Here is a 512,696-nt window from a genome sequence, read left to right as displayed (position 1 = left end):
GAGCACTTTGTAAACTCTAGAGGGGTATACACATACTAGGTAGTTTAGCAGTTATTTATTTTATTTTTCTGTCTAACACCTTTCTCTCCTCCTCTGGTACAGACCCAGACCTCTAGGCTACCGGGGTAGGCATGTGACCCAGACTGGACAAATCGCAGTTCTTGTTTCCATTGCCATTGTGACCAACCGAGGTACAGGTATGTGACCTAATTGGGGCAATCAGAGTCTTTCACAGGAATTGGCACTGGAGACAGCAGAGACAAATGTTTTCCTCTCTGGGCTCATGTTAGGATGTAAACCTGGAGCTTTCCCAGGTGGTCCCCCACAAGCTGGTCTGAAAGAATGAGTGTGACAGCAAGGAGCGCAGAGAGAGAATTTGGATAGTGTTCAAGTCCCTGGATCTAGCCATACCTGAGGTCAATATGCCTGCCTCTTCTGCAGCAAACTGGTAGCAGCCATTCAATCTTCTACTGAAGCTGCTTTGAATGGGAATTTCTATTTTTTTGCAAATTAAAAAGGGCTGTAGATTTTTATTTAAATTCTCATAGACAAACACATCTGGACATCTTGGGAGATAGTATAGAATAATGTTTAAGATCTTGGCTGAGCACAGTGGCTCACACCTATAATCCCAGCACTTTGGAAGGCCGAGGCAGGAGAATTGCTTGAGCCCAGGAGTTTGAGACCAACCTGGGAAACACAGGGAGACTTAATCTCTACAAAAATATTTAAAAATTAGCCAGGTATGGTGGTGTGCACCTGTAGTCCTAGGTACTTGGGAGACTGAGGTGGGAGGATAGCTTGAGCCCAGGAGGTCAAGGCTGCAGTGAGCTATGATTGTGCCACTGCAGTAAGTAAAGTTTGGGCAACTGAGTGAGACCCTGTCTGAAAAATAAAAATGTTACATAGATTTCTTCCAAATGGATTTAAATTTCTGGCTAACTCTGTGACTTTGAGCTAGTTACTGGATTTCTTTAAAAGTCTGTTTCCTCATCTCTTAAAGAGATGTAGTAAAAGTACTCAGGTTCTTGTGAGGTTTAAAGCTCTTGAAACAATGTCTGGCACAACATGTGCAATAAATGTTACCTTTTTTGGCTTTTATTTTAATACATTCATTTTAGAATACAAGAGAGGGAAAAAAACCCAAACTCTTAAATGTGTTTATTGGTGTTTTGGATTTGATTTTTTTTTTTTTTTTTTTTTTTAGTAGAGATGGGCTATTGCTTTGTTGCCCATGTTGGTTTCAACTCCTGGACTCAAGTGATCCTCCCACCTTGGCCTCCCAAAGTGCTGTGATTACAGGCATGAGCCACCACACCCGGCCTGGTTTGATTTTTAATTCAGTCTTTTTTAGAGTTTAGGCCTAGGGAGAAGTATGTGTATTTAGTTTCTAGTATTGTTAACCTATTGAGAATGAGCATCAGTAACCAGTGATCAAGAGGAAGAATTGTCCTCAGCAGTAATGACATTAGTGTCACTGGTTTATAATGCTGCCACTCTTCAAAATGCAACTGAAGCCATTTAAGATTCGAACAGTTTAAGATGTTTCTCTGATGGCAACGGTTTCACTGTTTCATCTTTATCCACATCCAATATAAGCAAATGATATTTAAGTGGGGAGGAACCCTCAATAATTCTTATGTATAAACGCCAGAAAAAAGGGGGATCTCTGCAAGAACAAAAGTAATCAAAGAACTTCCATCTGACCATATGCTAACTGCCCTCTTTCTCCCTAATATACACACCACAGGAGCTTAACAAGTGACAGTGTCTCAGTAGAATAATTTAGAGCTACTACCAGGAGTGAAATTAAGAGTGCCAGGCAGGAGAGGAAGGATAGGCTGAGAAAAACTTTTAAAAGCTGTAAATATTTTTTAGAGGTATAGGGTAGGAGTTGAGCCAAGGAATTGAGCCACTTGCTTAAAGACAGTAAGAAGCAAGAGGAGATAATAGGGAAATTCACTGGTTCTGTTCCATCTTTTAAATCTTTCCCAGCACGTTGCTAATATGATGCGTATCAAAAATACAAATACCTGTTAAGACATAAGTGTGTAGAGTTTGAGTTTCATGCTTAAAGAGAGAGAGAGAAGTCTAGTTAAAAAGAAAAAAAAAAGGAAATCATATACAACCCAAAAAAGTACATAGCCATTGAGGGGGCTTGGGTAGGGTGGGGAAGAGTTTTGAAGATGTGTGTTTGAACATCTACTTGACCAACAGTTAACCTCCAAAGCTCAATCTCTATTTATAAAATAGGGATAAAAATACCAAACATTTATTATGCACCATGTGTGCCAGAAATATTAATACCTACCCTATCTCATAGAGCAGTTGTAAAGATTACATTTTAAAATTTTGCGTCGTAAAGATCAAATAGAAAATTTCTAAATATCTTACATAGAAGCATATAAATAACTATAAAAGATCCTCCTATGATTTAGCCACCAGTCCAGACTCAGGGCAGGTGACTGCCATACCACCATTTCTTTGTTACTGCCATTTGACTCACTTGAACTGATACAGCTTACAGAGAACAAGAACATCAATCAGTTCTGTTTACTTAGCATTCCCTTTGTCCAAAATTATTTTCATTTACCTGTGAACATAACTGTAACCGACACCCTTGCTACCCAAAGGGTGGTCCAAGGACCAGCAGTGTTGGCATCACCTGGGAGCTTGTTAGGAATGCAGACTCTGAGGCTTCTCCCCAAACCTGCTGAACCAGAATCTGTGTTTTAACTAGATCTGCAGGCAATGTGTATACACATTAAAGTTTGAGAAACACTGTTCTACACAAAGCCCTATATGAGGTAAATAAGCTTGAGGCTATACTGGACATTTTGGAATCAACAGGTGAATTGGCGATATTTCCTAACCACAAGCTTAGTTTTCTCATTGCATTATAGCAGACCCTTCAGTATAAGTCTCCTATGTACAGATCTTATCTCTTAGAGTCATTATGATGTATTGTTGTTCAAAGGAAATTTTGTCTCTTCAACTTCCTCCCTCTCAGTATTATCTACACATCTGATCCAGCCTCAGACACTCATCTCTGGGGGTCGTTTTCTTCAGCTGTCTCCTTGCATTTTTGCTTTTCCCTCCTTGGGCAGGGTATCTTGTTTCTACCCCAAACATTCTCTCTCTCCTTTCTTAAAAACTGTAAAGACTTCCTTTAATAGTTTGCTATGGCTGCCATAACAAAGTCCTGCAAACTGAGTAACTTAAACAACAGATGTTAATTATCTCACAATTCTTGAGGCTAGAAGTATGAGATCAAAGTATCTGTTGGCAGGGCCATATTCCCTCTGAAGATTCTAGGGAAGGGTCTGTTCTAAACCTCCTAGCTTCTGGTAGTTCCTTGACTTGCAGATGCATCATCCCAATATCTGCCTTCAGCTTCAGATGGCGTTCTCCCTGTGTGTGGGTGTGTTTGTGTGTGTTTGTGTGTGCGTGTGTGTGTGTGTATGTGTCCAAATTTCCCCTTTTTCCAAGGACACCAGTCATACTAGGTTTGGGGCCCACTCTACTCTAGTATAATCTCATCTTTAATTACATCTGCAATGATCCTATTTCCAAACAAAGTCACATGCAGAGGTGTTGGGGCTTGAGATTTCAACATATGGTTTCCTGAGGAACACAGTTAACTCCTAACACTTCCTCTTGAAGCTAGTGCAAGGATTGTGAAGTACTTGAAACAACTCCGTTTGTTCATATGACTCCCAACTCAGGATTTCGCAGTATAAAATCATAATATTTTGCATGGGCAAAGTAGGTGGAATAGTTGCTTCTTATTAGTGTGGAATTACTGTTGTGTGACTCCAAGTGTTGCCCACATCTTCCTAGCATGCCTGCTGTGCTGCTGGCTTATAATGTGAGCTTGTCTATGGAAAGGATGATTCCTGAGAGCATCAAGCTAAGTATGCACTGATAAGTAGTGAGATAAAAGTGCCCTTCCCTTCATAGCCACAAATCTAAAAGCTACCCATCTTTCAAGGCAAATGTTGTCTTACAAATTCTAATGTCTACCATTTTATTGAGTCCTTAAGTAGCCTGGTATTACATGGCTCAAGTGACAGAGCTGGGGTTTTTACCCAGACATTTCTAACAGTAAAGTCCATACCCTTCCCATTCCTTTCTGCTCACCCCATTGTATTTGACTCCACCCCAATCACTCAATGTATTATTCCTTTTTTTGCACTGCTCTTAAGAAATACCCAAGATGGGGTAATTTATAAGGAAAAGAGGTTTAATTGATTCACAGTCTGCATGGCTGGGGAGGCCTCAGGAAACTTATAATCATGGTGGAAGGGGAAGCAGGCAAGTCTTACATGGGTAGCAGAAGAGAGAGAGAAGCATGAAGGAGGAACTTCCAAACATTTATAAAACCATAACTCACTCACTATCATGAGCACAGCATGGGAAAAACCACCCCCATGATCCAGTCACGTCCCTCCTTCGACACATGGGAATTGCAGGTCCCTCCCTCAACATGTGGGGATTACAATTCGAGGTGAGATTTGGGTGGGGATGCAGAGCCAAAACATATCACTCAATAAATATTTACTGAGTTCTTGTGTGAACAATGGTCTATGCTATATGTGTTTCTCTTCTAGCCAGCTGTGATCTGTAGGTATCCTGAACTTTCTCTGCTAAACTTTAATCACACCTTCTACCTTGAAGGAAACCGCATCTCTACGGGGCTAGAACAATAGGTAATCCTCAATAAATATCTGATGAACAAATGAAAGAATGTATGTACTCACAAATAATAGACTGTTTTTCAGATCCATGTCCTGATTATTGTAGTATGATCTAGCTTAAAAAATAATTCTGGGCTTTAATTCATTGGCTAGTAGGGAGGCCTTTTCCACTATATGTCTGGTGTGATTAAACTTTGTGCCTGGTGTAACCTCTTTTACTTGACTTGTTCCTATTGAGTGGCACCTGATGACCCAATTCTGAAGTCAGATCAGTTGCATATGGTCTTATCACCATTTCAGTCATGCACCACCCATTACAGAATCACCTTTTCTGGAGCTCCCGGAGGCCCCTCCAGCATGTTCCATCTCCCTCACACCATGTCTGTGGGTTCCACATTTGGGCTCATGTTGACCTTTCTCCGTTAGATAAAGCCCTTATCCTACTTCTTTGAAATCTCATCTCCAGTAATACTTAGCAAGTTTCAAGCTTCTATTCTGCCCCTGCCTTTTCCCTCACTTTCTTTTTCTCTCCCCTCCCATCTTTGCTCCTAAGACTTCACTATTGGGATTTCACTTTTGGGATTTTCCCCAAGCTCTCTGATAGGGATCTATGCATCCTGCACATTCTCTCCTCAGCTTTATTAAAGAGCTAAGGGCTTCACAATCTAATGTCATCAAGCCGCCAGGCCCAGGTCAGAAGAGGTGTGTACCTTTTCAGTAAATGTCCCTCTTTCACCTTCAACCCTAGTCACGGCACACCAATCTCAGGAAGACCTAAATAACAAACAAAACCATACACATTTCGCTGAGAGCAGAATTACCACCATCATGCCCATTCTACAGATGACAAAATTCACGCTCAGAAAGGCTAAATAGCTTGCCTGTTATTACTCATCTTGTCAACCACAAGAGGAGCACTCAATCCCTGGTCTTTTGACTCAAAATCTAAGGGTCTTTTTGCCAGCACAAATGCATACTAACATGTTAAAAAGAGTCACCTTTTGGGCTAGGAAATTTTGCATTCCTTTCCTTCAAGAACGGTAGGTTCCAGGCCAGGCATAGTGGCTCACATCTGTAATCCCACCACTTTGGGAAGCCAAGGCAGGCAGATCACTTGAGCTCAGGAGTTTGAGACCCGCCTGGGCAACATAGTGAAACCTTATCTCTACTAACAATAAAAAAAAAAAAAATTAGCTGGGTGTGGTGGCATGTGCCTGTGGTCCCAATTACTCAAGAGGCTGAGACGGGAGGATCACTGGAGCCCAGGAGATAGATGCTGAAGTGAGCCATGATCACGCCACTGCATCTTTTTGAGACCCTGTCTCAAAAAAAAAAAAAAAAAGCTATGTTCTAGTTTTATGACATCCATCTCTGTTCTAAGGTATGACTCCTAGATAAACATTTATGATTTTTGAGGGAGCAGGGGAAGCATTTTTGGCACCTGTGCCTTCTGCTCCTCACCCCTGAGATAGCCACGGGCCCCCTTGATGACTCACCTTTATGGCTAGCCTCTCATGGCCTCTCCTGACCCTCATCTACTCTGCATCTCGTCCTTCAGGCTAGCCAGTTCAGGCTGAAGGATTCAGTTAGACTACTCTTCCTAGGCGCAGGTTTGCATTTTAAGAAAGACATTCAAAGCCTTAACATAAGGAAGCAACCAATGGGCCAGTTTAGGCACTGTCCTGCCTTTACATGGTAGTGACAAGGCCGGTAGTAGGAGATGCGGCAAATATCTCAAATGAATCCTTTATGGGTATTTTCTTGCAATTCCAGTTGGAAAAAAAGTGACAGAAATTATAATGTCTGCCACTAGGGGGCGGATTAGCCAAATTTTGGAATATTTGTGGGCGAGTGAGAAGACTCCGAAATTTTTTCTTTTCCTATTCTCACAAATTCCCCTGCATCAGACAAGAGGAGACCAGCATCACCAGAAATAGGAAAAAGCAAAGGCAGCAGCATTGCTACGGGCAAGAGCAGGGTCCCCCATTGTCATCCTCTCGAAATGTGTTAGTGCATGAGGGTAGCACACCAAGGTAACAACAGCCTGGTATTCAGTACCTGTTACGTGCCAGGCACTGTGCTAGGCACTTTACCTACATTGTCTTCCTTGACCCACACAGCAATCTTCTGAGGCAGATTTTTCAAATAATTATTTTACGGGTGAAGGAACAGGCTTGTGAAGGTTAAATACATTGCTCAAAAGCAAGCAGCTAATACGTGGCAGAGTTGGGATTTGTATTGCTGTTTGTGGGGAGTGGTAGATGGGTTAAGGAGGAAGTCTTGAAAGGGCTTGATATTAAGTCACCATTCAAAGCCTGTAACAGAGCTTCAGCGAGAGGCACTGCCTGCCTTAGGCAGTGGCTCTAAGGACAGAAAAGAGTTTTAAGCATATTATATGTGTCTATAGTAAAAAATAATATGGAATATCATAAAGAAGAAAGAAACTATCTTCAAATCTTATGTAGATAAAGCACTTTTAATCATTTTTAGTCAGGACTTGACTATGCTGGTTTTTGTTTTGTTTCGTTTTGCTTTTTATTGTGCATGCATTACCATGTAAATAAATATAGAATCTTCACTAACAATTTTAATGATTATGTTTTGTACTTTTGTACTTAAACCCCTTAAATTACTTACCCAGTACCTACTGATAAACTTTTTATTAATTTTCAGGTTTTTTACCACTATAAACAATTGTGTAATAAATTCTTTGTGTTTGCTTCTTTCCAAGGTATCTTCTCTTTTATTTATTGGATCCCATCCTATCTCCCTTAATCAAACAGTTGTCCCTGTTTTTCCTTTGCCATTTTTCCTGTCTGTGCTATACTGTTTCTTTAGCAAACAGATATGAGATAATAACTCCCATCTCGTTAAAAAAAATCTTCTTTGGGCCGGGCATAGTAGCTCACACCTGTAATCCCAACATTTTGGGAGGCTGAGGCGAGCAGATCATTTGAGGCCAGGAGTTTGAGACCAGCCTGGCCAACATGGTGAAATCCCATCTCTACTAAAAAAAAACACAAAAATTAGCTGTGTGGTTGTGCACGCCTGTAATTCCAGCTACTTGGGAGGCTGAGGCAGAATTTCTTGACCCCAGGAGGCAGAGATTGCAGTGAACTGAGACTGCGCCACTGCACTCCAGCCTGGGCAACAGAATGAGACTACATCTTTAAAAAAAAATTTTTTCTTTGATATCACTCCACCTCCAACTCCAGCCCATTTTCTTGTTTCCTTAGACACCTGGAATGCTTGACAGAGTTGTTTATTCTTATCAGCCTTGCATCATCTTTTCTTGCTTCTCCTAAACCCACTCCATCAGGTTTTGTCCACATTCCTCCACACATAGTTCTTGCCAAGGTCACCATGACCTCCATGTTGTCAAGCCCTTGGTTTGTCCTCCAACTTCATCTTCCTTGACCTTTGAACTGCACTTGACACCTGATCATTACTTGTTGGAATTCGTTTGCCTTCCAGGACACCACCTTCTAGGAGGCTCTCCTATTTTATTGGCCACTGCTCTTCAGTCCCTTTTGTCTGTTTCTCCTCATCTTCCTGACCTCCAAATCTTGGTCTATTGTGGGGTTCCATTCTCAGAACTTTTCTGTTCCTTACCTACATTTGTTCCTTAGGTGATCTCATCTGGACTCAGGACTAAATCCCAGCATTCTACTCCCACAATATATCTCCAACCTAGACCTTTCCCTGAACTCCAGATTCATAACCCAACTGCTTGCCTAACATCTCTACTTAGATGTCTAAGACACATCTCAAACTTGACAAGTGGAAAGCCCTTGATTTTTCTGAGTCTACCTCACCCAAATTTTCTTCCTCGGGCTTCCCCATCTCAATAAATATAATACTAACAAGTGCAAATCTCAGAATCATCCTTGACTCCTTTCTTTTACAACTCACATCTGTATCGTGAGGAAATCCTGATGGCTCTATCTTCAGAACGTATCTGGAACTTAACCACTTTCAGCCACTTCCACTGTCCTCTCCCCCATCGTATCTTAGCTGGATTATCATGGCTTCCAAGTGGCTTTTCTGCTTACCAAGAAGTCAGAGGGTCTTTACAAATTCAAGTCATTGCTCATCACTGCTCTGCATAGGGCTCTCCGGTTCTGCCTGTCTCATTGAAAGTAAACCTCACGGTCTTACTATGGCTGACAATGTCCTGCATTATCTCAGAGCACTATCCCTCGACCCCATCCAACCTGCTTCAGTTTCCATCCTCCCTCACTGTGCTCCAGTCTCAGCGGCCTCCTTGCTGATCCTTGGACACACCAACATGCTCCCATCTCCGCACCTGTTGTTCCCTCACTTGGAATCATCTCTTCATGGGTATCTCTATGTCTTGTTTCCCTGGTTCCTTAAAGTCTCTTCTCAAATGTGTCCTTAACAGAGAGCCCTTTCCTAATCACCCTGTAGGAGCAGGACATTCCATCTTCTCTTGCCCTGACCATTCTCACCACCAGCACTACCACCACTACCCACCCACCCACCCACACATACACCTCCCCACCACACACACAGTTTTTGTCATTTGTCTCCTTTGACTATAATGAATGCTTTTTGCTTACTTTGTTCTTGGCCCAGTAAAGAATATCCCTAGCTCCTAATCTAATGCCTTGCACATATAAGAGCTCAGCAAATATCTGTTGGATGAAATAATGAATATTCATCTTCTAGTGTAGTTATCTTTTTATGATAGGTTTTTTAGGAGTGGGATTACTGACACCAAGGGTATGAATATTAAAGACATATTTGACACATTCAACCATTTATGTTCCCATCAACAGAGTACTATTGACCCAACTCAAAATATTTGCCTATCAGATTACTAAAGATGAAAAAGTATTGACAAAACCTATCAACTTTGTCAATACTTTTCATCTTTAGTAGTCTGATAGGCAAATATTTACATTTTAGGATTATTTGAATGTTTTTCTGTATATATTTCTTGACCATTTATATATATCATTTGTGTGAATTCCTAGATTATATTCTTTGTCCACTTTTCTATTGCAATTATTTCCTGTACTGACTTGTTCTTTCTGCATTAAATCTTTGTTTAAATTGCCATTTTTTTTTCAGTTTAGTATTTGTCTTTTCATCTTATTTTTGGTGTTTTTGCCAAAAAGAAGGTAAATTTTTAATGCAAAATCATTCATTTTTCCCTTGTAGTTTTTGATTTCTCCAATAAGAACATAGTTATGTGAATGAATATTTGAATACTGAGCCTTCTTAGGCTTTCTTGGTAATGTTTATTAAGCATATTCTTTCCTTGGAGGTAAATGTCTTGATAAAGTTTTATATCATGAGTCTAGGTAGAAGGAGGTGGTACAGCACTACATGACCCATCAAACATATAGTCCCATGAATCTGGGAAGTAGGAATGCTATACCAAGGCAAAGTGACATGAAGCCAATTACTTGGGGAGTTCAGGGAAGGATGAGCTGACACGGTTGTTAAACATCTATAAGTAAAGCAGGTGTCAGAGGGAGAACATTGTGTAGTTCCTGGAAACTGTGCACTCACAAGGTTCTGCTCCGAGGAGAGACACATAAATGAACACAACTCCACAGGTTCTGGAGAAACAGAAAAGTTTACACTGACAGGCTTCTCAGGCAGTAGAACCATATATCCAACAGCAATTTCCCTTGTTTCCTCAGCAGTATTGGCTGACATATATCACCACTAAGTGGTGCTATACATAAGCACAGCTAAGGCAGCTGTCTCCCTCTCATCCCCCTGTGTATCAGGCACTAAAGATGTCCTCAGGTGCAGAAACAATACTTTCTCGTCCCAGTATAAATGGGATGAGTTAGGGTAGCGCTTTCCATCCATTGTCCCACAGATGGGTTAAGATGTACTGACATATTTATTCCTGGTAAACATGGCTGCTGGTAGAGGCCCTGGGTGGCCTGAATCCCCAACCCTTACTCCTCAAAGTACTGTTTGTGCACTAGCAGCATGGACATCTTCTGGGAGTTTCAGAATCTGCATTGTCACAGATGTCCAGGTGATTTGCCAGGAAGTTCAGAAGCTGTGCCCAAAACAATTGACTCTGGTTTTGAACAACATCATCCTTTAATTCCACTTCAATGTATTATCATTCTTTGTTTCTTGATTGCGAGAACATTTGGAGAGCACTGATTATTATAATCAGACCTAGGAAGATGATCAAACAATGTGGTTGCTGCTATTGTTTTTTAAATTGCTCTGTTTTCTGGAAAAGTATGGACACTATTTATCATTTGATTTTGTGGGCTTTGTAGCCCTCTCTAATTGTTCACATATAATATAAAGCTTGCCCCTTCTTAATGAGACTGTGAGATCTTAAAGAATAAGGACTATTTTATCTTATAATTCTTCCTCATAATTTTTTAATACTATAAAGCGGTGTTTTGCAAACTTTGCATAGGAATCACTGTGGGGAAGGTATCTTGTTAAAACGCAGATTCTTATTTAGTAGATCTGAGATTTGGCATGTCAAGCAAGCTCTCAGGTGATGCTGATACTGATGGTCCACGGACCACACTTTGAGCAGCAAGGTTATAGGGTATTCATTTTATTCTCACAATGTGTTTATGAGGTAGGTGAGTTTGATATTATCCACATTTTATAGATGAGGTACCTGAGGAACAGGAAATTAAAGTCATGCCCAAGATCCCATAGCTAGTAAGTGATGGAGTTGGATTTCCCATGGTGTTTGCCTCTTATAACCCATTCTTCCTTTGCACAGTAAAGGATAGAAGGGCAATGGAGACTGGCCCTAGAATTGCTAGAGGCTCCAGAGCAGCCTAGGGTCTAAGGCAAAAATTTTTTATCTCCTCTTTGGATGGCCATGACTCAGATAGTGTGTTTTAGACTGGCATTATGGTGAATAAGAGTTTTGTACCAGGGGGACATTTGGACACTTTCTCAGTGGCTACAAAATAAGTTTTACCCAAGATACTTATTACTTTACATCTATCTATTCTGGATCACTTGTAGCACTTTAAAAACATAGATTCCTGGGCTCCACCAAGAAGATACCAAATCAGCATCTTCAGAGACAGGAATTCAGGCATCTGCATTTTTTTCATTTAAAATTTTTTAAGGGACCGGGGTCTTGCTGCGTTGCCCAGGCTGGTCTTGAGCTTCTGGGTTTAAGTGATCCTCCCACCTCAGATGTGCCACCACACCTGGCTTGGCATCGGCATTTTTCAAAGCACCACATGTGATTCCAACGGATGATGAAGGTTTCATAAAAATCACTGCACACTCTCTCTTTCCATCTTCACCAAGCTGAATAGTGGAAGAGCTAATGATTATTAAAACTTACTGTAGGCCTGCTAATTGCCCAACGTGTGGATAGAGGACCAGCAGCACTGGCTTTACTAGGAAGCTTGCTACAAGAAGTAAGAATCTCAGGCCCCAACTCACATCCACTGCATCAGAATGTGCATTTTAACAAGATCCCCAGGTGATTTCTATGCACACAGAGTTTGAGAAGCACTGCTTTACATGCATAATCTTGTTTCACTTTATCTTTCCAACAAATTACAAGGTAATTTTTCAGATGTGTGGGTGTTGAGGTCTAGGGAAGTTAAGTAACCTGCTAGTAAGAATTCAAACTTGGCTCCATCTGAGTCTAGAACCCACGTTCATAACAAATATATCAGTGATTCTCGCAATTTAGTATATAGAAGATTTACCTAGGGAGCTTATTAACAATATTGATTCCTGAGCTTTCTCCCTGAAATTCTGATCCAACCCATCTGAGGCAGAGCCCAGAAATCAGCATTTTAACCCTTCCATCCCAGGAACTTCGGGGGAGGTGACTGCAGAACACAATTTGCAAAGCACTGGCACTTTATTATATTTACTGAAAGTACTTTTGGGGAGAGAACTACCCTATATTTTCAAAGCACTTCAAAATGAGAGCTTGACTGATAGTAATAAAGATTTTTTTTTTTTTTACCAAGTTCTGGATCGAGATCCCCTAGGCACCTCTGGATCTAATCCCAAGCTTTGGGAGAAAGCATGAAGGAGGCCAGGTAAAGACCCAGATCTATTCGAGAATAAACCAAAAAGCTTATTTTTCACACTTTCCAAAACTTAACACAGACAGGGATGTTGGTTACCTTTTAAAAATTTTATTAGATTTCATGTATAATTTAAATCACTGGGTGGCTATAACTCCTGCTAATAAATTATGTACACCCTGAACACAATAAAAATCAGCTGGTACAGCAGAATGGGTCTGTTCAGTGCTGAACCCCTAAGGGCATGACAAAGTTAAAAAGGGATGAATGATAACTAGCCACAGAGGTGCAGGATCTCTCCTCTTGAATTTTATTTCAACAAAATACATTTTTAAAACATGCTTTGTTTGACACAATACTCCTCTCCTGAAGACCTCAGGGTGCTCTGTGTACACACACACATACATGCATGCATGCACGCACACACTCACATTCCTATTGCCTTCATCTGATGCTTACCACAAGGATGTACAAACAGGAAGAGAACTAAAGTGAAAGTAGAATGAAGGCTGGGCACGGCGGCTCACGCCTGTAATCCCAGCACTTTGGGAGGCCGCAGTGGGCAGATCACTTGAGATCAGGAGTTCGAGACCAGCCTGGCCAACATGGTGAAATCCCATCTGTGCTGAAAATACAAAAATTAGCCAAGCATTGTGGCACATGCCTGTAATCCCAGCTACTTGGGGGGCTGAAGCATGAGAATCACTTGAACCCGGGAGGCAAAGGTTGCAGTGAGCTGAGATTGTGCCACTGCACTCCACCCTGGGGGAAACAGAGTGAGACTCTGTCTCCAAAAACAAAAAAGAAAAGTGGAAAGGATCAGTAGTGGTAAATTACTTGCTAAGACTCACCATTTTGAGTCCACTCAGTCATTTTATATATATATATATATATATATACATTGAACATTTGTTACACTCTAGGCCATTTGGTAGCTACTTAAGTGGCAAATGAGAGTATATCACAATCTCCACCCTCAAGATACCATGCTCATCCTGGAGTAGTAGGGTAGGGACAGGAGGAAAAACACACATGTACACAATTTTAACACGTTAGCTTAATGGGGGCAATGCCTCCTGAAAATAGATCTCCCTGGAATTTATCTGTTATCAATAAGGAGGAAATCTGGGCTTGGAAAATGCGATACGGTGAGCAGCCAGCAGTTCTGGAATGCCTACTTACTCTGTGCCAGACACGCCCCACAGCAACTGGCAGTCTCTGAGTAGTTATCCCAAACTTGCAGATGAGGAGGGGAAGCCCCAAGAGAGTTAAAAACATGCCCATGGGTACAATGGGGGAATGTGGCATAATTAAACCTACGTTGTCAAACTCTAGAGCAGCGTTCTTCTGACCTTACAATCTTATTTACATTGTTGAGAAGGCGATAAAGAGAAGAAATGAAATCCATACATGAAGAAAATTTGACATAGAAAAATAACACCTCTAATGATTATGGCTGGGTTTTTGGAAATTCAATTTTGTAGTATTGTATCGAGTTTGGTAATTTACTAAACGAGTAGAAGGATGGCCTGGGTAAGGCTAGGTGGTTGATTTCCTTTTATAAGGTCTAAAAGAGATCCATGTAATGAGAGTCCACCCCAGCCTTCCCATATGATAATGCTTAGTTTATTCAAAGGTGACCCTAGTATCAAGTAGGATTATAGATTCTGAGATGAGATTTTGTTAAAGGTTTTAACTTAGAAAGATGAAATCAGGGGTCTCAGAACATGACATACCACTACCCACGTGCTGAAATCATCAAAAATCACAATGCTTTTCCCTGGGCCTATCTTTCCTCTCTGAAGATCAAGGTGTGTTGGAGCTGGAGTCAAACCTGGCAGTCTGTCTGTATGAAGTTGCTGTATGTGGTAGGAATTCAAGGATGTGTGAATCAGTTATGCCGTAGTAACGAATGAGACTCCCAAATATCAATATTTATAACAATTAAAGTTTATTTCTCACTCCTATTTCCAGCATGGGCCAGTTGCAGCTGTGTTCCACATCTCTGTGCTGAGTCCAGGCTGATAGGCCAGTCTCTTCCTGAAGCATTCCCTGTTGTTGAGACCTGGGGAAAAGAGATGGCAAGCCATGCTCTGGTTCCTAGCGGCACTTCTCACTTTTCATTGGCCATGTCAGCCTTAGCTACTCTGGAGTTCAACAGGGAAGGCTTCTATAATCCTCACAGAAAGGAGAATCAGAATATTTGGTGGCAAGTAAATCTAGCCTACTGCAATGAGTCGAGGGTTTTGAGGAACACATTTGGGATCAAAATTCAGGGGTCAAGTACAATGCATGAGAGCAGGGCCATAAATGAAAGGGAAGACCAGTAAGGCTACAATCCACCAGAACTGAGGAGCACAGGGATTCGGAGCAAGGGTGGGATCAAGTGGGACTGTATGGACACCCTGGGCAGTTTGTGTTCCCTGATAGGTGCTAGCTGGGAAATGGATGAGCTGGCTGGCTTAAAGGTTCACAAATGTGCAGACTTTGGGAACACAGCTTGTTAGGGTTCATCTGAGTAGTGTGAGCTGTCCATCTGGTGTTTGCTGACCCTCATTGCCTTGTTTTCTGCTCTCCACACTGATCACCCTGGGGAAACTGAGGCAGCATGTTATACCAGTGAGGGTTCTAGAACATTTCCCAGGTCTATGGCCTTAAGAGGATCATTTTTGGACATCAAATACTTCTTTCTTAAAATAGATAATTTATATTGGACTTATATAATAAGTCCAATTTATATTGGACTTATTATATAAGTCCAATAATTTATATTGAAGGCTTTTAATTTATATTAAAAGCCTTCCAACCCACTTTAAAGAACTTTTGATTTAAAAAATAGTACCATTAGGAGAGCCTTGCAGATAGCTAGTTGTCTGGGATAAATGGTGATATATGAGGAGAAATAATCAAGAATGTTAAATTAGCTTTGTTTTTCTATTACTTGGAGCAATATCAAGGTAAACTCTGCTACCTAGAGGAAAAGACAAAGAATCAGTGCAAACAGGAACTTGGATTAGGCAAAGGAGCACAGGATCCAATTCTTCCCCTTTTAGACCTTGCGAAAAAGTGTAAGTGAGTTTGGTTCAACAGTCTTTACCGCTCCTTTATTTAGTGTTCATCTCATGAGCTTGGAAACTGTGCCTCCTCTGCCCTCTTGCATCCCACTCAATACATGTACTACCCAGATTTGCCTCTCAAGGCCTGTCTCAGTGTCCCAAATCTTTTTCCCACTATTGAAATTACCATTTAATTTCCTTGTTTAAGAGCACTACCTGAGGAATCTGTGAATAGACTAACTCAGAATAAATGACTGGTAACCAGTCAATATGTTACTCTTCCTAGGAAAATCTGCATTTAAAATCTTCCCAAGGACAATGCTTCAACTAAGAAAATACTGCCGTAATGGTGCAATATGAGGCAATGCAGCTTGCCAGTAGGGGAGTGGTTTTGTTAGGGGCCCTTCCCTGGTTTATTTCTAGTCTCTTCTAAATAACCTGTATTTATGAGCACCCAGCTTGACAAACAATTCAAGCAGCCCAGCTACTGGTGGCTTCTGCATAGTACTGTACCACTTTTCTTTTCTTTTTCTTTTTCTTTTTCTTTTTTTTCTTCTCTCTTTTTTTTTTTTTTTTTTTTTTTTGAGACAGAGTCTTGCTCTATCCCCCAGGCTGGAGTGCAGTGGCATAATCTCGGCTCACTGCAACCTCTGCCTCCTGGGTTCAAGCTATTCTTATACCTCAGCCTCCTGAGTAGCTGGGATTACAGGTGCCTGCCACCACACCCGGCTAATTTTTGTATTTTAGTAGAGATGGGGTTTTGCCATGTTGACCAGGCTGGTCTCGAACTCCTGACCTTAGGTGATCTGCCTGCCTCAGCCTTCCAAAGTGCTGGGATTATTGGTGTGGGGCACCGCACCTGGCCCCTGTACCACTTTTCTGCAAGATAGTTGTGAATCTGGGTCTCAGGTGTCTATGCCTGCATGGTCAGGAAAAAACTAGTCATTGTAACACTAGTTATAATTTATCATCAGCCTTCATGATTTCCCAAGAACTTTCACATGGATTAACTTTGTTGATAATCAAAAAGCCTATGATGGAAGCAGTGCAGGTTTATTATCCCCCATTTTATGGATGTGGAAACTGACAGAGGGATTAAGTGACTTACCTAATTAGTTTCTCTATACCCAATCCAGTGATCTTTCTTCATGTAGTGCTGCTCCTTCAGCCTCTGGCACGGCCTGGACTGCTGGTGCTTAGAGTTTGGATCAGGTGGGCGAAAGTGCAAGATGGCAGGTCCACATCATCTGTCAAAGCCACTGATGTTTGGTATACCTAGGACCTGGCCACAGTGTTTTGCCACAGGGCATCACCTGGTGGGGGAAGGTTCCTATAGTGGTATTCTGCATCTGTATGGGTATTGATTTATTTCTCAAAGGGCTCTGTCTGCCATCTATCTAATTATGTTACTAATCTTCATCCCAGTCCTTTGAGGATTTTTATCCCAGTGCTTCAGAGGTGCCGGTTTCCAGGGTTACCAGAAATCCATAGATTAAAGCCTTTCTCCAGCTTTCTTGTCAAGGTCCTTATCAGTAGAATTTTTTTCATCATCTTCATTTTCTGGATGGTGTGTCTCTTACAACTTTTCTCTTTTACTTCTATCTGCAGTTAGTCTGTGAAGAATAATCCCCGAGAAGCTGCTTTGTGCAGAAGATGTAAAATAAATTATAGACACTGTGTCCTCAATGATGGTTTAAACAAAACCCAAACAACCCTACATCAGGGCCAATGTTGTGAGGTGGAAAGTGCTCTGCTTTTGAAACCAGCAGATCTGGGGCCTGTGGGACCCATCTCAGCTTGTCAGTAACTAACTGTGTGGTCCTGACCTAGTCCCGTAATGGCTCCTGGCTGAGTCTGTTTTAATAACTGCCATATTGGTTTGGGAGGCTTTGATGAGATGATTCTGTCAGACAGGGCTTCTCAAACTTTAATGGGCTTTGGAATCACCTCTGAGAAATCCAGGTTAAAATTCAGATTCTAGACTGGCTCATGCCTGTAATGGGCTTTGGAATCACCTCTGAGAAATCCAGGTTAAAATTCAGATTCTAGGCTGTGGCTCATGCCTGTAATCTCAGCACTTTGGGAGGCCAAGGCGGGTGGATCACTTGAAGTCAGGGGTTCCAGACCTCCCTGGCCAACATAGTGAAACACTGTCTGTACTAAAAATACAAAAATAATTAGCAGGGTGTGGTGGTGTGTGCCTGTAATCCTAGCTACTTGGGAGGCTGAGGCATGAGAATTGCTTGAATCTAGGAGGTGGAGGTTGCATGAGCCGAGATCACGCCACTGTACTCTAGCCTGGGCAACAGGGAGAGATTCCATCTCAAAAAAACAAGAAAAAAAAGAAAAAAAATGCAGAGTCTAAATCAGCAAGTCTGAGGTGGGGCCTGAGATTCTGATTTCTCCTAGATTCCCAAATGACACGACCAAGGTTGAGAACCACTGTTTAAAGAAATCTCGGAATGACACATGGCTACAGCCTGCAATGAGGGTCTGAAAACTGAGGGGGAGGGGGAAATCATAGCAGCTTTTAGGAAACTTCCCCAATTCATCTTTCTTGATTTTTAAGACCTGCCACAAGTAGGGTTTCAATGGAACATTTATTTTTTTTCTCCTTTTTACAGAAATAATGAGTGGTATTTGTAGACACAAGGCTAACTCACATCTCAATACTTTTCTTGGCTGACATTCACACTGATTTACGGTGCCGGAGGCTAAAGATTTGAAAATACCCCAGCATCCTGCTGCACAGGTAGCTAAATTAAACCCGATACCCAGGACCTGTGTGATTGGAATGATGTACTATTCCAGTCTAACTCAAAAACCTGTCAGTGGGGGAGTATTGGAGGATCAGGAGGAAGCCAAATTTGGGAAGTAGAAACTGTATTGCAAAAATACAGTCCCAGCAACTAATTACCCATCAGATAAATTGTTTGGGATGATAAGAAATTTTCTGTTTCAATTCGCCTTGAAGTTCAATGGATTCTTGACCCAGAGGAAATCCTTCTCTTTTGCCATTTGGAGAAAGTCGTCAAAGTCTTGTGACTGTTATCAATCCTTATGTATTCCCATATCCAAACCCTCCTTCTTAGACCCAGGTACTGGACAATCTCGAAAGGATTGTAGACTAATCATGCAGCTAACCCAAGACATCATCATCTCCAGAATGATAAGAGCTAAAATTGTGCAGTGCTTTGTGGTTTAAAATGCGCTTTCACTTACGTTATATCATTTCATTCTTATGACTATTCTTTAAGCCACACACTATTATCTCCATTTTCAATTCTGGAGAATTTATGTGATATATCTAAGGTCATACTCTCAGTGGCAGAGCTGGAGGCAAACCCATCTTTTGACCACTTATTTATTGTTTTTTTCACAATAGTACGTGTATCCTTGTTCTAGAATACTATCTTTTTAATCCTGGACTCACATTAGAAGCTTTTAAAAATACTGATGCCTGCCCTATTTGAGGTCAATTAAATTAAATCAGAATCTTTGGGGTGGAGCCAATATCCATCTGCATTGTTTCTTTTTCTTTTCCTTTCTTTTTTCTTTTCTTTTCTTTTCTTTCTTTCTTTCTTTCTTTTTTTTTTTTTTAACTCTGAGAGTGCTTCTGATGTGTATCCAGAGGTGAGAAATCACTACTCTGGAAGAAGTTTTAGGGAACTTTTTTTTTCTTTAAAAGGAAAGTATCTGTTCATAGAGCCAGATATGGACATGATACTTGTTTTTTTGTGTGAGTAATTTCTAGCACCTAGCTCAAATGTCTGACAGACTGGGGTAAAGGAAGCAAAATTAGTGAGCCTCTGCTATGAGAAAGGTGCCCTGCTGATCATTTTACTGCTCTATAATGCAGTGTAATTAGTATTAGTATCATGGCCTTGTTTGTGCCATTCGTAAATATCAGAGTGAGATTTGAACCCACATCTGCTAAGGCCAATGTGCAGATATGTTCCATTGTGCCAGTGGTTCTAAACACTGGCTGAGAGTCTGGTTACCTGGGCTGGAGTAAGGCCCAGGCATTGGTGTATTTCAAAAGCCTCCCCAGTAATCCTAATATGTAGTGAAGGTTGAGGGTCACTGCCCTACACTGTTTTATCTTTTGCAAAGTGCTTAGAATAGACTTGTTGAGCTTGAAGGGCATGGGGCAAGGGCTTCCTTAGCCATGTAGACATGTATATATACATGTACACACATCGACCTACACACATCTCTCTCCATCCCTCCACCCCAAGTTAGAGAGAACAAAGGCTTTCATTCCGCAAGAACACATTTTAGAACAGAAAATTCAATCACATGAATTCACATGTCAAGCTTTTCCTGAAAGCAGAGAGAGGGGAAGAACTTTCTTCTGTAGGCCTGGGGTTTCTGAAGGGTCATCAGCCTTGGGACATGGCACAGAGTGGGTAGGGGAAGATGCAGAACATTGAATTGGGCCACAAACACAAATGCGGACATCTTTCCAGTTCCACCCCGAGCCAGTCTGCACTAGGAACCAGCCACATCTTGGCAAGACGATGTGATGATTTAGACCAAACAGTGTAGAGAATGGCCTTGTGACTGGGAGATCATTAAGAAGTTTAGAAAATGCCTTATTAACTCCCTAGGAGTTATGCATTAGTATAACTCTGGGAGAATGCATTAGTATTTTGAGGAAAATAGAACAGATTTCCCATTGGATTGGGTCCTGGCTCCACTAATCTTCAGTAGGTCCCATGTGCCTATTCAAAACTGTCTGGGTTAGTAGACATGTGAATGCATTTCAGGTTCAGGCGAAGCCATTCTTAGGCACTGTCTCTGCTCCAAAAGCCATATCCAAGTCATCATTGTTATTCAAGATTCCAATTAAGTGCTTCAGAATTACGAGAGAGAGAGAGAAAGAGAGAGATGCTTGCACCTTCTTTTCCATTAGTATTCCTGCCGTGTTTGAAGAAAACACCATATAATTTTTACATGAATGTTTGAAATTTGTCCAAATGAAAAATTATTAGTCAATTTCATTCACTGGATTGCTCTGAACCTTAGTTGAACCTGAGGCTCCAACTTCAAAATGCCAGACTAATCTCTGAAGGTCACAGTTCAATGACATCAACCTTAAGAAAGGAATCCTTAACGATCTAGATTAGGTTGGATCTGAATTAATTTTTTTTTTTTTTGCCAAAGATTATGTGCTGCCTAAATAGAAGGAGACTTGGTACTTTAATTAAAAATTTTGGGTCTCCTAAGCCAACATTTCAGAAAGGGCCCCCAATCTCTATTAATAACTGAATTCAATTCAAGAAGTATTAACTGAAAGAATATTTAATTGGTAGATTCAAAACGGAGTGAAACACAGGCCTATTAATTTGTTCACTAAGCACTAATCATGCTGTTACTATGTGCCAGACACTGACCTAAGCATAGGGGTATAGAGATAAGCAAGTTGCTGCCTCCATCCTAGGGGCTTCTAGTACAGTGGGGAGACCCAAAATATTTCCTCAGCACCCCATTGCAAAGTGGAAGAAGTATTTTCAAATCTGGTGTACAGATCAGGAGAAAGAAAGAGAAGGCAGATGGCATGGCTGTCCCCTTGGTGAGCTCTCCCTTGCTCCTTCCTCATGTGGACTTGAGCCATACAAGGAACCAGACCTTAATATACCCAGTCCGTCACCACCTCCTGAACAATTAAAAGGTTTAGCTGCAGTACTTTTTGGCACTCTTGAAGGTAGTGATAATACTTGCTGACTTCCGCTGTGGGGTTAATTCATTTTATAACTAAGAGGAGGAAGAGGATCACTCTAATATGGTGGTGACCTCTTGGTTGGTCTCTTAAAGCTATGGAGACCTCTTTCTGGATTCCAAACCTTACAAACCATTTTCATGCTGCTGATAAAGACATACTAAAGACTGGGTAATTTATAAATAAAAAGAGGTTTAATGGACTCACAGTTCCACGTGGCTGGGGCGGCCTCACAATCATGGTGGAAGGCAAAAGGCATGTCTTACATGGCAGCAGACAAGAGAGAATGAGAGCCAAAAGAAAGGGAAAACCCCTTATAAAATCATCAGATCTTGTGAGACTTATTCACTACCATGATGAGAACACTATGGGGGAAACTGCCCCCGTGATTCGGTTATCTCCCACTGGGTCCCTCCCACAGCACATAGGAATCATGGGATTCCTGATTCCATGATGAGATTTGGGTGGGGACACAGAGCTAAACCATAACACAGGGACTGATTGGGTAATTTCACCTAGACAAGGATGACAAGTCATAACAAGAGGAAATTCTACCATTTTCCATTCTTTTGTTATTATAATGTAACTCACTTAACTGGGGCAAGAATACTGGGTCTTCACCTTCCACCCAATCAGACATAGATTAGGACTCCACCAGGCCAAGGAGAGGGATGGGAAAGTAGGAAGCATTGGGGTCTGGGCATGAGGCAAATTACCAGGTGTGGGTATGCCAAAGACCTGTGAGAGTGGGATATCAGTGGACAGGAACAGACAGAAGTCAGGTGTCCAAAATTCTAGGTAGGGACTAAGGCATGAATGGTCATTTCTGGTCTGAAATACGCTAAAAGTGAGGAGCATGGAGAACCACAAAGGGCTACTGGCTACCAGGGTCAACGGCAGACTGGGAGTTCTCAGAGATGAAGAATCTTTGTTATAAAGCTGTCTTGGCAGGAGTCATGTCAGCATTTGGGTGGGCCCAGGGCCACAGACAGGAACCAAGAGGTGAGAAGACAATGCAGCTGGTTAGGGCAGAAGAAAGTGGAGGCTACAGGTTGCTAGCTTTCTGGGTTTCTGCTCATCAAAGAGGGGTGTATTCTTCCATACATATTCTCAACCTTATTGTTGCATTTATACCAGTATATTATTTTTTCTTTACTTTTTATCTCATCAGCTGACTTCAGCGCTTCCAGGGCAGAATCTGCAAGCTTCCTCAGCACAGGTGTGGCACACAGTACGTGTTATTTGCTTTGCCTGATTCCTAATTTAGGGCTCTTTACCTTCCCCCTGGGATTTCCATGTGGATGCTCAAACTCTTAGAAAGGACATCTCTAAAAATTATTCAGGTGCTTGTTGCTACCATTGTCTCTGACAAAAGGGTTCACGGTGGCTTGCAAGCCAGTGGCATAATGTTTCAGACCTTGCTTTTATGTTCTGCCAAAATATGCTAATGAGGTAATATTTATTGGGAACTGCTATAGGGTTGGCCCCATGCTTATGGTGCAAACATCGGTAAAAAGATTTGAATACCTGTTACCATCAACCCAGCTAATTAAGTAAAATCATCCCCTGAAGAGGCAGCTCTTCTCATCTCCCTGATTATGAGCTGAGAGCTCCCTGAGAGCTCCAAATATTCTGCTCCCATGACTCTTACTTGAATTTTTTTCCCCAGGCTGACAGTCTTCTAATGAGGTATGGCATTTATTTTTTTCTAATTCCCCAAACACTGTGATACAGTCAGAACAACATGATTGCCTGTCCTGTCTAATCGCATTGGTGAAGAAGGAAAAAAGGAGGAGTGGAAAAAAGAGATGACTGGAGTGTGTAGCAAGGGAGAAAAAAGAGAAATAGAAAGAAGGCTGAGGGAAAATAAGGAAAGTAATGCAAATCTTCTTGACAGTTTGAGTTTTGCCTTGTTCAGAAAACTGTTTAAATCCTTCAAAGTTTCTCTTTCAAACCAGTCCCCTGTCAGAACTTGAAACATCTTTTCTGCCTGGGACACAGGCTGTAGGAAACTTAAAAGATTCAAAGATGTCTACTTATCTAGATAATTGTCCTATTTGTGTGTGTGTGTGTGTGTGTGTGTGCGCATGTTATGTGTGTGTGTGTGTCTGTGTGTGTGAGCGCTCGCCCATGTCCCTTAGTAAGGCTATGGCAAGCACTTTTGAGTTCAAAAACCAAACACGAACTCTCTACTTATTTGTTCCCAGTACACAAACTGGCTGTAGTTTTTGTTTTGTTTTGTTTTTCACTGTAGGATGGCTTATTGGGATGGCTGAGAGGAGGACAATAATTGTTATTTATTTTCAGGCCATCAATTAGCCAGGGAGTAGGGGGAGAGAGATGATATGCTTTTTTATTTCTAGAATTGCTTTGTAAATTTTGAATTAAAAAAAAAGTCCTGGCTGGGCATGGTGGCTCACGCCTGTAATCCCAGTACTTTGGGAGGCCGAGGCGGGCAGATAACTTGAGGTCAGGAGTTCAAGACCAGCCTGTCCAACAGGATGACCCCCATCTCTACTAAAATATAAAAATTAGCCAGGTGTGGTGGTGCATGCCTATAATCCCAGCTACTCTGGAGGCTGAGGCAGGAGAATTGCTTGAACCCAGGAGGCAGAGGTTGCAGTGAGCCTAGATTGTGCCACTGCACTCCAGCCTGGGTGACAAAGTGAGACTCTGTCTCAGGGAAAAAAAATAAAAAAGTCCTGCTATGGCCTGAATGTTTGTGTCTCCCCTCTCTCCTCCAAATGTGTATGATGAAATCCTAACCCCCAGTGTGATAGTATTGGAAGATAGGGCCTTTGGGCGTTAATTAGGGTTAGATGAGATCATGAGGGTAGAGTCTTCATGAATGAGGTCAATGCCCTTATAAGAAGAAATGCAAGGAAACTTCCTTTCTCTCTCTGCTCTCTGCCACGTGAACACAGAGTGAGAAGGCAGCCATCAACAACCCGAGAAGCAGGTCCTCACCAGACATCCAATCTGCTGGTGCCTTGATCTTAGACTTCCCAGCCTTCGGGACTGTGAGAAATGAATGTGTATTGCTTAAGCCACCCAGTCTATGGCAATTTTTTATGGCAGCCCAAGAAGATAAGACATGTCTCTTTCTCTCTCTGTCCTCCTGAGCTTCCCTGATCCCAGTGAAACTGCCTTTGCAAAAATATAACAGACAGTGAAAGAGATTAACCGACTCCATCTTGCTTTTAACCTTCAAGCTGTCCTTGTTTATTCCTGGGCGTAAGCTGAACTAACTTAGACAGAAACAATTTATAGTTTATAGTTTAAACAAAGACGGTAACAGCCCTTTCCCAAAGCAGATCTCCTTCTTGCCTAAGGACTAGATTGCCTTTGTAGGACTAACATTAGCCACAGGATTAGAAACTATGGTTTAGGAGACCAGCCAGCATGGTGGAACCCGGTCTCTACTAAAAATACAAAAATTAACTGGGCATGGTGGCACTTGCCTGTAATCCCAGCTACTAGGGAGGCTGAGGCAGGAGAACTGCTTGAACTTGGGAGGTGGAGGTTGCAGTGAGCTGAGATTGTGCCACTGCACTCCAGCCTAGGCGACAGAGGGAGACTCCATCTCAAAAAAAAAAAAAAATAAAAATAAATAAAAATAAAACACCATGAAATGAAAAGCCAAAGCACAAGGTCCTAGGAAGAAGAGAAGCAGAATCCTCGACAATGGAATCTACATTTGTCTGTGCTTTACTCTGTGTGTGTGTGTGTGTGTGTGTGTGTGTTGGGGGAGGAGGTGGTGATAGAGAGAAAGAGGTAATGTCTGGATATTCCCTATGGTTACTTTTTTCCTAATGGTTTTAATTATGCTTCCTCTACTTTTCCTACCTGGCCTTCTTTACCATCCTCCCAGGGTTTCCATGTGAATTCTTAAACTCATAGAAAGAACATCTCTAAAAATTATCCAGGTGCTTGTTGCATTACTTTTCTTATTTTCCCTCAGCCTTCTTTCTATCTCTCTTTTTTCTCCCTTACTACACACTCCTATCATCTCCTTTTTCCACTCTTCCTTTTTTCCTTCTCTTCCTTATTCACAAAAACCATTAGACAGGACAGCCTAATCACTTTCCTAATGGCAGGATGACAGTGAGGTAAGGAGAGGATAGAAATTCCATGTCACATGGAAAACTCTTCAGTGGATGTGGGGGTGACAGGAGGTAATAGAAGCAAGCAACAGAGAGTGGAAGGAAAGCTAGTATTGTGCTGGAATTGAGAGTGTAGGTTTTGGATACACCTGGATTTGAATCTTAGGGTTAGCACACAGCAGCCATGGAATCACTTAACTTCTCTTAGTGTCAGCTTTCACATCTATGAATGGGAAGAAATTAGATTATGTATTTAGAGCATTTAGCAATGCTATATATTTAGTTAAAACTCAATAAATGTAGACATTATTAAGTGTGGAATACTGGAGGGCAAAAGCATTGAAGGAGTAGTTTTTAGATGAAGGTGCATGAGAAATGAGTTGGGCACAGTATGAAGAATACGAGTCCCACCTGCTGCCCATCCTTGTGTCAATTCTCTGGGCAAACATGGGGACTGGGTAAATGGGTTGCCTCCATCTGAGAGGACTTCAGGGAGATCTGGCGAAAGGCAGATGAGCAGTTATCAGGGGTTCTGTTTCTTAAAAAATAATGCCTTACATCTCAGCTTCAACTAGATGACCCCCAATGTCCATTAAAGCCTGATTTAAAAAATACACATGATACAACATCCAAAACCTGCAAAAGGATTAAGTACAATTAAAAGGAAGTCATCCTTCCACTCTGTCCCAGTCTTCAGGTCCCTCTCCCCAGAAGCAACCACTGTAACTAGTTTCTTATATTTTTAACTGTATTTTAAATGTTCTAGTCTCCAAAACCCCTTTTCAGAATATCCCATTCTCCTTTACGCATGCATTAAAATCTAACTTTTAATTTTCCCTTTTATACTACTTGAGAACTTCCATGACTATCATAGCTGGTCCGATGATGACCCTGCCAGCTGTTCACAAAAGGGGTATGCAGAGCTCTGGTGAGCACCCAGAATGGGAATATGGATAGGCAGGAACACACAGCATGTGCAGGTGGGGCCTGGCATCAGTCAAGAGAGCTCTGCCCACCTGCTCTCCTGCCAGAGACATTGGCTTTCTGTCCTTGTGGCCCAGATCATAGCGAAGCAAGATAATGCTGAAACAGACAGATGCAGTGTGGTGAGGAGAAAGGGGAGGGAGAGAAGTGCATACATGCCCAGAGGTTAGTGGGCAGAGGAATAGAAGGGATGTTTTATTCTGTTCAAAGAGCCTGGAGAAAAGTCCTTTAGGGCCAAGAGGAGGAAAAGTTAAACTAGAAAGAAAAAGGAATACAGAGGACAGAGTGTCACCCACAATGGTGACTGCAAAACAGAAAATGTAAATGCTTTCTCCTCTCCTGTTGTTCCAAAACTACCTAATTTTATATTCTTGCCAATGGTGACTTCATTCGTTCTGCCATTCTACATGGCACTGTCCCTTTCCAATAACACGGTATATGTCCATTGTTGATTTTGCTGAGAAACCCCCACAGGGCTGCTCAGCTCTGGCTTTTACAGCATGGTCTGATTTCAGTAATGTTATAAGGCAAACTCATTAGAGCCAAGTTAGGGGCCCACAGAACAGATAAATGAATAGTCTGCTAAGCTATCCATTTAAAATGGCCATAATAAAAATGTTAATAAACATCAATATTTGTACTATGGTTTATGATCACTTTTAACAAACAATTCTGTGTGCTCTTTGAGTGATTTTCTTTAATAGATGACTTCCCTGTTGTCAAATTTGATCTTGACTCAATGCGATTATGCCATCCCACTGTGTCTGTGCTTGAGTTAAAAAGCCTCTTGGCTGAGTTCCACAACTGAACTCAAAAGTTGAGAAGTTGGACATCTTAGTGACTTTTATAAGTGGTTGTCACCTTAATGTATGATTTGGGGTGGAGGTTGTTGCTAATTTAAATTGTAGATTCCATAGAGACACCCGCAGTTCTAAAAATTGCAGAATTAACACCTGCTTGGATGAATGACTAATTTGGACCCTCCAAAATCCATTTCTGAGCCAGAACTATCTGGGTTGGGTGTCTGGACAACTACTGAATGTTAGTTTATTTTCAACTTTATATTTGGCTCTTTAGACATTGACTTATTAGGCCACCAAAAATTCTTTAAAAATAGATAGTGTCATGTAAACCAAAGGTTTTCTTCACTCATTAACTCTGTTTCCTCATCTGTAAAGTGGGAGTGATGATAATCTCTACCTTTCAGAATTATATACAAGACACATACATATATATGTATATGTATGTGTATATATGTATATGTATGTGTATATATGTATATGCATATATATATATTTGTATCTTATTTAAATAAGTTACTATATACTAAGTGCCTAACAGTGGTGCCTGCTGTGTTAACTATCATAATTACTCTGCAGTGGCCCCTGTAGGATTTTCCTGAAGTTCCTCCCTCAGATGTGTAAAAATAGTAGGCTTAGTTTTGTGTTTCCCTTAGTTTTGTGTTTGTCATATCTTTTGCATAGTTTTGCAGGTACATGCAGATCATGCAAGCCAGAAATAATCTGATCATCTACCACCAAATGATACTTCTCCAGGGTTGTTGGTTTTCTCTCTGATCTCTTTTTACTTATCAACTCTCGCCGACACAGATTTTTTACAGTGAGGGCTTTGATGGGGAATGGAGTGTTCTGTTTACTGAAAGATAAAGATTAACTTAAAATTAGCTATGAGGGCTCTTTTGTCCATATCTTGTTGAAAATATTTCCAAATGAGCAAGTCTATTTTCTTGTCCTCAGACAGTTCCAGGAACATGTTAGTTCATCTTTCAGTGGTGATGGAAGCTCTTGGAGTGTCTGGGTCATTGCTCTGAACACTGGCTTTCATCACACAGGCCTGAGAATCTAAAAGCTGAAGAGCAGGTGTTGGCAACTTGAGCCAAAGTTGACACTGAGGCTAAAGTTTCTTTGGGCTTACTGTATTATAATCGTGTCTTACATAGTTTTGTGTTGTAGGTACTCGAGAAATGTTTGTTTGATAATTGCATCCTTGCTCCCTGAGATCCCTAGCCTCTCCTGCCATCTCCCTCTCTCCCATCTTTTTCCAAAAAACACTGAAGACAGCTTACAAGAACTCCTAAAATATAAAGAATGTGGGAGACATTACTTAAGGATAAACCAGCATCAGTCATGTCTACCCTTTCTCCCTGCTGTGTGGCCACGTTTCCACTGTGGTGAGGCCAGTTCTGCTGTCACTGTAGATTGCACCAGGAATTGGGGGCATGGGGTGGGCAAAGCAGTGGCTGAACATAGCAAATCAGATTCTCTCTCCTGAAAGAGAGACAGTTCTCAGTGTTGGGTGATGATATTTCTTCCAGAAACTTCCCTTCTTGATGTGGTTAGAAGTAAATCTTGTTATGCCCATTTTACGGTACTGGGGCTCAGAGAAGTAAGGTCACGCAGATTTGGGATTTGAATTCAAGTTTGCCTGACTTGATTGTCTAGAATCCTGTGCTGAACCAATATGGCAGCCACTAGCCACATGTGGTTATGTAAATTTAAATTTAAAGTAATAAACATTAATTTGAAACATTTGGTTTCTCAGTCACACTAGCCACATGTTAAGTGCTCTATATCCACATGTGGCTAGTGGCTACTTCTAATAAGAAACACACTCAAACTCAAAGTGTTTTCCTCTGCTCTCACACTACCAACAACAATCAATACAGAAGACCTCTATGACCAAATGTATGGGGGTTTTTCCTCACATACTTAAGCAAGCAATTAATTTTGCAGTGGACACCAGCTGGATATCCTCCAGTTCAATCCTGATGCGCTCTACCTGGGAGATAGCTTCAAAAACCATATATTGAGGGTTTAGTTCCATAGGACTGCCCCCCACTTCCCACAGATCACAACTCCAGGCCTCAGGAACTTCTGACCAATGGTCTTCAAGTTGGGGTTCCCAGGACACCCTCTTTGGGTTAGATTAATTTGTTAGAGTGGCTCATAGAACTCAGGGAATCACTTATGTTTACTGGTTTATTATAAAGGATATTACAGAAGATACAGATGAAGAGATGCATAGGATGAGGTATGGGGGAAGGGGCAAGGAGGTTTCATGCTCTCCACAGGCACACCACCCTCCAGGAAACTCCATGTGTTCAGCTATCCAGAAGCTCCTTGAACCCTCTTCTTTTGGGGTTTTATGGAGGCTTTATTACATAAACATAATTTAATAAACCATTGGCCATTGGTAATTAACTTAACTTTCAGCTTCTCTTCAGAGGTTGTGGGATGGGCTGAAAGTCCCAACCCTCCAATCATGCCTTGGTCTTTCCAGGATCAGCCTCTATCCTGAAGCTACCTAGGGGCTGACAGCCATCAATCAATTATTAGCATACAAAAAGACGTAACTTTGGAGTTTCTATGAATTTTAGGAGTTGCATGCCAGGAAACAGGTTCAAAGACCAAAAATATTTTTCAAATATCGTATGACTATTCTGGGCAGTGCAAATATAGGACATTTCCATCATTCCAGAGAGTTCTACTGGCTTGGGCTCTTAAAGTGGATGACTGAATTGTAAACTAAGAGGTATCTGAGACAGGTCACAATTGATTTAGAAAGTTTATTTTGCCAAAGTTAAGAACTCGCCCATGACACAGCCTTGGGAGGTCCTGCTGACATGTGCCCAAGGTGGTCGGCACACAGCTTGGTTTTATACATTTCAGGGAGACATGAGACATCAGTCAATATATGTAAGATGTACATTGGTTTGGTCTGGAAAGGAGGGACAACTCGAAGAGGGGAAGGAGCTTCCAGGTCACAGTTAGATAAGAGACAAACGATTGCATTCTTTTGAGTTTCTTATTAGCTTTTCACCCAATGTCCAATTCACAGGAATCATCACTTATGCGTTAGTCTGGCTTAGTGAAATAGGGCAAAGGAAGCAATCAGAGATGCATTTGTCTCATGTAAGCACAAGAATGACTTTGAGTTCTGCCTGTCCTTTGTCCACAAGTAATTTCTTTGTAGGTAAATTGTGATGGAGGTATGTCGCTTTTTAATCTTCATACCTATCTTATTTGGGAATAGAATGAGAGGCAGGTTTGCCCGCAGTTCCCAGCTTGACTTTTCCCTTTGGCTGAATGATTTTGGGGTCCCAAGATTTATTTTCCTTTCACAGACTCAAGCTCAACTTCAATATCCTATGCATAGCACAGATTTCCAAAACCTAGGAGTCACTAATAGTCAGCATTGTTTCTTTTTCCTATGCCATCAACACATTTTCAATGTAGATGAAACACCCTTCCATTGGAAGAAGATACCATCTAGAATTTTCTTAGCTAGAGAGGATGTCAAGGCCTGACTCTCAAAGGACAGGCTGACTCTCTTGTTAGGGACTAGTGCACCTACTCTGAGTTGAAGCCAGTGCTTATTTAGCATTCTAAAAATCCTAGGGCCCTTAAGAATTATGCTAAATCTACTGCCTGTGCTCTCTAAATGGAACAACAAAGCCTGATGACAACACATTTGTGTACAGCATGGTTTACTGAATATTTTAAGTCCACCGTTGATGATACTTACTGCTCAGAGAAAAAGATTCCTTTCAAAATGTTAGTGCTTATTGACAATGCACCTAGTCACCCAAGAGCTCTGATGGAGATGTACAAGGAGATTAATGTTGTTTTCATGCCTGCTAGCACAATATCCATGGATCAAAGAATAATTTTAACATTTAAGTTTTATCATTTCAGAAATACATTTTGTAAGGCTATTTACTTGCCATAGATAGTGATTACTCTGATGGATTGGGGCAAAATAGATTGAAAACTTTCCGGAAAGGATTCGCCATTCAGAACATTCATGATTCATAGGAGGAGGTTGAAATATTAACACTAATAGGAGTTAGGAAGAAGTTGATTCCAATCTTCATGGATGACTTTTTACAAGTTATTTTACTAGCGAGGCATGGTGGCTTATTCCTGTAATCCCCACACTTTTGGAGGCTGAGGCAGGAGGATTGCTTCAGCTCAGGAGCTCAAGACCAGCCTGGGCAACATGGTGAGATCCTGTCTCTAGAAAAAATACAGAAATTAGCCAGGTGTGGTGATGTTGCACCTGTAGTCCCAACTACTCAGGAGGCTGAGGTGGGAGGATCACTTGAGTTTGGAAGGTCAGGACTGCAGTGAGCCATCATTGCACCACTGCACTCCAGCCTGGGCAACAGAAGGAGAACCTGTCCCTAAAAAAGAATACAATAAATGAATAAATAAATAAAATTATTTTACTGATAACCCAGATCCTCATGAGTGACTTGGAGAGGCTCAAGACTTTAGTGGAGGAAATAACTGCAGATGTGATGGAAATAGCAAGAAAACTAGAATTAGAAGTGAAGCCTGAAAAATGTGACTGGATTGCTGCACTCTCATGATGAAAGTTGAATTGATGAGGAATTGCTTTTTATAGATTAAACAAAGAAAGTGGTTTATTGAGATAGAATGTACCCCTGGTGAAGATGCTGTGAACACTATTGAAAGGACAACAAAGGGTTTAGAATATTACATAAACTTAGTTGCTAAAGCAGTGGCAGGATTTGAGAGGACTGACTGAAATTTTGAAAGCAGTGCCACTGTGGGTACAATGCTACCTAATAGCATCACATGTTACAGAGAAATCTTTCATGAAAGGAAGAGTCAATTGATGTGGCAAATATCATTGTTATGTTAAGAAATTGCCACAACCTCCCCAACCTTCAGCAACTACCACCCTGATCAGTCAGCAGCCATCAACATCCAGGCAAGACTCTCCACCAGCAAAAAGATTATGACTCATTGAAGGCTCAGATGATCCTTTGCACTTTTTGGCAAGAAAGCATTTTAAAATTAAGGTACGTATATTGTTTTTATAGACATAATGATACACACAATTGCGCAATTAATAGAGTACAGCATAGTATAAACATATCTTCTATATATACTGGAACACCAAAAAATTCATGTTACTCACTGTATTATGATAATTGCTTTTTTTTGCAGTGATCTGGATCTGTACATGCAATATTTATGAGGTATGCCTGTATATACTCTAGTCCAGATTTTAGCAGAATAGTTTAGGATGGGCTTTAACTATTTCCTCCATGATCTTTTAGCTGGGATAAAGTGCATATAGGGCTCCTCATCCTTCTTAGTGATCCTCTGTATAGCTATTAGTTCACTTGGACACCCTCACAATACACACACACACACACACACACACACACACACTACAGTCTAAATCCATACTGATGAAATGAAACATATTTATAATTAAAATATGGTCCACTAAAATGCTCTTGCCCATGATAGAAGTAGAATATTATATTGCTATGCAGAGTTTTGTCTATCTCTTTAAAACGTTTCTTTTCCTGTGCCACCTTAGTGGAAAAAAAAAGGTGTCAATTTTGGCCATCTATAAATTAAAGGCCACCAGTTGGATACTTGGAATACCTTGCCAAAGCTTGAAAATTAAAGTTATTTGTTTAGTTTTTACTTTGGGGGACAAGATTAAATCCTTCGGCTGGGTATTCTTCCAGATATTCTGAAATGGTACTCTTAGGAAAGGCAGCAGGAGACGCTATTGTCCTCTGCTCCTAGTGACCCCATGGGCCACAGAAGGATTGGAAAGGGGGCAGAATTACTCTAGTATTTGCAAACAACTAATACATTCTACACAGCGCTGCAGCACTCACCCTCGTACTCAACCAGCAACATAACATATCACTCAATGCCTTTTCTTGGAGAATGCCAGGAGATTCTCCCTGACCTCTAACATCAATTTAAACTTGGATAATGAGTTTTCTTCTCTCTCTTTTTTTTTTTTCTTTTTTTTTGCTGAAACAGTGCTCTGAATACTATGTCTACTTAATAAAAAGTCTTCAATAGAAACTTTTGTGATAAGGCTTTGGAGCCGAACAGACCTAAACGGAAGCGGAAGCTAACTGTATCCCTATGAGCAGTTTACTCAGTTCATTCTACAAATTTTAACTAAGCACAGATCACATGCCAGGCACTGTGCTAAGTTTGAGAGACACGAAAATGAGTAAGATGAAATTTCTCCCTCTTGGAGTCTAGTGGAGGCTGTCAGAAAAGTAAACAACTAATTACCGCACAGCATAGCATACCAGCTGTCATCGCAGGCGGCTGTGGGAGCTGAGGCCCAGGGGAGGGTAAGGGAAACGTTCTCAGAGGAACTGGGTAATAACTGAATGAGTCCTAATGAGTGTGAACCTGAAATGTCTGCGACAGGTCTCAGTTAATTCAGAAAGTTTAATTTGCCAAGGTTGAGGACACACGCCAGTGACATTGCCTCAGGAGGTCCTGACAACATGTGCCCAAGGTGGTCAGTGCACAGTTTGGTTTTATATGTTTTAGGGAGACATGAGACATCAATCAACACATGTACGATAAGCATTGGTTTGGTTCGGAAAAGGTAGGACAACTCGAAGCAAAGGCGGGATTGAAGCAGGGGAGGGGGCTTCCAGGTCATAAATAGATAAGAGACAAATGGTTACATTCTTTTGAGTTTCTGATTAGCCTCTCCAAAGGAGGCAATCAGATATGCATTTATCTTCATGAGCAGAGGGGTAACTTTGAATAGAATGGAGCAGAGGGGTAACTTTGAATAGAATGGGAGGCAGGTTTGCCCTAAGCAGTTCCCAGCTTGACTTTTCCCTTTCACTTAGTGATTTTGGAGCCCCAGGATTTATTTTCCTTTCACAAGGGTTAGTAGGAGGTAACTAGGAGAGAGCTAGGGCTGGTTAGAGAGGAGAATGTTTGAGGTGGAGGAGAAGTAACCATCAATAACAGGGTGATAGGAATACTTAACACACAGAGCTTGTGGGAGAATTAATGGAGAAAATGTAGATGTATAAAGTTCTAGCCCAGTCCATAACAGGTGCTGAACCAATGTAGTTCAGGAGGCCCATCCTCTCCCTCTCAACCATGGTATTCTCTCCTCCAGTTTCCTGTTTGTGGCAAAGCTGAACTCTGGACTTAGCAGGCTTCCCTATGGTCAGTGTGCATTTAGATTCTGCTGAAGATCATGTACTCTCCACTATGTCAAAACTGCCCATATTTTGTACAAGTTAATTGCAGAGGTTACAAGGGGATTTGGCCACCTCCTTAACTTTTCCCCACAGCACATGGCAAGCACAAGTGAGTCCAGGAATGCAAATAAAAGCACAATGCAAAGGTCTGAGTGTGCTGGTACATACACTGAATTATTCTCTGCATGATCATTTCAATCACTGTTATTAGGCCCTGTAATTAAATATCACTAATGTTTCATGACAGCCCCCCAGCTGGATTCAGGGCACAAAGGAAAAGATTGGGGTGAGTTGGTGGGGGTGGGCACACCAACACAGAGATGTCTGTGCTTGGGAAATGGTGTCGTCCTTCAGGACCATTCACTAATACAAAATCTTCTCATTTATATGCAGAAATAATGAGGCAAAGGAGCAGCTTAAGAAAAAAAGAGAGAAGATAAGCAAAAATACTACAGATCACTTAAAAAGCCACAGTAATTTACCTGTCTGCTTTTCTTTTCTGGGAAGATTTCTATCTGTCCACATTGTCATAAATTACTTAGGAACAGTGGAGTAAAATTGGTTTTCAGTTTGTTCCACCTCTATTTGACCCCTGTGTAAACAAGAAGCCACACTGGATTTCCTCATACTCTTAGCTGTAGAACAGCCCCAAGAAACCAGGTTTTCAGTTTCCAATTGACCACAATTCTGGGGCTAACAGATCAGCCATGGCAGGGAATCGCAAGCAAGTTCCTGGCCCTGCTGCTGAGGGATTCACAACACTTTCTGCCTCCAGGCTGCCTGCTGGGTTAAGCAGAGCCTGTCCTTGGTGCCCCTGACACGTGCAAAGTAGCCAGAGGGAAGGAAACCTTGGAGGAAATGTGAGTTCCATTCTCCCCCTTGTCAGAAAGGAATTTTTCCTCCGGCCTCTGAGAAGGTCTGTGAAAGTAAATTAGGTAGAAAATTACTTTTTGACAAACTTGACTGAAGCTGTGAAAGTTGTTCTGCTTAAGTTTGAAAAGTGATTGGAACTGAAGGGTTTTTTTTCTTTTTAAAAATGATACTTTCTCTCTTTTCTTAAAAAAAAAAAAAAAAAAAAAACCAGATTGCCCCAGGGTAAAGAATAAGAATTCAGGTAGACTGTGAGCACTTTTCTAGTTTGTCTGATTCTGATGAGGAATTCTTGTCTTCATTTGCATGTCATTACCCAGGCCCTCTTGGATTTTCTAGGCATTCTGCATCAGTATGTAGAATTTTCTATTATTTCTCATTGCAAGTGTATTATGTTTATGGATTAAACAGCCATTCCTGCTAGTATTAGAACAATACAACCATCATATTTGAGCTGTCGTATCTATGATTATTTCTGTTATCTACTTTTGGGTAACAAAGCACCCCAAAATTTAGTGTCTTGAAACAACAGCAATTCATTATCTTCCTAAATTCTGTGGGTTGGCCAGGCAGTTCTTCAGCCAGATGTGGTGCTGTTTGGGCTCTCTTACAGCTTCATTCAGCTGGCAGATGGACTGGGCTAGAGGGTCCCTGAAGGTCTCTCTCACATGTCTGGGACCTGGTGCTGACTGTCCACTGGACACTTCTGTTTTCCTCCATGTATCTGCCTCTCCACATAGGTCTCATCCTCCAGGTCTTCTCATCTCCAGAGGATAGCCTGCACTTCCTTACAGTGTGGTTGCTGGGCTCTAAGAGGAAAAATAAATGCCAGGCTTCTTAAACTCTTAAGGGGTGGTCCAGGACTAGCATAGGGTCACTTTGTCCATATTTTGTTGGCCAATGCAAGTGACGAATCCAGCCCAGATTCAAAGGAAAGAGGAACCAACTTCACCTCTTGGTGGCAGAAGCAGCATGCACAATGAGGTGGGGGAGGAATTGATGGTAGCCTGATATGGTTTAGCTCTGTGTCTCCGCCCAAATTATTACAGGAAAGTGGTCCCAATCCAGATCCCAAGATAGGGTTCTTGGATCTTGCACAAGAAAGGATTCAGGGCGAGTCCATACAGTAAACTGAAATCGAGTTTATTAGGAAAGTATAGGAATAAAATTATGGCTACTCCATAGAGCAGCTTCTAGGGCTGCTGGTTGCCCATTTTTATGGTTATTTCTTGATGATATGCTAAACAAGGGATAGATTATTCATGCCTCCCCCTTTTAGACCATATAGGATAATTTCCTGACATTGCCATGGCATCTGTAAACTGTTGTGGTGCTGGTGGGATAGCAGTGAGGAAGGATGACCAGAGGTCACTCTTGTCACCATCTTGGTTTTGGTGGGTTTTGGCCTGCTTCTTTACTGCAACCTGTTTTATCAGCAAGGTCTTTATGACCTCTATCTTGTGCCAACCTGTATCTTGTGCCAACCTCCTGTCTCATCCTGTGACTTAGAATGCCTTAACCATCTGGGAATGCAGCCCAGTAAATCTCAGCCTCCATCCTATTCAAGATGGAATTGCTCTGGTTCACACGCCTCTGACAAAATCTCATCTGGAATTGTAATCCCCATGTGTCAAGGGAGGGACTTGGTGGGAGGTGATTGGATCATGGGGGTGGATATCACCCTTGCTGTTCTTGTGACAGTGAGTGAGATCTGGTTGTTTGATAAGTGCGTGGCACTTCCCCACTCTCTCCCTCTCTTTTCTGCTGCCATATAAGACATGCCTTGTGCCTCCTTCACCTTCTGCCATGATTGTAAGTTTCCTGAGGCCTCCCCAGCGATGCAGAACTGTGAATCAATTAAACCTTTTTCCTTTCTAAATTACCCAGTCTCAGTTATTTCTTTATAGCAGTGTGAAAACGGACTAATACACAGCCCTTTTTGGAGACATCCAACACAATGGTAAAATGCATTTGAACTGATGCTTAAAAGTTTGTTCCAGGGAATTGAGGATTGCCAGTATTATTGAATGAATCTGGATAAACCGATGATAACTGATAGCGATAACAAGTATAGCTACTCTTCATTAAGTGCTCCCTTAATGTGTGTTAGGTGTGATGTTAGGTGCATCATTTCTATCTTCTAGAAAACAGCATGGGAAGGATGGTATTGTTATACCCATTTTACATATTAGGAATCTGAGGCTTAGAGACCCAGTAGTGCAGGGGTTCCCTGCAGCAAGCCGTGAAAGGTGCAGAATGGGGCATCCTGGCTCCACTTTCCTCAAGTATCTAGCCCTCCAGAATGTCCCACTTCAGGTCTTCCCTGACCTGGGCCACACCAGTCAAGACTCACTGCTTCCTTTCCCTATCTGAAGGTCTCTTATGTTCAGACTCTTTCTAAGCCTGCCTTCTGCTCACTAACAAAAGGTACTAACAGGTTTTTAGTTAAACTTCTTCCATCAAGTGTGTTGCTCCTTTAAGTTGACAGCCTTGACTCACCCAGTTAAAATTTTTCCTTAAGAAAGTACTTAGCCAAGAACAGGCAGGAGAGAATTTTGAAGAATTTAGAAAGTACAAAGAGCTGACGATTAGCCTCCACCATTTGGAGGAATGGCTATACCAGCAGGATGGGTTATGAATAAATGCAGAAGGAATGGACCCTTTGAAGAATGGTTCTGGACAACCAGCCATACATATGAAAAAGCACAAAATTAGATTCCTACTTCATACCATACACAAAAATTAATTTCAGGTGAATTAAAGGCTTAAACGTAAACAAGTGAAGAGGATATGATATTATTTCTAGGACCTAAGTGGAGACGAGTATTTCCTAAATTAGACACCAAAGCTCAAAACATATTGAATAAACTGATTAATTCAAATTATATTAAAGCTTAAAACTTATGTGAAGTTGAAGATGTGAATACCCTACAGCCCAGTACTTGTATGGTTATTGGTTATGGATAGATCTAGAGAAACTCTCATACACAGGCATGAAGAGGAATGCAAATGTTTGTTCACTGAAGCATTGGTTATAATATTAAAAAAATTAGAAACAGTCTAATTGTTCCACAGTAGGGGAATAGAAAAATGAACTGTGGTTTATTCACATAATGTAATAACATTTAGTAGTTAAAATGAATAAACTAGATTTATATGTAGCAACAGGGATAAATCTCAAAGTCATGCTGAGTAAAAAAAGCAAGTGCAGTGTATATACAGAATGATGCTTTTATGAAAATTTTAAAATGCAGGGAATGACATTAAATATTTTTAATATGGCTACCTGCATATGCAGAAATGTATCAAAAGCACAGGAGGATACACACCAACTTCAAAACAATGGGAATGGGGGAGGGAACTGGCATCATAAAGCGAGGACTTCATTGTATTTTATGCTTTGTTTCTTAAAAAGGATTTGGATTCAATGTGGCAAAATATTATCCTATGTTAAATCTGAGTAGGAATAACAAGTGCTTTTATTACATTGCTTACTGTATTTTTCTTATGTTTTAAACGGTTTGTGTTTTTAGAGCCCCTAAAGAATGATAGCAAGGCTGTGAGGTCCAGGTAAATACAAAAGATAACATTTGGAGAACGTAGATTGTATTTGAAGTTGCAGCTTGTGAAGTGCCTGGTGGCTTGCCTGGTGGCCCATCAGCCTGCCATCTCAGGACCATTTCCTTTGAGCCCAGCCCTGGTCCAACTGATAAAGCTCCAGCCCCTCTCCTGCTTCCCCCTGACCTGTCTTTGGGGTACCCTCTGCAAGCAGAAAATAGGTTGAATGCTCACTTGTCTCTACTTACTGTTCCCAGCTACCCAAGCTCATTCCTATTTTCCTTTTCATGCTTAAAAATTCAAAAATCCGAGGTGAATAATGAGGATGCTGTTGAAGAAGGAGAGGAATTCCAAAAGGTCTCACTTCTTAAAAAAGCTTTATGTTTTTCAAGGCTGTGTCATCTACATTACTTCAGTGGCATTGCATGTTAACCTTGTAGACAAAGCAAGTATTTTTATTTCCATATAACTGATGAAGAAACTGAGTTATTGCAGAGCTAAAAATCATTAAAATGATTAGTGAGATGGCTGAATCAAGAAGCCAGTCTGAAGTCCCATTATATAGGCTCTTCATAGTGTAATGAGTTGAGTGTGGTGTGTGACTAACATGGTGAGCACAGGTCTCCAAGGGGGCGTTGGGTTGAATTGTGTCCCTACAAATGAGATGTTTAAGTCCTAACCCCAGTACTGTGAATGTGACCTTATTTGGAAATAGGGTCTTTGCAGATGTAATCAAGTTAAGATAAGGTCATACTGGGTTAGGGAGGGCCCTAAATCAAATGACTGGTGTCCTTTTAAGGGAAACACACAAACACATACACACACACACACACACACACAAACACACACACACACACACACGGAAGAAGGGCATATGAAGACTGATGCAGAGATTGGAGTAATGTAGCTATAGCCAAGGAACACCAAGAATTGCTGGGATCTGCTAGAAGCCAGGAGAGCAGCTGGGAGAAGATTCCTCTTTCAGAGCCTCCAGAAGGAACTAACCCTATGGCCACCTTGATTTAGGACTTCTGGCCTCTTGGACTATGAGGTAATAAATGTACATTGTTTTAAGGCACTGAATTTGTGGCAATTTGTTATGGTAGCTTTAGGAAGCTAATAGAGTCACCCAGGCTTGGGGTGATCTCAGACAAGGTAATGCCTCAGCTGAGAACTGAAGGGCTAGTATAGGGATGGTTTGGGGAATGTGTTCAGCCACAAAATATGGAAAACCCATCCAAAGCAGCTTAGACAAATAGGGTTTGTTTCTTTCCCATAACAAGAAGTCCAGAGACAAGCAGTGCAGGGCCCTTGCTTAATGCCATGGAGGACCAGGTCCTTCCTGTATTTCCACTTTACTATCTCTAGGTTGTTGGTGTCTTTTTTTTTTTTCTTCTTCTTCTTTGAGACAGGGTCTCACTGTTGCCCAGGCTAGAGCACAGTGGTAAGATCATGGCTCACTGCAGCCCTGAACTTCTGGGCTCAAGCAATCTTCCTGCCTTAGCCTCCCAAGTAGTTGGCACTACAGGCATGCACCACCATACACAGCTAATTTTTAAATTTTTTTGTAGAGATGGGGTCTCACTATGTTGCTCAGGCTGGTCTCAAACTCCTGGGCTAACGTGATCCTCCTGCCTTGGCCTTCCAAAGTTCTGGGATTACAGGCATGAGCCTGGTGCTTGGCTGTTTGTTGGTGTCTTTGTCCTCATGCTTGTTGCCTCATGATCGAAAGATGGCTATGGAGCCACCCAGCCATGCATTTGCATTCCAGGTGGAAAGAAGAAGAAAGAAAATGAAAGAGTCTTTTTCAGAAATCCTCAGCAGACTTCTGCTTGCATTCAATGGCAGAACTGGCTTACATTTCATATGGCTGCCCCAGCTGCAAGGAAGGGAACCAGGAATTTGTATTTTTAGCTTTCCAGCCTCTATAATAGAGGAATACAGCAAGAAGTTGATCACTGGTGTTGAGTAAGCCATTTTGCAATAATTGTCATAGGTGCTGTATCAATAAATTTTAGGTCTGGCAGCATATAACAAGAAAACCCAAATAATAATAGTTCAAACACATGGGTCTGGCTGTAGGCAATGTAGGGCTGGTATGGAGGCTCCACAATCATCAAGAAAGCATATTTCTTCTACCTTTCTTTTCCTTCATCCTCAGTGTTAGCTTCCATCCTCATCATGGACTCATAATCCAAAATGGCTGCTGAAGTTCCAGTCATCACGGTTTCATCCCAGAAAGCAGAGTGGATGAATAGGAAACATAAGATTGCATACAATTGTCACTTGTCCTTTTGAGGAGACTTCCCGTCAGTATCTTCCATTGTATTTCATTGAACAGTATTAAAGAAAAGGTGAGAAATGCTGCTTTTACTTGAATAAAAACAGGCTGTCTCAGTAAGGAAGAAGAAAACAGATATTAGGAAAGCAATAAGGAGCTTCTCCCTCATAGGGCACATACGTTTCATGTGAAGTGGGAATCTGGCCTTATTTGTAGTGATTCATAGAGCTCTGTTAGAAAGGATTCTGAGGCAGTGATCCAGGCTCAGTGGGTAGGGTTCAGTGGTTGATTTGGATCTTGATCCTGGTCATGAGTGTGCGGGTAACTTTGTACATACATGTGCCTTGAATTTGCTATTCCTGGATATGGCTATGTTAGCCAATGAATGTGGAGGTTAAAAAAAATAAAAGGAACACATGCTCCTGACAGTCCTTCCTTACTCACCTTGTAGCTCCTGTGCATAAGCACAAGGCCGGACACCTTACTGGTCGCTGTGGAACAAGTGATTGTTGATGGATTTCTCTTCCTTTGGAAAGGGTTGTGGAAGCTCATTTGCTGGTGATGGGGGTGACTGTGGGAAGATGTATTGATTTGCTAGGACTACTGTAACAAAGTCCCACAGAGTGAGTGGATGAATAGAAATGTATTTTCTCATGGTTCTGGAGACTAGAAGTGTAAGATAGATCAAGGTGTCAGCAGAGTTGGTTTCTTTCAAGGGTCATGAGAAAAGAATTTATTCCAGACCTTTCTCCTTAGCTTACAGATGGCCATCTTATCCCTGTGCCTTCACATCATCTTCCTTCTGTCCAGGTCTGTTTCCAAATCTTCTTCTTTTTGATTTTTTTTTTTGAGACAGGGTCTTACTCTATCTCAAAAAAGGTTGGAGTGCAGTGACACAATCATGGCTTATTGTAGCCTTGACCTCCCCAGGCCCAGGTTATGTTCCCACCTCAGCCTCCTTAGTAGCTGGGACTAGGGGCATGCACCACCACACCCAGCTAATTTTTGTACTTTTTTTTTGTAGAGACAGGGTCTTGCTATGTTGCCCGGGGTGGCCTCAAACTCTTAGGCTCAAGGAATCCACCTGCCTCAGCCTCCCAAAGTGTTGGGATTACAGGTCTGAGCCACTGTGCTTGGTCTCCGAATCTTCTTCTTATAAGAACACCAGTCATATTGGATTAGGATCCACCACAATGACTTCATTTTAATTTACTTACTTCTGCAAAGACTTTATCTCTTTTTTTTAAGATGGAGTCTCGCTTTGTCACCCAGGCTGGAGTGCAGTGGCACTATCTCGGCTCACTATAACCTCTGCCTCCCAGGCTCAAGCAATTCTCCTGCCTCAGCCTCCCGAGTAGCTGGGATTACAGGCTTCCACCACCATGCCTGGCTAATTTTTTGTATTTTTTTAGTAAAGACGGGGTTTCACCATGTTGGCCACACTGGCCTCAAACTCTTGACCTCAAGTGATCTGCCTGCCTCAGCCTCCCAAAGTGCTGGGATCACAGGCATGAGCCACAGCACCCTGCTACAAAGACTTAATCTCTAAACACAATCACATTCTGAGGCACCGGGAGTTAGGGCTTCAACATATGAATTCAGAGGAGGGACAGACAAGATTTAGCCCATAAGAGAAGATGTTGTTTTCCTTTCTGTCCAAACAAAAATGCTTTCCTCAGATGGAGAGAGAAGCTTGAGCTATTCAATGACTATCCCCAAAGAAGTTTCCTTTATACTAAAAAAACTGATTTGAAGACTGGAAAAATTCAGTCTCATCTGTTAGGTGATGTTGGGTGGCAGGAAACACTGTCAGCTTCTTAAGTTCATGCAGCATTATGGGTGGTAGCAGAGTTGTGCTGTGGGGACCAGGACTGGGAGTTGTGTCAGGTGAGAAAGGACTGCAGCGGTAAGCCCAGGGGGCAGAGAGCAGGTCCTGGGAAGTGAGCTATCGCCAAGAGGAGTGGCCAGACACCCCAGGCTGAAATAGGGAAAGTTTGGAGGCTGTGAGGCTAGGCTGTGAGTGTTTGAGGGAGTGGGCTCTAGAATCAGACAGATCTGGGTTTGAACTCTGACTCCACTTCCTGCTGCTTACGTTAACTGGTCAAATCACATGATTTCTCTTAGCTTCCATTTTCTCATCTCTAAAATGGGGGCAACCTTCTAGAGTTGTGGGGAGGAAGATAATGTATATAAAGTATTATCATAGTAACCTTTGGTGCATAGTAACTCTTCACTAAGTGGTGAGAGGTCAGAGACCTGGAGTGAGGAGCAGAGAGAATACCCTAGACCAAAGCCTGGGCAGCCAAGGCTAGGATCCAGTCCAGGGGTGTGGCTAAGGTCCAAACGAGTCACATGGAATTTGAAATTACAAGGTTTTGAGGGTCCATAGCTATCTAAGGTCTTGCTGTCCCAAACCAGAAGTGGTTTAGATTAGGTTCCTTGAGGGCAGGAATAGTGTCTGGGTCTTTTGGGGTGTGTGTTCGTGTGTGTGTGTGTGTGTGTGTCTGTGTGTGTCTGTGTGAATGCCATTAACTCCTAGTGCCTGGTCCTGGTCTGACACTCATTTAGTCAACAAATAGCCCCCTTTACCTACGTTATTTAATTTAATCACCACATGCTATACATCAGGTATTATAATCCCCATTTTTAATATGAGAAAACTAAGGGTTAGAATGGTTTAGTAATCTGCCTAAGGTAATGCAACAAGTTAGGGTAAGAGGCATGATTCAAACTCTGTTCTGTCTGACATCAAAGACCACGCACTTTGCACCACTAACTAGGGATGTCTGCCTCAAGTGGCCATTCTGTGTGTGCACAGAGAATGCAGTAGATACCAGCTGGGGGTGGAAGGGGGGTGGCAGAACACTTTCCTTAGTGGCGGAGGCTATCCCTTCACTTTTCTTAGTAACTGTGCTGTCCCTCTGCTATGGTCTGAATGTTCATGTTCCTCCAAAATTCATGTTGAAATCTAATCCCCATTGTGATGACATTAAGCAGTAGGGCCTTTAGGCTTTGCCCTCACGAATGAGATTAGTGATCTTATAAAAGAGGCTTGAGGGAACCATTTGCCCCTTTCACCATGTGCAGTCACAGTGAGAAAGTGCCATTTTTTAAGGAGAGTGTGAGCCTTCACCAGGCACCAAATCTGCTGGTGCCTTGATCTTGGAATTCCTAGCCTCCAGAGCTGTAAACAATACATTTCTGTTGTTTATAAATTACCTGGTCTAAGGTATTTTGTTCTAGCAGCCCAAATGAACGAATACACCTTCTTATTATTCATTTGTCAATCATTAATAAATTTATTAATAAATTTAAAAAATTAATTTATTAATAAATTTCTTAATAAATTTAAAATTAATTAATTTCTTAATAAATTTCTTAATAAATTTAAAAATTAATTAATTTATCAATAAAGTTATTAAATTTAAAAATTAATTTATTAATAAATTTAAAAATTAATAACTTTATCAATAAAGTTATTAATAAATTTAAAATTAATAAATTTATTAATAAATTTAAAAATTTTTAAATTTACCAATAAAGTTATTAATTTAAAGATTAATTTATTGATAAATTTAAAAATTAATTAATTAATCAATAAAGTTATTAATAAATTTTAAAATTAATTTATTAATAAATTTAAAAATTAATTTATCAATAAATTAAAACTAATGAATTTATTAATGTATTCATTAATAAATAAATTCATAAATTTATTAATAAATTCATTAATAAATTTATTTATTTATTTATTAATAAACAGCCCTTGCCCTACTAATCAGAGGGGCATTATAGGCACATTACTCAGGCGAGGTCAGTTATATTATTGATAATATACCATCTCTCTGTCCTCAGGGATTGATCTATGTATAATCATGTAGTTCAAGTAAGCCAAGAGCCCTTCCCTGGAATTTTTCAACTACACCTGGAAGAGAGAAGTTCTCTTTCCTTTAGGATCATTAAGCTAGGAGGCTGCAAGCCCAGAGTGGCCTGTGCCACGTACCTTGCTATGTGAAGAAATTCTACTTGCAACAAAGTGAATGAAGCCAGAATGCAGAAAGGACCAGAAACAAGTTGGACAAAGTCCCCAAAGCATTTGAGTCCCTAGATATACATATCCCTAAGACCAGCTCCTTCCTTTCTCTTTCCATGGCTATACAAGTTATGGGGAGGAAGATAATGTATATAAAGTATACAAAGTATACATAATGTATACTTTATATATATTATGGTATAAAATGGTAATACATTACGTTACCTAGTTTACCATGGCAGAGTTGGATATCTGTCACTCGCAAGCAAAGAATCTAGATAGTTTTCCAACAGATGGAATATATATGAAAACACTTTCAGTAAAATTTTTATCCAACTAGTGGGATAACTAATCACAGACCCAAAACTTGATTTCTAGGTTTATTTCTTGAGGACGCTTTTCAATCTATGGCTTCCCCATTTTTAAAGAGGTTTTTCAGAGTAGTAGCTAGCCTATAACTAGCTATAGGCTGGTGATTCCCAAAGAAAGACATCAGACTTCTCACTTAGAAAATATTTTAGGACCAGAAAACAGTATAGTATCAGTATTAATTCATATAGGGAAGATTATTTTGTAAGTGCCATTTAAATATTTCTTTTTAAAGCAATCTTATAGCTTTGTACCTTTTTTTCTATATAGATGTGGAGTTCCTTTGATGGGTTTCTAACAATGTCAAATTCATGACTTCTACTTTTATGTCTGTGATATTTAAGATACTTAAAAAGCATTTACATTTGAATCCAGTTATTAGACATGATGGCCAAATTATATTTTAGATGAAACATTCCCTAAATTAGTGCTCCCAACTATATTTATAAGAAAACTTTATATTGTGACAATATATGCAAATTCTATTCCTGGTGAGGAGATGACGTTGCTAATAGCAGAGAACAGTGGCCTGACAAGTCTATTTTCTCACAGAAATATGAAGAAACACTTGCAGTTGAGGTTTTGTTTGCCCTTAAAGTTAATAAATTGCATGATCTAATAATAATTAATTGTGCCTTCCCTCCGTCATAAAGCTCTTAAAGCATTTCTCAATCAATTAGCAGCTCAGGGACATTATTATTACTGGACATTTTGCAGAATGAATGTGTTCAGAGTGAATACAGAGTGGACTTTACTGCTGAGCAGCTCAGGGTGGGCCTAGGTCACAGGCTGAGCAAGCAGGCTTTGAGGTTTATAAGGAAATCTTTCAATGTCTCACCAGCTTACTGGCAAGGTTTCTTGGTCCCTTGCTTTTATTTTTCACGTGTTGCTCTTCTCATTACTTATGCATTGCCCATTAAATCCAGCGCTGCAGCTGAGGTCTGGTTTTTCTACATTTCCAAGTTGCATTGCTGTATTTCTGTCTTTGATAAGATAAGCTAAATGTGTATGCCCAACCAGTGCAAAGTCCAATACTGCATAATTATCCAGTATATTTGGTTGGCATAGGCTAGCAAAGCCAGGTGGTTTAGGTCAGAATGTATTTTAGATTAAGGTCATGCTGGAAACCCACCAAGACTTATGGGCCAGATTTAAACATTCAAATGCCACCAACTTCTGCTCTGGCCCACTGAGAGGTTGTTGAAGTCCTATACAATTAACTATTTGCTCATAGCAATGGGTGACCAAAAAGGTGGTAAAATGATGTGGTGCAGTTTCCCTGGCACCTTTACATGTAGACTCTACCTGTGACTTCTTTGGTTTACATGGTATTTAATTTACATGGTATGTTGAATCAAACACAGGTCTTTTTGTGGATCCTCCAAAAGGGAGTTTTAAGGTTGCTTGAAAGGCCTTCCATAACTTACTCGATTATCTGGAGGCTCTCAACCTGACTGGAATTCTGTTTTATATTTGGTAGTTTAAATAAAGGAAGGCCCTGGGAGCCTAGGATGCCCTATGATGCCAAACTAAGATATACTCCTTGGCTCTCTTCTCTTAGCCTCTACCTTAAGGTGACAGAAAGGCCATGTCTTAGCATTCGGGAACAGTATGATAGGCTGAATCATGCGCCCCCTCCCCAAAGATGTCCATGTCCTAATGCTCGGAGCTGTTGCATGGTACCTTACACGGCACAAAAGTACTTTGCAGATGAAATTAAGTTACAGGTCTTGAGATGGGGAGATTATCCTGGATCATCCAAGTGGACACTAACTGCAATCACCAGTATCCTTTTAAGAGGGAAGCAGAGGGAGATGTGACACTGACAAAAAAGAAGGCGAGGTGGCCACAGAGGCAGAGACTAGAGTCACGCAGCTGCAAGTCAAGGAATGCCAGCAGCCACCAGGGCTGAAGCGGCAAGGAACGGGTTCTCCCCTGGAGCCTCTGGAGGGAGGCTGGCCCTGCCAACACCTTGATCTGCAACTTCTTTCCAGCTTCCAGAACTGTGAGAGAAGAAGTTCTGTTGTTCTAAGCCATCAACTTGTGGTAATTTGGTATAGCAGCCATAGGAAACCCAATGCAAACAGTGAAGTGTAAGCGGGGAGAGAGGAAGATCCTCGGTCATGCCAGGACCTGCCTCAAGTTAGGAAGTGTAGAGAATATGCTGTGGTCCAGAACTGGCCTCCAAAAGAGCCTCAGACTGACGGTTTGGGTCCAACATACAAAAAAATTTTTTAGTGGATTAAAAAAAAATGACTGTGAGCCTTAGACTGATGGTAGGAGTTTGGGGACTTCACAAACCTTGGGTTATACCTCAAACTACAGACTGTCCATTCACTCAAATTTGGAGTTGCAGGTGTATAAATTGCTAAATGCTAATGGTCTGTGGGGGATGTATTTATCTGGCTTTCTTTTATCTCAGCTTTGCTTTTATCTGACAGAATTTCACTGTCAGAGTTATTTTATCTATTTCCCCTACTCTGTTTTTGGGGGAGACTTTTTTATAGCATGGCTCTTGAAATTGCATAACTGAATACTGAAAATCTTCACAAAACCCAGCATCTCTCTAGGCCTTTTGGGCAAAAAGAAAAGCCTGGCATTGGCCGTGAAGGAAGATGGCAGCCCAGAGCTTCCCCACGCCATTGCACGGGCATGTGGGCTGAGGCATGTTCAGTGACATGTATGAGCCTGCAGAGGACACATTTCTGCTTCTGGACGCACTCCAGGTAGCGGCTGCCGAGCTGGCGGGAGTGGAAATATGCCTGGAAATAGGGGCAGGGTCTGGTGTAGTATCTGCATTCCTAGCCTCTATGATAGGTCCTCAGGCTTTGTACATGTGCACTGATATCAACCCTGAGGCAGCAGCTTGTACCCTAAAGACAGCATGGTGTAACAAAGTCCACATTCAACCAGTTATTACAGATGTGGTCAAATGTTTGCTACCAATATTGAAGGAAAAAGTTGATCTTCTGGTGTTTAATCCCCTCTATGTAGTGACTCCACCTGAAGAGGTAGGAAGTCACGGAATAGAGACAGCTTGGGCTGCTGGCAGAAATGGTCAGGAAGTCATGCACAGGTTTTTCCCCCTGGTTCCAGATCTCCTTTCACCAAAAGGATTATTCTATTTAGTTACCATTAAAGAAAACAACCCAGGAGAAATTTGGAAAATAATGAAGACGAAAGGTCTGCAAGGAACCACGGCACTTTCCAGACAAGCAGGCCAAGAAACTTTCAGTCCTCAAGTTCACCAAGTTCTAGCATACAATGTGTGCCCAGTGCTACTGGAAACTGAATGCATTTAGCATATCTTGAAACTGAAGTCATTCATTAGGTAAAAAGGAATTTTATCAGAAATTTGTCATTAAAAAAAAGGTGGAAAGGTGGAACATTCCCTTTCACTCAGGCCTATAGAATTATTTGCACAAGTAAATATGTATCTTATATTTATAATTTGCATTTTAAATATAAAAGTTATATATGAAATATTTATTTCAGCATTATTTCGTAAGGCAACAGAATTGATCTGGCAAATGTCTTTTTTTTCATACCAGTCCATAAAGGAAGTTTGCTTTCAGATGGCAGGGCCAGCAATACACCTTCATTGTTGTATCTCCGGTGTATATCAACTCTCCAACTCTATGTCATAATTTAGTTCATAGGGATCTTGATTGCCTTTCCCTTCCACAAAATATTACACTGATTGGTTATATTAATGACATTATGTTGATTTGACCTAGTGAGCAAGAAGTAGAAACTACACTAGACTTAGTGGAAAGACATTTGCATCAGAGGGAAGGAAATAAATATGACTACAATTCAAGGACCTTCTACCTTAGTGAAATTGGTAGAGATCCAGTGACATGGGGCATGTTGGAATATTTCTTCTAAGGTGAAGGATAAGTAGTTGCATCTTGCTGCTCTTACAACCAAGAAAGAGGCACAATACTTAGTGGGCCTGTTTGGGTTTTGGAGGCAACATTTCCCAATTTCATTATGTTACTCCAGCCCATTTACCAATTGACCCAAAAAGCTGCTAGTTTTGAGTAGGGCCCAGAACAAGAAAAGTCTCTGCAATAGGTCTAGGCTGCTGTGCAAGCTGCTCTGCCACTTGGTCATATGATCCAGCAGATCCAGTGGTGTTTAAGTGGCAGTGGCAGATAGGGATGCTGTTTGAAGCTTCTGGGAGGTCCCTATAGGTGAATCTTGGTTTAGGATTTTAGAGCGAAACCCTGCCATTACCAACAAATAACTAGTCTCTTTTTGAGAAACAGCTCTTGGCCTGCTACTGGGCCTTAGTAGAGACTGATACTTAATGAGTCACCAAGTTACCATGCAACCTGAGCTGCCCATCATGAACTGGTTGTTATCTGAGCCACCAACACACAAAGTTGGATATGCACAGCAACACTCCTTCATCAGATGGAAATGGTATACACATAAATGGGCCTGAGCAGGCCCTGAAGGCACAAGGAAGTTACATGAAGAAGTAGGCCAAATTTCCATAGTTCCCACTTCTGCTATCTGCCTTCTCTCTTCCAGCCTGCATCTATGACTTCATGGGAACTTCCCTACGATCAGCTGACAGAGAAAGAGAAGACTTAGGCCTGGTTTACAGAGGATTCTGTATGATATGCAGGTACCACCCAAAAGTGGACAGCTGCAGCACTACAGCTCATCTCTGGGCTACCTTGAAGGACAGTGGTGAAGGGAAATCCTCCCAGTGGACAGAATTTTGAGCAGTCCCCCTGGTTGACTTTGCTTAGAAGGAAAAATGGCCAGATATTCAATTATATGCCAATTCATAGGCTGTGGCCAGTGATTTGGCTGGATGGTCAGGGAGTTGAACGTAACTGGAAAATTGGTGACAAAGAAATTTGGAGATGAGGTGTGTGGATAGATACTGAATGGGCAAAAAGGGTGAAGATATTTGTGCCCTATGTGAATGCTCACCAAAGGGTTAGCAAAGAAGGATTTTAATAAAGTGGACAAGATAACCTGTTCTGTGGATACCAGTAGGCCTCTTTCTCCAGCCACCCCTATCATCACTCAGTTGTCTGATGAACAAAGTAGCCATGGTGACAAGGATAGAGGTTGTGCATGGGCTCAGCAATGTGGACTTCTACTCACTGAGGCTGACCTAGCCAAGGCTACCTATGAGTCCCCCGTCTGCCAGCAGCAGAGACCAACGCTGAACCCCTGATATGACACCATTCCCTGGAGTCATCAGTCAGCTGCCTAGTGGCAGGTTAATTACGTCGATCCACTTCCATCGTTGAAGGGATAGTGTTTTTTCCTTACTGAAATAGAGCTTACTCTGGATACAGATTTGCTTTCCCTTCACGCCATGCTTCTACTAAAACTACCATCCGTGGACTTACAGAATGTCTCATCTACGACCGTGGTATTCCACACAGCATTACAAGGAACTCAGTTCACAGCAAAAGTGTGGCAGTGGGCCCATGCTCATGGAATTAACTGGTCTTACCATGTTCCCTACTATCCTGAATCAACTGGCTACATAGAGCAGTGGAATGACATTTTGAAGACAGTAATCACACCAGCTATATAGCAGTGCCTTGTAGGGCTGGGACAAGGTTCTCTAGAAGGCTGTCTATGCTCTGAATCAGCATCCAGTATATGGTGCATTTCTCTTATGACTGGGATTCACAGGTTCAGGAATCAAGGGGTCAAAGTAGGTGGGACACCATTCGCTATTAGCCCTAGTGACCCACTAGTACAATTTTTGCTTCCTGTTCCCATGACTTATGCTCTGCTAGCCTAGAGGTCTTACATAGGGTGGAAAGTTTTCCTCTGAGAGACACAATAGTGATTTAATTGAACTGGAAGTTTAAGACTGCTCCTCAGCCATTTTGGGCTTCTCATGTCTCTAACTCAATAGACAAATGAATTACAGTGCTGGCTGGGTGATTGTTCCTGACTACCAAGTAGAAACTGGACTACCCCCAGATGGTGGTAAGGAAAACTATGTCGGAAAGACACGAGATTCCTTAGGGCATCTCTTAATGTTACCATGCCCTGTGATTAAGGTCAGTGGAAAACTACAACCTAATTCAGACAGGACCACTAATGACCCAGACCTTTCAGGAATAAAGGTTTGGGTCACCACTGGGTAAATACCATGACCAGATGAGGTGCTTGCTGAAGGCAAAGGGAATACAGAATAAGTGGTGGAAGAAATACTAGCTTTGATCATATGACCAGTTACAGAAACAGACTGTGATTGTCGTCCTCCATATTTTGCTATGACTCCATTTTGTGTGTGTGTAGCTTTGTTTTCTTTCTTCTCATTTCCTTATTCTGTAACATAAGATGCATTGATTTTATAGCATAGTGTTTAAATGTTGTTAATTTTTAAAACTAGCTCCAATGTTCAACCTTGATTAATTTTACATCATATTATTTAAGTTATGGGATATCAAGGAGAGAGTAAATATCACATGAAGACTTTACCTTCCCTTCTGGGAAATGGGTTCGTGTGTTTCTGGTAGAATGCTGGATTGTTAATCATGTTAGATGGAATTATGACCTTGTTATTGTCTTTATGTGGCAGTTACGTATGGTTTAAGGAGATGTGTATGGGTGCCAAGTTGACAAGGGTAAACTTGTGATGGTTAATTTTATATGTCAATTTGAATAGGCCACAGGGTGCCAGATATGTGTTTAAACATTACTCTGGAGTGTCTTGAGTGTGTTTACAGAGGACATTTGCATTTGAATTGGGGGACTCAGTAAAGGAGATTGCCATCCCCAAGGTGGGTGGGCATCATCCAATTTGTTGAGGGCGTACATAAAATAAAAGGCAGAGGAAGGAAGAATTCATCCCTTAAAAGAAAAGAAAAGCCTGGCATCCTGGTTACCTGCCTGGTTGGAGTGGACCTCCTCCCTGAGCCGTGCTGGGAAGTTGCGTGCCCCTGGGGCAGCAGGGCAAGTGATCCTGGAGCACCATGGAGAAGAACTACCTGGCTATCCCTGGGCTACGCGGAGTCTGGATATTAAATAACGTGTCTACTATGCAGAGGCTCTAACTTCTGACATGAAGCCGCTGGGGAAGCATCGATGTGCTGCTCACAATTAGGGGCTGGTGGAAATTCAGCCAAAAGGAACAAAGTGATTCTGAGGACAAAATAGCTCAATCAAGTGAAAAGTGATTTCAGACCTGACATCAGCCTGACAGTAGCAACTAGGTTCTTATTATTATCTGCTTTTGAACCTCAGTAAGAGAACTTGCCTACCTTTGATACTGTAAGCAGGATCCTTCATGTTTAAAGATTAAAGCAGCTTTCTGGCTTGTTGGAAAGAAATCACATGGGAATGGGTTTCACAGCCAGAAGCTGAGCTCTCTCAAAAGGATGTCACTCTGCAGCAAGATTATCTCCCCCTTCCATGAATACCAAAAAAGCCCCTGATTAATTCTTTCCATTAGGAGCCCCATGTCCTCCTACTGTTATGTTAGATTTAGGATTGAAACAATATAGTCTGATTACCACTGTGTCTTGTGCAGTTTAGATTGTAAGTGTGAGATGTGAAATGTAAGAATTTTTTTTTTTTACATGTTGTCACTCCAGATGAGAATATACTTTGGAAGTGAAATTAGAAACAATGCAATGTTGATTAAGGACTAGGACTCTCACACGGCCCACCGTGACAAGATTTTGATTGGCATTATGTAATTAAAGGGTACTTTAAATGGTTGCTAAACATAACCAGCTACAAAAAGGTGACAGAAGAATAATTTTAATATAGGAATTTTTAAAAAGTTATACTCGTTCATAATATGTATAAAACACCTGATCGAACATTTAAAATTAAATCTGTAGGATGTGCTGAAAGGGTTATATTCCACAGTTTCTGCTTTTTTGTTTACATAAAGCAACACTTTTTTTTTTTTTTTTTGAGATGGAGTCTTGTTCTTGTTGCCCAGGCTGGAGTGCAATGGTGCAACCTCGGCTCACTGCAACCTCCACCTCCCGGGTTCAAGCAATTCCCTTGCCTAAGCCTTCTGAGTAGCTGGGATTACAGGCACCTGCCACCACACTCTGCTAATTTTTTGTATTTTTAGTAGAGACAGGGTTTCACCATGTTGGCCAGGATGGTCTTGAACTCCTGACCTCAGGTGATCCACCCGCCTCGGCCTCCCAAATTGCTGGGATTACAGGTGTGAGCCACCGTGCCTAGCCTTACATAAAACAATAATTTAAGGCACACTGTATTTGCAAGAAATTGCTAGTTAATGTGTATAAATCATTAGGGAAAAGGGGAAGTTTTGAGATATAAAACAATGGTATTTTAGAGGATAAATACCAATATGCCTTGATTTATCCCTCCTGTGATAGTATTTACTGAATATAATTAAAATAATTAAAAGTTTTAATTGTTTTACTATCCATAAATTATCCTCAATCAAAATTTTTAATTGTTGGCTAATTTGAACATACTTCTATGGTTGGGGGGAGGTTTAGTCTGAGAGAGGGGAACAGAAACAGCCCTAAATGCTTCCTCCTGCTCCCTAAGCAATACTTACAAACCCGAAGGCCCTATTGCAAAAGCACCTCATTTGCAATGTCACTAGGGAGTTACCAAAATGCAGAGAAAAGTATGTTCTAAAGATTGAAAAAAATTAAGTTGATTTAAAATTTTTCCCTTTTTTTCCCTAATCCCCAATGTGATAGTATGATTTAATATCTATATTTATGAGTTAACAATAGTGGACGCACAATTTGTTAGTGTGAGTTCTATGTGTTTTTGCCAGAAAGGCCACCCTTGATGGTCAAGCCCAAGGCTACTACTCATTGTCCATGCTTAGGCCCACAAGCTGGGAGAAAGCTGCTAGAATCAGTGGGCATGCATCCTCCTAGGCGGCTCCTCCCAGGCTCTCTTAGGTGACTGGTGGTTCCCTTGCAAATGCACTTACAGAGCAGCAGATCTTGTTAATTATTCGTGTAACCAACCCTGAACTTTCTCCTTTGCCTCTTTTTGAACTTAAGGAATAGAGGGAACTGAACTGATCTGACTACAAGTAAACAGGCATAGAAATTCCTGATTGGCATTATTAGTCTTCCCTAAAGAGAAACACAGCAGGGCCCTCTTAAATGTCAGGTTGAGAGCATTTGACAAATCTGGACAGCCTAAGAGAAAAATGTTGCTAAATGGTTCACAGCAAGCCCTTCACATCACATTCCTACTTTCTCCTATGAATTGCTTTGCGACAACGGGATAGGTGGAGAAGACCTCTATTCCCATCAGATCACTGGACTCTTTGTCAGGACTTGGTTCCATCCTGACTCTCTGATTAACTATGGTGACAATTCAGATTATTGTCCCCAAGGGGCTCACTGGTTTTTCAGCATTAGCAGTAAACTCTGTTGTCTCATTCAGCAACCCAATTACCCATGTAAAAGGCTGATACTGCAGATAGGTGTAGTGGGAGACAAAAGAAGTGTAAGCCTCAGGGAGTTCTGAATCTGCTTGAGATGATTAAGCATACACACAGTGCTTATTCACCACAGGAAGGAAGGAGGGAAGGAAGGAAGGAAGGAAGAAGGAAGGAAGGAAACAAGGACGGAGGGAGGGAGGGAGGGAAGGAAGGAAGGAAAAAAAGAAAAAAGGAAGGAAGGAAGGAAGGAAGAAAAAATTTTGGAAAAATTCCTGCTCTCCTTTTTATTTCTGTTCATTAAATTGAATTGTTTAAGAATTTATTAGAAGCTCAACTTTTAATTTTTTAAACTAGTGAATTATTAGCATTTTAATAAATAATATTTAATATCTAGTAATGAAGGTTGAGAATATTACACTACCGTATCTTAGTATCTATTAAGCCAAACCAGACCAAACCAAAAGGAAACAGCAAAGTATTATTTATTTATTTATTTATTTAAATTATACTTTAAGTTCTAGAGTACATGTGCACAACGTGCAGGTTTGTTACATATGTATACATGTGCCATGTTGGTGTGCTTGCACCCATTAACTCGTCATTTACCTTAGGTGTTTCTCCTAATGCTATCCCTCCCACCTCCTCCCACCCCACGACAGGCCCCAGTTTGTGATGTTCCCCACCCTGTGTCCAAGTGTTCTCATTGTTCAATTCCCACCTATGAGTGAGAACATGCGGTGTTTGGTTTTCTGTCCTTGTGATAGTTTGCTCAGAATGATGGTTTCCAGCTTCATCCATGTCCCTACAAAAGACATGAACTCATCATTTTTATGACTATATAGTATTCCATGGTGTATATGTGCCACATTTTCTTAATCCAGTCTATCATTGTTGGACATTTGGGTTGGTTCCAAGTCTTTGCTATTGTGAATAGTGCCACAATAAACATATGTGTGCATGTGTCTTTATAGCAGCACGATTTATAATCCTTTGGGTATATAACCAGTAATGGGATGGCTGGGTCAAATGGTATTTCTAGTTCTAGATCCTTGACGAATTGCCACACTGTCTTCCACAATGGTTGAACTAGTTTACAGTCCCACCAGCAGTGTAAAAGCATTCCTATTCCTCCACATCCTCTCCAGCACCTGTTGTTTCCTAACTTTTTAATGATCACCATTCTAACTGGTGTGAGATGGTATCTCCCTCATTGTGGTTTTGATTTGCATTTCTCTGATGGCCAGTGATGATGAGCATTTTTTCATGTGTCTGTTGGCTGAATAAATGTCTTCTTTTGAGAAGTGTCTGTTCATATCTTTCACCCAGTTTTTGATGGGGTTGTTTGATTTTTTTCTTGTAAATTTGTTTAAGTTCTTTGTAGATTCTGGATATTAGCCCTTTGTCAGATGGGTAGATTGTAAAAATTTTCTCCCATTCTGTCGGTTGCCTGTTCACTCTGATGGTAGTTTCTTTTGCTGTGCAGAAGCTCTTTAGTTTAATTAGATCCCATTTGTCAATTTTGGCTTTTGTTGCCATTGCTTTGGTGTTTTAGCCATGAAGTCCTTACCCATGCCTATGTCCTGAATGGTATACAGCAAAATATTTCTAAAGAGGAGGACAACAGGCCAGCAGAGATAGCATTTAGTTACACAGTACTGCAAATGAGCACTTCCTAAAGTCACTGTTTCCTCCTTTGGCATTTCTCTAACTTTGTTGAATGAGAAAGGGGTTGAGCTTCCAGCAGAAAAGGAAGAGAGCCATAGACTGGCACTTGATCGAAATATAATTCCTTAATAATTTTTTTTTTAATTATACTTTAAGTTTTAGGGTACATGTGCACATTGTGCAGGTTAGTTACATATGTATACATGTGCCATGCTGGTGTGCTGCACCCACTAACTCGTCATCTAGCATTAGGTATATCTCCCAATGCTATCCCTCCCCCCTCCCCCCACCCCACCACAGTCCCCAGAGTGTGATATTCCCCCTCCTGTGTCCATGTGATCTAATTGTTCAATTCCCACCTATGAGTGAGAATATGCGGTGTTTGGTTTTTTGTTCTTGCGATAGTTTACTGAGAATGATATTTCCAATTTCATCCATGTCCCTACAAAGGACATGAACTCATCATTTTTTATGGCTGCATAGTATTCCATGGTGTATATGTGCCACATTTTCTTAATCCAGTCTATCATTGTTGGACATTTGGGTTGGTTCCAAGTCTTTGCTATTGTGAATAATGCCGCAATAAACATACGTGTGCATGTGTCTTTATAGCAGCATGATTTATAGTCATTTGGGTATATTCCCAGCTGGAGAGGATGTGGAGAAATAGGAACACTTTTACACTGTTGGTGGGACTGTAAACTAGTTCAACCATTGTGGAAGTCAGTGTGGCGATTCCTCAGGGATCTAGAACTAGAAATACCATTTGACCCAGCCATCCCTTAATAATTTTTTGAAATAATTTTAAATTCATAGAAAAGATGCACTAATGGTAAAATGAACTCTCATATACCCTTTATTTCTTTCCTAATCCCTGATTTCCTAATTTGATATTAATATTTTACCACCTTTGCCTTTCATGCTTTCTCTAAATGTATTTATATATTTAGGTTTTTTTTTTTGTTTTAGTTTTAAGAGGCAAGGGCCTTGCTATGTTGCCCCTGCCTCTTAAAACAAAAAGAGGGACCTTGCCATGTTGAGGCTGGACTCAAACTCGTGCGCTATAGGGAACCTTTCACCTCAGCCTCTCAAGTAGCTGGGACTACAGGTACGCACCACTGCACCTAGATAGTTTTTTTAAAACCTTTGAGAATAAGTTGCAGATATATCTCTTACTCCTTAACACATCAATGTATATGTCCTAAAGACAAGGACACCCTCCTATATAACCAGAGTAGTCATCAAAATCAGGAAAGTAACATTAATACAATACTACCATGTAATCGATACTATGGTATTAATTGGTATGCATGTAAATACTACCTCAGAGCCCATTCATATTTCTCTGATAATCCCAATAATGTCCTTTATAGTTCCAGGATCACGTGTTGCATTTAGCTGTCTGAGTCCTTAGTCTCTTCACCTGGGAACCCTTCCTGTGGTGTGCTGCTAAACTGCTTATGTGGTGGGGTAGGGGGTCTGATTTGTAGTGGCTGCCAATGATTATGGTGTGAATATTCCCATTCTGGCTGATTTCAGGTTACCAGCTTTGTGGCACTGAACTGCACAGTTGGGATCAGCATCAGTTTTCTAGAGTGGGGCAGAGCCAGTACCAGCTGGCTCCAATGTACCACTGACCATTCCTCATTCCTCGTTCCTCGGTCTTTCCTTGTGTTTCATGACTATGTTTGTTTTGTTTGTTTGTTTGTTTTACAAGTACAGAGCAGCTACTTTGCAGCATGGCCTTTAGTTTGGGTTTGTCTGCTACTTCTTCACATTTATATTCAGTGTATGCCCTCTGTGGCAGGAATTTCACAGAAGTGACACTGTGCTCTTTGCAGTGCCTCATCTCAGGAGCATGTGATGATGACTTGCCCCATTACTAGAGACGTTCACCTTCTTTCTTTCTTTTTTGAATTTCACTTAGGTGTTAACTTTTATCACTTGATAAGATGGTGTCTAGCCATGTTTCTCTGCTGTCAAGATAAAGAATATATTATACCTTATTTAATAAGTAATTAATAGGCATTTTATGGAGAGACTACATTGAGACTATTTAAATACCCAATCCTCCTTAAACTTTTACCTACTGGTTTTAATATCCTTTGGTGATTCTTGCCTGAATCGATTATTTCTATTATGGTTGCCAAAGAGTGATTTTTAAAATTTCACTAACCCTTCTAATATTACTAGTTGTCATTCTACTGTAAGGTAGATACTTCCCTTCTCCACAATTTCTTTATTTATATTAATATGGACTCATGGATTTCTGTTTTATGCAGTGGGTTATAATATACTACCATTATTTGTTTTGATGCCAAAACATTGTGGATTTGGCTAAGTTGAGCCTCTTTGGGATGGTGTCCTTTTGACAGGTCCTTATCACTCGTGGATCAATTCCTTGCTTTCTGGCAGAAGATATTCCAGTCATCTTCTTCTTTCCCTGTGTCAGCCTTGGAATGAGCTATTTTCCAAGGATCCTTGGTTTCTTTGAGTGGAGAATGATATTTAGCAACCAGGATCTGGGCAGTAGATATGCTCATTCTACTGTAGTTTCATTGCTTCTAGGCCTTCTCAGAGCTAGGAAATATAGGTATACACACACACACACACACACACACTGTGGTGGACACAATCATGTATCTCTCAGAGACTCCTTTAAGAGAGGACTTGTTGCAAAGAATTGCCTTGCCTAGTGTCACACCTTGCCTGGGGCAGTCCACATCTTATACTGATTAGGAAAAGATTATAAAGGCTGGTCATTTTGGTCCAATGAGGAACAACTCTGACAGGCCACACACGCTCAAGAATGGGGTTGGCCAAGGCTCTCTTGAGCCTGCATTGCAGTTCAATTTCTTCTGCCTAATATGTTTGCTTCCACATGTTTCGATCCCTAATAATACCCTACACACCTAAGTTCATCTCAGCATTTGCTTCTAGAGAGCCCAATCTGCAACACACACACACACACGCACACATACACATCTATTTCTGTATTTACAAATATGTGAGTTCACACCAACACCTCTGATTCTAACCAATCACTGTAAGTTTGTTCTAGTCTTCCCCTCTCCAATCATCATCAACACATTTACTTATTTTCTCCATCCCTCTGTATGTAGGCGACCTCCTGACCGTGCAGGATGTCTCTTCATTCCCATCTCCACCAGTCTGACCCCACACATCCTTGGCCCTGGCCCTTCTGACCTCACTGGCTGTGTTAGCTGAATCTTCAGCACTGATCAAAAGGGAGGAGAGTTCAGTTCATGTTATAAGACAGAGGGTTATAACATTTTATATAAGTAATATGTTTTATTCGGTTGGAAAATATATTTCAACATTAAATAGTGCTTGTTTCCTTTTTAGTGGTGACTGAGGTCTACTAAAATTGAAATTCTGTATTATAGTTTCATCTTGTATCAAATGGAAAAGTGTTTTTAGAATCAGCATTTTGGCACATATAATAGAAAAGACATGTCAAGAGAAGGCTCTAATTACTTTAGGAAGTTGCTCCATAAACAGCAATCAGTTCTAGCTGAGACAGAAAAGTCTTTGCAGAGGAGGAGGGGGTTTGAACTGGCATCTCCAGGATGTATTGGCTTTGAACAAATGAATCAGAAGTATACCGTGGAAGGAAAGATGGTAAGTGAAGTCAAGGAATAGGTAGAGTGGGTAAGAACAAGGAGTATCAGGTGACAGTGATTAGATCAATTTGGCAGAAAATATTCATGTAAGAATGTGGGAGATAAACCTGGAAAGTTAGGATCCTGACCACGCTTCAGATTTTATTTTGCAAGCAATGGGTAGATACCCTTCATCCTTTGAATATCATGATAAAGATGAGGCTGGCAGCATTGGTCAAGATGCACTGATGGGAGAGGAAGAAGTTAAGCCATTACTACGAGGGTTTGAGTGCTGAAGATAAAGGCACTGGAAAGGAGGGGAGGGGGCAGGTGTAGCAGACAGGGTCCAGTCAGGGAAGCTGACCCACTGTGAATACTATGGAATAAGGATTTATTTTAGGCATGGACCTTATACTATTGTGAAAGGACAAATGAAAGATTTTCAAGCTGAGGCAGATTTGAGCAGAATTATAGGCTGAGGGGGAGGAGCCAGTAGAAAAAAGACTGACGATATATTAAAAAAGAAGTAAATCCTGAAAGAGCCTGGAAAAGGTAAAAACCAAGAGCTCAGGAGGAGTGGTTACTCTCAGAAAGGAAGCACGTATATTCTGTTCATACATACACTGTCCCCCCACCAACCCCCAGCAGAGGAAATCCCGGCCCCCTCTATAGAATTGCTGCTTGTTATCTTCAGACTAATAAGTACCGTGCATTTTTACTTCTAACAATACTTCATAAGGCAATCATATATTCTCAGATTAAAAATATAAGTCACTTGGCTTTTTACACAGCTTTTGCTTATTAAACTTAACTGAACTGGAGCAATTAAATAAAGAGAACTATCTTACGACTCACTGGAAAAGGATCATCCCTACATGTCAGGGTTCTGGTATTTTTATTCCCACTTTAAATTTAAAGACATGGGAGCTTGTTAAGCTGGCTTTTTTATTTGGGGATTTGTGGAGTTAGCAAATTCTGAATGTCTTCAGTAAGATAATTTAGTAAGAAAGTTTGTGTATATCTTTCAGTGCAGGTGACATTCCAGTGAAGTATTTCACAGCGTGCAGAACACGGTCATTAATAAAGCAACATCCTCAATGGTCATGCATATTTCTTTTTTATAACAAGCATCTTGTTTGGTAATGGCAGGACAGCAGAGTGAATATCCTGCCACATTGAAATTCATAAAGTTCAATCCATTTTATGAAATGCACTTTTTGCTATACTCTTTATAAATTGCTATCTCTATCCTTATGACTTAGGGATTTGGGAAATACTCACCTGGTAATAACACTTTAAAATGCGTCTCCCCTGCAGTATACCCATTATGCTGATTGAACTCAGAAATTCTTAAAATATAGCCTGCCTTATCTATATAAGAATAATTGTCTGTGGAGGATGCCATGCTTAAAAGGTGTAGGGGGAAAGGCATAATGGCTCCAGTGGAGGATCGTCCTGGGATTCAGCATCTTTGTAAGAGCAGCTAGGATCATGCTGTCAAAATACATTAGGCAAATCCAAAGATTAGAGTCCCTCGTCTTTGTAAAATGAAAGGTGAAAATGAGTAAAGTGCATACCTGGCTTTGCTTTGGTTCAATTCCTTTCTCTGGGCTGCTCTGCCAAACCTTGCTTATTGAAACTAACCTGGGAGAAGAAACGTCTGACTTATGGAATGTTTTCAAAGAAATGCAATTTTTATACTCTTCAATACAAATAGTAACTCAAGCCAGGTGAAAATTTAGCTAGGTGGGTGTTCTGGGAGGGCCAGTTTTGTGACTAGAGCTGACAAGGGCTTGTAATTAGCATAGTGACTATGTGTGCAGTAGGTTGATCCTTCTAAAGTGCTGTCTTTCAAGCACGTTTTAGTTTTCAGCATTCAATGTTCTTGCAGCTTTCTTTACCTTAGTAATCTTTCAGAAATAAACTTCAGTCCTGTTTCTGTTTCATGAATTTATAGTTAATGGGACTTCAATTAAGGAGGGTGTGTGTGTGTGTGTGAAGCCATTTTATTTTAAACAAAGGAAGGAGAAGAGAAAGACGCAAGTTATAGGCCAAGATGTCATATAAGTTCTGAAGATGGGGATAAGGGCACAGTCTTAGGGGACATGAATTGATATTTTTCTAGTATATAGCATGTTTCAGACTCTGAATTAGGGGATTTTGTATTAGAAGCCAGGAATTCTGAATACAGAGATTCTTATAATTAAATCTACTCAACTAATTCTTGAAATGCCAAATATTCTCCCTCAAAGGTGTGTAGGGGCCAAGAGTTCCCCTTGGCCCTCTGAAGTTTCGCTGAAAAATCAACTTGTAAAAGGCAGGTTAGTTGGAGATAAGAAATACAAATTTATTTAATATGTATACATAGGGGCCTTCAGAATGAAGACCCAAAGATACAGGGGAAATTGTCCATTTTTATGGGTAGGTTCAACAAACTATGGATAGCCATACATAAATATGATTAGACAGAAAGAGTATGATCTAATGTTAACAGAGTGAGTAGGGGAAACACAGCAAGGCCTGTGCGTCCAGATTCTTCTTGGCCTTTCTAAGCATGCATTCCTTCCTTCTGAGTATGGGGCAGAACCCTCTCTGGAATGGAGGTCTTATACCTACAGTCAAACACAGTAGTCAGATAATTTATTTGTGGCCACTTTTTACATAGAAAGGTGGAGGGAGGCCAGGTGCAGTGGCTCATGCCTGTAATTCCAGCACTTTGGGAGGCCAAGGCAGAAGGATCACTTGAAGCCAGAAGTGTCAGACCAGCCTGGGCAACATGGTGAAACTCTGTCTCCACTAAAAATACAAAAATTAGCCAGGTCTGGAGGTGTGTGCCTGTAGTCCCAGCTACTCGGGAGGTTGAGGCACGAGAATCGCTTGAACCCGGGAGGCAGAGTTTTCAGTGAGCCGAGATCACACCACTGTACTCCAGCCAGGTCAACAGAGCAAGACTCTATCTCAAAAAAAAAAAAAGGAAAAAAAAAAGGTGGAGAGATGGAGAGAAAGTTAGTTTATGGCTGGCTGTGAGAAAAAGAGGTTCTGGTTTTGATGACCTGGGGAAGAGCGGTTTTAGTTTCTATGGCTACCCCTAGGGGAGAATTGGAGACAGGAGGGCAAAAGGTCAGAGAAAAACTTCTGTTTCCTAGACCTTCATTTTGGGGTATTGTTTTCTGAGCCCCAACAAAAGACACAAAGAGCCTTGGGACTAGCTCTTGAGATCAAAGAGTAATCAGGAATCATTTAGGTAGTAGCCTTAACTAGCGGAAACAAAATAGATAACCTAGAAGATAGCCAAAAAATAAAATAAAATCTGCCCCACCCCACCAAAAAATACCATCAACAAAAAGCCTCTGAAGGAAAATCAAGTACTGAGCAAATAAAACAGATGGCCTCGCATCATATGCACTGTTCTTATACTAGAGCTTCATGAGTTTTCACTTAGAATGGATTTACTCTTATTTTAGACATAATTTTAACTGGACTGAATGGCTGGTTTCTTAGCCAACTGGTGATTAGAAGCAACCTGTGCTGGCAGTGGCAGCTGTGATTGCCAATAATTTAATACTGAAGGAGAAGACATAATCTAATACATCTAGAAGACATCCAAACTCAATGCCTGTCAATCCAGAGTCTTTCACGTAGGGAATAAACTGCTTCAAAAACCCCTAAACATATTTTTATTTTATGGTGCAGAAAAATATGACTGAGTAATCAAGCAAAGATTAAGTTATGTAAAATGGACTCCCATTAAAGTGGGAAAATATTTAAAATATTAAAATGTTTTAGGGCCGGGCACGGTGGCTCACACCTGTAATCCCAGCACTTTGGGAGGCCAAGGCGGGCGGATCACCTGAGGTCGGAAGTTTGAGACCAGCCTGACCAACATGGAGAAACCCCGCCTCTACTAAAAATACAAAATTAGGGCCAGGCGCGGTGGCTCACATCTGTAATCCCAGCACTTTGGGAGGCCGAAGCGGGTGGATCACGAGGTCAGGAGATCGAGACTATCCTGGCTAATATGGTGAAACCCTGTCTCTACTAAAAATACAAAAAAATTAGCCAGGCATGTTGGCAGGCGCTTGTAGTACCAGCTACTCAGGAGGCTGAGGCAGAAGAATCGCTTAAACCCAGGAGGTGGAGGTTGCAATGAGCTGAGGGTGCGCCACTGCACTCCAGCCTGGCTGACAGAGTGAGACTCTGTCTCAAAAATAAAATAAAATAAAAATACAAAATTAGCCAGGCATGGTGGCGCATGCCTGTAATCCCAGCTACTTGGGAGGCTGAGGCAGGAGAATCGCTTGAACTCACAAGGCAGAGGTTGCAGTCAGCCAAGATCGTGTCATTGCATTCCAGCCTGGGCAACAAGAGCGAAACTCCATCTCAAAAAAAAAATTTAGGAGCAGAGTTTCCACTACATTTAAATTTCAATGATAAGAAATATTTTATTTGTGGCAATGCCAGCAAAACACTTCTCTTTTACCCACCATTTTCCTTAATTATTTACTTGCTCATTATTTTTACCCATCCTCCAACATTCGATGTGGCTGAGGTGTTACTATATTGAGACATTAAGGAAATATTGCAGTTTTATTTTTATTTTTTATTTTATTTTTAAATTTTTCTTCTGGTTCACAACATTCCTTTGGAACCAATATGAAATATTGCAGTTTTAGATGCCTAATTTCCAACTTGATCTTAAATCACTTATACAGGTCTAGCAATTCTCAGGATCAGAAATGCGACCTGGGGAAATGCTTCTCTGATAAAAGAAAATTGAAGAACCTTGGAGCGTCCGTGAGAAATGAACCATAACCAAAGACAGTTCCTTTGAGAAAAGTTTCGTTGTAAGTGAATGCTCCTTGTCATTAATACACATCTTGTGCATATAAACAGAAAAATCATTGTGGCAGTGTTATAGATTCAAAAGAATAAAAGGAAAAGGAAACACGGGAGAAACAAGGAAGATAACGGTTAAAACAAGGGATGAGGGCCCCAAATAGAGCAATGCAAGTTCTTATCAATCTGCTTCTCAGCTCGGACTAAAGTAAATTCTTCAACTGCACCAAAATAATGCACCAACCCAAAGGTTGATGACCAGCCTGACCTATGTCCTAAGGCAAACTTTGCTTGAAAATTCTCTTTTAAAGTTCAGTTTCTTACATAGGTATATATATATATATATATATATATATATATATATATATATACACACACACACATATATATACACACACATATATATACACACACACACACATATATACACACACACATCAAATATATATACACATATATATTTGATGTGTGTATATATATATACACCTATAGGTATATAGGTGTGGATATATACACACATGTATACATGTGTATATATGTATATATACCTATGTTTATATATGTGTGTATATATGTGTATATATACATGTATATATACACATATATACACACATATATACATATAGGTATATATACACATATATACGTGTATGTATATATACACATATATACACACATGTATATACATATATATTTGATGTATGTATGTATATACATATATTTATTCAGAACTGTTCAGTTAACATATCAGTTATATTAACTTTTCAGTTAATATATATATACTGAACAGTTATATATATTAACTGTTCAGTTAATATATATATGCATATACTTACATATTTATTTAAAACTGTTCAGTTTATATATCAGACATTTATTAAGCCCCACAATATGCCAGGCCTATTTGATCTATATAATCTATTAAAACTGTTCTTTATTAATTAGTTCTGGAAATCTTTGGTGATATACGCACATACACACACCTGCTAACACACATGCCCATGCCTATGTTTTCATTTTTTTTTTTTTTTTTTGAGACAGGATCTTACTCTGTTGCCCAGGCTGGAGTGCAGTGGCACAATCATGTCTCATTTCAACCTCAACCTCTAGGGCTCAAGCGATCCTCCTGCCTCAGCCTCCCAAGTAGTAGCTGGGATTACAGGTGTGTGCCACCATACCCAGCTAGTGTTTTCATTCCTTTTAAATAGTTTTAATCAAGTGTACCATTTCCTTCTGATCACTCTTTTTTCTTTTCCTACAAAATTGCAAACCAGAGATATCAAGTCTTACACAAACAGTAAAGAGCAATTATAATAAAACTGGTTCAACAAAATTGCAAAATTGGCTGATTTGATCTCCTTTGCCTTCACAATGTGCTCTTTCTGTAAAAATATCATTTAATTTCCACATTTATTGAACACTTAGTGTCAGACACTAGAAAACCTGTTCTCATGCTGGGCGAGATGGCTCATGCCTGTAATCCCAGCATCTTGGGAGGCTGAGGCGGGTGGATCACTTGAGGTCAGGAGTTTGAGACCAGTCTGGCCAACATGGCGAAATCTTGTCTACTAAAAATACAAAAACTAGCCAGGCATGGTGGTGGGTGCCTATAAACCCAGCTACTCGGGAGGCTGAGGGAGGAAAATCTTTTGAACCTGGGAGGCAGAGGCTGCAGTGAGCCAAGATTGTGCCACTGCACTCCAGCCTGGGTGACAGAGTGAGACTGTCTCAAAAAAAAGAAAAATAAATAAAATAGAAAATCTGTTCTCAGACAATAGTTTGGTATCCATTAATTATATGTTTATTTATGTCTACATATATATACACACAGAGTCCTTTTTTTTTTTGAGACGAAGTCTCTCTCTGTCACCCAGGCTGGAGTACAATGGCATGATCTCTGCTAACTTCAACCTCTGCCTCCCAGGTTCAAGCGATTCTCCTGCCTCAGCCTCCCAAGTAGCTGGGATTACAGATGCACGCCACCATGCACGGCTAATTTTTGTATTTTTAGTAGACACCGGGTTTCGCCATGTTGGCCAGTCTGGTCTCGAACTCCTGACCTCAGGTGATCCACCTGCCTTGGCCTCCCAAAGTGCTGGCATTACAGGCATGAGCCACTGCACCTGGCCTACACACAGTCTTTTTTAAGGGTAAAGCTAGGGGCTGGTGTTTCACCAATAAACACCGATGTACTTAGAGTCTAATAGTATAGTATTCGAACTACTTTCCATGGTGGCTGAACTGATTTACATTCCTACGAACAGTATATAAATGTTCCCTTGTCTCTGCAGTCTTGTCAGCTTCTGTTATTTTCTGACTTCTTAGTAATAGCCATTCTGACTAGTGTGAAATGGTCTCATTGTGGTTTTGATTTGCATTTCTCTGATGATTAGTAATGATGAGCATTTTTTCATGTTCATTGATCACTTGTATGCCTTCTTTTGAGAAGTGTCTGCTCATTTCCTTTGTCTGTTTTTTTTTGTTTTTTGTTTTTTGTTTTTTTTTGAGACAGGGTCTCACTCCATTTCCCAGGCTGGAGTGCAGTGGTGCAATCATGACTCACTTACAGCCTTGACCTCCTGAGCTTAACCGATCCTCCCACCTCAGCTTCCTGAGTAGCAGGGACCACATGCATGCGCCACCATGCCCCAGTGTTTTGTAGAGACAGGGTCTCCTTATGTTGCCCAGGTTTGTCTCAAACTTCTCGCCTGAATCGATCCTCCTGCCTTGGCCTCCCAAAGTGTTGGGATTAAAGGCATGAGTCATTGCACCCAGCCCTTTGCCCATTTCCCAATGGGGTTATTTGTTTTTTGCTTGCTTATTTGTTTAAGTTCCTTATAAATTCTGGATATTACACCTTTGTCAGATGTATAGTTTGCGAATATTTTCTTCCATTCTGTAAATTATCTGTTTATTCAGTTAATAGTTCCTTTTTCTGTGCTGAAGCTCTTTCATTTAATTAAATCCCATATATCAATTTTTGTTGTTGCAATTGCTTTTGGGGACTTCACCAAAAATTCTTTGCCAAGGCTAATGTCAATAAGGGTATTTCCTAGATTTTCTTTTAGGATTTTTCTAGTTTTAGGTCCTACATTTAAATCTTTAATCCATCTTGAGATAATTTTTGTATATGGTGAAAAGTAGGAGTCTAGTTTCATTCTTCTGTATATGAGTAGCACCACTTAAAGAACCTGAAACAGAGCTACCATTTGATCCAGCAATCCCATCACTGGGTATATACCCAAAGGAAAATAAATCATCCTACCAAAAGGACGCACGCACTCATATGTTTATTGAAGCATTATTCACAATAGGAAACACATGGGCTCAACCTAGGTGCCCATCAACAGTGGATTGGATAAAGAAAATATGGTACATATATACTATGGAATACTATGTTGCCATAAAAAAAATCATGTCCTTTGCAGCAAAATGGATGGAGCTGGAGGGCATAATCCTAAGTGAATTAATGCAGAAAACCAAATACAGCATGTTCTCACTTATAAGTGGGAGCTAAACATTGAACTTATAAACATTGAACATAAACATAAACACTGTTTGCTGAGCACCTGCCAACCATGGGCACTAGTCAAGGTGCTGTACCCACAGTCATATCATTTAACCCTCTCTCCAGCCCAGATGTCCTGATCCTAAGGGCCAGGCAGTTAGATGGGTGTACCCCTAAAGTCCTATACAACTCAGGGCCCCTGAAAATGCCCCCTCATCCAGCATTTTCCCTGCATATGGAAACAAACACCATTGTTTGAAAAAAGTAAAAAACCTTCTTTACACTGAGCTGAAATTTGCCTCCAGTGATTTCTTCTTGGACTACACCGAATAAGTTTCGGTGTTCCCATATAAAGATGGGAACAACAGACACTGGGGTCTACTAGAGCAGGGAGGGAGGGAGGCGTGGGCTGGAAAAACTACCTGTTTGGTACTATGCTCACTACCTGGGTGACAGAGTCATTCTTACCCTAAACCCCAGCGTCATGCAATGTATCTATGCAGACCTGCATATGTACCCCTTGGATCTAAGATAAAAGTTGAAATTTTTAAAAAAAGAGCACAGTCTTAAAGTCAATGTGTTGCTTTCCCCAGAGTGTCTGCTTTTTAAGCAGATCTGCTTTACAGTTTTCTCAGATAGCAGAATAAAAGTTTCTTTACCTTATTAAAGGACTCTTGGGCAACAGGTACTATAGATGAGGGTTGTGGGTATTTTGGGGCTGGAGACTGAATTGATGTGGACCACTTCCCTGCCTGGATTAAGAAGTTAGGAAGGTTGAGGCTTTGGAGGGCTTTCTTCCTGGAACAAGCTATGGGCTATCTGCACAGCATACTGTGCAAGTAACCTTTTTTGATGGTTCCAACCAGTCCAATGAACTTGACACCTTCTTCCCACCTCCCACTCCCTGGCCTGCACAGAGTTCTTTTAATCATGCTTTATTCTGGTCTCCTATTCATTCCCTGTCCTGGTTCCACCCTAGTGCTATGCTGTTTCCTGTTTATCTCTCCTGTCTTTTCCACACCCTCACTTCTGTACCAGGTGGGGCTGATTTCCCTGGGCTGTGAGCTTTCTTGTTTGTTACTGGAGTGGGTGAAAAGAGGACCTCAGATACATCAAATTTTCATTCCTCGGTCTATAACTTGGTGACCTTGGGCAAGTGAGTTAATTTTCTAAACCTCAGTTTCTTCATTTATAAAATGAGATTACAGCCAGGTGCAGTGGGACACTCCTTTAATAATCCCAGCACTTTAGGAGGCCAACAAGACAGGAGGATTGCTTGAGGCTAGGAGTTCAAGATCAGCCTGGGCAACACAGTGAGACCCTGTCTATATGAGAAATTATCTAAAAATTAGCTGGGCATGGTGTGCATGCCTGTAGTCCTAGCTCCTTGGGAGGCTGAGGCAGGAGGATTACTTGAGTCCAGGAGTTAGAGGCTACAGTCAGCTATGATCACACCACTGCACTTCAACCTGGGCAACATAGTGAGACCTTTACTCTTAAGAAAAAAGGGCTGGGCTCTGTGGCTCAAATCTGTAATCCCAGCACTTTGGGAGGTCCGAGGCAGGTGGATTGCTTGAGGCCAGTTGAGACCAGCCTGGGCAACATGGTGAAACCTCATCTCTACAACAAATTAGCCAGATGTGGTGGCATGCGCCTGTAGCCGCAGCTACTTGGGAGGCTGAAGTGGGAGGATCGCTTGAGCCCAGGAGGTTGAGGCTGCAGTGAGCTGTGATCACACCACTGCACTCCAGACTGGGCAACAAAACAAGACTCTATTAAAGAAAAAAAGAAGAGTAGGAGAGTAGGATTAGTAATGACTGCTCCAAATGTATCTGTAAGGATTGTATATGGGAAATTTTCAAATAATAACAACTAATATACCTGACATTTGTTCATTTTGGTAAATCATTAAAAACAACTCCACAGAGTAGATATTATTATTATCATCCTCCTTATATAGAGGGAGAAAAGGAGTGGAAGAGGGGAGGTAGGAGCATTAAGTAGTTCGTCCCAAGTCATCTGGTTTATTCAAGTGCCAGAGCTGAGTTTGGGACCCCACCTGTCAGTCTCCAGATCTCCAGTTTGTAAATACCGTCTTATTGGAAGGGAACACAGGTTCATTTTCTCTTTTCTCTTTGCATGTTGGCTGGTGCTTCCGTCTTGGCTGCTGCCTCACTCACAGTTAGCAGTTCTTTCTGTTGACCCCATTGGACACCAACATCACAGCACCTGTAGTCCCTGGTGCAGCCTGAGGGCTCGCTTTAATTAAAGTTTGTGGCGCTGGCAGAAAGAAATCTGGCAGGAACCATCTTCTTAAGGATTCTTTCCCAGCCCCACTTGCTTCATTGCACCACAGCAACAATTGCCCGTCCCTGCTAATAGGTCTGCTTGCCTGCAGAATGGCCCCCGAGCATCTGGAAAGCAAAAACCAAAGGGCACTGTGGCCTGGCAGCAGATCTTCTCTTCCAGTTTTGACCCAACCCACATATTTGTCACTTAAAAGGAAGAAAACTGGTTTGATGAGTGATTTCCAGGCTTCGGGTTTGTTATCTCTCCTGACAGCTGTTCTCCAGTATTTTGTAAGCTTATGGAGTGGAAGAGCAAGAAACTTATTCAGTGTAGTCCAAGAAGAAATCACTGGAGGCAAATTTCAGCTCAGTGTAAAGAAGGTTTTTTACTTTTTTCAAACAATGGTGTTTGTTTCCATATGTAGGGAAAATGCTGGATGAGGGGGCATTTTCAGGGGCCCTGAGTTGTATAGGACTTTAGGGGTATACCCATCTAACTGCCTGGCCCTTAGGATCAGGACAGTTGGGCTGGAGAGAGGGTTAAATGATATGACTGTGGGTACAGCACCTTGACTAGTGCCCATGGTTGGCAGGTGCTCAGCAAACAGTGTTTATTTAACTGACCTCACAAAGGTCTTATTATGCATCAGACACTATTGTAAGTATTCAGCAAATATTAACCCATTTCATTCTCATGACAGCCTTATGAGGTAGTACTGTTACTGTGTCTGGGTGGAAGAGTGGTTGCAGTGGTTTCTAGCGCTCTGTCCAACTTTGAGATTCTATGACCAGGTTCTTGTGATTGGCACTGCTGATAACAGACCCAGCCAGTCAGCTGGACTGAACTGATGTTTGATGGACTGTTGGATTATATTAGCCACCAGCTGTCTCGACCCTAAGGGCCAGGAATTTAGATAAGTGCACCCCTAAAGTCCTGTACAGTTCAGGGCCCATGAAAATGCCCCTTCATCAAGCATTTCCCCCCATACAGACAAGTCCATTAACACATTTTTCCATTATCCTTGAAAGCATGCTCTGGCTGCTTGGAAAATCATCTCTTCTTCCCCTCCTTCTCATAATCAATTGCTACCAATTGCTATGCCAAAATCCATGTTAAGCTATACATGTATGTGTGTATCTATACACATATATGTGTACATACACACATATTTGAGCAGGAGAGCAACAGAATCTGTTTATGTCTTGGTAAGTTATTAAAACATAAGTCCAGTCTGATCTCATTCAGACCCTTCCTTATTTACATAGCTATTTTAATGTGCCTGAGATCTATTCATGTCCCCAAAGATCCTTTACTCCCTCTCTGTGAGCCCCTGGTACAGCTAAGGAAATAGCTGAACTGAGGTTTTCCATGACAACTCATTATTTTTTTAAAAATTGCTTTAAAATAAAAGGTGATAAAAACAAGATTGAGCTAAAAGACAACATAATCAGAAGACAGAAAATGAACACAATATCTAAAGAACCAGATAAGACTGTGAGAGACCAGGTCAGTCCAAGCTGGTAATTACATTAAAATTGACACAATCTATCTGTTTTTCTCATAAGCTAACATTTTGCGCGACTGATTTTCTATGAGTAAAGTCAGGAGTTCTTTTTTTGTTGTTACATATATATATTTTAAAACCACAGAAACTCATAGCCTAGAAGGAAGGAGAGAACAAAAGGAGAACCATTCCTTCTTTTATTCATGTAATTATTCAATAATAATGTATTAAATGTAAATTATGGCTAGTTTGGGGTTCCATAATGTGGAACTCATTTGAAAAACTATGAAAACAACAAAATTGATAAAAGGGTCAAGAAATGGGTGTTGCTAAAAGGCTGCAGAAAGTGGTTGTCTGCTCAAGGAAAAAATTGAATTTTTATCAGTCAATACCTTTAATTATATGAAGAGTTATTATTGACCACATTAGTCGTCAATTATTTTTCTTTCCCAGTCAGAGAAAATAAGAAGAAATAGGCTTCCCCTACAGCAAGCAGAGTTTAGAAGCTGTAATGCGACCTCATTATGGAATTGTTGAGTCCATGAGCCGGGCTGTGTTAGCAAAGGGCATAGCCTCGGCGTCGTTGAGTGATCAGAAGCTCCGTGCCCTACTTTCTGTAGATCTCCATTACCCACCATGCCCACACACCCTCAATCTCAGTTCCAGTGAGACAGTTTACTGGAGCTACTACAGCCAATTGCCTAATCAGCATTGCTGGGCTGTCTCTGCTGTGAGTCCAGCTCTGACTCAACAGCATGCTTCCCAGGCCTGCTGGGGCAGTGGGAAGAGCAGCAAGTTCTGTGTTAGGAAGCTTGGCTTGCAGGTCCTACTCCACATGTTGTTTTCCTTCTTTTGGCCCCAGTTTTCTCATCTGTAAAATGAACAATATTTCCTTCCTTCTTTCTTTCCTTCTTTCCTTCATTCCTTCCTTTCTTCCTCCCTCTCTCCCTTCCTTTCTCTCTTTCTCCTTCCTTCCTTCCTTTCTTCCTTCCTTCCTTCCTTCTTGCCTGCCTGCCTGCCTGCCAGCCTGCCTGCCTGCCTGCCTGCCTGCCTTCCTGCCTGCCTGCCTGCCTTCCTGCCTGCCTGCCTTCCTGTCTTTCTCTCTCTCTCTCTTCTTTTTTTGAGACAGGGTGTCACTCTGTTGCCCAGGCTGGAGTGCAGTGGCACAATCTCAGTTCACTGCAACCTCTGCTCCCACCAGCCTCCCGAGTAGCTGGGACTACAGGCGCACCACTATGCCCTGATAATTTTTTTTTTTTTTTTTTTTTTTTTTTTTGAGACAGAGTCTCGCTCTGTCACCCAGGCTGGAGTGCAGTGGCACAATCTTGGCTCACTGCAACCTCCGTCTCCTGGGTTCAAGTGATTCTGGTGCCTCAGCTTCCCGAGTAGCTGGGATTACAGGCATGCACCACCACACCTGGCTAATTTTTGTGATTTCAGTAGAGACGGGATTTCACTATGTTGGCCCGGCTGGTCTTGAACTCCTGACCTCAAGTGATCTACCCACCTCAGCCTCCCAAAGTGCTGGGATTACAAGCATGAGTCACCTCACCCAGCCTAATTTTTGTATTTTTAGTAGAGATGGGTTTTTGCCATGTTGCCCAGGCTGGTCTTGAACTCCTGGGCTCAAGCAATCCACCCACCTCGGCCTCCCAAAGTGCTGGGATTACAGGGGTGAGCCACTATGTCTGGCCCAAGTTGGTCTTAATGCTAGTAGCTCTCAAACTACTAAAATTAAAGTGTGATGAGAATCTAAACTTATTTTATTTGGAGGAGGTGCTTATTGAAAATCCAGATTTCTATCCCTTTTCCCACACAAATTTTTGTTTATTTAGCCTGGATGGGGCACAGAACATGAGATTCTGCATATTAAAAAGTATCTGATAGTGTAAGTTGGTTGAAGGTAAAAATTAAAATAAAAAAAGAATAAAAAAGTATTTGATACAAGTGATCATGGGCTAGTACATTAGTTTGCTAGGGCTGCCATAACACAATACCATAATAGGCTGGGTGGTTTAAGCAACAGAAATTAATTTTTCTACAGTTCTGGAGGCTGGAACTCCAAGATCAAGGTGTCAGAGGATTTAGTTTCTTCTGAGGCCTCTCTCCTTGGCTTATAGATGGGCATCTTCTCACTATGTCCTCACATGGTCAACTCTCTGTGCATGGGTACTCCTGGTGTCTGTTTGTGTGTCTTAATCTCTTCTTATAAGGACACAAGTCAGATTAGATTAAGGCCTATCTTAATGGCCTCATTTTAACTTAACCAGCTCTTTGAAGGCCCAATCTCAAATTCTGAGTTACCAGTGTTAGTAACATATGAAAATTTGGGGGGACAAAATTTAGCCCCTAACAGCTAAATAATCTCTACAATTGTATGCCCAATGAAAGCTAGATCAAACCTCTCTGCAGACTCAGCCTTGTTTTTGGGTCTTGTTATAGGACCCTTGTGTTATAGCTAAACTCTTATTTTTATACTTTTTCCATTTCTCTAGCTAAAGCTCCCAGCCCTAATTTGGTGACATCTGGCATTAGTCTCCTGGTTCTAATTAGCATTGCCACCCTATCTGAAGTGCCTACCACCTCATTAATGCCCACACCATCCTACCCCTCTACCTTCTCATTTCTGCATTGATTCAGATCTGTTATTGTCTCGTTTATTGGTTTACTTGTTTCCTGTCTTTCTCCCCTACTAGACTATAAATTCCATAGATCAGCCATGGAATGTTTTGTTCCTAGCACCATGAACAGTGCCTGGCATACAGTAGGCACTCATTAAATATTGATGCATGAATAAATGAATGAATGAGTGATGAGTTGAGATGACCTTTAAGGTCTGTATCTGTTCCAACCTAGGATTCAATTGCCTTTTCCTTCTTTACTCTTCCACAGGGATGGTATTTAAGAGACATCCCCCCAGCCAGAGGGAATAAGATATGTAGAATACTGAACCACACTGATATCTATCTAGAGACCTGGGAGAGGTGAAAATTCTGCTCATTTATTGTCCTACCAATGTCTTAATCACCAATGTGTTAACAGTGCCCTGGACTGTACTGCAGAGATAGGTTGATTACAAAGAAAGGCAGTAAATCAGCCAAGGCCAAATGTCACACACCACAATGACATTGACAGTCCAGCAGATGATCTGCTTTAGCCCACAGCTGAAGTCTGGGTGTGATCATCAGTCTTCTTGCAGATGGTCAGAAACTCCTATTTATGAGCTTTGGCCTGAGACATTTGCTAGCACAGCATAAGCAGTTATGCTTTTTCAGCTATGAAATTCCTTTAGGTTGATGAAAGATGCTAGCACATGTCAATAAAGGTGACAATAATAGTGCAATATAAGTAATAATAATAAATGAAAAAAATGTTAATAATAGTTTAAACAGGTAAAGTCTGAGGTGCACTAAAAATAGGTTAATTATAATCTTTGATTGGGTTGGCTCTACATACATGAATAAAATATCTTGGAAGTCCTAACCAGAGAAATCAAGAGAAAGAAATAAAAGGCATCAAATAGGAAAAGAAGAACTCAAAATATTTCTCTTAACTGATGATATGATTGGCTACCTAGAAAACCCTTAAGACTCTGACAGAAGGCTTCTGGAACTGATTTCAGTAAAGTTTCAGGATACAAAAATCAATGTACCAAAATCAATGTACAAAACTCAGTAGCATTTCTATACAGAAATGATGTTCAAGCCGAGAGCCAAATCAAGAACACAATCCCATTTGCAATAGCCACACACACATGCACAAATACCTGGGAGTACATCTAACCAAGGAGGTGAAAGGTTTCTACAAAAGTTACAAAACACTGCTGAAAGAAATTGTAGATGACATAAACAAATGAAAAAACATTTCATGCTTATGGATTGGAAGAATTGATATCATTAAAATGGCCATACTGCCCAAAGCAATCTATAGATTCAATGTCATTCCTATCAAACTATCAATGTCATTTTTGACAGAACTAGAAAAAACTATTCTAAAACTCATATGGAACCAAAAAAATAGCCCAAATAGCCAAAGCAATCTTAAGTAAAAGGAACAAAGCCAGAAGCATCACATTGCCTAACTTCAAACTATACTATAAGGCTACAGTAACTGAAACAGCTTGGTACTATTACAAAAACAGACACATAGGTCACTGGAACAGGATAGAGAACCCAGAAATAAAGCCATATACCTACAGCCATGTGATCTTCATTAAAGATGACAAAAATAGGCAATGTGGAAGGGACTCCCCATTCAATACATTATGCTCGTATAGCTGGCTGGATGTATGTAGAAGAATGAAACTGAACCCCTAGCTTTCATCATATACAAAAGATGAATTGGCCAGGCGTGGTGGCTCATGCCTGTAATCCCAGCACTTTGGGAGGCCGAGGCAGGCGGATCACGAAGTGAGGAGATCGAGACCATCCTGGCTAACACGGTGAAACCCTGTCTCTACTAAAAGTATAAAAAATTAGCCAGGCGTGGTGGCGGGCGCCTGAAGTCCCAACTACTTGGGAGGCTGAGTCAGGAGAATGGCATGAACCCAGGAGGCGGAGCTTGCAGTGAGCCGAGATCAGCCACTGCACTCCAGCCTGGGAAACAGTGCAAGACTCTGTCTCAAAAAAAAAAAAAAAAAAAAAAAAAAGATGAATTAAAGATTTAAATGTAAGACCTCAAACTTCAAGAATCCTAGAAGAAAACCTCAGAAAGACCCTGTGGACGTTGGCCTTGGGAAAGAACTTACGACGAAATCCTCAAAAGTAATTGCAACAGAAGCAAAAATTCACAAGTGGGATTTAATGAAACTAAAGAGTTTCTGCACAGCGGAAACAGAAACCCTACAGAATGGGAGAAAATATTCACAAACTACACATCTGTCAAAGATCTAATACCAATAATCTATACAGAACTTAAGCAATTCAACAAGCGAAAAACAAATAACCCCGTTAAAGAGTGGGCAAAAGACAGGAACTTCTCAAAGAAGACATACAGGCAGCTAACAAACCTGAAAAAATGCTCAACAGCACTGATCATCAGAGAAATGCAAATCAAAACCAAAATGAGATACCATCTCACACCAGTCAGAATGGCCATTATTAAAACGTCATAAACGACAGAAGCTGGTGAAGCTGCAGGTAAAAGAGAACACTTATACACTGTGAAGGAATGTAAATTAATCCAGCCAATGTGGAAAGCAGTTTGGAGATTTCTCAAAGAACTTAAACAGAACTACCATTCAACTCAGAAATCCCATTACTAGGTATATACTCTAAGGAAAATAAATCATTCTACCAAAAGACGCATGTACTTGTATGTTCATTGCAGTAATATTCACAATAGTAAACACATGGAATGAACCCAGGTGTCCATCCAAGATGGACTGGATAAAGAAAATGTGGTACATATACACCATAGAATACTATGCAGCCATAAAAAGAAAGAACAAACTAATGCCTTTGGCAGCAACATGGATGCATCTGGATGCCATAATCCAAAGGAACAGAAAACCAAATACTGTGTGTTCTCACTTATAAGTGGGTGCTAAACATTGGGTACTCATAGACATAAAGAGGGCAACAATAGACACTGGAGGCTAAAAGAGGGGAGAGGTTGAAGAGGGCAAGGGTTGCAAAACTACCTATTGGGTACTATGCTCACTACATGGGTGATGGGATCATTCATACCCCAAACTTCAGCATCACACAATATATCTACGTAATAATTCTGCACATTTGCCCCTGAATCTAAAATAAAAGTTGAAATTATATGAAATAAAAAATAAATAAATATGCTTAAGCAGAAAAAATCAAATATTTTATAGCTACATGAGGTAGTATTTTTAGATAGCTCTCATGTATATCCTCACTGAAGGCCTTGATTCCAGGCTGAGTTGATTGCTTTTTCCTTATATTTATTAAATTTGAGAGGAAAGATTTGTTTCTACATCTGTTTCCTCTGCTAGAGCAGTGGTTCCTTGAGAGCAATGATCTTATTTATTTCTGTATCTTCTGCACCCGCTACATGGCCCTCAAAATTTGTTTATTGGATGAACGACTATCAAGGAGATTTAAATGTTATTGACTAGTAAACATTGCCCAAATGTTTTAAGGCAGATTAGACTGAGACTCATTAATTACTGCTACCATCATTCTAATATATCTTGCTCTCAATTATATTATATTATTTATAGAATTTTTAAAAGCTGGTTTTTAGTTTAAGGTCAACATTTATTAGAATGGGGAGAGCTAAGCATGTTTGCAGGAAGGAAAGAAACCAGGAGAGTGATACTTGCATGGCCCTCCTCTGGGAATGCAAAGTGACTTTCAAATTATCCCAAGTCAGACATAATCAAGAAAGTAAATATATTGAAGGACAGCCAAATACCCGTGACACAATGCAAAGCATTTAAAAAGTCATCTTGTGCTGCAGATTACACACATTGTTGCTCCCCTCAATAGTGTATGTAATAGTAAATCGGCTCTAATTATTAATACCAATAATACTATTCACTGAGAAATCAGTTTATAATAGAGGATTATTCAGCTACCAAGCTCCTGGGGCTATAGCTAAGCACCTGCCAGAGAGGCAGTCATGAGGTGTTATTATTATTAATTATCTGTCCAATTATTTCTCCCTTAGGAACAGCAACAGTATACATGCCACATCTAAGGAGGGGAGGAGGGGCCCATCTGTGTTCACCCCACTGCTTCAGGGTCCTTCTAACAAAGAGATTGTGCTGCGGTGGCCCCAAGAACCTTCCAGCAGGTAACACAGGTCCTTAAGAAGCCTTCAGAGCTGCATCAAAGTGCAGCAGGGGAGACTACAGTGTGTTGTTCCCCTCTTCCTCTGTCACTTTCCATTCCCCCGGCTCCCTTCCTTCCAAACCTGCTCTTTTCTGCCCATTCTCAGGAAAACCTTCCCTCAGCTCTACCACTCTCTCGAGCTAATCTTTTCCATTGTGCTACCAAGCAAACTTTTTTCTTTGAGATAGCTTGGGAAAATGATGAAAGGGCAGTGGTGAAGCATCCTTAAGTTGAATGGGGCTTTTAAAAAAAGTTGTAAAATACACATACAATTTACCACTTAAACCAGTTAAAAGTGTGCAATTTAGTGGCATTTAGTAAATTCACAGTGTTGTAAAACCATCACCACTATGCAGCTTCAGAACATTTCCATCTACCCGTAAAGAAACCCGCATCAGTTAAGCAGCCATTCCCCTTCCCTCCTCCCACTCAGCCCCTAGCAATGACTAATCCACTTGTTGTCTCTATGGATTTGCATATTCTGAATATTTTGTATTCAGTATGTGACCTTTTGTGACTAGCTTCTTTCACTTAGGTTTATCCACTTTGTAACACACATCAGTTCTCCATTCTTTTTTATGACTGAATAGTATTCCATTATATGGATATACCATATTTTGTTGATCAGTTAATGGATATTTAGGTTGTTTCCACCAAATTTAGATTGTTTTAAGGATAGATTCTATGCAATATCTCCATATCCTTAATCTATTGAGATTTGGCATCTTCTCTAACAAGGGTAACAATCAGTAATGATGACAGCCCATGGTTATGGGAGAGCTTGCCCTGTTCTGGACATCATACAGAATATTTTGCAAGCATAATCCCATTTAACCCTGATAAGAGCAGAAGCTTGTGTAGTTTGCTTTCACACCAGCATCCCAGCAGAGGGGCCAGGGCTAAAATCTAATCCAGACTTCATTGGTTCAGCTGAGCCCCTTGCTCAGGTTGTATCTGTCCTGAGAGGGAGGCACTGGGCTCCAGTGTGCCCAAAAGCAGCTCTGTTAACGGCTCTTTGAGGTAAACATTATCATTATTCCCAACTTGTATTTAAGAAAAGTGAAAGTGAGAATTAGAGAGTTTCCGTAACTTATTCAAGATCACACATCTAACAAAGGGGAGGAAGCCTGGGCTTGAAGCCAGATCTGGGTCCAAATTATTAGCCACTTCCCTATTCTAGGATAATGTTGGGATGGACATCAGTAGCCTCCTTTCTTCTTCCAAGGTTTTCTTTTACCATAACCCAAAGTTAAAGCTATATCTTACTCTGTGACCCAGAACATAATACACATATATAACAGAGAAAAATTTCATGGAACTACACTTAACCTTAGTACCTGCAATACACTTTTCTATTCTATTTAATTTTTTTAAAAGAAATACTGGTCAGGCTCTACTAAATTGGTTTCTAACAGGCTGTTGCCCACAGTTTAAAAACCACTGTTGAAGTCTACTTTTTTTTGTCTTTATTTTACTCGACCTTTTTGTGGCAGTTGACACTTAGATAAGATTCTGTTATCTTGAAACTCAGTCTCTTTGCAGATCACCCTTTCATGGGCTTCAGAACACATTTCCAGCTTTCTTCCTGCACCTCGACCAACATGTCTTGTATGGCCTGGTGCGGTGGCTCATGCCTGTAATCCCAGCATTTTGGGAGGCCGAGGCGGGTGGTTCACTTGGTGTCAAGAGTTCGAGACCAACCTGGCCAACATGGCGAAACCCCATGTCTACTAAAAATACAAAAATTAGCCGGGTATGGTGGTGGGCACCTGTAATCCCAGCTACTTGGGAGGCTGAGGCGGGAGAATTGCTTGAGCTCAGGAGGCGGAAGTTGCAGTAAGCTGAGATCGTGCCATTGCACTCCAGCCTGGGCAACAAGAGTGAAACTCTATCTCAAAAAAAAAAAAAAAAAAAAAAAAAAAGTCTTGTATGTACTTCCTGCCTCATTCTCCAACCTTTTAAAGCTGCTCTTTCTCCACTGCTCCCCAGCTCACTTTGATGTGTTCTCTACCTTCCCAGTCTCCTGAAATATATAAAGAACTCTTCCAACCAAGAGTTGAATAGAGTTCAACCAAGATTAAATAGACATTTTTTTTCTTTTTTAGAGACAGGGTCTCACTTTGTCACCCAGGCTGGAGTGCAGTGGCATGATCATAGCACATTGCAGCCTCAAACTCTTAGGATCAAGTGATCTTCCCTCCTCAGCCTCCCAAAAACAAAGCTGGGACTACAGGCATATGCCATCACATTAAGATAATTTTTTTTTTTTTCCTAGAGACAGGGTGTTGTTATGTTACCGGGCTGGTCTCAAACTTCTGGTTGCAAGCAGTCTTCCCACATTAGCCTCCCAAAACACTGGAATTACAGGCATGAGCCACTGCACCCAGCCTGAATAGACAATTTTTAAAAGAATATGTACAAATGGACAAGCACATGAATAGATGCTCAACACCATTAGTCATCAGACAAATAAAAATTAAATTCACAATGAGACACCATTATACACCCACAAGAATGTCTAAAATTTAAAAGACTGACAAGCAAGTGTTGGCAAGGATATGGAGCAACTGGAGCTTGCCTGTATTGCTGATGGGAATATAAAATGGTACAGCCACTTTGGAGACTGATTGGCGGTTTCTTGTACAGTTCACTTCACACTTACCATGTGCTTTAGCAATTTCACTCCTAGCTATTTCCCTCATGAGAAATAAAAACATATGTCCACGCAAAGACTTGTACATAAATATTCATAGCAGCTTCATTTATTTATTTATTTTGAGGCAAGCTCTTGCTCTGTCTCCCATGCTGGAGTGCAGTGGTGTGATCTCAGCTTACTGCAACCTCTGCCTCCCGGGTTCAAGCGACTCTTATGACTCAGCCTCCTGAGTAGCTGGGATTACAGGCATGCAGCACTATGTCTGGCTAATTTTTCTATTTTTAGTAGAGATGGGATTTCACCATGTTGGCCAGGCTGGTCTCCAACTCCTGGCCTCAATTGATCTGCCTGACTTGGCCTCGCAAAGTGCTGGGATTACAGGCATGAGCCACCACACCCAGCTTCATAGCAGCTTTATTTGTAATAGCCCCATATTGGAACCAACTCAAACATCCATCAGCAGGTGAATAAATAAATTAAACATGGTATATCCACAAAAGGGAACATTACTTGGCAATACAAAGGCACAAACTACTTATAAAGACCAAAAAATTGATGAATTTCAAAAATATTATGCAGACACAATATTTTAACATGAAGGCAGACAAAAGGGTTCATACTGTACAATTCTATTTTTATGAAATTTTTATGAAATTTCAGAAAAGAAAAAAACTAAGTTATAATGACAGAAAACACATTCGTGGCTATCTGGATTTGGCAGAGTCAGAGAGTGGTTTACTCACTATAGAAGTCCTAGGATAACTTTTTGGATGATGGAAATATTCTATATCTTGGTTGTGCTTACATGAATATATGCATTTGCCCAATCTTACTGAACTGTATACTTAAAATAGGTGCATTTTTATTTTATGTAAAGCATATCTTTATAAAATTGATTTATCTGGCCAACTGGGATTTTAAAATGTTTTCCACTTCCTCCTTTTTGTTACTCCCTACAACTAATGAATTATGAAATCTGCTTACTCGACTTCAAACATTTATCTCCAATGAGTTTCTCTTGTCACCCTCTCAACTGCTCAGTATTAGTTTAGGTCCCCAGCCCCTCTCCACTGTACCAGTCTGAGAACCTCTGGTCTTGCTCCCCTCCCCTACTCAATCCAGCCAACATCTTCCTTCTCACCACTTCTATTCATACTCCCTTAATGAAATTCTTCCATTGGCTGCCTTTTGTCCATAGGTTGAGATACAGATTCCTTCCTTCAACAAATACTTGTTGGAAAGAGGCACGCATTTGGCACATCGAGAAGAGCCATTTCATAAATTGGTCCCTTTTCAGGCTCATCGTTAGTTACATTGAATTTTCACGACTCCTCATCTCTTATATGCTGACCCTGTCACTGGTTTTACCTTTCTGTCTCTCTCTTCCCATTTATTTCTGAAGGTCTAGCTGAGATATTTCCTTGTCTGTGAAGATTTTACCCAGGCAGACATAGGGATCTCAGAACCTTTTATGTAATCCTAACACAGCATTAGTTGGTTATTGCTTCATTGTGTCTGTGAAGTCTGTTTCCTTTGTAGACTGTGTATGATTTGATGTTATAGACTCTGCCATGGTCATACCTGTGCCTCTAACAACTAATATGTTGGGGCTTAAAAAATCTTTATTGAATTACAAGAATCAGACACATACATTGGCCATATTTCTATTGACGATGAAGTTAGCAATATAAATTCTCCTATTAGAATTGTTTTCCTCTCCTATACTCCCATATCTTTTATCAATGCCTCTCTTGTATCACTTATTATTCTTCCACTAGATTGTGAACTTAAATTTTTTTTGAAATATTTTAAGCACCTAGAAAAGTACTGTATAGGGAATAGTGAAAAAAACCTCCTAGGTACTCTCATTTTGTCAAATCTTAGCATTTTTGCTTTGTTTCAGATGTTTTCAAAAAGTAAATGTAACATTTGTTTATACAGTGGAAGCCTCCTGGCACCCTTTCCCAATGCCATTCCCGTCCTCCCTTTTGAAGGCAATCACTCTCCTAAGTTTGGTGTTTTTCATTTATTTGCATATTTTTATACCACGTATGTACGAATTCATAAACAATTCATGGTATTGCTTTACATATTTTAAAACTTTATACAAATAATATAATGCTGCAGATATTCTGCAATTTGATTTTTGTTTTGGCTCAACATTATATTTTTAGATTTATCCATGTTGATAGTTGTAACTATAATTTTTTTAAAATTTCAAGTTCCGGGGTATATATGCAGGATGTGCAAGTTTGTTATATAGGTAAATGTGTGCCATGGTGGTTTGCTTCACCTATCAATCGATCACCTAGGTATTAAGCCCAGCATGCACTAGCTATTTTACCTGATGTTCTTCCTTCCCCATCCCTCCACCACCAGGCCCCTGTGTGTGTTGTTCCCCTCCCTGTGTCCATGTGTTTACATTGACTTGTAACTATAATTTAATGAGTAAGTTACAGCATGTATGCATGCATGAATATTCAACTAGATGTAGTCTGACTCTGTAAGCAGAGAATATGTTATGTAATGCAGTCAGGATTATTATAATTTGCCTGTCATAATACATGACATTCCTTTTTTTGGCTACTGTGCAGAAGACCATGCCACAATACAGTACAGACATCCCTGAAGTGACAATTCACTAAGAATCAGGGCTGGAAAACATTTTTAATAAGCTAGAGAGATGGACCAAATCTATGAATTTGAAATTTTACACTGACAAACGTAAAACATGGCATTTGGGTACAAAAAAAGTTCAATGGTACAAATATAGGATGGGGGAGATGTGGCTTGGAAGCAGAACATGGGCCAGCCTCAGTGGCTCATGCCTGGAATCTTAGCACTTTGGGAGACTGAGGCAGGAGTCTTGTTTGAGGCCAGAAATTCGAGCCTGCAGTGAGCCATGATTGCCCCACTGCAATCTGGCCTGGGTGACAGAGTGACACTCTGTCTCTAAAATAAAATAAAATAAAAAAGAAGCAGAACATGAACAGAAAGTGGACAAGTTGGCAAGGATGGGAAAGGAAGCGCCCGTGGAGAGCCACTGGGATGGCGTCTCTAGAACCAAGATGTTGGGCTGTAGAGTGTGCTCCTCCAGGCTGCTTGGACTACATCTGGGAGAGAGCCTTCAGTTTCTGAGTGTGGAGCTTGTTCAGAGGAAAGTAATGAGAATGGTAGAAGAAAAAGGTAATGGTTCACTTCAAGAAGGGAGTTTGAGGCCAGCGGGATAGTGATAGTTGATTTCCGTGACTGGAAGGGAATTCTCTGTGGCCCCAAGACATATTGGACCAATCTTGCTCCTCTTCCTGAATTCCTTCCTCAGCAGCACATCTACTCTGTCCCACAAGCTGGAAGCCTGGGAGGGGTCCTCAACTCTCACTCATGTTCTTTTCTCCTACCTACCTGATGGTTTTTGAGTCCTGTGAGATCCACATTCTAAACATAATCTTACTTCACTCAGCAGCCTTTCTGCAGTTCCTCCTACCATGAAAACTCTTCTGTTGATTTTGTGTGTTGCACGTTTCCCTAAGTTTCCCCCTACATCTAAGAATGCCAGGGCATGAGCAGATTTTTGGACTTGAAGCGTTTTTATTTTGGGGGTCTATCTTTAAAGGAATACAAAATTATAAATAAAAGGCTTTGGATGGGACTCATACAAGGTAGAGAATTATTTCGCAGCAAATCCACCTCAGGCTTTCTTTCTTTTCTTTCTTTCTTTCTTTTTTAATGCCCATCTTCTTTTCCAATGCCATGGGGTGGAATTCCTAAAGACACATAAAAGCCCTTTTCTCTTTAATGCTATATACTCCCCTGGCTTTGAAGATTTCCTTCCCATCTTACATGGCCACAACTGACTGATGACTCCCGAGTCTGTATCTCAAGCTCTGGCCTCTCTGTCTGGTGCTTAGACAGTCATCTCCACTTGGGTATTGCAAAGGCACTGCAAACTTCCTGTGGCTTAGGCTGAATCATTATCTTTTCCCTCACCTTCCGGTCCCTTTGTAGGACTCTCATCTCACCAAATGACATCAGCATCTACCCAGTTCCAAAAGCTGGGTACCTGGGCACCATCCTTAACACCTCATCCTCCCCCATGCTTATATCAAACTTATCTTCATTCAGCCTGTCACATTTACCTTAAATACCCCTTCTCATCATCTTCATTGTCACCATCCCTAGCCAAGGTAATGCCACATCTTGGCTGGACCACCACAATAGTCTTCTTCCTTTTTTTTTTTTCCTTAAAGGTGTTGCTGTTAAAGTCTTAATCTTTTAGTGACATTTTGGGTTCACAGCAAAATTGAGAGGAATGTACAGGGACTTCCCATATACCCCCAGTCCTTATACATGCACATCCTCCCCATTATCAACATCCCCCACCGGAGTGCTACATTCGTTATAACTGATAAACCTACAATTGACTCATAATCTCCCAAGGTACATATTTACATTAGGATTCATCCTTGCTGTGGTACATTCTACGGTTTGAGTGATATGTATCCACTTTATAGTATCATACTGGGTATTTTTACTGCCCTAAAAATCTTTTATGCTCTGCCTATTCATCCCTTCCCTCTGACCTCAACCCTGATCTTTTTACTTTCTCTATAGTTTTGCTTTTTTCAGAATGTCATATAGCTGTAATCATCTAGTATACAGCCCTTCTAGATTGGTTTCTTTTTCTTAGTAATACGCATTTAAGTTCTCTCCATGTCTTTTTTTTTGGCTCGATAGCTTATTTTGATTTAGTGCTGAATAATGTTCCCTTGTCCAGATGCACCATAATTTGTTTATCCATTTACCTACTGAAAGACAATTTGGTTACTTCCAAGTTTTGGCAATTATGAATAAAGCTGCTATAGATATCTGCAGACTGGTTTTTGTGTGGACATACAAATTCAACTCCTTCAGGTAGATACTAAGGCAGATACTCAGGTAGATACTTATCTCCTAGGTAGATAGTATCTTAGGTAGATAGTATCTCTTAGGTAGTAAGTAAGTAGATAGTATCTCTTATCTCTTAGGTAGATAGTATCACCTTACCTTAGGTAGATACTAAGGCCAGGAGTACAATTGCTGCATCATGTGGTAAGAGTGTTTTAGTTTTATAAAGAACTACCAAACTGTAGTGGCTGCACCATTTTGCATTCCCACCAGCAATGAATGAGTTCTTGTCTTTCCACATCCTCTCCAGCCTTTTGTGTGGTCAGTCCCAATAATCTCCTAATTGGTCTTCCTACCAATATTATCTGACAGCCTCCCCTACCAATTCTCTTCTCTACGTTGCTGTCAGACCATCTTCCCAAAAGGCATATCTGATCACATCACCCCCTGCTTAGGACCCTCCAAAGCCTCCTATCATTCTTAAGACAAGGATCAAATCCTTAACTAGGCCTTTAAGGTCCTGCCTGATGTGGCTTGCCTGGCTCTCAACTGCCCTTTTACCATGCTGCCTCTGCTCTCCAGCCACACCACCTCCTCTCCGTCTCTTCTGCAGCCCAGCCTTTGCCTGGAAATCTCTTCCTCAGCTGCCTCACTCCTGAGTCCTCAGTCTAGGTCAGCTTCCTTTATTATTCACTTTTTTTTTTTTTTTTTTTAAAAGACGGAGTCTTGCTGTGTCTCCCAGGCTGGAGTGCAGTGGCACGATCTCGGCTCACTGCAACCTCTGCCTCCTGGGTTTGAGCGATTCTCCTGCCTCAGCCTCCCCCCACCACACTCAGATAATTTTTTGTATTTTTTTTTTTTTTTTTTTAGTAGAGACGGGGTTTCACTTTGTTAGCCAGGATGGAGTCGATCTCCTGGCCTCGTGATCCACCTGCCTTAGCCTCCCAAAGTGCTGGGATTACAAGCATGAGCCACCGTGCCCGGCCTATTCGCTCTTAAAGAACCTTATTTCCCTCGTAAGTCTATTTATCCCTATTCAGTATGACACATTCACTAGTGTCATTGATTTGATGGATTAATGGCTGGCTCTCAACTTGACTCTGAGTTTCATACAGGCTTGAACCATACATACGTGTCTCTGTTTGCTTTTCCATGTATCTGGACCTTGCTTATAGCAAGTCCTCAATAAATATTTGTTAAAGAGTAAATGGACCCTTAGGAAATGGATTAATAAAAGAAAATCTATAGAACGATGCAAGCCTAGCCTCTAAGTCTTCTTGGGTCAGAGAATCATTTACTTTGAGTGAATGAGATTCAAGGACACTATAAATTGCAGAGGCATTTGCCCTATTAGGCCAGGAAACATAGCTCTCTCCAAAGATTTTGACTTGCCAATTCCCAATACCCTATGTCGAAAGCCAGTTGGCTGCCCACACTTTTGAAAACACAGTGAGACATTAACCCTCAAAGGCAAAGTCCAAGGGCACAATTTGGCTGCAAGGGCTGCCTGCCTGACTGCAGCTTTAATAGCTGATTCTCCAAATATGCACTGACGTCAGTGAGAGTTCCCTGTGCTCAGCGTGTCTGACTCAGCGTCCACAGTGCAATTTGGAGGGAAGAGTTTGACCTGAAGACATTTCACCTGCTGCTTGTTTTAGGGTTTAAAGTGAAATGCAGCCTTTACGCCACCCCTCCAGCCTGCTCTGGTATGATTTAACTTTCATTTGCTAGTGCATTTGTATTTCCTTGTATTTTATTATTTAAGAACTATTAGATAAAAATCAGAATGCAGAGCTGAGGCTCGATCAGCTGAAAAATCAAGCTGAATCAAGTTCTCTTCAGTCTTTAGCCATAGTTAAAGACACAAGGAGAAATGTTTTGTTACTTTGGGATACAACAAAAGCTGGAGGATTTAGTGTTTTATGTTTTTTTGTGTATGTGTTTGTTATTAAAAATCCTTTCTAGCTTTAAAAATAAAATATGGGGCTGGGTGTGATTGCTCATGCTTCTAATGCCAGCACTTTGACAGGCTGAGGTGGGAGGATCACTTGAGGCTAGGAGTTCGAGACCAACCTGGGCAATGTAGCAAGACCCTGTCGCTACTAAAAAATAATGTGTTAGTCTACAAGATGCCAGAAAATTCTCACCAAGTTAACTAATCAGGGCATCATATAATGCAAAAACATGTTAATGGAAAAGATTTTCCTGCCAAATGTTCATAAAAAGTCACATGAAATCCAAAGTTTCACATGGGATTCTTTAAATATGATATAGCAAGATATTATGATGTTGTCAGAAGTGTTTGCAAAAGCCTCAGAATTAATTTTTCCCTTCTTAGTGCTCTCAAAGTGCCTTAGACACACCTCACTATAGTGCTTATTTGGGCATGATAATAAATTGTTGACAGTCTCTGCTGAGATTGTGAGCCTTTGAGGACAGAGCACATTTCTTAGCTATCTGTGATAGGTCTAGCTTTTGTTATGGTGTGTGGCACATGGTAGTTGCAAAGAGAAATGGAGCTAGAATCAGAGCTCTGTGCTCCAATCCTGCCCTCATATTTTCAAACTGTGGAATTATGGCAAATGCTTAAACTCTGCAAGTTCCATTATTCTGTAAAAGGGAATCTCACTTCCTCACAGGGCTGCTGAGGGAGTGAAATGAGATATGTGTCCTGTATGTAGTAGGTACTAATAAATGTGATTGTCAAGGAATTAAGAACTAGATCCTGAGATTGCATCCAGGTTCTACATTTGCTGGCTGTGTGACCTTGGGCAAGTCACCTAACCTCTCTGAGCCTTGGCTTCTTATCTATATAATAGGAATAATAACATCTATATCGCAGAGTTGTGGTGAGAAACAGATTTTAGACTTTTGTATTTAATGTATCCAAACCAAAGTCTAGTACTAACCTTTTATTTTTTCAAGTAAGAATGTTCCAGAAAAGAAACTATCATCTACTGTCACCATAAAAGGAAGAGTATCTAACACCAAAAAGTGAGAAAGATAAATTTCCTTAAACAGAAATATCTTTAAAAAGAAAAATACTTTCTAACATCCTTATTTTAGGTTGGTGAAAACTTTAGTCTTACACCAGCACCATCTGTGTCCAGACTCTTGAATCCATTAATAATGAAGATGAAATGAGATAATATGTATAAATAGCTGAGTGTAGAGCCTGGCACACAGAAAACACTAAATAAATATTAACTGCTACTATTTAATATTATTTTTGTCATGATTGCGTTGGTTAATTTTATGTGTCAACTTGTCTGGGCTAAGGGATGCCCAGATAGCTGGTAAAACATTATTTCTGAGTGTGTCTGATATGGTGTTTCTGGAAGAGAATAGTATTTTAATTAGTAGACTGAGTAAAGAAGATCGACCTTACCAACGCAGGAGGGCATTCTCCAATCTGTTGAGGGCCTGAAGAGAACATAAAAGTGGAGGAAGGACAGATTTGTTTTTTCTGCTTAGGTTGGGACATCCATCTTCTCCTGCCCTGGACATTGGCACTTCTGGTTCTTTGGCCTTTGGGCTGGAATTGACACCATTACCCCCTTATCTCAGTCCAAAGGCTGAAGTGCCAATGTACACTAAATTACACCACTGGCTTTCTTGGTTCTCCAGCTTATAGATGTCGGATTGTGGGACTTCTCAGCCTCCATAATCACATAAGTCAATTCCTATAAATTTCCTATGTGTGTCCTATATATAGGATAGCTCTCTATATATCCTGGAGAATCCTAAATAGTACAATCATTGTAAGTTAAAATACTTAAATTTTCTATTAGAAAGTTTGATAAATGAATGAATGAAATGCCTGTTATATTTGTACTCAGTAGAGCTAAAGAATGAAAAGAGGTAACGATATGTATAACTGATCAGAGGTTTTGGGAATAACAATGTTACTGGCAAATACTCAAAACCAAATACAAGTGTTCACTGAGAGCTTCCTGTATTTCAGGTGCTCCTCTTAGTATTTTACATGAATAATGTTATTTGTGCTTCATGAAAACTCCATTTATCCCATTTTTACAGATGAGGCAACTGAGGCACAGAGAGGTTATATAACTTACTCTAGGTTACCTATTAGTAAGTGTTGTGGCTGTGATTCCAACCCAGGCAATCAGACTTTATCACTTGGACTTCAATACCATGATATTCTGTCTCCTTATAGTAAAGATAAAATATACAATAAATTCTAATTTAAATGAATATACTATGTAAATAGAAAGAAGAAACAATAGACAATTGACAGGAAGGGCAACGGGTTGCATCATTGAACTAGATTTGGGGCAACCTTAGAAAGGAGTCCCATAATCATATTCATTTTTATGTAAAAATGTCATGCTCTAGAAATGTGTCAGCATTTGAGTGCAGTTGAAGAATTTGATGTGTCAAGGGTTGAGCACCTTGGCACATCACCTTTACTTTCTGCTGGGCTTCTCTTGTTTGGTTTTCTGAAGTGCAACATACTTTTGTTAGTTTGGAAAGGGTGGGTGAGGGATGGGACTGAGGGGAAGAATGATGGTTTGGCTCTGAGCCTTGTTTTCAGCATTTTGAATTCATGGTATTGCAAAGACAGCAAGGGAAAACTGCTGGGTGGGCACCATATTCCAGCTGGAGTAGGGGTGACAGGCCAGACAGGCAGCGTTAGCTTGCTTGACACTAACTCACTTGGGTGGAGCCTAGGCTAATGAATCACTCACTCTGTAAAGCAGCCACTGCTTCCTTGCTGTGCACCAGCTCCATGGTGCAGGCCAAAATCCAGCTCTGGCAATGAGCCTGTGCAGAATATAGTAAAACAAGAGGTCACATTTTCCCAGAGCTTCGCTGCCAAAACGTGGCAAGTGCCCAGCTGAAATTGGCAGTAGTGGACACCCAAACCTCCCTCCAGCCAAAAGCAGAGAAGCTGGCTTCTTGGAGATGGTTCAGCCACAGCCATGCCCTGGGTCATTCCCAAGCCAACACTTCACAGCAGGGTCCCAGGAGGACCCGCCAAGGTCCTGGTGTCACAGCAGGGGCTGCCAATGTGAGTTGCTCTTTTGAAGACCGGAGACCTCCCAGCTGGGTTGAGGCTAAGCCTCCGAGATTCACAGGATGCCAAATCACACAGGCCTTCCGTCTTCTCATTATTAATCTTGTTTCTTATTAACCCAAACAAATATTCTGGCCTTGGCTCCGGTGTTATTCAGGACAAAAATGATATCCTTTTTGGGATTCAAATTGATAGCATTTTCTTTGTTTCAGGTGCTGTCCCTAAGCTCTTTTTCTGAATTATCTGTCTCTCACAAGCACCCTTTGCAGGAAAAGACATGAAAGTGAAGAGAGATGAAGTAACTCACCGAAGAGCACACAGTGAGCACACACATTGAGAGCCCAGGTTAACTCCAAAGTCTAAGAGCTTTCACCACATATTGGTATCTCTGTCTTGTGACGGTTGTGAAAAGAATTATTATTTAAGTATTCATGTCTCTATTTTCTTCCCAAATGGTTTCTATTAGGTTGGTGCAGAAGTAATGGTTTTGCCATTACTTTCAGTGGCAAAACCCACAATTACTTCAATAGCTTCTTGAGGGAAAGGACCTAGCTCTAAAATAAATTAATGCCAACCTGGCTCTAAAATAAATAAATCAATAAATAGAGTCACCCAGGCGGGAATGCAGTGGTGTGGGACCATTTCTACTGCAGTGTTTCCATAGTATTCATTCATGCATTTGGGAAATATTTATTGAGCACTTATTATGTGCCAGGGATTATGCCAAGCATTTGCCAATAAAAAGGCAAAAAATCATTGGGCCTGCTCTTTGGGAGCTAATAATCCTATGCAGGGTAATACCCAGGGAAGTCAATGAGTTATTACAAAATAACAAGGTTGACCCCACATAGGGTATGCAATTCTAGCAGTTCTTACCAGTTATTTATAGACTATTCACATATTTTATGTATTTATCTTGTATTTTATTCTAAATGCAATTAACAAGAGTATTCTCATAAAAATAGTTAAATTAATCCAATGGTGGTGTGGCATAATAAGAAATATGTATTTGGTCTTTGCCCAGGGTTTCTGACACACAGCTCCTATATCCCTTGGAACCTCTGGAGTGATAGGAACATCTCTTGTTCTAATGAGATAACTCTTGGTAGGCTCTTGGATGGGGGTAGTCACCAGAAAGACCAAACCTTGATAAGCAGCCTGAAATTTTCAGCCCCAAACCCTAACCTCTGGGAAGGGGGAGAGAGGTTCCCTATATGATGAAACCTCCATAAAAACTCCTAAACTTTGGGATTTGGAGAGCTTCCACGTTGGTGAGCATGTTGAGGTGCTGGGAGGGTCATGCTTCTAGAGAGAGTATGGAAACTCTACCTGCTACCCTTCCTTTTTTGCTCCTCTGCATCTCCCATTTGGCTGCTTCTGAGTTGTATCCTTTATAATAAACTGATAAATGTAAGTAAGATGCCTTCCTGAGTTCTGTGAGCCATCCTAGCAAATTATCAAACCTTAGGAGGGGTCATGGGAACTCCTGATTTATAGCCAGTCAGTCAGAAGTACAGGTGCCGTGGGACCTGTGACTGGTGTCTGCAGTGCGAGTAGTACTGTGAGACTGAGCCTTTACCTTGTGGGATCTGACACTAACTCTGAGTAGTGTTGGAATTTAGTTGAATCATAGGACACTCAGTTGCTTCTCAGAAAATTAGTGAATTGGTCGCTGGAAGTGGAAAACACCACAGTGGGCTTCTTGAGAGACCAACATAAATATGTTCATAACTAAACATGGGCATCAGAAAATACAAACATCTTCTGTCAAAATTGTGAAAATTGTGTAGCAGACTTAAAACATATAGATTTCATCTTTATGAACAAAATAAAAGATGGATATTTAAACATTTTGTGTTATTAAGTTCCTGTCCAGATTATTACAAAGACCTCCCAACTATCTCCCCTTTTCTTCTGTAGCCTGCTTTAATCCCCCTGCACAGAGCAGCCAGGTGATCTTTTAAAACAATAAATCAGACCATGTCCCTTACCAGCTAAAAGCCCATTAATAACTCAGAATTGTTGTTAGATTAAAACCCAAATTTCTTATCATGGGTTGCAGTGATCTACATGATCTATCTCCTATCTGTCCAAACTGATATGATGACGATGATGATGATGATGATGAAAAATAGACTGCATTTATTGAGCATCCACTAAGCACTTTATATGCTTACTCTCATTTAATCTTTTTTTAAAAAAATACCAACCAGAATTAGCTAGAATTTCATTTAATCTTTATGACAACCTTATCTCTCCTCCTCTCTAATTTATATGGCAGCCGTACTTTGCTCCTTTCTGTTCCAAATGCTCGCAGAGCTCTTTCCCACCCCCAGGGCCTTTGTACTCGCTGTCCCCTTGGCCTTGGAAATGCTAGCTCCAGCTCTTCTCACAGTTGGCTTGTGTGCACCCACCAGGTGTCAGCTCAAATATCACCTCTTTGGAGAGGCTGCCCTTGACTACCCAATCTAAGCAACTTTCTCCAGTTATGATGTCCTTTTCTGCTGATGGGTTCTTGCTGATAATTTACTGGAGCCTTTCACGGTCATGTTTATGTCTTTTATTGTGTTTGTCTATTTCCCCATCTGGAATGTTTTGTAAGCTTTGTGATGGCATCTTCCTCACCACTGTCTTGTTTACTACACCAGTGCATGGTATGTGCAAGGAACAGAGGCTCAATATGTATATGACAAATGAGTTGATAAATGTATCTTATGAATATTAAGTAATAAATGCTAAAAAAAAAAAAACAGCCCATACATTTCTTCTAAGTAATGACCATCTACTCAGGTCAATATTTAATAATTTAGCAGGCCCGGATTTCTTTTTCTTTTTCTTTCTTTTTTTTTTTTTTTTGATGGAGTTTTGCTCTTGTTGCCCAGCCTGGAGTGCAATGGCGCGATCTCGGCCCACTGCAACTTACGCCTCCTGGGTTCAAGCGATTCTTCTGCCTCAGCCTCCAGAGTAGCTGGGATTACAGGCATGTGCCACCACGCCCGACTAATTTTGTATTTTTAGTAGAGATGGGGTTTCTCTATGTTGGTCAGGCTGGTCTTGAACTCCCGACCTCAGGTGATCCACCCGCCTTAGCCTCCCAAAATTCTGGGGTTATAGGCGTGAGCCACCACATCCAGCAAGCCTGGATTTTATATGGTCACTAGATGTGTATGTATTTGTTGGCTAAGTGATCATAAGAAAAGCAGGTCCAGGTGAACCTTAGGGAAACCTACCTAGGTGTTTTAGATATGGCTGGATGATAAGGTGAGTACTAGCACACTGTTAGAACAGAGAGCTGTGGAGGAAGGAGTGATGAGCTGTCTGGGGCTGTCAGAAAGGCTGATGATAATTCAGGCAGCAGGTGAATCCTCTTTGGGTGGGTAGTGGCTTGGTGTGGGTGGAGCTTGGGATAGATAGGATAAGGATGGAGGGATGAGGAGTGGCAGAAGATGAGACTGAAGGTTAGACTGCAAACAATGGAGAAAGGTGGTGAGTGCTGTGCTAAGGAGGACAGATTTTGTGCTGGAAGCAATGGCCTTGGAAATGGGGAGGGGCTTAAAAAATCATGATTAGGTTAATGTCATATAGAAGAGGGGACTTGGATGGAGAAAGCAAATACTGCAGGCAAGACACGAGGCACTCCCTCCACTAAGGTAGTGTGGTCAGAATGAAGAGGATGCTGTGCACTGAGCTAATGCTCAGCATGTTTGTTCAATAATATCAAGTATTTAAAATATGCATATTTAAATATACAACACATTATACAAACTGGTTAAAGGAAAATTGATGTAGGTGGTAGGATAGAGATAATCCCTTCTTAAACCGCAGCGTGGTTAATGCATAGACAAGCATCGCATGTCCCTAAACGAAGGATTGTGGATGCAATTTTTAGGTATGTCATAGGATTGAGAACTAAAAGGAGCTTCAGAGGAGACCTGTGCCTTTATTCTTTATTTTCACCTGCTTGGTCTTGCTGTTTCCATTAGGGGCTCCTTCAATGTCCCCAACTCTGCCACATCTCCAGTTGTTTCCTCTTGCTGGTCCCTCAGTTCTTCATTTTTCTCTTCCATCCCTGCTGTGTGAAATCATTTTTCTTGGCCGAGATACAGAGTCATGTCCAGTGCCTTCCTTAACTTTGTTCAGGTAAAATTAATTGCTCTGCTGTATGCACCCGTGTTACTCACATTAAGGTCTATTATGTAAAACACATAAGGCATACTCACATGATAATTAATGGTGTGGACTTTATAAAGCTAGGCTGCCAAGGTTTGTTTTGGGCTGTCACTGACCTGCTTTGTGCTTTAGTTTCCTCATCTGTAAAATGAAGATAATAATGATATTTTTACTAATAGTGTCTTAGTCTGATCTAGCTGATACAACAAAATATTATAGACTGGTGGCTTATAAACAACAGAAATTTATTTCTCACAGTTCTGAAGGCTGGGAAATCCAAGATCAAAGTGCCAGCAGATTTGATGTTTGGTGAGGAGTTGCTTCCTCATAGATAGTCATCTCACTTTTGCCTTCTCAAAAGCAGGAGGGGTAAGGGCCTCTCCCAGACCTCTTTCATAAGGGCACTAATTTCATTCATGAGCCATCATGACCTGATCATCTTCCCAAAGCCCCATCTCCTAAAGCCATAAGCTTGCCCGGTAGGATTTCCACATATGACTCTGCGGGTGGGAGACACAAACAGTCGAATCATAGGAAATACTGTTTATTTCAGAGGGTTGTTGGAAGGATCTAATGAGCTAATACATGGAAAATGGAAGAACAATCCCTGGTACACAATAATCATTAAGTTTTTTTGCTGCTTTCTTGCTAGACTATGGGTTTCTGAGAATGGGGATGCAGGTCTTATTGATCCTGTAACTCTACAGCCTGGCCTAGCCCACTGTGGTCCTCAGGGATTGCTGCTGAATGAATGGATTGCACAGATAAGGAAACTGAGGAATATGTTCAGGGCCCCACTGGAGCATGCACCAAGGGCCTCGTGACCCCCAGGCCTGTGTTCCTGGGTCAGCTATTGAATTTTTCACCGCTGATTGTGGAGTAAGAAATTCTGCTTATGTGCCTTTAGCAAGGAAGACTGGGTGCATTTAAACTCACTTTTCATGTTGCCTTTTATGACACCTAGGAGAGGGACATTTATGGTTACAGAACATTAAAAGGAAAATGAATGCAAGTGTAAACTTCTGAAATTACTGTGATTTAGGGAATGATAGGTGTTATTTTTTCACAGGTTTTATATAATGTAAGTGCATGCTATGGAATCATCTGAACAAAAGTTGTAAATAAACCTGAAGAGTACTCATTTTTAAGATAAGCTATGATAGAAGTATATGCTTATCTTTCAAATATCTGTAAAATGTGTAATATTTCTAACAGTTTAAACATGAGATATTTCCACACAATATTTATTGCCTAAGACTTTGTGAAACAGAGGCATAGCCATGTTTTAGGGTCCTGATTTAGAACCCCTAATTCCCCAAGCATGCACACTAGGAAGAGGCAAGAAGGCAAGGGAGGGTCCAGTTTCTCAGAATTAAGACTTCTTTGTCCTCTACCTGCAGGTATCTACCCTGCCCTGGCTGTGGGTCCAGTTCTGATTTGGGAGGAATTTAAGGGGCCCTGATCTATTGCAAGTTATTGCTGCTGCTGGGCCCACTCTGATCTGAGTTCCAACTCCAGTTAAGGGAATCAATTTTTGATTGCTTGCCAATTGTCCTCTCTATGTCAGGCTTTTACATACTTCATTTCATTTAACCCTCCTAATAATTTAACATGTGATGAAACAGATGCCCAGAGAGGGTAAGTGATTTGACCAAGCCACCCTGCAATGTAAATGGGGAACCAGGATTTTAAAACCTTGGCGCATGATGAAAACAACCCAAATGCTGATCAGCTGATGAATGGATAAACAAAATGTGATATATCCATACAATGGAATATTATGCAGCCATTAAAGAAATAAAGTAATGATACATGCTATGTATTAGTGAGGATTCTCAAAAAAAAAGAACCAATAGGATATATGTATGAGTGTATGTATATATGTATACACACACACACACACACACAGAGAGAGAGATTTATCATAAAGAACTGGAGGCTGGGCGTGGTGGCTCATCCCTGTAATCCCAGCACTTTGGGAGGCCGAGGTGGGCGGATCACTTGAGGTCAGGAGTTTGACACCAGCCTGGCCAATATGGTGAAACCTCGTCTCTACAAAAAAAATACAAAAATTAGCCAGGCATGGTGGCGGGCACCTGTAATCCCAGCTACTCAGAAGGCTGAGGCAGGAGAATCGCTTGAACCCGGAAGGCAGAGGTTGCAGTGAGCCAAGATTGTGCCACTGCACTCCAGCCTGGGCAACAGAGCCAGATCCTGTCTCAAGAAAAAAAAAAAAAAAAAAGAATTGACTCATGCAATTATGGAGGCTGAGAAGTCCCAAGATCTTTGGTTGACAAGCTGGAGAACCAGGAAAGTCTATGGTATAGTTTCAGTCCTAATCCAAAGGCCTGAGAACCAGGAGAGTCAATGGTGTAAGGTCTATTCTGAGTCCAAGTCCAAAGGCAGAAGACCAATGTCTCACTGGAAGACATTCATATATAGAGAGAACAAATCCTTTCTTACACAGCCTTTTTGTTCTATTCAAGCCTTTAATTGATTGCATGGGGCCCACCCACTCTGGGAAGGGCAACCTCCTTTCTCAGGCCATCAATTCAGATGTTAATTTCATCCAGAGACACCCTCACAGACACACCCAGAATAACGTTTAACCAAATACCTGGCACTCCATGGCCCAGTCAAATTGGCACATAAAATTGACCACTATATGCTATCACATGGATAAACCTCAGAAACATGCCATGAGAAAGACACCAGACACAAAAGGTCACATATTACATGATTCTATTTATATAAAATATCCAGGATAGGCAAATCCATAGAAACAGTGAGCAGATGAGTGGTTGCCAGGGACTGGTGGGGAGTGGGGAATGGAGAGCAACTGCTTGATGAGGGTGGAGTTTGCATTTGCGGTGGTGAAAATGTTCTGGACCTGGATAGTGGTGATAGCTGCATAGCACTGTGAGTGTACTTAATGCCACTGAATTGTACACTTTATATTGGTTAAAATGGTAAGTTTTATGTTACACATATTTTACCACAATAAAAACAGACAAATGGAAACCTATTACAGTTATCTTTGAAGACCTTGATTTTTCTCGTAAAACAGGATGTGCTTCTGCCTTGTTTCTGATTCTCAGTTCCTACTTGAGAACTGGATCTCTCAGTGGAGAAACCGTTCAGCCCCTCGGTCCCTCGGCTGCAGGGCTGCTGCTTTTTCAGAGCACTCCTCTGCTTCCTTTCCCTTCTGGCTTGGAGCTCTGTCCTGCAGGGAGAACCTGCAGTGGACGCCACTCATCCCCACTTCCTGCCCACTCGCAGCTCCTGGCTGCTGTTCCTTCATCTCTCATGTGGCTCTGCCAATACCAGTCTAAACTCTAAACTCTCACCTTTCGCTTGGCATTGTAGTGGCTGGATTTCCATGGCCTGGTGCTGGGCCTCACCTGGGCTTGCCCCAACTCAGGGAGCTGGTCAGGCTGACCTTTGTCAACACGTTCATGTCCACTTCCCCACTCACCTTCAGTCTTTTCCTCCTGTAGATGCTTTCTTACTATCCTACCCTACTCCTGACTTATCTGTCCTGCCATTCTGACTCCCTGGACCTGTCAAACTGTCCACAGAGTGACAATTAGTCCTCTGCAGAAGTAGAATGAAGGCTACTCATTCAGGACTTCCTTGCCCTTCTCCATTTGGGTCAGTCTTCCCAGAAAACATGTGGGCATTACCCATCCAACCTCTAATTAATCTTCCTAACATGTGCTTAGATTATGTTTACTCTCCTTCTCGAAAAACTTTACTGGCAATTGTAGTGACATTTTCTATGCTTTACTGCTGCTCAGCATCTTCTGAAAGCCTTTTTACATTTAGGGAAATGTGCAATTAGGAGTCCTGCCTTCCCAAGGCAGATGCTAGAAACTCTTACCCAGCATCCCTTGCAGCTGGAGCACAGGCCCAGGACCCTTGTTCTGCCCATAGACTGCTCTCGGTAGACTTAGGTTCAGAGGAGAGCACCATCAGGAAGCCACATGGAGTGGGATCCATTTTCTGGAAGTAGAGATGAGGTCTTGCGTCTAGTGCCTGGTGGTAGTAAATGTGGGCCTCCATGGAATTAGCACAGAGGGTGGATTAACTGCTTGGTTTTCAAGTTTTGTTCTTTGCCCTCCCAGAGTTCCTGTAAATTACCCAGTATCTCAATATTTTTACTCAAATTACCCCCAATTTTTCAGCTTTATTGAGGTATAATTGACAAATAACAATAGTATATATTCTAGATATACAACATGATGTTTTGATATATGTATACACTGTGACATGATTACTGCAATCAGGTTAGTTAACCCATCTCTCACATCACATAATTACCTTTTTTTGGTGATCAGATTACTTAAGATCTACTCTCTTAGCAAATTGCAAGTACACAGTACATTATTATTAACTATAGTCACTATGCTGTACATTGGGTCTGCAGAATTTATTCTTTGTACAAGTACATGTCTGTAATGTCTTTTAATTAATTTATTTTCTATTTAAACTCCCTGGAATGGTTGTTTGTAACTAACAAGTCTCAAAGTGCATAGTGTTTTTTGTCTTCGGATTAAGAGCAAATGTCTTCCCTTGCAACTGAGGCTTTGCCTGTTGTGATGTCAGCTGTTTCTCCAGGCTTCACTCTTTTCATGTCTCTATGATACAGCCAGAGGGTGTAGCTCCATCTCTCCTGATCAAAGGGGGCTCCTCATGTCTATGCCGTGGTTCCTGCTGTCTACTCCACTTGGAACACACTCCCAGCTACACCTTTGTCACAATATTCTATTCATCCAGTGTTTCTTTAGAGAAACACTCTAAATTTTTTTTTACGACATATCATACTTAAGCTCCCCCAACATAAAAATGTGTCCACTTTTTCTAGAGGGCAGAGGCTCTGTCTTAGTCATCCCTCAGAATTCAGCCGTGTCTGACCAAGGAACTCACCAACTGGCTTAACAAAATAACACTCTGTGATCCCTCAAGGTGGGCAATTGTGAAAGGATCCCTGTAAAGGCCTAACACTTGTTCCTCCAACGTCACTTTCTTCTAGGGAATGTCTTCAATTGCTGCTTCCACTGCTGTCATGACCTTAGGTGGCATAAAAGTCCTTACCTTTCTACCCTAAGGATGGGCCAATTCTCTTCTTTTAGTATCTTTCAGAACAGCTGTGCTTAAGTTAAAGCTTTGTGCTAATAGCATAGAATGATTCATAAAACTCTTGGGTGAATAAATGGTTGTTCTAATCACCTGCACCTGCCCATCCTTGGGGAGCCCCCTCCAGATCTGCCTCCCTATCCAGCTTCAAATGGTGAGAGTCATTTTTCATCCCCTTTACCAGGTAGGACATTCAAGCCTTGCTAAACTTGTGGGAGCTTGAGCTCAAGAGAGCCATATCAGAGAAAGGAAGACATTCTTTCCTTACCCCGGTCTAAGTCCTGTCTTCTAATCCCTCACTTCTTCCAAGTTCCACTGTTTCTTAGGACCACCAACACCAGAAGTGTCCATTACTCTAAATGTGACTCCATCTTCTGAACACAAGGATGTGGCTTTACTTTATTCCAAGACTCAAATGGGACAGATCCATTACAGTACAACTCAATTCAATATCTATGTAAGAGACACATATACACACAGCAGAGATATATAGGCAGTGCACAGTAGATGTATGGAGAATTGAATTAACCCAAACATATCCTTCAATGTTTGTAGTTATAGGAATTTCAACTTTATACACAAATATTGTACCTTTAAAATATTTTTATAAATTAACCTAATTTTTCCCATCCCACTGGGCTTGTAGCTGGGGAAGGGCTACTTAACCTAAGCCATTCTTGGACTTTCTCTGCCCCCTCCAAGCCCAGAATTTAGATCACAGTTCCATGGTCATTCACATTCCCCAGGCATCTGATGTGGGGAGATGTTTCCCTTGTTACCAGGTCATTGGTTTACAGTTTTCTGCTGTCTACAGGGCTGTATTAGAACTAGTGCCTCTCTGTATTATTTATTTATTTATTTATTTATTTATTTATTTATTTATTTAGAGATAGGGTCTTTCTATGTTGTCCAGACTGGCAGTGGCTATTCACAGATGTGATCCCACTGCTGATCAGCATGGAAGTTTTGTCCTGCTCTGTTTCTGACCCGGGCTGGATCACCCCTCCATAGGCATCCTGCTGGTCCTCTGCTCCTGGGAGGTCACCATATTGATATTGTATTTAGTGCAGACATCCCATTGGCATAGTGCACTACAGCACAGATCTCCTGGGCTCAAGCAATCCTTCTGCCCCACCTCCGGAGTAGCTTAGTCTACAGGTGCACAGCACTGTGGCTGGCTCTGCAGATTTTATTTCATGCTTGAGGCACAAAAATCTTTTACAAGGCTGTCACAACTAGCTAGATTCAGAGATTGCCAGTGGGTGGAATGAAGCCCAAGATGTGTTTTTTTCACCAGCATAGTATAAATTTTTTAAACAAAATTAATATACTTAGGACATAAAACCCCAGGTAGACTTAATCCTTACCACTCCCGCTTGTCTCTCTACCAGCTTTACTCATTTATTTGTTCATAATACCTTCTGATTCTTTGAAGGCATTTGAACATCTGAGCTTGCAACCATTCCTCTCTGGAATCATACACCCTCTTTCTTTTCTGCCTTGGCCTGGGGTTGGCTGTATGGTCTTGGGAGGATCCTTTCTTATTCCCAATGCCTTGATTCAAATGCTCAAGTTACTCTATGAATTGCCTCTTTCTTTAACCTCCTTCGTGAACCCTCTTAGGTCTTCAAAAGATAGAGGACTTTGGAAAACAAAGGCCTAGAGATATTACTGATTAATCCCTGATTTCTTCCCTGCCACATCCCTGAAAAAATAAGGCGCTTTTGGAAGTTGTGGGAGAAGACATGGTAGAAAAAAAGAGAAGAAAACATAAATTTTGTTGCAAAATATTAGCTAACCACATCATCTAAAACAGAGAAAAACTAAAATGTGAGGAATTTTGAACACAGAAGGAAACAAGAAAACATTATAAGTTCAAAGGGACATGGTTGGGAACCTCTGGAGTCTTACAGTATCTGTCAAATTACATGATGCAGGCAATAGTGCTTTTCATCTGTGTCCCCCATCCCAAAGCCCCTGTCCTTTCCTGTGAGCGCTTAATACCACTGAACCCCCTTCTCCTGCCAAAACAGTCCACATACTACCCTCTCGGCAGCTGTCACACACCTAGAGATAGGACACAACCTGCTCATTCTCTGAATAAGCTCCATACTTCATTGCCATGACTTTTCCCAAAGTCCCTGCCTGAAAAAAACAATGTCATTAGACATGTAAAAGGAAAAAAGAACCTTCTTCATCTTCCAGCTAGAAAGGAAGCAGGCTGCATCTAGGGGAGATGATGCAGCAGGGAAGGAGCCCTGTGCAAGGCGGGGCTCTCTTGTGCAGGGCGGCCTGGAGAGGATGACTGGGAGCCCCGTGAGACTTGTGTAGGGAATGTGGCAGGAGACAGGGGAGAAGTACAGAAACTGGGAAAAAGGATCAATACTTTGGCCTGAAAAAAATCAATCTCTTGCTGATTGAGAGAATCAAGCAGTTTTGATCTCTCAATCCTACAGGGTACTTGTAGCAAATACAAAAGGAATAAGACACAATTCCTGTCCTCAGGGAGTTTAGTTTTTAATGGAGGAGGCCAGACACACACTCCACACCAGGCAATACCTGGATATGTTCAAGGAGTAGTGGCGTAATAAGTGGAAATTCAGAGGATGGGGAGAGAACTGGAGTCTGAGAAAGCTTTTTGGAGAAGGGGAGACTTGAGCCAAACCTTGAGGAATGGGTGGGATTTGGAATGCAGAAAGGGGAGGCCCTTAGGTGGAGGGGCTCTGTGGGCAAGGTGTGACAGTCAGGGGACAGTGAGTAGGGGGCCTGCCTGGCTGACACAAAGGAGTGAGTGGTAGAGAAAATGTTGGAAAGGAAGGAGAAATAGAAATGTGGTGAAAGCTTGACCAGTTGTGTGACTTTATATGATCTTTTGCCTTAGTATCTTCATCCCTAAATGGCCATAATAAGCCTAGTCGTGGTTTTCATGAAGTTAAATGGGGTGCTTGATATGAAAGCTTTCTATTGTGTGGGGCTACAAAAAAGGTCAGTTCTCCCTTTCCTGACTGAGGCGCTTGGACACTATCCTGTAGGCTATGTGGTGCCAGCAGGGTTCGTGAGCAGGAAAAGGAACTTCAAAAGCCTGGCAGAGAGAGAACGATGGAGGAGGATATGAGAGGGGCCAGTGGACAGCCAATCCAATCCTGCTGTGTTGGAGGCTGGCAAGCTCTAATGGGATATGCTGAGGTCCTGGGTGGGGTCTATTACCAGAATGGGAAGCCCTTCAGTCATCTTTCAGATCCTGGTTGAGGCCGTGAGATCATGCTTGAAATCTTTTCCTAAAAGCTCCACAGAGCCAGCAGGCAGTAGGGGGCTGCCAACCCCCAGACCCTCAAGTGGGAGCGGACTCTGGGATAGAAAGTGAGAGACTCTACCCTCCCTTATAAATCATTATTGCCAGCCAGTCTTCAGTCTGGCTGAAATTTAGTGGGTATATTAAAAATGCATCCAGGCACAATAAAGCCTAGTTTGGGGTTTAAAATATAGCTTGTCAGATGAGTATTTAGTGGTGTGTTTTAATATGCATAAGTGCAAACCGGAATTTAATATGTAGGCTAAAGTACACATTAGCAATTTCGTAAGTGATCTCAAATTGCAGCGTACAGAAGCAACTTGATGGGAGGGTGGGTTGAGGGGGAAAAAGGGAAATAGAATACCGTTAAACTTTGGGATTATTTTTTTCTTTATTCCCCTAAGTAGGACTTTATATAATTCCCAGGTGAATTTGTTATGAAGTTGCCTTTTATTTATTTATTTCTTATTTGTTTTTGTTTTATTGAGCTAATGAATGCTAATTCATAGAACATAAAATTAGCTTTTTTGCTATATATAATTCATTACCATCTAGTACCATCACAGTGCTGTTCCATCATCACCTCTATCCATTTCCAACACATTTTCATCACCCCAAAAGGAAATCCTATACCCATTGTGGGGTCAATCCCCCCATTAAGCTGTCACTCCCTGTTTCCCCCTCCCTGCAGGCCCTTGCAACCACCAATCTGCTTTCTGCCTCTCTGGATCCACCTATTCTGGATCTCTCTCTCTTTTTGCTCTTGTTTTGTCCTATGGTTTGTATAAGTTTGTGTTTTTCTGGACTTAGGCAATGCCTGCTGCTTTGGAAGTATTCAGAAGTTGCAATGCTGGGAACCAAGATGTCAGGTTATTGAAAGGAGAGGAACTACCAGATAGAACCTGGCTTTGTAGAGCAAATAAAGGTAAGGCTAGGAGGCTTGGTCCTACCAAGATTTTCCTAAGAGGGCTAGTGACTTTTTGGTATTATAGGCTTGGCAGTCTGATGAAGCCCTTGGACTACTTAGAATAATGTTTTGAAGAAACTAAAGCATACAGATTACCAAGGAAACCAGTTATGTTAAGATGCAGCTTTAAAATATTAAAGTATCTGGTGATCAAGTAATATATATGCTTCTTTATTAACACATTGAATAACAAGATCTAGCTTGGGTCTACTAACACTGTAATTTTAAAGCACTGAAAGGTGTAAATTATGTTTTGAGATCTGCAACACTGTAACATGATATGAAAATATCTGATTTCTACTGGTAGCAAATTCATGGGAATTGCTAATAATACTGTGGTTTGTTACCAACATTCATAAATAAGCAACCATGAATGGAAGTTAGTACAAACAAAGATATAATTTTTGCCCATCTGAGTTTATACACAGACTTATTAAGAACTCCTGCTCTGGGATCAATTGTTTCTAATCCATTTTCAGCCATAGACCCCTTTGAGAATCTGATCAAAGCTGCCTGTAGACCATCTCACTGGGAAAATATACTCATCAGCAGATATAAAAATTATATCTTATCTGTTGAACCCTGACACCCACCCATGAACCATGTCCAAGTCTCTGGACCTCAGATTAAGAACTTCAGTTTTAGATGTACTATCAGCAAAAAGCACTGTCCCATTTAGAATTCTTTGCCTGTAAATAACAGAAATGGACTTTGGAACCATGTGGTTTTAGAGGCTTTTTGTAGCAGAAGCTCTGGACAGTCTTGTCTACATCCCATGCCTGGAATGAGTAAGCTCCATCTGTGGCCAGGCCTTTGACGTTCTGGTCACTGTTGATACATCTGAATAGTCTAGCTTGGGTAGGGTGTCCCTCAATCCCTTCACTAGGGGAAAGCTGCACACCTTGATGAAATAACCCAGCAGGCTGTATATAATAAGGAAGAATAATTTCCTAAAAGGAATTTGAGGCACTATTACAAAAAAAAAATTAAATTGATGTGCACATGAGGTAGGCAAAAGAGAAAACAAAGTCCTGTTAAAAATAATAATGTGGGCCAGGTGCGGTGGCTCACGCCTGTAATCCCAGCACTTTGGGAGGCTGAGGCAGGTGGATCACCTGAGGTTAGGACTTTGGGACCAGCCTAAACGACATGGTGAAACCCTGTCTCTACTAAAAATACAAAAATTAGCCGGGCGTGTTAGCGGGTGCCTGTAATCACAGCTACTCAGGAGGCTGAGGCAGGAGAATCGCTTGAACCCGGGAGACAGAGGTTGCAGTGAGCCAAGATCACGCCATTGTACTACAGCCTGGGGAACAGATCGAGACTCTGTCTCAAAAATAATAATAATAATAATAATAATAATAATAACGTGGCTGGGCACGGTGGCCTACGCCTGTAATCCCAGCACTTTGGGAGGCCGAGGTGGGTGGATCACCTGAGGCTGGGAGTTTGAAACCAGCCTGGCCAACAGGGTGAAACCCCATCTCTACTAAAAATACAAAAATTAGCTGGCTGTGGTGGCGCATGCCTATAATCCCAATTACTTGGAAGGCTTGAACCCTGGAGGAGGAGATTGCAGTGAGCCGAGATTGTGCCACTGCACTTCAGCCTGAGCGACAGAGTGAAACTGTGTCTCAAAAAAAAAAAAAAAAAAAAAAGTAGTGATGAGTACTGACTTTTTTTTAAATTATAAAACATACTTTTTGGAAACATTTTAGTGTTTCCAAAGTCAGAATATGGCTCTATGGCTCTCAATATATGTAAACATTGAAAGCAGCCGTTTTTCACCCCTCGAAAAGTAAACTGTTGTTCAATGACTGTTGCATCTTAGAGTTGAGGAGTCTCAGAACCTAGGAACTCTGTCCTTAACAAAGTTAATCAAAGCGATACCAGATGGATTCCTTCAAGTTTCAGGAAGTACTTCTACACCAATGCTCTTCATACCATTTTCTTTCCATCTCTGCACTTCTAAAGCATGCTTACTTTGCCTAATTTGGCTCTTATTTCACATCAGATGTTTGGTACACTACTAAATGCTGAAAATTCAATCCCGTTAAACAGGTGTTTGTTGAACGGTGGCTATGAATCAAGTTCTCTTGTAGACACTATGAGCATTAAAAAAGGAGAGTTAGATAGAGCCATCCGCTCTCCAGGCACTGACAGTTTAGGTGCAGAGACTGCATATGCACAGGAACTAGTAAAATACTCACCTGGAGTAAAATACTCACCTAAGTGCTGCAGCTGAGGGGAGTCAGGAATTCAGAGAGCAGAGTGTGGGTTGGATAGAGAAGGAAGCCCCTGTGGAAGAAGCTGGGGACTCCCTGTCTTGCCTCTGCACCTCTGGGGAGACAGGGCCCCAAGACTCCTCTCTGAAAGCAATGATGCACCGAGAAGTTGCACTTCTTGCCCTGATCATTGTCCAAGACATAGAGAAGCCTTGGGTGAGGAGGACCACGTCCCCAGGAGGTTCCTCACTGGGCCAATACCTGTTCATCTCTTTGGTCAAACTTTCAGATCACTTCCAGAAAGGTCTTCTCTGACCTTTCAATATAAAACTTGTTCTCTTTATAAAACTTTCTCATAGAACCTTGTTCTTTCTCTTCAGCACGCTTAACATAATTTGTAAAATTTGTAATTATATACATTTTTTCTCTCCACTGGTCTGTGAGTTTCTCTAGGGAAGGAAAGGAGTATATGTCTTTTTTGCTTTTATATTCACACAACTCCATAAATTGCCTGCATGTACTAGGTGTTCCGTAAATACATGTGAAGTGATTGAAGAGTTAAGTATAGACTAGAAACGTTCTCATTGCTTTCTGATAATGATGAAGCTCCCTTGGGGAAAAAGACATAGTTGATAGGAAACACCTTTGATGTTAAAAAATGTGCCAGACCAAAAGGTACAGCTGGTATACGAGTCACTAATGAAGATCTTGTGGTTATAGGTTTGAAAGTTAAGGTAATTAAGTGTTATTTTTTACTTTGGGATTTAAAAATGATAGTGGGCTATTTACAGCCTATGGAATAAAAGTGGAGCTCCCCTGCTCCCTTCTAAACACACCAACAGTTCAATTTTTGTATTTTCTTCTCTGCCACATACTTTCTCTGAAAAAATAAAATAAAAATAAAAATAAAAAAAATTCAGGGTCTCACTGTCACCCAGGCTGGAGTGCAATGGTGCGATAACAGCTCACTGTAGCCTCAAATTCCTGAGCTCAGGTGCTCCTCCTGCCTCAGCCCCCCAAGTAGCTGGGACTACCAGGGTGTGCCACCACGCCTGGCTATTTTTATTTTTTAATTTTTTAAAATTTTTTGTAGAGATGCGGTTTCACCATGTTGCCCAGGCTGATCTCGAACTCCTGAGCTCAAGCGGTCCTCCTACCTCAGTCTCCCAAATTGTTGGGATTACAGGCATGAGGCACCATGCCTGGCCGAGTTCCACCTTTAATGATACACCCTGGGGAGTTGTGATTTTAGTGTGGTCTTACTTTCTCAAGCAAAACCCCCCAAAATTCTGAAAGGAGTTAGAAGAGCATGAAGACAGGCATGTTAATGACGGTCTTATTTCTCTTGAAATAGAAACTTGACATTTGCCAGCAGGGAGAAAGTTGTGGAGAAATTTAAAGGGTTCACTGGTGTTCTTGGCTTGAGAGCATGCTTTGGTTGCCGGCAGCAGGGGTAGAGTAGGAATTCCTTCCCATTCTTTAGCTAGAGACTTAAATTTCAGAAAACAGGGCAGTAAGCATGAAGATTTGGGTTGAACTTTTCAGTAGCGCTCTGGTGCTTTTTTCAAACGAAAGCAGAGATCTTAAAACTTTTCCTTATATGGGATTTCACAGCTTTATGAAAATGGGCATGCTTACTTAATTTCCAAGAGTAGGTATAATTTTGTTTGAAGTCTTTAAAAAATTACTACCAGTGAGAAAAAGACATTTTTATTATAACACTTGATACTTACATAAATGTACAGGACTTCAAGCTCTACTGCTTCTTAAATCCAAGAAGCTGGTAATTTTCCCTCTTAACTTAGGGAGGGTAAGTTTTACCTCTTGGCCAAACATGATGGTTTGTGTCTGTAATCACAGCACTTCGGGAGGCTGAGGTGGAAGGATCACTTGAGCCCAGGAGTTCAAGACCAGCCTGGGCAACATATGTTGAGACCTTGTCTCAACATAAATAAATAAATAAACAAATTAGTTAAGCATGGTGGTGCATGCCTGTGGTCCAAGCTACTGGGGAGGCTGAGGCAGGAGGATCGTTTGAGCCCAGGAGGTTGAAGCTGCAGTGAGCTGTGATTGTGCCACTGCACTCCAGCCTGGGCAACAGAGTGAGACCCTGACTCAAAAAAATTTTTTTTACCTCTTTCCTAGTTCTAGAAAAGTCTTTCCATAATGTTGGCTTCTGGGAATTCATATCAGATTTAACTTCAGGTAACACCAATCAAGCACCTGAACTATGACCAAAGAGGTTAAGGTTAATTAAGTATTTGAACTTTGTATTTAACCAGGCTTGGGGTGAATTGCTTAAATGTTCTAAGTCTTATTTTCCTTCTTTGTAAAACAGGGATTAAGAACAATATCTCCTCTTAGGGTTAAGTAGCTCCCCTACGGTGGAAGAGTGTTGGGGACACCCAAGGACTCTCCCTGCCATAAGTACACACACATGCATGTGAGTGTACACACACACTCATGGCCACTGACCATAAGGCAGGGGAATAGAGTCTCAGGGCAGGAAAACTAAGGACTTCCTAGAAGCAAATCAAACGGAAAAACCCCAACTTTCTACGACCAAGTAAATAACTCTGTAACTCTACTTCAGCTATGACAGGAAATAACCTCTTCATACGCATAGAGTGTACACCAAGTAAATAACTTTGCAACTTCACTTCAGCCTCTTTATTTATGCAGGGTATACACCAAGTAACCAGTGGGAAACCTCTAGAGGGTATTTAAGCCCCAGAAAATTCTGTACCCAGGGCCCTTGAGCCACCTGCTTGAGGCTGTTCCCACCCTGTAGAGTTTCATTTTCAATAAATTTCTGCTTTTGTTGCTTCACTCTTTCCTTGCTTTGTTTGTGTGTTTTCTCCAGTTCTTTGTTGAAATGTTTGAAATGCCAAGAACCTGGACCCTCCACTGGTAACAACCAGACCTCAAGTCCAGGTCTTCCTTGTGGACAGGACAGAACCAAGGCCCAGCTCCCTCCTGACCCACAGCCACAGATGTGATTCTGGCAGTGAAGTTCCCTTAACCCCATGTTTTAACCACTGGAGTTAAATGACTGCCAAGTAAGTATGAGGCAGAAAAGGAAACAGGCTACATGATTAAAACATGAGAAACAACAAAACAACAACAGTTGATTTTCTGATGGGTCTGAAGCCTTTGCAGGGATTGTCCAGGTCTCTGAGATTATAAAGTGAGAATTTCTGAGGCTTTCAGATTTCATAGACCAAAACCATTACAAAAACATTTTGGGAGTGGGAATGGAAACTGAGGCTGTCAACTTTTTATTTTGCCAAAAAATGACCAAAACAAAAAACCCACATCCAAATGATTACAAATATAATAATCATTGATACAAGAATTGCATACATTTAGCTTTACATTGCTCTGATTACTCTCATTTTACCTCTGAGTTGTGGAAAACCCGTCTGTGGATTTGCAGCCATCGGCAGATGACTCTGGAACTTCTGCTACAGAGAATGGACAGCCAGGCATGAACAGGGGCCAAGGGAGTAGGTTTATGAACACACATTCCTGACCTCAGCTCCTGGCAGCTGCAGTCAGGCAGCAGTTTTGAGGGTTCCTACTTCTGCAAACATTCTGAGACATGCAGACCACCATTCTAGGCCTCCCCCTCTTACTTCATTACTTGCATAATTTATCCCTCAAGGACAGTACAGCATAGCACAACACATAGCTTATCTCTGATGCACAAGGTTGTGTTTCTTCATTTATCCTGCACACGAGTCTTTGTCCTCCCCACAGCATCACAAAGGGACCCAGCAGAGAGAATCTTCCACAGCCTACACTCATTATATTCTCTTTGTCTTTTCTCATTCTTCCTACAAAGTTAATATCACATGGATTAAGTCAGAAGACTCACAAGGCTTATATTATTCATTCATTTGTTTGCTCATTTATTGATTGATTTAATACATATTTATTGAGTTCCTGTATGCACCAGGCTCCATGCTAGGTATTGAAGGTATAGTAGTGGGCAAGCAAACGCAGTCCCTTTTCTCGTGGAGGGAGAATTCGAGAGACACAAACACATGAGAATATGTAACTATAAAAATATGATGAGAACAGTGAAAAAAACAAGGAGTGTCATGAAAGCGTGCAACAGATGGGGTGGTTAAGAAAAGCTTCTCTGAAAAGACGACATTTAAGGCAAGGCCCGAGAGATTATGTAGTGGACATTCACTGGTTTTGTTATCCTTGATCAACTTTCCCTTCTTTGGTAACAATGCCCTGATGATTATGTGTGGAGGCTTTCATTCAAGGTGTCCTGTTCTTCTCTGGCTGAGGGTAGGCATGTGGCCAAGCTAACTAAGGCTGACGTTCTTCTAGGGTTTGGAATCTTGAGTGGAGTGATGCAAAAACAGAAAAACCAGAGTGGCTTGTTCCACTGGTTGAGCCTCAACAAGGGGTCTGTTAGGAATCAAATCTCCATAAGATTCCTGAGCTGTTTGGTCTTTGAGCTTTCCAAAACTTGGCTGAAGAGACTGAGAGCTACCTCTATGTCCACCAAATTTTTTTGTTTACATTATTTCCCAAATAATGTACCACAGAACTCTAATGGGTTCTGGAAAGCGGGATTTAGCAAAGTGAAGAGTTTGGGAAAGAGCACGTCAATGGAAGGAACAGCATGTGGAAGGGGCTTTCTGTGAAGTAGAGAAGAGCTTGCTGGTTTGGGGAACAGAAAGAAAGCCAGTTGGGCAAAGTGTGCTGAGTGAGGGGCAGAACAGTACCAATATCTCTGTAGGGGCAAGCTGCACCAGACCTCATGGGGCCATATATAATCGTTTAGATTTTATCACCAGCACATAGGAAAGTTACAGACATATTTTGAGCATGGGAAGAATATTTTAAATAGCAAAAATGTCACAAAGGAAAAACAGAAGAGTTCAACTAACAGCGTAAAGAACTGTGAATTGGTCATCCCAGTTCTGCTCTGAGCCAGCTCCAGGACCTTGGATATTTGTAAGGCTCTGATGATTTCTCTTAGCCCCAGTTTTCTCATCTGTAAAATGAGGTGGTGGGTTAGATGATCTCTAACTCCATCTCTGATGTTTCGTGATCTATGATAAAACCATGCCAATAAATGTAATTGTCATTAAGGAGCTTACAATCAAGTGGGAGAGATAAACACACCTAACCTCTATGATACCTGCTGTTGATGTTCCAGGGAGTTCTAACGTTTAAAGCTTTTGGTAGCTTACAAGCTGATTTTGCCAGCCCATTGTTATGTTGACTGCAAAAGGATTTTAAACAGTACTAGGCTCAGTAACCAATTCAATGAAGAACTTTCAAAGAGGGTATTTACATGAAGTGTGATGCTCTGCTAAGCTTAGATTTAGTGACTTCAACTGAATGCTTCATAACAGAAAACGCTAGCAAGAGTACTGATTCTTGGGTGAATTTCATCTAGAACTTGTAACTGCAGGAGTGCCTATGAGTGATCTGTGTGTCAGTTATCTATTACTGTATAACAAACCACCCTAACACTTAGTGATTTGAAACAACCACCATTTTATTTCTCACAATTCCTGGGTTGGCTGGATTATTTTTGGCTGGCTTTCCCTGGAGCTCACTCATGTGGCTGAGAGCTGGTGGGCTGCATAGCTGGGACAGCAAGGCTTTCTCTTCTCAGGGTCTTTCCTCTTCAAGGAGTTGGACCAGGTTTCTTCATGGCAGTCTCAGGGTAGCATTTCAAGAAAGCAAGGAGCAAGGCAGAAGTGCACATCGAAAGCCCCTGCTTGTGTCATATTTGTTCATGTCCCAGTAGCTAAAGCAAGTCACAAGGCCAACTCCAGGGTCAACGTGGGAGGGAGCTACAGAAGGACAACTCAGTAGGGGTGATTCATTAGAAGCCATTAGTGTAAAATGTGTAAACTTTTCATCTGAGACTTGCATTGCAAGATACGCAACTCTAACCTATAAAGGATGACACTTTCTTTTTCTTTTCTCTCCCTCTCTTTTTTTTTCTTTTTTTTTTTTTTTTGAGATAGAGTTTCACTCTTGTTGCCCAGGCTGGAGTGCAGTGGCACGATCTCAGCTCACTACAACCTCCGCCTTCTGGGTTCAGGTGATTCTCCTGCCTCAGGCCTCCCAAGTAGCTGGGATTATAGGTGCCTGCCACCACGCCCAGCTAGTTTTTGTATTTTCAGTAGAGACGGGGTTCATCGTGTTGGCCAGGTTGATCCCGAACTCCCGACCTCAGGTGATCCACCCACCTCGGCCTCCCAAAGTGCAGGGATTACAGGGGTGAGCCACCACGCCCAGCCAAGGATGGCACTTTCACAGACACAGTATCTATGTTATTACTACTATAAGGGAGCATGTGGAGTCACCTTATTAAGGGACTGAGTCCTACATCAGTGGCTCTGCTTGCCTCATAAAATTATTCATTAATTTTTAGCAGTGGCCTTGGGAAGTTGTGTACATAACTTCCCATGTAATGGCATTTACAATGATAATGAATTAAAGCAATTCACACGGCAGTACCACTGCCCCAATTTAAACCTTGAGGCTTGCTAATTTCATATTTAGCTGCATCCCATATGCTCCCAATCCCTCTGCCCTAGTGTGGAGCTACAGCTCAAACTCCTTTGAAGGTAGGAAACTTACCTCACACACGCGTGTTCCCCTCATTCTTTCAGCGCATAGAACACTAAAAAGATGCTTCTTAAATACTTGCTAAATAAACTGATCAATAGTTGCCTTTTATTAAATATCTTTGTGTTTCAGGTATTTCCTTATTTCCTTCACAGACCGGATCATGAATGATCTCCCAATGTGACAAGGTCTTATTCTCCACAGTTTACCGTTGAGGGGACTGAGGTGCAGAAAGCCCAAGGTGTATGCAGCCCAATCCCCTCTGATCCCACTCTACTGCATTGCTGCCTTTTGTACGCAGCAGGAAGGACACTTCCTGTAAAAATGAAAAAAAAGCCTTAAGTTGTTTGAGAGAGGGTCAGGAAGAAAACAGGAAGAGCGAGTAGACTGCAGGTGCTTTCAAAGGGCTCCCTGTCTTTGACATCCCTAAAATAAAAACTTGTTAATTAAGAGATTGGCCACAGAAATCCAGGTGGAAAACCTGCAGAAGAGTGGGTTCCACAATTCTTCAAAACAGAACAAAAAAAACCCCAAGACTTGTTAATTTTTACCGGTGGAGGGGAAGAGGTTACAGGAGTGGCCTTGCTCCCAGGGCTGGCCTTGCTGAGCAAGTGACAATACCACACATATAAAGGTTTTAAGGTGAAAAGGTAGTCAATATTTTACATTTTGAAGATAGTTTTTAAAATCACCTACTGCATCAGTAGTAATACAACAATAACTACCATTTACATACCACCGCACACATCGGGGCTGCGTAAAGAACTTTATAGTGCACCATCTCAATTAATTCTCACAACTCTGTGAAGTAGGTTTTATTATTCTTAATTTATAGACGTGTTAACTGTGGGCCAGGGAGATGAGCTTTCCCGCGATTGCCCAGCTTTTAAGAGGTAGATCTCAAACCTAAACGTGTTTGACCAAAAGCCCTGAATAACATTTAGCCGTGGGCCTCTTGCGGATTTGGCGCTGGTCCGAGGTGGGGAATTGTGAATCTCATTTATTTATGCTGAGCTGCGCACACATATGCACGTGTAAGTTACAAAAAACAAATCCAGGTCAGGATCTCTGTCCGCTTGAGGTTTCAAAGCCTACTTGGGTAGACAGCGGTAAAAATCTCAACTCATTCATCTACTCGTTTGCTCTCTTCACAAGTATTTATTGCGCACTTCAGTATTCCAGACAGGGCGCTAACCTTGCCCTGGAGGAGAGAATGGTGAACACAACAGACATGGCGTTTGCCTCCAACTATCCCCTTTCCGATTCTGCTATCTCACGGGCGAGGCGTTCAAAGAAGCAGGAAATATATCAACAAGGGGGTGACTTAAGCACCCGCTGCGCGGGAGCCGGAGGAAGCGCGCTGAGCCTGCAGAGGTGGTCAGGGCGAACTTCCTGGAGGCAGCGGCAGCAGCAGGCCGGGCGAGAACCCAGGTCGCTCGGAAGCGACAGTCTGAGCCGGGAACGGGGAAGAGGGGGCGGGAGCCGAGGCCCGGGCGGGGGCAGCCAGCGAGTTAGGGTTAGGACGGGAGGATTCGGCTTCCCGGCGGCAGAGGGCGCCTGGCGCTGCGGTCTGGCGCGCCAGAGTCGCCCGCGCGGGCGCCGAGAGGAGAGGCGAGGCGGGGAGCGCAAGCGGCGGCGGCCACTGCCACGTATTCCCGGCAGTGGTGGAGGCGGCGGCGGCGGCGGCGCCCGCGGGCAGGTGGGCTGGGAGCGGCGCGGCGGCGGGGCGGGCGAGCCGGCGGGCGGGCGCGGGGCACGGGGCACCGGGCACCGGGCGGGGGTGCGGCGCCGGGACAGTGCGGTTCCCGCCACGCCGGCTCCGCCTCCGCGCAGTGCTGCCGACCCAGGCCTGGGCGCCCGGCGGGTCCCGAGCGCAACTCGTGCGGGCGGGGTTGGGGGCCCGAGGGACTCGAGCTCGCCTGCCCGTCGCGGCTCGAGACGCTGCATCCCGGTTGCTGCGGGGCCGGGGCTGGGAAAAGTTGGGGCGGACCGCGAGCCCGCGGGGCCGGGCGGGAAGTGCGGGTGCGGGGCGGACTCAGGGGCCGGGGGACGCAGTGCAAAGGGCTTGGGCCGGGGCGGCCGGGAGGGCCCCGTATGGGAAGGTGGGAAACGCGGGTCCTTTGAGGACGCCGAGAAAGGGGTGCGCTCAGGGTCTCTGGGAGTGGACAAGAGTCCGGCGGCGGACCTTGCGGGTGAGAAGGGTCGGCGCCTGGGGGTCGGGGAGTAGAGGTGAGGCGGGGGCGGGATAGAGCCTTCCTCCTCCCCCGTTCTGTCGGGACCGACCCTGAGACCCGGGGCAGGCTCCGAGCTGGGTACGCCTCTGGCATCTGAAGACCCAGTGGGGAGTTCCTGTACGGGGTGGGTGGAGGAGGGAGCTGAGCGTTGCTTCCTCTGCTGCCGGGGCCGACTACCGCCCCTCCCCAGCGGCCAGATTCACCTCAGACTGCAGTGCTTTTGCCCTGAGGAAGTTGAGGAGGGACAGCTGAGCGGATGAGATGTTTGGGGTGTTCCAAGATGAGTGGGATTAGGCTGCATGATATCATAACTATCTCCGGGAGCTGTCAGAAAACATTCCCATGTCCTCATACACCCACCCATCCACTCATCCAGTTAGTACTGCCAAGCTCCAGGCTCCCTTGCTCTTTAAGTGACACCTCTAGGTCCCCAGAGCCCAACAGCGCATCTGCTCACAGCTTCGAGGGTGGCAAGGGTGGAAGACATGGCCTGCTAGTGTCTGCGTAGGTTGGTGCTTTCAGAAACAAGTGGTTCTGGAGGTGCTGGATGCTTTATTAGAACAACCTGTGTGGAGCCCGTTGACAATGCAGATGACTCATGTTGGCTTTTTTTTTTTTCCCCCTTTACAAATAAACTTTGTATTCAAGACACCAGTATGCCTGGTCATTTGCAGCAGTGATACGGCAAGAGACCCATAGTGGGCTTCTTGAGCCCTTATTCTCGTCCTAGATGTGTTAGCAAGAAGTTTGACCTTGGATGAGTCACTTGCTCTCTCTGGACTTCTGTTTTCTTATCTGTCACATGGGGTATAAAGAGAGAGCTCGACAGTGTGATGTAGACAGGAGTAGGTTTCTGAGGGACACAGTGAAATCTTTTTTCTTGTAAGGCTGGATCAGCCACAGAAAATAAGCCTTAGCCTGTTCTTATAAAGAAATTAGCTTAGATTTAAAATAAAATATGAGAAGAAATATTGCAAAAAGCAAAACAACAAAAAACTAATAGTAGTTGGTACTCAATTTACAACATGAATACTGTTCTTATGCTTGCAGTTAGTGTACTTGGTTGTCCAGCTATCTACTATAAAGTTGCTCATTGTGCTTAGAAAGCGTGTATTTCACCTGTGGACCCGAATTTTTTCTTATTTTTTAATCTTCAAGCTTGGAGTGGACGCTCAAGCTTGGAGTTGGATTGGTCCTGCTGGGGTTTGTCTGAAGAACATCCTCAGGGTCTCTCATTGCATAATATTATAGGTTTCCTTCTGTCTGACTGATGCTGGGGTCCTTGTACAACTATACTTCTGCCATCTTTTCCATTCTGGCTTGAGAAGTGGTGAGCTGGTTCCTCTTGCCTCTGGCATGCCCAGACTTCTCATTTCTTTTCAGATGAGTGTAGTAAAAGGCAAGCAGTGAGTTAGAGGCAGCACATTAAAAATTGCTCCAGGCAATCATCTGTGTCCCCTCCACCCCGCTCCTGTCCCCTAGACCCCCTGGGCAACTTCTCACTAGAGCTTCCTGGTCATAAGCTGGCCTTGACATTTTGGGTGCTGAGGGCCATCACAGCATTGAAGTGACTTGGCGAGGGTCACACCACACATTAATGATCAAGCCATGGTGCTGGAAGAAGAGGAATTTTGTGTGTGTGTGTATTTTGTCATAACTGAATGTTCCTGTTCTTGTCCATTAGTAGCTTTCAAAATCCATATTGGGTTTGACCACATCATTTTCAGTAATCCTTTTTTGTCAGCTTTTTGGAAGCTGCAGTTAGTGGTTCTCTCTGAGTTTGAGGTAGTGGTATTTTATTATTAAACAATTTTTTCCAAATATTTTTTAAACTACTTTCCTTTTCAGACCAGATGAGGTAGTGTTAAAAATGATATCTTCTCCAACAAGTAAAGGCTTGATTAATTAGGTTGAGTCTTTAAAATATCTAGTGTTTGTGTGTGTATAAATTTTACTTTAATTGAGAAGTATTGATAAAAATCATAATCGTCACCATTTGAGCCCCTGCCATTGAGCAGGCATTGTGAGGTAGGAGTGAGCATCATTTTACAGGAGAGAAAACAAAGCCAAGAGACGGCACGACTCTGGTACAGCTGTCGTGCGTAAGTTACTGATGATCTTTCAATCCATGTACCATTTTGTTAACAGTGGAAAAGGAATTCTCAGCTATCCTACAGGGTTGTGCTAGTTAAATGAGATATTGTATGTGAAGAGCAACAAGTAAACTCTTAACGGGCTCCCTAACCCAGCACATTTTAACATAAACACTTGTGGACTCTGGAAGCAGTGTGGTGAAGTGGTTAAGTTCAAGCGTCTTGGGAGTCTGGCAGGCCTGGGTGTAAATACTGAACCTGCTGCCTGACCTCTCTGAGCCTGGTTTCCACATGTGTAAAATCAGGATAATACTGTCTGTCTTATATTCAAGAAATGTACCCACTAATTGCAGTGGGTGCTGAGTAAAGGTTGGCATCCATTCCTTTCCCTTGCACACAGGTACTTGGGTCAATGGGATTGAGTAAGTCTTTCAGCAGTTGTCCTCAGGGGGAAAAGGCTTAAAGTACTTTTTGTACTTATCAATGATTCTTCTAGCCTTTTTGCCTTCCCACCCTAAGCCCCAGCATGCGCAATGAATATTCCAGGGCCTGTGATTGTCTTGTCCAAGGGAATTGAAAAAATCGTAAGCCAGAAAGGACAGGTCTTTGATAGAAAGTTGAAAATGGATGTAGCTGGTTTCCCTTTGCCCATTTTGTGGCTTCTTCCTTTTTTTTTTTAAAAAAAAATTAATTTTGTTGGACAGGGAAAAGATACAGAATTCAGGGGGTTCTAGCTGGAGGGGGGCCCTGGAAGAACCTATAGTGTAGGGCAGCTAGAGAGAGGAGTGGGCTGGCTGACGGTCAAAGCTAGAGTTTGGTGTGGGGGAAATTTCTGTTAGATGCAGGATTTGGCTAAATATGGGACCAATTTCCATCTAGTCCTTTAAGGCCCTCTTTTGGGACTCTGAAGTTTTTGTGCTCCAGGCAGATTTTGACTGGTTGTGGTGGCATCACAAATGAGTTTCCATAGTAAATTGTATGCTGAAAGGAAATTAAATTCCAAGAGGGTGTTTGTTGTGACTGATGCCAGAATTTCCTCTGAGAATTTTATTAACATTCAGTCTGTGAAAGTACTTCTTAGTTCTCTGAAGATAATAATTAGGAAATAGTTTTTAAAAAGTAGAAGTGTCGTCTTTGTGAGCTTTTGAAATGTCATCTTCCTAAATCTTTGGAGCAAATGAGGCTCAAAACATCATAGAGACTTATATTTTAAAAGCATTTCTTCCTAAATGTACTGTTTTCCTTCTCTTCCTGTTCCTTACGTCCTCCTACATTATTTTGATAATGAGTTAATTTTGGTTTCTTTCACATTGTGGTGGCCTAATTTTTAAATTTATGACCCTTCATTTTTAGATCTTGCATGTATTTTTTTTTTTTTTACCCTTGAGTCAATTCTCATTGATTATGAAGAGCTAGTATAGCAAGATGGAAAAGAGAGAGGACCCTGGAGCTAGGTTGGTGAGATCTAGGCTCTTTAGAACTTGGATTCGGTCCTCACAGTAGCTCTGGGAGGCTGATCGTGCTATTCCCAACACACAGATGTGGAAATGGGTGCAGAAACACATGTGTGTTCACATAGCCAGCAAGTGGTTAATCTAAGTGTCACTGCAATGATCTGTAGGATTCCAAAGCCCATGCTTCCAGCTGGAAAGGCAGGCAGGGGCCTTGCATGCTGTGCCAGGGTTGGGACTTAGTCCTGTAGGCAGAGAGGGTCAGGCCTGTATTCTAGAAAGGTAGCTCGGTGGCTGTCTGGAGTTTTGAAGTGAAGCAAGTAGAAATTAGGTGTAGAGAAACTAGTTCATTCAAGTAATGTCTTGAGAGATGAGGGCCTGAACAGAAGACATTAAGACAGTGGCAGTGGTGGCGGAGAAGAGGGGGCTTGTTGGAATCCATAGAGCTTAGTGCCTTTGGATACTAGAATTGCATCATCCCTTCCCATTTCAGGTCTGATGCCCCAGGGATGGGTGTTGGAGATGCTGACTATGTGCAGGCTAAAAGCAATCTCTGCAGAAACCAAAAGTGCCTCCTTTGGTCTCTGCTAACAGCTAGAGAAAGGTGGCTGAGCACAGTCCGAAAGGGCCTTCCCTTCCCTGTGCCACCCCAGCCTTATCATTCCTAACTTTCCAGGAGCATCGCAGAGGATGAAGTTGGATTCCTCAGACTGCATTTTGGGAAATGCTAGTCAAGGTTAGAAGTGTGGAAGGGAAGACGCCTTCCTGGGGTATTGTCTGCACACCCCTCTTCCCTGGTGGCACAGGGGACCCACCGGGGTTTGGTCCTCAGTTTTGGCTGTTCCATAAGAGTTGATCTGCCCTAGATGGGGTTAACTTGTGGTCACCAAACTTGCAGGGGTTGACTGGGAAGCAGGAGTGGCAGTGAACATAATGGCCAGCCCCAAGAGGAGTCGAGGCCAGCCTCCTCTGACGGGTGCAGTCTCTGCGGGGCGCCAAGCCATGCTCAGGGGAGCGGGCATCAGAGCCCAAGGAGATGATTGGCTGGGGTCTGCATGTCCTGTCATCGGTAGGACGCGCTGTTGCCACGTCAGGAATATACTGGTTTTGTGCCCTTTCCCCTAGTCAGTGCCAGACGTGGTCATAAACTTGCTTTTGGGCTTCCGTTTTTCCAAATTGTGCAACATCCCTGCCCTTCTGAGAGTTTGTGCTGGCTCTGGTCAGGCCGGAGGTCAGGTGGTCAGATTCTGGCTTTATTTGGGCTGTGTTCTCGCTGCGAGGAGGAAGCCAGGTTACCTCTGTTGGACCTGCCTGCTCCCAGCATCTCCAGCCACAAGCTGTCTCTGCCGGTGAGTCACTCCGTGCAAGAGTCTGCTCACCCACTTTCTGCTTGATGTTTACACCTTTCCCTCAAAGACGGAACCTCTTCTTGTTCTGAGGGCACTTCTCGGCAGTCCCCTAGAGTGTCCAGTTAGTTTCTTTTGTGGGGTAAGAACCCGTGCCAGACAGGTACATGTTTTAATGGGAGAAGAGCATTTCTGCCTGTGGATATGAGCTGTCATGCCTACCTCTTGAACATTATGTCCTGAGCAAAGCCCTTTTCTCGTTCTTTTTGCTTTGTGTTTAGGTGCGTGTTTGGGTGTGTTTGCTTTAATTATTACTGGGAAGCAAAAAAGATATTTATCAAAGGTTTAAATCTATAGCAGTGCCCCTGCAAGCAGAAAGAAGAAGTATATATTTAGCCAGGATATCATTGATTTATCACCCTTTTTTCCATTTTGTTCCTGTTTTGTTGGCAGGACCATCTGATTTGTATACTGGTTCAGTTTGGATTTCAGTAGTGAGTGTGAAAAGATTCCTGGGCTGTTTGCCGAAGTGGAGGGACTCAAATGCGTGGGCTTCAGGGCTGCCAGTCTTGGCTGTCCCTGCAATCCCAGGAGCCTGGCACATGGTGCCTTTGTCAGGAAGGTGGAGTTTGGCCAGGCCGTTTCTTTGGCTTTGCCTGGGAGCAGCTCTGCTGGTGACAGTGGAGGCCTCCCTCTGCCGTGGGAAAGGGAATTCTCTCTTGATTCCGGTTTTGGCTTATTTCTCATCCTATAGGGATGAGAGGGAGGAAGGCCCCAGAACTAGTGAGTTTTGGTGATGAGCAGGTTCAGGGTAGGACTGGTTTGCAGCTTCCACAGAGCTTTTACAGACGTTTTCCTTGCATCCCACATTTTCCTTCTTCCCTGTTAGTCCCAATTCAGTCTGTCATCAGTACCGCAGAAATTGGCTTGAACTTTGTCAGTCTTGGGAAGACCTGGAAGTGCAGCATAGAAACCTGTTCAAATTGGTGCAGCAATTTCACATCAGCATAAGTAGCTTGTTTTGGTGGTGGTGGTTTTTTAATCAGTTTAGGTGCTTTTTTTCTGAAATCATATAGGTAATATGCAAATGTATTCTCCTGCAGCCTGCCCTTGCATTTAAATAGTGCAGAAGGACACAGCAGACTTGTCACATTCCCCTTCACCCAGCACCCCTCCCCAGGTGCCAGCTCCTCCAGGTCCTCAGAGATAACTGGTGTTAGCAGTTGGATCCGTGTCCTGAAACTGTCAAGCCTATATACACAAATACACTATGGTTTTCCTTCTTTTAGAAGCATGAATCTGATTGCATCATACTGCTTTTTTCACATAGTATATTTTCGAGAGCTTTTCATGCATGTAGCTCTTCTCTGTTCTTTTAATTTGTCTTTTATTTGCCTACAAAATATTTTCCAGTGTAGTTATGTCATAATTTATGAATTGGTCCCCTACTGGTAGACATATAAACTAACTCATTAGTTTTGCTATTATATCTTCATTCATACATATTAGTATGCACATGTTTCTCTAGGAGTAGAATTGGCATGTCAAATGTTAAATTCATTTAAAATGTTGCAGCAGTACCCATACTATGCTCTCAAGAGATGTGCTAGTTCCTGTTGTCAGTGGTAATGGGCTGCCATTCTCCTGGGTGAAAGAAATGGATCATTGTTCAGTAGGCATTTCGTTTATTATTGGTGAGGTTGCGAACCTCATCATTTGGCTTCTTTTTTTTTTTCTTGATAAACAGACACGTTTAATGATAGCTTGCTCTTCACAGAGATGTCTACAGAGACTTTTTATCTATAATCCAGGAGTATATAACCATGCAGCACAGACCAATTAGCCAAATGAAAAATAAACTAGATTCTTACCACAACTATCCTATAAACACTGCAACTATTTTTTCCAAAAAGACCCTAATCTTATGTGAAAACACCTACTGTGGGGGAACCAGAAACCTAGCTATGTGGCCAAAAGGAAAAAATAGCAATTCAGTGGTTAATTGGTGAAAGCAGGAAATGTATGTCCTTTACTGTGCTGCTGTTGCTGCTGCTTTGGTCTTCTTAGTTTTGTTCTTTTTGTCTCTCTTCTTCAGCCCATCCATGTTAGCTCTCAGGAGGTTTGAATAAGTCATCTGAAACTTACTCACTTCCTTGGAGCTCACCACTGTGCTGATCTTCTTTTTCCCATCGGTAGCTCTTAACAGACACTTGTTGTCTGCAGGCTCAAAGCCCTCCACAGTACCTTTCTTTGGAATGGATTTGGTTCGACTGTCATACTTCTTCAAGGTGATATGATGCTGCCTGATGTCCAGCACTTCTGGAAAAGTCTGGTCAGCTCCGTCAGGAGCTGCTCGCTCTCCAACAACACCATCGCGGCGACTCTGGCTCGACTCCCTCTGCTTAAGCCCCTAGCAGTGAGAACTGGTTATTTGGCTTCTTGATTCTTATTGCTGAGATTGTAGATGTTAAGAGTGGTGGGTCCATAGCAACTATAGAAGATGAGGGAACCAAACCCTCAAGGACCATGGCTCAGCTCAGGGTGGTGTAAGCGTCATGCCACCACTGGTGGCATTGTGGTACCTGGAAGCAAGAGCTCCTGGTTTCACATTCTCTGTTTCTCCCGGACGCTAGGTATGGTAATAGGACATTTTAATTTTGGTGTAACTTGCCAGAGTATTTCTCCAAACCTTTCATCTGAGGAATCAAGTGTCCGTAAGTATTAAGATCAGTCTGTCCTGTGCTGCTGAGGCGTGGATTGGAGACTGGGGAGGGGCACTGGGAAGACACTTAAAGATTGCGTGCTGGAAAATCAGGCACTGTTGCTTCTGGAAAAGCCTCCAGGAATGTGGTAAAGCAGATGTTTTCTTCTAGTTGCATGTGATTATTCCCCCTCTCCTGGCTTGCTATGGGAATATTGTGGTGCTTTGACCCTTAGCAGGATGCTCTGGGGAGAAGCGATGACTTCTTAGAAGGTGTTTGAGGGGTGTGACACAATGGGCTGGCAGAGAAGGCGTCTGGTGGCTTCCATGAATGGGCTGATCTCGGGGCCCTCCCTGCAGGCTGGGCTGCCCAGTGGACACAGTGGGCTTCGGAAAGCCCTGGCTTACTGGACCACAGAGTCCTTTACCTATTGCTCAAAGGGGCAGAGAGCAGGAGTGGTGGAGGGGGAACCCTTGGGAGATGAAGGGACTGCAGAGTTGAGCCACACTGGACCCAGCTCCCATTCAGCACCTTATGGGTGTGTGACTTGAGCAGCTATTTTATCTCCCTGGGCCTCAGCTTTTCCCTGTAAGTTAGGAATAATAATTAGTACCTGCCTCAGCTCCCATTCAGCACCTTATGGGTGTGTGACTTGAGCAGCTATTTTATCTCCCTGGGCCTCAGCTTTTCCCTGTAAGTTAGGAATAATAATTAGTACCTGCCTCACAGGGTTGTTGTGAAGATTAAAAGAATAATGTTTATAAATCTCTCAACATATTACCTAATTAGTACTTGGTAATTTTAAGTAACTCCACCTATTTGTGTTCCCTTTTCCATATATATATGGATCTCTCTCTCTCTCTCTCTCTCTCTCTCTCTATATATATATATATATATATGTATGTGTATATATATGTGTATATATGTATATGTGTATATGTATATATGTGTATATATATGTGTGTGTATATATGTATATATGTGTGTGTGTGTGTGTATATATATATATATATATATTTTTTTTTTTTTTTTTTCAAGACAGAGTCTCATTTTGTCGCCCAGGCTGGAGTGCTGTGCCGGGATCTTAGCTCATTTCAACCTCTGCCTCCCAGGTTCAAGCAATTCTCCTGCCTCAGCCTCCCTAGTAGCTGGAATTACAGGTGTGCGCCACCATGCCTGGCTAATTTTTGTACTTTTAGTAGAGATGGGGTTTCACTGTGTTTGTTGGCCAGGCTGGTCTTGAACCCTGGACTTCAAGTGATCTGCCCACCTTGGCCTCCACAAGTGTTGGGATTACAGGCGTGAGCTACCACACCTGGCTAATAACTGTTTTAAAATGAGTGACTACATATCATATTTGCATATTACATAAGTAGACTTAATCTGGTAACATTAAAGAGAAGAGGTCAGGAGATTAGTAGCTGTCGGGGCAGATGAGGGTGGGGGCTATGGGAATTAAAAGGGATGAAGGTGGGAGGCTTCGGTGGAGGCCTTAGGTGGGGCAGGAGAGTTGAGTTGGGATGTTCTCTTCCAATACCATTGCTCCTGCAGAATCCCCTCCTTTGTGCACACCAGAGCCCCACACGCAGAGGCCTTTTCTCTTTTTTTAGATAGACTGAGGGCTAGAGGATTGCTAGTGCAACCTCTACCCTTTATTTCGAGGTGGCTGAGTGGGGCCCTGAAAGCCAAAGTGTCTGCCTCAAGCTACACAGATGGCCAGGACAGAGCACAAGTAGGCCCAGCTCTCTGTGCTCTGGGGAGTTGAGATTTCTTTCCCTTCTTCCCTGCACTGCCATGCGTTGCTTATAGCCAGATGCAGGAAAGAGACATGGTGTTAGGCACTTTACAAAGGTCTGCCGTTTACTCCTCCCAAGGTTCTTGTGAGATGAGGTTGAGATATGCATACTCTTCTATTCCTACAGTGCCAGCCACAGGTTGATGTCTGCTGGTTTCATTCCCCTGGTCACCTGTAATCAAGGGGAGGGCAAAGACTGGATCCTGCTCCCTCTTTCCCACCACACCATGTATGTCGTTAGTTTTTCCTGCATGGAGCAGCTCTCCTGGGGACTGGTGTGGCAGTCAGTATTATTTATCGAATAAATGAGCAAGATCCAATTCAGTCTTTCCCTGGCTCTCGTGTCTCTGAAGAGAGAACATCTGCCTCTCCGTTTGGCCCTCTGGGATTAGTATAGCACCCCTGCCTGCCTTTAAGCTTATCCTCCTTCACTCAGAATTCATTCAGGAAATACACTGTTCTAGGTGTTGGTGATTTTGCACCGAACAGAAGGAGCCAAAATCCTGTTCTCATGGGGCCTATTTTCTAGTGAGGATGACAGACAATAGTGATTAAAATACATGACATGTTTATTAGGTTCCCAGGGCTGCTGTAACAAAGTGCCAGAAACTGAGTGGCTTAAACAGCAGGAGTATGTTTTCCCATGGATCTTGGGGCTCTGAGGGGAGTCTCTTCCATGCCTCCCTTCCAGCTTCTGGTGGTTGCTGGCTGTCCTTGGTATTCTTGGCTTGTGGGAGCATAGCTTCAGTCTCTGCCTCTGCTGTCTCATGGCATTCCCCTGTGTCTGTGTATGAGTCAGGGTGCTCCAGAGAGACAGAACCAATAGGACATAGACAGATAGATGAGAGGGGATTTATTAGGGGAATTGGCTCACATGATTTTGGAGGCTGAGAAGGCCTGTGACAGGGTGTCTGCAGGCTGGAGAACAAGGAAGGCTGGCAGTGGGACTCCGTCCAAGTCTAAAAGCCTCAGAACTAGGAAAGCTGATGGTGTAAGTCTCAGTTTGAGGTTGAAGACCTGAGAACCTGGGGGTTTGGGGGCAGGATGTGCTGGTGCAAGTCTTTCTTACTCAGTTGCCTGATTCAAATACCAGTCTGTTCTGGAAACACCCAGATGACGTAGTACTTTACTAGCTATCTGGATATCTTTTAGTTCAGTCAAGTTGACATCTAAAATTAACCATTACGGTGTGTGTCTCTGTTTTCTTATAAGGACACTAGTCATTGGATTAGGGCCCACCCTATTCTAGTATGACTATGTGAACTCTGAATATCTGAGACAGGTCTCAATCAGTTTAGGAAGTTTATTTTGACATGCACCTGTGACATGCACCTGTGACACAGCCTCAGAAGGTCCTGATGACATGTGCCCAAGGGGGTCTGAGCACAGCTTGCTTTTATACATTTTAGGGAGATATGAGACAATCAGTGTATGTAAGATGAACATTGATTTGGTCCAGAAAGGTGGGACAACTTGAAATGGGGCAGGGGCTTCCAGCTTATAGTTAGATAAGAGACAAATGGTTGCATTCTTTTGAGTTTCTGATTAGCCTCTCCAAAGGAAGCAAGCAGATATGCATTTATCTCAGGGAGCAGAGGGGCGACTTTGAAAAGAAAGGGAGGCAGGCTTGCCCTAAGCAGTTCCCAGCTAGACTTTTCCCTTTAGCTTAGTGATTTGGGGGCCCCAAGATTTATTTTCCTTTCACAACTGCCTTTTTTTAAAACTGTGGCAAAAAACCCCATAAAATTTACCATCTTAACCATTTTTAAGTGTACAATATATTAATTAGTGTTACCTGTCTGCACATTACTATGCATCAGTATGACCTCATTGTGTTAGAGTTCTGCAGAGAAACAGAACCAATAGGGTTATGTGTATGTATATAAAGAGATTCATTATAAGGTGTTGGCTCACATGGTTATGAAGGTGAAGAAGTCCTAAGAGCTGCAGTCAGCAAGTTTGAGACCCCAGAGAGCCAATGGTGTAAGTTCCAATCCAAGTACTGAGGCCTTGAGACTCAGGAGAGCCAATGGTGTCAGTTCCAATCCAGGTACTGAGACCTTGAGTTCCAGGAGAGCCAATGGTGTAAGTTCTAGTCCAAAAGCCAGCAGGCTTGAGACCCAGGAAGAGCCAGTTTCTCAGTTCAGGTCAGTCCAAAGGCAGAAAAGACCAATGTCCCAGCTCAAGCTTACATACACTGCAAGAGGAGTTCCCTCTTACTCAGGCTGTTTGTTCTGTTCAGATCTTCGTTTGATTAGATGAAGTCCACCCAGATGAGGGAAGGCATTCTGCTTTATTCAGTCTACCCATTCAAATGTTAATTGTATCCAGAAAACATCCTCACAGACATACAAGGAATAATCTTTGGCCAAAAGTCTGGGCACCCATGGCCCAGTCAAGTTGACACATGAAATTAACCATCACACTCATCTTAAAATATTATATCTGCAAAGACCCTATTTCTAAATAAGCTCATATTCTGAGGTTCCAGGTGGACATGAGTTTTTTGGGACTCTGTTCTGTCCAAGTGGTATGTGAGATATTGGTGACTGCTGAAAAACTGGAAGAGTCCCGCAGCAGAGGGGAAGGTGAGGTGGTCAAGGAGGGCCTTGCTGAGAAGGAATATGTGCACTTGGGGCTGGAGAAGGGGGAGAGAGGGAGGAGCTGCTGTGTGGAGGAAGAGGATTCTGTGTGAAGGGGACAGCACAGGCAGAGGCCCTGAAGTGTAGGGACAGTACAATTTGAGTCCATTGTGTCAGGGGAGGAAAGGGAGAGGTTGGGAGTAAAGAAGAGGATGAGGATCAAGAGGTCCTTCTTTGTGTGGACTGTGGCCTTTGTTCTAGTAAGATGGGAGCCACTGTTGTGCCTGTGAGCATGAATGAAAGCAGGTAGTGTGAGCCAGCTCATTGAGGACTTTTCTAAGTTCAGATGGATGTAGCTGAGCTGTGTGTGTGCCTAGATATTTTGCAGCAGCTGTTTCTAGGCAGGTTTTTAAAAAATGTTAGTGCTGTACTGACCCTTGATCCACCACCCTTTCCTTTCTGTATGCTTTTCACCTACCCACCCACCCACACATAAACCACAAACACGAAGAAGAGAGAGCAAACAGACAAGGCTGTGGTGGCAGGAATTGCTAGGAAACTGTGTGCTTAGCTGCCCTGCTGTGAGCTGCAGGGCCTCACACATGTGAACTGGTGGGCTCTTCCCCCCACGACCCCTTCAGCCTTGGGCCTGCCTGGTGAACGCCGTGCCTGCCATTCAGATGGTCTTTAACCTGGGTAGATTTAGAAAATGCTGAGGTCAGTGTGCAAGCTATGTGGATTCTTCTGGGCTTCCAGGATTCTTCTGTGTATAAAATCACTATGCTGTGAAAAGAGTTGAGTCAGCTCTCCTGGTCAGCAGGCCACATTTGGCCTTGAAAATGTGGGACAGGGAGGAACATCCAAGAGGACCTTTGGAGACAGTGAGTAGATGGCTGTGTGGTCTTGGTACGTGGGCCCAGGGCCCTCTGCTGCCAGCCTTGTTACTGGCCTACAAAGTGTTCACACATTGTTGTTCTTATTTGTCATAAAAACACTTCGGCCTGCAATCTGAGTATTGGTCATTAAAAAGAAGAAGGAACTCCAGGCGGAGGCTGGCCCTCAGCGGGCCTGGCCTGCTGGTCTGTGGCCTGTGTCGGTTCAGTTTGCCCAGTTACTGGGGGAATCACTACTTCAGATTCCTTGGCCTTGGAGTTAAAGGGAAATATCCTTATTTGGTTGACATTTAATTTCCTTTTTGCCTCCAAAGGAAGGGGCCTGGCCCTTGTGTAATGAGGGCTCGGGGGAAGTGGGCTATATGGGGGCCTGATTTCAGACTCTCTCTGGGCTATGCGGGGGCCTGATTTCAGACTCTCCTGCCTCCACTTACCAAGATAGTGCCAGAAGCAGCCTGCTTGGGGAGGTTATCTGGGAGGTCGCTGTCATTGTGACCCCTCTGGGGAGCATCGCTTTAGAAGATAATTATGTGTAAGTGGAGATGAAAATAGAATTCTCCAGTGCCAGGAGCAGCTGCTCTTCCGTAGTGTTTCAGGAGTTGCCTTTGGGGCCCCTCCTTCCTCCCAAACAAAACACACCCATCCAAAATGAAAGTTGTGAAGATGATTCCTAGCTAGAAAAGTGAGTGTTACAAATGTGTTTTGTGAGTGTGTAATTCCAGAAGTTATTTTTAGGGTGTTCTTTCCTTAGCACATCAAAAGAGCTTCCTTAGAGGAACTGCCTTTTAAATTGCACAGCCTTTCTCTGCCAGAGTGCTACAGGAAGTTTTGACTCAGGTAGTGTTCCTTCAGAATCTGTGGAGGCAGGCTTTGCTTCCTTGTTATAGTTAGAACAGAAAGGCCTTGCCCAAGAGTGGGAGCCAGACAGGGCTCCACGTGTTCCCCTCCCATAAGACAGCCTCCTTGTCCTATGCCCAGGGGTGGCTTTTGTCTCTGCTGACATGCCCCCAGCATCTAGTAAATACGTACTTGTTGATGGACAGGATGTATTGGATGTGGGCCCTGGCATCTTTGCTGGGCTCTGAGTAGGCGGCATGCTGTGATTTCACTTAGAACCCTGAGAAGTTGGTCTTCTGGTATCCAGATTGGTACTGGAACATTAAGTTCTGATTTCATCACTGCTGCCTTCGATAAGTTACTTGCCTCCCTAGGCCTCAGTTCTCTCATCTTTAACCTAGAGGGTTGGATGAAATGAATGGCATGGGGGTCTCCCTTCACCTCTCCACCCACTCTGGGCAGCCCCTTGCACCTGTCTCCCTGGTCACAGTGGGAGCTCCTGGAAGGTAGAGCCGGTTTAGGCACAGGGAACATGAACTTTTTATCCCAGCCAGCCTGATAAATACAGGGCTTCCCCAGAACTCAACATGCTTCAGCCCTGGTGCTCCCTGATGGCCTGTCTGGCCAGACCCCCAGAGTTCTTGCTTTCTGGGTCAACTTGGAGGCAGAGACGAGCAGGTGGTGGAGGATTTGGCTAAATCTCCATTCTGGCTCTGGAGGCGGGTGTCTCCAGTTGCTCAACCTGATCTCCTTGTTCTTTTCTCAAGTTTCACACAACTTTTTATCCTTTCCTTGAACAAAGGCTTTTTATTTCTGGATGAGGTTGTGAGAAGTTTTTGTATTTATAAGTAAGGCAGAAAAGAATGGATCATAACTACAAAATTTTATATCAATTACATTCCAAATTTGTTAAGAAATATCTATGTGTAGGAAAAAGACCATGAAGTACTTTATTTTAGTGGTCATCTCTGGATTTTCATATTATAGGAGGGCTTTTTAAGCATTTTTTTTTACAATGAGCATGTACTGTCTTTATAACTATTAAAATTATGATTAATAATAATTAATTATTATTTATTAGGATTTAGTATGTGCCAGACAATGTAAGAACTTGCCATTACAGTATCTTATTTAATTCTCACTGTGAACCTATGACATTCCTATTTTAAAAAAACAAAATATACTGGGTGTGGTGACTTGTACCTATAGGCCCAGCTACTCAGGAGGCTGAGTTGGGAAGATCACCTGAACCCAGGAGTTTGAGGGCTACATAGCAAAACCCATCCTGTTTCTTAAAAGCAAACAAATATTAACCTAATTTTTGTTATTGTGGTGAAATATACATAAAAATTGCTTTTTTAGGCTGGTTGTGGTGTCTCATGCCTATAATCCCAGCCCTTTGGGAGACTGAGGCAGGAGGATCACTTGAGCCTAGGAGTTGGAGACCAGCCTGGACAATATAGTGAGACCCCATCTCTACAAAAAAATTTTTAAAAAATTAGTTATGCGTGGTGGTGTGTGCCTGTAGTCCCAGCTACTTAAGAGGCTGAGTTGGGAAGATCGCTTGAGCCCAAGAAGCTGAAGTTGCAGTGAGCTGTGATCATGTCCCTGCACTCCAGCCTGGGTGACAGTGAGACCATGTCTCAAGGAAAAAAATTGCCTTTTCAACTATTTTTAAGTGTATAGTTTTGTGGCCTTAACCACATCCCCTGAGAGATTTTTTTTTTGGAACCCCTTATGCGATAAATGAGGACGCTGAGACTTACAGAAACAAAGCTACCTGCCCAAAGTCACAGAGCTAGTCAGCTTCAGAGGCAGGATTTGAACCCAGAACTGACATACTCAGAAAGGTCCCAGGTTCCTGGGATCTGTGGTATATAACAGTCGGAGTCCATGATCACTCTTCTGCCTCTGCCCACCATTTGACAGTAGAAAGCCATTTGCTAGTGTATGTCTCTTTTTTGAAACTCTAGGGGTTGGATTGTGTTTGCCAGTGAGGTGGTGGTCAGCCCGATTTAGGGTGTGTGGCTGACGCAGGTGCTGCCTGTCAGCGGTTGCCAAGGTTGGTTTGTGAGCTCTGTTGTGTCTTGAGAAGGTTGAAGAGTGGGCTGCTGTGCTGAGAGGGTTGTGTGTCGGAATTCTGTCTCTAGAAGGTCCTCAGCAGTGCAGTGGAAAGGGCAATGGTCTAGAGCTCAGATATGTGGCCTTGTCAGGTCTGGGTTATTTTGGAGAACACACATTGAACTTGGGAATTAGTCTGTACTTTAGTCCTGATTGTGCCGTGTGGTAGACATACTTTGGCTTCCATTTCCTCATTTCTCAGTGAGTGATAAAAATGCCTGTTCTACCTGCCTCCCAGGATGGTGGTGATGATTAAATGTCATGATGTAGGGAAAAAGTGCTGAGGAAACCACAGGGCTCTCAAGGAAGTTTCTCTGATGAGAATTTTGAGTGTACAATGGTGCGTGAGAACAGTGGGGCTGACCTTGGAGATGTGAGGAGGATGGATGCGGATGTGAAGAGCAGCAGGTTTGCTTTATTTCATTTTTGTTTTTGGCAGCAGCTTGTTTCCTCTACCATCACTTCACTGGTGAAGTATAATGTTCCACTGTCTACCTGGTGTTGTACTGCCTAGTGCTGAATGCTCTAGGATTTCACTGGAATTTGTCCCTACCAAATTCCTTGGATTCACTCTCCCCAAAACTCTCATCTCTTTGGTGAAATGAGTTGTAATTTAGGAGATCATTCTGTAACTGCGGTGGTTGAAAGTACACAGCAACTTTCCCTGGTCTTGTTTGTCTTCCTAATTTTTTTTTTTTTTTTTAGCAAATATTTGTCTGTTTCTGTTCTCTAATCTTGAGCAGCCAAGCATGTGAGTGGGCTGGAACCTGGTGGTCTGCCCCTGGGGAGGGGAGGGGGTCCCCCTTGGGTGGTGCTTGCTCTTCATTGGACCCTTTCTGTGCTTGATGCTTTGTAGAACATCAAGGTACAGTAGGCAGAATCCCTTGTTTTATGGGAAGATATGTATACTCAAACCAATATGAGTGTTAGGGATAGACAGCTTGAGAAGTCCCTGTCATGAGAGGTGTAACCCTCAGTCCAAGTGGATGAAGATGGATTATTGGGGATAGTCAGAGAGGATAAACTGTCGGCAGGACTTCTGTGACTTTTTGCTTTTTCACAACTGTTTGAATCAGCTCTTTCCAAGCTGGGGTTTCTGTCCAGCTATCCTGAGATAATTTCTTGAGTCATCACTGTTGCAGTGCACGTTTCATCTGACAGGAAAGCAGGGGCCCATGCAGGGCTCTGCTGAAGTCAGCGGCCCTGTCTTGTTTTTTGGCTTTGAGAATGGTACTCGAAGACTAAGTAGGTCACAGATATCTATTTTGAACTGAGTATGACTGGGCTGCTTGGACATCTAATTTCCGGATCCAATCCTGTTGGTTGCGTTTGCCCAGGAGTTTGGCAGCAAGCACTCTCTGGTTGGTCGTAGGGTGTATTTATAAAGTGGGAAGAGTCTGGAGACACTGCGGTTCTCTATTCCTGCAGGAGAGCCAGGAGTGGGTGGGCTTCAAAACCCTTTAGGAATGGGGGGAGTGGAATTTTTCCACCTCACTTCCTTAAATTTTCTGAAAATTGCTGATCCTCACTAACTTTATGGAACTTTTTTCTTTCGAGGAATCAAATTTAATTTTTACCCAATATTAGCTGGCCTCTGCTTCAAGTTGGATAATAGCTTCAGTTGCTGTGTGCCTTGCCTTTTAGGCAGATTATCTCATTTAATCCTCACAACAAGCTCAGAAAGTGGTTATTATTTTCTCCATTTTACAGAGGAAAAGACCTGAGAATCAGTGGGGCAGTAATTTGCTGACAGACCCAGTGTGTAAGTAGCAGTGCTTGAGATTCAAACGTAAGATCTTCTGATCAGAGTGTGGCCTTTTGCTGCATAGCGCAGTGGTCTCAGGAGCCCTGGGAGGTGTTCTGGCCACAGCTGGAAGTGGCAGCAGGAGCCCTGGGAGAGGGTATTCTGACCACAGCTGGGAGTGGCAGTACAGTAGTGGCTCCTTGGCCCATTGTGGGTTGAGTGCAACCTTCCTCTGAGTAGAGGCCAGCTGTGGGTGTTGGGGATGTGGGCCGTCCAGCCCAGGGAAGCATCTGTCTTTGTGGAACTGGAGTTATGTTTTATGATGTCACTCTGGTGTGACTGGATCACAGAATTCTGAGTTTATACCCTTTGTTGGATTTTTTTCCTGTTTCACTATTTTTCTGTGGGTCCTTGCCCAAGACCTTGGATGAGTGCAGTGAGCAGGCGAGATCTGTGAGTTAACATAGGTGGGGAACGCATTGGATGCACCACCTCCTCTGTGTGCACTGGCTGTTGACCCACCATTCCTCATCATCAGTACTCCGTGCCTTCCCTGCATTTTGGAGGACTAAGCACTTTTGTAGCGGGGAGTGTGTGTTTTGCCTTTCTCTTCAGTTTGTCCCCATAAGCTACTTCCAGGGGCCTGGCAGTAATGCTGCTGCTCCAGGTCATTTGTGTTTGTGGAGTGTCAGAGTTTTCAGGACTTTGCCCAGAAAGTCTTGTCCAGTGCTCCCAGGGAGTGGTCGTCATCATCTCCATTTTACAGATGGGGATTCTTAAGGGAAGTCACTCTTAGGTAGCATACTTCTATACCATAGCTTCCCCTGTAAGTTTCATAAAACACAACCAAGAAGATGCCTGTTTAAAATCAGCTTGTATTCCGAAAGTGAAAGAATGCCCTCTTCAAATGCCCTGGGGATCGTGTACACAGTAGGGTTCTCTTCTCCCTCAGGAATGTGTGGTCCCATCCTAGGTTCCCTCCCGGCCGTTTCCTGGCTTTGTGAGCCTGAGCTGGTTACTGAACCTTTCTGAGTCTGTGTCCTATAAATTGGTGATGATAGTACAATCTAAAAGAGGCTGTGGTAAGATAGATATGAGATAGTGTATGTGAGATCACCCAGGCTCAATGCGTTGTAATTGCTTGTTTTTATTTTTCAACCAGGATGGCTTGAAGAAAACACAGATCTCAGCTACAGAGGTTGAGGCCTGAGAAACTCCCCTCCCCTGAAGGGCATTAGTAACTGATCTTACCTGCACACTTCCTCCCCCAAAACAAGAAGGAGAGGATGAAGCTTAAAAACCCTGTTTCAGCTAGAATCTTTCCAAGGTTTTCTCATTCTTTTGGTTTTGGAATGGGGTGCTGATATATGCTTCATTTACTGGAAACCAAAACTAAGGAAGTCCATGTTAACCACACAGCCTCTCAGAAATGCCCAGTATTTTTAAAAATGAGGAAATGCCAAAACACGATTTTAGAAAACGGGGTATTTTAAATTTACATATTGGACGTGTCAGCACTTTTAGCACACACACTTTCACTGATTGTATAATTATCTTGAAAAGACTTAAAAAAACTAAATTTGAGGTTTTCTGGTCTCATTTCTTGCGGGGTCTTGCTCTGTTGCCCAGGCTAGAGTGCGGCGGCATGATCTCAGCTCACTGCAACCTCCGCCTCCCAGGCTCAGGCGATTCTCCTGTCTCTGCCTCTGGAATAGCTGGGACTACAGGCATGTGCCACCATGTCCAGCTAATTTTTTATATTCTTGGTAGAGATAGGGTTTTGCCATGTTACCCAGGCTGGTCTTGAATTCCTGAGCTCAAGCAATCCACCTGCCTTGGCCTCCCAGAGTGCTGGGATTACAGGCGTGAGCCACTATGCCCGGCGTGGTCTCACCTCTTCAAAGACCTAATCAGCGTCTAGTGGGTAAGTCTTTTTGTTTTTTTTGAGACAGGGTCTCACTCTGTAACCCAGGCTGGAGTGCAGTGGTGTGATCACAGCTCATCTCCTGAGCTCAGGAAATTCTCCTGAGTAGCTGGGACAGGCAATCTTCCTACCTCAGCCCTCCCAAAGTGCTGGGATTACAGGCATGAGCCACCGTGCTTGGCCAGCTCTTACATTTTTGGTCACCTAGTGACAGACCTTTTTTCCCTTCCCCTCTCTCTCCTTTCCACATTAGTTTTTATGTTTGAGCCTAGACAAGTATAGGGGAAATTCCAGAGGAACCAGCAAAGTGACCTGCAATTTTTGATCTTTGGGGTTTCCAATTTTGTGTATTTGCTGTGTGATCTTGAGCAATTCTCTTACTTCAGGTCTCAAGGAACTTAGCATCTCATAGGGGAGATAGAACTGGAGTTGATAGCCCTCTTATTGCTGTGGCTACAGACAAGGATTCTTGTCCTCAGTGTGGTGGTAGTGGTTTTTAAGTCTTTATGTGTTATAAATTAGAAGTTTGCAAGGTGTGGTTTTTGACACTAAGGGAATTGCAAATGGGATCAAGGACTAGACTTCCCTGCATGAGACACTCTCTCATCAGACTCCCAGACTTATGTTATACCACCTGGTGCAGTCAGTTACAGTTACCTGTTTACCTGGCCACCTGCCTAGATTAACAGCAAGCTCTACAATGGCGGAGACTTGGCCTATGCCCTGTTATATCTTAGGCATCTTATGTATTGTACTTCCATGTGGAATACAACGGATGCCTGCATAAAAGATTTGAAGGATTTCGAATCACTTAACATGGTAGCAGGCCGAGGGGTGGAATTGGCTACCACAGGTCCTGTGTTGCGTAAACTGGTCGTGCCACATGACCAGACTTGTCTCCCTTCCTCCCATGCCCACAGCCCCTCTGCTGAGAAAGACAGAACCAGTACCAGGTAGGTCCCTTGTAACAAGCCAGAAGGGTGAGTGGAATTATCTTCTGTTTTATAGACCAAGATCTGGAGAAGTCACATAGCTAACATGCCAGAGAGTCAGCATTTGAATGTGGGCCTGCAGGAGTCCACTTTTTACACCCTTCACAGATCGGATATGCTGGTGCATCTGCCCCTGAGGACATATTCGGCGATACAAATCCAATTAACCCGATAGCCCAAGAAACTTAAACTAGTCTGAGGAAGAACTTCCTGACATTTTGTTTTTGTTTTGTTTTAAAGTTTGTGCCAAAAAGGGGCTAGAGTTGGGGCTTTTCAAACTGTTAATCACAATCCACAGTCAGAGAATTGATTTAGTGGGTTGATACATTTTTAAATGAAATAGAACGGTGAAAAATAACAATGTGTGACACACAGGCTGTGTGTAGGTGCATCCCTCCCAGGCCATAATAGAAATGCACTTCTGACTGTGGATCAATGATCAAAATATCTGAGAGAGAGATTATAGCTTCGATTGGTATTGGCTAGATTGCGAAGTCCTTGGCGGCAGGGATGTTCTCTCTTTTATGTTCCCTTCATCCTTTGTCCAGTACTGAGTACTTAGCTGATTGGTTGGTCTGTCTGGGAGAATTTGTAACAGTTCACCCCTCAGACTGGAAGAATAGTCAGAATGATGTTAAGGACAATTTGCAGAATACTGTCTCTGCAAGGAAATGACAGGTATTCTTACCCTTGCTTTATGAATGAGGAAAGCAGAAAGACACCGAGTGTGATAGTTAAGAGCTTGGGCTCTAAAGTCTGAGAAACCTGTGTTTGAATTCTGTTTGTGCAGTGTCATGGTTGTGTGACTTTGGGTAACTTTTTTAAGCCTGACTTTGTCCATCTTTAGGCAGGGTATGATGAGGGTACCTACCTCAGGTATTGTGACAGTTAGATGAGTTAGCTCGAGTTTAGTGGCTTTAGCACAGTGCCTGGCATCTGATAAGCAGTTAGTAAGCATTATCTGCTGCCCTTCGTTTTATGATTAAGAGAGATTAAGTGACTCATGTTGGGTCCCAGGGCACCAGCTGGAGCCAGGCCCACTGCAGGAGCCCCTTCTAGAGTTGCAGATCTGTGATGGTTATTTGATCTCGATCTAAACTTGTAGCTCTAATCTGTGGTTTGGCTGTGGCAGTGAAAGGAAGTGAATGTTGCAACAGAGCAGGTGTGTGCATACAAAGAGATGTCCTGGTTTTGCCAGTTAGAGAAAACAGCATCTTCCAGAGATATGGCTGCATGTGGAATCTGAGAATATAAATGACATTTCTTAGGAAAGCCAGGTGCTTTGTATTTTCATCAAAAACAACAGTTTCCTAAAACTGAATATAGCAATGTATATGCTTAAACTGGTGGTTTTGTGTCTGGCACAGTGATAATTTTAGTGGAAACTCCAAGATTTGGTAAATACTGATTTCTGAAATCACTCACTGAGCCTAGCAGCACCACTGTGCACTTAGAACGAAGTCCTTGAAAATACGTGACATGCTGAAGGTGCAAGGCACTGGACAGAAATCCCAAAGAGACTTGGTTTTGGCTTTAGCCCCTAATTTGCAAGTCTGGGTCTCTGTTCAGTTCTCTTTTCCAGGCTGGAGAGTCTTGAGCCTTCTTTCTCCTTAAAGTCAAAATAATTTTGTTCTTTATATCCCGAAGCGTTGATTGTCTTTGTATCTTGATAGGAAAAGGTAGTATATATGAAAAATTATCTAATGGTCAAAACTTGCTGGTTTATACTTTAGTTGAAAATAGCCTTTCTGCCTTGTTTGGAAGCAATATAGTTTAGGGATAGTTAAGTATAATGGTCAAGAGCAGAAACTTTTAGCTGGATTTAGGTTCCTGTCCTGCCTGTGCTTCCAACAAGGTGTTTGACTTTGGTGCCTTAACCTCTCTGCACCCTGTGTGTAAAGTGGGTTAATAAGAGAATTGCTACCTTGTAAGTTGTTGAGAGGATTAAACGGGGTAACATGTAAAACCCTCAATGCAATGTCTGCTCCTAAACTCTTCAGTGAATAAGAGCTGTTAACGTCATCATTATCATCATCAGTATTATTAGTGGAAGGTCTTTCCAGGAGCCCAGAATTATACACCTGGCTGTGCTGTTGCTGACAGTTGCCCTGGATATGTTGCTGAACTCCTAAACTTCAGGATTCTTTTCTCTCAAACAAGGGATGCCTCTAGTACAAACGTTCTGCCCCACCTGCAGCATGCTTTGTTTCTCATCAGGCCTGAGCGATGCCATCCGGGCTGCAAGGGTTTGAGTCCCCTTTTCCAGTAAGGACCTATAGTGGCTCTGCCAGATGTTGGCCCTGCTAACCTTTGCTTTTCTTTGCTTGATTTTATGTTCGTAGTGTAGCTTTCTTTTTCTGGCTCTGCCAAATGACTCCTCATGGTTTTATATTTTTTTCTAGTGTATTCAGACTATAGGTCTGGCATTGGAGTTAAGTCTTAGCTTGGGAGAGCCTCACACATAGGGGATATTACAAGTAAGGGTGAGCCCATCACTTTGCTGTTGACTTTTTAAATATGTTTGTGTTTGTACCTGTCACACTTCTCAACCCAAGTACTGAGGACTGCCTATATCTGAGGCTGGCCATTGAGAGCCACTCATGAGAAAGGAATGGCTTTTCTGGATCCATAATAAGCCACCTTCTTGCTTTGTTTCCTCTTTGCCTTGGTTTTAGTTCGAACTTTTAAAGAGCTCACCAGAGTTCATCTTGGTGTAGTTTTTATATTTTGCACATGCATCTTTGTTAGCCCCTACTTTTGCAAAAGATGGAGCTGTGGAGTTAATCTCTGGTCTGCCATTGATGTTTTAGGTTTATCTTGTTCTCTTGGACAGGCATGCACAATGAATTAATTGAGTTGTTTTCAGCCCGCTTCCTGCCTAATTGAACACCTGCCGAGTGAATGCTGCCAAGTCGCTTGCCTATTACCTGATTTGCCAGCCATTCCTGTCATGTCAGTGTCTTGCTTGTATGCAAAGACTCAGTCTTGTCATTTGTAGTTCACTTTCTGTGTTCTTCAGATAACTTTTTTTTTTTCATGTAATTTAAAGGCACTCGTGCATCCTCCTTTGTTACAGTCCCTCTGCATTCCCATCTTGCCACTGTCCTCCCGGTTAAGATCATTACTGACTAGGCCTCATAAAAATGCTGAAACACCAGATGCAGGACAAGGGCATATGTGCACCCTGGGTTGGTTCTGATGTTTGTGTATCTTTCCCTTGGTCCCAGGCTAAGTTTCCAGCAAGCCATTCTTAGGTAGTGCTGACAGTTTAGAACTAATTAGAAATAGTCTTTTAAGGGTTGGGACACAAGATGGTTTTTAAAAGAGTGCTGTCATTTTTTGACATTAGAGACTTGTATCTTTCCAAAGAGAAGAGTGGTCTTACTAAAAATGAGAACCAGGGCGGGAATTCAGCCTTCTCTGATCACAGAAAGCCGCCCCTGTTAATGGCCTGTGCTTGTCCTCTTGACTGTTTTCTTTGGCTGAAAAGTCTTATAGCCAGTCACATGGCTCCTACTGGAGCCCTGGCTTAGGTGTGATTTTTTTGCTAAAAATATCCTGGAGATACAGCAACCCCTTCTTAGTTATTTGGTAGAATTACATATCTTTTCTCTTAGCCTTTCAAAAACATAGAAGTGTACTGTTTGGATTTCTTCTGCTCAGATTTGAACTTATTCAAATGAGATGAGACTGGTTATCTCCTTTGATTTCATTGAGGTTTGCATTTTGTTTTCTGTTTCCTTCTGGCTTTTCTTTGCAGAATTTCAAATTTTAAAAATATTTCAAAAGGCATGGCTCCCCAAAAAGTTAAACATAGAATGATCATAAGACCCAGCAATTCCATCCTAGTTATATACTCAAAAGAATTCGATCAGGGACTTAAATCCTTGAACCCAAATCTTCATGGCAGCACTATTAGCGACAGTCAAAAGGTGGAAGTAACTCAGCCAGGTGTCCATCAGTGGATACATGGATAGACAAAATGTGGTATCTCCATATCTCTACAATGGAATGTTGTTCAGCAATAAAAAGGAATGATGTACAGATGTATGCCACAACTTGCATAAACCGCAAGAACATGTTATTTGTAAGAGAAACCAAACACCAAAGGCCACATATTATATGATTCCATTTATACAAATTATCCAGAATAGGTAAATCCATAGATAGAGAAAAAGCAAAGTAATGGTTTCCAGGGGCTGGAGGGAAGAGGTTGTGTGGATCGACTGCCAAGTGGATACTGATTTTCTTCTGGGTTGATGAAAATGTTTTGAAACTAGATAGAGGTGGCAGTTGCACAACATTGTGAATGTCTACATGCCGTGAATTATGTACTTTAAAATGTCTGATATATGTTATATGCATTTCATTTCAATTAAAAACAATTTGGAGCAGCAGCATATGTGTTCTTGCAAAAGATGGCTTTTCCAGTGACACCATACAAGAGTTGCTGTCTAGCAAGGTACTTCAATGCGGGTAGGAGAAGGAGTGTGGAGTCAGGCTGCTGGGGCTGGGATCTTGGCTTGTCACTTGGCCTGGGGGCAAGTTGGCTTGGTGAGTTGCCTCCCCTTTCAGCCTGTTTTTTCTTCTGTAAAGAGCATAAAAGCATTACTTTCTAGGGTTGCTGTGAGAATCAGTGGAGATAATGGATATAAAGTGCTCGGTACACTGTAAGTGCTTAATAAATATTAACCTTTATCTGTTCTGTGGAAGGAGAAGAACAAAGTGGACTCAAGGAGAGAAGCAAAGTGCTGGAACTAGAGAAATTGGAGTTGATTTCAGCCATCTAGGTTTGGGTTAGACCTTTGAGAAGAATTTTAAAAATCTTGTTCTCTAAATTTCTTTTTAGAAGTTGCCATAACCATGTGCAGTCAGTGATGCTATTGGGAGCTGATTTCTGCCAACTAAAGCAAAGAATATTTATAAAGCACTTAGAATAGTGCCTGCCAGACAGCAAGGGCTCAATTAAGCGCTTGATTAAATTAAAGAAGAAAAAACCAATTGGATTACGGCAGTCGTAAGGCAGCAGTAGGGTGACAGCCCCTGCCCACTTCCCTTCCTGAGCTCTCTGCTTCATGCTTGGGTGGTCTCATTCTGGAGCTGGTTTTGTGAGACAGTGTTGAGCACACATCGATGGAGATGTGCCGGCATCTTTTGTTAGCCCTCTGGCATTTGTAGGAAAGTCAGCTACTGGGGTCCCCTTTGTAAATGTATTTTATGTTTCTGATTCCTGCTTTCTTCCTTGGAAGAAAGGTCTTTATCATCACCTGGGCCCAGGTGAACCTTCCAGCTGAGTAGAGGACAAAGAAACCCTGGATCTAAGGAGAGGCTCCCATCATCCAGCTTTAAGGGAAGGTGGAAGGCAGAGGGCTATGAGGCAGGGAAGGCTAGTCTGACTTTCACTGGTAAAGAAGTTTTTGTTTCTTCTTAGCACACAATTATAGAGATTTCTAATATTAGGATACTACTCGAATGTAAATGGGTATGTAGATCTCTCTCTCTTCTTTTTTTTCTTTCTTTTTTTTTTTTTTTTTGACAGAGTCTTGCTTTGTCACCCAGGCTGGAGTGCAATGGCACGATCTCGGCTCACAGCAACCTTCACCTCCTGGGTTCAGGCGATTCTCCTGCCTCAGCCTCCCGAGTAGCTGGGACTACAGGCACGCACCACCACAGCTGGCTAATTTTTGTATTTTTAGTAGAGATGGGGTTTCACCATGTTGGCTAGGCTGGTCTCGAACTCCAGGCCTCAAGTGATCCACCCGCCTTGGCCTCCCAAAGTGCTGGGATTACAGGCATGAGCCACTACGCCTAGACGATCTCTCTCTTTTCTAATTCCGTTTGCGCTAAATGTCATTATGCACAATTAGCACCTTTTATATATTGGTGGTTCTTTACTGTTGGTACTTCACAATTTAGTGCCCAAATAATGTAAACTGTGGTATAGAAAGAAGCAAGATTATTGGGCTTGGGATCTGAAGAACAGAGCTTAGCAGTTATGTGTACAGGATTTCTATTTACTTTATCTGCCTGACTCCCCTTCTTTCTTTTGGGACCGGCATTCTCCCTTCTTCAGGGGTGTTACTTCTCCCTTACCGATTACTGGGACCTGCCAAGCATGGTTCTTGGTCCCCTGTGTTCTTGGTCTTGGTACAATTTTAATTATAATTAATTTTTGTAATTAAAAAATCTTTTTTAGTAAAAGGGATAATTTATTATGAGAACCGGAATGCCTCAAGAAAATCCAAGGCAGTAATTGCAGCCATGTAATAGGATGTTAAGATGGGGCCTTTCCCTGCCCCAAATGAATGTGAAGCAGCCTCCTGTGTAGAAATCACAAAGGAAAAACAGAACCAGTTTTACTGCATTTGGACCCCTTGCCAGGTCAAAGCTATTAAAAGGGGGTCAGACTGGAGAGGGGAGAGAATTTGATGGATAGGTGTCTTTGGACAGAGCTGCTGTTGTGTTGCTGCCAATCCGCCCAGCATAGATAGGGCTGGGGAGACGTACAGTGGTGTAATGCACATTTGTTCAAGCCCATCTCCCTGGAATTTTGAACTTGAGGCCCAAGAGCCTTTTCTTCTGGGGTGGTGGAGCCAGAGAAATGGGAACATGAAGCTGCAGTGACCCTGGTTTCCTGTCTGGAGGAGAAAGCTGGCTTGCTGCAGCTGGCTTGGAGTAGGAGGAACTTGTAGGCAGAGAGAAGCAGAGAAGGGAGTGTATTCGCCTGGAAATTCCCTCCTGTCTGTCCTCTCTTCCTTATTTCAAATTTTCTTTTGCCAAGGTGTTTTGTTTTGTTACTTATAACCAAGGGTCCTGAGTAACAGACATGACCTTCGTTAACTCATTGAACTTCCCTTACTCTAATTTTTTCCTCATGTATACAGTGATATACAAGTAATTACCTCACAGTTACAGAGATGATCCAATAAAATAGTGAACATGGAAGCTTGGGGGGACTGTAGCATAGGAAAAGTGGAGGCTTTAGCATTTTGTGATTATTTTACTAACTACCTGTCACTAATGATCTGATTGTTCTGCACATCATTGGTTTTCTCGTTAAAATTCTTTCAGAAACAAATGGTGCCAATAACATGCTCCACTTTTTAAAATCACAGAGTTGCTTGACCTGACCTGTGTATTTGTAGGAAATGAATGAATGGCTCTTGATAAATTATGGCCTTTCCAAACCTAAAAAAAAGCTTTCTCTGAGTTGAGTTTTAATTATATTTTGGGGAGCAGAGAGTACTGCCTCCAGGTCAGATGAGCTTTTCTTCGTGTTTCTGTGCCAGGGATAATGGTGCCAAAATTTTAGAGTAATGGTGCATTTATTTGGCCTTGGAGTTAAGTAGCCTTGGGTTTGAATGCCAGTGTTGAATGCCACTTATCTAACTATGTTGTCTCTTTGAGCCTCAATCTTGAAGTCTGTAAAATGGGGATAATTACCCCAACCCCGCAGATGGAGGATTATAGGAGACGATGTGTTTAAAGTCCTTAGCTATGTCTGGTATGTGGTAGATGCTGAACAAATGCAGCTGTTACTATTAAAAACGATACCTTCAGTAAACCATTTGCAACTAAAGGGAATGAGGCTAGAAAATGTGAATGCCGAAATCATTTAATCAGCTATTAATTGAATATACTATTGAGTGCCTCCTCTGTGCAAGGGGTGGCAGTGGAGTGGATAAGAAGTTATGTAACACTATTCCTGTTTGTTTATTAGGGAAATAAATCATGTACGTATGGAAAAAAGTAATATGTGAGGCAGCTGGGGTTTGGAGGGTGGCAGAGGATTGGAAATGGGGAGGCTTCTTGGAGGTGTAGAGCTGATGGAAAAATATAGCAAGGGAATTGATGTCAGGAATTACACACTTAGGGTGATCTTTGGAAGAGACCAAATTTTATTTATATATATATATATTTATTTATATATTTATATATATATTTATTTATATATTTATATATATATTTATTTATATATTTATATATATATTTATATATTTATATATATATTTATTTATATATTTATATATATTTATTTATATATATATATATAGCCTCATCCTGTTTTATTTTTCCTTCATCTTCCTGATTCCTTCCCAGATCTGCTTAATGTTTCTGATCATTATATTGATGACCCATGCCAATTGCCCATTCCAGAGTTTAGCATTCTCTTTGTAGACTAATTTTTGCCATGAACCACTGGCCTATAGCCCTCAGTGATCAGAATTCTCCTAACAGATTCTGTATCCCTCCTCCCATTTTCCCCACTTTAATTTTCTGCACTGGAAATGGCCTTCTCAGGAGTTCCATCATGTGGAATCATGACCATTCATTCAGCAGATGCTTGTTGAGCACCTACTACAGGCAGCATGCAGGGCAGTATGCAAAGGAGGTCTGGGGAATAAAGAGATTGATGAAACCAGGTGGTCCCTGCCCTGAAGCAGCTTGGTTAGTAGAGGAAACAGATGGGCAAATGGACTCTAATTAAATGTGATTAGTGCTTTATGTTTGTCAGATAAGGAAAGACATTTGGCGGGAGCCCCAAATCCCAGAGTCCTCCCTCAGTCACTTACTGCTGTGCTTGGTTCAGAAAGGCTGTCCCCCTCACGGAGCAGTCTGGGAAAATGCATTCCTTATTAATAACTACGATTCTGATGTGAAATCTCTCTATATAGTATCTTGGTTGGGAAAGTGTATAAGTGAAGATTCCTTTTGTCACCTCCACCCAAATCCTCTTCCACTGAGGAGTCCAGTCTTCCTTCCTCTCACAGACAAACCTGCTCTTCCTCCTGGGCCCTCCATCTCAAAATTGGCACTGTCATCAATCCAGAGGCTTGAGAGCATCTTTGATACCTCCGTCTCCCTCATCACCTCTATCTGATCATCCACCAAGTCCTGGCACCTCTATTGCCCTCTCTTCCATTGCTATCACCCAAGTCTAACCCATCTCCAGCTGCAGGTCATGACCTATGTTACCTCATTCTGAAATTAATTTAGGGGTTTCCCCCCCATCATTTAACAAAATAAAAAAATAGTAGAATGGGAGACATTAGAGTAAATTACATGTAGTTTAAGTTTGAGTTTTATTTTGTCAAACTTGTGTTTGTGTATAATAGTTTCACATACAAAAAAAGGCTAACATTGCTAAGGTCTTCACATATATTGACTTATTTATCTCCCACAACAACCTATATAGTAGGCACCATTATGCTTATCCTTATTTTACAAAAGAGGGAACTGAAACTCAGAGAATTTGAGAAGCTGGCCCAGGGTCACAGAGAATATTAGTGTTCCAGCCCCCACACTGCAGCCACAATAGGCTTATAAAATGCAAGTTGGATGATTCTTCACTATTGATGGGTCCCATGCTCTTAGGATAGTATAAAGTCTGGTCATAAGGCCCTGTGTAATCTGGTTTCCCCACACCTCTCAGGCCTGCTGACCATCCTCTTGCCCCACTGCCTTTCAGCTTCTAGATGTGCCAGGCTTTGAAACACCTCAGGGCCTTTGCCTTTGGCCTTTCAGACTTAGTTAGGCCCCTTCATGACCTGCCCCCATAGTACTCTGTATTGCCCTGTATTGTATTGTAGTACCCTTTCACAGCACTTACTGGAGCCACCAAGATATACGGTCAATGCCTCACTTAATGACAGGGACACATCCTGAGAAATGCATCATTAGGCAGTTTTGTTGTGTGAATATCGTAGAGTGTGCTTACACAAACCTAGATGGTATGGCCTACTACACACCTAGACAATGTGGTTATAGCCTATTGCTCCTAGGCTACAAACCTTTACAGCATGTTGCTACACTGGATACTGTAGGCAGTTATAACACAATGGTAAGCGTTTGTGTATCTAAACATATAAAAGGTACAATAAAAATATAGTATAAAAGATTTGAAAAATATATACCTGTATAGGGTACTTGCCATGAATGGAGCTTGCAGGACTGGAAACTGCTTTGGGTGAGTCAGTGGCTGAGTGGTGAGTGAATATGAAGGCCTGGGACATCATTGTACACTCTTCGTGTGGCAGTGCAGTAGGTATGCTTATGCCAGCATCACCACAAACACGGAATAATGCTTTGTGCTACGGTTTTATGATGGCCATGACATCATTGGACAATAGGACGTTTTCAGCTTCATTATAATCTTAGAGGACTGCTGTCATATATGCAGTCCTTTGTTCACCAGAACATCATTATGTGGTGCGTGACTGTACACTAAGTCCTCATTTAACCTCATACATGGGTTCTTGGAAACTATGACTTGAAGTGAAACCATGTATAATGAAACCAATTTTATGAAGGCTAATTGATGTAAACAAGAGTTAAATTCCTATTGCATATTTCTGGCACAGAAATATCACCAAACTTCTAAATAAAGACCCCAAACACTTCTAATACTAAACACTGAAGTAAATGGGAGCTATACCTACATTTAAGAAAAATTAATAAGAACAAGTGAGATCACTATTGACCCAGTTTTTGGTGGATCAGTGAGTGAGGGTGGTCATGTTTACAAAATGAAAATTACCAGGGTCATCTCCTCCTACCGTGCAGTTTAAAAACAATTACGAATATGGCAGCTCACTGAGCACTTTCAGACCACATTGTTAATGTCCTGCATTTGTATGATTATACTTTATGAATTTTTGTTTGACAATAATTTGTATTCATTCATTTATCCATTTTCTAACCTGCTTATTCCAGTGTAGAGTAGCATGTGGTTGGAGCCTCTCCCAGCAGCTCAGGGCACAAGGTGATAAGCGCACCCTGCGTAGGACACAGTTTCATTCCAAGGTGCGCTCACATCCACTCCGATGGGGACCATTAGACACATAAGTGCCTAACTCCAACATCTTTGGGATGTTCAAGTTAGGTATTTGTAGAGGATGTAAGAGGAAACCAGAGTACCTGGAGAAAACCCACACAGACATGGAGAGAATGTGCAAACTCCACACAGACAGTGGCCCCAGCTGGGAATTGATTTTTTTTTTCTTTTTATCAACGTTATAATGCAGTGATGCTATTTGAGGACCTGCTGTAGTTCCTTGCTGACTTCAGGGGCACAAAGGCTGGCCTGCATCCTCAGTCCCTAGGGCAGCGTCTGGCATGCCAGTCAGGGAAAACCTAACTGGGTGTTTGATTAGCTGTGGGAGGTGAAGGAAGGGAGGGGTCTCATTTTTGGCTGAATCGTCTATCCCTGTCAAAATAGTCCTTTCTTCTTCCTGTCTTACCTTTCTAGAAAGCATTTTTTTTTTAATTGGACATGTTTATTTCTGTGGGTGGGTCAAAATCTTTTGAGTGGGCTTTTTGTTTTTGTCCCATTTTGAGACGGAGTCTTGCTCTGTCTCTCAGGCTGGAGTGCAGTGGTGTAATCTTGGTTCACTGCATCCTCTGCCTCCTGGGTTTAAGTGATTCTCCTGGCTCAGTCTCCGCAGTAGCTGGGTATACAGGTGCCTGCCACCATACCTGGCTAATTTTTGTATTTTTAGTAGAGATGGGGTTTCACCATGTTGGCCAGGCTAGTCTTTAACTCCTGACCTCAAGTGATCCGCCCACCTCAGCATCCCAAAGTGCTGGGATTACAGGCATGAGCCACTGCAGTGGCCTGTTTTTGTCTTTTAATCTGTGGATCCCCAGTGTGCTGCTCTAACTAGATGAAGAGCTGCTGGCTTACATCTGTTGGGCAGGCCCTTAGTCCTTGTGGGCTGAGCAGTGTGGTAGTGAAGGAGTCCTGAGCTGCAGATCAAGAGGTGGAGGACCTGACTACACCACTTCTTTGCAATTCAGCCATGAGACAGCTTCCTGGTCCATAAAACTGCGGTGGGGTGCAGTGGGGCTGGGGGTGGGTGGTAACAGCATACAAGCCTACATCTGGGCTGCTTTCGACAATTGGGAGATAATAGTGTGTAAAAGGTCCCTGGCATGGCAGTGTTGGCTGTTCAGGAAAAGTGACTGTTTTTTAAAAATCTCTTCTTTCTTGGATCTCCTTGTGCTTGGCAGTGTGCCTTTCCACTTAGATCCAGGCCTTGGTTGGTCAAGGGCAGTTTTTTCATCAGCAGAGTGACTGTAGCCCTAAGGCCAAAGCCATTCAAATTCCTTCTTACATTCACACATTGGTGATTGTTGAAACCTTGACATTTGAGCTTGGAGAGCTTTCTGGCCTAGGCTAGTGCAGTGACAACTGTAGGTCCCACTTTGGCCCTGCGGTCATAACTAGGGTAATACTAATTGCAGCTTTCATTTGTTGAGCATCTGCCCTTCGCCAGACCTGTACTCAGAGTCCATGATGCTCACACCAACCTTGTCAAGTAGGTGGTGGACTCCCCATTTTATGCAAGAGGAAACTGTAGTCCAGAGAGTTTGAGAAACTTGACGCGGTCTCCTGTTTGGAGTTCTCTATAGGACCTCCTTCTCTTTTAGTTATAACTAGTCTTTTAATTGCTTTTTTAGTTTTATTCCAATAGGTTTTTGGGGAAGAGGTAGTGTTTGATTATATGAATAAGTTCTCTGATGGTGATTTCTGAGATTTTGGTGCACTGATCACCTGAGCATTGTACACTATACTCAGTGTGTATCCTTTTATCCCTCACTCTGCTCCCATCCTTTCCCCACCAAGTCCCCAAAGTCCACTCTTATGCATCATTCTTATGCCTTTGCACCCATAGCTTAGCTCCCAATTATGAGTGAGAACATAGGATGTTTGGTTTTCCATTCCTGAGTTACTTCACTTAGAATAATGATCTCCAGTTCCGTCCAGGTTGCTGTAAATGCCATTATTTCATTCTTTATTATGACGCAGTAGTCTTTCATGGTATATGTATAGCACAGTTTCTTTATCCACTTGTTGATTGATGGGCATTTGGGCTGGTTCCATATTTTTACAAATGCGAATTGTGCTGCTGTAAACATGCATGTGCAAGTATCTTTTTCATATAATGACTTCTTTTCCTCTGGGTAGATACTGGGATTGTGGGGTTGCTGGATAAAATGGTGGTCCTACTTTTAGTTCTTTAAGGAATCTCCACACTGTTTTCCATAGTGGTTGTACCAGTTTGCATTCCCATAATTGCTTTGACTTAGAAAATGATGGCTGTTTGTAAGCCCCTTGTGAGCAACTTTTTTTTTTTTTTTTTTTTTCATTTTTGAGTCAGGGTCTCATTCTGTTGCTTAGCTAAAGTACAGCAGTGCAATCATAGCTCACTGCAGCCTTGAGCTTCTGGGTGCAAGCGATCCTCCTGCTTTGGCCTCCCGAGTATCTGAGACTATAGGCATATGCAACCATGCCCAGCTAACTTTTTTTTTTTTTGGTAGAGACAGGGTTTCACCATGTTGCCCAGGCTGGTCTCAAACTCCTGGGCTGAAGTAAATTGCCTACCTCCGCCTCCCAGAGTGTTGGGATTACAGGCATGGGCCACTGCACCTGGCCATGAGCAATTTTTAATAGTTGTCTCTTGTCTCTTCTATATGGCCTCTGTTCTTGATTGGTATAACCCAGTTTTACCTAGATGAGGTCATTGCTCAGTGGGTCTGCTCGTCCAGGCTCTGCAGAGGTCTACTTTGCTCTGGAAGTGTTTCCTGCTCCTTCTTTTCCCACCTCCAGTGGTGGAGTGTGTGCTGATTGGATAGAGTCCATGCTCTGGAAATAGGAACCAATTTTCTCTCCTCACTACTTCTTTTTATTTCTAACTGCTTCTGTTCATCTTTTCTGGGCTGCATTCATTTTCCCTCTTTACTGCTGTAGTTTATTGCTCTTTGCTGACTCCTTTATTTTTATTTTCCAGACTTGCCTGAAATGCATCTTGATTCTGGCATCTTTAGATGTTTAAAGCCCTGCACTTTGTTACTAATGATTTCCCTCATTTTGCAGAATTCCATTCAGTTGCAGTTCTATTTGGCAAGACCCTGCTTTTCTTCTTTCTTAAATCATTACATTTTAATATTCTTCTCTTCCTGCTCTTTTATAGAAATTTGTATTTCATTTTTTAGGTTGTAATAATGGACCTTCAATGCCCTACAGTTTGACTTCTTATCATACTTACTTGTTTTCAGAATCATATGTTCATGGAGCAGAGGCACTTTTATGCTGTCCTTGCTTTTTCTAAAAGGCAAATCTGTCCATACCATTTTGGTACTCAGCACCCTTCATAGGCTCTTGAAGATCAGCTCTGAATGCCCCATCCCAGTGTTGGAGACCAGTGGTGTCCCCCTCCCTTCACCTGCCCACTACGACACTAGCTCAGCAGTTCTCCACAATTGGTTTCAGGACCCCTTTATGTAACTCTTAAAAATTAGTGAGATTCCCCTAAGAGCTTTTGTTTGTATAGATTGTATCTAGTAATATTTACTGTGTTAGAAATTAAAATTAAAGAAATTTAAAAATATTTATAAACTTGTTTAAATATAACAATAAACCCATTATATGATATATGATAACATAAAGTAGCATTTTTAATGAAAAGTAAATATTTCCAAAGCACAAACATTTAGTGAGAAGAGTGACATTGTTTTACTTTTTCCCAAATCTCTTTAATGTCTCTCTTAATGGAAGACAGCTGGAGTCTCATAAATGCTTTTGCATTCATTCTGTTGCAGTATGTTGTGTTCGTTGAACTATGTGGAGAAAATCCAGCCTTACACAGACATGTAGTTAGAAAAGGGAGGAGTGTTTTAATAGCCCTTTCAGTTAATTGTGGGTAGTCTTTGAAACTATATCAGAACTTGACCCAGGTGTAAAGGTTTGTTGCAACATAGAATCTGAAACCAATCAATGAACTTTTCATAATGCTGTTACATTAAAGTCTGTTGTCCTATCACATCCATTGAAAGGATCTTTTACACATCATTTTGTAACATCATGCATCATTAGTCATTTGGAAAATATCAAAATATCACATTTAATACCACCGTTTAGAAAAATATCAACATGTCACATTTGTTAATGTCATTGCCATTCTCATCTGAAAAGTCTTTAAGTATTGAGATGCTCTAAAGCTGAAAATACTGGATACAGGTTTTCCAAAGTTCTGTTTATTTGTTTTGAGATAGAGTCTCTATCCCCCAGGCTGAAGTGCAGTGCCACAATCTCAGCTCATTGCAACCTCCGCTTCCCGGGTTCAAGTGATTCTCATGCCTCAGCCTCCCAAGTAACTGGGATTACTGACACCCACCATCACGCTTATTTTTGTATTTTTAGTAGAGATAGGGTTTCACCATGTTGTTCAGGCTGACCTTGAACTCCTGACCTCAGGTGATCTGCCCGCCTCGGCCTCCCAAAGTGCTGGGATTACATGCGTGAGCCACCGCACCCGGCCCCGAAGTTTTAATTTTTGCTTGAAAGCCCAAAATTTGTCTTTAGCAACAAATACTGTCAGTTTTCCTTGAAATAACAGGCTCACTGTATTTATTTTTGACAAAGTGTCTATAAATACCCAAATCTGAGTAATCATAGTTTTTCTCAGTCATTCTTTCAAGGAAAGATGGTGTTCTGTGAAAAACAGTGGCTAAGCTTGCAGCTCAGCCACACAAGTACTTTTTCTTCCCAAAGACAACCACCGCACTCTGGCCTGCAGCGGAAGTGCTGAATGAGTGCGCTTAACATTTTGTTACATGGGATGTTAAAAAGATGTGTACTCAAGAATCAATATTTAATGAAATTAATAATTTTACTGCTTCATCAAGGACACACTTAGCTAAGGACAGGCGTGGTGGCTCATGCCTGTAATCCCAGCACTTTGGGAGGCCGAGGCGGTTGGATCACGATGTCAGGAGAGCGAGACCATCCTGGCTAACATGGTGAAACCCCGTCTCTACTAAAAAAAAAAAAAAAATTAGCTAGACGTGGTGGCGGGCACCTGTAGTCCCAGCTACTCTGGAGGCTGAGGCAGGAGAATGGTGTGAACCTGGGAGGTGGAGGTTGCAGTGAGCCGAGATCGTGCCACTGTACTCCAGCCTGGGCGACAGAGCGAGACTCCATCTCAAAAAAAAAAAAAAAAGCTGTGTGTGTGGCAGTAGAGAATATAATGACCACTGATACAGTGAGATGCCACTGCCTTGATTTATGCTAAGCCACCAGTTGTTTTACCTGCTATTGCTTTTGCACCAGCAATGTAAGTGTCAACACAGTTGAAGATAGTTTTGACCTGGCGGGACTCCCAGAAAAGGTCTTGGGCCACACTTCAAAAACCAGTGGGTAAGACTAAACTGCCCATCATTCATCTGCATGCTCTAGATTCTCTCGCTTTCCATATCTTGGTTCCATGCCCCCTCTACCCGGAACATTCATCTTCACCACCACCTCTCCCTCCCCGTGTGTGTGTGTGCATATTCACACATATTTATACATCTACACATGTATAGGTGTGTATGTGTGTATAAATGCACACGTGTGTATATTCAGCATTTCTGGTTATAATCGTGTGCAATGATTTCATCCAGTGGACTGTAGACTATGGGCCAGGTTTCATATTTATCTTGGTGGGCAGGAGCACCAAGTACCATGTCTGGCACAGCTAATCACTTGCTAAATGGTAGCTATTTTCATCATCATCATCATCATCATCAACATCATCATCATTGCAAGGGCTTAATACATTTTTCTTTTTTAACAAACGAAGAGTTTAGGTTAGTATTTCCCATGGTTTCCTTAGAACATTGGTTCTCTGTGATATCAGTAAGTGTTGATGAATGGGCATCTGTGGTCAGCTAGATTTGGGAATGCTCAAATACATTTTTGATTGAAGGATTTTCAAGATCCTTTGTTGTATAAGGTATATATTGTGAATCTTTAAGGGGAATGGGAGGCTATAGAATGTAGCATTTCCAAAGCTGAATAACTTGTGAAACTTCTTTTTTTGGCGTAAGTCATAAAATTAGGTTTCTTGGAATTTTCTTTGGGAAATAATCACATAGTCTGGCCTTTTCATTTTTACAGATGAGGAAACTGATGACCTATATTCATTCTTGCAATAATTTATACCTCAAATATGTAATGAATACTTCTTAAAGTTAGACACTGCTAGGTTGGGTAATACAATAGCAAGTGAAAAAAAACAGAGTTGGGGAAAGTGTTAATTATACTTTTTATATGGAGTAGATGATTAAGTGGGAGGTACAGACATTAATGAAGTAGTTACTGAAATTAGAACTGTTATGTGAATGGTGTGTAGGAAAGTAGACAGTGCTAAATCATTTGTTTTTTGTTTTACTCATTTTCAAAGCTCTGCCAGGCCCATTTAGGTCTTCCTCTCAACGTTCTGCCACTGCTAGCAGCTCTGTGATCCAGACTGCTGAAGATCAGTAAAGATGTCCATTTGCCCAGCTGCATCATCTGAGAGTGTAGCATGTTGAAGACATGATCTGTTAACAGCGTGAGACAACTTTCTCTTAGTGCCTCATGTTTAATAGGTACTTGTACATATTGATAGACTGCATGAAGAATGCATAAACATACTTAGAAAAACCTGGACTGAAAGACAAACCCTACACTGTGGTTTCTTCACCCACTGCCCTAACTCACTGTGCTGTACAGGGGGACTGAATAAAATCATTTCACATGCATTTCCTGCACCCCCTTGCTCTGACCTGGCCCCATTTTGGACGGATCCAGTGACTCTTCCCTTCCCCACCATGCAAAACAGAAAAACACATCTTTCTGTTTTGATCCAGTACTGCCCACACGTTGGGGAAAATGTTAATATACTATTTGTATGAATATATTTAATCAAAGGGCATGATGTTGATACAGTAAAATTGGCCTGTGGTCTGGTGGCTTCCTGGGCAGATGATAGCAGGGGGGTTTTGCGACAGAATAGCCTTGGAGTCAGGACTTTTGTAAGAAGATTAGGTCAGTGTTTGATTTGATGTTTCATTCTGTGAAGTCACCTACAGAGAAATCAAACATTTACATGTTTATTAACTGGTGCTTTTGGTTTTGGCATGTGGCCACAGGCTTTGGGCTGGATGAGCTCTGGGAATGCACAAAAATCTCTCATTCCTTCTCTTGTATGGGTAGATAAGCAGGAAAATATTTACCTTTTCAGGTTATCCTCTTCAAAGAAGCCTGAAACTTCTTCAGCCACATCATCTTCCTGCCAGAGTCTGAAAACCAACAGGCTTTCAAGAGACCAAGGGTTGAGTGGAGTCATTTAGGGAATGAAATGTATCCAGGTTGCTAAATTTTTTGGTGTTGCTCTGAGATTGAATTAGGGAAATTCCCATTGAGTTTTTGGACCTCTTGATTTCTAATCTTCTTTGATTAAGTTGGAGTTGCAGAAATATCATGGATTCCTACTTTTAAAATAACTTTTTCTTTGTAAAAATAATTCAGACTAATTGTAGAAATTTGGGTAAATAGCAGAAGGCATAATGCTGAAAATTACCCATAATCCTTCTTCAGAGATAATCACTATAAACATTTTGTTTTATTTGCATGTATTTTTATATGCATAATTAAGATCATTGTGTATAAATTTTGATTTCTTCTTATTCCATTTAACATATGAATACTTTTTCTTGTGTTGAGAGCAACATGGACTTGTATTAGTTTCCTGTTGCTGCTGTAATACATTTCCACAAACAGAGTGGCTTAAAATAGCAAATATATTCTCATAGTTTTGGAAGCCAGAAGTCTGAAATCAAGGTATGGGCAGGACCGTGCTCCATGTGCACAGACTCTAGGGGAGAATCTGTTCCACTCCTTGCTCTCCCAGCCTCTGGTGCTGCCAGCATTCCTTGGCACGTGGTCTTGTCATTCGTATATCTGCCTCAGTTTTCACAGTGTGTGTCTGTGTGTTTGTGTGTGTGTAATCTATCTTTCTTATAAGGGCATGTGAATTTAGGTCCAATCCAGATAATCAAGAATACAGCTTTATCTCACAATTCTTGACTTAATCATGTCTACAAAGACCATTTTTCCACGTAAGATAACATTTCCAGGTTTCAGGGTTGGGACCTGATATGGTTTGGTTGTGTCCCCCCACCCAAATCTCACCTTGAATTGTAGCTCCCATAATTCCCACGTGTTGTGGGAGGGAACTGTTGGGAGATAATTGAATCATGGGGGCAGTTTTTCCCATACTGTTCTTGTGGTAATGAATAAGTCTCACAAGATCTGATAGTTTTATAAGGGAAGCCCCTGTCGCTTGGTTCTCATTATCTCTTGTCTGCCACCATGTAAGACATGCCTTTTGCCTTTCACCATGGTTGGGGGGGGCCTCACAATGGAACTGTGAGTCCATTAAACCTCTTTTTCTTTATAAATTACCCAGTCTCGGGTATGTCTTTATCAGCAGCGTGAAAATGGACTGATACAGGACCTGACCTCTCTGGGGCCATTATTCAGCCTTCTACAGGGTTCTAGACAATGGACTCTGGAGCCAGACTCTGTGGGATCTAATCTTGAGCAAGTGCCTTAACTCTCAGTACCTCTTCTTTCTGATCTGTAAAATGGGAATAATAGTACCTACCTCCTTGAGTTGATATACAAATTACAAAGATTAACATATACAGAACACCTAAAAAGCTCAGGTTAGTGGCTGGCCTATGTAAGGAGTAGCTGTTAGTATTGTATTTGTAATTTTTATTAACAATTCTTTGTTAGATGTCATTTTTAATGGCTGCATAAGAGTTTTTAAATGAATCTACCATAATTTGTCTAATTCTGTCCTTTTGTTGGATAAGTTTCTTTTTCATTTTTTATCTCAGGTATGATGTTGCCATGTAGCATTAAATTTTGTTCCACTTTATTCCTTAGTGTAGAGTTCTGGAAATGGAATTACAATGTCAAAGGGTGTGTATAGTTTTAAGCTACTTAATGAGAATTTGTTTAATTGCTTTCCAGAAAGTTGAATGATGAGAGTACCTGTTTTACCATGGCCATACCTGTTATCGCATGTTACCATTTTCAATACTCTGAGGTCCTTTGACATAGTCTGCCCTTTAAGCCTGAAATGTACAGCATAGGGACCCTACATTTTGTGTTTCATTCAGTGAGGAGTATTCTGACCATGCAAGAAAACCTCTAACACAAAATGAAATCCTTGCTTTGTGAAGTCACCCCAGTGCCTTCTCCATTCTGTTATGAAGCCTGGAAACTTGCTGGGTGTTTTTGAGGGTAGGGGGAGGGCTGTTGGGGGAAAGGTTGTTAGTAGCAGGGTAATGCTAGGTTTACAGGGACTTCAATAGCATAGTTTTGCTTCTGTTCTCAAATGTGAACATTTAAAACTGAGCATTTGATGGGATGAGGGAGGTACATTTGAACAGAAAACAGATTAATGTAATCACTTTACAACTAAGGCCATGTGAGGGACAGGAGTATGGGGTGGGGAAGGGGTAGCTCCTGCATTGCCTGCCAGATTATCTGGGAGATCAGCCGTGGGAAAGGCTAAGGGAACAGTTTGCATCTGTACTTTGCCCCCTAGGTCACCTGCTAGCCTGCTCTCCTTTCTTGGTGGTGCCCATTGCAGTCTGGTCCTGTGCAGCCCAGGCCTCTGGGCTATAGAGAGGCATAGCAGGGGTTCCAAGTGTGTGTGCTCAAGGGAACCTGCTACATTTGACGTCATCTGGCCCATTGCTGTCCAGGCTATTTAGAAACAGGGTGGCTGTGTTTCCCCAGTGGAAAGGTACAGTATACACCATGTGCAGCAGGTCACGCACAAATTCAACAATACCCAAACCCGCCGTAGTTGGCTAAATGGTGGCCCCAAAGATGTGCTTAGATTAGAACATCCCTGGAATCTATAAATGTTACCTTAATTGGAAAAAGGGGGTTTGCAGATGTGACTAAGTAAGGATCTTGAGATGAGATCATCCTGGATTATTTGGTAGGCCCTAAGTGCCATCACAGATATTCTTAGAGAAGCAGAGGGAGATTTGACACAGAAGAGAAGGCAGTGTGCCAAGAGGAGAGGGCATATGTCAAGATGGAGGCAGAGGTCGGAATGATGTGGCCACAAGCCAGGGAATGCCAAGCCACCAGAAGCTGGAAGCGGCGACAAACGAGTTCTCCCCTACGGCTTCTAGAGGGAGCATGGCATTGCCTGTTTCTTTATTTCAGACTTCTGACCTTCAGAACTAATACATTTCTTGTTTTAAGCCATCCAGTGATAATTATGGCAGCCTCAGGAAACTCATATACTAGTAGTCTGTGCCCTGTCCGAGACACTTCTGCTGTTGATGTGCTTGGCTCTCTCTTTCTCATATTGCTAGAAAAGCTTCTGAGCGCTTACTCCCAATTTCTGTATTTATCTGGTCATGACCCAGCAGCAGAGTTGGCACTGGTTTGCAGAACTCCTGTTGAGTACCACTGATCTAGTCTCTATCATTTTATGAATGAAGAAACTGAGGCCTAGTGAGAGGAAGTGCTATAGGTCTGGGACGAGCAGCAGGTGCCTCTGCTACTTGGAATATTTAGACAGGGCCAGATCTGGGGAGAGCAGATAGCAGAGTTGCCCTTCGGAGGCCAGCTGGTGTCCCTGTCGCTGTTCTGTACCCTGTTCAGTGAAAGCTGATGCTCCAGTGAGCCCCTGGGGCGACAAGCTGCTCAGAAGGCCTAGAAACTAGGGCAAACTGGTAGCGCCTTTGCTGCAGCTACTGAGCCAACAGCAGCAGGCAAAGAACCCTGTCAAGGGTAGAGGTCACGGCTTGCTGATGACTTAATTTCCAGCTGACTGCTTCAGTCTTTATAGACCCTCTAACTCAGGTCATATTTTTCTTCTGGAGCCCAATTTTAACTTTCCATATTTTCAGAATGGCAATTATCTCTTAGAGAATGGAGACTAGACTACATGCTGCTTTGATAAAGTCCAAACTCCTTTACTTGGCATTCGTGACTCCTGAATAACCAACTCCCTTCCCCTTTCCAGTTCTGTGTCCCATCCCTCCCTTTTACATACCTTAATCTCTGGACTTCACCAAAATCAGTGCTCCCTAGTAGAAGAGGCTACAAGACATTAGGTTCTTAAATCCCCACAGTAGGTAAGTTTGTGATTGCCCAACTCAGGAACTAATGGAAAAATATGGCGAGGATAGAGGTCGGGCATACATCTGTGAAGCTCTTTAGGAATAAAAAAACAACAACTGTTTACATTTACTGCAAGAGAATATAAAGGCAGCACAGCAGCCAGTACCAACCACTAACATGAACAAAGTCATCTGAGACCATCTGGCCCAGTGGAGCAACCAGATGCCTATAGCCACATACATAAGCCAGGCAAGACCAGAAGAAAAAGCCCAGCTGAACTCAGCACTGATTGCTGACCCACCATACCTTGAAATGAAATGTTTGTTTGAAACAAAACAAAAAGCACGGTAAACCAAGATTTATCTTTACGTATTTTAGTAATGATAGGCATTGTACCATTACTCAATTATGTCTTGCTTGTTATGGACACTTTTTGGAGTCTCCCACCTTTTTACTTTCAAGGGAACTCTTATTTATTTTGCTTTATGGGTAATACCCATACTAAAAGCTCCTTTCCCCCAGTATCTGGGCTTCCAACTTAATATTTAATGCCACTGAGGTTTTGAGTTAATTTGTTGGCTGTCCTTTGTGGCTATCACACATCTCTCTTCCTTTCCCCTCTGATGTTATGGGACGGTAGTTCGGATGCCTGGGTCACTTTCTCATCTTTTATTTTTCCCAAGGCTTTGGTTTAAAAGCCTCTGTTCCTTCACCTTCCACGTTTGTTTCTTTTTCTAATCCCAAACCTGTATCCTTCATTTTTAAATCAGTGATTTTTGATTGCAGGGAACAGCCATGGTCTCATGGCGGCTTAAGTTGGCAGCGAGTTTGTTGTAGAAATCCCAGGAATACAGGAAGCAAAGCTTGACTGCCTGCTGGGCACAGGAGTGGGAAGGCCCCTCTAACTCCACGCAGGGGCTGCTTGGTCCTGTCCATCACGCACATGCACACATGTGCCAGTGTATCTGTCTGTCTGCCCTTCTGGAGCAGGGCGGTGACAAGTGTCTATCCCTAAGCCAGTTGGGAGAGGGGAACCGTGTGACTGCCCTCTCAGCATGGGCTGAGGGGGTTCCAAAAAAGGAGTCTGTGGAGGGATACCTCCCCAGCAGCTATTATACCCTTTCTTCTAATTTCTCAACAGGAATAACTCAAGTCACCTGTACTGGAAATCAGTTTGCTGAAATTAATCAACGATTCTTGAAGTTGAAGAAAAGGTAAACATTCTCTTATAAGGGAAACTCATTGTCTGGGGAGAGGTTACTGTCCCAGTCATTTCTCTCATATGCCTAGTTTTGTGTGTAATATTTTACCCCTTCTCTCTGCCTGGCCAAGTTCCTCTTCATCCCTCAAGATCTTTATCAAATGCCACCTTTGTCCTTTGTGGAGGATCTCCTCCAGGCTGCGGGTGATTTCTCCTGCTGTTGAACCCCCACGACACTTTCTCCTTCCTGTGATGTTTGTGTTCTCGTTTGCCCTTCCCCTGATGGTCTCACCCTTCCTCTCTTGGCCAGTCGGGTAGAGGTCTGTGACACACCCCCCATCATAGTACTTACTTCCACGCTTTATTCTCCTTGCCTGTTTTTGTGTTTTCCCCAGTAAGCTGCTTAAGGGTGCATCTGAATTGTGCCTGGGACACAGTCGGTATTCCATAAATGTTTCTCGAATGACTCATGAAGGAGCCTCTCCACAAGAGGCCTGCTCCTGTGTGGACCCACATTGTACCCCCACCACGCCTCCCTTACTGGGCCTGTACTGGAAATCATTCTTAAATACATTATGATCTTTGAGCATTCATCCGAAATTCCTGATCTTCTCCAGGTGTCCTTTGGCTATTGGTGAAATGAAGCTAATAGCAAAGCTTTTGTATCTGATACTTTTTTTTCACATTTGATTTTGGGCCCATGTTAAGAGCAGGAATCCAGAAGTGGGGAGGGAGGTGACAGGCAAAGCTGGATGCCAGTGGTCACTGGAGCACAGCTCCCCAGCCCCCCTCTCCGCTTGTGGCGGGTGTGAGTGGGGGTTGCATGTGGGGGGCTTTAGGTCTCGCTGTGGTTGTAGCCCCTCCTATCTGCTGCACAGGTGGATCACCTTCTCCATCTGTGCCATGCTCTCGACTGCTTCACTCAGTGACTTTGTGTCTTAACCCACCTCCCTGCCCCCAACCTTTGTCCTTTAAATGAACAAGTCAGCAGGTTCCTTTTCTCAAACTGTTTACTGTAACTGCTAAAGATCCCAGAAAAGTTTCTTATTAATTTTATGAGTTTATGCATCATAGCCAGAGGGACAAAGCATAGATTGTGGGTGTTCCCAGAGATACAAATTTCCAGAGATTGTTTTGCATATTCATCTGCGCATTGTTGTCTGGGTTTGACATGTGTATTGGGCTTCAGTGTGAGGCTTTTAATATGTATATCCTGTTATCAATTAAGAAATTATCCAAGTGGTTGAATCCTGTGAGACTTCGCAAGTGTGTGCAAATCTAGTATACTTGACTTTTCAACCTCTTCTTTCAATGTAACTTTTATACAAAATAAATAATCAACTGACAGTTCTCAAAAAAAAGAAAATCAGTTTAATTGGTCACCATCATCTTGGAAGACTTGACTCAGCCCTTTCTGCCTAACAGTAACCAGCAACTGTCTCTCACATTTGTAGAGTGCTTTCTCTTTTGCAAGGTGCTTTGACACACGTCGGCAGATTTTCTTCTCCCACCAGTCCTGGGAAGCAGGCAGAGGCAAGTGGTAACTTCTCATTTTCAAAGTTGGGAAATAAGCTCAGAAGTTCAATGTCTTGCATAACATCATGAACTGATGTGAATGGGGTTCAGTTCCCCCCAACCATCTGATCTTGGTACCCCCCTTTGGAAGCCATGGCAAACTAACAGTGTCACAGAACCGTCTCTTCCCTCTCTTCCCTACCCTCAGTGTTCCTTTGAGGGAGGGGAGTCTTGACCTTCTGTTGAGAGTCTGACCCTGGTGCTCCCTCCACCCTCAGCCAGACAGCTTTCTTGAAAAAGCAGATATGTTCCTCCTGAGACCTTCCAGTCAGTCTTGAAAGTTTTGTTTTTGTTAAGGCTAATTTAAATACAAGAAATTTAATTAGCTTACATGAATGCTGCATTGTCTTACTCTGAGTAAACTGGAAGACACTAACAGGTTTGATCAGCTTAATTCAGCTGTGTCTGATGATGTTCTTTCGCTTCCTTCTCTTTTAAATCATTGCAAATGGTTTCTATCAGTCAAGGCAGCAGAGCACAGTGCTTTATTGCCATGTGGAATTGTTTAGTTAACTGTGATTTTTAAAAAATTGCTCAACTTTTAATGAAAGAGTGGATTGTCAGGTGACATTTTGATTTGTCCTTTGATGGGGAAATGGGAAAATAGAACCATCATAATAAAAAACCAGCTTCTATTCTAGAAGGGGGGCTATTAAAAGCAGGATGTGATTTCAGTGAATTGTTGTTTTCCTAAAACAGGCCACCATCTCTGGTCCTTTTATGTTGAGAGACCTTCCTCTGATACTCTCTTAGATTAACATTTTCCTGTGGGAAACTCTAACCTGGAATCCCCCAAACAGGTTACTCCCCATAGTATCAGCATTGGGGCCCAGGACCAGATACCAACACCCTTTTACTGGGAATCTGAAGCATCAGTATCGAGAAATCTGCAAGCCTATCGTGATGCTTGTAATCAAAGGAAACAGGCTTCACATTTTACTTTTAGTTGCGGCATGATGCAAGCACCATTTTACTGTTAAGGTTATTGTTTTCTTAACCCCAAAGCTGGATCTGCATTAGTGAGGATCCTCATAGAGGCTACCCTCATGTGTCCTGGCTGAGTGGGGTTCCAGGTGCTCCTCAGTGGTTGTGCCCACCTTGAATTGGCACAGTGGCAGGACCTCCGACACCATGAGAGGATGGACAGGGGTCACCTCTGAGGCTGGCCCCAGGACTCCTCTGTGTTCTATAGCATTCTTACACCCTTTATGGCAGTTAGCAAACTTGGTATCTCATGGGCACCTCAAGCTTACTGTGTCCAGATTTTAACTCTTGGTCTACTTCTACCATAGTCCCCTTCTAGGCCTCCTCCCTTCCCCCATCTTATTAAGGTACGTAGTTGTTAACTCACTTTATCAGGCCGGAAACTGGTACCTCATTTGTTAATACTCATCTTTTTCTTCCCCCAAATCACCAAATCCTAATGATGCCTCTCCTAAAGTAGATCTTGAATTCATCCATGGCCTTCCTGTATCCGCCCCCAAGTCCAAGCCAACATCGTCCTTTGCCAGGTGACTGCCAAAGCCTCTTAACTGACTGCCCTGCCTGCTTCCCCTTTTCTTCTATTCCTCTCATCACTTTGGACCCAGAGCAATCTTTAAAAATTCTTGTCAAATCATGTCATTCCCTTGCTTGAAACCTGTTGGTGACCTCATCCTGCACTTGATGAAACACATAAGCCCAGTGCAGCCCATGGAGTGGACTGCACTGTCTGGGCCCCAGGCCTGGCTACAGAGGCACAGCATTGTTGGCACCATGTTGTTGTAGCTTGTGAGACATTCTCCCCTTCACTCTTGACTTCCTTGGAAGATTGCAGTGACTTCAATTTTCCAAATGCAATAAAATAACTCAGGCTCTCAAAGGTGTACTTAGAATGAATATTGTGTTCTGGGAAATGGAACAAGGAGTGATTTGTTCCTCCAAACACCAGAATAACAACTCCTAGAACACAGAGGTGGACCACTATTTCATTTGTAACCTTAATAAGTTAATAGCCAATAAGTAATCAACTGAAATTGCAATACTCCTTGCTACTCCCCAAGCAACCTCCCCATCCCCCACCCACATATTTTGACATAAAAATGTGCAACAGCATTTTAGCTCAGGAAATCTTGAATGAAACTTGGTTCTAGGTTGGTACAAGAAAAGACTGGCATTCTATTATACAAGGGAAAAAGAAAGCTAAATATTAGCATACAGCTTTCCTTTTTAAATATGTTTTTCCTATCTTGAAGCCGATTTGTTTTCCTTAGTCTTGAGCTTTACTCCTGTGTGTGTCGGAGGTCCTGCGTGTGCTGCCGTGCACACATCTGAAAAGCACGTACCTGAATTTCATCTTAGGCATGATACTCTCCATTCTCAGGCCTTCCCCAAGGTAATTAATGGTAATATTGAAACTCCAGCTGGATGTTTGGTACACTGTGGCCTGATGAGTTACAGCAAAGTTTGTAATGGGAATACCAGCAAAGGTGATTTTAATAGTGTGATGAGCGTTGTGATAGAGTTTATTACCCAGAGTCCTGGGAACACAGAGATGGCCCCTCACTCACCCTGGGGGGTGGAAAGTCATGTGACCCTTGAGATGGGTCTTGAAAGAGATGTCAAGTACCAACTGCTTGTTACTTTTTTGCCAAGCAGAAGGAAAGCTTGGGAGAATAGGGGTGCAAAGGGCATTTCAGACAGTTGCATGGATAAAGGCCTGGGAGGTCAGCAAGGGTGTGGCATGCCAGAGAACACTGAGGAGGGTCGCTGCTGTGGTGGAGGGCACGGTGGGGTGGGAGTTGAGTGCAAAAGGTCGGCAGGAGCCAGATCATGCAGGTCCTTCCTTGGGGACCAGGTTAGGCAAGGGATTTGGATTTTATTCTAAAGGCAGTGGAATGCCACTGTAGAATTAAATACTAGGGAGTTACTGGACCGGGTTTGTCTTTTACAATAGGGATTCTGTAGGCATGGTCTGTACTAAGACTTCTCCTGAAAGTCAGTGATCTGATTCAGATATGCAAGTCCTTTTATTAGTTCTAATGGGTGTGAGACTTAAAATTCCAGAGACTTGCACATTTTAGGTATGACTGTAGGCTGGATGTTGCTAAGTGACTGACATGTGATTGGTGTTAAGTTAGTGCCCTGCTGGAGTTTCTGGATGATTGTACTCCCCTGGGTTGCCATGCTCAGCAGTGGTGCATTCCAGGTGCCTGCTGAGCATGGACACAGGCAGTTGGATTCCTGCTGGTTTGGAAATGGCACTCTGACAGTGCAACGTCAGTGAGGTCTTGAATTTGTGACAGCAACTAAAAGTTGCTGGGAATCTAGAGGTCTAATTATACTGTTAACTTGGCTTTCTTGTTATTTGGTTAACATTTTTTGGTTGGTTGTTAACCCTGCACTCTGAAGTGATGCATATTTATGCTAGGAATGTGTTTTGGCTTCAAAGTTTATGATAACTAGACTTTAAAACAGGTATGAAATTTAGATGCATCATCTATATCCCTTTGCAAAAGATGTCTCTGTCTCCCACATTTGCTTCTCTGGTGATTCTTCAATGTTACTACCACGTTATTTTTTCCTGCTAAGGGGAAAATATGTGAGATGAGCAAGGGTGGCATCCCTTGCCTTGCCTCCATGGACAGTGGTTTCGAAAGGACTCAGGAGTGTTTGCATTACTTAAGGCTTGAGAAAGCAGTAAGGTGAAGGCAGAGAAACAGTGGAGGAGGCTATCACAATTTCCTCATCAATAAAGATGAGGGCTGTGGGGAAGGAGACAGGGGTATGTCTGAGAGATGTTTAGGATAAGGGAGAACAATCTGATGTAGAGAATGACAGAGAGGGGTGGTGTCTAGGAGATCCCCAGACTTCTGGCTTGGGCAGCATTGGCGAGAGGGACAGTCTTGTATCATCCAGCAAGTAAGTAAAGCAGGCCAAGATAAGGAGGCTTGGAAGTGGGCAAGAGTTTGGCTTGTTCTCCCACTGTGTGCAGACAGAACAGCCGTGCATGATGCGATGTCAGAGGTCAGGGTTGGGCTCAGCACAGAGATGTTGAAAGCCAGGTCCTATCTGTACCCTGTTTTGTTGACAGTGGGGAACACATGAACACATTCTAGTTAGAGGACTAAGATCAGACATGGGTTTCTGTGAAATCATTCCCTGGAAATTGAGGAATCAGGAGGCTGGAGGAAGGGAGGCATCTGGGTGGAGATGCTGAGGACTCGGTGATGGCAGGGAGAACATACAGGCATGGGTATGCGTGCAGTGTCTGCAGCCTCTATTTTATTTGGGGGTGGGGTGTGATACAGATTCTAGAGTCAACACAGAGGAGAATGAGCAGCCCTTGGTAAGCTATTAACCAGGAGCAGGTGGGGGCAGCGTGGGGAAGGTGGAGTAGAAGGTGACTGGGAGAGCTCTCCTCTGTTCTGGTGCCCAGGCTTGCCTTAGTTAACAGTGGACCCACGGTGGCCTGAGTGGACCTAAGACTGGAGCTGGTCTGACTCTTGCTGACCTGGAGGCTTCTGTGCAGTCTACAGTTGGACCAATGGCAAGATCAATAAACCTTGTCTTCAGTGCTCAAAAGCCTTCTTGTTCTGTGCCATTGCCGAAACCATTCTCATTGACTGGTAAATCAGCTTAAGGTTCAGCAAAAAGGAGGACATTTAAATTAAAGATCAAATATTTATCACTTTGTTAATGACAAATGCAACTTCAGCAGCTCAAGTTCATTTTCTGATGGGGTCATTCCCTTTCTCCTACCCTAAAATAGACTCTTAGGAGACCTTGGAGAACATTGACACACCACTATGTAAATATTTGATAGCAGCTTAGCTTACTGCCTTTCTTTTGCAAAATATTTGAATTTTGTCAGGAATCAAAGGTCTGCAGTGAAGCACACATGGTAAGCATTGAGAGTGCACAGTGTGTTTGCAGAATCCCTTTTGGACCGGCCGTCTCAGCTCCTTGGCTAGTCCCCTTGCTCATCGTTCATCAACTCGTTCTGCTCTGGTCGCCCTGACCCCTTCCTACCCCTTAAAACCTTCAGGCTGCTCCTGCCTTGTGGCCTTTGCCCTCCATGCCCTTCCCTGGCACCCTCTTCTTTGAGGTCTCCTTGGGGCTTGCTCCAGCCTTTCCTGCAGGCCTCTGCTCTCCAGTCACAGAGGCAGTCCCTTGTAATGCTCTCTGGGTTAAATCACGTCTCCCACTCGGTCACCTTACACTCTTTTGTCTTTCTTCATAGCATTTTGTTCCTTGACATATTACGCTTTTATTTGTTTATTTTTTATCTCCCTCAATTGGACTGTGAATTCCATGAGACCAGGAACTTTGTTTTCATTATTCTGTCCTGTCACCAGGACATTACCCAGCACATCGAGTCTGCCTTGTGTTTGGTGAATCAATGAATGATCAGATGGACCAGTCAATCAGTTTGTATATTCACAACAGTTAATCAGCTTGTGGCACGTGGTAGGTGCTCAGGAAGTGTTTGAAAGAATGAATTGGTGAGTGAGTAAATGAATCTGTGCATGGTTAGTCGCCAACACTGGTGCTCAGCAACTGTTAGCTGGATAAATGAACGGTTGCTGGAGCTTACTCGCCTGTCTCTGGGGCTAGTCCCCAGCTTCGTTATTGGGGGAAGGCCCGGATGCACAATCTTTGATGTGTGCTATTGTTTCTGTTTGATAAATTCAGTTAGTCCCTCATTCTTTCCGTTTGTCTGCCATCAGCCAGGCTCTGTAATTAACTTACTGTAATTTAGCTGAGAGGTGAATTTTCCATTTTAAAGATGTTATAAACAACTGGTGCTTGTGCATCTTGGTCGTTGATGAAGTTCATGCCTAAAAGAACATGAGGGCTGTGTTACGTGTCTAGGAGAGAAGGGGCTGTTAGCCCACACCTGGCCATAAAAACATGGGGACAGGCTGGCAAGTTCTGGCGAAGTTGTGTTTCTCTAGCTCCAGTGCACCAGCATGCCAGCATGGGGGCCAAGGATCAGGGTCAGTGTGGTCATCTTCCTCAAGGGTCACATTTAACCCAAAGATTTGGGAGAAATAACATTTTAAAATTTTACAACCAATACTGATATTTGTTAAAGGAGAATTCAATATCACTTAGTAGTTAAGAGCAGGCTGTGGAACCAGACTGCCTAGGTTTGACTGTGTCTCACCACTTACTTGCCTAGTGGTCCTGAGCAAGTTACATAATCTCAAAACTCATTTCTCACTTCTAAGGTGGGAGCCTGTGATGCAGTAGAGCCAACAGCACGGGGATGTCAGGGATCAGTGAGAGCCACGGAAGGCTTTATCACAGTGTGTGCACATTGTAAGTAAACAACAAGGCAGATGTTTCATGTGATCACTTGATGTTTTAAGATAACAGAGGAGCCAAAGGAAATTTTATTCTTACCCTGGCCATGCCCTAACATGGCCTCCAGGGATGGGCATTCACTTACTTCTGCATATTTCAAATGGGCAAGTTAGGAGAAGCACTGCCTTAACAAAACCCAGTGCACACCATTGGATGGCTTGCATGCTTTCTCAGGAATTCTTCCCCAGACTTGCCTTGGAGTTGAGCTGCCATTAAGGAAGTGATGAATTAGCCATGCTTACTTTTAGTACCTGCTGTTTTAAAGTACCTATTTGAATAGCAAATGAAGTCGAGGGAACCTACAGGTTTGGATAAAGAACTGCCATCTAAGGAATGACGGTATATAGAGGAGCTTGTAATTTGAGCATTTTCACACACATTGCTTGCATTTCATTCTTATAACCACTTATTCATCAAGGTAGCGAAGACTGTCAGAATGGAAAGAGACTTCAGTAACTCTTGGGTCCATCTCTTTGATATGATTTCTGAAGTCCCTTCTTCAGCATCCTATTCGTCTTTCAGACCCTGCTTGGTTTCTCCGGGAGATAGAGCGTTCCCTGCCCCAAAGGCAGTTTAGTCTGGCTCCCCATAATTTCTACGCATTGGTTTAGGTTCTGTCTTTTAGAGCCGCAGCTAAATCTAGCACTTCTTCAACCTGTAATTTGCCCTTTTAATATACAGACCTCTGGAGGTAGTGTTTCCACAACCTCACCTGGGCCATTTAACCATTGCGATTTAACCATTAAATATATGAAGTCTGCGAGAGGCAGCCTTGACTGGTAGGTCGGCTTAGTCTGGTGGACTTCAGCTACAGGTCTCAACTCATTGACTGATTGTGAAATCTCTTTTGTGGATCTCAACCAGCATTTTTTTAATGAAATGAAATATCAGAGTATATAAACACATATTTTCTAAAACTCTGATTTCAGTTTGTGTTGCATGTGCTGCCGTTATATTCTTTCTGCACATCATAAGCATTTCAAAAGCCATTGTTTTGGACCCTCTTACAGGAATTTCAAGTTACTTCACGTTTATTTAGTTATCATCTTTGTCCTTTTAATGGTTGAATTTGCTTCAGGTCAACTAGTTAAAGACATAGTAGCTGTGTTTCAGGTTGCTGATGGCTATTAATTTAACTCTGATTGCTCTGTAAAGAAGAGCATTTCCTGGCTGGCCAGGGTTAAATAACAAGACCTGTTCAAAAGCTCTGCTTCCTCCTTTTTCCTTACTCCACCTTCAGTGAGAGAAGCTGGTTGTGAGCACCTAGAGGATTTCGTGCAATCTTAGGGCCTGTCCTTAAAAGGCAGCCTTTCCTCAAGGCAGGAGGAGCCTCCTTTGCTGCTGGCTCTGGGAAGGAGCTTTTGAGGACGAGCCTGCACTTACCCGGGCTGCTTTGGTCTCTAGACTGCCCTGAGCCTGGAAGTATTCTCACAAACAAGAGAGTCACCTTATCACAACTTGGTGTGAGGGATGTGACAATACCTCCAACTGGAAAGGGAGGGATGTGGCTTAGTTGAAAGAACAGAGTTAAGAGTCTAGCATTGTTTTCTGATCCTGAACTCTCTGCATTGGGGATGGAGGGGGAGAGGTGTGGGGGGACAGGTGAGGGACAGCTGTGGAGAGAGGGGGCTCCTTGGACACATGACTTAAGCTCTTTGAACAACGGTCGGATTTCAGGTTCAGGGCCTATGCCAGGGACTTTTCTTTTGTAATCTCATGTCATCCTCACATTGTCTTTCTCTTACTTTGTCTTACTGGCCTGATGAAACCCCATCCCTGGTTAAATTGAACCTCCTACTTTTTCTATGCCTACACCTGCGCGGTTGGTGCCATCCTGACTTTCCTGCTTCAAGCTGTGTGGCCTCCAACTGCAGTGGGCCCCAAGCTGGTGGCAGGTCATGCCACTCCTCCCATTCAGTCATCGCCTCCTGGACAGCTGTTCATGGCTTCTCTCTCTTCAGACTTCCAACATCTCCCTTCTCTCCCTGCCTCCTAAGCAGATGCTCTTCTTTGAGGAATTATTTTTCATACATAATTATTTTGTCGTTATTCCTTATGATGATGACAGCTAATGCTTATATTATACCTACTATGTACCAGTCACTATTCTTGTATATCAGTTTTCTAGGTCCAATTATTAGCCCCATTTTTCAGGTGAGACATCTGAGGCACAGAAAGATTAAGTAACCTGCCTGAGGTTGCAGGGCCGATAAACGGCAGAACTAGGATTTCAGGCCGGCAGTGCCTCCGAGTCTTCCCTGTGCTCTTGTTTACTGCAGTCTGGAGAAGAGTTGCTCTCACCGCCTTCTGTCTGCCTGCTGCCACCCTCCCTCAGACTTACTCCAACCTTGCCCCTGACCCCTCTTCACCAAAACTGCTCTGCAAGTCATAGAGGACCTGCATGTGGCCAGTCCAGATGGCCAGCTCCCCCTTCCTCAGGACACCTTCTTCATTTGCCTTCCAAGCCACCATCGTCTTCCTGGTTTTCTTCTTGACTCCCTTTTCAGTCTTTTCCTGCTTCCTCTTCAACTCCCCCAAGGTCTAGACTTTGGATTGCTCCAGGGCTTAGTCCCCTACTCTGCACACACTCCACTTCCCAGCTTTAAGGGCCCACAGCTCCCAGGGTCCTGTCTCCAGCCCATTCTCCCTGCTTTGCAGGCCCATGCCTCCAGCTGCCTTTTCATGCCTCTACTAGGGATGGCTGATAGATTGTCAAACTCCAGCTGTCCCCACCCACCTCACACCCCCTTGCAACTTCCCACCTCTCTCAATGGCAACACCATTCTTCCAGTTGCGCAGGCCTGAGACCTTCAGTCTGTTTTCTTTTTTTCACACTCCATTTCCAATCTCGGTAAATTGTGTGGCTCTGCCTTCAAAGTGTACTCGGTATCAGACCACTTTGCACCACATCTACCCGTATCCTGGAACATTAAGTTTTACCTGAATAATTCATTAGCATCTTCACTGATTTCCTTGCCTTAGCCCTTTCACAGCTGCAGTCAGTTGTCCACACAGAGTTCTTTTAAAATGTAAGCAGCACCCTTCTGTGGCCCCATCTTGCCCTCTGCTGCTCCCTCTCTGACCCCTCAGCTCTCCCTTTGCTTTCTCCGGACTTGCTGGCCCCTGCGTGCTTCTCAGACATGCAAGGGATGCCCCGCCTGAGGGTCTGTGCACGGGTCCTGCCCTGCCTGGAAGATCTTCCCCCTGCACAGGTCCCTTCAAGTCTCTGGTCCAGTGTCACTTTCTCATGAAGCCTTCCCTGATCAGTTACTCTAAATTTACAGCCTCTGAGCCTCCAGCAGCACATAGCATCATCTGACACATGCTCTATCCATTTGTTAGTTGTCTGTCTCTCCACATTCCCTGTGAATGAAGACAGCTTCATTACCTGAAGGCAACATTTTTGCTTGTTTTGTTCATAGCTGCATCCTCAACATTGTCCCCTGACATACAGGGTATGCTTAAAAAATATTTGAATGATAGATACTTTTATCTTTGTTTGACAATATAGTAATTGAAGGTCTTAAGAGGTTAAGTTACTTGCCCAGGATCATAGACCCTAGAATTGCCAGGATGGGACTGAAACCCTGACATGCACTTAATTTACCGTGTGCTGCTTTTTCTTGTTAACTAAGAACAATAATACATAACACAGTTATTTTGAGGATGAAATGAATAATGCACAGAAAAGCACTTTATTAATCCAAGTGTGCCAAAAAAAATGTGACTTATCTGATTTATTGAGAATGCTAGCTTTCATGTCTCTGTCATTCGGCAACCCACTCAAAGATTCTTTTGTGTTTCTGGATTTTTATTTGGGAGTAGTCAATGCTGCTGCCACTGCTGCCAAATAACATTTTCTTATTTTTTCTGCCCTTGGTATGAGAAGTGTGTGTGTGTATCTTTTATCGGTCTGTAGCTATGATCCCTCCTCCCCTCCATACACCCACTGGCCTTCAGGTCAAGAGCTTTCCTGACCCCTGTGGCCTGTCGGCAGCAGGGAGCAGTGGAGCTGGCACCTGTGTGGCTGTCATTGTTTGTTCATGTATATGTTCCTGGGGCAGATGCTTATGTTATCAGCAGGTGCTTTGCGGGTGTCCGGAGTCCCATCTTGCACAATTCTCCTGTCAGCCTGTCTGCCCCCTACCCCCACTCTGCCGCAGACTGGAGTGAAGTGATCACAGGCCCATTATGGCTAAATACCAGGGACATAAAATGAAGCAAGCACACTTGATGAACCGCAGAGCTGCTGCTCTCAAGTGCAGAATTTATGTCTCCCTGAACCCAGGGCAGCTTCCCTGGGCTTATAGCATAAAGCATAGAGCAGTTTGGCCCTTCTAATGCCTCATGTTGTAATAATGACACAGCTACAAGAAGAGATGGTGGAGCTTTCTCCATATATACCCTTCTCGTGTTGTTTATTCATTTGTGTTCCTGATTTTGAAGTGGGAGAAACATGCAGCCACTTTGGGAGCGCCTTCAACTGTTTTTTTCTGAAGACAGGAGAGCTTTGAAACTTTAGAAAAGGAGAACAGCATTGAGAATAGTCTAGTGGTTGGATGTCTGGGCCTGGTTACTGTTCTCACATGGGTTGTACAGTGGGATGTAATGGGCATTAGTGTACAGGGACTTAGCATGGACTCCAGGTCTGGTCAAGCTGTTCTCGGCAGGCACCCCTTCAACAGCCTGTGACATCCTTGGCTCCCTCCATGCTGTTGGCCCTGGGCAGTGTAGGGGTGGGTGGAGAGAGTTGCACTTTTCCTGGGGGCCTTCAGAGCAGCCTGGCCCACACTGAAAACTCAAGCAGGATGTGGTGCATCTTTTAACCCAGAATGACTGCCCAGCCGGCGTGTAGCGGCACCTTCCATGCATCAGGGCTAGCCTGATTGTAAGCAACAGACTTTACCTGCTGCCAAATGAGACACACCAAGAAGGCTTGTGTTCCTCTCACAACCTTCCCTGTGTCCTCAGCTTCCAAAGCTGATGAGCGGAAACCAGGCTTGGACTCTTGATCTGTGTCCCATTGGTCCACATGCCTTGTAGGGGATAGCCTGGCCTCCCTGGAAGCAGCTGCTTGGGGTGGGGGCAACACGGTTTCTGAGCCAGAAAGAGCTTGATTGGAATCCCAGCTGCACTATTGACTTTCTAACCACCTGGGGCCTGCTCTAAGCCTCAGTTCCCTTGTCTGCAAAATGGGGATGAAGGCTGCTGTGAGGCTTGCGTGTTTGTGGAGGGCTTTAGTGCAGTCGCTTGATAGGTATTGAGCATTCAGGAAGCAGTAGCTGCTGTTCTTATTTGTAGGGTGGTTGAGAGGCACTGTGGGGTCACACAGGATGGGTGGGCTTTGGAATCACATCTGAGTTCAAATCCTCATTCAGTTGGTCATTCATTAAATACTTAACGAGTACTTATTGCAGGTTTTATAGTGGAGTTGAGATTGTGCTTGTTCCCAGCAGTCTTTGATGTTGGACAACAGCATACTTTACTGAATCCCAGTTTCATCATTTAAATGGGGGTAAAAATACCAATCTTGTATGATTGTGGTGGGAATGAAATAAGTATTTATAAATGGCAGCTAGCTGGTTTATTATTACAGAATTTTCTATTCTAACTCAATGGTTAGTTGCCTAAGATGAACTGCTTGTCTTAAAATATTCCAGCTTTGATATTCAGTCCAGCAGATGTTTGTTGAGCACCTGTTATATAAAAGGCATCATGCCAGCCCAGGAGAATATTATTACCAGCAAGGCACATTTGCAGTCCCTGAGAAGTGGAGACGTCAGAGGCCCAGCCAGCTAGGCAGTAGCTGCCAGTCAGTGCTGCAGTAAAGGTATAAACCAAGTCCTGAGATAGCACCGAGGAAGAAGCTGTTGCTTCTGCATGGAGGAGCTGGCAAAGGCCACATGTGATGGTTGTCCAAAGATGAGAGACTGCACAGGCAGGTGACAGTGCGAGGGAAAAGGGCATTCCAGCATAGATGTTCCATCAGCAAAGGCATGGAGGTGAGAATCCACAGGGAGGCTCAGGTGTGATGGTAATAGTGGGTCATTTGGGTGTGGTGAGGCTGGAAAGAATGAATGGGGCTGGGCTGTGAAGGCTTAGGGAGTTCTCAGCCTTGTGGGCTGAGCCTGTGATGTGGAAAGTTTACAGGAGGGCAGTGTGAGCCCCTGACTGCATGGGGCAAGCTGTCCGGTAAAAGTATAATGCCAGCTACTCATGGAATTTAAAACTTTTCTAGTAGCCACATTAAAACAGAAAAGAAAACAGGTGAAATCGATTTTAATAATAGATTTTATTTAACCCAGTATATTCAAAACATTATTTCAACATATAATCAGCATAAATAACTTTTAATGAGCTATTTGGCATTCTTTCTTTTGGTACTAAGCCTTCAAAATCTTGTGTGTATTTTATACCACAGCACAGCTGATTTTGGACCACAGCCATATTGCAGATGTTCAACACATGGCCGGTGGCTGCTGCATTGGCTGCACAGGGTTAGCAGGTCTGGGGTGATGAGAGTTGAAAGTGATCTTCCTTGTCTTAGACCTTCCCCTGAGAGCCTGAACCAGGCTTCTCGCATCAAACCTTTGAACAGACCTGCCCAACAGCTAATTGGTACCTCAGGGAAAAGAGAAAACCTGGGGGATTTTGTCATGCATGGGTTATATGGTGCAAAAAAAAAAAAAAAAAGAATTCCCTGGTGTTTCCCAGATTCATGTACATCTCCACGGCACAGACCTCGCTGGACAGCAAGTTACTGTGTACCATTTATTGAGCCTCTGGTATGGCCTGTTCATCCACTGCATACTTCAGATAATACATTATTTCTAATTTTTCGATGTCTGCAAAACAGGTTTCTTACCCATTTTACAGAGGAGGAGAGTCGGGACATGAGAGATTTAGTACCTTGTCCAAGATCGTTTAACCAGATGGGGCAGAGCTAAGGCACAAACCCGACTTCAAACCTGTGTTCCTACCATTCCTTAATAGGATCTAACACTCTGTGTACATTATAATCTCCAAATCAGAGAAAAGTGCATATAAGAAGTTAGCATGTGTGCATACATGCATATCTATATACATAAGTAGGAAAAGACGGGAAAGTTCTAATCACAGAAAAAAAATCACAAACAGTTCTGTGCTGAAGAATGCGTCCCTGCTTTCCTCCTCTCTGCCTCTGGTCTCCTGCCCACACATACTGGGGACCATTTGGAGTGTCCCCATGCTGACCGGTTGCCGTGGGTGTGTGCTGGTGGGGGGTAGGAGCATAGCAGGTGGAGTTTCATTAGAATTAGTAGAACTCAGGCATTTGTGAAGTTTCCGTTTCCCTGGTTAGGGAAGCTAGAGGCCGTGGGGCACTGGCATTTGAGAAGCTGGAGGCTGCAGCTTCCATCCTGCCTGAGCTGCTTGCTGGGCAGAAGCCAGGCTGAGCGTGTGAGCTTCATTTATTTCTCTCTGCAAGGGGCTGCTGAACCATGATGGCACAAAGTGGGCAAAGGGCGGGAAGATAAGTGGGGTACACCCAGGAAGGTGGGGACTGTCCAGGCTTCAGAGTCACAGATGTGGGTTTGACCTTTGACTCTGCCAGTCCTTTCTTTTGTGTCAGTGGCAGGGCCTTGGATTCTTCCTTGTGAAACTGGAGCAGTCATTTTAGGCAGAGCTCTTTCCAGTGTAAGGGACAGAGACCCCTTGGAGCCAGCCAAAGTTGAAAGAGGCGTTCATCACATACAGAGACACGTCGGAGTACCCTGAGGACAGGAACCTGTGTAGAGCTGGCCTCACAGGGGACTCAACTAGAAGGAGGAGAGTGTGGAGGCTTCTCTTGTGGCCTCTCTGGAGTGCTCCCTCCACCCCCAGGCCTCTCTCCCACCTGGCTTCCCTGGTGACTACAACTGTGTGATTGTCCAACTTCAGTGTCCGTTCATGTCTCTTAGATTCTTGAAGTAGAGGCCAGTTGGCCCAGCTTCTCCTTTAGGCAAGCCCACATTTCAGAGGTCCTAGCAGATGTGCTTGAGCAGGCCCTGGCCCAGGAGGCCGCCCGGTGCAGCCGCTGGGCCCAGAGCCATGGTGAGGCGATCCTTAGCCCAGAGGGAGGCGGGCATGGACAGTGCTCTGTGGTGGCCTTTCCACCCTCCAAAAGTGATTGCTTCTTGATTTCTCTTTCCCTGAGTCTGCCTCCCAACTTCCCAGACTTTAAGCTGAAACCTTCTCCTATTTCATTGAAAAAAACAGAAGCCTTTAGTCCCCCAACCCTCACAGTACGGAGCCACCCCTCGCCCCCAGTGCCATCTTCCTACCTCCTCTTGTTGAGTTCAAAGGGTCCTTTGCCTCTTGAAGGCAGGTCTGTCCATTCAGCTTCTTGTCTTGCTCCTACAGAGACCTCTTCTTTTTTCAGTGTCAGGGTTTTCTCCCATTCTATTAGACCCCTCAAACATCATTCTCTAGTTTTGCTTATTATTTAAAGAAAAAGAAAGAAAAACCATTTTGGCCACACACATTCTTCCCACAAAACTTCAAAGCAGTTTTCTGCCCTGGTGCTGTTTGGTGTGCTGGCATGCAGACCCGTCATCACAAGCTACCGGAAGACAGAGGGGCTTGCAGCAGAGTGTCAGCCAGCTCTGCACTGAGCACGTGCCACTGACAGTTTTTCCCTGGCCAAATATTCCCGAGGAAGGAAGCAGTGCATTCGCTTATGTTCTGGCACAAATGCCTCTGTCTTCTGACAGTTGACCTTCTTGACTGTCTTGGTCCCCACGACAGCACGTTCTCTTTTGCCTCACTCCTTTTCTCTGAGTACCCCATGCTTGCTCTTCCCCTTCCTGCCCTGTAGCTGTCAGGGTGAAAGGACTCAGTCCTGGGCCCTTTCTCTGCCTGCCTTGGACATGATCTCTCTTAATCCAATAGTTGATGACTTCCAAATACAGATCTTCAGCCCAGACCCAGCTCCTGACTCATTTATCCAATTGCCTCCTTGATATTATTTCCATGACGATGTCTAAGAAGCATCCTCACATGCAGAGTACTCAATGCACTTCTTGAGTCCGCCCTTCCCCAGTGCCCATGCCCTCCCTGGCCCAGGCCACTCTGCCCTCTGCCTGGTGCTCTTCCCAGCTTTTTTCCTGGTTGGTCCCTTTTCACCATAGGGTCCCCTCCCCAGTCGTTATCTCAGAGATGCTTTCCCTTGCTGCCCCAGCTCACAGAGATGCTTTCCCTTGCTGCCCCAGCTCACAGGTGAGTGAGAGCAGAGACGCTGCTCCTCCTGAAGCCTGATGAAGTACCCAGGATTCAGATGGGCATGTTTGCCCTTTAAATCCTGACCAGACCGGCCCTGGCCCCAGCAGCTTGAGGCTTTTTTCCATGCCTCCAGGAACTTCTGAATGCATCTTACAAATGTTGAGAACTGGTCGTTGCGGAGGCTGGGGCCTTTGAATGTCAACTACACTTGTGTGGGTGGATGCAGACAGCAGCATGAAGTGCAGGAGGGAAGTCAGGCCCAGCACTGCTAGCCAGCCAGCCAGGGCATGGCTAGCCCTAGGCCTGGGGTGCCACCTGCCAGTCCTGTGAGGAGTTTGGGAGAGACAGCAGCGGGCTCCGACAGGCCATTAGCTCCACAAGGAAATGGCCACGAATCAGAGTGCTGCTAATGGCTTGTTTCTTTTTAAACAATTTTTTTGAGGCCGTGTCGGAGAGAATAGGCTGCCATTTGCAGCTTTGAATAGGAATGCTGTCCATTGCTCTGTTAGAAGCCATGGGGTATTTACAAACTGGGTGACTGTTGGCAAGACATTTTTCCCCTTTGCTCCTTGGTTTCCTCCCTTCCGTGATGGGGATAATAAAGCCTGTCTGTCTGACTCACAGGGCCGTTGGGGTGTGTTCCAGGTGTTGGTATGTCAGCTAGCACGAATTCACCGCCCGCTCTGTGCCAAGCCCTGAGTTATACAGCTTCCTATTCCATCCTCACCACGGTCCCGCGAAGGTGGGCATCACTCAAGGCTGCAGTCAGGCTTAGAGGAGCTCAGTGCACCCGTCCCTGGGCCGCCCACGGGTATGGGTGGAGATGTCTCAGCCCACCTGTACCGCGTCCCTGCGAGCGGGCAGAGCTCTGGGTACAGATGCATTTGTTTTCCAGATTCTCACAGTCATCCTTTAAGACAAGCTGTTCTCATTGTTCAGATGATGGCATGGAGGCCTAGTGGAGTTAAGTGACTTGCTCAAAGCCATTTAGCCTGTAAGTGATTGGTCCTGGATTTGAAGGCAAGTCTGCCTGGAAGTCCTTTGGAAGACTTGAAAAGGAGAATTGGTAAAGCCAGGGGTTCCTATACCTTTCAGGCCTTAAGAAAGTAATAGTAGGTGTTTTTTTTTCTTCTCTCTGTTCCTTATTTCATGAAGGAAATTATACATTTGCCCAAATGGCGCTTCCCTTAATATTTGCTGAACCTTAATGTTTGCTTTTGATTGGCATTATGCCATCCTAGCACAATAATATTTGTCATCTCATACCTTAGGAAACTCTGCCTGATTTTGAATGATACAAAAAAGGTTTTGGGGTCTAAATGGAGTGAGAGGAATGGTAAGAGATTAAGTATCCCTCATAAAAACAGGATGGTATCAGTAAGACCTTTCCCAACTCTGAGTCCACATTCTACCACCTCGGTCACTTAGGTGTAAATGTCATCTTCCTCCTCAAGATGATGACAGGCCACCCACTACCCTGGGACAAAACAGGGCAGACAGTATACAGCATAGGTCCCTCTGCTAGAGGAACATTGGTATTCAGTGCTCTTCTGCTTCCAAGAACCCCTCACTCCATGCTACTCTCCCAGAATATTGTAATGGACATCTGCCTTTGATATATCCCTGATACCCAACCCCACTCCGTCACTGTGTTTGAAAAGTACTCTTCCTGCTGTACAAATTGGAAGGCTAGGCTGTGGGCATATGGGCTGGGGCTTGGCTAGTCACACATGCATGGAAGCTGGTGATGCAGAATGCTGGGGGGTGGCGAGTTCATCTGGAGACTGTGCCAGCAGCCACATCTAGTTTTTGGGGGTGGTCATGGTGGCTCGGCACCTCCTGCTCCAGTGCCCGTGTCCAGTGCTGACGGTGGTGATGCAGGCTCTGGCATCCTTACACTGGGAGTGTGAGTTGGGCTCCAGTTATGGCAGCACAGCATAATGTCCTGCCCATTTTCTGAGCCTGATTCTTTGGCTTTTCTGGGAATCAGTGAGATGCCAAAGGCCTTTAAGTAAACTCGATTTAAATCAGCTGAAGTCTGTTTCATCTGCTTAAAGCTAAGAAGCCGACTTTTATAGAGATGTTCCTCTGTAGTTATCCAAACATTTGTATTCATTCTTCTGGCCCCTGAAAGTTCTACTTCACCTGTTAGGCACCTCCGTGAGCTACAGAATTAACAGGAGAATCCCAGGTTGAGTGGGTGGCAGGACTGTGGGCTCAGCCGTCTCCCTTCATTATTACTGTGACCCGGGTCTCCATCATGCCCCCTAGACAGTGACCTCTGTGGGGACACAACTGAGTCCTTCATCTCTATCCTCAGCTCCTTGAGTAATGCTTGGCACACGGTGGGTGCTTGGGAAGGTTTGGATGAATGGGCCAAGGAACCAACAAAGAGATGAGAGAAGTTGATGCCTGTGGGCTCTCTGCAGCCTTAATGAGGCTGGCCTGGCTTGGGCAGGAAGGGGGCTACGTGCCTGGAGACTGCAGGCTGCCTGCAGTTCCATGCTGGAGATGGGCTGGGGAGATCATGGGACTTAGAGCAGGAAAGCAAATAGCTAGAGCCATGAAAGGGAGAGCCGCTCCTCTGAGTGGAGGCGGCGTAGTTGGTGCTTCCCAATCCTTTCACCTCATGGCATGTACAGAACACAGTATTATTTGTCTGGTACCCAGGGCTTTGTCCAGCTGGCGCTGGAGCGGAGGCCCCTCTCACAGCACACCGGTGACCCAGTGCCCGCTACTTAGAGCGCTGATCCCAAGAGAACTTAGAGCCTGGTGTGGCCTCTGTTCTTAGCCCTTTGTCATGTAAGTTGCAGATATTTTTCCTAGTTGTGTATTTGCCTTTATGATTTATTTTTTCTTCTATTTGGTTTATTCTCGACCATCACAGTTGTTCTCTCTACAGGAGGTTCCAGCCTTGGCAAGAGGAGTGTGGCCCTTCCTGGAATCCCTCTGGACACACCCTCCTAGCATCCTCTAGGAAAGATGCGGCAGCTCAAAGGGAAGCCCAAGAAGGAGACCTCCAAGGACAAGAAGGAGCGGAAGCAAGCCATGCAGGAGGCCCGGCAGCAGATCACTACAGTGGTGCTGCCCACACTGGCCGTGGTCGTGTTCTTGATCGTGGTGTTTGTGTACGTGGCCACGCGTCCCACCATCACCGAGTGAGCCCCGCAGCCGGCCGCGGACCCCATCGGCAGGGAGAGGAGGCGCGGGAGGGGGACGCAAACAAAAAATGGCTTTCATATTCAGAGATGTTCATGTTGCTGAGCTGTAAGCAGGAGCACCCTGTCTTCTCTGGTCTTTGACTTGATTAAAGTATCTCCGCTTTCTTGGGAGGGAATAGGGGATGTTTTATCAGTGAATGTGCCATACACCTTATGGTCCACTTCATGTGCCTTTCAGACTTCAAAGCGCGCGCGCGTGTGTGTGTGTGTGTGTGTGTGTGTGTGTGTGTGTGTGTGCGCGCGCTTCTTTTTCTCTCCTAAAAATCGATAAGTAGCTCCACCTGAAGAGGGGTGGAACCTCTGGGTCAGGAAACAGCTGGAATCCACACTCACCTCATTCCCATTGTTTGGATCATGCCTCTTTCCAACACGTGTTCACAATCTCCAAAGGGACTGTATTTCTTCTCTGTGCTTAATGTGATTTGAAATATGTTGAATCAAAGTGAAATATTTATTTTTTGAATAAAGGAGATAATAGCCTTAAACTGGATGCTTATCATGTTTTGCAAGGAGGTGCTGTCTATGGGTCTCCCCCTGCCCACGGGTCTGCCCCTCTTCCCTCCCCTTCCCTTTCTCCTGTGGCTCTCTCCACCTTCCCCAGCACTCCCTCTGCTCATCATTTCTGAGTAAAATTATGCTTTTTGACCGATAATTTTAAGATGGAGAGGGACAGAAAGGGTGTATTAATTGGCTTGCTTTAGAAAGTGAGAGTTCTAATTAGACTGTGACGACAGGTGCTTTTTACACCAGTTAGTTTTTCCTACTTCAACTCGGTATGTTTGTGCAAACAGCAATACAGAGTGATCCTGGAAGTAAAAGGTCAGGCTTGGTTTTGTTCTTAGCTGAAAGGATGCAAATTGTTGGCATTCCAGCTGAGTTTTCAATGCAAATTGGCTGGAATGGTTGCCTCATTTTATTCTAACAGCACTGCTCAGGCGGTCCTGGTTCCTGATGGAGCAGCCTCTTTTTGGAAGTCAGATTCATGGTTACTGTTCTGAGGATGTCTGTTTTCCTGTCATTGCTGATTATGGAGATTTGTGGGGAGAGAAGCGCTTTTCCTAATCCCCGTGGCTGCACGACTCGCTCACGGATGGCAGAGGCTGTTAGTGGAGATTTGGGGCCTCTTGGAGTGAGTCTCTCTGGAAGACGAAGCAGCTATTGAAAGGAAGGACTTCTCTGGCTGATGCCTGAGAGCCTGGACTCGGCAGGCTGACAGAGCTCTGCGGCCCCGCTCTGTGAGCTGGTCTCAGAGAGACTCGGTGTCTCCTCATGCTCACTCAAGGGCCAATGGCCCTGGTAAGAGATTCGCTAAAATACTTGCCAAATTCAGAGGCTGCTAGCATCAAGTTCCTCTGAGGTTTCTGTTTTCCTCCCCTTTATTTGGTTCTGTTATGAACTTCAGTGCTTGCTGGTCTGAGAAAGACTGCAGGCCACTGTCCCAAGGACTTTCTCATTCAGGGGCTGGAGGGTGGAGGAAGGCGTCTGTGGCCATCCCTGCTCCTCACAGGGGCTGCTGTGCGGCTGATGAGTCCCCTTCCCAGGGCAGATGCTGTGAGGATGGAGCAAGGACAGCCTGTCCACTCCAGCAGAAAGACCCCAGTCTGCATGTCTTGCAATTACCTGATCAGCATTTAGTTCCCAGTCTACCACTCAGAATTGTGGATTACTTAACCCCACTGAACCTCAGTTTCCCTGTCTGTAAAGAACTGGTAAAGTCACTTTCAGGAAGGTGAGCCCTAGTAGAAAATAAGGCTTTTAGAACAAACTTGGGTTTTGGTGCAGATTTTGCTGCTGGAACCCCTCTGAGTCCACTTAGAGGTTATCTTGCCTCATAGGATTGTGGGGAGGGTTAAGTTGAAATAGTGTATTTGTAAGGCCAAATCTAGCGCCTGGGGCTTAGTTACTCATAGTTACTGTGTAAACAATAGTAGCTTGATATTTTACATATATTTATTTCTCACACAGCCTCATGAGGTAGGTATGATTATTACTCAATCTTACACATGAAGAAGCTGAGGCAGGCCAGGAAACCTGTCCATGTCACACAGCTCTAGTGAGTGGAGGAGCCCTGGTTTGTTTATTCTTAAGCTTTTGTTACGGTACGTTTTAAACATATACAAAAATAGATGCAGCATGCCTCAGGTCCCCGTTCACCATTCTTCAGCAAACCTCACTGGCCGCTCCTGCCCATCCATCTGCACTGCCCCCACATCCAGACACCCTCATGTGCACACATTCCTTGGGCTGTTTGGAGCAAAACAGGAGATGGGATTTTAAACCCAGGCAGCCTGGCTCCAGAGTCCATGTTCTTCTACATCATTAAAATCTGTTGCCTTTCAATAAATAATTTTTTCTACTCCCCTGGTCTAAAGAAACCTTGCCTGCCCAGGGTATTTGAACAGCCCTCACCTGGTCATGGTGAACGGCCTTTGATGCCATCTTTAGACAAATGGGCTGTGAGTTTGGCCTGCCCTGTGGGCACTAACTCCACCCAGCCTCTGGTCTGTTGCTCAGTGAAAGAGGAGCCTCACCTGGTAGCGATATGAGAAATAATCTTTTCCATGGGCTCCTTACTTAAAACATTTCAGTGTTCTTGCTTAGGAGATTTTGTATATGATGTGAAAAGAATATAATCTTTGGGAAACCGACATTATCTGAATTCTACCTCTGCCACTTTCTAGCTGAATGACATTACTCAGGCCCCATGACCTGAGCCGCACTTGCCCCACATCTGTGAAGTAAGGTTTACTCTCTAGGGGATGTTGGGAGGATATATTGAAATATGAAAATGGCATACTTTGTGCCTAGTACATTATGGAGGCCCCATAAATGGCCATTCCCTTTTCGTCAGTGTGTTCAAAAACTCAGAATATAAATGAAGGCCTGCTTCCCAAGGCTCTACTGGCCAAATGGACAGGCCACACACAGTGTAATAGATCCTTTAGGTGCTTGTGGCTCTATTTTCACCACTGTTTTCCTCTTTGTTGTCCATCAGGAGGCCTAGTTGGTTTGAACTGGACCTTCAGAAGGCAACTACTAGACAGGTTTGGTGAAGGCAGGCTGAAAATGGACCTTTAAAAGATAACAATTTTGATGTGAGTCACCTGGCAGGGACCAGATGCCAATTTACTGTGGACTTGCTCGGTGGAATTTTAACAATTCTCAGGGGAAATAGTACTCTCGTATGGGTGTACTTGGTAATGATTTGAGACACCAGGTTCCAAATTATTTCCAGCTATTCAATGGCTTCAAGGCAATACTGAATTATTTATTAGGAGTTTCACAGAAAGTCATGCTGGGGTTCCTGCAATAGAATCTAGGACTCTTGGCTTTCGGAGTCCTCATTACCAAGCCTAATGTTTCTTGAAGAGCAACTTCCGAGTTGGAGACAAGAATAGAAACCATTGTCATTGATTTAAAAGGTGTCATGTGATGTATTTTTTTTAAAAGTCCTGATACCAAGATGTGTTTGTGTATTCATTTTCTGGCCAACGAAAATCTTGGTGATTATCATTGTCATTATGGAGGGTATGAGACTGAGAGAAGAAGGATCTAGACCCAGTCTGCCACTCAGAGTGTGACATTGGCCAGGCACCTCGTATAGGTATGTTGGACCATAGAATCTCCTGAGAGCTCTTGTATCCCAGAGATTCTGTGAACATAGAGTTAACAAAATACCTATGTGAATGAATAGATTTACTTGGAGCTCAGAGAACCAACGGCACCTGGTCTAAGAGGTCTGAGGATAGAAGCTACAAGGTAGCCTGTGTATCTCCTTGTGATCTTCCCAGAGCTCTATAAATGCAGCGGTTGCTACCAACTGGTCATGAGTCTAAACCTGTAAAGGTTAAGTTCAGTTTGATTGGTCCTGAGGCCGCCAGCTATAAGTTTTCCTGGTCAGTTCAAGGACAGAGCAAATATGCACCCATCCATCCTTCATGTGTCCTTCATGAGGTAAGATAGGGAACCTGCAGCCAGGCTCGTCTGTGAACTGGAGATGGTTAAGACATTGCCGTAGGTCACTAGGAAAATTTGAGAGATGATTGTCCTTCCCTCTTCCCCAAAAGGGTCTCACACCATTAATTACTTGTCAGAGGTAGAAAAATCAGGAAATCTTTTGAAATTATGGCCCTCAGGTTTTTTTTTTTGGAAGTCTACTATCACATTCCCTATAGCTCTGCCTTGAAAATATCCCATACAGGATATTTTTCAAAGATGTCTGCCTTTGAATGTATTTGAAACTGTCTAATTCTGTGTTCTGTACAATATTTGCCACAGACTTTTCCTTAAACATTAGAAATGAGATACAGAATTTTGGGATCAAGAAGATATATGAATAGCTTCCTCTAAATCTTTTGAGAGTATCTGTACTAGAATTGCAGAAGGGTTTGTACGTCTTCTGGATCCGTGTCCCCCTTCCTCCATGCTTCAAATATCAGGACAGAGCAATTGTGCACATATGGTTTGCCTCTACACAGCAAACCTCTTACTCTATCAGGCCTAATTTTTTCTTATGAATCATGTACTTCAGTAGGCAGTCCTCTTCTGAGTATTTTCTTCCCCTTCAGGGACAAGGCAAATGTCCCTGACTTCAGTATATTTCAGTCTTGTCATGTGTATTATCTCCCTGCCTGCCAGTTCTTTGGAAAGGAGCCAGTCTTTTCAAAAAGCTTTTAGTCCCTTGAACTGTTGAGTGACAACTTAAGGAATGTGGAGCTGAGAGAGGATTTGGATGCTCAGTAACGTCATGGTTAAGGGTCTGTCTCTCTTCTTCCCTTGTGTTCACTTCCCCATTGTTTCGTAAAGGTTGTCTGCTTTTGAATTTTCCCACAAGGAAACTTTCATCCAACCTTTGAATATTCCCTTTCCAATTGAAACAGGCACAACTGGTCACACGTGGATCACCCCAGCTTTTTCAGAAACCATATTAAGTCATTTGGGATCAGACTTAACTTCAAAGGCACCAACAAGTTTAGGTTAGAATAAATTAAGAAAGCCCATTATGAACTCCTTTTGCAGACTCCTCTACCTTGAAATTTCTCTGTCTCCACCTGATTCTGTCAAAGGTCTGCCCATCTGTTTCCTCCACCCCAATTCTCCAGAGACATTGAAATTCCCCTATCTCACACAGTCCTCCCAGATTGGATTTTAAAAGATGTAACAATGTCTACAAAGACATATTTAAAGCAAAAATGTACAAAATGGTGAAAAGAAAAAAGGCAAATATGAACAAAAGCGATGGCAACAGTTTTAACATCAGCAAAGAAATATAAGGTGAACATGCCATGGGGGCAAAGGATGACATATACTAGTACTCTATTTTTATTTATTTATTTATTTTTGTGACGGAGTCTCGCTCTGTCGCCCAGGCTAGAGTGCAGTGGCGTGATCTCGGCTCACTGCCAGCTCCGCCTCCTGGGTTCACGCCATTCTCCTGCCTCAGCCTCCCGAGTAGCTGGGACTACAGGCACCTGCCACCACAACCGGCTAGTTTTTTGTTTTTTGTTTTTTGTTTTTGTTTTTGTTTTTTTTGTATTTTTAGTAGAGACGGGGTTTCACCGTGTTAGCCAGGATGGTCTCGATCTCCTGACTTCGTGATCCACCCACCTCGGCCTCCCAAAGTACTGGGATTACAGGCGTGAGCCACCGCGCCTGGCCAACATATACTAGTACTGTAATAAAAAAAGATTATGATCATGAATGTGTATGTTAATATAGCTTCAAAATATATAAAGCAAGTGACTATTGACAGGACCACGAGAAGAAATACATCACAATTTTAGTTGTTTTTAAGGTAGCACTTTTAGACGTTGATAGATCGAGCAGACGAAAGGAGCAAGTATATAGAGGATTTGAATAATCACATGAATAAGCTTGATATGGTATATAAAACTAGATCCTTTTACCCAATGGAGAATATAATTTTTTAAGAGTGCACATGAAAAACGTTAATAAAAATTGGCTTTGTTTTCAACTTTGATGGAAAATAACCCACAGATTCAAGAAATTCAACAAGCTCTAAGTAGGGTAAACGAAGAAAACCACACCTAGGCATGTCAGAGTCAAATTACTAAAAACCAAAAATAAATAGCGGTGGGCATGGAAATCTAGCCTCAACCTTCTCTACCATTTAGCACTTGAGGAGCAATGCCTACAAAGTTCTCGGGGAAAAAGACCAACCCAAGAGCTCTTTTGTATGTTTCCTTTGTATAATATGTTGCTCATTTAACAACTATTTTCAGTGTAACAACTATGTGCCAGGTACTGTTCTTGGTACTGGGAGATACATCAGTGAGAAAAATATAAAATATTCCTGTCTTTATTAAATAGAGTACATTTTAGCAGGGGAACACATCAAACTAACATGTATAACTGCAATACATAAGCATTTCTAAACATGGAAACATTAGGGACTATTTTTCATGAGTATTTTGTGGAGAAACCATAAGAGCATAGTGTCCAAACAAGAGAAATGGAGAAGCTACAGTAAAGTAATTTGCTATAGGATTACAATAAAATCAACTGTGCAAACTATGGTTTCAGAAATGTTATAACAAGTTGGAAGTGAGAAGACATGAGGTGACATAAGTATTCTTTCTTGCTCTTTTAATGTTAGGGCTTTAAATTATTTAAAGCTGATAATATACTTTGAAGTGTAAAGGTAAGTACTGAAAGAAAAAATAGAAATAATATAACCAGCTTATTTGGTGGAGGAGCAGTATGAAGTGAAGCATGCTATTATTTTATTGTTGCTTAGGTATGGTGTCAGTACATAGAAATTAAGGGAATAACGGATTAACAAATAAAGGTGCTAGAAGAAAACATGGTAGAGAACTCTGTATCGCTGGTCTGGGCAATAATTTTTTTGGATATGAACCCAAAAGCACAGACAACGAAGGCAAAAATAGACAAATGGGATTACATCGAACGAAAAAGCTTCTGACCCAAGGAAACAATCAACAGAGTGAAGAGACATCCTACAGGATGGTTTAAAAAAAAGTACACACTATACATTTGATAGGGGGTTAATATCCAAAATATATACAGGGAGACGGTTAATGGATACCCCCCAAAAAGTGGAATGAATAAGATCTGCTATTTGATAGCACAATAGGGTGACTATAGTCAATAATGTATATTAAAATAATGAATGTAGTTGGATTGTAACTCAAAGGATAAATGCTTGAGGGGGAATGGATACCCCATGCTCCATGATGTGCTTATTTGACATAGCATGCCTGTATCAAAACATCTCATGTACCCCATAAATATATACACCTACTATATAATCATGTAAATTTTTAAATAAGAAAAAACCCCAAACCCCAAATATATATAAATATATATGGAACTCAATAGTAAGAAAACAAATTAGAAAATGAGCAAAAGACCTGAATAGACATTTCTCAAAAGACATACAAATGAGCAACAGGTATATGAAAAAACGTTCAACCTCACTAATCAGGGAAATGCAAATTAAAACCACAATATCACCCTTGTACCTGTTAGAATGGCTATTATCAAAATGATGAAAAAATAAGTATTGGAGAGGATGTGGAGAAGGGAACACTTGCATACTACTTGTGGGAGTGTAAATTAGTACAGCCATTATGGAAAATATGGAGGTTCCCCAAGACATTAAAAGTAGAACTACCATGTGATCTACCAATCTCACTACTGGGTACATAGTTAAAGGAAATGAAATCAGTATGTCAAAGAGGTATCTGTACTCCTATATTCATTGCAACACTATTCACAACCGCCAAGATATGGAACCAACCTAAGTGTCCATCAGTGGATAAATGGATAAAGAAAAAGGTATATACGCAATGGAATACTGTTCAGCCTTTAAAAGGATGGAAATTCTGTCATCTGTGACAATATGGATGAACCTGGAAGGGTTTATGTTAAATGAAATAAGCCAGGCACAGAAAGATAAATACTGCATGATCTCACTTATATGTGTAATCTGAAAAGGTCGAATTCATAGAAGAGTTGCAGGGGCTGGATGGAAGGGGGTTTGAGAGCTACTGGTCAACAATACAAAATTTCAGTTAGGAGGAATAAGTTCAAGAAATCATGTAATACAGCATAGTGACTACAGTTAATGTATTCTTGAAAATTACTAAGAGTAGATTTTAAGTATTCTCATCACAAAATGACAACTATGTGAGGTAATGCATATGTTGATTAGCTCCATTTAGCCATTCCACAATGTGTACATATTTCAAAACAACATATACATGATAATTATACACAATTTTTATCAATTAAAAAGTTAAAAACCAACAGATTCTGGAGAGGCCATGGAGAAATGGGAACGCTTATACACTATTGGTGGGAATGTAAATTAGTTCAGCCACTGTGGAAAGCAGTTAGGAGATTTCTCAAAGAATTTAAAACAGAGTTAACATTTGACCCACCATCCCATTACGGGTATATACCCAAAGGCAAATAGAACATTATACCAAAAAGACACGCACACATGTTCACTGCCATGCTATTCTCAATAGCAAAGATGGGAAATCAACTTAGATGCCCATCAGTGCGAACTGGATAAAGAAAATATGATACATGGAATACTATGCAGCCTAAAGAATGAAATAATGTCTTTTGTAGCAACACTGATGGAGCTGGATGGAGGCCATAATCCTAACTGATGCAGGAACAGAAAACCAAATACCCCATGTTGTCACTTATAAGTGAGAGCTAAACGTTGAGCACCCATGGACGTAAACATGGGAACAATAGATACTGGGGGCTACTAGAGGGGGGAAGGAGGGAGAGGTGTGTAGGCTGAAAAACTTACCAGGTACTGTGCTCACTACTTGGGTGCAGTATACCCATGTAACAAACCTGCATAGGTACTCACTGTATCTAAAATAAATGCTGAAGTTAAAAGGAAAAATCAGGAAATTGTAGGAAATATATAATGATCATTCGAAAAATGAAAAACCTTCCTGATAAAATGAGAAAAAAAATAATAAAGTAGCCATTAGGAACAACTAAGACAAAATAAAAGCTTATAAAATCATGACACGAGTGAAGGAAACAAGCTATACAGCTTCTATATACATTGGAAGTTATGTATATTGGAAGTTATATATACATTGGAAGTTATTTTGAACCATTGATGGAAATAGTGTAATGCAAAATATGATGACAGAAGCAAGACCAAACATAGCTATCAAATCTGAGAAAATGGCGTGAATATACTTATTTAAAGAAAAAAGACTTAAATTGGAATATAAAGGAAAACCTAATGCACATCTTGTAAAAAAGATACACCTTAAAGTGACTCAAAGCAGTTGAAAGTAAAAAGATGGACAAAAGTATATCAGTGATGCATCTAGAAGAAAGTAATACCATTAGAGGAGAGCTCAGATGAAAATTCATAGCTTTAAACAGGTATCTACGAACAGGAAATTGTCAGGGAAACAAACGGGAAGCAGTAGTTACAGCCTTACTATTAAATAAAGTTGGGAGCAAAAAGCATAAAAGAGATAAAGGGCACTTTATGGTGTAAAGTATATAATTTATAATGAAGATCTAGAAATTATGAATACGTACAAAATGACCAAATTTATCTTAACAGAAATAGGAAATACAAAGAGTGATAGACAGAAATGTATTAGTAATTGGAGACTTTGAGTCTTCTAAATCCTTATCTTTGAGCAAGTAAATAAAAGATAAGGATTTAGAAGACAAAATATATCTGACTCATACATATTAAACTGTTCCTAAAAACAGAGGCTATGTATTTTTTTTCAAGTTTCAGAAACATTTACGAAAATTATTTACTGGCCTGGCTTGGTGGCTCACACCTGTAATCCCAGCACTTTGGGAGGCCGAGGTGGGTGGATCACGAGGTCAGGAGTTCAAGACCAGTCTGGCCAACATAGTGAAACCCTGTCTCTACTAAAAATATAAAAAATTAGCCAGATGTGGTGGTGTGCTCCTGTAATCCCAGCTACTTGGGAGGCTGAGGCAGGTGAATCGCCTGAACCCGGGAGGCAGAGGTTGCAGTGAGCTATCATGGCACTGCACTACAGCCTGGGCGACAGTGTGAGACTCTGTCTCAAAAAAAAAAAAAAAAAAAAATTACCTGATGTATGTTTATCTCCTCTAAATCCTGAGCTCCAGGAGATTCAAAAGAACTTGTCTGTCTTGTTAACCCCATTTTCCTAGAGCTAAAAGAGAATATCAATAAATATTTTTTACAAAGTGAAAGAGCAGATAATTCACAAAAGAAAAATGCAAATGACCAGTATGCTGATGAAAAAAAAAAAAGCGCACAACTCTGTAAACAAAAATTTCTGTTCAAGTAACAATAGAATATCATTTTACCTATCAAATCGGCAAAGCTTTTAAAAAACATAATGCTCTAAATCCTTTGCTTTATACATAAAAGCATACGTAGATAATTTGTCAACTTTCCAAAACGTTGAGCTGAATAAATATGAAGAGTTCTTTCCAATTCCCATTACTCTCGTGCAAACTTCCAAGTCAGCCATGGCCTGTGAGGAAATGCATTACGTTGTGTTATGTCCCATCCTAACTTCCCCTGGATTTGTGAGTGGCTTATACCTAAGCAGGGTGACATGTCCTCCGGATAGACCTACCACATGGGCTGACCCACCCTGAGCTGGGTCCCAGGAGCTCTGCTTAGCTGCTCTTGCCCATCATTGTCCATCTGCCCCACTGCACTGCTGTACCCTGAGGAAATATCTCCCTGAGGCTCTTATTTAGTCTACTGCTGATACGTAAATTTGCTGCATGGAGCCCAGACCATATTTATGTAGCAATTAAGGTCTATATTTCATGGTTAGATTTTCAGACTATCTTAAAAAACCTATTTGAATTTTAGAACATTAGAGATGAAAAGTTTCTTAGAGTTTACTGGCTAGATCTCCTACCACTTCCTGGAGCATCCTGATAGATTCTGATTAAGTATCTAGCATTAGGAGATCCTAGAACTGGAGAAGATAGGCCCCAAATACTGGTGTTAAAAAATAAAACAAAGTAACAGAAGAAAATGGATTTTGAAGAAGATTCCATATCCAAATAAGGATATCTTGTACTTTCTCCTTCAAGTTAGGCTTGGGATTTGGCCCCTGCCTTAGAGTCTTTGTCATTACCTATAGTAATGATAAGAATTAATCCTAGCTACAATCAGAATAACTTGAGTCCATGTGCATGAAGCAGGCATGGGAGAGGAGCCTATGTCCCAGCTCTTAACTGGATAAGAATGATGACAAACTCAGGGAGGCTGAGGCAGGAGAATTGCTTGAACCCAGGAAGCAGAGGCTGCAGTGGACCAAGACTGCACCACTGCACTCCAGCCTGGGCCACAGAGTGAGACTTTGTCTCAAAAAAAAGAAAGATGCTGACAAACTCGTGTGTCATGTTAAACCCTTACAACCACAATTCCTATGTGTTGGCTCAGGCTGAATAAAGACTTCTGGTTAATGATGGTGAGTTGAATACATGCTCCCTCTTAAAGGTAAAGCCATAGTAAAGTAAAAGGAAAAAAGACATACATTCCTAGTGAAGCAGGATATTTCCCTATCCCCTTCACAAGACTCATAACAGGGGTGCCTCATTTACTCAGCCTGCTGCTCTCAACTCCTCGCAGGAGGGAGCACATCAGCAAATGAGGTGGGAACTGGAGTGTGTGAGTGTTGGAACTGGTTGGCTGCCTCGGCACTGGCAGGAGAGAACTCCATGCAGGCCCTTGTGGCAGTGTCTAGGTTGGGGTACCTGTAACCCCTAAAGCCCCAGAGGGCATGTTACAGTGCTCTGCACTCATGGCTCCTGAGCTCTTGTGCGGTGTCCAGGAAAAATGAGGTTGCATAGGCAAATTGAAGGATGGTAAATGTGGGGGATTTTATTGCTGATGAAAGTGGCTCTCAGTGAGAAGGGGAGCCGAAATGGGGTGGGAAGGTAATCTTCCTCTGAAGTCTGTCTGTCTCCAGCTGGATTCTTCTCTGAAGTTATGCTGTTAAGCTGTCTGTCTAAAGTCAAGCTGCTTCTCTCTGACATCCAGCTGTAGTCCTGACATCCAGCTGTAGTCCTGATGTCCAGCTACTTCTCTGCTGGCTGAGTCTGGGGTCTTTATAGGCACAGGATGGGGAGGGGTGGGGCCATGGGTAGTTCATGAAAAGGCAACATTCGAGTGGGAAAACAGGGATAGAAGTTCTCATTTTGGGCCATGGTTTCAGGCTTTTCAGCTTGAGGGTGGGGTTTTTGCCAGGGACCCGCCCTTTCTTGCCTAGAATTTCTCTGCCTCCTGTCCCTATCACTAGCATGAAGAGAAAGGGAGCAGAGGTAAGAGCAGCTCCATTTTGAAAAATGGAAAGCAAAGGGATGAGTGGTAACTGCCTTAGCAGACCTGAGAACAATGAGTTATAGTTGGCAGTGAGAGCATCTCAAAATCAGCCTGACTGTCACTGCAGATCCTCGCAAAGCTCAGGAATGGGTATACCCAGGTTATTCTGGAAGTGACTGTGAAGGTAAAGCTAGAAGAAGGATTGGTAGAAAGTCAGCCTAAGAACTTGTTAAACTACCAGATTCTTTCCCCAACCGTGACAGAACGCAGGTGATTCATTCTCAAGAGAGAGTTGAACAGAGTCTCTTGGCTGAAGGCACCAGGTACAGCTGAAGGAAGAGATCTTGTACTAAAAATATGGGCTCCAGTAATATACATATCGAATGCTGAGATCCTCAACCTTTTTTTTCCACCTGGACCCCCAGAATGTGGCAAGGAAGAGTATACCCTTCAGACAGAAAAGTAGAAGCAGCCTCTCTGAGAAATGTAACAGATCCAAGAGAAAAGACCTAAGGACACTAATACTGAGGGCTACCCAAAGAAATCTATTTGGATTCACCTGCAGTAAAGCTCCAGGTTAGTAAAATTCCACTGAGCCCACCCATGGGCACAGAGATTGTTAGTGTCCCACTTTTAAATACAAGCAGATGGCTAAGGATCATGATATATTTTTTAAAAGACAGAAGCCAACATAAGGAAACATTAAATAGCGATGCAAAGGAAGCAGAGACCATACTGAATGACTGAATGATGACTGCTGTTTGGATCAAAATAAACTTCCTAATGTGAATGAGAATATATATGTTTTAAATATGGTTTAAAATTTGTTTTTCTGCTGCACAGTGGCCAAAACAGATTGTGAATGGAAGGGCTAAGAAAGTTAAAACCAATATATACAATCCAAACCGAACTCCTATTCAAAGAACAGTCATATTTTGTGGCCTGCAACACATTTGAATAAAACACACACCAGCTTCCATGGTATAGTGAGAATCCAGGATGTAGTATATGGAAGCATATAACTGGAGAAGATGAACTCATGGTGCTGATATTAAAACAAGACAAAGAGGATTTTGAAGATTCCAAGTCTAGAGGTTACATACCCACTGCTCCTATCCCCTCCCAATTAGGATTGGGATGGACATTGTCCCTGTAGAAAAACCACTATTGCAATTATAAGAACCAAATGACTGAAAACACATTTTAGGACCTCTCTGTTTGGAACTCTGTAGTTTTAACATTTAAAACACCATTGAATGAACATACAGTGTTTCTTGGTGTTTGCACTAAACTCTATAAACTACTACAGCCTGTGGGCCAAATCTAGCCTGCCACCTGCTTTTGAACAGATGGAAGGCTAAGAATAGTTATTTTAAAAAAATAAACTTTTTGAAATAACTGTATTTTCACATGCAGTTGTAGGAAGTAATACAGATAGATCCTGTATACCCTTTACCTAGTCCCCCCCGTATTAACTTCTTCAAACCTATAGTACAGTATCTTAGTATGATCAGCACATTGACATTGATGCAGCCAAGATACAGAACAGATCGTCACATGGACTTCTCAGCTTCCCTTTTTATAGCCACATCCCCTGCCCTCATGCTCCCACTCGCTCTGTAGCCCCTGGTAACCACTAATCTGGTCTCTATTTCCATAATTTTGTTATTTCAAGAATGTCATATAAATGGTAGAGTACAGAATGGAACTTTTGAGATTGACCTCTTTTTGCTCAGCATAATGCTCTGCCGAGTCCTCCAGGTTTTGCACGAAGCAATCGGTTTTTGTTTTTTCTATTGCTGAGTAGTATTCCATGGTATGGAGGTACCACTTTTTTTTTTTTAACCATTCACCTGTTGAAGGATATCTATGCTGTTTCTAGTTTTTGGCTATTATGAATAAAGCTGCTCTGAGCATTCACATATAGGTTTTTTGGTGAACATAAGTATTTACTTCTCTGGGATAAATTTTGAAGACTTCATATGCTGGGTTGTATGGTAGTTGCATGAAACTGTCGAACTATTTTCCAGACGAGTGGTTCCACTGTGCATTCCACCAGCAATGTGATCAGTTTCTCTGTGTTCTTGCCAGTATTTAGGGTTGTCACTATTTTTTATTTTTAGCTACTCTGATAAGTGTGTAGTGATAACTTACTGTGGCTTAATTTGCATTTCCCTAATGGCTAATACTGTTGAACACCTTTTCATGAGCTTACTGGCCACCTATCTATTCTCTTCAGTGCAATGCATCTCACATCTTTTCTCCATATTCTAATTGGATCCTTCAGTTTTTTTTCTGTTCAGTTTTGATAGATCTTTATACATTCTAGATGTTAGTCCCCTGTTAGATATGTGGTTTGCAAATATTTTCTCCCAGTAGCTTTTCTTTTCACCCTCTTAACAGACTTTTTTTTTAAGTTACCTAGTTCAATTTATTTGTGGCTGCACTAGCAAAAGTATTTTTTTAAATTATACTTTAAATCCTAGGGTACATGTGCACAACGTGCAGGTTTGATACATAGGTATGCATGTGCCATGTTGGTTTGCTGCACCCATCAACTCATCATTTACATTGGGTATTTCTCCTAATGCTATCCCTACCCCAGCCTCCCACCCCACAACATGCCCTGGTGTGTGATGTTCCCTATCCTGTGTCCAAGTGATCTCATTGTTCATTTCCCACCTATGAGTGAGAACATGTGGTGTTTGGTTTTCTGTCCTTGTGATAGTTTGCTGAGAATGATGGTTTCCAGCTTCATCCATGTCTCTGCAAAGGACAGGAACTCATCCTTTTTTATGGCTGCATAGTATTCCATGGTATATATGTGCCACATTTTCTTTATCCAGTTTATCTTTAATGGACATTTGGGTTGGTTCCAAGTCTTTGCTATTGTGAATAGTGCTGCAATAAACATACGGGTGCATGTGTCTTTATAGTAGCATGAATTCTAATCCTTGGGTATATACCCAGTAATGGGATTGCTGGGTCAAATGGTATTTCTAATTCTAGATCCTTGAGGAATCACCACACTGTCTTCCACAATGGTTGAACTAATTTACACGCCCACCAACAGTGTAAAAGCATTCCTATTTCTTAACATCCATGCCTGCATCTTTTGTTTCCTGACGTTTTAATGATTGCCATTCTAACTGGCGTGAGATGGTATCTCATTGTGGTTTTGATTTGCATTTCTCTGATGACCAGTGATGATGAGCATTTTTTCATGTGTCTGTTGGCTGCATAGATGTCTTCTTTTGAGAAGTATCTGTTCACATCCTTTGCCCACTTTTTGATGGGGTTGTTTGTTTTTTTCTTGTAAATTTGTGTAGATTCTGGAAATTAGCCTTTTGTCAGACGGGTAGATTGGAAAAATTTTCTCCCATTCTATAGGTTGCCTGTTCACTCTGATGATAGTTTCTTTTGCTGTGCAGAAGCTCTTTAGTTTAATTAGATCCCATTTGTCTATTTTGGCTTTTGATGCCATTGCTTTTGGTGCTTTAGTCATGAAGTCCTTGCCCATGCCTATGTCTTGAATGGTATTGCCTAGGTTTTCTTCTAGGGTTTTTATGGTTTTAGGTCTAACATTTAAGTCTTTAATCCATCTTGAATTAATTTTTGTATAAGGTGTAAGGAAGAGGTCCACTTTCAGCTTTCTACATATGGCTAGCCAGTTTTCCCAGCACCATTTATTAAACAGGGAATCCTTTCCCCATTTCTTGTTTTTGTCAGGTTTGTCAAAGATCAGATGGTTGTAGATGTGTGGTGTTACTTCTGAGGACTCTGTTCTGTTCCATTGGTCTATATATCTGTTTTGTTACCAGTACCATGCTGTTTTGGTTACCGTAGCCTTGTGGTATAGTTTGAAGTCAGGTAGCATGGTGCCTCCAGCTTTGTTCCTTTTGCTTAGGATTGTCTTGGCAATGCGTGCTCTTTTTTGGTTCCATATGAACTTTAAGGTAGTTTTTTTCAATTTTGTGAAGAAAGTAATTGGTAGCTTGATGGGGATGGCATTGAGTCTATAAATTTGGGCAGTATTGCCATTTTCATGATGTTGATTCTTCCTATCCATGAGCATTGAATATTCCTCCATTTGTTTGTGTTCTCTTTTATTTTGTTGAGCAGTGGTTTGTAGTTCTCCTTGAAGAAGTCCTTCACATCCCTTGTAAGTTGTATTCCTAGGTATTTTATTCTCTTTGAAGCAATTGTGAATGGGAGTTCACTCATGATTTGGCTCTCTGTTTGTCTGTTATTGGTGTATAGGAATGCTTGTGACTTTTGCACATTGATTTTGTATCCTGAGACTTTGCTGAAGTTGTTTATCAGCTGAAGGAGATTGTGGGCTGAGATGATGGGGTTTTCTAAATGTACAATCAGGTCATCTGCAAACAGGGACAATTTGACTTCCTCATTTCTTAATTGAATACCCTTTATTTCTTTCTCTTGCCTGATTGCCCTGGCCAGAACTTCCAACACTATGTTGAATAGGAGTGGTGAGAGAGGGCATCCCTGTCTTGTGCCAGTTTTCAAAGGGAATGCTTCCAGTTTTTGCCCATTTAGTATGATATTGGCTGTGGGTTTGTCATAAATAGCTCTAATTATTTTGAGATATGTTCCATGAATACCAAATTTATTGAGAGTTTTTAGCATGAAGGGCTGTTGAATTTTGTCAAAGGCCTTTTCTGCATCTATTGAGATAATCATGTGGTTTTTGTCTTTGGTTCTGTTTATGTCATGGATTACATTTATTGATTTGTGTATGTTGAACCAGCCGTGCATCCCAGGGATGAAGCCGACTTGATCATGGTGGATAAGCTTTTTGGTGTGCTACTGGATTTGGTTTGCCAGTATTTTATTGAGGATTTTTGCATCAATGTTCATCAGGGATACTGGTCTAAACTTCTCTTTTTTTGTTGTGTCTCTGCCAGGCTTTGGTATCAGGATGATGCCGGCCTCATAAAATGAGTTAGGGAGGATTCCCTCTTTTTCTATTGATTGGAATACTTTCAGAAGGAATGGTACCAGCTCCTCTTTATACCTTTGATAGAATTCGACTGGGAATCTGTCTGGTCCTGGACTTTTTTTCGTTGGTAGGCTATTAATTATTGCCTCAATTTCAGAGCCTGTTATTGGTCTATTCGGAGATTCAACTTCTTCCTGGTTTAGTCTTGGGAGGGTGTATGTGTCTAGGAATTTATTCGTTTCTTCTAGATTTTCTAGTTTATTTGCTTAGAGGTGTTTATAGTATTCTCTGATGGTAGTGTGTATTTCTGTGGGATCGGTGGTGATATCCCCTTTATCATTTTTTATTGCATCTATTTGATTCTTCTCTTTTTTCTTCTTTATTAGTCTTGCTAGCAGTCTTTCAATTTTGTTGATCTTTTCAAAAAACCAGCTCTTGGATTCATTGATTTTTTGAAGGATTCTTTATGCCTCTATCTCCTTCAGTTCTGCTCTGATTTTAGTAATTTCTTGCCTTCTGCTAGCTTTTGAATGTGTTTGCTCTTGCTTCTCTAGTTATTTTAATTGTGTTGTTAGGTTGTCGATTATAGATCTTTCCTGCTTTCTCTTGTGGGCATTTAGTGCTATAAATTTCCCTCTACACACTGCTTTAAATGTGTCCCAGAGATTCTGGTACGTTATGTCTTTGTTCTCATTGGTTTCAAAGAACATCTTTATTTCTCCCTTCATTTCGTTATTTACCCAGTAGTCATTCAGGAGCAAGTTGTTCAGTTTTCATGTAGGTATGCAGTTTTGAGTGAGTTTCTTAATCCTGAGTTCTAATTTGATTGCACTGTGGTCTGAGAGACAGTTTGTTGTGATTTCTGTTCCTTTACATTTGCTGAGGAGTGCTTTACTTCCAATTATGTGGTCAATTTTAGAGTAAGTGTGATGTGGTGCTGAGAAGAATATATATTCTTTTGATTTGGGGTGGAGAGTTCTGTAGATGTCTATTATGTCTGCTTGTTGCAGAGCTGAGTTCAGGTCCTGAATATCCTTGTTAACCTTCTGTCTTGTTGATCTGTCTAATGTTGACAGTGGGGTGTTAAAGTCTCTTATTATTATTGTGTGGGAGTCTAAGTCTCTTTGTAGGTCTCTAAGGGCTTGCTTTATGAATCTGGGTGCTCCTGTATTGGGTGCATATATATTTAAGATAGTTAGTTCTTCCTGTTGAATTGATCCCTTTACCAATATTTAATGGCCTTCTTTGTCTCTTTTGATCTTTGTTGGTTTAAAATCTGTTTTATCAGAGACTAGGATTGCAACCCTTGTTTTTTTGCTTTCCATTTGCTTGGTAGATCTTCCTCCATCCCTTTATTTTGAGCCTATGTGTGTCTTTGCATGTGAGATGGGTCTCCTGAATACAGTACACTGATGGGTCTTGACTCTTTTTCCAATTTTCCAGTGTGTGTCTTTTAATTGAGGCATTTAGCCCATTTATGTTTAAGGTTAATATTGTTATGTGTGAATTTGATCCTGTCATTATGATGTTCGCTGGTTATTTTGTCTGTTAATTGATGCAGTTTCTTCACAGCATCGATGGTCTTTACAATTTGGCCTGTTTTTGCAGTGCTTGGTACTGGTTGTTTCTTTTCATGTTTAGTGCTTCCTTCAGGAGCTCTTGTAAGACAGGCCTGGTGGTGACAAAATCTCTCAACATTTGCTTGTCTGTAAAGGATTTTATTTCTCCTTTACTTATGAAGCTTAGTTTGGCTGGATATGAAATTCTGGTTGAAAATCCTTTTCTTTCAGAATGTTGAATATTTGCCCCCACTCTCTTCTGGCTTGTAGAGTTTCTGCTGAGGGATCTGCTGTTAGTCTGATGGGCTTCCCTTTGTGGGTAACCCGACCTTTCTCTCTGGCTGCCCTTAACATTTTTTCCTTCATTTCAACCTTGGCGAATCTCTCAATTATGTGTCTTGGGGTTGCTCTTCTCGAGAAGTATCTTTGTGGTGTTCTCTGTATTTCCTGAATTTGAATGTTGGCCAGCCTTGCTAGATTGGGGAAGTTCTCCTGGATAATATCCTGAAGAGTGTTTTCCAACTTGGTTCCATTCTTCCCATCACTTTCAGGTACACCAGTCAAACGCAGATTTGGTCTTTTCACATAGTCGCATATTTCTTGGAGGCTTTGTTCATTTCTTTTCACTCTTTTTTCTCTAATCTTGCCTTCTTGCTTTATTTCATTAATTTGATCTTCAGTCACTGATACCCTTTCTTCCGCTTGATCGCATCAGCTATTGAAGCTTGTGCATGCGTCATGAAGTTCTCATGCCATGGTTTTCAGCTCCATCAGGCAATTTAAGGTCTTCTCTACACTGTTTATTCTAGTTAGCTATTCGTCCAATCTTTTTTCAAGGTTTTTAGCTTCCTTGCGATGGGTTTGGACATCCTTTTTTACCTCGGAGAAGTTTGTTATTACCGACCTTCTGAAGCCTACTTCTGTCAACTCATTAAAGTCATTCTCCATCCATCTTTGTCCCATTGCTGACGAGGAGTTGCAATCCTTTGCAGAAGAGGTGCTCTGATTTTTAGAATTTTCAGCTTTTCTGCTCTGACTTCTCCCCATCTTTGTGGTTTTATTTACGTTTGGTCTTTGATGTTGGTGACCTACAGATGGGGTTTTGGTGTGGATGACCTTTTTGTTGATGTTGATGCTATTCCTCTCTGTTTGTTAGTTTTCCTTCTAACAGTCAGGTCCCTCAGCTGCAGGTCTGTTGGATTTTGCTGGAGGTCCACTCCAGACCCTGTTTGCCTTTGTATCACCAGTGGAGGCTGCAGAACAGCAAGTATTGCAGAACAGCAAAAATTGCTGCCTGATCCTTCATATAGAAGCTTCATCCCAGAGGGGCAGCCGCCTATATGAGGTGTCTGTCAGCCCCTACTGGTACGTGTCTCCCAGTTAGGCTACATGGGGGTCAGGGACCCACTTGAGGAGGCAGTCTGTCCGTTCTCAGAGCTCAAAAGCCATGCTGGGAGAACCACTGCTCTCTTCAGAGCTGTCAGACAGGGAAATTTAAGTCTGCAGAAGTCATCTGCTGCCTTTCGTTCAGCTATGCCCTGCCCACAGAGGTGGAGTCTAGAGGCAGTAGGCCTTATTGAGCTGCCGTGAGCTCTGCCCAGTTCGAGCTTCCTAGCCACTTTGTTTACCTCCTCAAGTGTCAGCCATGGTGGACGCCCCTCCCTCAGCCAGGCTCCCATCTTGCAGATCGATCTCAGACTGCTGTGCTAGCAGTGAGCAAGGCTCTGTGGGAGTGGGAGCCGCTAAGTCAGGCATGGGAGAGAATCATCTTGTCTGCTGGTTGCTAAGACCTTGGGAAAAGCACAGCCTTTGGGTGGGAGTGTCCCGATTTTCCAGGTAGTCTGTCACAGCTTCCCTTGGCTAGGAAAGGGAAATCCCCCACCCTGCTTCAGCTTGCCTTCTGTGGGCTGCACCCACTGTCCAACCAGTCCCAATGAGATGTACCAGGTACCTCAGTTGTAAATGCAGAAATCACCCGTCTTCTGCATCGATCACACTGGGAGCTGCAGACTGGAGCTGTTGCTCTTCGGCCATCTTGGAACCCAAAGCCCAGACTTTTTATCAGAGCAAAAGTGTTTGGTTTTTACAACTTTCAATTTAATTTTTCCATTCATGGATTGTGCTTTTCCTGTCACATCTAAGAACTCTTTGCCTAGCTCTAGGTCCCACAGCTTTTATCCTATGTTTCACCCTAAAAGTTTCATAGTTTTACATTTAAGTTCATGATCCATTTTTGTATAATTAATTTTATAATTTATTAATTACAAAAAAATGATAATTTTTATAGAAAATGTGAGACGTAAGGTTCATATTTTTGCCTTTGGATATCCAATCGCTTCAGCATAGTTTATTGGATGGCTATCATTCCTCCATTGAATTCTTTTTGTACATTTGTCAAAAGTCAGTTAGGCATACTTGTGTGGGTCCACTTCTGAGTTCTTCATTGATATCACACAGACTTCATTACTTTCCCTATATATTGTCTCAAAATTGAGTAGACTGAATCTTTTCTCTTTATTCTTTTTCAAAATTGTTTTAGCTATTCTAGTTTGTTTACTATAAAAAATGTAGAATAACCTTGTCTGTGTGTAACAAAAAGTCTTGGCATTTAATTGGAATTGCATTAAATCTGTACATCAATTTCTAAACCTGTATATCTGAGACCTTTACTATATCGAGTCTTCTAATTGATGGTACATCTTTCATTTTAAAAAGTCGTTGATTTCTTTCATCAGCATTTAGCAGTTTTCAGCATACAAATCCTGCATGTGTTTTGTTAGATTTATACCTAGGTATTTAATTTATTTAGTGATTGTAAATGTTATCAGATTTTTAATTTCAACATCCATGTGTTTATTGCTGGTATATATACAATTGATTTTTGTGTATTTATCTTGTGTCCTTTGAGCTTACTGGGCTCTCTTATCAGTTCTAGAAGTTTTTTTGTAGATTCCTTGGGACCTTCACTAGACAATCATTTTACTAGAAAATAGGGAAAGTTTTATGTCTTCCTTTCTGATTTATGTACCTTTTATTTTTTGTCACTTATAACACTGGCTAGAACTTCCAGCACTATGTTGAATAAGAAGGGTGAGAATGGACATCTTCGCCTTGTTCCTGATCTTTTTTTTTTTTAAGACGGAGTCTCACTCTGTCGCCAGGCTGGAGTGCAGTGGTGTGATCTCGGCTCACTGCAACCTCCACCTCCCAGTTTCAAGCGATTCTCCTGCCTCAGCCTCCTGAGTAGTGGGATTACAGGCGCCCGCCACTGTGCCCAGCTAATTTTTGTATTTTTAGTAGAGACAGGGTTTCACCAAGTTGGCCAGGATGGTCTCGATCTCTTGACCTCATGATCTGCCCACCTCGGCTTCCCAAAGTGCTGGGATTACAGCCCTTGTTCCTGATCTTAAGGAGAAAACATTCTGCCTTTTACCATTAAGTAAAATGTGATCTATAGGTTTTTGTAAACATTCTTTATCAAGTTCCCTTTTGTTCTTATTTTTCTGAAAATTTTTTTTAATCATAAAAGAGTGTTTAATTTTGTCAAATGCTTTTTCTGCATTAATTCATATGATTATGTGAATTTTTTTCTTTAGTCTTCTCATGTCCTCAGGTGGATTACATTGTTTCACTTTTGAACCAGCCTTGCATCTCTGGAATAAATCCCAATTAATCATGGTATATATATATTTTTGTTAAGGATTTTTGCATGTATATTCATGAGAATTTTTTGTTTGTAGTTTGCTATGTCCTTGTCTCATTTTGCTATTATGGGAATATTATTTTCAAATGAATTGGGAAATGTTTTCTTTCCTGTTTCCTAGAAGAGATTTCTGAAATTCGTGTTTTGTTTTGTTTTTTTTAACTTTTGCTAGAATTTTCTGATGAAATCATTTGGACCTAGAGATTTCTTTTTTGGTAACTTAAAAATTATGATTTCAGTTTCCTCAGTAGTTTAGGGCTATTTAAATTTACTAGTTTCCTATTGAGTGAATTGTAATAATTTGTGTTTTTTGAGAACTTGGTCCATTTCAACAAAGTTGTCAAATAAATATTTGTGTTCATAGCAGTCCTGTATCCTTTTGCTTTTTGCAGAGTCTGCAGTGAGATCCTCTGTTTCATTCCTGATAATGGTAATTTGTATTTTCTTCCTTCTTTTGTCAGTCTTGCTAGAGATTTGTTGATTTTATTTATTTTTTTCAAAGAGCCAGCTCTTTATTTCATTGATTTTCTCAATTTTTCTGATTTCCATTTTATTGATTTTTTCTCTTTATTGTCTCTTCCTTCTGCTTGCTTTGGGTTTATTTTGGTCTTTTTTATCCCCTAGGTTCTTGAGATGGGAACTTAGATGATTTGAGACTTTTCCCCTTTTCTAATGTATGCATTTAGTGCTATTAATTTCCTTCTTAGCACTGCTTTAGCTTGGAACCAGAAGGGTCCCTTTTTTTTTAAGTGATTTAATAATTTTATTTATTTTATTGATTCTCTTCAAGGATCTTCATTTCATTTTATTAAATTTTCTGGATTTCGATAATACAATGAGATATAAATTATTGCTCCCCCAAACATAAAAAATAAAAAAAATTCTAATGAGTATTCTACTCCCTTAGTTCTTTTTTTTTTTCTTTTTTTTTTTTTTAAATACTTTAAGTTCTGGGATACATGGGCAGAATGTGCAGGTTTGTTACATAGGTATACATGTGCCATGGTGGTTTGCTGCACCCAGCAACCTGTCATCTACATTAGGTATTTCTCCTAGTGCTATCCCTCCCCTAGCCCCACCAACCCCCTGATAGGCCCTGGTGTGTGATGTTCCCCTCCCTGTCTCCATGTGTTCTCATTGTTAAATTCCCACTTATGAGTGAGAACATGCAGTGTTTGGCTTTCTGTTCCTGTGTTAGTTTGCTGAGAATGATGGTTTCCAGCTTCATCCATGTCCCTGCAAAGGACATGAACTCATCCTTTTTTATGGCTGCATAGTATTCCATGGTGTATATGTGCCCCATTTTCTTTATCTAGTCTATCATTGATGGACATTTGGGGTGGTTCCAAGTCTTTGCTATTGTGAATAGTGCTGCAATAAACATACTTTTGCATGTGTCTTTCTAGTAGAATGATTTCTAATCCTTTGGGTTTATACCCAGTAATGGGATTGCTAAGTCAAATGGTATTTCTAGTTCTAGATCCTTGAGGAATCGCCACACTGTCTTCCACAATGGTTGAACTAATTTACACTCCCACCAACAGGGTAAAAATGTTCCTGTTTCTCCATATCCTTGCCAGCATCTTTTGTTTTCTGACTTTTTAATGATTGCTATTCAAACTGGCCCGAGATGGTATCTCACTGTGGTTTTGATTTGCATTTCTCTAATGACCAGTGATGATGAGCTTTTTTTCATGTTTACTGGCTGCATAAATGTCTTCTTTTGAGAAGACATTTCTCAATCTGTCTGTTCATATCCTTCACCCACTTTTTGATGGGGTTGTTTTTTTCTTGTAAATTTGTTTAAGTTCCTTGTAGATTCTGGATATTAGCCCTTTGTCAGATGGATTGCAAAAATTTTCTCCCATTCTGTAGGTTGCCTGTTCACTCTCATGACAGTTTCTTTTGCTGTTCAGAAGCTCTTTAATTAGATCCCATTTGAGAATTTTGGCTTTTGTTGCCATTGCTCTTGGTGTTTTAGTCATGAAGTCTTTGCCCATGCCTATGTCCTGAATGGTATTGCCTAGGTTTTCTTCTAGGGCTTTTATGGTTTTAGGTCTTACATTTAAGTCTTTAATCCATCTTGAATTAATTTTTGCATAAGAAAGGGGTCCAGTTTCAGTTTCTGCAGAAGGGTCCTTTTTACCGCTAAGCTCAGGTGAATATTCTGACTCTCCACCAGGCCTCCACTGCCCCACCCTAGGGGTGAGGGGTAGAGTTGCCTGTTCCTGCCTTGTATGAGATACCCACATAATCTGTACTGATGCTGCTGAGGTGTACATTGCATCACCTGCTGGCATGGATGAGAGTTCTTTTGCCCTACTCAGCCCTCTGCGATGCCACTTTGCTATGTGTTTGAAGAGAGGGCAGAAGTCTAGGCTCTCCCTCTGCCTTTGCTGGTGTGGGTGTTAGTGTGGCCAACAGCTTTTTTGGGGGTGGTTGGCTGGATTTTAGTAGTTCTTATCTGAAAGTTTTCTGTCTGCCTGTGCTGCCCCTTTCTCGGTCCTTGCCAAGAGAGAGCAGGCTTTTGATGGGGCCTTTTCTGTCTGTGCCTGTTGCCAGTTTGTTCAGCTCCAAGTCTGGGATGTATGAGTGTAGTAGTTTCCTAGGGCAGCTGTAACAAAGTGCTACACATTGGGTGGCTCAAACAACAGAAATGTATAGCCTTGCAGTTCTGGAGGCTGGAAGTCCAAAGTCAAGGTGTCAGTAGAATAGTTCCTCTTGATTGCTGTGAGGGAAAATCTGTTCCAGACCTCTCTCCCAGCTGCTGGTGGTTGGCTGGTGATCTTTGATGCTTCTTGACTTGTGGAAGCATCACCTTGATATTTACCTTTACATTCACATGGTGTTCTCCCTGGGTGCATCTGTGTCTAAATATCCCCCTTTTATAAGGACACTAGTCAGAATGGACTAAGGGTCCACTCTACTCCAAAATGACCTCGTTTTAGTAACTAATACATCTGCAGTGACCCTATTTCCACATAAGGTCACATTCTAAGGCACTAGGGGTTAAGACAGCAACATATGAATTTTGGGAGAACACAATTCAAGCCATAATTATGAGGCAAAAAGAAAATCCAGGAAACTCACCAGCTTGTTTTTTTGCTCCTAAGGGTTCTAGCCAGTCTTCCTTCTCTCTCTATCTTTCAGTCATCTTGTGTTTATTTCATATATAAGTCCAGAGATTTTAGTCGTACTTAGCAGGAAGAATAAGTGTGTGTATGTTGGGAGGTAAATACAACTTGAGAAAATGTGGCCTAAGAGGGAACAGAGAAACATGAAAGAAAGGCACTTGTATCATGAGTTCCATGTCACAGTTTTGATTATGTTTGTCCCATAGCCTGTTCACAACTTTATGAAGCCGTGGGACAGATATAATCAGAAGCACTATCTGCTTCCCATCCTTACCCTATCTTTGGGAGCAGGTAGACTATTTGCAGGGCCCAGTGCAAAATAAAAATGCAGGGACCTGGCTTTGAAAATTATTAAGTTCAAGATGTCAAGAGCAGAGCATTCAACCAAGCCCTTCTGAGCACAAGACCCTGTGTCACATGCCTGTGAAGTCAATCCCTCCTATCCCTTGATGCTAACTGCTGTTGAGCCTCTAAAACTCAGCTAGACATCATTTCCTTGGGGAGCCTTTTTTAGATAACTCCTATTTTCCACCCTCTTCTAATACACACACTGCTACCTGCCCCCCCAAGTTGGGTTAGGTGTCTTCGTTTGAGCTTCCATAATGCTGTGCACATGTTTTTAATATTGCAAGTTGTTTTTTAATGATCTGTATAGGTGTCTGACACTCATTTGGGAACTTTTTGAGAGCATGAATTATTTTTGACTCAACTTCGTACCTCTAAAACCTAGCACAGCCTGGCTTGCAATAGACAGTCAAGAAATGCTTTTTGACCTGACTGCTGAACTGAGTGAAAGAAATGGCAAACTAATGAGGTGAACCTGTTCCCACTTCCTTCATCTCCTCCACCTCCATCCAAACATGAAAGTGTTGCTACAAACTCTGTAAAGCTGACAACTGAAGACCATCTTCAAAATTATTTAAAACTTATTTGTGAATATCTAAGTAGAAAACAGCTATGTTGACTGGTAAACTAACCAATGAACATAACATTGGACCACACTATCCATGTTTATTCAGGATTGTGGTCTATCATCTAGCATCTGGGCCAATGTCTGACCCTTGGTGGGTTCTCAGTGAATTCTGTGGAACGAATGATGAGCCAGGTAGCAAGCACATGAGAACATCCGTTTACTTAGCTTCTTCTTCCTTCACTTCTTTTCCAACTCATCCTTTATGGTCCAACTCAAAATTCAGCTTCTGGGTTAATCTCACTCTCATCTGAGAATTTTTAAATCTTTATATATCTAAAGTTTTATTCTCCCCAAAACTTTGGGTGCCTTATACATTTAGCATACTATCTTCAATAAAATAAACGTATTTTCTCCAAAATACGGCTATTACGTTTGGCCATTAAATCCAATCTATTCTTAAGTACTCATATTTTCAATATTAAAAATAATGACTGACTGATATATGTTTGTTTTCCAAGCTCTGGGACAGTTCTCGATTCATGTTTTATTGATTATTTTCAGGGTTTTGTATATATATATATTTATTTATATACATATATATGCACATAAGTGAATACACACACGTATATGGATATATACTCTCCCCAAATTCTTGGGTGCAACTCTTGTTAATATAAAAACTTTGGTTATGAAGTAAACTTTATATATAGCAAACATTTTATCTGAAGCCAAAGAACTGTTTTAGTTTGATTACTCATAATTTTATCTATGAAAATTCCTTGGTAATGATTCATGAAATAATTTATCATGACCAATGGATATATTTAGGATTAGAAAAGGTTTCAGCTCAATCAGCACTGACTTTTGGAAGATTTTCCTCAAGCTGATGAAAAGGAAGAATTTCCAAGCTGCAATGTTGTTTTTGTAACCAACCAACCAAACAAAAACCAAAAGAAATCATACCAAATGGGAAGAATGATAGCTCAGTTCTTTTCTGTTTTATCAATTTAATGTATACAATTTTGCGATGAAGGGAGATCTGTCGTGCATAGCTCAAGTACAAAAAAGCCTGTTGGCCCTATGTTACATAATAATTTTTTCAGGCAAGTGCTATGATGTGAGTGTTTGTGTTACCCCAAAATTCATATGAAATGTAATCTCCAGTGCAATATTACTAAGAGATGGGGCCTTTAGGAGGTGATTAGATCATGAGGACCAATTAGTGACCCTATAAAAAGAGGCCTTAAGGGGCTTGTTTGTCCCTTCTGCTGTGAGGACATAGCTAGAAGGTGTCATCTATAAGGAAGGGCCTTTCCTGAGACACCAAATCTGCTGGTGCCTTGATCTTGGACTTCCCAGCCTCTGGAACTGTGAGCAACAATTTTCTGTTTATAAATTACTCACTCTAAGGTATTTTGTTATAGCAGCCTTAACAGACTGAGGCAGCAGGTCACCACACCTGATAAAAGACACATTGACCAGATAAGTGAAAAGCTTAATTCTTCATTTTACTTATTTAGAGACGAAGTCTTGCTGTGTTGCCAGGCTGGAGTGCAGTGGCGTGATCTCAGCTCACTGCAACCTCTGCCTCCCAGGTTCAAGCAATTCTCCTGCCTTAGCCTCCCAGGTAGCTGGGACTACAGGTGTGCACCACCATGCCCAGCTAATTTTTGTATTTTTAACAGAGACGGGGCTTCACCCTGTTGGCCAGGCTGGTCTCGATCTATTGAACTAGTGATCCGCCTGCCTTGGTGTCCCCAAGTGCTAGGATTACAGGCATGAGCCACTGCACTCAGCCTAATTTTTCATTTTATGTGAAACCCACAGAGCCAGTAAGTTTGATCTTGGATGGGTTCCTCCTGTTGAGGGAGCAGCCATTTCATTTCTGTGTGAGTAAACAACATTTGGGAAGTCAACGCATCTGAGCTCCTCTTATTTAGCAGAGGTCTTGGTCATCAGTTGTCAGCAGTAAATATCAAAACAAGTGTGGTTCATTGCAAACCACACCTTGGTCCTTTGGCATTTTGTTTTTCCTTTCCTTGGCAGGCAAGGGAGGAAAACGTGTCCATCTGAATTAAGTACAGTGCTTATCATTGGGTGCTTTCCCAGGAGGCTGGGGTTCCTAAGGCAGCAGTTTTCAAGGGGGCTTTCAAGTGAGGAGAACTCTGGTCTTTGGGCAGAAGCAGGCTTGGGTTTTGTTAGCTTCCCTGTTGCCAGCATTTGGAACTCCCAGGAGGCACAAGTCATTGAGGAAAAACAAAACAAACAAACAAAAACACTTGAACTAGGACACCCACAAAAGAAGGCTGTTTTTGGTGGCAGCCTTGGTGGTGCAGTGAGGAGTCACCTTTTCCTTCAAGAAGCCCTATGTCTGCTAGAGGCAGTGTGGCCTGGTGGAAGCAGCACAGATGTTAGCACTCCACAGACTGGCCATTTTCCAGATACTTGATCTTGGAATACTATCACTCAGTCTTTTAAGTCTCAAAATAAAATAGGCCTAATTCTTACTTTCAAGGTTATTATAAAGGTCAAATCAAGTTTAAAAGACACAGATCACCAAAATGGACTCAAGAAGAAATAGAAAATCTGAACAGAGCTATAACAAGGAAAGATATTAAGTAATAATTAAAATTTTCCCACAAAGAAAAGCCTGGACCAGATAGCTTCACTAGTGAATTTCATTGGCATTTAAATAAATAATACAAACTCTTCTAGAAAACAGAGGAGTAGGGAAAACTTCACTATTCACTCTATGAGGCAAAAATTACCCTGATACCGAAGCCAGACAAAGACATGACAAGAAAACTAGAGGCCAATATCCCTCATGTATATAGACACAATTCTCAACAAAATATAAGCAGACAAAATCCAGCAACATATAAAAGGAATTATACATCATGATCAAGTAGGATTTATCCCAGAAACATAAGATTGGTTTATCCCTTTTAAAAGTTAATATAGTATTCTATATTAATAAAGGACAAAAACCCCATGATCATCTCAGCAGACACAGAAAAAGCATTTAACAAAATCTAATGGCCAATAATAAAAACTCTCAATAAACTAGGACTATATGAGAACTTCTGCAACTTGATAAAAAGCATCTACAAAAAACCTGTAGCTAACATCATAATTAATGATGAAAGACTAAAAGCTTTCTCTTAAGATCAAGAACAAGGCAAACATGTCTGCTCTCGCCACTTCTATTTAACATTGTACTGGAGTTTCTAGCTAGTGCAGTCAGGTAAGGAAAAGAAAGAAAATGTTCCCAGAATGGAAAGAAGAAGTAAAAAAGCTGTCTTTATGTAAAGACAACATGACCCTGTATGCAGAAAATTCCGAGGAGCGCGCACGCGCGCACACACACACACACCCCTACTAGAATAAATGAGCTCAGCTGGGTCACAGAATACAAAACTAGTATACAAAAATCTATTGTATTTCTATATACTAACCATGAACAATCCAATAATGAAATTAAGAAAACAATTCATTAGTAACAGCATCAAATCAAATAAAATATTTAGGAATAAATTTAACAGAAGAAGCATAATATTATACATTGGAAACTAAAACATTTCTAAGAGAAATTAAAGAAGAACTAAATAATGGAAAAAATCTGAAATTTCATGTTTACAAATTGGAAGACTCAATATTATTAAGATGGCAATGCCGCCCAAACTGAGATTCAGTATAGGTCATTTTGGAGAGGACTGCCGTCTTAATCTCCATAGAAATCTCAGCAGGCTTACTATTATTATTATTATTATTATTACTTTTTTTTTTACAAAAATTGACAAGCTGACAAGCTGATCAAACTACCCAAAATAGCCAAAATCATTTTGAAAGTTGGAGGACTTACACTTCCCAATATCAAAACTTCTGGCAAAGCTACAGTAAGTATGATTGTGTGGTACTGGCATAAGGAATAACATATAGGTCAATGTAAGAGAATTAAGAGTCCAGAAATAAACCCTTATGTTTATATCCAATTGATTTTTCAACAAAGGTGTCAAAACAATTTAAAGGGGAAAAAGAATATATTTTTTTTAAACGTATGGTGCTGGGACAATTAGATATCCACAGGTAAAAAGATGAATCTAGACCCTATCACCATACAAAAATGTTAACTCAAAATGGACTCTAGATCTAATGTAAAACTTAAAACTATAACAATTTTAGAAGAAAATATAAAGGATAACTTTGTGACTTGGATTGGGCAAATATTTCTTAGATATGATGCTAAAAGCATAATTCGTAAAATAAAAAAACTAATGAAGTGTACTTTATCAAAATTTAAAACTTATTTCCTTCAAAAGACACCATTAAGAAAATGACAAGTCACAGACTGGGAGAAAATATATGCAAATCTTATATCTGATAAAGGATTAATATCTAATATATAAAGAATTTTTATAACTCAACAAGAGAAATAACCTAATTATAAAATTGGCGAAAGATTTAAATAGACATTTCACTGAAGAATAGATGTGGATGGTCAGTAAGCACACATAATGATGCTCAACATCATTAGCCACTAGAGAAATGAAAATTAAAACCAGAATGAAATATTCTTTTATACACACTAAAAATTTCTTTTCAAAGTTAAACATAAATATACCATGTAACTCAGAAATTCTACTCCTAGGAAATGATTCAATAGATATGAAAACATATGTCCCCATGGAGACTTGTGTATTCATAACAGCTTTATTCATAATAACCCTAAACTGGAAGCAATTCAAATGTCCATCAACTGGTGAAATAGATAAATGAAACGTGGTTTATTCATACAACAGAATACTGCTAAGCAATAAAAAAAGAACAAGATACTGATATATGCTACAATACAAATCTTGAGAACATTATGCTAAGATTAAAAAAAACCCACATATGAATTCATTTATGTAAAATGTCCAGGTAAATCTGTAGAGACAGAAAGTAGTTTAGTAGCTGCCTGGGGTTGGGCATAGGAACAGGGAGTGACTAAAAACAGGCATTAGGGATCTTTTTGGAGTGAAGGTAATGTTCTAAAATTGGGTTGTGGCAATGGATACACAACTCTGTAAACTTAGTAAAAATCATTGAAATATACCTTTTAAATGGGTGAGTTTTATGGTGTGTAATTATTTTTAAGAAAACTGTTAATGATTGAGTTTAACTTATGTATGGTGGCTGTCACATGGTCCTCAAAAAATGATAGTATTGTTCCTTGAGGATGTGCTTTGTCTTCGGAGTTCAGACCTAATGCCTCAGAGGGCAAGGATGGCAAATGCCAACAGCTAGCATGTACTGAGTACTGACTGTGCCAAGCTCCATGCTAACCACATTATGTACATTACATCCTCTAATCCTCACAACAATCCTCCGAGGTAGGTAGTATTATTATGCCTGTTCTATAGATAAGGAAATGGAAGCTTTGTTAAGGTCACTGTGCCAAGGCATGGAGAACTTTGTCTCCAACAGGTCTAACTTGTCCTATTGTACAGAGCACCTTTAAGACCTAAACATTTCTAGTCCGGTCCTGGGGTCAGTGAGGTAGCTCTGAGGATCTCCTTAGTTCTATGCTTGGCCCTGCTGAAGGCTTCCCTGTTTGAAACCCTGCTTTTGGTGTGGAGGTTATAACCAGTATCCATGAAACAGTTTCTGCAGGAAAATGTATTCTATGCTAAGGTAATAATCAAGCAAATCTGCCTCTCCTTCAGGCCCCCTCCACAACATCTAGGGAAGCTGCTCCATGGCCATGCCTTTGGCCTATGGTGAGCAGAAGGGGAAGAGAGGGGAATAGAGATGGGGAGTAGAGAGGGCGGGTTGGCCTCACTACCTCCTTTCAATATTCAACAAGGACTACTTGCCTTTTATCTTGATTACAGTATATCGATGTTGGACTTCAGCATATGATTCCTTTTGAACACTGAATCCTGTTCTTAAGCAAAGCATATCGAAAACCACAATTTTAAGAAAGTTAGTATCAAGTGGAATGCTGAAATAGTAATTTAAAAGAAGTCTGTATATGGACTTAAGTATTAATAGACCATAGGGGCAAATTTACCGTTAGTTCTGGACATAGTCCAAACTCATGCTGTCTTGACTCTGCTAAGTTCTGAGACTATTGTAGCCTAGATCTTTATTTCAACAAACAATTTTCAATTGTATCTTTACCTTGAAGAGAATGAAATGTCATCCTGACTTAGGGGATTATCAAGATATGTATATTGAAACTTTTTCATTATTTGTATTAGGGATATTAAGGTTTTCAAATTTGTTTATGGAATGCCTTTTTCCTAAACATACTTCTTCCTATTTTCCAAAGATAACACTGAACAATATTTTCCTCATGTCTAGGCTAGCAATTACTAAATAATTTGAAGGTATCATAATTCTATTATTTTTCCACATGGAGATTTTGTGAGTACACTAATGGCTTTGGACCTTCTGATGTTTTGTCATCAAACCTGGCTTCTGTGGATGCAACTTTGTTCACCATCTGCTTGTTTACAAGAAGTGATACTGGGAAGTAAATAAGAGCTAGAGCCAGGAATCAGAAGACCAGGGGTTTCCTTTCTGATTCTCCCATTTACCATGATTCTGAGTAAGTTTCTTAACAGCTCTGATTCCCAGGGACAAGGATATCAGGCTTGGTGACCTCACAGGCTCATTTTGAGTTTAAATGAATAATCCTATGGGAAGGTGTTGTGGACAGAATGTGTGCGCCCACCCAAAATTTATAGAGTCATGCACTGCATAATAATATTTCAATGGACCTAATGTATGATGGTGTTCCCATATTATAATTCCATATTTTGCTCTACCTTTTCTATATTTAGATACACAAATACTTACCATTGTGTTAAAATTACCTACAGCATTCAGTACAGTAACACACCATACAAGTTTGTAGCCTAGGAGCAATAGGCTATGCCATATAGCCTAGGTGTGTAGTAGTTGTGCCATCTAGGTTTGTATAAGTCCACTCTATGATGTTTGCACAATGTAATTGCCTAACAAGACATTTCTCAGAATATATCCCTGTCATTAAGTGATACATGACTGTATTGAAATTTTAATCTTCATTGTGATGGTATTAGGAAATTGGGCCTTTAGGAGGTAATTACATCATGAGGGTAGACACCTTCATCAATGGGATTACAGCCTTATAAAGAAGAAACGAGAAGTTGCTTCCAAGATGGCCAAACAGTAACAGCTCCGGTCTGCAGCACCCAGCGAGATCGATGAAGACTGGTGATTTCTGCATTTACAACTGAGGTACCTGGTTCATCTCATTGAGACTGGTTGGACAGGAGGTGCAGCTCACGGAGGGCAAGCTGAAGCAGGGCGGGGTGTTGCCTCACCTGGGAAGCGCAAGGGGTCAGGGGATTTCCCTTTCCTAATCAAGGGAAGCTGTGAGGGACTGTACCTGGAAGAACAGTAAACTCCTGCCCAGTAAACTCCTGCCAAAATACTGCGCTTTCCCACAGTCTTCACAACCCGCAGACCAAGAAATTCCCTCCCCTGCCTGGCTTGGCAGCTCCCATGCCCACAGAGCATTGCTCACTGCTAGCGCAGCAGTCTGAGGTAGACCTGTGATGCTGCAGCTTGGTGGGGGGAGGGGCGTCCACCATTGATGAGGCTTGAGTAGGTGGTTTTATGCTCACAGTGTAAACAAAGAGGCTGGGAAGCTTGAACTGGGCGGAGCCCACCACAGCTCAGCAAGGCCTACTGCCTCTCTAGATTCCACATCTAGGGGCAGGACATATCAGAACAAAAGGCAGCTGACAGCCTCGGCTGACCTAAACGTCCCTGTCTGACAGCTCTGAAGAGAGCAGTGGTTCTCTCAGTATGGCGTTCGATCTCTGAAAACGGACAGACTGCCTTCTCAAGTGGGTCCCTGACCCCCGTGTAGCCTGACTGGGGGACACCTCCCAGTTGGGGCCGACAGACACCTCATACAGGCAGGTGCCCCTCTGGGATGAAGCTTCTAGGGGAAGGATCAGGCAGCAATATTTGCTGTTCTGCACCCTCCACTGGTGATACCCAGGCAAACAGGTCTGGAGTGGACCTCCAGCAAAATCCAACAGACCTGCAGCTGAGGGGCCCGACTGTTAGAAGGAAAACTAACAAACAGAAAGGAATAGCATCAACATCAACAAAAAGCACATCCACACCAAAACCCCATCTGTAGGTCACCAACATCAAGGACCAAAGGTAGATAAAACCACGAAGATGGGGAGAAATCAGAGCAGAAAAGCTGAAAATTCCAAAAACTGGAGCACCTCTTTTCCTCCAAAGGATTGCAGCTCCTCGCCAGCAAAGGAACAAAACTGGACGGAGAATGAGTTTAACAAGTTGACAGAAGTAGGCTTCAGAAGGTCAGTAATAACAAACTTCTCCAAGCTAAAGGAGCATGTTCTAACCCACTGCAAGGAAGTTAAAAACCTTGAAAAAAGGTTAGACAAATGGCTAACTGAATAAACAGTGTAGAGAAGAACTTAAATGACCTGATGGAGGTGAAAACCACAGCATGAGAACTTCGTGATGCATGCACAAGCTTTAACAGCCGACTCGATCAAGTGGAAGAAAAGATATCAGTGATCAAAGGTCAAATTAATGAAATAAAGTGAGAAGACAGGATTAGAGAAAAAAGAGTGAAAAGAAATGAACAAAGCCTCCAGGAAATATGGGACTATGTGAAAAGACCAAATCTACATTTGATTGGTGTTCCTGAAAGTAACAGGGAGAATGGATCCAAGTTAGAAAACATTCTTCAGGATATTATCCAGGAGAACTTCCCCAATCTAGCAAGGCAGGCCAACATTCAAATTCAGGAAATACAGAGAACACCACAAAGATGCTCCTCAAGAAGAGCAACCCCAGGACACATAATTGTCGGATTCACCAAGGCTGAAATGAAGGAAAAAATGCTAAGGGCAGCCAGAGAGAAAGGTTGGGTTACCCACAAAGGGAATCCCATAAGACTAACAGCGGATCTCTCAGCAGAAACCCTGCAAGCCAGAAGAAAGTGGGGGCCAATATTCAACATTCTTATAGAAAAGACTTTTCAACCCAAAATTTCATATCCAGCCAAACTAAGCTTCATAAGTGAAAGAGAAATAAAATCCTTTACAGACAAGCAAATGCTGAGAGATTTTGTCACCACCAGGCTTGCCTTACAAGAGCCCCTGAAGGAAGCGCTAAACATGGAAAAGAACAACAGGTACCAGCCACTGCAAAAACATGCCAAATTGTAAAAACCATTGACGCTATGAAGAAACTGCATCAATTAATGGGCAGAATAACCAGCAAACATCATAATGACAGGATCAGATTCACACATAACAATATTAATCTTAAATGTAAATGGGCTAAATGCCCCAATTAAAAGACACAGACGGGCAAATTGGATAAAGAGTCAAGACCCATTGGTGTGCAGTATTCAGGAGACCCATCTCAGATGCAAAGACACACATAGGCTCAAAATAAAAGGGTGGAGGAAGATCTACCAAGCAAATGGAAAGCAAAAAAAAAAAGCAGGGGTTGCAATCCCAGTCTCTGATAAAACATACTTTAAACCAACAAAGATCAAAAGAGACAAAGAAGACCATTACATATTGGTAAAGGGATCAATTCAACAGGAAGAACTAACCATCCTAAATATATATGCACCCAATACAGGAGCACCCAGATTCATAAAGCAAGTCCTTAGAGACCTACAAAGAGACTTAGACTCCCACACAATAATAATGGGAGATCTTAACACCCCATTGTCAATATTAGATCAATGAGACAGAAAATTAACAAGGATATCCAGGACTTGAACTCAGCTCTGGACCAAGTGGACCTAATACACATCTATGGAACTCTCCACCCCAAATCAACAGAATATACATTCTTCTCAGCACCACATCATACTTATTCTAAAATTGACCATATAATTGGAAGTAAAATATTCAACAAATGCAAAAGAGCAGATGTCACAACAAACTGTCTCTCAGACCACAGTGCAATCAAATTAGAACTCAGGATTAAGAAACTCACCCAAAACCGCACAACTACATGGAAACTGAACAACCTGCTCCTGAATGACTACTGGGTAGAAAACGAAATGAAGGCAGAAATAAAGATGTTCTTTGAAACCAATGAGAACAAAGACACAGTGTACCAGAATCTCTGGAACACATTTAAAGCATTGTGTAGAGGGAAATTTATAGCACTAAATGCCCGCAAGAGAAAGCAAGAGAGATCTAACATCGACACCCTAACATCACAATTAAAAGAACTACAGAAGCAAGAGCAAACACATTCAAAAGCTAGCCGAAGGCAAGAAATAACTAAGATCAGAGCAGAACTGAAGGAGATAGAGACACAAAAATCTCTTCAAAAAAATCAATGAATCCAGGGGCTGGTTTTTTGAAAAAATCAACAAAATAGAGCACTAGCAAAACTAATAAAGAAGAAAAGACAGAAGAATCAAATAGATGCAATAAAAAATGATAAAGGGGATATTACCACCGATCCCACAGAAATACAAACTACCATCAGAGAATACTATAAACACCTCTACGCAAATAAACTAGAAACTCTAGAAGAAATGGATAAATTCCTGGACACATACACCCTCCCAAGACTAAACCAGGAAGAAGCTGAATCTCTGAATAGACCAATAACAGGTTCTGAAATTGAGGAAATAATTAATAGCCTACCAACCAAAAAAAGTCCGGGACCAGACGGATTCACAGCTGAATTCTACCAGAGGTATAAAGAGGAGCTGGTACCATTCCTTCTGAAACTATTCCAATCAATAGAAAAAGAGGGAATCCTCCCTAACTCATTTTATGAGGCCAGCATTATCCTGATACCACAGCCTGGCAGAGACACACAAAAAAAGAAAATTTTAGGCCAATATCCCTGATGAACATCGATGTGAAAATCCTCAATAAAATACTGGCAAACCAAATCGAGCAGTACATCAAAAAGCTTATCCACCACAATCAAGGGATGCAAGGCTGGTTCAGCATATGCCAATCAATAAATGTAATCCATCACATAAACAGAACCAATGACAAAAACCATGTGATTATCTCAGTAGATGCAGAAAAGGTATTTGACAATATTCAACAGAGCTTCAATGCTAAGAACTCTCAATAAACTTGGTATTGATGGAACATATCTCAAAATAATAAGAGCTATTAATGACAAACCCACAGCCAATATCATACTGAATGGGCAAAAACTGGAAGCATTCCCTTTGAAACTGCCACAAGACAAGGATGCCCTCTCTCACCACTCCTATTCAACATAGTGTTGGAAGTTCTGGCCAGGGCAATCAGCCAAGAGAAAGAAATAAAGGGTATTCAATTAGGAAAAGAGGAAGTCAAATTGTCCCTGTTTGCAGATGACGTGATTTATATTTAGGAAACCCCATCGTCTCAGCCCAAAATCTCCTTAAGCTGATAAGCAACTTCAGCAAAGTCTCAGGATACAAAATCAATGTGCAAAAATCACAAGCATTCCTATACACCAGTAACAGACAAACAGAGAGCCAAATCATGAGTGAACTCCCATTCCCAATTACTACAAAGAGAATGAAATACCTAGGAATCCAACTTACAAGGGATGTGAAGGACCTCTTCAAGGAGAACTACAAACCACTGCTCAACGAAATAAGAGGACACAAACAAATGGAAGAACATTCCATGCTCATGGATAGGAAGAATCAATATTGTGAAAATGGCCATACTGCCCAAGGTAATTTATAGATTCAATGCCATCCCCATCAAGCTACCAATGACTTTCTTCCAGAATTGGAAAAAACTACTTTAAAGTTCAAATGGAACCAAAAAAGAGCCTGCATAGCCAAGATAATCCTAAGCAAAAAGAGCAAAGCTGGAGGCATCACGCTACCTGACTTCAAACTATACTACAAAGCTACAGTAACCAAAACAGCATGGTACTGGTAACAAAACAGATATACAGACCAATGGAACGGAAGAGAGGCCTCAGAAATAACACCACACTTCTACAACCATCTGATCTTTGACAAACCTGAGAAAAACAAGCAATGGGGAAAGGATTCCCTATTTAATAAATGGTGCTGGGAAAACTGGCTAGCCATATGTACAAAGCTGAAAGTAGATCCCTTCCTTACACCTTATATAAAAATTAACTCAAGGTGGATTAAAGACTTAAATGTTAGACCTAAAACCATAAAAACCCTAGAAGAAAACCTAAGCAATACCATTCAGGACATAGGCATGGGCAAAGACACCAAAAGCAATGGCAACAAAAGCCAAAATAGACAAATGGGATCTAATTAAACTAAAGAGCTTCTGCACAGCAAAAGAAACTGTCGTCAGAGTGAACAGGCAACCTACAGAATGGGAGAAAATTTTTGCAATGTACCCATCTGACAAAGGGCTAATATCCAGAATCTACAAAGAACTTAAACAAATTTACAAGAAAAGAACAAACAACCCCATCACAAAGTGGGCAAAGGATATGAAGAGACACTTCTCAAAAGAAGGTATTTATGCAGCCAACAGACATATGAAAAAATGCTCATCATCACTGGTCATCAGAGAAATGCAAATCAAAACCACAATGAGATACCATCTCAGGCCAGTTAAAATGGCAATCATTAAACAGTCAGGAAAAACAGATGCTGGAGAGGATATGGAGAAATAGGAATGCTTTTACATTGTTGGTGGGAGTGTAAATTAGTTCAACCATTGTGGATGACAGCGTGGCGATTCCTCAAGGATCTAGAACTAGAAATACCATTTGACCCAGCCATCCCATTACTGGGTGTATACCCAAAGGATTATAAATCATGCTACTATAAAGACACATGCACACGTATGTTTATTGCAGCACTATTCACAATAGCAAAGACTTGGGACCAACTGAAATGTTCATCAATGATAGACTGGATTAACAAAATGTGGCACATATACACCATGGAGTCTTAAAAAAGGATGAGTTCATGTCCTTTGCATGGACGTGGATGAAGCTGGAAACTATGATTCTCAGTAAACTATCACAAGGACAGAAAACCAAACACTGCATGTTCTCACTCATAAGTGGAAGTTGAAAAATGAGAACACATGGACACAGGGTGGGGAACATCAGATACCAGGGCCTGTCGAGGGATGGGGGGCGGGGGGAGGGATAACATTAGGAGAAATACCTAATGTAAATGACGAGTTGATGGGTGCAGCAAAACAACATGGCACATGTGTACCTATGTAACAAACCTGCACGTTGTGCACATGTACCCTAGAACTTAAAGTATAATAAAAAAGAAAAAAAAGAAACTGAGAGAGATACTTCCTCTCTGCCATGTGAAGATACATCAAGAAGGTGGCTGTCAACAAGCCTGGAAGTGGGCCCTCGCCAGACACCAGATTAGCTGGCACCTTGATCTTGGACTTCCCAGCCTTCTGAACTGTGAGAGATTAATGTTTGTTGTTTAGGTCACCCAGTCTATGGTATTTTTGTTATAGCGGGCTGAACTAAGACAAACCTCAAGAGCTATACAAATACATCTTTTCTTTTCTTCAAACGTCCAGAGCTATACAAATACATGTGGTCATGTCATCTGAAGTCTACAATGCTCTGCATTTTTCACATGAAAATGACACTTGGTATCTAATGGCATTTTGGTTTATCTTTCAGTATGATGAGATTGTTTCTTTAAAGAGAAATAGAAAACTGTAAAAGCTGTAGTAGGACTTACCTTCTTTCATAATCTCTCTTCATATATACATATATATATATATAGAGAGAGAGAGAGACATATATATACACACACACACATATGTGAAACTCTTAAAGTATATTGTATTATTGCTGTGTATTTGTAACTTCTGTTTTATTGTTCACAGCCATGCTATTACTGTTCTATACAGATTTAGCATTTATGCTTCAAGTCCATTGAATTTTACATTCCTTTATTGTATTAAAAACAGAAGTGATTACAAAGGAAAATGTAGCAACAGTAATGCTTTATATTTCCTTTATCTTGTTCGTGTCCATGAAGTCATTAGTACTAACAAAAAAGCGTTAATTTTTGGCACATATATTTTAGGTTTGTAAATTGCACATTCCATATATCTTCATTGTGTTGAAACAGACAGACATTATAAAGGTGAATGTAAAAACAATAAAGCTATAGCTTTTTTTCCCCAAAAAATTATAGAATTTTAGAGTGTTTACATAACTGGAAATACTTAAATATTTTTATTTATAAAATCCTTGAGTTTTCAAAACCAGTACAACTGAGCTGCCTTTGAGTCATTTGTATCTGGAATATAGCACTTCCCTTTCTCTTATTTTGTGTAGTTGCCGAGGAAATGGGTTTTCAGTATACATGATTCAAGTGGGGAAAAAAAACTGCATATTTGATTCCAAAATATTCCTTAGACTGGAAAAAAATCTCTTTTGGAATAGTCATGTTTATTTTATAGTAACTCTACAGCAGGACAATTTAGCATGTTAATGCAGAAATGCAAACAGCTTTATAGAACAAAATACTTACTATTTTCTAGCTGCCTTACGGAAATTATTTACTCAAGGAAACAGAACAGAATATCTTGGTTTCATTAATCAGCTTTGTAAATATTTTGCCAGAGCTTTTTTTCTTGGCGGGGGCGGGGGGGAAGCAAATAAAAAAGTTTAAAAGCTCATATGTGTCTATTTTGTTTTAGCTTGGAGTATTTATTAAGAGTAAATTCTGTGTGTCTTTGCAGTTCATCAATATGTGTATTTAGAAGTTTTTCAAGTTCTTTTGCTCGTTTCTCTTCTTCCAGAAGGAAATGCTGTGCAGCCAAAGATGCTGGGAAGGACATATCTGGGGGAGACTAAAGAGAGAAAGAACGAAAAGTGAGTGAGGAATACAGAGCTTTAAAAAATCTTCCCATTTCCAGGCATGCTTCATCCCTGACATACGTCAAACACCGCAGCTCTTAATGAAAGAATACATCCTGGGCTGAATTCCCACTACTAGTGTAATTCAGTTACCACTAATGAAATCCTCAAGGAACTAAGTAAGACATCACAGCACCATTACATTAAAAAGCTCTACAAATGAGTGTTATATTGTCCAACTGCAAATGCAGGGACAATGCACTCACCATGGAATCTGCCTAAAACATACTGCAATCATTTGCAAAGCCAATGATTTTCATTTGAAAATAGGCAACTCCAAAAAGCTAAAGTAAAGATTATAGTGGAATTGCACTAGACAGTTTATATAGAAGAAAATAAGGATTGGCTTTGACAGGGAGAATCAATGCTTGGAGTTAGCCAGGTGAGAGGGCTGGCTGCATGATGTGTCTTGGGGTGGAGGTGGCTCCCTAGTAGGGAAGGCTTGATGCTGGCATGTATCTTGTTTGTCTTATCACAGAGAAGAAAGTATCAGGGACGAGTGCCCCAATTCCACCCTTCTTGGTGACATGAAAATGCTATTTAACTGTTTGTGACCTGTTTAGTGCTTACTTAAAAAAAAAAAAATAAAAATCTGTGGCTAAAGAATAAAGGACAACATCAGATAATTTTACAATTCTTCGTTTTGAAAAGCCACATACAAAAATTAAGTAATTTTTTTTTGTTGGGGAAATCTGTACTTTAATTTTCCAGTTCTGTGGTTACTATATTCTTCTTTGATTTTCATTTTGGTAGGAAGAATGGGACTTTATGTAGTGTTTGGGGAGTCAACAATCTGTATACATGTGAACCTTGTTAGGTGGATTTTGTTCACCAGTCTGGCCCCTGCCAAAACTAGGGATCATGCAAATGATGGAGTACTGCACACTTTTCCAACCAGTAGGCCCAACTGTAGCTGCTGTGTCAGGGATAGTATCTCTACTAGAGAAGACTGTCACAGCCTGGGGTAGATGGTATGCTACTATTGATCTGGCAAATGCATTATTTTTAATATTGGCAAATGCATTCTTTTTAATATCTAATAAAAAGGAGGATAGGAAGCAGTTAGCATTCACATGGGGTGGCCAACAATATATATCCATGGTTTTGCCCCAGTGTTATGTTAATGAAGCTGTCACAATAAATTCTGAAGGGGCCTAGCCCATCTGGACATTCCAAAGACTATCACATGGAATATCATATATTAACACTAACATCATGTTAATGAGACTTGGTGAGCAAGAAGTGGCAAGTATGTTAAAGGGATGGAAAGATGTATGTACTCCAGAGGGTGAAAGATAAACCCCATAAAAGATTGGGGCTTGACACCTTGTTTTTAGGTGTCTACTGCTATGTGGCATGTCAGAACATCCTAGGTAAAGCAAAAATTAATGCACCTTGAAAATGTTCCACCCTTGGATCAAATAATTGAATAATCTGATTCATTTATTGGGTGACACAGAAAATTTTTTTTTTTTTTTTTTGAGACGGAGTCTCACTCTGTCGCCCACACTGGAGTGCAGTGGCATGATCTCGGCTCACTGCAAGCTCCGCCTCCTGGGTTCACGCCATTCTCCTGCCTCACCCTCCCAAGTAGCTGGGACTACAGGCGCCCGCCACCACTCCCGGCTAATTTTTTGTATTTTTAGTAGAGACAGGGTTTCACCATGTTAGCCAGGATGGTCTCGATCTCCTGACCTCGTGATCTGCCCGCCTCGGCCTCCCAAAGTGCTGGGATTACAGGCGTGAGCCACCATGCCCGGTGAAAAAATTATTTTGTGAGAAAGCCCAGAACTCTGGAAAGAAAGAGCTGTGTAGGAGGTTCAGGATAGGGTACAAGTAGTCCTGCTACTTTGGTCAAATAACTTGGTAGATCCCATACTAGAAGAATCTCTGGTAGAGAAAAATGCCTTGTGGAGCCTCTGGCAAGTTTCATCGGGAAAGCTGTGTTGCAGACCCTTAAGATACTGGAACAAGGCTATGCTATCTGTAGCAGAAACCTATATACTATTTGCAAGACAATTCTTGTCATGCTGTTGAGTCCTGGTTGAGACTCCAGCAAGTGGACAGGATGATTTGATCCAGCCTCTGTCTTTGGCTACCTCAGTGGGAATTATGCATCTTCCCAATACCATGATTTCCCCTTTCACCAAGGGTAATCCAGCTGCTATTGCTGTTGAATGTCTGACCTGCTTGCAACAGAAACCAAAGCTGAGCTCTTGATATGGCATCATCCCTCAAGGAGACCAACCAGCCTCTTGGTGGCAACTTGACTGCATTAGGTCCCTAGCACCTTGGAAAGGGCAATGCTGTATGCTTATCAGAATGGATATGAATTCTGCGTGTTTGCCTTTCCTGGCTGCACCACTATCTTAGGGCTCATAGAATCACTTATCTGCAGACATGAGAGAGACCCTGCTTAATAGTAAAGGTACCTACTTTATAGCAAAAGAGTATGGCAGTGGGGGCAGGACCATGGTATCCACTGGTCCTAACCACACACAGCACTATCCAGAGGACGCTAACATGATAGAGCTTTGAGACGGCCTCTTGAGGGCAAAGCTGAGGCACCAGCTTGGAGATTATATCCTGTGAGGTTGGGGTGCCATTCTTCAGGATGTGGTATAGACTTTAAACCGATGGCTGTTTTATGGTTCTGTGTTTCCAATGGGTAGAATACATGGATCTGGGAACAAAAGGGAGGAAGTAGGAATGGCTTCACTCTCTATCACTTCTGTTAACCCACTTGGAGAATCTGTGCTTTCTGTCTATGTATCTTTAGGCTCTGTTGTTCTACAGATCCTGGCTCTTAGAGGCGGAATGCTTCTACCAAGAGACCTGTAAGAGTCCCACCAAACTTAGAGCTTTGGCTCCCACGTGGTCACTTTGGGCTCCTCATGCCAACAGATCAGACACACAGAGTGGAGTTCCTATATTGGCAGAGGTAGCTGACCCTAAGTCATCCTGAAGAGGTAAGATTGCTACTGCATAACAGAGGCAGTGAGGAATGTGTTTGGTACTCTGATGATCCTCTGAGGCATCTTTTGGTACTCTCATGCCCAATTTTAATTTTAATTGGCAAATACAGAAACCATATCCTAATAAGGGCATGGACATTAGGGGCTCACCCCAAAAGAAAAGCCACCTGGATCAACAGAAGAGTTGGCTGACGGGGAGAGGAATCTAGAATGGGTGAGGCAGTGATAGGTGTCAGCGACCAATTGCAGCATGAGGGGCTGTGGCTTATCTCACTAACTTTCCTCTCAACAGTTTTTCCAGAAATTATGACCAGCAAGAATCGTGAAGAAGCTATGCCTGAATGGAAGCTATGGAAGAAGGTGGTTCTGAGTGGTGCAAGAGGTGGACCATGGTGGTTGGTCCCCTACCCGGATCCCCTTCCCCAGGCTGATGCATCTCTCCTCTAGCTGGGTGGGTGTTGGCTACTAACAGCTCACAGCTGGCTCCTTTGGGGAACTGCCCTCCACCGAACTGGAGACTCCTGCCTCACCTGGGAGGCTGCAGTCCCTCCTCTGCCCATTTGCTATCCTCTCTGACGCAATGACTGATTGATGGACACAGGGGCATAAAATACCAAACTTTTTGTTGGGTGAGAACAAATGCTGTGGTGCAATTCATGTGCCAAGCTTCCTGGGACACCAGGCTATACTAGTTTGTAGCTGAGACCACATCTTTGCTTAATTTTCCTCCCCTTCCCTAGCCTGTCTCCTTCACTCTCCTCCTGAAAATACTAAAATACTCCCTCGGTAAATCGCTTTCACAAGAATCTCATCTCAGATTCTAGGAAACCTGATTTCAGAGAGATGACTTCCTAGATTCTGGCCTGAGTGATTAGTGACACTCATGCCATTTACTGAGAAAGAGAAAAAGGTAAAGGAAGCCATTAAGAGTAAGATCTTCTTTCTTTCTTTTTATGGATTGATTGATTGATTGATTGATTGATTTAGAGACAGTGTCTTGCTCTATTGCCCAGGCTGGAGCACAGTGGTGCAACCACAGCTAACTCTAACTTCCAGCTCCTGGGCTCAAGTGATCCTCCCACTTCAGCCTCCTGAGTAGGTGGGACTATAGGCACACACCACCACACCCAGCTCTTTTTTAAAAAAGTTTTTATAGAAACGGAGCCTCATTATGTTGCCCAGACTGGTCTTGAACTCTTGGGCTCAAGCAATCCCTCTTGCCTTGGCCTGAGATTGTAGGTGTGAGCCACAGCTCCTGGCCTCTTACTTATTTCTGATTCATCAGGTTCTAGCACAGATTCTGGGCCAGTGTGTTTTCAATAAAATTTTTTAGTTAGTTTATGAATAAAGAAAATGGATTCAATTTTGAATAATAATGAGTTTGAGGCGACTTGAGACTTAAACAGACTCAAGTAAACAGTGAGATATGTCAATCTAGGACTCAGAATATAGGTCTGAATCAGAGAGACAGACTTGGAAGTTACAGATGACAAGGCCATGAGATTGACTGAAATTATCCAAGATAGGCAAGTAAAAGGAAAAAAAGAAGTTAAAAGATGGAGCCCTGAAGAATCCTTCATGTCAGGCATCCACCCACATAGCATGTCCTTGACACTATCGTCAATGAGAACTGCATTATTTACTAATTGAGATTTAAAGCAACCTATCCATCATCCTTCCAGCATGCTTAATCTAGTACTCCCACGCCAGCATTTCTCTGACCTCATTTAGACTCTTTACTTTTCACTATCCATCATCTTCCTCATACTCTCTCTTCCTAACTCTGCTTATTCCCGTCCATCTCATAACCATTCAGCAACTTGTCCCTCCCTGTATCTTGTCTCTATCCTCATTACCTGGTAAACCCCTGTATCTTGTCTCTATCCTAATAACCTGGTAAAACCCACCCCTAATTAAGCTGACCCATCTGCCCGGGTCTTGCCTACACCTGAGCAGCTGAATGCCGGAGCCAACAGGTTGGGGGTAAATTACTGCATGGACTAGTTTCACTTTAAATTCATGACCATAAATATCATGTGGTCAGTGAACACTGCAAGGCGATTCTATTGCACTTCCCTAGTATGTTCACTTTCTTACTCATTACGTTGTGGCCTGGCTTCCTCCTAGGAGTCAGAGGGGAGCTCCCTCATTATTCCACATCCATTTGTATCTGTAGCTGAATTTTAGGCCATCCTCCTGTTTCAGAAACTCATCCTTCCTCCTATACTGCAGATCCTATTTCTTCTTACCTCTCAGTGACTTTGTTTCTGCAAATGAAAGAGGACCCTCCTTGAGCCCCATCCTCTTCATTATCAAACTTTCCTCCTGTCCTTCAGGATTCCCATTAGGTCACTCAATATTATGACCCAAGGCTTTGTATTGGGATGATTTCTTTTTTATACTTAAGTATTTTCATCCAGTTCTATAGACTTAAATACCAACCATATGCCGATTATTCCCACATTTGTATTTCCAGCTTTGATCTCTCCCTCGAATATCAGATTCACATATCCTATTGACTATTTAATGTCTACGTTTGGGTGTCTAGTAAACATTTTAAACTTATATGCCCAACCTAGAAATCATGATTTCTCCTCTAACCCTATTTCTTCCCTAGTCTTCCCATGTCGGAAAGTGGTATTAGCATCTACTCAATGCTCAGGTTGAAATCCTAGGAGTCATCTTTAATCACTCTTTTCTCCCACTTCCCATATACAATTCATTGTCAAGTCTGGTCTATGCACCAGAATATTTCCTGGATCTAATATGTTGCTCTATCTCCACTGCTACCAAGCCAGCATCATCTCTTGCCTAGGCTACTGAAATAGCCTTACAACAGTTGTCTCCTCTTCTACCCTTGCCCCTCTATAATTTATTCTTTATTTAGCAGTATAAAGGATCTTTTAAAAATTTTAAACATATCTGTTTATTATTAAACAGAGTAAAATAATTTGAAATGGAGTAAACAGACCAGTATTTTCCTAACTGAAACTTTACAATGGCTTCCCATTGTTTTAAAATAAAATCCAAACTCCTTCCCATGACCTACTGTCCTCATATACTGGACTTCCCCTGACAACTTATCTGTTCCCTTTTGTTCCAGTCTCCCTCTTCCCTTCTAAGCTCCAGAAGGTCCCCCAACCTTTCTGGTTCTCATGCCTGCCAAACTCGTTCCTGCCTTATAGTTCCCTTACTTAAAACTCTCTTCTACCAGATCTTTGCAAGGCTGGATTTGCTGTTGTTTGGGTTTCACCTTAAATTTCCCTTTCTCAATGATAATTTTCCTGGCTACTCAACCTAAAGTAATCCCCCATACTTTCATCACTCCCTATCACATTACCTGCTTTTCTTTTCATCACAGCATTTATCACTACTTGATATTTTCTTTCTTTTTTTTTTTTTTTTTTTTTTGAGACAGTGTTTCGCTCTGTTGCCCAGGCTGGAGTGCAGTGATCCTATCTCGGCTCACTGCAACCTCTGCTTCCCGGGTTCAAGCGATTCTCTTGCCTCAGCTTCTGGAGTAGCTGGGACTACAGGCATGTGCCACCACGCCCAGCCAATTTTTGTATTTTTAGTAGAGACGGGGCTTCACCATGTTGGCCAGCCTGGTCTTGAACTCCTGACCTCAGGTGATCTGACCACCTCGGCTTCCCAAAGTGCTGGGATTATAGGCATGAGCCACAGCGCCTGGCCTTGATATTTTCTTATTTGTTCATTTATTTCCAATCATTAATTTTTCTCCTCTTGTTTGTTTTTGAGATAAAATTCACATACAATTAACCATTTCAAAATGAGTGGTTCAGTGGCATTTAGTACATTCACAATGTTGTGCAACCACCATCTCTATCTAGTTCCAAAATAGTTTCATTATCCATAATGAAAACTCTGTACTCCTTAAGCCACTGCTCCTTGTTTCTCCCTCCCCACTGCCCCTGGTAACCACCAATCTACATTGTTTCAATGGATTTCATTTACCTATTTTGGCTATTTCATATACATGGAATTATACAATATAGCCTTTTGTGTTTGGCTTCTTTCACTTAACATGTTTTTGAGGCTCATCCACATTGTAGTAATTTTTGGCCTTTTTTGGCATAGCTGCTTTTAATGGCTGAATAATATTCTATTGTATGTATATATCACAATCTGATTATCCATTCCTCCATTGATGAAGTTTCCTCTTTTTTTTCACCATACTACTTATGTTTCTATCTTATTCAAAGACATGTTTAGAACAGGAACTGCCATATAGTTGGTGCTCAATACATGTTTATTTTATTTTATGAATAAATAACACTAATATTTAAGGGACAGAAATAGGAGGGAGAACCCTAGAAACAGGCTGGGAAACAGTAGCCAGAGGGTGGCAGGAGAATCAGCGGAGTATAGTGTCATAGAAGCCAGAGAACATAAGAGTATCAAGACAACAAGATTAAGAAAGAAAGACGAATACTTCAGAATGTGCATTTAATTAGCAACTAGAAGATCGGCAGTAGTCTTGATAGGAATGGTACTGATGTGGATGTCAAAATGCAGTAGAAGATGGAAACCACTAGACCTAGAACAGTGGCTTCCCGTAGGATTTTTAAGGCCTCCATCACAGATTAGGTTCCCCATGCCCAGTTCCTAGAAGAGTTGAGAATTTTCTCTCCTGGTTACTCTGGAGGTTAGGAATTCCTCAAAAGAGTAATGTAGAATTTTAGAGATAGAAGGAAGCCCCATGTTATTAAATCAAATCAGCAGATACTTCTGCATGTCTTTTATGTGCCTACTAGTGCTGACCCTATTTTAGGTGTTGGGTTACCACAAAAACAAAAATAGAAAACACCCCCTGCTTTCATGGAGCATACATTCTAAAGGAGGCAGGCCAAGCAACAAAATGTCTCATAGTGAAGTGCTATGAAAAAAGGCAAGATGAGGGGCAGGGAGTGAAGAGGAAGGTGCTATTGTGGACTGGTTGCTTAGGCATCTCTGATAAGGTGATATTTGAGCGGACACTAATTGTGATCCTAAAAATCCTAAAATCATCTGACACTAGCACAGTGGAGTATTTAGCAACTTTTTCCATTGCTTGACTGAAATATGTGCTTACTTTAAGTCCTTAGTGATCAAAGTTTTATTGACGCAGAATTTGCAAAGTCCCCTTAGAATTTCTCATAACTTAAATGAGGAATTTTATTTAGTTTACATTATTGGTATGTATTTTAGTCTGTTCAAATAATGTTGGCATTTTATGTTGAGATGAACACAAAAGAGCATTTCAGGGCTTTAGACATCTCTAATACTTCAAAAGCTAATGGTTTTAAGCATTCTTCTACCAAAATAGCTTAACTTTACTTCTAGTCTCTACTATTACAAGGCAAAACCAACATATAAGCAACAAAGGGCTTATATCAAGAATAGAAAGGATACCCATAAATCAATAAAAATAAAGACAATCCAACAGAAAATTAAGTGAGGAAATTGAACAGATATTTTATAATGGATATCAAAATGGCCAAAAAACATATGAATGGTGCTCAGTCTCATTATTCACCAGAGAAACATGAATTAAAACCACACAATAGGATCTTACTACACACTGACCATAATAGCTAAATTTAAAAAGGCCTGTATTACCGTGTGTTAGACAGTAGAGCAAGGACAACTCTTTTTCTTTTTAATTTATGATTTCACTTAAAATAACTTTTAATAAAAGGCTTATATATAAAAACAGGTTAATGATTGCCTATGACCAGGGTAATGAAATCAGTAAATACAAAAGAGATGAATTTCTTTTTCCACAGTGGTAAGGTTATTTCAAAATTAGATTGTGATTATGGCTGTCTGTAAGTATACTTTAAAAACTTGGAATTGTACACTTAAAACATGTGATGGTTTTGTTATAAAACTTTTTTAAAATTTTATTATTATTATACTTAAAGTTTTAGGGTACATGTGTACAACGTGCAGGTAAGTTACATATGTATACATGTGCCATGTTGGTGTGCTGCACCCATTAACTTGTCATTTAGCATTAGGTATATCTCCTAATGCTATGCCTCCCACCTCCCCCCACCCCACAACAGTCTCCAGAGTGTGATGTTCCCCTTCCTGTGTCCATGTATTCTCATTGTTCAATGCCCATCAATGAGTGAGAACATGCGGTGTTTGGTTTTTTATTCTTGGGATAGTTTGCTGAGAATGATGGTTTCCAGTTTCATCCATGTCCCTACAGAGGACATGAACTCATCATTTTTTATGGCTGCATAGTATTCCATGGTGTACATGTGCCACATTTTCTTAATCCAGTCTATCATTGTTGGACATTTGGGTTGGTTCCAAGTCTTTGCTATTGTGAATAGTGCCGCAATAAACATACATGTGCATGTGTCTTTATAGCAGCATGATTTATAATCCTTTGGGTATATACCCAGGAATGGGATGGCTGGGTCAAATGGTATTTCTAGTTCTAGATCCCTGAGGAATCACCACACTGACTTCCACAATGGTTGAACTAGTTTGCAGTCCCACCAACAGTGTAAAAGTGTTCCTATTTCTCCACATCCTCTCCAGCACCTGTTGTTTCCTGACTTTTTAATGATTGCCATTCTAACTGGTGTGAGATGGTATCTCATTGTGGTTTTGATTTGCATTTCTCTGATGGCCAGTGATGATGAGCATTTTTTCATGTGTTTTTTGGCTGCATAAATGTCTTCTTTTGAGAAGTGTCTGTTCATGTCCTTCGCCCACTTTTTGATGGGGTTGTTTGTTTTTTTCTTGTAAATTTGTTTGAGTTCTTTGTAGATTCTGGATATTAGCCCTTTGTCAGATGAGTAGGTTGTGAAAAGTTTCTCCCATTTTGTAGGTTGCCTATTCACTCTGATGGTAGTTTCTTTTGCTGTGCAGAAGCTCTTTAGTTTAATTAGATCCCATTTGTCAATTTTGGCTTTTGTTGCCATTGCTTTTGGTGTTTTAGACATGAAGTCCTTGCCCATGCCTGTGTCCTGAATGGTATTGCCTAGGTTTTCTTCTAGGCTTTTTATGGTTTTAGGTCTAACATTTAAGTCTTTAATCAAGCTTGAATTAATTTTTGTATAAGGTGTAAGGAAGGGATGCAGTTTCAGCTTTCTACATATGGCTAGCCAGTTTTCCCAGCACCATTTATTAAATAGGGAATCCTTTCCCCATTGCTTATTTTTGTCAGGTTTGTCAAAGATCAGATGGTTGTAGATATGCGGCATTATTTCTGAGGGCTCTGTTCTGTTCCATTGATTTATATTTCTGTTTTGGTACCAGTACCATGCTGTTTTGGTTACTGTAGCCTTGTAGTATAGTTTGAAGTCAGGTAGCGTGATGCCTCCAGCTTTGTTCTTTTGGCTTAGGATTGACTTGGCGATGTGGGCTCTTTTTGGGTTCCATATGAACTTTAAAGTAGTTTCTTCCAATTTTTTGAAGAAAGTCATTGGTAGCTTGATGGGGATGGCACTGAATCTATAAATTACCTTGGGCAGTATGGCCATTTTCATGATATTGATTCTTCCTACCCATGAGCATGGAATGTTCTTCCATTTGTTTGTATCCTCTTTTATTTCATTGAGCAGTGGTTTGTAGTTCTCCTTGAAGAGGTCCTTCACATCCCTTGTAAGTTGGATTCCTAGGTATTTTATTCTCTTTGAAGCAATTGTGAATGGGAGTTCACTCATGATTTGGCTCTCTGTTTGTCTGTTATTGGTGTATAAGAATGCTTGTGATTTTTGCACATTGATTTTGTATCCTGAGACTTTGCTGAAGTTGCTTATCAACTTAAGGAGATTTTGGGCTGAGACAATGGGGTTTTCTTGATATACAATCATGTCATCTGCAAACAGGGACAATTTGACTTCTTCTTTTCCTAATTGAATACCCTTTATTTCCTTCTCCTACCTAATTGCCCTGGCCAGAACTTCCAACACTATGTTGAATAGGAGTGGTGAGAGAGGGCATCCCTGTCTTGTGGCAGTTTTCAAAGGGAATGCTTCCAGTTTTTGCCCATTCAGTATGATATTGGCTATGGGTTTGTCATAGACAGCTTTTATTATTTTGAGATACGTCCCATGAATACCTAATTTATTGAGAGTTTTTAGCATGAAGCGTTGTTGAATTTTGTCAAAGGCCTTTTCTGCGTCTATTGAGATAATCATGTGGTTTTTGTCTTTGGTTCCGTTTATATGCTGGATTACATTTATTGATTTGCATATGTTGAACCAGCCTTGCATCCCAGGGATGAAGCCCACTTGATCATGGTGGATAAGCTTTTTGATGTGCTGCTGGATTTGGTTTGCCAGTATTTTATTGAGGATTTTTGCATCAATGTTCATCAAGGATATTGGTCTAAAATTCTCTTTTTTGGTTGTGTCTCTGCCAGGCTTTGGTATCAGGATGATGCTGGCCTCATAAAATGAGTTAGGGAGGATTCCCTCTTTTTCTATTGATTGGAATGGTTTCAGAAGGAAGGGTACCAGCTCCTCCTTGTACCTTTGGTAGAATTCAGCTGTGAATCCATCTGGTCCTGGACCTTTTTTGGTTGGTAAGCTATTGATTATTGCCACAATTTCAGAGCCTGTTTTTTATTTTATTTTTATTTTATTTTATTATTTTTTTTGAAGGTATTTTGTTTATTTTTATTTTTTTCCCAGAAAATGGAAAACATGAGAAGGAAAATTTCTCATGCCAACATAAAGAGTAAAGAAGTCCAACTGTTGACATAAACACAAACAGTAATAGTTCTTTATACAGTACTTTGCAGTTCTTGAAAAACTTTAATATATTTAATCTCCTTTAAAACTTGAAACTACTCCTTAAAATGCCCCTTGAGATCGATTTCATCTCTGGAAACGGAAATGAGAAAGGCTAAATACCTTGTGCAAAGTCATGCAACTCATAGTTGGTGGTGCCTAGAAAATAAAACTAGGTGGTTTGACCCATTTCAATGTCAGCACCAGGGGAGGCAAAAGTGACTCCACTTTGAATGCTAATCTGCCATGTTGACTTCTGATTAGCCCCATGACTGCCTCCTGGTTTTCACTTTATTAATGTTTACTTCAACTAGCATAAGAACAAAGCAACCTTGATGCTATCATACAAAGTACAGGCTATGACACACAGCACATTCTTGCCTGTTCTGGAAGGTTGCCTTTAATTGTCTTGCTGAAGAGCGCATCTGCTTTCCTGAAGCTGTATAAGCCTTGGGTCTGAGCAGTAGCAGTGTGGGGATCTGCCTGTCTTGCTGCTATCCAAGGCCACAGTTCTGTCTTTTTTTTTTTTTTTTTATTATACTTTAAGTTTTAGGGTACATGTGCACAATGTGCAGGTTAGTTACATATGTATACATGTGACATGCTGGTGCACTGCACCCACTAACTCGTCATCTAGCATTAGGTATATCTCCCATTGCTATCCCTCCCCCCTCCCGCCACCCCACAACAGTCCCCAGAGTGTGATGTTCCCCTTCCTGTGTCCATGTGTTCTCATTGTTCAATTCCCACCTATGAGTGAGAATACGCGGTGTTTGGTTTTTTGTTCTTGCGATAGTTTACTGAGAATGATGATTTCCAACTTCATCCATATCCCTACAAAGGACATGAACTCATCATTTTTTATGGCTGCATAGTATTCCACGATGTATATGTGCCACATTTTCTTAATCCAGTCTATCATTGTTGGACATTTGGGTTGGTTCCAAGTCTTTGCTATTTTGAATAGTGCCGCAATAAACATACGTGTGCATGTGTCTTTATAGCAGCATGATTTATAGTCCTTTGGGTATATACCCAGTAATGGGATGGCTGGGTCAAATGGTATTTCTAGTTCTAGATCCCTGAGGAATCGCCACACTGACTTCCACAATGGTTGAACTAGTTTACAGTCCCACCAACAGTGTAAAAGTGTTACTATTTCTCCATATCCTCTCCAGCACCTGTTGTTTCCTGACTTTTTAATGATTGGCATTCTAACTGGTGTGAGATGATATCTCATTGTGGTTTTGATTTGCATTTCTCTGATGGCCAGTGATAGCATTTTTTCATGTGTTTTTTGGCTGCATAAATGTCTTCTTTTGAGAAGTGTCGTTCATGTCCTTTGCCCACTTTTTGATGGGGTTGTTTGTTTTTTTCTTGTAAATTTGTTTGAGTTCATTGTAGATTCTGGATATTAGCCCTTTGTCAGATGAGTAGGTTGCAAAAATTTTCTCCCATTTTGTAGGTTGCCTGTTCGGTCTGATGGTAGTTTCTTTTGCTGTGTAGAAGCTCTTTAGTTTAATTAGATCCCATTTGTCAATTTTGGCTTTTGTTGCCATTGCTTTTGGTGTTTTAGACATGAAGTCCTTGCCCGTGCCTATGTCCTGAATGGTAATGCCTAGGTTTTCTTCTACAGTTTTTATGGTTTTAGGTCTACCGTTTAAGTCTTTAATCCATCTTGAATTGATTTTTGTATAAGGTGTAAGGAAGGGATCCAGTTTCAGCTTTCTACGTATGGCTAGCCAGTTTTCCCAGCACCATTTATTAAATAGGGAATCCTTTCCCCATTGCTTGTTTTTCTCAGGTTTGTCAAAGATCAGATAGTTGTAGATATGCGGCATTATTTCTGAGGGCTCTGTTCTGTTCCATTGATCTATATTCCTGTTTTGGTACCAGTACCATGCTGTTTTGGTTACTGTAGCCTTGTAGTATAGTTTGAAGTCAGGTAGCATGATGCCTCCAGCTTTGTTCTTTTGGCTTAGGATTGACTTGGCAATGCAGGCTCTTTTTTGGTTCCATATGAACTTTAAAGTAGTTTCTTCCAATTTTTTGAAGAAAGTCATTGGTAGCTTGATGGGGATGGCACTGAATCTATAAATTACCTTGGGCAGTATGGCCATTTTCATGATATTGATTCTTCCTACCCATGAGCATGGAATGTTCTTCCATTTGTTTGTATCCTCTTTTATTTCATTGAGCAGTGGTTTGTAGTTCTCCCTGAAGTGGTCCTTCACTTCCCTTGTAAGTTGGATTCCTAGGTATTTTATTATCTTTGAAGCAATTGTGAATGGGAGTTCACTCATGATTTGGCTCTCTGTTTGTCTGTTATTAGTGTATAAGAATGCTTGTGATTTTTGCACATTGATTTTGTATCCTGAGACTTTGCTGAAGTTGCTTATCAACTTAAGGAGATTTTGGGCTGAGACAATGGGGTTTTCTTGATATACAATCATGTCATCTGCAAACAGGGACAATTTGACTTCTTCTTTTCCTAATTGAATACCCTTTATTTCCTTCTCCTGCCTAATTGCCCTGGCCAGAACTTCCAACACTATGTTGCATAGGAGTGGTGAGAGAGGGCATCCCTGTCTTGTGGCAGTTTTCAAAGGGAATGCTTCCAGTTTTTGCCCATTCCGTATGATATTGGCTATGAGTTTGTCATAGATAGCTCTTATTATTTTGAGATACGTCCCATGAATGCCTAATTTATTGAGAGTTTTTAGCATGAAGTGTTGTTGAATTTTGTCAAAGGCTTTTTCTGAATCTATTGAGATAATCATGTGGTTTTTGTCTTTGGTCCTGTTTGTATGCTGCATTACATTTATTGATTTGTGTATATTGAACCAGCCTTGCATCCCAGGGATGAAGCCCACTCGATCATGGTGGATAAGCTTTTTGATGTGCTGCTGGATTTGGTTTGCCAGTATTTTATTGAGGATTTTTGCATCAATGTTTATCAAGGATATTGGTCTAAAATTCTCTTTTTTGGTTGTGTCTCTGCCAGGCTTTGGTATCAGGATGATGCTGGCCTCAGAAAATGAGTTAGGGAGGATTCCCTCTTTTTCTATTGATTGGAATAGTTTCAGAAGGAATAGTACCAGTTCCTCCTTGTACCTCTGGTAGAGTTCGGCTGTGAATCCATCTGGTCCTGGACTCTTTTTGGTTGGTAAGCTATTGATTATTGCCACAATTTCAGATCCTGTTATTGGTCTATTCAGAGATTCAACTTCTTCCTGGTTTAGTCTTGGGAGAGTGTATGTGTCGAGGAATTTATCCATTTCTGGATTTTCTAGTTTATTTGCGCAGAGGTGTTTGTAGTATTCTCTGATGGTAGTTTGTATTTCTGTGGGATCGGTGGTGATATCCCCTTTATCATTTTTTATTGCATCTATTTGATTCTTCTCTCTTTTTTTCTTTATTAGTCTTGTTAGCAGTCTATCAATTTTGTTGATCCTTTCAAAAAACCAGCTCCTGGATTCATTAATTTTTTGAAGGGTTTTTTGTGTCTCTATTTCCTTCAGTTCTGCTCTGATTTTGGTTATTTCTTGCCTTCTGCTAGCTTTTGCAAGTGTTTGCTCTGAGCAAGGACAACTCTTATACAGTACTTGAGATATTCATTGGCTCCTACAGGAAAATAGTTTGGTGGTACCTACTAAAGCTGACCATATTCATATCCTATGACCTCGGTATTCCATTTTAGGTATGTATACCCAGTGGAAATGTATATACACATGCACCAAAAGACTCATAAAAGAATTTTTTGGCAGCAGTATTTGTAATAGCCCCAAATTGGAAATGACTCAAATGTCCATCCATAGTAGAATGAATGAATGAATTTTATTGTCATTGAATGTGGTATTTATATCCCATAGATTAGTATAGAGAAACAAAAATAAACTACAGCTGTATAAAACAATACGGGTGATGATGAATCTAAAAAACAAGGTTGAGAAAAAGAAGCCAGAAACAAAATAATATATATCATATGATATCATTTATATAAATTTTACAAGTTGGCAAAACAAATCGATAATGCTAAAAGTCAGGATAGTGGTTATGTTGGGGGCAAGCAGAAGTAGAGACTGGAAGGGAACATGAGTGGGGCTTCTGGAGTGCTGGGGATGTCTGATCATTACTTGGGTGGTAGTTACATTCCCTTTGTGATAACTCATCAAGCTGTCCATTTATGATTTGTACCTGTGTCTGCACTTATGGCAGAGTCAATAGAAAAGATGTTTTAAACCAGTCCAAAAGATCACTGTAGCTCTTTAAAATATACAGATCCTTGAGGACTCATGGAATATTGAAGGGTGAGTCCCAAGCACTCGCATTTTTTTAAAAAAACACCATCTCCAGTAGTTCTGGCCTGCATTAGAGGTTAATAATCATTGACTGAAACACTTTATGAAATATTATGGATATCTTTTCCTTCTGCAGATAGGTATGGCCAAATGACTCGCAGACCCATCTTGGAGTCCTATTCAAGGAGTGAGATTAAAAACAAACGAACTACTATGTACGTCAGTTTATTGACATCAGTGTAAGAGTAAAGCAATAACCCATTAAAGAAAAAAAAAGCCCACAACCAGCAACTCACCAGTGGGAATACATCATCATCACTAACCAAAGGACTTGTCATTTCTTTGGCTTGAAATGTCAAAGGTGGCAAGGGAGGCGTTGTACTTCTGTTTGGCTCACAGTCATGACTAAGTCTAAAAGAGAAGAAATGGTTGTTGTTGTTGCTATCAAGGACACATGTTTATTTATGTAGCTAAGGATTTTAATCTCTCAGATGTCTAAGTAGGGGGAAAGCACAACAAAATGTTTGGGCTTGTTACCTGGGTGTTTCTTTGAATATGACTTTCCTGATGAATAATTTCTATTTCATTTAAAGGACTTAGAATGATTAAAAATGAAGCAGAAAACTTAACAACTGTTAAAAATATTTTGCGATCCTTATTGCCTATATTGCTTCCCTTTCTGTGTTATACTTTTCTATGTCTTTGTCATTTATTTTAATAATGTAAAACAGTTTGAGAAAAGTCTCCAAACAGGTAATTACACTGTTGCCCTTGACAGTTCTAAATAGATACTCTTTTCCTATTCTCTTTTACACTTAACCTCACTGGCTTTCTTAACAGAATTATACTATTTTTTATGCTAAACAAGTCTTTTATTTTATTTATTTATTTATTAATTTATTTTGAGACAGAGCCTTGCTCTGTCGCCTAGGCTGGAGTGCAGTGGCGTGATCGCAGCTCACTGCAACCTCCACCTCCCAGGTTCAAGAGACTCTCCTGTCTCCTGAGTAGCTGGGATTATAGGCGCCCGCCACCACGCCAGGGTAATTTTCTGTATTTTTAGTAGAGATGGGGCTTCACCATGTTAGCCAGGATGGTCTCGATCTCCTGACCTTGTGATTCGCCTGCGTTGGCCTCCCAAAGTGCTGGGATTACAGGCATGAGTCACCGTGCGCCCAGCCAACAAGTCTTTGAATAACTCTAATTTCTATAGATTTTGATAATTTAAAACATGCTTTCAATTTACACCATCTCCTAAGCTCCTCCAGTTACTAGTTGTGTGATCTTGAGCAGGTAACTTTATCTCTCTGTGATTTTAATTTTCTCACTTATAAAAGGGTTGTTATGAGAGTTGAATGATTAATATATGTAAAACACTTAGAAAACAATGCCTGGCACATAGTAAATGTTTAGTAAAGATTAGGTATTATTATTATTAAACTAATCTGATCTTCAAAATAACCCTAATACGCTGGATACTATCCACAGATGAGGAGACTAAGATTTAAAAGTTCAATTATTCGTCTAATTATTTACTTTTTAAATCAGAATAAATTGCTAGGAAGTGATGTCTTTAGATTTTGGACTCAAATCCAGATTTTCTTGACTTAAAAAACCCCACTATTTCATTGAAAGTCATATAGCATGGAATTTGTTTGTGCTAAAACATAGGTTAGAAAATGAGACTGAAAACAATAACATTGAGATTTTGAATTTTGGTTTGTTGACTAAGCAAATGAATAAGAAAACATGTAACAAACCAATTTATCCTAAAGTTTTACAAAAAAGGTCCTGAAAGTATGGGCTGTTTGGGATTAAATAAATATCTTTCATGAAACTGAGGTTTAGATGTAATAAAATCATCAAAGAGGCTGGGCGCAGTGGCTCACGCCTGTAATCCCAGCACTTTGAGAGGCTGAGGCAGGCGGATCACGAGGTCAGGAGATCGAGACCATCTCGGCTAACATGGTGAAACCCCGTCGCTACTAAAAATACAAAAAAATTAGCCTGGCGTGATGGCGGGCGCCTGTAGTCCCAGCTACTCAGGAGGCTGAGGCAGGAGAATGGCGTGAACCTGGGAGGCGGAGCTTGCAGTGAGCCGAGATTGCGCCACTGCACTCCAGCCTGGGCGACAGAGCGAGACTCCGTCTCAAAAAAAAAAAAAAAAAAAAAAAAAAAAAAAAAAAAAAAAAAAAAATCATCAAAGACCATCAAAACGAAAATCCCTTCAATTTGAAATTATTGATTTTTACTAATGGTTCAAATTCTCCACAGGTATTGATTAGCCCTTTTCAAAGCCTTCATAGTTTAATTTAACCTAGTTAAAAATTTTTTCACATTACTTTTCTCTGGTCTTATCCAAAGACTATCTAATTTACAGACTTGTTTCTTATTATACAAATCATATTTTCAAAGCTATGCATACAAATAGCAATAAAAGTTAAGTGAGGCATCTGTAAATTAGTACACAAAAACAAATACAACATGTTTTCCATTTTTGCTTATCTTGAGATATATCTTTTTTTTACTCATTCTCCCAAACTATAATTACCATGGAAACAGAACAGCAAATTAAACTGAAATAACATGGTTTATGATGTGCACCATAAGATGAAACATCTCACAATTCAAGTAGAATTATAACATTTGCATAGTATATCTGCATATAATCTTTAGCTGAACCTTTTGAGTGAGGTTACTATCTATACTTCAAAGCACGGTGAAAAAAAATTAGTAGCGATTCAAGAAGTATATATCTCTCTGTTATCTCACAGAGATTTCAGGCAAAGTATTATTTGTGCTAAATTATCTAAATAATTATCTTAGTTATCCATTTTGCTTTGGATGTACAGATAAAGTTTTATGGTGTTAATTACTAACATTTATATAGGGACATTCTTTTTAGTGTAAGATCAATAAAATGTAGAGACGACATTATGAAGTAAAGTACTTTTGTTTTAAATCACCTTTATATCTGACAAGTTCTTCTTCAAGAATACAGCTATTCAAATACTTCATAAAACCACCTTGCATAAAGTGCTATGCATATCAATTTAAAAGCTATCTTAAAAATGATTTTGGAAGGCTTTTAATATCCTCTCACAAGCTGATCTGTTCAATGATCTTTTCCACAGGCCTATTCCAAGGCTGCTGCGTGGTTTCACCAGGATAGCAGGCCCCAGTTGCTTTGCTGGGGAACAGAACTCTGTCCACTTGAGACTTGAGTCAACACTTCACAATTTTCAGCTTTGTTGGACATGTACATCCAGTCCTGTCCCTCCATTAATATTCCCCTTGGCCATAGGATAATGTCCTTAGCATGGAGCAAGATTCCTTCTTTACCTTTTTTCCAGCCTCACCTTCCAACACTCCACTAAACTCCCTATTCCATGAACTGCTCATTGTTTCCTGTACTAGAACTGTCAACCTATGTTTTGCTCCTTATTGAGCAAAACCACAGTACAAACATTCTCAGATTCAGGCTTCTAGATGTCTATTCATTCCTTGACAAGAGATCTTGTGAGTGGTTATTACAAACCTGCTGACTGTGGTTTTTTAGTATTAGAAACTCTTAATTTATTAGCTAGACTTGAAGCCATTTTAATGATTGTTTGACTGCTAAAATCTGTCTAGTACATTATACAACTTTTAAAACCATAAATTCATTTTTAAGTATGTGTCTTATATAGAGATAAAACTCCATTTATTACAAAATTGATTTGTCACTAAAATTAGTTACATATTAATAGCTCTGGATACCACTACTCCAAATTAGCTTGTAAATTATCCTGAAACTTCAAAACTCTAACTTTTAAAAACAATATTTAAAACATCCACACCAAATTCAATCACCTCTCACTCATATTTTTTAAGAAAGTGCTAAGTAGCTGTCTTACTGGAAAGCAAATGCTTTAGAATATCCTAAAATGCTTCACATTTTAAGTGAGTGAGCATTAAAAACAACAAAACTGAGTTGCTTCAGAGTGAATAAAAGGTTAAGAATGTATTATATAAGTCTTCCTCAGTTAAAAGTAAGAATTGCCTTAAAATTAGACTATGGATCTTAACATTTTGTGGAACATTTTCTTCATACATTTTTATGTAAACGCTTTTTCCTTCCTCAAATACTTTAACAAGACCTCACTGCATTAGCCATTGATATGTAAAGATACTTTGTATGTTTTTGATTAATTTATGCCTAACAAATATACATACATAGTTTTTTACTGTTTCACTTCACTGAGCTGTGTTGTGAGGGAAAAAAAGATGATTTCATTTTTCAGTTGCTAGCATTAACAGAGAGATATCTGCTTTGCAGCTCTTCACTGGTGAGTTCACAGTGTCCTTGCATCTCAACAACTCTTTCCCCACAGTAGGATTTACATGGTAATAATTTATTCAGAACATTTGAAATACTGTTTCTTTTAAAAAACAGGTCACTGGAAAACACTGAAATCAGACAAGGCATTAAAACAAATTTAATGAAACTTTCAACAAATGAAACTGGCAGGACACAGGGCTTTGCAGCAGGAATAGCAGCCTAAACTGCTTATTAGGATAATCTCCTGCTGAGCATTTTACCTCTTATGTTGCTTTTTGTGTCCCCTACTGTCTTGTTTTTGTTAGATACTTTTAACACATTCTGTACTGCCTGACAAAGAGAAAAAAGGGGGCAACCCAAACAATAAAAATACTTTCTAAAAATAATAAAAGGCAGAGTAACTGTCTTTTTGTTTAAATAACAACACCTGGTATCTCCATCTAAAGCTTTCAAAGTTATTCTCAACTAGCACGAACAGGAAATAGTGTTCTGTACCCAGTGGGTGCTCAATACAGATCAGTGACTAACATACGCAGGTGACCCTTTATAGTGTCTTCATGGGCTTGCTTTTCTCTCGCAATGAGGCAACTATATACAGTACATGGGAGTCATAATTTGACCAATGGAGAATGAATCCATAAGTACTCTGTAAAGCTTATTTATTCCATATTAGAACATATGTTCTTACACCAAAATCAGGATTACACTCCTTTGGACAGATCTTCACATGGACACATTCACCAGAGAACTGGTCCATGGCCATGCCCAGCGACCTCTTTCATCCTTCCTACACTGCTTTTATCCTGCTGCTGCTGTCACTACCAACACCCCACCACAGCACCCCACCATGATGCTTTTTAGGGATGGCAGTCAGTCCTCCTTCATTTGCTTCTTTACCTGAAAAGCGGTTATTAATTTGGTACTTTTGAATGGTTACTGTTTCCTGCATGGGGCTACAGTATATCCTTCTAATATACACATGGCTGAGGTGCTGAAAGTAGGACGGGGCTGTACTATACCCATAAGAATGTTGAACATCTGTTTTATATTGAACTTTTTTTTTAATATATCCCATGGACTTACGGATTTATCTACCTGTAGAGCTGAGTATGCTTACTTAAAAAGATGAGTCTGGCACCACCTCTCCCCCACAGAACTATCTTTGAGGCTATGTCAGATTCAGCCATTTGTCTATTTGCCCAAATATACTTTTTATGTACCATAAGTTGTGGGAGAAATATTATTATAAATACTAACAATTTTGTTAGTAATAATGGTTAACATTTATGGAACTACAAGTTGTGTATGGTTTTTCTCCTATAATCCTTACGAAAATCTTACAATTATTAACCTTGTTTGTCAGATAGAAAATCGAGGGTGACAAAGGTTAAGAAAATTTTCCAGGGCTGTGAATATTATTTCTGTTATGTAACAACAAAATAGAAGGTTTTTCATGCTAACTATTATGAGCTTATGAGCAAATGTTGCAATGAAGTTGGGTCTGGACCTACTAATCTGCCGTTTCTTGGCACTATGAAATGAAATAATAAATTGATATCAAATATGTCTGGGGAGTGCTGCATACAATATCCCTTGTTGGACAATCACAGTGTAAGTTAACATATTAATGGCTCTGAGAAATATTGTATAAAATAAACTTGCTTATTTTGTTCAGCATTTTCCAAGTTTGGGAAAACAGTAAAAGGCTTTCAGAGACTTATGACTCCATAAATCTTTTATTAAAATTGAATAAATTAGCCTATTTTTATGCTTGATAGATTTTAATTTTGAATAAGACCTTTTACAGAGTATGGGAATAATGTGCACAGCAGATAATGATTTTCCATACACTTCTCTTCATTTGGAGAAAACCTCTTATACATCCATAGATTCCTTCTCTACAAAATGACCAATAATTTGTTGCCACTGCTAGAATGTCAATAGAAAGTGTATCTATTGGCTGGGTGTGGTGGCTCACGCCTGTAATCCCAGCACTTTGGGAGGCTGAGGTGGGTGGATCACTTGCGGTCAGGAGTTAGAGACCAGCCTGGCCAACATAGTGAAACCTTGTCTCTACTAAAAATACGAAAATTATCCGGGTGTAGTGGCGGGGGCCTGTAGTCCCAGTTACTTGGGAGGTTGAGGCATGAGAATTACTTGAACCCAGGAGGCAGAGGTTGGAGTGAGCCGAGATCACACCACTGCACTCCAGCCTGGGCGACAGAGCGAGACTCCATCTCAAAACAAACAAACAAACCCCAAAAAACAAAAACAACAAAAAAAGAAAGTGTATCTATTATTGAAGGTAGGTGAAAAGTGACATGTTCCTACATTTTCTATTTTGTTTGAACAATATACCTATTAAAATCTAGTTTTCTCTGTTCCCATGACATCAAAAGTAAAATTACTTATCTGTATGTTTTGTATACCACCTCAGCTTCCAAAAAGATCTGAGATGACTAACAAACTAAAATCCACTGTAACACTCCACGCATTTCAAATCGACACAATTTCTTATAAAGCAATGTATCTAGCCTACATTATCTACTAATCTACTGCATTATCATTATAAATTTTAAACCACAGAAGAGAAAGTGTATAAAGTTATAATTTGAATTCTTTAAAAATAAATTTTAATTACATGTTTTTAAACTTATGCCCTTATATAATGGAGCCAGCATACCTCTCTTCATTTTTTTCCACTTTTATTTGGCTTTGATAGGCATATCTTCCTGTTTCTTCATAGGTGTTTTGATTAGTCCAGGTTGATTTTCCATTGACATGAAGTTTTGCAAGATCATTTCGGAGCCTTTCATTCTCATATTGCAGTTTATTAATAGATGTATGCCTTGACTGTTCCCTGTTAGTGAGGTCCATACTCTAGAGAATAAAATAAACTATCATTGAATAAACTGCCCCTTATAAGTAATGCATATTTTCTGTGTGTTTGGAGACTTGTGCTGGAAAGGCCCTTTCATTTGAGCCAAGTGATGTGGCTGTGCTCTTGCTCACTTTCTAAATGCTCCTTTCCACCCCCTCACCTCCTCACAACAAGCAGATACCCAGAGGTAGCTGTTGTGGAACACATTTGCAATGATGTATGTATTGCATCATCCCCACTGTTGGATGGTGCAATACATACAATATTGCTCATGCCCCAAAACAGAAAAGGTTTACTCTATGCATTATTGCTCTCTGTATCTATTTAGGTTGGTGCAAAAGTAATTGCAGTTTTGCCATTGAAAGTAATGGCAAAAACCGCAATTACTTTTGCACCAACCTAACAGAACAAATTAGCTAGATTTCAAGTTTTTTTGTGTTCATAGAATATACCTTCTAGTGTTGATTAATAATGGAACTGGAAATAACATGCATTTAAATTTTAAAAGAATTTTCTTCTGATTAAGATGGGCATGTATTAATATATGGGCACATAAAATCATATATATGTCATTATAGAAAATATAAGGTATTAAGAACAAAATAAATATTCCATACTACCAACACTCAGTGATAACTGCTATTAACAGTTATATTTATATCTTTCTAGTCTTTTTCCTACCAGTAGAAAATACAATATCAACATAAAATATCAATATAATTATAATGTATGGCTACTTAGAAAATTATAATCAATATACAGTCATGTGCTGTTTAATTATGGGGACACATTCTGAAAAATGCGACATCAGCTGATTTCATCATGTGATCATACAGTGTGTCTACACAAACCTAGATGGTATAGCCTACTACACACGTAGGCTGTAAGGTAAAGCCTATTGTTTCTAGGCTACAAACTTGTATAAGTATTTGTGTATCTGAACATACCTAAACATAGAAATATTATAATCTTTTGGGACCACTGTCCTAATATGCAGTCCATTGTTGACTAAAACATTGCTATGCAGTACACGACTGTATAAATATCAATAGGAAATATAATATAGTCAGTATAAAATATAACATATGCATACTTACAACATTGTAACTATAGTTACAAAACTGTAATGTATAAAATGCAGTAAAATTTTGGAAACTATTTTCCCTTTAACATTGTATATTCTTAAAAAATAAGATTTTTAATGACTGCATCGGTCGAGGTACAAATAAATTCATTTAACCATTCTTCTATTGTTGAATTCAGTTTTTTTTTTCAAAATAATTAACACTGTGTTGATTTCCTTATACATAAATCTTGTTCTATATTTCTTTAGCTAGAGTCCAAGAAGTGGGATCACTGGGTTAAATTGTGTGAATGTTGTTGAAGACCTTGATTTAAAAATGTCCAGCCCCCTCCCCTATAAATCTTATACATTTCAATCTCATAAATACCCACCACTAATGTATTAAGGAGCCTGTGTTACTACACTCACAACATTCAATATTACCATTTCGTTAAATTTGCCAACTTGATAGATAAAAATAGTAACTTTTATTTAGCTATTAGTGAAGTAGAATATATATGTTTCCTGGCAAATTTTACTCTATCTTTTGTCAATTGTCTATTTGTGTCCTTAACTTATTTTTTCATTAGGGTGTCTGTGTTATTTGTATCCTTAGCTTATTTTCTCATTAGGGTGTCTGTGTTTTTCTTACTAATTTGAAGGAATTTTTTTTACATTAGGTGTACTAATCCTAAGTTACTGTTTCTTAAGTTAGTTGAAAATATGTTTTCCATGTGATTTTAAGTTTTAATTTTAGTGTGTGATATATTTTATACAGAAAGTTTTTTAAAATTTTTATTTAATGAAATCTGTCAGTCTTTTTCCCTTGTGACTTCTTCCTTGCTTTTATATTTTTTCTTTTCATCCTAAAAGCTAATATTCACTTGTATTTTCTTCTATTTGTTTTATAATTTCATTATTTTACATTTAATTATTTAGTTATTTGGTATTAATTTTGTACAAAATGAGAAAAGACTTAAAGTTAGTAATTATTGTAATTGTTCTAACCACATATTGATGAAAATATCTATTCTCCACTGTTGGATGATTCAGCAAATTATATACTAAATTAATATAGATTGCGGTCTGATTCCAGATCATTCCATCTTACTGATCTTACAGTTGAGATTGTGCCAGTTCTACACAGTTCTGAGCAATGTATCTTCCTTATGAAGTTTCACTACCTGGTAGGAGACACTCAATTTTAGTGTGTCCTCAGAATAGAATATGAAGCATGTCTAAATTACAAAATGAGAGGTTTAGAGTAAGAATAAAGATTAGCTGAGGCCATTTCAATTAAACATAAGAAGTTTCCTAGGGAGTATCTAAACTTTTCACAGAATTTTAAAAAATAGGATATATTCTCACAATAAAAACTCATGAAAAATGCTCTAAATGATTTTACACAGTTCTTTCTACTCCTCAGATTCGAATATACGTGAGTTGTGTAGCTGCTGTTTAAACAATAGTTCTATGTTTTCAAAACGGTAATATTTTAGCATACAAAAATAACCTGAGTAAAACATCTTTTTCGAAGCTCCAAATATCTATGGTTCAAAGTCTATAAAACAATGAATGATTACAGCTTAGAACTAAGTTCCTAAGCTTAAAGCTTTGAGTGCCTTTCATAAAGGCATCCCATAAAATCATCCTAAGTTTTGTAAAATTTTTGACTAATTGCACATTGAAAATTATTTACATACTATCATATTAGTATCAATAGTAATAAATAAGTGCAGAAATACATACATATTAGGTATTAAAATGTTTACATATTTCATTTTTTGCTTCAAAGGCCAAATCTGCTTACTACATTTTCCGCTTACTACCTATTATGGAGGTTTAGTAAATATGTAGCAAAGTCTCATTTTTGAATGGAAGAAAATGCTTCAGGAGGGCAAACTTTTCCACAAATCAATACAGGGAAGGTTATATGCTTCTAAAGCTACTGACCAAGGTGCTCTTTGAAAAAGGAAGGCCATTGAAGGTATTTCTCTGCTTATTAAGCTCTGCCTTTAGGATTTCTCAACATTTATTCTTTTTGAGAGGCATAAATGCAGATAAAAGAGCAATCTGTAGTCTCTTGCTTTAGAAGATAAAGGAGTGCTTATTCTAAAATTAGAGTAGATTTGTGATAAAAATAAAGGAGGCAGGGTCTTATAAATTTTTTCCCTCCATAAGGAAAAATAACCATATGGGCAGACCTGGTTGAAAAGGGTTGAGAATAAGACTCAAAATTTGACTCTTAATAAGATATCTACCAGTCAAAGTACAGAATTCTTGATGGTCGGCTGCTTAGTTAAAATTTTGTTTAAGCTTTTCCTATAAAATTAGATTTAATCTGTGATTATTTTTTATCCAATGTTGGTTTAAAGTAATTAAGAATGATAATAATGATTTTTAAAACCCTGCAATTTCCTAAATGTACCATAATTAAATAAGTGTTGTGAGCATGAACTAAAAGAATTACACAGGTAATGTATTTGCATGTTTTACATTTAAGAGTACATTTTCCTTTACAAAACCCTTTTTTGGGTCCCTCTCATTTAATTTAATATTTTTCTTAAATGCATTTCTAATGATTTCAGGAATATATCCACCCCCACCTCTTGTGTTTCTAATGGATTCTTTTTACGCATTTACTCAACTTTTGTTTTCTTTCAAAATTTTAGAGTTTGATAGTTTTAATCCATTTCTTTATTCTTGAAATGGCAAAACCTCCTGGTGCTCATTTACTTCAACAGATTAGGATGAGGCTGGCTTAATTACTGAAGTGTCTAAATAATATTTTGCATGTATGGTTTTTCTTCTTACTTACGCATATTTAACAGTAACAATTATGCTAAAAAAGCATTTTGACAGAAAGACTGGCTTTAATGATGTTTTGTAGTTGGTATGTTAATTTTCAGTATGTAAATGGATGTTTTAATCATTATAAGGGTACTAATTTTTTATGTTACTATTTTATTTAGAAAACTTTACGGATGGTGAAAAGCAAATTAGTCCTCTTAAAAATTACCACAGATTCTGAGTTCTAATTAAATCTGATTTTATTACAACTTTCTTAAATAAAAGAAAAATTAATAATACAATTGAAGGACTAAGTAAATATGGCATTAAAAAACCTACGACGATAAGCTTGATTATTTGTTAGCTACCCAAGAGCAGAATAAGAGAAAACCCTTCACTTTTCTCCACTATTCTATGTCCCTCACTGACACCCAGGAAACCTTAGATACCAGGTAGTTAGTCCCATCAGTACATTCCCCAAATGGGAGCTGCATAACCCCATGCATTCCTAGAACTGGGTGGCTGCCTGTGGTAAACTTTCATTCTCTAAGTGGAAATGAGCAGGCAGCTTCATAGGTAGTCAAGCAGAAAGATTCTCAAAGCTATAATTGGTTAGAAATAACCAACCTGAAGATCAGTAATTTCCTTGTAGAAAGGAAAAAGTTATTATTTTAATATTTTCCAAACAGCACATATTTTAGAAGACAAAAATAATATGCAAATATCTTGTTTCTGTTGCCTGACGTAAAATTTCAGCACCAATTATTTAATTTTATATTTATGCATTCCAATTATTTCAGAAAGAATTAACTAATTATGGATTTTTTCCTAATTATGAAATTTTAATATATACTAGATATGATAAAGTTTTCTTCATTTCAATAAATTTTCTTCATTGAGAAAGGATAACCAAATAAAACAGCAGAAAGAGAAAATTAAGTGATGAAACTAAAAATAATAAAATTAAGAAAAATGTATGAAAAGAATAATAAATCCAAAAGCCAATATTTTTAAATGCGAATAAAATAAATCACTTGTGAGTCAGAGTTAAGACAAAAAATAGAGAGCATGCTAAACTATACAAGCTTAGGAATAAGAAAGGAATTATAAACAGAATATAGAAGAGATAAAAAGAACTGTAGGACATTACTACCTTTAGTAATAATAAAACAAGTTGAAACTGATTTCCTAGAAAAATACAAATTACCGAAATAACCTACAAAGTACTTCTAAGTAGTAGTTGTGAAACTTGGATATACCAAGTACTCTAAAAGAGAGTGGAAAAATAATTGAATATTTACCAGGTCCAGTTTCACAGCTAAATTCTTGCTAACCTTTAAAGAACTGATACTTCCAATATTACTTAAACTATTCTAAACAACTCATACAGTTCTCAATTTATATTATAAATATAACCTTAAAACAAGTAGAAAAAGAACCATATACAAGTCTCATTTATACACACAGATTTTAAGTTCTTCTTTTATTGATCCACAATAGATGTATTTTCAGAGTACATAGGATAAATTAGTACATTTAAATAATTTGTAGAGATCAAATCAGTGTACTTGAGGTATCATCACCTTAAATATTTGTCTTTTCTTTATGCTAGAAACAAAATTATTCTCTTTTGGCTATTTTGAAATGTATAATAGATCATACATGTATGTTACCTAGTGTTGAACAATAGGTAATATTTCCAAACACTATACTTGTACCCGTTAACCAACTTCTCTTCATTCTCCCTTCCTCCCTATCCTTCTTAGCCTCTGGTAACCACCAATTTACTTTCTATCTTCATAAGATCCACATTTTCAGCTCCCACATATGAGTGAGAACATGCAATATTTGTCTTTCTGTGCTTCGCTTATTTCACTTAACATAATGACCTCTAGCAGTTTCATCCATTTGCTACAACTGACAGGATTTTATTTTTTATTTTTTCTGGCTGAATAATATTCCATTGTGTATATATACCACATTTCTTAATCCATTCGTCCACTGATAAGCACTTAAGTTGATTCTACATTTTGACTATTGAAAATAATGCTGCAATAAACACAGGAGTGCAGGTATCTCTTTTATATATTGATTCCTTTCTTTTGGATATATACCCAGTAGTGGAATTGCTGGACCATATCATAGTTTTAGTTTTAGTTTTTTGAGGAAACTTTATACTGTTCTCCATAGGTGCTATACTAATTTACATTCCCACCAACAGTGTATGAGGGTTCCCCTTTGTCCAAATCCTTGCCAGCATCCATTATTACCTGTCTTTTTAAATAAAAGTCATTTTAACTGGAATGTGATGATATCTGATTGCGGTTTTGATTTGCGTTTCTCTGATGATTAGTGATACTGAATTTTTTTTTCATATACCTGTTGGCCATCTGTATGTCTTCTTTTGAGAAATGTCTATTCAGATCTTTTGGCCATTATTAAATCAAATTTTTTTTTTTACTATTGAGTTTTTTGAGCTCCTTATATATTTTGGTTATTAATTCCTTGTCATATGGATAGTTTGCAAATATTTTCTTGCATTCTGTGGGTCATCTTTTCACTTTGTTGATTCTTTTCTTTGCTGTGCAGAAGCTTTTCAGCTTGATATGATCCCACTTACCTATTTTTCCTTTGATTGCCTGTATTTTTGAGATCTTACACAAAAAAATCTTTGCTCAGACTAAAGTCATGGAGTATTTCCCTAATGTCTTCTTTTAGTAGTTTCATAGTTTCCTGTCTTAGATTTCAGTCTTCAATCAATTTTTATTTGATTTTTGTTTGGTGAGAGATAGGAGTCTAGTTTTATTCTTCTACACGTAATTACCAGTTTTCCCAGCACCACTTATTGAAGAGGCTGTCCTTTCCCTATTGTATATTCTTGAAAATACATTATTTTCAATATATCTAATTTTAGTCATTCTAGTGGGTGTGAAGTGGTATCTCATTGTGGTTATCGAAGATTAATTGGCTGTAAATGCATTGGTTTATATCTGGGTTCTCTATTCTGTTCCATTGGTCTATGTGTCTGTTTTTATGCCAGTCCCATGTTGATTTGGTTACTATAGCTTTGTAGTATATTTTGAAGTCAGGTAGTATACTGTCTCCATCTTTGTTCTTTCTACTTAGGATTTCTTTGGCTATTCAGGGTCTTCTGTGTTTGCATATAAATTTTAGAATAGTTGTTTTTCTATTTCTTTGAAGAATGTCATTGGCATTTTGATAGGGATCACACTGAATCTGTAAATCGCTGTGAGTAGTATTGTCATTTTAATAATATTAACTCTTCCAATACATGAGAATGGAATATCTTTCCATTTTTTCATCCTCTTCAATTTCTTTCATCAGAGATATATAGTTTTCCTTGTATATATCTTTCACTTCTTTGGTTAAATTGATTCTTAGGTATTTCATATTCTCTGTAGTTATTGTAAATGAGATTGCTTTCTTGATTTCTTTTTCAGATTATTCACTATTGACATATAAAAATGCTACTTGTTTTGGTATGTTTTTATATCCTGAAACTTTACTGAATTTGTTTATCAGTTCTAACAGTTTTTTGGTGGAGTCTTTAGGGTTTTCTAAGCATAAGATCATATCGTCTGTGAACAGGGCTCATTTGACTTCTTCCTTTCCAATTTAGATGCCCTTTTGTGTCTTTCTCTCGCCTAATTGCTCTGGCCAGGACTTCGAGTATTATGTCGAATAAAAGTGGTGAAATGGGCATCCTTATTTTATTCCAGATCTTGGAGGAAAGGCTTTCAATTCTTCCCCATTTAGTATGATGTTAGCTGTAAGTCTGTCATATATAGCCTTTATCTGCATATTTGTTTTTGGTATTCTGTGGGGGGAATGAAGCCAGCTTGCTTTCATGCCACCATTTTGAAACTGGAAGTCTGCAGATCTTCATTTCTAAATAAAATATTATCATATAGAATCCAATAGTATATCAAAATTCCTAAAATATGGCTATTATAAGTTTAGCTGTGCCACTCCCAAAAAGACATGTTGAAATCCTAACCCTCGGTACCTCAGAATGTGACCTTATTTGAAAATAGGGTCTTTATGGCATAAAAATGAGGTCACTAGGGTGGGCCCCAATCCAGTAGGACTAGCATCCTATAAAATGGGAAAATGTGGGCACAGAAACAGACACATAAGGAGAGAGGATGATGGGAAGAAGCACAGGAAGAAGACAGTGGTACAGGGAGAAATCCATATGAAGACAGAGGATTGGGCTGATGTATCTACAAGTCAAGGAATGCCAACAATTGTTGGCAAACCACCAGAATTCAGGAAGAGGCAATGAAACATTCTCTTCTACAGGTTTCAGAGAGAGCATAGCCCTGCTGACACCTTGAATTTGGACTTCAAGCCTCTAGAACTGTAAGACAATAAATTTCTGTTGTTTCAAGCCATCCAGCTTTTGGTACTTTGTTACAGCAGCCCTATCAAACTGAGACTATGACTAAAAAGGTTTATTCCAAAAACTCAAAGGTGGATCAATATTGGGGAATCTGTTAACCATAGTCTATTACACATCAATAAATTAAAAAACAAAACCCACATAACATCATATTTCCTAAAAACGCATTTGATAAAACCAGCAGCAATTCTTAATAACAACTCTAAGTAAAATAGAAAAAGATATAACTAAGACCATAAATTAAGAACAAATACATGAAACAGGAAAACTCTAAAACCACATCATTTAAAATAAAAAACTAGAAAACTTTCCAGCAAGCACTATAATTATTTAACATTTTCTTGGAGTTTTTAGCAAATGGTATATGATCAAAAAGAAAAAAAACCTACTATGAGCCATGGAAAAGAGATAAGACTATCTATTTTTGTTGATATGATTTTGTATCTCAGAAAAGCCTAAGAAACCTCTAGTAAAAAGCCTACTTAAATTAATAAGATAATTTGTATTTTTTCTATATTAACAATAAGTTCCAAGATATTGAAAAAAGGAAAATATTTTATTCATAACAGTACTAAAAATTGCAAAACACTTGGGAATAAATTTTGTTATTTATTTTATTTTTTTTTTATTTTAACAGCAAACTCATCCTTAAAAAACACCTAGGAATACATTTTAAAAGAAAAGGACATAACCTGTACAAAGAAAATGGTAAGATCTTTTTGAAAAACATAAAATATGAAGAAATGGAAAGCCATTCTTGGATGGAAAAATTTACTATAATGAAAATGCCAAATCAAAGTTAATCTATAAACTTACTTCAATTCCAAATAGGATCCAACAGGAAATTACTAGGAGAAACTAAATAAACTGAGCTTAATGTTTACATAAAAATTTAAATTTGGTTTCCATTTTATATCCCACGCAAAATAAATGGATTAAAGACTTGGATGAAAGATATAATAATCTTTGAAAAAAAACTGAAGCTATATATATTTAGAAGAAATATATATATGTATATGTATATATATATATATATATATATATATATATATATATATATCTCTCTCTCTCTCTCTCTCTCTCTCAAGAAGACCCTGTTAGTCAAGGAAGGAAACTCAGAAGCTATAAACAAAGAGATCAGTAGAAGTTTAAAGCATTTTGCATGGCCAAAAAAAGTCATAAACAAAGTTACAAACAACAGATTTGGAAAAGCATTGTTAAAAATTGACATGAGGGTGGACGGGGTGGCTCACACCTGTAATCCCAGCACTTTGGGAGGCCAAGGCTGGTGGATCACTTGAGGTCAGGAGTTCAAGACCAACCTGGCCAACATGGCTAAACCCCATCTCTACTAAAAATATATAAAAATTAGCTGGACATGGTGGCATGTGCCTGTAATCCCAGCTGCTTGGGAGGCTGAGGCAGGAGAATTGCTTGAACCCGGGAGGTGGAGGCTGCAGTGAGCCAAGATCACGCCGCTGCACTCCAGCCTGGGTGACTGAGACTCCATCTCAAAAAAAAAAAAAAAATTTTGACATGAAAAAGACAAATAAGCCAAAAGAAAAATGGGCAAAGGATATATCTAATTGATATTGGTACACATTGTCAATAAATATACAAAAATATGTTCACCTGGTACTCAGGGAAATGCAAATTAAAGAGCTATTGAGAAATTACTTTATAACCATCAGAATGACAAAAATTAAAAAGACCTATAACACCTATGCCTACAAGAATGAAATTTTAAAAGGTACTCATACAAAGATGGTAGACATATGATTTAACAATAGCTATTAAAATTAAAACACACATATCCTTTGAATTAGCAATTTTACTCCTAGGAAGCTATTCCAAGGTGTAAGTATAAGGATTTTTCTTACAGTATTGTTCATTCAGGCAAAACTCTGGAAACAGAGTGGAATAAATTATCCTTGAAATAACTATAAAAATAGTTTAATAAATTTTGATACACACCATGGAATATTATCAAGCTATTATAAAAATAAAATAGGCTTAAATTAGTTACCTTGGAAAGATTCCAAGGGATACTGTTGAGTGAACAAAAACAAGACACAGAGAAGTACGTGTTATGATTCAACTTTAAAAAGATGATAAAATCCCCAAATAGGTACTATATGACTATATGTATATATATCTGAAAAAGTTTAAAATAATACATAGCAAGTAGTTAACATGTATCATCTAGAGGAGGGGGTATAATGCGGGTAGATGAGTGGAGGAAAGAGGGAGGAGTAAAGCAAGCAGCAACAACAAAGTGACTGCACTAAAATTGCCCTTATGTAAGTTATGATTAAATTTATAAAAAATTATGTATATCTTATATGCTCATATATTTTTTCTAAGAAACTAGGAAAAATAAAAGGATGTTCATCTACTGATTTGTAGAGGTGTTCATGGACTGTCAAAAGGCAGTTTTGGAATAATGTATATATTATACATTTATTTCTGTAAAAGAACATTCAACCCATCTCCTCCTTCTGTGTGCATATGCAAGCAAAAAGTTACAGAATGCTACAACAAACACTAATTCGTTAGCACTGGATAGCTTTGGATTGGGATAGGGTTGTGGATCATTAGCTTCTTTATACATCTCTGTGTCTGCTATTTCTTAAAAACACAAAAAGGTGAACAAAGTCAAACAACTAAAGGAGCCAGAATTAGGCAGGCTCAGTGGGGGCTGTGACGACCCAGAATATACACTTAAAAACATTCAAATTGAAATGTAAAAAAAATACAAATACCATTTTGTGAGTGAAAAAAGCACTCACGGAGGCAGGATCTGATTTAACTTTTTGTGTGTTCAGCATTTAGAAATAAAAATGTCATAGATGACACACAGTTTTTTTAATGTAACAAATAGGAAAATCACTTATGCCTTACTTTTTATCCATCTGTACTCCAATCACAGGATCCATTAACCATGCCCAAAGAAGAAGACAGAATGCTTCCAGAATGTTTGCACTCTTTTGATGCTAGAATATGGACCATTATGAGAACAAGTATATAATATCACAGAAATATAGTATCATAGCTTAAGGAGGGCCAATGGAGAATGTCTAATTCAACTCCCTCATTTTATAGCTAAGGAAACTGAGGCCTAATTAAGTAATTACCATATTCATCTCTTATCCTTTCCATTCCTCATATGGTAGAAAATTATTTTAGAATTTTCTCAGAGCAAATAAATGATAAACAAGTTAACAATGATATTTCATTCATTCAATAAATAAAAATTCTCATATAAAGATCAATTTTCTATTGTTACATTAAACAATTGAAAGGGGATGCACAGAGCCTGTTTAAGTTCCTTTGTGTAAACCTATAGAGCCATTGGTTAAAACCAGTAGTCCTTATCCTGAATAATTCATTTATTTCTCCCTCTTTTAAATCAACCAACACTCATTGAACACTTACTTTATGACTGAGATGTGAGGTACTGGTGAAACAAACACCAATAAGACATGGTTCTCTGCTTGCCATCCACTGGGAAAGTGACAAGCAACAAAACAAGTCAGAACAAAATACGAACTAAATGTGGCATTCATTCTGACTGGGGTTTCAGGGGTGGCTTCGTTGAGGGGAAGATTGGCACTTGAATCAGGCCACATAGGATATAGGATTTCAAAGGCAACAGCAAGAAGAAAAGCAAGGAAATAGCATGCTTGGCATATTTGAGGGAAATGATCAGAATTGAGCCCAATCCAACCAAAGAACAAGGGAGAAAACCAGACATTCCAATGTTCTAGCCTGAGGATAAAAGTAACCTCAACTGAAGCACAAGATAATTTACCACCCAACTCCTTCATGTCTAACACACAGCAAGTGCTCAATAAATGATGTCTAGGTTAATCGTGACCAATTCAGTAATCTCTTTGTTCAATTTATTGAATGATGTCAGCATATTACCATGTATCGTCCGGGGTCTAAATCTCCCATCATTCCTTTTAGATGTGTGTTTTCAGTTCTGACAGCTTTATATTTCATATCTGAGACCTGAAATTAGCAGACAAAAGGCAAATGTAAAATTCATAATAAAAACTCACAATTCTATTAAAATTTTGTCTTGTGAATACAAATATTTTCTAAGTGTAATGAAGGGAAACACTTCTTCGGTACGATCAATAACATTCAGGTATTCTTATTTAGTTCTATCTTTGGCAGGCACCACTTTACGTCTTTTTCTGATCAATGCTAAACTACAAGCATATACTTTCAATAATGATTCATTTAGTTTTGTCCTCCAATCCCAAAATTCCATTTCTGGTTTCTATTTTCTATTGTATGCAAATTGTCACCAGAAAAAGCACATGTTAAAAGCATGTTTGAGTAACTGTCCATTAAATTTATTCAATACCTGATTAATTTTTACAGTAGGCAATACATAACTTTCATGTTTAATTTTGTTCTGATATTTCTGCCAAAATTCCATCTTTTTTAGTGACTACTTCATTTTGTCTCTCAATTTATTTTATCTTTCCCTGATTTATTCTACTTGACAGGACTTGGATGTGGTATCTGTCCTTTTACTTCTCTAGGACTCATTTCTGTATAAAACACGTGCCTTAAAAAGATTTAATTTTGTAAATTACCAATTTATGCTCATTGACAAAACCTAGAAAATGTACAAAAATATAAAGGTGAAAATAAAAATTATTCATAATCCAACTAGCCAGATCACTGTTAACACCTGTAAAATAAATATCCCTGCCTATACAGGTACAACCAAAGTGATTATCCCATCTGTGCTGTTTTCCTGTGTACTGCAACAATAAATCACGGTTTAAGGCTTACAACTGGGCAAAGGCTAAATCTTTTCTGTTTTCATAATTCACAATTTTAGTCATGTTATTTGTGAAGTGACCCTCATATGCCTAGAAAATTATTAAATGATGCTCTCAAAACCTTTAGATTTGGGGTAAAAAAGCAGATAAACCCTGTGCTCTCAATAGTAGGCCATCCATTTGATCATGAGTAAGGGATGGAGGGAATTTAAAAAATAAATAGGCAGGAAGGAAAGGAAGGATGTAGAAGTTACTTGTAGTATTTTAACAGAAGAATGTTACAATTGCTGTTTTTCCTCACGCACCATGCTGTGCATTGACTGCATGTTCAGTAAATATGAACTAATTTTCATGTTTCAACATCCATTTGTAAAAAGCCTGAAAGAAATACATGAAGTGTGGGGGAGGGGTAGGAAGTGTTGGAGAAGAGCTGGAATAGAGACTTTTTTTTTAAAGATAAAAATGTTAATGGAAGAGAAATACAGAAAAACATACTCAGGAAGAAATATTTGATTAAAGTGTACTGTGGGAGGTGATCAGAATATAGGTTACAAGAAAATGGAAAGATGAGATTTAATGAAATTGTCTTGCACTGTCATTTCCCTAGTCCTTTTTGTTGGTGACACTTTGTGTTATCTCTGAAAGGTTTTATGTAACACCACAAAGCATTTCTGTGAAGCTAGTCTCAGAAATAATACCAAGAAATGTAATGTTTTCATTAGTCAATAATGAAGGCTACTATTGGCACTGAGCAAGAATATGCCCTAGACAAGTGCTATTCTGCCTGCTTGCATACCTTTTGTTTTGCTAACATTTTTTCTTTTATTTCTAATTCCATTTTTAACTGTTTTTCCAGAAGGGCAGCTTTCTTTGTGACAGTTGCTATAGTGATCTCCTTCTGATGAAGCTCTTCTGTTAGGTCAGAGATTTCATTCCTCATTCTTTCCTGCTCAGAGTTATGGTACTCTTCCACCTGTTGGAGTTGGTTTCTTATCTGCAGCAGATAGAGACTGGAAATATTATTGAATCCTTTTATTTATAGAGTAGCTTAAAATTTTACTGGCCATGTTCAGTCCTTCTATTCTGAAACTTTGTCAGGGTCCACTTCACCCTCCTTTTCTGATCAATGCTAAATTAAAAACAGATACATATAATAATAATGACTCATTACCTTTTTTCCTTCCAATTCCAACATTTCATTTCTCACTTCTATTTTCTGTTGTATGCAAATCATCACCTATGACTGATACTACTTTGATAACCACTTTGAGAGGAAGGTAAAGAAAGTATTATCAAGCATTTTCATGGAGAAAAAAATTGGCTTTAAAATGGTTACATGATTTGCTCAAAGTCATAAAGCTAATAATCGGCAAAGCTAGGACTGGAATCTAGGACTCTTGGCTTTAAATTCAGTGCTTTTTAAAAACTAAAATAGGCTGTACTGTTTGTAACTAAACATTTGTTTCTCAGAATCACATTACAGTAAACTTCAAACAATGTCTTCATGAAAACTCATCGCTTCCCTTACTTAAGCCTCTTATTTTATGAATCTTGGCTGAGCTTCCATGTTAGAAACCTCTGGATTGTCTCTGACTCCTCTCCACCCTTGTCCTCCCAAACCAGGTCAGGCAATGAATTCTGTCCATTCTATTTCAACCTCTTTTAAGTCTTGCCTCTGTCTCCATTCCTACAACTGCTGTCTTTGTCCAGCCTCTTAGCATCTTTCTAGAAACCACTTACTGTTTCTAATTCTTGAGACTTAAAGTACATAATCATCCGTCTAAAAACAAATCATAGTCCATTGGGGAAACAGAAAAATAGACAATTACAGCACAGTGTAGCAATTAGTGTCAGCAGTATGTAGTGGCAGTGTGTTTAACCCAGCCTAGGGATGTCAGGATAGGATTCCCAGAGGAAGGGTCATCAGATCCAAAACTGAAGGATGAATGAATGCCAATTAGAGATGCTCTAGCCGGGCGTGGTGGCGTGTGTGGGAAGCTGAGGTGGGAAGGATGCCTGGAACCCAGGGGGCAGAGGTTGCAGTATAGTGGGCTGAGATCATGCCACTGCACTCCAGCCTGGGTGACAGAGCAAGACCCTGTCTCAAAACCCTGTCTCAAAAAATAAAAATAAAAAAAAATAAAAAGGCATAGAAAAAAATAGAACATATAGATGCTCTATGAAAAGTAAAAACATTAGCCGGGTGTGGTGGCATGTGCATTCAGTCTCAGTTACTCGGGTGGAAGGGGCACTGGGGTGGAAGGATCCCTTAAGCCTAGGAGGTCTAGGCTGCAGTAGGCCCTGATTGCACCACTGTATTCCAGCCTGAATGACACAGCAGGATCCTGTCTCAAAAAAAAAAAAAAAAAAAAAAAAAAAAAAAAAAAAAAAAAGAAGGAGGAAGAGAAGAAGGAGGAGGAGGAGGAGAAAGAAGTAGAAGGAGGAGGAGGAGGGCTCGGAGGAGGAGGAAGAGGAGGAGGAGAAAGAAGTAGAAGGAGGAGGAGGAGGAGGGCTCGGAGGAGGAGGAAGAGGAGGAGGAGAAAGAAGTAGAAGGAGGAGGAGGAGGAGGAAGAGGAGGGAGGAGGAGGAGGAAGAGGAGGGAGGAGAAGGAGGAGGGATCCCAGGCAAAGAGCTCAGTGAGTGAAAGCACGGCACACTCAGTGAACTAAAAGGAGTTTGGGGTAGCTAGGAGTTAGCTGCTCTGAGAAATAAGGCTGGAGAGTTAAGTAGAGGCTAGCCACAAAAGAAACATGAATTTTCTCCAGGGCACTTTTTTAAAATGGATTTTTTTTTTCATTTCACCTTTAAACATTTCAGTATATATCTTTAAAAGAACAAGGCTCTCTCTCTCTTTTTTTTAAATGTAGCCAGAATGTTATTACAATGTCTGTAAAAATTAAGAATTCCTTAATATCATCAAGTATCTAGGCAGTATTCAAATTTAAGCTTGTCTCAAAAATATAATAAATGTTGTTTAAGTTTAATTGAATTAGGATCTAAACATGATCCATTCATTGTGACTGGCTCATATATCTTTTTAAAGCCTCTCTTTTTGTGTGTTCTAAGTAGTTTACATGCATCATCTCATTTAATCCCCACAATGTCTCTCTATTTTGCAGACTACTGTATTTAGCAGATTAGAAAATTAAGGTGCATAACTTTTCACATCACATTTCTTGTGAAAGGCAGTCTAATTCCAGGACCTGTGAACTATTGTGCTCTGCAACCTCTGTGGGAAGGGTCCTGGAAGGTGTGGAAGGTGGTTCACATTTGGAAAAACCTGAGTTTTAGGGGTTGACACCTACAGAGAGATTGGAAAAATCTAGGTTTTAGGGGATGACACCTAGAGTGAGATCAGAAAAAGCTGTGTTTTAGGGGATGGCACTTAGAGTGGGGTGACCTAACATGGAAAGTACACATGTCCAGAGGCAAATGTGATCACCATCAGGCTTTATGCCACCAACCCTTCCTTCATCTGATTCTATTCGTATTACCAACATATTCAGAGTTTCAGAGTTGGATATGACCTTAGAAATCACATGATCGAATCTCATCATTTAACAGATTTTTTTAAAAAAGAGTCACAGGAACGAGAACAAGGCGGAGACTAAGAGACACGAGCACAAGTATCCTAACCCGGAGGACAATATTACAAATCTCCTTTAAATCTCTTCTGTCTCCAAGTTTTTACCTTCCAATTTATTTGATGAAATAACACGGTCAGTCTATAGTTTGTCCCAGTATGGATTTTGCTGATCGCATCCCTTTGGCATAGTTTAACCTGTTCCACTTAAAATGGAACTTTTTTTTTTTTTTTTTTTGAGATGGAGTCTTGCTTTGTCACCCAGGCTGGAGTGCAGTGGCACAATCTTGGTTCACTGCAACCTCCACCTCCCGGGTTCAAGTGATTCTCCTGCCTCAGCCTCCCGAGTAGCTGGGACTACAGGTGAGCACCACCATGCCTGACTAATTTTTGTATTTTTAGTAGAGACAGGGTTTCACCATATTGGCCAGGATGGTCTCAAACTCCTGACCTCGTGATCCGCCCACCTCGGCCTCCCAAAGTGCTGGGATTACAGGCGTGAGCCACGGTACCTGGCCAAAATGGAACTTTTAAAATGTAAAAAAATGAATATACTACTGTGAAAAAGGAGTAAACTATTTTTATTATTTTCACAATATTTAGATGTTAACACAACATACTATACTGCAAAACTTCTTTCTTAATGAAAGAAGAAACTAATTTACCTGAACTCCAAATGACTTTTGGTTTATTGAAAATGTGAATGTTATCACAAAATAAATGGCTAAAACAGTTCTAGACTGGAAAAAAGGAAAAGAAATAAAATACTTGCAAGATTCATAATATATAGCTCTTGTTAGTTTTATTACAAAAGAATTAAAATGCTCTTCAGAAACACTTGGAAGCTTTTTTTTTTTTTTTTTTCCTGAGACAGAGTCTTGCTCTGTCGCCCAGGCTGGAGTGCCGTGGCGCAATCTCGGCTCACTGCAACCTCCGCCTCCCGAGTTCAAGCAATTCTCCTGCCTCAGCCTCCTGAGTAGCTGGGATTACAGGCGCCTGCCACCGCGCCCAGCTAATTTTTGTATTTTTAGTAGAGACGGGTTTTCACCATGTTGGTCAGGCTGGTCTCGATCTCCTGACCTGGTGATCTGCCCGCCTCAGCCTCCCAAAGTGCTGGGATTACAGGTGTGAGCCACCATGCCCGGCCACTTGGAAGCTATTTATATAAAATTCATTTGTTACCTTTTTTTTGCACAGCATTCTGGTATTTAGTGGCCTCCAAGGGTCTATAAAGAATTCTGTGCCTCATACTCTCTCCCACCAAGTCAAAACTGTGCAAAATCAGTAGATTCTTTATATTACTCAAAGTTTTATTACTTTATCTAAATCTATGAGGTTAAGAATCATGTAACTATACTTTAGGTGGCTTTAACCAATCTTTTATCATTCACTGGGGACACCAGTAAAAAAGAGTTTTTCAAAGTTATATTTTTAAGTCAGCAAAATAAATTTTGTGAGATTATATGGCATTAAAGTGTTCAAAATATATGAAAAATGATCACTGATTCATAACACCTTTTCTCCACTTAACCTCTGTTAGTTCTCTGACAGTCAACTCTTTGGCAGACAGTACCTGTCTTTCATATTATTGTGTTTCCTATAGAAATTAGCAGAATAGCTATAGTTCTCCTAGATACTCAACAAATGTTTGTTAAATTTGTACAAACAACTGAATTTATGACCCTATATATTTATGGGAAAATTTAGCCTTAATATTAACTCATTCTCTAAGTATTTAATTTACTGTGTGTCAAGCACTATGCAGTGCACTAATTGATAATTCAAAGCCACACCCAGGTTTATTTAACTTTTAATTGTTTAGATTTTATAGCATTAAATATTCTGCCTGATCCTCAAACCTAAAGACCAGAGAGGTGGAGAATAGCTATGATAAATTCACAGAAAGAAGGCCATTACTGGATTGTACTAGAGGGAGGAGAGAATCATACTCTTTGTAGGAGAGTAAAGAACCACAAGCTCTTTAAGGACAGTGCCCAGGACTTACTCATCCTTGTATTTCTAGCTCCAGCAGAGTTCCTGGCACATGTTAGGTGCTCAGTGAAAAAATGTGGGTGCAATAAATAACTACTGAGCCAATATTTACTGGATACTTCCTCTGAGCTAGATCCTATTTTAAGCACTTTAAGTGCATTATCTCATAGATTTTACCTTAGGGTAAGAGTATGGATACTGGAGCCAGATTGCCTAGATTGAAACATGGCCTCTGCCACTTAATAGCTGTGTAATGTTGAAGAAAGTTACTTTTTCTTGGTGCCTTAGTTTCCTCAAATGTAAAAGGAGGGTAATATTAGGACCTATTTCATTAGATGTTTGTGAGGAATAAATGAAGTAGGATTTCTTAAGTCCTTAGAACAGTTCCTGGCACATGTTAACTGCTATTTAAGTAGCAGCTAACTCATTTAATCCTCATCACAAACTTATGAGGTAGGTACCAATTATTTCCACCTTAGAAATGAGGCTCCTCAGTATCTTGCACAGGAAACTTCTCCAAGCTTACGTGTGTGGTTGAGCACCAGAGTCTGTGCTCTCAACTTTCTTGCTATAAGCCACCTATCATGGAGCCTCCAGCCCTCCACCCTCCACGTGTCGTGGGCAGTCTCCCAGTAGCACAGTGATAACTTAAGGTTTGTGTTTTTTGTAGTCTCACACAGAAAAATGTTGGAATTAGCAGCTTGGTAGATTATCACCTTACAAAAAAATACAGAAGGAAAACAAAGGGAGTGAGAAGAAAGATTTTTTTTTTAACTCCCTTTGTATGTAAAGAGTTCACATCTACCTGGAAGAATGGAGCTCATTATTTTTCATACCTTGTTCAATTCTTTTTCATGATTTGGTTGATCTTGCATCACTGAAAACAGCTCTTTTATTTTCCTTTCTGGTTCTTTAATAGAAGGCAAATAAGATGATTCAAGTCTACAAATTAAACATAAAATAATGATTAAAATTAAGCTTAACTTGATAAATTGTAACGATTACATTGTTAATTTAGACCATTACAGGCTGCGGAGATAGATCATTACTTTGTTGGAAACATTTTTAGTTACAGAAATTGCAAGTTCTAATACATTCAGATCCCATAAGTATTTACATCTTTAAGTGCAAATGGTTTTAATGGAAGAAAGGAAGCAATTAATAAGGAATTTCAATTATACATTAAAAATTGGCAGAATACTGGGATTGCATATGTAGATAAGATTTTGGGAAAAAAGAACAGACTGTTTGCTATAATAAAATAGCTTGGTAACCCATTTAAAAAAAGGAAACACACCCAACTTGCTAATGTATTGTGGAAAGGAACTATGTCATGAGAAGTCTAAGGGGAGCAATTGTTCTATAAAAGAGATAAAACATCATTAACTCTGACAGTCTAACCAGAGAGTACTCAAATACATCTATTCTTTGGCTGCTTCATTTATAAAGTGGAATTGCAACTACATATTAATATTAGAGGAGAAAAGCAGAAACTAGTATAAAGAGTATAATACCCACAGGAGGTTTGAAGATGTCTAAGCAGATAATGTTCACTTTCATATGAGACAAACCAGTGAAATAAAAATCACAAAAACACAAAAATAAAGATAACCAGGTAGGGGAAGCAGCATGCTTTCTACTGGAAGTCAGGCTTGACTATTCTGGAGGAGTCTGTTGTTTTGAGGAACATATCCACTTGTGAGTACAATTTTAGGTTTCCAGATAACTTTTGAGAAGATTTCACACCTTCAGAAACTTCAACCACACAAATAAAAAACCCAAATCTGAGTAATGATAAAGAAATTGCTAATTTAAAGATTGAAAATAGAGGATCTGTTATAAAAGGTATTAAGTTGGTAGTGATATCCCTGAGTTACATGTATCTAGACTAGATTGCTTTTTTTGTGATTATCAAATATATATGTTAACTGTGGATAACAAAGTATATCAGAGTATAATATACTGCTGTAATGTTAACATTCAGGAAAAACCATCATTAGCATTTTTATGTGCGGTAAATATATTTTTCCCTATGCATATATGTGTGCAAAGAAATATACACTTCCCATATAATTAGAACATACTATACACATTATTTTTCAGTGTCCTTTTGTTTCCTACTTAGTAATATATTGTGAGCATTTTCCATTTTATCCAATATTCTCCTAAAATATTATTTCAGGATCAGTCTTAAGTTTTCATTATTTCCTAGAATTTGAAATGAGTGAAAAAATTCCATATTTTTTAATTCTTCCTAAGCAATTTCAGGAAGTAGAATGCTGAATTGAATGCTAAAATCCTCATGGTGGTCTTGCAAAATTCAGTGAGTGAATGAAACAAATGTCAAACTCCAATGTGGACAAGTGAATAGAAGAAAACCGTAATCATGATAATATAAAATGCTAATGTATATGTATAAGGGAACTATTATTTGTCATGTAGAACAAGAGTATGAAATTAGTTTAATAACTCTCAGAACATATCAACCCAGGGTGCTTCTACAACTAAAAAAAAAAAATAGAAAAAGCTAACAAAAGCTTAGCATTATTGAGAAAGTTTCTGAAAATGAATAAGAACATTACCATGCTACTTTTATAAAACTACTATGCATCTATTATCAGTAGTCTGGGGTATTTCACTTTGATACAACTACAAAGAAGCAACAGTCTAAATAAAATAAACCAAAACAATAAAGCTGATAGAACAGCATTCATATGAGAACAAACTAAAAAAATTAGACTCTTTTAGTGGAAAAGATGAAGGCTAAGAATTCTAAAATACAATGGAAGTTGTGAAAAGTTAAACTTATACCTTTTCATCAAATCTCAGAATTCTAGAACTGAATTCTAGGATAAGAAAGCTGTAGTCTGGAGACCAAAATAAATGCCAAGTTAAATAGAGGATGGTAAACAGGCAGAACAAAAAAGTTTTTACTGGCCAAATATATAAATAAGTGCAAAATTTTAGATCAAATAGTGTATTGAAGGGCTGTTGGCACTGTTTGGAATTCAGCATGGGTCTTAAGAGCACCATAAAAAGTACCTACAATGCTCTTCACAAAGCCAGAGCTAGACATGGGTTGATTGGTGTGCTCTTCTGTGAAATGTCTTATGTTTTTAGGAATATATTTTCTTCATGTGAAGACATTACTCACCATACTGGAACAGCACTACATGTAATAAATATCAGATTGATTAGTAATCAGTGATGATAATATACATCTTGTATACAGAGCATTCGATAATGCAGATTGGCTAATAGGCATTCTGTCACCATCCTTGGTGAGACACACAAATAGGTCATTTTAGGGATCTTAACTTGCCATTTGTTATTAAGCATAGACCTCAAAGAAATGCTAGCAGGTCTCACAACTTTGAAGGTCTCACAACTTTGAAGAAATAATTATTGCCTTTAAAACAATATAACAATCTTTCAATAAAGCATCCCTATTTGGCTATTCAATTTTTAAAATCCTATCATTGATCTGGCATTAGCTTTCTGATTTTGAGAAAGATTCAAGTTCTATGAGAATAAGAGCATCAATGAACTATTAAAGCAGTCAAACTGTCTATTCACACACACAAACATTTAACAATCCTCAGCAGTCCCATTTTGTTTGTGTTTATGGAATATACAATATCTGTCTGATTTCCTTTGTGTTTACGGAATATACAATATCTGTCTGATTTTAAAAGAGAAAAAAAAATCTGTTTTAAGAAGAACCCTCAATGGAACAGACAAGATGGCGAGTTTGGTGGCCAAAATAAATAAAATATGTACAAGTGAAAATGTTGACATCAGGTATAGGCAATCAAAACAAAGGCATTAAAAAATATAGAATAAATCTTATTTCTCTGAGTATACATAATTGAATACCAGTTCTATACTATTTTTGTATAATATCTTTTTTTTTTTTGAAACAGGATCTCTGTTGCCCAGGCTGGTGTACAGTGGCACGATCACAGCTCACTGCAACCTTGACCTTCCAGGCTCAAGCGACCCTCCCAGCTCAGCCTCCCAAGTAGATGGGACTACAGGTGTGTGCCCCCATGCCCAGGTAATAAAAAATTTTTTTGAAGAGTCAGGGTCTCACTATGTTGCCTAAGGCTTGTCTTGAAATCCTGGGCTCAAATTGTCCTCCCACCTCGGCCTTCCAAAGTGCTAGGAGCCACCAGGTCTGACTCAGTGTGACAGAAATATCCATAAATCAGGACATGATATAATTTTCTAGGTAAGTGAAGATGTTAATTTTGAAGATGAAATAACCATAAATTTTATTTTTAATATTTAATATTACCCACTAATTAACATGTTAATACAAAATAGACTTTATATTCTCATTTCAAATATAAAACTCTTAAAAACATTCAAACATCATGTTTTGAACAGTTCTCTCAGATTGTCAAATATAAAGATTATACCTTGTTTTATTTCCTTGAGCATTTTGGCACTCTCCTATTTTTAATAATTCTCTGTGTAATTGCAATCGTTCCATTTCTATAATTCTCAAGAGATCATCACGTGACTGTAACTCACTTTTTACCTCTGAGAGACCTGCTTCCATGGCCTGAATAAAAACATCAAAAAATTTCATGCTCATTGTTGGTTATCATAATGTACAATGCATTTAAAAATATTTAACATCTATAAACCAGCCTAATTTTAAACAAACTGATATTTAGTCCTTTGCTTGTTCTGTCTCATAGAATTCCATTCCTTCATTTATGTTTTCTTTTCTTTTTTTCTGAGATGGAGTCTCACTCTGTTGCCCAGGCTGGAGTGCAGTGGCACGATCTTGGCTCATTGAGACTGCCTCCTGGGTTCAACCAATTCTCCTGCCTTAACCTCCTAAGTAGCTGGGTTTAAAGGCTCGTGCCACCACGCCCAGCTAATTTTTATATTTTTAGTAGAGATGGGGTTTCACCATGTTGATCAGGCTGGTCTCAAACTCCTAACCTTGTGATTCTCCCACCTTGGCCTCCCAAAGTGCTGGGATTACAGGCGTGAGCCACTGCGCCTGGCCTCCTTCATTCATTTTTTCTAACAAATATTTACTGAGTTTTTATTAGGTGCTCTGGGGATACAGACACAGAACCTGTTCTCAGTGAACTTACAATCTAGTGGCAAAGACAAAGAATAATCAAATCATCACACAAATATGACACTGAGTGTGAATATGAAAGAATGAAACATAAAAGTATGAAGAAAGTACAATGCATGAAATTTTAATTAATACAAATACTTTCAAATTGTAAAAAGATAATAATCAAGAATAACCTAATGGCAAAGCTGGCCAACAAAATGAATTATAAACTGTGATTCAACCCTTGCCCAATGGCAGCTATTCTTTAGTCAGTAACTGGAAATACCAGCAATCCTCTGGGTTTCAATGTTTTATTTTGTTAATAAGAGAAGCTGGAACTAGGTTAGCAGTTGTTGGCAAGGACCCATTAGAAGAGAGTAGAGGTAAAAGGAGTGGTGTCAGGTTCCTAAGAAGGTGGATAGGATGACCCTCAAAGCACATTGGGAGAATTGCCTAAAGCAAAAGTAAGGCCCTCCTCTCTGTAACAGGAAGGAAGGAAGATGGAATGCAGACAAGTTTATGCATTTAGCTAAGGGATATTAAGAGACTGGCTATCTCTTGGCTTCTATTTTCTCTGTGAAGTAAAAAGTAACATCATGTTCTAACAGTAGAAGGAGAAGTGCAGGGTATAGGAGTGATTTTTGAGAGTGGTGAAGAGTTTAAATGGCTTACAATGGGAATGAAAGAATTAGCTACTTGGAGAAAAAAAGCCGGATTGCTGGGCAGTGTTGAGTGCTCATTTGAGGTTGGGGACCATGGCCTGTTGGGTGATTTTCTGCAGCAGTACTTGGCTGTTCTCTAGGAGACAGCAATGGAAGAGTCTTTTAATATCATCAGGTCCCTTCCACACAATTATACAAGGAAATTAATGTCTTTAAAAAATGCCTGACTTATGTCATCAAATCCATTGCCATTTTTACAGATGAGGAAATTGAATGCCAGACTTGATCCAAAGTTACACAACTCATAACTACCAGATTTTGGAAGAGGAAAATCCAGATCTTTTGACTCCTAGTCCAATTAGAACATTCAGGATGAAAAAATAATCCCTTCCACTCAAAGTTAAATAGACCTCTAGTGTATTGGTAAAGACAGGATGGGAGGTTCTAAGGGCAAGGGTCTTCTCTGCTAGTAAAGGCTATAGAAAACACTATATTTTAAAAAATTGTTTGTTCAATAATTCTTAATATATAGATATACTTAATATTCATTGAAATATAATCAATATTATTGAATTATTAATAATATTCATTGAAATATAATCCACATACCATAAATTCGCCCATTTAAAGTGTACAATCCAGCAGTTTTCAATTTAGTCACAAAGTTGAACATCACCACTACTTTATTCCAGAGCATTTTCATCATCCCCAAAGGAAACCTGATACTCATTAACAGTCACTCCCCATTTTCCCCTTCCTCCAGCTCCTAGCAACCACTAATCTATGTTCTATCTCTATGGAATTGCCTATTCTAGATGTTTCATACAAATGGTGTCATACACTATGTGGCCTTTTGTGACTGCCCTCTTTAATGTAGCATAATGCTTTCAAGGTTCATCCACGTTGTAGCATGTATCAGTGGTTGATTCCTGTTTATGGCTGAATAATGTTCCACTATGTGGATATACCACATTTTGTCTATCTATTCATCAGTTGATGGACATTTGGGTTGTTTCTACTTTTTGATTATTATGAATAATGCTGTTATGAAAATTAATGTATAAGCTCTTATGTGGACATATGCTTTCTTATTTATTAATTCTTATACAGAAGTTCACAAAGCCTAGAAGAATAATTGTATAGAATATATAGGATATAATGAGTTCCCAGATAATTTATTTTTACCAAGCCTTAAATATATGCTGTTTTCCAGGAGGCCTGTGTTCAGTGAGGGGCATAGTAGCATTACTTTAGCCCCAGAACTTCCCAGCCACCTTGGAAATAAATATAAAAAGATTCAAATTGGTGACTTAATAGACTTGTTTGGATAAAGACTTGTTTGGATAAAGCCTCCGTTTTGAACAGTGGAGATTTTTCAGGCAAGATTAAACATTTCAATAATAAAAGAAATGCAAAACAATAGATTACCAATCAGAAATACAAATTGACTTAATGTGAATGTCTCCCATAACTTTGCCCAGTTGAAGAAGGCACTATGTGGGCTCCCTGGTTTGCAAATTTGCCACCAGGGAGCAATCAAATATGAAGTTGCATGTAGAAAAGTGCATCTGCTTTCACTTGGGGAAGGGGAGTCCACAAAAAGCTCTAACCTTAGGCCTATAAAATATAGTGTTGCCACAGGCTAGGGTTAGCTGAAACTCTGTAAAATATGGTAATAATAGAATATATTTGTTTACTGTTATTAGAAAATAATATCTGTAAGAGTGAAATTTGGAGACACCATTGACAGGAAAAAAGCTTATTCATGACCTAACTACACAGGTACAAGCATATATGTTAAAATTCAAACTTTTCATAATACAAATGAGTAATAATGATTTGACATGTGAATGAATATGCAAAGTATTTTACTTATAAATGACAGCATGTAAATTGGCTGCAAAAGTACAAGAAAAATTTGAAGGCTTTCTTGATATTGATAAATCTAAAATTGTTTTTTGACCTTGAATTCAAGATTAATACTAAATTAACACAAGAATTAGTGAATTGATTTGAGATGTAGTTTTAAAATTAGTATGCTTCTGCATGAAAGTCAAATCAATTATTTGTGAATGTGGGTGCAAATATTGAGGAAAATGATTCTTTGGTACTTGACTCAGTTACTGGAACATTTTCAAGTTTGTTTGGAGCAACTTAAGTATGTAAATCAACTTTTTTAACTGTAAAATTGTATGGGATCTAAACACAGATCAGGTACTTCAGATGAATACTTAGCATGTAATATGAGATATGTTGGAAGCATAAAATACACACCAGATTTTGAAGACTTAGTATGAAAAAAAGTAAAAACCTCAATAACTTTTTATATGTTGATTACATTTTAGAATGATAATATTTTGGATATATAGTGGGTTGAATAAAATATATTGTTATGATATGTTAGTTTCACTCATTTTTCTTGACTTCTTTTAATTCGGCTAGTAGGAAAATTTAAATTATATTTGTGGCTTACATTATATTACTACTGGACAATGTTGCTCTAGCACCTTAATGACACATTAACAAGCAAACAAAAAAAGGTTAGCTTTTCTGTCATAGATATTAGAAAAATGCAGAGCAATCTATTTTTGTCATTAACTTCCCAGGAAAAATATTGCACATTTAAAAAACATGTAGAGTGTAGCATAATGAATAAATATATGCAGTGAAATTAATAAGCATACTGACACATTTCAAGGTTGTGGAAAGACAAATGAGATGTGATTCATGTGAAAATTGAGATGCATCTGGTATTAAAGTGTGCCATAAACAAAGAGAATTTTACATATAAGAAATGACAGTAATTCAGATGTAAATTGTTGTCTTTTTGCATTTATGTGTATGATGTGGAACACTGTCATGACAGTTTTGTGAAAAGGGAAGAGAAACTTCTTTCCAAATACATATATTGGTTATAGTATCAGTTACCTCTAATTATTCCCATTTGGTAAAATATAAATTTTGTAAAACATGTTTAAAGCCCATCTGTTTAGTTAGAGGTTTGCCTAATGGTTTGAGAGGAGCAGTGATTCTAAACCTTCAAATCAACTATCAAATATAAATAATTGATATATTTTCATTTAGATTTATCCTAAAGAATGAAACGTGAGTAAAATTTGGAAGTGAAACAGAGGAAAAGCTAAATTAATGCAATATATTCAGGATTTTTACCTAAATGGATGAAAAATACTTAGTGTTTTCCTGAGAGTAGAAATCTTTTAGACATCTTAAAGTTTTTGAACCAAATTACTTTTCAAAATCTTTTCATTAGTTCTACAACAGATTTTGTTTTTCATAAAACATGGTCCAGAATAATTTGATTTGATTTTTAATACATGTGATTCTTTTGTAAAATATAAAATGCAGATTCTTAGTTCAAATTTAATAATGGTCCTAGATCCAAGGATAACTAATTTTTTTTTAAATGAACAAATACTTGTAAAAAAATAATATTGGTAAACTTCCTCATAGAAATCAGTATAAATATCAGTCATATTAAAAGTTGTTATTAGCTGGCCGGGCGCGGTGGCTCACGCCTGTAATCCCAGCACTTTGGGAGGCCAAGGTGGGTGGATCACAAGGTCAGGAGATTGAGATCATCCTGCCTAACTTGGTGAAACCCCGTCTCTACTAAAAATACAAAAAAAAAAATAGCCGAACATGGTGGCAGGCACCTGTAGTCCCAGCTACTAGGGAGGCTGAGGCAGAAGAATGGCATGAACCTGGGAGGTGGAGCTTGCAGTGAGCCGAGATTGCACCACTGCACTCCAGCCTGGGCGACAGAGCCAGACTCCGTCTCAAAAACAAAACAAAACAAAACAAAACAAAACAAAACCCAAAAAAACAGAGCAGGATGAAATTTCTCAATCAAGTTCTATCCACTAAAAATATAATGTGAGTCACAAATGCAAGCCACACAGGTAGTTGTTATTAGCTACGGAAAACATCACAAAATGAAGTTAGAGAATTACTAGTGAAGAATATGAGAAAAATGACTCACTTCAAAATTACAAAAGAGTTGATCAATTTTAGCACTATTGACATTTGGGACTGGGCAATTCTCTGTTGTAGGGTTGTCTTGTGCACTGTAGGGTGTTTAACAGCATCTCTGGCCTCTACCCACTAGATGCTGGTCACACTCCTTTCCTTGTTGTGGTGACCAAACATGTATCCAGGCATTGCCAAATATCATATGGAAGGAAAAATCACCGCAGTATAGAGCCACTAATTTAAATGAAAGTCATAAAAATTAGGCAATGAGTACTGCTGTTTTGCAACCTTTAGTATAAGTAAAAAGACTTCACAATTATATTGACTTCTATGAGTAGCTGGATTTTAATTTTGTTAGTTATATTCAGGAACATTAATAAATTATTAAGTACATTAATATATAAATACCATAAGAAAAAATCAAAATAGGTAACATGGACTTTCCTTAGCCCAGGCAACCCACAGAGCCTTCTCAGGTGTGCATGTAAGCCCCTAGAAGTCTGTAGAAATCTTTGCGGAGTAGGAAGAAGTGTGGTAAGTTACATCCTGTTGAACTTGGGTCAGAAGAGTAAGTTAATTAAATAATATCAGTAAATGACAGGGCAACCTTGGCCAGCAGCTGGTTTGATTCTTCTTACTTCCTGCTACACATTGACTCCCAAGTTGCATGCACTCTCCGTCTCCTTGCCACCAGGAGTGTGTCATTGTGATAAGTGTGAGAAGCATAGGCTTAAGGCATTTATTTGGAGGGAGAATAGAGATGGTGATCCTAGCTAGGAATGTTATAATAATGTTCCTCAATGTACAGTCTTTCCCTGTTTGCAGCATTTTTTCTTTTAACAAGATTCTCCATTCTACTTCCTGGAAAAATATAAACAATAAAGTTCTGAGGAGGAGAAAGGTGGAGTTCATCAAGGAAAGCATTATAGAGAAAGTCAGTCATACTGCCAAGAAAGAGGTACAGAGGATCTTTTTTTCCCCAAAGAATACAGGTGTAAAAGTAGCCACTTCTATCCCACAAGTGAGCCAAAAACAAAAGCTGACTCTCAGCCTGAAAAAGGGCTGCTCTTGGATCCTGTAAATGGCCCCAATAGAATTATTTTTGGGGATATTAAAAGGAACTGATGTTAGTGAAGAAGGTGAACTTCACTGAAGGGTAGAACCAGACTTGATAACTGGGCCTACTAGTGAAATATGTTTCAGGCAAACTAAATAGAACAGAGCAAAATGAGCCTGAGCAGAACATTGATTTGTATGGATCAAATCCAAAAAGACTTAAAGAAGAGACAAAGCAGGGAAAAATGGCAGATGGGAGGCAGGACTAACTTGCAGCTCCCACTTGGACAGACATAGCAGTGTCTGGAGAGACACATCATGAACTTTTGCTCCAAGAACTACTGTAGGAACATGCCAGGAGGGCCAAGAGAATCCATCCCTAGGGAAAGTGGGAGAGCACCACATCAAGGGAGCACCCCATGGGACAAAAGAGTCTGAACAACAGCCCTTGAGCCCCAGATCTTCCATCTGACATAGTCTACCCAAATAAGAAGGAACCAGAAAAACAATTCTGGTAATATGACAAAACAAGGTTCTTCAGCAACCCTGAAAGATCACACTAGCTCACCAGCAATGGATCAAAAACAAGGAGAAATCTCTGAATTGCCAGAAAAATAATTCAGAAGGTCAATTATTAACCTACTAAAGGAGGCACCAGAGAAAGGTGAATACCAACTTTAAGAAATCAAAAAAGAGAAATAGATAGCATAAATTAAAAAAATCACAACTTCTGGAAATGAAGGACACACTTAGAGAAATTCAAAAATACACTGGAAAGTCTCAGTAATAGAATTGGACAAGCAGAAGAAAGAACTTCAGAGCTTGAAAACAAGGCTTTCAAATTAACCCAATCTGACAAAGACAAAAAAGAATTTAAAAAAATGAACAAAGCCTCCAAGAAGTTTGGGATCATGTTAAGCAACCAAACCTAAGAATAATTGGTGTTCCTGAGGAAGAAGAGAAATCTAAATGTTTGGAAAACATATTTGAGGGAATAATTGAGGAAAACTTCCCTGGCCTTGCTAGAGATCTAGACATCTAAATACAAGAAGCTCAAAGAACACCTGGGAAATTCATCACAAAAAGATCATTGCCTAGGCACATAGTCGTCAGGTGATCTAAAGTCAAGATAAAGGAAAGAATCTTAAGAGCTGTGAGGCAAAAGCATCAGGTAACCTATTAAAAAAAAACCTATCAGATTAACAGCAGATTTCTCAGCAGAAATCCTACAAGCTAAAAGGGATTGGGATCCTATCTTTAGCCTCCTTAAACGAAACAATTATCAGCTAAGAATTTTGTGTCCAGTGAAACTAAGCTTCATAAATGAAGGAAAGATACAGTCTTTTCCAGACAAACAAATGCTGAGAGAATTCACCACTACCAAGCCAACATTAAAAGGCACTCTAAATCTTGAAAGAAATCCTCAACATACACCAATATAGAACCTCCTTGAAGCATACATCTCACAGGACCTATAAAACCATAATGCAATGAAAAAAATAAGTATTCAGGCAACAACTAGCATGATGAATATAATAGTACCTCACTTCCAAATACTAACGTTGAATGTAAATGGCCTAAATGCTCCACTTAAAAGATACAGAGTGGCAGAATGGATAAGAATTCACCAACCAAGTACCTGCTGTCTTCAAGAGACTCACCTGACACATAAGGACTCACACAAACTTAAGGTAAAGGGGCAGACAAAGATATTCCATGCAAATGGACACCAAAAGCAAGCAGGAGCAGCTACTCTTACATCAGATAAAACAGATTTTAAAGCAACAACAGTTAAAAAAAGGCAAAAAGGGACATTATATAATGATAAAAGGACTAGTCCAACAGGAAAATATCACAATCCTAAACATATATGCACCTAACACTGGAGCTCCCAAATTTATAAAACAATTACCACTAGACCTAAGAAATGAGATAGACAGCAACACAGTAATAGTGGGGGACTTCAATACTCCAGTGACAGCACTAGACAGGTCATCAAGACAGAAAGTCAACCAAGAAACAATGGACTTAAATGATACCCTAGAACAAATGGAGCTAACAGATATTTACAGTCTATGCAACAACTGCAAATATATATTCTATTCATCAGCACATGGAACATTCTACAAGAAAGAACATAAGATAGGCTACAAAACAAGTCTCAACATATTTAAGAAAACTGAAATTATAGCAAGTACTCTCTCAGACCACAGTGGGATAAAATTGGAAATCAACTCCAAAAGGAACTCTCAAAACCATGCAAATACATGGAAATTAAATAACCTGCTCCCAAATGATCATTGGGTCAACAATGGAATCAAGATGGAAATTAAACAATTCTTTGAACTGAACGATAATAGTAACACAGCCTATCAAAACCTCTGGGATACAGCAAAAGCAGTACTAAGAGGAAAGTTCATAGCATTGAATGTCTACATCAAAAAGTCTGAAAGAACTCAAATAGCAAACCTAAGATCACACTTCAAGACACCAGAGAAACAAGAACAAACCAAACTCAAACCCAATAAAAGAAAATAAATAACAAAGATCAGAGCAGAACTAAATGAAATTGAAACAAAAAAAATTCAACAGATAATGAAACAAAAAGATGGCTCTTTGAAAAGGTGAATGAAATCAATAGACCATTAGCAAGATTAACCAAGAAAAGAAGAGAGAAGATCCAAATAAGCTCAATTAGAAATGAAACAGGAGATATTCAAACCGATACTACTGAAATACAAAAGATCATTCAAGGCTACTATGAACACTTTTACAAGCACAAAGTAGAAAACCTAGAAAAGATGACAAATTCCCGGAAATATACAACCCTCCTAGAGTAAACCCTCCTAGAGTAAACCCTCCTAGATTAAACTCCTAGAAGAAACAGAAACTCTGAAAAGAACGAGAGCAAGCAGGGAGATTGAAATGGTAATATAGGCCGGGTGCGGTGGCTCATGCCTGTAATGCCAGCACTTTGGCAGGCCAAGGCGGGCAGATCATTTGAGCTCAGGAGTTCGAGACCAGCCTGGCCAACAACACAAAAATACACTAAAAAATACAAAAATTACCTGGGTGTGGTGGTAGGCACCTGTAATCCCAGCTCTCAGGAGGCTGAGGTAGAAGAATTGCTTGAACCAGGGAGGCAGAGGTTGCAGTGAGCCGAAACTGCACCACTGCACTCCAGCCTGGGGAACAGAGTGAGACACTGTTTAAAAAAAAAAAAAACAAAACAGTAATATGAAAATTGCCAACAAAAAAGTCCAGGACCAGACAGATTCACAGCTAAATTCTATCAAACATTCAAAGAAGAATTGGTACCAATTTTACTGACACTATTCTAAAAGATAAAGAGGGAATCCTACCTTCAATCATTCTATGAAGCCAGTATCACCCTAATATCAAAACCAGGAAAGGATATAAGAGAAAAAGAAAACTACAGACCAATATCCCTGATGAACATAGATGCAAAAACCCTGGACAAAATACTAGCTAACTGAATCCAACAGCATATCACAAAGATAATCCACCATGATCAAGTGGGTTTCAAATGAGGGATGCAGGGATGGTTTAACATATGCAAGTCAATAAATGCAATGCACCTCATAAACAGAATTAAAAACAAAAATCACACGATCATCTCAATAGACACAGAAAAATTATGTGACAAAATCCAGCATCCTTTTATGATTAAAACCCTCAGCAAAATTGGCATGGAAAGGACATACCTTAAGGTAATAAAAGCCATCTACGACAAACCCACAGCCAACATTATATTGAATGGGGAAAGCATTCTCCCTGAGAACTGGAAGAAGACAAGGATGCCCACTCTCAGCACTTCTATTCAACATAGTACTGAAAGTCCTAGCCAGAGCAATCAGACAAGAGAAAGAAATAAAGGGCATCCAAATCAGTAAAAAAGAAGTCAAACTATCTCTATTGACTGATGACATGATCATATACCTAGAAAACTCTAAAGATTCATCCAAAAAGCTCCTAGAACTGATAAATGAATTCAGTAAAGTTTCAGGATACAAAATCAATGTACACAAATCAGTAGCACTGCTATACACCAACAGTGACCAAGCTGAAAATCAAATAAAGACTCAACCTCTTTTACAATAGTGCAAAAAAAAAAAAAAGAAAAGAAAAAGAAATACTTAGGAATATACCTACCCAAGGATGTGAAAGACCTCTACAAGGAAAACTACAAAACGCAGCTGAAAAAAATCACAGATGACACAAACAAATGGAAACACATCCCATGCTCATGGATGGGTAGAATCAATATTGTGAAAATGACCATACTCCCAAAATCAATCTTCAAATTCAATGAAATTCCCATCAAAATACCACCATAATTCTTCACTGAATTGGAAAAAAAATCTTAGAATTCATATGGAACCAAAAAAAGAGCCTGCATAGCTAAAGCATGACTAAGCAAAAAGAACAAATCTGGAGGCATCAAATTACCAAATACCCTATACTATAATGCTATAGTCACCAAAACAGCATGGTACTGGTATAAAAATAGGCACAGAAACCAATGGAACACAATAGAGAACCCAGAAATAAACCCAAATACTTACAGCCAACTGATCTTTGACAAAGCAAACAAAAACATAAAGTCTGGAAAGAACACCCTGTTCAACAAATGGTGTTGGAATAATTGGCAAGAATAATTGGAGAAGAATGAAGCTGGATCCTTATCTCTCACCTTATACAAAAATCAACTAAAGATGGATCAAAGACTTAAATCTAAGACCTGAAACCATAAAGATTCTAGAAGATAACGTTGGAAAAACCCTTCTAGACATTGGCATAGGCAAAGACTTCATGACCAAGAACCCAAAAGCAAATGCAACAAAAACAAGGATACATAGATGGGACCTAATTAAACTAAAGAGCTTCTACACAGCAAAATAAATAATCAGTAAACACATAACCCACAGAGTGGGAGAAAATCTTCACAAACTATGCATCTGACAAAGGACTAATATCCAGGATTGATAAGGAGATCAAACAAATCAGGAAGAAAAAAACAAACAATCCCATCAAAAAGTGGGCTAAGGACATGAATGACAATTCTCAAAAAGAAGATATACAAATGGCCAAGAAACACATGAAAAAATGCTCAACGTCACTAATGATCAGGGAAATGCAAATCAAAACCACAATGCAATACCACCTTACTCCTGCAAGACTGGCCATAATCAAAAAAATAATAGATGTTGGTATGGTTGTGGTGAAAAGGTAACACTTTTACCCTGCTGGTGGGAATGTAAACTAGTATAACCACTATGGAAAACAATGTGGAGATTCCTTAAAGAACTCAAGATAGATCTACCATTTGATCCAGCAATCTAACTACTAGGTATTTACCCAGAGGAAAAGAAGTCATTATATGAAAAAGATACTTGCACATGCATGTTTATAGCAGCACAATTTGCAATTGCAAAAATATAGAACCAGCCCAAATGCCTATCAATCAATGAGTGGATAAAGAAAATGTGGCATATATATACGTATATATATATATACGTGTATATATATATGCGTGTATATATATATACACGTATATATATATGAATACTACACAGCCATAGAAAGAAACAAAATAATGGCATTCGCAGCAACCTGGATGGAATTAAAGACCATTATTCTAAGTGAAGTAACTCAGGAATGGAAAACAAAACATCATTTTGTTATTGCTCCTACTTACGTTCTCACTCATAAGTAGGAGCTAAGCTATTAGGCTTCAAAGGCATAAGAATGATGTTGGGGGACTCAGGGGAAAGGGTGGGGGGTGGTGAAGGATAAAATACTACAAATTGGGTACAGTGTAAACTGTTCAGGTGATGGGTGCATCAAAATCTCAGAAATCACCAGTAAAGAACTTATTTATGTAACCAACCACCACCACCTGTTCCCCTGCCAAAAGAAGAAGGGACAAAGCAGAGAATGCTTTGGTTGGCGCTGGATGACCCAAAGCCTAGAGGAGAATACTTGGGAAGTACCAAGAACAACAATTTTCTTATTTACTGAATGTGATTCTGATGCAGATTCCAGCAGTACAAAGACAGCTGCAAAATGTAAGTATAGGTTGCCTTTAAATAGAAAGCATGACCAGTTGTCATATACTTAGCGAAGCAAAAGGCAGCAGCCTCTGAGAAGGAAAGACCCCATCACTGCATGACCCACAGTCATGCAAACACAGCTCAGACAGTCGGAGGTGGGCTGATGCTAAGCACTTAGAAGCCCCTAGGCACCCTCTAGAGCAGATGAATGAGTGCTAACCTCATTTATATTAGAATGAAGCCAGAGAAAACACCATCAATACCTTTGCTATTTCCAGACTATTTCTGGCTTCCTCTGCATTTAGTGTTTGTAGTTTAGCTTTCTTTATTGGTTTACATCTGTATTCTAACTTGTATTAGAATAAGACCTCCCTCCTTAAAGCTGGAGTTTGAAGTGGGGAATATGTATGTCTTACAATTGCCTCTGAATGGGAGAGACTGGGAGCCTTGTATTCTGTCCCTTACCAAGCATGGGGAAAGAGGAACATAGAACAGTAGATGCTGGCAGAGAAAGAAGTTAAAGGACTAACTCCCTATATAATCCCAAATATGATGTGGCACGGTGGGGGAATGAGGAGTTGGCTGAGGACTAAGAAATGACCCTGGGAGTTTAAGTGGCGAAAGATCTTGGGGTGGTATATCTCAAGGAAATGAAATGGAAGTTCTCAGGCAGTGACCTTACCTCAATCATGTATGCTAGGTAGACGAGGGAATAGAGTGGGGAAAAGATATCGGCCAACTGTCATGGAGGAAGTGATAGAAACAGGCTGAATATTTGGAGGTGGGAGAAAAAACCTAAAATGGGAGATAAAAGAATGTCTCAAGTACTAATGAATAAGAAATACATATTTTGTAAAGAAATTGGTAATGACCAATTTTGATGAATGCTGTATAACCTTCCTAAAGGTTGCAAGAAATAGACAAAAAAGAAAAAAACATTATTCAGTTAAGAAAAAAATTAATGCTTGTTAAACCATCAATCATATTTGTCAATGTGAAAGTTACCTAAAAATAAATTCTAGGTTACTGTTTGATAAATGATTATGATAAGATTACCAGTGATAAATCACTGGAGTCATCTCCATAGCTCTCACTGAGGTTACTAAATTGTTGAACCCTTCACGATTTCCTGTATCTTTAACCCAGGATTCTTCTGAGTCAAAGAAACACAGGGTAAGAGAAAATAGTGGGGGAAGAGGGTAGTACATGGCTAAAGGCATAGAGGTCCGTAAGTGACCACTATTATATTGCACTGGTAATACATTATTATTATGCCACCGCAGAACCAAAGTGCACTCTAAGTGTGGTAACATACTTATGGGATTATTGAATCTACGCATCAAGTGCGAATTACTAAGAGGAAATATGAATGGAATCTTCACATATATTAATAATAGAAAACTACCATTCTAATCATTCTAATCTCTATATGTGTTGAGTTACCATTTATACAAGTCATGGACAATATTAGTTGAAAAAAATTAATCTTCACCTGGCACTGTCTTTGGTACATTTTCAGTTCTTGCAAGAGCTTCTGATTTTCATCTTGTAATTTATTTCTGCTTAGTGCTATCTCATTTACAGCTGATTTCAGTTTTTCAATAATGAACTCATCTCTTTCATTGATTTCACAATTGGGATCTGGGTCACATATCAAACGAGGAATTTCAGAGCTGCTGTCTTCTAAGCACTGTTTTTTACCATTTAGTTGAGTTTGGTAACTTTGTGCCTGTTTCTGAAAAATATAAAAACTGTGTAACTCAAATGAAGAATGTCATATTTAAGCTTACATGAAGTTCAAGAATGATAGAAAAGAATTAGTAGGAATATCTTTAAATATGTTACTACATAATGAAAGTTGGGTCTTTGTAATTCAGTCTTATATTTGTTTTAAAATTTCAATTTCAGATGGCATAAAGAGAAAATATATTTGTATAACCTCAGAGCAAAGATGTAGAGTAGAGAAGGAGGTTAGTGGTAGTAAAGCCATACTAAGCAAGAAAAAAAATCTAGAAGGTGTAAAAAATTCAATTATACAATGGTTGAAAAAAGTCTATAACCAAAAATAAATAAAAACAAACAATTTGATTGTAGGGGAAAAGTTGTCAGTGCATGTAACAGAGTTAATAATTCCTAGTGTACAAACACTTCTACACATCAATAAGAAAAGGGCAAACAATGCAAAAGAAAAATGGGCAAAGTTTATGAATAGGCAATTCACAGAAAGACCTGAGATAGGCTAAAAAGTATATGAGGAGATGTTCAGTCTTACAAGTAGCCAGGGAAATACAAAGTAAAGCAAGCAATCATAAATTCTTTGAGTGCCTTGCCTGTAGGCATACAAAAACATATGCTATTTAATGACACAATAACAATGGAATTTTAAATAGCTCCATCCTTTGAGACATGTAGACTAAATTCACCATTAACAGATATTCTATGCACTTGTGACTATACCCACCTTTGGACCTACTCTCGTTATTTTTTCTTAGTTGGCATGTCTGTTTGTAAATAGATTACTGCTGAATGGTAAAGATACCAATATTTAACTTCTGCTTTTGATTTAGAGAATAGTATTAGATAACTTACCTGAAACTGATTACACTTCTCAGATAATAATTTTTGTTGAGCATCTAAAGAAATCAGATGAGTCTGATATAATATCTCTTGCTTGTCCCATTCTCTTGACTTTGCTCTAAATTCCTTTTAAAAAATGGGGAGACAAACATATTTAAAAATGTTATTCATTTTAAAGTACAGCAAATAAGCCTTCTTTCATTTGTACATCTTCATTCTGAGAAAAAAAAAGTAAATCCATTCTTTACCTATTAGGGAAAACAAACAAAAGAAAAGGTGTCAAATCATTCATGTTGGATTTTTTACCATCTCTAATTTTTGCTAGGAAAATACAGAATTTGTCACTTATTGTTAAAAATGTAAAAAGTCTGTCTTATAACAAATACTTATTACTAATAAGGGAATTTCAAACAACTTTTTTTTTTGTTTTGCATTTGCCACTACTTTCTTTCTATGTCTTGACACGAAATATTTTTTCTTTCATTCACTCAGTTGCCAAATTTCTCCTTTTGTTTTTTTAGAGGGTGGGGCTTGGACTTATTTAGTGACTATTAAGGACTGAATGTTTGTGTCCCCCAGAACAAATACATATGTCAAGCCTAAACCCCAAAGTGACAGCATTATGAAATGGGGCCTTTGGGAGGTAATTAAGTCATGAGAGTGAAGCTCTCATGAATGGGATGAGTGCTCTTATAAGAAGAGCTATGAGAGATTTTGTTTCCTCTCTCTTTCTTTCTCCCTGCCATCTGAGGATACAAAGAGCAGACAGCTATCTGTGAACCAGGAGAAGGGCCCTCACCAGAATCTGACTATGCTGGGGGATATGGTTTGGCTCTGTGTCCCCATCCAAATCTCACATTGAATTGTGATCCCGAGTGTGTGTGTGTGTTGGGGGGTGGCTGGTGGGCACAGGGGTGGTTTCTTTTTTTTCTTTTTTCTTTTTTTTGAGATGGAGTCTCGCTCTGTTGCTCAGGCTGGAGTGCAGTGGCACGATCTTGGCTCACTGCAACCTCCACCTCCCAGGTTCAAGTGATCCTCCTGTCTCAGCCTCCTGAGTAGCTGGGATTACAGTCACGTGCCACTACACCCGGATAATTTTTTGTATTTTTAGTAGAGACAGCATTTCACCATGTTGGTCAGGCTGGTCTCAAACTCCTGACCTCGTGATCTGCCTGCCTCAGCCTCCCAAAGTGCTGGGATTACAGGCGTGAGCCACTGCGCCCAGCCTGGTGGTTTCTAGCAGTTTAGCACCATCTCCCTAGTGCTGTCTCTTGATAGAGTTCTCATGAGATCTGGTTGTTTGAAAGTGTGTAGCACTTCCCCCTTTTCTCTCTCTTTCTCTCCTGTTGGCCACGTGAAGACATGCCTTGCTTCCCCTTTGCCTTCTGCCATGATTCTAAGTTTCCCAAGGCCTCCCCAACCATGCCTCCTGTACAACCTGTGGAACTGTGAGTCAATTAAACCGCTTTTCTTCATAAATTACCCAGTCTCAGGTAGTTCATTATAGCAGTGTGAGAATGGATTAATACACGGGCACTCTGATTTTGGACTACCAGCCTCCAGAACTGTGAAAAATAAATGTCTGTTGTTTAAGCCACCCAGTCTATGGTATTTAGTTATAGCAGCCTGAACTAACTAAGACAGTGACTTTGCCCCTTGTGGCCATGGCCAGGCCTCATTTAGGCAGTACCAATTGGTATAACTGGGAAAGAAATGGTTGAAGTAGGTTGATAAAGCAGGATCAGTTCTTCAGGTTTTTGGTCAAGTAGTGCAGTTATACAGCGTGATTATCTGTTCATATCTTAATAACATGAGCAAAGGATATAGCTCTGGGGATGCCAAAGAAGACATCGCTGCTTCTCCATTTTGCCTAGGGCTGACCATTTATATCCTATCTTTCTGTCCAGGCTTTAAACAACTTGAGGGTAAGGGCTCTTTATTACTTTTGCACCATTCACAGTGCCTGACAAAGTGCCAGGTGCCACTTATATTACATGAATGTACGAACAAAAACATGGTACAGTATTGGCATTTCCTAGAATTTAAACATTCTCAAAAAATGTTGTAAAGAAAACAACATGGTTGGAAACAAACTTTATAGCTACTAAGTCCATGGCTGTATATTATTGCATATAGAAACATGGCATGAATGTAGTGATGTTTTCAACCCTCAATTCAGTAATATTTATTTAGCAGTTAATGTCTACCAGGTTCTGTGGAAAGAAGAAAATCTGGAACTATTTCATAATTAAAAAAAATTTTTGAAAGAAAAAATCAAGGAATATATAATAAAGTAGGGAACTATACACACAAACAAATAATTTTACAATATGTCAGTATGTTAAGTACAATAATGCTGACACATAAAAGCCATGCAGAGGATTTTATGATTATCTTAGCTATTTCCCACAATATATCAAATTGGAACAGTTCATTATAGTCAGAGTGGTTACTATTGTTTTGAAGATGGTTGAAATGACTGGATTGGCAATGCTGGAAAACAAATGCTAATTTAGAGAATGAAAGCTTTATTTTGTTAAAATGAGAAGAACATGGCATTTCATATTTTCTACACAGAAATAATTTTAAAGAACATTTAAGGAAATTTTAGTTTTTAAAATCCATAAGTGCCTAAACAATCAGTGAAGGAAGGCTATAAATTAGGAAGTTTTTACTTTAATGAAAGGTGGGTGACCTGATATTAAGTGATGGTATTAAGGTCGAAGAAGAAATATGGAAAGACCCTCCACATATAACAGTAGCTCATGATAAACAGACTATATTTACTATGATAAATGGAGATAGTCCATTTAAAGTTATTGACTTCGATTTTGACATTCGACATACAAAAATTAGGTACATAAAAACAGGGTCTTTAGCAATAATGGCAAATTTATAAAATGAGGTTCTAGTAGAAAATAGCTAACATTTCAAATTAATGCAATCTAGATTTTAAAAATTTCTGTTTACTTTTAATTTAAAAAGGAATCTTTGGAGTTAGAAGTCAAATTTTGGGCAAGATTGACTTAAGCTGTTCACAGGTTTTAGATAATAGAAATATTTAGCATTTCTTACTCATTAACCTCAAATAATCTTGAAAATAAATATTCCCCAGGATGTTTTAGAGGCAGAAGCATTAACCTCAACTTCTTATAAATACTACAACAGGTAGAAGCGTGGCCAAGAATAGCTAGAAATGTGTGTCACAAACATATCAGCAGGTGCTTATGACAATCCTGGCTTCCTTATTCTTGTCAGATGTACTGGTTTCACAACTAGCGAGTCAGCGCAATATATCCAATAGTATGGAACCATGCAGGGACCTAGAGAGCTTCATAAGGGTTTTTATAGAGACTGGAGTTGTCACGATAGGCTTCAGAGGGTCTGTAGATTTGCCTGGACCTCCAACAGTAAGTTCTTCATGGCTGGAAAAGTTTTTCTGGATCTTTAAGGTTGAGAGTGGATCAGGGTCATTAAAATTAGTTTCTCTTGATAGCTGTATTATTAGATGTTTTAAAAAGCCCTCTAATAAATATTGGAGATGGTCTTTAGTGATTACTATATGTTGGAGACCTTCACCTGTAAAACGGTTTTAACTTTTTATTATGAAGATTTTCATACACACAGAGTAAAACAAACCTCCATGTACCCTTCACCCAGTTTAACTACCATCAACTTAGTCCATCTTTACTTCTCCTATCTCTTCACCCTTTTTTGTTGGTATATTTTAAGGTGACTTCTAGACCTCGTGTGTTTTCATCCCTAAACGCTTCAGTGTGCATCTAAATTTTTTTCACCGTAACAACAATGTTACATATAATGTATTTTAAACCCCATTTACTGATGACAACATGGAATCTTGGTGAGGCAAACAACTTGCCTAAAGGTCAGAGGGCAAACACATGAGTCAGGCAAGGCCTGTTTTCAGTTATCAGTGATCATGTTCTTCGACTACTACATGTGGTACACTGCTATTACTATACTTCTATTAAACACCTCAAAGGTAAAACAGGTTTACCTGCAGACTAAAACTGGAAGGGCCAATCTCTTACACATTAATTTATCAGATGGCTATAAGTAAAAATAGGTACATGAAGTGTTTTTATAATTATTTCAAGTTAAACTGTATATCTGCATAGAGTCTTTAAAAACTTTTGTGTAAGTACAAACATATCAAAACATTTTGCTACAAATTTTCACTATAATTTCATTACATATATATAATGTAAATATTTAGTTTCCTAAATGTAAAATGTGCATACACAAAGTACTTGATACTAACTTAAGGCTTTTTTTGTCTGAAAAATTTTTATTAATGTAGTTCTCCCACAAAAGCCCATGAAAAGTCAGTCGAATGGAAAATTAGTGACTCAATCTCTTCATTTTCAGTGAAAGCACATGTATATTACAGTGCACATCTATCGGCATCTTCCATGAGGTCAGGATATTTCTGAAGCCCGTCTGGTTGTACCACTGCAAGAGCCTGGGAGTACAACACAGTGCATTTTCCTAGAGGGCCAACTTACTTAGTGAAGGTAAGTTTGTTTTTTTAAAAAACTATGTATTATTCAGAAGCATGTAAAATGTGCTGGACTTTTAAAGATTAAAATCTAGGACTTCCTACAAAGATCTTATAATAAGCTGATTTTAGGGCTGTGATCCCGGATTTAATTTTTTTCTGCTCTTTAAGATATTTTAAAGTAGAAGGACTTTTTAATTAAAGAATAAGATGAAAAAGTGCTGGCAAGGGGAGGGATGCTGGGGTTTAGGGCTTGAGAAAAATGAAAGAAATTAAGTGGGATAACATAAGGGTCAACTTGAAGTCAATTAAAAAATAATAATTGGGCAGTACTGAGAATCCAGGTAAAAGTAGATGATAGGAATTTATAGTGTAATCTTTCTGCTGTTCCATGACTTGTAGGAGGAATGCTCAAGAACACAGGGAAGAAAAATAGCTGGTTTGTTTTTTCCAAGGTTGGAAAACGAAGAAGATAAGAATAAGTGCATCAACGACACAGTGTATTTTTAAAGTTTTTTGTTTTTAATTTTTGTGGGTACATAGTAGATATATATAGTTATGAGGACATAGTGAATTTTTTTTAGAGACCAAAATTTTAGAAATTCTGAATGCTTTGGGGCAATTGAATTGGAGTGACATTATGCCTTTAAAGAAAAAAAACCATGAAACTTCAAGCCCTGTTTTAAAAACTGTGATGAGGCTTCATTGGGATTTAACTACCTAATAGCTAAATGGCCATTAAAAGATTTATTAGATATTCACTTTAACTGACCCCAGGGGTGTCCTTCAATTTTACTCAACAGCTGCAGTTTCTTTTGACTTTTTTGGCTCTTTTTTTTTTTTAATCTCCCAAAATGCTGATATATGCAAAAGATGTATACATCAAAGTGATGTTTTAATTCACTAAGTGCCTGAGGGGAAGGTGCACTAAGAAAATATATTCAGTGAGAAGTTAGTTTGTAATAGTGTTTATTACCACAACTGAAGACACCATTGTGGACACTAGAGACAAATAGCCCACAACAATAGGAATCAATCTTTAATACACATGAAGAAACTAAGATAATATATCTCACCTCTAATTTCTGGTTCAAATTGCTCAGTTCAAAGGGTATTTCTTCTTTAAGGTGGCGTAATTCTTTTTGTGGAACTTTGTTTTGTTTCATCTGATGTAATCTCAGTTTTTCAAAGTTATTTGTTAGTTTGGAAAACTGTAAATCACAGAAAATGTTAACATTTTACTATTACCAATTATTTCTAACCTGATTTCACTATATCTCTTTTCCTGTGTACCTCTTTGAAAATTTGTCATGATTAGAAAGTGCAGTAAAGCTTAAATGTTTCAATTAGTGAAGACAGAACCAGTTATTAAAACTAAATTATTGAAGCTGAACACAATTCAGCTTTCATGTAAACTCGAGATTCATTAACTGCACAGTTAAACAATTATTCACTTGATAAATGGCTTGTTCAATTTTGTTTTAATCATATGCAGCAAAGCTCACAATTTTTTTAAAAAACAAGTTTTTTCTTACTTTTAGTTAGTGCTGTCTTGTGTTTACAATTTTAAATCCAGTAAATCTACAAAATAACTAGCTTATACCTTACTTAAGAAAACAGAATATATATTAATTTAAAAGACTTAAGTAACATAAGCCACTTATTCATGTGGATACGTTTAAATCAATTTTAATATCAAAATTGATCTAATATTTTTCTTACTGATAATTCTTTTTATAACATTGTATTATTTTTTCCATTTCCTGTTCTACCTTCAAATAATAGATTCAAAGTAGCATAGTTTATGAACATTTGTGAGGAAATTTCTATACTCATGTATCTGTTTTCAAATGTGTCTTGTTTACACATTTTATTTTAAAATAATTATAGGTTTACAGGAAGTTCCAAAGTTATTACTGAGGTCCCAGGTTCTCTTCACCCAGTTTCCCCCAATATTTACATCTTATTGAACCACAGTACATCAAACCCAGGAAATTGAAATTGGACCAATATATGTATATAGTTCTATGCCATTTTATCACATATATAGATTTATCTGACCACAACCACAATCAAGATATAGACTATTCTGTCACCACAAAGATCTCCTTCATGCTATCCCTTTAGAATCACACTTAGTCCCCTCATCCCCCAACCCCTAATCCCTGAAAACCACTAATTTGTTTTCCATCTCTATAATTTTGAGAATGTTATAAAAAGAAATCATACAGCACATTACCTTTTGGGATTGTATTTTTTTCACTCAGCTTAATGTGAAAGCCATGCATGAATTCCTTTTTAGTGCTGAATAGTATTCCATGGTATAAATGTATCAGTTTGTTTAACCATTCATATATTGAGACATTTTGATTTTTTCCAGTTTTTGTCTACTGTAAATAACGCTATGAACAATGGTGTCTACTTTATCAGATTAATTAAAGTAGCCACTTCTGCTTTTTTCCTCATAATTTTAAATTGAGATATAATTCACCTACTATAAAATTCACCTGAATAATATTCCATTGCATAAATACGCTACATTTTGTTTATCCATTCATCAACTGATAGAAATGTGGGTTGTTTCCACTTTGAGATATTATAAATAATGCTACTGTGAACAGTTACATAGAAGTTTTTGTGTAGATACATGTTTTACTTTCTCTTGGGTATATACCTAGGAGTGGAATTGTTGGATCTTATAGTAACTTTAATAACTTTTTGATGAACAGAAAAATTGTCTTCCAAAATGGCTGTACCATTTTCCATTCCCATTCACAATGCATTGGGTTACAATGTCTCCATATCCTCTCCAACACTCGTTATTTTCTTTTTTATTATAACCATCCTAGTGGATGTGAATGGATATTGTGGTTTTGGTTTCCATATCCCTAATGACTAATGATGTTAAGCATTTTTTATGTGCTTATTGGCCATTCATATATCTGCTTTGGAGAAATATCTATTCAAATATTTATCCATTTTAAAATTTGGTCATCTGTCTTTTTATTATTAATAAGTTATTCATATATTCTAGATACTAATCCCTTATCAAATATATGGTTTACAAATATTTTCTCCCCATTGCTGGGGGTCTTTTCACTTTCCTGATGGTGTCCTTTGAAGCACAAAAGTTTTAAAATTTTAATGACATCAAATTTGTCTAATTTTTTGTTGCTTGTCCTTTTGATGCCATATCTAAGAAACCATTGCCTAATCCAAGGTCATGAAGATTTACTCCTATGTTTCCTTCTAAGAGCTTTTTAGATTTAGGTTTTACATTTGGATCTTTGATCCATTTTGAGTTAATTTTTGTCTGTGGTTTAAGGTAGGGCTCCAACTTAGTTCCTTTGCATGTGGATATCCTCGTGTCATCGCACCATTTGTAGAAGAGACTAATCTTTCTTTATTGAATTATCTTGGCACCACTTCTGCTTTCTATTAATATTTGCATGGTATATTTCTCCATCTTTTTAGTTTCAACTTGCCTATATAGTTATATTTGAAGTGAGTTTGTCATTTTTTAATTTATTGTCAATCTCTGTCTTTCAGTTGGTGTATTTAGACCATTTCTATTTAATGTAATTATTGATATGTCAAGGCTTAAGCCTTTTTTTGTTTCCTGTTTGTTCTCTAGCTTTTGGTTTCTCTATTTTCACTTTCTTGTCTTCTTGTGAATTACATGAGCATTATTTTAGAATCCATTTTGTCTATAGTGTTTTTGATTGTATCTCTTTGTAGATCTTTTTTAGTGGTTGCTGTAGGTATTACACTATATTTACATAATTTATCACAGTCTATTGGTGTTTGGCATCTTTCCAGTTCAAGTGTAGAAATCTTACTTTCCTTATGTTCTTTTACTCTGTTCCATTTATAACACAATTATCTTAGTGTTTCCTGTACATATACTGAAAACCACATTAGACATGGTTATAATTTTTTGCTATCAAAAAATTTAGAAAATACAAGAGGATAAGGAAAGTCTATTGCATTTCCCCCCATGTTTTTTACTCTTTTTGGTGTTTTTACTTCTTCGCTGATGTCTTAAGATTCCTTCTTTATCATTTCTTTTCTGTTAAGAGAACTTTCTTTAGCCATTCTTTTAGGGTAGATCTGCCAACAACAAATCCTTTTAGTTTTCCTTCGTTTGAGAATGTTTTAATTTCCCCTTCATTCCTGAAGGGTATTTTTGCCAGACATAGAATTCTGGGTTGAAAGCTCTGTTCTTTCAGCACTTGAAAGCCTCCATCATTTCCAGAGAGAAAGCCACCATTATCAGAATTGGTTTCCCCAATAGGTAAGGTGTCATTTCTCTCTTGCTGCTTCCAAGATTTTTTTCTTTGTCTTTTGGTTTTCAGAACTTTGACTATGATGTGTCTTAATATGGCTGTCTTTTGATTTATCCTGTTTGAAGTTCACTCAGCTTTTCAATCTGTAGGTTTACTTTTTTTTTTTTTTTGCTAAGTTTTGTAACTTTTCAGCTATTATTTCTTTGAATGCTTTTTCACCCTCCCCATCTTTCTCCTCTCCTTCTGGGTTCTCTGATGATATATAAATTTTAAATTGCTTGTTATCATACTACATGTCCCCAAGGTTCATTTTCTTTTACTCTTTCTCTCTGTTGTTCAGATTGGATAATTTCTATTGTATTATCTTCGAGGTGATTCTTTTCCCTCTGTCCTCCTCATTCTGCTTTTAAGTCTATCCATTGAGTTTTTAAATTTGGTTATTATACTTTTCAGTTATAAAATTTCTAATTGGTTCTTTATATTATTTATTTGCTAAAGCTTTATAATTTTTCATTTATTTCAAGCCATATTTGTAATAGTTCATGGAAGTATTTTTATAACAGCTGCTTTAAAATCAGATAATTCTAACGTGTGTCATCTTGGCCTTGGCATCTGTTGAGTGTCTTTTCTTATTCAAGTTGAGATCTTCTTGGTTCTTTCTATAATGAATGATTTTTATTGATACCTGGACATTTTTGCGTATTGCGTTTTGAGACTCCGGATTTTATTCAAATATTGTGTTTTAGCAGTCCTCCTCTGACAATTTCTAGAAGTGAAAATGGAGTGCCCCTTTATTACTGCCAGGGGATAGTGGATGTCCAAGTCTTCACTTGGCTTCAGTTGGTATCCAATGGGAGGTGCTCCTTATTACTGCTGATTGGAAGTGGGAGTTCAGGCTCCCCACTAGTCTTTCACTAATACACTTTGATTGAAGGGGCATGGGTGCCTTGTAACTCTTCTCACATGGCCTTCAGTGATACTATAGTGGGGGTGGGTGAACTTGTCACCACTAAGCAGTGGTGACTCCTCAACAGCCTTCCTATGATACCACCCGAGAGTAGACAGGGAGAGGTGCCTCCTTACCACCAGGTAGGTGTAGAAGTCCAAGCTCTCCAATGTCACGATGGGTTGATGAGGGCCTTGTTAATGTCTAGTGAGGATGAAAGTCCTGGCTCTCCACTCAGTCCTCTCAGACATTACCCAGGAAAGAGGGCCAGGGTTACCTTGTTACAGCTTAGTGAAGTCAGAAATCTAGGTTTTTCCACTAAGCCTTTGTAGGTGGCAGTGGGGCTATAGTTTTTGTTGTTGTTGTTGTTGTTTGTTTGTTTTCTGTTTTATTAGGCTGGAGTAGAGAGGTTGTTATCTAAAAGTGTATTATCTTGCTAGGCTGTCTCTCTTCTGGTCTTTTGGCTGGAGAGAGCAGACTTTCCTTGGGGCTCTTTTTGTTTGTTTGCACCCATTGGCATAACTGGTTTGCCAGCTTCTGTTACTCAGTCTGAGATATATGAGGCAAAAACAAATCCTAGGGAACTCACTATTGTGACATTCTTGAGTCCCAAGGTCCTTAGCCAATCTGTCTCTTCTCTCCACTTCTCAGAGTCTTATGTTGTTTTATAAATGATGTCCAATTTAATCGGAGGATAGGGAAGAGTATATCTATTCCACAAGCAAAAGCCTCAAATTTATGTACTTAAAATTATAGTTTTATAATGGTTAGAAGGAAAAAAAATAACTCCTTTTTAAAAGGAAAGCAATTTCTAAAAGGAAGCTTTGACAGAGTTGAGTTATTCAAGGCAGGGTGTGGTAAAGTGTATCCTTAAGATGTTTCAGGAAAATGAAATTGTAAATAAAACAGAAATTTCAAAGGAAGAAGCTGTAGAGTGAGCTGGCAGCAACAAAAGCATGTTAGCCACAAGATACCATTTTCTGCTTAGAAAAACAGCATATTACTAGCTTTATGCAAACCGAATCAAGTACATAGTACTTTTCTTTTTCTCTCTTTTCCCCTACTTTCCTCCTTCCTTCTCTTTTGCTCTCCTTCCCTTTCTTCCTCTTTTTCTTTTAACTAGAGAAAAAGAGAAGCAGAAAACTGCAGTGAAAATAGGTGGCTCTCAACAATAATGTAGCATTCCCAGTGTATTCCACGAAACCCCTGTTTACAGTGGTATCAGAATGTTTTAGCTTAAAAAAAGAGAAGAGGCTGGGCATGGTGTCTCACGCCTGTAATTCCAGCACTTTGGGAGGCCGAGGTGGGCATATCATCTGAGGTCAGGAGTTCAACACCAGACAGGCCAACAAGGCGAAACACCATCTCTATTAAAAATACACAAACTAGCTGGGTGTGGCGGTGCGCACCTGTAATCCCAGCTATTTGGAGGCTGAGGCACGACAATCACTTGAACCAGGGTGGCGGAGGTTGCAGTGAGCCGAGATCATGCCACTGCACTCCAGCCTGGGCGACAGAGCAAGACTCTGTCTCAATTAAATAAATAAATAAATAAAAAGAAGAGCTCCATTGTCCAATATCTTTGGAACATGATGGATTGGAAAGGCTAAATCAGTTTGTTTAAGGCAGGACTTCTTATGGCCTGTAATATGCTAATGTGTACCCTTAATCTCCAGGAGGGGAGGAGTCTTAACTTGGCCAGCATTAGTTTAAGCAGCATTTCCTAAACTCACAGTGTTTTCCACAGAACAAATTTTTATTAAGTTACCATAAAGATATTTTTTGGTTAGCACTGAAAACCAGCCATCAGCCAAATAATAAAATAGAGCGGCAAAGCATCAAATGGCAAGGATTCATATATTAAATGACTGCTTGGTGCCTGTAAACAAAGCCAAGAACTTTTTAACAAGATGAAAACATACCCAAACAGAAATGAAAGATTTGGAAAGCAGTGACTGAGCTGGTTAAATACAACTTAGAGATGGCACCTAACTTTCTAGATTTCTGTGTGGTTTTCAAACCTACTACAGATTGTGATCTCTGTATTTATATTGACCAATATGTAATGATTTAATGTTTATGTTGTTGTTTTACAGCCTTATCTTCATAGAAAAATAAAGTTTGAGGTGACTTACATGCTAAATGCTCAGAGTCTAAGCTAGTAAAAACCATATATAATTTTATAACTCAAGCTACCATACAGTGGCAGTTACTTGAACTATAGGCAAAATGTCTAGGTAGACTAAGAACTAGTCTTGTAAAATCATCTGTTAAGTGGCATCAAATGTTTCATATTTCAATCTAAATGGCTTAATTACCTCCTAAAACGTATTTTAAAAGGTTCAGTAATTGCTTAGGCTCCTTTAATTAAATTATCATATGTGAAATATTTGTACTCCAAAAAAAGTTGGTCGTAAAGTAAAATTTCGTAATCAAACCATATTTCCCATTGATTCATTCACTAAGTTAAGCAAAGATATAGCATCTACTACATTTGACATACTCAAATGATTACTACCCTACGTGCTATCTGTGGTAAAGAAGGCATTTTGTGTGCCTTCTTTGTGTGAAGATACAGGGATAAGTGAAAAAGAAATCTTTATCCTTCTCAATACATATGCAGAAGCACTATCATGTAAGAAACAGTCCTACCAGTAACAAGGTAATAAAGACCAGTTTTATTATTTCAATTATCTATTTCATAACAGCAAACTTCCACATTTTAAATTATCACAGAATTGAGAACATCTTTATTAGATAGTAATAACCACAAAAAATCATTGTTTTTTGTTGTTGCTCACAGAATTATTTTTTGTGAGCTAATTATTATTTAATTCATCAACAAGTCTCTTGAGAAATACAAAGCCATTTGTCTACTACTGTGCTAACGGAGGCACAGAAAATATAGCAAGACAACAATCTAGTAAGAGACAAAATCAATGCATATAAAACAGGGAAAGACATGACCAAGCTTATAATTAAAATACAAGACATTTGTTTATACTGAAAACAGTTTAAAGGTAACACAACTCTACAGGTAAAAAAAAATATCAAAATGTGTGATATTAAATTATAATAAGTTTTCTTACTTGAGCCTTTAGGCTTTGTAGTTGTCCTTCATAATTCTGAGTCATTGCTAAATTACATTTTTCCAGACTGTCCAATTTCTGTCGAAGTAACCCTACCTGCATGAAGAATAAAATTTAATTTTGCTTTTTCTAAATTTTGCCTGACAAAATCAGAAAATGTGCAAAAGAGAAGAACAATTCAAATAAAATGGCTGTACCAAACCAAGAGTAAATATTTGTACTGCACTTCTTAAAATAGCTGTCAATAATTAAATTCACAAAAACCAAACATTGCTAGCACTATTCCACAAGGTACACATTAGGACAGTACGGATGTTTAACAAAAGATCCTTATCATCATCACATTTAAAATTCAGGGTTAGAATTTACTTTGCATTATCCTTTTGGGAGGCTATGTCATCATTCCAAGCAAAACCTCTACCAATATAATTCAGCTTTTTTTTTTCTCCATTACCTTCAAGAGGATCTCTGTTTTAGTGGTATTATGAAATAATTGATACATTTTTATAACAACTAATACATTAAAAAGAAAAAGAAAATTGTCTAAGAGCAGTTCCTAAGGATTTGGCTTATATAATTTGTCTCTTTAAAAGGCAGATGAGGCACTTGTTTACATATCTGTGTCAGTATACATATAAAAGCTAAAAGAAGAAGAATGCATATGCCATGTTTTGATGACCTACCTCTACTGTGAAGGAAAACTAGATGCCAATAACTAAGTTACCTATGCCAAACAATAATATAGTTAACTATGCCAAAAAACTAAGTTCCACTGAGAAGTCAATAAAGGTAGAAAAATGGCTGATGAACAAGTTAACTAATGATGTTTTGTTACGGTATATAACTAGCAAACATTTCCTTTAAACATTTCTTTTCCCAAAAGAAAAACTCACAGACACAAAGTCCACATCAAATAAAGCATATGGTTTTCCTGAACGCCTTCGCAGGCCTGAGAGCACTCATATATTCTTCTATGACCACCAGCTTGGCAGTGAGCAGCCTAGAGGGACTAAGGGAACTCCTCTTAAGTGGGTGTCCCAGGTATACACACACCCCTTTACCAAACTCTTTTCTCCTTGGTCCTATTATCAATTCTTGACATCTTACTTCTATTTTTTCCAGCATATTCAAAGAAGCAAATGTTACTGAACTCTGCCTTGTCCACAGTTTTGATGACTACTTCTTTGTTTCTGCAGCAGCAAAAGTACTTACATCTTTACTTGCAAACAATATTTTACATATATATTAAATATTTGCTTACTTTTACAGATGGCATTGACACTATGTATCTGTCTCTATCAGCAAACATCTATGGATTTAGGTTCTGATTTTCACTTATTTGATATAATACATTTAGCCTATAATTTGCTGACAGAATTTCAAGCAATAAATGCTGTTGCTGATGCCTGATAAAAAGTATGTATAATAAAAACATATTCTGATAGAATACTATATGTAACAGTCTGATGAATTAGCAATTTGTTAATATATGTATTCAGTACCTCTTGACCTTTCTGATCCAAACAAGTTTGTGCATTTGCCAATTCTTGATCCCGAAGATCTAATCGTGTCTCCAAAGCCCGCATCTTTCTTTCCCAATCCATTTTCTTGTTGCTTACCATGATGTCAATTTGTTCCATTAATTCCTGAAGCTCAGCCTCACAAGGAGAAGTTCTGGCAATCGTAGGAAAGTAAAATACATTTTAAAGTAGTGAAATGTGAGGGCAAAAAAAATTATTACATTGCTCTGCATAGCTTGAACATTATTTCCTGAAATTGTTCAATTATTTAAATAGGAGTAAGTTCAAAAGCTGAAGGTTAATTTTTAAAATTAATAAAGCCAATTTCAGAACTAACAGTGTATATATACTTAATTTTTTAAAATAACATTTTTTAGAGTAGGCTAATTCTAAGGAATATGCTAATTAGGAAAAATTATAAGACTTAGCTTCAGGATCAATGCTCTTCCATATAGGCATACATATACCTATGTCTATCATAACTTCAGAAGGTTTGACAGAGGCAAACTGGGATATCATTCCTGTCTGTTAAGGACAGAAGAGCAAGCCTGGGCTAGGTAGGATGAGATTCAAGGGTACCAACTGGGCTATAGTATGGCTCCTCAAGGAGAGGAATTTGGCATGATATGGCTGGTGTCTGTTTCTAAGGAATTGGATCAGGCAGTGATATAGTTTGGCTGTGTCCCCACCAAAATCTCAACTTGAATTGTATCTCCCAGAATTCCCACATGTTATGGGAGGAAACTAGGGGGAGGTAACTGGATCATGGGGGTCAGTCTTTCCTGTGCTATTCTCATGATAGTGACTAAGTCTCATGAGATCTGATAAGTTTATCAGGGGTTTCCACTTTTGCTTCTTCCTCATTTTCTCTTGCCTCCATCATATAAGAAGTGCTTTTTGGCTCCCCCCATGATTCTGAGGCCTCCCCAGCCATGTGGAACTGTAAGTCCAATTAAACCTCTTTTTCTCCCCAATCTTGGGTATGTCTTCATTAGCAGTGTGAAAACAGACTAATACAGTAAATTGGTACCAGTAGAGTGGGGCGTTGCTGAAAAGATAACCGAAATGTGGAAGCAACTTTGGAACTGGGTAATGGGCAGAGGTTGGAACAGTTTAGAGGGTTCAGAAGAAGATAGAAAAATGTGGGAAATTTTGGAACCTCCTAGAGACTTGTGAATGGCTTTGACAAAAATGCTGATAGTGATATGAACAATAAGGTCCAGGCTGAGGTGGTCCCAGATGGAGATGAGGAACTTGTTGGGAACTGGAGTAAAGGTGACTCTTGTTATGTTTTATCAAAGAGACTGGAGGCATTTTTCCTCTGACCTAGAGATTTGTGGAACTTTGAACTTGAGAGAGATGATTTAGGGTATCTGGCAGAAGAAATTTCTAAGCAGCAAAGCATTCAAGAGGTGACTTGGGTGCTGTTAAAGACATTCAGTTTTAAAAGTGAAACAGAGCATAAAAGTTCAGAAAATTTGCTGCCTGATGATGCAGTAGAAAAGAAAAACCCATTTTTTGAGGGGAAATTCAAACCAGATGCAGAAATTTGCATAAGTAGCAAGGAGCCTAATGTTAATCCCCAAGACCATGGGGAAAATGTCCCCAGGACTTGTCAGAGACCTTCACAGCAGCCCCTCCCATCACAGGCCCAGAGGCCCAGGAGGAAAAAGTGGTTTCATGGGCCAGGCCCAGGGTCCCCATGCCGTGTGCAGCCTAGGGACTTGGTGCCCTGTGTTCCAACTGCTCCAGCCATGGCTAAAAGGGGCCAATGTAGAGCTTGGGCTGTGGCTTCAGAGGATAGAAGCCCCAAGTATTGGCAGCTTTCACATGTTGTTGAACCTTCAGGTGCACAGAAGTCAAGAATTGGGGTTTGGGAACCTCCGCCTAGATTTCAGAAGATATACGGAAATGCCTGGATGCCCACGCAGAAGTTTGCTTCGGGGCGGGGCCCTCACAGAGAACCTCTGCTAGGGCAGGGCAGAAGGAAAATGTGGGGTAGGAACACCCACACAGAGTCTCTACTGGGGCACTGCCTATTGGAGCTGTGAGAAGAGGCCACTGTCCTCCAGACCCCAGAATGGTAGATCCAACAACTTGCACTGTGCACCTGAAAAAGCCACAGACACTCAATGCCAGCCTGTGAAAGCAGCCTGGAGGGAGGCTGTGCCCTGCAAAGCCACAGGGGCAGAGCTCCCCAAGACTATGGGAACCCACCTTTTGCATCAGCATGACCTGGATGTGAGACCTGAAGTCAAAGGAGATAATTTTGGAGCTTTAAGATTTAGCTGCCCTGCTGGATTTCAAACATGCATGGGGCCTGTAACCCCTCTGTTTTGGCCAATTTCTCCTGTTTGGAATGGCTGCATTTACCCAATACCTGTACCTCCATTATATCTAGGAAGTAACTAGCTTGCTTTTGATCTTACAGGCTCATAGGTAGAAGGGACTTGCCTTGTCTCAGATGAGACTTGGGACTGTGGATTTTTGGGTTAATGCTGTAATGAGTTAAAACTTTGGGGGACTGTTGGGAAGGCATGATTGGTTTTGAAATGTGAGGATATGAGATTTGGAGGGGCCAGGGTTGGAATGATATGGTTTGCCTGTGTCCCCACCAAAATCTCAACTTGAATTGTATCTCCCAGAATTCCCATGTGTTGTGGAAGAGACCTGGGGTGGGGAGGTAATTGAATCATGGGGGCTAGTCTTTCCCATGCTATTCTCGTGATAGTGAATAAGTCTCACAAGATCTGATGGTTTTATCAGGGGTTTCCACTTTTGCTTCTTCCTCATTTTCTCTTGCCTCCACCATGTAAGAAGTGCCTTTCACCTCCTGCCATGAATCTGAGGCCTTCCCAGCTATGTAGAACTGTAAGTTCAATTAAATCTCTTTTTCTTCCCAGTCTCAGGTACATCTTTATCAGCAGCATGAAAACAAACTAAGGCAGGCAGGTATGGGGAGATACTGTAAGTCTTTAGACAGTGAGGTTACTAATAGTCATACACATAGTAATATCTTGGGTCCAGGAGGGTTTATTGAGTTTCAAACAAAATGCTTAGTATAACAGCTAGGACTATAGCAACTGTTGTTAAGACAGATTGGTAAGTGCTCTCACTACAGAGTTCTTTTTCAAAGAAGCTGAAGCATTCTCCAGGGAGCTGGTGTAAGTCCAGTCACTCAGACTGGATAAGCAGGTAGTTATTGAGGTCTTACACTTCAGCCTAAGGAACATACAAACGTCCAGATTAGAAAAGCAAGTTATTTCAGCATCCATTTCAATGATGGTAGTGAGGCTTCTAATGTATTTGTGTAGCTGGGAGGAGGACAGGAGGGAGAGGCAGGTGCCACATGACAGCATTTCCTCCATTTAGTTTCACCAAATCAGAATTTTAAAGCTAATTAAGGATCATTTAGCATTTTGATAAAACTCAGGCTCAGAGGGGCCCAAGATCACACAGCTAATTAATGGAAGAGCCAGAACTAGATCCTAGGCAGCTGCTTCCCATTTAATGTGTCTTCCTGTATACCACACAGCAAAAGACACAGTGTTTTGAATAAGAACATGCTTGAAAAATACAGTACAATTTCGCTCCATTGCAATAAGGTTAGAAACAGGTATTAAAATCCAAAGAATTTAGAATTTCCAGAATCATTTTCTAAGATATCCAGAGTCAGCCCAAAAAGATGATGTTCCTTTGGTTTATTCAATATGATATTCACCAGTTTTGACATCAGAGAGGTTTGTTTTAAGTACAAAGTGCCATTCTGAAGTCTTCTCCTAGCATTCCTGGAGGAATGTTAGGCCCAGAGGCTTTCAATTTTTACTTAAAACCTAAAATAAATCTGACAAAAGGATGTATACTAATTCCTCTATAAATAACTTGATTGAATTTTAAGATTGAAATTTAATTGGAATTGTAGGGGGAAAGAATAGAACTATGTCCTAGTGTTTCCACACCATTTTTCTTTTTCATGACATGTATCACCCTGTACTGTAAATAGATTTCGTCTATTTTTTCCACTCTGAAGAAAAAGAACTATGTCAATGTAAGCTCTAGGAAAAAATAACTATATCAGTCTGGTTCATTACCATCTCACCAGAGCCTAGTATAGTACCACAGCACATAGTAGATGCTCAATAAATCTCTCAAGAATGAATGAGTTCTTTTAATTGCTAACTTTTGGCATGTAAGAATGTACCATGCTAAGGAAGTTAAAATAAGGCCTACAGCAGAGTCTGGACATAATGTAACCTACTCAATCAATATTGTTCAGTGAATGAATGGTTTATTTCCTGGTTATGGTTATGCTATGCAGAAGTTAGAATGTTAGACTCTCAGGATGGAAGAACTCTTACAAGTCAACTAGTCCAACTACCCCAACTACCCATCCAGTGTTTGCATTCCCTCTACGAATACATATATATTTTTTACATATATAAGTATGTATAATATATATAAAATGTATATATTATGTGAAAATATAATATATATTTTTTATTAAAATATATTTTTATATGAAAATTTATTTTCATATAAAAATATATAATTATATATATAGAATTTTTTTCGAGATGGAGTCTCGCTCTGTTGCCCAGGCTCGAGGGCAGTGGCACAATCTTGGCTCACTACCACCTCTGCCTCCTGGGTTCAAACGATTCTTCGGCCTCAGCCTCCCAAGTAGCTGGGACTACAGGCATGTGCTACCACATCTGGCTAATTTTTTTTTTTCTATTTTTAGTAGAGACGGGGTTTCATCATGTTGGCCAGGCTGGTCTCAAACTTCTGACCTCAGGTGATCCTCCCGCTTCGGCCTCCCAAAGTGCTGGGGTTACAGGTGTGAGCCACCGCACCTTGCCCCTCTACAAATATTTCTTAAGAGAATCATCTATCATACACTACTGATCAGATTCAGCAGGTCTAGGACAGACCCTAAGATGCTGCATCAGTAACAAAAGTATCAAGTGATTCTGAAGCATGCCAAAGTTTGTGACCTGTTTTTCAATATCACTGCAAATAAGTTATCCATCCTAGGTCTGAATTCTTCTCTTAATAGGTAACTACTGTCTGAGATTGTAGCTAGACAGTAATGTGTTTTAGACAGATTTTTTTATATTGAAGAACTTTTCCATCCATTGGTCCTAATTTGATCTCAGTGATTCCACTGAGACCATTCAGGACAAATGCCTTTTCAACACAGTAGACTTTAAAGTACTGAATACAGTCATCAGTGTGTCAAATACAGTTTTGAGTGTACTTCCTCTTCTTTTGTCAGTGTTCAATATTAGAGACTGAATATATGGATGGACAATAATCAGACCATATGACAGTAGACTCTGACCCATAATTTCTGCAACAACACAACCAGTCCAGAAAGCCAAGCCACAAAATCTGCAGCAATTGTCCCAAAATGGTCAGGGCTTGATCACTGACTGCCATCTTCCCTAATTTCTGTCCCCACTTCCAACTCAGGACAAACTAGAGAAAGCCAAATATACTCCTCAAAACAATCCCCTAGGGTGCCCCACTTTTAGTTATTCTGTCTCCAGCCTCTACATGCCAGCACCCTCCAATGAGGGCACACCTGAACCCTTTTCCCTTTTTTACCTTAAAGCTTTCCCACTCCTCTGCCTCCCTTTGAGTCTCTGCTAAATGCAAGTGATAGTGGGTGACTCCCTTGGTATAGCAAGCTCTGAATAAATAAATACCTTCAGTTGTTTTCATTTGGGTGGTCTTTATTTATTTCCACAAATATTTTTATTTCCTTCTATTGCTCCTAGAGATTTTTTCTTCACCACTCTATACTCAGTATCCAGTATACTGCCTGAAAAATACTAGATGCTTAACACACATTTGCTGAATGAAAAAAAAAGGATGACTACAGTAAGATTTTCAGACCCTTCTAATTCTAGCTCTTCTTTGAACAAGTTTTTTTTTTTTTGTCAATTTCATCCTTGAAACATACCATTTGGAACTTTAAGATAATAGCACAGGTATGGTCTAATCAGCTCAGAGGGGGTCTCACAGATCCTTTGGTTTAGGTGCCATATACTTTTATTTAACCAGATGGAGATCACATTAGTTGGATTTGGGAGAGGAAAGGGTAAAGCAGTGATATCACATTGTTTCAAGGTGGGTTTATTCTTATCTAAAAATCTTATTTCTTTTTTATGCATGCTATGAGTAAGCCACCTTTCACTATCTTGTGCTTGTTTAATTTTTTGAGAGGAGGGGTCCAATGGTAGAGCTGTGTATTTATCCTTATTAAATTTCAGCTTGATAGTTTCAGTCTTTCATTGTAGGTCATCATCACTAGTTCTTTCAGCAAACATTCATTAAGCACTGTGTAAGGTACAGGGAAAACAGAGACAAAAGAGCAATTGCCTGTGAATAGAGAGATTTGCAAGGCAGGCAGGCAGAATAAAAGACTGATGAATATATGCGGGCTTTCAAAAAGGAGGCATACTGAATACAGACTTGCAGAGGGTAGGCTATCACAGAGGTCTTCCTAAATGAGGTAACATCTGAGCTTATGTTTGGGATCCTGTTTCTATCAGAGAATATATTATCTATATCTATATCTCCCAGCTTTGCGTGAGCTGCAGACTTGATAAGCATTACCTGCTGCGTGTGTATGTATATATATATACATCATCAGATACATTGCTATAATGATCATATGACTTGTTAGCCAAACCAGGACAATTTTGAAAGTGAAAGGAGCACTAATAATAATTATGCCAGCACACTAGGTATAAACAGTTACTGTTCTGGACAAACTGGGATTCAGGATTAGCTTACCCACTAACAGTGGGAAAACAGAGGTGCAGAAACAAGTTTGTGGGGGAAAAAGTCAAATTAGAAATCAAGACTAAGAAATTTGCTCAAAACTGTACAATTACATAGAAACTGAATAACCTGCTTCTGAATAACTTTTTGGTAAATAATGAAATTAAGGCAGAAGTCAAGAAGTTCTTTGAAACTAATGAGAACAAAGACACAACATGCCATATTCTGTGGGACACAGCTAAGGCAGTGTTAAGAGGAAAATTTTACAGCACTAAATGCCCACATCAAAAAGTTAGATCTCAATTTAACAACTTAACATCACAACTAAAATAACTAGGGAATCAAGAGAAAACCAACCCCAAAGCTAGCAGAAGACAAGAAATAAATAAAATCAGAGCTGAATTGAAGAAGATAGAGACATAAAAAACAATTCAAAAGATCAATGAATCCAGGAGTTGGTTTTTTGAAAAAAATGAATAAAAAAACAGCTAGCTAGACAAAGAAGAAAAGAGAGAAGATCCAAATAAACACAATTAGAAATGACAAAGGGGAAATTACCACTGACTCCACAGAAATACAAATAACCATCAGAGAATATTATACATACCTCTATGCACATAAACTAGAAAATCTAGGAGAAAAGGATAATTTCTGGACACATACATCCTCCCAAAACTGAGCCAGGAAAAAACTGAATCTCTGGGCCGGGTGCGGTGGCTCATGCCTGTAATCCCGGCGCTTTGGGAGGCTGAGGCGGGCAGATCACAAGGTCAGGAGACGGAGACCATCCTGGCTAACATGGTGAAACCCTGTCTCTACTAAAAATACAAAAAAATTAGCCGGGCCTGGTGGCACGCGCCTGTAGTCCCAGCTACTCAGGAGGCTGAGGCAGAAGAATGGCGTGAACCTGGGAGGCAGAGCTTGCAGTGAGCTGAGATCACGCCACTTCACTCCAGCCTGGGCATCAAAGCAAGACTCCGCCTAAAAAAACGAAAAAACAAAAAACAAAACCCCCCAAAAAAACTGAATCTCTGAACAGACCAACAATGGGCTTTGAAATTGAATCAATAATAAATAGCCTAACAACCAAAAACAGCCCAGGACCAGAAAGATTCACAGTTGAATTCTACCAGACATACAAAGAAGAGCTGGTACCATTCCTACTGAAACTATTCCAAAAAATTGAGGAGGACAGACTCCTCCCAAACTCATTCTATGAGGCCGGCATCATCCTGACCAAAACCTGGCAGAGATAAAACAAAAAAAAGAAAAACCTCAGGCTAATATCCTTGATGAACATAGATGCAAAACTCCTCAACAAAATACTGGCAAATGGAATCCAGCAGTGCATCAAAAAGCTTATCCACCACGCTCAAGTAGGCTTTGTCCCTGGGATGCAAGGGTGATTCAACAAACGCAAGTCAATAAATGTGATTCACCACATAAACAGAACTAAAGACAAAAACCACATGATTATCTCAGTAGATGCAGAAAAGGCTTTCAGTAAAATTCAGCATCATGTTAAAAACTCTCAATAAACTAGGTTCCAAGGAAACATACATCAAAATAATCAGAGCCAACATCACACTGAATGCGCAAAAGCTGGAAGCATTCCCCTTGAAAACAGACACAAGACAAGGATGCCCTCTCCCACCACTCCTATTCAACATAGTATTGGAAGTCCTGGCCAGGGCAATCAGGCAAGGGAAAGAAATAAAGGGCATCCAAATAGGAAGAGAGGAAGTCAAACTATCCTTGTTTGCAGATGACATGATCCTATATCTAGAAACCCCATAGTCTTGACCCAAAAACTCCTTAAGCTGGTAAACAACTTCAGCAAAGTCTCAGGATACAAAATCATTGTGCAAAAATCACTAGCATTCCTACACACCAACAACAGTTAAGCTGAGAGCCAAATCACGAACACAATCCCATTCACAACTGCCACAAAAAGAATAAAATACTTAGGAATACAGCTCATGAGGGAACTGGAAGATCTCTACAATGAGAATTACAAAACACTGCTCAAAGAAACCAGAGATGACACAAACAAATGGAAAAACATTCCATGCTCATGGATAGGAAGAAACAGTATCACTAAAATGGCCATACTGCTCACAACAATTTATAGATTCAATGTTATTCCTGTTAAGCTACCTATGACATTCCTCACGGAACTAGAAAAAAACAGAAAAAAGTACTTTAAAAATTCCTATGAAAGTCTAGGTGCAGTGGCTCACACCTGTAATCCCAATACTTTGAGAGGCCAAGGTGGGCAGATCACTTGAGTTCAGGAGTTCGAAACCAGCCTGGGCAACATGGTGAAACTCCGTCTTTACCAAAAAAATACAAAAAATTAGCTGGGCATGGTGATGTGCACCTGTAGTCCCAGTTACTGGGGAGGCTGAGGTGGGAGGATCACTTGAGCCTGGAAGGCAGAGGTTGCAGTGAGCCAAGATTGTGCCCTGAATTCAAACTATACTACAGGGCTGCAAGAATTAAAACAGCATGGTATGGGTACAAGAACAGACACATAGACCAATGGAACACAATAGAGAATCCAGAAATAAGGCCACACATCTACAACCATCTGATCTTCAACAAACCTGACAAAAACAAGCAATGGGGAAAAACTCCTTATTCAATAAATGGTGCTGGGAGAACTGGCTAGCCATATGCAGAAGATTGAAACTGGATCCCTTCCTTACACCATATACAAAAATTAACTCAAGCTGGATTAAAGACTTAAATGTAAAACCCCAAACTGTAAAAACCCTGGAAGACAACCTAGGCAACACTATTCTAGACATAGGAATAGGCCAAAATTTCATAACAAAGACACCAAAAGCAATAGCAACAAAAGCAAAAATTAACAAATGGGATCTAATTAATTTAAAAGCTTCTTCACAGCAAAAGAAACTATCAACAGAGGTAAACAGACAACCTACAGAAGGGGAGAAAATATTTGCAAACCACGCATCTGACAAAGGTCTAATATATCCAGCATCTATAAGGAACTTAAATTTACAAGAAAAAAAAGCAAACAACCCCATTTAGAAAATGGTCAAAGAACAGACACTTCTCAAAAGAAGACATAAATGCAGCTAACAAACATATGAAAAAAGGCTCAACATTACTGATTGTTAGAGAAATGTCAGTTAACACCATAATGAGATGCCATCTCACACCAGTCAGAATGGGTATTATTAAAAAGTCAAAAAAATAACAGAAGCTGGCCAGGTTGTGGAGAAAAAGAAACATTTTATACACTGTTTGTGGGAGTGGAAATTAGTCTGATCATTGTTCAAGACAGTGTGGTGATTCCTCAAAGACCTAAAAACAGAAATACCATTCAACTCAGCAATCCCATTGCTGGGTATATACCAAAGAAATACAAACCGTTCTATCATAAAGACACATGCACATGTTATGTTCACTGCAGCACTATTCACAATAGCAAAGACAACGAATCAACCTAATTGCCCATCAATGGTAGATGGAGTAAAGAAAATGTGTTTCATATATACCATGAAATACTATGCAGCCATAAAAGGAACAAGATCATGTCCTTTGCAGTAACATGGATGGAGCTGGAGGCCATTATCCTTAGTAGACCAGCAAAGGAACGGAAAACTAAATGTCACATGTTCTCACTTATAAGTGGGAGCTGAATGATGAGAACACATGGATACATAGAAGGGAACAATAGACACTCAGGCCTATCAAAAGATGGAGGATGGGAGGAGGGAAAGCCTCAGGAAAAATAACTAATGGGTCCCAGGCTTAGTATGTGGATGATGAAATAATCTGTAAAACAAACCCCCATGACACAAGTTTACCTAGATAACAAACCTCAACATGCACCTTTGAACTTAAAAAAAAAAAAAAGTTAAAAAAAAAAGGAAAATTACAGCCTTTGGGGATAATTTTATTACTTCCATTTTCACATTGGCAAGACATGCCATTATGACTTTCAGAAGTGTTTTATCAGCTCCCAAATCAATGGGCATATTTTCTAAAATATTTAAGCCATAAAAATATTTGGACAATTTGAAAAATAAACACAGCATGAGAAAAGTTCTAGTAAGAAAAATAAGTAATTAAATGCTACATTTAAACAAAGGAGTGAATTCAGTTTGGAATACATGAGATATCTAAAATAGAAATGGGTGTGGAGTGTGGGAGAGGGGTTTAAAAGACAAATATGGATGTCATCATGGAGAAAAAGAAGGGAAGGAGGGAGGAATTAGGAAGAAAGAAGCATAGAGAGGAGAGACAGGAGACTATGTCATGAAACATGGAATAGTCTAAGAAAATGAGTTTTCAAAGGCTGATAAGCAGTTAAGTTAGGTCTTAACTTTTTCAAAATCTTTTACTGAAACTCACTCAAAAATATATTACATACTTATTTGCCTTAGTTAATAGGCTATACTAATATAATTTAACTTTTCTTGGTGGCTCACAGACCCTATTCTGCACACCAAATCCTGTATCAGACCCGAGACATACACAAGGTCAAATGGGGAGAACCCCCAGCAGAAGTCCTAGAGCCCACTTTCATAGATACGTCTGTGATGTCAGTCTGCTCTTTAGTCAACTGTCTGTTCTAAAACACTAAAGTGAAAGATATATTATTTTATGGTTTTTAGGTCATAGTTTCATGAAAACTCTTGTTTAAAATTAATTATTGAGTCATAGACAAAAATAGCTTTTCCTCAAGCACTTTTTTGTCATCCAAAAAATGTTACTGTCATCATTAGTGTTTGCTAACTTAGCAGCATTAAAATGCCTATTTTTATTACCTAATTGAGATGGTGGCTCACATTCAATCCATTCATTTCCCTCATTTGCAATAAGCTTAATGTTGGGACATGGATAAGGTATAAACCTCATTATTCTAAAAAAAAAGTGCTTAAATGTACTTATAAAGGCCTTGTTCTAAAGGCTTCATCATAATAACAAGGACATATTTATAGAAATAAAGTACAACGCCATAGCCTCCAAGTCCCTACCAATTGTTTTATCAGAATTATAGGCTCATACAAATTTAAAGCTGCATTTTTTTATGTTCTAAAAAGAGCAGAAGATCTGTTAAAATATTTGTATTACAGATAAACTTTTTCTGTCATAACTTCTCACATTCTAAGTAACCCCTTGGTCCACAGATTAGAGGAGAGAAGACAACAGTGAAATATTAGCAGGCACTAATCTCTTTCTTCAGGGCAATCTTTATATTTTTCTAAAAATACAAATAGCTTCACTCTCCTCATAAACTTATGTATCTTAATTCCTATTGCATATTGACATACATAAATGTATGATGCAATTAATAATAAACAAATGTTGATCTACACATGTATTACTGGGTTCTGTAAGCCAGTCTCTAGGACAATTAAGTTCTTTCTTGCTAGAAGATCTATTTGATGAGTGACTGCAGTGTTAGTGTGTTTGAAGGTAGTTATTTTACCCTTTTTCTATTAAACCTGGAGCTGGCTGTTTCATTGGATCCCACAGGGAAGAATTAGGCGCACATTGATAAAATCTGTTTTCTAATCTAGACAACGTTTTAATTAATATACTGCTTTTGGAATGTCAGAAATTTCAGTGAACCTCATTCTTATGCCAGCTAGCTCTGATAACTTCTAATTGTGTATCTGCAGCTTAAGCATCTGAGTTGAAGACTTCTATGTCCAACCATCTATTCAACACTGACATGTCCAGAGGATGGCCAGAGGCACCTCAAACTTCACATGTTCAAAATTTGGGCACTAGACTCCCTGCACCACAAACCTGCCTCCACTCCAGTCCATTCCATCTCTTTAACTGCTGCCACTGCTACCAGTTGCTCGAGATAAAAACCCCTCATGATCCTAGATTTGTGTTTCCCTCAAATCCCACAACAACAGTAAGTCCTACTGGCACCACCTCCAATATATATCCTAAATTCTGACTGCTTCTCACCATAAACAGTGATAAACCTTGGTCCGAGTCAGCCTTATTGATTCTCTCCTAGTTTCCTACCCAATATCTATCCTTCCTTTGTTCCATACTAACAGAACTTTGATATTATTCAGAGAGGAAATGCAACCAGCTAAAGAAACAACCACATTTCCCAGTCTGCCTTGAAACTAGGCATGGACATGTAACAAAATCTGTCCTATGAAATATAAGTGGAAGGTGCCAAAAGGCTATTTAAAAGAGGGCTGCAGCAGATATTGTGGGTACCCTACACATCCCTGATGGTGACCACTTAAGGACACATGCCTGGTTTCCTGTGGACAAAACTTGCATTCCTTTGCCTCAGTGCCTTCTCTTGCAGCTAGAGTCCTCTTTGCTGCCTCTGTGACAAGTCAGAAGTGACAGAGAATTAACCCTCCCAGGAGCAACTTTGGTCAATGACTGTATGCTATTGGTGTGCAAATACTCACTTTTTACTTGGCTGGGAGAACTCTTGTGGGGTGTGATTTGTGCTGGGTTCCAGAGCTTCCCCGTCAGGATTTGACTCAGTCACCCACAGTGGTAGCCGGTAACCTGCCTTCCCTGTTTCACTTCCTATTCCCATATGAAGTAGGCTGAAAAATTGTCCCCAAAGATAATCAGGTCCTAACCCTATAAACTGTAAATGTTACTTAATTTGGAAAAAAGATCTTCACATAAGTTAAGAATCTTGATATGGAGAGGTTCACGTAAGTTAAGAATCTTGAGATGGCAGTGGGAGATTTGACACACAGAGAAAAAGAGGAGATGAGGATGAAGCCGAGAAAAACCCGAAGATGCTGGCCTTTAAGATTGGAGTCCACAAGTCAAGGAATGCAGGCAGTCACCAGAAGCTTGGAGAGACAAGGAAAAGATTCTCCCCTAGAGCCTCTAGAGGGGGGCAATCCTGCCAACACTTTGACTTTGGCCCATTGATACTGATTTTGGGCTTCTGGCCTCTAGAACTGTGAGTGAATAAATTTTGGTTTTAAGCCACCAAATTTGTGGCAATTTATTATAATAACCATAGGAAACTAACATACCGCATCTTTAAGAGACAGGGTCTTACTCTGTCACCTGGGCTGGTGTGCAGTAGAGCAGTCATACGCAACTGCAGACTAGAACTCCTGGGCTCTTAACAGTTGCTATAATCCTAGCTGTTATACTAAGCATTTTGTTTGAAACTCAATAGACCCTCCAAGACCCAAGATATTACTATGTATATGACTAATAGTAACCTCACTGTCTAAAGACTTACAGTATCTCCCCATACCTGCCTGTATTAGTTTGTTTTCATGCTGCTTTCCCTGAGACTGGGAAGAAAAAGAAGTTTAATTGAACTTACAGTTCCACATGGCTGGGGAGGCCTCAGAATCATGGCAGGAGGTGAAAGGCACTTCTTACATGACGGAGGCGAGAGAAAATGAGGAAGAAGCTCAAGTGATCCTTCTGCCTCAGCCTCCTGAGTAACTGGGACTACAGGTGTGTGCCACCACACCCAGCTAATTTTTTTTTTTTTTTTTTTTTGTAGAGACAGGGTCTTGTTATGATGCCGAGGCTGTTCTCAAACTCCTGGTGCCAAGCAATCCTCCTGCCTTGGCCTTCCAAAGCACTGGGATTACAGGCGTGAGCCACCATGCCCAGCCTACACCATATCTTCATATCCCAAATAAACAATGTATATCCAAATTCTTATCTCAGAGCTGGCTTCTCTAGGAACCCAAAATAAGAATGCTGCATACACTGTTTTGTTTTTACCCACTGCCTTCTCTCTACTTCCTTCTTGGAAGGCAGATATGATGTTGTAGATGGTTCAGCTATCTTGAAACGATAAGGTGACCACAAACAGCTATATACAGCTGTACATACAGGCAGCTTCACTTGGACATACAACAAACGTCTTCACTTGGATATATAACAGGCATCTCAAACCAAGCTTGCATTTTCTCCAGTCTTCCTTATTTAATAAATGACAATTCTGTCCCTTCCAGCTGTTAGGCCAAAAGTCTTTGGACCATCCTTTGTTCATCATCTTCTCACACACTCCATATCCAATCCAGGATCTGTAACATTGTCAGCTATTTCATGAAAACAAACCCATTTGTCACTATGTCTACATCTATCAATCTGATCTACTGTCATCTCCCACAGCTTAGCTTGTCTGCCTTTTCAACCCTTACCCTCCTATGGTCTTTTCTTCCCATAGCAACTAGACTGAGCCTTTTAAAATATTAAGTCAGAAAATGTCACTCCCTTGCTCAGAGTCCTCCAGTGACTTCCCATTTTACACAGTGAAATCTGAAGCCTTGACTAAGGTCTGCGAGGCCCTTCAGGACTTGGCCCTATTTGCCTTTCTGAGGTCATCTCCTACCACTTTCCCCCTTGCTTCCTCCTCTCTAACTGGCCTCTTTTCTGTTCCTTGAAAACGTCAATCATGTTCCTGTTGCAGAAGCTTTGCTTTTGCTGATTCCTCTGCCTGGAATGCCATTCCCCCAGATATCCAGATGTCTACATCTCTCACTTTTTTTAGGTCTTTCTTCAAATGTCACCTAACCAGATTTACTCTGTAACTCTCTATTCTCATAATCTGCTTACTTTTTCTACATAGTGATTATTACCACCCCCAACATAATATAGATTTATTTATTTGCTATAATCTGTTTCCCTCCACTAGACTGTAAGCTCCAATGAGGTCTCTGATACCATCGCAGAGCCATAGTATCAGCTCTAAATTTCCCACCTCCAGAAAAATAGGAACCCTAATTTGCTTGGGTATTATATTACGAGCTTCTGGTTTTTATTTGAATTTTGTGTTTTAGCAGACCCCTTCTGACAATACTCCAGCAGGGGAATAGAATGCCACCTCATTACTGCCAGACAGTGGTGGAAGTTCAGGTTCTTGACTCAGCCTCTGTTGCCACTTGGAGGGAGGAACTCCTCATTACTGCTGGGTGGGGGTGACAGTTCAGGCCCCTAGTAGCTCTGCACTGATACCACCTTGGCTGGGATGGGTAGGGATGCCTCATTACTCTTTCCTACGTGGCCTCCTCCGACACTGTGTAAGGTGGGTTCCCTCGTTATCATTACCACTCAAAGTGTCTTGCTTTCCTTTGCTATGGTAAGTCTCCCTTGGGGTTGTTGGTGATTTGAGGCAAGATTTGGATATTCCTGAGTCCCTGGGCCATTGCACCAATTATGCCTCATATGCCGCCTGTTTCTAATATAAATGGATAGCCTCTATGGGTAATTTGACTAGCTGTCCTTTATAAGCCAGCTCTTTTGTTGATTCATCTTTTTTTTTTCCTATTCTTGAACCATTTTAAGTAGTATATAACTTGAAGATTTATAAGATTAGCATAAAGTATTTGCATTTTCCCCTTTCTCCTTTTTAGAGAAAATTTGGAAACCATTTCATTGCATGGATTGTATAGTGCACCTAGCTGTGTGCTGCTCATCTTGTACTCTAGCATTTGTACAGATTATAGGTATAGTTACTCCATGGCACTATGGGTTGGCCAGTGGATTTCCCCATAAATGGCTATGCCATATATGTTTGTGCTTTAATATGGCAACATGTGAAACATATTTCTGTCATTCTATAACACTTTCTATTATAAGAAGCAACAATAACTTAATAATTGCTTTTAGAGGAAACGGAATAATCGCCAAATGTATCTTCTGATTTCAAGACACAACCTAACTTAAATAACATTTAAGGGTGAAAACTGTGAGTCTTAGTATGTTACCCTTGGAGAGTCCATGAAAGCACATGGGTATGTTTTGTTCCTGGCTGAAGCCATTCCTATGTAACCATTCCCCATACATTCTCCAATTAAAAAGGCAAGTCCTCAATACCCCAAGTGTATCTATGAAAATAGTCCTGGATTCTCTTCATTTTTTCACACCCTGCTTTTATACAACCTCATTTCTATCTAATTCTGAACTCTTGATTCAACTCTTCTCTAGTCTTTTGAAATTGGTATTTATATTTTATTTCCCTGTTGTTTGACAGTTTATTGCCTTTAATAAGCTGTCATTCTTTCAGTTCACTCATTCATTCAACAAATGTTGACTGAGCTGGGAGCAGTGGTTCATGCCTGTAATTCTAGCACTTTGGGAGGCCAAAGTGGGAGGATTGCTTGAGTCCAGGAGTTCAAAACCAACCTAGGCAACATAGTGAGACCCTACCACTACAAAAAACAAAACAAAAAAATTGCCAGTCTTGGTGGTGTGTACCTCCCAGCTACTCAGGAGGCTGAGGTGGAGGATTGCTTGAGCCCAGGAGGCTGACATTGCAGGAAGCCAAGATCACACCACTGTACTCCAGCCTGGGTGACAGAGCAAGACCCTGCCTCAGGAAAAAAAAAAAAAAAAGTTGACTGCATAATTACCCTATGTCAGGCACTGTGCTTGTCCCTGTAGTGTGATAGAAGAGAAGACAAAACATTGCTGAACAGAGCTAGGGCCCCTGGAATACGCTGGCCTATAGTGTTATAGGACTAACTTCTTAACGTTCTTATTACCACTGATACTTGTGTTGCTACTTCTCTTGCCAGCTTTTCTATTTTTGTCTCTATTTCTCCTTTTCCTTCTGCTTCTTGAGTTCAAGGAGGGTACAACTTTTATACTAACTGCTGTCCAATGAGACTGCTTCTTTCTTTTGGGGAGAGAACAAACGCACTCATCACATATCTGTAATATTCATGTTTTTAGCACTTCTCTGTTTCACCAGTGCTCTGATTAGAGGCTCACAAAGTCCCAGGTGGTTCCAAGGTGCCATACAACTAAGCACCATAGACAACCGGGTCAGGTTAGGTGGGTATGCACCTGATGTACATATCTACATTCACACATATCAGATTTTTAAGAAAATGTATGTTGTAACTAATCTTTTGTAAAGATTTTCCTGTAAAACGTATGTGCAAATTTATCCTACACAGTGGTACTTTTTCATCTTTCCTTAAACTTACTAGCAGTTTGATTAGGTCTCTTGTAGAAATCTTCCCTTTCTTTCCTTATTTCCTTCCTTCCTCTCTCTCCTTCCTAATAACTTTCCTTCCTTTCAAAATCATGCATTTAATTCCTACAGTCACTCAGCACTGCTAACATTTCAGAGTCTACCGTCAAGTTTGACATGTCAGGATTTTAACCCAGATGTACTTTACTTTGTTTCTTCTTCAGAGATACAAGAAACTGGAAGAACTTGTCCAGTTTGATTACTCTGGGGAGGAATATACGTGTATATGGGGGGAGGTGAATAAAGTATGAAGAGAGGGAGAGTAAGGGGGTATAGTCTGGGCTAACCAGAAAGCAAGGGAATTAACCAAATTTAAAAAGAATTTTCAATGTGCAAAAATAATATATTACTATAATTTATTCAGGTACCAATATGTTGACTTACATCAGAAAAATTAGATTTTATTTTATAAACTGTAATTAAAACTGTGTTTAACTCATCAAGAACCTGGTAAGTAAAGTTATGATTCATAAAGTCAAGAACCTGGTAAGTAAAGTAAAGATGATTAATATATCTCAGAGGGAAAGAATACTTTAAGGGTTAAGAAAGATGCACACAAAAAGAGTATAGTTTTAAAGGACCTTTTGAATCAGATGCAAGAAGTTATGATTTAATATTCATCTACCTTGGTTCTTTGAAAATAATGACTTTCACAGCAGATAAGAAGAATCTGGTGGATCACGTAGCAGTACCTAGATGTTTAGGAAGCATTTGACAAGATTCTATGAATGAGATCAATGGCTAAGATAAAAGTCACAGAATAAAAGGTACAGTAAAAGATTCAGTAGAGAAAAATGAGAATTTGGTTGAAGATGTATGCACACACATTTTGTTCCCTCCCCAAATCCTACTAACACAAAGTAAAGGGATATTTTTAACCTAGAAGGTCGAACCTAGAAGGATAAAAATAACAGGAACTAGCAGTGGACAAAGCCAAGTAGCAAACCAACTAGATACATCTGGAAGTAGCAAGTGAGTGTCAGCCTGAAAACAGGAGGAATGGCTAAGAAGGGGTTGACTCCTAGATCTCCTCACTGGCATTCGAATCCAGGCATATTCTCTGGAGAAGCTAAAACAGAAAGGCTCTGGACTGGGGTTGGGGAACACCAGGTACAGTAGATGGCAGGACCACTGTACTGGAAACTGGGGGGTTAAGGTCAACAATGTAAGTCTGAATTCAGCCCCCTCATCCTTTTCAGCTCCCAGAATGCTGGTATACTCTCCAGGTAGGAAATTAGAATTCTCTGGAATCTGATTAGCCTGAGACAAAAGACTGAAAGAGAGTGACCTGGGGTCCTGCAAGGAAACTGCCTAGTCTGATGACTATGGAGTAAAGACCACTGTCAATAAGCCCGCTGATATGGTTTGGCTCTGTGTCCCTAAACAAATCTCATGTCGAATTGTAATTCCCAGTGTTGGAGGAGGGGCCTGGTGAGAGGTGACTGAATCATGAGGGCGAACTTCCCCCTTGTTGTTCTTGTGATAGTGAGTTCTCAGGAGATGCAACTCCCCCCTTCTCTCTCTCTCCCTCCTGCTCTGGCCACATAAAACGTGCCTCCTTCCTCTTCGCCTTCTGCCATGATTGTAAGTTTCCTGAGGTCTCCCCAGCTATGCTTCCTATTTGTTTTTTGGGTTTTGTTTTTTGTTTTTGTTTTGAGATGGAGTTTTGTTCTTGTTGCCCAGGTTGGAGTGGAATGGCACAATCTCGGCTCACTGCAACTTCCGCCTCCCGGGTTCAAATGATTCTCCTGCCTCAGCCTCCTGAGTAGCTGGTATTACAGGCATGCACCACCACACCAGGCTAATTTTTATTTTTAGTAGAGATGGGGTTTCTCCATGTTCATCAGGCTGATCTTGAACTCCCAACCTCAGGTGATCCACCTGCCTTGGCTTCCCAAAGTGCTGGGATTACAGGCGTCAGCCACTGCACCTGGCCTCTATTTGTTAATCTAACCATATGCTATTTATATGTGGAGAAAAACTTGATATGACCTAAAAAAGGTTGAAAACAAGGTGATGAACAAAGATATTATTGATTAAAGTAAACTAAAAAGAAAGCAGGGATGGTAATATTAATATCAGGCAAAGTAGAATTAAAACAGAAAACATTAGTTTATACTTGTGCTATATTTTATAATGTTAATCATATAATATGCTGAGAAGATATACCCATAAACCTTGACACATCAAGCAACAGAACACTGAAATATGTAAACCAAAAATTGTTAGTAATACAAGAAGGACTAGACAAACTACAATTATAGTGAAGATCTTCCTTAGAATTTGACAGATCAAATAAACAAAAATTAATGTAACTATACTTGAAAAACACAAGTTAAACATAATAACAACAATTAAAATGTTTGATTATATAACTTTTTTAGCCTTTTTACTCAACCAAAAGAGAACATACATGTGTTTTCAAATACCCAAAGGACATTAATAAAAGTTGATCCTGCAATAGACTACAAGAATAATCTTAGTGAAATTGACAGAGTCAAAATCATATAGTCCATATCCTATGACTATGACAGTAGAAAGATTAAAAAGTAATAATAAAAAGATAACTAAATGCCCCTTGAAATTACATTTTGTAAATATCTCTTGAGTCAAAGAAGATATCAAATTTGAAATGATAGATTATTTAGAAAATGATGGTGAGAACACTAACCCTATGGCAGGCAGCAAAGCTGTGCTCAGGAGGAAACTTACATGCTTTTATTATTTAAAGAAATCATGAAATCCAGAAATCATGAAAATAACTGAAGCACATTTTTCAACCCATGGGAACAAGATAGAATAAACCATAAAAGGGAAAACTAGTAAGTAGAAATTCATGAATAAGAAAACAAAAACAAAGCAAAACCTAGAGAAGGTTTTCTTAAAAAGGCCAATAAAAGGGATCACTTACTCATTCTATAATTATGTTCTGGAAACACACTTTAAAAACAAAAAGAACAAACATAAAATTGAGTTTCAATTACAAGGAGTTTAGATTATTATGGCACAAATACAAACACCTATAATTGGAAGAAATCATGGATAAATTAACATCAAACCCGGTTATAACCATGATATCAGAGAATATTGATTCACTCACACTGAAAATGTTCTGTGGGAAAGCTCCCACCATAGGCCTTGGCACTTTCTGCTCCTGCTCTGTGTAATCTTTTCCCCCAGATATAATCTCTGCTTGAATGCTGCCTTACCAAAGTATCTTTATTTGACCACTCCATTCACACTCTCTATTTTTCCCACCCTTAGCCTGCTTTATTTTTCTTCATATCACCATATGATACAAATTTATATGTTTATTATCTGTCTCTTCCACTATGGTATAAGCCCCTTGAGAAGAAGTTGTGTATTTTGTTCACTGCTACCTTCCTGGTGCCTAGACCAGTAAGTAGCTCACAGTAGACTCTAAATAGGTATCTGTTAAATGTAGGCTGCTCCACAAAACATTACTGTATATGTAGATGACACGGTTTAATAAGCTACATAACAAGACCCTGATGATGAAGTTTTATTGTATTCATGATCTAGATTTATACATAACTCTCAATAGCATGTGGGACTGAGGCAATGCCAACCTGGGGTCTCCATGCTTTGGAGACCGTGGTAGGCAGTGTGTGGCCCCATGTCTACTGTGATGAGTGGAACAGTACCTCAGGAAAACCTCTAAAAACTCTCATTAACTTGGGGGGTTGTAATTACACCATACCCAAACAAGTTCTACTGTTCCTTACTAAATTCTAAGCTCTTTAAAGACAAGGTCTGTTTCTTAAATGACTCCATGGCCTTGGATTTGTAGGAGTGAAGTGATATCTGGGACCCAACCTTAGGTTCAACATCTTCAATCTGCATCTTGGCTCTTAGTGCTATCATCACAACAGGGACCCAACACATACTTAACCCAGAATCCTAACCTGGCTCTGCTATGGATACCAGGCAGGCTGCTCCCTGCATCTCATTGCCATCCATTTCCAATGTAGGAAGGAACACAGGGATTGGAGCCAGGCATACCTGAATTCAAATCCTACTTTCTCTACTAACCTGATGTATATTCTAGAATGAGCTCCTGCTTTTTTTGTCTTTCTACCTTTCTGAGCCTCAATGTGGTAGAGGATGCTAGTTTTTCACCAATATCCATTCTTCCTCCTTTGTTCTAGAACTTCTAAGCTTTGTCTGGTCATATGGCTACCTAGTTACAGACCATATTTCCCAGCCTTTCTTGCTGCTAGTTGTAACTCTGGGATAAAGTTCTGGCCAATGGAAAGTGAACAGAAGCGAGACCTGCCATTTCCATGTTATACTCCTAAAAGAAAAGGTCTTACTCTCTCTTCTTGCCTTTCTCCTTCCCTATGGAAGAAGCACAGTCATGATGGCAGAGCACACTTATGATGGTGGGAGCTGCAACAACCACTTTGGTCCTAGAGATAGAAATCATTAATGAAGATGGCAGAGTTGCCAAACCAATCCTGGTCTGTGTATCTTGGGTGAGCACAGCACCTGTGACGACTATATGAAACAGACATAATCTTCAATCTTATTTAAGCCGCTGTTTTTGGAGTCTCTTATTTAAGCTGCTGTTTTTGGAGTCTCTTTGTTATAAGAGCTTAGACTGTACTCGAATATATTTACTTTTCTTAGTTGTAAAATGAGAATAATACCTAGCAGGGCTGTTGTAAGAAGGAGTATGCAGTGGGAGCTAAAAAGTGATAGTTATGATTATTATCCAAACTTGTGCAGCTTTCTTTCAGCCTGACATCAAAGTTATGGTCTGGGCAGAATTTCTGAAAGTGAGACACCTGAAGTGGTGTGACTAGTGCCAAAGTCAGTTGCAATCAAGATTAGGCACTATACAATCACCCCTTCACCCCTTCATTCCCCAAACTCTGTGTTCAGCCAGTGGTCAGTTGGCTAGTGAAACAATAGGAAGAGAAAACTCTGTGATGCAGGTAGCAGGTAAAGAGTTAGGACAGATATTTGTAAACAGGAATTTGATTTTCTACAATGACAAATGCTACACAAATTTTATTCTTATCTCTTCGTGAAACTTTTGGTAAGATATCTAGTTCTTGATGATGTTTTTACGGAGTTGGATCTATTCTCAGGCTATGTTTAAGTGTTGAGTTCAGCCTTAAGGGGCAAGAGTAGAGGGAAACTTGAGATACTCAATGCAGCAAAAAAGGAGCAAGCTGGCGAAGAAAGGTTGCATTGTGGTAACAGAAGAGCACATGAGGCCTGCCTCCACATCCACCACCCTTAGATATTGGACAGTCACTAAAAGTTGGAAAACAGTGATTTTTGAGTGCAGATCTGTAGTGTCAAAATCAGAAAGTCTCGCATTATAATCCTTAATTACAGTCACTTCATATTTCCTCTCATCCGCCTCACCAAAAATAATTGGCATATCCTTCTATTAATAGTAAATTTCAAAATTCATGTGTTCTCAGGAAGTTTTTGGCACAGTTAAGCACATACTTATTAAACAGAAATTTCTCAGCACTTACCCCATCGTATTATGGGCTTGGTTCTCCATGTCAAGAAACTGCTACATCTGGTTTATATTTCTTGATTTTTAATCTGTTAGGAGGAAAATGATACAAGTTCCTAAAATGTTTACATTCTTTAACCTATAAAACATGAAAATTTCGCTACTGGCAAAAACCATTTAGTATGAGTTTTTCTGTGTAGTAGCTCTTGATCCTACAAAATATAGAAACCTGAGTTTTCTGTTTTGGTTTTTTGTTTGTTTTTTGAGACGGAGTCTAGCTCTGTCGCCCAGGCTGGAGTGCAGAGGCACGATCTCAGCTCACTGCAACCTCTGCCTCCCAGGTTCTAGCGATTCTCCCACCTCAGCCTCCTGAGTAGCTGGGACAGGCAATCGCCACCACGCCCGGCTAATTTTTGTATTTTTAGTAGGGACGGGGTTTCGCATGTTGATCAGGCTGGTCTCGAACTCCTGACCTCGTGATCCACCCACCTCGGCCTCCCAAACTTGAGTTTTTTGTTTAGCGACCCCTATGCATTTACGATATTGACTTAGTGATTTATTGAAATATGTGGTACGGACTAAAATGAGCATCCATTTACTACTTATTGAATAATAGCTTGTACTACGTTGTTCGCAAAGGGCTCAGTACATGAGAATGAGTAAAACAGAATTCCCATTAAAAGAGAAATTCTAGCCAGATGTTCTCAAACTTTCTATTCTTGTGGTTCCCCTAAAGGTGTGCCTTTATTTGAGTACATTCTTTCTTTGGCCCTATCTGGGTTTTGTTAGGATGACTGTAACTATGAGATTTAGGGCAAAAAGGCTAAGAATGCCTTTAAAAAGAAATCTTGAAATTCTTCAATGGCTCTATGGGCACTGGCTCACCTCTTGACAAAATAGGGATGTTAGTTAGCATTTGCCTAAAGTAAAAAAAAAAAAAAAATGTTTTTCTCAGTAACAAAATTTTAGTTAAAAAATAATCTATGACGATAACTGGAGAAAGTACTGAAAAGGACTTCAACTCCTCCGAATCACTGAATAAAAGTCAATTAAAGAACATTCAAGGAGGTAGAAAGAGGAGGAAGATTCGAGCTCACATCACTTCCAAATCGAAGAGTTTAAGAGAGACCCTGGAATTGTGTGTGGGACAGAGCGGAGAGGAGCAGGGATGGTGAAGGAAAACTTGACCAGAAGGAGCAGACCAATAAATGGTTTTGTAGATTCTCAAATATCTCACTTAAACGTCAGGGAAACTGAGGCACAGACAAGTTAAGTGGCTTGCCCAAGGCCACACAACTGAAGCCCAGTCCTTCTAACTTAGGGCGCAGCTCTGCTCTGGATTTGCAAGCGCGGGCCTCCCCTCCCAGCCTCTGTCCCCGCGCCACGCGGTCCCCTCCAGGACCCGCGCTCGGTTCAAGCCCAGCCTCCCGCAGAGCGGCCGCCCTTTTGGGGTTCCCCTGTCCCGCTCGAGGACCCGCGCAGCCTGGCCTTTGGGTGAGGGTCAGGGGCGAGGCGGGGCCGGGAAGGCCAGGAGCCATTACCTGCGCTGCGCCGCGCTCGCCCGAGAGGTCTGAGGCGGGGGCGCAGGACCGCGTATGTCACCTCCCGCCCGGCCAGGCCCGCCCCAAGGGGCCCCGCCACCCGCCGCCGCGCTCCCGCCGCCTGGGCCCTCCCGCCGCGCGACCTACGAGGCAGTTGGGCCTCTCCCTCCCCGCGCGCAGCGCCGCCGCGTGTTGCCATGGGGACGTCGCGGCCCGAACTCGTGGCCGTCGGAGTGGGGGATGGGCGCGGCGGCGGCGGCGGGCGCTGCCCTGTGGGGCTCCTCGGCTGCCTCCAACCTCACCCCGCGCGAGCGCGACCTCGCTGTCCCGCAGTTATACGTCCAGTGCCCCCTCTATTCTGGGTCCTTTCCTCTTTGTAGTCCCACTGCCTACGCCAAGGCTGGGCACCCAAGCTGCAGCCCGGCAATACTTGTTGAATGAATGAACCAAATAGATCACGAAGGAACTGTAAACCGCTGGGGAGTTCATCATCCAGGTTCCTTAAATCCCCTTGGCCCTCTTTCCTCTTACCCAAATTTGAAGTGGCATGAAAAAGAAAGAAACTTCGGGTAAAGAGAACTGCTTTTATCTCCGTTCACCCTAGTGTCTTCCAGCTGGGAGGAGCTGGATTTCACCGCTCAGCCCCTGGTTCCTGTGGTGATAACAGCATCAGCTTGTACCTGACTTTCCCGTCAAGCGCGATGGGTCCTTAAAACACTGCCAGTCAGGCGAACGGACAGTGTTGCCTCCCTTCAGGGAGAAGAGAATAGCTTCTAAGAGGAGAAGCTGGAACGAAACTCAACGGGACTGATTCCAGATTCTTTCCTTTTTCTACCAAATTCCAAGAGTCATTGATGACAGATTTTCTGTCTCCATTTCATAGAGGAAATAATAGGAAAGAATATATGTTTTCCAACTGACATCTTGAGTGATTTGTTTTAAGCACTTGAATTTTGTGTTTGATTTATTTTAACCAAAGAATTCCTTCCTAACACATGGAGTCGACTACTTAATTCTTAAAGTCTTTTATTTGCACTTTACTTTCATCACTTTAACGCTAATTTGCTACTTTAATATTCTATGAATTTAATGCGCACCCACATCCCTCCGTCCAGGTTCCATCTGAATTTTATAAAACCATTATGCTGTTTCTTGACAAATTGAGCTTCATAGATGAATTGTATACAGTCACCTGGGATATCAGTTCTAACAGGTGTTTCATAGCTCTCATGTTTGCATGAAGAGAGTGACTGTGTTATCTTAACTTGAAACTTTTCATTATTCTGAAAACGCGTATATTCTTTATTCTTGTCTGAATTGAATGGGTCAATGTATTTTTTCTAACCCAAGGAAGGGAAAATGGAACTAGGAACGAAATTTAATGAAATCTCAGGATGCCCAAGATCACTAAGGCTGTGTAACATTGCTAAGTGCTTCCATGTTCATTATTTCTTTAGAGGCTCAGAAATACACTCAGCAAGTGTATCAGGTGTTATTAATAGCTCCTTTCAGAAGATTAGGAAACCCAGGCTTAGTGAGAATGAAGGATATGTCCATGGATTTGTCCATGGATTTGCACTTGGAATGGATGATACATCAAGATATAAACCTAGATCATCTTACTCCAAATCCAGTGTTCTCCAAACATTAAGGTTGAGTCGGTTTCTTTAGCAGTCAGGATCTTCCTTAGCAAACTGTAGGTTTAATGTTTTCCTTTTTTTTTTTTTTTTTTTGAGACAGAGTCTCGCTCTGTTGCCCAGGCTGGAGTGCAGTAGTGCCATCTCGGCTCACTGCAAGCTCCGCCTCCTGGGTTCACGCCATTCTTCTGCCTCAGCCTCCCGAGTAGCTGGGACTACAGGCACCCACCACCACGCCCGGCTAATTTTTTGTATTTTTAGAAGAGACGGGGTTTCACCGTGTTAGCCAGGATGGTCTCGAACTCCTGACCTCGTGATCCACCCGCCTCGGCCTCCCAAAGTGCTGGGATTACAGGCGTCAGCCACCGCGCCCAGCCAGGTTTCATGTTTTCACATGGAAGAATAGGTGCAGGGGAATGCTTGCAAAAACATTTAAGAAGACACATACTATAATGGATTTTAGGAAAATTTAAATATAGAATAGGAACATCCCATTCAATTTAATACGAATAAAGGTTTTCATTTCAGGATGAGAGTTAAGATTTAAAATGCAAATACCTGTTCCCTACCCTGCTAGTAAGAAGTAACAGTAAAGACTTGAATTCACCTTGAAATGTCCTTATTATTAGATATTTTCAGGTAAGTTTGTTTTGAAAGGGATGAGACCAGGAAAGCTCCAGTCTAAAGGAGAGGAAGAATGTGGCCAGGGTGGAAATCTTCCTAAACAGGGTTAGTGAGAGTTGACAAGAGAGCTTAGTCATGAAAGAAAATTGGAGGACATGGCAAAATGAGGATAAGATAAAATGTAACCAGAAATGGTCAAAGGAGAATATAGGGGGCATGCATGGATGAAGAATAAGGATGACCTTTGGAAGAAAAGCTAAGGGACCAATTATAGGGAATAAATAATAAAGCAATAGGCTAAACCTTTAAAATTTAAAAACCTTCATAACAAAATCATTTCATGGGAAAATTTATAATAGCAATATAGTAAATGAATGTGCAACTTTAGCATATGCGTGGCTATATAAAATAACTTCATGTCTGTCTTTGTATCAACAAGGAAATATTTATTTTTATATTTTTTAAAAAGCAAGTTTAAAAATTATATATATATTCATTATAATTTTAAAAACTAAGTATATCCTTATGCATAGAACATACCTGAAAAATTTTTTTAAAACAATTATAATGAAATAATCATAGAATTGTAAGAAACTGTACAGGAGATACAGTCTAACCCAGGGGTCCCCAACCCCTGGGCTGCATACCGGTGCTGGTCAGTGGCCTGTTAGGAACCTGGCCACACAGCAGGAGGTGAGCAGCGGGCAAGCATTACGGCCTGAGCTTTGCCTCCTGTCAGATCAGTGGTGGCATTAGATTCTCATAGAAGCGCGAATCCTATTGTGAACTGCACATGCCAGGGATCTAGTTTGTGCACTCCTTATGAGAATCTAATGCCTGATGATCTGACATGGAACAGTTTCATCCTGAAACCATACCCCCTGGTGCCAAAAAGGTTGGGGGCTGCTGGTCTAACCTCTTCATTTTGGATGTGAAGAAACTCAGATCCAAAGAGTTATAATTATTTGATTAGTCTCATTGTTAGTTAATGGCAAACATTTTCAAGGGAATTTTCTGGAGATGCTTAATACACATTCTAGTTGAGAAAATAACCATTCAGCAGGAAGAGATTCAGTATTTAGAACTAAGATCACCTAGAGCAGCACTATCCAATGGAAATAGAATGCAAGCCACTTGCATAATTTTAAATATTCTAGTAGTCAAATTTTAAAAAGTAAAAAACAGATGAAGTTTATTTTAATAATACATTTATTTCATCTAATATACCTAAAATACCATTTTAACACCTAGTCAATATAAAAATTATTGAGATATTTTATATATTTTTTGCATAGTTTTTACTTAAAGCTGAATCAGTTCATTCTGGCCACATGTAGGTGCTTCATAGTCACACACGACTGGTGGCTATCATATTGGACAGGGAAGCTGGAGAACATGGGTGCCTGGTCAATGTCCTAAAGCTCTTCATTAAAGTGTGAAGGGCAATGCAAAGAGAGAGATTCTTAATTATTTGGGTGTGATTTGAGAGAGATTTTGAAAATGTCCTACCTCAGTATCCTTACCAACCTGCTCTGGGCTGCGATAGGCATTGGACATCTGAAGAGAAATACATAAATTTGAGCCCTTAACCAGGCAGCATGAGGCCTTTCATTGTGTCATGCCTGCTAGGCCTGTCAATCATCACTATCAGGGCTGCTTCTCCTCCTGATGGGACTTTAGAAGCGCCAGGTTTCACTTGAGGATCAGAAAACAAAGCCAAATTCTTTGAAAAAATGGCTATTATGATTTTTAAAATTCTCTACTTTTACTTTTTATGGACTTTTAGAGTTTCGACACTGTGGTTTTGAAAATGTCAACCTTTTTCAGATATTAAGGGGAGCTAAAGGAGAAGGATTTTTGTATAGTCGTGAGCTAAAGTTTTAAAGATGCAATACTTATTTCCTGGAGCCATTCATGACTAGGACAATGTTGAAGTGAAAGGGCCCTAATGGGAAAAACAAATTTGTAACCAGAGAGGAAAGTTGGGCCTGCCTGCTTAATGGCCTCTTTTCACTTGGGTCAACTTCTTCTCTGAGCTCAACTCTGCAGAAACCTTTTGGGTCACTAGCTAATATGATGGAAATTACTGGGTCAAAATCTAGGAAAAGACATGAACCTAGAGAAGTGAGCCCAGCACTTAAGGCTGCTTTCAAAGGCATTTGATGCTCTGGAAGAAACAGCTGCAAAACTGAGCAGCCGTTTGATAGTCTTGTGAAAAAAAGGGGCAGAAGACAAAGCCTGGGCTCAATAAATAAATAAACATCCCCTGTCTTTAAGCTGGGGCTCCAGATGACTTTACCCTCAGGAAAATGGTGAGGTGGAAATAAATCAGTACTCCTACTGACTCGCAACCAGCTTGCAATCATCTGTAATTTGGGACAACCTCCATCTTTGAACTCAGAATAGGGTCATACTAGACTGGTAGGTTAAGATACCTGGAAGAAGCAAGCAGAAATTTTCCTGGAAATAACTTCTCAAATACAAAGGCCAGAACAAAAAGAAAAATAGAAATTCTAAAACTAGAAAAAAATTACTAATAACCAAAAATAAGAACACAACAGATATGAATAATGATAGATTTGGTACAGGTGAAGGGATAACTTGTGAATTGGAAAACAGAACAGAAGAAAGTATCCAGATTGTAGAGAAAATAAAAATAATAAAATATTTTAGTATGAAGTTTTTTATAACTTTGGTACTTATTAAGATAATTATTTGTTGTTATGAAAGTAAAAATAGATAATATATGTGCAAGTATTTAATACATGCCCTAGCACATAGGAAGAACTCAAAAAGTATTTGTTGAATTTGAAATTTAAAAAAGTTAATTTGTTGATTTTGCAGGTAATCTCTGTCATCTTATATAACTTCCATTTCTTTGCCAAAATGTTCAAGCTTTTCTTTTACTTTTTTTCAACTTTTAAAGCATATTAATAAGAATTTTCTATTTTATTTTGCGTGTTATGATTCCAGTCTCTAAAATATTTTGGATATATTACTGCTAGCCCTTACTCATGTTGTCTTTTTCTTGTGTGGGTTTATAATTTTTAACTATGAGATACTTTTGAGGGGAAGCTTTATTTCTGGGACATCTTTGAGGCCAGGATGGAGGCTGAATTTTTTGATTTTGCATTTTCTTATGAGAATTGTCTGGGGGTATCACCAACTCTAAACTACTTTACATTAATTTTTTTTACAGGAGGTTTTCCAGACAACACAGGTAATATGGTGAATGAAAAATAAGTGTTAGAGTCAGCTTATGATACAAATTTCCAAAACTTTTTTTTTCCTTTTCTTAGTTTTTCTTCACCCAGTGCCAAAGTCAAAATAGGCATGTTTTCTACTGTTGAATTTTTCTGCCTTTTTAAAAAAAATCAGCTTTTTATTTTAGAACAGTTGTAGATTTACATAAAATTATTAGCATAGTACAGAGGGCTCCCATCTACCCCACATCCAGTAGCCTCTATTATTAACATCTTACATTAGTCTGGTCTATTTGTTACAATTAATAAACTGATACTGATAATATTAACCAAAATTAATACTTTATTCAGATTTTCTTGGTTTTTACCTAATGTCCTTTCAGTTGCAGGACACCACACTAAATAGTGGTCATGTCTCCTTAGGCACTTTTTGGCTGTGACAGTTTCCAAGAGTTTTGTAATGATCTTGGCAGTTTTGAAGAGTGCTGTTAGGTACTTTATGGAATGTCCCTTAATTGAAATTTGTCTGCAGTTTTTCTCATGATTAGATTGGAAGGAAACTCACAGAAATTAACTGCCATTTTCATCACATTGTATCAAGGGTACATACTATCAACTTGATTTATGACTGTTGATGTTGACCTTGATCATCGGGTTGAGATGGTGTTTGTCAGCTCTCTCCGCTGTAAAGTTACTCTTTCCCCCACTTCCATACTGTACTTTTTGAATGGAAGTCATTGTGTGCAGCACACGCTTCAGGGGTAGGGAGTTATGCTCTGCCTTCCAAAGGGTAAAGTGTATATATCAATTATTTGGAATTCTGCATGGAAGATTTGTCTCATCTCCCACATTTATTTATATCAGTATGGACACATGGATATTTATTGTATACTTTGAATTATAATCCAAGGCTACTTTGTTTGAGAAAATAAACAAATTTAGTTTCTCATATTATTCCAGCTGTGGTCATTGGGAGCTCTTCCAGTTGGCTCCTATGTTCCTTTGACATACCTCATCATTGTGGGATTTTTGGTTTTGAGAACTTCATTACTTTCTATCATTATAGGATGTCCCAGTCTCATCTTGTATATGTATATTTCCTGCTCTTGCAATCAGCTCTGTCTTCAGGGAGCACTTATTAACAATGAATTATAAACCAGTACCTGGGCACTAGGAACGCTCCTTGCGACTTGATTATTCTTGTTCCTAAACCCTCTCAGCTGACAGAACAAGGAAATATATTTGTGTAATACTGATCTTTGTATATACAAATAACTGTAAGTATTTCTATATGCAACCATTTGTGTCTAAACAGACATGAGTTTATCTAAGCTAAAAGGCCATGAGTTCACACTGTTATCTCCAACTCTGTTACACAGATTGTTCTAGCTTCTTCCCCTTACTTATCTGTAAATTCCTACTCCAATGGTAAAAAAGTGGCTTCCCATGATCCGCCATCCATTTACTTAACTGCACAACTGCAGTATAGGTGTATAACACTATCAGAATTGTTAACCTATACCATATGGAACAGGACATTATCAATTAGAGTACAGTGCATATGTATAGTAAATTTTGCCTTTAGCCTCAATAGATTTCACTCATCTCCAAAGTTACTTAAATCAGTACCTTTTCCGTCTTCCTCTTTTAGTGAGGTTGTTTTACAAATCTGTAATACAGTTAGGATGTTTTGTCACATTCTCCATTCTCTTTTGGGATCTTCTGGCCTCCTAAATATATTTTTTTAAATTTGCATACACTAAGGTTCACGATTTGAGACTCATTTACTTTTTTTTTTTTTTTTTTTTTTTTTTTGAGACAGGGTCTTGGTCTATTGCCCAGGCTGGAGTACAGTGACATGATCTCAGCTCACTGCAGTCTTGACCTCCTGGGCTCAGGCAATCCTCCCACCTCGGCCTCCTGCGTAACTGAGACCACAGGCATATGCCACCATGCTCAGCTGATTTGTTTATTTTCTGTTGAGACAGGTCTCTCTGTGATGACCAGGCTGGTCTTGAACTTCTGAGTTCAAGTGAATCTCCTGCCTCAGCCTCCCAAAGTTTTGGGATTATAGGTGTGAGCCACTGTGCCTGTTCTTACTTACTTTTACAGTGAAGGTAGGCTTTTGGAATCCCAGTTTTATGCAGAAGTCTGTTGAAATCTTCACCTGGGCTGGTCTTGGGCCCTATGTCTTATTATCCTTCTGCACGTAGCCACCACAGTGTAAGCAGAAACACTCAGAGCAAAAGTTTCTTTTAGCATTCACTCCCTTGTTGGGGTTCCTCTTCTCACTTCTCACATAACTTAGGTTATGAAATCTATTGATTCTATTATTTCATTCAAACTCAGTAAGATATTTACATTTTTATAATGTTTTATTTGTTTCAATTAGATTGTTCAGCGTATCTAATCAAACATGCTACCAGAATTGGAAGTCCTTTTTACATTATTTAATTTTTAAAAAATATTTCATTATCTATAAACATCTTTTACGTTTCCTCAGCTCTTTATTTTTGGAAACAAAAAGGGGAAATTATGAATGAGTTAAATAAATAATGATTCAAGATCAGATTCCATCTGTTATAAATAGTGATGTTAGAGAAAAATTAAAGAATACAATATAGCCACTTATAAAATAAGAGAACATGTCTTTAAAATACATTTAGAACAAGAATTTTGTATTAGGAAATTCAACTGTTATTTTTGTTGTTATTATTTAATTTTACTGAAATGACTTCCATGAATTGAGAATTAATTTCTGTATATCTCTGAGTGTCATGTTTTCTGGTTACCCTATAAACAATGTTAATATGCAGTTGGCTGAATAAAATTGAGCTAGGAATATATGAGCAAATACTTCAAACAAATATTAATAAATAAACATTCTGTCATTACCTTGAGACTGCGGCACCTGTTTTAGAGAGATACCAATGTTTTATCCATTTTAGTGTCAGCCTTCAATGATCAGGTGGAACAACATGCAGGCTGAAGAAAAATGACTCTCAGTGTCCTCATTACTTAGGTTTGTGCTGTAAGACCACTCGTCATGTTGCCACCATTATGCCTTTTTTTTGTTTTTGGTATAAAGCATGTTAGCATTGTTGCTGCTGCTGTTGAATATATGTGGTAATACCTATTATAAAACATTATTCTAGGACACATCTGAGGAACATGAGCTTGCCACATACAGTAGAAAATAACAACAACAATTTTTTTCTTTTCCTTTTCCCAGACTAAGATTATAAAACTCTTAGATATGTTTCAGTTGCTTACACATGAAACCTAGTTCATAATGTCCTCACATACAGTACCATTTATTCCCCATATGGTTGCACTTCAAAATGCAATGATTTTGTAAAAGCCTTGTTAGAAAACAACTTTTGATAATTTTGGGGAGTTATCTTCTCTAAAGAGTAAATTTACAACATTCTGTTGGAACATTTCAGAATGTCACCTGAAAAGGATACCTATCTTCAGTCTGAGGTGACCTCAACACCCAAAAACCCAGATTATCTCTGAAAGTGTGTAAATTGCTTTGTAAAGAAGGCATCACTCTAATTATCACAGTGTTGTGTTAAAATCCACCATGCAGTCCTATTTCTGAACTGACTGGGAGAAATTCCTCAGCTTGACGTAAATCCTCAGATGATAGAGACCAATCATTGTGAGAAGAAACCACATTCCCTTTTCTTTCTCTTTTCATGATTAAATGTTTCAATTGCATTTTCTTATTTTAACTAGGTATCAGTCACTTGCCCGTTGATAGCTGAATTAAGTTTGTAAACCATGAAGGAAAGGAAAATGTTTTTTCATCTTACTTAATCTTTTTTTTCATTCCAGTACTGACTGAAAAAAGAATCAATAGCAGTAAGCCCTCCCAGGCAGGAAAAAATATTTAATTTCATTTTACATCTTTTAAAATTGTGAATATTTTTCTTTTCTTGAATCTTCCTCTTTTTTTTTGAACATACAATATGAGAAAACAACTCTACAAATGATTTATTTCTAAGAAAGCCAGCTGAGCATTGTAGAAAGAATATGGACTTTGCATTCAGACAACAAGAATTTGAATCCCAAATCTGCCTTTTAATAGCTAAATGAGTATGGCTAATGTATTTGCCCTCATCAAAAATTAGTTCCCTTGTTTCTACAGTGGGAATAGCAATACTTACAGGACTGTAGTAAAGATTAAATTAGGTCAGTTACGTATATAACACACCTATCAGGTAGCATCATTATCGTTATTGCTATTATTACTATTATTTATTATATAACTATTCTGTTGTTTTAAAAAATATTCAGAGAGAAAAAGTATATGGCTTCCTTTAGAAACAAATTAGCCAGAACAAGTTGTAATGATAAAGAGCTTACCCAGAAGACACTTGAATTGTATATATTGAATAGTGATAAAGGGGAAGTGAAAAGATAATTAAATTAATTGATTGCTAAAGTATTTTTGCCCAGTTAAAAGTCAAAACTAGGGGGTTAAGTGAAGACTTTCTGCATGTCTGAATTTTATATATTCACTCATTCATTTATTCAAAACTGCATATTTATGTAACATTAACTATATGCTGGGCATTGTGGAAAAAGAAAGATCAAGGGTTAGGAGCATGCAAACAGAATTTCATCTAAATAATTATAGTACTTTTTTCAAACCACAAACATACAAAAAGATGTTCACTGTCACCAATAGTTAAATAGTATAAATTAATAAAATTATAAGATACTTTCTCTTATAGGATTGCAAAAAATTAGAAAGCCTAGTAACATTTAAAATTGGCAAAGATATAGGCATACTCTCATCCACTGTTTGGAGGTGTGTAAATTATTACAATTATTTTTGGCAATATTTGAGTAATTTGAAAATATTTATCTAAATTTAAAATGTGCATAGCCAGCAATTCTAAGAATTTATCTTACAGAAATAATATCATGGGAACATAAAGATATCTTTAGATCTAAAGATATCTTTAGAACATAATAATATGTTTTCTCTTTAGGGACAGAGAGGGAGACAGAGAGGTTTACTGCAGTATTGTTTATAATCACATGGAAGGAGGAGTGCAACAGAATAGTATATTCCTATATTTACACTCACATGTCTGTTGGCAGAGGACCTTAGTCCCTTACAACATGGACCTCTCTATAGGGCTAATTGAGCATACTTATGCCATGGCAACTGACTTCTTGCAGAGAAAGTCATGTAAAAGAGAGAAAGATATATGCTGCCCCCACAAAAAAAAAATAAGTATGTGAGGTAATGCATATGTTAATTAGCTTAATTTAGCCATTCTACAATATATACATATTTAAAAACATGTTGTACATGGTAAATACATACAATTTTTATTTGTAGTTTAAAAACTAATTAAAAAAAAGAAAGCTGCAATACCTTTTATGACCTAGTCTCAGAAGTCACACAATATCATTTCTACAATATTCTGTCAATTAGCCCTGAATCCCCAAATCCAGTCTAAGCTCAAGAGGTGGCAAATTAGGCTTCAGTTTTTGGAGGGAGAAGTGTTGAATAATCTGTGGACATATTTTAAAACTATTCCTCTTTGTCCTCTGGCTACAAATTATTTACATTCTTCATACATGGAAAATATATTCACCCTCTTCCATACCAACTCCCAGTGCCAGGTCTTAATCTTTTACAACATCAGCTAAAAGTCTAGAAATTTGCCATCTTAATCAGACCTAAATGTGAATGCGGCTTCTCTAGTGTTGTTTTTTAAGTGCAGCTCCTTGAGTACAGTGCCTTTTAACTCAAGGCCTGTGGGTTTAAGAGACAAGTTACCCACATACTCATCCAACATGCATAAGATAACTGTAGACAATCCTGTTCAAATAGTGGAAAAATGGGAAGCCTAAAGCAATCACTGGTCCATAGCAATTCTGAAATCCACCCAGGCACATGTTCAATGTTTCTTGATTCTAACTCAAGGAACTTCCTAGGAGTGGTTCTCCATGGCTCTTGGCTGTACCCTTTGGTTTATTGGTTCTCTCCTCTGATTAATCTTTCCTTCCTCTTGAAAGATAGACTGTTTTGGAGCTGTGCCGTTTTCTCAGGAAAACTTTGGAATTTCAAATACCTCTTTTCATTGTGTACTATCTCTGTTCCCTTCAGTCTAAGCTGATGGCATTTCTGTCAATATCATTATTCTTAGAAACTTTCTGAATCCCCTATGAACCTTATTCGAGCTCACTTCATTAGACAAAAGTCATACCCCAAAATATTTTCAAGGAAAGTTATTCTCTACTTTGGGCTTCTGCTGAACTGTTGAAGGACAATACCCTTAAGCTTGTTCAAAGCTCTGTTGTTTCACTGAGTGGTTCTCAGAAGCACCATCTTACATCTTTCTGAGGTTGTAAACAAAGTATTTTGCAGCCACACTCTCATCTTCATCTCTGGAACATATCTTTCCATCAGTGCCCTGAATTTGATTTTTGCTGGGAAGCCATGACTTTATTTTAGGTTTGTTTGCCATCTAGAGATGGTGGAGATTTTCAAAACTATCAAGTAATGGCTTCTCACGTTTAGCAATTCTTCTTTTAGTTTATCTCCTTCCTCTCACATTCAGTATCAAGAAGAAACCAGGTGAAATATTCAGCACTTTGCCTGGCTATCTCCTTGGGAAGATCACTCAGTTCATTGGGTATATTTTCTACTTTCCACATTACCACAAGTAATAGTATTGCAAAATTTCTGCCACTATATCCTAAGGATCCCTTTTCTTCAGGTTCCAATAAACTTTTTCTTACTTTTCTTTTAGCTTTTACCTTTAGCCTTCCTATAGCCATCAGGCTTCTATTAACAATTTCATTAGGCTTTTTCTAATACTCTCCCTTAAAGCCTTTACAGCTTTTGCCCACATCCAGTTCCAAAGACACGTCCACAGTTTTATGTATTTATTATGACAGCACCTATTTTGGGGTATCAGATCTGTATCAGTTATTTTCTGCTGTGTAACAAATTACTCCAAAACACAGTAGCTTGTAACACCTTTTATTATGTCACAGTTTCTATGGGTTAGGTGTCAGGGAGCAGCTTATGTGGGTGGTTATGGCTCAGGGTCTCTCATGAGATTACAGTCAACGTGTCTGTAAGGGCTACAGTCATCTGTAGGCTTGAAGGAGGCCCAAGGACCCACTTCCAAGATGGCTCACTCACATATACATTGGCAAAGGGCCACAGTTCTTCACTGGCTATTAACAGGAAGCCTCCATTCCTTGCTATGTTGGCCTTTCCTTACGGCTGCTTGAATGGTCTCACGACATGGAAGTTGGCTCCCCCAAGAGTGAGTGATCTGGGAGAGAAAGCAAGGATTGAGCCGCAATGTCTTTTATGATCTAGTCTCAGAAGTCACACACTATAACTTCTGCCACATTCTGTCGATTAGAAGTGAGTCACAATGTTCAGCCCACACTCAGGAGATGGGGGTTAGGTTCTACCCTTTCACCTAGAAAACATTGATGTATTATTATGTAAAAAAACAGAGCAAGTTTTATATCTATATGTATAACATGATTCTGTTTTGGGAGAAAGCAATCTAACCTTGCATACATGGGTAAAAACATAAAGATTTATTGAAACCTACAGACCAAAATGTTGATAGTTCTTACAGAGATATGTTAGGCAGTTGGAATGAGCCTAGTGAGACATAAGAGAAGAAGAATGAGTTTTAAATATTACTTTTAAAAACAGGTAGAATTTATGCATTTTAAAATTTCTACTTGCGTTTTTCCATGTTTTAAAAACTTTCTAAAATAAGCATGTGTAGCTTACACAATTAACAACTGTGCTTACCAAGAGGAGAATGTTTACTCAGCTATAAATGTTGAATTGAGATTGGAGAACAATGGACATGAGGACATGATCCACCAGAAGTCTCAAGATAATAATCAAGTGTGCAAGAGAAAAATAATTTAGTTACTACTGAAGATCTGATTTGTTCAAAGTAGATAAAATCAGCCATGTAAATTATGAAAAACATAACTTCAGTTCTATTTGCTTTACTACGGAGTAAATGTTGACAAGATTTTAAGATAGAATAGAAAACAAAGGACTTCTGATTAAAATGGAAACATGGCAGACTGAAACATACTTTACCTACTCTTCCCTTCTGAAACTCAACTACAGTGTCAGTAAAGGCTGTGTGTACACACACACATTTAAGAGACAGAAAGAGACAGAGAGATAGAGAGAGAGAGAGAAAACATAAGAGAGGACAACAACAATATAATTTTGACTGCTGGAAAGCTGATGCATGTTAATTGCCTTTGCAGATCAGAAGAAGCTGAAATAGAAGCCCATGAGGGTGAAAGTCAGGGATTTCCAAAAACAATCTTGGAAGTCGAAAGCACCGGGTACTTCAGAATGTAAGGGACACAAGTAGAGAAGAAAACAAGAGGATTGATTTAAAATCTATTTAGGACACGGTTTATTCCAGATCCTTTCTGTAGCACCAACCCCAGTCAGGCAACTTTCTCTTTCTGACCTTGGCAGAAAATTAGAGGTTTACTCTCTGGAGATGTCAAGCCAGAGAACTCTGGACTTAGGGCATTAGGTAGAGAGGAGAATAAGAATACCATACCAAAAACAGGGAAAGTAGCTGAAAGTCTCTATTCTAAACAATCTCTTCCATAGCTCAGCTTTAGAATTCTGGCAGCCATATTTAAAGGCAGGAGATTGGTGGATTTCTCTAAAAAGAAAATGATCAGCCCAAGAGCAAAGCAAAGCAAAACAAAACAAAACAAAACAAAACAAAATGTAGACAGTTGGGGAGTCCTTCAATGAAACGGGAGTCAATTATTCTTCAGTGAAGCCCAGTCTTTAATAAGCCCTATTTTCTCACACAGACACAACTGTAAGGCTTCTCTCTCCTTATTGTTGTTATTTTTTAAAATTATTATTTCAGAAATGAGGATCTCACTGGTACTATCTCTGTTTCCTTCAGTCTCAAGTGATCCTGGGCTCAAGTGATCCTTCCACCTCAACCAGGCAAGTGGCTAGGATTATAGGTGCATGCCACTGCACCTGGCTTGGCTTCTTTCTTAATATGAGCCAAAATAAGAATGACAAGAGATTTCAGAAAAACTTTTAACATCAGAAAGGCCAAAACAAAGAAAAAGGTAACATGAACAAAACAAATCACGTAGGAAGTAGAAGAAAAAAAACTATCATCAGGGAAATAAGAAAAGGTGTTACATCCATGACATACACACAAAAAGTTATAAAAAGTCAATATTTGAAAAAAAATAAAGGCCTTAGACATTTTAAAATGTGATGCAAGAAACAAAAATTTAAATGTTCTATGGAAAGGATTAAGAAAATGTCTTAAAAATGTAGACAAGAAACAAAAGAAACAAAAACAAGAAGAAGATGTAAAATAACAGAGAAAACATAAAGTCTACATATCTATCATTTGAATAATATCAATACCAGAAAAAGACCAGAGCAAATGGAGGGGAAATTGTCAAATAAATAATCTAATGTTTTTCAGAATGAAAGGACATATTTCCAGACTGAATGAACCCCACGAACTACTCAGCATCCCACATTAAAGTAGACTCATGCAGAAATACATCATCATGAAATTTTGGAACACTGCAAACATGCAGACCCTAGAAGCATCCTGATTTTTTAAAAAACTCACATACAAAGGATTGAAAATCAGAATATTGTCAGACTTCTTAAAGCAAGTTAAACTGCAGAACAATGGAGGAATGTCTTCAAAGTTCTCAGAGAAGATTGTTTCCAACCTCTAATCTGTACCCTAACAACTAATAAAGTGTGAAGTTAGAATAAGGACAGTTTCAGGCAAGCAAGATCCCAGCAAATTTACATTCTATGCATCATTTCTCAGAAAGCTAAAGGAGGATGTGTTCATTAAGTAAAGAGTAAACTAAGAAAGGGTAAGATATGGAATCCAAGGAACAGGAACCTCACTCAAGAGAGTCAAAGGGAATTCCCTGGATGACAGCAAAAGAAGATTCCCAAGGCAACAGCTGTGTTGCATCCTTGAATGTAACTGGCCCAGACTGAAGAGGAGGACAGAACCTCCAGGAGGAAAGGAGGAAGTAATATGTGTAAAATTGACATAATCTTCAATATGTTTGATGTTTTGAGTGGAGATTATAATTCTTTAATAAAATTTAGAGTGCATTAATTAAAACTATCAAATGGGAAAAAATAAGATGGTTATTAATTCCAGGAAACATATAACATTACACAAGAAGGGAATATAATTAACAGAGTACTTGGCTCAGATAAATAATTTTTGCATAGACAAAATAATGTAAGCCGCAATAGTAATCTATCTGAAAATATGGTGATGTGGTTTGGCTGTGTCCCTACTCAAATCTCATCTTGAATTGTAACTCCCATAATTTTCATGTGTCATGGGAGGGACCAAGTAGGATGTAATTGAATCATGGGGGGCAGGTCTTTCCTATGCTGTTCTTGTGATAGTGAATAAGTCTCATGAGTTCTGATAGTTTTATAAAGAGGAGTTCCCCTACACAAGCTCTTTGCCTGCTGCCATTTAAGATGTGACTTTGCTCCTCCTTTGCCTTCTTCTATGATTATGAGGCCTCCCCAGCCATGTGGAATTGTGAGTCGATTAAACCTCTTTCCTTTATAAATTACCTAGTCTCAGGTATGTCTTTATTAGCAGCATGATAATGGACTAATACAGTAAATTGGTACCAGGAGTGGGGTGCTGCTGTAAAGATACCCAGAAATGTAGAGATGACTTTGGAACTGGGTAACAAGCAGAGGTTGGAACAGTCTGGAGGGCACAGAAGAAGACAGGAAGATGTGGGAAAGTTTGGAACTTCCTAGAGACTTGTTGAATGGCTTTGACCAAAATGCTGATAGTGATATGGGCAATAAAGTCTAGGCTGAGGTGGTCTCATATGGAGATGAGGAACTCATTGGAAACTGGAACAAAGGTGACTTTTGCTATGTTTAGCAAAGAGACTGGCAGCACTTTTCCCCTGCCCTAGAGATTTGTGGAACTTGTTTTTTTTTGTTTTTTGTTTTTTTTGAGACTGAGTCTCACTCTGTGCCAGGCAGGAGTGCAGTACCACGATCTCAGCTCATTGCAACCTCCACCTCCTGGATTCAAGCAATTCTCCTGCCTCAGCCTCCCAAGTAGCTGGGACTACAGGCATGCACCACCACACCCAGCTAATTTTTGTATTCTTAGTAGAGATGGGGTTTCACCATGTTGGCCAGGATGATCTTGATCTCTTGACCTCATGATCTGCCCATCTTGGCCTCCTAAAGAGCTGGGATTACAGGCATGAGCCAGAGATTTATGGAACTTTTAACTTGAGAGAGATGATTTAGGGTACCTGGCCAAAGAAATTTCTAAGCAGTGAAGTGTTCAAGAATTGACTTGAGTACTGTTAAAAGCATTCAGTTTTACGTATTCACAAAGATATGGCTTGGAATTGGAACTTATATTTAAAAGGGAAGCAGAGCATAAAAGTTCAGAACATTTGCAGCCTGACTACGCCATAGAAAAGCAAAACCCATTTTCTGAGGAGAAATTCAAGCTGGCTGCAGAAATTTGCATAAGTAATGAGGAGCCAAATGTTAATCACTAAGACAATGGGGAAAATGTCTGCAGGCCATATCAGAGGTCTTCACTGCAGTCTTTCCCATCACAAACTGGGAGGCCTAGGAGGAAAAAATGGTTTTGTGGGCTGGGTCCAGCTCCCCCTGCATCCCATCCACTCCAGCTGTGGCTAGCTATGATGGTATACCTTGGGCCAATGGATTCGGAGGATGCAAGTCCAGCCTTGACAGCTTTCATATGGTGTTGAGCCTGTGGGCACACAGAAGTTTGCTGCAGTGATGGGGCCTCCTGGAGAACCTCTGCTAAGGCAGTGCAGAAGGGAAATGTGGGGTTGGAGTCCCCACACAGAGTCCCCACTGGGGCACTGCCTACTAGAGCTGTGAGAAGGGGCTCTCTGTCCTCCAGGTACCAGAATTGTAGATCCATCAACAGCTTGCACCATGTGCCTGGAAAAACCACAGACACTCAATGCCAGCCTGTGAAGACAGCCAGAAGCGGGGGGAGTGTACCCTGCAAAGCCACAGAAGTGGAGCTGCCCAAGGCCATGAGAGTCCACCTCTTGCATCAGCATGACCTGGATTTGAGATATGGAGTCAAAGGAAATCATTTTGAAGCTTTAAGATCTGACTGCCCTGCTAGATTTCAGACTCCCATGTGACCTTTAGCCCCTTCATTTTGGCCAATTTCTCCTATTTGGAATGAGCGTATTTACCCAATGCAACCATGTGGAACTGTGAGTCAATTAAACTTATTTCCTGTATAAATTACCCAGTCTCGGGTATGTCTTTATTGGCAGCATGAGAATAGACTAATACATATGGTGTAGCTATGTATAAGTGGATGAGTGAAAATTCTGTGGGGGTATTCAGGGAAGTTATGATGTAACTTCAACAGTGAAGAGTGCCTAGACAATATCTGAAATGCAAAATAAAAAAGTATAGAATAAGCTTGTTTATTAAAAACATGGAGGCTGTGGTAGGCATTCATCAGTTCTTTTAAGGGTGTCCGGCATCTTTCAAACAACATCCTTTTTAAACAATTATTTTTTATTTTTATGGGTACATAGTAGGTGTATATATTTATGGGGTATATGAGATATTTTAATACAGGTATACAATGTGTAATAATCACATTAGTGTAAATGGGGTTTTCATTACCTTAAGCATTTATTATTTCTTTGTGTTATGAACAATTATACTCTTTCCATTATTTTTAAATGTACAATAAATTATTGTCAACTGTAGTTGCTTTGTTGTGCTATCAAATCCTGGATCTTATTCATTCTATCCAACTATATTTTTGTGCCCATTAACCATCCTACTTTCTCTCCCCACCCCACTATCCTTCCTAGCCTCTGGTAACCATTGTTCTATTTTTTATCTCCACGAGTGCAATTCTTTCAATTTTTAGTTCCTACAAATGAGTGAGAACATGTGAAGTTTGTCTTTCTGTGCCTGGCTTATTTTACTTAACATAATGACCTCCAGTTCCACGTATGTTGTTACAAATGACAGGATCTCATTCTTTTTTATGGCTGAACAGTACTCCACTGTGTATATGTGCTGCATTTTCTTTATCCATTTGTCTGTTGATGGACACTTAGGTTGCTTCCAAATCTTGGCTATTGTGAATACTGCTGCAATAATCATGAGATTACAGGCATCTCTTTGATATCCTGATTTCCTTTCTTTAGGGTACGTAGCTGGCAGTGGGATTGCTGGATCTCATTGTAGCTCCATTTTTAGTTTTTTTGAGGAACCTCCAAACTGTTCTAGACAGTGGTTGTACTAATTTACATTACCATCAACAGTGTACAAGGGTTCCCTTTTCTCCACATTTTCACCAGGATTTGTTATTCTCTGTCCTTTGGATAAAAGCCATTTTAACTGGAGAGAGATGCTATCTCATTGTAGTTTTGGTGTGCATTTCTCTGATGATTAATGATGTAGAGCACTTTTTCATATACCTGTTTGCCATTTGTATGTCTTCTTTTGAGAAATGTCTATTCAGATCTTTTGCCCATTCTTAATTGGATCATTACATTTTTTCCCTATTAAGTTGTTCAAAACTGGAGGAATCACATTAACTGACTTCAAATTATGCTACAGAGCTATAGTAACCTATATTCTGGCTATTAGATTCTTGTCAAATGGGTAGTTTGCAAATATTCTCCCATTCTGTGGTTGTCTCTTCTTTGTTAATTGTTTCCTTTGCTGTGCAAAATATATTTTTTTTCTTTTTGAAATGGAGTCTCACTCTGTCACCCAGGCTGGAGTGCAGTGGTGCATATTGGCTCATTGCAACCTCTGCCTCCTGGATTCAAGTGATTCTCCTGCCTCAGCCTCCTGAGTAGCTGGGACTACAGGCATGTGCAACCACACCCAGCTAATTTTTTTTTTTGTATTTTTAGTAGAGATGGGGTTTCACCATGTTAGCCAGGATGGTCTCAATCTCCTGACCTCGTGATTTGCCTGCCTCAGCCTCCCAAAGTGCTGGGATTACAGGCGTGAGCCACCATGCCCGGCCAAGACTTTTAACTTGATGTGATCTCATTTGTCCATTTTTGCTTTGGTTGCCTATGCTTATGGGGTATTACTCAAGAAATCTTTGCCCAGTTCAATGCCCTGAAGAGTTTCCCCAATGTTTTCTTTTAGTAGTTTCATAGTTTGAGGTCTTAGATTTGTCTTTAATCCAGTTTGATTTCATTTTTGTATATGGTGAGAAATAGGGGTCTAGATTCATTCTTCTACATATGGATATCCAGTTTTCCCAGCACCATTTATTGAAAGGACTATCCTTTCCTCAACATATGTTCTTGGCACCTTTGTCAAAAATGAGTTTACTGTGGATGTGTGGGTTTATTTCTGGATTCTCTATTCTGTTCCTTTGGCCTATGTACCTGTTTTTATGCCACTACATGCTGTTTTGGTTACTATAGCTCTGGAACATAATTTGAAGTCAGGCAGTATGATTTCTCCAGTTTTGTTCTTTTTGCTCAGGGTAGTTTTGGCTACTCTGGGTCTTTTGTTCTATATAAATTTTAAGATCATTTTGTTCTATTGCTGTGATGAATGTCTTTGGTATTTTGATAGGGATTGCATTGAATCTGTAGATTGTTATGTGTAGTATGGACATTTTAACAATATTGATTCTTCCAATCCACGAAGATGGAATACCTTTCCATTTTTTGGTGTCCTCTTCAACTTCTTGCATCAGTGTTTTATAGTTTTCTTTTTTTCACTTTTGAATTTTTATTTAAAAACAGAATATTCTGAAATGCTTTTATGTGTTTCTTCTAATCAAGGTAAATGATCTTTTAAAAACTTACACAATTTTCAGCTGGGCACGGTGGCTCATGCCTGTAATCCCAGCACTTTGGGAGGCTGAGGCAAGTGGATCACCTGAGGTTGGGAGTTTGAGACCAGCCTGACCAACATGGAGAAACACCATCTCTACTAAAAATACAAAATTAGTCAGGCGCGATGGCACATGCCTGTAATCCCAGGTACTCAGGAGGCTGAGGCAGGAGAATCACTTGAACCTGGGAGGCGGAGGTTGCAGTGAGCTGAGATTGCACCATTGCACTCCAGCCTGGGCAACAAGAGCGAAACTCCATCTCAAAAAAAAAAAAACAAAAAAAAAAAACCAGAAAACAAAAAACAAAAATACTTACACAATTTTCACAAATTCCTTTCAAGTTGTCTCTAAGCAAATAATGTTCAAAGGGTTTATCTATTTATTCGGGGGCACGTGTGCAGGATATTCAGGTTTGTTACATAGGTAAACGTGTGTCATGGGTGTTTGTTGTACAGATTATTTCATCACCCAGGTATTAACCCTAGTAGTCATTAGTTATTTTTCCTGATTCTCTCCCTCCTCCTACCCCCCACCCTTTGATAGGACCCTGTGTGTGTTGTTCCCCTCCATGAATTCATGTGTTCTCATCATTTAGCTCCCACTTATAAGTGAGAATATGCAGTATTTGGTTTTCTGTTCCTGTGGGTAGTTTGCTAAGGATAATGGCCTCCAGTTCCATCCATGTCCCTGAAAAGGACATGATCTCATTTCTTTTTATGACTGCATAGTACTTCATCATGTATATGTACCACATTTTTTAAGTCTAGTCTATCATCGATGGGCATTTAGGTTGATTACATGTCTTTGCTACTGTGAATAGTTCTGCAATGAACATAGGCATGCATGTGTCTTTACAATAGAATGATTTATATTTCTTTGGGTATATACCCAGTAATGGAATTGCTGGGTCAAATGGTATTTCTGTTTTCAGGTCTTTAAGGAATCCCCACATTGTCTTCCACAATGGTTGAACTTATTTATACTCCCACCAACAGTGTAAAAGTGTTCCCTTTTCTCCACAACATCACCACCATCTTTAATTTTTTGACTTTTTAATAATACCCATTGTGACTGGTGTGAAATGGTATCTAATTGTGGTTTTGATTTGCATTTCTCTAATAATCAGTGATGTTAAGCTTTTTTCAATATGATTTTTGGCCCCGTGAAAGTGTCTGTTCATGTCCTTTGCCCACTTTTAAATGGAGTTGTTAAGTTGCTTATAGATGATGAATATATTAGACCTTTGTCAGACGCATCAATTGCAAAAACTTTCTCCCATTTTGTAGGCTGTCTGTTTACTCTGTTGATAGTTTCTTTTGCTGTGCAGAAGCTCTTCAGTTTAATTAGATCTCATTTTTCAATTTTTGCTTTTATTGCAATTGCTTTTTGTGTCTTTGTCATGAAACATTTTCCCATTCTTATGTATAGAATGGTATTGCCTGGGTTTTCTTATAGGGTTTTTATAGTTTTGGGTTTTACATTTAAGTCTTTAATCCATCTTGAGTTAACTTTTGTATACAGTGTAAGGAAGGGGTCCGGTTTTAATTTTCTGTGTATGGCTAGCCAGTTTTCCCAGCACCATTTATTAAATAGAGAATCCTTTTCCCATTGCTTGTTTTTGTCAGGTTTGTCAAAGATCAGATAATTGTAGGTGTGTGGTTTTATTTCTGGGTTCTGTATTCTGTTCCATTGGTCTGTGTGTCTGTTCTTGTATCAGTATCATGCTGTTTTGTTTACTGTAGCCCTGTAGCATAGTTTGAAGTCAAGTAATGTGATGCCTCCAGCTTTGTTTTTTTGCTTAGTATTGCCTTGGCTATTTGGGCTCTTTTTTGATTCCATATGAATTTTAAAATAGTTGTTTTTCTGGTTTTGTGAAGAATGTCAATGGTGATTTAATGAGGATAGCATTGAATCTATAAATTGCTTTGGGCAGTATGGCCATTTTCACAATATTGATTCTCCATATCCATGATCATGGAATGTTTTTCCATTTGTTTGTGTCATCTCTGAGTTCTTTGAGCAGTGGTTTGTAGTTCTCCTTGAAGAGGTCTTTCACTTCTCTTGTTAGCTGTATTCCTAGGTATCTTATTGTTTTTTTTTTTTTTTTTTTTTTTTTTTGAGACGGAGTCTTGCTCTGTCGCCCAGGCTGGAGTGCAGTGGGGCGATCTCGGCTCCCTGCAAGCTCCGCCTCCCGGGTTCACGCCATTCTCCTGCCTCAGCCTCCCGAGTAGCTGGGACTACAGGCGCCCGCTACCACGCCCGGCTAATTTTTTGTATTTTTTTTAGTAGAGACGGGGTTTCACCGTGTTAGCCAGGATGGTCTCGATCTCCTGACCTCGTGATCCGCCTGCCTCGGCCTCCCAAAGTGCTGGGATTACAGGCGTGAGCCACCGCGCCCGGCCGTATCTTATTGTTTTTGTGGCAATTGTGAATGGCAGTTTATTCAGGCTTTGGCTCTCAGTTTGCCTATTGTTGTTGTATAGGAATGCTAGCAATTTTTGCACATGGATTTTGCATCCTGAGACTTTGCTGATGTTGCTTGTTAGCTTAAGAAGTTTTAGGGCTGAGACAATGGGATTTGCTGGATATAGGATCATGTCATTGGCAAACAAAAATAGTTTGACTTCCTCTATTCTTATTTCAATAGGCTTTCTTTCTCTTGTCTAATTGCCCTGGCCAGAACTTCCAATACTATGTTGAATACGAGTGGTAAGAGAGGGAATCCTTGTCTCATTCCAGTTTTCAAGGGGAATGCTTCCAGCTTTTGCCCACTCAGTATAATATTGGCTGTGGGCTGTCATATAAGGCTCTTATTATTTTGAGGTATATTCTTTCAATATCTAGTTTATTGAGAGTTTATAACATGAAGGGATGTTGAATTTTATCAAAAGCCTTTTCTGCATCTATTGAGATAATCATGTGGCTTTTGTCTTTAGTTCTGTTTATGTGGTGAATCACATTTATTGATTTGCATATGTTGAACCAACCTTGCATCCTGGGGATGAAGCCTGCTTGATCATGGTGGATAAGCTGCTGGCTTTGGTTTGCCAGTATTTTGTTGAGAATTTTTGCACTGATGTTCATCAAAAATACTGGCCTAAAGTTTTCTTTTTTGGTTGTATCTCTGCCAGATTTTGGCATCAGAATGATGCTGGTCTCATAGAATGAATTAGGGAGGAGTCCCTCCTTTTCAAACTTTTGGAATAATTTCAGTAGGAATGAAAAAAGAAATCCAGGACCAGACAAATTCACAGCTGAATTTTCCCAGATGTACCAGCTCTTCTTTGGACATCTGGCAGAATTTGGCTGTGAATCCTGGTCCAGGGCTTTTTTTGGTTGGTAGACTATTTATTACTGCTGCAATTTCAGAACTTGTTATTTATCTGTTCAGGGATTCCGTTTCTTCCTGGTTTAGTCTTGGGAGAGTATGTGTGTCCAGGATTTCATTCAGTTCATCTAGATTTTCTAGTTTATATGCATAGAGGTGTTTATGATATTCTCTGATGGTTATTTGTATTTCTGTGGGGTCAGTAGCAATATCCACCTTATCATTTATCATTGTGTTTATTTGAATCTTCTCTTTTTTCTTCTTTATTAGTCTAGCTAATGATCTATTTTACTAATTTTTTTTTCAGAAAAAACCCTCTATATTCAATGATCTTTTGAAAGGTTTTTAGTATCTCTATATCCTTTAGTTGAGCTCTGATCTTGGTTATTTCTTGTCTTCTGCTAGCTTTGGGGTTTGTTTTGCTCTTGGTTCTCTAGTTCTTTTAGATGAGATGTCAGGTTGTTAACTTGAGATCTTTCTAGCTTTTTGATGTGGGCATTTAGTGCTATAAGTTTCCCTCTTAATACTGCCTTAGCTCTGTCCCAGAGATTCTGGTACATTGTGTCTTTGCTTCATTAGTTTCAAATAACATCTTGATTTCTGCCTTAATTTCATTATTTACCCAGGAGTCATTCCGGAGGAGGTTGTTCAATTTCCATGTAGTTGTATGGCGTTGAGTGAATTTCTTAGTCTAGAGTTCTAGTTTGATTGCACTATGGTCTGAGAGATTGTTATGATTTCAGTTGTATTGTATTGGCTGAGGAGTGTTTTATTTCTGATTATGTGATCAATTTTTGAGTAAGTGCCCTGAAGATGACAAGAATGTACATTCTGTTGTTTTTGGTGGAAAGTCCTGTAGATATCTTTCAGGTCTGCTTCATCCAGAACTGAGTTCAAGTCCTGAATATCTTTGTTAATTTTTTGTCTCAACGGTCTGTCTAATATTGTCAGTGAAGTGTTAGTCTCCCACTATTATTGTGTGGGAATCTAAGACTCTTTAAAGGTCTCTAAGAACTTGCTTTATGAATCTGGGTTCTCCTGTGTTGGATGCATGTATACTTAGGATAGTTATCTCTTCTTGTTGACCTGAACCTTTTACCATTATGTAATGCCCTTGTTTGTCTTTTTTGATCTCTGTTGGTTTCAAGTCTGTTTGGTCAGAACTGAGGATTACAACCCCTGGTTTTTTCTATTTTCCATTTTCTCAGGAAAATTTTCTCTCTCCCTTTATTTTGAACCTATGTGTGTCTTTGCATGTGAGATGGGTCTCTTAAAGACAGCATAGTAATGGGTCTTGATTCTTTATCCAGTTTACCACTCTGTATCTTTTAATTGGGGCATTCAGCCCATGTACATTTAAGGTTAGTATTATTATGTGTGGATTTTTTCCTGTCATCATGATGCTAGCTGGCTACTTTGCAGACTTGTTTATGTGGTTGCTGCATAGTGCCACTGGTTTGTGTTCTTTGGTGTGTTTTTGTAGTGGCTGTTAATGGTTTTTTCTTTCCATATTCCGTGCTTCCTTCAGGAGCTCTCATAAGGCAGGTCTGGTGTTAATGAATTCCCTCAGCATTTGCTTGTCTGAAAAGGATTTTATTTTTCCTTTGCTTATGAAGCTTAGTTTGGCTATATATCAAATTCTGGGTTGGAATTTCTTTTCCTTAAGAATGTTGAATATTGGCCCCCTCTCTCTTCTGGCTTGTAGGGTTTCTGGTGAGAGGTTTGCTGTTAGTCTGATGGGATTCTCTTTGTAGGTGACCTGGCCTTTCTCTCTGGCTGCCCTTAACATTTTTTCTTTCATTCCGACCTTGGGGAATCCGATGATTATGTGGTTTGGGGATAATCTTCCCATAGAGTATCTTACTGGGGTTCTCTGCATTTCCTGAATTTGAATGTTGGCCTGTCTTGCTAGGTTAGGGAAGTTCTTCTGGATGATATCCTGAAATATGTTTTCCATATTGGTTCCATTCTTTCTGCCTCTTTCAGGTACAACAATCAGTCATAAATTTGGTCTCTTTACATAATCCCATATATCTCGGAGGTTTTGTTGATTTCTCTTCATTCTTTTTTGTCTATTCTTGTCTGTCTTATTTCAGAAAGACAATCTTCAAGCTATTTTGGCTGTCAGCACCTGCATTGTTTTGTCATGATTTTTGGCTTCCTTGCATTGGGTTATGACATGCTGCTTTACCTCAGCAAAATTCATTTCATTTTTTTAATCTACACTCTGAAGCCTACTTCTGTCACTTCAGCCATTTCATTCTCAGGCCAGTTCTGAACCTTTGCTGGAGAGGTATTGTGGTCATTTGGAGGAAAGAGAGCACTCTGGCTTTTTGAATTTTCAGAATTTTTGCACTGATTCTTTCTCATCTTTATGGGCTTATCTACCTTTGATCGTTGAGGTTGCTAACCTTTGGACAGGGTTTTTTTGTGGATTTTTGTTTGTTTTTCTTTTAACATTCTGACCACTTTTCCACAGGGCCACTGAGGTTTGCTGGGGGTCTGCTCCAGACCCTAGTCATGTTGGATTTTCCAGTGCCTAAAGGTATCACCAGTGAAGACTGTAAAATAGCAAAGATGGCAGCCTGGCCCTTGCTCTGGGAATTCCCTCCCAGGGGAGTACAGATCTATTGCTGGCCCAAATGCACTCATAGAAGATGGCTGGAGACCCCAGTTGGGAAGACATCTCACCCAGTCATGAAGAATGGGATCAGGGACTTGCTTAAAGAAGCAGTCTGGCTGCTTCTTTACAGTAGCTCATGCCTGTAATCCCAGCACTTTGAAAGGCCAAGGTGGGCAGATCACCTGAGCTCAGGGGTTTGAGATAGCCCGGCCAACATGGTGAAACCTCATCTCTACTAAAAATACAAAAAAAAAAAAAAATTAGCTGGGCATGGTGGTGTGCACCTGTATTCCTAACTGCCTGGGAGGCTGTGGCATGAGAATCGCTTGAGCTGGGGAGGTAGAGGCTGCAGTGAGCTGAGATCATGCCACTGCACCCCAGCCTGGGCAGCAGAGTGAGACTCCGTCTCAAAATTAAAAAATTAAAAAATTTAAAAAGAAGAAAGAAAAAGAAAAAAAAAAAAGAAAGAAGCAGTCTGGCTGCTTTTTGGTAGAGCAACTGTGCTGTGTTGGGGGATCCCTTCAAGCTTTGCACTCTGTCCCAGGGAGAAATTAGAACTCTATCAGCTGTAGGGGCAGGGGTCGCTGGAGACATGGGCAGCGGTGGCTGGAGACTCCAGGTAGGAGATCCTGTCCAGTGAGGAGGAATAGACTGGGGTCCTATTTAAAGAAGCAGTTTGGCCATACCTCGGCAAAGCAGCCATGCTGTGCTGGGGTACCACCTCTGCCCCATTTGGTCTGGACTCTCCAAAGCCTGCAGGCTGGAACAGCTAAGTAGCCTAAACAGCAAATGTGGTGGCCCACCCCTCCCACTGGGCACTCTGTCCCATGAGAAATCAGAACTCTGTCAGCCACAGGATATGGGCGGGGGTGGCTGGAGGCCCCAGTTGGGAGGTCCCACTCAGTGGGGAGGAATGGATTGGGATACCACTTAAAGAAGCAGTCTGCCCATGTTTTGGTAAAGCAGCTGTGCTGTGCTGGGGGATCCCCTTCTTGTCCAGTCCATTTGGACTCTCCAAAGCCTGCAGGCTGGAACAGCAAAGATGGTGGCCCACCCCTTCCCCTGGGAGCTCTATCCTGTCACAGGTAGGCAGTACCCTGTTGCCGGTGGCTGGCTGGAATTCCAAGTCAGTTGGTCTCATCTTGTGAGGTGCCATAGAAGTGGGACCTGTAAGCTGATGCTGCTTGGCCCCTTGGATTCAGCCCCCTTCCTAGATGTATGTACAGATCTCCCACCTTGCCTGAGTTGCAGTCACCTTTGCAGGGGATCCTGGGGTGGAGTATGTAAAGCTCCTGGGTCTCCGTGTGTACCTGAGCAGCTGCTCTGCTGAGACTCCACACAGTTCTGTGTATCAGACCCAAGGCCCTGGTGGAGTGGGTACACGAGAGGAGTCCTAATCCAAGGGTTGCAAAGATCCACGGGAGAAGCGGGGTTTCTGGTGTTGCACATTCACTCATCACTTCCCTTGGCTGGGGGTGGGGGTTCCCTTGGGTCTGTGTTGCTCCCAGGTGGGCTGCTGCCCTGTCCTGCTTTTCTCCATTCTCCATGGGTTAAGCTGTTTCCCTGATCAGTCCCAATGTGAATACCTGGATGTTTCAGTTGAAGGTGCTGTATTTACCCACCCCTTTCGTTCTGCTCTGTTGAGTGCCACACACTTTAGCTGCTTCTAATCAGCCATCATGGCCCCAACATTTAGTTTTCATTGTAGAGAGATTTTACTTTGGTTAAGTTTATTCCTAGGTATTTTATTTTATTTGTAGCTATTGTAAATGGGATTACTTTTTTGATTTCTTTTTCAGGTTGTTCACCATTGGCATATACAAATGCTACTGATTTTTGTATCTTGATTTAGTATCCTACAACTTTACTGAATTTATCAGTTCTAATAGTTTTTTTGTGAGTGTGCATGTGGAGTCTTTAGGTTTTTCCAAATACAAGATCATATCATCTACAAATAGGATAATTTGACTTCTTTTTTTCCAATTTGAATGCCATTTATTTCTTTCTCTTGTCCAATTGCTCTAGCCGAGACTTCCAGTACTGTGTTGAATAACAGTGGTAAAAGTGGACATCCTTGTCATGTTCCAAATGTTAGAGGAAAGGTTTTTCAGTTTTTCCCCACTCAGTATGATACTAGCTATAGATTTTCATATGTGGCTTTCATTGTGTTGAGGTATGTTCCTTCCATACCCAGTTTTTTAAGGGTTTTTTTAAAATCATGAATGAATGTTAAATTTTATCAAATGCCTTTCCAGCATCAATTTAAATGATCAAATCGTTTTTGTTCTTCATTCTGTCAATGGAATGTATCACATTAATTGATTTGCAAATGTTAAACCATTATTGCGTCTCTGGGATAAATTCCATTTGGCCATTCATGATGAATGATCTTTTTAATCTGTTGTTGAATTCAGTTTGCTAGTATTGAGGATTTTTGCAACAATGCTCATCAGAGATATTGGCCTGTAGTTTTCCTTTTTTGATGTGTTTCTGTCTGGTTTTGGTATCAGGGTAACACTGGCCTTGTAGAGTGAGTTTGGAAGTACTCCCTCCTCCTCCGTTTTTTGGAATAGTTTGAGTAGCATTGGCATTCGTTCTTTAAATGTTTGGTAGAATTCAGCAGTGAAGCCATTGGAGCCCAGGCTTTTCTTTGCTGGGAGACTTTTTATTATAGCTTCAATCTCATTCCTTGCTATTGATCTATTCAAGTTTGGTATTTTGTATTTCTTCATGGTTCAATCTTGGTAGGTTGTATATGTTTTGGAGTTTATCAATTTCTTCTAAGTTTTCCAGTTTATTGGCATATATTGCTTATAGTAGTCTCTAATAACCCTTTGAATTTCTGTGGTATCAGCTGTAATGTTTCCTTTTTCTTATCTGATATTATTTAGTTAGGTCTCTTTTTCTTAGTCTGGCTAAAAGGTTCATTGATTTTGTTTATCTTTTCAAAAAAAACCAACTTTTGGTTTCATTGATTTTTTTTGTATTTTTTTCATTTCAATTTCATTTATTTCTGCTCTGATATTTATTATTTCTTTTCTTGTACTAATGTTGGGTTTGTTTTGCTCTTGCTTTTCTATTTCTTTAAGATGCATTTTTAGATTGTTTATTTAAAGCTTTTCTACTTTTTTGGGGTAGGCATTTACTGCTATAAACTTTCCTCTTAGTATTGCTTAGTACCACAAGCCTTGCAAATAACATCTTATAACCCATTATTTTAAACTGATGACAACTTAACTCTGATTGGAGAAACAGACACACAAACAAGCAAAGGAAAAATTAATAATAAAACTCTACACTTTAACTTCAACCCTCTACTTCTTAACTTTTTGTTGTTTCTATACTATGTCTTGACAAGTTGCTGGTGATTATTATTTTTGATAGGTTCATTTTTAGTCTTTCTACTCAAGATATGAGTAGTTTACACACCATAATTACAATGTTTTAATAGTCTGTGTTTTTCTGAGTACATACTATTGCCAGTGAGTGGTTTTTCTTTTCTTTTCTTTCTTTCTTTTTTTTTTTTTTTTTTACTGTCAGATGTTTTCTTAACACTTGTTAATGTCTTTTTCTTTCAGATTGAAGAACTCTCTTCAGCTGACAAAATCCCTCCAATTTTGTATGTCTGGAAAAGTCTTTATTTCCCCTTCATGTTTAAGGAATATTTTCACTGGATATAATATTCTAGGATAAAAGATTTTTTTCCCTCGGCATTTTAAGTAGGTCATGCCACTCTCTCCTGGCCTGTAAGGTTTCCACCGAGAAGTCTACTGCCAAACAGTTTGGAGTTCCTTTATATGTTATTCGTTTATTTCCTCTTGCTGCTTTTAAGATTCTTTCTTTATTTTTGATCTTTGAGAGTTTGATTATTAAATGTCTGAGGTAGTCTTCTTTTGGGTTAAATCTGCTTGATGTTCTATAACCTTCTTGTACTGGAATATTGATATCTTTTTCTAGGTTTGGAAAGTTTTCTGTTATTATCTCTTTGTATAAATTTTCTACCATAATCTCTCCCTCTCTCTCTCTCTTCCCTGGATGGACAACTCCTCTGGAGGGCAATTAGACTAGCCCTCGCTAGTCTAAATGCTCCCTCCATGTGCATCAGTCAAATTCTTACCTGCATTGCTTTCCACTGTGACAGAGCAGCACTGAATTCCAATGCAAAGTTCCATAATCGTTTTGCTCTTTCTCCCAAAAGCACACACATTCTCCGCCTCTTTCCTTGATGTTAAAACCAGATACTGTGATCACTCACCTGATTTTTGATTCTAATGAAAGAATCAAAATTTTCTATGAATAGTTGTTCCTGCGGGGATGGGGAGGGGATGATTGCTGGAGGGTTCTATTTGGCCATCTTGCTCTGGCCCTGTCTAAACAACATCTTATTATATTTGGGGAACTTTCTGATGTATGAGTCTTGTCTTCCCAAAATTAACCCAGAAAATTCTGTTCTGCAGTGTCATTTGCAGCTAGCACAGACACCTGTGACCTAGGCCTTACTACCAGACTCACGCACATGAGATTTTTACACAGAAGTGAACAACTTGAGAAAGGTGGCCCTGCATGGAAAACATTTTGCTGATGTGGGCTAGACAGAATCATTCTGCTTTGGAGGGCAACCATGGGTTGGTGCAAAAATAATTGCAGTTTTTACTTTTAATGAAAAAGACCGCAATTACTTTTGCACCAACCTAACAGCATTAGCAGGGAAAGTAGTGGTAGAATTTGTTTCTTTTTTTAGGACAGTTCTGCCCCACATTTTTAACCATTGTTCTTGGAAGTTTAGCATCAACATGAACTACATAATATTCATTGTCAGTTTTGTAGTTTGCAACTGACAACCCTGAGTAGTACAGTGACAAATACCAAAAGCATAGCCAAAGAACTTCTGTGCCATGGCACACCTGTAATCCCAGCATTTTGGGAGGCTGAGGTGGGTGGAATGCTTGAGCTCAGGAGTTTGAGACCAAGCTGGGCAACATGGCAAAATCCCATCTCTACAAAAAAAAAATACAAAAATTAGCCAGGTGTGGTGGCACATGCCTGTGGTCCCAGCTACTCTGGAGGCTGAGGTGGGAGGATCACTTGAACCTGAGAGGTGGAGGTTGCAGTGAGGTGACATTACACCGCTACACTCTAGCCTGGGTGACAGAGTGAGACTCTGTCTCAAAAAAAAAAAAAACTTCAAAATGGTTACCTTTGGGAGTGAAAATGTGGGGCAGGGAAGGTAGATCAGATAACTACTGGTTTTCATTATAAGCCTTTTAAAACTATTTGACTAACTACATATGTATACACACAGACACACACACACACACACACACACACACACACACATGTTCAGAAATGCAAGGCCAGGTCTATAAGAAATTGAGTATTTTTGCCTGCACATACACACACACACAGACACATACACACACATGACTATATATATATATATATAAAATATATATAGTCAAAAAGAGATATATATATATTTATATATGTCTTATAAAATTTAAAATTGAAACAAAAAGAAAGAAAACAAAGGGACAATGAGGACTATATATATATAGTCAAAAGATATATATGTATTTATATATGTCTTATAAAATTTAAAATTGAAACAAAAAGAAAGAAAACAAAGGGACAATGAGGACAATCTTTTGGTGAGAGTAAATGCGCCACATGGGTGCTACCTCACTGTTTTTTTTTCTCTGTGGGAGACATTACTAATTGATAAGAACTCTCTCTCTCTGGAGCCTGGAGACAGACTCAATACTTCCCAGAATCCAGTTTTAGGCATATAAGATTTGGGTCTTCAGAAGAAAACCATTTGCCATTCTTGGCCTAAGAGGAAATAATCCTTTACAGGCCTGCCCTTGCATTTCTGAACTTAAGTGAAAAAAGCCCAAAATATGTTTTATGGCACACCAAACTAGAACATATATCCCTGTATACCTAACTCTGAAAACCAACTTAATTAAAGGGTGATAGTCACTACTGTAGAACTCTAGCATTCCAGTGAAATTGCTACAGTTGAAAAAAGCCATTTAGGATTTAAAAAATATTCTCAACATTAACATAAAGATATACTTCAAAGCTTTACAGCACCATGATTAACAGAATTTTATTGCTGAGAGTTTTCAAAATAGTGTATATCTCTTCTCTAGCAGTATTGGCATATAACTTCATAAGAAAATCATTTTCCTTCAGGTCAGTATATAGTTAATTCACATTTCGAGATGAGGCTACCATGACAACATGACAACTTAATGAGGTTTGAACAGCTTCAGAAAAGGGATTACTAAAAGGAAGAGAAAAGAAAAACCTTGTGATAGAAAAATAGAATACCAGAATTATCTGGATGATGTTTAACAGCCATCTGCAAGGACTTATTGTCACTCTTTTATCATGGCTTCCTCTCTCTGTTTTCATTTCAACTACTGCAGTGGTAGGATTATTTGTTCTTTGATGAAAATGAGTTGTTGTACAAGATTCAAGAAGAACACTTGTTTCCATCAAGCACAGGATCTGTTAAAATCTCCTGACATTTTTCAATGGCACTTTCATATTTCCTGGAATTTGATTATAACTGCCTCATCGTTATAGGGATCACATGGCTAATGTGCAAGGGCAAAAGGTTATAGCATGAATTTTCTCGCCCCTCAAAGTCTCAAAGGAGATGATAGTTCAGGCCATGAGAGGATGACCTAGGCAGTGTGTGGTAAATGAGATATGGAACAATGTGGAGTAATGGTACAATGTTCGAAAAAGCACCAGAAGGCCTAGGACCCCAAATTCTGCCAAACCAATGGTGTGACACTGGTTAAATCACTTATCCTCTGAGTCCCATTTCTTTCATCTGTAAAATGATATGGGCAGGTTCAGTGATCTGTAAGATAACTTCATTGCACCAAATTTCCTCAATACTGATGTGGCATATTTTACAACTTTTAGAATTCCTATAAATAGTGTTTAAACATAGAAAGAATATGGATAGACTACCCTGTATTCTCTTAGAAAAATCAAAAAGCATGACCGGTGTTAAGAGCAGTGCCAAGGTAGGTTCAGAATACATAGGAATCCATTTGGGTAATTTGAGGCTGGAACAATTACGTCTAGTCAGAGAAAGGCATTAAGAAGCTGCGTATCATTTAGAAAATATTGCTCTAGAGACTATCTGTGTACAGAATAAAGCTTCAAGAAAAATGAAACAACAAAAGATAGGCAGACTCGTGAGGTCCACTAGTTGTCAGAGAACCAGGCTCCTTCTTGTTTACTGTGTGGACCTCACTCAACATTTGCACAAGATGGCTGCTGGAGCCCAAGGTGTTGAGCTGGTGTGTTCCAGGCAGCAGGTTATGGAAAGGGTCCAAGAGGGACAGTGCATGCACTCCATGAAATTCCATTTATGTCTTATTCTCTAAATGAGGTAATTTGACCACATGTAGCTGCAAGAAGACTGGAAAATGGAATTTTTGCATGAACAACGGTGTATCTAGCTAAAAGCTACTGTTTTATTACCATACATGGGGAGGGAGAAATTAGCACTTCCTGACACGGTACTGGAGCGATGAAGCAGCGTGGCAGGATGAGGCTGAGAGCAAAGTTGTCTGTCAATGCTTGAAGGAGGAAGCAAAACCAAGTTGAATTGTGCAGACAATAATGATCACAAAGACAAGGCCATGCTTGGGCTTTTACTAATGTGTTTGCCTTGTCCCATAAAGATCTGTACACATGTTCACACACACACAGACATATACTTGAGTGTACACACTACACAATGGGTCAAAAATATAGTACAGCTCTAGATCAGTCACAGAGATTAATAATAAACATGAAGCAACTCCGTCAATTCTAAAATTCAGACAGTTCAGCTTTCTCTTTATTAATAAAACCAGAAACATCCTTATAAATATTTTTAAACATAAACTCTGTGCTATGCTCCCTACAAAAGTATTCAAGCTCAGAGGAACTCTGAATGCTCTATGATGTCAAAGGATGTCTGACGATTTGGGAATTTTTTAATAACTAAGACTTAAATAGTTGAAGGGATAGTCAAACTAAATTTAGCCATTAAATTACTACATTTCAGACACTGTGTGTGTCTGTCAGTCAGAGATTACTTTTCAGATTCCCAGAAGAACAGGTCATTAAAATAAATATTCCAGAGGGTTTTAACATCAGCAAAAAACAAACTTATGAAATCTATGACACTGTTAGATTTCCATCTGTTCTAGGAGCTGTTAACGACGCATGTGGGGTTATCCAGGCATTATTTCAAAATAATGTGAATTTTAAGGACCGTTAATCATCTGCAGACTCACTATGGGAGAAGGACACGTGCCAGGTGCAGTACAGCAGATGCTGTCCGCAATTTACCAGGATCATGTCACAATTCATTCACATTATGGCAGTCTGGTGTTCAAAATCTGCTCGAAACTAGACAAACATATGCTGGATGGCTGCTAGGTAAGCATGTTTCTCAAGGTAATGAATTATACCTAGCAAGTTTCCAGATAAATTAACTTATTCCTGATCTGCAAGAATCATTTGGAATTGTCTCTGGACATCCATGTCAAAATCTTAAAGTTCTAGACAACAGACTAAGATGAAACTCACAGGCTTGCCAGGACCATGACAGAGTATTTCACATCTGATGCTAATATATTGTAAAATACAAGCTAATGAATTACAAATGGTGTCACACAGTCTTTGCACATTGTCATATTAATTCAAGATCTCAGAATTTTAAAAGCATTTTCAATATGATTCAAGTGTATAAATATTAAGGAGGCATTAACCTTTATCAAAATGATTTTTTCTTGTGCTAAAAAGTTCAAAATTTAACATAAAAGGGCACACAATTTGACTTTGCTGTAAGGTGGTTGATGAAAGTAACAGTATCTGCCCCCACATTATTCATGTAAAAACTGTGAAACCTTTCATTTACACTTCTTTGGCACTGGCGGGAGTGGTAATAGGAGTTGTGGGAGAAAGAGGAATGTGGTAAAAAGTGAGAAAAGAGTACATTGAAGGTATGTCAGTTCTTTGATTAACATGCTACTTGTCATCCTTTAGCAGAGAATAACAAAACCCTGCAGGCACTAAATAAAATGAGCCTTAGAGAGCTTTCTCATCCCAGACAACCTACAGAGTTTGTGTCAATTTGGAGTCACTGATGCAAACATTTTGTTCAAATATTTTATTTGTTTTCTACCCACATGGCATCAACAAGAATGTTTTCAAGGTCAAGTGAATATCTTGAGAAGTCAAAATGTGGGATTTCATGAACTGGCTTCCCTGCAACTGATCAGTGACCTTGGTGAAACAAATTGAGGCTTAAGCTCAAGTCCTCAGATCAGTGATTCACTTACACAGCTATCAATTCTCTTAAAAGAAAAAGAAAAATAAAAGCCCTTTCTCTCTCCAGTCAGATTTACAACAAATTTCCAGCCCCAGGGCAGCCCAGACCACACACACACACACACACACACACACACACACACACACACACACACAAACAAAACAAAAACAGGCCAGGGTGGTGGCTCATGCCTGTGATCCCAGCACTTTGGGAGGCCAAGGCAGGCAAGATCACTTGAGGTCAGTTTGAGACCAGCCTGGCCAACACGGTGAAACCCCATCTCTACTAAAAATACAAAAATTATCCTGGCGTAGTGTTGGGCGCTTGTAGTCCCAGCCACTTGGGAGGCTGAGGCAGGAGAATCACTTGAACTTGTGAGGCGGAGGTTGCAGTGAGCCGAGATCACACCACTGCACTCCAGCCTGGGTGACAGAATGAGACTCCATCTCAAAACAAACAAATAACAAACAAAAACCCCAAATGACTCCTTTTTGTCTAACTTTGTCAGAATCTTCCATTTTGGGGGCAACCATTGTGGGTGGCATTATGATCACCACGTCAGCCCCCACACCAGTAAGGCAGCATTACCCTGGACTTGCTCACTGCCATGAATCTGTTAGTTCAGTGCATGGCTCATAGCAAGTGCTCAATAAATATTTATTGAACAAAAAAATAGATATCAGGATCAAGATGATGGGAACCCCCTCTTTGAATTAACTTAGGAAACATCTCAAAGAGTAGTAAGTCATAATTAAAATCTTATAATCCATGTCTTAGAAACTTAAGCAACTTGTGAACTTCTAATGTGCTAAGCTCTCATTTTGTTAAGAATTTCTGTACTTATGTAGTTATGTGCAATAAATAATTGGGGTATTTATGAATTCTGTACTGTAGAAAGTGAGCCCAAATTACAGAAACTTCCTATATTAAAGCAAAGAAGATACACTCTGTACGACAATAGTATAACTTGTGGAACATTTTAAATAGTTACATAAACAATTCTAATGGTACACTGCCTCCTGGCAGAATAGTACATTTTCTCCAACTACTTTCAACTTTTCCATTTTGTGGAGAAGTCCTACACAACAGCCATTGGGTGGCACCATTAGTGTGGTCACAGCGTTGGGGGCCTCTGTTTCCTATCATACTGATTAACACCTCGGTTTGGGCATCGTGGGTTGAACTCTAACTAGAGTGACATGCTAGATTGCTACTGTTCACAGATTTATTTAGAAAAGAATGGGGAGAGAAAGAGATGACTTCAAAAAAGCTAATCATCACTGGTCATTAGAGAAATGCAAACCAAAACCACAGTGAGATACCATCTCACACCAGTTACGATGGTGATCATTAAAGTCTGGAAACAACAGATGCTGGTGAGGCTGTGGAGAAATAGGAAAACTTTTACACTGTTGGTGGGAGTGTAAATTAGTTCAACTCTGTTTCCTTGAGGATTTTTCTGACAGATTTGCCAAACCTGAACTGGACTGCTTAGAACATATAAACTTCTATTTTGTTTAAGCCACTCTTATTTTCTATCTCTATTACCTCTAGCTAAGATGAAAACAAACTGATATTATTGGATTAAATGGTAGATAGTGTTAGATAATGGAAAAGTTGAGAGGGAAAGTGAAGAGGTCTTGTATGAGTGAGGCAAAGATGAAGAATGACAAAGGAAAATTTAGCCATACTAATATAAACTGCCTATAAATGTGGTCACACAGCTGCTAAGTGATGAAGGTAAGACTTACACACAAGTCTATCTGACTTCGAATCCTATGCTCTTCATTACCACCTTCAATTTCCACACCTGTAAAATATAGATAATAATATGTGGGACTCCTTTCATAGAGTTATTGTAAGAATTAAGTGAAATGACATATGGAGAATTCTTAGTGCAGAGGATAGTATATAAACTGTTTGATATCTGCTGAAACTTTAAAAAAATTTTTTCTTTGTGGCTGGGCGTGGTGGCTCCCACCTGTAATCCCAGCATTTTGGGAGGCCAAGGTGTGTGGATCACCTGAGGTCAGGAGTTGAAGACCAGCCTGACCAACATGGTGAAACCCCATCTCTACTAAAAATACAACAATTTGCTAGACGTGGTGGTATATGCCTGTAATCCCAGCTACTTGGGAGGCTGAGGCAGCAGAATCGCTTGAACTTGGGAGGTGGAGGTTGCAGTGAGCCGAGATCATGCCATTGCACTCCAGCCTGGACAATAGAGTGAGACTCTGTCTCAAAAAAAAAAAAATTATCTTTGTGTACACATTCTTCCCTCTATGTGGGATGCCCTTTCTTCCTTCTTTGCCAGGGAAGCAACTTAATCATTTCTCCCATGAACTTTTTGATGACTACTACCTTCTCTTTACTGTGTATTTATCTTTTATAGCACTTACCAATGATACCAATATCTTATCATTATAGCATACAAGGAACTTATCTATTCATAGGAAGTACATGAGGTGCTTATTAAAAATGCTGATTCCTTAGCTTTCTCTAAAGATTCAGATTTGGTGGGTCTGAGATGATGCCTAGGCATCTGTGTGTTTTAGCAAGCCCCTTATGTGATTTTAACATACATAATAAATATATATTTATTATATATATTATATACACATACATCTATATTAATATTTTTTTCTTAACAGTCACAGTACTCATTTCTGAAACTGGTCACATGGTTGTATCTGGTATTTATAACTCTATTTTCTGCTACCCATTCCTTATTCCTTTAGCTGTTAGCAAGCACCTCAGCTGGCTGTGGTCCTTTACCTGGTGGAATGACCTGAACTTTCATTCCTGAAGATTCTGGCTGTTAATATTTGCATCTGAATTGGAATGTTGTAGTTTTCCATTGACTTTAATTACAGGGTATGGGAATATACACTAAGGGATTTTCTGTATTCCATACAGACTCTTCCTCACTTCCTTTGTGTCCAATTTCCCCTTGGATCAATCACTTAAACCATTTCAGTAGCTCCCTTCTTTGCCAGTTGATTCAGAGGCATAAGGAGCACAAAGTGGCCAGATGGAAGTGTTAACTTTCCATTCGTTGGAATTATTGTTCTGTCTCCTGGTAAAAGCATTTCTTCCCTTGGAACTAAGACCTCGAGACAAGTGAAGCATAAGATCTCAGAGGAGCAGGAAGCAGAAGTTTTGCTAGTGTTGACAAAGACCCTCTCTTTTGACCAAACTTGAGTCAGGGTCTTTTGTATTCCTCTTTTTGACTAGGCCCTGACCTTTGGCTCTGTTCTTGGCCTGCTTAGTCCAGTTTTAGCAAGAATACTGCTGAGTCAGTTTAGTGAAAATCCCCTTGGTATCTGATCACCCTCAATATCTGGTCAACTTCCTCAGCCCCATCCCCAATATCTTAGCATCCTGGTCAGTAAGAATCCTGTTGAATCAGTCTAGCCAAAATCCCTCTATCCTTGATGCTTCATAGTAATTTTCCACCCACTGACCACTGCCCTGCTCCTTGGCTATAAATCTTAACTTGTTACGTTCATTGTTGAGCCCGATTTCTCTCCTCTATAGTAAAACCCTCATTGTGATAGTCCCTCTTGAAAAAAGTATTTCTTACTATCTTTAACAAGTGATATGGGATTTTTTTCTTTATTATTCAATCACTAGGTGTAATAGTGAGTGCTGCCACTCCCATTTGGTGATCCTTCTGATTAGTTAAGTTCAGGAAACTGCCCTATTAGGTGATGTGCCCTTTGAAGGCAGAGACAGGCCTTTCTGATCTTTTTATCTCCTGTACCTAGCCTATAGTGAGTGCTTGATAAATGTGTGTGGAAGGAATTATTTACCTGGAGATGAGCTCTGAAGAATGAGTACACAGGCAGGAGGCACAGACCAGAAGACAGTCATCAGAGGAGATGACATCAGAGAAAGATTACAGCCAAAGCTTAGAGGAGTGGGAGTATGAGGGGTATTTGGGAAAAAGTAAACAATCAAGTTGATTGAATCATGGGATACAGGCAGGAAAAGAGTAGGGGAAAAGTGTAAAAATGTATTCGGGTTGCATGGCAAGGCCCTGGATCACCAGGGCCCCACATGCCATTGATTTTGGCCAGCACTGGAACGCCCCTGAAGGCTCTTGAGTGAGACAGTGATACAATGGAAACTGTCCATTTCTAAGATTTATCTGGAAATAGTGTGATGCCTGGAGTGAAGAGAGGAAAGACAGGAGATTTAAGATACCACTTCAGCAGCTTTGCAGTAATCCAGCAAGATAATGAAAGTCTGAACTAAAGTGGTAGAAGGTGTGGGGGAAGATTCAAGATTCAAAAGTTATTGATTATTTCTCTAATGAGACGGAGGATGGCATCATCTGTGAATAACACAGATGTGAATAACACAGATGATGCCATCCTCTATCTCATTCCTGTCTATTTTTATCATTGACACTAGAAGCACAGGTAGCTAGAAGCAAAGTGTCATTTCTTATAGTGTGATCATATTTTTTCACAGCGAACACCTAAAATATCCACAAAAAGATCCTGAGCTTCCCAGGAACACATAGAGTGCATAGGTAATTTACCAAATGGATAGAATTAAATACTCTAATGGAATAAAAACAAAATGGTTAACTAAAGAGCCTTGTTGGCGGGAAGCAGCAACTTCCCATAAAGACATTTATTCAATTAAAAATGAAGCTCAGAAGGTCATGTGTTGATTTCATATTTTCCTATAAAATACATTTGCAGGGTTTTAAAATAAATCCACTAGCCTCATAAATTAATAAAATTTAGGTTAAAAATTTATCTGGGAAGGAAATAATCAAGCATAGTGGACCTCTGCAATGTAAGTGAAGCAATTATTTCAAAGAACATTAATTGTCCGGGTGCTGTTAATCAGGTCCCAGGCAACTGGGACATTAAAACTGCAGCCCAACTCCTTCCCACAAGAAAGAATGGTTTCAAAAGTTATTTTAAAATCTTTTGCCTATAGTCTCAGTGGGGGTGTTTGCCTTACTGGCATTCCTTAACCTCTTTTTCTTTCCCCAAAATACAGTGAGTACTATGGTTCCTGGAAAGTCCTTCTACCTCCGGTTCCAGGGAAGAAACAACTGACCTATGCTATGACAATGTTTTCCATCACCATGTGTTTTCAATTACTAGATGTTTCCATTTCCACAGTGATGGTTCAGGGCTCGTGACCTGACAAGGAAATCTATGGACAATTACTAGCATCTGGTTGCTGATTACAGAAACTCTCAGTCAAATTGGCTAAAATAATAAGGACGTTTGTTTTCTCTTACAATATGAAGTCTAAAGGTAGAGCAATCCCAGCCATACCATGGTAAGGGCTCCAGGACTCAGCTTTGCCTTCTCCACAGGTTGATGTTGTCCTCAGGATGATTTTCCTTGTGATCACAAGAAGGCTGCTGGCAGCAGCTAGGGTGACATACTTCCTTTCTCGTCCCACGTAAAAGAGAGAGGGAGCCTCTTGCCCTTTGATATAACTGTGCTAATTTAGGACATATGCTCAACCTGAGCCAACCACAGACCAAGGGAAAATCTTTCCTGAGTAGCTTATGCCTTAATTCCTGACTTAATCATTATAGTAAGAGGAATAAAACAGTAAGATTGGAGTACACCAGTCAGGATCCTGGAGATGGAACGAGTATCCAAAATGGGCAGTGTTCTCTCAGAAAGGCAGAAGTTAGAGGTGGAGAAATGAATGTTAATGCAAAAAGATGTTAAAATCTATGTGTTAACTAAGACAGCAATACTATCAGTGAGTTGTAAGAGATTACTTGGCAGAAATTTCAAAGTAGGTGGCAGAGATGGCAGAGAACTGATTAGATGAATCAATTATATTAAGTACATAAAATGGTAGACAGAGTAGTAATTGAGAGAGGATTTGGTATGAAAGGATTTTAAAGAAAGAGATGCTGGTGTGCTGTGAGTCTCAAGCTCCCACCCTAAGCGGGTTGAGTGTCAAATCTTAGCAGAAGCTGAGTAAGTAAGGCTGCGTTGGAATCACTTGGATAGTGTGCTGTTTCCTTTGCAGTTAGAGAATCAGTGTGGATGTGACTTGACTTTCATCCTGGAAAATCTAGAGGCTGGAGGTGGGCTGGCATGCTGTTTTGGAGGCAGAGTGAAGGAGGATTGCTGCTATAATGGGTTGGATATGTATTCACACAGTTTTGGGAACAAGGAATGTGTGAATGTTTCCTGTGGCCTGGATGTGGGTGGTAGATATGCAATAGAGAGGCGCTGTGGAAATCATCTTAGATCCTTTCCATTACATACATCAGAGGAACAATGACCCTCACAAAAATGAAACTGAAGTGGGTCCCCCATTCCCTAGAGCTTGAAGAGGAATGAAGTGCAGGAATGGTGTGCATTTGCCCAGATCAGAGAAACTGCAGGTGAAAAACCACCGTGATATTCAGTTCTCTAAAGAAACCCCAAAGTGAGTCAACTTTAAACATCTGCCAGACCCAGCAAGTGTGAAGCCATCTTACAATATTACCAGTCAAATGAGGACTCTCCTATCCTCTTTCCTTTCTAAGCTCTTTGATCACCAGTCCCAGAGGGGTCAATAGGTGGAACGCAAGCTAGAGAAAGAAGAACAGAGAAGAGAAGAAGAACCAGCTTCTTTAATCTCTGCAAGTGGCCAGCCTATAGCAGGCTCTAATTTAGTTGTGGGAGGGGAGAAGATTTTAAATTTAATCAAGTTTAGAATTGTAATTATTATCTGGGACCAAAGATTTAAATGATTGAATTGATGCTGTGTTTACATCCTAAAGTGACTTTTAAACTTTTTTATTAGTTACAAGAGACCTAAAATCATGAATGATCTGGGATTTTTCATCCTGGATCCACTTTACCTTGGCCATGATCTGCGTAAGAAAAAGGGATACTTCGCACCATGTCTGTCAATAACCAGGAAACTAATGACTAGACCCTGAGACCTCTGCTACAGATGCTCAGAAAAACAAGTGTCCTGACTAGTGTGCTTGCACAAAGCAGCAGCAGTAGCAGGAGCAGCAGCAGCAGCAGTGTGACCTCTTATGCATGATGTTCACTTCCTCCCAAATCTGGCATGGGGCTATCTGCCTGACAGAATTCAGATCAGGTGCAGAACCAGAGCTGAAGGGAGATTGAGGATGTAGTCTTGCCTTTCTATTCTCAGGTATGCAGCATGCACAGCCATGCAAGGAGTTGGCACGGAATCAAGGCAACCAGCCTGCAGTGTCTGACAGAGTGCTCACACCGCACACCTGGCAATCTATGTCCGGGGTAGTTTCACCACATAAATGTGTTTACTCAAGAGAAAATTTATAAGAAATTGTCCACTTCATGGCCTCACTAGACCTGGAAGCTGACTACTCACTGCCATCCAGGTGTGACCCCCTCACTGTCTCCTGCTAAGTGCCAGCTGTTCCCTAGACCCACTGTTTCCTTAAACAACGAAGCTTCTCTTCACAGGTCTAATCAGAGAGCATTCATACCTTATCCAATTGATATGGCTTGGCTGTGTCCCCACCCAAATCTCATCTTGAATTGTAATCCCCATAATCCCCACTTGTTGAGGGAGGGAGGTGATTGGATCATGGGGTTGGTTCCTTTATGCTGTTTTTGTGATAGTGAGTGAGTGAGTTCTCATGAGATCTGATGGTTTTAAAAGTGTCTAGCATTTCCCCTGCTCGCAGTTCTCTCTCCTGCCACCTTGTGAAGAAGGTGCCTGCTTCCCCTTCACCTTCTGCCATGATTATGTTTCCTGAAGCCTCCTCAGCCATGCGGAACTGTGAGTCAATTAAACTTATTTCTTTTATGAATCACCTAGTCTTGGATAGTATCTTTATAGCAGTGGGAGAATGGACTAATACACCCATTCTCTGGGGCCCAGCTGAAGAGCTGCACCCTCCAGGAGCCTTTCCTTAGGCTTTCCACCTGGCTCCTTTGAGCACCTGCTTTTCTGTGATTTCACAGCATGTCCTGCCCAGAACATCATTTTTTTTTTTACACTGAATTGTGTAAACTTTGCTTTGTTTGCTCATTACTTCATCCATTCATTTAACAAACATTTAAGGACCCATTCAAGGTGCTTTGCCGGGTGCTAGGTGGTGAACAAAATAGGCATGGTCCCTGTCCTATTAAAGTTTACAGACTTGTATGGAGGAGACAGACATTGAACAAGTAAGCAAATATGTACATATAAAATCCACATTGCAATAAGAGTTATGAAGGAAAATTACAAAGCGCTTTGAGAGAGTAAATCAAGGGTCTGTCTTAAGTTGGGTGGTCGGAGGAGTTGGCCCCTAGGAGGTAATATTTAAAACAGGAAGTGTAAGTAGGGGTTAGATACATGAGCAGTAGGAGGAAAAACATTCCAGGCAGAAGGAATTATATGTTTAAAGACCTTGAGTCAGGGGAGAGAGCAAAGCATTTTGGGAATTAAAAGGACAGTATGTTTGGGCATGGTGGCAGAGGGTCAGTAGCAGGAGTGAGAAGAGCTTAGAAATATAAGCAGATCAGCCAGGCGCGGTGGCTCATGCCTGTAATCCCAGCACTTTGGGAGGCCTAAGTGGGCGGATCACAAGGTCAGGAGATCGAGATCATCCTGGTTAACACGGTGAAACCCCGTCTCTACTAAAAATATAAAAAATTAGCCAGGCGTGGTGGCGAGCGCCTGTAGTTCCCGCTACTCGGGAGGCTGAGGCAGGAGAATGGCGTGAACCCGGGAGGCGGAGCTTGCAGTGAGCCGAGATCGCGCCACTGCACTCCATCCCGCCTGGGCAACAGAACAAGAGTCCGTCTCAAAAAAAAAAAAAAAATATATATATATATATATATATATATATATGCAGATCACATGGAGCCTTCTAGGCTGTGTTAAGAACTTTAGATTTAAATCCACGGATATTGGGAAAATTGTGAAGGGTTTATAGCAGGGCAGTAATATCACCCAATTAATGATTTAAAAGAACTCCCTAGTTCCTCAGTGGAAAATGGATTGCAGAAGAGCAGGAGCGAAAGAAAAGAAACTAGCTAGGGAGTAATCACAAAAGTCCAGGCAAGAGGTCTGGACAGTGGCTGGCCGTGAGGGTGGTTGCAGGGGAGATGGAAAGACTGGTTTATAATTGTTGTTGTCTCCCAAATAGATCATGAGCTTTGTGTCTTTTGTGTATGCTGGGCATTTTCCTTGGTGAAAACCTATAGCTATACTCAGTAAGTAAATATAATGAATCAATACATTAATTAGTTAATTAAATACATGCTGTTTTAATCTCTTAAAAAGAGGAACTGATCTATATTAACTGGATCAAGCATTACACAACTGCTGAGAAAGCAATTATATAGACATATAGTCAATCCGTTTACTTTGCTAAGAAGACAGACTTGTTGCCAGAGTCAGTCTGGTTATTTTGGCCATATTAACAACCAAATAATGCAGACTACATGGTTATTCAGAATTATGTTTAGTCACTATACCAGTTCAAGAGAAAATCAATTCTATTTAGGTCAATTTAACTCTGTTCATTACATAGAGCATTGAATGCACAACTTAGCATTATAGTATACAACAGCAGTTCCTAAAAAAATTTTAATCTCATAAACCAATATTTTTTTCTAAAAATTGGGGGACTGCTTAAGGTTGATACTTTCAAGATTGTCAAGAAAGAGTATTAAATCAAACAACCAAACAGTTCCATACCTTAGCCACAAGCAACAAAAACTAATTCTGGCTGACAAGTAGAAAAAGATTTATGATGAGAGTTTTGTGGTCTGGAGACTAGCCAAACTACCATGAACACTGCCCCAAATCTTTGACATGATGGAGACACCACTGCCACTGTGGGTGCCATTAAGCAGTAGACGCCATAGGTTACACTGCTAATATCACTAATGCTGCCACTGATGGCACCACTAACTGACTTGTGGCCCTTGGAACGTGGATATGGCCACTATTGCTGCCACCATTCATCCCCAGAATGGACTCTGTACAGTCCTTGCTTCCCACACAGGGACTGGATAACGCCTATCTACAGTAGTGAAGGGGGATCTTCTTCATTCAATCTACTGATTCGAATGCTAATCTCTTCCAGAAATACTCTCACAGACATACCCCAAAATAATGTTTCACCAACTACCTGGGTATCCCTTTGCCCAGTCAATTTGACATACAAAATTAACTGTCACATGACCTAATCAAAGCATATAGAACACTGCAGAATACTGAGGATTTAAAATGTTAATATAAGGATTTTTATGAAGAACTTCATACCAATAATTTGAAATCTTTAGAAAAGATAGAACAATTCCTAGTAAAAATTTTACCAAATGTATTCAAAAAGGAATCGATGTTAAAAACCTAAATTCAGATACATGATTAAAAGTTTTCCACAAAGGAAATTACTGGCCCAGATAACTTCACTGGTGAGTTCTACCAAATGTTTAAGGAAAAAATAAGCTCAACCTTTTACAAGGTTGAAATATTAAAAGAAAGTAAACTCCTCTAACTTTTATGGGACTAACAAAATCTTGAGATTAAAACCTGACAAGGAGAATATGAGAAAAGAAAATTACCTGTCACTTTAACTTATGAAGTTGAACGTGAACAAAAAAAAAAAAACCCAAAATGAATATTAGATGAGATATTATTACCAAGTCAGGTTATACCAGGAATGGGAGATTGGCTTAAAAATAGGGTACTGATTAAGGTAGTTTGCCTCAACAGCTTAAAGGAGAAATTCATCTGATCATTCCAATATATGCACAAAAAGCGAACGAAAAAATTCATTTTCCAATCATGTTAGCACACTAATTCATGATTTTTCCCCTAAAATTTCTTACATGAAAAGAGAATTCTTATGAAGAATAAAGAATAACCATAAAAACCTTCAGTGAACACCATACCTAATAATGACATATTAGAAAGCTTTTCCTTTGAGGCCAGGTACAATACAAGGATGCCACAATCAGTAGTTCTATCTAACTTTATACTGGAGGGCCTCATGAGAACAGTTACACAAACAAGAAAAAGAAATAAAAGATATAGGGATTGTAAGGATTGAAAACTGTTGCTATTCATAGATAATATGAACATATGTACTGAAAATCCAAAAGAATCTACAGATGAGTCATTAAGAATAAAAATTAGTAAGCTAGCTGGATATAAAATCAATGTACAGAATCAATACATGACAGTTGTGGAACTATAGAACAACCCAAGTGTCTATTAATAACAGATGGATAACACACACCGGGGACTGTTGTGGGGTGTGGGGAGGGGGGAGGGATAGCATTAGGAGATATACCTAATGCTAAATGACGAGTTAATGGGTGCAGCACATCAACATGGCACATGTATACATATGTAACAAACCTGCACGTTGTTCACATGTACCCTAAAACTTAAAGTATAATAATAATAAAATTAAAATTAAAAAAATAACAGATGGATAAATAAATTCTACTATAGTTATGTAATGGTTTATATATAGTAATAAAAGTGAATGAATTATAGGTACATGCAAGTATATGGATGAATTTTACAAACGTAATGTTGAACAAAAAAAACAAGGCACAAAAGAGTTATAACATACATTACAATTCCGTTTATATGCAGTTCAAAATCCCACATATATTATGCTAAGTGAAGGAGCCAGACAAGAAGTGTATATATGGTATGATTGCATTTATATAAAAGTCTACAGCAGGCCAAACTAACCTATAGTGATAGAAAGCAGATTAGTGGTAGCCTGGGGCTGGAACTTGGGGGATTTACTGCAATGAGACATGAGAAAACTTTTTGGAGTGATGGAAATTCTGTATCTTGATTGGGCATGTACATTTGCAAAACTCAGCAAACAAAGGCTTGTACATTTGCGAAACTCAGCAAACTAACTTTAAATTGGTGCATTCTATTGTAGATAAAGTATGCCATACTAAATATAACACATTTTAAATGTAGGCACAATAGTAAAATTATGAGGAAAATGAAAAAAATGATTATCCCCCAAACCTGACAGATGGTTACTTACAGGGAAAGAAATACACGGGGGTAAGGGAGGTTCTAAAGTCTTAGCAATGTTCTATTTCTTGACCTGAGTATGACTATATCTGTTTCATTTTACAATTATTTTGTTAAATTGTAAATATATGTTTTATGTATATGTATGTGTGTTTCTGTGTGTATGTGTATATTTCACAATAAAACAAAGAAGTGAAAACATAGCTAAATTTAGAAAAGAATGTTTCCTTCTCTGGCCATCGATGTAGTGTACAATCATGAGGCTCTTCTCATTCCTGTTTTCAGGTGGGGAAGGTGGTGCAAGGAACAGAGCATATTAGCAGTGATCATGTTAGTGGAAGATCCTAAGCACATTTCTTTGAATAAGTTATGCCAAATGCCTTGTTTCAAAAAATATTTTTGCTTCAAAAAATCTCCTTTACATGTAGGTAGGGGATTTGATCCCTACTTCAGCATTGACTGCAAGAGAGATTTCTCTGGATTTTGGGAAGAAGACTCAAGAGAGGCTTAACACTCCTATAAAGTGAACCAGATTCTTTGTATTGTGGGTTAACTCTCACATGTACACTTCTCAGTAAGGTTTTTCTTCATACATTTGTCTTTGATCATTACCATGTTCATATTCCCAGAAAAGTGCCATATAATTTTCTGGAAGTGGGTTGGTGACCTTATCAGTCAAGATAAATTAGATTATGCTGTGGTAATAAAAAATGGCAAATGGCAAAATCTCAGAGAACTGATAGAACGTATGTTTATTTCTCATTCATGCCAAATCCCTTGTGGGTCTAGGTGCCTCTGAAGGCAGTCACTGTCCGTGTGGTACAAGGCTGCCATTCTGGGCTGCTTCAGTCTCATGGCTACTCTGTATCTGCATGCGCTCCCACAATCGCCAAGGTGGCCAAGACAGAGCTGGAGAGTCAAACACTGGTAATGAAATGCTTCCATGTGGAAGTTACATATGCCACATATTTCACTGGCTAAGGCAAGGTCTATATGTTTACTCCTGTCTTCAAGCAGGCAGGGAACTGCCAATCTCTTACATGTCAGAAGAAGAGGAGAACTGATACACCAGTGAGCAACATAATGTCCAGCACAGTTACCTATCAGAATTTGGCCAAAATAAATTTTATATTTTGTAAAGATGAATTGAATCCTGCTTGAATGAGAAGTGCAATGGAAGGAAGTTTGTGTCCCCTTGCCCAACTCATATGCCAAAAACTTAATTCCAATGTGATGGGGTTTGAAGGTGGGGCCATTGGTAAATAATTAGGTCATGAGGGTGGAACCCTCATGAATGGGATTAATACCCATGTAATAAAAGGTGAGATAGAATTTAAAATTTCTAGTGTGTGTGTGTGCGTGTGCGTGTGCGTGTGTGTGTGTGTGTTGAGACATGGTTTTGCTCTGTCACCCAGGCTGGAGTGCAGTGGCGTGATCTCAGCTCACTGCAGTCTCCACTTCTGAGGCTCAAAAAAAATCCTCCTGCCTCAGCCTCCTGAGTAGCTGGGACTACAGTCATGTGCCGCCATGCCTGGCTAATTTTTGTATTTTTTGTAGAGACAGGGTTTCGCCATGTTGACCATGCTGGTCTCAAACTGCTGGGCTCGAGATCCACCCACCTTGGCCTCCCGAAGTGCTAGGATTACAAAGTGCTAGGATTAAAAAGTTCTAATGTTTAATAGCAGACTATGGTGACTATACTTAGCCACAGTATTTTGTGTATTTTAAAGTGTCTGGAAGAGAGGACTTGAAATGATACCAACACGTAGAAATGATAAATACTCAAGGTGACGGGTGCTCCAAACACCTTGACTTGGTAATCACACATTCTATGCATATAAAAACACTCACATGTGTGCATAAAAATATGAAATATTTGTATCAATAAGACAAAAGAGACCAGAGAGCAAGCTCACTGTTTTTCTGCCACATGAGGATACAACAGAAGTTGGCAGTCTGCAACCAGGAAGGAACCTTCACCAGAATTCGACCATGCTGGTACCAGGATCCTGGACTTCCAGCTTCAAGAACTATGAGAAACAGAGTTCTGTTATTGATAAGCCACCTGGTTTATGTTTTTTTTTATAGTAGCCCCAGTTAAGATGCATAATAATATTAGTGATACATTGCTTTTGTTTAATACTTTGGAGTTTATGAAGCATTTTCCCAACATATTTTCATTTATTTATTCAGCAAAAATTTTTAAGCATGATTATGGACTAGGCACTGTGCTATGGACCAAATATGTGAGTAAGACATAGGCTGTACCCTTCCCCATGAGGATATCATGTGGTAATCACAATATAAAAGCCCGTCAGGGCACAGTGATGGCCCAGAGGAGAGAGTGCTCCTCACCATCAAGGATAGAAAGAGAAGTCTTCTTGGATGATGTGATCTTTATTTAAGCTGGTGTGTCAAAGATAAGTAGGAGTTTATCAGGCAAAAGGGATAGGGAAATGGCAAAGACAATTCAGGGAGTTAAAAAAAAAAAAACGGATGCACAAGGGCACAGGGAGTTGTCTCATGTGCTGCCCGCAAAACCCCAGGAAGTAGGCATTTCCGACTCTCCCAATTTTATAGATGAGGAAACAGAGACACAAAAAGTAAGTGATTTTCTCAGGTTACATACCTAATATAAGGCAGAGTAGAATTCAAGTCTTTTAACTTCAAATCCCGTATCCTAAACACTTAGTATTGTTTAAATAAAATGCACTTCTTAAAATAATGAACATATCTAATTCATTCAACTTATTTTGACTATATTAATGCCTGGCGTAAAATGAGTATTCAATAAATAATGGTAAAATGTAATGCTGTAGATCACTCTGCCTTCTATGTGCAATGTGCTCCATATAGGCAGAAACCATGTCTCTTTTGTTCATCATTATATCTCTGGCTTCTAGTACAGTGTATGACACATTATGGAGTTCTCTAAAACATTTATTGAATAAATAAATGAATGAATGAATTGCTAAGTCTTTACTTAAACCAATGGAAAAAGTTTCCTGGATCTATTTGAATCTTCAAATAATTCTTTAAGTTGCGTTTATAACACTTCCATTCTATATGTTGTCCACTTTTCATTATGACACAGAGCAGCTGGGACATGGAAGTGTGGGTCTCAGGGAAAGAACCTCATTCAGTGCTTTGAATAGGTAGGCATTCCCTCAGTGTGGGTTGGATGACTGAACAGCAAACTCATGGCTGTCATTATTCATCTGAAACAACACATCTGTGTGGCTTAAACCTTCAGAGACTGGAGATTTATTATACATTCGTGATTACTTCAAACATTGGAGATTAATGAGGCATGAGAGATTACTTCAGACTTTAGTGATCTCAGGAGTTTAGTAAACACTGCAAGCTCTTCAGTCAGCATCGAAAGGTCTGATGGGGCCTCAGCAAGACTTATTTATAGAAACTCTGGTTCTGCACCAGTGGTGGGTCTGCCCTTTTTATTTTGAGAGAGGATTCAAAAGACAGTTTAGGGTGGTTGCACACCAGTCCTTATGCCAGTGGTATATCAAAATGCTCCGATTAGTCACCTTTAGGACTAACTATATTTTTGTGTGGCTATTCAGACACTCTTGTATCTGAAAACATAGAGGCTAAAGGGTCACCTGTCTATCAGTAATGAGTTTTCAGTGTTTTACTATGCACCAGAGTGTGCATTAATCAGTCACCTAAGTGGACAGTAAAGAAAAAAAAAACATAAGGCACAGTCTGCTCTTAAGAAGGATGCAAACCAAATGGGGAATAGAATCCTAAAAGAAGTCTTGACTCCAATACCAAATCATTGAGTGATAGTACTACAAGAAGGGAGAGGCCCCAGGGTACCAAGAGCACCCAGGAAGGCTTATGGGAGGAGGGAGGACTTGAAATGTTTGGATTTGGACTGTCATGCCTGCTTGTGAACTCCTGTGATGCGGGTACACGGTATTATACTCCATGCCATTTCCAGAATAGGCCTCCCTTATAAAATTATTCATGGCCTGCTCACTCTGCCTGGAATATTTTTCTTCCACTTTTCTGCCTGGCCAAATCCCTCTTCAAGGTCCAGTTCAAATATGATTTCCTCTCTAGATCCTTCCCTTACCTCCTTTGGCACCTGGGCAAAGTCAATCAGTCCCTTCTTTGGGCTCCCACAGCCTTTTGTATGTATATCTAACACAACACTTAATGACATTGTAGTAATAAATTGTTCATGTCTCTATTTTCCTCACTCAGTGGTGCCTGGAAAGTCATGAGCTCTCAATAAATATTGTTTATATCTATGGATAGATAAATTAACTGGAGAAGAACTTCCTAATTTGAGACCAGCGGGAGATGTAATAAAATGGGTCCAGACTCTTAAAGACCTTTTAAAAGACAAGCCAAAGGGAGAGAGGAAGGAAGAAAGGAAGGGAGGGAGGGAGGGAAGGGAGGAAGAAGGAAAGGAAACAGTAAGGGAGAAAAAAATTCATATGTTTAAGTAGGTTAAGGGAAAACATCAAAGCTTTTTTTAATGACCCAGAAAATAAAAGTCCTCCATAATCCCACTTCTCAGAGCTATTTACTGTTAACATATTTGTGTTTCTCCAGCAGTTTTTCTATGCATATAAATATGTCAGTGAAATTTTCTACAATTTATATTCCCACTGTTCATGCAGAAAAGTGCTCCAAAATCTAGTCAACCAACAAACATTTATCGTATACTTAAGAACTGCCATACAGTGGTAAACAAAACACATTATCCTTGCCTTCCATGAATTTTACAGTATAGTGGATAAAACATCATTTAAAAATTATAAATTAAGTAAATGATTAAAATGTGCAAAGACTCATTCACACCATTGCTGTGGATTTTTTCAATGGAAGCATGATATGATGAATGCAGTGTTTAGGATGATCAAGCTGGCACAGAATAGATTGAACAGGACAGATATGAGTTGAAGAAAGATGTTACCAGAGACACGGGCATGGGCGATGGCAATGGGAATAGGGAAAGAATGTGAAGCCAGGCAAGATTTTAAGTAAAATTTTAAAATCTGTGGTCCATGAATCCCTTTAGGGGGTACAAGGATAAACTTTAGGATTTTTAAGACCTCAAGTTTAGACTTTATGTACAGTTTATCTGTGTAGTTTTCTATGGACAGTAAGTTTTACAGGTTTTACCAACCTCTCTATGGCGGCACCATAGCATACTGTTTTGGGATAATTGAGATGGTTAATTTATGTGTCAATTTGACTGGGATAATGGATGCCTAGATAGCACCATTCTCCTGCTCATCTTTCTTCTTCTACTGACTACTATAATCACTATATATCTGTATCTTTCCTATTGGTTCTGCTTCTCTGAAGAGCCCTGACTACTATAATCACTAATTTTGGAGTTGAAAAGGAAAGCTAGGCTCACACACCATCACTTACTAGCTTTGAAATCTTAGAAAGTTACTTAACCTGGAGATAATAAAACAACAACAATAATGTAAAGTGGCTATCATCCAGTAATTTTTACTCTATAGAGGTCTATTATCCAAAAGATAAAAATTAATATTTTAAAGAAAGAAGAGACAGTGTTTGCCATCTGATTGATATGTGGGAGGAGTAGAAGAAAAAGGACTCCTTCTGGCACAGAAGATAAAATGGATGAAGCTTTATGATAGGAGCATTAAGGACAAACTGTAATCCCTCTGTATTGTGCCATTTTTAGAATGCTAGGAGGGGTCCAGTTATAGACTTACATTAGTTAAGTTTCGGAAGTTTAGATCACCTTGCTGATTATCAAAAGTGTCAACTCTTGTTTTTACTGAAGACTAAACTCAGATGTTGGCAGGGTGTGGAAGAGCAGAGGAAGAAGAAGAAAGTTGAGCAGGAGAATGGTGCTGGAAAAGAAAAAAATCTAAGGGATCTTCAAATTCAGATAATTTATAAGTAGACATTATTCATAAAGCAGCTGATAAAATTATTATGCTTGGCTGGTGGGGGGGCTGGACGAGGGCCATTTGGACTTGACCCCAAGATATTATTTACAAATTATCACATAGATGTAGTTTTAGAGACTTCCTGACAGGTTCAAAGAAGTTGTGAAGGATCATGCAACTTAAATATGCATATCTCATTGCCAGACCATCTGTACTACAGTGTCAATTAATACATTTATCTTGTATTTTTACTTTTTCCTTTTATAATTTTGAGAAAAAGTTAACTACAGAAATGCTATAAATTGACGATTATAATTATTTTTGTTATGGTTCATTAATATTTGTATAAATCATTAAATTATCTTATAAATAGCAATGTTGTATTGCATTGTGTTGTGCTTTTTATTTTCTTTTGACTTTTAGAAAATTTTTAAATGCAGAAGCCACAAAAAAAATGGAGGTGACCTCTCCCTCTCTCGTTCTCTAAGAAGTCATAGAGGCCTGCTAAGGCACTGTGATAAATGTGGTGGAGAGGGGCACATGGGGCTATGAAAGCACAGCTTTTTCAAAGGGTTCCATGAGAATTTCTGTTCCAGTCACATCCTGAAAATTGCAAAAAATAAAAATAAAAAATGCAGGTATTTTTATTTACCACATGAATAAATATTTATCTGTCTTCAACAAGACAGGTTACAACTGCTATTTGAGAATCTATCATTTGCCTAAGAATCTGGGGGAAATAAAAAGAAATAAAAATTCATGGTTTTCTATTCTTAAGCTCTTGTAGATGTGGTATCAAGATATATGTCTAAGAAATGATTAGGAAACAATGGTAGATAAATCCTGGACAGTTCCTCAGGATACTATTTTACTGGCTCTTTCCTTTTACTGTCAAATAAGACAGTTTATAATAATGTATTTAATGATTTAAAGCCCAAATCTTATCATTCAGGCCTTTCAATGCTATATGTTTCTCTCTTGTTGAATGCTTGTTCTAGTATCTAAGCAGACTCATACCTCCCTTTGCAGAATTGTTGCTATCTGTAACCCTGTCTACAGCCCATCTTCATACAAAAATGGGATCTTCCTGAACAGGTAAAACACCAAGCACATGTCATGTTCATCATCACTTTAGGAGAAAAGACGATTCCTTGTACCCAAAGTTACTAGGATTTGTGTCATGTGACCCTATTACCTGGCTGAAATAGATTGAACCAGAAATTGAGGCCAAAGGTAACTATCAACAGCTGAACATAGTAATAGTAGCTAAATATTTAATGAGCGCTTACTGTGAGTCAAACACTGCTGAGATCTTCACTTGATGATTGCTTTGATTTAATCTTCACAACATTCCTAGGAGATTGGTTGCAATATTACTAAATCCATCTTAGTAATAACACATGTAGCCACAGAGATACCCTAACAGGATTCAAACATGTGCAATAATCATTCAGTTTTAAATGCACGTGTCTCACCCAGACCGTAGCATTCCAGAGGCTTAGTCATGGGTCCAGTTCATAGACTGGCAAATGGAGTTGCAGGAGCTTGAACCCTGGGTCTTTCTGTCTGCCTGATTCTCCCACCCTCCTTCTTCACCCATAGTCCATGTGGTGCCCTCCTCCTACTCTATGGCTGACTCTGCTCCACTTTAAATGATTTCTCAATCAAATCTTCTCCTTGTAGAGGGTATCTTGAATGTGCCTCTTATGGAGGATGGAAGAGGCAGAAATAGAAAAGAAGTAAAGAGAGAAAAAGCTTAGGAAAGTGAGTGTTAGCAGGAACCAGGAAGGGTGAGAGGACAACCATGTTACTAGGGCTAAGGCGAGGTCACAGAGATGCTGGGGCACACTGAGCATCCCTGATAGTCAACATTCCAGCTCTCATTAGCTTGATGGTATGACATTTCCCCACAGAAGTCACCTGAGCACATCTCTGGCCCTCACTCTTTGAGCGAAACTAACACAGAAGGGATCTTTTGTTTGGGGAAGGATCATGTTAGTAAATTAATTGCCATAGCAGAAAGTTAACTCTGACAACATTTCTAGAACCAACAACACATGGAGTGCTCTTAAGGACAAATATTATCAGTACTTCAAGAGAATTTAGGAGCTAATCTGATTGTGAGTGAGTACCTGCTAAAAGCTTACTTGAAGCAGTATCTGAGAGTGACTCTGAGAAACTTGTTAGCTTTCATCTTCTTGAAATCCTCTCCCAGCATTAAATTAGGTCATCGTTGAGTAAAGATTTAGTATTACAGTTTTTGCTCTAATGGAGAGTCATTTAAGGAACATCATTTAAAATAATAAATCCCTTTCATTTCACAGGGAGGAAAAAATCTATTTTTCCAAGTAAACAACATATGATTCCTTTCAATATATAGACGACTTTAATAACAGAATAGCTTTTCTGTGTTTTCCTAGCTGCCAGGAAACTCATAGCTACAGTATAAAGAGCAAAGGCAGCAACTAATGGATCTCAGATGCCTGGGACCATTTATATGACTGCTGTTGTCAAGATGCTTGTTTTTATTTTTTAAAAAAATGACCTGTTTTATATATTTTACTATTATAAGTTATCCCCAGACATTTTCAGAAGTGTTAGGTTGAACCATCTGAAGTTGTCATTAGTCATGTTTAACCTGCAAAATGAGCAATTCCAGTTGCTTCAATTGATAAATCAGAAATAAATACAAGATAGAGATATGTACATGGGAAAAAGTCTCAAAGGGCATATGGCAAAATTTTAACTGGGAAAGTCTGTGATGGGACTATATATGCTTTTTATTTTCTTCTCTCTGCTCTTTGTATTTTCTGAATTTTCAATTCATTCTACTCATCAATGTGGTTGCTTCTTTCTCTTTGTCTCTGTAGCAGATTTTGTCTCATTGTCCTGTATTGCACCACTTAAAAAAGCATAAAGTGTGTGTGTGTGTGTGTGTGTGTGTGTGTGTGTGTTTCTTCTGAGAATTTCTTGAGAACAAATATTATATCTTGTTTATTTTTATACCCACTGTACCTGGCACACAGGATTCAATAAATGTTTGCCTTATTGAATAATAAATGTATCCAAGTCTGGCTTAACCAAATCAGAACACAATTCATATACAACTTTTTCTGCCTTGGCTTTAGTAACTGATTTTTCTAAAAATAATTGAATAAAGTACCATAATGACTTCTTGTACTTTACATCTTCACTTCCATTAATATACTAACCTTTGGATGACATACATTCTTATATTCTCTTCAGGTGACATTTACGTTTCTTTTCAGTTTATTCTGACCCAGCAGTGGCTTTTAGCATTTCATGTCTATAGCCCTAAGATCATACTTGGATGTTTTCCAGGTTTCTTAAATTGAATGGAAGTTATATTCAAAGGATGGCCTTGACTCTTGTCCTCTCTGGCTTGGAATTGTTTCTTTTCATGAACTAGTATCTACTCCAATTCTGTATCGCAAATAACCTTGAGGTCATTTTGTCTCAGAGCTTTGCTCTATGCTTTACCTCAGTCAGGCTGTTCAGAGTTTACAGGATCCCTTTAAGAATGGTTCCCTGGGCCTGGATGTAAAAGCGGTTCCACTGTCCCATGTACATGGAGGAGGCAGTAGGCTGTGATAAGGCCGAGATGTTGCAAGATTTAATGTGCATGCAAATCACCTGGGGATCTTGTTAAAATGGGGATTCTGATTCAGCTGGTCTGGGGCAGGGCCTGAGGTCCTGCATTCTAACAAGGTGCTGCTGGTGCTACTGTTCTGGGCCCACAGTTTGAGTAGCAAGAATATAAGCCCTCTTGTGTAGCCCTGGGTATCCATAAATGCTCCAACTGGGAGTCTGAATAGGGCTCATCTCCAGTAATTGCAAAAGTTCTACAGGCTGGCAGCATTGCATTTGAGTCCTGCCTCAGATTAGCCAAATATTTCAGTTGTTCTCCGTTCTCTTCATCCTTCCAGATGTGCTCTGCAAGGTGCCCTGTGAAAGCCAAGGGTTCTCACTGTAGTATTCCACCTAGGTAGAGCCTTTCTTTATGCTCTGAATTATCCTGTCGTGCATCCAATCAATTCAAGTTCCTGATTGAATTAGTTGACAGAAGGCAATTTGAGAAACCAGTCACTGCTCAATAATGTCAATGAACAATAGGATTTAACATGTTAATTTCAATTTGAAAACAAAAGTTCTTAGTTCGTATTCTTGCTCTGCCATTCACCAACTATGGATTTCATCAAGTCACTTAGTGCCTATGGTAGACTGAATAGATGATTTCCAAAGATACTCACATTCTTATTCCCAGAACCTGTAAATATTACCTTATATGGCAAAAGGGACTTTGCCGATGTGATAACAGCAGGATCTTGAGATGGGGGAATCATCATGGATTATGTATGTGTGCCCAATGTAATCACAGGAATGCTTATAAGAGGGAGGCCATGTGAAGAAGGAAGCAGATTGGAGTGATGTAGCCACAAGCCAAGTCAGTCTCTAGAAGTTGAAAGAAGCAAAGAGTAGATTCTCCTCTGAGGTCTCCAGAAGGAACCAGTCCTACTAATACCTTGATTTTAGCCCTGAATGACTGATTTTAGATGTCTGGCCTCCAGACTTGTAAGAGAATATGATTATTGTTTTAACCCACTACGTTTGTTATAATTAGGAAATTAATACAATGTCTCTATTTTCTTAATCTGTAAAATGAAGCTAATAATAGCAAGGCTAATATAAGCATTGATGTGAGGATTAAAAGGGATAATATATATATAATAATATGAAGGCATTTTAAAAATTCTAAAGCTCTGAATCTCAGACCTTAGAGGACGTAAGAATCACTTGGGAGCTTGTAAAATGAAGATTTCCTTCCTCAGACATTTTGATATGACATTTTTGGGTTTGAGCCTATGTATCCGTATTTTTAATAATCCCTCAGATTTTCAGACTTAGGTGGTTCATGGATTACACCTCCAGTCATTAATGTGTGATTGTTGATTAGAATTCAAGCCCTATTGTGGGTCATGGAGGAGGGTTTTAGAGAGAGGGAAGCAAAGGTCCAAATTACCATATAGAGTCTCCCATGAATGAAGACATCTTTGCAGGTACCAAGAGGGTTGGGGTGTGTCATTTTAGAAGTCACATCTATGAAATAAGGACAATGATTTTCCATTCCAGTGGCAGGATCTGGCAGCCACTTGTGCAGACTGAGGTTTCCAGACCATGATTCTCCTCTGCCACTCAGAGAACTGGCATGTCTTCGGGGCAGTCTCTCTGTCCTTCATGTTCAGGAGAACACATTTGTAAACTCTAACAGGATAGCTGAACCAAATGCATCCAATCTACAAAAGCAATGCTCAGAAAAGAGGACAAACAAAAAAATTTTTAAAAATAATTCTTAGTTGAGGATTTATTTCATGCTAGGCACTACATTTCTGTTTTGAAGGTGCTTACAATAAGGTGTGGCATAGACTTGTAGCCATCCTAGGAGCATGCAGAAGGGTCAAAAAGACTGGAAGAGCCTTAAAGTAGAAGAATAATGATAGCCACACTGAAATTGCTGCTAATAACTTTAAAGTGCTTAGACCAGTGCCTCATATCTATCCTTAAATATAAGCCCTTTTACGTGATCCCACAAGGAATGACTAATTCTGTTTGAGGATGGTGTGATGGTTAATTTTATGCGTCAACCTGACTGGGCCATAGGGTGCTCAGATATTTGGTTAAACATTGTTTTGTGTGTGTCTGGGAGAGTGTTTTCAAATGAGAATAACATTTGACTGAATAAAGCAGATTGGCCTCCCTATTGTGGGTGGACTCCACGCAATCCATTGAAGCCTTAATAAAACAAAAAGGCTGACCCTCCACGAACAAGAGGGGATTTCTCTTGTTGGACTGCTTTTGAGCTGGTACATTGTTTTTTTCTTGCCTTCAGACTCAAAATGAAGTATTGGCTGTTTCTGGGTCTCAAGCCTGCTGACCTTTTGGCTGGAACTACACCACTGGCTCTCCTGGATCTTGAACCTTCAGACTTGGACTGAAACTATCAGTGGCTTTTCTGAGTCTCCAGCTTGTTTACTGCAGATCTTGGAACTTGTCAATCTCCAAAATCACATCAGCCAATTTCCTTTTCTTCTTCTTTTTTTGAGACAGTGTCTCACTCTGTTGCCCAGGCTTGGAGTGGTGCAATCAGGGCTCCCTGTAGCCTCAACCTCCCAGGCTTAAGCAGTCCTCCCACCTCAGCCTCCCAAGTAGTTGGGACCACAAACATGCATCACCATGCCCAGCTAAATTTTTACTTTTTTATTGTCAGCGTCTCACTATGTTTCTCAGGCTGGTCTCAAACTCCTGAGCTTAAGCAATCCTCCCACCTCAGCCTCCAAAAGTGCTGGGATTACAGGCATGAGCCACTGAGCCTGGCCATGTCAGCCAATTTCTTATAATAGATACCCCCCCGCCCCACCCATCGTGTGTGTGTGTGTGTGTGTGTGTGTGTGTGTGTGTGTTCATATATCTCTCCATCCTATTGGTCTGTTTCTCTGAAGAACTCTAATACAGATATGGGAAGTTTTCCTAGAGGACATCATCTTTCCGAGAGATGTTGAAATAATACATTATCTATTATTATTATCTATTATGTATTATTATTATGTATTATCTATTATGTATTATGATAGATATTATGTATTATCTATTATGTATGTATTATGTATGTATTATGTATTATCTATTATGTATCTATTATGTATGTATTATGTATTATTATCTATACATAATCCACTCTATAATTGTACATTGTACATTTCTCTGTCATTCATTCATTTTGACATATATTTAGGGTTGAAATGAATTTAGTGAATGCATATTGTGTGTCAGACCCTTTGCTAGGCACAGAGGTGAAGTTAAGGAGTAAGACATCACCCCTGCCCTTTGAATGAGGAAATCAGGCTTGAAAGCTAAATATCACAGGGCAATGTCATGCAGACAAATGACCTGAAAGTGGAAGTCCCATTTTTACAAAATAAAAACAGTGTCCACTTAGGATTGCCAGTTAAAATGTTGCATGGGATGTACTTATACTAAAAAAAAAAATCATTGTTTATCTGAAATTCAAATTTAGCTGGGCCTCCTGTTTTTTTAATTGCTAGATCTGGCAACCCTTTGCTAAGTTCTCCCCATACATTCAGAATGACAGAGACTGGAAAAACATGGCTCTCCTTAAGGATCAGAAGGGTAGATGCCTCTTCTCTTCTCTTCTCTTTTCTCTTCTTTTCTCTTCTATTCTCCTCTTGATTATTTGATTCAGCCCTGTTCTTGCTATCCACCAGGGATTTTCACTGCAAACATTACCGTTCTCTATACCTGCTGACACAGAAAATTCCCTGTACATAGTTGCAGAAAAGTATACGAAAGCCCTGCTGAGACACAGGGGAATGTCCATGACTCTGCCTCTGGAGAGTGGAAGTGACCTGCAAGGACTGGTTGTAATTCTGTTTTGCCCAAAGCCCTACCTGTCTAAATTTTCTGCTTAAGGTATTTTTAGTCAGTTACCACTAGGCCAAGATTGGGAAAGATGTGAACACTCTTCAGTGCCCTTACAGACAAGACAAGTGAAGGTTGAAAACAGAGTGTTTAGAATTAGCCTGAATTCAATTCTTGCTCTGTCACTTACTTGCTCTATGAACCTCGGCAGGTGACTTAACCTTCCTGAGCCTTCATTTCTTCATTGATAATGTGTGGAAGATCATCTGCTGTGAGGATGAGATAAACAGGTATACGTAAGGAACAGTGCCCAGTATGAAAGGATATGTGCTCAATGAATAGGGGTGGTTATTATTAATACTTCTTAGTTCCTTTTATATCTAGTTTATAACTAGTTTTTTGCTTGTTTGTTTCAGATATGCTGGTGTGAACCATTGGCTTTTTTTGTTTTAGGTTTGGATTTATTTCTTGAAATAAATCTCTAAGGGTAGCATTATTAGGTCAAAGACCATCAAAAGCACAGAGTATAGATGCTGAGCATGGGCTCTGGAAACAGACCACCTGGGATCAATCCCAGCTGGCTGTGTGGTTTGGGGCAGCTTTCTTGACTTCTCTGTGCTGTGATCGTATAGAATTTAAATCATTGTTACTTGTTATTATGAATGTATGATGGATCTTAGTAGATATGGGCAGGTTACCTTCTAAAACTATAGTAATTTGATTACTATATTAACTATCCCATCAGACTAAGTGCAGACCTTAATTTTTTGTGTCTGTTTTATTTAACTGTTTTCACATTCTTTCTGTTTTATTCTCATTTTGTTGTCTCTGTTATGCAATTATTTATTTCTGTATTTCATCATATCCATCTCCTCCCCATTATACAATTTTCTGATGTTTCAAGAGTCAAAATTAGATCCCAACTGCCTCATCTAAATGACTCTAGCTGTGGCATTTTAGGAAGAGAATGGAGGAGATGTTTTGGGAACAGGAAGCCTTTCTAGTATCCTTTTTTAAAAAAATTTTCTCAGCAAGGCAATATTACTTCTATAGAAGGGTGCATCTCACCAATGGAACAATGGTGAGAGCACACCTGAACAAGGGAGGGGAAGGGGTTCTTAGCCCTGACACAGGTAGTCCCTACTGCTGTGTCATTCCACTATTGGCTAGGGTTGGACTGCACAGTCTAAACTAATTCTGATTGGCTATTTTAAAGAGAGCAGGGGTACGAGCCAGAGTGTCAGGGTGAGTAGTTTGGTGGGAAGGACGGTTACAGAACAGGTGACTCAGGATGACTAAGAACAGAGCAGGTGACCAAGGATGACTAAGGTCAGAGCAGGTGGTAGGGGCTAGGAGGTAGTTGTTTACTGAAACTAGGGGCAAGGAGATGTAAAGAACAAGGAAGTTAAACTTTAAAATGAAGAACAAAGAACAGGGGAGCTGAACATACTGATAGATTGGTTCTTTGGAGAGGATCTCAGAACTCATTGTACTTAACAGGCTAAAACCTTTGAAGACGAATTTATTGTATCCTACGATTTCCCCCTTTCAATTTTCAGAGTACTTCCTCTTCAAACTTTTTAAACATGTCTTGGCTCTGCTGCTTGACTTAATCCTCTACAAGAAAAAGCTGATCTGAATAGGGTGGAGGAGAGCTAAAGGAAGTTTTAGTAAGTGCTGCTTCTATACGTCTTTGTACTAGCCCACGGATGCATGGTATGACACAACACCCAATAAGAATGAGTACACCTATTACGGCTACAAGAGAAGTAAGACTTGAGGCTATGATTTCTTTCCACTTACCAAACCACCTTTCTAGCCACTCTGAGAAAGGGTTTTCAACTCCAGAATTTTAGCTAGTTCATTGGATAAAGCCGTAAGTCTTTGTAAGGCCCTTGTTACACTCCTAGTCAGGGCAGTGTTGTTTGGGATAAAGGTACAACACTGAGTTTTAATCATAACACAAACACCACCTTTTGCAGCTAATATCATATCTAGGGCCATTCTGTTTTCCCAGGCCATCTAGCGAGTGGGCCCCAATTATTCTGCTATCCCTTTGACAGCATCCCTGGTGTAATTAATAAACTGCTGCTGATTATAATTGATGTAATTTATCCAATCTACGTTTTTATTAATTGTCACCCACTAAAATATTGACTTAAATCCTGCAGCTATTTGATCTCGGGCGTTAAATTCATCTGGTACTCCTCGTGGAACTCCAATAGTGTTTATACAAACATGGGGGTCAAACGACCCACGTGACGCACTACTTCTTTTATGATTTTATTTTTTATCTTGCTGACGGAATGCTAGGGTGAAAGGGATGGCCAATTGGATTAGAGCACGAGTGCTGCTGTAATTACTTAGCAGAGTACCCAGAAGTAGTCCCCCGCAATACCACCACACATCTGCTCAGGAATGAACAAGGGCAGATTGATTGGCAAGCTCTTGAAAAGGCTTGGTTTCACTGCACCTTGTTAAGTCTCCAAGGAATGCTAACATTTCCCCCTGCCATGAAAGGCAAGAGGTGAAGTTAACATCGGAGGCTAGAGGCTGGATGGCCCTCAGGGGCTGACCTGCAGGGCTCTTGACCTCAGGGAACAGCAGTGAAAGAATCTTGCATGACTCATCGCCACAGGCTGTGGGGTTCTGGAAGAGAGCTACCATACAGCTCATGCCCAGTCCATGAGAGGACTACCCAAGTGGAAAGGGGAGAGTTTGGGTCTCTGGCCTGCCTGTCACACAAGCGTAACTGTTGCTTTTGTTAAGTGTGCAAACAGAATATTTAATCCATTCCAGCCAAGCATTTGTGTCCTTATACCCTGTTCCAATTGCTATAGTTTGTTTTAGATCTTTAACCTCTACAACAGCTACTTTGGTTTTATCATTGGGTATATAACGAGAGAAGATCTGGTTAGCAGAGAACTTAGGAGAGGGAGAAGGGGATGCAGGAAGTGAGGAGTCAATGAAGTGCATTTCAAAGGATCCTATGGGGTCCTTCCCTGAGACTTCTGCTGCTAGACCATAGAAACAGCTTAATGAAGGGGAAGAACTCTGGAGAGCAGAGATGGTCATCTGTACTGGATTACATTGGTTCAGCTGACCATGGGGATGGGTAACTCCTTTAGTGAAATGAATATATGGTTTTAAGAAACTGCAGGTACTTGTTGGGGTGGTCCATCCTTGCTCTTTAGTATTTTGTAGATCATTGGACCAACTTCAGCAGAGAAGCTCTGCTCTAGGAGGACAAGATTTGCAGTTTATACTGGAATCTTCGTCAAACTCTTCCCAAACTAACTTATCCCAGTTAACAGATTTCCAGTCTGAGGAGAGCTAGGAAGGATAAAGATACTTTTCTGAAGTGGAGAGTTGCCTCTGATTTGGCAAATCTCCACAGGGCATCACAAGGCAGACATCAAAAGTAATAGTTTGGGGTGAACTTGACCTAGTTACATTAATAATGAGAGGACTAGCAATGGAAGGGGAAAAGAAAAAGATGCAATATAAGGGGATCAAACCCCATTTTAGCTTTAGCGTGGTTGGAGTTGGCCCTAGAATAGCTGTCCATGATTCTGGAGGGGGTAGTGCTCTTTTGAGCCAGGTGTGATGAGTCCATCCTCTTTCTGCTGTTCTAACTGCAGTCTCAGTGGTTAGAATCACTAGGTAGGGTCCTTCCCAAGCAGGTTTGAGTTTTCCTTGCCTCCAACTTTTGACGAGGGTGTGGTCCTCAGGCTGATGTTTGTGTACTGGAAACGCTAGGGGTGGCGCCTGTGCTAAAAGACCTTTAGTTCTGAGGGAAGAGAAGGTGGAAGATAAACCAAGTATATAATTTCTGAGAAACTGATCTTTTGTGTTGAACATGGGAATGTCAGCAGTGGAGAGCAAACAGGGAACCTATACAACATTTCATAAGGGGATAAACCAACATCTCTCCGAGTAGTAGTTCGGACTCTCAACAGGGCAATGGGGAGGCATCTAGTCCATGGCAACTGAGTCTCTAAGACTAATTCGGTTAGGTGGCTTTTTAATAGTTTGGTTCGTTCTTTCCACTCTTCCTGATGAAGGTGGGTGCCAGGGAGTATGATATTCCCATGTTATTTCCAGTACCTGGGCTAATTTCTTAATGACATGTGCACTGAAATGAGTCCTATTATCTGAATCAATGTTTTCTATCAATCTAAACCTGGGTATAATATTTTCAACGAATGCCTTGACTACATTATTAGCGGTTGTACTTGAAAAGGGAATAGCTTCTACCCAGTGAGTAAGATGATCTACTATTACTAATAAATACTTTGGATGACCAATTGGAGTCATCTCTGTGTAATCAATCTGGATACTTTGGAATGGCCTTAAGTCTAGACTCCTTCTCCCAAGGGATAATCTTTTTATAGTTTGTTTATTGGTTTTCTTACATACTGAGCAAACTGTCTGTAACCTCTTTGGCCAGGGTATAAATTTCTATGCACCCATAAACTCTGAGGACTCCGTCACACATGGCTTGGGGCCCCCAAAGGGTCCCTTGACGCAGCTGGAACAAGATTTCCCTTATAAGGGATTTGGATAACATTTCTCTCTGGTCTGGCAATATCCATTTTCCTTCTGAATTCTCTTTAGCACCTGTTTTTACTAGTTTTTAGACCAAAGAAAGCCAAACACCATTTTATATTTGACAATGCTTCCTGTATGATTTTATACCAGATAAGCTAAATTTCACCTTTATATGAGTGTGCTATTAATGTTAAACTCAATTTTAATAAAACCTTGTAGACACATTTATCCAATTTTAATGTCTGACCATAAGGTAAGATTTTTATAGACTCTTTTTAACCCTTTATCATTTTTGTTAAAGATCAGGTTAGTGCTTTAAGAAAAACCAGTTGTGCTTTCATTTTAATGTCCGGTTTACAGAAAAACTGGATGATATCCTTTTAACTTTAGCCAATATGTTTACACACAGAATTTTCTTTACAATTAACGTTTCAAAACTTGCTTAAACCTTCAAAACAATTTTTTTAACCTTTTAATGTAGGTAAAAATCCACATTCTTATGCCTCCTTATAATGCTGTTACCAAAAGTATATTTTACTTTCCTTACACACCTTGCACATAAACTATTTCTTCAATAGTTTTACATTCAGGAGACCTAATTACTTTTAAATTATAGAACATTTCTCGCATAAATTCCCTTTTATAACATTTTTCACGACTTTCACAGACAATCTTTGACATGTCTTAACTTTCTGACTTGTTGTAAACATTCCTTTCTTTAAACAACAGTTAATTTACTTTAGGACAAGAATTTACCATATAAAATTCTTTTTACATAAATTCTCCTTTTTTAATGTCAAAGATGATAAACATTCTTTCCCAAAGCAAACTTCCTTCATGTCTGTGGACTAGACTGCCTAAGGCCCCAAGATTAGAAGTTAAGATAATACATGTTACACTGTAACAAACTTTAGCAAACTTTACTTTTGTTGAAAACCTTGTAAGTTTGGGATTTTAATTATGTGCTAGGTGTAGAGCCTAGGACCTAACAGAAGTTCGGATAAGGTCTGGCTTATTGTAGCATTTAACTCCATGTGTCCTAGCTGCAAAGCAGGCCAGTTGTACAGCTAAGAAACAGTAGCCTGTTTGGCTATCTGATCTACTAGGTTATTTCCTCGACTTTCAAAAGGAAGACTTTTCTAGTGTCTGGGAACATGGACAATAGCTATTTCTTTTGGCAATTGAAAGTTATGTAATACTTGGGTGATTAATTCCTTGCGGACCAGGTCTTAGCCTTTGCTATTAATAAGACCTCATTCAGTCCAAATTTTTCCAAATGTATGAGCCACTCCAAAGGTGTACTTAGAATCGGTATAGATGGTTCCTTCCTGGTTCTGTAAGTACTTTAGGGCTTGGCTGAGTGCAAACAGCTCACATGTTTGAGCAGACCAATTGTTAGGCAATTTTCCTAACTCTATTTCTGTAAGAGTTTCTCTATCAATTACTTAATACCCATTGTGTCTTTTTCCTCAACCACCTGGGAGGAACCATTTATAAATAAGTGTCATTCCATCCTGAAGCGAATTTCTCCTAAGTCTAGTTGGACCGTTGTATGATAATCAGTTAAATCTAAACATGTGTGCTCTCTCTTTAGATTTGGATCCCCTGTTTGGAAACTTGCTGGGTTAAGCAAATTATCAGTGGTTAATGTTAAAGCATCTTTTTTCTAACAGAATAGCCTCATACTTTAAGATTCTTGAGTCAGTAAGCTACCTTTTTGCTTTCCGACTTAGGATAGTTCTGACCTGGTGAGGTGTGCTCACAATGAGGTTTCCTCCAAAAGTTATTTTTCTACTTTATTCTGTTAGCAAAGCAGTTGCCGCTACAGATTGAATGCATTTGGGCAATCCGTGGGTTACTGGGTTAAAGATTTTTTATAGGAAGGCTACGGGTTGTCAGTGGCCTCCGTGCTTTTGGGTAAGTACTTCTAAGGCTACACCCTTGTTTACAGTGACAAAAAGATGGAATGGCTTCTTAAGGAGGGTAAAGCTAGGACAGGGGCAGTTACTAACAGATGTTTTAACCTTTCTACCTGTTGGATTTCTGGTAATTGCCAAATGAGGGGTTTTGGCCCATCTTGCGTGAGCTTTTTGTATAAGGGTTTTGTTTTTAGGGCATAAGAGTCTATCCATAAGATGACAGTACCCGACTAATCCTAAACTTTTCTAAGTTCTTGTTTAGTCTCTGGCAGAGGCAAGGATATGAGGCCTTCAATCCGTTCAAGCTCAATTTTCCATTTACCTTTGCTAATTAAATGACTTGTTCTAATATTTGACTAAATAAATTTGGAGACTGTAAAGCCTTGGGGGTAAGGCTATCGGCATTGTTATTTTCGACCGGAGTGAGGGTCTTCTCACTCAAAGGCAAATACGTCCTGGCTGTCCTCTGCTAACGGACAAGCCCAGAAGGCATCTTTTAAATCTATTACTGTAAACCACTGGTGACAGCTTGGGATCTTACTGATAATACTATAAGAATTGGGAACAACAGGGTGTGTAGTTTGGATTATTTGATTAATAGCTCTAAGGTCTTGCACTAACCAGTATGACCAATCTGGCTTCTTTACAGGCAGTATTGGAATGTTATAGGGAGACATACAGGGTTTAAGGAGCCCATCACGTAGAAGACCTTCAATGATCAATTATAGGTTTTAAATTTACCCTAGCTTTTAAAGGAATAGGGTACATTGCTTTCGCTTTACTATTTCCCCAGGGGTTTTTAATTTAACATGAATCAGAGGAATCTGTAACTTTCCTTGATTCCTGTCTTTTGGCCATATCTCGGGATGAATGTGTTCTTCGTCTGCAGTGGTGAGCAAGTTTAGGGAGGGGAGGAATTTTCCATGATTGATTTGGAGGCCTAAGCTTAATTCTAGCATTAAATCTCTTCCCCCTGCTACCGGAATTAACAGAAATTTAATATTAGCTTATTTGCTTTTATATATGACTTTTGTTCTTTTTCCCATTTGGGACATTCTCTTTTGAAGTGGCCTATTTTTAATTTGAAACATTTGTTTTGTCCTCTTTCTTTCCCTTTGCCTCTCCCTCTCTCTTTGCCTCTCTGTCTCTCTCTCTCTCTCTCTGCCTCTCTCTCTCTCTCTGTCTCTCTCTTTCTCTCTCTCTCTGACTCCCTCTTTGCCTCTCTGTCTCTTTCTCTCTCTCTCTTTCCTTCTCTCTCTTTGACTCTCTGTCTCTGTGACTCTCTCTGTTCCCTCTGTCAGTCTTTCTCTCTCCTCTTAGAATTTTTTTCTCTACCTTTGAGTCTCCTGGCTTTACTCTTTTGTACCCTTTATATTGCCTGGAGAGTGGGGGTCTAGGCTTTTTTTTTATAGGTTCTGGCCCCCTGGGTACTTTATTGTATGGTGGACAGCAGAATTTTTGCCTTCTGCTTTTGTTTTTCTTCATCTCTTCTTATATATTCTTGTTGGGCTTCTCTTATAAGCTCTTCTATAGGTTTATCTTTCTAGTTCTCTGTCTTTTGTAATTTCTTGTTAATATCTGGCCAACTGTTAGTGACAAAGTGAAGTTTTAACATTCCCTGCCAAGAGGATCCTCGAGACCTAGACCAGCCTATTTTCTCATTTGTTCCTTTAATCTGTCTAAAAATTCTATAGATCCTTCATCTTTCCCTTGCTGTATATCAAATGTTTGGGTAAGATTCTGGGTTTGTGGTACTGATTATTTAATCCCCTTTATTAATTCCCTAAGGTCCTGCATATTTTCTTGGTAGGCTGCATTGTTATTATCCCACCGGGGGTCTTGGGTGGGAAATTTTTGATCTGCTGTAGGAACATTTTGGCCAGGAGGGTGTTCACGTTCCTAGGCTCCCATAGCAGCTCTACAGATCATGCCTCTTTCTTCCCCCCGAGAAGAGGGGAAAGGGAAGTTCTGGATATCCTTTTTACACTGCTCTATCTCATGTTGAAGTCCTTTTAGGGAAGGGTACTTAGGCTGGTAGTGAGTGGGCTCTTGGGACGATTCCCAAGAAGCAGGATTATAAGGAGGGGGACAACAGGGACAAGAGAAGGGTCTGGGACTGCAGCTGCTTTTTCTTGTTTTTGGTTTTTTCCTTCTAATATTTTAACATTAGGCCTAGGGGATTATTAGGGGGAATATTATTGTTGCTAGCTTTATTCTTTTTATCTCTTACCTTACTTGGGGTATTTCCCATCTTGATGGTTTTGAGGTGAGGCTCAATTTCCCTTACTGGAAATTTCTCACCTTCCCTACTACTGGAGGTTTGTGTGAGACTCAATCCCCCCCAGTGGAGATTCCTCACCTCTTTTTAACCTCCAAGACACCCCGACCAAGGAATGCTTCACCACCCACGTGGCTTTTCTTGCCTTGGTATTTCCTGACCAAGGAATACTTCACTGGCCCTGTGATTTTTCTTACCTTGGTCCTGACCAAGAAATACTTCACCTCCTCTGTGGCTTTTCTTACCTTGGTCCCAACCACCAAGGAAATACTTTACCGCTTTTGCTACGTTTGTTACATTGGTCTGTGCACAGAGTTACCTGGTCACCATGGTACGTGAAAATCCTTTCCCAAGCTGCTGGCCTGTTTTTTCCTGCGTTGCTGAGTCCGGGTTTATCCATCACACTGGGTGGGTCTCAATTCCTTACCCCTGAGGCTGCTGCAATGAGGCAACTGGGTGCGCCTCCTCACGGGAGTGGTCTAGACCCTCCCCAGAGGAGAATGGGAATTCTGGATGGGCCCCCAAATTTGTCAGAAATATATTTTCAGTGCCACGAAAGAAATAGCACTCGAACATTAATTTTCTCAGCAAGGCAATTTTACTTCTGTAGAAGGGTGTGTCTCATGGGTGAAGCAATGGCGAGAGCATCTCTAATATCCTTTATGTAGCACCGGTGATGAGAAATTTGAGAGGGATAGCAGGAAGCTGGGACTCAGAGTACAGTAAGATCAGCATTGAATCTGGGCTAAAGTTATTCAAGTAGTGGGATAGGAGAAGAGTGAAAGGAATGTCTGATTCAGAATCAGGACACCTTTTTGTTAACAGTATGATCACTGGTAAGTGGACAGAATATCTTCTAGTCTCGTGCAAATCATTTTCAGATAGACTTTTAAATTTTTATTTAGCCCACCCCCATGCTGTCACTACAGTAAGCCCTCTGTAGAGAAGACACTTTAAAAAAGGAAAGAGAGTATGTTTTCTTATTTGGGTGATATGAACAAAAGGAATGAACAGAAAGGGGACTAATTGCCAAGTGATGTATATTTCCACTCCTGTCTCTAGGGTACACTTTGGTTTTTGAGATGGATGGAAATGGATGTAATAATTCCTCCAGAACTAGGTTGAAACCCAACTTTCCCATTCCACAAGAGCTGCAGAAATAGGCCAGCCTGTGTCTCAGGGTATCTTCAGAACAAGATGGATGTGAAAAGAACAACTGCTGAGCTTCTGCGGAGCTCTCCTCCCACCATGCCTGGCCAGGTATTAACCACCAGATTCAGGGTAACCTCTCACTGGTCCCCGTCTTGCACAACTGCAATATCATAAGTAGAGGCACAGTTATCATTGGTGTATTTCTCCTTATGCCCAACCAAAAAAGCAAAGGTCTAATTTTTATAGGCTCACAGTTTTTTTTTTACCTTTTCAGGAAGTCAAAGCCAATAAAGCATATCATTCCCCTGGTTGACTTGAGTTACCTGGTTCTTAACAGGTTTTAAACTCAAACATACTTACTGTCTGAATTCTAAATATGATAGCATGCATTTTATTCTCCTTTCCAGGGGTAATGTATAAAATAATGTTAGGCATAGTGAAATTCCCAAACATTGACTCACACCTGTTTTTACCTTTCCTCATTTTCTAAGGTTAGATAATCACAAATGAAACGTAAAGAAATACTCTATACAGAAAGTCTGCTAGCTTTTCTCAATCTCAATTTTCTCACCTTTACAGTGGGAATAACTAATAATGCTGACATTTACCCCCAGAGTTGTTATGAATGTTCAATGAGAAAATGCATATAAAATTGCTTTGTAAGTCAGGTCTGATGGTGTATACCTGTAGTCCCAGTGACTTGAGAGGCTGAGGCAAGAGGATCTTCTCAGCCCAGGAGTTTGAGGCAGCAATGAACTATGATCACACCACTATACTCCAGCCACTTTGACACAAGAAGACTCCATCTCTTTAAAAAAAAGTGCTTTGTGAATCACTGAAGTGCTTAAAAATACTACGTAATATTTTTATTGGCTTCAAAATGTAAACCATAATTTCATTCAGTACTAACAGAAACAAGAAGAAGATAAATATTCAGAAACATAGTAAAGATGATAGCAGTCAAAGCAATTCCCTAATGTTCACTGAATATGCATGAATTATGCAAATTAAATATTAATTCTGCTAATTGTTTTATAATTCTTAATTTATTTTAAAATATTTATTAATTCCATTCTTATGTTTCCCTGAAGTTTATTTTGCTCTTTTTTTTATAATTTCTTAGGTTGAGTGTTTTATTCATCTATTTCCATTCATTATTATTTAACAATGAAATAACTTAAAAATACACATTTGCCTTTGAGTGTGACTTTGGCTATATCTCAAATGTTTGATGTATATTATCACTATTTTCTAAGTAGTCTGTAATTACTGTTTGATTTTCCCTTTGATCTAAATTACTTAGGAGAAAGTTTTGACATTTTCAGGAAGTTGGATTCTTTTGTTTATACTTCTGTTAGTAATTTCTACCTCTATATTATGGTAATCAGAAAATATCGATGGCAAGTTTTCTGATTATTTTTCTTTTTGGAATTTATTAAGATTTTCTTTGTGGCTTACTATATGATCAATTTCTTTAAATATTTCTGTGAGTACATGAAAAGGAAAAATGCAATATTTACATTTTCATAGTGCAGAATTCTACATACTGTATATACTTATTACATTACCACATTAATTAAATTATTTATCTTCTTTGTTTTAAGGCTTTCAAATGGATAATCCATGGGCAAACTTCAGGAGATCTGTGTGTGCCTTTTTATAGGAAGAGAGTTCATGGTTATCTCAGATTCTCAAAGGGATCTGTGACTCTCAAAATATTAAGAAACTCTGCCTGACAGAGTAAGGAGGTCTGTCAAGGAGCAGGAAAGGAAAGTTAAACTACTGAATATAGCTTAAAATTAACATTAAAAAGTATTATCAAACAAATAAAAATTATAATTATTTTATTAATATACAGGATTCCAAGATATAGTCACATTGATAGTTACTATCTATCCATTCTGTAAATAGTGCTAAGTGGCCTTTGCTTATTTGACTCCAGGCCTTGGAATGGGACTCACAAGGAAGTTGGCTTTCTAAAGGATAGCAGGAAAAGGGGTCAAGTCACTTCATCCAAATCTGTCAGCTCTGGAATAAATTGGTCACATATATTCCATTTTCCCTGTAAGTTTTGCACTGAGTCCTTTGCAGTCTCCTCTCTTGTACTCTCCATGTTTTCTCTGATACTCCTCTGTTGATGCTCTGAGAAGGCAGCCCATTTTGGAAAGCTAATCATGTCCCTAAGGTGAATCAGTTCAAAGTCATGTACTTCCCTAAGAGAGACAGGACAGTAAAATGCATCAGTTTTTAGGATGGGAATGATGACCACTTAAAACCGACAGGCAAATTGCAGATGTACTTGGAGTGGGAAATACCAGCTGACAACGAAGTCAAGCATTTTTAAAACAATGTACATGAAGAATATAAAGCCCACATTAAGAAAACTGAAAAGCTCGTAAAAGAAATGGTGAGGGTTAAAAGGTGAACCCTCACCATTTGCTTGACAAAAGTTCCTTATGCCCAATCCTCTGAGGTATTAGAAATTCACAGAATTGACTTACCCATTTAGGTACATAACACAGTGTTCCTATGTACATATGGTTCACAATACTTTCCGGGCCCATGAAGATGTCTTAATTTTAGTTTCTTTTAAAAGCAGAAGAAAAATGAATAATAGTGAATGTATAATAATGAATCCAGCTTGGACTATACCTGCTTTATGTCATTGCAGTTGTAAAATATAATTAATACATTTTTTAATGAAAGAAGGGACCCATGAAGGCAAAGTGCCATCAAAGTCATAATGGGGCCCTGGGAATAATTATTGATTCAACATGGTGATTTGTCAGTACCTAAGCAGGTGCTTTGTGAAGGTTGTTTGTTGTGTGTTTATGCATGTTTTTGAGGTATTGTTTATAATAGATTATATTCTTTTAGCAGAATGGAAATCAAGACTGACAGCCTCTTCCTGTGTATGCTTCTTTCTTTCTGTTTGTTTCACTCTGGCTCTTTTTCTCCATAACTGCTTTTACTTGCTTATCTCTTGCACACGGCCCAATAGTCCCCAGCCTTCACTCAGCATCAGATCTACCACTGATGTTCAATCTTTGTGGCTTTGAGTTTAAATTCTCTCGTAAGCATTTGCTACAGCATCCTCTAGTCAGGTGTTCAACATACATCCAATTAGCTGTAGCAAAATCTTTCCCTCTCCCTAATACCCTTGTAGGCCCTGACCCTTCTGCAAGATGTGGTGGGGCAGCTGATGAAACATCTTCTACTATGTAGTTTTAATAGGAGCCTATTACACGCACAGCAGAATACAATAATAGGAAGAATAAACTTAGCAGCAAGTAGTAGCCTTACTATAATTACATCATTATAATTTCTCATTCTCTTGATTGTCATCTTGCTACATATGCAACATGTGGGAAACAGAAGCCTCTTCCCTGGGAAATGCCATTTGCGGAAACTATATGCAATTTAGGCATCTCTCAGTGAAGAGCCACATTACATAATCAGGCAGGACTCCTGCCTAGAGACTAAGCTATTCTCTAAAGACGAACAGATACCCCACTGAGTCCTTTTTGCAGGATGTGTGACCTATCTGTGTAAGTATCCACATCACATACATTTCCTGTCACTTCAGAATTGTTATAAGCCTTCTTCATTAATGATTATGTATTAGGAACATTTGAGTAGATGTGATTTTAATGGTAAGTTGAACTTTATTTAATTATCACATTGTCACAAGCCTTTCTACATTTGTAGAATTTTAATACTCAGTAAGCACAATATTGTTTCACTATAAAGAAATATGATGGGTGTATAGCAATTTGGTATTACTAAAACATATATTCTCTATCTCAAATAAGATGAACTCTGAGAAATAAAACCCTTTATCTGTCATACTTTCAAGTTACATGTGTATCACTCCTGTTTAAATAGAAGAACAGCAAAGCTTCAGCCCTTTCTTGATCAGAAGAAAGCTTTTGAGCAAAAAATAAAAATTAATCAATGACAGTTGTTTCTTAAGATTATCTAACTAATTGAGAAATAGGAAATATTCTATTATGGATATTGTATCAGCTGGAGTTAAGTTGTAATGAATAGCATCTATTCAGCAAGTTCAAGAGAAAGGAATTTATTAAAAGGTATTGTATGGTTTATTGTACCATTGGAAGGCAAAGAATTGCCCTCTAGGCTGACCTTCTAAAAACAACTTCTAAAACCAGTGTGTGGAACTGAGTCAAAGGAGAGGTTGCTTCTGCAATGGTCAAGAGACTGAAGATTCAGGAAGCTGATATGCCAACCATCTGCTCCTGAGCCACACTGTCTTTTTGCCAATGCTACTGTCCACACCAGCAAAATGGTGTGACATCCTGTCCCTCTTCCCATGCTGCTTAGTTCTAAATCAAAGTGTCATTTGATTATACCTGGGGCAACATTAGCTGCAAGGAGTCTGAGAAGTATAGTTTTTAGCTTTCTGGCCTCTGCCTGCTAAAAGGGAGCCAGGATAGGGCCGAATGAGTTAATTTAGAGTGTTTACCATGGATATGTAACTGGGTAATACTGAAAGCTTGAGTAATGTTAAAATCAGATATGGTTATTTTGCTGGGTTTAATTTTTTTCCCCTTTCAGGACAGGAATTACATTAAGTATAGTCTTTGGTTAATAAAATTCTTGTACCATTGATTGACATATGGCCACCAAATTAATTAATTAATAATATAATAAACATCATGGACCACCCATCACTAAAATAAAAGTTAGGTCCTTGACAATAACCTATAGCTAATAAAACTTCCCCATATATCCACTGCCCTAGGAAACATCACCCTGAATTTTTTTTTAGGAAAGAAGAGATAAGAAAATTTATTATTTTTTTCCAAAGGAAATTGCTTTATTATTTATTTCAATAGGTTTTTGGGGAGCAGGTGAATATGTTCTTTAGTGGTAATTTCTGAGATTTTGGTACACCCATCACCTAAGCAGTATACACTGTACCCAATGTGTAGTCTCTTATCCCTCACCTTCTCCCACCCTTTCCCCAGAGTTCCCAAGGTCCATTGTATCATTTTTATGTCTTTGCATCCTCATAGCTTAGCTCCCACTTAAGTGAGAACATACAATGTTTGGTTTTCCATTTCTGAGTAACTTCACTTAGAATAATGGTCTCCAATTCCATTCAGGTTGCTGTGAATGTCATTATTTCATTCCTTTTTATGTCTGCGTAGTATTCCATGGTGTGTATATGTATACCACAATTTCTTTATCCACTCATCAATTAATGATGGGCATTTGGGCTGGTTCCACGTTTTTGCAATTGCAAATTGTGCTGCTATGAACATGTGTGTGCAAGTATCTTTTTCGTATAATGACTTCTTTTTCTCTGGGTATATACCTAGTAATGGGATTGCTGGATCAAATGGTAGATTTTAGTTCTTTAAGGAATTTCCACACTATATTCCATAGTGGTTGTATTAGTTTACATTCCCATCAGCAGTGTAAAAGTGTTCCCTTTTCACCACATCCACACCAACATGTAAAATTTTTTTATTTTTTTGATTATGGCCATTCTTGCAGGAGTAACGTGATATTGCATTGTGGTTTTGATTTGCATTTCCCTGATCATTAGTGATGTTGAGCATTCTTTCCTATGTTTGTTGGCCATTTGTATATCTTCTCTTGAGAATTGCCTGTTCATGTCCTTAGCCCACTTTTTGATAGGATTGTCTATTTGTTTTTTTTTCTTGCTGATTTGTTTGAGTTCCGTGTAGATTCTGTTTATTAGTCCGTTGTCAGATGTATAGATAGCAAAGATTTTCTCCCACTCTGTGGGTTGTCTGTTTACTCTGCTAATTTTTTATTTTGCCATGCATAAGCTTTTTAGTTTAATCAAGTCCCATCTATTTATCTTTGTTTTTGTTGCATTTGCTTTCGAGTTCTTGGTCATAAAAATCTTTGCCTATGCCAATGTCTAGAAGGGTTTTTCCAATGTTATCTTCTAGAAATTTTATGGTTTCAGGTCTTAGATTTAAGTCCTTTATCCATCTTGAGTTGATTTTCATATAAGGTGAGAGATGAGGATCCAGTTTCATTCTTCTCCACGTGGCTTACCAATTATTCCAGCACCATTTATTGAACAGGGTGTCCTTTCCCACTTTATATTTTTGTTTGTTTTGTTGAAGATCAGTTGGCTGTAAGTATTTGGCTTTATTTCTGCGTTCTCTATTGTGTTCCATTGGTCTAGGTGCCTATTTTTGTACTAGTACCATGCTGTTTTGGTGACTATAGTCTTATGGTATAGTTTGAAGTTTGGTAATGTGATGTCTCCAGATTTGTTTTTTTTGCTTAGTCTTGCTTTGGCTATGCAGGCTCTGTTTTGGTTCCATATGAATTTTAGGATTGTTTCTTCTAGTTCTGTGAAGAATGATGGCATCACCCTGAATTTCATGTTTTATTGCATCTCTAAGTATTCTTACAGACTATTTATTTTAGTTAATCTCTACCATCATAAAGATGAAAGAATAAAGTGTATAATCATTTGGTGCTTACTTTTCAGTGAATATTATAATGCTAGATTCATCCATGTTTTTTGCATTTCATTGTTTCATTTAGTCCAACTGCTATATTCTATTGCTGAATATAACAATGTTCTATTATATGAATATTCATCTATTTTTCTCTTAATGGACACCTGTACTGCTTCAAAGTTTCAATATGTGAACAATGCTGCTATATGAATATTCTTTCATATTGTCAGCCTAAATAACAAACAAGAAGAGGCTCTCTAAAAGAAAATATGTTTGTTTGGGAATACAGTATTGCAATGGGAATACGTATGCCATAGTGAACAATGTGTATATTCAGGGAGGTAAAGGAAGACAAAGGTTTTTAAAGGGAAAAAATGAGGAAGATTACATAACTGTTTTGAAATAATTATTCTTAGCTACAAAGATTAATAACAAGACTGACATTAGTCCAAGGTTGAATAAGCCATTGCCAGGCAGATGTCCTTGCAGAAGTATTTTTGATCTAAGATTGCAATGGCTTTTGTGCAATGCTGTAGTTTTTGTGGAGTCTTTTTCATTGTTAGGCATACAATCATGAGAATCTTCTCTTCATGGCCTTCTCTGGCTGTATGTGTCAGAGTTTTCTTAACATTAGTGACTACACTTTGATCCTGATAACTTTCACAATATATACTAGAGTTTGTAAAGGAGTGTTTACCAAAGATGAAATTGCTGGCTAATGGGATTTTTTTAGTTAGGATCAGAGTTCTGCACATTTAAGATACTCAAAAATACATAATCTTTAGCCAAGTCAGGTTTAAAAGTAGTAAACTAACATAATAATGAAAAAATATAAAGTAGAACAGCCATACTAATTTACATTCCCACAAACAGTGTGTGAGCATTCTCCTTTCTCCACATCCTTGCCAGCATTTTCTGCCTTTTTGGTAATAGCTATTTTAACTGTATCTCACTATGGTTTTGATTTGCATTTCCCTGATGATTAGGCTGAATGGATAAAAAATGCTATATATACACAATAAAATATTATTAAGTCATAAAATGAATGAAATCCTATCATTTGCAGCAACATGGATGAAACTGGAAGACATTATGTTAAGTTAAATAAGTGAAGCACAGAAAGACAAATATTCCATGTTCTCACTCATATGTGGGAGTGGTCTTGGGGAGGTGGAGAGTAGAGTGGTGGTTACTAGAGTCTGGGAAGGGTAGGAAAAATAGGGAATTAAGAGATGTTGGTTAATGGATACAAAAATACAGTTAGATAGGAGGAAGAAGTACCCGTGTTCAATGGCACACACAGTAGGGAGACTATAGTTAAAAACAATTAATTGTATAATTCAAAATAGCTAGAAGAGAATCTTTGGAACATTCTAAACACAAAGAAATGATCATTATTTGAGGTGATGAATAACCCAGTTACCCTGATTTGGTCATTACACATTGTTCACATGTATCAAAATATCACACATACCCTATAAATATGTGCAACCATTATATATCAATAAAAAGTGAAGTTTAAGACTTACAGTTTTTTCTCCAAGAGCCTATAATTCCTTTTAGAGAAAGAAGTCAAAGTTTATCTTTGAAATCTTATCACTCCCTTAGCCACTGAAGCACAAAGGTCCTCTGGCATGCTAATGATGATCATTTGCTGTGTAAGAGCAGTCCTCCTGCCTCCTGTTGGTGAGGGTGAATTACCTCCAGGCTGGCAACTCCTTACCTTGCCTACTGGCCTTAGCAAAGGAGCCTGAAGAGAGTAGGTGACATCCATAGCTTGAACTTCATTGGCACTCTTGTTCGTTCCATGGTGGAAACATTTTACATCTGGGAATCAGAACTTGTAGTCATGTAGAGCCTAGAGTTGTGGAAATGGAAGAATAAATTATCCATGTGGGTCACGAGGAGTGATGATAAGTGGAATACTTTGTCGCCCTTCCTTGTTTTTTGGACCCATGCAGTCTGCATATTGGAGATATAACACTATATAATAGTCACTGGTTTAGGGTATATACTGGGCCCTAAGGATGGAGCCCTATACGCATACAGCATCATCTCTAATCTAGTGCCTAATTGTGCCTTCAAAGAGCAATTCTGTTGCTGTATCAGGCCAACATCTTCTGGGTGCGGCAATATGAAATAGGACCAATAGGTCCCATGATATATATTCCTTTATTATACAATGGGTCCCTTGGTCAATTGCAACATTATTTAGGAGCCCATATCAACAGGTCAGTTCACTCCATGCCCTCAGATAGTGGTGCTTGCTGAAGCCAAGCAGGCAGGAAGGGTAACCCCATTCCAAGAATATATGTCAACCAGTGCTACTTGGTTGAGTTTGTAGTAGTCTGCTTTCATTCTCCAGGATCTGTTTTTTTTTATAGGGACAAGACTAGTGAATTAAATGAATGAGGATATGATGGAGAGCTCTGTATCCTGTAGGTCTTTAAGGGTAGCACTAATCTCTGCCATTCCCCTCATCAGCTGATATTGTTTTGATTTTACAATCTTAGGTGGGGAGAAAGGAAGTTTCAAAGGCTCCTATTTGGCTTTCCCCACCACAATAGCTGTTACCTCACAGAGAAAAGAACAAATGTGAAGGTTCAAGCAATTACCAAGGATACTAATTTCAATTCTATATTCAGGGACTGGGGAAATGACCACTGGGTGGGTCCATGGAGCCAGTGAACACACAATGAACGAGGACCTGGAGCATGACTCCATTTATACTTTATCCCCTTATGACCCCATCTAATGAAGGAGCCATGGTGTTATAGTTGCAACAGAGGCTTCAGTGGATCATATGGGTATCAATGTTAACATAGATTCAGTATTCAACAATCTTTGAAACATCTGGATATTGTCCTTTCAGTATATGACTAAATGGCTATAGGTCACTTTGAGGAAGGGCTGAGAGACTGATTACCTTCATATACTTGCCATAGTGTTGCAAGTTTTTTCCTTATGGGGACTTGGTCTCTCTTTCATTCAGTGGGTTCCTTGACTGAAAATTGGCTGTGAACTAGAATGGCCTTTCAGAGATGATATGAATAAAAGCAAGACACCAGGCCTTTGTACCCCCATAGTGACTAGATACAGGCTACTTCTGAGTGTGGTGGGGGCATACATTTGAGCAAGGCAGCTACCTTCAACTGAGTGCAGTTTCTGGAGAAGGCTGGCAAGCTGTCAGCTGGCGACACTACCCAAAGCTGGGGGGTTCCTTGATCTTGAAGGGGCATCTGGGTGTTGTCTCATGGCATCTAATACAGTATCAACAGCTCATTCTCTGGAGGCACTTAAGTATCGTCTGAAAATTCTCTTCTCAGTGTCCAGGCTAGCACCTCATTAGCAAGTCCTCAGCATCTTGACTGTCTTCCTTTTTCTCAAAATGCGTTTCACTCCATTTAGTATTAGAACAGTAATGCTAAGAGATGTTCCCCCTAAAAGAATTCCATAGTCAAACAAACTTGGGAAATGTGGCATAATTTATCTCACTCTTGCAGACTCACAAAACACAGGAACATATTGAAATCTCAGAAAAGACTTACAGTACAACAATCTGTTTCCTAAATTCAGTATTTCCAAAATGTTTCGTATTTTAAGAAACTATGATTCTAGAGAACAAACTTTGGCTGAGGCTCTTTCAATGCTTGAAGGAATTCCTCTTGGCTTCCAGCTTTCAAACATTTTTCTAATTGATTGCCCTTCAATTACGTAATAGATGTTTGCCTTTCTTTTCACTCCCACTGCTCTAAGCCTGGCCTATCTTTATGACTCTGCGAACCTCAACTATTACAATAGTCTCCTGCCAGTGACCCCTCAGGTTTCTCTCACTTCGGTCTTTCACAGAGTCCTGAGAAAAACCAATGGTCTGTAACTGTGCTTTCTACTATGCAGCTGCTAGTCACAGGAGGAAAATAAAACATGCAATGATGAAGCAACTTGAATGCAAAAGAAAATAATAGATTATGTACTTAGACTATAATAATATGATTCAAATTGAATATACAAATGCAGAGGAAAAACAGCTCTGTATTTTCTGGCATCCTATACACAACTTCAAAGCCAGAGGTCAGGGGACTGTTTTATGGTGATTGTGTTGCCTTGCCCAACAATATGCCCAGATGGAAGGAAGCTTAAGAAATATTTTCCCGGTTCTAAAATAGTAACATGTACAAAGCTGAATCCCACTCTTGTGATTCATCAGTGGTCAAGGAACAAGCAGGGTGTCAGAGTCAGATTTCTTTTAACAGAATTACCTGGAGTGTATAATGGCCTAAATAAAGATCACATGAAGTAAATATCAAAGTTAAAAAAAAATTACTCTCTTAGTTTTCTTTATTTTGGGAAGATGCCTACCAGACCCATGTAACACTGTTGGCACGTGCAAGGGACAATATAAATCCCCAAGAAGTCATCAAAAAAAATGACAGGGCTGTCTCTTAAAGGTTCAGGTCTCTCAGAGTAAACCACAGTATGTAGGCCTCTCCACAGCCCATATTTTCATGCCATTGAAATCTAGATGAAAGGAACTGTGAATTTTAGCTTTCAAAGAGAGAAAAAAGAAGAAGCAACCCTCAAAGAGAAAGATGCAGCCTGAGGAATGAGGGATTGGGGTACCAAACAGCTGGCTATGGTTCTATTTACTAATTAAACAAACATTTAGATCAAGAGATTCCAGGTAAGATGAATATAGAATCCAACAGGCAAAAATAGGTGCAGGAAGCAATTGAGTGAAATATCACACAGCCTCAGAGACTGAGCTTCCAAGTAAGGAAGACAATAGAGAGTAGATGGGGCTTGGGCCAACTGCAGAGTGCATGCAGAGACTCAGACTGATATGCCAAAACATCAACGTGGTTATTTCTGGGTAGTAGGACTTTAGATATGCTTAACATTTTCTTGTGATGTATTCAATTTTTCTATGGTAGTAATGTGGTTCTTATTGAACACTTTAAAAAATTATAAGTAGGAACTTCCCTTTCAGACACTAGAGGGCATATCAGTTAGCTTTTGCTGCATAACAACTCATCTTAAAACTAAGCAACTTATATTACTTATTTGCTCCCAATTCTATGGGTCGGCAGTCTGGGCTCAGGTGGGATGGCTTGTCTGTTCTCCACATGGTATTGGCTGGGTTGCCTCTTCACTCAAATATCTGATGATGGCTGTCTGTTGGAAGGGGTGATGGAAGTAACTCAAAATCCAGCAGGTTAGCTTAGGCTTATTTACATGGTAGTGATCAAAGAGTCCCCAAGAGAACCAAGAGAGGGAAAGTCCCAATGCAGAAGTCCTTCTCAAGTCTCTGCTTCCATTTCTTTTGCTTATATTCCATTGGCCAAAGCAAGCCACATAGCCAAGCCTAGATTCAAGGTGTAGAATAATAGACTTCATTTCCTGATGGGAAAATTGACAAATACATATTAAAAAGGGGCTTCCATAGATTGCAAAAAATTTGTCGTGATGTTTGAAACCTCTTACAGTGAATAAATTACTCATACTAATCTTACTATTGAAAATAAAAATGCTAGATATGGCTTGCTAAATGTTATTTAAATTAATTAAAGAGTTGACCAGATTATAAAAAATTACCAGACAAAAACCTATGAGAAAACAGGAACCCAGAGAGTTTGGCAGAACATGGAAGCCACTTCTATCTTAAGGATTTTTGGCAATCCAGAAAAATGTGACCTTTGCTTTTAATGTATCACGGAGTGAAGAAAACAGAAATAAAAGCCCAGAGCCTACCTAAAATGTGGGATTTAAAGGGAACCTGCTCCAACATTAAGTTGGAATGCCAAAGGTTTATACTTTCAAAATAGGAGTGAACCACAGCAAATTCATCCTCATCACTTTCCCTGTGGACTACAAAGAAGGCTGCCTTGGTGCTGATCAGAATGTGAATATGTGGTAGAAGGGAGGAGAAATTAGTCCCAGAGTAACTGGCCTTCAAACAGTTTTGCAGCCCAAATTTATTTCAACTAGGAGGTACAAAATACCCCCAACACATGAATTTAATTTAAAGTAGTCCCAGACTCCCAAAAGCACAGGCAACAAAACAAAAATAGACCAATGGGATGGTATGAAACTAAGCAAAGGAAACAACTAACAAAGTAAAGAGACAACCTACAGAATGGGAAGAAATATTTGCAAACCATACATTTGATAAGGCTTAATATTCAAAATATGTATGGAACTCAAATGACTCAATAGCAAGGAAACAAATAACCTGATTTAAAAAAAAAAACAGGCAAAAGACTAAATAGACATTACTCAAAAGAGAACATACAAATGGCTAATAGGTACATGAAAATGCTCAGTTATCATTAATAATTAGGGAAATGCAAATTAAAACCACAATTAGATATCATCTCACACCTATTAAAATGGCTTTTATCAAAAAAAAAAAAGAAAAAAGAAAGGGAAGAAAAGGAAAGACAAGTGTTAGGATGTGAAGAAAAGGGGACTCTTTTAAAAATACACTTTAAGTTCTGGGGTACCTGTGCAGAACGTGCAGTTTTGCTATATAGGTATACACGTGCCCTGGTGGTTTGCTGCACCCATCAACCTGTCATCTACATTAGATATTTCTCCTAATGCTATCCCTCCCCTAGCTCCCCACCCCGAACAGGCCCCAGTGTGTGATGTTCCCCTCCCTGTGTCCATGTGTTCACATTGTTCAACTCCAACTTATGAGTGAGAAGATGCAGTGTTTGGTTTTCTGTTCTTGTGTTAGTTTGCTGAGAATGATGGTTTCCAGCTTCATCCATGTCCCTGGGAAGTACATGAACTCATCCTTTTTTATGGCTGCATAGTATTCCATGGTGTATATGTGCCACATTTTCTTCATCCAGTCTCTCATTGGTGGACATTTGGGTTGGTTCCTAGTCTTTGCTGTTGTGAATAGTGCTGCAATAAACCTAAGTGTGCGTGTGTCTTTATGGTAGAATGATTTAAATTTCTTTCAGTATATACCTAGTAATGGGATTGCTGGGACAAATGGTATTTCCAGTTCTAGATCCTTGAGGAATTGCCACACTGTCTTCCATAATGGTTGAACAAATTTACACTCCCACCAACAATGTAAAAGCATTCCTATTTATCCACATCCATGCCAGCATCTGTTGTTTCCTGACTTTTTAATGATCGCCATTCTAACTGGTGTGAGATAGTATCTCATTGTGGTTTTGATTTGCATTTCTGTAATGACCAGTGGTGATGAGCATTTTTTCATATGTTTGTTGGCTGCATAAATGTCTTCTTTTGAGAAGTGTCTGTTCATATCCTTTGCCCACTTTTTGATGGGGTTTTTTTTTTCTTGTAAACTTGCTTAAGTTCTTTGTAGATTCTAGATATTAGCCCTTTGTCAGATGGGTAGATTGCAAAAATTTTCTCCCATTCTGTAGGTTGACTGCTCACTCCAATGCTAGTTTCTTTTGCTGTGCAGAGGCTCTTTAGTTAAATTAGATCCCATTTGTCAATTTTGGCTTTTGTTGCGATTGCTTTTGGTGTTTTAGACCTGAAGTCTTTACACATGCCTATGTCCTGTATGGTAATGCCTAGGTTTTCTTCTAGGATTTTTATGGTTTTAGGTCTTATGCTTAAGTCTTTAATCCATCTTGAGTTAATTTTTGTATAGGGTCTAAGTTTCAGTTTTCTGTATATGGCTAGTCAGTTTTTCAAACACCATTTATTAAATAGGGAATCCTTTCCCCATTGCTTGTTTTTGTCAGGTTTGTCAAAGATCAGATGGTTATAGATGTGTGGTGTTATTTCTTAGTCCTCTGTTCTGTTCCATTGGTCAATATATCTGTTTTGGTACCAATACCATGTTGTTTTAGTTACTGTAGCCTTGTGGTATAGTTTGAAGGCAGGTATAGTATAGCATGATGCCTCCAGCTTTGTTCTTTTTGCTTAGAATTGTTTTGGCTATGCGGGCTTTTTTTTTTTTTGGTTCCATATGAAGTTTAAAGTAGCTTTTTCCAATTCTGTGAAGAAAGTCAATGGTACCTTGATCAGGATAGCATTGAATCTATAAATTACTTTGAGCAGTATGGCCATTTTCACGATATTGATTCTTTCTATCCATGAGCATGGAATGTTTTTCCATTTATTTGTGTCATCTCTTATTTCCTTGAGCAGTGATTTGTAGTTCTCCTTGAAGAGGTCCTTCACATCCCTTATAAGTTGTATTCCTAGGTATTTTATTCTCTTTGTAACAATTGTAAATGGGAGTTCACTCCTGATTTGGCTCTCTGTTTGTCTGTTATTGGTGTATAGGAATGCTTGTGATTTTTGCACATTGATTTTGTATCCTGAGACTTTGCTGAAATTGCTTATCAGGTTAAAGAGATTCTGGGCTGAGATGGTTTGAGATGAAATGTTTTCTAAATATACAATCACATCATCTGCAAACAGAGACAACTTGACTTCCTCCTTTCCTGTTTGAATACTTGAGAAGGGAACTCTTATATATTGCTGGTGGGGATGTAAAATAATATAAGCCATTGTGGAAAATGGTATAGAGGTTCTTTAAAAAGCTAAAACTGCAACTACCATATGACCCAGTAATCCACTTCTGGCTATATATCCAGAGGAATTGAAATAATTATATCAAAGAGATATCTGCATTCCCATGTTCATTGTAGCATTATTCACAATAGCCAAGATGTGGAAACAATATGTGTCCATCAGTGAATAAATGGATAAAGAAAATGTGGTATATGTACACAGTGGAATAGTATTCAGCCTTAAAAGGAAGGAAATCCTGTCATTTGCAACAACATAAATGAATCTGAAGGCCATTATGCCAAGTGAAATAAGGTGTGCACAGAAAGACAAATACCACATGATCACTTATATGTGGGATCTAGTAAAGTTAAACTCATGGAAGTAGAGAGTAGAATGATAGTTACCAAAGGCTGGGGGGGTGGGTGGAGAGGGAGGCTGAGGAGGGAGGAAATCAGGAGTTGCTGATCAAAGGGTACAAAGTTTCAGATAGACAGAGGAATGAGGAGTTGTTAATCAAAGGGTACAAAGTTTCAGATGCAGGAGGAATAGATTTTGAGATTTATTTCATTCCAGGGTGACTATAGTCAATAATAATGTAATGTATTTTAAAATAACAAAGAGAATAAATTTGAAATATCACACTATAAAACAGTGATAGGTAAGCAGGTAATAGATATGTTAATTAGCTTGATTTAATAATGCAACTTTGTATACATATATCAAAATATCATATTATACCCCATAAATATTTATAACTATGATTTAGCCATAAAAAATAAAAGTGGTCCCGTGCTAGTAAATCCCTAGCCACCAGGAAAGAGCAATTTCACATATTCTCTGGAGGAAGACGTCTTTATCCTAGTCTCAAAGAATCCCCACAAATAATTTTTCAAGAAGAATGATCAGCATAGAGTAAAAAAAAATTAGTATCTAAGGAAACAAGGCCCTGTGAATTAGATGCAGCAGAGGGAAACATACCCACACGGATTTCAGATATTGAACTTATCAGACAGAGATCACAAAACTATGCTAACCATTTTTGAAGAAATACAAGGGCAAGTTTGAAAACATCTTAGGGAGCAGAAACTATGAAGAATGATGTAACATATTTGAACAAGAACTAAATAGAACTTCTAGAAAAAATAGTCTAGTAACTGATATTAGAAACTCAATGTGTGGATTTCACAACAGATTGAAAACAGTTGAAGATGACATTTGTAAACTGGAAGATAATTTGAAGAAATTAATGAGGATGAAGCATACAGAGACAAAAAGATAGAAAACATAAAAAAGAGGTTGAGAGACATGAAGAGTAGAGTAAGAAAGTCTAAGATACATTTAGTTAAAGACCTAGAAAAAGGAGCCAGAAAGCGGGGCCATGAGCAATATTTAAAGAGTTAATAGCTAGAGTTATTTTGTAAAACTAAAGAAAATAATACACAGTTGCAAGAAGCATAAACAATCTCGAGAAAGATTAAAAAAAATTTCATCATAGACAAATCATACTGAAACAATGGAGTACCAGAGATAGGAAAAAAATCTTAAAAGCAGACAGAGATAAAGTATTACCTTTAAAAGAGAAACAATTGGACCAAAAGGTGACTTCTAGCCACAAAAATGGAAGACAGAATTTCTTCAATGTGTTGAAAATAAGTGCCAATCTAGATATTATACCCAGTTAATATTTGGTTTTTAAAATGAAGAGAAAACAGATATTTTTAACTAAGTAAATCTGTTAGTGTTTAACACAACCAGACTCTCACTAAAGGAAATTCTAAACAATATACTTCAGGCAGAAGAGAAGCAATATCAAATGGAAGGTCTGAGAAGCAAGAAGAAATTAAGAACAAATAAATTGATAAACGAGTATATTCAAATAGTACTCATACATTAAAATACATGACAATAATAACATGTATATTGATTGGGTGAGAAAATTGAGTTAAATATTCTAAGGTTCTAACATTGTCCATGGTGCAGCAAAGTATTGATTAATTTGGGGATTTGATAACTTAAGCATAATGTTATAATTTAAGGAACCACTAAAGGAAAGGAATAGCAGGTATATATTCTAAACTAGTAGAAGGAAAAATAGAATGATAAAAAATAATCCAAAAAAAGACAAAGGGGAATAATAAGGAGGATAGGTAGGACACATGGAAGCACAAAATCAGCTGATAAATTTAAAATGAAACATACTGCTGGTTACATGAAATGTAACTTAATGCTTCTGGTAAAACTGTTAGTCCAAACTGAAAACTACTGAAATGTCTATCTACACTAGAATGGATAAATTGTAGCATAGAAATACAATGGAATATTACTGCAAATATAATAAAACACAACAAACTGTAGCCATATACAACAGCATGAATGAATCAAACAAAAAATACTAAGCAAAAACAGGACACAAAAGAATGCATATAATACATTCCATTTAAATAGAGTTCAAAAGTGGGCAAAACTAAACTACCTCGTTTAGGGTTGCATATATAAATGGTTAAACGATTTTAAAAGCAATGATACCATCATCATTAAAGATAGGATAACAGTTACCTTTGGGAAAAAGGAAGGTTTGTGATCAGGGCAAGACACATTTGGTCAGAGGCTTTGGAACTGGTAATGTTCTATTTTTTATCCTGCAAATGACACTATGATGTCCACTTTATAAATATATGTAAAAATGTACATGAATATAGATTATATTTAATAATAAAATGATGTTTTCAATCATAAATTTAAAATGGTAGGGGAAGTGAGTATTCTCCTGTAATATGATTTATTGTCAGCCTTGTATTCTGTGTATTATATAATTTTTAGTACACGCAAAACACTATAGAAGGAGTGCTGGGGGATGTGTTTCTGACTTCAAGAAACTTATAATCGGTATGGTGTTTTCCAAACTTTTCAAGTTTGATGTTGCATTTTTAACATGAAAAGTGTCAAACACCAGCAATTATTTTGGTAGCTATTACTTGAGTGTCTATTAATTGAGACGGGAGAAGCTTTTATTAAATCAGTAAGGTTCTTTAATGAATTTTTATTTTATTATTTTATTAATTACAACACATCTTTCTACTTGTAAAACAAAAGAATGTATCCGTATGTGTCAAGTATTTCATTTGTAATGTCATTGGTAATGCCTTATGTGTATATTCATTCATTGAATCACAAAGCTTTATTGAGATCTACTTCTAGCCTGACACAATGCCTATTGGTTCATAGACTCCAGACAATTTTTTTTTTTTTTTTTTTTTTGAGACGGAGTCTCGCTCTGTCGCCTGGGCTGGAGTGCAGTGGCGCGATCTTGGCTCACTGCAAGCTCCATCTCCCGGGTTCATGCCATTCTCCTGCCTCAGCCTCCTGAGTAGCTGGGACTACAGGTGCCTGCCACCATGCCCGGCTAATTTTTTGTATTTTTAGTAGAGACGGGGTTTCACCATGTTAGCCAGGATGGTCTCGATCTCCTGACCTCGTGATCCTCCCGTCTCGGCCTCACAAAGTGCTGGGATTACCGGCGTGAGCCACCTCACCCGGTCAACTCCAGGCAACATTTTTAAGCCCTCTCTGCATAGTATACAGTACCCAAGTTAAGAATCATTGATTTATATCACCTGGCCATAGTAATGTCTCTATGCTGAGAACTTCACACAAATACATTAGAGAGACACAGATTTTGCCACATTAGATGAAAAAGGCTGTGATGCAAAGCGATGTCTGTGTACACGTAGAAGGAATAAAATGACATTTTTATTTCAGAATATTGTCCTTTTTATTTGTCTAGCAGCCATTATTTATCTAAGATTCATCACAAGCATTGGACATTGCTCTGGTTCTCAAATATATTTTATTTTTGTATAATAATTTTAATCTTGTGTATTTTATCAAGTTCATTTCCAGCTCTGCTCCTTCCTTCAGTGCAGCACAGGAGGTAAGAGAATAGGATGTAGAACAAATCTTCACTCTTTACTTCAACAAGTAACATCTCTCTCGATATCAGTGAATAATCTTTTGCAGACAAGCATCAGGAAACCTAGTTCAAATTGTTTTGCACGTGAAACTGGTAAGTTGAGGAGGAACAGACACAGCTGAATCCAGGTGTAGCTTCATCTAGGATGTCAATCAATACTACTTTTTTTATTTTAACTTTTTTAAAGTTTTTAAAATTTTTGTGGGTACATAGTTGGTATATGTATTTATAGGGTACATGAGATGTTTTGATACAGGCATGCAATGTGAAGTAAGCACATTACGGAAATTGGGGTATCCATTGCCTCAACCATTTATCCTTTGAGTTACAAATAATCCAATTACACTCTTTAAGTTATTTTAAAATGTACAACTAAGTTATTGACTATAGTCATCCATTTGTGCTATCAAATAGTAGGTCATATTCATTCATTTTTTTTTTTTTTTTATTCATTAACTATCCCACCTCCCTGCCAGCCTGCCACTATCCTCCCCAGCATCTGGTAACTGTCCTTCTACTCTCCATGTGCATGAGTTCAATTGTTTTGATTTTTAGATCCCACAAGTAAGTGAGAACCTGAGATGTTTGTCTTTCTGTGTCTGGCTTATTTCACTAAACGCAATGATCTCCAGTTCCATTTCTTTTATTTCAAATGACTGAATGTCATCCTTTTTTTTTTTTATGGCTGAATAGTACTACATACACAATACCTCTTGTGCGCTTGCTCTCCCCTCTCTTATCTTTGCTTTCTTCTACGTTGGTTTCATTCTCAGTGAGATCATATCCACATGATGGCAGCAATATCCCTGACTAGTACAGATTTATATTCAATCAGTGTGATAATCCCAGAAGAAAGATAGCAGCCCCTCATTGGAGAATGAAGTATCTATGTCATAAGAACACGTTCCTCTGACCTATAACACCTAGAACACTGAGATAATTTAAAAATATATAGAGAGTCTGGCAGAGATCATCTTGCCAGAGGAATACTGAAAAATTTTACAGGATACAAAATTATACTATTTCCAATCTCTTCCTAACAGCCATGTATTCTCCCTAATATATACCCCTTCACCAAAAGAATGAAAGTAAAAAAGCAAAAAGAAGAAAAACAACATTATAAAAATTATATTATCCAGGGCCTTTTATTTTCTTTAATCACTCAAGATTCTATGACTAAAAATTAAGTTTTCAGAAGGAAGTTCTTCTGGTTTTCCCTTATCAGTGGAAGTGGTTCCAATCAGGAAATGTTGAAACTAACAGTGCTATTCAGGAGCAATCAGTTATTTATAAACCACAAAAGGAAAAGAGAACAACCCAGCTATTCAAAGTCGTCTACCTTTAGAAGATTACACAGAGTCTGATAGAAAGAAGCAGATTCAGAAGTTTTCTGCTAGTTGAGTTAGTAACCTACCTAATATAACAAGTATCAATCATTGGCATATTCATTTTATCCTTCAAAATGAATTATAGAGTACTTACTAATACTTAAGCATAAAGACATGCACTGCAAGTGATTAGCTATGGTTTTGGTATAATCATCCCTTCTGAACCAACATACTATTCATGTTTCACTCAATAAATATTAAGCTCCCATTCTACACCAAGCCCTGACTAAATGCTGGGGATACCATGTTGATTGGAGAGATAAAGTCCCTGCCTTCGTGGACATTGCATTCTGATGAGCGAAACCTGGTGAATGCCTTAGCCAGAATGTCTAGCATTCTGCCTGTGCTGGTACTTGTCTGGAATTTTTCATTTCTCCTATCCTGCTGTTAGATGTTACACTTCTTTGTTTCACTCAAATTGCTGCTCTAGCTTATTCCTCAGCATTCCACTGCAGATGAATTGCTTCCCTGTAATTAGGCTGGTTTGCAGAGTTCTCAGACTTAAGATGGCTGAAATCTCAAACCTTTGCATGGTAACCACACGCATTCCATCACATGCACTTCTATTCCTTTATTTCTGTTCCTATTCACTATGAGAGAAACCCACATAATGGCAGGTATAGTGTCCCTCAAGTATGAGTGTACTCTGAAAGAAAATGCTCTCTGCTCATGAACACCTTCTGCAAAGATCATTTTTTTCCAAGGGGGCTTTTATAAGCTTCCCTGAATTAAATGGAAGAAAAAAAATCTCTCTTTGGAGCAATAGCCTGAAGATATCCTCCTTTGTCAGAAATTGTTTTCACTATGATCTCACTATCAAGTATATCCCATTCACCATCCCTGCATAAATCCCTGTTCTGTAGGTTAAAAGTTCTCCTTTTATACTCCCAGGTATATACCCAACACGAATTACGCACTTGTTCACCAAAAGACATGGAGGATAACATTCATGGTAGCGCCATTCATAATAGCTTCAAATTGGAAACAACCTAAATGTCCATCAACAGGAGAATGGATCAATATATTGTGGTATATTCCTACAACAGGATGCTGTACATTATGAAAGCTGACAAAACACAGCTACACTGAACCACTTGGATGAATCTCACAAGCTAACAATGAGCACAAGAATCCAGATAAGCAAGAATGCATAATGGGTTCCATTTACATAAAGTTCAAAACTAGACAAAGTTAATGCAGAGTTTTGAAGTGGTTCACTTTAGGATGGGAGAGAGGGAGAGTGTTTGGCAGAGGGCATGAGGGGGTCTTTTGAGGGGCTGGTAACATTCTATATCTTGACTTGGTTTCACAGCTATGTTCATTTTGTGATATATATTGAACTATACACTTAGGATTTATGCACCATTTTCATGAAAAAGAGTTTTTCTTAATAAAAGTTATCCATTTGCTGCATTTACCAAGGTTTTATTTAGGTCCCACTTTCACAAGGGAGTTGCTCCTAACCATTCCTGGGGGTCATGTGGAACCAGGAAGGTTTTTCTCCCTGGGTAGCTGGAGAGTGTGTTAATGTATATGTGGGGAGGGACAAAATTGCACTCCAAATGGGAAAAGCCAAAGTTTGAAGAAGAAAGACAGTTCCAAGCAAAGTGAGGCCATAATCAGATGATGAAAAATTGGCCAGAGACTGGTGGGATCAAGCCCCAGAAAGCTGGTATCTGGGGACGAGAGGTTATGGGGCACAGTGGTTATATGCAGAGATGCTGGAGCCAGAATCCCTGGGTTGATTTCTCAAATCCATTAACTTCTGTTTTACTTTGGGCAGCTTCCTGAACCTCTCTGTGCCTCAGGCCCTCTTCTATGAAATGCACCTGAGAAGTCAAAATGTAATACTTGTCAAGCACTCCCAGCTGTGCTTGTCCCATGCTGGGGGCTCAACATGTGTCAACGACATCTGCATCATTTTCTGCTCTCACAATCTATATACCAGAGCATGGCTGTCCACTGCTCACATATTTTATAGGAAAGCAGGGGAAACCATTCTCTTCCTTCCTAATCCTAGTTCCGAAGTTCCCAGGCCAGATACCTTTCCTGTCCATAAAAGCTATGACTACAGAACAGGATCACATTCTATAAAATGACCACTCCCACTAAACCATGTGAATTGGGAGTCAGATGTTCAACAAAAGGGGCAGGTCAGTTTCCAGACAAACAAGCGAGGAGTGATTTGAGTGATATCAAGAGGAGTACAGTACAAATAGCATATTGGTGGGTCCACCTTTCTTCAAAATGAATGAAACTGTGCCTTTATACACACAATGTAGAAGTGTACGATAAGCCTGAGTATTTGCCCCAGATTTAACTCTCTGCTTCGATAAGTCATGAGTGGTATTTCTTTGGCTAGAAATAAAACAAAGCAGGTCCCACTTTCTGAGATAAACATTTAATGTGATTTTGTATCTCACTGGGTTTTTAATCCCATCACTTATCTCAATGCTCTGTTTCTCACTATTTTATCTCAGGGTTTCTGAATGTTCTCCTGGAACAAACAATATAAACACAATAAACACCGTAACAGACAAGAACCTTGACATAGAAGTGGAGACACATTAGCGGTAAGGCATCCAAGGACACCAAGATAAAGCAGAGAAAAACATGAAGTAGCCGGTGGTTGGGGCTTGGAGGGAAGAACTGACAGTGGTAGTTGTGGGAGAGCACTGCAAGCTCAAACACTGTGCTAAATTTCAGGCGTTAGTAGAAATGTCAAATAGGTGTGTGTGTAGGCAATTATAAACATGAGAAATGCATAGAATGGTGCCTTACACAGAATAGGTGCTAAATAAATATTATCCAAATGAGTGAATGAATGAAAAGAGGAGAGACAACGGATTTGCTTTCATTCACATATAGGAGCTTAGAGAAGTCAAGGAATTTTAGGATTAAAAGGGACTAGTAAAGTCTATTCCCCTTACAAGTGGTTTGGGCTTGAGTACCTCAGTCTCAGGTTTGAATTAGGAATCAGTAAGAAAGAGAGAAAAAGAAAGCAACAGTGACACATGGATTTTTTAGGGAGTTAAAAGCATTCTAGAATAATGGATGGCTGAAGGACCGTTTGTGGGGAGGGGGGAAAAGCTGTCATGGGATAATTGGAACGGATCCCAAGGAGGTCATTTATCATGTCGTCTCTCTGCTGGCTGCAGAATATAGAAATCACTAGCTGATGACAACAATACTCTACATTTGTGTAGTACTTCTAGTTCTGAAAGTGCAGTCAGACATTATCTCCATTAATTCTCACAAGCACATAGGTATTCTTTTCTGGGACTCAAAGGAAGTTACTAGCTCAGAAATAATGGATGCTCGTTGATGTATGAAGTTCCATTACCTCTAACAGGGAGATGGAATGTCCTTTAAAAGATTCCTCCACAAAATAACATATTCATTTATGTAGTAACAGGGAGAGTTGTTGAGAATTAAATGATATATTGTCTTTTCAAAGCTGTGAATTTATCAGTATTAACTTGGAAAGTGTCTTTACCTCCTCCTTCCAAGATAATAGCAAGGAGAGCCACCAAGGTGCTTTGGACAGTTTTCCAAGGGGAAGGAGGATGATGCTTGGTGGGAAAGTGGGGAGTGGCCCCATCCTGGAGGTGACTTCCCAGGGACTGGGAAGGCTGGGATGTTCAGTGTGTTCTGGGTCTCACTTTGCACCTGTGCACGTGCACCGCTTGCAAGCATCACAAGAGGACACAACTTAGATGAGGGTGGTGGTGCTGGTAGGGGTAGAGCAATTGCCGTGAGAGGTATAACTATAACCCGCCTGGCGCAAGAAGCCTGACTGGTAGCAATAGACTAGATCTCAGCCTGTGCTGCCCAAGAGGCGGATAGATGTAAGGGACAGAGACCTTTCACTTCCATTTTCCTCAACTGCTTACCTACTGGGATTTTAGTATGATCCATAGGAGATGGAAGAAAATTTAAAAAGCGAATATTGGAATTGTCACTAATCTTGGCAAATTAAGATTTGATTTGATATAGAAAAATAAAGACATACAATGTTTCTTATACTTGAGATGTCATGGAATGATTGTACATCTGTTAATCTTCATTCAACAAGCATTTATTGAGCACTTACTGTGAGCCAGACTTTCTAGTAGGTGTTGGGGATATAGGGGAGAATAATAAAGAAATGGATCTTGTTTTTGAGTAGCTTGTTACATCTATAATGGACAGATAGACAATTAAACAAGGAATAACCAGACAGAGTGCTGAGTGTTAGAACAGGAGAAAGACAGGGATCTGAGACACCAGAAAAAAAGAGGTTACATAACCTAGTCTAGGAGACAAAGACAGCATCCCTGCAGAAGTCACAGTTAAGCTGAGACCTGAAGGATTCTGTCCCGCATCACACAACACTTCCTTCCCACCACTGCTATGCTAAGCACTTACCCCAGTTACATAGTATTTGCTATTTTCAAATCTCTCTCTCACTAAGCATTGAGCTCCCAGAGGTCTTACAGCATCATGTAAATTATTTAAAAAAAAAAAATCTTTGTATCCTCAGCACCTCTGGTAGAGCTCCTACACTTAGTAGGCTTTCAATGCATAGCTGCTAAGTGACACAAAAATTGAAAGAATGAATGAATGATGAATGATGGGAGACCTAATTGCATTATATGGTAGAAATGCCAGTGTTCCTCTGTAAAGGGTGCAGGCTGGATGCTGCATTCTAGTTAAGCAGTGTCACTACTGTGTCCTCCAGGCAGCCAGTTGCTGAGCATCCGCTAATTAAGGCTACACTGCCACTCTGAGGGCAGTCTGGGTAGTGCCAGGATTGGACAGGACGCTGATGCCCGCTTTGGTTCTCAGCTTCAGGCTGGTGAAAGCACTAGCAATGCAGCCTCCTCTTTGAAGGAAAGGTCTCTCAACGCTGTCACAGTCCTCCTTGCTCAGGCAGCCCTCAGTCCCTACTGCAAAGTAAGGGCATGAAGTCTTCTCTTAAAAGTGCAGGCTGGCTAAGGAAACCGAACCTCACTTTCATGGCACAATTTTGGGGACACAGAGGAATTGAGTCACATTCTTTTCCTTGTGTGTGGGTTGGAGAGGAGGAATCCAGCCCCTACCCCACCCCTCCCATTGCCCTGGAAGAGCCACCTGGGGTAAGCATGACCACCTGGGGTAAGCATGAAGCCTGCACACTCACCTCAGCACAGGAGGGAAATGCTTTAGCTGAAATATTCCCCTCTTTAGTGACCCTACTTCTCTCCAGGGAGCTTTAAATGCTGGTGAATTCTGATCAGCATCCTGGAAGGGAATAATGAACTAGCACCCAGGGCACCTTCCTCGCTGGTCTCCTAGCCAGTCCCCCAAACTTCTGTCTGGCTGTTACTGTGTGGCTCAATGAACTGGGGGCAAGAAAATCTAGATTATAACCCTGGGTTTGCTGATTCCTATGCGTTACACCTTTGGTTAGTTGATTAATCTCTTTGAACCTCAGTTAGCTGATCTACAAAATAAATATTAATATACCTGACCTATCTTACAGGGCTGTTGAAGAATCAAATGGTACAATATGCAGAATGCCCTTTGTGAACCTGAAAGCACTACACACGTGCAAAGTATTATTATGTCCAATATGTCTGGAAATGTACAAAATAATGATTCCATAGAAATGTACTTTTATGTTGTGAAATCCTCACTGCCTCTCCTTGTTAATCCAGGGAAACCACTGACTAGTATTCCTTTCACTTGATTGTCTCATTTCTTTCACTGATCATTCAAAAAGCAGTTATGAGCAAAAGTCAACATCAAAAATATTGATTGAGTGCCTACAATATGCCAGGAACTGTTCTCGGTGCTGGAGATATCACGGATATTAAGGCAGATATATCCCTGCTTTCCTCCACTGGGGCTAGAGCAGGGAGTAAAATGGCAGTCCCTGCACTTAGGAGTTTACAGTCTAGTGAGGAAGGTAGGAATTTTAAAACTAATCATATGAATAACTATGTGTGTGTGATATGGTTTGGCTCTGTCCCCACCCAAATCTCATGTCCATTTGTAATTCCCAATATTGGGGGAGGGACCTGGTGGGAGGTGATTGAATCATGGGGGCAGATGTTCCCTTGCTGTTCTCATGATAGTGAGTGAATTCTCAAGATATCTGGTTGTTTGAAAGTGTGTAGCACTTTCCCCTTCACTCTTTTTCTCTTCTGCCACCATGTGAAGAAGGTGCTTTCTGCCATAATTGTAAGTATCCTGAGGCCTCCCCAGCCATGCCTCCTGTACAGCCTGTGGAACTGTGAGTCAATTAAATATCTTTTCTTCATAAATTCCCCAGTCTCAGACAGTTCTTTATAGCAGTGCGAGAGTGGACTAATACAGTGTGTATGTGGCAACATTAAACTCTCGTTAAGGACACAGGAAAAAAGAAAATGTTTAATATTGTCGTTATACTCTTGTCCTCATGAACCCTCAACTGCTAGTGGGAAAATTAACTAATGTCCAATGTCATTAAACTCCATTCAATCCAATATTTTATACAATTCTCAATCAAGCAATGCTCAGAATCCCCAGCAAAATGTTCAGCTTTTCAGGTTGCCCTCCCCTCCTTCTGTTTTGATTCCGAAACTAGCATCTCGGTTTATGGGGGAATAGTAGGGGGTTGCAGGGAGGAGGTGTCATTTCCAGGACATGAGGCACAGGGGAAGAGTTGAGGTCCTCTAATGTGTCCTCTCTGTCTTCTGGTCTCCAGAGAAGTGCCTCTTGTCCTCCTATGTGCTGGTAAAGTCTGTGCTAGTGTCACTCAGACCCTCTCTTGGCTCTGTCAGATCCTGGGATTGACCCTTGGCTGGCTTGGTCCCCTGCCTGCATCTGCTAGCTGCAAAACCTAGGTCTCTACCACATTTGCTCTCCAGTCTGTTGGCTTGACAATCTACTCCTAACCTCTACTTTGAGAGTCACCTCACTCTGCAATGGCTGAGCCAGTACCAGAGCTACTGACTTTCTACTCCACACCTATTCAACTTGTGAACTGAAGGGACTCAGAAAAGCTAAACCTCAGGGCCTCTCTCTGCTGGACCAAACCACACCATTAGATCTGTAAGAGCTGCCCCAGAGACCAAAATGAGCAAGGGCTGTAAATCTTTTACCGACCTAGTGAGTTGTTCCCAGTACAGTCCAGATGAGAAATATGGGGACCCCACACCCTGTTTTCCTCTTGCTCTCTGCCTTTGCCTCTGTCTGCCAGTGCTCAGGCCTGGGAAATGATATCTGCATGATACCTGTCTCATCATACCTTTGGCGAGTCTCATGGCTTCACTAAATACCCTCCAGGAAGACTTGGATCTAAGTTCCTTTGCCCAGTGAATTCTTTATCCCTGCTCACTGCCCGGCTTCTTGCAGCTACTGAGATTTATCCACACTGCTGTCCATACACCAGGACCCCATCCCTCTACCTGCAAGTCTCAAAGCACCATAACACATTGCTGTTATGTGTAACAAACTCTTACTGAAGGTTAGGGGATGATGATGAGGGGCTGCGTCAAAAAATAAATAAATAAATAAATAAAAAAGATGGGAAACAACTAAATCAAATAACAGAAGGCACTGGCCAAAGGCCCTCAGCTGTCTCTACCACAGTGACGGTCTTGCTGGTGACATTCCCAGCTTTCTCACAAAGCCATCATTTCCTGGGACTTGTTTTATTTCCTTCTAGCCAAACACTTCTGTCAACTTTCTCAGTTCAGAGACACTCATTTACTGTCCCTACCGCCCCCCTGCAGGTAGCTAACCTGTAATTCTATTATGAAGGGAAATTTAGCTCCTTTTTATCAGATGCTAAGGTAGAATTAGCATACAGCAATGGTTAAGCTCATGGGTTTCAAAACCAGCCTACCTTGGTTCAAATCTAGCCTTCATTGCTTACTAGCTGTGTGGTTTCAAGAAGTTGCTCATCCTCTCGGTACCAGTTTCCCCATCTGTAAACTTGGAATGGTTGTAGCCCCTACTGGCTGGGGCCCTTGTGAGGATTATATGATAAATACAAATAAATAAGATGCTTACATCTGTCCTATACAAAGTAAACACTCAATGAAATGTAGGTATTATTCTCTCTACTTCCTCCTTCCTACACTACCCTAGACCAGTGATTCTCAAACTTTAGCACATATCAGAATTATCTAAAAGTCTTATTAAATGTCAGGTTGCTGGGGCCCAGAGTTTCTGATTCAATAGGTCTGGGATGGAGACACAGAATTTGCATTTCTAATGAGTTCCCAAGTACTGTGATGAAGCTGGTTCAATGATCACACTTTGAGAACCACTGGCCTAGACCATGTTTTCCATTCTCAAAAAGTTCCATTAAGTTGTTTTTCTTGGCTTCCCACCGTTAGAAACAGGTAGAAGCTTCAAATTATACTTTATTTATTTATTTTTTTTGGTAGAGATGAGATCTCACCATATTGCCCAGGCTGGTCTTGAACTCCTAGCCTCAAGCAATCCTTCAGCCTTGGCCTCCCGAAGGGCTGAGATTACAGGCGTCAGCCACTGTGCCACGCCCTCAAATTATACTTGTTACAGAGCCTTTCTGGATCAAATTACATAGGCAAAAAAGAATTTATTATGCTGACTATTTGGCAACAAAGAAAAGGAAATAAAGAATATAAATATGTATATCCATGTTTTGTTGTTGTTGCAAAAAAAAAAAAAAAAACCCAAAACAAACGAACAAACAAAAAACTTAGGAAAGATAAACCAGAAACTGATAGAATTGTTTACATAGGATGGGGTAGAAAGAACAGGAAAAAGAGTGACAAACTTCTCTGAGTATGCCATTTTTTTTCTATAAATATATATATAGTTTTGACTGTTGGAAGCATGCTAGTGTTTTCATATTTAAAACATTAAATCAAGTCTGAGGAAAGAAGCCTAGAATTGAATAAAAAATACAAAATTAAGAGTATATCAAATAGATGACAGAACTGCATGAAAGGGAAAAAAATTGAATGAATCTAAGTCACTTTGGTTTTTGTTTCTTTTTTTTTTTTTTTGAGACGGAGCCTCGCTCTGTCACCCAGGCTGGAGTGCAGTGGCGCCATCTGGGCTCACTGCGAGCTCCGCCTCCCGGGTTCACACCATTCTCCTGCCTCAGCCTCCGGAGTAGCTGGGACTACAGGCGCCCGCCACCACGCCCAGCTAATTTTTTGTATTTTTAGTAGAGATGGGGTTTCACCGTGTTAGCCAGGATGGTCTTGATCTCCGCCCGCCTCGGCCTCCCAAAGTGCTGGCATTACAGGTGTGAGCCAATGCGCCCGGCCGAATCCAAGTCACTTTGAACACAATACTTAGATATACACCCTCAGTCTAAAAACAAAAAGAAGTTCAAACAAATATTGTTTTGTTAGTGATATGAGTGTAGCAATTCTGAAATTTGGTGAGCATTTTAGGACTGAGTAAATTAGTAAATATACTAATGTTTCTGGTAGCCAGGTTTCCCACTATGAGAGAGAGGTGATATAATTTATGGAATGCAGAAAATTTAGAGGTGTCAGCATAAAATCATGATTTTTCTAAGAAATAAAAAGTAATAAAAATGTATATATCTTTCCTAGCTCTTTCTGCTGAAAGGGCCTAGAAGTAATGCTACTCTAGTTACAATGAGCACTCCTAGCACCTAGATCTTGGTGTCTAAAGATAATTCCCCTTTGAAAATAGCTGATTCTAAAATACAACATAAATACAAGATAGGACTAGAATATTTTGTTGTAGTAGAAAATAAAGAAATTATTTGAAAAATAAAAAGGCCCAAGGATGTTACAAAGAGGAAGAATCTCAAAGAGACCTCTAGCCAAATCAATGATCAAAAACAAAACAAATAAAAGAACAAGGACGGCTGGGCGCAGGGGCTCACGCCTGTAATGCCAACACTTTGAGAGGCCGAGGCAGGCAGATCACCTGAGATCAGGAGTTTGAGACCAGCCTGGCCAACACAGTGAAACCTGGTCTGTACTAAAAACACAAAAATTAGCTGGGCATGGTGGCGGGTGCCTCTAGTCCCAGCAACTCAGGAGTCTGAAGCAGGAGAATGGCGTGAACCCAGGAGGCGGAGCTGGTAGTGAGCCGAGATCGTGCCACTGCACTCCAGCCTGGGCAACAGAGCGAGACTCCGTCTCAAAAAAAAAAAAAAAAAAAAAGATCCCAAAGAATCCTGACACTACTGGATTATAACACTGTGGAAAAAAACCTAAGAATCCACCAGTGCCCTTAATGATACTAAACAAAGAGAAAAACAAATAATAAGAATAACAGGAGAGCTTTTCTTTATAATAGAACATCAACTAGTAAATGTAGAAGGAATAACACAGTTAGAAAATCACGATTTTGCACCCATCATAGTAATATTTTGTTTAGATAAGAATCATCCAGGAATATTAAAACCATTGCGTGAAAGTTTGTTGGGAATGAGTATATTTACACAGCATGAAAATTTCTCCTCACAGATTATTCATTAACTACAAGAGGAAAAAAGTATTTCTACATAACAGATAACACTGTAGCTAAGTGACCACCAACAATGGGACAAACTGATACCTTATGATTCCTGATAAGAAAGGCTAAGAATACAACATCACTTATGTAACATTCCTGCCAAAAATGTATAACCTGAACTTAACTATGAGGAAACCACCAGTCAATCTCAAATTGAAGGATAAGCCACAAGGCAACTGGTCTGAATGTTTCAAAAATATCAATGTCAGAAGAGAAAAAGAAAGGCCAGGCATGGTGGCTCAAGCCTGTAATCCCAGCACTTTGGGAGGCCAAGGTGGACAGATTACAAGGTCAGAAGTTCGAGACCAGCGTAGCCAACATGGAGAAACCCTGTCTCTACTAAAAATAGAAAATTAGCAGGGCATGGTGGCGCATGCCTGTAATCCCAGCTACTCGGGAGGCTGAGGCAGGAGAATCTTTTGAACCTGGGAGGCTGAGGTTGTGGTGAGCCGAGATCATGCCATTGTACTCCAGCCTGGGCAACAAGAGTGAAACTCCACTCAAAAAAAAAAAAAAAAAAAAAAGAAAGAAAGAAAGAAAGAAAGAAAGGCTGTGGAGCCATTCTAGATTAAAAGTCATTAAAAAATGATTACAACTAAATGAAAAGCATGGTTCGTTACTGAATGTCTGATGAGAAAAAAAATAAACACATTGCTATTAGGGATATTGCTAGGACAACTGATAGAATTTGGATAGAGATTGCATATTCCATAGTAGTATTATTGTATCATCATTAAATTTTTTGAACAATCATTGCTCCGTGTAAAACAATGTCCCTGTTCTTAAAAGACAAATACTAAGGTATTAGGAGTGAATGTGCTTCAGTTGTGTTTTTGAATCAGCTATTTTTAAAGGGGAATTATATGTAGGCATCAAGATCTAGGTGCTAGGTGTGTTCATTGTAACTCGGGTTGCATTACTTCTAGGCCCTTTCACCAGGCCCTAAATACTTTAGTATTTATCTTTTAAGAGCAACAACAGTAACATAGTTATAGGTGGAAAGATATAAAGCCAGCGTGGTAAAGTATTAACAATTGGCAAATCTCGGTGAAGGATATATGACAGTTTATTGTCCTAATTTAGCAACATTTCTATAAATGTGAAACTTTTACAAAATAAAAAGATAAAACAAATTTGAAAATCTTTAGGTGAATCTCTTTCCCCAACTAAATGGCATAAAAAAATTATTCTCCCTTTAAGCCCAGGGATTTTCCACTAATTTTGTCACTATTATATTTTCCTGTTGATAAGTTTTAGTTACTTCTTATAGGCAGCTGATGGAGAAGCAGGTTTGGGTGAAGGTGATGGGTGCAATTTGACACAGTGTCTTTGAGATCCAATGTGTCTCGAGAGATCCAATGTGATGGGAGCTCAGGGAAGAGGTCCCAGCCAAAGACATGGAATCAGGTGATATTAGTCCCTTGAGAGTTCTCCTGGAGGGAGCTTGGAGAATAAGAGTGGCAACTGTAAAGGAGACTAAGAGTGAATGGTGGGAGAACCAAGGGGAGCCATGGTTCAGCAGCTGTGGAAGGATACATTTCATATGGAGACCATGGTCCATAGCCTGAAATGTCCCAAGGAGTAAAGCAGACAACTGTAAAGTCCCCTGGATTTGGCAAGTAGGTGGTCCTTGGTAACCTGAATGACTTCCATAGGGGAGGGAGTTGAGGAGTGGGATTGGGTGAAACCACACCAGGATGCATTAAAGAGTAATCGTGTGGCCAAGTGTGGTAGCTCATGCCTGTAATCCCACCACTTTGGGAGGCCGAGGTAGGCAGATCACTTGAGGTTAGAAGTTTGAGACCAGCCTCGCCAACATGGTAAAATCCTGTCTCTACTAAAAATACAAAAATTAGCCAGGCATCATGGCAGGCACATGTAGTCCCAGCTACAGCTCAGGAGGCTGAGGCAGGAGAATCTCTTGAACCCAGGAGGTGGAAGTTGCACTGAGCTGAGATCGTGCCACTGCAGTCCAGCCTGGGCAACACAGCAAGACTCTGTCTTAAAAAAAAAAAAAAAAGTAATTGTGTAGGCTGGGCACAGTGGTTGAGGCCTGTAATCCCAGCACTCTGGGAGGCCGAGGCAGGCGGATGTCTCTGAGCTCAGGAGTTCAATACCAGCATGGGCAACATGGCAAAACCCCATCTCTACTAAAAATACAAAAAAATTAGCCATGTCTTGTGGTGGTGTGTGTCTGCAGTCCCAGCTACTCAAGAGGCTGAGGTGGGAAAATCTCTTGAGCCTGGGAGGCGGAGGTTGCAGTGAGCTGTGGTTGTGCCACTGCATTCCAGCCTGGGCAACAGAGCTAGACACTGTCTCAAAAACAAAAACAAAAACAAAAACAAAAAGTAATTGTGGAGGTGAAATGTGATAAGAGTATTTGGATAAGCCTATTTGGAAGGGCAGGAGAGAAATATAGATGAAGGCAGATTTTTGGATTTGGTCTTTAGAGCTGGAAGGGATTTGCCCATGGAGAGGGGGAGGTTAGAGAATTGGAAAGGGGGATAGTTACATTAGCAAGAGCCCAGAGGAACCAGAGGGCAGGAGATCAGGGGTAGAGTGGTGGGACTAACCCTGAGTAGGGAAAGAATGTATCTTCCCACCCAGTGGCCTATGAACCCTAGGGCCTTGTCTTCTGTCTTGATCTGTCTCAAAAGAAACCAAACTGTTAGCCTCTTTCCTAATATTTCTGATGAGCCAACCACAGGATCCTGGTAGGCAGGGTATTGACTTAGGTAGAGTTCTGAATTTGGAATGGGAAGACAGCTTTAATTTCTTGTTTTTTGCTTGACTTCCTGACTGTGTTATCCTTTCTGAGCAGCAAAGATGAGGATCTTTAAAATGAAAAAAAATGTACTCCATGTAATAAAGTAGGACAATATATGAAAATACTTTAGAAAGGGACTTGTGATTAGGTAGCTTTTTTGAGGTGTTTGTTTGTTTGTTTGTCCCTCTGCTCTTAGGATCTGGCAATATTCCAGTGACCAGGAGACCTGGAAGTTGCCAAGAATGTTCTCTGCAACTGCTGGCTTCTAATGAGGCAGCTCACACAGGATTTGCTGTCTTGGATTTAAAAATAACAAAAACAGAAACAAGTGCATCCACAGAGAGATGGACTGTCACCAGAGGTTTGGTATTAGAATTAACTAGAATGCAAGCCAATGGAAGCCAGCTGGCAATCACTGAAACTTGGGGGTTCGGTAGCTCAGAATGAGTTTGTTATTGAGAATTGTTTATAATAATCAAATTTCCACTAGGTGACAGCAAAGCCCATAATATGATCTAAATCATTGTTCCTCTTGAATAAATAGCGTTTGAGAATCTTCCAAAAGCAGCAGATCCTGCCATTCTGGAGAGAGTAATTATTGCTAAAATTATGACATATGGCCTTGAGATATTGTCATTACTCTTCTGAGATAAATAACTCCAGTTTTAAAAAAACCAATTTTAGTTTTTGACATTCTAAATCACTTGAATTTATAGAAACAACTACAACAATAATTTAAAAAGCTAATATGTGTTAAGCATTTGCTGTGTGCCAGGCACTCTTATAAATGCGCATGGCTCTTGATACTACCCAACTTCTCAGAGGTTTCACAGGGACCACAAGTCCCCTCTTTTAATAAAGAACTGAGTCTTCCCTGGGCCACTTCTGTAACCATAACACTAATTACATAAATACATGCTTGTGGCTGAACTACCCTCCCCAGGAGAGGAGGAGTTTGGTTATGCATATTAATGATTTAGTCGAGAGCCCTTTACAGGGTTTTATGAACAATTTTCAGTTATAATTGGTATTTCTCAGAGCATTTATCTTTTTTAAAAATAACTTTCCCCCTCTTAGACCTATGCTAACCCTTCATTGGGTTCCATGTTGGTGGCTCATTCATCTTGGGACTGTGTTGAGTTTGCGGTAACCTATTGGAGTCTTTTTTTTTAGGGTCTAAGGCGGAGACCCCAGGCAGAGTGAGCTTGACTCATCATGGTACAAAGCCTTTAACCATCAGAAGGAAGTGGGAATTATGGGGGCATGGCTGGTATTTGACTCAGTCCCCTGGCCCCTGGCTCCTGAATGCTTGCCTTGGTTCTAAGCAGAGAAAGGACTGAGAAGTAAAATGGCAGGGCTGTTTCTGGAACACACTAATTCACAGGCAGCCCTGCTTAGTTTGTTTTCTTCAATCAGAATATAACATAAAAACCAGGGAGCTACATAGCTGGCTCCTCTACGGCCACCCATACTGCTTTTCTTTTCTTTTTAATTATTACTATCTCTGAAAGTATGCTATAAATGCATGAGATGAAATTCCCAAAGGTGCAACAGAGCACACAGTTAAAAAGTAAGTTTTACTTCCCACACCTGTTCCCCATAGGAAACCACTGGTTCTCATAGTTACCAGTTTCCAGTAATGTTCAGCCTCAGCAGCCTGGGGATTCCATGCTTGCAGGACAGTGGTAGGGATGCTGGCTGCTGATAGGGGGAGCAGTTAGGAGTAGCTCAGATTGCGGAGTGAGTTAAGCACATGTGACACCTCCTGATGAGTCTCAGGGACTAGGGGCACATGGCGTGTGGGAAAATGAGCCAGGAAAGTTTAGGAATTCATAACAAGATGGCCTTATTTGCACCCACAGGCTGGTGTGGCCTGGGGAAGTTGTGTACTATTATTATTGAAATATGTTCTCAGATGAAAGTTAAAAAATAAAGATAAGTATATCTCACTATTTAAGTATATATGTATGTATATATGCATATATACGTATATATGTACTTATATACGTATATATACTTATATACGTATATATACGTATATATGTACATATATACGTATATATAAGTATATATGTACTTATATATGTATATATACGTACTTATATACTTATATACGTATGTATACTTATATATACATACTTATATACGTATGTATACTTATATATACATACTTATATACGTATGTATACATATATACATACTTATATACATATGTATACACTTATATATACGTATATATAAGTATATATACGGGTATATATACACGATACATATATATAGGTAAATATATACACATATATACGTATATGTGTGTATATATGTATATATACACATATATAGTTATATATGTATATATACACGTATATATAGTTATATATGTATATATATACACGTATATATATACATATATAAACAGTTTTTATATATATACATATATACGTGTATATATACATATATACGTATATATAAACAGTTTTTCTATATATGAACAGTTTATATATATATATATATACGTATGTATATATAAACAGTTTTTCCTGCAATATGGAGCCCAAGCCCCAGTCTCCAAGTCTCGTAGCAACCCAAGAACCAGAAAACAATGCCTCCAGAAGATAGAAATTGACACTCCTAAGGTCACCAGCAATCTTATCCAACAATGTCAGCTGAGCCACGAGAGGCAGCAACAATTGCAGAGTGGCAGCCAGCCTAGGCAAGCCATGACCCAGCCCCTGACATTGGCCCCAGGTGCATTCACAAGGGTGAGCATGTGTGCTGGTTGACCCAGGACCACCTCAGTTTATACCTGGGATAATTGTTAAAAGGGTCCTTTTCCAATCTCAAGAACTGTCCCAAGTTTGTCAATAAAGTACATGATCTCTCTAAATACAGTTCCCCTGTGCATCATCTCCCCCCGTGCCATTCCTCCAGGGTGCTGGACCAATTATGGAGTTAGGGTGGGTCAGGTGTCTACCATCTTTCAGACCCAAAGCTGCAACCATTTTCTTTCCCTAGGACTCTTCTGGGTCTAGCAGTCTCCTGTTTCTGGGGCACAAAAGGGCCAATTCTACCTCCAGTTCAGGCAACAGAACCCCCCAGCCACCCTTCGGAGGATTGGATACCCTAAATGCTTATGCCTCTTTTCCCCAATGAGCCCGATGCTCAATAGCTCAAATGTAGTTTACCACTGAGATACGTAATAAACATCTCAGGATATTTATTTTGGCCCCTCTCTAATCCCTAGCATGTCATTTTCATGAGGAAAAAATGGAAAACAAAGTTCTCCTACAATAACTAGAAATTTCCAGAGGTTAATAATTTTGGAAGCATATTCTTCTGGATATGTATGTAGTCTTTTATTAGTTCTAGCTGTTTTTCATCAGATTTTTAAAGTTTTTTCTGGGTAAACAATCATGATTTGCAAGTAATAATTATACTGACACCTAATATTTATTTATTTAACATTTTGAAAATTTTTATTTTAGAGCCTAAAACTTCTAGGATACAATTGAATAACAATGATAGCAAGCATGTCTTCTTGCCGACTTTAATAGAATGCTTCTAGTATTTCACCCTTAAAATGATGTGATTTAAGGTTGGACTTTGTGTGAAGGGAGTATCCTCCTAAGCTTACCAAAATAATTACCTTGGTTGTAACTTGTAGAATAAATTGTCAGTATCTTGATCTTTGTTTTGTCCAGATAAATGGCAATGGAACTATACCTTTGCTTTACTCAGATATCCAACTGTTGCAGCTCTTTCTGTTTTTACCTACAATAAAATATTAAATCCATAAATCATTAAGTGAATGGGTTTAAGTCTAGTTGTGGGACCTTGCTAACTATTCTGAATTTCACTTTCTTTATCTGAAAATTTGAATTAAAAATACTGACTTCACAGAGTTGCTGCATTAACTTATTGCCTAGAATGTAGCAAGCATTCAATAAATGTATTATTATAGCTGTTATAATATATATATTTCACTCTCTGATCCTATTGGAGATATAGATATAAAATATATCACATGTAATAATAAGAGAGTGAAAAATCTCCTTAGAAAAGACTTTTCAGTTAATGACAGTGGTGATTCTAGGATTATCTTAAGTTCACTGTGGTCTTTTCTTTAGAGGTGGTAGAATGCCCAACTGTTCCAGTTTGTTCTGGATAGGGGAGTGTCCCAGGATGAAGGACTTTCGGTGCTAAAACCAGAGAAGTCCTTGGTAAATTGGGACAAGTTGGTCACCTAGATCATGGTGATATTTGACTCCTTTCCTGTTTTCATCTGATCAGGAAGGCTCCTCCAGAAGACAAAAATAGCATTCAAAGGAAATTATTAAAGGCCTGCTGATGAACTGACATCACCATCATCATTTTAGTAATAATTATAATACTGTAATAATAAGCCATATTTAGAAGGAAACTAAATATCTCTTTCTAAGGAAATTTCTAGCAAACCAAGACAAACACTACTGGGATGATTTTCACAAAAGATTTACTCTTTGGATGGTAAGCGAGCACTAAGAAAGTAGCTATTCCAATGGGGCAGGAGGAAGAAAAGAGAAGCTGGGGTGCTTGACATAGTTCAGATACTACAAATCTGGTGCTCCTGATCTACAGAAGGAAGTGTGGACATAGACCCACACTGGGTGTGAGAGTAACAGGAAGAGGTGCAAGAGTGAGGTGATTCCCCTCTAGAAAGTTTGGGGCAAGCCTGGAGGGGATGCCGGCTTTGTGGGCTGTTGCCAGGATAGTTGCTACCCACCTATGCTCTGGCCTGAACCTGGCTGAGTCATCACCCAGAATGCTGTGACAAGTGGGAGTAATTATAGCCCAGGAGGACACGGAAGCATCAAGTAATTACAGCCGAGGGGGACACGCCCTGGGCTATGGCGCTACTGTGCACAGAGCACGAGGCAAGGTACAGGCAGGTGTGGGCAAAAGGTATAGATGCTTCAAAGTATTATTAAAAATGTGTGGATCCCCATGAAGCTCTACTATACTCAAGTTTACCAGGATATTTGGGTAGGAATGGGGCTGATGAGCCTCATCGTTTATAAAATCCAGAGTGCTAATAAAAGAAGTAAGCTTTGAAATCTCCAGTGCCTGCTCACGGTCATCACTAACCAGCTTTACCTGGAGTACACATGAAATGAAACATCAGTCAGCTTGTAAATTTAAGCAAGCTGTGTTAGACTGTACACTTGTGTAAGTATCGCTTACTTCGTGGCATGAATAAATGGATCTGTAAAATTCACTGAAAAAGAAAAAAGAGATCAAGATCGGGAGTACAGTGGAAACAGAGGTCATTGCTGGGTAAACTCAAAAGATTTAGTACGCGGGCCAGAGACATGGCTGAGGCACTGGGATTTTATTCTTACTAGATGCTGGACAGTTATTGTGGCTTCAATGAGATAATGCACATAGATGCAGAGTTCTTACATGGCACATAGTTAAAGCTTACTATCACTTATTTTTAGTTTTTGCACCTCTGAAAGCTAATCAACTAATTTCCTCTAGTATAGAAGCCGGTGAACAAAAGTCAAAAAATGAATTTCTTTACTGGGAATAAAAGTTGTGCAAGTTGTGTTTGTTCCACCAACAATTTCCTTTGATCCAAATGGCCAGTATAGAAAGATCAGCATTCTTCTACAGTGGCTAGAGAACAAACAATGATGCCAAGGGCACATATACCAGGAAGAGACCACTAATGACCTCTCACAGGCCTCCCAAGGTACCATCATGACCTGAAATTACCCATGCAGGCCAGGAACTGTAATTTTATTCATCCATAGGAAGAAACACTTATCTCAGGTGTTAGTTCTGCACAATAATCAAACTTACAAGAGTGAATACAAACCAGTGTATCTTTTATTTGTAGTTTTAAATTTTTATTATTTTTATTTTTCAATAATTTAATATAATCAATCAATAAAAGAGGGCCATGTATGGGCCACTGGTGACAGTGTGTTACTAAACACAGATATTGGATAGGCAATTAGCAGTGTCTGTTCCAACCATGGCATCAGTTTATTAATTTTCAATAATAAATTACTATAAGAATTCTGGAGTCCTTATGATCAGTGCCAATTGCCATGAAAAGTCCAATCAAAATCAGAAACCATTTAATTTATTCCTTCAGAAGAAATTACTGCATAGGTTTATTTGACAAACACAGTCTTCCTTAAGAGATTAGCTTAACCATAATCAAGAGGAAGGTTGTCCTGAATGCAGAATACAAGCTAAGAAAGTTGACTGTTTAATGGCTTCAAGGTAAGAAAGTTTCTGGCCCACGGAACTGGAAATACTGGCCAGGTCACAGCCTCTCTAGGACAGTGCTAAGATGGAAATTACTAACATTCGCTTCAGTGACTTTTCCTGCTTTTTCTGTGCCCAAGTCACAAAAATCACTTTTTAATGTATGTATTATTTGCTTAGTCAAGTTAATATATCTACCTTGGTTATAGAAAACTTTTGCAAGCCCACAGGCCAGTTTTTCATCTCTAAAGAGTTTTTGTGTATCTCTGCTTTGATTTTGTAGCCTGTTGATTTCACTGTTTCTCCTTGTGCAAGCATCTCAAGTTCTTCTGACCACTTCACTGACACCCCTATATACAGAGAGCAACTATCCAATCTCCCTGCTTTTTGACATTCCTCTTATCTTGTATATAATACATAGGTAATTCCATGAAGTTCCTCAGGATCCCTTCTATTCAGTATATCGTTGACTGAAGTCTTTGGTCATCACCTAGGTCTCTGTGCCATTAATTACCTCCTTTATTTCTTGTATGTTAATTTATTACTCCACTGGATCCAGCTTCAGTCTACAAATATAGTCAAGTCTCCACTGCCCCCAAAACCCTGCCCTCAAGTCTGCAACTCTCAGGCTACTTTCCTTTCATGGTCGAGGGACTGGAAACAGCACTGTCATGCATCATTGCCCTCTTGCATGTATGAACACACCTTGCAAACTGGCTCCTACAAGTTCCACACTCCAGTGGAACTTGCTTCTTGGAGTAGAGCTAACCTTCAGTGACCTCTTCTCCCTGGGGTCTAGTGCTAGCCCCCGAAAGGAGTGAATGCCTTGCTTTGCTGACATTTTCCCTGGCCATAGTTAAAATAGGGACACACACTCAAGCTAGGTTACTTCCCTCTCATAGGATATGGAGCATGGACTGGAGAGGTGCAGAATTTTCTGGAGCAGAGTTGTATTAATGGCTGCACCACCTGGGAGAGGGGTCATAGATTCCTAGGAGGCCCCCAGAGCTGCCCTGGTTCCCTACCCTTCCCGAACCTTGGTTGTTCATCTCCTCCGCTGACTCTCTGTGAGCTCTCCTAGAATCCTCCTTTAGGCACTGCCGTTAAATTCCTTTTTTTCTTTCTGTCTAAGCTAGTGACAGTCAGCTTCTACCCTTTACAACCTAATTAACCAGTTAATTCTTAACCAGTTAATTCTCTTACCCTTTTTAACAATTCAGAAGCATTGAACACTGAAGAATCCCCTTCCCTGCTGAAATTGTTTTTCTGTGTCTTTGCTGCCTATGCATTCTTGTGGCTCCTTGTCCTGCAGCATTTTCTCAGGCCCCACTGTCACTCCTCTTCTTTCCCTCACCCTTGAATGAAAGACTTCCTAAAATGTTTAAAAATTTTTTTTGTTTTGCTTCCTAAAATGTTTTAAAAATTTCTTTGTTTTGCTTTGAGACAGTCTCACTCTGTCACCCAGGCTGGAGTGCAGTGGCATGATCTTGGCTCACCGCAGGCTCCACCTCCCGGGTTCAAGTGGTTCTCCTGTCTCAACCTCCTGAGTAGCTGGGATTACAGGTGTATGCCACCATGCCCAGCTAATTTTTATATTTTTTAGTAGAGACAGGGTTTCACCATGTTGGCCAGGCTGGCCTTGAACTCCTGATCTCAGGTGATCCGCCTGCCTCGGCTTCCCAAAGTGCTAGAATCACAGGCATGAGCCATCGCCCGGCCCTTCCTAAAATATTATTTGTGAGAATCTTTTTTACATTCTCACTTATTCAAATCAACAAAACAAAATTTGAATGAGCCAGACACTCCACCTCAATTCAGAATATTTTGAAGACATAGTCTAGAGAACATGTCTATATATATGGTCATATTCTATTGGCATAGTCAAGCAACAAGACATCCAAGTTCTAGATGTACATTTCTGATTATCTAAATGTATATTTCTGATTCAACTCACCTAAGATCACCTATTACCATCTCAAATTTAATATGCTTAAAACTAGACTCATTATTTTTGCCCTCAAATATGATCCTTTTTCTATCTTTCTAATCTCAATCAATAACAGTACCATCCTCCCAGCATAAGCTTAAATAGCAGAGTCATCTCTTATTCCCTCTTCACATCTGGTCAATGCACAGGCCCTGCTGATTCTGACCCTGACACACATTCACCTCCGCAGAACACGCCCACAGGCACCCCCCGTCAAGTCTCCTTACATTTCCCTTCCTGCTGCAGGGGTTTACTAACTCAGTGCCCAACTATCTGTCTGTGCCCTACCCAGTCATCCTCCACATGGCTGCTTAAGTCTTTTAAAACTCAGATTTAATCATGACAGTTCCCAGAAGAGAAGCCTTTCAATGGTTCTCCAAGGGATGTTCATAAAAATTGCTGAGGAGTTCTGAAAAAGTGAAGATTCTTGGGCTGCAAATAAGACTTCCTCAGTCAGTTTCCAGAAATAAGGCATGGGCATTTTGAGAAACTCATCCCCCCACCCCCACCCAGGGATTTTGATATAGACCTACAATTAAGTGTCATTGCTTTAATGGAACCTCAATGCCTACTGAACAGATCTCAAATTTCTCACTGTGATATTTAGGGCACCAACTTCTGCTTCAAGCCTTGTCTCCTTTAATTCCTTACATATTCCAAAGTCTGACAAACAGTGATCACTGTAGTTACTATTTCCTGAATGCCTCCTGACATCATGCCTTTCATTAGTCTGCTCTTGCCACTTGGAATATCCTTTCTTCTCCATTTCTATTTCTCTCAATTACACCCTCCTTCAAGGTCAAGTTTGACTAATTTAGAGTAAAATACACTTAAAGTATTTAGAGTAGTTATGGGGTCATAATAAACCCTCTGTAATAGCAGTTAATGTTGTTATGATGATGATAATGATAAATAATACCTTATACTTCCATGAAGTCCTTACCACCCCCTAAATCAGAACTAGTCTTTCCTTCTTTTGTGTTTCCATTGCACTTTGTTTCTATTCCTTTTAGGGTATCTGCTAGATTCTGTTTTGCTTTTTGTACCTGTCTTCCCTTTCCTGGTGAAGTGAAACCTTGTTGGTGAACTCTATCTTGGTCAGGTACTAAATCATATTCAAAACATGGCAGTTGCTCAATACATTTTTACTATTTTAAATTGAGTTCTAAATGATCTATGTGAACTGTCACCCCAGCCAGAAACAGATGTTCAGCGGGACTTCCTGCCTGTTTGTCCAGCATGTTTTGTCTCTGAGCTGAGCAGGGGAGAAACCTGACTCAGAGCCCTTTAAATTAAACACGTATTTAAGTGGCAAAAGAATTTTCAATTAGAGCCTGGGCAAAGGAGACGTTAACATTTGTGTTGAGTGCATACTCTGCCAGAACACTGCAGTGTGTTTGCCCTTGGAACAGCTGTGTAGCAGGAGGCTGCTTCTGACCTATTCTGTATTCTTCCCTCCCATTGTTTGCTTAAGGTAACATTTATGTCTGATATTTGCTTAATGTGCCTTTCAAGTCGTTTCTGAGCATTGTAAAGAGGAAACGGTTCACTGGGTGGCAATGCCAGGCACTCAATCCTGAGTAACTGACGTGTTAGTGGTGCTGTTTGAAAAGTATGATGTACGGTTAAGTGTCAGACTGTCTGGATAATTTGCTGTTACCATCAGCCAGGTGGCTGTTTAAATGGTTTTAGATTGAGCATGAGTTTCCAATAATTTTAGGCCTTCCCCAAATCCATACTCCCAGGAGAAGTGGGGATTTTTGGCCCATGGCATGATGTCCCTGTGAACAGCAGCAGAAATGTAGATCTGTTTTGTGAGATAAGGGACTAAAGTGGTTCTTTGAGCCCATGCTTCATGTTGAATGGTAGTTAGGACTATAACACGGGTGGCTATATAACTTATTGTTAAAACAGTGGATGCTCAGCACAACAGAATCCTTTGGGACTATTCCAGACAAACTGGGACCTCAGCTATTAAAGCACAGATCACATCCATGCTGGGCATGGAGTCAGTGACAGCTGCTTCTTTCAACTCCAGATAAAGTGCTAAAAGAGAGGGTGTGAACCCTGAGAGTAAGTATAAAGATCCTCTGGATGTGCAGGATTCATCCTGAAGTGACTGAACAAAGCTAAGGGTGAATTTGATAAATCTCTGCACTGCAGCCTAATGTTAGAGCAGGCTTCTTAGTTGAAAGAGCAAATCACATATTGGGGGCTTCTGAGGAAAGTTAGGCCTCTCCTCTAAATACCACAGTGTGATGAGGGGCAGGTATGGACTTTGCCTGAATACAGAGGCTGATGCCTGAACTTAAGAGTCTTATTGATTGCATCCATTGTTTTCTGGACTGTCCAGCGAAGCCCTCTCCAAGTCCTACCTTACCTTCAAGGCTCACTGAGCGAGGAATGTCTCTGTTGGTATTCTCACCGTCCTCCAATCCCATTGCTTTCTCCTTCCTTAGAACTGATACACCCTCTCTACTACCGAAGTTGTGACTTACATTTATACAGCCCCGCTGAAAATCATTACCAACCTACCTCAAAGGAATCTTTACTTATTGTGAATCCCTCTAGCATTGAGTTGTTGAGTCCCCTTTGCCCCTGTGATACATAGCCTTGCACTGTTACTTGTTCTTTTTACCTGGACTGTTTTGTCTTCCCAAATTGATTGAGAATATAAGTCATATATTATTGTTCTTCCTTCATCCGCATTACTCAATTATCAATGAATATTTATTGATTGATTTTGAAAATCTTATTTTGTATGTTGAACCATCTTGGTTTTGTTCTGAATAGAAGAGCTATTTATGTTACCAAAATGTACCTGCACTTTCCCTTCATTTCTGACCATATCACCAAAAAAAAAAAAAAAATTCCTCCTAATCTGGAATTTACATCAGACTTCTTGGAGGAATTGGGAGATGAATTAATATTTTAACTCACAAGGGTGATGCTAGAAGCCTAAAGTACACAGCAGAAGTGGTAAGATGAATAGAAGTGTTAAAATCCACAGAAGGGCCAGGCACAGTGGCTTGTGCCTGTAATCCCAGCACTTTGGGAGGCCGAGGCGGGTGGATCACAAGGTCAAGAGTTCGAAGCCTGGCCAACGTGGTGAAACTCCGTCTCTACTAAGAATACAAAAATTAGCCGGGCATGGTGGCGTGTGCCTGTAATCCCAGCTACTCAGGAGGCTGAGGCAGGAGAATCGCTTGAACCTGGGAAGTGAAGGTTGCAGTGAGCTGAGATCACACCACTACACTCCAGCCTGGGCAACTCTGTCTCAGGGGGGAAAAAAAAATTCATCAGATTGGAATTGGGATCCTGGGTTTGGTTCTTGTGACTACTAAGCCTTAGAATTTACTTCTTCTCTGAACCTCAGTTTGTTCATTTGTAAAATATTGATCATAATATCTATTTCTGTAGGGTTATTGTGAAGATTAAATGAGATAACGTATAAGAAAACACTAAGCATGATGCCTAGAACAGTGAAGGTTAAATAATTCTCAATCTGAATGGGTCACTGATGTTGTTTTAGAGTATGCCAAATCCTGTAATTCTAGGTATTTTGGTTTCCTTAAAGAGCCACATTTGAAAGATCACCAATGGAGATAAGGTCAAACTTGTTAGATCGTAAATAGCCTCTTGACATAAGTAATGGAACCCAAAGACCTAAATAGAGGATGGATGGATTAGTACCCATTTATAATACACAAAATGAACTGTTCTTGGTCAATTTCTCACTTCTTTGACTTAATACAATGGCCTATTATTAAGTAATCAATCATTAATCTAATTTATTATACAATGAATGCAGTCTATTGAGAAAGTCAGATCAAAATGCTTAGCTGTTTTATGAGGGAAAAATCAGATGAGGAACAATTGTGTGTTATCACTAAAAAACAAAATTAACAGGAACAGTATCCTATAAATGAAGCATAATGTGATTGGCTACCAGCCTGGTCTTAAAGAAAATGGGTTGGTGACATTTTCTTAAATGGTACCTTTTTCCAAGGACCTCTTATCTCAAAATCTTCTGAGGGTATGGGCTAGAATGCAGTCCTCCAACTGGAACTTCTCCTTTTTCCTGAATGGAAGCTTTCTAACTTCCATGCCACTTATTTTTATTACCAAAAAGCACATATATGTTGGTGTTTATTTTCTCTGATCAGTTCTATGGGGAATCTATATCTCTTAAGCAGATTTCCCAAATGAGTATGGAACTATTCTTTCCCAATGTGGTTGGTATTGTCAATAAGGTTATTAAATTGTGAGCAAGCTCCTTGAATAATCATGAAAAGTGTCCCAGGTAGCAGGAATTCCAGGATTCCTCATGCATAACATGCATCTCAGGTGACCTACTTACCACAAGTAAGTCTTTCACACACTCCTTTTGAACTGTGATGAAAGTAAACTATACAAAAACTGACAGGTACAGCCTGTCAAATTAAATCCCAAACTAGACCTTGATGTTAAAATCCTGAAATAGAGAGGACTTATCAAGTTAAATTTACATGTGAGGATCATGAGTCCTTAGCATCAAGAGAAAACCCAGACTTTTGTACTCGGCATGATAATAGTTTTATTTGAAGACAACACAAGTGAAATAATTTCCTTGCAAGTTAATGTCTAACCAATACATAATGCTTAGAATGGAAAGAAGCAAATTTCGTAAAGCACCCTTTTTCTTTTGAGCCTTCGGGAGTACACTTGAGATTTATTATAATATAAGCTTTAAAGCCTTTTACCAGTCATGTTAAATACCAAAGGGAATAACTTACATGTGGGAAAATGAAAGTGTCCTTTCCAGCACTCACCATAAGTCACTTTTTTTTTTTTTTTTTTTTTGAGACGCAGTCTCGCTCTGTCCCTCAGGCTGGAGTGCAGTGGCATGATTTCAGCTCACTGCAACCTCTGCCTCCCAGGTTCAAGCGATTCTCCTGCCTCAGCCTCCTGAGTAGCTGGGACTACAGGCGTATGCCACTATGGCTAATTTTTTGTGTTTTTGGTAGAGACAGGGTTTCACCGTGTTAGCCAGGATGGTCTCAATCTCCTGACTTCGTGATCCACCCACCTCGGTCTCCCAAAGTGCTGAGATTATAGGTGTAAGCCATTGTGCCCGGCCAAGTCACTTTTTTATTGTCCTTCAAAGAGTAGTATTTTCAGAAGACAATGCTTAATATGTTGGTTGTGGCATTTATGTTGGAATTAACCGCCATCAGTGAAGCTCAGTTACCTGATTTCAGGCTGATCTTCTGAATCTTTCATTAGCTATATGAAAATGGATAGACAGAAATGTACAATGTTGTAATGACTAAATCACACCACTGACCAATGGTCAGAACTGTGAGTGGCTCTCACAACCTGTCAGCTTAGCTGCTTAGGATCTCAAGAAGCTATGAGGCAGAGTGGATAATAGTATATGTCCTAAAGTTTAAATTAGATTTGGTTTTGATCTGTGAAATTTTGGGTAAGTCTCTGAGTCTGTCTAAGCTTGTCTTTTCTTTCTTTCCATTTCTAATTTTACTGAGGCATAATTGATGAAAACTGTATATATTTACAGTGTCCAATATGATCTTTGTTATATGCATACATTGTGAAAGTGATGACCAATATTAAGCTAATGAACATATCCCTCACCTTGCATAGTTATCTTTATTGCTGAGTGTGTGGAGAGAACATTTAAGATCTACTCTCAGCAAATTTCAAGTATAAACTCGAGAATTATTACCTGCAGTCATCATGCTGCATAACTGAGACTTTGTACTCTTTCACCAATATCTCCCTATTTCCTCCACCCCCAGCTCTTAGCAACTACCGTTCTACTCTCTGCATCTATGAGTTCAACTTCTTAAGATCCCAATGTAAGTAAGATGATGCAACATTTTTCTTCTATGCCTGGCTTATTTCACTTAGCAAAGTGGCCTCTAGGTTCATTCATATTGTTAGAAATGACAGGATTTCATTCTTTTTTAAGGCTGAATAAAATACCATTGTGTGTACATATACATATTATATACCACGTTTTCTCTATCCATTTACCCATCAATGGACACATCTTATTATTGTGAATAATGCTGGAAGGAACATGACAGTGCAGCTATTTCTTCTATATACTGATTTCATTTCTTTTGGATATATGCCCAACAGTGGGGCTGCGGCATCATGTGCTAGTTCTGGTTTTAATTTTAATTTTTAATATCTTAGTTTCACTGATCTTTTCTGTTGTTCTTTTCAGCCTCTATTTCATTTATTTTTGCTCTGATCTTTGCTATTTCCTTCTTTCTACTGAATTTAGGCTTTGTTCTTTTTCTATTTCCTTGAGGTATAAACTTAGGTTGTTTATTTGAGATCTTTTTCTTAATCTAGGCATTTATTGTTATAAACCTCACTCTTAGAAATACTTCTGGTGTGTCCAATAAATTTCGGTATGCTGTGTTTCCATTTTTGTTTGTCTCAAGATATCTTAACATTTCCATTTAGATTTTCTTGACCCTTTGGTTGTTCAGGAGCATGCTGTTTAATTTCTACAAATTTATGAATTTTCCAATTTTCCTCCTGTTACTGATTTCTAGTTTCATACCACTGTGGTCAGAAGAGATGCTTGATATGATTTCAAATTCTTGTATGTGTTAAGACTTGGTTTGTAGCCTGACATACGATCTATCCTGGAGAGTATCTCACCTGCACTTGAGAAAAATGTGTATTCTGCTGCTGTTGGGAGAAATGTTTTGTATATCTGTTAGGCCCATTTGGTCTAAGTTATAGTTCAAGTCCAGTATTTCCTTATATTTCTATTTGGTTACCTGTCCATTGTAAAATGTAGGGTATTGAAGTCCCATACTATTATTGCATTGCTCTTTCTCCCTTTGGATTTATTAATATGTACTTACATATTTAGGTGCTCTGATATCAGATGCATATGTGTTTAAAATTATTATATTATTTTGAAGAAATGACCCCTTTATCATTATGTAGTGACCTTTTTGTCTCTGTTTTACAGTTTTTGACTTAAAGTCTATTTTGTCTGCTATAAGTATAGTTATCCCTGCTTTCTTTTGGTTTCCATTTGCATGAAATATCTTTTTCCCTCACTTCACTTTCAGTATATGTGTGTCCTTAAAGGTGAAGTGAGTCTTTTGTGGGCAGCATACAGTTTGGTCTTGTTTTTCATCCATTCAGCTGCCCTTTGTCTTTTGATTGAAGCATTTAATCAATTTATACTCAAGCTAATTATTGATAGGTAAAGACTTACTATTGCCATTTTGTTACCTGTTTTCTGGCAGTTTCGTAGATCTTTTGTCCCTTTATTCTCTTACTGTCTTTCTTTGTAATTTGGTTATTTTCTATAATGGTATGCTTTGATTCCATTCTCTTTATCTTTTGTGTATCAACTATAGGTTTCTGTCTTACAGTTACTATGAGGTTTGCATAAAACACCTTATAGTTATAACAATCTATTTTAAGCTGATAATAACTTCAATTACATGCAAAAACTCTACACGTCTACTCCCTATCCACCTTTTTTGCTTTTGATGTCACAAATTGGCATCTTTTTACATTGTATATCTGTTAACTAATTATTGTAGTTATTTTACTATTTTTGTCTTTTAGCCTTTATACTAGAGTTATAAATGATTTATATACCACTGTTACAGTATCAGAGTATTCTGGATTTGACAATATACTCACTTTTACCAATGAGTTTTATACTTTTACATGTTTTCATGTTACTAATTAGCATCTATAAAAAAACTTGTATTTTTTTCTTTCTAGGTTGGTCTTGAGGTCTTTTGTGAGAGTGGCTATAAACTCTAGCCCTGCCATGAGGGTCCAGGGGATTTGGTTATGGATGCTAACAGTGTGTCTTTCATGTGATACTTCTTTATTCTGGTGGATGACCTAATGCTTAAGTGTCCTACCTGTGATCATGTGTCTCTCTCCTAGGAAACTTTTTTATACAGGCAGACACCCTTATGGCTCTTGTGACCTGTGTCCTGTTTATTTCTACTAAGATAGCCACTCTCTAGGAAAGCCCTGAACAGAAAAAAATTTATGCTTCAGGTGCACCAATCAAGTAAGACACAGAGGAGGCAATTCCACAAAACCCATGAAATGATGGAAGCAGTGTATTACTTACAAATCCAGGCCAATGGGAAGGAGAGGGCTGTTGAGGAAATTCTCACTCAAGCAGTGAGTGGGGAGCAAAAGAAAGAGAGGGAACTGTGGGCCAAAGCCTTTACCAGGGTGTGGGGCACTACCTAACCAGGTTTTCCATGAGGAGTTCTAATTGCTGAGTTTGGAGCAAGTAGATAAGTGTTCCATGGAGTGATGCTGTGACTGAGAGGTGGTCACTGCAGCATATGTGAGCAGTTCCTATGGGGTGGGAGGGTCAGTAGGATAAGTCAGATAAGTTGCATCTATTAATAGCTGTTCCATATGGAAGTGGTCACTAAGAAGCAATTGCATAAGACAGATAACTGGATGAACCACACTGAGGAACTAAGAGATGGCAGAGAACTGGAAACTATGTGTTAAGGGTGACTAAGCCCTGCTTCTGGTATAAGAAACTTCAACTTATATTTAAAATGGATGCTGAGGAAATATAAAATTATGATTCACTAAAGTGTCTTTTTATTTCAGCATAAAGAACTCCCTTTAGCCTTTCTTGTAAGGTAAGTCTAGTGGTGATAAACTCCCACAGTTTTCGTTTGTCTGGGCAAATCCTTCTCTCTCCATTATTGAAGGACAGCCTTGCCAGGTACAATGTTCTTGGATGTTTTTTTCTTTCAGCACTCTGAATATATCACCACTCTCTTTCCCACCTTACAAGGTTTCCGCTAAGAAATCCACTGATAAGTCATGTGGGGGTTCCTTTTTACGTGACAAGTTGTTTTCCTGTTGTTGCTTACAAAATTCTCTGTTTGATTTTTGACAAATCGATTATAATGTGACTTGCTGAAGACCTCTTTCTGGTCAAACTATTTGGAGTTCTTTGGGCTTCATGGATTTGGACGTCCGCTTCCCTTTCCAGAATTGTTAAGTTTTCTGTCATTTATTTAAATAAGTTTTCTGTTCCTTTCTCTTTTTCTGTTCCTTCTGGAATGCCCATAATGCATATATTAGTTCACTTGATGGTGTCCCAATAAGTCCTGTAGGCTTTCTTCACTCTTTGTTATTCCTTTTGTTGTTTATTATTCTTTCTCTGGCTGGGCTATTTCAAATGACCTGTTTTGAGCTCACTGAGTCTTTCTTCTGCTTAATTGAATCTGCTATTAAAGCTCTCTATTGAATATTTCAGTTCAGTCATTGTGTTCTCCAGCTTCAGAATTCCTGGTTGGTTCTTCTGTTTGGTTCATTTTTATGGTTTCTAGTTCTTTTTTGAACTTTAAATTTTGTTCACATGTTATCTTCCTGATGTCATTTAGTTGTTTATCTGTATTCACATGTAGTTCACTGAACCTCTTTAAGATGATTATTTTGACTTCTTTGTCAGACAGTTAGTAGCTTTCCATTTCTTTAGGGTCAGTTACTGATACTTCATTTTGTTTTAATGGTAGTGTCATGCTTACCCGATTATTCTTGATCCTTGTGGCCTTGTGTTGGTATCTACACATTGGAAGACATAGGCACGTTCTCCAAACTTTACTGATTAACTTTGGCAGGGAAAGCCCTTCACCACTCAGTCAGTCTATAGATTCTGTGTGAACTGACTGGCAGAGTTGTTGATGGGCTGGCCTGGTGCCTAGGTCAGTGGGTGGGTGGGCTTGGAGCCTGGGTTCATTGGGAGGAGCCTGAATCCACAGAGGCTTCCCTGGCACTGGGGATGGGCCTTGAGCCTGAGTTTGCAGGGGCCAGCCTGTGATTGGGCTAGACCTGGAGCCTGGGACTCTGGGGGCTGGTTCATGGAGGCAGGGCTGGCACTGGTGTCTGTGGAGAAGTTGGGTGCTCACTTCACTCTACTTCCTCCATGCAGAGGGTTTCTGTCTTCATGCTGTGCTGCTAGGGCTTGTGGGAGAAGGGATGAAGGCAATGTGAAATTATCCTTCCTACGCTCTTCATCTTTTCTTATTTCTGTGCTTTACCCAAGTGCTATAGTTGCCCATCTGGATTTATTGGTTCTTATGAAGGTATTTTTGTGAGTGGACAGTTATTCAAATTGATGTTTCTGGGAAGGGACAAGTCCTGGAAGTTCCACAATCCTGCTGTCATGCTGATAAACCTAAACCTCAACTTTTTCATCTAAAAATGAAGGACTGTTACACCTGCTTATATTACTGTTGTACAGGATAAATTAGGTAAAGCTGAAAAGCACTTAGCATGGGGCCTTACTCAATACAAATTACATTTTGTTGTTCTATTTATTATTGTTAATACTTTTGACAAAATTAATTAGACCATTGTGATATGAGGACTCCCACTTTTATTACATTTTAGATATGACTAACAGAAGAAAAGAGAAAGAGCAAGAATCTAATTAACAGTACTAATCTGAAGAAACATCACTCTGTTTATTCTACCTTGTTTTTTGCCCCCATTCCTGCCCCACTTCCAAAAGGCAGAAAAATGGAGCCTCCGTGAACAATTTTTCCAGGATAACTTACAATCTGATGGCCCAGTCTTGGGACAGTATTTCCTCAGTGGGGCCCTCCTGAGACTGGCCAGGAAGAAGGGTAAAGGAGAAGAGAGGAGGAGATTTCAGGAAATTCTGCTGCAATTTAAAAGCCCTGAAGAGGGCGGGTGCGATGGCAGATGCATGTAATCCCAGTGCTTTGGGAGGTCGAGGCAGGAGGACAGCTTGAGCGCAGGAGTTCAAAATCAGCCTGTGCAACAATGTGAGATCCCATCTCTACGAAAAATTAAAAAATTAGCCAAATGTGCTGGCACACACCTGCAGTCCCAGCCACCTGGGAGGCTGAGACAGGAAGATCACTTGAGCCCAGGAGGTCAAGGCTGCAGTGAGTCATTTTTGTGCCATTGCACTCCAGCTTGGGTGACAGAGTGAGATCTTGTTTCCAAAAAAAAAAAAAAAAATGCCCTGAAGAAATGAGAAAAAGCTAGAGATGATAGATGGATGATAAGGAGAATTCATGGCATCTGAGAAAGAGCCCTCACTTGGCACCTATATACCACTCTATGCAGCATGATTTATTTCCTTTGGTCAGAGGCTGCCCTGGCAAGGGAATGAGCTTTTAGCTTGAGTTCTCAGGGCCCTCCCTGTGACTGAAGTAGGCCTGGTGTCAGGGTTTATAGGGGTCAAAATCAAGAAAACAGCTACTTTAGTAACTGCTGTACTCCTACCTGACAATTATTGGCCTGTATAAATCAGTATCCCCAGAAAAGGTATTGAGAGGGTAATGAAAGCCCATAAGAATCCAAATTTTGAGAACTTTTTGGGATGGGAATGTGATTATCTACTGTCTGAATAAATGTTTCTAGAGACTATGTGATAGAGGAGACAACAGTCATTTAGACCTGGGTTAGAATCTTGGCTTTACTATTGGATTTTGAGCAAATTGCTTCTCTTAATCTAAGTTTCTTAATTTGTAAAATGGAGATAATACTTGAAAATTTTTTGATAAATCAAAGAGATTATGTATGTGCATTTATAAGGATCTTGCTAGGAAACAGATGGCCCACATAAACAAACTGCTAATTAGAGTTGGAACTATTTACAATGGTATGGGCAGGTGCAATAATCTGTGTGTGTCCCTCCTAAATTCATATGTTGAAGTGCTAACCTCTAAAGTGATTGTATTAGGAAACGGGGTCTTTGGGAAGTAATTAGGTCATGAGAGTGGAGCCCTTATGAATGGGATTAGAACTCTTGTAGACGAGACCCCAGAAAGCTCTCTCACCCTCTTTCCACCATGTGAGGATAAAATGAGAAGTTGGCAGTCTATAAGAGGGCCCACCAGAAACCCACCATGCTGGCATTCTAGTCTCAGACTTCCAGCCTACAGAACTATAGTAAATAAATTTCATTTATAAGCCACCCAATCTATGGTACTTTGTTACTACAGAAGTACAGTAAATCAGGCCAGGCGCGGTGGCTCACGCCTGTAATCCCACCACTTTGGGAGGCTGAGGTGGGCAGTGAAACTCCGTCTCTACTAAAAATACGAAAAATTAGCCGGGCGTGGTGGCAGGTGCCTGTAGTCCCAGCTACTCGGGAGGCAGGAGAATGGTGTGAACCCGGGAGGCGGAGCTTGCAGTGAGCCGGGACTGCACCACTGCACTCCAGCCTGGGTGAAAAAGCGAGACTGTCTCAAAAAAATAAAATAAAATAAAATAAAAATTTTAAAAAGCCGGGCACAGTGGCTCACGCCTGTAATCCCAGCACTTTGGGAGGCTGAAGTGGACGGATCACCTGAGGTTGGGAGTTCGAGACTAGCCTGACCAATACAGAGAAACCCCATCTCTACTTAAAATACAAAATTAGCCGGGCATGGTGGTACATGCCTGTAATCCCAGTTATTAGGGAGGCTGAGGCAGGAGAATCGCTTGAACCCAGGAGGCGGAGGTTGCGGTGAGCCGAGATAGCACCATTGCACTCCAGCCTGGGCAACAAGATTGAAACTCCATCTCAAAAAAAAAAAAAAAAAAAGAACTATAGTAAATTTCATTTATAAGCCACCCAATCTATGGTACTTTGTTATAACAGCCCAAACTGACTAAGACACCAGGTTTTTAGAAATATCCAGAAGGAAAGATGTAGTATCTTAGGGCAGGCAATGGAGAGGAGGAGCACTCCTCTTTCTAGATCTGGACAGCAACAGGAAGGAGAGGGCTGCCTGACAGAATCTGTGACCTTCAGAGAGGGATGCAGCCAACCTGTAGTGATTCGGTAAGGAGAGAACTAGGGAAATGAATTTCTAACTTATTTCACCTCTGTCCTATGATCTCCCTCCCGTACCTCTAACGGTCAAACCTAATTGGAAGCCAGAGCTCAAGAAACCTACTGAAGCACTCTATATAGGATAGTTTTCCAGGGCACACAGCAACACAGAAAAGAAAGGAAAGTGAACCTGGAGGTAAAAAATGGAAGATGATTGGAGAAGGTTATAAGGTACTTAATATGTTTCCTGATACAGATAGTACAGTTGACCCTTAATGCATAGGTTAGGGACATCAACCCCTGTGCAGCAAAATTCTGTATTTAAGGCTGGGCATGGTGGCTCACGCCTGTAACCCCAGCACTTTGGGAGGCCGAGGCAGGTGGATCACCCGAGGTCAGGAGTTTAAGACCAGCCTGGCCAACATGGCAAAACCCCGTCTCTACTAAAAATACAAAAATTAGCCAGGTATGGTGGCATGCACCTGTAGTCCCAGCTACTTGGGAGGATAAGGCAGGAGAATTGCTTGAACCTGGGAGGCGGAGGGTGCAGTGAGCCAAGATTGCACCAATGCACTCCAGCTGGCCTGACAGAGAGAGACTCCGTTTCAAAAAAAAAAAAAAAAAGAAAATCTGTGTTTAACTTTTGACTCCTATCAAACTTAACTACTAATAGCCTACTGTTGACTAGAAGCCTTGATGAGAACATAAAAATACATATGACATATGTTATATGTATTCTTTTTTTTTTTTTTACTAGAAATGAGAATTTTTATTTTATTTTATTTCTTTATTATTATACTTTAAGTTTTAGGGTACATGTGCACAATGTGCAGGTTAGTTACATATGTATACATGTGCCATGCTGGTGTGCTGCACCCATTTGTTATATGTATTCTATACTATATGCTTAGAGAAAAGAAAATGTTATTAAGAAAATAATAAAAAGAGAAAACACATCTGCAGTACTATACTGTATTTGTCGATACTATAAGTTTCTGTTGTTTATGAGATGAATCATCTGTCTGAAATGGTGGGCAACTACAGCTGCAGACCTCAATCTATGGTACATATTAAGCAATTTGACTTTTTCTTATAATGTCATGACTTTTGTCTGTTTCTTGGGGGCACTTTCAGCATCACTAGTGGCATTTTGTATGGGTTCCATGGTGTTATTCAAGGTTTATAGTATTGCCTTAAACGTGGTGAAAAACAGGCAAGAACCATGAGAGATCACTTTTTATAGCAATAGGCAATTTACTAGAGAGAGAAATTGCTCACATAGCAATGATTAGCATCACAGAGCATTTTAAGTGGATACTCGCAATTCTTGAGCTCACTGCCAATAGTAACAGGAGGTGGCTATGAAATTATTACGGTATTACCATATGTATTACAAGTAAGTTTAAGAAATTATGATTTAATGCTGCATCTTCATGTATGTTTACATTTCTTGACTGTGAAATGTGCCAGGTACAGTCTGTGTTTGTGCATGTAAATTTTGATTAACTTTTTATAAATCTGTGTATATTTTTATGGTAGTAAATAATAAAATAGGCTAGTATCTACATATATTTTATGCATTAATGACATAACTTTTTCTTAATTTTTCAATATTTCTAGGTTATACAGATCATCTGTGAGTTTTTTCAAATTATCATAAAGCTCCAAAAAATTTTTCAATACATTTATTCAAAAAAATCTGCATGTAAGTGGACCCATGCAGTTCAAACCCACATTGTTCAGAGGTCAACTACAGTCATAATAATTACAATAAAGAAAAGTATACACAGACTAGGTTTCAGATTATAGCTCCACCTTTTGGGGGTGGGCAGTGGATAATTCAAGAGCTTTTCAGAAATGTCCAAAGTTCTATAAATGTAAATTTTATGAACATTTCAGCAATATGTTTTAGATTGTTTATTGTTGAGAGGATTTTTTCCAATAACGTGTTATATGCTTAGTTTTCTGTATCATGATTATAAACTTGAATATTGTTGGAAAATTCTGTGAAAAGATAATGTAAATTCTGTTAATTGGTTTTTCAATTTAGATTTCCTTTTTCTCTAGAGTGTCACACTTTTCTAGGGAAACTTTCTTAGGTCAGTTAGTGAAACAACTAGTGTTTCATTCAATATCTAAAAAAACTTCCACATCATCTAAAAAATTTACCCTGTCCCAACCCAAATGAAAAAAAAAACATAATTTATAGTTGGTGATAAATTTTTACATGTAAAAACTTTAAAAGAAAATGTATTAGCAGTTGGGTAAATTAGTATTATTTTAAACCAATTTCTTGTGGGTCAATAGTCTTTAACCAAAAGGTTCTCTCTCATTTTGACCATGAAATTTCAAAGGACTTTTCAGAAAATTCACTTTCTTCATAGTCTTGCCCAGTCATTAAAAATTTAGAATCTAAAACTGCTATGTCCTCTGTCATAGGGATGATTGGCATTAAAGACAAAGAGCTTGAAAACAACTACAGAGCAGGAAAATACATGACTTTAAAAAACAATAAATATTATGGATGACTTTGTTGGATATTTGTCTTAATAAAAATTAGTATTTGGTGGAGACTATGACTTTTTCTTTTTGGAAATTTACATTTATTTTTATTATGCATTAGCTTAAATAATCAAATAAAACATAATACAAAATAAATTTTTGCCTTATAGCTTGCTACAATTTCCTTTTTCAAGAGGCAAATATTTTGAACTCTTTTGGTAATTCCATTTGGTATTTGCCTTCATATTTCTAAATGACATGCTTATAGCACTATTAATTTTTTCAATTTTAGATACTATTTTTTCACAACTATGAAAAGTGAGAATTTAGCTCTTTTACATAATCCTTCATACAGATAATTTCTCCTCACTCCACGCATATCTTCAGAGAGTTATAATACATTCTCCACTATATTCACATTTTTTTTATTATGCCTTTGCATGTATTATTCACTGCCAAGTCAAAATGGTATACTATACTTTTGTTTCTTTTATGATTATTATGTTAACTGGAGTTAGTTGCCTTTTTTTTTTTTTCATCTGCTTGGCTTTCTTCACATCTGTGGCTAAGTTTTCTCACCCTCCCTACAGCTCTAAATAATGTCTCTTTGTCCAATTCTGCATCCTTTTCAGATTATCAATCAGTTTCACTGTTTCTTTTGTCCTTGGGGATAGCTGTTCCTGGTGCCTTCTATCTTCTTGACCCAATTTGGACTGGTAGCTCTCTAGGCCCACTGCAAAACTGTGATACTGGAACTTCCTTTTGGCATCCTCTTGGGAGTTCCTCTCTCCTTTGCTGAATTCCTGGTTTCCTGAATCCCATGTCTCCTTCTTTCTAAGTTTATTCCTTAATTTTGGTGGAGCATTTCTCCAGTGCTTTCTAAGAAAGGGCACATGGGAAGTACACATTGAGCTTTTATGCATATTAAAATGTATTTATTTTACTGTTTCATTTGATTGATATTTTGGTTAGGTATAGAATTCCAAGTTGGATGTGTTTTCCTTCAGAAGTTGGAATGCTATGCTCCATTTCCCTCTAGCTAGCTTATGATGTTACTACTGAGTAGTCAGATGTGATTCCAATTGAATGTGATTGCCTTCACCCCCATTTTTTTTTAATCTGGGGAAGCTTTTAGAATCTTCCTATTATTCTCAAATGTTCTAAAAACTTTTCAGTGATATATCTTGACTTAGGTCTGTTTGCATTTGTTGTATTGGGCATTCAGTGAATTCTTCAAATCTGGAAACAAATGTTTTTCAATTTTGAGAAATTCTGTTACATTATTACTTTGATTTTTTTCCTTCTCTCTTTAATCTCTTTCTGGATTAAGATATTGGAATTGCTGGATGGATCCTTTCATTTTATTTTTTTCACTTTGCTCTTTTTTTTGGTCCTTTGGCTCTACTTTCTGTTCCCTGATTATTCCTTTTTTTATGGCAGTCTATTCCTGTCTCATAGATGCAATATCTTTTTTAAAAATCTACTTGAGAATATTGCAGAGGCTTGTTAAGAAGTTAAACTTCTGCTATCTGCATCATTTCTCTTTTCCAGGCACTTAGTTTTCAGTTTTTTTCAATTTGCTAAATCTGTCATAAAGAGTTAAATAAAATCAAGTTATTCTTAATAAAAGTAAGGTTGTCAGGAACAATTACTCCAACAAAGAACCTCTTAAGAGAACCAGTGCTGATCAGCATGTTTCCTAGGTTCATTAACAGAATAGAGAAGTCATTAAGCCAGATATTAATGAGAAGATGGTGAGAAGCTTGTCTCTATTTCCACTGAAAACAGAGAAGGATAAAACAGCCTTAGGATACAAAATGAGTAATATTTTACATAGAGGGGAATCAAATAGAGAGGATACATAGGATTTGGTCTGCTCAGCTGTTCCTTTGGAAAACTGTTTCCTTCTCCACAATGTCATCTACATGGTTGTATCAGGAACTACCACAATATATGACTTTGTCCAACACTCACTTACTTAACTAGTCCAGGGGTGGGAATCTGATCCAAGATGACTCAATCACAGCTCTTCCCTAGGAAATGTTTAAAACTGAAACCGAGAAAAAGAGACCAGTATGTTTCTGATCATTCAAACTCTAAGATAAAAGAATTGAGAGCTTTTAGGAAACATGTTTCCTACCAGGTGAACCTGAGAAGCAGAGGAGTTCTGCAGTAGAAACCTGCACAGACACACAAGCAGATGCACAGAGAAAAGTGATCACTGAAGAAGAGAGTCTCAGAGGCATAAGAATCAGTTGTCCTGAGCCCAGTCTCGTCTCTGTTCTAGCAATCTCAGTGTCCTCATTAAATTCCTCTTGTGGCTTAAGCTAGTTTGAATTGGCCTCTGTATTGCAATTAAAAAAAAAAAACTATAGCTAATATGCTCACTTTATTTGATGCTTCCTGTGAATCAGGCAATGTGTTAATGCTTTATATATTTTATCTCATTAAATCTTCACAACTTGTAAGGTTGGTGACATTATTTTTCACATAAGAAAACTTTAGAGATCTAACTATTATATAATAGACAACTCTATCTAGATGTTCCACAGGTGTCTAAAACAGAACCATTTCTCCATCTGTAAAAGAGGAAAGGCTAGATTCACTGCTGGAAATGCTCTTCCCTCTACACACACCCAGCCAACTCCTTCTTACCTTGATGTGTCAGCTTAAGTGTCTTCAGATAAGACTATCCCACCTTCTCAATCTAAAGTAGGTTCCCTGGTGGTACCCTGTTATTTTCCTAACCAACAATTGTAATGACATATTTAGTATTTTGTTTTGTTCTGTTCTGTCACATGCTATATACTATGAACTCCATGACAGTAGGGACCATAACAACATTATTTGCCATTCTAGCCCCTGCATCTAGCATACTTCCTGATATATGGAAGGTGCTCCGTAAAATGTGCTTGAATACATTAAAGACTTCTAAATGTTTCCTTTCATATACCTATGAGGCTATATTCAGTAACTTTCAACAACTGTTCATTGAGTGACTGGTATGTGTAAGTCACTGTGCTAGGCCTGTTTGGACAAAGACAAATACAGTTAATTCCTCAACAGGCCTAGCACAGTGCCTTGCACATAATAGTATACAGCATAGTATAAAGCCCAGAAAGAGGAATAATTATAAGTGGAGAAGTGTTGTAACAGAGATACGAACAAAGTGCTGCAGTTGCAAAGAAGGAAGTAGTTAAGATGTGATGCAAGAAGTTAAAGTCAGGAAAAGAAATGAATTTCCAGGGTTCAAATTGTCACATTCTGTATAATGTCTCTATTTTGACACAGCTGTACTTTATATCTGCTTCTAATTTATAAGACCTGGAGTAGAAGTCCTAGTAAATATGTTCTCAAGTAGAGATGCATGAAAAACATATTTCTCTTGAATCTTATGATCATCGTTATCACTTGCTTTATCTCCACATCACTGTAAAGACATTGGGCCTCCTGCCTCAGCCCAAGCCTCTTCAAAAGATTTCAGGCCTATACTACAAGTCAAACTTTTCTTCCTTCCATATTGCCAGATCTGCTTTCCCTGAAGCTGAGATTAGGGGACAATGACTTTTGATCCCTTTTAACACTCAAAGGATAATGTTCTTTTAAGATGCTGTCCCACATGTTCTCATTATAATGAGTGGTTTATGGAAAATTACCTTGGTCCTATAATTTCTGTCTGATGCCTATCTTCTCTCCTGCTGATCTTTAACCAGGTGATCCACCCCAACACAGGTTAGGGAACATTGCTCTAGCTATGTTCCAGAATAGATTTCTTCTTCTTCTTCTTTTTAAAAAAAATCTCCTTTACCCCTTTATTTGTCAGGAACACTTCAAATAAAACCTTCTTTTGGGATTTGCATGTGTATGTATGTGAACAAATTGGGTTCACTTAAAGGAAAAGAAAGGGGGTTGGCAAACTGTCATTATCACTAGTTATCTAGTGAAAGCCTACAGAGGATGCAACAGGAGGAAAGATGTAGATAGTATGTAACTGCGTACCTTTTTAATCTCAGAATTTTAAATATTTAACACCATTGCCATATAGTTACATCAGTGACTGTTAATCAGACCCACTCCCCCCCAAAAAAACCCTTTCCTAAAGCAACCCCACTGAATGAAACGGACACAAATAAAAAGGATTGTCTGGTGTACTGACTTCCAAGAACTATGAAGTGAAAAAAAAAAGAAAGCGATTTTAAAATTAAAATAAATATTTTCCTTTTAAACCAAAAGCTTGCTTCATCCGTTGATTCATCGAATATTCATTGGTACCCATCTGGGAGGCCAGCTTTGCATATTTTTCGAGAGCTCCAGCTCTGAAGGCAGAAGGATTCTACTTCTGCCATGTACAAGCTTCCTGTCCCCAGACACGTTACTTACCTCCGTGCCTTAATCCCTTCATCTTTAACGTTAATGTAAATATTAGAATTATCTCACAGATTGTAGTCAGAATTAAAGATAATGTATGTATGGTGCTTAGGAGTATTTGAAACTACATCAGTACACTTAGTCTTTACCTTAATTTTCTTTCAGCACCACGGTCAACGTCAAATATCTGGAAGGACATTGAAATATCCTGAAAGTGAAATTGTATATGACTTAATTAAATTCTATTTAAGTGTCTCCTGTAACTCTATAGAAACAGGGAGACGAATAACCAGAGTAGTCAGAACATCAGCATGGGTAGGGGACAAATCCTGTCCTTCTTCGCATTCTCCAAGGTGACTTACAGAACGCTAACGCCTTGCATACGGACAGGCGCCCCAAATTTAAGTTCGCCGTCATCTTTAAAACCCCCAAGGAGCTATGGGCCCGGGTCTCTGCTAGCTCTAAGGTCCCACCCTCGCTGATCTCAGGTTACCCAACCCTCCTCTCGGGTTACCCAACCCGGCCTCGCAGCAGTCCTCGGGTCTTCGGCCCCTCCCGCCCCTCGCCGGCAGTGCCCGCCGAGCCGGGCTGTCCCACTGCGCATGCTCCTCGCCGCGCGGTTGGGGAGCGCCGGGGCAGGGAGGCGGGCACCAGGCGCGGGTCCCTCCGGGCAGGGGAGGTAGGCCAGGGCCTGACGCCGGCCACGCAGCGGCGGGAGAGTGAGCACCCGGGCGGCGGCGTCCTGGAGACCCGCGAGAGATGGAAGCGGCGGCGACGCCGGCGGCTGCCGGGGCGGCGAGGCGCGAGGAGCTAGGTCGGTGTTGTGCGTGGGCAGGGACCCGGGGCTGACGTGGGCGGGGGTCTGTGCGGGGGTCGGGTGCGCCCACACCTCCGGGGGCCCCGCGCTTGGCCACGGCCGGGAGGAGGCGGACCCTGCCCTGCGCCCGTCCGCATCCGGTTTCCACTGGGAAAGACGTGGGGCCGAGTGGGCGGCGGTGTGTGTGTGTGTGTGTGTATGTATGTATGTGTGAAAGCTCTTGAGGTTGTGGGACTAGCACGGGTTCTAATTTAAACCCAGCAAACAAACCTCCCCAGGACATTTGGAATGAGTTGAGGCCTGATTGCTAACTGACCCCGTGGTCAGCATCCGCAAAGGAACCGGTTATCTGACCCCGAGAACTTGGTCAGACGAAGCCCAGGCCTGAATAGGACGTTAAAATATGTGTGTGTGTGTTTGCGCGCGCGCGCGTGTGGGTGAGTGTGTGTGTTGAGTGGGGCGGGGCCCTGTGGGTACACGTCAAAGACGCGAGAGCCTGCGCCGTGACTCACGGTTTTTTTCCCAATGATGCTTTAAGGAAGTTATCATTGTTCTGCTTTTCAAATGCTGCAGCCCCATTCGGAATCTCCAGATGAATCCTCATTTTACTCCTTGTTATCCCAGAGTTTCGAACAGGTCGTGCTGACCAGAATGAACAGGAGATACCTGTAACTTGCTCACTTGGCAAAGTTTGTTTTTTGCTGCTTTCCTCCCATCTTGTTTCTTGGCGACAGGGCGTGTTTGTTTACGGTTTCCCGCTGTCCAAAATAAAAAAGTAAGGATCACGGTGGTAAAATGATCGCTCTCCCAGTTATATGTACTATACTTGGGAGTATTTTTCATTCGATGCTGATTAAATGTAATTAAAAAATTAAATCTAAATGGAATCTTCAAGAAAACCGTTGAACTTTAAAAAATACCGTATTATAAGTAACTGATAGGTTGTTGTTATTCCTCTAATAGCCTGCAGGGCACTTTGCAATGGAATTGTTTTCAGGCCGTAATAATGGTAGAAACAATAAACTTAACATTTTATTGCGTGCTTACTGTGTGCAAACAGTGTGCTAAGTGATTTACCTATGCATTGTCTTTAATCCTCACAGCAATTGAGATAGGTGCTATCATGATCTCCATGTTATAGATATAGTAATTTTAAGCTTATTAATGGCAGAACCCAAATGTGAACTCAGGTTTCATTCATTAATAACCTGTCTTAGTGAGGATATGGAGAAATGGGTATTCTTATGCATTGCTGGCAGGAAAGGGATAATATATTTATCCTTAAAAATGTACATATCGGCCTGGCGCGGTGGCTCACGCCTGTAATCCCAGCACTTTGGGAGGCCGAGGCGGGCGGATCATCACAAGGTCAGGAGATGGAGACCATCCTGGCTAACACGATGAAACCCCGTCTCTACTAAAAACACAAAAAATTAGCCGGGCGTGGTGGCGGGCGCCTGTAGTCCCAGCTACTCGGGTGGCTGAGGCAGGAGAATGGCGTGAACCCAGGAGGCGGAGCTTGCCGTGAGCCGAGATCGTGCCACTGCACTCCAGCCTGGGCAACAGAGCGAGACTCTGTCTCAAAAAAAAAAAAAAAAAAAAATACTTATCGTTTGACCCAGCAATTCTCCTTCAGAATATTTCCCGAGGAAATAAGTAATGTAACCCATACTTATATCAAGAGGTTTTCATTATAGTATATGGAGAAAAGCTGTTAACTAAAGTACAATGAAAGGAAATTGGTTAAATTGTGGTATAGTTTTACACTGCCTACCATTAAAAGTGATATGGAAAGATGTTCAGCATGTACATTTTCTTTAACTGAAAAGTTTCAAATTATTTCAGTTTTTTTAAGTTTTATATTTTCATTAATTCAACACATATTCATTGAGCTTCCCCTAGGCACTTGAGATACATCGTGAGCAAAACAGATAAAAATTCCTGTTCTTAATGGAGCTTGTATTTAGTAATGGGAAGCAGAGAGTAAGCAGTAAAGACAATAACCAGTTAATTATATAGTATGTTAGGTGAAAAGTGCTATGGAAAACAAGAGCAGGGTAAGGGAAATCAGGAATGAGGGTGGGGGCTAGGCAGTTTACAGTATTTTATAAAATGGTTGGGATGGGCCTTATTGAAAAGGTACAATTTGAGTAAAGACTTGGAAGAGGTAAGGAAATTAGCCAAATGGATATCTGGGGAACGACTACTCCAGGCAGAAAGAATAACTAAAGGAATAGCAAGGAGGCCAAAGTGGCTGAAGCAGAGTGATGGAGGTGGCGATGAGGCCAAATTATGTAGGGTCTTGTAGGTAATGTAAACTGTGACTTTTACCCTGAGGGAAGGGGGGAACAATGCAGGGTTTGAACAGAGGAGTGTCATGATCTGCCTTGTTTTAAAAGGATTGCATTGACTGCCATGTGACGAATAAACTGTAAGGGGGCAAAAGTAAAAGCAGAAGAATATTTCAGTAATTCAGGAAAGATATGGGTGTCCTTCAGAGCAGTATGGTAGTGGCAGTGGAGGTGAATAGACATAGTTAGCCTCTAGATATATTTTGAAAGAACCAGTGTGATTTCCTGACAGAATGGGTGAGGGTTAGAGAGTAAAATGGAGGAGACATGGAAGACTCCAGGGACCTGAGTATCTAGAAGAATGAAATTGTTATTAACTGGGATATTATGGTAGTTTTGTAATATACCTACAGAGTCTTTGATGTTTTTCTCTTAAGTAGGAGAAACTTAATTTCCTTCCCTTCAAGTGGGGGCTGGACTTAGTAACTTGTGTCTAATGAATAGATTATGGTAGAAGTGATGATGTATGACTTCAATACTAGATAATAAAGTGCATTGTGCCTTCCTCCTTGCCTTCTCTTTTTGAATCACTCACTTGAAGGGAAGCCAGCTGTCATGTTGTGAGGAGACTCAAGCAGCCCTAAGGAAAGCTCCATGTTGCACAAAACTGAGGGCTCCGGACAATAGCCATAAATTGTTATACAGCAATAGATAACTAATACAAATGGGTAAAGTTGCAGGAATAGCAGGCTTGCTGGTGAAGACCAGTTCAGTTTGGGGCATGTTAAGTTTGAGATGTCCATTAGATATCAAAGTGCACATGTCAAGTAGGCAATTGGATTTTATGTCTAGCATTAGTGAAAGGTCTGGTCTGGAAATGTAAATTTGGATGTTATCAGCATATAGATAGTATTTAAAGCTAGGAGACAGAATGAGAACATAATGAGAGTTGTTTGTGTGTATGTGTGTGTGCCTGTGAACATGTACTCTAAAATGTTAACAGTAGTAATTTGTGGGTAATGAAGTAATTTTTAATTTCAAAAATGTTTATATATTTTCTGATTTTCTACAATGACCAAATGTTATTTAATTTAAAAAAAGAATTTCCAAAAATGGGTATTTATGTAAAAAGCACTGGTAGAGATGTTAAGATACAGGTTCTCGTAAGGTATGTAAATAGCTTAAGGTCTGCACTTTATTTCATATCCCATAGGGACCTCTGGAAAGTTTCTTGCTGTGTATATTTCTTCCACCTCAGAAATGAACAAAATAGTAATGGTTCTTATTTTATATCTAGAGAGTACTTTATAGATTCGGGTGACAATATTATGTTATTTTAAAAAATGAAACTATTTCTACTTTCTTTTAGTTTTTCTATTGCCAAAATACAAGTGATTTTTAAATTTTATTATAAAAGTAATGCAAGTTTGCTACAACTACTTTTTTAAAATTTTTTTTATTTTTATTTTTTTTACATTTTCCAGAGAAGAAGGAAAAGCACACTAATGATCCAATTGTCCGTCTATATTCTGGTAAACTTGTTCACATTTTGATATATTTACTTCCCCTTATTTCTACTTAATTTTTAAAAACATGATTGTAATCATATTGCAGATATTCGACTTTTCCCACTTAGCATATGATACACTTTTCCCTGTTTTACTCAGACCTCACAACCATAATTTAATGTCAGTGCAATATTTCATAAAGTAACTGTGCCTTAGTTAATTTAGTAATCTCCTGATTGCTGTACGTTTAGGTTGTTTCCCAATTTTCAACGTCAGTAATGTTTTAATGAACATTCTTGTGCAAAATCCTCTTCTGCATACACTAGCTTGCCAGAAGTGGAATTACTAGGTGAAAGAAATAAACATTTTTAAGACTTTAATACATAGGATATTGCTAAATTAATGTGATTTTAGAACATTTTGTCTACAACTTGAAATTTATATTGGTTTTAGGCTTGAAAATTGAGATTCAAACAATTTTCTTGGCAAATAAGAGAGCATACAAGCACTGCCTAATTTAAGAATGTTCCATTTGTATGCACCATTAATGTATCCCTATCGTGTACTATGTAATACACCTAACATCAGATATATGGTGTATAATAAATGTTGTATAATATTGAATCAAGCTAGTGTTTCTTATTTATATATAATTTCTCCACTCATAAATAGGTAGCACACCTATTCCTTAATAGTGTTTTAGTTTATAAGGCATCATTAATTTTTACAATAATAATCACAGCATTTTCCAGAGCTGCCCAATTTAGTACTTAGCCAAAAATTACAGCAAAACATTGGGCAAAAATAATAGACATTATGTGTAATGTAAATTGGGTTCTATAATCTTTAATTCCTTTGGGGTGTCAGTTTTTATTTCATATATTCTTAACTCTGTTTACCATGTTGAGTTGTTAAGTGTTTATCTCCCTCACTAATCTCTATTTCCTTCTGGCAGATATAACATGTTTTGCCCATCTTTGCATACTCAATCTTACAGCACAGTTTATAGGTCATAAATGCTCAGAAGTATTAATTATTATCAAATTATTTCTAATTTTTGTCAAAGATTGGCATTTAAAAATCCCATAGAGCTTAATATGCTTCTAATATATGGAGGAAGACAAAAAAAGTGTTTATTGATTACTTATTTATGTGCCAGGGTCTAGGCTGTATGCTTCATATACATTATTTCATTCTTCATATTCTATCTGTGTAACATATATGTAATGTATATAATAACTTCATATACATTATCATTTGTGATGACATCACAAAACTCCTATGTAATAGAAGTTATTATTTTCATTGTACATATGAGAAAATAGGCCCAGAGGAATCTGGTTAAAATGTAAATCAGATGATATCACTCCAAGACCCAAAACTCTCTAGTGCTGTGCTGTTCAGTGCAATAGCCATTAGTTATATGGTTATTGAGCGCTTGAAACGTGGTGTGTTCAAACTGAAATGTGCTGTAAGTGTAAAATACATGCTGCATTTCAAAGACTTAGTATGAAAAATAGAATCTAAAATATCTTAATTTTTTACTGTTGATTACATGTTGAAATGATATTTTAGATAAGTTAAATAAAATATTAAAATTAATTTCACCTGTTCCTTTTTTCTTTGTAAAAAAGTTACTACAAAAAATTTGTGTAACGTAAATTTACATTTATATTACATTGCATTCCTACTGGAAGGCACTGCTCTAGTGGCTTTTCATGTCACGTAGAATGGTCTACAAGGCTATGTGCAGTCTGCCTTCTGTCACCTCTGATCTGATCTCATCCCCTACTCCTCCCCCGCACTCATTCCTCTCTGGCTACCCTGCCCTCCTTGTTCCTTAAGCACACCAGACTCCCATCCTGAGGGCCTTTGCCTTTGTTCCTGCTGCCTAGATTACTCTCCCTCCCACAGGATATCCACGCTGCTCACTCCTGCGCCTTCTTCAGGACTTCTTTGAAATGCCACTTTCTCAGTGAGGCCTCCTTTGGCTGTCTCTCCAAAATTAGAGGCTCTCTGTCTCAATCCTTGTGTTTCTCCTTAGCACTTAACACTATCCAACTTATCTCTGTTTTGCTTATTATCTTATTGTCTCTTTCCTTCACTAAAATTTGAGCTCCATGAAGGCAGGATATTTTTTTTGAGTTTTAGTAATTATTCTCAGCATCTAATGGTGTTTAACATATATTAGGGCCTCATTAATATTTGTGAAATTGAATAGGAAACCATTGTAACCTATTTAATTGAATACATTCAGATATGAGGCAGAGAGCTTTTGTGTTGAGGGACTATTGTTAGTGGATATTCGTGAGGATGACATTCTATTAATAGGGGTTTTTGAGAAGGGCCAGAAACCAGTAAATTTTGTGAGAGGGCTTATTCCTCTTTGCATCAGCTTCCGTAATGTGTTCGCCTATAATGCTGTTGTGCATAAAAGCCATCATAGTCTTTGACATCCTTTTCACTAGCAAACTAAAAGGTAAGCCATGGGAGTCTATTGTGCCAGGAAAAACAACTCCTGGTAACCACTTTCATATATATGTCTTTCAGGGAATTCCACAGGCAGTTCCCAGAGAGAGTATGAATGCTAATTCTTTACCTCATACTTTTCATCTGACATCACAGTGTGAAATAACCAAGGGGAGGATATGGTGGTAGTGATGGGTGCCGTCTTTCTTGAATCTGAGCCAGAAACCTTCCATAGGAAAGGGACGCGATTCTCGACAACACTGATTAGAAAACTTATCAAGCTTTCCAGCTTAATCTTCTGCCATATACATTTACTTTCAGTTTCAGTGACATTAAACCAACCTAAAGTTTCTCAAGCACGCAATTGTATTCAAGCCTGGAATGCCCCACTCAGCCTTGTGACCAATGCCAGGGCTAAAAGCTCTCCTAAAAAATTAGAGTTAAGTGTAAGGAAATCATATTACTGCATTTTTCTATAGTGTATACCTAAATTGGAAACAAAAATACAATTTAGCATGTTATATATAGTATTACCTGGAGCTTCTAAAAGTTATAAATGACTAGTTGACTCTATTTATTAATCTAATGTTCAGAGATCTAGGTATATATAGGCTCTTACCATTTAAAGTTGCAACTTCTTGGGTACTAAGTATTTCCTAGATATTTCTAGTTAGGTGTTTTTCAATTTACTCTTTAGATTTAAGAGCTGTTTTATATCATTCAAGTTGATATGCTCAGTCTTAAAACCTGATTGCTTTACCTTTTCTTAGTTTACTTAGTTTAACAGATAAACATTTTTTAGTATGTAACGTTACCTCCCTGTATACTAAAACTGGAGGGAAAGTCTTAGGGATTTTTCAGATGTAGTTAGAAAAATGTATTTACTGGGAGGCGGAGGTTGCAGTGAGGCAAGACCACGCCCTTGCACTCCAGCCTGGGTGACAGAGTGAGACTCTGTCTCAAAAAAAAGAAAAATGTATTTAAGCGCATAGTTAGAACTTAGCTAGTAACGTCACATTGCATGGTTCTTTAATGGTAGAATCAAAATAGTAAATAAATATGTACTTCTTAAATTCCTAACACTATTAAGAAGTATTTTTATCTCAAATTATTTAAACTTCGAAAAATTAACTTACTTTAATCTCATTATAAGAGAGTTAAAGGAGTTTCCTGGAATAATTCAATAAAAAAATTTTTTGTGGGCACATAATTGTACGTATTTGTGGAGTACATAAGATATTTTGATATAAGCATACAATATGTAATGATCAAATCAGGATAATTGGGATATCCATTATCTCAAATATTTATCCTTTTTTTGTGTGTGTTGGGAACATTTCAAATCCATTTCTCTAGTTATTTTGAAATACATAACAAATTATTGTTAACTACCGTTGCCGTATTGTGCTATAGAACATTAGATCTTATTCCTCCTACCTATCTGTATTTTTTGTACCCAGGAATAATTAAATTTTTGTTAAGGTTTTAAACGTGAAGGATGAGATGAATTTAAAGCAAATATATATATGAAAAGGTATTTTTCACAGTAAGTCATGTTTAATGTTTTCTAGAAAATGTAACATTGAAAATTAATGACTTTAAGAAGTAAGGAAAAGTGTGATAATAGGGATCACACTGTTGAACAAAGTTAAATAAATATGATAGCTGCTAAACAATGTGAGTTTGTTCAGAGTGACGGAGGTCCCAACTAATTTTTACTTCGGATTCTGAACATTGTAATACTATTTTTAAAAACTTAATTCTGTGAATTACAAAACTACTATTTATAGGTAATTTTAACAATTCTAGATTTCCAGGTTTATTTTAAATGATATTAAAAATAAACTCTTCAATAATGCCATTACAAATAAACATCATTTAGAGTTCATATTGTTGTTAAAGATATGAAAAAACTTACCATTTTCCGTACTTTCCTTACTGCTGTGATCTCTTGGGCAGTGTGCTTTAAATAACAGATTGTTCAGTTTTTGAAATATTGGTAGTGATAACTATCTTTATTGAGGACAGATAGTATGCTTAGTACAGCACAGAACATACTGCACACTCCCTGACAGAAAGAAATCAGAAAGGTCAAATAACTGATAATTTGGATAAGCTAAATGAATAAACGCAAATGAACTCTAGTCAGCAAGGGCAGTGGAGTACATTTAGGAATAAAAATATTAACATATTGATGGTCGAAACTGAAGTTCATACAACTAATAATGATGGTTGTTATGGATTAAATAGTCCCCCCACCCCTCAATTTATATGTTGTCATAGCCTTGCATACCTCAGAATGTGACCTTATTTAGAAATAGGGTCATTGTAGCTGTAATTAGTTAAGATGAGACCATGGCCAGGAGCAGTGGCTGATGCCTGTAATCCCAGCACTTTGGGAGGCTGAGGCACCTGAGGTTAGGAGTTTGAGACCAGCATGACCCACATGGTGAAACCCTGTCTCTACTAAAAATACAAAAATTAGCTGGGCGTGGTGGTGCACGCCTGTTATCCCAGCTACTCTGGAGGCTGAGGCAGGAGAATTGCTTGAACTTGGGGGGGCGGAGATTGCAGTGAGCCAAGATCGCACCATTGTACTCCAGCCTGGTCAACAAGAGCAAAGCTCTGTCTAAAAAAAAAAAAAAAGGTGAGGCTTTGCTGGAGTAGGGAGGGTCCCTAATCCAATATGACTGGTGTCCTTATAAAAAGGGGAAATTTAAACACAGACATGATTACAGAGAGAATGTCATGTGAACTTGAAGATGACTGTCCATAAACCAAGGAGAGAGGCCTGCCTGGAACAGAGCTTTCCCTCCCAGCCTTTAGAAGGAACCAACCCTCCCAGCACTTTTTCAGACTAATAGCCTCTAGAACTTTGAGGCAATAAATTCTCTTGTAGTACTTGATTATGAGAGCCCTAGGAAACCAGTGTGATAGGTTTACAAGAGTACCAATTTATTTTGTATAGAGTATAACAGAAAAGGATATAGGGTTTATCCAAACAGAAGGTGAACATAATAAATTTCTAGAGTAAATGTGAGATAGTAGATATCCCAGTAGACCTAATACTGGGGAAACAATTTTTACTGTGTATAGTTCTAGACTGTGCCACCTTTGAAACTGGAAAACAAGAAACAAGGAAATCCTACAAAACAATGTATGGAGAATGTCCTAAAGATTAAAGGGTTAGAAAAACCAGCCAAAAGAAAAGTTGGGAACTTCGAATTATAGAAAATCCTCATCATTTTTGACTTCAGGAATTTGGGACTGATAATTCTGTGAATTTTACTCTACACATATTAGTTACGTTATTAGAAGAAGAATATGTAAATAATTTTATAGACTGTTTTCAAGCATCTTCCAGTATCTTAAGGCATCACTTTACTCTTATTAAGAATGAATATGCTGAATTCCAGTTGGCACTGGGCTAATGGAGGCTGCTAAAATCCTAATCTCTCAACACATCCTCCCCTAAAACCTGTGAATTCAACTTGAAGCACAAGTAAACCATTCATGAAATTACTCTTTTAGCATTGCGAGGAGATCAAGGATACCATGAACCTCAAATTATCTATAAGTATAAAAACAGAAAATTTCTGTTGCTGCTACAAGCATGGAGAGTGGGGGAGGGGAGTCTTTAGTATTTCGTTGGAAAAGAAGAGCGGGGAGCAGGAAACTGGATCAAGCACTATGAAAATCTCCTTCAGAAAGAGAAAGTCTAATTTAAACTGTTAAACGTCTAAACAGAGGTCAGGTCTAGAAGTTAGTAATTCATAGCACTGAGTACAGGAATGTGAATTTGAGCAGGACTGAAGGGGGAAGCCTTGACAAAACATTGCTTCTGGAGGTGAGAGATAAATAGAGCAGTGGAGATGCCCCTCAGATGGCAAGGGAGGGAAAGAACAAAGTAATGGGGAAAATTGGTGGTCCTGCAGAAATGAAAGAGAACTAGAAGACATGCCAGCTGCTTTTGCTCACCCCTAACAGCTCAACATTGTCTATGAAATAAACTGAACTTCACTATAGTGACAGAGGGAACACTCTTGAACTAGGATTCCTGTGTATGAAATACTTAGAAATAGGAAAAATCACAAATAAGAAATAAATTACAAGATGTAAGGGAGAATGTATTGAAATGAAAATTTAATGTGTCACTTAAGGCAGATATGAATGAGAATGAGGTAAAGACAGACATCAGAAGGGTCAGAGATATAAAGTGGTTGAATGGAAGACAGGCAAAGAAGACCCAACATGCATGTAATTGAAATATCTAAAGAAGAAGTATTTGAACCAAATACATATTTAAAGCTATTATCCAAGAAAACTTTATAGTAGAAATAAGAAAAAACCTAAATCAACATATCAAAAGGGGCCCACTGTAGCCCTGGGAAAACTGACTTAGCATGGTCAACCCCAAGACATGTAGTAAAGTTACTAGACTTTAAAGACAAAGAAAATATCTTCAGGAACTCTAGGAAAAAGAACAAGTTACTTAATGGCTGAGAAAATTAGTCTGCCATCAGATGTCTCAAAAGTAGCATATAAAAGCAAGGCAAAAGTGGAACAGCATTTTCAAGAAACTCAAGGAATGAAAGTGTGAGCCAAGGATTTTATATCTAGTTGTTCCTCAAGTATCCAGGCTATAAAGAAAAACAGTGTGAAACATGTAAAAACTCAGGGAACACTGTGCCCATGAGACCCTCCTGAGGAATCAGTTAGAGCAGTGGTCCTCAAAGTGTGGTCCCCAGACCAGCAACATCAGCAGCACTGGGGAACTTGTTAGAAATGCATATTTTCAGGCCCACCCCAGACTTACTGAGTGGGAAACTTTGGGATGGAGTCCATTATTGTGTGTTTTAGCAAGCCCTGCAGGCCATTCTGATGCATACCTTTTAAGAAGATGTATTTCTTCCAGCCAAGGGAAGATTGAGGAAACTTTGGCAGAGAACTGATAGTGAATATTGATATTGATTGTAGATACAGGTCTAAGAAATGAGTAGAGACATAATTTGAAGGACAGTATGAAAAACATCATATGTATTGTCAAAGTAGAAAGAATACAACTAAACATGAGAAACTAAGGAACAGAGACAGGAAAAACTAGAATTAAATTATTAATTGTTGTATAGGTAATAGGTAGAAGTCAGAGAGTACCACTTAAAACAGTCAAACAAGATAGTAAAAAATTAAGTAAGAAAAAAGGATGATTAAAGGCATCATAAAAAATATAATGGCAAAGAAACCACTAGAACAACTCAATTAAATGCAATATATACTCCTGGACGGAGGAAAAAATTGCTAAGAGGAATTTATTGGTATAACTGATGAAAGTGGAATATGGAATGTAGATTAAATAGAGTATTGCATCAATGTTAACCTGAATTTGATAATATGAATATTTAAGAGAATATCCTTGTTCTCAGGAAATACACACTGATAAAGTGGTAAAGGGCAAATTTTGATACTGACATTTTAAATATTGGAATCACTTTGTAATTTTCATCAAGTATTTAAAAACGTGATTACTATTTACCTGTACAGTATGATTTGAAGCTAAGCAGAGATGAAAATATATTTGATCATTTCTTTACATTTCTCATGGTGTAATTCTATGATCATTTACTATTAACCTCTTGTGGATAAAGCAGAAAAAGTTTTGCATTTAATATTTAAGCTTTCACCTTGCACTGCATATTCCAAACAGAATATCCAGCAAATAAATTTAGTTGTTTCTTTTTAAATGTACTAAAACTCAGGGTATTAGTATGAACTAACTTAGGATGGAAATAGTAAAGATGAGTACAAATGGTGTTTCCTAATATTTTAAAATTCATTTATACCAGCTTTATCCAACTTTTTTAAGCAATAGTGAAGTACTTTGTTTTTCTTTTTTAAAGATATGGATGTAATGAGGCCCTTGATAAATGAGCAGAATTTTGATGGGACATCAGATGAAGAACATGAGCAAGAGCTTCTGCCTGTTCAGAAGCATTACCAACTTGATGATCAAGAGGGCATTTCGTAAGTGTTATGGTTTATAAGTCTCCTTTTCTTTTAATTCAGTATGTATTTTGTAATCTTCTTCTACAGGCAAGACATTCTATTACATTACAAGACACAAATATAAGACATAGTCTCCACCTTCAATGAGTTTATAGTCTATTTGGGAAAGAAATGCATTTAAATCACAGAGCAGTGTATAGGAATTACTGGAGTGATGATGTGTAACAAATGCTAGGGATCTTGAAAGAAGGGAGATCTGATTAAGTGGAACAGGAATGTTAAGAGAAGTGATGTCTGAAATGATCAGGAGGTAGTACATGCTTCTTTATACTGAAACAAAGTCGTGGAGGTAGAAATGCATTGTAACTTTTGAAAACCTTTTTTGACATTTTGTCATCGTTAATAGATTTGAGTAACTTCTCATTCTAATAATAGTTTAATGGTTCAGCAAAGTAATATGCAATTGATCAGAAAAGAAGAATATAAACTGAAAAAATATTTAGGTAAACATTTTAGTTTCTTAAGTTTACACTTTTTGCTCTTCATTTTCGTTTCAACTTATTTCTTCCTGATGAAGATACTTCCTTCAGATGCTTCTGGAAACTACTCTTAGGTCAAATCCCTTACAGAATTCATAGTATCTAAAAATTAATTCGTGTTTATCTTACCTGTTGATTCATATAGTTTTAAAACTTGTATTTTTTTTAAATTAACTTCTTAGGTTGACAATCATAGATCAAATGTGTTTAGTATCATGGTTACATAGGTAGTGTCAATACATTGCTGTGTTACCAACCAAATACTCAACATTGTTTTGAAAATCATAACAGCAAAATATCTTATGAGAAAATTACTTTTTAAAAAAAATTTATTGCTTCACTGTGTACAAAACCACACTGTAAAGAGAATGCCTTTAGTCTTTTTTAATTTAATTTTTTAGTATCTTGTTTGGCGGATATTTCACTTAACTATGTCATTTAATATCCACAATAACTCTTGTTATTCCACTTTTAATTAGCAAAGATAGGACTTGAACCAAGTATGACTTCTGGCCCAGTGGTGGGATGGAAATGTTATTTGGTTCCTTGCCTAGATTAATTTTCAGTTCCCTTCTAGTACTAAAACCATGATCATGTTATAATAGATTTTGTTCTAAAATATTTAAGTCTTACAACTTTTACTTTTCAGATTTGTACAAACTCTTATGCACCTTCTTAAAGGAAATATTGGAACTGGCCTTTTAGGACTTCCATTGGCAATAAAAAATGCAGGCATAGTGGTAAGACTTATCTTTGTAATCACCAGTTAAGATGCAATTCTCAGTCTCATTTATAGCAACCTAATATCTGGCCCAGTCAAATATAACCTGGTAAGGTGACATTTAGATGATCATTTAGATGTTGTCTTGATAAAATTGTGTCAACTGTGATAATGATATTTAACAAAAAATAATAATTACTTTATTGATTTCTACTTCATTACTTATTTGTAATATTTAGCCAAAAAAAGCCACAAACCTAAAACAGTCTTTGATTTTTCCAGGTATAGTTATATCTTATTATTATTTTGGATTTTCAGGAATTGAATTTAGCAGTGTAATCACAGCAACAAATATATTTATAGAGCAGATTATTGGTAACGTGACATTGTATAGTTTTTTAGAGTCAAATATACAGTTTTCAGAATTTAAATAACAGTTAAGAAAAGTTGGCCAGGTGCGGTAGCCCACGCCTGTAATCCCAGCACTCTGGGAGGCCGAGGTGGGCAGATCACGAGGTCAGGAGATTGAGACCATCCTGGCTAACACGGTGAAACCCCGTCTCTACTAAAAAATACAAAAAATTAGCCGGGCGTGGTGGCGGATGCCTGTAGTCCCAGCTACTCAGGAGGCTGAGGCAGGAGAATGGCGTGAACCCGGGAGGTGGAGTTTGCATTGAGCTGAGATTGTGCCACTGCACTCCAGCCTGGGCGACAGAGCAAGACTCTGTCTCAAAAAGAAAAATAAATAAATAAAAGAAAAGTAATAACAATAACTTTTAAAAACCAATACGTAAAGCATTGTTAGAGGCAGTTATTGTAATTATTATAATTACAGAGAACCTTGATAGGGGAGAAACCCATTTATGAGGTAATAAAATAATATTTAACTTTTTTGAATAGATCACTTTCTAAGAACAGTTTTAACTATCCCTGCATTTGACTGTTTTGTTCCCCTAATTTAGATGATAAAAACTTTTGATTATAAAAATAAACTTTGGCAATATTTTGGTTGTATCTGGGTAATTACTAGCACTGCTTTAATTTTAGTAAATAAATATTTAAAGTATTTTATTTACTACTTTTTGAAATAATTATTTTATAAGCTTGGTTTCTGACACATAGTAAGTACCCAAGAAGCAGTCTGTAGAAGAAATAAATTGCTTACAGTCTCCGTTTGATATTGTGCGTTTTCGGGATTTAGATAATGATGCATGGTTGCATATAATTATAATGGTGGGTCACTGATAGTTGTAGACTTGCCATCTGATGTTAAATATGATCTTGTGTTCTATCCTACTTTGTTGTCTATACTCCATATTCGTAGGTTTGAGTAGCTAAGTTAATAAGATGGAATTATACGTGGTTGTCTTAAATATTACTCGAAATTCCTTCTGCATCAAGTTTATTAGTTTTCCCTTATGCAATGACTAATCATTTTGCTCAACAAATATTTATTCACTGCACGTGAATAATCCATTGATTCATTGCTTATAAGATTACTCAATTTCTGTTAAATATTTAAACCTTATAAATTTTTTTTCCCCACAGCTTGGACCAATCAGCCTTGTGTTTATAGGAATTATTTCTGTTCACTGTATGCACATATTGGTACGTTGCAGTCACTTTCTATGTCTGAGGTAAATGTGGATTTGTTAAGCCTATTTATTTTAAAGCTATCTTTTATTTAGAGCATCAGATAGTCTTATATTCTACTGTGCTTTGTATTTCCTTTAAGCTTTTACATAGATAAATCTAAGGTAATGAATATGGAAGAAGGTAGCATTTCATATAATTTAAATCTGGTTGGAATCTATTTATTTTTAAAAGGTAGCCTTATTAGTGAAATAGTATGGTTTCTCTTAGTATAAATGGAAAAAATTAGAAAAGATATATAGAGGCAATGGAGACAGTGGTGTGATTTTTAGCTATAGCATAATAGTCTTCAATGTGTTAGTAATTCTGTTTTGATTATAATGCCTTTGGTGCTCTCTGCTGATGTATGAGTTAGTAGTCAACAACACAATATTATTTGTCTTTATTTTTGTATCATGAAATACTTCTACTGGACAGTAGACCATATGTATTCTAGTAGCCTAATATCAAGTCTTGACTCTTTTTTGTTGTTGTTATATACTCTTAAAACTTTGGGCAAATCATTTATGAGCTTTATAGAACAATGTATACTTGGGAAAAAAAAAGAGAGAGAGAATGGAGAAATAATACCTACCTCATGGGAAGATTAAATGAGATAGTTTATGTGAAAATGTATTGTGCAGCCTTGCACAGATGTATTATTAAATAATGCTGTTCTAAGAATGGAATAATTTAGACATGAATAATGTAGTTGATGTTTTAGGCATTTGAAATATTTAAATTAATAAAGTACAAATATTAAGTTACATGAGTTCTGCACTTACATAAACTTTAGCAGTAGATAAAATTAATGTACTGGTAAAAAGGACAGATTTAAACATTTAAAACTTTATGAGGCATGCTTTAGAAGTATGCAGATCTTGACATTTTGGTAACTCATTTGTCAGTTCATAGCCTTGCATTTATTAATTCCCATTTATTTTATGTTTATTTCAAGAGGTGGTTTTATGGACCACCTTAAAATTTTTCTTTTTTCCTTTGTATGTATGTCATTAAATTACAGGTTTAAAAAGTCAACATTAGGTTATAGTGACACTGTGAGCTTTGCTATGGAAGTGAGTCCTTGGAGTTGTCTTCAGAAGCAAGCAGCATGGGGGCGGTAAGTACTTACTCTGTTATTAATATATGATTGTTAAAATTATATTAATTTTAAGTATTTTAACCTAACAATATATATAAGTAAAAATATGATAAAGTTGGGGAATAAACATGTGTAACCCTTAGAGTTAAACAGACTTGGGTTCTAATCTCAACTTGACCATTTTTCAGCTTTCTGACCTTGATCAAATTTATCATTGTGGTTTGTTTTTCTCAGTATGAAATGAGTTTACAGTAATACCCATTTCACAGGATCATTATGGTAGATGAAGTAAAATGATATTTATAAAGCATGACCTGGTCAAATGATGACATAATCGTGTTCATTAATTTTTTAAAGGAAAACAAGAAAAATGTTGCAGTCTCATTATTTCAAATAAAGTTGTAGTATTTGTATGCTTATCTGAGGTATGGCTATATTTTAGCATAACCTTATTTTATTGTCTTGTTACTTAAATGTAACTTTATTATTGGTGGCTCTGGCAAATCAAAGTAAGATGAATACAGGACTAGAAAAATAAGGAAGCATAAGCAGTCAGCAAAGTGCTACCTGTTGTAAAGATGACATGTGAGATGGGAATTAAAAGAAGAACAGTGTTAGTAGAGTAGTTTATAGTTAAGTGTGGCCTTTCTGGAGATTTTCAGGAAGTTAGATTTGGCATGAACTGCTCTGAGTTCCTGACATACTGAGTAGGAGAATATATGCTATAATAAAATGTTTTAAAACTCTTGAAAAGAGAAATAAAATATATTGACATTTCAGTAGCTCTCATGGATACTCATTTGTGGATATCTTTTTTCAGGAGTGTGGTTGACTTTTTTCTGGTGATAACACAGCTGGGATTCTGTAGTGTTTATATTGTCTTCTTAGCTGAAAATGTGAAACAAGTGAGTATTTTTCTCCAGTTAGTGAAATCATTTTCTTCTAAAGCCCTAGTTATGGCTTCATATTTCTTCTGTGGAAGCCACAGTTGAATTTGAAAATGTGTTCCTTTCATAAATGATCTTCCTTTATAAATTTTCCTTTAGTCTTTTTTCTTGCAAGTTGGATTTCTGCTGTAATTGTTGATTTCACTGTTTTGCTATAATACTGATAATGCTTGTTTTTTCAGATCAGAATATGACATAATTTACTGATTCTTAGCTACCTGAAACTTAGATCTCAAAAGCATATACATAGATGCTTTGGAAGCGTATTCTTTACATTGACATTCTTTAAAGAACTATATAAGGCTTTAGCCAGTAGGCTAAAAAATCAAGTAAAAATAGTGAGCATTCATTATTAAAATCCGGTAATTATAGCCATTGTGTAAAAAGATACTGTGTCCAAAAATGAACAGTTTTCTGTAGTTTTTTGAGAAACTTTCTCATATTATGAAGGTTTGCTTTAAGAAGAAGTGGTTTGCAGTCTTGGAAGAGATTGACAGTGTATTTGGACAAATATGGAAAGCAATGAAATAAAAAATCCCTCCATCAAAACAATACTATAAAGCACTTTTATGACTGGTATCATTATTCCTACATTATCCCCTGCTCTTCTTTAATCATTATTTTAATCAATAATATTTATTAATTATCCACATGTCCATGGTACAGTAAACATTTTACATAGTAATGTATAGGATTGTCTTGTAGATATTTTTATGCAAAATGATGGAGTGAGTATGTTTTCTAAAGAACCTGTGTGTAGGTTCTTGTGCATTTGTGTATTTGAGTCTCTTTTCTAAGTATAGACTATGCTTCATTTCACTGAGAATTGGCAAACTGTTTCTGTAGAGGGCCAGTTAATAAGTATTTTCTGCTTTGCAGACCATATGGTCTCTGTTGTAACTACTGAGTTCAGCCATAGGCAACAATATGTAAACAAATAGATATGGCTGTATTTAGGTAAAATTTTATTTGCAAAAATAGGTGGTCTGCAGACCATAGTTTTTTAACCCCTGATTTAGACTATCCCTGTATGCTATATTTGAGCCATTCACTTAGATTTTTAGTATTGGAAGAAGTCATTGAGTCAAACTCTCTTTTATAAAAGAGTTCATAGCTAGTTAGGAATTAGGGCTTGGATTTCTGGTCAGTTTTCTTTCCAGTGTACCATGTCTCAGCATCTAGAAAAGTTTTGTTTATATCTGGAACCTTAAATGTCTGGAAACTTAAATGTCACCTGTTCTGTGAAACCTTTCTTAACTGTTCCTTCCAAGTCTTCCTTTTCTTTATCTCTAGCCAGAATTTATTGGTTTTTCTCCTGGCTTCTGTATAACTTTTTAAAATAGCCTTGATCATGCTGTACTGAAGTTAATTTACAAGTTATTTTTCACCACTAGACAGCAAGCCTTATGAAGGAAGGGACTCCCATATCTCTTGTGTTCATCACTGTAAACTAGCATCTAAGAGTGTCTGGCTTATCAGTACCCAGTATGGTTATTGGCTCTGAAGGAAAATGAACTCACTGGACTGGGAGAGATTATACCTTTTTCATGTCTTTATTTCTCAGACCTAGTACTGTACCTGGTTGATAGCACAAGTGTCAGTAAAACTTTCTGGACTGAAAGGGTTTAATCCTTTTGTTTGATTTCCGTATTGATGGTCTCTGCCACTTTCCTTTCCCCCATCCTGTGCAAACACCCATTTTTCCCATTTTCTCTGTGAACTCTTCTCTTTCAGCCCCTACATGATTGTTTTAGCTTGGTTTCTCACTTCACAGCCATTTTCCTATGTCTATAAAAGGAATGGTAACCTTAGGGTGTTGAAGGTAAACATATCATCAACAAACAGGGACAGTTTGACTTCCTCTTTACCAATTTGGATGCCCTTTATTTCTTTCTCTTGTCTGATTGCTCTGGCTAGGACTTCCAGTACTATGTTGAAGAGGAGTGGTGAGAGTGGGCATCCTTGTCTTGCTCCAGTTCTCAGAGGGAATGCTTTAAACTTTTCCCCATTCAGTATTATGTTGGCTGTGGGTTTGTCATAGATGGCTTTTATTACATTACAGTATGTCCCATGACTGATAAAATAATTCAGCAAAGTTTCTGGATACAAGATTAATGTATACAAATGAGTAGCTCTTATACACCAACAGTGACCAAGTGGAGAATCAAATCAAGAACTTAACCCCTTTTCCTTTTACAAAAGCTGCAAAAAAAAAATTAAACTACTCGCCGGTTCCAAGATGACCAATAGGAACAGCACCAGTCTACAGCTCCAAGCTTGAGCGACACAGAAGACGGGTGATTTTTGCATTTCCAACTGAGGTACTGGGTTCATCTCACTGGGGCTTGTTGGACAGTGGGTGCAGCCCATGGAGTGTGAGCCAAAGCAGGGCAGGGCATCATCTCACCAGGGAAGCACAAGGGATTGGGGAATTCCCTTTCCTAGCCAAGGGAAGCCATGACAGATGGTACCTGGAAAATTGGGACACTCCCACCCTAATAATGCGCTTTTCCAACAGTCTTGGCAAATGGCACACCAGGAGATTATATCCTGCGCTGGCTCAGAGGGTCCCACGCCAACAAAGCCTCGCTCACTGCTAGCACAGTGAGCTAGCAGTGCTCACTAGCACAGCAGTCTGAGATCGAACTGCAAGGCGGCAGCGAGGCTGGTGGAGGGGCGTCCGCCATTGCTGAGGCTTGAGTAGGTAAACAAAGTGGCCGGGAAGCTCGAACTGGGTGGAGCCCACCGCAGCTCAAGGAGGCCTGTCTGCCTCTGTAGACTCCACCTCTGGGGGCAGGGCATAGCTAAACAAAAGGCAGCAGAAACTTCTGCAGACTTAAACATCCCTCTCTGACAGCTTTGAAGAGAATAGTGGTTCTCCGAGTGCAGAGTTTGAGATCTGAGAACGGACAGACTGCCTCCTCATGTGGGTCCCTGACCCCCGAGTAGCCTAACTGGGAGACGCCTCCCAGTACGGGCCAACTGATATCTCATACAGCCAGGTCCCCCTCTGAGACAAAGCTTCCAGAGGAAGGCTCAGGCAGGAACATTTGCCGTTCTGCAATATTAGCTCTTCTGCAGCCTTTGCTGGTGATACCCAGGCAAACAGCATCTGGAGTGGACCTCCAGCAAACTCCAACAGACCTGCAGCTGAGGGTCCTGACTGTCAGAAGAAAAACTAATGAACAGAAAGGACATCCACACCAAAACCCCATCTGTACATTACCATCCTCAAAGACCAAAGGAACGCAGCTCCTCGCCAGCAACGGAACAAAGCTGGACAGAGAATGACTTTGACGAGTTGAGAGAAGAAGGCTTCAGACGATCGGTAGTAACAAACTTCTTCAAGCTAAAGGAGGATGTTCGAACCCTTCGCAGAGAAGCTAAAAACCTTGAAAAAAGATTACACAAATGGCTAACTGGAATAAATAGTGAAGAGAAGACTTTAAATGACCTGATGGAGCTGAAAACCATGGCACGGGAACTACGTGACACATGCACAAGCTTCAGTAGCTGATTCAATCAAGTGGAAGAAAGGGTATCAGTGATTGAAGATCAAATGAATGAAATGAAGTGAAAAGTTTAGAGAAAAAAGAGTAAAAAGAAACGAACAAAGCCTCCAAGAAATATGGGACTATGTGAAAAGACCAAATCTACGTCTGATTGGTGTACCTGAAAGTACTGGGGAGAATGGAACCAACTTGGAAAACACTCTTCAGGATATTATCCAGGAGAACTTCCCCAACCTACCAAGACAGGCCAACATTCAAATTCAGGAAATACAGAGAACGCCACAAAGATAACACCTCGAGAAGAGCAACTCCAAGACACATAAATTGTCAGATTCACCAAAGTTGAAATGAAGGAAAACATATTAAGGGCAGCCAGAGAGAAAGGTCAGGTTACCTGCAAAGGGAAGCCCATCAGACTTAACAGCGGATCTCTCGGCAGAAACTCTACAAGCAGGAAGAGAGTGGGGTCCAATATTCAACATTCTGAAAGAAAAGAATTTTCAACCCAGAATTTCATATCCAGCCAAACTAAGCTTCATAAGTGAAGGAGAAATAAAATCCTTTACAGACAAGCAAATGCTGAGAGATTGTGTCACCACCAGGCCACCAGAGAAATGCAAATCAAAACCACAATGAGTTCAGAAGGAATAGTAGCAGCTCCTCTTTGTACCTCTGAGACGTATCTCAAAATGGTAAGAGCTATTTATGACAAACCCACAGCCAATATCATACTGAATGGGCAAAAACTGGAAGCATTCCCTTTGAAAACTGGCACAAGATGGGGATGCCCTCTCTCACCACTCCTATTCAACATAGTGTTGGAAGTTCTGGCCAGGGCAATCAGGCAGGAGAAAGAAATAAAGGGTATTCAGTTAGGAAAAGAAGTCAAATTGTCCCTGTTTGCAGATGATATGATTGTATGTTTAGAAAACCCCATTGTCTCAGCCCAAAATCTCCGTAAGCTGATAAGCAACTTCAGCGAAGTCTCAGGATACAAAATCAATGTGCAAAAATCACAAGCATTCTTATACACCAATAACAGACAAACAGAGAGCCAAATCATGAGTGAACTCCATTCACAATTGCTTCAAAGAGAATAAAATACCTAGGAATCCAACTTACAAGGGATGTGAAGGACCTCTTCAAGGAGAACTACAAAGCACTGCTCAACAAAATAAAAGAGGACACAAACAAATGGATGAACATTCCATGCTTATGGATAGGAAGAATCAATATCATGAAAATGGCCATACTGCCCAAGGTAATTTATAGATTCAATGCCATCCCCATCAAGCTACCAATGACTTCCTCCACAGAATTGGAAAAAACTACTTTAAAGTTCATATGGAATCAAAAAAGAGCCCGTATTGCCAAGACAATCCTAAGCCAAAAGAACGAAGCTGGAGGCATCACACTACCTGATTTGAAATTATACTACAAATCTACAGTAACCAAAACAGCATGGTACTGGTACCAAAACAGAGATATAGACCAATGGAACAGAACAGAGCCCTCAGAAATAATACGACACATCTACAACCATCTGATCTTTAACAAACCTGACAAAAACAAGCAATGGGGAAAGGATTCCCTATTTCATAAATGGTGCTGGGAAAACTGGCTAGCCATATGTAGAAAGCTGAAACTGGATCCCTTCCTTACACCTTATACAAAAATTAATTCAAGATGGATTAAAGACTTAAATGTTAGACCTAAAACCATAAAAACCCTAGAAGAAAACCTAGGCAATACTATTCAGGACATAGGCATTGGCAAGGACTTCACGACTAAAACACCAAAAGCAATGGCAACAAAAGCCAAAATTGACAAATGGGATCTAATTAAACTAAAGAGCTTCTGCACAGCAAAAGAAACTACCATCAGAGTGAACAGGCAACCTACAGAATGGGAGAAAGTTTTTATAATCTACCCTTCTGACAAAGGGCTAATATCCATAATCTACAAAGAACTTAAACAAATTTGCAAGAAAAAAAATAAAACAACCCCATCAGAAAGTAGGCGAAGGATATGAACAGACATTTCTCAAAAGAAGACATTTATGCAGCCAACAGACACATGAAAAAATGTTCATCATCACTGGCCATCAGAGAAATGCAAATCAAAACCACAATGAGATACCATCTCACACCAGTTAGAATAGTGATCATTAAAGTCAGGAAACAACAGATGCAGAGAGGATGTGGAGAAATAGGAACACTTTTACACTGTTGGTGGGACTGTAAGCTAGTTCAACCATTGTGGAAGACAGTTTGGTGATTCCTCAAGGATCTAGAACTAGAAATACTATTTGACCCAGCCATCCCATTACTGGGTATGCACCCAAAGGATTATAAATCTTGCTGCTATAAAGACACATGCACACATATGTTTATTGCAGCACTATTCACAATAGCAAAGACTTGGAACCCACCCTAATGTCCATCAATGATAGACTGGATTAAGAAAATGTGGCACTTATACACCATGGAATACTATGCAGCCATAAAAAAGGATGAGTTAATGTCCTTTGTAGGGACATGGATGAAGCTGGAAACCGTGATTCTGAGCAAACTATCGCAAGGACAGAAAACCAAACACCACATGTTCTCACTCATAGGTGGGAATTGAACAGTGAGAACACTTGGACACAGGGTGGGGAACATCACACACTGGGGCCTGTTTCATCGGGTGGGAGGAGAGGGGAGGGATAGCATTAGGAGATATACTTAATGTAAATGACGAGTTAATGGGTGCAGCACACCAACATGGCACATGTATACATATGTAACAAACCTGCACATTGTGCACATGTACCCTAGAACTTAAAGTATAATCAAAAAGCCAAAAAACAAAGCAAAACAAAAAACCTGCAAACACACAGGATAGCACCTGACACAGTTATCACTCTCCAGGTATTTGTTGTTCCAACCTCTCCCCCTCAGTCTGAGCTAACCTATGAGGAACAATAAAATAATGTACAATAAAAATTGTAATTTAAGCAAAAAAAAAAAAAAATTAAACTACTTAGGAATATACCTAACCAAAGAGTCAAAAGACCTCTACAAGGAAAACTACAAAACACTGCTGAAATAAATCATAGAAAACAAAAACAAATGGAAGCACATCCCATATATATGGATGGGTAGAATCATTATTGTGAAAATGACCATACTGCCAAAAGCAGTCTACAAATTCAGCGAAATCCCCATCAAAATACCACCATCATTCTTCACAGAGTTAGAAAAAACAATTCTAAAATTCATATGGAACTAATAAAGAGCCCGCATAGCCAAAGCAAGACTAAGCAAAAATAACAAATCTGGAGGCGTCACACTACCTGATTTCAAACTATACTATAAAGCCATAGTCACCAAAAGAGTGTGGTTCTGGTATAAAAATAGGCATATAGACCAATGGAACAGAATAGAGAACCCCAAAATAAAGCCAAATACTTACAGCCAACTGATCTTTGGCAAACAAAAACAAAAAGTGGGGAAAGGACACCCTTATCAACAAATGGTGCTGGGCTAATTGGCTAGCCACATGTAGGAGAATGAAACTGGATCCTCATCTGTCGCCTTGTACAAAAATCAACTCAAGATAGATTAAGGACTTAAGACCTGAAACTATAAAAATTCTAGAAGATAACATTGGAAAAACCCTTCTAAACATTGGCTTAGGCAAGGATTTCATGACCAAAAACCCAAAAGCAAATGCAATAAAAACAAAGATAAATAGGTGGGACCTAATTAAATGAAAGAGCTTTTGCACAGCAAAAGGAACAGTCAGTAAACAGACAACCCACAGAGTGGGAGAGAATCTTCACAATCTATACATCTGACAAAGGACTAATATCCAGAATCTACAACGAATGCAAACAAATCAGGAAGAAAAAAACAAACAACCCTATCAAAAACTGGGCTAAGGACATGAATAGACAGTTCTCAAAAGAAGATATACAAATGGCCAACAAACATGAAAAAATGTTCAATGTCACTAATGATCAGGGAAATGCAAATCAAAACCACAATGTGATACCACCTTACTCCTGCAAGAATGGCCATAATCAAAAAATCAAAGAACAGTAGATGTTTGTGTGGATGCAGTGATCAGCAAACACTTCTACACTGTTGGTGGGAATGTAAACTAGTATGGTCGCTATGGAAAACAGTGTGGAGATTCCTTAAAGAACTAAAAGTAGAACTACCATTTGATCCAGCATTCCCACTACTGGGTATCTACCCAGAGGAAAAGAAGTCATTATTCGAAAAAGATAGTTGCACACGCATGTTTATAGCAGCACAATTCACAATTGCAAAATTGTGGAAGCAGCTCAAATGCCCATCAATCAACAAGTGGATAAAGAAACTGTGATATATATATTATATATATATAAACTGTGATATATAGATGATATATATGATATCATCAATCATATAGATGATATATATGATATCATCAATCATAGATGATATATATGATATCATCAATCATATATTGATGATATATATGATATCATCAATCATATTGATATATATGATATCATCAATCATGTTGATATATATGATATCATCAATCATATATTGATGATCTGTATGGTATCATCAATCATATATTGATGATATGTATGGTATCATCAATCATATATGATTGATATATATGATATATATGATTGATATATATGATATATGTGATATTTATATATGTATGATATATATGATATGTATGATATATGATATATATGATATATATCATATATGATATATATATATGATATATATCATATATGATATATATATATGATATATATCATATATGATATATATATATATGATATATATCATATATGATATATATATATATGATATATATCATATATGATATATATATATGATAGAGTACTACTCAGCCATAAAAAGGAATGAATTAACAATGACCTGGATGAGATTGGAGACTGTTATTCTAAGTGAAGTAACTCAGGAATGGAAAACCAAACATTGTATGTTCTCACTGATATATGGGAGCTAAGCTATGAGGACACAAAGGCATAAGAATGATACAGTGGGCCGGGCGCGGTGGCTCACGCCTGTAATCCCAGCACTTTGGGAGGCCGAGGCGGGTGGATCACGAGGTCAGGAGATCGAGACCATCCTGGCTAACACGGTGAAACCCCGTCTCTACTAAAAATACAAAAAATTAGCCGGGCGTGGTAGCGGGCGCCTGTAGTCCCAGCTACTCGGGAGGCTGAGGCAGGAGAATGGCGTGAACCCGGGAGGCGGAGCTTGCAGTGAGCCGAGATCGCGCCACTGCACTCCAGCCTGGGCGACAGAGCGAGACTCCGTCTCAAAAAAAAAAAAAAAAAAAAAAGAATGATACAGTGGACTTTGGGGACTTGGGGGGAAGAGTGGGAGGGGACAAGGGATAAAAGACAACAAATATGGTGCAGTGTATACTGCTTCATTGATGGGTGCACCAGAATCTCACAAATCACCACTAAAGAACTTATTCATGTAACTAAATACCACCTGTACCCCAATAATTTATGGAAAAATAAAATAATAAAATGTTTTTAAAAAAGGGAGTGGTGTCAAGAGATTAGTGTTGTAACTGCTGACAGTTTTAGCCAGCCTGTAGTTTTTCTTTCTACCCTCATTTTATTATTTTTTTCAAAATATCCTACTTTTAAACTATTTCTTCTAACTTTTACTAGATATTTGCAAATAATTAAGTTCTTATACACATTTTCTGGCAGAAAAATCTGTAAACCATCAGACACAGGTGTTCCCTCATATGTGTTGTGACTACAGGATACAGTGAAAGGTCTTAGCGAGAGCAAGTAGCCATGGGAGATGTAGAGGACATAGAAAAGAGTAACAGTAATTAGAGTTAATTAGAGTCCTGTTTATATTCTTTTGTTTATCAAAATAAAGCATCAGTCCTTCCATTAGCATTACTTGTTATAGATGATGTCCTTTTGATTTTACAAATATTTAATTCTACAAATTGCATATTCCTAGGACTCCTAACTCCATTAAGAGGCTTTTTATTAACAAGAACTGATAAGACATACCATCTTACCAGTTATTTATATATAATATGATGGAAATTATGCCTTTCTAGGGTCGTGTAACATGGTAGTACTGTATCTATTTGAATACCTATCTTCTCAAGGAGTTACAAGCTCTATTTGAATTTAAGAATAATGTTAATAATGCCTTATAATTTTATATTTAGAAACCATGATATACATTATTTAATGTTTATAACTACTCTGTAAAGTAAGTACTATGCTCATTTTATGGATGAGAAAGCAGTCTCACAAAACATGAGTAGTGTGCCCTAAGTCATATGGAATTAGGTTGAAACCTAGATCTCTGTCACTTCCAATATGTTAATTGTTAATCACCCCATGGGACATTGTCTTGTCAGATTTTAGTTGTGAGTGTGTTTGTATGACATAAAGAGTAGATAAGGTCGATAAAATAAATGCTTATAAGCTTAGAATTGGCGACTTTCTCCTATGAAATATTATCAGATGCTTCTGAGGTTGAATGGAAAAGTTTAACTTTGCACATGTCCTAAGAAGATCAGGTAGAAAAAGTGATTCTCTGGAGGTAAGGAGAATGCCTGCTGTAGATAGAAAGGTAAAAGTCCTTTTGAATCATAAAGAGTAACATGGAAAAAAAAAAGGCAGTCAGGCTTGAGAAAGTAGTTGAGATGGTCACTGAAGCAGCATGCAATCAGAGATTTTCACTCTACAGAGGTGTTCTTTTACATTTGATAGCATTATACAATAGTAGACACACTAGTTGATTAAACCTTACCAATTGCTATTTACTGTTATAGTTAAAAACCATAGGATTGTTACCCTCCCCTTAGTCTACATGAAATTGAAATGTATCTTATTAACTCCCAAAATTAAGGGTTTAGTTGCCACACAAATGTAGAAACCTGCTATGTAACTGCCACATGACTATTCTTGGTCCCATTAAGTCTTTATGTACAATCAGTAGGGGATAAAGAATCCTAGTGCTTCTGATAAGTCTAGTCCATAGTGGTTACAGTTGTTCCTCTCTGTTCTTACTCTAAGATACTCTAGAAAATCTCATGCAGATAAAATAGTGGTATGTAGGCATGGAGAATGGGAAGGAATACAGTATTACAAATAAAAAATGTAGCAACATCAAAGATCATTGATTGTAGAATCAGAAGATAGGAGTTCAAATCTCTGCTTTCTCAGTTTTAACTCACACATTGGGCAAATCCCCTTATCCCTGGTCTAGCATCAGTTTCCTTATTTGTAAAATGGGAATAGTAACAAAATATCCCCTTGTTTCTCATAAACTTATTGTGAGGCTCAGCTGACAAAAGGTTTATGAAAGCCTTTGTAAAATGTAAAAGATACAAATGTAGGGTACTATAACTTTAATTCTGCATTTGGCTTTACTGACGAACATAATCTGCCGTTGGAATTTTAATTGTTAAATTACAGAATCATTGAAAAGTTAATAAGTGGTGGATTTTAGTAAATTTGAGCTCAAATGGAAACAACTGAATTTAGTAATTTTATTTTATAATGTTTATTTCAGTGTTTTACATTTTGGTAAACATGTGAAATCGTAGGAAGTCCTATTAGATAGCCAATCTCTGTCTCTAGAGGGCACCAAAGGACTCAAATGTTTACCTGAATCTTGCTCTAGGTATGTATCTACATTTTTTTTATTTTATTTTTTAATCCTCAGAATTTTTATAACCACTTTTCTGCCAAAAATGCTAAAATACTATATTTGTGATAGAATTAATTTTAAATTCCCAAGCACCTAATAATAATTAAAACAGCCCTTTAAAATATTGGTTATATTACTGCTTTTCTCTTGCCAGTTATCCTTGTTAGAGCTTTACTTTGATCATTATCTAATCTAATTATTGGAGATACTGCTTTCATAAGAAGTATTTGGCTCTAAGTAATTTAGTTACTAGAATGTTAAATCAACAATCAAATATGTTTGTAAAAACCAAGGAATGTAAATCCCCAATTTTGTTTTTATTTCAAATTATAGAAAATAAAATGTAAGGTTTTGATGGTCAGTTACAAGATAGTCATGAGCTGTGCATTTCTTAAATGGTGCAAACTTGAGAGTCTGTTAGTCCAGTATGAGTTATAAATTGCCTGTTTAGGGCAAAAATCTAATAGATATATTCTCTGCAGTCTAAGATGATGTGTACATTTATACTGACACTAAACATTGCTTATGGTAGATTATACATGTAAGATTAAAGTAGAAGAAACACTTAAATTGTTATTTCAGAAATGTGTTTTAATTTTCTGATTTGTTGGCCTCTTAATTACTACATTTAGAGAGAGATATGTAAAAGTGGAGGCCAGGTAGCCGCTTGGGCAGGGCCCTCCTTTCTGGGTTGCAGTATTTTGGTCAGGCTAATTCTAGAGTCACAGGCTTAGGTTTGAATCCTAGAACCACCACTTACTGGCTTGATATTACACAAGGTTTAAAAAAAATATTTCTCTAAGCCTCAGGTTCCTCAACTATAAATTGGGATTAATATTACCATCTACTTTAGAGAGTCATTTTGAGGATTAAGTGAGATGTTGTATATAAAGCATGTAGTTCAGTACCTGATACAAAGAAATTACTCAAAAAACACTAGCTATTATTATTACAAGGTCTTAAGAATTTTTAGAGTGTGTGTATCCAGAGACTCGACAATATTGATGTGTTTGAAGGAGGGTACACTGTTTTGGGGCAAATAAGTTTTCACTGGTATTCTAGTTATAGTATTATCTGCATCTGCTATAAATTTTTACGACTGTTTCTAAAGTCCTCTATAATTTCATTTCTATTTTAGTAAGTAGTGTTATGTGATTAATTGGATCAGAGATAGTTTTTAATATATGGAGACTGTAAATCATATTTGTAAATCATATTTGTTTTGAAATCTGAAAATTGGGTTATAGGAATGGCTGAATAAGTTTTAATATAAGGTTGATTTATCTTGTGAAGGTTTTTGCTCTAGCAAAAATTTATGTACTGTCTACCATATGGCCATGCATGAATGTAGTGGATTTTTAATAAATATTTATTGATAGTGATGATAATTTATAAATAATTGCTTTATAAGAGTTTTAAGGTTAGGCTATAATTTTAAAATTTTGCTCTGACTATATTTCTAAGAGATAATTGGAGCTTGTTTCCTATCTGAAGAAAATAAGCTAGAGGAGAATACTCAGTGGCCATCCTAGGCAAGCATGGTTCCAAATTTGATGATCTCAAAAAGAGATACTTGAGCCTTTGGAGGTATCATGAGCATGATAGTCACAAAGCTTCAGAATACATTAGCAAATCTATCATTATAATTTTCTAATGAACTTTATATTTACAGTATGATAAAAGAAATTACCTTTCAAGATTATCTTACGTCAGTTATCCTTATATTTGATACATATGTTTCTAGGAAACCAGAGTATCTTGAAAAAATGTAAATGTAAATATTTTAAAATATATCATAGGAGTTTATTGTAGAGTGTATATGTTGTGATTTTCTTTGTACATGTGTTTTATGATTGTAAGTTGATGGAAGTTTTCCCCCCTTCTTTATACTCCTGGTAATCCTATATAGGTTCATGAAGGATTCCTGGAGAGTAAAGTGTTTATTTCAAATAGTACCAATTCATCAAACCCTTGTGAGAGAAGAAGTGTTGACCTAAGGATATATATGCTTTGCTTTCTTCCATTTATAATTCTTTTGGTCTTCATTCGTGAACTAAAGAATCTATTTGTACTTTCATTCCTTGCCAACGTTTCCATGGCTGTCAGTCTTGTGATAATTTACCAGTATGTTGTCAGGGTAAGTATGAAAAGTTTTTAACTAAGTTCTTATCTTTCTTATGTAAGTAAAATTTTGTTTACTGTGGAGGTAAAAGTAATGATATGCAAAGACCCCTACTTCATATGTGGCACACAGTGTGCAATCAGTAAATGTTGGTTTCTTTTAGGGGGATGCTGCTGAGTTAGAAAAGTATATGACATAGAGATTAAACAGGCTTTGTGGTCAGATCTTGAATCTTGGTAAATAACGCCTCTGGGCTTTGTGACAGTGCTTCAGAAGATAGTAATGCCTACCCTATTAGAGTTATGAGACTTAGGATTGTGTTCTTAGTACAGTGCCAAACATGAAACCAGGTACTCATTAATATATATATATGCAATTCCATAATTTCCTTTGACTTCTGAACTTTTATTTGCTGCCACTGCTTCAGTCCACTGCCACTACACTAGTCTGTAATCCCTTTACCTGAAGTATATGCAATAACATCAACTGATTTCATTGTCCATAGTCTGGGGATTCTTAACCCAGTTTCCATAAAATAATCTATTGATGGGATTCAGGGATTCTTCAAATCCCTTAAAATAGTTTGCAAGATTTAGTATTTCTGTATGTATGTATGTGTTTTGCTGTTGAGCAGTTGTATAGCTTTCATCTTGCAAAGGTGTCAAAGACACAAAAAAGGTTGAGAATCCCTGTTCTAGTCACTCCTGATCTAATTAATCTTATATATTATTTCCAAGGTAGTTGTAAAATCTTCATTAGCAATTTATTAAACATTCTTATTATGGATCTGTGTTTCATTTCCCTCCTCTTTGATTTTCAAAAGTTGTAGTTTCTCTTATATTACTGAGTGGGAGGAAACAGACAGGAAGTTCATATAGGCTTTCCGGAGTTCATGACCCCTTAGCTAAACATGTAAGAGTCAGTTAAGCAGAAAAGGAGGTTTCCAAAATAGAAGGAACAGCATGAGCTGCTGTTTGGAGAAGTGAAATAGCATCCTGCTTGCCTTAAATAATAGTTTAGCATTGAATGAGCCAAACATTGTAATACCCTTTCATTCTAAACCCAGTATATGGTTTTAGACATGTATCACCAGTATATCACACAGTTCTATCTATGCTTCAGATATTCTAGACCTCTCTATTCCCCAAATTATCCTAGAGCTTTCACACTTCAGTTGCTTTGTTCATTCTTTTTACTTGGCCTTGAATTCTGCTTCCAATCAGGCAAAGCAGAGAATGTAAGATGGTGAGAAGAGTAGGGACCAGACTTGGGGTATCTGGAAGAAGTGGCCATTTAGAGCCAATGTGTACTTTGTCCGGATGGTGAGATTTGGAATAAGCCTGTGAGTCAGGACCAAGCAATCAAAGCCAGAGTCAGGTCATATATATTCAAATAATAAGGGTAATGACAACCATCAAATCAAATAGTAAGCACTGAAGCAAGAAGGAAACCTGTTTTGGGCAGCAGCAGAGCTATAAGGTAGAAAGCCAGTGTCAGGAACCAGGTATCTTAGAGAACTGAAAGAGCAATAAAAATAGAGTGGAGAATGAATTTCTGCTGGGCACCAGCAGCAGTGGTTGATAACTTGACTATATGGCTCTCAGCTTAGGCCTTGACTGTGCTTATGTATTTCCTGTTGTGGCAGGAGCCATACCTAGTGTTCACAGCCTGGGACTTGCAGGTGGAAGCAGGTAATCAGGAGCATTTTGCTCAGATGGAATGTATGGGCATGAGGGAAACAATTGCTTTTGGCAGTGAAATCCTAACAGCTTGGCTACATTTAACAGAGGATGCTTTAAGTGTTTGTTGAAACAATTATTCAATTTTATAACACATTTGCTGTTGTGAAGCTCAAAATTATATGATTTTTCTTTCATTTTTAAATTATTTAGAATAAGTAAAGATGTAACTGGTCTTCTTTTTTTCTTCCTTTCTTTAGAACATGCCAGATCCCCACAACCTTCCAATAGTGGCTGGTTGGAAGAAATACCCACTCTTTTTTGGTACTGCTGTATTTGCTTTTGAAGGCATAGGAGTGGTAAGAATTTAGTCTTTATTATTATTTTTTAAAATCTTAATTCAGCACAATGATTTATATAGCCTACCTGTATTTAAAATTGCATATTTTTCTTTTTTATTTCAATTTTCTTTACATGATTTCCAATTTGGTGTGATAGATTAGAATTATATTTTAGTCCTTCCATTAACAAAGAACTTAATGTTAGACATACCACTTAGGCTCTGTACTTCTCTTTTTATTTATCTATAAAATGAAGAAATTAGCCAGATCATTTTTAACATTTTATTATGGAAAATTTCAAACCTATACAAAATTTAGAGAGTAGTATAATGAACTCCTATGTAAATGTCACCTGGCTTCAAAAATTATTAACTCAAGGCCAGTTTAAAAAAAATCTATATCCCACATACTCAGGCACATCTGAAGCATATTTTATAGATGAGATTATCTGAAGGTAATCAGAATAGTTGCAGAATCACTGCTATATAAAAAGTTGGATGTAAATTCTCCCTATAGTTTTATTGAATATAATGTTTGTTTTGAGAAACAATGTTATAAAGCTAATACCAAGAGAGACTCCAAAGATTCTGAGGATTCTAAGATATTAAATATTGCCATTCAGGTAGCTCCCAGTTTATTTAATGCCTAACATTTGTAGACTTGGGGAAAATAGAATCTTGCTGTCTGCTTTGCTCCATAGTTTATGTTTCATAGTCTGATGATCTGGTATGGGAGCAAAACCATTTGTAAACATCTATTTATATTAACCCCAGACAAAATAGATCTAAAATAAAATTTTATAACATTTTACTTGGGTTTCTGCTCTCTGTGAATTCTCCTTTAGATAATTCTCCCAAATTCTTACAAATTTTCACAGCTACAATTATTGCTGTTGCAAACGTAACTACAGATTTTCATGTTTATCTTTAACTCATGAGCACTAGTTAACTGTTGACATTTCCTCAGGATCTCAAATTCAACAATTCCAAAGTCTGACACGTATTTTCTCATCTAAAACCAGCTTTACTTTCTCATTTTCCTTTTTCTTTCTGTTTTATCTTCAGTTGGTTAAGCTTGAAACACTGGAGTGATTCCTTTTACTTTGTCCTTGGTTCTCTATTTCAATCAATAATTAAGGCATGTTGACTTTTCTTTTATATTTCTCAAATTCATTCCATAAAGGAGACTATACATAAAACACCTATAATGCTGCGTGACACAGAAGGCCTCAGGAAATGTTCATTTCTTTCTCTTTCTCCCTTGCTGCACTGCCACCATTCTTGGCCACTGCCTGTATTTCTGCTCTGGATTATCTCCATAGCATCCAAACTGTTCTCTGCCCTCTTGCTGCTATTAACAGTTCATGTTTCCATATGGAACTGACTGACTTATATGAAAAGTGGAAAAAATACTAGATTTATCATCTCATAGAGTTATTGTGAGGATTGCATAAAATGCTGCATGCAAAGCTTTTAGAATCATACCTGGCATATCATAAACACTCCAGTAAATACTTGCTATTCTTGTTACTTAGGTCTTTGACTGTATGGCCTAATTTTATGGTTACAATCTCTGAAGATTTGCCTTAAAAACTTGGTTTTTCAGTCAGCCTTTTCTTATTTTCTTTAAAGGTTCTTTTTCAATAAAATAAAAATTATTAGTTTTACTGAATTTGACAGACAGTAGATACAGGTGGGTAGATGTAAAACCAGTTACACGTATGTGAGTATACATGGGTTAGTATACATGCATATACTTCCTAGTTCTGTCTCCTGACAGAGGCTGCAAGTAGTGATACCCCAGTATCAACAAGCACACACCCAGATCTTGATTTCCAAATACCAGATCTTCATTTCTAATTACCATTCTACAAGAGAATCAAAGTTCTTTGGAGAAATGGCTGATTTTAGGGCTGAAGCAAGGAAATGCAAGATGAGGCTAAAGCATCTTGTAGTGTCAGAAGGTAAGAATATGTTCAAGAAACAAAAGAATGGAGGCAAGTCAAAGGGACACAGAAGCCAACCTGATGGAATTTACAATGGCCAAAAGTGGAATAATATGAGTAACAAAACAAATAACAGAATTTTGGATTGTAATTCAATATTTAAAAAAAAATACATAAGGTCATGCTAATATACATACATACATACATACATGAGAATCCTAGAAACCCTCCTCCCTCCAGGCGATATAACTAATCCCCCTCCTACTCCCCAGAGAAGGGGCTGGATTTAGGGACTTGGCTTTCAATAAACAGAGTATGATGAGAGGGAAGAAAAGTAACTGTACAATAGAGAAACCTGGCAAACACTACCTTAACCAAATGATGAAAATTAACTTCACCAGTGATAAACCATGTTAATAACGTGTGATGAGACAGGCACTTCACCTCTATGTTATCCTTCTCTAAAACCTACAATACCAGTCCAGTCATGAGAAAAACCTCAGAAAAACCTAAATGGAGGGGTTTTATGTAAAATACCAAACCAGCACTCCTTAAAACTGGCAAGATAATGAACAATAAGCAAAGATTGAGAAGCGATCAGACAGGAGGCATGGTGACAAAATGCACTGTGGGTATCCTGGATGGAGCTCTGGGACAGAAAAAGGATATTAATGGAAAAACTAATGAAATCCAAATGAAATTTGCAGTTTAGTTAATAGTGATTTACCAATATTGGTTTTTAGTTGTCGCAAATGTACTATCGTAATATAAAAAGTTAATGGTAGGAGAAACTGGGTGAGGGGTATATGGGAGATCTCTGTGTTATCTTTGTAACTTTTCTGTAAATCTAAAATTATCCCAAAATAAAAAGGTTATTTAAAAAAAAAACTAACAGGTTTTCCTGCCAAGAGATGAGTTTAAATCTTTTTAAGAAGTTTAAAATAGGTAGTATAAATATATAGCAATGGAAGTGTACTTCAACAATTATATGTATTTTAAAGGAAAAAAATTTGCATATAGGCTATAAATAACCAATTTGTATATATAAGAGACACTGTTATTTTTAAATACTTGTATTCCCTTTAAAAAAAGTATTGTATTCTTTTCTTAGGTCCTTCCACTGGAAAACCAAATGAAAGAATCAAAGCGTTTCCCTCAAGCGTTGAATATTGGCATGGGGATTGTTACAACTTTGTATGTAACATTAGCTACTTTAGGATATATGTGTTTCCGTGATGAAATCAAAGGCAGCATAACTTTAAATCTTCCCCAAGATGTATGGTAGGTGTATATGAATTTGTCAATATTAGTTTATATATTTTATAATGTACCACTGTTTGATGATAAAGTCGTGTTCTTGGATTTATGGTTTGAACATTTAAAATTTTTACTGTGATTTCCTGGAATCCCATCACTTTGGGAGGCAGAGGTGGGCAGATCACCTGAGGTCAGGAGTTCAAGACCAGCCTGGCCAACATAATGAAACCCCATCGGTACTAAAAATACAAAAATTAGCCAGGCGTGGTGGCGGGTGCCTATAATCCCAGCTACTCAGGAGGCTGAGGCAGGAGAATCGCTTGAACCCGGGAGGCGGAGGTTGCAGTGAGCTGAGATCACGCCATTGCAATCCAGCCTGGGTGACAAGAGCGAAACTCTGTCTCAAAACAAAAAAAAAATTACTGTGATTTATTTATTTGTGCAATCTGGAATTTTTTCATAATCTTCGTAGGAGACCAAATATGAACTTAGGGTTCTTGTGGGATTTTTAAAAAAATATTTAAAATTGGAGTTTTTTCCAAATCCAAGTCAAGTATAAGAGTAGAACAGGGATTATTTTAATATGGACACGTTTTAATAAAAAAATTAATACTTGTCCTTATTGCCAAAAAAGCCAAACACTCAAGCTTCCTAATAAAATAATAGATTACATCATTTATGGTCCTTGCTATTTTGGTCAGCTTCATAGTATATATTTTCCAAGTCCTTTCAGAACACAGTTGGGACACATTATAAATAATAAAACAAAATGGTGCATCATCTTAATGTTCTCTTTCATATTGGGACCATATCCTGCTAAATGAAGCATCATATGTATATGATTTTTCCTTTTTCTAGAGGTTTGTCTTTGGAAAATTTTCAAAGATAGTGGCAGTGATTACCATGCAGACTTACTTCCTTATTTACAAGATGGAAGGTAACTCCTTAGTTTTCACATACGCAAAGAATAAATTTGGAATCGCTGATTGAATTATTGTCACACTACTACTTTAGCTACTTGGATTAAAAAAATCTGTGTAATCTTAAATGTCTTACTATATTAGTGAAAAAGCAACAACAGCAGAAATTATATCTTCTGACTGGCCTCCTGGTGAGAATTTGTCTGTCATTTAATAGTCATTTGAATCCTGGGCATTTATTGGAGTCAAAAATGTTGCTAGGACAAATGTTTGTAGGAAGCCATTTATGACAGAGCAAATGGACCTAGGATAGTTTCCACATTGCACAAGGAGCATACGTGTGGTGTGTCTGTATTTTTAAATTACAATTTAACTTTAGCTAACATAAATGTATTTCAAAATGGAAACATGTCTCAAATGTTACAAATATATTTCAAGGTGGAGTTATTATTACAAATAAGATATATGGCTATTTAGCATTTATTTTATTAACTCTTTATAGTTAATTATATAATTTTATTGCCTTCAAATGTGCTTTTTGGTTTAGTATAAGTTTAAGCTTATACTAAGCTTAAACAGCTTAGTATAAGAGAATCAAGCTAAAAATATGGTAGTAAGTTCATCTTTTCAAATACTATACAATGTTTGGAAAATAGAATGATATTTTTTCCTCATTTAGAAGAATATTTTGAGCCGGGTATGGTGGCTTATGTCTGGAATCCCAGTGCTTTGGGAGGAAAAGGTGGGAGGATCACTTGAGGCCAGAAGTTTGAGACTAGCCTGCATAACATAGTGAAACTCCAAATCTACACAGAATTTAAAAATTAGCCAGGCATGGTGGCACAAGTCTGTAATTGCAGCTGTTTGGGAGGCTGAGTGGGAGGATCACTTGAGCCTGGGAGGTTGATTATACAGTGAGCTGTGATGGTACCACTGCACTCCAGCCTGGGAAACAGAGAGACATTTTGTCTCAATAATATTAATAATAACAATAATATTTTGACTAAGTCTTAAAAATAATCATTTTAGAAATTGACAACTATTTTTAATGTCAAATGTAAAAGGTACATGGAAATAATGTCAAAATTCTTTCCCGGTCTTATTTACAGAAGCATGTAAGGAATATTTTAGGGGGGGAGTTTCCAAAGTGGGAGTGTGCACACATTCACATCGAAAGGTTTGTATTACCAGGCACATAAGAATGTGGTGTAGAAATAGTGGGCGAGAATAAGACAGAATGCTTTTGGTATTCACAACTCAATCTTGGAGGGTGACACTGTCCCTGCGGTAGCTCCAATTAATCCTTCCCTTTTCCCACAGCCCCTTTCTACATCTGACCTTATTCCTAATTGCTGTGACTTTCCAATTAGAATGGAACTAGTTGAGACTCTTGATTTAAACGGGACCATTAGATCATAGTTTCTATTCAAGGAAGTCTAGCTAGACACCACCTTTCATTAGAGGAAACCCTAGTACAAGTATCCTAAGAAACAACAAAAATCTGGAAAAAACAGGAAAGCCAGTCAAGACACATATTTCCCTTTAGAGAATTTGCATTGGTTAATGCCTTTGCACTGTGGAGATATGCCTTATGCAGGCTATAGTCTGTTTCTGTGTGGACTCTGCAGTTGTGGGACAATGAAAATAATAGTCACAACTGAGGAATACAAGAGAAGAGTTGCTTGTCTTTTTACAGTCATGGCATTCTGTAAAGTGAGAAGTTTGGACTAGAATAATCATGGGATTACATTTAAGATTTCTTTCTTAATATACTATATATGAGTCTCTCTTTCACTTCTTTCCTGTGCTTCACACGAGAGGCCTCAAAAGTTAGAGATTGTGCAATGTACTCTATTGGCAGAGTATGAAAGCCAATGACTGTTACAAGAGTATCCTAGAGAACTAATGGCTACTAGCTATGAAAAGCTGTAAAGGGCTTTTGGTACAAATTGGCAAAGTCTCAGAGTATATTAGGGTTATTTCTGCAAGAAAAGATTGAATTAGAAAGAGGCCATAGGATAAAGCAAGTATGGATTAGAGAAGCTCCAAGTTATTACCCTTAATCTTTCTGAACTGTCATCTTTGAAAATTAGTTGTGAGTAATACTGTACATGTATTGCATTTAGCTTTTGAAGTAAAGAATGTATTTTAAAGGTTTTACTAGTTCAAGGCATTCAATCTAGTGATAAATGCTACATAACCATAGTTGTCTTATTTTTTAGCCTAGAATGAGATGAGGCTCTTGGCAAGGATTGCAGATAGTTCTCAATTATCTGACTTCTTGACAGAGCTAAATCCTCAAGATTCTCAACCTGAGCATCATGAAGGATCCAAGAGGGAAAGTGCCTTACCAGGTTATTTCTAAGGGTAGCTTCTGTATTCAACCTTGAGAGACAGAGAAGCAGTCAACAACTTATTTCCCAAGTTGGTTTTTAAAAAATTTTAAGTTATTCATACCTGAAGGTTGACTTATTAGCCAATGTGGGGAAAAGAATAAAAGCATTATAAATTTTGATATTCTATGTTTTCAAAACTAATATTTTCACTGGAACATTAAGTTGTTTTCTCCCTATAATCTGATTCAACATATTGGCTGAAAAATAATTATTAAAAATACATTTCTGTCCTTTACTAAGGTATTAAATTCTTTACTATCATTATAATAGATTTTGTTTCCAAGCATAAATCATTTTATTCTTTGAAGTGCTATTAATATTTTTTGTGTTGAATGGTTGTAGTTTCTAAGAATTACCTATCCATATCTATTTTGATAATTAATATTTAATAAGTATCAATCACCTATTAATACTAAGTGCATTGAAGGGATATACAGAGAAGAATTAGTCTGTAACTCTCAGGAGCTTTGGCAGCGAGGAGTTTTAAAAGACCTTTTAATGTACTCTAAATGTTGTTTAAAGTTGTTTGATGTTTTTTGTACCCTCAAAACAAATTCCTGTGACTTTAAGAAAGTTTATTATTCTTTAGAAAGAGGGTTTACTGGGTAGATTTTTCCTTTCAACGTTCTTCATTTCTAAAACGTAGTACAAAAGAAGCCTTACAATAGATGCTGCTTAAAACCAAAATGAAGAAAAGGTTGTGATAATAGCTATACAAAAGTTGTAGAGAAAAATAGTTTAGAGTGATTGAAAATATAGATTCCAAACATAGAAATAAGTGGGTTCTTGAAACAGAAAAGGAGTAGGAGTGAAACAGTTCATATTAAACTGTGGCACTTTTTAAAGATGCCCTCTTGTTTCTATATAACTATTCTTTTGTTGATTAGTAGATATACCAACTTCTAAAAGATCCACACCATTTTATTTCCCATTTTTACTCTTTGTAACACCAAATAGTAATATTTGCATATAATTAACGATATTAATAATAACCAGATTCTTAGCCGATGTGACTTTGTCAATAAAAAAGTAATAGTACTTACATGCAAAATGATGTATTTTTATTTTTAAAAATATTAAATATATTATTACCACATTTTAAAAATACATAAGTGAAAAGATAATTAAGAAAAAGGAATGTCCTTCTGTTAAACTAATAAACTAACAAGAATATTTGTTTAATTATCCACAGTTACATATCAGAGTATAGGAAACACATGTCTTTCAGTTATGTGGTATATATTTGGTAACTTGACCATTTATGTGTAACCTTTAAGCCTCAAGCTGAGAAATACATCCTTAGCTAATTTTTAAAATTAAGTTTTAAATGTTGTTAGCTCTAAGGAGTTCTTTCCTTCCTAATTGTGATGTGTATCTTCAAATCTGTTTTTATTCAGCTTTTAAATTTCTTCTTACTCTTGTATGATAAATATGTTATAGCAGAATACTATTGAATCTCTTCTTGCTTGGCCATAGTTTACAGGCTGTTTATAATCCTTATTACTCTCACCACTTCTGTTCAACATAGTATTGGAAGTCCTGGCCAGAGCAATCAGGCAAGAGAAAGAAACAAAGGGCATCCAAATAGGAAGAACTGCAAGATCTGCAAACTATCCCTGTTTTCAGATGACATGATCCTATATCTCGAAAACCCCATAGTAAGCCCAAAGGCTTCTTAAGCTGATAAGCAACTTCAGCAAAGTCTCAAGCTGCAAAATCAATGTGCAAAAAACATCAACATTTCTATACACCAATAACAGTCAAGCTGAGAGCCAAATCTTTATGTGGCAATTGTGAATGGTATTGTGTTGCCACAATTCACAATTGCCACATAAAGAATAAAATACCTAGGGATACAGCTAACCAGGGAGGTGAAAGATCTCTACAATAAGAATTACAAAACAGTGCTCAGAGAAATCAGAGATGACACAAACAAATGGAAAAACATTCCATGCTTATGGATAGGAAGAATCAATATCGTAAAAATAGCCACACTGCCCAAAGCAATTTATAGTTTTAATGCTATTCCTATTAAACTGCCATTGACATTCTTCACAGAACTAGAAAAAACTATTTTAAAATTCATGTGGAACCAGAAATGAGCCTGAAGGGTCAAGGCAGTCCTCAGCAAAAAGAACAAAGCTGGAGGCATCACACTACCCAACTCTAAACTATACGACAGGGCTGCAGTAACCAAAACAGCATTGTACTGGAACAAAAACAGACACATAGACCAATGGAACAGAATAGAGAGCCCAGAAGTAAGGCCACACACCTGCAACTATTTGATCTTTGAAAAACCTGACAAAAACAAGCAATGGGGAAAGGATTCGCTATTCAATAAATGGTGCCATATGGGATAGACTGAACTGGACCCCTTCCTTACACCATATACAAAAAATTAACTCAAGATGGAGTAAAGGCTTAAATGTGAAACCCCAGACTATAAAAACCCTGGAAGAAAATACCATTCTGGACACAGGAATGGGCAAAGATTTTATGATGAAGACTCCAAAAGCAATTGCAACAAAAGCGAAAATTGACAAATGGGATCTAATTAAACTAAAGAGCTTCTGCACAGCAAAGAAAACTATCAACAGAGTGAACAGGCAACCTACAGAATGGAAGAAAATTTTTGCAAACTATGCATTGAACAAAGGTCTAATATCCAGCATTTAAAGGAACTTCAAGAAATTTATAAGAAAAGAATCTCATTAAAAAGTGGGCAAAGGGTTTGGGAGGCCAAGGCGGGCAGATCACAAGGTTAGGAGTTTGAGACCAGCCTGGCCAATATGGTGAAACTCCATCTCTACTAAAAATACAAAAATTAGCCAGGTGTGGTGGCAGGCGCCTGTAGTCCCAGCTACTCGGGAGGTTGAGGCAGGAGAATCGCTTGAACTGGGGAGGTGGAGGTTGCAGTGAGCTAAGATTGAGCTGCTGCACTCCAGCCTGGGCAACAGAGTGAGACTCCACCCCCAAAAAAAAAGAAAAAAAAAAGTGGGCAAAGGACATGAACAGACACTTCTCAAAAGAAGACATACATGCCGCCAACAATCATATGAAAAAAAAATGCTCAACATTACTGATCATTAGAGAAATGCAAATCAAAACCACAGTGTGATACCATCTCACACTTGTCAGAATGGCTATTACTAAAAAGTCGAAAAATAACATGCTAGTGAGGTTATGGAGAAAAAGGAACAACACTTATTATAAACTGTTGATGGGAGTATAAGTTAGTTCAAGACATTGTGGAAGACAGTGTGGCAATGCCTCAAAGACCTTAAAACAGAAATGTCATTTGATCCAGTAGTCCCATTACTGGGTTTATACCCAAAGAAATATAAATCATTCTATTAGAAAAACACATAAATACCTTTGTTCATTGCAGCACTTTTCACAATAGCAAAGATATGGAATTAACCTAAATGCCTGTCAGTGATAGATTGGATAAAGAAGATGTGGTACATATACATCATGGAATACTATGCAGCCATAAAAAAGAATGAGATAATGTTCTTTGTAGGAACATGGATGGAGCTGGAGGTCATTACCCTTAGCAAACTAACATGGGAACAGAAAACCAAATACCACATATTCTTACTTATAAGTGGGAGCTAAATGATGAAAACATGTGGACACATGGAGGGGAACAACACACACTGGGGCCTATTGAGGGTGAAGGGTGTGAGGAGGGAGAGGATCAGAAAAAATAACCAGTGGGTACTAGGCTTAATACCTGAGTGATGAAATAATCTGTACAACAAGCCCCCGTGACACAAATTTACCTATATAACCTGCACATGTACCCCTGAACTTTAAAAGTCAAATTAAAAAATCCTTACTACTTTAAGTCTTAAGACATCAGAAATAAAGCTCCATTAATGTCGACATTTATATACTTATATATTAAGTACATATATACTTAAAGCTTCATTAATGTCAAGGTTTATATACCTTGACATTATATACCAAAAGTAGAATATAATCCTTTTAAAATGATTGCATTTTTTTGTAAGAAAGAAAACACTCTTCCCTGTGCATGGGAATTTTAGGTGGGAAAGTAGAACTCTTAAATGAGAAAACCGTGGGAAGATGTTTCTGCTGAAAGAGGACATATGTGTTAATCACTGCCCCGAAGTTGCAGCACACTGAACCCACAGTGTTTTCTCTGCTTTGTTAGTTAAAAAATGCAAGATGGTTGGGTTTTTCTTTTGAATTTTATAAAATATTAAAATGTTTTTTTAAATACAGCATATTAATTTTATTATTCTGCACCCCTAAAGAGTGGATTCTGTAATGTTTCTTCCTCTAGGTCCTACAATTCTGTTTTCTCTTCATGTCATTAACGTTTAAAAAGTCTTCTTTTTCTGGGCTTAAGAAAGTTACTGAAGTCTTTATCAAGACATGCATGCGAAGTTTTGACAGGAGGTTATCCATAATGTAGAAATCTAAAGATATTTATAAAACTGAAAATTGCTGTGCTGTTTTGAAGCACTGTATATCAAAGAGATAAGTTAATTTGCCCAAAAGAATAACAACAACCTTACCCAGCAACTGTATGTCTCTTATTTAATGTAATTTTAAACATAGATTGTATGTGTAATTTAGAGAACTTTGCAAGTTGAAACCGTTTAGATGCCTGCTTTTAGACTTAAGATGGATGACATTTCTGCAACTAATGACATACTCCAAAGATTTTCACCCAAGAACTATACTTAAGTTTAATGTGAGTTTTTCTTCTATGTAAAGATCAATGAGGGTATGACTCAGGATTTAAGACATATAGTAGGCTCAGTTTTTAAAAAGAAAGTTGAGAAAACTTTAGCTCTTTGGGGGGCTGAGTCTAACCTTCAGAATATTGGCTTATCCCAAAGTGAAATCTTTTTACCACTATACCCTAAACCCTGGCATGCATGTTCAAGCTTTCCAGTCTTGTCAAAATGAATTGTTCTTGTATCATCTAGAAATTTAGTTAGAGATCAATTTGCGTTTTTTATAAACAAGCATTTTTAGTTAGTAAGGTTCTGGCCTAATTTGGTATTCTGGATTTCTTATTTATCTTAATATTAAAAATAAAGGAGGAAAACTAAATTCACATTAAAAATGACTAAATTTTGAAAATTTTTTTCAACAGGTTATATCAATCAGTGAAAATTCTGTATTCCTTTGGCATTTTTGTGACATATTCAATTCAGTTCTATGTTCCAGCAGAGATCATTATCCCTGGGATCACATCCAAATTTCATACTAAATGGAAGCAAATCTGTGAATTTGGGATAAGATCCTTCTTGGTTAGTATTACTTGTAAGTATCATTATATATTTATATCATAATAATTTTTTATTGTTCAATTTCTTAAAATGAAAGCTATATAAGATGTAATTTCCTAAAATGAAAGCTACATAAGATGTATTTTTCAATATTTTTAAAACAATTTTATTCACCCAGCTGGGTTACTTTTCAGGTTAAAATTCAATTTTTCTACTACTACATAAGAAAAACACAAACCAGATCCTATCACACTTAAAATAACTAATGAAGTTATTTTGAAAATTACATTACTGGTGATTAAAATAATGTGTACATGGGACCCCTTCCATTTTTGATACACATTTTATTTTGGTTCTAGTTTTTCTCAGGTTTTTCATTCCTGTTTTTGTATATTTTAACAGTTTACTTCTCCGTAACTACCTACAGGAAAGTGTTTAATTTTACTTGTATTGGTCTTTCATAATTTTAGTGTCTTATTTTCTTATTCGAAGAAGTGTATATAATCTCTTATTAAGACTCTTCATCATAAAATGCCTTCTCAAGGTAGCATTCATAATAGACTCATGGAAAGGGAGCTTGAGTTCGGTATAGTGGAAAGAATGTAAGTTTTGGAGTCAGACAGATCTGGGGATTGAAAGTCAAGCCTATCACTTACTCGCTGGTGTCTTTAGGCAAGTTACATGCCATTGTTGAGCCCCTCTTTCCTCAACTGTGAAATGAAGATAAAACTTCCTTATGGCATTTTGATGGGGTTAGAAATAATATTAACAAAGTATTAATAGCTGGAAGTTATGATCATTATTGTAACCATTACTGTAACTACAAATATACAGATGATTACATCACCAAACTAAACTGGGATTGCCTAAAATGATACCAGGGACCAGATTACTAGTGTTCTGGGGAACAAGCAGCTTTGGAAATTCCTTGTGTAAGATATTAATAAACATCTTGCGCTATTTAGAATGGTAGAGCTAGAAATTCGGGGCAACTCAATAAATTGATTTGAGCAGCCTGCCATGGAGCCCATGCCTAGATTTAAAGAATTGAGTGTATTATATTTTGTTTGAAATGGGAAATGCAAAGCTGAAAAAGTAGATAAAATGTATTTTTCAAAGTAATTACTTAAATGAATTATATCACTAATAAGAGAGATCATATTAACAAATGAAGTCAATAAGCCCATACTCTGATGACAAATGAAAAAACATTCAGTAGGAAAAAGATATTTTAAGACATTTTGAAATATTTTTATACATTTATTTTATTGACATTTTGGTAATGACTAGATAAAAAGACTAATTTCAGTAAAAGTGTTTTTATCAATAGATGTAAGACAATTCTATTCTGAAAGTATATCGTCTTTTAAAGTTGGTAATGGAAATTCAGGTAAAGGAGTTTGAGGGCAATGGGAAAAGGGCTCTAGGATTTTTTTATGACTTCACCTATTTCTGTATATTGGCTGGCATTGTTGTACTGAAGTTATGAATCAGCTGAGGCACAGACCACGCCACATCTGCTTCCATGAGTTTGTTTCCAGAAGCCAGGGGCTTAGTTCATAGCACAGAGAACTGCAGCCTTTTCTTGGCTGCTGCTTTCTTTTAGTTAAAAGTCATTAAAGCTTCTCATCCATATATGGGATATGCCTTGGAGAAAGGGAACAAAAACTGTAATATTTCCTTCTGCTATATTGGGACACATCACTGGACACTGAACCTGAACTTCATTTGTGTCTTTGGCACATATCCTTCCAAATTAAAGTAAAAGCCAACTGATATTCATGGCAAAACTGCTTTTTAATTCTGTTTTCCAAAGCACTTGAAAAGATTTGGGGGCATGCACTTTACTGATAAATGTGTGTAGACAGTTGATGGGACTTTGTCATGTTTGTAGAGTAGGCTGTGCAGCAGCACTAGCAATGAGAGTGGAGGCTCAGCCTGATTTGCATTGAAAATTGAATGTCTTTCAATGTTCCATAATCCTTTCCAAGTACTGAATCCATGTTTGTTGTATTAGTCCTTAAAGAAGTGGACTTATCAGCTTGGATTATGTTGGTTGTGTCCAAGTATCCATTTAGCATTTGAATCATGATCTCAAAATATCTTCTTAGTGAAATTCAAAAACTTTAGAAATGATTCAGACTCCTCCTGCGTGTTCCCTTTAGGTGCTTACCTGGTATATAGGCATCTCACAAGTGAGGGAGGAGGGACGGTAGAAACCAGCCAAAGGTCACCATGGACATAAATACCTTTTAAGAGTAAACCTGTACTATGAACCATTACATTTTTAAATGTATTATAATAAACACTGAGACCAGTGTTTCAATTCTGTGTATGAATTGAATCAACAAAATATACTAAGTACTATTTACTTCTGTTACTCTCTAATTTGTTGATCCTTCTACTGTTTGTAATTTTTAAAAAGTCCTTGTTTTTATAATCTATAGTAGACTATGACTTTATAAGTATCAAAACCTATAAATCTTTAGTAGTTTGTAGAGAAAACCCACTAAAATCCTTCATTTAAGTTAGTTGCCTCTGCAGACTAGAAAAGTACCATTCTGTTTCCTGATATCCTGTCTTAGAGTCGGTATGTGGAGAGCACCATTAACTATTTGTATAATTAAAATTAATGTGCTAAGTTATTTTCCACATTTTTGTTTTTGGTGCTGTAATATCAAGTGCTTTGTTTTGTGTTCTGATGTATCTGCATTTACCCTTCAGATGCAAATAATGGACCTAAATAGGCTTTTATTTTAATATCAGAGGGAACTTTATGCTCTAAGGATACATTCTTTTTCTTGCTATATATAGTTTTGGTAAATACTGAATAAGTGTGATTAGTACTTAATAGATCTATTCATAATAGCTGTCTGTAAATGACAGTATTTGTAATGAATAAAACTATCCTTATTTTAAACTCTGCTTTGAGTTTTTATTAATATATGTTGGATTTGGCTAAAAGTATGTATACTTGTCTTCTTTGTCTACTAATAACATTACCAATAGCATATTTCAAGCCATTTTTACAAGCAAATATCTTTTGGTAATGTTTAAAATCTGACTTTAAACAGATTTTAGATGAGAATTATACTTCATGATTTAAAAGTGTTTGCTAGATGGAAATTTTGTCTATAAATTCTAAAATGCTATAGTATTCCCCCACATAGTTTTCCAACAATATTTCACTTGATTTACTAGTGACAGCTTGGATTATATATAAACGAAAAATGGATTCCAAATTGAAAGCCTCTTCAGGTGGCAAGATTCTGGTGATATTTGTCTGGCCTCACTTTTATACTACTACTTACTATAAGTAGGTGAAACAAACATGTCTCCACAAATGATTATGTTCAATGAATTTTGAGAGGTCCTAACTATGTTTGAGAGTTATGCTCTATAGCTCCCTAGAGAGCAAAGTTAAAAGGCTATATATGTAACAAGCATCTATTAGAAGAATAATCTACTTTATAAAGTATTTCTACTTTCGAGGTCTTTAGAGCTAGTTATTTCTACTTCTTTAGAGTCAATTATTTCATTTATAAAGGGTTATGCCACTTCAGCCCTATAGATGTAAAGCTACGTTTATAATTTCAAAACGGTTTTTAGGGCTTTAGCTTTCATAATAATTTGAATACAGAATGCTAAATAATAACTTCTGGTTATATGAGGAACATGGTGGGAACTTAGTTCCAAATTGATCCCACAACCTCCTGGAAAATATTGAAAGCCACAGAAAGAATAGAAAAAGGAAAAAATAAAACGTCATAAATTGAAAATTAAGAAGTAGAGAAACCATTGTACTGCAAACTGAAAACTAAATTACTAACAGGAATATATGTGTCTCCAACACATGCCATAATTGGAGTCCCCAAAGAGGAAATGTGGTGATATAATCGTCATCGATGGCAGTGGTGATGTACTTGTCACAGCCTGTATATGAGCAAACACAGGTGTTATTTCTGGTGGCAACTCCAAACCCTCAACAAATCATTTAACAAAACCGTTAAGGACAAATAAAGAAGGAATATGAGTCTTGGTTTTTGCAAATCTTCTGTTGATGCATTTTGATAAGATCAAGAAAGCGGCAGACCAGAACTTGCACAAAACTCATCAACAGTTTGGAAATCTGCTGACAATAGTGGAGTACTATTTTTTTTTAAACTTTTCATTTTGAAGTAATTTAGACAGAAAGGGTGTAAAAGAAAGTAGTTACCATAAACCTCTACTCAGCTTCCTCTGATGTTCACAGCTTCCATAATCACAGTACAGTTATTAAAACCAAGAAATTAGCATGGATACAATGCTATTAACTACTTTATAGACCTTATGATAATCTTGCCAGTTTTCCCACTAAGATCCTTTTCTGGTCCAGGACATAAGCCATGGTCCCACTTGAATTTAGCTGTCATACTCATTTGTGTCTTCCAATCTTGACTGTCCTTGACTTTCTTTGTCTTTCTTGACCTTCACACTTTCGAAATGTCAGTAATTGTGTAGAATTTCTTTCAATTTGAATTTTTCTGATGCTTTCTCATGATTAGGTTGAAGTTAAGCATTTTTAACAAGAATCCCACAGAAGTGATGCTGTGCACTTCTCTGTGTATCACATCATAGTATCAGTGTCTTATTGGTGATGTTAATTTTGTTTACTTGGCTAAGGTGGTCTGTTGACATATTTCTCCACTGTAAAGCTACTAGTTCTCCTTTTATAATTAATAAGTATCTTGAAGGAAGATATTTTGAAACTCTGATCTCATCCAGTTTTTGCCCACTAATTTCAGCATTCATCAGTGACTCTTCCTATCCCGTGATTATTGTGGTATTTGCTTAATGCTTTCCTGTTTCCATTGTTCCTTCTATTTTGATTAATTGGAATTCTACTTTAAGGAATAGCTATCTCTTCTCTCTCATTTATTTATGTCCCACCACTCTATGTCTTGTGCGTTATTGAGCTGTATGGGCAGACAAAGTAATGCAAATGCTCTGGAAATAAACTATCAAAACTTCTTTGCCCAGAATTTTAAAGCAAAAAATTAAAAGTTGTTTACGTAAGAAACTGTTGACAAGTGTAAGTCTAGGAAATGTCACTCACTATTTTGGTCTTTCTGTCTCTCTCTAGCTTAGAACAAAATATGGCAGATTTTTTTCACAAGCAATAGTTTAGTAGTTCAACTTTCATTAATTATTTTTAGTAATTACTTTCAGTATTGAAAATACCTACTTTTAATATTCATGTAAGTAACAAACATTTAAATAAGAAAAATAAATGTATTTTCATTTTCTAGGTGCCGGAGCAATTCTTATTCCTCGTTTAGACATTGTGATTTCCTTCGTTGGAGCTGTGAGCAGCAGCACATTGGCCCTAATCCTGCCACCTTTGGTTGAAATTCTTACATTTTCTAAGGAACATTATAATATATGGATGGTCCTGAAAAATATTTCTATAGCATTCACTGGAGTTGTTGGCTTCTTATTAGGTACATATATAACTGTTGAAGAAATTATTTATCCTACTCCCAAAGTTGTAGCTGGCACTCCACAGAGTCCTTTTCTAAATTTGAATTCAACATGCTTAACATCTGGTTTGAAATAGTAAAAGCAGAATCATGAGTCTTCTATTTTTGTCCCATTTCTGAAAATTATCAAGGTAACTAGTAAAATACATTGCTATATACATAAAAATGGTAACAAACTCTGTTTTCTTTGGCACAATATTAATATTTTGGAAGTAATCATAACTCTTTACCAGTAGTGGTAAACCTATGAAAAATCCTTGCTTTTAAGTATTAGCAATAGTTGCAAAAAATTAAGTTCTGAAAATTGAAAAAATTAAAATGTAAAAAAATTAAAGAATAAAAATACTTCTATTATTCTTTTATCTCAGTAAGAAATACCTTAACCAAGATATCTCTCTTTTATGCTACTCTTTTGCCACTCACTTGAGAAAGGAATAGGATTTCAACAATAAGAGAATAAAATAAGAACATGTATAACAAAAAACTCTCTCCAGATCATCCCTGTGAATGCCAAAGTAAACTTTATGTACAATGTAAAAAAAAAAAAATCTCAGTTATGTTTTTATTAGCCAAATTCTAATGATTGGCTCCTGGAAGTATAGAAAACTCCCATTAACATAATATAAGCATCAGAAAATCGCAAACACTAGAATTAATTTTACACTCTAATGGTAGTTGATCTTCATAGTCAAGAGGCACTGTTCAAGATCATGACGTAGTGTTTCAATGAAATTTGAAAAGGGACTTTAAAACTGATCCAGTGCAACTCCCTTGTTTTTCGTCAGAGGAAAAGGAGGCCTAGAAAGGTTAAGTAACTTGGTCGAGACCACTCAGCCTTGAGATCAAGAAAACCTAATCTTCTGACTCCCAGGCCAGGATGTTTTATTTCTCACATCATGTCCAAGAAAAAGAATAAATTATGTTCAGCTTAATTTTAGTGTTGAATCTATATGATTATATTTTAATACTTTGAAAATGAATGTGTGATTTTTAATAGTATATGTGACCTGAGCAGAAAATCAGGGAACTCCAAGAAGCCTACACTGTGGCCATATAAACCTCAGCAAGAGAAAGAAGCTATGTTCTTTTAAAACAGAATAGAGACGGCTTGCTGGTGAAACTCCTGGCTAGTAAGTTGTGTGTCTAGCTATGCTATTTGTGGCTTGAGCTTTTTTTATTATTACCTTCCTTTCCTGAGTTTTGTAGGCACCACCTTCCTGAATGGCAGAAAATAGACACCTCAGAAAACAGAGGATTTGTGGACTCTTTCCAGCCCTGTGGCTTTTCTTATCACAGCCTTTTATTTATTATGAGCAGAATAAAAGAATCAGCTAGGTATGGTGGTCTGTGCTTATAATCCCAGCTACTCTGGAGGATAAGTTGGGAGGATCACTTGAGAGGCCAGGAGCTTGAGACCAGCCTGGGCAGCATAGTGAGACCTCGACTCTATAAAACATAAAAATTTAAAAAAAAAATTAGCCTGATGTGGCGTGTACCTGTAGTCCCAGCTACTCAGGAGGCTGAAGCAGGAGGATCCCTCAAGCACAAAAGTTTCAGGCTGTGGTAAGCTATGACTGTGCCACTGCACTCCAGCCTGAGTTACAGAGGGAGATCCCAACTCTTAAAAACTAAAACAACAAACAATATATACAAGAATCATAAACCATAAAGGGATTCATGCTTAGAAAAAATCCATAAACTCCCTTCTAAATATTGAGACACTCCAGGCTTCTTTCAGACAAATAACTTCTAATTATTCCATATTTTTCAAGTTATTAACCAAGATAAACAATCTCTCAGTTAGTGGGGAAAATGAAAATTATTAAGAATAGAATTGTCTTCTGACTTTAAAAACAATTTATACTTTAAAACATGAACTGTTTACTCAGGCTGGTGATACTCTAGTTTGTTAGTATACCATACTTGAAGATATCATCAAGATCACTATAGTTGTATATATTCTCTATTTTTATATGTAAATGTTAACTTAGTTCAAGTATTTTTTGCTTATATCGTTAACTGATCATCAAATACAATCCTAAAGATATATCAGAAGCTTTATTTTGGTACAAAGTCATAAGAATCAAAACTTTTTTAACCATTCACATTAGGTATCAACAGTAATTGTTTGAGATACTTTTATATCAATTCTGTTACACTGAGCCTTTAGTCATACTAAGAGAATGCAGAAGAAGTTATAGGAAAACGAATCTTCACTGAAACTATTATATAGTCTTGAATTAGATGTTTAAAAAACTTTATAGCTTGATATAAAATGAGTTGAAAATTATTATTTAATAGGAAGCAGCATTAGATTTTTGTCACCTGTTTTCAGATAATATTTCTAGTCTATGTATGTTATTTAATTTTTACACTTTGGCCCATTGTTATTTTCCTTATGGAATTCATCAAATGCAATGAAATTTGAATAAAATTGATCATAGCAATAAATAATTTTAAAATTCAGCACAAACTCATCTTGAGCATATTATCAACCAGGCTTCCTTTAGCAATAAGAATGGTGAATCAACATCCAGTACTAAATTCAATAAATGATGAATACTTTACAAGAAAAAGTTGAATTGCAGAAAAGAAGAGGGGCTAAAAAGGAAGAAAGTTTTAATTCTCAACAAGAAACACTATTTAGATGGAAAGCTTAAATGTATTCTTATTAAGGGTATTTGGTGATGCATTTTATTTGCAAAAATAACCAGTGGGTAATTTTTTCTCTGAAAATTTAGCTTTAATAAGTCGTAAAATTTCCTAAAGATTTTGGAGACGGTATTTCGATTATACCAGCTCTTGCTTTTATTTTGGGAGCCTGGAGAAATGAGAGTGATTGCACCTGTCAAATTTTGTATCTCATCACTTTTGGATCATCACACTGTGACTAAAATGACTTCAGCATTTTGTCGGCCACCACAGTGAAGAACTATTCCCTGAAAGTTAATCAGTTGCCTGAGAGACTTTTCTGCTACTGAGGGGGAAGAAAGGAAAGCTTTATTTACCTCTAATGAGCTCCATTCCAAGTCAGTTAATCACTGTTCCCTTACACCCAAGAGTTTCATCAGTATCGGAGTCAACTTGTCAAAACACTGGTTCTCAGATGTTTTTTTCAGAGGGACTTCTTTTCCCCACATGGCCAGATTTCTTTACAATTAAGAAAATAAGAGCTACAGCGTATTCTTGGTTAAAAACCAGTTTAGATGATGTTACCAAATGAAAACAAGTCTGTATTAGCAAATGCCACATTATATTTAGTTGTATTCTCACTAAATTCTCCTTTATTAAAATGATTTCTGCATCTTGCCTGGAAAATGCACTTACATATTTACAAGGGTTGTATGTCAATGTGCATGTTTTGAATTTCCTAACAGTGTCTAATCTTAGTAGTTTCATAGTAGTTACGTAAAATCTCTTTAACTGCAAAATACTATAAAATATTACGTGAAATATTAAAGTATTAGTGCCATTTCTAGCTGTGGCAAGGCACAAGTCTTACTATAGCTTACTTACGTCTTCTCATAGATTTCAGTACAGCATCTGAGTAGTGGATCTGTTTACTGACAGTATACACAAATTAGGTCTTGACCTCACTTCTTCATTTAAAAGGAGAAGATTTGAAATAGAGCTAGTGTAAATAATAAATAAAATTATTTAAATAGCATCAGTGGCTCAATACCATCTGTTGAGGAATAAAATGATTTGGTTAACATATAGAACATCAATAATATACAATAATGACTTTTTAAAAAATGAGTCTGATCTTTTTGGCTCACCTAGCTTCCCTTAATAAGAAAATTTGAGAAACTTGGATCTGAAAAGTATAGTAATATACTTCCTAACATTAAATTCCTGGCTGTAATAGTTAATACTTTGGCAGCATTATGGTTAGTCCTGTTTATGCCATTGGCACTTACTAGGCTAAACTTTCTGAAACTGATTGGTTTTGACCTATGAGATAAGGAAACATGCTTAAGAAATGGCTAGAAATGCTATTTATTGCCCTATGATAAGTGAAATAGCAAATCACTCTTGATTCTTAAAATTTCATATTAAAATTAGCTAGTTCCTACATGCATGCATGCACAAGTATATGCAGACACACACACAAATCAGTAATCTATGTGAACTAGATACTAATACTAAATTACTATTTAAATTGGGTCCAGAAAGATGCTGTTTTGAAAAGAACACTCTAAAAATATTTCATTAGCGTTTTCTTGATAACAAATAGGAAAATATATGTTTACACCCTGAACAAATTCAGCTGTGGGTGGATTTTTGTTTTTCAAAATGATTTTGTTAGTTTGAATGAAACCTAAATATAGCACGCAAGTCAATTCTTTTAACATTTTTCTTTATAACAGAATATGAAAAACGCTGTCTTAAAGTGTTGTAACTTTTCTGAATTTTCAATAAAATATTTTGCTTGCAGTTGCCTTTTAGATACATTTTTCTAAGGTTAAATGACATTGATAAGTGTCATAAGCTAAAAATGGCACTAGTATAATATTCTCATAATAACATTTTAAGCAGTCTTTATGGTTAATTCTCTGTTATGCTGGAAGTTGATATTGTATACTTCTAAGTTTTAAGAGCAGAAGTTGATTAAAAATGAAAGGACACACTCTAAACTGTGACCTGAACTTCCTGCAGCATGAATGCAGGATGAGCCATCTGCAGATGCTGCATTCATGATTTACTGCTTTTGTAAGGTCAAGAATATATATCAATCATTTTGTTTGCATTACAAAATTAATGCTTTAGGAAAGCATTATGCCAATCCTGTAATAAAAGATCATAAAGATATTTATACCTTCACATCAGTAATCCTGCTCTTGTGAACTTAGCATAAAGACATATCATAGTTCACAGAAGAGAGATGCTATGCCTAAAGGTGTGTTACAGCATTATGTTTTCATGTGAAAAATTGGAAACAACCTACATGTTCAGCAAGAGGGGCATCATAAATTACGATAACCTAGAATACAATGAAGATTATATTACAACAAATGTATACTGAAGACTGATAAGTTGGGAAATTAAAAAATACGTAAATTTTAATTGCAGGTCTGCAAAATATGCTTCTGGGCCAAGACAAGGAGATTTGTGGAAAATGGAACCATAGTGTCGGGATAAACAAATGGGTTTTACTGTTTTTAAATGACTAGTGAAAGGAGGAATGTGAGAGAAATGGTTTTGGGGACAGGAAGTTTATAAAGCCTTAGTAGTGGTATGTGCTTCTGGCAAGCAACAGAAAGAACACAAAGGCAAAACACATACACACACACACACACACACACACACACACACACACACACCCCAAATTAGATAGGGATAGGACTAGGTGCATGTGAATTGCAGTGAAAAGCCCTGTGGGGTACTTGATGGAGGAAAATAAAGATGGTTGGTACTACTTTAATTGGTAGAACAAGGTACTACTCTGTTATTTAAATACCAATGCACAACATTTCCCAAAGAAACCTTTCTTTATGAATTCTGGAAGAAAACTTTCTTTGGGAAAGGTTGTGCATTGTTTTATTTTAAGTTCCAGGGTACGTGTGCAGGATATGCAGGTTTGTTACATAGGTAAACGTGCCATGGTGATTTGCTGCACCTATCAACCCATCACCTAGGTATTAAGCCCAGCATGCATTAGCTATTTTTCCTAATGCTCTCCCTCCTCCCACCCCACCCCCAAACAGGCCCCAGTGTGTGTTGTTCCCCTCCCTGTGTCCATATGTTCTCATTGTTCAGCTCCCACTTATAAGTGAGAACATGCGGTGTTTGGTTTTGTGTCCCCTTTATTAGTTTGCTGAGGATAATGGCTTCCAGTTCCATCCATGTCCCTACAAAGGACATGATCTTTTTCCTTTTTATGGCTGCATAGTATTCCATGGTGGTATTCCTTTTTATGGCTTCACAGTATTCCGTTATGTATATGTACCACGTTTTCTTTACTATCATTGATGGGCAGTTGTGTTGATTCCATGTCTTTGCTATTGTGAAGTGTGCAGCACTGAACATACTCATGCATGTATCTCTATAATAGAATGATTTATATTCGTTTGGGTATTTACCCAGTAATGGGATTGCTGGGTCAAATAGTATTTCTGGTTCTAGATCTTTGAGGAATTGCACGCTGTCTTCCACAATAGTTGAATTAATTTACATTCCCACCGACAGTGTAAAAGCATTCCTACTTCTCTGCAACCTCACCAGTATCGTTTATTTCTTGACTTTTTAATAATTGCCATTCTGACTGGCATAAGGTGGTATCTCATTGTGGTTTTGATTTGCATTTTTCTAATCAGTGATGATGAGCTCTTTTCCATGTTTGAATGAATGTCTTCTTTTGAGAAGTGTCTGTTCATATCCTTTGCCCACTTTTTAATGCGGTTGTTTTTTTCCTATAAGTTTGTTTAAGTTCTTTGTAGATTTTGGATATTAGTCCTTTGTCAGATGGATAGATTGCAAAAATTTTCTCCTGCTCTGTAGGTTGCCTGTTCACTCTGATGCTAGTTTCTTTTGCTGTGCATAAGCTCTTTAGTTTAATTAGATCCCATTTGTCATTTTTTGCTTTTGCTGCAATTGCTCTTGGCAATTTCGTCATGAAATCTTTGCCTGTGCCTATGTCCTGACTGGTATTGCCTAGATTTCCTTCTAGGGTTTTTATAGTTTTGGGTGTTAACATTTAAGTCTTTAATCCATCTTGAGTTAATTTTTGTATATGGTGTAAGGAAGGGGTTCACTTTCAGTTTTCTGCATATGGCTAGCCAGTTCTCCAAGTAACATTTATTGAATAGGGAGTCC

General features: G+C 39.3%; 4 protein-coding genes and 2 pseudogenes across 15 annotated transcripts; 4 read left to right on the top strand and 2 right to left on the bottom strand.

Moving 5' to 3' along the window:
* The first annotated feature begins 48,362 nt into the window (after positions 1-48,362).
* LOC100984530 (methyltransferase N6AMT1-like) lies at positions 48,363-49,005 on the top strand (annotated as a pseudogene).
* A 66,900-nt stretch (positions 49,006-115,905) lies between these two features.
* On the top strand, positions 115,906-416,517 carry SMCO4 (single-pass membrane protein with coiled-coil domains 4). 8 transcript variants are annotated; one of them, XR_010113376.1, is made up of 6 exons: positions 115,906-116,051; positions 160,175-160,247; positions 267,945-268,078; positions 287,853-287,998; positions 412,481-412,522; positions 416,430-416,517. XR_010113376.1 is itself a non-coding variant. In XM_057299216.2 (4 exons), exon 4 carries the CDS (start codon positions 180,377-180,379, stop codon positions 180,554-180,556), a length of 180 nt encoding a protein of 59 aa, XP_057155199.1. In that variant the 5' UTR covers positions 115,906-116,051; positions 160,175-160,247; positions 180,065-180,196; positions 180,297-180,376; the 3' UTR covers positions 180,557-181,100. The 8 variants fall into 8 exon arrangements, 4 of the variants coding, with proteins under 4 accessions (XP_057155199.1, XP_057155196.1, XP_057155198.1 ...); XR_010113377.1 differs by lacking the exons at positions 412,481-412,522; positions 416,430-416,517 and having other exon boundaries at positions 267,945-268,058; positions 287,853-288,048; XM_057299216.2 differs by lacking the exons at positions 267,945-268,078; positions 287,853-287,998; positions 412,481-412,522; positions 416,430-416,517 and adding exons at positions 180,065-180,196; positions 180,297-181,100.
* On the bottom strand, positions 123,198-123,897 carry LOC129393441 (signal recognition particle 14 kDa protein-like; annotated as a pseudogene).
* On the bottom strand, positions 221,104-323,452 carry DEUP1 (deuterosome assembly protein 1). Of its 4 annotated transcripts, none has more exons than XM_034933541.3 (14): positions 322,791-322,864; positions 321,119-321,191; positions 297,806-297,977; positions 296,304-296,399; positions 289,059-289,193; positions 283,476-283,589; positions 282,379-282,621; positions 268,443-268,588; positions 264,858-264,963; positions 259,243-259,440; positions 257,572-257,658; positions 245,171-245,367; positions 238,463-238,577; positions 221,104-222,067 (listed from the first exon to the last, which is right to left on the bottom strand). In XM_034933541.3, the coding sequence occupies exons 2-14, from the start codon at positions 321,145-321,147 to the stop codon at positions 221,891-221,893; spliced, it is 1,815 nt and encodes a 604-aa protein (XP_034789432.1). In that variant the 5' UTR covers positions 321,148-321,191; positions 322,791-322,864; the 3' UTR covers positions 221,104-221,890. The 4 variants fall into 4 exon arrangements, with proteins under 4 accessions (XP_034789432.1, XP_054950734.1, XP_003813828.1 ...); XM_055094759.2 differs by lacking the exon at positions 322,791-322,864 and adding an exon at positions 323,324-323,452 and having other exon boundaries at positions 221,136-222,067; XM_003813780.5 differs by lacking the exon at positions 322,791-322,864 and adding an exon at positions 322,644-322,778 and having other exon boundaries at positions 221,136-222,067.
* A 15,646-nt stretch (positions 416,518-432,163) lies between the features above and the next one.
* On the top strand, positions 432,164-432,339 carry LOC100974862 (ATP synthase subunit ATP5MPL, mitochondrial). Its single transcript, XM_008966385.1, is given in 2 exon segments — positions 432,164-432,299; positions 432,302-432,339. Coding segments are annotated over 2 exon segments (174 nt in total).
* A 23,420-nt stretch (positions 432,340-455,759) lies between these two features.
* On the top strand, positions 455,760-510,317 carry SLC36A4 (solute carrier family 36 member 4). 2 transcript variants are annotated; one of them, XM_034933540.4, is made up of 11 exons: positions 455,760-455,974; positions 468,143-468,266; positions 469,437-469,527; positions 471,057-471,145; positions 472,165-472,260; positions 473,063-473,147; positions 486,338-486,565; positions 488,490-488,588; positions 491,627-491,796; positions 500,226-500,395; positions 505,650-510,317. In XM_034933540.4, exons 1-11 carry the CDS (start codon positions 455,920-455,922, stop codon positions 505,955-505,957), a joined length of 1,515 nt encoding a protein of 504 aa, XP_034789431.1. In that variant the 5' UTR covers positions 455,760-455,919; the 3' UTR covers positions 505,958-510,317. The 2 variants fall into 2 exon arrangements, with proteins under 2 accessions (XP_034789431.1, XP_054950733.1); XM_055094758.2 differs by lacking the exons at positions 455,760-455,974; positions 468,143-468,266 and having other exon boundaries at positions 469,480-469,527; positions 471,057-471,116.
* Positions 510,318-512,696: the final 2,379 nt, after the last annotated feature.

Source organism: Pan paniscus, chromosome 9, assembly GCF_029289425.2.
Source record: "Pan paniscus chromosome 9, NHGRI_mPanPan1-v2.0_pri, whole genome shotgun sequence".
NCBI lineage: Eukaryota > Metazoa > Chordata > Mammalia > Primates > Hominidae > Pan > Pan paniscus.
Note: the sequence above shows the minus strand (reverse complement) of the source record. Positions and strands in the feature narration are given on the sequence as shown.

Bases quoted from the DNA above. Each gene is read 5' to 3' on its own strand.
- SMCO4 (XM_057299217.2), top strand. From the start codon at position 180,377: ATGCGGCAGCTCAAAGGGAAGCCCAAGAAGGAGACCTCCAAGGACAAG.
- DEUP1 (XM_055094759.2), bottom strand. From the start codon at position 321,147: ATGGAGAACCAAGCCCATAATACGATGGG. The intron at 282,622-283,475 runs GTAAGTTATCTA...TATATTTTTCAG, and splicing joins AGAAGTGTAATCAGTTTCAG to AAACAGGCACAAAGTTACCA. The intron at 257,659-259,242 runs GTATGCAAGCAG...TGCTAATTTCAG, and splicing joins AAATGTTAGCAAAACAAAAG to GTCTCAGATATGAAATATAA.
- SLC36A4 (XM_034933540.4), top strand. From the start codon at position 455,920: ATGGAAGCGGCGGCGACGCCGGCGGCTGCCGGGGCGGCGAGGCGCGAG. The intron at 471,146-472,164 runs GTAAATGTGGAT...ATTAAATTACAG, and splicing joins AGTCACTTTCTATGTCTGAG to GTTTAAAAAGTCAACATTAG. The intron at 473,148-486,337 runs GTGAGTATTTTT...AATCCTATATAG, and splicing joins TAGCTGAAAATGTGAAACAA to GTTCATGAAGGATTCCTGGA.